The sequence below is a fragment of the Peromyscus californicus genome, unplaced genomic scaffold, assembly GCF_007827085.1.
Source record: "Peromyscus californicus insignis strain IS unplaced genomic scaffold, ASM782708v3 Scaffold_18__1_contigs__length_77618521, whole genome shotgun sequence".
NCBI lineage: Eukaryota > Metazoa > Chordata > Mammalia > Rodentia > Cricetidae > Peromyscus > Peromyscus californicus.
Window position 1 is genome coordinate 19,845,689 of NW_026294480.1, and position 576,716 is coordinate 20,422,404.

The window sequence follows — 576,716 nt, forward strand, 5'->3', positions numbered from 1 at the left end:
TCTTTTTCCTTTTTCACTTTTGAAGACTGAACCTAAGGCTTTGTACATGTTAGGCAATGACACTACCACTGTGCTACATTTTTAGTTATTTTTTGTTTTAATTTTACTATTTTTCCCCTTTTTGAGAAAAGGTTGCCAGATTGACTTTGAACTCACACTGAACACCAAGACAGCTTTGATCTTGTGATCTTCTTGTCTCAGTAGCTATGATTGAAGGCATGTAGAAATGGATATTATTAAAATAATATCCAAAATGGTTGCCAGAAAGTGAAGGGATCATTAAGGCATATCCTATCAGTCTGAGAAGGTCACTGTGGAAACAGAAAGGAGTCCTATAAACCTTTAATATGTTATGTGCATTCCAAAGAATTAGCTCTTAAGTAAAATAATAAAATACTTTCTAAAAATTCTTCCAACAAATGTTTATTGAGCATCTGTAAACTAAACAGTTCTATATATTGGAAAAAGCTGACAAAATTCATGTTCTTGTAAACATATTGTAATTGAATGAGAGAGAAATTAGCCATAGGGAAAAAAGTCATTAAAACGTAAAAGAATATATAGATATATAAAAACGCAAGCAATGTCATTCAACTTCAGTTCTGCCGGCCACAGCATTACAAATTCCATAATGTAAAAACAATAGAGCAGACCTTGATTTAACTAATTGATCAAAATGTAAACAGAGAAAGAAAGAAGGGGTGGCCATTGTGAACACGTGATGGAGGAAAGGAATGAAAAGGCAGGTGGCAAGGTGGATTTGTAAATGGAAGAGTAGGTGAAGGGCTCAAGAGGAAGGGAGAGACCCATGCCATATTGAGAATCTTCTCATCTCTTTGAGTAAAACCAGAAATCATTACTGAGTTTAGGAGAAGGAAACAATCACATAGGAAACTCTCTGAGAAACATTCTCCTGACCTTGATAATTGGAGAATTAGATCAAAGGAAAGGGCAAAGTTAGGAAGATGATTAACTACTTCCAGCAGTTGTGGAAAGAGTTGTCTTGGACAAGAGAATGGAAATATTGATGTGTACACTTTTGTATATTAGACAAGTTCAAAGGATCAAAGGTGCTATTTTCAGTAACATTTAAGATCACACTAGATTAGATAGGACATATTTTTGAATGTTTTTTTTTTCTTCTTCAATTTTTGGTTGCTTTGAAAGAGATAAAGAGGAAAAACCCAACATTGTGTGGATAGGGAGTTGTAAAAGATATGAGAAGAATTGGATGAGAAGAAGAAAACATAATCAAAGTACATTATATGAAAAATTTTAAAAAATAAAATGAAATACAAGACCATAAAGGATTCCAAGGAATTGGAGTGAGCATCTCATTAGAGGACAGTGCTCCCCAGCAGTAGGTAGATATAAGTGCAACAGACTCATATGTTTGGTGGAGAAATGCACAGCTATTTTCTTGACATGTCGTATATAAGTTATTCCTATTAGGAGCAGCCATCAGTAAGATTCCCAGAAAACCTCAGGCATAAATTGTGTGATAGCAAGCATTAAAATAACAACAAAAGTTCTCTTAGTAATGAGGGAAAAAAAAAACAACCCACAAACTCAACTAATTGTGTAATGAGATTTAATGTCTTCTGGTTGGGGGATTTATTAATCCTTAGTAGTAATTTAGAATTAATCTTTTTTTTTTTTTTTTTTTTTTTTTTTTTGGTTTTTCGAGACAGGGTTTCTCTGTGTAGCTTTGCGCCTTTCCTGGAACTCACTTGGTAGCCCAGGCTGGCCTCGAACTCACAACGATCCACCTGGCTCTGCCTCCCGAGTGCTGGGATTAAAGGCGTGCGCCACCACCGCCCGGCCTAGAATTAATCTTAAGCGAAGGAGATTCTAGCCACGATTTTAAAAAAACAGAGTAATATAACATTTTACATTAACTTCTAACTTTTGAAAGATCAATGATGTTGTGTTAGAATAGATGAGTGGGTAGTGAACAGCACATCTGAAGAGGCAGAGAGCTTTTGAGACAATTATCTTAGTAGCTGTCACAGAGGAAATTATGAGGTCAGCTACAAGGAGGGTACATCCACATGAGGAAGAATATAGTTATTCGGCTCATAATGCATTAGGTGGGGATATTAAAGTGCTAGGCAATTTAATGCGATTAAAGATAAAATGATTTGCATGTGTGACAAGAAATGATAAAGTGGTGCTTAATATTTGTGAGTAGGCTGATTGGAAGAATGGTGGCATACACTGGTAAGAATGATGACAAGATTCAACAAGACCCAATTCTGTTTTGGACAAATGTATTTCACAGGAACACAATTTTGTAATGATAAAAGATAAATATGTAAATGACTACCACAAACTAGGTAGGTACTATGTACTGAACACTCCTAGACAGAAAGCCAGCATCATTCTTACCATATTTTCATTAGTTGTATTCCTCTGTATTAATCTGATATACTGTTGTGTCATACATATGCACTCATATGTAACATTTGTTGTACATGATTTTCCAGGAGAAAGGCCTATGCGTATTCCATCTTTTCAGGATCCTTTGAAAATTTATGAACTATAATTCATTTTTCTCTTAAAACAAACAAGATGTAACTATTAATTCACAACTAGTGAATGAGTTGGATGTGATTGTGGAGATTCCCTATTGCTGCTTTTGGTATGAAGATACAAGGACTCATAGTGTAAAAAGGACTACAGGAAGTGACTCAGCTCCCTGTGTGTGTTTAGATGACATTACTTAATGGATAAATTGTACATAAAAGCACATACATACACATTAGTTTTTGTGTCTACTCATAAACTCTAAAACATACGATCTCCTTGAATGTTTCATGGAATCGGTTCATCATAGTCATAGTTACATGTGCACATATTGTAGAAATAAATTTTATCTAGAAACTTATGTAGATATATTGATATGAATTCTAATATTAGCCTCTTCTATTTTGAAAGACCCTAGATATTGAATCAGTTGTAGTATATGTTGATTCACCTATCAGTACATGCCCAATATTTTTGAAGTTATGTAACACTGTATATATGTGTGTGTGTGTGTGTGTGTGCGTGTGTGTGTGTGTGTGTGTGTGTGTGTGTGTGTGTGAGAGAGAGAGAGAGAGAGAGAGAGAGAGAGAGAGAGAGAGAGAGAGAGAGATTTCAATTTAAGACCGTGAATTTGTAATTTCATAACCTTTGATACTTTGCTACAAGTAGAAACGATACTTGGTTAGCATTTTTAATGCTCCAAAGTTCAGAAGTCATTTTCAAATTTCTAAATATATAAGTCATGGAAAAAAAGAGAACAGAATGATTCTGTTCCTAGAAAAGCTAATCATAAGAGCTAGATAGTTTCTTATAAACTCAGTGGTTTTCATTACAATATAGTTTTCCCCATCTTTTAACTTTACAAGTGAAAGAAATACACAGTTATAAATAGAAGAATTATATATAATTTATTACATCTCTGGGTGTTAGAACATTCCTTGGTTTTTATAATAGATGCTCAATAAACAATTTATATTGAAGATATATATGGATGAAGAAATGAAAAACCTACATTGTTTCAGTTACATCAATAATATTTTGAGAGACAGTAGCCCCATTGACACCGAAAACTAATGTTGGAATAAACTGCATTCTGGCCATTCCATTGTGCAAGCACAATACCAGCAGGTGACTGAGAGGCTAGAAATAGATTTTTATAACATATATTCTGAATTTCATGGCTACCAAGAAATAACTTTAACATACCATCTTCATTAATAACAATATTGGTGGTCTGCTACTGACCAATTTCCCCACAACTGGCAAATAAGTCTGCCCATTGATCCTACTAAAGACCATATCTGAAGTTAATTTTGGATATGCTAGAGATTACTGTCACAATTCCTGGTTTTTAAAATAATGGATGACTGAGTAAATGCCAGAACAATTTAGCATCACTTGACATTTCTGAATGAAGATAATTAAAATTCTTCACATAAGAATTGCATTATAGACATAAGAATTACATTATTGATATCTAAGATTGACACAAGGAACTACTTGTGTGGAAAAGGTAGAAATAATCCCAACGAAAATTCCCTTTTTAATTATGACCAATTTGAGACATTAGGAGGCCTTTGTTTTTCTTTTCCTTTGTCAACTTATTCTTCTTTTAATGACTGATCTCTCCAGGAAACAGCATTTTATTCATTTCAAATCAGCACAAAAGGGAAAAGTTCTCTTTCTTAAACCTAGTCTCTTTTGGAAGCCAATGTATGATATACATTAGTGGGTTCTGTCAAATGAAGTGTTAATATCCCAGCCTGATGTGTCCTTAGCACTCCTTGGCTGTGATTTTAATTGAGCCTCATGGGTTGTCTCTCTTTCATAATCAGACTATTAGACAAACTGAAGCATCAGTGGGTAGAGTAGTATGGGTCCTTTCAGCCTGGAAGCTAGAAAAAAGTCACCATCCAAAAAGGCTGAAATAATTAGTTCTGCATTAAGGATATATCAACATCTCAGGAAGACCTACTCAACTCGCAGCAATTTCACTAATTAGCACATGAATCTTTGGTATTGTTTACAACATACTCAGCAGGGATTGTGACTTCTGTATCTACTAATAAAGTATTCCATTTACAAATAAATCATGACGTAGGACTTGAACAACAAGTAATAATATTGCTCTCACCTCCAGAATTCTCAGTAACATTTGATGATCTACCACCAGCACTTTAAAGTTTGTTTTTCAACTTGTTCTTTGCTGTCTATTAAGTCATTCTTACACAAAAAGGCTTTGTTACAATAATGTGTGATGCATCTCGGAAAGCTGACATAATTATGAAACTGCATCTTAATGGAATATTCAGTGTTATTACTGTCAGTACTAGGCATTTTCAAAGTCACCATGGGAGGTAAATATAATTCCATTCAATGATTATTCCAGCCTGAGAACTGTCTGAACTCGTATTGTCTATAAACCTCAATAGCACAAATGTCATTCAAAAACGAGAAAATGTTTTATTCTTCCAGATACTATTTTAGTAAATATGGGTGAGAGGAAAATGCTGAACCACCAGTGTATTTAGCACAAGAGCCATGAGTAACAATGATTTAAGTGTGATTGACTCTGTGACTTTAGGGGTTAGAGCACCATTCTTGTAAATTTTTCAAATGATAAATTATAAGTGGTTTATAACTGATGGATGCTTTTAGTGTGAAAGTTTTGCACATATCACAGTGTAATGATTTATTGCAGAAGAGCAGTGCTTACCTGTGATATCTGTTTGGTCAAGGCTTTCAACATTGCTTATAAAGTGTTTTTCTTCTCGTGTATTTAATTTGATTTGGTAACAAGATATTTAATTTATGGAGGAAGAAAAGAAATTTATGGAAAAAAAAGCTAGAGACAAAGTAGTTGTAAAAACTGGTTTATTTTTTTTTAAAAATAAATACAAAAATATAAATATAAAACATTAGCAGATAGAATTTGATGAAATGAAATTGCACAAAGGCTTATATACCAGGCTGCATATCACACCTACAATACCACATGTACATTTTTTTAAACTTAATGTACAGAACAGGATATATCTTAAATGTTTTCTTTGCCTTTTCAAAACTTCATTTGCAAGGGCAAGACGTGTATCTAACAGAAGCGGCTTGTTCGTGAGGTTGCTTAAGGGAGAACTATCCTGATCAGGTTTCTTTTATTTACTATGATGGACAACATTGAATTTCCATAGCTTTGGCTCTTGGAAGTGATTAAATAAAATGTTGTATATATTCCATGAGACATCCTACAGGAAAGAATTAATATAATTAATGAACAAATTAAGAAATAAGTGGAAAACTTGTGCTGAGTGGCAGGAAAAAATTCTCCTGAATATCAAATATTGTGAAGTGGAGACAAGATCCGCAAAGTTACTTTTTCTCCTGGAGCAGAACTCTGGTGCCAGGCTAAGCGTCTTTGTCGCTCTCTCCGCCGCCATACATTTCTGCTAGTTTATTAAACCGAGGTCCCCATTCTCGGAGGTAATCGTAGTTTTGGTCTCCCTCAGTGGTACCTGATTCTAATGAGCTCAGAGATTCAGCGATGGAGTCGTTTCCTTCATAGGCGTAGGTAGCCAGTGAGTCGTAGGGAGGTGCGGTGGGGTCCAGGTCATGCTCTTTGAGCCGCTCGTTAATGAAATCCCGGACATCCGTGTTATCCGGGGCTGTAGGAGTCCTCCGTGGTATAAATAACGTTTCAGGCATTATATCTCGCCGGAGCTTTTTCTCCTCAATAGCTGCAGGATTCCGCAGGGTACCGATGTCAAAGGCCTGGGTGTCCTCCTCTCCGCCACCTTCATCGTTATAGCTCACGATGTTGTCTCTGATATCTTCCTTGGATAAGATCAGAGGCTCGGTCTTGCGTTGCCTTTTCAGAGCTGCAAAGAGGACTACTATAACTTGAACAAAGACAAGAAGATGCGTTAGAACTTCATCTCCAAACTGCCAATCCAGAACTCAAGCACTACACTGTGGGAAGGTGTTGATATCTTGCATGGGAAGCCAGAATTTGGGGTGATTTTTGGACGTTTTTGTTCAGAGGCTGAGAAGGGTTTAGCTGTGATGGTTAGTATGGTGTTTCTGATACATAGATTATTTCTTAACTATGATGACTACTTGTTATTCATTTTTCGGAGAATTAAAGTATCTTCCTGACAGTATGGAAAGTATTAATCTTTTGCATTAAATACTAAACTTACATGAAGGAATTATCTTTCAGTTAGCTCAGTGGTAGAGAATGCTCAAGGCTCTAGGGCCAAAACCCCACACCAAAGAACTGACATTAAAAAATAGTCAAATTGAATTCCACTTTACTAAAAGGATATGATGATAGGCCCACACATTCTATCACTTCCTTACACAATTAGAGGAAGTGATGTTCATCACACAATTGAGACTAGTAATTTCAGTTCCACAGCTTTGCTGATGGATTTACACAGCTTTTTGCTAACTACCAAAAGGCGTTGACGTTGTTTAGAAAATATGTAATATTTGCCTTGGAAATTTATCCATGCCCTTTAAGAAAACTCCCTACAAAATTGTTAAATCAGATGAATTCAGATCAAAGAGTAAACTCATAGCACACTGAATTAACTCCAAAACACAATTGTGATCGCCCCAGAAACTCATCTCAAATAAGCAAATATGTACAACAAAAGACACACATCACAAAAATGATAGTCATGTACGTACCTGTAGGAGAAAGTTAATGCAAATACCATTGGTGGAGTTGTGGTTTTCTATTTACCCTCCTTAGACATTTTGTTATTGATCATTTAAGATATTTGGAGAAAAATGTGAACTCATTCAAGTGGAAAATATAAAGGAAAACCTTAGTTCCTTAAGTATCTCTATTTAGAAAATGTGTTTAAAGCAAGTAGAAATCACTATTACTCAAAATGTACTTTGTTTTCTGTTATTTATATTTATTAACATTAAATGCTCTGGTTGTTTTTCTTGTTTATAATTTGGGCTTTTCAGAAGAGTTCATTTTGCTTTTCCTTAGTTTACAAAGACACACAAATTTGCACACATAGGGATCCCATCAAAAATCAGAAGCCATAATATAATAAGTAAAAGACCTATAAGGTAAAAAGAAAAAAGCACTCTGACAAAGCATTCAGACAAAAAAAAAATCCCCACAAACTTGAAAAATCCCATTGAGTTCCTTTTGTATCGGCCATCTATTCACAGGCTGGGGGCCTGTTCTTAAGTGTGATGGTCTGTATCCCCAGGGAGACTCTGTCGGAGAAAATAATTTTTCCTTTGTCAGCAATTATCAGTCAGAGAGAGCCACCAGGTTAGGGGGCTTGTGTTACCATTATTGCTTTTATTTCATTCAGTGTACTGTCATGAAAGACATTTCTGATGTGTATTTTTATGAATATTTGAATCTAATTCCCACAGATAGAGGCCCACAACTTCTCTTACCGTAAAGCCTCCTTTAAGCGTTATGTATTCTGATTGGATAAAACGTTCCTTTGTTAACAGATTTTCCCAGGTAATTTGCAGGAATCTTTGAACTTGAGGGGTGGTGGTGTGTGTTGGTGCTAACCTTTCCCATTCAATAACACTGCTCTCGAACACTTCTTACCCAGCAGAATGATGATGCACAAGAGAATGGCGATCAAGGCGCCCGTGCTGAGGCCGGCAGGGAGGAGCAGGGCTTCGGCACTGCAGGACTGCATGTTGCCCTGGCTGTCGCAGGCACACACTCGGATGGTCAGGGTGCCGGTGCTGCTCTGAATTGGGTAGTCATTATCGGATATCACCACAGGCAAGAGATAGGTGCTTATTTCATGTCGGTTGAAGCCGTTCTTTCTGGTTAAAATTCTGGCAGTGTTATCTAAAACCAATGACAAAGCATTACATACAATTTGGGGCAGTCGACGTGTTTTGACGTGAACCGTGGTTTTAATTAAAAATCATCATCAGTTTATATAAATTGGGATTTTTTTTGTATTCAGTATGCACAACGCAATTCAAACTAGGCAAGGTATCCTAGATAATACGAGAATCTAGTGCTATGTATTACTGTTTTTTTTTTTTTTTTTTTTCATTTATTTTGAGGAAGGATCTTGCTTTGTAGCACTGGCTGGACTTGACGAAGATCAGCTCCCCTGCTCACACTCTCAAGTATTGAGATTACAGATTGCAGCACTATGCCCAGACTGCATTGATGACTAGGTTTCAACTGATTGTCCCATAAAGGTAAACATATAAATTCATTTTTGATGTCTGTACAGATGATAAATATTCTAGAGGCTAAAAAAATAAGTTTTTAATCAAGAAAAATAATACCTTTAATTGTTTAAATTTACACTTGTCTGAATGTGTGCTTTCACATGACAAAATATGCTTCAATAATTATAAATAAGATATGATACAGCTCAGTGTAAACACATAAAGTTATCAAGACGCCTTAAGATTCAGATATATAATCAAAGATTAGCAAATATTAAATATTTTTGAACACTGCTTCCATCCATTAAAGTAAAACTATAAGAAATTATATTATATGTAATATATAAACAAATATATCATGTATATGATTAATGAGCACCTTGCTATCACTGTTGTGGAGTGTCAAATAACATTTCAAAAAATGTAGAATTTTAATAAGTTTACCATGCATTGGCCTCCTACTCTGCTAGTGAAATTTTCCCTAATCTGATAAGTAACCCAGTTCTCCTAAATGTGAGTTGTGGGGGAAGGTACATGTAATTTCTTCTAGTCTCAAATAACCAGCTTTTAAAAAAACACTGAGTATGTTAGTTTCTATCTCATTTTTTGTTTTTGTTTTCTGTCAGATGGATGTAGACTTGGTTCTCAAAGGGCTCTCTGCAAGGCCAATAGAGAAACGGCAATCAATCAGTAGTAAGCGACACAAACGGGCCAGAGAAAGAAAGTGGCACTTGCTCCCTGGTTCAGTGGCTGAATCTAAAACAAGTGCTTTCTACATTATCAGGGAAATGTTAACTATGTCAGGAAAGCAGAAGTTTAAAATAATAGGAACAAAGGAGCAAATCTGAAAACGTACCTCTCAAGCTTTATTATCTGAGATTATTATCTGAGATCAAAATTCGCATACAGGTGGGCATTTTGAGAATCTTCTTGTCTAGCTGTCTTTTTGTGAACTTTAAATCTTAATTTTGTAATGCTTTTGCCACATTTAAGAACTAAAATGAATTTTTATTTTAAACTACATCTTACGCTTTAAATTTTATGGAAGAATTAGATTTAAAAAAAAATCATGATATATATTTCACTTACCACAGAAATAAATTAATTTTAAAAGGATTGGTATCATTAAATAAGATATTTAAGATGAACATGTGAATAAACATGAGGAAACATTCACAAAAACGTGTATCCTTTAGTTAATTTCTGTATAATTACAGTTCCTTTAAACCTTCACCCCAAACAGAAAACAATGGCAAATATAAATTAGACCAAATATTCCACCAAATTAAATGGACTGCAACTCAGTGAGCTCTTCAGGTTGGTATTTGTATACGTTTGTTCCTTGCTTTGAGTAATTTATATAGGTTCAAGAATTATTTCTGGTAAAACAAAATCATAACCTATGTCAAAGTTTAACTAAGGTGAGTCTTCAGTGGTTTCTCCGGGACCTTGGAAAGTAGTGCTATGATAGTACCAATCCTAATCTACCACACTTTTTAACATCTAGTGCTCAGCTTCACAGGAAAAGAATCAAAATTAAATAAACCCAGAAACAGATATTGTCAATTTAGTACTAAGGATTCAATTCAGACAGCTGTAATCTGAAGTCTATGTTCAGGTTGCTAGGTTCAGCAAATTGAAATTATACTGGATGTTGTTCATCTGAAATTCAGACTCAGCTCAACATTCTGTATATCGTCTGCCATGTCTACGTTACTCTTTTCTAATCCAATTACTCTATGTGTCTAGAGTGACAGAAAACAAGGACATTTCAAATTTTAAGATTTAGTGAAAGCACATGTCTCAAATGGATAACCTTTCTTTGTCTCATTTATGTGAACATTCTACTGGATGCAATCTCTTGGTGAGTAGCTAGTGCGATGTAAAATGATCCAATGTCTTAAGCTTTTTTTATGATGCACGAAAACCACCTTGAGGAAATACAGCCACTTGGCCTTGCTAACACTTCTCAGACACTGTGAAGAAAGTACTGTGTATTTGCCAGTGTGGTTATGCGATTTACTAGAAATACATCTGCAGACATGGTAAGGCAAATATACCTTCTACCAACATGAGCTAAGGTCATGATTTACTATGAAATACATAAAACATAGATGAGTTCTAATAACACACATACACACACTCATGTGTCTGTGTGGGCATGTGTATACTCTACAGTGGTACAGTTCTCATGATACATATTTATCAACATTTTAAAAATGATAGTCATTTTCACAATGTTTATGTAAAATATTTTCTGCCTTTTATGGAACAAAAATAATTTCAGAGAGATAATATTTGTATTTTACAAAGGACATTAGCATGCTTGTCACTACAACAAGGAATATGCAAATGCTTTTGGAAGATTCTGTGGTTTTCTCTCCTTCCCCACTATTTTCCTTTATGCCTAACCGGCTCTAGTACTTCTGCTACCATTATTCCCAAGAAAGTTTGTGTAATAAATGCACAGAATCTTTCTTTCCTACAGCCATTCATGTTCTATCATGTTTATAATATCAAGTAATTATTTGCAGCCCTTCTAATCATTTCAACATTTAATTTTTCACTGAACACCCACAGTTTTATAACTGATTTACTATTTTAAATATAAGAGATTATATAAACTCAAACAAGATATTTTAGTAATACATTACTACAAATGGAGATGAACAGGTTTTTATGCTTACATCATTAAGTTGATATGAAGCATAATTAAATGAATTGTTATATTGAAATAATTACTTTGGGGGTAAATTCCCATTGACGTTATGTTAGATATGAAAAAGAGTTCAAAAATGACCTTCATTATCCTGTACTGTGAAGTTAGAATTAACAGCGGCCAAACTGAAGAAAAACTTCTGTCCACCTAAGGGATCATCTTTGTCAACTGCACTTATGGTCTGTATCAGCTGCAGGAAAGAGAACATTAGAGCCATCACATGTCTGCTGGTGGGATAGGGATCACATATGTCATTTTAAAACATACTAAAAACAGCATTACACAAACTGAGCAGGTTATACTTAAGCACACACACACATACACACACACAGAGAGAGAGAGAGAGAGAGAGAGAGAGAGAGAGAGAGAGAGAGAGAGCTGCAAGTAGTGACAATTAATGTAAAAAGATTTCATGAACTTTTTGTTTGTTTGCTTGTTTGTTTGTTTGCTTGTTTGAAGACCAGGCTGGCCTTGAACTCACAAACATCTGCCTGCCTCTGCCTCCTGAGTGCTGGGATTAAAGGTGTGCGCCACCACCACCTGGCTTCCATGAACTTTTGAAAGAACAAGCACAGGTCAGATTTCAGAACGAAAAAAGGGATGGAGGGGAAAGATGTGATTAGATTATAATCTTAAAGACAAAAGACACAAAACTTCTAGAAGTAAATTGATTTTGATCCTCATGCACATAGATTTCAGTAAACTCGATTTGTAATGATTACTTTGCTTTTGTGAAAGCTTACCTAATGTCTTTCAAAATGCCATGTGACATTATTTGAGGTTTTCAAACAAATTTAGGGAAGTACTTGGGTTTTTTTAAGAGTTACAGAGAGCTTTATTAGAAAGGAAAGAGGGGGGGGGAGAGAGAGGAGCCTGGCGTGGGGGAGGGAGAGATGGCCTGGAGCAGAGCAGAGAGCAGGGAGCAGAGAGGAACAGGGAGGGGAAGTACTTGCTTTAACTGGGTTATTTGATGTAAGTTAAAGCAATGATCCAGAAGAGTTCATCCAGTTTAGAAACTTATTGTGTGGTAGGTTTTGCCTTGCCAAAAGAACTATGAAAATATTAAAATGAAATAGAAATTTTACAGCTGGGTGTGGTGGCACCCAACTTTAATCCCAGCACTCAGGAGTCAGAGGCAGGTGGATCTCCCTTGTGTTGGTTTACAAAGAGAGCTTCAGGACAACAAAGACTGTCTCAAAAACAACAACAACAAAGAAATAGAAACTTTATAGGTAACAAATGGTTTTGCCAAAGAAAGTCTTTCAATTAAAAAGAAAAAAGATTATCCACTTCATTTACAAATATAGTTTCAGACTGACTATATCCATACCATAGAGGAATGGCTTTTTTAAGGATCAACTTTTATTTTAAAAGAATAGACATTTTAAGCAACTCTCTAGGGAGCTAGAGAATGGGTCAGTGATTAAGAGCACTTGCTGCTCATCCTGAGAACCTGCAGCTCACAAACATCTGCAATTCCAGCTCCAATGGATGTGACACCCCCTTTTGATTCTGTGGGCACTGAAACACATATGGCATGCAGACACACACACACACACACACACACACACACACACACACACACACACACCACACCACACTTAAACAAATATATTAAATGAAAAAAAGAAACTTTCTACTTTTGAAGTTGAAAACATACCTTGCTATGGACATCTGTCACCTTCATTATGTGACAGTGCATCAGGGACAGATATGTATATATTCTAGATGGATGTTCTCTTGATTATACTCCATTTACATGCATAATGTTTTAAGAAATTAATTTCAGGAAAATATTAAAAACTTACATTTGTTAATGCTTGTAAAAACATTCAAATTTATGCTTAGTTAGAAGAATATACTTTTAAAACATTAGTTTATCATTGTACGTATATTGGGTAAAAAAAAAAAATTCTTGAGTTTCTGTTGATTTACCAAGGAATTTTAAGCTTAAAACATTATGTAAAATGATTAGGAACATGAGCAAATTATTATCACATTATATTAAATTACTTTCCTTTCAAAATATGTTATAACAATAACAGTAAAAATAGCCTACTTATTGTAATTATAATTATTTATTTCAAAGCAATTCAAGAAATTTAATTAAACCACACCAAGTAATATATTATTTTCCAGAAATAATGAGCAAGAATAATCATTTAAGTGTTAAAATTATTTTAAAACAGTATTAAATCATGGATGACTAAATATTTATTATAATAAGAATAAAGAGAAACAAATTATAATAGAATAAAATATAGAACAGATAATTGAATACATTCAAGACAAAACGTACAAATAATGGTAACAGGCAGGCGGGCCTTAAAAGTTATTAAGTTTTCACAGTTTAAACAGTTATTCATCTGTATCTTCTTGCCTAACTTTCCTTTTTCAATCAAGTTTTGAAAATTTTCTTTTTAAATTTGTGATTCATTAGTGTATTGAAGAAGAAATAAATGCCATAAATGAAATAATAGAAGAAAGACCAATGGAAATTCTTAGTCACTAAGATTAAGGTTAATACAAAGAAATGTTTATATATATATATATATATATATATATATATATATATATAATCAATATAAAAGTGGAACTAATGATCCTTTAAAGAAAAATTATAGGATCTCAAAATAATATTTGTAACTGATTTCAAATTAAAGTTCCAGTCCATTTTTATAGAACAAAATAATATATTTTTGAGGACCAATGTCCACTTAATTTTATGTGTGTATAGCACATTATGAAATTTACATGACATTTTTCTGTGTATATTGATTAAAGGGTGCAGCACCAATAAATTAATTATCAGAGGTTAACTGAATGATTGTGTTATAGAAGGCAATATGCTAGTATTAAAGGGATAATGAATGAAATTTCCACAGCTGAATCTCTATCATTCTAGAATACAAGCTCATAAACAAAATAAATATTAGATTTCCTCTGGCTCACCAAGGACTCACTATTTTATTTCATCTTAATGCTACAAAAAGAGAACAAAAAAAACCCAAAAAAACCAAACTGGGTGCTCTTGAATATTTATTCCAAGTATGCAAAGGAAAATATACAGTGGGCATCCTACATGAACTTCAAGGCTGCTTTAATGATCCAAATATAATGAAGCGTGGGCGGGATGCTGGGTGGATTCTTAGATGCACAAAGAAAAGCAGTGATTACATTAGAAAATATTTAACTTTTTCTGTGAGAAGACAAGTATTTCTTGGTGAAAAATGTTCCTTTGTTCTGGTCAAACACACCATTCCGGGTTGTGAGAGATGTACCTGAACACTGCTCTTTGGATAACGTACGTAGCATACTTTGGGTCTGACAAAGCTTTGGCTGCCTCTTGAATTGACATGTGATGTCAGTTTGAATAATTTTGTTTGATAACATCCATAGATACTGAAGAGTAAATATATACATCACTTTCCCTGGGAGGGAGACTCCTTCAAATAGATTCTTTGAGATGTAAATGCCCATTTGCTGCCTTGGACAAGAAAATATACTCCCCAGCTGAAGGAGAGCACATGAGTTTGGGAAATGGATAAGAAAAGAGACAACTCTCTTCACTCTGAAAGACCTTTTTTTTTTTTTTTTTTTTTTTAAGGGTGTGTGAGTTTAGTAGCCCAATTAGGTGCACAAGAAGGCAATTAGCTTCATATCAGCTTCATATCAGTGGCGAGCTGCATCCTTCCTGAAGGAAATGCCCCTTTCTTAAGTCAAGGAACTGACAAGACTAAGGAAAGGGATGTAAAGGAAAATGTGGTGGCTTGAAGTTTTATTTCTGACTCATCCATATGTCCACACACCAAATGAGTGGGATTATACCCCATGCTGTAGATCTAAGTGTTACTTAAAGAACACTTCAATTATAGGGCTACTGTTTGGATTAAGGTACTCAATAAATAGCTCAAGTATATCCAGAAGACCTAGCACTCTATTTTCCTAGGAGCTGGGGAGACCTAACTTGCAAGTGGATTTCTCCCGGGGCTTAGTGTGGAAGTTTAGTGAATAACCACTTCGTCTTACTTAGATACCATGGCTTTTGATTCTGAATCCAATCCCCTCCCACTTCCTACATGGTATTGTTTTTTGAGAAACAATATGTAGCCCAGGCTGTCCTTGAGCACACTATCAATGTAGGTGGGGGAACTTTGAACTTCTGATGTCATTCTCTCGGTCTCCCAAGTACTGGGAATACTGACACACACCAACAGATTCTGCTAATGATTTCACATATAAAAGCTTTGCTTAAGCAAAAACCTGTCTCTTGCAGTCAGACTAAAACAAGCTAGACTGAATGAAAAGAGTTAACTTGGACATATGTGCACAAGTGGCCAGTTAGAGAGGAATTAGTCACAACCTTCACATTAAGGTTGTCAAGACTTGGTAAATGCTTTTTAAAGCAATTATTTTATTATTTTCCTCCATTAACTATTTCTTAAATATACAGAAAGTCTTGAGACATTTGTGGGTTAGCTACAGTGAACAAGAGAAGAAGCAGAAGAAAATATGCATCATTATTTTGAATATTTTGAATACATCAGTATATCAGTATTTATGCCTCAACTGGCCTGAAAGATATCTCTTTAAAAATCAAATTGAATAATCATGGAGCGGGCAATGCATACAGTAGTGGCAAAGTGGATAATTTACTATGTGCAGAAAAGATTTCAACAAATCATTCTGGGCCTATTGGCCAAGGACTGGATGGAATGGTATTTTTAGGATAGGCATTGCTTCATTAAAAAAAAAAATTAGAAGCACCTAAGTTATTTAAATATTAAGAAATAAACATTTCCATAACATTTCAAGTAAAAAAAAAATCCAATTGCAGTAATTTTATCCTTTCAAACAATAGACAAGCTATTGAATTCTCATTAGAATATTCACAAGAAGAACTGGAGTTATTGGACAATGCAATTTGCATAAAAATATAGCAATGGCATTGATGTTTATAAAAGCATTAAATGATGTCAAAACACTACATGGTTTCTCAATGGCTTCTCTATCTCTAATAAAATAGTTTTGATTCCCAATTATTATTTATAATATGCAGCTTCCTTCTGTGAAGATAGCACTCAAGCCAATTAAGAGCATTTCTCTCAGCCATGTATGCTGGAGCTTTTCAAACAACAAAATGAGTCCACTGAGGAAATGATTTAAATAATTCCAAACAAAACTGATGTAGGAAGAATGCTTCAAAGGACAAAAATGAAGTCATTAAGCATTTTATGTGTTGTACACCAAGGAAAAACACAGGGAATCCAGAACAATGGTTGAGGCTGCCTTACTTCAAAACATGTTCACGTACAACCCATCACTGACTGTTTCAGTGATCCTGTGCACATGTCTCTGCATTTCCATGGTCTCACAGTCACCATCCTGTAGCAATGGAGATATTCTAAGGAGATATTTGGGTTGAACACTTATGCTATTAGACTACTGAATGAGAAGTCACCAAGAAATTGGAAATTTCCCAGGCATCTCATGCTGGAGAAGAAAAGACTGAAACCAGGTGCTAGCCACAGGAGAAACTTGTCTCCCCAAATGAGTTCACATAATTTGGACAACCACACATACCAAATCACAGGAGAAACTGGAACTGAGAGAAGATAGTGTCAATGATGGGGAGGGCCACACTTGACTGGTACTTATTTTTATGCATATTCAGTGAAATTTGTTTAAACAAAACCTCATGTTAGGACCTCAAAGATGGACCAGTTGGGCATCACTGACCCTTTTGTATTTGCTTTTCCTTCCAACCTGGTCATGCTGAATAAACCTTGTTTTTTTGCCCTTCTCTCTTATATGCCTATTTAATTGCTTTTTGAAAATGGGTAGCAGAGACCATCTGACTAGAGCTGTCAGGGACCATAAAAACTGTATTATGCCAGGCATGGTGGTACATGCATCAAAGCACTCGGGAGGCAGAGGCAGGCATATGTCTGTGAGTTTGAGGCCAGCCTGGTCTACAAAGTGAGTTCCAAGATAGCCAGGACTGTTGCACAGAGAAATCCTGCCTTGAAAAACCAAAATAAATAAACAAATAAATAAGTAAACAAAGTAAAAAGAATAGACAGACAGACAGACAGACAGACAGATAGATAGATAGATAGATAGACAGATAAATAAATAAATAGAGATTAAAAACTGTACTAATACCACCCTCTATTTCTCTAAAGGGTTGCTAATATAGAGTAGCCAGGACTGTTGCACAGAGAAATCCTGCCTTGAAAAACCAAAATAAATAAACAAATAAATAAGTAAACAAAGTAAAAAGAATAGACAGACAGACAGACAGACAGACAGACAGACAGACAGATAGATAGATAGATAGATAGATAGATAGATAGATAGACAGATAAATAAATAAATAGAGATTAAAAACTGTACTAATACCACCCTCTATTTCTCTAAAGGGTTGCTAATATAGAGTCATGGAGCAGATTCTGGTTTTTGCTCTTGATTTGTAGTTTTAAAATTTAAAGCTATTTCCCACATCTCAATTTTATGTGAGAGACAATATTTTATTATTTTATAATTTTAATTATATTATTGTAGAGTAAGATGTCATTATTATTTTCTTGCATTACAACTTTGGAAAGGAGTTGAGAAATCTGACCTATTAAAATACTTTCAACTTCATAAACATTAACCACTTTCTAAACTTTTAATGAGAATATAAAGAAGTGTTCCTAACACTGGTTGTCTCATCTTTTCCAAGATTTTGACAAAAACACATTTTGCACACAACCAAAAGCATCCTGAACTGGAGTTGCACAGCGGCTCACCTGTCCAGGTCTGGCATTTTCGCATACAAATGTGTCATAAAACACGGCAAATTGTGGAGCATTGTCATTAACGTCCAAAATCCTCACAAAAACAGACACTCGAGTTGTCTCTTTAGGATTGTCTAGAAAGAGGAAAGGAAAACAATGTTTAGGAAAACAGAGTTGTGTGCAGAATTCAATTTAGATAAGCATCTTGTGGACATTAAGTGCTCACATACAAATAAACATCATATCCACTCTCCTGATATAATGAACAAAGGCAATACAGAAAATTACTGCAGAGCCTAGTTAGGTAGTCACGAATTCTGTTATTATTGGGCACAAGAGTACTACTATGATTTTGAGAATTCCTATTAAAAGTACAATGCAGTGTAATTGAGTTCATATTCTATGTGTGTCCCTAATGTCCAATGATGAGATTGTATTATATAATTATTTATTACATCATTGCTATATATATATATGTATATATATATATATACATATATATAGTCATGTTACTTAACTTTTAACCACCTTTTTTATTTTTTATTTTTGATTCTTCTCATAAAATACATCCTGAGCACAGTTTTTCTTCCCTCTAATGAAGGAGAAACACTTTGAAATAGATTAAATACTTGGCCATGGGGGTTGGGGATTTAGCTCAGTGGTAGAGCGCTTGGCTAGCAAGCACAAGGCCCTGGGTTCGGTCCTCAGCTCTGAAAAAAAATAATACTTGGCCAAGATCACAAACTCCTAAAACCCATCACTTTGATACTTCTATAACGAAAACATTTTCTAATACCTATTTTAAAATCTTCATTTGGAAACTGGACTACATACCTACTGATCTAACCCATTTATTAGAAAAAAATATAGCGAAATACCATCCTTCAAATATTTCATTGACATATTCTCTGGTGAAACCATGAAACAGAACCTTATTATTTGATTTTTATTCATTTACTTCATGTACATTTGTGTCTATATTTATGTTCCTAAGAAAGCCACAAGGTATGTAGTAAAGAGAAGATAACTGTGGTATCCAGTTCTTCCTTTCCACACTGTGGGACCCAGAGATTAAACTATGGTCATCAGGCTTGGTACTAAGTGTCTTTTCCTACTGAGGCATCACACTGGCTCCAAGAATGACTTTGCATATCAATTTATTCTGTCTAAACCGGTCCTTAAAATAACAAACAAACAAACAAAAAAAACCCAGCGTATTCATCATGCCTGTTTTGTTAAACATGGTGAAATTAAGAGTATCAAATTTGCCGGGCGGTGGTGGCGCACGCCTTTAATCCCAGCACTCGGGAGGCAGAGCCAGGCGGATCTCTGTGAGTTCGAGGCCAGCCTGGTCTACAGAGCGAGATCCAGGAAAGGCGCAAAGCTACACAGAGAAACCCTGTCTCGAAAAAACAAAAAAAAAAAAAGAGTATCAAATTTGTTAGAAAGATAAATTTTATTTATTATTTTTATTGATGAATGAAATTTTAAAACATGTCTATTTAACTTGGCTTTAGTATAATCCTTATATTTTTCATAATGCCATTATGTCTGCCATGTATATTCTAGGCAGTCCTGATAGCTGAATGGTTGACACTATGAATTCAAGTTAAAGTCATTCAGAAATTATAACGCCAGTTATATGAACATAGTTAAACTTGCATGCAAATGTGGCCAGCCACAAGCTGAAAAGCCATGTTCAAATATGTCTGTACATCATGCCCAAGGCAGTACTATTCACAAGAATCAAGAAATGTAAAATGCCCATCAAATTAGGCATGCGGGGAGAAAATGAGGTATATAAACACAACAGAATAATAGAATTATAAGCAGAATAAAATTAGTCACTAAAAGAATATGGATGAAACTGGAAATTGTAGTAAAGCAAGTATACACAGGTACTATATGATTGAAGTCATATGTTGAGTCAAAACATTGAAGAAGCATGGTGGTTTTCAGAGGTATTGGAGAGTAGGGGATGGAGGAAAGATAAGCGGAATTGGTTAATACATCTTAAGAGACAGGTATATTCTAGTGTGCTGTTCCACAGTAAGGATATTACAGAAATAAGAAAACAGTGTACTTTAAAAATCAAGAATGTCAAAAGTTCATAACAAAGAAAATTATCAAATGTACTACATACACATATAAAAGAGTACACAGTAATATTAATATGTGAAATTCATGCTTTTGTGTATTAATAAAATAATAAAAATTTAAGAGAAGATTAGGCAGTCTAAAAATGAAATGAAGAAATAAGGTTTGGCACCATTGTTAAATATCTGGTTAAAATGATTATGAATACCATTACCTATTCTAGTGATACTTATCATTTTTTCCTAATATTTTTCTTTGTGTTTTACAAATACAAAAATAAAAAACAATTATTCAATGCAAATGTAGTATATGTTACAATTTGAAAGAGTTTACCACCCTTTCTATATAACTATATTTTTAATAAATTAATGAAACTACACAACGAAGAGCTGGTTTCTGATCAGGTAGATTCACAAGGCTTATAGACTATGAAGGAAAGGCTACAGGGTTCTATATAATTTGAAGTATAATTACCTTCTCTTCTTTCCACAAAAAAGAAAAGATCAACTTAAATTCAACATCTTTTTAGTCTTGCCCATGTCTTTTTAACTCACATGCATGCAGTTGGCAAAATTTATTTTAGGAGTTTTCAAACTCTTGATGCATACAATACACCTGTAAGTGCATTGTAGAGTTGAGCATTTTGGTCTGAGAGTCAAGTGAGCTGTGTTGTCTCTCAAGTTCAACACTCACATATTTTGACTTTGGTCAGTATATTCACTCCAGCTCTCTTCTTCCTCAGTTTATGAAAAAATATCAAGTAGAACTTCCCATCTCACAGGAATTCTTTGAAAATTAGATAAGAAACTTTTTAACAAAGCATCAATTTTGAGATTAGACCTCAAGATATGTTAAATATTCCCATGAAAACATCATTACGATCATTGACATACCTTCATATCCTTTTGTTACTTGGGAGTTTGTGCCAATTTTCCTATCAACAAAATTTACATAATAAAAAGATATGAACAGTGATAATAGTTTCCCTCCATTTACATGGATCTGATGAGTACATAGGCAAGAAGCAGATAAAATGAAACAGAATAGAACAAACAAAAAGAAAAAGAAAAAAATGCTATTCTTCAGTGTTCCTAATTGTTGGTATATCCAACTATGAATGGACCCTTACCTCCCGAGTTACTGTTTCATATGGAGAAGAATGGAAAGGTATGTTTCTAGATTATGCTCTTCTACCTACTGATAGAGAGACATGCAAAATATTTATTTTTATTATTCTTGAAATGGACTTAACTCATATTGGAAGTTCCACTTCCTAATTATGAAAATGGAGTCAAAAGAGCCAAAAAAAAAGTTTCATAGGTAAGAAATTGCTTTGTGAGACCATTCTCTAGCACAATAGGAAGACTCTTCAGCCTCTTTCTGAATAACTCAAGGTTCTTTGAATCAAAAGCTAAATCCACAGGGATGAATGTGCTTTATAAAGCATAAGGCCTGGAGTCATCTATTCAGAAAACAGTGCTTACACTAATCTTTTTTGCTGGCAGATGCTACAGCTTATGTATAAATAAAAGTATAAAGCATTCCAAGGAAGAATTATACTGAATAGCAGCTGGCTTATATTTACCACCTGAATTTCCCTCAGAATCCTTCAGGGAAACTGTAGTAATACAAGGAGGCATGAGCAATAAAGGCTTTCAGGATGCATGTCCTCAAGTAAGGCCGTTCCCATGCATGCATAAGCTTTTCCAATCATCCAAAAAGAGGCAAGCCTGAATTCTTCTCTTGAAACTTGGGGCTTTCAAAAGATGTAACATCTCTGCATGCATTGAACAATGTTTTCTCAATATGTATGATATATGACATATGCATATATATATATATATGCAATAGGATCAATTTTTAGATGTAATTATAGGAACTCCTTGGCTTCCTGTGTATTCTAAGATCTCAAGCTTATTATGAAGTCACTGATTGTAACATTAATTTTAGAGTTTTGCATTTTCCACCTGGCATTTTAAAAAGGGGAAAGAATTATGCCATGCTATAATGCACTGAATAATTACCTGAGGCAGACCGCACTTGTCACATGATGTGACTTTTGCTGTGCAATGTGGAATTAAACTGTTAGAGGCGGACCTGGAAACACATCGGGAAGAGGTTCATTTACACATGCCTCTGTCCTGCTCAGGGCTTCGTGAGGGACACACTTACCATCAAACCAGTGTTTAAAGTCTAGTGAAACAATTCCCTGTATGTGCTTTTCTTCCACCCTCATTGCACTGAATGCCCAGAACAGCATAATGGGACCCTGGCTACATGTGGTTGGCAGGTGGGCATTTCTAGCACTCATTCCGCAGATTGATTTCACTTAAGGGCAAGAATAGGCTTAGCTCTTAAGAAGTAATTGGCTAAGCTTTTTACAGAATCATAATTACTTCAACTAGCTTTAGAAGTTAAATTTCTCAAAGTATCTGAAATAGAAAATGCAATTCGGAGCTCAGTGAGCTCGAATAAGGATCTTGAGCTGAGCAGACAGCACAAACAATCAGATTCCAGAAGCTCCAAATTGGATCTCATTAGATACAGGAGAAGACAGAGAAATGGAAGTTTTCCTTATAGGAGAAAATATGTTTTTAAATTGATAGCCTCAAGAGACACCACCATATATAACTCCCTAAACAAAGCATGATTTCAACCCCAGCTAGAATGATGAAGCTTAATCCATTATTTCAGTTGGAAGCTTTGCATGATGAACTGACTAGACTACTTGCACAATTCTGTGACTCTGGGTGACTGGGATCTGGTTATTGTCTGCAATAGTTGCTTCCCACATCTCTGTCATGATGGCTGTGTGTAGACTCAGTATTACATGTATGGAGTTTGTAGGCAGATTCTCACCATGGCTCAGTTAAAAGTTAAAGCTTCTTGTTAAAAGTTTACAGGGCTGCTCTGCCTTATAATCGGTTCAGCAAGGGGTTGGGCACTGTGAGGTTTTTACAAGCATGGGTATGTGACTGTTTCAGTTTCTTTATGAGGTAACACACTGCACATTTGATGTAAGGCTCTGTTGCCACTGTCTCAAATTTCTTAATGGTCTTTGTCTCTTTTTTTTTTTTTTTCCTGCAGGATTTGCTCATGCTCTTGTTCTTTGAGGCAGGATCTCCCTAATATCACTCTGATTCATCCTTCTTGCCTTCTGAGTGCTGGGATTATAGGCATGTGCTGTCACATTTGGACCCATAATGATTTTCAACAGTCCACTAAAGAATGACAGGGGCATCCATAATGATACAGTCCTCTCTGGGAGCAATATCTGCTGCAGTTTTACAAATATATTGTTCTCAGACTTTAACTTCTCATTTTCTAATTGGACAAACTATTGATTTTTTTAAAATCATGCATAGAATGAAGTGTTAGATCTAGAAATCAAATAATGAATTTTATGCCTAGTTTACTGCTTCTGGCATTGTGACTCTTTAAAATTGCAAAAATCTCCAAGGACTAGGATCTTCAATAAGATGAGGTTAATAAAAAAATTAGCAAGAGAAATTCTAACTTAATGTCCTTAAGAACAATCCATGTCCCCACGCTGCCCTGCTGTGGGCATGTGAGCTCGCAGCTTTCTGCTTACTAAATTTAGCTCTGCTATACCAGGTTGCACGAGGGAAATAAACATGTTGTAAGATTATCCTTGGACTTTATAACATGAATGAGAAACATCCAGCACTAGATTTTGATGGACAGGGAAATGCAGTGTCCAACTTCTTCATGTCACCAACTTGCTTTTTCCTCTACCTAGACCTATCTTCACACAGAGCTGTGAATCCAAACCAGGACTGATCCCACCAAAGACAAATTATTAGAGGAAGTTATTAAGAAGGCCATCACTGCTGAGTAGTACTCCATTGTGTATATGTACCACATTTTCTTAGTCCATTCTTCAGTTGAGGGACATCTAGGTTGTTTCCAGGTTCTGGCTATTATGAATAATGTTGCTATGAACATAGTTGAGCATGTGTCCTTGTGGTATGATTGAGTATTCCTTGGGTATATGCCCAAGAGTGATATAGCTGGGTCTTGAGGTAAATTGATTCCCAATTTTCTGAGAAACTGCCATACTGATTTCCAAAGTGGCTGTACCAGTTTGTACTCCCACCAACAGTGAAGGAGTGTTCCCCTTACTCTGCATCCTCTCAAACATAAGCTGTCTGCAGTGCTTTTGATCTTAGCCATTCTGACATCATGAAATTTGCAGGCAAATGGATAGAACTAGAAAATATCATCCTGAGTGAGCTAACCCAGACTCAGATGGACAAACATGGTATATACTCACTCATAAGTAGATACTAGATATAAAGCAGAAGATAATCAGGCAACAACCCACAACTCCAGAGAAGCTAACTAACAAGGAAGACCCAAAGAGGGATGCATGGACTACCCTGGGAAGGGGAAAAATGAGATCTCCATGAGTAAACTGAGGATGAGAGGTGGGCAATGGAGTGTAGAGGATAAGGGATGAGAGCATAAGGAAATGGGATTGTTGAACTGGAACAGGGAAGGAGGAGGAATGTAATAAAAAAGATACCATGATAGAGTGAGACATCATGGGGATAGAGAAAACCCCGGTACTAGGGAAGTTGCCAGGAATCCGCAAGGATGACCCCAGCCTGGGCTACTAGCAATAGTGGAGAGGGTGCCTTAACTGTACTGGCTTGCCCGAAAGGTCAGACTGGTAAATACACTAACTGTCATTACAGAATTTTTCTCCAGGGACTGATGAAACAAATGCAGAGATCCACAGTCAATCACTAGACAGAGCTCCAGGAGTCCAGTCAAAGAGAGAGAAGAGGGATTCTATGAGGAAGTGCACCAGGATCATGATGGGGAAACATGCAGGGACAACCAAACCAAACTAGTGGGGACTCATGAAAGTTGGATCAATGGCTGTGGAGCCTACATGGGACTAGACTAGGCCCTTTGGTTGGTGAGACAGTTGTGTAGCTTGATCTGCTTGGGAGGCACCCTGGTGGTAGGACCGGAATCCATCTCTGGTGCATGAGGGGGCTTTGTGAAGCCCACTACCTATCATGGGACACCTTGTGCCGCTTTGAGGCAGGGGAAGGGCTTGATCTTGCCTCTACTGAATGTGCCTCCACATGGGAGGCCTTGCCTTCTTGTGTGAGGGAGTGGGGGGGATGAGTTGGGAGGGGAGGATGGATGGGGCAGGAGGAGGGAAGAGTGGGAGCTTTAATTGGTGTGTAAAATAAATGAAAAAAAATTCTTAATAAAAAAAAAGAAGGTCATCACATAGCAGGATAAAATGATGACCTCCTCAAGAGAGGAAAAATTCTCAACATAGAAATACAAGAAAATGAATAAAAAACCACATTAAGTAAATTAATGAACACAACAGATTTGAAAGAGAACTGGACAGAAATCACAGAGGAAATAAGAAACTCTAAAGCTGAGGAAGAAAATCAGTTGGCACTCTCAATAGGAGATTAGATTAAGCAGAAGGAAAAAAATAACAGAGCTTGAAAACACATCCTTTGAATTGTCAGCATCAGAAACCAAAGAAAAGTAAGAAGCATTAAGATAAAGCAGAAGAGCTGTGGAGTCCCCTTAAATAAACAAATATTCTACTCCCTGACATACCTGAGGTGAACGACCACAAAGTGTGTAGGCATAGAAAACCTCTTAAGTGAAACCAAAGCAAAAAAATCCCCAAAGCTTGGGAAAGACACGGTCTTCCAAGTGCAAGAAGCATTTAGACCCTCTAGCATATACGACAATAAATGTACTTCATTACGACATATCAGTTAAATTATTAAAAGTACAGAGCAAAGAAAGAAGATTACAGTCTGAAATAGAGAGCAATGTCAAGTAAACTCAAAGGCAAATAGCTCTAAAGACACTCTAAATGCCAGGAGGACATGGAATGGTGTGTTTCTCGTCCTGATAGAAAATAACTGACTACCAAGATTCTTATACCCAGCAAGGTTTCCTTTACCATCAAAGAAGAAGAAAAGACCTTCCATAAAAAGGATTAATTAAGAGAATTCCAGAAAACTATACCAGAATTACAAGATGCTTGCAGGAATACTATACTCAAAAGAGAAAGAAATTGGTAAATACCATTATTAAGAACATGAATGAATCTCAATAGAAAAAGTAACATGCCAATAAAAAATTAGAAACAAATATTACCAATACAACAAACACTCAAATTTACAAGAGGAAAAAATAACTTAAATACATTCAAAGCTACTTGAAATAAATCAGAATAATATACTAAGTGTATATGCCCTAAAAGTTGCAAGAGCACATAATTTTGTAAATATATAATACACACACATTATATATATTACAACCAAATCTCTACTAGACATAAAAAGGAGATTTAGGCAATTCAACCCTCAAACCATGACAATATTCTTGAGAGAGCAGAGCAAACATTTTACTATAGCTGCAATATGTTTAGCTATTCCTCATTTTACAAACAAAAAAAAAGGAAAAAATTTACACTAGAAAAATTATTTGAAAAGCACAATGAAATTTAGTTTGAATAGACATAATTATTTTAATATAAAACAAACACAAAAATATTTTGAAATGCAGGAAGCAAGACAGTCACAAAATAAAAATGTTCATTAAATATAACTCCTTACTGATCTCAGCAGCTATAACAGTAAGATTATGCCATTGAGATAGTTCACGATCCAGTGGCTTTGAAGTATAAAGTGATCCATTTCCAGAATGAATATTAAAGATCCTGTCAAGGTCAGTATGGCGATCCAAAGTGAATCTAGAAATAGATGAAAAAGAAAATATAGGGCATTAATATTGATGGTTTTCATGAGCAAATCCTAAAATACAAAGATATATACTTTACTCAGAATTATTGGAAACCACAGAGCTGATTTAGAATATAAACTGTTTCACTAGTTAAAAATGATAAGCATTGATCACTCAAGGCATGAACTGGTACTTTATTTTGCATAGATATGTAAGTTCTACAGATGCCCATGATTTAAACTATTGGTGGTTGCCATAAAAATTAAATAATTTGCATGTATTTTGGGACACAGAATAGTGTGTATCACATGTAGTTTCATTATCAACTGAATGTTCTCAGTAACCAAGTCTTCTGATGATGAATCACTACAATTGTACATCATAAAAGTCAATGTCAGAAACTTAGTTGTTTTATGAAAAAAATTGAAGACCAGATTACTTTCATCAAAGCAGCACATTATCAATTTGTGATGATTTGTAACTTTATATGTGATATCCACCCTTGTTCAGGTTCTTTAATCGCAGGTATCATTATAAAATAAATGCCTTAAGGTCTTCTAAAATTGCTACAGTTCAATATAAGAAATGCTTATGCATCTATAAAGAATAAAGTTTTATAAATATATGAAAATAGCTCCTTTACAAACTGATAGCAGGCATCATGTTACATATCATTTGAAAGCATAATACCAGCATTTGTCACTCAGGGTGGCATAATCAAGGTAAACATCAATATATTTATCAAAACAGGTGTCTTGCCATAATCAAGTAAAGCAAATTATTATATCCCTGTATCTGGAATAATTTCCAAATAAAAAAATTAACTCACTAGCCGGGTGGTGGTGGTAAACATCTTTAATCCCAGGACTTGGGAGGCAGAGGCAGGTGGAGCTCTGTGAGTTCGATGACATCTTGGTATACAGAGTTCTTTATAGGATAACCAAGGCTACACAAGGAAACCCTATCTCAAAAAAAAGCAGAAAAACAACAATATAAAACAAACAAAAATGCACACACAAAAAAATTAACTCATTTTCAAAAAATCCTAAGGCAAATTTTATCTCATTCTAACAGCCTTCCGTGATTATCCATGGCAGAAGCTGTTTGCAACCTTCTAATTTAAATCTCTCCTCTCCACTTATGACACTGTATTTTAAGTTGTTTCATCGCAAATTGAAAATAAGAAATAAGACATGAAATTATCAAGCCTACTGCTCATCTTGCTACACCCAGCACCAGGCTGTAGTTGACACTCACTGAATACTACTTGACTCTCAGGAGCTAGCTTTTCTGAGTGGAGAATACACTCAAACATGAGAACAATCTGCAAATAGTTATGAAATTAAAGAAAAAAATAATGAAATCGTTGGCACGTTAGAAAACTGTGAAGTCCCTTACTTCAGAAGAAAAAAGACATGAAGAGGAATTGTCTTACTACACAAAACATACTAAGACTAGTGTATCAATGACTAATCTCAGTCCTTTTTATGTGTTTTCTTTCTTGTGTACTAGATTTAGTTTGAAAAGTAAATATTTTCTGAATATTATCAATTTCTGCCAAGAGAAAGATGAACCCCTGGATATAGAAAGCATAATCTATAATCTACACAAATATACTTGTATTCATATAAGATATACATCTCTAGGTTCTATCTAAACCATAACATCTAAAAATATCTGCATTTTCTACATCTAAGGTAGAAGACAGTCAAAACACACAACAATCAGCATCAATAAACTCATTGTCACATAGACTATTATTGCTGGTGTGATGGTTTGAAAGAAAATGGCCCCTAAAGGGAGTGGCACTTTTAGGAGGTATGGACTTGTAGGAGTAGGTGTAGCTTTGTTGGAGAAATTGTGTCACTGTGGAGGTGGGCTGTGAATCTTATATATGCTCAAGCCATGCCCAGTGTGACAGTTCACTTCCTGTTGCCTGCATATCCAGATGTAGAACTCTCAGCTACCTCTCAAGTACCATGTCTGCCTGTATACTGCCATGTCCCTCCCACCATGATGAACTATATGCTAAATGAACTATAAGCAAGCTACCACAATTAAATGTTTTCCTTTATAAGCGTTTTCATGTTCATGGTATCTCTTCACAGCAATAGAAACCCTAACTAAGAGAAGCTGGTACCAGGAGTGGAGTATTGCTGTGATAGGCCTGACCATGCTTTCTTGTTGTTGTTCCAAGAAATATAGACCTTGGGACTGTGAATTAGGAAACCAGTTGAACATTTTAAGTGCTGCTTAATGGGCCATCTTAGTAGAAACATGGAAAACAATGGTGTTGATTGTGATTTGAACTGTGCGTGCCTGGATCAAGAGGTTTAAGAGGAGACATGTATTAGTATGTGGCCTAGAGACTGGTCTTGTGATATTCTGGTGAAGAATGTGGCTGCTTTTTGCCCATGTCTGAAGAGTCTGACTGAGGCTAAAGTGAAGATTTTCAAATTAATTCCATTGGCAGAGGAGCTCTCAAAACAGCCTAGTATAGACTATCAAGTGATTATTAGTGTTAACTTTGATGAAGATTTATAATGAAAAGGATAGAGCTGAGCAAATAAAAATACAAAACGTACGGGGAAGTTAGGAAGTGGAATAGACCTAAAATCTGTGTTCAAGGAGATAAATGATTAAAAATTGGAATAAAAGGAGCGGTGACCTCAGGGCAAGCTCCTACCAGCTAAATTTCCAACTTAGCTAAAAGTTTAGAGCTAGGTGGAGTGGAGCATGCCTTAAATCCCAGCATTCAGAAGGTAGAGGCTAGTAGATTTCTGAGTTTGGGGTAATCGTGGCCTACAAAGCAAGTTCCAGAACAGCCAAGCTTAGGCAGTGAAGGAAACTACTGAAAACAGAAAGTTAGTAAAAAATGTATTTAAACGAGGGGGCCAAGTGCTAGCCCCGATAAGCAGCAAACTTTGGCAGCTTCGGCTACATGGTTCTGGAGTTAAAGATAGAAGAAAGGGACTATGGTAATTGCTTCCATGACTAAGGAAAGCCACTGAGGCCAGGCAAATGTCAGGGGTGTCCCTGCATGGAAGCCTAGAGATGTCATCGCATGAGGCTGTGAAGTTGAAGTATCGATTGCCTTGGAGACCCCAAGATGTTGGAGATGACAGAGTTCTTGGATACCTGCTGAGGAGACTGCTAACAGAGAGTGGAACCAGCCCAAGAGAAAGAAGTAGGTTGCAGTCAATAAAGCTGAAAGGAGTTGGAGATCTGAAAAGCATTTTGACATCGGACATGGAGATGCAGAGTTTGGAGTTTGCCCAGCTGGTTTTTGGTCTAGCTTTGGTCCAGCATTTCCTCACTATGCTCCCTTTCCTATGTTTTCGTGTGATAATGTATGTGTGCCTTTTTATGTTGGAAGTTTGTGATTTGCTTTTGGGTTTTGATTTTGCAGGGGATTGCAGTTAAGAGATTGCATGAATCTCAGAAGAGACTTTGAACTTTAGACTTCTAAATAATTTTGAGACTGTTATAGACTCTGGGGAACTTTACAGTTGCACTGAATACCTTATTGCATTATGATATGGCTACAAGCTTTTGGGAGCCAGGGAGTGGAACGTGGTGGTTTGAAAGGAAAGGGAGTGGCACTATTAAGAGGTATTGCCTTGTAGGGGTAGGTGTGACCTTGTTGGAGAAAGTGTGTCACTGTGGTGGTGGTGGTGGTTGGGGGTGCTTTGAGGTCTCATGACATGCCCAGTGAGACAGTTCACTTTCTGTTGTCCACATACCTCTAAGTTACCTCTCCAGTACCATGTCTCCTTGTTCCATGCCATGTCCTAATGTAACAATGATGGACTAAATCTCTGAGCTGTAAGTGACACCACAATGAAATGTTCTCATTTATAATAGCTGTGTGGTCATGGTGTCTCTTCACAGCAATGGAAACCCTAGCTAAGACAGCTGGCATACGAAAATGTACTTTTCCTCTCGGTACTTAGAAAAGCATCACCATTAAACATTTTAGTTTATCTGTAAACGTCAAGAGATAGATTTGATATAATAATGACCAGTCTATATAAAGACATCAATCAATTTTTACATTCTTAAGAAATATTTTGTTATTATAACAATACTACTGATCGAAATTTATCCCTCATAAACAGTATATAAGTTTTGGGCTTTTAGTATATTTGTCAAGGTTCTTGCATAGCATACATGAAGCTCTGTGTTTGACTCCAGAACTGCATAGCCTGGGCTTAATGGCATAGGCCTGAAATCCTAGAACTTGTTGAGATAAAGGCATGAAGATAAAAACTTCAAGATCATCTTTGGAAATATTGTATACTTGTGATAAATATGAGTTATGTGATCCTGTTTTAAAACAGAAAAAACTAATACACCATATTTGAAAATCTGCTTTGAAAATGGGAACCAAGGACATAGCCTACTTCAGATGATTCTCTGGCAAGAAAATGTTAAGTATTTAATGGGGAAAATTAAATACCTATATTAGTTACTTTAATAAAATTCAAAGGAAGAGAACATCCATAAAATGTAGCAATTTTGATAAAGTATCTAGAAAAGAGGCATTTATGGCAAAGTTCATCTGGCATATGGGAGCACTGTCTGATTATCATGTACAATTATCTTTTTCTTCTGCCAGTATATAACTTGTGGAGGAATGCATGAATATAAGACAACGTATTTGCATAAAATACATGAATAAGTGATATAGAAATATATATATATATATATATATATATATATATATATATATATCAAAAGCAATTTTGATTTTTACAATTTTGATTATTACAATTTTGTTTTGGGACTGGCAGAATCAGCAGAATTGTTCATTTGAATCCACTCAGAGTCCCATGGAACATGAAACATACTCAAAAGTGTTCACTCAGAAACAAACATTGCAACTCATACTTGACTGGGTGATATAGATGCAAATTGAGCTTCTTGAATTTTGGTAAAGGAATGAAATCCGAAACCCACAATAGACTAACAAATTAAATGAAACGTTCATTTGGATGCTGAACAATGAACACAGATATTTATAGTTCTTTAACACACCAGTTCAAACGCTAACAAAAACTTTGAATTTTGCTCATTTTAATGTATCTATCACATCTCATATGATTTATTGCATAGGAAAAAAAGAAAAGACAGAAATGATTCTCATGTTTCTGGAATACTCAAATGTTTTTTGAAACAGCTGTATAAAAGAAAACAAAACACACATAATCATGACGTGAAACTGAAACAAAAATCTTCCCGACCATCATAGATGAATTATGCCTAGCATAGTATACATTCAACTATGTATTTTTGTCCTACATCAGTGGTCAGAATAGCCAATATTTTAATGAATCAAACTCATGACATAGGTAATTAACCTAATGGAAAAGGCGAGAATTAGAAAACCATAAAGCTGGTGTGTGCTTTGCCCATGTAGTTCAGTCAAAATATCCCTCAAACTCTGTGCACACCAAATGTATGTAAAATTTACAGAGGAACTCTTATAATCAAGCAGAATTTCATGGTCCCCATATGCCTTTCAATTCAGTTCCTTTTATTCTTTAACATTGGCATAAATACCTGATGGGACTGGAAGTAGAATCTGGGTCTCTTGCCATTACAGTGCCAATGATTGTACCCACTTCAATATCCTCATGAACCTCAAACAGGTAGGAGGATCTGCTGAAAACAGGGGGCTCATCCACATCTTCTATGGAAATTTTCACAATTGTAGTATCTTTGAATGGTCCTAGGTAATAGAAACGTGGATCCACATGGGTATTTTCAGCCTCGACCTTCAGAGTATAAAGCCTTCGGCTCTCATAGTCAAGTGGCTGCATAAAGACAAAAATTATCAAATTAGACTGTGGGTAATGGGATGTCTACTCTCTCTAAGTAGAGTAGGACTTTGAAATCCTGCAAGTTGTTCATTAGTAAAAAGAAATAACAATTAGACACAATTTTCTAATTTTTCTATTTCCTACACTAGTATTTATAATTGTAGGTGTCCAATATGTACTGCTTTTGGACATAGGAAAATATTTTAATTATTGTACAAATTTGGATGATTATTTAATTTTATCTCCTAAGCTTCATAATTCCATACAAAACATGGATTAATGAGTTATGCACTTCTGTATGAACATATACTTGATGATAAAAAGGTTATGACTCAACAATTTAAGGCAAAAATTCTATGATTTTAAACATTTGGGGGCATTTACACATCTATACCAAAGCATTTTCATCAGTGTACTGGGCTCATGGAACTATAACTTCTTTATAGAATTTCAAACATCAGTAGTTACAAGAAATAGTCAAGATAAACAATATATTAGGTCATGAGAAAAAATTATAGCAATTTCATGAGTAGATATCACAATTTTAAAATATAATCCTTCGACCCATAGTATTGAATAAAAATCATTGCCTGCTCAAGTTTTGTTCATCTTTTTCATTCAGAAAAGCAAAAGATTTTTTTTTTTTTGCTTTATTGCTGTTTTCTGGTTAGTAATTCCTACTTGTTGACTTTGAGAAGTGGCTTTTTAGCATTGCTAGTCACTGGAAGTAACAGTTGGTTGTGTGTCCCGTGCCTTCAATAGAATCTCAGAAAAACTGTATTAGTTACCAGTATTTCAATGGTTATTATTTTTTTTGCAGCATCTCAATTTGACCTAAATAGAATGAGCCTTATTTTTCTTATAATGATGGAGCCAACTACAGTAAAACCTGGCTACCTTTAAATTCTATCACTGAGCATATGTTAGCAGAAAAATTTAATTTATGTAGCAGAAGGGAAAATGTGAACAATTAAATTATCTTCTAATCCATTCTGTCTCTTTTTATTAGCAACTCTAATTATTGGCTCATACATCTGGATAGCATGCTATTTTTATGCCTCCAACTGTGATGATATATTGCCATTATTAGTTATTAACTGCTCTTTAAGAAAACATTGCATTTACAGTGGTCTTTTAATAACACGGCTAAGAAATATAATTACACATATATTAACTTGCCTGTTTAAACTTTTGTTCAAATCTCAGGTTTCATGTTCCTGATAAGAAGAGCATATTATAAGAGTGTCTAAGGGCTCTCTGGCACCAGAGCCTCCTTATTTACATGTAATACAAAGCTCAACCAAACACAGCAGCGCTAATTCTTTTGGTAGCTAATGCAAGAACAAAACAGTACACAATGAAAGCTCTGCTTTCTAAACACAGAGATGCTTGTTTATGCTGAAGCTGAACACCTTTTTCACAGTAATGATGCCTTCCTGTGTGTCCTTCTCAGTTATAATGTCAAACATATCAGTCCCGTCTCCATCAATGATGCGGTAATCTACTTCAGCGTTTTTCCCCATGTCAGCATCAGTTGCTTTTACACTTCCAACAGCTGTGCCAACTGGAGAGGATTCAAGAACTCGAAGATGGATGGTATCTGCACAGAACAAAGAAATATCTAAATGTTATTATGCATATACATATATATCATTTCTTTCTCATATATATGTACATGCATATACATATATACATATAAACACACACATACAGATATAAGAAAGAAGTGAACAAGGAGATTTATGTAAAGAATATTCATAAGTAAAGTCTCTGAAAAAGAATATGGTAATCTTTTTATTTAAGAAATTTTTTTTTATCCATTTTACATATAACCACAGATCCCCCTCTCACCCCTCCTCCTGCTCACCCCAAGCCTTCCCCCGCCCCCAAACCACCCCCATCCCCTCCTTGAAAAGGGTAAGGTCTCCCATGGGGAGTCAGCAAAGCCTGGTATATTCAGTTGAGGAGGGACCAAGACACCCCACATCCCCCCATCAAGGCTGAGCAAGGCATCCCACCATAGGTAATGGGCTCCAAAAAACCAACTCAGGTACCAGGGATACATCCTGATTTATCCCTGCCAGGGGCCCCAAGCTACACAACTGTCTCCCATATGTAGAGGGCCTAGTCCATTCCCATGCAGGCTCTGGTAATTAGATTAGTGAATACCCTAACTGTCATCATAGAAGCTTCGTTCAGTAACTGATGGATGCAGATGCAGATGCAGAGATCCACAACCAAGCACCAGGACGAGCTCCAGGAGTCCAGTCTAACAGAGGGAAGAAGTTATATGAGCAAGGGGGGGGGGGGGCAGGTCACAACCATGATGGGGAAATCTACAGAGACAACTGAACTAAGCTTGTGGGAACTCACAGACTGTAGACCTATAGCTGCAAAAGAATATGGTACAACTTACACTCTATATTAGACATTGATGAATTAATATTTTAAGAATACTTATTAAAAGCTACCAGAAAAGGTGGGATGTCAAGGGTCTGGTCCTGCGTATAGTAGTCTAAATAGCATCAACTGGCAATTCTGATTTTGAAAATTAGCTTATTTTATTTGAATAGATGGTATCTGAGTACAGAAAGGCACCTGAATGTGTTTACATAATCACAACAAATCACCTGATATACAGTGAATATTTGTACTCAATATTTTCCAGGCTATGTGTAGTTATTTACATCTCTTACTTTAGCTGCAGATCAAAACAGCTCAGAAAACCACAGAATCAGTCACACAGTATAAGAATCTCATTTCTATTTGTGACAACAAAAACAAAGAACAGTCTGTGTTAGAAACAAGAAGATGTCCTTCACAGTGTCAGAGTATGAGCAGTCAATTCTGACAGAGCCTCTTTCACTCAGGAGCAAAGTGAGAATATATGTAAGCCCTTGGTGTACCCGCCTGTGATTCCAGCATGAACCTCCCCTACTGCTAACGAGATTTCAGTTTTAACACCTGGTCATAAACTACAATTTCTGATGGGTTAATTGACTACAAGCACACTTCTGATTATAGCCTCACGTGCCCATAAAGCTTAATTCTCTTTAGTACACATCAGAAGATCCCGGCCTGATATTACATTCATATTTCTTTCTTAATATCTTTTACCTCTAGTCACATCTATGAAAGATTTACATTAAATCAGACCTTCAGTATTTTCCTGGCTAAAGAATTTTCTATTTCATTCTCTGTACTTTTGTCACACAAACTCTTATACCATAAATTCTTTCCTCATTATCCCCATATATTTTCAGAGTTCTCCAAATACAAGATGTCCTTGATATGTGCTCTTTCTAGGGCCATGTAATGGCATAAGAGAACTTCTCAGTACTAGTGTCTTTCTTACAACATGATGTTGAAATTCAGAATGGTCTCATCCCGTGATTTTCTACATATCCTTATCTGTACTTGAGGTATTACAATGTTGACAGCAGGACTCCACTACTGACTTGGCTACTATCCTACTGATGCTCTTTGCTCCCAGTCTTTCTTTTCCCTGAAACTTCTCAACACTGAGTTGCCCGATGGCTCAGTTGATCACATCCTTCAGGTGCCTGTTCAAATGTGAGCTTGTTAAAAAGTCGCTGCAAACTAGATGAAAACAACATGACCACAAACAAGAGCTTTCTGGCACTCTTCCTAATCCCATTCCACTGCTAAGTTTTTATTTTGTGTGTGTAGCATGAAAGTATAAAATGAAAAAGGGGTTTTGGTATGTTTTCAATATTGTTTTCCCAGTGAGTTCTTCTACTGTTGTCCAGTATATACATTTCTTTGTAGTAGGGTATATATAGTAGATGCATATGTGATAGAAGCTTCATAATTAGTTTACCAAGTCCTATGCCTTCCTAAATCTAATCAATGTTTAAAAAAATCTTTGTCCACAATACAATCCACATTACACAACTTGATGACAATTTTGAGAAGACTCATTGCTTAAAGCATGTGCTATATAGCCTACAGATCAAGGTAGGAGGAGACAGGGTCTTAATATTGAGGACATGCTCCCATGTGCTTGTGTCTCCTCATTGTAAGTACACACACATGTACATCACACACATACACAAGAAGAAAAGATAACCGCCAACACGTTCTTGAGAGTTTAAAACAAAAGGAAATTAAGTTCTTTATTGCTTAAATAAGGCAACAAATTCGAGGACTGAAACCCCAAAGCAAAGAACCAAAACAACCATCAGCAGAAAACTCCAAAAGGTTTCCAACGGATGCACTAAAGGAAGCTAAGCACACTGTGTAGGGAGAAAATAGGACTACAGAGGAGGGAAATGTATTACTTTATACAATTAGGAACAGGGAAAGAATGAAATGAGTGAATTGAGTATTAAATGTAAAATGATGCTATAATAAAATAACTCAATACCCAAAGAAATGACTTAAAACAAAACAAGGAATAGTGAAGATGTAAATAAATACACAAGAAAAACCACAACAATACCAAACTCATTTTTAAAGACTTCTCCAAATAAACAGCCATTGTGATTTGATCTGCCTTTGCTTTCCTTTTCTGTTATGTTAAACATAGCATTTTATGCCTTTCCCTCTTCATGAAAGCATGCTTGTTAAATATAAATAGCCTCAGTGTTTTCCCTGTACATAGTATTTAGCTGCATTGTATGATATCAGGTTGTCTTGTGACTGAGAAAGTGAATGCTGATTACTTGGTTAAATGTGTCCCCGCCATTTTTCACTAATGCTAACTTAGTATGTGTTTACTTATAATTGATGTAATTGATGGCTCTCTTGTGGAAAATGCCTTGAATTTGTACAAATATACCATGTCTCATCAAAAATCTTCACCCTAATTTTTACATCAATCAGTAACATAGCCAGCATACTGCATGCTGGGAACTAATGATAGTGATCTTGATTTTTCATAGTGTCATAATTATTGTTTAGAATTCTGTAAAAGAAAGCTTTCTTTTACCTCATTCATTTTGTTCATTTTATTATTACAGAGATGATAGTGACCAGTGCAGCTTCAAAAACATCCAGATCTCGGGTCTTCTGGGGTTCTCTCTTGGCCCTGCCTTGTAGGCGTGACAGTTACCGAAGCCTCAAAGGGGGTGGTATTTCCAGGTCAAAGCTGGAACATCTAAGTACCACACTGTATGCTGTGAATATGTGTTTCTCTGATTGGTTGATAAATAAAATTGTTTGGCCCATGGTGAGGCAGAATAAGGTTAGGTGGGACATTCTAACTAGAGAGAGAGGAAGGAGAAAGAGCAGAGGAGACACTGCCAGCTGTCGCCAGGAGAAGCAAGATGTAAAGAACCAGTAAGCCACAAGCCATGTGACAAAGTACAGATTTATAGAAATAAGTTAACTTAAGATATAAAAGTTAGCTAGCAAGAAGCCTGCCATGGCCATTGTTTAAAAATATTAGCCTGTGTGTTTATTTGGGTCAGAGCTGCTGTGGACTGGGCAGAACACAGGAAAACTTTCAACTACAATACATCCTCCAGAAAGGATTTTCAGTGTTATGCTTAACAAGGTCATATTTAAGAATATAAATCTAAAAGTTCATACCATACAATGACAGACTAGACAGACTACAAGGAAGCATTTCAGTCAGCGCATTGCTACACGAACATTGATGGTGTGCCTTGACTTTTAAGCCTCTGTGTGACTATAGAATAATTTTGTTTGGTTTGATATTTATCATCTATATTTCACTGTGGTCTATACTATATATAGATCCAAAATGCAGCCGAATTTCTAAGCACTCTAATTAAATAAAGAACATGGAGCCAAATATAGGGGTGAAAGCCTTAGAGATCAGGGAAATAGTGAGAGCCACCAACCATCTTACCTCACCAGCTCTGTAGCTTCCAAAATGCCATGACTTCCTGTATACCCAGGCTTTTATTGCCTTGCTGTTCTGCCCTTTAATTGGCTCTTAGCCCAGCTACCTCACTTCCTTGTTACTTCCTGTCTGTACAGACATCCAGGTCTCTATGGTTGGTACTGGGATTAAAGATATGTGTCACCATGCTTGGCTGTTTCCTAGTGTGACCTTGAACACACAGAGACCCTGCCTGCCAAGTGATCGGATTAAGGGTGTGTGCTACCACTGACTGACTTTTGTGTTTACTTAAAACAGCTTGCTATTTCCTCTGATCTCCAGGCACACTTTATTTATTAACATACAAATAAAATATTACCACATTTCAGAACAGATAAAGTATCACCACACCAATATGCTATCCTAAATACAATGATCACACCAAAGAAGACCAGGAGGCTTTAGCTCTACACAAAGAACTAAAGGCAACTGAGGAAATTTAGGAACAGAAGAGATGGCTATCCCTGAGAAAAGTACAACATTGGTGCCCAGTGCCAAACAATCAACTCTGAATACATACATCCAGGTAGAATTATATGGACCAAAGTGTTCAGAGTTAGGAATGATATGCCTATACAAATACATATATGTATGCACTAACAATTAGTGAAAAAAAAAGGAGGCCATGAAATTGAGGGAGAGGCAGGATGGGTATATGGGACAGTTTGGAGGGAGGAAAGGGGAGGGAGAAATGTAATTAAATTATAATCTTAAAAAAAATTCACTGAAGCTGAAAATAGCAGATGGATCAACATAGTATTAATAGCAGCCGGCAAGAGAGTAAGTGAGCTAGAGGATAAATAAAATTAATATATTACTTAGAGGTTCACAAAAGGGAATGGATTCGATTGTCAGTGGGATTTTTTAAAAGCAAGTTAGAAAATTAGCAATGTCATGAAAATTTGATGATAAAATTATTTTGGCCCTTGAATGTTTACTCTAACCAACATATTAATTAAATTCATATTCCCAAGAAAGATAGTTTCATATTCAGTCAATTACTTTTGGTTGTTTTTAAGTAACCCAGCGAAGAATGTATTTCATGTAAACAAAGGGCTAAGTCAAGATCCATGGGTCCAAGGAATGCATAAACACACTACCTACAAAGAAAAGAGAATCTGTCCAAGACAGGAGGTTTTCCCATCTATAGAAATTCACAGAGATTATCCAACCTAAGTTAGAAAAGCCATGCCAAGGTTCTAGGACTGCTACTGTGGACCTGACCTGCCAAGTGAAGAAAATGAAACTGCAGTTCTCAAGTTGGAGCAGAGGTACCCATGACATGAAAATACCAGAAAATAACAAGAATACATGCTTTAGAGACCTGTATCTTAACCCCACATGTTCTTAAATGAGGAACAGTTTAAAAATATTGTCTATAAGGATTCAAACTATGAAAGATGAAACCTGGAGAGGGCATGAATTCATTTCACTAGGATGAATTTAAGTTTTTTTCCTTGAGGAGTTTGGAATGATGGCTCCATGAGTAAAACCACTTAATGAGCAAGCCTGAGGACTTGGGTATGAGAGTTAGAGGCATAAGGTTCACTGGAACATTTTGGCTGCCATTCTAGCTACAAGCTCAGAGAGAATCCATGACATAGAATAAATAAAGAATAACAGCAGGGCACCCCCAACCTATGTTGACCTCCTTCCTAGCTGAGTTCCATCTGTACACAGAAATGTGCATGTACCCTTATCCCTTACATGCTTTTTTGAGCGTGCGTGCACACACACACACACACACACACACACACACACACACACACACACAAAAACACACATTTTTCTTATGATATTAGGTTGTAGGAGCCCAAATGGGATGAGAGAAGAGTGCAAAAGAGAGAGAAAGACAGAGAAGGGGGGAGGAGAAATGAGGCTGTGTGTTCCTTGAGAGAGAGAAAGACAGAGAAGGGGGAGAGGAAAAATGAAGCTGTGTGTTCCTAGTTCCACGGATTTTAATTTCATGTGGGTTTCACTGGGGGTATGTCTGAGACTTTGTCCTACATTTTTATTTTCAGCTTGAATTTCTTTGATTGCTTAACGGCATATGCTTAGACCCAAAAGTCTGTTCACTTTTTAACTTGTTATTATATGTCTATTCAAGTACTGAAAATTATCAGTTCATTTCTTTGTTAGTATAGAGAAATTTTCATTAGAAGGTTTGATATTGTTGGGGTAGTGTTTATCATGCTAATTTTTAGTAGCTTCAACAACGTAAGAAGGAAAGGACATATGTTTAATTGGTTTAAAATGAGCTGGATTATTCTGGATTTGTTGATATATTGATTATCAGTTCTCTTCTTTAACGACTTCTTAGAAAGTATTTATGTAAATAAATATGCAGATACATTAATTTTCTTGCAACACTTAAATGAAATTGTCTTCAAAGTGTTCCAGAGTTTTCTGAAAAATCATGACTGAGTTCATTCATCAAAATAGTATAGATTTAGTTCTGACAAATAAACCAAAGAATTTCATAAGAAGATACATATGTTTTCAAACACTCCTCATCATTGCCTTTTTGAATGTCATTAGTCGTTTACTCATTGGGAGCATTTTTATTCAGTGATCTCTATACATAATTTTAGAATGCTTTCTTTGGAATTACACTTTGCTCAGACCCAATCTTAGGTCAAACTTTATTTGGCCTGTTTCAAATTTTCAAAGTTCATTTTTATGTTCTAAACATATGAAAGGGTGATTCATTAACACTCTACTATTTATTGCCTAGTTGCTTATGCTGAACACAAATATCCCACTTTGTCGTGCAAACTGATACTGCTTTAATCGAGAGCCAGTCTGTTCTCCTTCCTGGGGTAATTTCCACGTAAGTCATGAGGCAGAGAACTGGAGAGAAGCACAGATTCTTATGTAAACACTGACAAAGGCAAAGGCATACAACCCTGGCACCCATCTCTTTTCATTTCTTTTTAAAGTCCTCTATTTGCATGCTACTTATTTTTTATCTTACAGTTGATGGAGCTTTAATTATGCGGCGAGCTTTCCTATCAATTCCAATTTATAGTTGTTTGAAATTCATTCCCAGGTGTCAGATTGAATCATCTGCTTCTCTTTTAATGATTAGAGCACATAAATATTTCTTCCTGGTAAATATGCTCCTCCCTTGGTTGTCCGCTTAAGCACCTGGGCCTGGGTGTGAGAAGACTTGTGCAAGTAAAAGTCTAGAGGTGATAGTGCAAGGAGGCATTCCCCAAAATGGAGCAACCCATGTGGTAAGTTGCATAAGAGGACTTCCAAAGTGATACTGAAAACCTCACATGACACCCGAATTGTTGTTATCAAAGATTTCAGACAGCTTTGATGCACTCCTGGGTCTTTCGTCTTTGGGATTGATAGTCCAGTTCATGTGCTCTACCCTGCACTCAAGTAACAAGGTTTCTATATTGCAGCGTTGAAAATTTTGCTAGTAAATTCGTTACAAGATTTTTGTAGTAAAATTAGAAATAATTGGCAGTTCAATTTAAGTAAGGGACTTTGGGGATAGCATAGTTAAACTAAGAGATGTGACAGGTGACATCCTTTAGAACAACAAAAGAAATGCCAGAAATCAACCTGAAGAGGAACAAGGGCAAATTGCTTTTCTCCAGGTTTTGAGCTTAAGGACAAATAGCTGCTATTTTGTTTTGTTGCTAACAAAAAAATGAGGTTGAAAGAGATAATTTTTCTTTATCCTTTGTTCTCTGTCCTTGTTGCTATCACATTTACATAAGAACTTTCTACTTTCCAAGGTGGAGATTTTTCAAAATGCTCCACATATACGAATCAACAAAATAATTTACCATTAGTTTAATTTTTTATTTGCTTTGTATGTAATCTTATTGCAACATCTCAGTGCTGTATAATAATCTCAAACAATACTTGCTTTAAGAAAAATGACACAATTATGCACGTTTATAAAGCATTCTATTGTATAATGCTCAAAAGATGTTTTTTAATGAGCTTAACAGGAAGAAATTAAAAACAAGATAAAGCTCCTTGGAGGCAATGCGGAGTAGTTAAGGAAATTATGCAGTGCTAAATGGGCGTTTAGGAGAAAGCAGAGGAGACTTCAAAGTCACACTGGAGACTGACAAACTGCTAAGGCTTCCGAATTGAAGACTTTTACCAGAGGAGACAGAAAACTAAATCTGTGAGCACCAGAGACGGGATCACTGCCTTAGTTTGGGGCATTTAAGTAAAATTAGAGTAAAAAGCCATACTGGATAGTTTATTTTATTTTATTTTTTTCCAACACATCCTTGGGGAAGGCATCGTGACAAAGCAACCATTGATCTCCGAGTCTATAGAATCTATCTTGGCATTTGTTTGAAATTGTCTGCCAGCATATTGTATCAATACACAGAACTGCAACACACGGAAACACAAAAGTATGTAAAATTGCGGTGGGTTGGATAAACCTCGACTTAATTAGTCATAAGTGGAGGACTGCATTGTACTTACTGTGCGGTCCCTTTACGTTTCACCTGAAATTTAACTGTATTAAAAACTCCTTAAGAACGGCCTAAACATATTTGTACAGCAAATACTTATCCATATTCCAGTACTGGGGGTATTGTCAAAGTTAATTCTGTAAGACAGCTAAAAACAGGGAATCTGATTCCCATTATGACATATGATAAATGCTAAATAGGTTACTATGAGGCAAATTCCACAGGAATAACTAGGGTAGTCCAGAGAGACATGGCTTTCCACATGATTCCCCTTAAAGAATTGCATTATTTCATCACACATGAAAATGGAATCATTCCCCAGGTTCTGCCAACCTAAACATGCAATTTCCCTGACATTTTACATGGTCATTCATTTAAATGACACATCTTTGACTCATATTTCTCCAGCCTTTATATATCTACAATCCGCAATTTCTGCAACATAAAAATTCAACTTGAAATCCATCTCTGTCTCTCCCTCCATCTGTCCCTGCTTGGATCCCTCCCTCCTTTCCCCCTCTCTCCCCAAACAAGCTTTTTTCTAGAAAGCTTCAAAAGCTTCAAAGTACCTTTTTTATTGGTACCTTTGCCTTTTATCCCTCAAATCTTTTCTTGACCTGGTTACTCACTCCTGTGAATCACACACTTAGAGACACTGTGATCTCACTTCCCTCCTCCCTACAGCATTACTTCAGACACAACTCCAGTCCCATTGAACCCTGGGGGCCAGCGAAGTCAAACTGCACACCTTACACTGAATGCCACCTTTGTTTATTCGGTCTTCCCTCACAATGACAACAATAATGACAATCCTTAATGTCTTTTGCTTTTCTGCTTGGAAATTTTTTGGTATATGCTAGAAGTTAGTCTCTTGCCTGATCGTCTCATATTAAAATAAATTATCATCTTGTGCTTTTAGCATTAATCAAATATAGCACTCAGGTTTTATGAATCTCCATTTGTGTACACTCCATGTATGCGCTTATATGTATGGATATTCATAATATAAACATATTTTAAATTTATTTGCATGTGTCTTAACCTTCTTGTAGGAGCCCGTGCAGGCCATCCTCTTGAACTAGATCAGAACCTTTTGAACTAGAGTCACAGGTATTTGTTAGCTATCACGTGGATACTAGGAAGTCAAACCTGGGTCCTCTGAAAGAAGAGCAAGCTATCTGTCTCTCTAGCAAGAAAAATTCTAAGAGGAATTATGCTAAGAAAAATACACAATAGTAAAGTAAGTAAATATGAGAGATGAGAAAGATATTGTAATGTAAACTTGCCAAAATGCAAATAATTTAAAGCTCCATCCTGTGTCACATTTCAGAATTCAAGATTACTATAATTATTAACACTCTCTATATTTATCTTGGTAGACAATCAAGGGCTACACATAGTAGGACTTTAAGACACTTTTACTAAATCAAAGGCTTTTCCAGAATTATTTCTTTCTAATTCTTGAACAAGAAATGCTTAGAAAATGAGGAGGGGGAAAATATTTGTAATTATTTTAGTGTGTACAGTTAAAATCGCATTCAATGTGAGGAGTACAAATACAGTACTGTTCTTATAGGTATATTTCAATTTCCCAGATAGTAAAAGAGAGAAAAGAGACCTTTTAAGCTTCATTTTCTTCTTTCTTAAGTTGAAGCATCTTCCTGAGGACACACCTGACAGTTGTTCTTGTTGAAAAACGACTTGATAACTTTAAATATGCAGATCCGCCTGGGGCTGACATTACCTGGGGATCCTTACTAGAGGAGAGGTTGACTCTATTTACAAAGTGAAAATCAGCGCTTATTAAATCAAATCTCTCTTGTACCAGGCAGGGATTGTGTCAGTCCCACAGCTCAGCGATGCACGTGCCTTAAATCCCTATGTACATTATAGAAAAGTTCCTTGAAAGACCTTGTCTCGTACATACTTGTTCTATCAGCCCAAGGAATATGGCAAACCTAGGGATGGTTTCATCATTTTGTGTCTATAGCATCAGAGAATTACCACCAACAAAAGCATCAATTTCCTTTTTCTGTCAAAAGGAGTTCACACAATTCTCAGTGCCATGCATGAAACTGACTACATAATTCATAAATAAAACATGGAGTCAGGGATTTAATTAAAGGTAAAATGAACAAAAGAAGTTAAAGAATATTTCCATTATACCAATGGTGAAATGTCATTAGAAGTATCAAATTTAATTACAAATTAAGTGCCTTTCAAATATTTTTCTTATATCCCAAAAGTAGTATCATTGGTCAAGTAACATTAGTTTAACAATTGAGTAACATTAGCTTACAAATTTCAATTTTTCATATCATAAAATGGGTCCATAATTACAATATTCACTTCATATAAATGTTGTAAAGATAAATGACTTTGCATTTATAATATTCAGTATAAGCTATAATAGTGCTCTTTGCAATTATTTTATGCTGCCACTCTTTTATTTTGAATAAAACATTTAACACACATTTAAATTATTGGGCTAACATCATTAGTCAATAAAGAGAATTCATATAAAACACACAAGCATGCTTTCTATGAAACTGTTTTTAGGCTCTGAGTGGTTCCTTTACCAATTGTTATTGCTTTTCAATTTTCTATTGCTGTGTATAGTCTTTAGAAATAGCTAGAACAGAATTATAAATAATGGTATTGAAATCTTGACAATTATTAGCTGTGTTAAATTGTGTTGCACTTCTGAAAATATCTTCTATTAATAGCTTATCTAAATAAAAACTTCCCTCTGAGATACTCTGCATTATATTTCTGAACTAACATTAATCAAATAAGGGAGAAAAGTTACTTTGCTACCTATTCCCAGTAACTTGTAGTGAAAAGTGGTACAGAGTATAATTAATTTAATCATGTGAGTGTATTTATCATAGACCTGGAATTTCACATAATACGAACATCATTTCTCATTAACCTGAGGTTGTTTATCTGTATCTATAGGCATCATACCCCACAAACAAAGGGGTCTTGCAATTATGTTCAGTGATCTTTGGAGTTCACAGTTCTCCCTCCTTATAAGCCTTAGCTAAACTAATATGAAATAAATTTATATGGTAGTAGTTCTTGATTTACCAGTGTAAAATGTGTGCTAAAATACCCATGATTCTGTTCTATGTGAATGTGAAAGACAGCATGGTTTTGCGAAGTCTGGGTTCCTAAAATCCTGAACTCATCATTAATAAGATTGTAAAAATATCCTCCTTCTTCATCTTTTGTCTGCATGGTCCTTGTGAGTCGAGACTCTTAATTCTTTTTGAGTTACATGGAGATACTTGCAGCCCCTCATATGAAGGTTGGTATTTTTCATCTTCATCTTGCTTTCAACCAGAGTCTCAACACCCTCCTGGCATATCTAGTCCCTTCAAAAACTATATCCAAGTCATAGACCACATACAAATCACTTAAGAAAACCATGAGTCTCTAGGACCTGATCCTGCTTTCTGCTGCTAGCTCCCATATAACGTATTTGAAAAGATTAAAACATGGCATTCCTTAGCACTGAAGGAGAATGCTGGTACCAGCCTGACCCCATAGATTGGATATCCCTGCCTACTGACTCTGGGCTGCAGGAAAATCAATATTGCATTTTCACAAAGGTGTGTGTTTGTTTACGTAAAATCCCATGCAGAAACAAATCCTCTTGCCTCAATTTTTTTTTCTAGTCCCTTCAATGAACAGGTTCCTGCTATTTAATCTAAAAATCTAGTTTCTTCTTAAAAATTTAGGGGAAAGAAGAAAAGGAGGAGGTGGAGTGGATCTGAGAGGGAAGGAGGGTGGAGGAGAAGATGCGAGGAGTGGAGGGAGGGAAAACTGTGGTGAGGATGCATCATATGAGAGAAGAATCTATTTTCAATAGAAATAAAACATAGGGCACAATAATGGAAACATGATGAGCAGGGCTAGCATAGTCAAATGTGAAGTAGGTATGTTAGGTTTAATGTACAAAAATGAAACACAACTTAAGTCAAGGAACGTTACTGAATTTTTCACAAGTTGAAAACAGTTGCTCTACTGTCCTCACTAATCTGAGTGTTAATTGGCGTGTGTAAGGCAAGTGTGTTTTTATTGCTGTCCTAACGGCTGGGCATCTCTCCAGGTTTCCTGTGTCTTCATTGTAGCTTCATTTGGACATACATGGATGGCAGCTTTCACTCTGAGAAGACTGCAGGATTAGCAACATAAGGAAAAACGAAAGGGAGGAAATCCCGATGTGTGTGGAATTTGTGTCAGGTTACTATGACTCCTAAGGGCACTTGGGTATCTTTGTCTTTCAGTTGCAATGCTATACAAGAATAAGTAATGCACATGGTCCAAATCGGGTCTCAGGAAACCAAGTAGCCTAATTTGTGTGGTTTCACTTTCTGAAGTTATGTGATGATCCATAAAGAAATATTTTTAGATAAAAGAATTTGTGATCTTGTTTAAAAAATTGTGATAATTTTTTTTTTATTAATTTATTTTGCAATACAATTCAGTTCTACGTATCAGCCACGGATTCCCTTGTTCTCCCCCCTCCCGTCCCCCTCACCTTCCCCCCAACCCCCCCCCCATTCCCATCTCCTCCAGGGCAAAGCCTTCCTCACAGACTGAGGTCAACCTGGTAGACTCAGTCCAGGTAGGTCTAGTCCCCTCCTCCCAGGCCGAGCCAAACAATCCTGCATAGGCCCCAGGTTTCAAACAGCCAACTCATGCAATGAGCACAAGATCTGGTCCCACTGCCTGGATGCCTCCTAAACAGATCAAGCCAATCAACTGTCTCATCCATTCAGAGGGCCTGATCCAGTGGGGACCCCTCAGCCATTGGTTCATATTTTTAAATATTGAATTTGTTTCATAAAACTTGAAAGAAGTTTTAAGTGTGATCTGACTTCTGTATTTAATGACAGCAAAGTATCACTTACACAAACATTAGTGAACACAGGAGTATGTGTTCTACTAATGAATCAATACTGCATATACACTGAATTATTTAGTCCTATTTCATCACTCTATGAAGAATACACTATGACCCAGCATTACTGACAATAATGAAAAAATATAGAGCTCATTTTAATTCACCACAGTAGAAAGCTACTAAGTGAATTACACCACTGAGACTCCTGCAGGGTCTGTTGTTGAGCTGTCCAGGAAGCAAGTCACCCCACGAGTGAGGAACCCTCGCGAAGTCATGGACTGGAAATGTAGTTAACCTAATTGATTAAATGTAAGTGGAGCATGGTTCATATAAGACTTAGAGGGAAACAGTTTTACATCTCTGAGTAAGTGTTATACTGGTTCCATTCTTTAAAGATAATATTAAAGAAAATTATGTATTTAAAATAAATTTCTCATCACTTAAACATGACAAATAGAATTTTTGAAGAGGAAATGGGGTAGTGGATCTTGGTGAAGGAAAAGGTAGGGCTGAGCTAGGAGTCGAAGGAGGGGAAACAATTTGGGATGAATTATGTGAAAGAATAATGTATTTTTGATTAAAAAGAGAACTAATGTGGTAAATATTTTTGGTTTGTATTATAATTTCTACTATGTAACGTTTGCTGTTTTGTTTGTTTGTTTTATACATTGGGGAAAATAATAAGGCAGTAAAATGAATATATAACACATATCTCAGTATTGAGACTTCAATGATGTGTTTTCTGTGAATATGTTCAGTACTTGCAAAATGATGGATAACTAATCAAATGATATTAGACACTAAAAATCAGTTTTCACATCCTAGACGTCCTATACTCCTATGCTACCAAATAATATCCTTTTTGCTGTAAGTGTCCTTAATAGATACATTGTGAAGATTCATAAAATAAAAATAAATTAATTATATGTTCCTTTATAATTTAAAATAACAATGTAGGTTACAGAGTATATTGAAAATTTTTAAAAACTATTGTGCAATACATCAGAAATTGGACGTTGAGATCAAAACATCTCTGTTGCTATTACCAGTGTGGCATTAATGTGTATTTAATCTTGAATAAATTGCTGAATGGATATTGTAATACTGAGTTATCATGACTCAGTAAAATACACCAATAAATAATATGGTGTCCAGTAAAATTTTTCTTTAAAAATTAAGTGTATGCTGCCTTTTTCCTGCTTCTATTAATTAATATCATGACAATTATTGTTGCCATATTACTTTTATATTTTGTGTAATAAGCCTAAATTATGGCAATCATAAATTTTAATTAGATAAAGGCAAATAAATGCTTATTAAATGAAGGACTTAAAAGGGAAAACACATTGAAATAAAGATTCATTGATAATTTTTAGCTTTAAAATGTTTTATTTTCCATTCAATTAGAATCTATCAATTACTTTATTGAATGTTCCACTCAGAAATAAATTTCATTTACAATTCCTAAGAACTTTAAATATAATACTCCTCCAGATTGATATATATTCTTGGAAAAAAAATCTTTTCAATATTCATTTTGTTCTTTTCGGGTTTGGGAATTAATTAGACATGGTATATTTCCCTCAATTGGCATGTTCATTCTCTTAGATTTATTTATTTTATTTTGTGTGTGAGGTTTACTCTGCATGTTTGTATGCACAACACATGCATGCCTGGTGCCCTCAGAGGCTGGAAGAAGGCAACAGACCCCCTGAGGCTGGAATCATGGATTGTTGTGAGCCACTGTGGAGGTGCTAGAACCCAAGCCCAGATGCTCTGTGAGAACAATAAGGGCTCTTAGTGGCTGAGCCATCTCTCCAGCTCTACCTGTTCATTCTCTTGATAAGAGACTCAAGATGGAAGGTCAAGAATACATGTGAAATTAAAATTTTACATTGTATTAAATTGTGTGCCAATTATTAAAATGTTCATAGTGATATTAAAGTTTACATTAGATTTCCTCTTCCTTGATAAACACCACATATAACATTGAGTTGAAATATAACTATTTGGAAAGTGTGTGCATGGATGTCCTTCTTCTCCATATGTTTAGGGATTAAAAACAAAAACAAAACCATCACTCCAAAAAAACCCTCTCTGTTTGGCACGTAATTTAAGTGGCTAAAAGTAATCTATATATACGATACAAACATCCAAGTGTGAATGCACGCATGTATGCACATACACACACACACACACACACACACACACACACAGTACATACAGACCTATGGCAAGCAAGTTCACATAATTCTATCTGCTTTCATAATTCTTCTACAGACACAATTTTAAACAAATTAATCCTAATCATGAACTTCTGACAGGAAAATGTAAGTTAACAGTACAGAAAGAATTACAACCCTTCTTATAAAGAGTAAAATTATAGTACAATATCATAATTTTTTCCAAGTCATAATTTTGTATAAAGTTACAAATACCATAATAATGTTTTATAATTCAAAATTTATTTTATCATGAAGAGATTAAAGCTGAAGTAAAAAGTAAAATGTAATCAACCTTGATACTGCTGTCCAGAATCGAGATCAGGATCAGCCCTACAAACATATACATGCAGACTATAGTGAATGGATCAGCAGGTTATACTCACATGTTGAGTACACTATATATATATATATTTATGTGTGTGTGTGTGTGTGTTTGTGTGTGAAAACAATGGTTAAAGAAGTAGAAACGTTGAATTTAGGGGTTGCTGGACATGGCAGAGTAAGACAAAGGTGTGGAAGAAAGAGAAATGATGTGACTAAATTTGCAAATTTTTTAAAATTAAAAATAATAGAATAGAGGTTATACTATGATGTGCTTTTCATGGTTGATTCATTACAACTCTAAATTCTATTTGAAATGGAGAACTTAGTGAAGGAACAGAAGGAAACCAGCAGAATGCTGAGCATCCAGTAGCATCAATGGCATCAAGTCTATGTGGCACACATAAAATCTACCACGTTTGTCATAAGAAGAGAGAATAAATAGGTGCATTATGCATGCACTGTATGGTCAGGAGATTATGATTCTTAACTGATTCTTAATGATTCTGGAAATTTGGAGAATTAATTAACGTTGGATTTATCTATATGTGGATGAGGAAAACCTCCCCACACATAGTGATAGCAAATGTAGTTCAAGTTCTGGCTTCATTGTCATTTATAGTAGAGCCTTTATAATTAGCTGTTTTATTAAAAATCTTATCTTCAAGTTAGGACCTTCCTTATTACTACTTAAGAATAGAAAAAATTCATTGTAAATTAATAGCTTTTTAAAATGAGCATATTCCTTTTGCTGGATTAAGCAATTATTAGGTAATTGTTACACACTCTGTGTGTGTGTGTATGTATATGTGTATGTGTGTGCATGTGTGTGAGAAAGAGATAGAGATAGAGACAGAGAAATAGAGAGAGGTAGTGGAGATTCAGAGTCTCCATTTCTGTAAGAGATAATGCTAAAATAAGTAGTTTTACCTTTTGCTGGAAATTTTGTAGTAAATTATCACTATCTGTTTATTAGCTAATTGGAAACTTCTTGAACCATCCTTTTCACTCTAGATCTTAAGCTCTACAGATTGGTCATTAAAGGGCACTTACTCTGAGGGAAGCGAGGCGGGTTGTCGTTGACATCTGTCAGTGTAATGTTCACTGTGGTGGTTCCAGACAAACCCCCCATCTGGCCACCCATGTCCTTGGCCTGGATGACCACCTGGTACTGTTCCCTGTTCTCTCTGTTCATGTTTGGTAGAGCCGTCCTGATGATACCTTTGAGAAAATACAAATGCTGTGTTACTCTACTATGTGGCAGCTGCCAATTTAATCAAGTATCACACTTATGATATATATATATATATATATATATATATATGTATGTATGTATATACATATATGCTAATTATATAGCTAAATTATGAAGCTAATTTCATACAAATCTTTAAAGTTCAATTTATTTGCTATCTCCTAGTAATATCATATGCACTATAGTGATCTAAACTTACAAATAAAGCCCAAGTTACATTTCTATTAGTTCAATCAATTATTTACTTGAGTTTTACAAGAATCAGACTGAGGATATGTCAAAGTGAGTGAAGGGCTCTGTATGCAAACCCAAAGTCCTGGTTTTAATGTGCAAACTCCAAATAATGACAGCAAGGTCCCGCCAATTCAACTCTTGCAGGGCAAAACAGCAGGGTTTCTGGGATTTACTGACCAAGCTGTCTAGACAAAATTTTAGGGTTCAGGTGCAGTGGAAGACCTTGTCTTAAAAATCAACATGTAGTGCCGGGCGGTGGTGGCGCACGCCTTTAATCCCAGCACTCGGGAGGCAGAGCCAGGCGGATCTCTGTGAGTTCGAGGCCAGCCTAGACTACCAAGTGAGTTCCAGGAAAGGCGCAAAGCTACACAGAGAAACCCTGTCTCGAAAAACCAAAAAAAAAAAAAAAAAATCAACATGTGTATCTATTGAAAAGTACACTTCATGGCCCAGGCTGGCCTCCAAATATATCTGCATAGATGTGCATACATGTCCTTACACACATGAACACACACAGACGAAAAAAAAATCAAGTATGGCACTGTTACTCTTGTCCGTGTGTTAATGCTTAGGTTTTATCTTTGTTCTCCCATTTATACTTGCAAAGATCACAAACATGGTAACTTCAGCAAACCCCAATACATCGTTTCTGACCTGTTTCTGGCTCCACAGAGAAATAAGGCTGCCCTTGAAGTATGCTGTAAATGACTCTGGCGCTGTTCCCGTATGAAGGGTCGTCAGCATCTGTAGCCGTGACTTGCACCACAGAAGTACCTGAAGTATCCAAACTCAGCTTAGTTCTGCACAGTACCAGAAGGAGGAGCAAAAGTGCTGGTTTTCATGGAAGACTTGAGTGACTTGGGGCTTTAAAAATGATCGCTTTAAGAAACTAAACAGTTGGATGATAGATCCAGATAAAGGTATACAGTGTTGCGAATGAATCTTGAGTTCAACTTGACAATATGTATTTAGCCAAAAGGTGCGTGCTTGTGCATGAAATAGATAATGCTGCAATATTTCAGAATATAACAAGCACGGTCCCTTTACAAATGTTGAGGTCTGATATTAAAATGAAGTTTTGTATAATAGGCTTGTTTTGTGTAAAGGGCACAGCTAAATCTCAAAGGAGTAACTATATTCTTTCTCCCTCTGCACTAATTAACTCTAAAAATAATCAACATCTGCTCTAGAATGCAATTTTATGAATAGATTGAATTCCAAATTTAGAAACAATCCAAGATGACCCTATGTTCCCAGAATTCCTAAGAACTGTCTAATAGAGTTCACGTTATCTATAAGGGCTTTATGCTTGGTGATTGCCCAGGGTCCTTGGAGTTTATCGAAGTGTAATAACACTCCCAGAACAAAGGTTTTGAGAAATGTAGGAATTTGATAGTTACTATTAAAATACCAATAGTTGCTATTTTAAAAATGCTTTTATGAATTTAAACAAGTTCATACACATTCAGGAAGCTTGTTTTTCTATGAAACTAAATATATCTTATACTAAAAATATTATCAAGCACTCTTGGGGTTTGAATATATTATCATTAACTATTTAGTAAAAATCAAGTATTTTCATTTTTCTCATCCATATATCACATTTGATAACATTAAAATACATTCCATTATCTTAAACATTATAGTTTTTCCTTTTATTTTATACATTTCACAATTCAAAGTTGTTTTTCTGTACAAAATTATTGTATGATGCTTCAGTGTATATATTTAAATATGAGACTATAGCAGCATAATTTTAATATGTAAATGTTAAAATACAAAGGAATTTCAATATTTAAGAAAATAGAAGATAATCAAGGCTTTTATTTGAATATGTAAGTAATCTAAACAAAGGCTTTTGGTAAATTGTGATGAGTATTCATACGTGAAACCATATCTTACCACTGGTACCCTTGCTGTACCAGTCTACGGTCTATAGTTCTAAGTCTCTAATGGTCTATAGTTGGAGAACTGAAAATGTTTTTAAAGTAAATTTCTGTTGAACATGAGTAGAAATTACTCCTCAGTGCTTCTTATAAACAATACAGGATAGCAACGATTGAGATAAAAATAGGTTTCATGAGAATATGCAGGAGGGCATGCATCAGCATATGCCCATACTATGTCACTTAAGGGACTGAATATTCAGTATCTCTAAGGGGTCCAGGATTTGGTCTCTTGTGGACAGCAAGAAACAATTCTAATCCTAAAACATATGTCTTCAGGATCTGATATGCTTACCATGAAAGTTCATATGACAAAGTGTCATTTTAGTCTTTTCTACTGAAATTTAGTGGTATTTTCTTAATTTTTGAGGAGGTCTACCAGAAAGCAGTGAAGATTTACAAATTCACATGATATGTAAAATTATTAATAACTCTTTTCTGACTCATTGCTTCTGTATTCAAATATATATGTATTTTAGCTAGGAAATAAAAAATTGATTTCAATTAATTAAATATAATATTACAAGAATTATTTGAAATTACTTTCACACCTTCCATACCATTATAGATATTGTAACTGCACTTACCTACAACGGACATTTCAGGAACACTAGCTGTATAAATTTCTTCTGGGAATGTTGGCTCATTGTCATTGATATCATGGATTTTGATCACAAACTCAGACTCTGGTTCTACTGGCCTCAGAGTTCTTCTGTTAATAGCTTGTGCACGTAGAGTATAAAAGGCCTTTTCCTCCCTATCAATTCGTCTTGTGGCATGAATATCACCTGTTTTTTCATCAATAATAAAAAGAGTACCAGCTCCATCTCCAGATAAAATATATTTGAGCGATCCATCTCCTTTATCTTGGTCTGAATGAAGCTAGAGGAAATAAAAAGGAGCATATTCATGATGATGTTTAAAGGTGTACAGGGGTAAAATAATTCAAAGATGGTCCTTTAAATCCCATCACAAATAATGGCCTCAGTAATCTCAGTTCTGTGAATCAGAATCGAGTAACTATCAATTCTATCACACTCAAGCGCCAAAAAGATCTGTTCATTTAGCATGGTTATTTTTTATTCTAAACAGAAAAACAATTTAACTCTCCCAAGTTAAAATAAGCTCCCTCTTCCCACCTGGTATATAACCACTTTTATGAACAAATAACCCCTGATAAAGACATCAGCCATGAGGTTATAAACGATGTACTTTCAACTATTTCTAGAAATGGAAGGTTATTTTACTCTCTCCTTATACAGGGAATTCAGGTTTTACCAACTTATTATCTGTTGTGTTTCTGCTTGGAAAGTATTAACATCTTAGAATATCTAACTCTTTCAAGCATACAAGAGACAGACTCCAAATGTGGGAATAATAAACACAATAATTGGTTTCATATAAAAGGTGCCAACAACCATGCAAATATTTGTATGACTTAGAGTACAGATATATATGTAACATTGATACATGTACTAAAGAATAAATAAATAAATAAACCATAACATAAAATGTGCCCTAACCTTGTACCTTGTCAAAATACCTTCTTGAAATCTGAAAAGAACAAAAACATTCAAGACAAGACTGTGACTGCTTTTCCTGTGTCTATAGCAAAACCACACCCAAACTTTGAGAATTATTTCATCTTATGAAGAGTTGTAGTTTGGATCATATGCAAATATCCTAGCATGCACGTTGCTGAAGCTAAACTCTGGGCCTAGGAACTTATGTCTATTGGGAAAATTCTACCTGTACTGTTTTTCAAAGATATCCTTAAAGGAAGCCAGCCAGGCTTGCAGATGCATGGATTAGTAAGTTCAGACTTTGGGAGAATGAACTGGAAATCATTCCAGGACTAATAAACTCTAGGCTGTTGAGTACTTGGGATTAATGTATCCTAAGCATCTTCCAGATAATGTGGCAGTGTACCAAGGTAACATTGATCCATGCCCCCTTGTCATGGGATTCTTAGCTTGTGTAAGAAGCTTTTCCACAGAGAAAACAGAAATTATTGTGAAATAATATGGTTATAACTATGGCTTAATTGTACCACTGAACAACTGGTACTGAATATACCATGATTATTGTTTTAATATTTGTAATAAAATGCACTTTTTTACTTAACAATGCATCTACTTTTGTTTCTTTCTTCATTTCTATAGAGAATGTCAAATTTCATATGAAGGGTAAAAGTCAATAATGGGAAAGGAAAGGAGCTTTAACTGGGGAAAAAAATGTGAGGGGAGGGTGGAGAAGGGATTGGGGAAGAGTAATTAACTCCAAGGATGTTTTAAAGGCCATGTGAAAATTCACTGTTTTAAAAGCTTCATACATGTGGACATTCATATAAAAGCGTTTAATTGAAGTTACACTACACAGGAGATTATATTCATTTTAGAAGTCACAGGCTGCCAAATAAAAAGCCCAGCATTAGGTGTGGATATCTCTCTTCAAGATCTCTGTCAAAAGTGTCCTAAAGACTCCCAAAGCAAGAAAGGATATTCATGTTGCTCTTCGTTTCCCATCAGAACTTGATAGTCAGATCTGCTGCTGAAGACATCACACACATTGATCATAGAACATGGAGAAATCAAGCTGATACTGACTAGAAAGTTTCCTCCCTGCTGGCTAGCTCTCATAATACTGGAAGGTGCTGTGCAGGCGTCTGAAGAGGAGGAGAGCCAGCATTCTTATCAAGCTGTGAACTTTGTGAAGCAATATAATGACCAGTATGCAAGATCACACCCATGGATGCAGTAGTGGCATGAATCATCTGAGGGTAAACAACCATTTTTATGATTGTATTTAAGACCTGCTCTCCGGAAGACATGCTACACATGCCCAGTCTAGCAAATATAGTGAAGAACCTGTGGTTGGTGTGCTCACAGGGCCAGGGCTGAACCTACCACTATTAATTTGCTAAACGGGCGCAGTGTTGAATTGCCCTCTGAATTCGCACCTCCCTATTAACAGATTGGTGCAGGTCTCAGACTTCATCTGAAAGACTCTCTGCAGTGGATGGTGGTTAACGTAGAAACTCATAACTCATCAAACAGCAGAGAATAAGTGAGGGTTCAAGGCTGAGCTACCCATGAGACATTGTATCACAATATCTCCCCAAAGATGAGGTGCCCTCAAAGAAGAAGGGCCAGGTTTTAAGTGGTTAGCGAGGAGCAGAGGGAAATAGTCTCTTCTGGACAGATCAGAATGACTGTACTCATGAATTCACAGTAGCTGCGGTTGTCTCTGTAAAACCTGCACAAATTAAGCCAGTCAATATTCTAAAAGGGAGTTGAAAATGGTTTATGAGCCCCCACCATAACTGAGGAGCTATGTACAGTTAAGGTCCATAGGAGAGGGAGTTTAAGTTTACTTTTAGGGTGGTAGCTCCTGTCAGAACCACCATGGCCCAGTCGATGGCCCCAGTGCAGAAGGGCATGAATAGCACAAATTGGCTAATAGTACAAATAAGCACTAAAATTAAAAGAAGAAAGGACATAAAGATGGGGGAAGTTGAGGATAAATCTGGAGGGAGTTAAAGGGAGCAGCTAGGAAGAATATGATCAAAATACATGGCATCAATTCTTAAAATTTTTAAATATTTATTAAAATGATATATAATTACAAATGTTATGCTTTTAGTAATCATGCAAAATATAGGCATAAATCAAAAGAGCTCTGCCAATCTCTACTCTGGAAAATTAAAATATAGATACAATATTTTCTAGTTACAGAGATATTGAACAGGAGTTAAATATTTATTTAAATAAACTAGATTTGTTCTTCAGGTAATTTATAATCAAAACTCAAAGATAGGAGTTTTAAACTGAATATTTCCCACTTAATGCAAAAATTTGTTATTTAAATGAGATTTTTTTCCTTAATGAGAATTAGTTTGTTTATCATATATTAATGAATATGAATGTTAAAATGTTTTTGAGTGTTTATATCTATGGATATTTGAGTGAGTGAGCCTACGTGGAGGACAGAGAACAACACTGTGTGTTTATCCTTAATGCTCTCTATTTCAGTTTTTGAAACCTAGAGCTGGTTGCTCCAGATAAATGGCTAATCTGGCCTGTTCTCAAGATCCCAGAATTAGAAGTTATTCTCCATGCTGGTATGTTTGTAGCACGAATCTTAACAGTTAAAATAAGCCAAAATAAGCATAATTATACATGTCATTATATTGCTAGCTACAGCTAAATTTACAAAAGTGGTTTACTTTGCTGAAATGCTTATGTTCATTAGATTTAGCAATCTACTTTGTATACAACTCCATTCTTCTTTTCACGTAACAAACAATTCATCATTAGTGACATAATGGATATACATATCTGAAATGTGTAAGTATTTTAGAGATATAAGAAGTTGCAGAACAAAGAGAATTTTACTGCATATGTAGCTATTTGGAAACAACAATATGAGTAAACTCAGTAAGTATCTGTTATTAATCAAGAAACTCTCAGAAGTCACATACGAGTGTGTAGTCCAGGAATCACTCTCAAGAAGTCAAGAGATTGATGGTTATTAGTATCCAAAAATGTACTTGGTTGCTCGGAAACTCTCCAATTACATGCATTTGCAACACTGTGGGCATCTTCCCACTGTCGCTCTAAGCATTACAGATTCCTTATTCAGTCTGAGAAACACAACAACCGGACGCTATTGGCATTATCAATCACTTGGCTAGACAGCACTGTGGCTCAGAGTAGACAGTTCTCTTTTTCATTGGCTATTCATTCAATTTCTTTCATTTGAATTTTCCATATAATCAGGTACTTTTAAAAGCAAATGAAAAATTCCATCTATGTTCTATGGAAGACCCAAATGTGACATGCAAATCAAATACGCAGAGAAAACCCTGAAAAGCATGCAGGATTGAATGAGGATCTATTAAGCATGTAATAGCTAAGCTACCAGATACAGACTGAATACAGTTTTAAAGCTAAAGAAATTCTGATTTCACAAATTTTGTATCTCAGAACAACAGGTGAATACAGAACCTAGACTGAGGTAGAGACATGTACAAGGCAACAATTCAAAGCATTGTACCAGATTATACAAACATGTGGATTTGAATTTCTATAAAGCTACATTTAGGATAAAAACCACAGCTGGATTTTTGCCTTCACTTGGACTATAGAGAGTGAAAATCAACTCTTGTAAATGGACCACATGCCGTGGGAGTTTCTGTTGGATTAGAAAACTGAGCACGGTGGCAGCAATGCTGAAGGAGGACGGCTGGAACTTAGACTGTGGTTCTAAGAATCTGATAATGAAAAGATGTCTACTTTGTCCAACAGGAATATAATTAAGAGATGCAAATGACAGGTACAAACGCAGGGCTTTACATGTTAAGGAGCTACACACAGAATAAGTGTTTCTTCAACCATTTGGTTTAACATTAATAATGAATTACTTTTTTTTTAAAGCCCTGTCTTTTCTTACAGTGAGGAAGGATTGAACACAACTGACCACTAACACTGGAATAAAAAAAAAAAGAAGAGGGTAATTAGGACCTTAATACTAGTGTATGATAAAACATTATTCAAAAATACTCGAATTAAATAGACAAGAACAGCAACTGTTATTTTGGTTGTGCTGAATTTTTACAGCTCTTGAGATGTGAGTAGTTAACCTATTTCATAGATAAAACAAATGGGTTGCAAAGGCCTCTTCTAATTGTTATATTGGTGGCAATGGTTTCATTAGATTCAGAAAGAAACAAATCAACAAAATTTTTCAATTTGTTCTTATCAAATCTTCCCATGTTCAAGTATCTTTAGCATTAGTTTTTCACAACAGTGTTATTGTTTGTTTCCTTTGACACAGTTTTTTCTATCAATTATAATTTGCTGTTGAACTATTTTACATAAGTACATAACACATACCTACCCCTTTCACTCCCCACCCACCCATAACTTGGTGCCAACATATTCACCACAAACTTGTATCTCTCATTTTCAAGACTACTGATTTTGTTTTATGACCTATAGGCTTTATCCAGGGCTATATGTTTGACCACAGATTTGGGGATATCCTATGGAGCCCAGTAGGCTCAGCAGTGAGTGCACAACTCTTCATCACAGACTCTGTCACTAGCGTATAGTTGTTCAGTAAAGATGAGACCCTAGGAGTCCACCCTTCTCCCATGATGGATTGTTGACAGGGCCAGGCTTGTGTGGGACCAGTGTGAATAACTGGTATGCTGTGAGTTAATGGCTACAACAGTTGTACTGAGTATAGAGGGCAGCAATAAGCTGCCTCTTTATTAGTTTAGTTTACTTTCTGTGCATAATTGCTTCAAATTCTCCCTGTTTCTTTCCCTTAATCTTATACATGAGATAAAATACTACTTTTCATACCAACTTATTTACCAATTGGACATGGGTTTGTTCCTTTAGAACTATTGCTTTCTCAATATTCTTTCTTTTTTCATATTAGACATCAATATTTATACTTATTTAATTTATTTGAATGAAGTCATGTATTGTGTTGATGGTGCAAAGAGGTGGGGTCAATTGATTATATGCTCAAAAGCTCACGGCATCAACTATTAAAGAAAAAAAAGTATTTCTTAAGGATTTGTATTTTGCTATTTTATTATGTGAGACATAAAGTTTTCTTTAAACACAAAAGAAAAAAGACAGAAAACAGAAAGAAAGAAAGAAAGAAAGAAAGAAAGAAAGAAAGAAAGAAAGAAAGAAAGAAAGAAAGGAAGAAAGAAAGAAAGAAAGGAAGGAAGAAAAGGAAAATAGATTATTGTGGCTTTAGTTCTGCAGTAACACCTGTTTTCCGGTGTGAAACATTTGGCCACAAATCTTTAAGAAGAATTTTATGCTAATACTGACCTTTCCTTTCCTTGAGGAAAGCCTATTAAAAATTCACAACCTGCTGTGTTCCTTGTAAATTCACCAGCAGATAAAGGACATGGCAGCATCCATGACAACTAATGAAAATAGGACAACTGCTTCTGTGCTGCACATTTCAAAGTCATCTCCCAATTCACTAACTTTTTAACTCCGATAAGCTTAATTAAAACCTAATACTGTACTTGTTTATGCTGAACAGTTTTAATATTTTACATGTAAGCAATCTATAGAGGTTAAGGAAAATTCCCAAACAAAAGTTAAAGCATGCTTGGCACTTTGAAATGTAGCATATTTCTGACATAGTCATACACTCATCATCAGTTTCTGCGAAATAAAGTCTCTAAGATAAAAGGGATTGGGTAGCAGATCTTGTTTCAAAACACCTTCTTCATGTAAAAGCCTGGGCGATGAATGTTCACTCTACAAGAGTTAAATTAAGGTACACTGCAGGATAGGTAGTGTGCTGCTGGACCTTCTTTCTGTTTGTTCATTCTGTTGTACTCAAATTCTATGGATTGGGCGGTTTCCAAAGAAAACCAAGTTATGAATTTCAATTCTAGAATTGCTGTTGTGGCTTTGCCCACCACTTAGGTCCTCCATAGGCTCACACCTTTAAACATTTAGTCTTCAGCTGGTGATTATGGAACCTTAGAAGCAGTCCCTGTGCTGGAGGAAGTGCATCACTGGAGGCACACTCTGAGGGTTGATAACTTTGTTCTGTTTCCATTTGGCTCTCTGAATTTTGGTTACTGTTGAAGATATAATTTCTCTGCTTCCTACTCCAGCTGCCAAGTCTTCTCTCCGTGCCATGCCTCGCCCACCTTTATGACTATCTCTCTGGAACCCTAAGACAAAAATCATCTCTTTTTCTATAAGGTAATTTGGGTCATTGTCTTACCACAATGAAAAAGTAGCTGATACGCTTGGGAAGCTGAGGATCACTGTGCCAGATTCCTCACTGGGGGTGGGAGTTTGCTTTCTCGGGTGTATGTGTGTCTCCTAGCTGCTTTTCTTTTTTTTTTTAGGGGGGGGCGAAAAGCACTTTATTTTGTTATTATTTTTTTAATTTTATGATTAATTTAATTTTATATATCAGCCATGTATTCCCCTGTCCTCCCTCCTCCTGCACCCCTCCTCTCCCCCAACCCACCCCCATTCACATCTCTTCCAGGGCAAGGACTACCCTGGGGATTCAGCTCAGCATGGTAGATTCAGTGGAGGCAGGTCAAGTCCCCTCCTTCCTTCACCCAGCCTGAGCAAAGTTTCCCAGCATTGACCCCAGGCTCCAAAAGGCCAGCTCATGCACCAAGGACAGGTCCCGGCTCCACTGCCTGGGGGCCTCCCAAAGAGTTCAAGCTAATCAACTGTCTCACTTATTCAGAGGGCCTGCTCCAGTTCCATGGGGGCTCCTCAGCTATTGGTTCATAGTTCATGTGTTTCCACTAGTTTGACTATTTGTCCCTGTGCTTTTTCCAACCATGGTCTCCATATCTCTTGCTCATATAATCCCTCCTCTCTCTTGTTGATTGGACTCCAGGAACTCCACCTGGGGCTTGGCTGTTGATCTCTGCTTCTGCTTCCATCAGATGGATGAGAGTTCTACAATGACAGTTAGGGTGTTCGGCCATCCAGTCGCCAGAGTAGGTCAGCTCAGGCACTCTCTCGACCATTGCCAGTAGTCTATAGTGGAGTCATCTTTGTGGATTTCTGGGGACCTCTCTAGCGCTTTGCTTCTTCCTAGTCCCATGGGGTCTTCATTTATCATGGTATCTCTTTCATTGTTTTCCCACTCTGTTCCTGATCCAGCTGGGACCTTCCGCTCCCCTAAGCTCTCTTTCCCCCCGACCCTTGCCCTTCATTACCACTACCCCTGTCACATCCAGTTTGCTCATGTAGATCTCATCTATTTGTCTGTCCTTGTCAATCCCTGAGTCTTTCTCAGGGTCCTCTTTACTAGGTAGCCTCCCTCCCTGAAGTTGTGAGTTGTAGTCTGGTTATCCTTTGTTTTACATCTAGTATCCACTTATAAGTGAGTACATACCATGTTTGTCTTTCTGAGTCTGGGTTACCTCACTCAGGATGACATTTTCTAGTTCTATCCATTTGCCTGCCAATTTCATGATCTCATTATTTTTCTCTGCTGAGTAGTACTCCATTGTGTATATGTACATTTTCTTTATCCATTCTTCAGTTGAGGAGCAGCTAAGTTCTTTTCAGGTTCTGGCTATTACAAATAATGCTACTATGAATATAGCTGAGCATGTGTCCTTGTGGTATGATTGAGCATTTCTTGGGTATATGCCCAAGAGTGGTATAGCTGGGTCTTGGGGGAGATTGATTCCCAATTTTCTGAGAAACTGCCATACTGATTTCCAAAGTGGCTGTACAAGTTTGCATTCCCACCAGCAGTGGAGGAGTGTTCCCTTTGTTCCACATCCTCTCCAACATAAGCTGTCATCAGTGTTTTTGATCTTAGCCATTCTGACAGGTGTAAGGTGGTATCTCAGAGTTGTTTTGATTTACATTTCCCTGATGACTAAGGATGTTGAGCAATTCCTTAAATGTCTTTCAGCCATTTGAGATTCTTTTGTTGAGAATTCTCTGTTAAGCTCTGTATGAAGAGGGAGAGGGGTTCCTTTGGAGACTTGGAAGGAACACTGATTTAATGCATGAGAATTTGTGCTATTCCAACTTTTTAATCACTATGACAAAGTGTTTAAGAATCTTAACACTTCCAGCATTGTTAAAAAGTGCAAACTTAAAGTTTCTTGAGACTTGGGGCAGAAATTAGCTGTAAGCCTCTGTAAAACCATTAAAAATCCAGTAACATAGCACCAACGTACAAATGGTGGAATAGAGAACACAAGAGACGAGCAAGGAAGGATTAACATAGAGTAAAATTGCAACCCAGCAAAGATAATTAAATCCTGTGGCTGGGGTGGCATTTCCAGCATCTGAAACCCAGGGTGGCATGAGGTAGATTTATCCAACCTTGGCACTATGCAGTTACTACTGAGGTCCACTTTGTCTCTCTCTTGGCTCTATTTACTCATTCCACTTTCTCTGGCAGACATTTTATGTTCCAGATATTTTTAATGTGCCACGAGTTCCATTCAGCCTTTCCATTCCTCTCAGTTTCACAGTTCCACGCATTGCTTTCGCCAGGATTCTGAACCTGACATCCATTCTCTGACCTTCTCAGCGTTCCTTTAAAGTTTGAAGCTAAGGTGCCACCAAGCCACACTTTTTTACATTCTGTGTGTTTCCAAGGTGAGCAGGGCATGCATACTACCAGGTCCGATGCTGTCAGGTCAGTGCTAGCTATATTCCCTTGGGACATGGTTAAATCCATTTCTGAGTGCTTGGGTCGAAAACACAGTGAGTAGGATTGCTGTATGCAGCTGTGGAGCTCTGTATCTGTTAATTAAGATTATCTTTTAAGTGAGTGCAAATCTTCATACCCTCGAGCCTGCAATGGATAAGGCTTCACACCTTCCTGAGATGTGCTTTTCCCATTGTGGTGTTATAAATCACTTAGTTTTTATTAATCATGTGCTTTTTTCATGAAAAAAATAACACAACATTTTAAAACATTTATACTCTGCCTTTCATTCACATGCTTATTATAAATTTTAATACATCCAAATAACTATAATGGTTACATAGTCTCAATGATGGATTATAATGAAATTAACTCCACCTTCAAAATCAGCCTCCCACAAAGCCTCAGAACATGGATCCAGTGTGTAGAAGTTCATTAGCACAGTGAAACATAAATAGCCAGGTCTATTTCCCTGGAGAATGTTTATTCCCATTTGAAACTCTATGAGCAATGTTTATTGTCTACATTCTATCGGATTTTTCTTTTTCTAAATTCCCACTGAAATCACCTATTAGATATTCTTTATAATTTTCTTAAAAAAAAAAAAAAAACTTTTCTTCTTCGCTCATCCATTGCATCCTGACTACATTTCCCCTTCCTCCACTCTCCCAGTCCCTTCCCCCACAGATACACTCTTTCATTATTCCCTTAAAAAAAAAAAGAGTAGGCCTAACAATATACAATAAGACTGGGCACAAACCCTCATATCAAGACTGGACCAGGCAACCCATTAATAAGAAGAAGGTCTCAACATTAGGCAAAAGGGTCAGATACCCCTGACTCCCATTGTTGGGAATCCCATAAGAACATCAAGCTAAACAACCATGAGGTAAATTCAGAGGACCTAGCTCAGACCCATACAGGGTCCATGTTGTTGTTTCAGTCTCTATAAGCCCTTGTGAGTCCTGCTTACTTGACTATGTGTCCAGTGCTCTCAAGGTGTCCTCTCTGATGACAATCGGGCTAAGCACTGATCTATAAGTATAGCAGAATGTCATTGGGAATCCTTTTCTTTCTTTCATTCATTTTTTTTTCACCAAACATGTTTGGTTCTTGTACTCACTTGCATCACAAAGGCTATCCAAATTCTTTCCTGTTTTCAAAGACTTTTGAACAACACGGCCAGACAGTCACAGGAAAAAATTCACTTCAATACCATCTCCCCAAATTAGTCAGACCTTTGAAAAGTCATGAAAAAGGAATTCTGGCTGACAACAACTTAAATGAAGGAAATACTTCTTTGTTCTGTGTTTTAGAGTTTTCAGTAAATTAAGTTGGCAAAGGTGTAGTGGAGTTGAGCTAATCAACTCAGGGGACCCAAGTTACTTATGCCTTTCATAGACTGTAATAGTTAACTACCCTCTAATCCAGCAGTTTGTAACCTATGGGTCAAAACTTCTTTGCAGATTGGATGACCCTTTTACAGGGGTCACCTAAGACCATTGGAAAACATAATTATTTACATTCTGATTCACAACAGTAGCAAAATTACAGTTATGAAGTAGCAAGAACAATAATTTTATGGTTGGGGGTCACCACAACATGAGGAACTGTGTTAAAGGGTTGTAGCACTAAAAAAGGTTGAGAACCACAGTTCAAACCAGTCCTCACCTTCTGCTTTTCACCTCTTCTGTATAAGTTGTCCTATGTCCATCAATGGAAGAAACAATTCATTCCTTACGTCCAAGCTCTCATGATCTAACTGTCACAGCAAACACACCCCCACAACTGATAAACCTGGTTTGTAATTGACTAAACTTCTAGACACTTCCCCCGTCACTGAAGTTGAAAATATCAGTATATATCACAAGACTCTTTTATCCATATGACCCAGTCAACTCTCAAAACCCCTTCCCCTAACACCGTCACAGTAATAGTCAGAAATCTGAAATGTGGGTTTTAGAGGAAATACATCTTTAGAGCATAGCAAGTCTTCACCCTTCAATTTTGGGTCATTTTTTTATTCCCATGTCACTCAACAAACAAGTGAATTTTATATAAAATAACAAAATACTTCCCTATATCTAACTCATTATTAAAGAGATTGGAAATAATAGTTTATTAAAGAATTGTAAAAAGTGAGATGAATTTAGTGATATTTACAGAAAAAGACAAGAAATTCAGAATAATCAAAGTACTTCTCTTATGGAGATATTTAATACTCAGAATATTTTAAAATGTTTTAGATATTGATAATTGTTTGAATTTGGCTCCAGTACAGAGACTGAGGAAGGGAAGTGTAGGTCAGAATTAAATCTGTAAACAGGTTGAATTTCTTTAAGAATTTGGATTAATGAATTAATAGAATTATAGTAAATACTATTTCAATTTAACAATATCTGTGTGTGTGTGTGTCTGTGTGTGTGTGTGTGTGTGTCTGTGTGACTGCATGCATTAATCTAAAATATCAGAAACTGTTGAGTAGATTCTCTAACATACACCTCTAATTTTATGCTCCATTTCCTTTCAAACAACTGAGATACCTTACATTTATTTTAAAAAAATCAGGAATGTGACAAATGTGCCCTGCTGTCCAGGTGTCAACAACATTGGCATAATGCTCTAAGTGCTTTATTTGTAACATTGTAACAAATAGAACTTGAAGCACTGCATCAAAGGGGCAATTGCATCCAATAAACAAATAAAGAGAATGGAGCCTCAGAACACAGCTGAAGGCATGGAAAAGCCAGCAAACATCTGTTCAGAAATATGTAAGCAGTTCTTCATTTGGTTGGGGCTGGGGAGTAAAAGGAAGAAATATGGAAGACCTGGTACAAAGTTGCAACATTAGTTAGCAAAATAAGCCAGAAAATTATCCATGTGTGTATCTGTTCCTTTCGGGAATGCTGTGTAAATATTGATTCAACAGGAAAGCATAGGTCAGTTCTATAAACCTCAATGAAACAATTCTCCATTCAAAAATAGAAATGGAAAGGCGATAAAAGAGCAATAAGAAGATCATAAAACCACTACAATGTTTTTTAAAAGCACCATATATATGTTGTTTAGCTCGATAAGTACATTTCTAAACGATTCTTGGGGCCAGGGGCAGAGATGAGTATAAAGGATTCAGGTATTAGACAATGGAGTATTTATAATCAGTGCTTGGAGAGTGTGAGGGACTATGAAGAATCACCAAAAATATGGTTGGTTTATGGTTATAAAATAATGCCCCAGAGAACTCATTTAAAAAAAAAAAGCCAGCCAACCAACCAAACACTCCCTACCCCCAGAAAACTTTTAGATTTAGATTGAGTAACTAAGAAATTATCTCACACTTGATTTTCTACAAATTGAGGCAATTACAATTGTTACTATGGACCAATCTGAGATGATACAGGAGTTTTGAAGGTTCTTTTTGAAACCATTGAGAATTATTCAAAGTCTGCCGATAAGATTTAGAAACAGTAGATGGGGTGGGATGGATTACAGCGTAATGGACAGAGCCCAGTAAAAGGAGGCTTTGGGAGAAACAGTTCTTTACAGTGAGGTATTTTTCTCTAAGGCACAAAACAAGTAGATTTTTTTTTCCCATTAGACAATTGAGCAAACTTCGCAGACGTTGTCAACTTGACATAGGCCAGCATAACCAAAGAAGAGGATCTCAATAGTGAGGTTGCCTATATCAGATCGGTCTGTAGGCATATGTATGGAAGGTTATCTTCAATATTAATTGAAGGTAAGAGGGCCAAGCCCACTGTGGGCGGCACCATTCTTAGACAGATGTTTATACCTTGTTTAAGAAAGCTAGCTAAGCATAAGCTTGTGAGTGAGCAAGTAAGCAGCATTTGTCCACGGTTTCTGATGCAAGCGTCTGCTTGAGCTCCGTCCCTGACATCCCTCAGTGATGGGCTGTCACCAGAAAGTGTAAGCCAAAGAAACCCTTTTCTCCTCAAAAATGGACGAATGAATGAACCAGAACAACAGCTACAAAAACCAAAATTAAATACCAGACTGGATTTTATAGCAGGCAGTTTTAAAGGTTCTGGAAGGAACATTCTTTCATGTGCCTTCAAGAGGCTCATACTGATACCAGGTTATGCCAAAGATATTGTTTTATTTATTCATTTTTTTCCACGTAGCTAAACAGGGACTTCAACTATGGTGAAAGAAAACATGAAAGGACACTAAAGGAGCTAGGCTAAGCATCATGGCATTCATTCATAGAGTTTATGTAAATATTTCTTTAACTTTATTTCTCTATATTAAACTGAAGAGAGTGCAGTGTTTCGGGGCTTGAGAGGTTTTGGAGAGTGATGGTATAGAATTTTTATTAGAAGCTCTTTGGTTTCTACAGCTTAAAGAGACACTTTGCTGCTGGAAGCCATAGGGTATCAACTATACAACCTGACACCCCAGGAACCAGGCTGCTATTTCCCTGGGTATCATAAAGGAGACAAAAAAAATAAGAATGGTGTTTAGATGCATACAGTCACTGCTTTTGCTTTTGTTATGAGTCACTAAAAGAAACCAAGAAAAGGTTATTATCAGAGCCATCCTTGGAACGGCTAACATACGCATGTGGTATGCACACAGAAATGATATGAATTGCTGTATGAGGGAGTACAAAGAGCCCCTGAAATATAGTCTTAATCTGTTTCATTGAGAATTATTTTTTCGTCCATTTTCTGTGTTTTCCACAAAGAAAAAGATCAGGAAATGCTTTCAGGAAAGGTAGTTGTTCAACTCTCTAAGGGATAGCTATAATTTCATCAACAGATCATACATATTCTCCACATTTGTCAAGAACTTCTCTCTAACTTCTGCCCTTGATTTATCCTGTTTGAATTCTTACTCATTTGTAAAAAGTCTTATGTATGCCTTATTATCAAAACAAGTGACGTTTTCAATCTCCATTGTGTAGCTGTTCTATTTCTTGTCCTCTGTATCCAGATTACAGTTTTTAATGTGTGTATGCATGTATGCTCATAAATGTCTATGCATTATATGTAAGTGCATAAACTTTAGGGACATATGCATATATAATTTGAAAACTTTAAATGATTTTGAACTATCTTGCAATATTTTTCTAGAGTAACACCTGTTTATTTGGGGTCTAACCATAGCACTCTTATTCTTTTCTACTCTTAATATTCACAGTACACAGCACACATTTGTTAATAGAAATCAATTGACATCAAAGTCAAATTCTGCAAGTGTTTTATAAGAAGAAGAAAAATTTGATACATTTTATGGTATTTATTTGAAAAAGCACGAAGACTTTGAGTTAAATGAAATTATAAAAATTACATGGTGAAAAACAGGAGCAGTTATTACTGTAATTTTTGCATTAAGAATATATTGTTCTCTAGTGGCAAAGAGGTGCGTGGCAGGAAGATCGTAAGTATAAGGCTAATCTGGGACATGTCTCTCGATGCTGTCAGAAGAGAGAGAAGTAGTGTGGGAGAGAGGGAGGGAGGGAGGGAAAATAATGTTATTCTTCATAGCTAAGTGTACATTAGGTATACATTTGGAATAATTGGAATATGATGTATATATAGTTTAGTGGGTGAAAGTGTAAATAAAACTTTTAGAAATGGAAATTTAATTATAGTTTTCTCTGCAACAGGAAGCTGGATCACATTAAACATCTGCAAATTATCTTCAGATGTAGCATTAGTTAAATCAGCAAGTGCATGCCACCATTCCCAGTGGCAACTTGTAGAATATCCAAATAGTGTCAAAAAATAAAGCTTAAAGAGAAAAAGAAGAATAAATAAAATGTGAGGCTATTATTACTAAATTATTGTAAAAGGAATAAGAATTGAAGTAGTGTGGCTTTTGTGGTATTAAAGGAAATGCTATTATAGATTACAGGATCTTTTATAAAGAAACACTGTAGACACATTGGTATACTCCTTTCCTTTTTTTTTTTTTTCTTTTTTTTGCATCGAAAGGAAGCTAAAAACTTCTGCTTTGTAGTATTTAAAAATCTGTGGATAAAATTGGTATATCAACAACTCCTTTTGCAGTTATCCCTAATTTATTTTCTTTGCATTCTAAAACCTCGAGTCTTACTCTAGCTGTTCTTGTGCAAAAACGTTATTAAGTTTTGGTTATGTTACTTAAAGAGGCCTATTTCCTGCTAAGAATGGGAATAATAAGAGCAGTGCTATCCACTTCCCAGGGCATTGACAGGATACTGTGAAGCTGTGCAACGAATAAGCTGCTGTTTCTGGGCCTCATCTCAGCACCCAGAAGGTCAAGGCAGGAGGACCGTGAGTTCAAGGCTAGTTTGGGCTATGTAGCAACACCGTGTCACACAAAAAGTTTAGTCATAAGCCACTGTGTAAATGGTAACATTACTGTCATCCAACCTATCTCCTGCCATATATTTCCTTCTTTAAAAATTCTCTTGGTTGTAATCTCCATTCATGGAAAGGGGATTAGGAAGAAGCAAAGTGCTAGAGAGGCCCACGGATATCCACAAAGATACCCCCACAACAGACTGCTGGCAATGGTCGAGAGACAGCCCGAACTGACCTACTCTGGTGATGGGATGGCCAAACACCCTAACTGTCGTGCTAGAAACCTCATCCAACTACTGAGGGATCTGGATGCAGAGATCCATGACTAGGCCCTGGGTGGATCTCTGGGAGTCCAATTAGCGAGAATGAGGAGGGTTTATATGAGCGAGAATTGTTGAGACCAAGGTTGGATAAAGCACAGGGACAAATAGCCAAACGAACGGAAACACATGAACTATGAACCAATGGCTGAGGGGTCACCAACTGGATCAGGCCCTCTGAGTGGGTGAGACAGTTGATTAGCCTGATCTGTTTGGGAGGCATCCAGGCAGTGGGACCGGGTCCTGTGCTCATTGCATGAGTTGACTGTTTGAAACCTGGGGCTTATACAGCGTGGCTCAGCCTGGGAGGAGGGGACTGGATCTACCTGGACTGAGTCTACCAGGTTGTTCTCAGTCTGCGGGGAAGGCTTTGCCCTGGAGGAGGTGGGAATGGGGAGTGGGCTGGGGGGAAGGTGAGGGGGGCGGGAGGGGGGAGAACAAGGGAATCCGTGGCTGATATGTAGAACTGAATTGTATTGAAAAATAAAAAATATAAAAAAAAAAGAAAAGAAAAAAAAAGAATTGAAGTAGAAGGAAGGGAATTGTAGAAACTTTCTAAAATGGATACTTACACATGTATAAGAAGAGATTAAGTTGAACAATCTTTAACCAGAGGACAATAATCCATTCAGACACCCCATGTTAGCAAATAAAAATGCAAGTACCAGGAATGAGTTATGTTATTCTGAGTGGTTTGCCTGTAGAATACCGAAGAATCATCCAACATTACTGGCTATTGCCAAAGCTATTGGTTAACGTCCATACCTTGACAGTAAGACCCTATTGTTGAAGACATAACACATATCAGTCATAGAACATATAGGAGTCTCAACATGGTACTCATTGGAACCTTTGTCCCTGCTGGCTAACTCTTGTAGTGCTAAATGGTACTGTGCACATTACAAGAGGAAAATAACCTAATCATTAGTTTTGCCTATCTGCAAAACCTACAAACAATCATAAGAATTGTCTTGGCAAGATACGTTTCCTGCTGTAATAGTGTCACATGTGTTTTGGTAATAACTATGCAACTGATTTATTGATTGCTAACTGTATCAATCCAGAAACAACCAGGAAGAGAGGAATTAAACTAACAATGCTTCTATCACATTGGCCTGCTAAGTCTCTATGACATTTTTTTTTTAATTAATGATTAATGTAGCATGGCCTAGCATATTGTGGGTAGAATCATTCATGGGAAGGTGGTCTTGGAGAGTAAGCAAGAAAGCAGCATTTTCTCATGATTCTGTTTCAGTTTCTACCTTCAGGTACTTGCCTTGATTTCTTGTCTCAGCTTTCCACAATGACAGACTGTGTTTGAGACATGTAAGACAAAAAACCCTTTGCTCTCCAAGTTCCTTTTGGCCATGGTGTTAATTGTAGCAACAGAAACCTAAGTAGGTCAATAACCACACACTAATCTCTAAATTTAAGGCCCACTCCAAGAGATGAAACTGCCTGGCTAGATAGGTCAGAGGCCCTGGGCAAGGTCTACTACTACTATTCCACTAAATGGGAATACTATAAAAATGATTCCTAATGACTTAGTGCCACACCATAGATTAGTGTACCTCTCAACTGTCACCATAGAAGCTTCTTCTTGCCATAAGTGGCAATTAACACAGAGTCCCATAACTGGTCAAGATGTAGAGAATATAGGACTATGGAGTGCTCAACCCTAAGTGGAATGTCTACATCACAGGACACCCCACAAGTCTCAGGAATACTCAAGGAAGAGGGGCCAGAAGGACTGATAAGAGCCAGAGGTGGTAGATGGCTACAAGTGAAGAGTGTTTTCTGGGCACTGCAGGGCAGTTTTACATATGGACACACAGGTATTAGGACAACATGCACAGTATTGGCACAGTCTCAATCCAAGTAAAATCTTAGCACAGAAAACAGATGTGAGCATGAAGCCACATCCCAGTTTGAGGAGCTGTTGATGTCTGATAGCTGCTGAGAGAGGAAGAGGGAGATGATTTAAGCATATGACCCCTATATGTGTGACCACACTCTGCATCAGGTCCCACGTCCCAAAGTATTTGGGTAAAACAAATTGGACTAGATGGGCTTAAAGAACAATAGAAACAAAGAAAGAAAGACCAAGAAGTTGGGTGAGGAGGCAAATGAAGGTGTATCTGGGTAAAGTTGGGTTAGGGAAATATGATCAAAATACATTTTATGAAATTCTCAAAAACTAAAGAAAACATTATTTTAAAAAGATAGGGGATGGTCAGGCAGTGGTGGCACATGCCTTTGATCCCAGCACTCAGGAAGGTAAATTTCTGTGAGTTTGGGGCCAGCCTGTTCTACAGAGCTAGTTTCAGGACAGCCAGGGCTATACAGAGAAACCCTGTCTTAAAACAAAAATAAAAATAAAATAAAAATAATAAAAAATGAAAATAAAATGTAGAGAATGGAATTTATGTAACTGGTGACGAGTTGTTTTGGAAATCAGTCATTTAGGGTCTGTCCTGGTCAGTTTTCTGTCCATTTGACCCAAGCTAAAGTCATTTTGGAAGAGGGAAGCTCAGTTGAGAAGATGTTCCACCACATTTGATTGTGATCAAACCTGTGGGCATATTTTCTATTACTGATTGATGTGGATGGGCCCAAACCATTGTGTGGGGCCACCCCTGGGCAGGTGGTCTTGGGGTATATAGGATCATGGGAGGCATGGCCGGAAGCTGTACTCCTTTGCATCACTTCCTGTCACTGGGTTCCTACTATGAGTCCTTGCCTTGGATTCCCTCAGTGATGGTGCAAATGGACTGTGAAGTGGGAGTGAAAGATGAAAATAAACCCTTTCCTCCCCAATTGGCTTTTGGTCATGGTGTTTTTTTTTTTTTTTTTTTTTTCATAGTATCAGAAATGCTAAAACTGACATAGTCTTAAAAGTGAAAATCTGTAGTTTAAGAAGACAGTATTTCTGAAGACATAATGGGTCAAGTCCAGAGTTCCCAAAGTGGGTAAAACAGAAGTAAAACAAAAAAACAAAACAAAACAAAACAAAACAAAAACAAACTCAGCTACAGTTGAGGAATTAAAATATCTCATAAGGTTTAAGATTGTGCTAAATTACAAATCAGTAGGGGTACCAAATGCCAGTCTGAAAATTTCTGCAGCATCACTGTAATCACTGATTTTGCTTCTTTATGGTTCTTAAGTTCAAAACATAACACCATAAAATAAGGCAAGAAAGACAGTAGGTGACTTTTGAAAGTTCCTTTAAAAATGTCAGCATGAACTAGAAGATATATACGTTTTTTCAACATGGGCATTCCACAGCTGTCTAAGCCTCTAGTCTAAAAACCTTAGGCTTGGTCTCTTGACTAATGTCCACTGCCGGGAAGAGAGAAGAGGATTATTTCTCCAAAGCTACGTCACAGAAATATACAGCCCCCTTCCTACTAGAGAATGTTTTCAACTGTTGGAGTAAAACAAGGGGGAGTGGATAGGAGGATAATTGATGGGGGGGATATTAAGTATTTGATGCCTTCAGTTGTTGGGACTGGAATGTTGGAGATTTGTAGGTAATGAGGACTATCTTAAAAGTCCATCAAAAGAAAAACAGGAACTTGAGGCCCAAAATGAGGGGCTTCCTGCATGGGTAGGAGAAGATTGTGGAGAAAAATCTACTAAAACTCATTTTGTTCAAAAATACCTTGATGATACATAGCAACTTATCTACTAAATTAAAAATAAACTTTTAAAGTTGATGCTGCAACCTACATTTAGTAATTCATTCATGACTTGCTCATGATTTTTGGTTTACTTATTTATTATATAGTCAAATCATTTTTTACTTTGAAATAAATTCTCAATAGCTTTTCAGAATCTTCACTGCTTCCATCATGTGCCCGGAGTCTATCAACTACACTCATTGTTTATCTCTTAACTTCTATTTATATCCTTTTAGGGTTAGTCTACCTATTATGCAGGGAGATGATTGTTAAATGCAAAATGTGGATGTTACTACTGTGTTCCAAGTACTGAACATTTTGTCCCTTGAAAAGATATACTACATGTGCAATTCCTCAGAAATACTCATTTCACTCACTTCTTAAAATCTCTCAGGCTTCCTGTGTGTGTTCATATCTGTCTTTCCCTATGGTCCTCTTGATCTGTTGTCACATTGTTCTCAGTTTTTTTTTTTTTTTTTGGTTTTTCGAGACAGGGTTTCTCTGTGTAGCTTTGCGCCTTTCCTGGGACTCACTTGGTAGCCCAGGCTGGCCTCGAACTCACAGAGATCCGCCTGGCTCTGCCTCCCGAGTGCTGGGATTAAAGGCGTGCGCCACCACCGCCCGGCTGTTCTCAGTTTTAAAGATGTTTCATATATTCTGCCTTATCAAAGTGTAATTATGCCAATGAAAGTAATGTAAGTTTGAGATATGTTCTTGTGTCCTAAAGAAATGTTTGATTTTAATAGTCCAGTTCATCAGTCAGTCACTCCACAACTCTGCACGTCATTACAGAAACAAACTACTAGCCAACTGTCATCTATATGGCTTCAAACAGTCTCTCCAATTTACACATTTTTATGGCTTTAGTTTGAAATTTAAGGATATTTACCATCTTCATTTGTGTTGGACTACATTTATAGAGGATAACAGGCATCCCACATGGAATGTTTTTCTTATTAGGATTTGTATAGAATAGACATTCTGGAAGTCATTGATTTTAGTTGGGATTAAGTCATCTGAATACCTCTGAAGTACCCAGGGGTGTGTTTTAGAGCTTTGATTTCATCCCATTTGTCTATTAGCATATTAGCACCATTCTTGTTTGAGTATCTCTAGCAAAAAAGCATGTGCTAGGAATTGAATCCCCACTGCAACTGTGCTGGGAGGTGAAGCCCTATGAGAAGTGATTAGGCTGCAAGAGTTCAGAGCTCAAGAGTGCTGCCCTCATAAAGAGACTGATGCTGGCATCACAGAAGCATGGGGACGGCCTGTGAATAAAAGGACATGCTTGCTTCTCTTTTGATCTCACATCCTCTGCAGCCTCTACCAAGGGACAGGGCATCAAAATGGCTCTTATCACATGACAACATTTTAGCATTGGACTTCTCACTTTCCAGAAATGGGAGAATTTTTTTTCTCTTAAGTTGCTGTGTTACATCAGCCAAAACAAAGAAGGGCACCACTATCACATTACAGCACTCCAGTTTCTAAAGTCTTACAAAAATTATTAAAATATATTCAAACAAGTACCCTTCCTCATCTGTATTCTAAAACTTGACTTTCTGGTTAAAACATGGATTTTTAAATAAGTATGTAACCTTCTATATAATAAGAAGAATCCTTGGTAAATTTTTAATGAAAATTGCAATCACTTTACAAATTAGATTTAAGGCATATGATTGTGAATATATGCATACTTTTCCCCCTTAAATACTATTTATAGCTCCTTTTATGAGTACATTCCATTGGCTTTTGATATAATTTTTTTGGTGAAACTCTATTCTCTGGGTATGACACCGCCATTCCTATTTTGAAATCTAACTGACTATGTTTAAAACTAAGAAATCATTCCAAAATGGACTCAATTATCATTCCTCTTGAAAGAGCCGGAGTACTCATAATTCTCTTGAGCAACCTTCCTCTAACTCTAGATATAAGTTGTTGACAATGGCTTGGGGGAGAGAGGTGATTGCTCAGAGATTAAGATTTACCTAGGTCCCTGTAATGAGCCCCAATTAAACTAACCAGTTCACCAAACTAGTTTTAGGTGGGATCATTTATACGGTCTACTACTGCACTCTCTATCAGGGTAAATTAGAAATAGATACCTCAGGAAATATGCCACAATCTAATTTTACTTTCCCCACAGTTTGCTCAGGTTTACTGTTAGATTTTGTGAAGACCTTTTGTTGTCTCTAGAAACTTTGTGAAGTTGCCAATGGGTTTTCAGTTTACTTCAGTAAATTTTTTTTTTTTTTTTTTTTGGTTTTTTGAGACAGGGTTTCTCTGTGTAGCTTTGCGCCTCTCCTGGAACTCACTTGGTAGCCCAGACTGGCCTCGAACTCACAGAGATCCGCCTGGCTCTGCCTCCCGAGTGCTGGGATTAAAGGCGTGCACCACCACCGCCCGGCTACTTCAGTAAAATTTTATAAAACATAATTTTCTTGCAAATTTGCTTATGATCTCAAAGAAACCTGACATTCCTTTGGGAATTATGTTTCTCCTTTCATTCTATCTATTAAGTTTGATTAGTATACACTTTTTCACAAATCAGTCAATCTTGGTCAACATGATTACGGTTGACTACAATACAGATTTTGGTTCTATTCCTCTATACAGTCAAGGGTTAATTTCTGTTTGTCACTAATATTACAGTCTTCTTTTTATCATGACTAAGTTAAAAAAAAAAAAATCTTACAGGCAGGACAAATTGGTAGTCTAGGGTTTTGTGGCTGGGTTGGTGTCCAGGTTTCTCTTTTTGTAGTTTTCAGAGTGCCTTCTCACTCCAAATAGACTAGAACTTAGAGGTGTAGGCCCCATGCAGGCATCATCTTGATCTCTCTGCATTCAATGAACTGTGTGGATACTATTCTCAGCAATGGGGCCCCACTGTCAGTTTTGAGAGAGCGACCTTCTGTCTTAGCATCAGCCTCGGTTGTTCAGGGATTTCACAGAACTCTCCTCAGCCAATGCCTCAACTGAATGTAACCCAGTCCTACCACTGGACACCTTGCCTGATTACAAAAGGTGGCCAGTTCAGACTCCATGTCCTCCATCACTCAGCGAACGCACTAGGGTCACCCTCGTAGATTCCAGGAAGTTTCCCGTCCACTAGGTTTCCACACCACCCACCAGTGTTCCCTGATTCTAGCTGTCTCTTCCAGCACTCTCACCTTCCCAGCACTTGTGGCAGTGGCCAACCAATGTTTAACTTGAAGTCCATATTGCAAGAGGGAGTCCATGCATTATACTCCTCTATGGCTAGGAACCAGATGCTGGACAGCTCAGAGACCTAGGGTAGAACCAAACAATACTGACAAAAAAAAAAAAAAAAAAAAAAAGAAAAAGGAAAGGAGGAAGGGAGAGAGAGAGAGAGAGAGAGAGAGAGAGAGAGAGAGAGAGAGAGAGAGGATTCCTAATGATATTTTGCTATACTCATAGATTATAGATCTGAGCCTTGTCCCGTCATCATCAGAAAGGCTTCCTCTGTCAGCAGATGGGAGCAGGTACAGAGATTGACATCAAGACATGTGGAGAGTTAGTCTAAATTGGAGGTCTCCTTAGGGTCCCTAGACTAAAATATCAGGGATCCATGAGGAAGAGGGAGAAGAAAGACTGGGGGAGTCAAAAGGGATGGAGGGCACCAGGAGAACATGGCTCACCAAATCAACCAAGCAGGACACATATGGGCTTACAAAGACTTAAACTGTAAGCACAGGGCCTGCGTGGGTCTGCACTAGGTCTTCTGCATATATGTTATGGCTCTTAGCATTGTGAGGTTTTGTGTGTGGAATTCCAAATAGTGGGATTTGGATATACTCTTTTGCCTCTCTTGGGGCTCTTCTCCTCCTATTGGATTGCCTTGTCTAGCCTAGATTTGAGGAATTTTGCCTTGTCTTATTGTATCTTATTTTCCTGTTTTTCTATCATCCCCTAAAGGCCTGCTCTTTCTGAAGAGAAAACAGAAGAGGAGTGGATCTGGGGGAGAGTGGAGGAAGGGAAAGCTATGGTCCAGATGTATTGTAAGAGAGAGAAATCTATTTTAAATTTAAAAAAAAGAAAAAGAAACATCCTTAGATATATATCTTTTTTTAATTTATTTAATATTTTTATTTTATAATTAACTTAATTTCACATATCAGCCCTGGATTCCCCATCCTACCTCCTCCCACCCCCCAGTCTTCCCCCCCAATCCACCATGGGCAGGCTTTTTGGAGCCTGGGGCCTATGCTGGGACACTTTGCTCAGCCTTGGTATAGGGAGGAGGGGACTGGATATATATGCTTTTTTGCCTGCGTTCTTCCCAAGCTTTAGGATCAAGAATCTCCAGTATTTTAAGACTAATCTCCATAAGTCTGTGAGGTCTCTAAAGCCATATTTGAGAACCAAACTGTTAAGAGCTGTCATCCTGTGGTGTTCTTTATGAGTCTTCCAACCGTTAAACACAACTGTGTGAGTATGTGACTGTGCCTGTGTGTGTATGTAAATATAGTTGCATACACATACACAGCATGCATGTGGTGTACAGAGCACAACTTCTGTATGTACTCGGTCAGTTTTGTGGCTCAAACACAGTTCCTCAGGCTCAGCAGAAAGTACTTACAGGCTGAGCCACTTCAGTGGTCCACATTTTATTCTTTTTTTTTGTTTGCTTCTCTTTGATTTTGATGTGTTATCCAAATATAAGTGTAAGTACTTCTGTGCATTTTTTGTTAAGAGAAATCAAGGCTGGGTTTTATTTTTCTTGATAGTGTGGAATATAGCATTCATTACTTCTTTTTATATCCCCACAAATAAACCTGAGGTCATTCTAAGGTCTGATTCTTGTATAAGAGTTTCTGCATTTCTCTCCGAATGCTTATAGAATCATTCATATTCTCAGTTTTTACATTTTAATTTACAGCATAGTTCTTTGTTGTGCATACCCTTTCTATCAAAACTGCGATGTGCTCACAAGGCCCTTTGACTTTGCAGTCTCAGTGTTTCTGTCCAGGGTAACAACAGTAAATTTTTCATTGATGTCCCTCAGTTTCATTGCCCACATTCTGTCTTTCTGGAACTCATATTTATTCAAATATTAATCCTAAGGGAATTTCCTTTTCATTTCTTAGTGTCTTGGATCAGGTTTTATTCCATGTCTTCTGCTTTATTTCCTTGTGTTTCCTATTGTTAAAATCTCTATTGAAATTTTAATGTTGGTATCAGGTTTTTAATTCTCAATGATAACTTTTCATTTTTGTGAATGTATGTGTTTATTCTACAGTCATCTTTCAGTAGGGTGGCACTCTCCGATCATGAGGAAGAGTTGGGTGCTATTTTTATATTATCCATATAAAGAGCTGGTGCTCATTCTGTCCAGCTAGGGTCTCTTGAAGTTGATAGAATATTACCATGATGACACTGTGTGGCTTTCCAGGCTGGGTAAGAAGAGCTGATGAAGCTTCTGCATTTTAAGCTAAATTTATATACTTCTCCAAGTCCCTATGATAACAGCTAGTTGTGATACTCCGGTGCCACATGACTGTTACACAAAGTACGACATACAGAATCAACATGGAAAAGCAGAGACCGCATAAGAACAGATGGCCAGAGCAAAAGTGAATGGTAAATAAAGACAGAGACAGTGAAATGCAGCCAGCCCTCATATGTCCAATCTCCTCATGTCCAGTGTAACTGAAATTTATTGAGAATTGTTCATCTAGATACAGACAGGTAAGCCTTTCTTAGTATCATGATCTAAATATATACTCAAATGATGCACAAACGCAATGGATAGTGTTGGGTAGGCATGGCTGGATAAGAGAGTATTACTAAATAATATGAACCCTATACACCTGCAGTTTCAATTGTTACAATATTTTTATCTCTTCCAAAATATTTTTTCTTCATATGAATTTTCACTTCTTTGATAATTAGTAGGAACTTGCCTCTAAATACCTTGGTTAGTAACTTAACTAGTTACACTAAAATTTTTTATTGCAGAAAAAAAAAATTATACTGTGCTACTTTCTTTTAAATGTCCACTTTTACTTTGTAAGAATGTAATCAAAATTTGTATTTCATTACAAGTCAATTTTGAAAATATTATCATTTATTTTAGAATCTGATAGTAAATGTACAAATGAAACTCTTTAATTTTGTTAAGTCCTTTTACTTGCAACATAGTGATTTTCCCTGAGCTTTGGAAACTTTATCATTAATTTATTATCTATGCCATTCATAGTCATTCTGTTCCCTCTTTTCATTGATCTATCCCATTCCCTCATCTACAAAGATTTACTGGACATCAGGTTTCGTTGGCTTCATTCACACACTCTTTTAATAATTCTTTATATTTTCACTCTCTTTTAGGAGGATGTGATTTAGTCATCCTACATTCTTTCCTCTCTATTTTGTGTTCTCCTCAGACCAATGTTCAGTTTTCAATGAAACAAAACCCCCAACCTTCATTATTCTCACTGGAGGGGCAGGGTCGGCAGTATGATCCGGAATCAGACATCCAATAAGCATGCAGTAGGCCATTGACACATTTCACAAACATTGAACTCAGGAACTGCCCAAAGAAACTTCTGACATTACAAGTTTTCCTAAAATATAAACAGATTCTCTCTGGGAATGAAGAAAGAGATTTTGTGTTTTTGTTTCTCAGATATCACTGGGGGGTATGTTATTTCATCTTTATATTACTCTGGGTATAAATTAATCTAAGTGAATTGGTTGTTAATACCCAGAAATGAAGAAATGTGAGAGATTTATGAAAAACTCTCTTCTAGCACAGCTAGCATATGTCTGTTGGGATCGGAGAACTTCAACATAAACAGCACAAATGGGGAATATGAAGATGAGATTTCATACCCAACACCCGGTACAAATATTGGGCTTGGCACTAGGCACTCTTATCCACTGGGGGAAGCCAGAATCACTTCTGGGAAGATACATCGTTGGTTGTTTTCCTTATGTTAATAGTAGAGTTGGGAGTTGGCTAGAGACGAGTGGGAATCTAAACGACACAGCTGCATCTGCAGGAAACCTAAACTGAATAAAAATCTGAGTTCATGCAAGCAACTTCCAAAAAATTTGTGAGTTGACAGAAACAGCCAGCTGCCTGGACAGTCACCTGAGGTTTCTCCACAGTGTTGGGGCATCATCTTCAGCCTATAGGCTTAGCATATCTGACAGACTCATTTGTGAAGTAGGATGTACACAAGGTCGACAGTTCAACCTCACATTGGGTGAGAGCAGTCCACGTACCAGAAACACCTGAATTCCACTAGTGTCATGTCATGATTCAGGATTTTAAATATTTTTGTTAGCTAATATTATTTCCTTCTTGGGTCTCTGAGGGAGTTGAAGATTAGTTAGTTATAGTTGAAGGTTAGTTAGTTATAGTTGAAGATTAATTAGGATAGAAAGTGAATTAGATACATTTTGGACTTAACAAAATAGGATAGATAATGAAATTATTTTCTCTGAATTTGTCAAATACAAATGGACTAGACATTGTTTAGACATTTATTACTTGTATATATTGTATATAGTCATTGTACTTTTGTATATAGTTTTTCTTTTGTTAGTTATAAAAAAAAAAAAAAAAAAAAAAAAAAAATCTGAGTTCAACTAAAGGTGGAAATACCCACTTCTCCGTCAGCTTTGTTCAGCACTTGTCGTATCAGGATGTAGTACGACCATGATTGATGCAAATTAGCATGCAGACCCCATCCACATTTACTTCTAAATAAGCTGATCATACTTCCCCCTCTAGATTGGATATGTCATCAATATTTCTTTCTGGTTCTAATCCATACCTGTTTTGCACTCATTTCTCTTAGAGGAAAGGAAATAATCAAGTGTAATTAGGCAAGCACAGTGAATGAAAGTTTCCCTTTCAAGCACAGAGTGCAGATGTATTATAGCAAATTGAACTTTACATCTAATTGCACAAAAGACAATCACAGCTTGCTTTATGTTATTAAATGAAATGTAAGAGCGAAGGTTGTGTGAATTTATATATGTTTCCTGAAGAACCCCTACATTTTGAAGTTATGGAGAAGATATAAGCTGCACTTATTTTATTATACATATTACCTCACGAAAAGTTTTCTCTATAAGATTTAATTAAAATTAGAGTTATAGTCTATGTATCCTTCTTTATGGAAAAATACTTTAAATACTTTATATTAATTACTAAACAAAGTTTTTGATTGAGTAGATCTTTAATAAACTACTGAATAGGAAATCTTACAAATAATTTAGTGGATAGAAATTATTAGTAACAGATTAAAATGTTAATTAAAATTCATAAAATACTTAATATACCTATTAAGACTAAACCACCCATTTCTTATGGTTGCCTTTATAAAACAAAAAAAAATTAGTTAAGTATAATTTGTTTTTCTAATATTATGGCAACTGTAATGTTATGTATTTACTTGATCCCTGAAGTTATTCACAAAAACTTTTTATGTATATCAGTAATTAAATTAAAATTTAAACCAAGTGGATACATATTAATGTGAAAGTTATTTTAACATTTTAAAATGTTTAATAAGAGCATGTAATTGATGATATTCTCTCCTTTAAGAGTTTCAAGACATCTCATTGTATCTGTCAAAATTCTATGAAAAATGCTATGTATGTGGAGACAGTATAGGCGAGTCTCTTCTCTGTTAGTATTATAGTCTGCCATTTTAAACAAAAGATAAAATAGGACTATAAATATCCATTCCATTCATTGTGCATGTAACTCAATTGGTAGAATATTTGCTTAGGATTCATGAAAGCCATGGTTCCAATGAAGCATGGCTCAGAACCAGTTTGGGTGACACACCCAATAATCTCAACACCCTGGGTGCAATCCTCACCTACATAATAAGTAGTTGGCCAGCCTATGCCATATAAGAAAAGTCTCAAAAAAATCCACTTCTTTTGAATTTTGATCTTATTTCCTATACTTCAAATTATATGTTTCCTCATTGCCTTGGATATTTCCTAAATTGACTCATTTTTGTTGTTTTTGAGTGTTTGGATGATTTCTGTGGGGAATTTTGTTCATTTTGTTTTTGATGCAGGGTTTCATTATAATTGCTGAGGCTGATCTTAAACTCATTGTGTAGCTCAACTTGACCCCAAAGTCACTGATTCTCAGCAGCCCTCACTAAATGTTAAGACTATAGACATGCACAGCCATCCTGGGCTCTTTAAGCTGCTCTTTACATTGTGAATTTCTGCTTTTTTTGGTATCATTTTAAATTTAATTTTATTGCCAATAGAATTCTAATTTTTTTCCTGTAACTGGTTTTAATATCCTCCGCTTAATCTGTGTTCTTTCATGGTATCTGATTTTCCATTGTCATTTGATGTTTTTAGTCAAACACCACCAATTGCTGGCTGAAAAAATAAGTCCTCAAAATAATCCCATATAATTTCATGCTTAATTTCATGTGTGATCCCCAGCCCTTTCACACACAAATAAAGACAACACACCATTAAAACTCCATCGCTTAATTTTATGTTTTCATTTAAATTGTTTGCTTGCCTTCTTTAGTCATTAGTCAAGCGAAAAGCAAATGAGATGATGTGCAAATTTCTAGTCAGGAAAAAAAAAAAAAGAAGAAGAAAAAGACGAAGAAGCCTGAGGTTACCAAAAAGCATTTCTGAGAACAAAGAACTACTTCAGCATCTGCAACTGATTTTGTTCCAATAAATTCCTCCCTGCTGAATTTAACAATTACTTAAAAACTGGCATAGTCATTAAACAAAATCAGATGAATAGAAAGAATTAAATAGTCAAGAAATAATGCTTATCAACCTTTCAGGCAAGAACAAAGTTTAATTTTTTTTTAACCCCCAGAGATCTTTACTGAAATTTCTGCTGTGTATAAAACTTTGAACATAGTTTATAATTCAAGTTATTATCTTTTTAACAAAACAAAACATGAGAATAAAGTGTTTCCTACATTATGTCTTTATGCAATGTTAAATAAATCAAGCTTTGTTAGAAAAAAGAGAGGGGAGAAACAAATGATAGTTTTTACATTGAGAGTGGCAAGTACATTGTGTGCCAGAGACCACACACTGCTGAAAGAAAATTTATAGGACTTTTGAGTAGGCAGTCTTGACAATTAACTTAAATTTCAGAGTAAACTCCAAGGTTAACTGTATTTAAGACAATGCTTACATGTTTATCACTATTTACATAGTGATAAAGAGGATTTTTACATACAGATGCACGCATGTATGTACAGTGATTACAAACATATTATATCATTTAAGTAGCAATGATTTTTTGCATGGGGCAATATGGTGGTGGACTTTTTGTGTAGTTTAAAATTTTACTTCAAAAGTATTGCAGTCAATGATTATTTTTTTCTCATAAAGTCATGCACTCTGTATTGATTCACCAATTGACAAGCTCTTTCCTGGAGACCATTTTTTTTTCTTACTCTCAGCATTCCATAGTAGCCCTTAGTTCTTAGTTTAGGGCTGATGTCAGAAGCATCCCCCTTTCCCTGTCCAAAATTCCACTGGTGTCCTCACTGATCAGCCACAGGAGGGACAAAGGAAAAGGAAGGGAGAGTTTTGTAACTATGATTTCAAAAAAATACTTAAAAAAATCATGCTATTGCTTCCATGGTTCACTTTATCAGTGCTCTCAAATAAAAGTGCTGTTAAAGGGTGAGTATCACAGGAACTATTTTTACATTGTTTCAAAGAAATAAATAGGTAAATAAAGGCTGTTAATATTTTATACCTCAAGCAAATCATCCCACATTTTTATATTTACTAGAAAAATTTCAGCACAGACTTAGGATTAGCTGATGTCTTCTGAAAGTCACCCAGGAATCCGACATAAGTTTGAGTAATCAATGTATGCTCTGGTATATAAAATAAGCATCCTAAATGAGTTATCTTGATTTTTCTTATCATGTAAATGCATATCTGCAAGATCCATACATTGATCTTTGATCAATATCTAATCAACTGCACTTCCTTCAGAAATTTTTGCCTTTTCCTTGAAAAATCTGTGTATTGATAATAAAATCCACAGCATGTCTAGTCACTGCAAACACTTCATGGGGCAGAAAGAAAAGAGCAGTTTTCCATGAAAACTGGAGGATTTTTAAAGAAAAGAGATCCTTACTAAAGGACACCGTGAAAACAAGCTCAAAGTTTTGGAAGAAATAAATGTCACATGAGAGTTTAAAAGTAATATTAAAAATGAGAAATGGATAGTTCTGATTTTGAATTATTTAACTGACTAAAATTTTTTTCAAAATGAGTTCCTTTCTTTTACAGATCATCTGTATTTGTTTGTATATTTTTCCTGACTGGAAAATGAATTAAAAGAATGAACATAGTTCCTATGTTTTAACATGTGACTTTTAATTGGTTTGCTCCCTTTAATCACCACTCTGAAAAGAATTTTCAGATTTGAATATTTTATCTTAGTCTATAAACATGCACTATTCATTTCTTATTTTTAATTTATACTACCAGAGTAATTTTTCCAGCAATATTTTATCTCACTTGTTCAAATAACTGTGGGATTCATTTGCTTTATGTTCGTTAATAAAAATAGCATACTGATGCTTCATTTGAAATTATTTCTTTTGTGTGTTTCAATATTCTACATATTTCCTTTAATTTACACAGTTCTTGAATATTGAAGAGGCAGAAAATACATGAAACAAAAGAAACTAACCACGAACACTATACCTGCTGAAATTTTAATTGTTAATAACATTGCAAATTTTATTTCTTTGGATTTGATTTCCTATTTATATAATTAAAATAGCATCAAGTACTACATAGTCTTTGACAAAAGTGGTATATATTTTCATTAATGTATGACAAAAGTGTTAATAATTGGGAGCCTCTGGATGAGGTTTGACAAGCATTAGAGTATTTTTTTACATCCATCAATTTTGATTTCCAAAATTGTAGTTTGCTAGAATAGATAGTTTCCTTTAAAAATCTTTGGAAAATTGAAACTCAAGTATTAGGTATTGGGAGTCGTGCAGCCTAGTCTTGGATCAGCAACAGGTTTTCTAGGGGCAAGGCACCTGTGAAAACAGACTCTCAATTGGCAGGGACCAGTAGTCCACGGGATAGTCTAGTAATTTGCAAAATCCATGCAGCTTGCAGCCTCTTTTCTCTCTCATTATATTGGTTATTATTTGGGTGGTTTTCAGTTTTACTTTGTCAGTCACACATGCAACAGCTCTAATTATCCCTGGAAATTCTGTTGTTTCTTGAATATTTTCCCCTAAGATTCAGCAGGGTTCTAATGCTTCTCAAATGTCTTATCTGGATTGCTAATTACAACTCCTAATCCTGGAAACTTTTCTGACTCAATTGAGACAGTTAGGTACATATGAGAAAACAGCACTTGTAACATTAACCATTTCTTACAGTTCTGGAAAGGAGAGTAAGGCATGGGAAAATGCCTCAGGAATGCACATAGTGCCAACTGTTGAGAGTAAGTTTCCTGGACACCAAGCATATAGAATCAATTATAGGATCTACTACGATCCAATGGGGGAAAATACAATGTAAAATATGGGATGGATAGAACCATCTTAGCATACATAGGAGCTTATATTAGTGGGAAAAGTATGGTATAGTGAGACAGGGAAAGAGTGCCTTATCAAAGTCTGCATTTTACAGAGAGATTGAGACGTGGGACCCTTTTAATCAGAAAAAAAAAAAAAAAAACTGTTTTTTTTTTTTTTTTTCGAGACAGGGTTTCTCTGTGTAGCTTTGCGCCTGTCCTGGAACTCACTTGGTAGCCCAGGCTGGCCTCGAACTCACAGAGATCCGCCTGGCTCTGCCTCCCGAGTGCTGGGATTAAAGGCGTGCGCCACCACCGCCCGGCCAAAAAACTGTTTAAAAGCATATCTTACAGACATGAAAGAATTGTTTGGGGTTGAATATTGTTGTCCTTAAAGCATTGTACCCACATCTATTACTTTTTAACTTTGTAACCACACGTAGCTGCCAGTTGGCATAAGTGCTGTGAGAGTCTGGCTCGATATTTAGTTAAGCCTACAAAAATGCTGAACTCTACGTCTAGAATAAGGTTAGGTAGGGTGTGGGAAAATGTATTTGGGGAAGCATAAAAGGGGACAATGGGGGCCTTTATAACAATTATGATGTGTTTTTTAAACAATTATGATGTATTTCTTAAAAGTCAAAAAGGAGCCAATAATAAAGCTGTTCATGCAAGTCTGGCATAAAATAAACAAACAAAACAAACAAACAAACAAAGAAAAAGAAAAACATGTCAGTTTAAGTATAAGTTAAAGGTGGCTCGAGCTATTCAGGGCGAGTTGAGTTCAATCTACTTGGAAGTCACAATTTTTCTTTGCACAGACACCCCTTCTCCACCTCAGGACCTGAACCTGAGCCAAGGCTAGACCCCAGCAATTAGGCAACCCATGTTTCACTGTTGCTAAAAATGCAAGTTTCCATCTTCTGTAAATGGTTCTCTGTACGCTCTTAGGGTAAACAAACTTCACACTGAAAAGTTACAGTTGATAGATTTGAATATTCAGTCAGAATCTTGTAACCAAACAAATCTACATAAAATTGCAGTTTCCTGGGAGGTTTTACATATATTTACTAATAATCTAATAATATTTGTGCTAGGTCTGAATATTCTCTGTGAAATTTATTTGCTAATGGATAAATATGATAAAAAATTTCATAAATTTTAATTTCTTCTTTGTAGAGTAGATATGATAATCCTTTTACCCTCAAAAGTTTCATCAAATTAACAGGAACATTTTCAAAATACTAAGTAATTATTGGTACAACTGTGTTTCAATCAACTTGTTCAGCTTTAATAATTTATTTTATAATAGTACATATTTTATTTGTAAAGATAATGTTAATGTATTTCATAGGGTAAACGTATAAATGGAAGATAATATACATAATTTTAAAGCAGAAATCTTGGGAAATTACAATAAAGTTCATGTTTTATATTAAAAATAAGTGTCTGGTATAAAATTATTTTTAATCATGAAGTATTATTGTTTCCATAATTCTATTCAGGAATTGTAAAGATGAGCCACTTCTAAATAGTATCACATTTCTATAAAAATACCAAACAGTGTTATAAATTCACTTGAATTGATTTAAACCTAATTTCCCTGGGGTTGAGCTCAAAATGAACCTTTTGTATTCATCTGCAGTCTGCTCTTCCCTATAGTAATTGTACAATAACTATTCTCACCTCTAGCCAACCTGTCTTTCACACAGTGCATAAAAGGGTAAGACTGTACAACTGTCTATAAGAACAAAGTCTCAATAGCATATGTGAGCAGAAGTTATAGGGTATTAGGAAATCCTCATATTTTAGGAGTAACTGCAGACTGTAAAGAATGATATGATATTAATGTAAAATAAAAACCCAACAGAAAACCACAGCCAATATGATCAGTTCATCCACAGGCCATTCTGAAAAAGCTGAGGCATTGAGCTTCAGAAACCATAATATGAGAAAGAAGCCATGAGGCAATAATCATAGAATATTATAGACTACATGATTCATATCAGGGGAGGGTCAGACTCAGGTGTGTTTTCTTTTTTTATGGATTTTACACAGAAACTGAAAATAAAAAGCCAAAACAAACAACAAACTAATAAAACATCTCCCTGACTATAACTGCGGAACCAATGAAAGCTCTTTCATTTTTTTTTAATTTTGTTAGGTACGTAAGCAGAACTGTTACAGGATGATCAGATTCAACAAGATAGAATTGGAAGCATTATAAATCTATATGTACTATGAAGAAAAAAACTATATCATTAGAAAAAAATTAAGCAAAATACCAATTACTGATCAGTTTAAAAACCATTGCCCCAGTTCTATGCAAATTAGGATTACCTTTTCAGAGGATAGAATGACACAGGGGCAGAAACTTGACAGGAAGCTTAGAACTGGGACCTCAAAATCAAAAATTCCCCAAATGCCCTTGGTTCTCAAGCCAGGAACGCCAGCAAATGGTTGTGGTTTCTTAGTCTCTCCAAAGTGTGTACTCCCAGCTACAGGATGTACATTAGTGCGGGCACTGAAATTCTATCCCACTCATTAATATTCCCTTCATGTGAACAACTTTGAAGCTGGATCTCTACATTTTTGTTGTATAAGTGGATTGTTTCTATTCCCCAACTTTAGTTCATCTCCTCAATGGCTTTTGTATTACCCCTTCAGAGGAGGAATTGTTAGCCAAGGCTTAGGCCTCACCTTAACCCTTGATGAAGAGATAGGTAGGATAAGTGTCCCTTTAATGAGTTACTGTACTTTTCCCTCCTAGAACTCTTGACACCTAGCACAATCCAAGCAACCCAAAATGAGGTTGCCATGAGATTCACTGGGTCTGCCCACTGTTGTAGAATATTATTTTAAAGTGTGTTATTTTTGTTTACATTACACTTGTTTAACTGTGAAGCTGTGATATTTTGCCTGTCTAAAACACTTATGGTCTAATAAAGAGCTGAATGGCCAATAGCAAGGGAGGAGGGTGAAATAGGCAGGGAGAATAGATAGAAGGAGAAATCTGGGAGAAGAAAGATCAAGGAACGGGAGAGGAAGGAAGAGGACTTCAGGGTCCTGTCATTCAGCTGCACAGACAGACATGGAGTAAGAAGGAAAGGAATGATACAGAGGAATAAAGAAAGATAAAAGCTCTGAGGCCAAAGGTAGATGGGATAATTTAAGTTAAGAAAAGTTGGCAAGAAACAAGCCAAGCTTAGGCAGGGCATTTATAATTAAGAATAAGCCTCTGCCTGTGATTTATTTGGGAGCAGAATAATAGGTTCCCCAAAGAGCAAAACAACCAACAACATTTTGGTGCCTAATGTGGGACTGTAGAAAGCTGACCAACAACCCACCTTTGAGAGGTGCAATTTTTCTGTTCTCTCCTCTTTTCTTTCTGGCAGAAGTCAGAACCTAAGGGTGCTTCCTTGTTTTATTCAAACACACCGAGCTTTCTTACTCCTTCTCTAAATGTCCACTCCCCTCTATGTGGCTGTCCACTGCCACGTGAAGGAATCCTTTTCCATCTCTCCTCTGGTTTCCTGTCTTGGATTTTTTTTTTTCTTTTAAACACTAATAAATTTTTCCTCTGGCATAGAAGAAAGAAATTTTTTGAGGGAACTGGAGAAATGTCTCAGTCAGTAGAAGTGCTTATTGTGAAAGTATTAGGACCCGAGTTCAAATCTCCAGCACCCTCAGAAACAGTGTGAGCATGGTCAAACAAGCTTATATCCTTAACTTTGAGGAGTCGCAGGAGCTCAGTGACCAATCATCTTAGCCATTATGGTGACTTTTTTTTTTAGAGTCAGTGAATATACTGACCAGCTTCATGTCAATTTGACACACAAGTTGGAGTTATTTGGAAAGATGAACCTACAGAGAGAAAACATTCCCACCAAACTTGCATATGGGGAGGCCCATAGTGTATTTCTTTAGACTGATGATAGATGTGTCAGGGCCCAGATCACTGTGGGCTGTGCCGCTCCTGGGCTGGTATTGCTGGGCAAAAGAGCAAGACAATAAGCACTATTCTTTCATGGTCTCTGAATCAGCTCCTGCCTTCAGGTTCCTGCCCTGTTTGAATCACTGCCTTGATTTTTCTTAGTGATGGACTATACTGTGGTACTGCAACCTGAAATGATGAACCCTTTCCTCCCCAGGTTGCTTTTGGTCAAAGTGTTTTTATCACAGTGATGGAAACCATAACTAAGACAGCAATAGACTTTATCTCTCTTAAGAGAATTAGGAAGATAGCAAGAGTGGAAAACATTCGATATCCTCATCTGTTCTCTGCACAATGGCACTTGCACACGCACACATACTGCATGCACTTGTTCTCTCTCTCTCTCTCTCTCTCTCTCTCTCTCTCTCTCTCTCTCTCTCTCTCTCTCTCTCTCTCTCTCCCTGTCTAGCTCCCTCATGCCACCTTAATCCTTCTCCTCACCTCCCCCACAACAGTTTTCCTTCACCATTTGACAAGTAGCCTTGACCTTAATGCATAGCTATTCCTGAATAACTTCAATATTTCCCACAAATAAAGGATTATCTTACACAATCTCAACACATACATCATGAATCACTAATGTAATATAGTTTTTTTTGTATTCCTACCCTCAGACTACTTTTAAATCCCTAGAATTCCCCAGTAACCTTTGTTGTAAAATTAATGACCTCAAATCATGAAGTGCACTTAATGTTCTTTGCTTTTAAGCATCCTTGAAGCTGCAACAGTGTTTCTTGGACTTGTAAATTCATACAATTTTCAAACATGATAAGCATTTCCTAACTGTATGATAGCATCTGCCTCAGTTGGATGTGATGTTTCCTCGTATTGAGATGTTTCTGTAGACACACAGGATTATCACAGAAACTTCATAGTGTTCTCCTTATGTTCTGTCAACAGGCAAAACGTTCTAATTTCTATCTTTCCCAATATAATTGCTTTGCCTTCTCAGTTATGACTTGCATACTGCTAGGATTATAGTTCACATGTGCATTTAAAACATATATTCAAGTGGGATTGAATGTATATAAACATTTATTCATCCTAATAATTCTTAGTCTATTAGTCAGTTAATGAATTACAGCTTCATGAAAAAAGGTCTGCCTGCCTTTTCCAATGGGCTATAATTATTCATCATCAGGATTATTTATTTTGATGTTCAAAGCCTATGGATTTGCTCACAGTACTTAAGTTACCTTTGTCCTGTGAGTGCCTTCTTCTCTGGCACGTGGTGAGTCTAATTTGTATTATAGAGCCCTTGCTTCTTTTGGGGTATTATCCTTTCAAAAACATCCCTCAATCTCCTTAGTCAAAAATGATCCTTAGAAGAAAAGATCGGGGAATTCAAGTCTATTGATTACTACTAGGACTTCACATGTCCCAGCAATCAAGAAGGATTTGCATATGCATATAATATACATTTTAATATTTAATATAGGTATAACAAAATGTAAGAACTCACACTAATATCTCCTGTTGCTATGCAAGACCTCAGAAATGACTGTCGTTTCCTCCTTCCTTATTTATTTACAAGAAAAAATAAGTTTGATAAATGTTTAACATACGCGTTTATTTGATCAATCTTCCTGTATGTAAAAAAAAAAAAAAAATCCCATATCTACCATCATCTCCGCTCTCAAGTGATTCCATTTTTATGTGCATGTTTCAGTCTCTCTCACTCAGCCCTGCTGTGGATCACGCCATCTTCACTTAACTCCTCATCAACTCTCACACTGAGACACTATATATTGCAGTGCATATGCGCATTTTTTCTGTTTACAGCACATCTCATTACACCTGTACGAGGACCTTGAATCCCTTGCTCAAGTTCTGAAACTCTACATCACTTTACATCTGCTAAAGATGCTTCTTTACCCAAATTTGGGTCCAAAAATGTCATTTTTTTTTAAATCCTATAAGTGAGAGTCTAATTTAATCTCTCTTTAACAAGTTAAGAACTGAAGTGTTTGTAAAAATGAACAGACATGTAAGGAGTTATCTAGCAGTAAGCAAGGAAGAAAGAATGCCATTCCCACAGACTTACCAAATACACCTTGATGTGGTATTTGGAGTGACAAAAAAAGAAAAAAACAAGTTTCCGTTATTTAAGCAAACTGGTCTATTTTCTTGGGCAAGATTAACAAAATAAATAGAGGGTATTAATTCATTCTATTTTCATTTTTATATTTATTAAAATCTAATAACAATCCAGTATACATTTTGATGAAGCCACATTCACATGAAGATGGAAAAGATGTAGAATTAGTTATAAGACAGGAGAAGAAGGGAAAAGAGATGGAGGAGAAAGCAAACACACCACCATCCTTTGGTAAATCAGTTTGTGTACTTACTTAAATTCAGTTTGACCTCGAATATATCTTGACAATCAAATTTTGACTAAGGTGTGACTATTTGGGTATTTCCCAAAGCAACAGGTCAACTTTTCATACATTTGTAGAAACACTGTAAGAACTATTTGTGTTCTTGGAATTTTTCACTGAAAATTAATCAATGAAAAACATTATGCCATACACAAAAATTATGCAGAGTATATGTGGAGAAGTTGAAACTGTAATTTATAGCAGCCAAGTTGGGAGAAATTAGAAACAATTCACAAAGAATAATCTACTGGTACTGAAGTAAATGAATATTTGTAGAACATGCCAAAAGGCACCAACATGAAAGTATTGTACATATGCATACATATGTATATGTATATGAAAGGATTATATATGTATATGACCCTCAAAATTAAAACTTTCTCCTACAAAACTGAAGTGACTAAGACCTTTATACTAATCACATATATAATTGCTATGTTAACTCTCCTGACTCATTTAAAACTTAGCAACCCAGCAAAGGTTGTGAAGAAGTCTTAGAAATACAATACATAAGGAGATACACAGTCATTAGACAGCTGTAGTGAGCTACTATGTTAAACAAGCTGAGCATTCGTAGTCACCAGCTAAAAGCAAATACAGAACATTTTGGAACTCAACTATAGTCCTTTTAGGTGAATTTGAAATAATTGGCACATCAACACAATCACTGAACATTTGATGCCCTAATAGGCTAAGGGTGATAGTGTTAGTTTAGGATACACTTATTTCAGAAAGTTAAAAAAAAATTAAGTTAAGCAAATACCTAGACACTCCATGACCCCAAATTGAACATTTATGTATTTGTTAAATATGGCACACATATAAACCCAAAATGCACATTAACAGGAGTAGAAAATTAATGAAATGTGATAAAGCAACAGAACCGAAGAGATTTCATCAGCAAACAGGGAGGAACCACTGACACCTAGGAGGGCCTACATTTCCCTAAAGTCCAATGCCGAGATAATAAGCCTCAAACAAAAGAACAGGTGCTCTATGAGCCCATTTCTGTGATGGAATATTGATTTTGTTGAGAGAAATTAGAAAGATTTTGCCTCTAGGGAGGTAGATTGCCTGGACAGCATGACAGGTAAATTTCTAGGTAGTCAGGTTGTGCCATACATGAACATGAGAGTGAAGGACAATGCCTCTGTCAAAATCCATCCAAGCATTTGCAAGATTATAGTTGACTGTGTTCAGCACAAGGATTCTTAGAAGTGTTTCTAATAAGATTTCTATCAGACTTTGAAGTCAACTAAGAAACACAGCCTTATTTCTGAAACTCTATTTTTTCCCTTTCACTTTGTCATCCATTGTTATAGAATGACAGAATGTGATGGTGTTTCAAATGTAACTGCATCCAAATACCTAGCTAGAAAGTACATGACTTCCCCATAAGTACTTAGAGTTAGCTACAGTGCAAACAGTTCAATGGGTCTCATGGTCTACTACATAGAAAGATATCTTAAAAATGGTTTGCCATAATGTGCATTTTTTACATTTAGTTTCTTACTATGAAAATCACGGAAATGGTTTTTAAGGTAAAGTTATTATAAAACAATAAAAAATAAACTAGAAACCAGAGGGAAAATGTTAATATAGCAAGAATATTACCTCTGTAAAGAAATATTGAGCCCAGAGAGCTCAAAGTCTCAACTCGTAAAAAATAAAAGCATTCACAATGAAAGAAATTTAAACAAGCAGCCTAATTAAAAACCAAGCAAACAACTCTAGTAGGCATTTCTTCAAGGAAGAGAAACAAGTAACCAGTAACTACAAGAAACACATAAAACATTACAAGGCATTTGGAAAATATAAATTAAGCCAAAGAGAAGTCTCCTTTCACCCCCTTCCTATTGAGCAAGGGGATGAGTCAGTAGAGAAAGTCCTTGCCAGGTGAGAAGTAACACTGAGTCTGATTCTTCACCACCAACACAAATCCAGGTGTAGCACTTGATGCTGTAATCCTAGTACCGAGGAGACCGAGGAGACAGAGACAAGGTCATTCCTAGAGCTTTCTGGAAAGACAGTTCAGCCTAATTGGCCAGTGCAGATTCAGTAAGAGACTTTGTCTCAAAAATAAGGTGGATAGCAACTGAGGAAGACACCTGAGAGCAACCTTCACTTGTGCACCGCTGCCACACACACACACACACACACACACACACACACACACACACACACACACAAATACAAGCAGATAAGAACACATAAAAAGTGCTAATAGGTAGAGATACACAATACACACACACACACACACACACACACACACACACACACACGTGAGCAGATAAGAACACATAAACAGTGCCAATGGGTAGAGATGCACAACACACATGCAAACACACACACACAAAACACACATACACACACATGAACAGATAAGTATACATGAACAGTGACAGTGCGTAGAGATGCATAACACACACACACACACACACACACACACACACACACACACACACACCCAAACACTAAAATCAGTGCTCTCAAAATAGGAGAAAAACAATAATAAACCCATGTTGTTGACAGTGTGGTGAAATTTAACTCCTTGTAACTCATACACAGATGCTAGGAACTCAGAGTGGTGCAAACACAGAGGTAAAGAATGCAATGGACATATAGAAAGATAAATATAGTAGTTCCATATACTACACTAATTCCACTTATATGCATGGGGAACTGAAATCACGGACATGAATAAGTCTTCATCAAGGTCTTAAGTTCACACTTGCTGTTACTGAAAACCAGAAATCTCTGCACATATTTAATAGCCCCGTTTTTCCTGGCAGGGCTGAAAATTGCTGTAGCTCTATGAGATCCTCTTAAGAATGTCCTCTGTTTCCCAGGCCTGCTTCACCCAGGGCTGTGTCTCACAGAGTACCTGCTGGGAGACAGCAAGGGAAGTAACTGCGTGGAGACCTCACCACTTCACTTACACAGATGGCCATTCTGACAGGATGTTTAAGCTGCAGAAAGAGTAGGAGGTGGCTGATGCTGTGCATACTGTATGGCGTCCTAATGCCTTCCAATTCAGACATATATACCTCTTCTTCCACATCTTTGTGTAATTCCCAAAAATACACTTAAAAGTTGCATTGCGTAAGACAAATACAAATGCACATTACTTGACAACTGCAAGAAATTTAGAGTTGTGAAATTTGTACTAATCATTCCCTAAATTTAAATAAACCTCTAGACAAATGTGGTGGCTCACACCAGCCATGCCAGGTCTTAGAAGGCTGCAATATAAGAATGGCCATGAATTTAAGTTTAGACTGGGCTGCATAATTAAGTTTCAGCACAGTGTAGCATGGCACCTTGACTTAAAAAACCTCTCAGGATTATGTGGAGAAAGTTTCTGATAGTTTACATTTTCACATTTTAATGGAATACTTTGGTACAACATAAGTATTTGTACTCAAAATTAAGTTATTTTGGTTAATAATTTGCAATTGAAATCATTTTTATACTATCTAAATGGATTTAGGAAATGGCTCACCTCGTGGTATTATGAAATGTGAGGGGAATACAGGCTCCTGAGAGAAAGACTCACAGTCTTATGACCTAACGTGATGAGACTTGTTTCTGATGTCTTGTTTTCAAATTTAACCTGAATGTAAAAGAGTGTGTCTACTAATGGATCCTTTCTTTTAGAGGTTGCATATTATTAAACATGGGATTCATTATGAATAGTATTCCAGTTGAAATGTTTGAGAGAGGAAAGAACACCACCCCACTTTATTGTGAAATTCTTAATAATATGAAAGCCAGTAGTAAGCTTTGACTGGCATACAGAAGGTAAAATATTCACTGCTTAAATGCTTCAGTGAATCTTCAGTCAGTCTGATGATGAGGACTGAAGACTGTACAGATAAGGGGAAGGGTTTTTAAGGAATTGAGGGGAAAAATGAACTGCAGGATATCAGAAATAATAGGAACAGCTTCAATTAAACCAGGAAGAGATTGATTAATGCTAAAAGCCACAGGGGTCAACAGTAAGAAAATGCCCCCGAGTAAGGAATAACTAAAGAATTATGTGACAAGAAAATAAATTAATTTAACTCAGAAGCCAGGGAAGCATCATTATCAAGAAGTGAGTCAAGGTCAGTATTAGAACAATGAAATAACTCAGAAGAAACTCCAATTTGGCCTGAAGATCTGCAGTGAATGAAACGATTAGAGGAAGGGCAGAAGCAAGGGGAGAGGTGGAAGAGATGCCCTGGGTCTCTGTAACGTGCCACCACACAGTCTCCAAACCATCATCCTCAATTCTAACTTTAATTCTACGCAATGACAAAGGACACATTGTTTGACAAGCCCAAGTAGCTCTTTTGTAGCAGATTAGATTTGTAGTGTTCTCCAACTTTTGCAGTATCAATGCTATGCCATACTCAACTTGAAACTACCCCAAGGCATCTGCTGGCATAGAAAAAGTAATAATAGTCTCTTTATAAATAGGCATGAGTTGGCACCGGTACAGCACTATTTATATTACACAAAGGGAGGCACTAAATCCACAAAGGCATATTCAAATTTATGGAAAAAATTTCTGGCTCAAAATCCATATCTGAACAGGGTGTGATGTTATATGCCTGGAATCTTAGCATCGGAGAAGCTGTCACAGGAGTTCAAGGCCAGCTGGGCTACTTAGGGAAACAGTGGACCAGTGGAGGGACAGAAAGGAAGGACGCTTTTAAAATGGAAACTAAAAATCCATATCTTTTCAAAAAAACAGTCTACAGAAACCAGACAACCACAATAGCTGCAAAATATGGCCAATAGTAAGGAAAAGCCAAGATTATCTTGGATCTCATAACTGGACAAGAAATCAGAGTTAAAAGGGAGTTTAAAAAGAACTGGAAACTAATAGGGTAGAAGTAGGAAAGTGGATTCAATCATTCTCTGGATATCTATAGTAATCCTTTGGATAGTAAGGAATAATAGTAAAAAGAAGGAGAGGGTCTTTTTTTTCTTAACAACCAAAGATAGAGTTATTCCCCAATCTAAGCATCCTCTTGCTGTAATTAAAAGCAAAGAGATAATGTCAGAAATAATGAGGCTTTTGCAAACTTAAAATTAGTGGGGTTACTCTTCAGAATAACCTAAATACCCATAGTTGAAGAATTAAAGGAAAAGTGGTAAACACATGCACTGTTATTATTCAGCTATGAAGAACAAAATCTTGATATTTACAATGAATTGGATGGAACTAAAGAACGTTGTTCTAAGTGAATTAAACCAAATAAAGACAAATATTGGTATTCTCTCCCATATGTGGAAATGAACAAAACTGGTCTAAATGAAGAACAGCGAGTAATAGAGGTGACAGGGATTAGGGATGTACATGGAATAAGGCTACATGTGATTGTCACAGCCTATGTGCATTATGAAATTATGCACTGAAGCTTGTTCATATGTATAGCTAAAATATATTGACCCAAATGTAAATAGTATGTAGCAGTGAAAAGATGATATATACAAGCAGTTCCACTTCACCTCTTTCAAAACATCAGAAAGGGATTTAAAAAAAAACAGCAATATTTCAGGACCATAATCATGTTGTGAATATTTAATGACATGGGAGGAAAGGAAAGAAGATAGTAGATACAGAATTGAGACTCTCAGAAAGGGCCGAGAGAGTTCAATTTGACAAAATAAAGTTGTCCTTTGAACAGTATTGCTTTGAACTACGTGGGCTCACCTAAATGTGTATTTATTTTCTTTTGGAAAGGTGTAACCATTGAGAGAGTCACACAGAGAGAGAGACAGACAGACAGACACACAGAGAGAGAGAGAGAGAGAGAGAGACAGAGAGACAGACAGACAGAGACAGACAGAAACAGAGAGAGACAGAGAGAGAGACAGAGAAACATGTAGACTACAAAAGATAAAAAAAAAACTAGGTACTTCATGTGTCTGTTATCTGTGAAATATAGATAGGACACAGTCTGTTCTATAATTTTCTACACTAATGGTTATGCATATTACAAAAAATTAAATTTCTAGGTTGGAGAAATGACTGAGTTATTAAGAATGCATACTGTTTTTGCAGAGGACCAAGTATGGTTCCCAGAACCCAAGCCAGGTGGCTTAAAATCACATATAATTATCTGATCTGGAATTACACTCTATCCTTTGTGGGTACCTTTACTGATATGCACATAGCCCCACATAACCATAGATACATACACAGAATTAAAATGATAATTTTCAAAAACATTAAAGTTTGCCAAAACATTTATATATAAATAAAAACCTTACAGGGGACCACTAGTAACAAAGAACCTACAAGAGTATAAAGACACCGTGTTAAGTCATTACTGCAGAAAAGTCACTGCAGTTCCAGGTGCATTGCTGACATTACAACGGAGCTATCTTCTGTGCTACAGTTGGATGTTCTGTTTGCAGGCGTGATTTCAATGCCTGAGATACTAAGAGACCCGTAAACAGTTCAGGTCGTGCCTCCTGCAAGTTGTATCACAGGAAAAGTGATTTCTCTTGCTTCTTGCGTCTTGCATAGAGTTTACTGTATATGAAGCTCATAAACTGGACTAGACTATCAGTGAGATTTTCCAGCAACCGCAAGATAAATTAGGAAGAATCCAAACTTATAATTGAATGTCTGACTGCATAGACGGTTGCCTTTAATTCCTACATTGTGTAAGTGTCCACCATCATCAATATTGTGTGGCAAGAAACACAAATATAAACCAAAATGAATAGTTTCATTGCTTAATAGAAACATTAAATACAAATGTATTTAATGTTATATTAAAAACAATAAAAAAAATTTTATTAAGATCTTTTTTTTCTTTTTCTTTTTTTTTGGTTTTTCGAGACAGGTTTTCTCTGTGTAGCTTTGTGCCTTTCCTGGATCTCGTTCTGTAGACCAGGCTGGCCTTGAACTCACAAAGATCTGCCTGCCTCTGCCTCCCCAGTGCTGGGATTAAAGGCATGCACCACCACCGCCCAGCAAGAATTTTTTTTTTATTTATTTTACATACCAATCACAGATTACCCTCATTCCTCCTACCACCCCTCCAGCCTTCAGCCCCAGCCCATCCCCCATTCCCTCCTACAAGAAGGTAAGGCCTCCCTTGGGTAGTCAGCAGAGTCTAGTACGTTCAGTAGAGACACGTCCAAGCCCCTCCCCTTGCCTCTCCGGGAACTCTGGGTTTAACTAAGAGATGCTGCCTTAAAAAAAATAAAAAATAAAAACAAAATAAAAAATAAAAAAGCTGGAAGAGGGTGGATTTCCCTAATATCCCCAATATCAACCTTTGGCTTCCACATGCCCATGCTAATATGTGCATGCCCCCCCACCCAACACAAACCAGCACACATTCACATGAAAAAAATAAAAGAAAGCGAAACAATTACTCATTCTATAAAAGCGGAGTGAAAAAAAATCACCCTTTTAGTGATGCTTGAGAGATTAAAAAAAAAAAAAAAGAAAGAAAGAAATAGCTGTGTTTAATAAATACTATAAGATCAACAGCTGATGCTGGGATCCATGACTGCAGTTTGACTATCACCAGTTTTAAGCAAATTTAAACGTGTGAGCAAACCCAGAAACCAGAGGACCGTGATCTAAAATCATAAAGAGCAATCCAACAACTGTAACGGAAAAGATACAGTATCTTCAATAGGAGGACAAATAATGAGGTCATTTTTTTAAAAAAATCATAATGCATTGATAGCATAGGAAAACAGAAGCTAATGATTCCTAATTGACAGAGAAGTGTGAAAGGCGTCAGTACAGAAGACGTAAGTCCGTGTGGGTACATGAGCAAGCAGTGTGCACACAGGGTGTCCAGAACTTTATTCAGATGGGGGAAGAAAAACACTAATACTCTCTGTTGCCTCCACTAGATAATATTACACATGACAACGTCGTTTTGATAAATGGTGAAGTTCGTTATGTGATGTTTAGGAAAAACCATAAAAAATAAGCAAGTAGCATTCAACACCATAATAGCTAAATTGAATTCATAAACTTTTAGAGCAGAAAAGTAAGTGATAAAAAGTTCAATTTGAGAGAGAATTAAAGCATTTTCATTGTGTTTCATTTTGCATAATTTCCGCCGCCTTCTAAAGCTGTTTCTTTCTAGAATATCCAATCAATCAATGATTATGTCTTCTCTACCTTTCTTTATACACATTATAGCTTCCAAATGTGGAAAATGGTGCATACCATTCAGGTGTTCAGTGAACACACTTAATTTTTCTGTTATGTTGATGACACTGCTCATCTTCCACATCCTCTGCTAATTGTCCCATGTTTAAATTCACGGATTGATTCATCTTTTTATTATGGGTTCCTGTTGCTGCTCGGCATGACTTAAATAATTTTTGGTATTATTAAACATGCTGCATTTGGTTTCTAGTTATTTTTACATCATTATTGATAACATTAGGCTTTATTCTGGTACTATCACACTTTGCATATTTTTAAAGATGAATTCTTTGTGGAAAATCAGAGTGGTAGCTCTTGGGTTAACTTCTCTCTGCCACAGAGTCATGGTACTCATGGAAAATGAATGATCTGTAAGTCTGATATTTATTTTTATGGCAGATATGACCACCACTGTTCCTTTGTGAACATGGGATACTATTTCCTTTGAGACCTCGAAGAGACTTACTTCCAAGCTTTCTATGCCTTTTACATAGGATGAACACTGAGGCCAGATTGGGAAAATGTATATAATTTTTCTGTGTACAGCTTTCTCATTTTTGGTACCTGACATTGGTTATTGAAAGGTAAGAACAAAGATTATCTCGTGTTTCAGAATTTTAACAATTTATCCTTAGCACCACTGCTTCAAGGCAGAACATGGACAAAACAATGTTTTAATGTCAGTTGATTCCTGTTTCTTGGGACAATGCCATTATTGCCAAACTGGAAGAAAGGGAAAATATTAGGCTTTTAGTTGTTGCTAGAAATTATAACAGAAGGCAGGGGGAAATGTTAATAAGTTAAAGATATGCATATGAAGTCCATATTTTCATGGATAGATTTTGGTTGTCATAAATAACACTAGTTATTCAAGCACATTTAAAAATGTGATTATCATAGCATATCAGCTAGAGAAACAATGCAAAACATAAGCCATGTTGCTTCAATACAATAGATAAACACTCCATAAATAAAAATAATTTTCTCAGCAAATTATTACACTTTTCTCAAAAATCTGCTCATGACTACACCATACAATTTATCTCATGAACAGACATTAAAATGCATGATATTTTTTACATTTTTTTCATAGATACTTCACATACTTTAGGACAAATGAGATTGGAAGAGAATATTAGACAGTAATGATGAAAATGTACTGAACAAAAACAAAGACAAAGACCATGAACTCATTAAAAGTAAACTGTGCATCAGACGAAAATGTATCTCTACGAGGAATCAGTAACCATGGGAAGAATTGTAACCCTTTCACCACAGAAGAAACAGTGAAGGAAACTTACTGTCTCGGTGAGGAAAGTAGCTGGGAAGAAAAGAATGAAATGTCACAGAGGAAATGACAGCACTACAACACATCCTTTTAAGGGAGAACTTGGAGATATTTCACAATAATGAACTCAGCTAGGAGGGTGACAATTTACCCTGCTATGACAAAGATGCTCATTCTGTGTCATGGTCTAGGAAGAAAATTAATCTATTTAAACTGCCCTTGTTTATTGTTTTATTTATTTATTTATTATTTCATAAGAACAAAGCACTCAAATTTTCTTGCTGTTTTCTATGACTGCATACTTCATGATATCAATTTACCAATTGTTTCCATTTTCATATTTTTCTTTCTACTAGAGAGCAATGTTAAATCTTTGACAATAGCATCTTAATGTAGAGGACACATTGATCACTGCAGGATTTCATTTTAGTACAGATATATTTGGTGGTCTCACAAAATCCTAGCCAGCTCTCAAAGTCATCATCACTAACAAGCAATGAACCTACATGTGTATGTCATGGTATAAGGTTCAAAGAAGGAGAATTCATCTCTTGTTCTCTTTGGTCTCAGACCTAGAACCAAACTCTCTATCCATCAGAAAAATTTCACAAACACACACACACATATACACACACCCCACCACCACCTCAACCACCACTACCACCACCACCAGCAGCAGCAATAATATATATCACCGAAAATACCTGATGGCATTGGTAATCCTGGACAATAAGTAATTAAAATCAGAAATTTGGGAAACTACCATATCCCAAAGGAATCCAAGGATACAGGTCAGCTAAATATACTATGTTCTCCCTGTGGGATCATAGAACAGATAAATGAGAAGGAAGGAAAAAAATGCCAGCATGGCAATTAATAAGATTTTGTTGATATCTACATACCCATTAGTATATGACTAGTGATAAATACACTAATTAAAAGTTAAGAGGGGAAAATGGAGTGTAGAGGATCTTTAGATACTATGATTACAACCTTTACACACAAAAAACCCTTAATACAGTAAAATATTCTGTTTAAATGTCTCTTTGAGATTCTGTCCTATGTTGTTTTGTTAAAAACTAATATTTAATAATTGCCAAAAATGTAATTTAGTAAGTCCACAAGTCAAGAGGGAATTTGAGGACCCTTGTATCTGAAATTTCCATACCACAACATCCTGCTGCTATGGGGTGTCCTTGTGAATTCTGACCAACACTCATCACATTAATAATTATTTGCCACAAACAATATTTCTGTGTATATGGATGAAAAGTTGGTAACAGATCCAAACAATTATGGGCAACTAGTGCAAGTTACTATCTAAATCCAATAAGAGTAGTAACAAAGAAAATACATCATGGTGAGTGATATCTTGTGTAAAATGAATGACTACAAATTCACAATTAAAAAGTTAAAGAATACAAAATTAAAGAGAGATATGATAGCATTCTCAATGTAGATATTTTAAGAACATAATTTTTTTTCAAATAAGAAATGCTATTTAATGAAATTTCAGGCTAAATTGAAATAGGAAATTGAAACCCCTCAATAGATACAACAAATATACCGGGAAATATGTCATGGTTGTTCATGAGCAAAACAGCATAACACACTAGAACTAAAAGGCAATTCTTTATTCTGATAAATCATATAGTAGTGTTTAAAATGTTACTATTATCAGGTGTGGAAGTGCATGCCTTTATTCCCAGAACTTGGGAACAGTGCAGGAGGGTCTTTATGTAGTGTGTTCCAGGACAGCCAGGGTTATCTAGGGAGAGCCTGTCTCAATAAAAAGGAAGAAAGGAAGGAAGGAAGGAAGGAAGGAAGGAAGGAAGGAAGGAAGGAAGGAAGGGAGGGAGGGAGGGAGGGAGGAAGGAAGGAAGGAAGGAAGGAAGGAAGGAAGGGAACTTTATAATTTAATGGTAGGACAGTAAATGTTTTCTCTGCAATGAGGAAAAATGAGAATTATACATATCAGTTATTCTGTTCTTTACTGTACTGCAGTGTCCTCAGGGGAAAGGACAGAAACATGGTGTCCCCTTTGATGGTCCCAGCAAGCCTACTTGCAGAGGTGTTCATTTGCCTGTGTTTGCCCATCACCAGAAATCAAAACAAACAAAAACCTCTTCAGTCTGTCCATCTGCTTTCCCTTCTCTGCATTCTCTTTTTAGTTCACTATATTCAGAATTACCTCATCATGTCACTGATATTAGAGTCATCAAGGCCATGTCTGTTGTACTTGACTTAGCATCAGTGTTTGACAAAGCTAACTCTCTACACTCCACACAGTGTCTATACTTGTCTTCTGAACTACCCTAGAGATTATCAAGTAGCACAGACCTGTAATGCCAGTACTCAGGAGGCAGGAGGGGCTGGAGTGCACAGCCTCCTTTGGCTGCATGCCTAGTTTAATATCAGCATCACAAAGCAAACAAAAACAAAATAGTTGACTTTTGATTTTTCAGTAACTAATGAATACCTGTTCTTATTTTCGTCTGGTCCCCACCCGCTTCATGCCAACTTCTAACATATGCTAGAGTATTCTCCATCTCTCTCCCCTTCTCTTATATGTACCTGGCCTTGGAAACAGACCTACTTCTTCTTCTTTTCTGATTATATCGACTTCATTGTTATCTTGTACCAAGCTTTGGATATAGTAGCATCAGTGGACTTCTGAGTTCCAGCAGACCTCATAGAATACATCTCCAAATAGGTACTGTTTAATGTAATGGGACAAAATAAAAATGATGCCCTGTAAAGAAAGTTGTCTTCTATTCTATACACTTGTGTCATGGCCTAAATCACACACACACACACACACACACACTATGAAAAATTATAAAGTAAATCTCGCTATTATTATAGTATGTGGCATCACTGAATTATTCCTTTAGATGTTGCTGTGCCAAATGGACATGAAGATACATGGAACTCCAAATAATATATATATATATATATATATATATATATATATAATTATATTGTGAAATATACAGTTGATTACTGATTAACTTAAATTAATATATCTTTTTCAGATTGATGAAAAGGTTTCTTTCAATACATACATGAAATATTTAATGTTTCTTATATTCTGCATTAAATATTTTACCATTAACATAATTAAAATATTTGGTCAAAACAATAATATTTGGGAGCACATCATCTACCCTTTAATCCCAGTGTCATGGGTACGAGCCTCACGTTGGGTGCCATTTGTAGCTGGAGAGTATCTCTCTGGGTCCCACCTAGCCCCTACAGTCCTGCAGCTCACTTATAAAATAAACACTCAGATGCTTATATTACTTATAAACTGTCTGGCCACGGCAGGTTCCTTTTGTCCATCTTCATGTGGTGATCCCAATGAGGTCACAGCTTTGCACAACACAAATAATAACAACAGAACTGTCTCATTGGTGCTCAGATAAGATTAGCTGAAACTTTAAATCATTAAAATATTGTTTTGGGGGGTTGTAAACATGTTTTCATTGAAATATAATGGAAAATAGGAGAAATTGAACAATAAATGCTATTTGTGAATGAAAAAAAAATGATGCCCTGGCATGGTCTGTAATAATTCTTCCTAATGCAAACGAAAATAATAACTTTGTATTCACCTTAAAATCATAAGCCAGGGTGAAAGTTTAAAACATAATGGGAGAGGAATTAACAAAAAATGAAATAATAAAGTCAGCTTTAGCCATACCAAATGTAAAATGAAGAAGCAAACACTAAAATGTATACTACTGTGGCATGGTCTGTATGACAAATGTGTTGCTGATTGGTCAATAAATAAATCACTGATTGGCCAGTGGCCAGGCAGGAAGTATAGGCGGGACAAGGATGAGAATAAAGCTGGGAAGTGGAAGGCTGAGTCAGGGAGACACTGCCAGCTGCCACAATGAGAAACAGCATGTGAAGATGCCGGTAAGCCACGAGCCATGTGGCAAGGTATAGATTTATAGAAATGGATTAATTTAAGCTGTAAGAACAGTTAGCAAGAAGCCTGCCACAGCCATACAGTTTGTAACCAATATAAGTCTCTGTGTTTACTTGGTCGGGTCTGAGCGGCTGTGGGACTGGCAGGTGAGAGAGATTTGTCCTGACTGTGGACCAAGCAGGAAAACTCTAGCTACAGTATTCTAAAAGTTAAAAATCATAATTAATATATTTGACCCTTTTCCTGTAATTTTATATTTTACCAATTCGCAAAGGAAAAATAAATCAGAATTAATAGAAAAAACATATTAATAACCTGCTCTTATAAGAAATTATGACAATCTGTGAATTTTAATAATAGCACATTAGATTTATTTCTGTAAATTAGATTTTTCAAGTTAAACGATGGCAGGAAGTGAGATATGAAAGCGTTTCCTGCATTTTACAGTGGGGTACACTCCTTGACCTGTGGCTGCTTTGTCTCATTTCGGAGTGAATCAGTCCAACCTCTGACTCCATAATCATGTCTCTTTTTTTTTCCTGAGGTGGCCCCACTTGAGTCCCTCTTTTAAGGATCCATGTAATTATACTAGAATTTACTACGTAATCCAGGATAATCACTTCACATCAAGAGTTTTAGTGCAATCACATCTCTATAATCTCTTTAAGACATTTAAGAAGTGTACTCAAAATCTGGGATATAAGACATGGTATCTTTGGGAGCATTTGCTCTGGCACTGGCTGGTGAAAGCACCTGTCCTGTAGGACTTGGTCTCCATCGCCCATTACATCTTTGTTTGATTTCAGCCTCTTGCACTGCTGCCTTCCAAGTCTTTGATTTGGCTCTGCTCACAGGCTTGCCTTCCTCCACTGTCTACCAGACACTCTCCATTTTAGTCTTGTTCAGTACCTGTTCCTTCTTCAGGCAAAGAATATCACATTGATAGAGGCATAGTAACTGCACTTCTTCCTCCAAGTTCTTTGGTCAAATGTCATCTGTACTAACCCAACCACCAATGTTCTACCCTCATCTACCCCAACATTTATTACCTTAATATGTCTATTATTTTGTAATTTCATTTATCAACTAATATATCATAAGAATAATATTGTGTATATTTTACATTCATTACTTTTCCTACTAAATATGTGAGTTTCAGGACAGGGTATGGTCTTCCATCTAGTGACGAGCCTGAGAGAGGGTGTGAAAATAATGATCTCTACATACCTCCTATGGTTCTGGGAATGAAATAAAAAGGACTAGATGTTTTAAGACAGCTATTGGTAAAATGATAGGCAAACTTCTTCAGAAAGATGAATATTATTACTAAAGAAACACCAATAAAATATGATGGATAGAAACCATCTAAAAGAAAAAAAAAGAAAGAAAGAAAGATTGTAGATTTGGAATAAGGAAAGGCAATATACTCACAATAGGATAATGTATTAGTTAAAAATCTAGGAAAGAGACTGACATTGTATAGAAAGATTAAAACTGAGAACAGACTGCAGAACAGGAGTGGTTCTCCAGACTATATACTTTAAAGTTACTCGATATACATTTGTACTAGGAAATATTCATAGAAAGATTGTCAGTAACAATCAAAGCTGGTGGGGGGCATTACAAATGCCTTACTGATAGGATGCATAAGTGAGCACCAATATTTACATGAACAAATAGTCTATGAAGGGACATCAGAAAATGAGAAAAAGATAGCTTAACTGTAATTACACTAAAGTTTGAGGGGGGGAAAAAGATAAAATTCTAGCATTTTACTTAAGAATTAGTACAAAGAATGTCATAGTATAAAGAAGAATGCACAATTACCAGAAAATAAAGCTTGATGACCTAGAAAAAAGAAATACTATGCTAAGACATAGGACATAGTGGAATTAGAGTTTGGCACACTAATGGTTTCTAGATCACTGGGTGACCACAATTCCATTTCAGATATCTCTTCATTAATAAAACGGCAGGTGATTGGTCATGTCTGTATTCTCACTACTATGGAAGGTTGAAACAAGGGGATTCCCATGAGTTCAATATAGAATTGGGCTTTATAGTGAATTCAAACTGAACTTAGCCTGTAATAGCCTATATAGTGATTCTGTCTGTCTGCCCCACTCCTTAATGAAACCATGAACTTGTATGATAAGTAAAATTCTTGATAGGTAAGTTGTTTGAAATTTTCCACTTGCAAATGAAAACAAAAAAAAGTGAATTAACAAGGTGAAATTATGAGTAAAAAACCCCTATCTTGTCAATAAATATTACATTATTAATAGATATAAACATACTTAACAACCAAAAGTGTTCATGCACACAGTGAGTTGCTCATGTTTACCTACAGAATAGGACAATCATAAATATATTCAATTGGGAAACAATTTTAAAATGTTAAGGCACAGATTTTTAGAGTTATGGAGAAGTCATAAGAGTGAACTGTCATTCATAGCCTCAATTAAGAAGTTTTTTTGGCAATGCTGAACACACACATCTAGGTAAAAAATACCACTGTGTGAAATAATATTTATCAAATGGCTACATTTGTAAAGGTTTAAAATGAAAAATAACTGCATCCTTCAAAAAGGAATTGGCAAGTCAAATCACAATAGGGCCATTGAAAAGACAATTCATGACCTAGTTATTAAGAAGCATGCAAAGAAAAGCTTTATGTATTATGGTGGTTTGAAATTAAATGGCTGCCATAACTTCGTTGGAGTAGGTGTGGCTTTGTTGGGGGAAGTGTGTCACTATGGAGGCGAGTTTTGATGTCTCATATGTGCTCAAGCCAAGTTCACTATCAATCTACTTCTTGTTGCTTACATATCAACATATAGCAGCTCCTTCTCCTGCCTGTCTGCATGTCTGTCTGCACACTGCCATTCTCCCAGCCATAATAATAATTGACTATAACTCTGAAACTGTAAGCTGTCTCCTCAATTAAGTATTTTCCTTTATAAGAGTTGCTGTAGTCGTGGTGGCTCTTCACAGCAATCGAAACCCTCACTGAGACACATACCAAAACAGAACAATTCTCCCACTTGTATTTCTTAAATGAATAAAAACAACTTATTATAAAGTGTTTCTAAGAAAAAATAGTCATCCACTTTCAAAAATGCCTTAAGTGAACTTAGGCCACCTTCAAAGAGATCGACATTGGACCCTATTTGTGGGAGGTCTTTCTGTATGCTGTGAATATGTGTTGCTCCCATTGGATAATAAATAAAGCTGCATTGGCCTATGGCAGGGCAGAATGGAGCCAAGTGGGAAAATCCAAAAGAGACAGTGAGAGAAAGAGAGTGGGAAGAAGCGAGTTCACCGTCCAAGGAGCAACATGGAATGGGACATAGGTAAAGCCACAGAACATATGGTGATACATAGATTAATAGTGACGGGTTGAGATAAGTTGTATGAGCTAGCCAGCAAGAAGCATGAACCATAAGACATACAATTTGTAATTAATATTAAGTCTATGAGTAATTCCTTTATAAGCAGCTACAGGACCACAGGTGGGAGAGATTCACCCAACTGTGACCAGGTGGGACCAGAGAAACTTCCCACTACAGGATGCTGCTACCATCAACTAATCTGGGTAAGCCCACCCAAACTCTGGTAGTCTAGGTACCCACACAGACAAATTAAAAATAAACAGTAGAAAATGATTAACAGCCAATGAGCATGACAAGGTCATGAAGAAGATAGGCTTTAAAACACACATAGGAAGCAAATTCTGGAGATGAACCCATGAACGTTCATTTTTTAAGAAGGACAAATGTACTTGGCAGAGAAAATGTAAGATCCAGATGATCTTTAAGACTAACATTTTATCCAATGAGGAAAAGAAGGAAGGACCCTATAGTGAGGATTATACAAACTGTTTTCTGCACTCAAACAGAACCCTACCATTCTGGGCTCCTAATGGAATTTGCAAAATCCAAAAAATAGGCAGTCTTTTTTCATTACTCTGATCCTCCAGTGTTCTTATTATGGAGTGGGAGTCTTCCATTCTCACAGTGCTACATAAAATACAACATCATTTTTGTTGATAATTTTATTAAACTTGAACTTACATCTGCATAATTCTAGGACAGCATTCATGGATTTTGCAATAGGAAAGAACTAGGGATCCTCAATATCATAGTGTAAATCTTACTCTGTGAGTTCGAGGCCAGCCTGGTCTCCAAAGCGAGTTCCAGGAAAGGCGCAAAGCTACACAGAGAAACCCTGTCTCGAAAAAAAAAAAAAAAAAAAAAAAAAAAAAAACAAAAAAAAAAAACTTACTTTCAACTGTATACACGAAATGACCCATAAATTACTTATAACGTCAATGCTTCTTAATTCAAAATATAAATTAAATAGTCAATATGTAACTTATAAAAAGTAGTTGGGCTCTTTTATTAAGAAGGTACTCACACTTTCTAGGCAACATTAGATGATATATTTAAAATAATGTCACATCAACAACTTACTAATTTTGATTCATTAGAAAATGTGCTTAAATAATGAAATTTATTGCATGATCAATATTTAAATAATACGTAAAATTATACATAGGATAAAATTTAAAGGTATTGTTTGGGGGATAATTAAAATATTAAATCTTAGCCTTATTCTTAAAATATTTAAGTAATAATATTTATATCATTTTTTTGTTTCCAGAGGAAAAATCATGTTTAAAAGGTTATTATATATTAGGCTTTAATACAAAGTCATTTACTTCAATCATTCCACATGATTCTGCATGTCCACTAAATGTAGGTGTTTTTAACATTTTATGAGAGGGGGCTCACTTGCTCTTCAGTCACATTTTCTCTTTCTATCCATATCAAAATACCATATTGTACTTCATCATGTTGAAATTCCAACTTCCTTCACTTTTTTACTTTCTCAAAAACCTGCCTGTGAAAAAAGCTAATGATGATTTTAAACTAAATCAGCGCCCCACCCCTTCTGTGTGCCCTCTTTTCACAGATACTGGCTTGGATCTCTGAATCTACATTTATATGTCTTCCACAATTTTATCAATGACATATATTTAGATTATAGTTCTTTCTTTGCTGTGGTAAATGTTACTTCTAAGGAGTATATTCTGCTTGTTTCTATGAATGAAATATATTTTAGTTGTTTTCTCTAATTTTTTAAACTTATCTTTGTGTGTGTGTGTGTGTGTGTGCGCGAGTGTGTGTGTGTATGTGTGTGTGTGTGTGTGTATGTGTGTGTGTGTGTGTGTGTGTGTGTGTGTGTGTGTGTGTGTGTGTGTGTGGTGTGTAGGATGCGGTATGAACGTGTGCACCTAGGTGATTGTGGATGCCAGAAGTAGGTAACTGAAGCATTAGAACTGTAGTTACACATGGTATTTAGCAAGCAGACATGGGTGCTGCAGATCAAAGTCCAGTCCTCTGCAAGAACAGCACTCCTTAAATTCATTTTCAGATATGATACAGCTAACATAAAGGATAGTGACTAGTTACTGTCTGGAATTTTGCATGCTACAAGTTTACTGAATTGGTCAATTTTAGAAGTTTTGTTATTTCTGGGTAGTTTTGTGCAATTTTTCTTCCTAACAGGTGCTATCACCAGCATAGAAAGAACAATATCAGTTCTGTATTTCCTATCTGTCTGTCTGTCTCTCTACCTATCATTTATCAATTATCTATCTATCTATCTATCTATCTATCTATCTATCTATCTATATTTCATTAATCTATTTATCTATCTATCATCTATTTCTCTATCATCTATAGTCTATCATCTATCTATATATCATCTATTTATCTAATCTATATTTTTATTATACTATATAGTACTTACCACAATATTAAAAACATGTTTATAATACTCTTGGTCTTTTCACAGTCTCATACCATTTTTATAGTAACTTCTCTTTACTCACAATTCTGGATTTCACTTTTTCTTTATATCAAGTATATTCTGTCAATCAAATCATTATTTCTAAATCATCTTTTCAAAAATTAATAATTTCAACAAACCAGGTATCCTATGTGGTTCATGGACTAGGAATAGTAAAAGTAAGAAATATAACAGACGTTATTCTGGGGTCAAGGACTTCAGTAAGAGATTATATGTCATATATGTATATTTTATACAAGTACATATAATGTATGTATGTATATATCTGTATGTATATGCTTATTTTATGTATATATGAAATTAAAGAGTGGTTTAAAAAACTTCTCCCATGTTGTAATAACATGTGTCTTAATGCTGCTGTGATGTTATTTACAGTTCTTTTAATCAGGGAAATGATGCCATCTACCATTTATTTGATGACTATTTAAAACTTCCTCTTACCTGTAGAACCTTCCTCCAGATAGATACCTTTCAGTATGCCAGCCACAACTGTCTTCACTGGCAAAACTCACTTTATCAGGCTCTTCAGCCTTACGCATGCGTGCCCATGGAACCTGATGCTTCTTCCCCAAATACCTCCTGAAAATTCTCAATGAGAATTTGAACAATAGAAATCTATAGGACCACAAGGCAAAAACAGGTTGCTCTGTCACTTTATATATATATATATATATATATATATATATATATATAAAAATTGATGCATTTATCTACCAATCTATCTTTCCTTTTTCTATTTCTCTATTATCTAGCTATCACCTATAGTTTATCATCTGTCTGTCATCTCCCTGTTGATAAATCATATATTATCTTTCTGTCTGTCTGTTTATATTATATCACCTTTCTTTCTTTCTTTCTTTCTTTCTTTCTTTCTTTCTTTCTTCCTTCCTTCCTTCCTTCCATCCTTCCTTCTTCCCTTCCTTCTTTCTCCTGTCTAATTGTTTCAATCAGAACTTCCAGGACTATTTTAAGCAGAAGTTGTCAATTAGTATCCTTATCTTGTTTGTAACTGCATCATTTTTTCAATTTTTTTTTACCATTTAGTATGATATTCATTGTAGATTTTTTATAAATAATCTTTAGTTTATTGGAATACACTACTCCTTTGCCTTTGACCACAAAAGATACTGAATTTTGTCAAATACAACTATTTTTGTGCTAACATGACTTTTATCTTCTTAATTAATAAGCTACATCACATTTATTGTTTTATGTATGTTGAGCTATTCTTAAATGCCTGGTATAAATCTCATTTCTCCATGGAGAATAAATACATTTTTGTGGTGTTTACTAATATTACATTAATGATTTTTACATGTACATTCATTGGAATAATATTCTTTAGGTTTGTTTTAGCATCTGTCTGTCTTTGATATCAAAATAATGCTGAAATTTTAAAGTGATTTTAGAAGTTTTCAGCTTAACATTTTAGAAGATTTTAAAAATGATCATTAGCCTTTCTGTAAGTGTTTTTAGAAATCCAGTGCAGCATGAATACAGTTCTATACTTTATGGGATTTTTAACACAGTCTCTTTGCTTATTATTGGTCTGATCAGATATATTCATGATTCAGGACAGCAGAATATACATTTCTGGGAAAGTGTACACTTTTTCTAACTTATGCACTTCACTTTGATAAAGATCTACATGTGATTTACCTTGATTTTTCTATTTTTTTGTGTCATATGTTATAATGTCTATTTTTAAATTTCTCATCATATTTGTTTGAGCAAATCCATCTTCTTTTCTGTTTTCAGATAAAAGTTATGTTCATTTTCTCCAAAGAGGCAACAAGCACTTTCATTGTCGTATTTCACTTCCTTCCACACATGGTTTCTTCCATCTTTATTGTTATCTTTATTCTGCTAGGCTTGGTTTATTATTTTTTTCTCTTTTTAGTTTCTTGACTTGCACATCCTTTGAGGTTGTTCTTTTTTGATGTGCAAATTTCTATTCTGAACTTAATCTTTTAACCTGCACTTTCTTTCCCTGAGCTTTGCTATGCTGGGTTTGCATTTTCATTACATTTACATTATCACTTCTTTTAATAATTCTTTGTTAGTTCATAAACTGAGAAATTTCCAAGTATTTTTGTGTTTTCTAAATTTTTTCTTTATATTTCTAGTTTTATTCCCTTATAGTAAAAATATGTATTGAATGTAAACTATCCACCCTTACATTTTCTGAGACTTATTCTCTACCAAAGAGAATGCTTCATGGATGCTGTCTGTACTCTACTACTATTGGGCAGAATGTTTTATATGTACAATTGGATACATTTCATCCAAAGTGTTGTTTTAAGCCCCCTGTTACATAATGATGTCGTGTTTAGACAGTATTTTATTTTTTGGTGTCTTTTCTGTTAATTAAAAATAGTGACAGATTACGATCTCTTGGATCTTCTTAACGTCTTCTCCAAAGTACTCTTTTAGAATGTGATATCAATATTTGAGACATAAACACATTTTCTATGTGTAACACTTGGATTACACAGCATCTTCTGGAGAACTATAAGAATTGTGTGTAGTTAGGGCACTACAATCTACTGTGTGATTTACTTCCAAATGATCATCAAGCTTTGGTAGCACATGCTTCCATTACATTTTATTTTATCAGGAATGATGTTTGTGAATATACCTTATTAGATATGTTGACTTTTTTCCCTGTAATATCGTTTATTTTTTTTCCATTTTCTTGTGATACTAATATAATAACATTATTTCTCTGGTCAACTTCCTCTTTCCAAACCCTCCCGTATACCTACCCCTTTGCTTGCTTCAAATTCACAGCCTTGCATTCATTACTTATTGTTACATACGTGTGTGTGTGTGTGTGTGTGTGTGTGTGTGTGTGTGTGTGTGTACTTTTCAGGGTATTTTAATGTGAACTTCATATGAGCACCGCAACAGCATCACTTTCCCCACTCCTTTCCACCTCTTCCTGTGTTCTACCCTTCTCCACCAAATACATCATCTATTCCTTAGTTATGACGGTTACATGCATCATGCATACATATCATGTCCAATGCCTCCATTTTTAAAAGGCCTTTAATCCCAGCACTCAGGAGGCAGAGCCAGGCAGATCTCTGTGAGTTCCAGGCCAGCCTGGTCTACAGAGAGAGATACAGGACAGGCACCAAAACTACACAGAGAAAACTTGTCTCTAAAAAAACCAAAAAAAAAAAAAAAAAAAAAAAAAAAACACAAAAGGATTTTATTATCACTTTCTGACAGTTAAAAGTCACTGTAGATGCTATGAAGTTTCACTTTTTGCATGTGATAATGATATATCAGGAACAGGATATCTCTTTTAATACAAATCCCCACTTATCTGGGAGCTATCGGGAATCAGTTAACCTAAAAGAGTTTCTTCCAATACCTGTCAGATTGTCCTGATTTATTTCTTCCTGGGGATTTTTCCTTTGAATTAAAATTACCTATGGCATTTGTGATATCTACTGTTTGGCTAGAGTTCATAGGTTTAAGTAGAAATGACTATATTCCAATGCACCCCATGTTTTCCATTCTTATCTTTATGGTAAGGTCCATATTTAGTACAAACGGTAGGTTTTAAAATAGATCTCTCTAGTTATACATAAAGTTCTCCTGGATTTTTGTTCAGAACATGTTTCATTTCAGTAATTAAGTGTTGTCTACTCTCTGAGCTCCTGTGTAGTCTAAAGGATTTTATACTGTCATTTTCAGATCTGCTTTCTAGGAAAAAATGCAGTTTCTTGTTTCCATCTTAGTTCTAACCACTCATTTCAGAGCAATCGCCAGCTGACTGAATCCACATAGTTAAGGTTACAAAGGACTCAGTCAAAAGTCATAGGAAGAGCTGGAGCTGGTATTCTGAGGGTATTTACTGTATCAGATCAACTTCAAGAATTTTGGAAAGACCCTTTGTCTTAAAATTCTCATGCTTCTTTATTATGAAGTATTTTCCATCAAAAGAATATCCAAAACTAATAAAGAATACATAATGAATGGATTTCCTTTGTGTGGTTTTAATATCTAGTGACATTTGTTCACAGATTTCAAGACTGTTTTACTTTTTCTTTCAAGTACTGAAAAAGATGAATGTAAGAGATATGTAGTTCCTAATGTTCTGTATTTAACTATTGTGGTATATGTTGTTTCTGAAGCAAAATGGCTTCATAACTTGTTAGCCTTAAATATATCATTGGCTTCCTGTCCTGACAATAGACATTTGTGAACAGGAAAGTTATATTTTTACAACTGTACATTTAATATCAAAGCAGTAGCCAGAAGTTCTTCCAGGTATTTATTAAAAGAATCAATATTTGTTTCGTTCACCCTGGTGTGTAGTGCATACAAATCTGAAGAACAGACCAACTACGTGCTTAACATGAGACAAGGTCTTGATAGCATAGAAATTGAATGAAACAAACACTAATGGCCAATCCTAAGTAAAGTATATGATGATAATTAGAATTTTTTTAGATGTAAGAGCTCATAAAAATATAGATTGTGTTGTTTAGAATTCTACAAACAATTTTGGGAAACTAAGGTCTAGTAAAGGTTTTTCAATATTCACTCAACTGACACTGGAAAACAAGAGATTTAAAAGGTATCTGTCCCATGCATTGAAGAATGCTTAGCTGGATCACTGTCCAGTAATGCTGAGGAATAGAACACAACAGATTTACTAAAATGCCTCGAAGCGCAGAGAATTTCCTGAGCATGGAAAAGTGACTTCTCAGTAGAATCACTGATACAGAGTACTTTGAGCTCATCCCATTCATTCTGGGGATATAGGTAAGTAAGACAGCACTCTGCAGTACAGGGATGACTGAGAAGATGAATGACTTCTTCCAACATCTTCAATCATGGGACAATTCAGAATCCTTCACTGTTAGTTAAAATATTATAATATAGAATGCTTCACAAGATATTTACACAAGCCATGTTGCTGTTTCTAAAGAGAAAAAAAATATTGGGAGGCAGGGTTTTCACTGACTAGTCAGGTATAGGATGATGGCATAGAAATTGTTCATTATAGATTATTTACTATACCGAGAAGGAAAAAAAACAAGGGCAAGCTATGAGTATCAACATCCCACAGAGTCAAGAAGAATTGCTACAATAACTAGATGACTGGTTCACTAAAATAGAACACAATTATTGTTGTGATTCTCAAAAGGCATGATTGTTTCAGGGAAACAAAAAAAATACAGACTTAGTAAATAGATGAAGGTGTTTCCTTTTTCTCAAGAATCCTAAACAATTGAGACTTCCAGAACAAATACAAAAAAATTAATAGCATTCAAAGAAACGTCCGTAAGAGCAGTGAAGGCACTCTAGTGGGCCCATGCATGGCAAACGTGGCTCCGGCAAGCCTTGCCCTTTCCCTGTCCACGCCTCCTTGCTACAAAGCATTATATTACAGTCCAAAAGCTAGCCACCAAGGTCTATTCCCTTACTTGGTCACTTCCTCCTCCTGAGGCTGACTACTAAGTTCCAATTATCAAAGTATTGAAGTCCAGAAACCAAAAGTCCCATTTTGGCTATCCTAATTAACCTGTCCTGTCAAAAGTAAATACCTCATCCTAACACAGGGTTCCTCCTTTTACCTTTATAAATTGTCATTCACTCATGGGCCACATTGGTCACCTCTCTATCCAGAGGCAGTCCTTTGACTCTCCAGAGCAAATATGCCTTTCTCCTCTCTCTTGTTCCCTTCCCCTTCTCCCTCATCCTCTGTCTCCTGTCTTTGTCTCTTCTCCCAGGCTCTTTGTTCCTCTGAGGCAAGTAAATCTCCTCTGTGCTGACAACTTTTTCTTGAGGTGCCTTGTGCCTATACCTGTCCTTTCAGACAGGGTGGCCTGGAGATCACCTCTACCCAGTGGATGGTAGTGAAAGTTTTTGTTACATCAAGGAGATATACAAAGCTGCTTGGGGTTTCTATATACTTTTATAAATTTCTTTTTCTTTCTAGACATAACTTAAGCATAATTGCCTAACCATATAGACTTGGGATCAAATATGTGGTATTTAAAGTTCTTTATATGATTGAGAGGGGTTATTGCAGAAATGTACAGCTTGTGTTGTAAATGCCATCAGTAACTTTCTTGGAACTGTGTTATCTGTTAGAGCTCAAAGTACATTGATGAGCAGTCGGCTTACATAAGGTGGTACAGGCCAAGAATCCCCCATTCTAGGAAATGAGGTAGATTATGTTGTACAACAATTTTCCCAGAGATGGAAACAAACATTCCATCCTGCAGGGAAGCTCCTTAAGCAGGAAGACAAGCAACTCCAAATAGTTTCAGGAAGTTCCTGAAACTGACCAGATTCTCCAGCCCTCTCCTTTCCAGATTAAGCCAGGAAAGCAGAGAGTAGTGCTCAGACAGGAAAGCTCCAAAGAACAAAAGCAAAACTTAAAACAAACAAACAAGCCAGGCGGTGGTGGCGCACGCCTTTAATCCCAGCACTCGGGAGGCAGAGCCAGGCGAATCTCTGTGAGTTCGAGGCCAGCCTGGGCTACCAAGTGAGTTCCAGGAGAGGCGCAAGGCTACACAGAGAAACCCTGTCTCGGAAAAAACCAAAAAAAAAAAAAAAAAAAAAAAAAAAAAAAAAAAAAAAAAACAAACAAACAAACAAAAACTGTGCTGCAAAGAAGACACCAGACAAGCCAAGCTGCCAAGGTTCTTGAGAGGACACCAGATGCCTGGTTGAAACAAAAACCTGCCAAGCTGCCTGGAAGAGTTTTAGACCAAATGAGACACCTGAAAATTACATTCTCCAAACCTGTAGAGCTGTCTGCAGGCTGTTCAGCGTGCTCCAGGTTCCTAGCTTTGTGAGCTGTCACCAGTGGGGAGAGCTTTGATGATGCAGCTGTTTTGGAGTAATTTCTGCTCCTATAAGTATCCCCTCACCCATACTACTGTAAGCAACTCCCTAAAATTCACTGGTTCACCACCTTTGACTTTGGTGGTATTCATACTTTATTTAGTCCGTCATAGGATCCCGATGTGGGGAGAGTAGATATGTGTGATGTCTCTCCAAGAAGCTTTTGTCACATAATAAGAAGATCATGAGTTTGAGGCTAGGGCTACAATGTGAGATGCTTTCTCAGAAATATATAAACAACCGTGTGTGTGTGTGTGTGTGTGTGTGCGTGTGTGTGTGTGTCTGTCTGTCTGTCTGTCTGTCTGTGGGTCTGTGTGTGTATGTATGTTAGTGCCATTGCTGATTTAGTTTTCAAAGATATGGAAGCTTAGAAATATGAAAGTATCTGTTAATGGACAGTGTTTTGGTAATAGGTTACAGTGATTAGAAAGCTTTTGTAAACAGATATTCAATAAGTAAATCATAAGAGTTGATAACCATTGTTTTACTGAAATTAAACATAATGAAAAATGGAAAAAAGGGTTAAAATGGCAATGGTTCCTTTATTTAACAATTTCCATGAAAAGGAGACGACAGGGCGGCTGCTCTATAGACAAACTGGCGTGCACTGCTATAAATTCCTGAAGGTAAGAAATGTTTGAAATTTCAGTGTTAGCATTAACTCACGGGAGAGGAAAAACAAAAAGACTTTATGCTGAGTATATTTTCACTGTGAACCACTTAATTGTGTGACTTAGAGCAAAATCCTTGACTCTGGGGACACGAGCAAAGTAATGCTTTGGCTTCACTGTTTGACTTTTTCTTTTTTTTTTTTTTTTTTTTTTTGCAGAAAGGAAGCATTTTATTAAACTATTGAAAGATAACTACAGTCATTCTTCTTAGCTTGGCAAGTGAAAGCTTTGAGTTTGGAGACTTTATGAACAACAGAGCATCCATCCAATGAGTTTCACTTATTTATAAATCAGCCCACATTTATCAACAAGTGACAATACATGGCCCAGACAAAATTTCAAACACATTCTCAGAAACTCCTTAGAATTACACACGTGAATGGAAAATGAACAATTCTTATACAGCATTCTTTTTTCCCTCTTGAATAAACAAGCATAGGATACTTTTAAATTCTTTCTTAACCTTCCCCTTTTCGTATTACTCTCACCTTCCAATGGTAAAATGCCTGTTGTACTACCAGGTACCCTACTGATAGTAAAAATATGACTCTCCAAATGATTTGACAAAGGAAATTTAATTATTTTTTTTTCCCTTTTTTTTTTTTTTAATTTATTTTAATTTATTTTGCAATACAATTCAGTTCTACATATCGGTCACGGATTCCCTTGTTCTCCCCCCTCCCGTCCCCCTCACCTTCCCCCCAACGCCCCCCCCCCATTCCCATCTCCTCCAGGGCAAAGCCTTCCCCACAGACTGAGGTCAACCTGGAAGACTCAGTCCAGGTAGGTCTAGTCCCCTCCTCCCAGGCCGAGCCAAACAATCCTGCATAGGCCCCAGGTTTCAAACAGCCAACTCATGCAATGAGCACAAGATCTGGTCCCACTGCCTGGATGCCTCCCAAACAGATCAAGCCAATCAACTGTCTCTCCCATTCGGAGGGCCTGATCCAGTGTGGACCCCTCAGCCATTGGTTCATAGTTCATGTGTTTCCATTCATTTGGCTATTTGTCCCTGTGCTTTATCCAACCTTGGTCTCAACAATTCTCGCTCATATAAACCCTCCTCATTCTCGTTAATTGAACTCCCAGAGATCCACCCAGGGCCTACAAAGTCATGGCAGTGACAGTTGAGCCTCTGGCCTGTCTCTCCTCTTTCTCTTTCCTTTCTAAAGAGGTTTTAAATACCCTTTGCATTAATAATGTATCAGTATTTGTAGAAGTGCATTTATGATCTGTTCACTGGTATAAACATCCTCTTTGTTTACACAGACAGAAAAAATGAAGCCTTAATAAACGCAGTTACCCACTGAAAGAGAAATAGTTGAAAGTAAGATGTGACTTCGAGGTCTTTTTTTGCTAACTGCATGCTTTGCTAAATTGCCTTCAACTTCAAAGCTCTACAGAATAAAGAGTTCTTACTTGGGAAAATGTAACTGTCTATAAAAATATTCTTTCAATCTCTATATGTGTGCTTCACTCCTGTGTCCTCATCCCACCAGAGTCATTCTCTTTATTGCTTCCTGTTCTCAGCCCCGAGACAGTCCTCCTACAGTGGGATGTCTGTCACCATCCCCCATATGCCTGCAATTAGAACGCACATTAAATCTACAGCCAAATCAACCTGGAGACATTGAAACCACTACCATCTCTAGCACTTGTCTGTCTTAAAGGAAGCAAAAATTGAAAGACAAATTTCCTGAAGAAAAATGACGATGTAACAGCCTTTCATAATTAATACTAGAAATAATATGTAAGGAATTTGAGGGATTTTGTGCTTTATGAGGAAAATGTGTATTACAACTAAATGGCATTAACATGCAGATATAAAGTTAAATATTATAGTGATGTTAAATATATATATATATCAAAATATTATATGTAATATTTTAGCAGTTTTTTTCATATATGCCTAAAATAAGATATTTAATCCATAAGTAACTGATACAATATAACCTATGAACAATAGCAAAAAACATCTGTTTGATATGCAATGACCTAGATAAACTACAGAGAATATAAAAGAGATTTGAAATGTGGTTGTTTGAATTAGAATGAGCTCCATAGTCTCATGTTTGAATAGTTCGTCCTCAGTTCATGGAACTGTGTGGCAAGAATTATGGGGTTTGGTCTAGTTGGAGATGTGTCACTGTCATGGCGTCTGGTGTTTCAGGATGCGAGTCGTACCCAGTGTGTCTCTCTTTGCCTCTGCTTGGGTATCAACATGTGAGCTTTCAGTTGTCCGCTGCCACGCCTGTGTTCCTCCATCATGTACTCTAATATTCTGAAACTGGCAGCCCAATTAAACATTTTCTTCTAGAAGTTGCCTTGGCTAATGTGTTTTGTTACAGTAATATACAAGGAACCAAGACAAAACAGAGGCTAAAAATCGACACCGTAGACATCAGACAGTCTTGAGAGTTGAAACATATGCTAAACTTGTATGGAATAGTAAGTCATCATGTACTCTTAAGATAGGAATTGTACACATTTTATAGATTCCATGAAATCTTTTAGGTTTTCATATAGCAGAGCAGGACTATCATATTTGTTATAGTTGGGTTCTCTATCATTATGCATATCTTGTAAGTAGATGATTCTAACTTTAATTGGCCCGACTCATATTAAATTCCAGACTAGTTTTCTCTGCCAAATGGCCGAGTGGCACCAGATGGTTGAGAAGTGTTATTCAATATGACTAGCAATAATTAAATTAGGTAAGGAGTTATTAAGCACTAGACAAAGACATGAAGTACAATACTTGAATTCAAGTTATTGATATTCTGTTGGTGGGGGTGGGAAAAGTATCATGAAAAAGCATGTACTATAATAATAACTCAATGTAGCAAAATTTATTAAATCCCCATTAAAGACTAGATGAAGAAAAATTGATGGAAATCAAGTAACTGCTATGCCCACACAAAAGCAAACAAATCTACTTATGGCTTCCACAGCTTGAATTTCTGGTACTTTATTTTTATGTGACTATATTTACAACCTAAAAGTTTCCTACTTCAACGTATATAAAATTTACCTTTACATTGTTGCTAAGCATTCAGTCTTAGCTGGAAATTCTGCTACTTCCTGCCTTCTTCTGAGTTTTCTAAGTTTGTTGTTAATTTTCCTGTTACTTTTAGTTAATACATATTTCATTTTTTATACCATTTTCTCCCTTTCATCCCAGACTTAACAGGTGTAAAGTTATTCAGTATCTCAAAATGCACCAATGTTCTAAATCCAATGAAAATTTGTTTTCCAAAATAATTTTTTTCCTTGGATGAAAACTTAACATAGTTTCAACAAGCATCTGTCTTTGTCCATTTCATACTGTAATACATAGCTAATTTATACCTGCTTGCCTTACTTATTTTTAAAACTTACGCCCACATGTGACTTAAGAAAAATATAAGACTAAATTTATCAAAAACCATGTTTTATTTTAAATATGCAATATATTTTTCCTTGGGACAAAATTTTATTTATGTGTTTCTCATTTTGTAAACTATTAAACATGCTTTTTAAATGTCTTTGCTACAATAAACATTAATGTTAACTTACATACAAATCATCATTTAAAGGACTGCATTAACAAATAGTTCACATGAAAATTCACTTTCAGTAGCTTCTTAATGTGTGAGATGGGAAACTTGATGCTTCTAAAGAGTTCTGACATTATTATTATTATAAATATTATTAAATTTATTCATTTATTTTACATCCAAAACAAAATTTCCCCTCCTTATTCTCCTTCCACTCCCTCCCCACATGTCTCCACCCACTCCTCTTCTGTTTCTGTTCAGAAAGGGACAGGCCTCCAAAATATGTCGTATGTTGTTAAGGCAGGACTAAGCTCTTCCCTTTTATTAAGGCTGGGCAAGGTAACCCAGGAGGAGGAATGCCTTCCTGAAAGTCAGCCAAATTATTAGGGACAGGCCCTGCTCCCAGTACTAGGAGTCCCACAAGTAAATCAAGCCACACAACTGTCACACATATGTAGAGGGCCTAGGTAGGTCCCATGCATACTCTCTAGTTGTTGGTTCAGAGTCTATGTGCTCCTATGAGCCCAGGTTAGTTGTTTCTGTGGGTTCCCTTGTGATGACCTTGACCCTCTTGGCTCATACAATCCTTCCTCCCTCTCTTCAAAAGGATTTAATGAGCTCAGCCAGTGCTTGGTTATGGACTCTCCATCTGTTTCCATCAGTCACTAGATAAAAGCTCTATGATGACAATTGGGGTAATTACCAATTTGCTTACAGGAGATCGCCAGTTCAGGTTACTTATCCACTTTACAATATGTTACATTCATATCAGAGTTTCACAAAGTCCAATTTGTATTACATAAATAAAAAGGCATTGGCAGTGTTTAGAAATCAAATTTACAATCACCAGAATCTTGATGATCTTCAATATATTCTTGGTTAGACATATAAATTAAGAGTGTAACTATTTACCTTTTCAACACAGACTTACCTTGCCTACGTATTGATAATCAGATCCTGTATATTCCTCTAGTAAGAAAAACTGGTTCCACATCCAGCCACGTTTTTGGCGGTGAAGAATTTTACCATCACTTCTTCTTGGGACACGGGCTTCTGCAATCATTTGCTGAGGCCCAGAAGTCCTTCTGAACATTAACTCTGGAGAGCAGAAGTGAGGCAGGCATGCCCAGAGAATGAAAAGTCTCAAGAACTTATAGATGGCCATAGTTCACTTTTTGAAAAATTTCAGTGTAGATGATGAAAAAGTAGTCCTGTTTATGGTATCAGATCTCACTGTGTCTCAGCTGACTTCCAACATTTCATTAATGCTGCATGCATATTTCCAAGAGCTTTGAACAAACAAACATTAAAAATAGTTAGAGGAAAACATTATGAACTTTCTTATTACAATTTTAAAGTGAAAATGATTTAGCAAAATTGAAAAATAGAATACTCTTTTTTTCTTTTATTTAAAATAATGTTCAGTTTTAGGAAGCAATCTTTGAAATAATATCTAACATTTAAGAAAAGACAGCAATAACTAATTTCTTTCAAGTATATTGTTAAAGCATCATCATGCCCTTTCTCTTATAACACAGTTCTAATGACTTATAATTTCTAAGTGTAGTAGAAAGATGCCATTTTACATGTCAAGTTTTCCATAATTTAGCATAAAATTAAACTTTGAAAATAAATTTTATTCAAATAAACCATAAGAATTTTGAGGAATATGAAAAGCAACATTATTTAAGTAGTTTCTCAATGATAACATTACTTGTTCGAATTTAATCACAGATTTCAGAAAAGTTTAAAAAAAAAAAAACAGAAAGAGACAAACACATGGAAAAGCCTTCTGTTGAAGGCTAGTCCTTCCTACTGAGTTAGTCAATGGATCCCTAGGGTTTTCTTAGGTATAAAAGGCACTACTCCAGTGACCAATTTGTAATAAACTTAGCACTAGTGAGTAGTAGGATCTGCTTGTGCCAACTATATGTGTAATGCAATGCAAAATCCGAGCAAATCTTAACATACTTCTGTCTTCCCTTTGGTCTAGAAGCCCACGGTGTCTAATATCTACTCTGATAATAAATAGCCTACTCACTGCTTGCCAACCCCATACCTGCCACTCTTTTCTATATAGCATCTCCAAGTAATCCCGGTGTAATGTCAGTTGGGTGATGTCTTATTTCTTTTTCTTTTTCTTTCTTTTCTTTTTTTTTTTAAGTTTTATGAGACAGGGTTTCTTTCTCTGTGTAGCTTTGAGCCTTTCTTAGAGCTCACTTGGTAGCCCAGGCTGGCCTCGAACTCACAGAGATCCGCCTGACTCTGCCTCTCGAGTGCTGGGATTAAAGGCGTGCGCCACCACCGGGTGATGTCTTATTTCTACATGGAATATTTGTTGCACTTTGAGCAGAAAACAAGGTCTACCCAAATATATGGTACTGAATTTTACAATGACCTGCTACTTCACACAACTGTTTCATTTCAACCCTTTCCTTCAACCCAAGTCCCTAGAGGACTCATTTTATTTAATAATTTTATTATTACCTTTACCAAGGGTCCCATTCTCCCTTCTACTCTCTTTCTGTCATGTTTTGCCTTCAGGTCTCTGTTTAGATTAGAACCCATCACCCTTCAGCTCTGGCTTTGATATCCACTCTGTCATTTCATGTATCACAATGCACTACCTATGTTTTACTTTTTACCAATTATACATTCTATTAACCCATAAAAATCTCTCGGGGGAATGAGATGTATGTATTTCTTTCTTACTGTTACATTCAGTGTCTAAAACAGAGGCTTGGACAGTAGAGAAATTCATTAGCCACTTTCAATAAAGAAATAATATAGAAGTATGATGGTGCAAACATCTACCATTTTCTGTTCTATGATCCATGTCATGTACGAATGTATGAAAACTCTTTACAATAACAATTACTTGTGTTATATTATTATTATAGGTCATTTTTTTATTTTGTAAATTTGTGTAGATTGTTAAAGCTTTCTAGTAGATAAGTTTTATTTCTGGAGATCATAATTCTTCTAAATTATTTAGAGACCAACAGGATTGAATTCTCTGTACGTTCTATGAGAAGCACTCTAAGTACTCTGATTCACATTTATGCTTTCACTCACAGATATTTGGTAGCAATCTGTTTGGTTTTCTTTTCCTTTATTATTAAAATGATTGAAAGGTTAATGCAAATGTGCTAGAGAAATAAGATTAATGATGAACCAATGTCTCCCTTGAGTGTATTAAATGATAGTGAGCACATGAAGTCATACAACATGATCGATATGAACTCTATTATAATATGCCATGTAATACTCCACTGGAGTTTAGCAACGATCTGATGCATAATGTAGTTTTACATCCCAGAGCCATGACTTTCAGACAGTTATATTGATTGCATTCTAGGTAGTAGGAACATTTACCACACCGTTGTTTGTATTTCCATGATTCAGGATATGTTACAAGACATTGGCCAGAATCCAACACCGTTTCTATGAATTGGGGTTTCTGCTGAGTTCTACTAGAATATTAACATTTATTGAGGTGACAGTATACTTAACTCTTCTCTTTTGATCATTAATAAACATGACAACAACTATATTCAATATGCCTGCTCCCTGTATGTAAAGCAATAAACTACCAATAATTATAGCAGAGGACTGACATTTTAGAAATCAGTGAGTGGCAACTATATATTTAAGCACTGTTAATAAATATTCAAAACTCTACATAATGAATGGAATCTCATTATAACTATTTTCTATATTCAACTGTTTAATAATTAAATACCTTAGGAATCCACAATAAGATGCATGACTTAATAATTATAATGTAAGTAAAAGTCTATTTTAATATAGATTATATACAAATTATTTGACATAATCAATTCAAACAATGAAAGGTTTACATCAAAATAGAAAACTATATCCACTCATTATTACGTTCTCCCAAAGTTAATTCCTGCTATACATTTTCTATGAAGTAAGGGGCCAATATCTAGACATTTGAGAACAATGCTTATTTATTATAAATACTACTAATAATTATTCCTCTGGTAATATGACACCAATTATGAAAAGTCTTTTTATTTTCTACCAATATAATATTTGTCATGTTCAGTCAATATATTCTTTTGTTTCAGGAGGTACATTTATTCATGAGGCATAGCTATTAGCTACATGCCTTTTTCTTCTCCATTTAATACACCATCACTTCGCACCTGTGTGTGTGTGTGTGTGTGTGTGTGTGTGTGTGTGTGTGTGTGTGTGTAAGTGTCTTTGGGAATTTAAGATTATATAGAAGCTAAGCCAAAGGCACCTGTGTGTGTGTGTGTGTGTGTGTGTGTGTGTGTGTGTGTGTGTGTAAGTGTCTTTGGGAATTTAAGATTATATAGAAGCTAAGCCAAAGGTCAACTTTGCATATCTCCTCTGATTGCTCCTGACCTTATTTTTTGAGACAGATTCTCTTACTGAACCCTAGAGCTTGTAGATTAAGCCAGGATGATTGATCAGGGAGTCCCAGGTATCTTTCTTTCTCCACCTTCCCCGATGCTGGAGTTACCGGTGCATACCACTATTCCTGGCCATTGGTAAGTGTACTAGAGATCTAAACACTAGTTCCCATGTTCACACAAAAATCAATTTATTCACTGAGCCAACTTTGTAGCCCATCACACTATTTTAAGTAATCATTTCTCATGACAAAAGAACTTATAATATCTTCTAACAGGTTTTCTTAACCTCAGTATCTCTTACTTAAAAGAAGTCCTGGAGGGCATTATCTAAATTGATTTTTCTTAATCCATTTTATCAAGTTAATTAAAATATTTTAAAATGTCTGCAACTAAGAAAATAATACTTCAACCTTATTTCAACATTTGGGATGAACTCATTTTTAAACACTTTTTTTTCACGAATTTGCAGTAATTTTTAAACTGTTATATAAATCTTTTAATTTGTATATTTCCCCATTACTGTGTAATTTTGAATATTGTTTGGGGGATTAAAACTTATTGAATTAGCTTCACTAATGAAAATCAGAGCATTATAATAAGCAATTGACATGTCCTTTAAAATTCCTAATGAATAAGTTATAATCTATGATTTAACTTTGAAGCTAAGTATCATGATATAAAATTGTATAAAAAGGGGGTACTGTAGTAGGTGGAATTATAGTATTACAATTAAACAAGCAAGTGGTAGAGATTAAAGTAATGTAGTAAATTTAATGAAATTCTGTAACGTAATTTCTAGGTAATAAATTAATTTTGGAAAAAAAAACACTAAAAACCACGCTTCCTTTTCTTAGTCTTAGAAATAATTTAATATAACTCAATATGTAGTTAGAAACCACCACTCATTTTGAAGCCGTCTTTCATCATGACGTATTCCCACATTCTGTTCCTACCAGAGTTTTTTAAATTTTAATGTAAATTCAGATGCTTGGGTAAATGCTTATGTGTCTAGGCACTTGCAGAGTGGAGATGAGGTAGGGAAGAGTGTAATATCTGTTTCTCTCTGTCTCTCCATTTCGCTAACTTATTTGTTCATGTGTTTACTTGAGAGAAGATCTGGCCTTATATGTTAGTCTAATCTGGGTTTATTATTTACATGAGACTGGCCTGAGAATCAGAGTAATCCTTCTACTGCAGTCTCCGTGAGTTCTGAGTTCACAGGTGTGTGTGTGTGTTTGTGTGTGTGTGTGTGTGTGTGTGTGTGTGTGTGTGTGTGTGTGTGTGTCTGCCAACATTGTCTTTCTAGTTCTAATGCAGCTAGACAGATGCAGGGAAGATAAAAATCATGGGCTTTCCTTGTATCTGAAATCAACTTCAAAATGTTTATGACATTTTGAGTATAGTGCTTCAGAGCTCAAATGCATGTTTTTACTGTATTTATTGGATGATAAATAAGACTGCAATGGGAAATATCAGAAAATGTCACTAAATGGTATTATTGTTGTTATTAGTATTATTATTATTTTAACAGAAACTCTTTATTTCACAGTATAATACACAACAGCATCTCTTTTCCTGGTCAAGCTACAGAATTAATCCCTTTGCAAGTACACATGAATGAGACTGACATACTGATCTCATTTCACTTTTCTAATAAAAGAATATTCATTCTTCTTGTGAAATGCTTATCAAAATGTAGCTTCATCCAAAACTAGTTAATTTTAGTATGTAAGTAGGCAAAATTAGAAATTATAATGTAATAGGCACGTTAGTGAATGTCAATTACTCATTGTCTCTACACATCACTGCTGATCACTACCATCCATCATTAGCTAATAAAAAGAATTAGTCATTCCTCAGTCAATTGGTTATAGTCATTAGGATATCAATGTAAAAGACTTTAATCTTTCACCATTTATAAGGATAATATAAATTGCTAATGATATTGAGAACAAATTTAAGCCAATTTGGGTGGACATTTTAAATACTTTTAGAATTTCATTCAATAAATACAGTCTAATGTGATTTCAATATTAAAAAACAAAGAGACATTTTCCAGGTGTATTTTTTACAATTCAAATGACTCAAAGCATATTGAATGCTTCCTTTTTATTTAACTAATGCCAATTTATGCATCTAGAATAAGAATTATGAGAAAATTGAATCAAGGCATTACACTAAGGACTCAAATAAACGAGGCCATATGCTTGATCATATTTTCCAAGAGTTCATTACATGTTACCTACTATGCTCTAATGTCAGAAAATGTGTAATTCTACATTGAATATTTATCACTCTGTTTTAAGTATTCTGCACATGCATTTAGGTTTAGGTATAACTTAAAGAAGGTCTTATATGGTCTATAAATTTTTAATAATGCAGGGATTCACACAGTGTTCAGTATTTTTTAATTAGACAGAATATTACTATCACTTATAAAATATTTCAGAATGAAGGAATATTGGCTCTTTGACCTATGCTTACAAAACCTAATTTGTATACTTAATATTGGCAGAGCTTACATAAGATGGCCAAACATAAAATGGTACCTTTTTAATTGAGCAATGAGTACAAGACCAAGATTACTAGTCTTGAATAAGCCATCACTCACGGCAAGGAATGCTAAAAATTTGCAGAATAATATACAAAAAGCTCAAATCTTTGCTGTTCCTTTTCAAGAAAAAAAAATGGTTGTAATCATTTGTATTTTCAGGGGAAGAATGTGACCTACACATAAACACTTCATACACATCTCCAGCTATACAATGTGTTAGCATCTTCACATAACAATTTTCAAAGTCAGACACAACTTACATAAACTTGAGAAGGTTGGCAGATAAAGCATGAAGCAGCCGTGAGTGAACGGTTCAATGACTGGGGTACTAGGCTCTCTACGATTCTGTTGATAGGTAAAAAGAATAGCATCCAAGATTTTTCCCTACTGTGTCCTCAACTCTTTCTGACTCAGAAGCAAATGAGAGAGTCCCAGATGTAACTAAGTCCATGACCAAGGTAGCAGTGCCAGTACAGCTGTGGCTCGACACCTGCTGCTTCCTGGAAATCTCATTTTACTGCAGCTGGAGTGTATTACATTATAGGGAATGAGTAACAAAAATGCTCTCAGGGTAGCTTAGAGATCTTCAGATAAAGCCATCTGCTACCCAATTTTCTTGGATCCAGGATTTAAATGGGTTCTGCAAAACAATTTTATATGTACGTGTGTGTGTGTGTGTGTGTGTGTGTGTGTGTGTGTGTGTGTGTGTGTGTGTGTACATTCTGGTCTAATGTAAGATATTCCTCTAATCTTTTGAACAGGTAAAGGAAAGGATGTTAGCAATTATTAACTATTAAATCACTTCCAAGAAGACATTTTATACATGTACTAATAAATGGTACATAAACTTAGTTGACACCTAAGTTTATGTATCCTACTGTGTAGATTGTAAATTGTGTGCAAATTAAACTGGAATCTAGTATGTGTTTAGGTTATTGTATCTGAACCTGGAAATTTTCATAATAGAATTCATGAAAGTTAGTCAAAGGAACAGTTATATGAACACAACATTGTGGTCATTTGTTCTCTACTTGGTTTTTAAGGCATATAAGCAATTATTTCTATGAGAAAAAACACATATAATAAGACAGATCTTTGTGTGATGCAATCAGTGTCAGGGAAAAGAAACAGGAAAAATGTTAACAGTAATTAGCTGTCACTTACGTTCAGTACCTCACACTTCTGTGGAAAACCACTCTATAAAGTTAAAGACTTAAAAACACTCTATAAAACAAAATAAAGAACAAAACAAAATAAAGTTATATAGATACCAGATAAGGCAACTCAATAGAGGAAAAGGATCTCAAGAGCAGGCAAAAGAGTCAGAGATATGCCTGCTTCCACTGTTAGGAGTACGATAAAAATACCAAGCTGACAGCTACAATAACAAGCAGAGGATTTGAGCAGACCATGCAGTAGTCCCAGTGTGTGATGCTTCAGTCTCTGTGAGGCCATGTGAGCCCTGCTTAGTTGATTGAGTAGGCCATGTTCTCCTGGTTTGGCTGTCCTCTCTTGGAGGCCTGCTCTTTTCTGAAGAGGAAAGGGAGGCGGGGTGGATCTCGGGGAGAGGGGAGGTGGTAAAAAGCTAGGAGGAATGGAGGGAGGAAAAACTGTGGTTGGGATGTGTTGTATGAGAGAAGAATCTATTTTCAATGGAAAAATAAAAAATAAACAAACACATGAAATATTTCCTACATTGTTCATCTTTAGCCAACATGTAATACTGAAATAACCCCATGGAGTTTTGCTGTGGGATGTTCTGTATGGCAAATGTGTTGCTCTGATTGGTCAATAAATAAAACAATGATTGGCCAGTGGCTAGGCAGGAAGTATAGGCAGGACTAACAGAGAGGAGAAAAGAAAGAACAGGAAGGCAGAAGGAGACACTGCCAGCCGCCACCAGGACAAGCAGCATGTGAAGATGCTGGTAAGCCACAAGCCACGTGGCAAGGTATAGATTTATGGAAATGGATTAATTTAAGCTGTAAGAACAGTTAGCAAGAAGCCTGCCATGGCCATACAATTTGTAACCAATATAAGTCTCTGTGTTTACTTGTTTGGGTCTTAGCAACTGTGGGACTGGCGGGTGACAAAGATTTGTCCTGACTGTGGGTAAGGCAGGAAAACGCTAGCTACAGAGTTTAGATTTTATTTTCTTGAAAGCAGACAAGGTCGGATCTGCATAATGCTTGGCTCAATGCTAAGCTGCATTTTCCAACTGAACCAAAAGAAACGAGACTCATTTTTTTTATATTTAAATATTTTTTATTTTAATTCTTAAAAGCATCAAGCACTTGTTATAGATAATAGACTCTGGACTATAGTTTGTTTTATAAATTTGAAATATTAATCTACAATCTTGTAATCATCTCAATGAATCCATTATTGAACATAACCTTAAGGTTTGTTATAGTTATTCTGTTTCCAAGTGAAATGTTAAAACTAAGTTGTGGCAATAAAATTGAGTGAATGGCATTGAATGCCTTGGAAATATGGGTCTTGACTATACATAGGATAAGGGAAAGAATGTGCCAGTGTATCAAATTGATGCATTAAAGAAACAAAAATATTTCATTTTTCTAAGAAGAGAGCTTAAATGTAAATTCAGGTTCAGGTCTGTTTTAATATGGTGGCCAATTCACATCTTGTTTCAGCCACAATTTTCTCAATGTTACCCAGGATAGTGATACAGCTTTCTTAGAACCTATCCATTTATCTTATTGAGATTTGTTTTTTATTTTAAAAAAATGGGACATAATTTTTCACAACTGAATTCATAGAGCTAATTATACTAATAATACATATGAAGGAATTTATTTCATTTATTTATGTATTATTCAAAATTTTATTGAATATTCACTTTTTCTCTCACTTTAAAAAAAATTTAATCAACTCCATGGGCTGCTAGGTGAGCCCTCAGCTCTATGCTTATAATAACTAATGGTGAGATTGTCCCTCATTTTAGTGCCAAATACATCAGCAAGGATTAGCCTCAAAAGCAGACAGAAGAGTTTTCATCTACAAGTTAATATGTCACCTCTGAGAAAGTATGGCAGTAAAGCTATGTAAGGCAATCATAGTGTTATCAACCAAAATCTGACTAAGTCCACCAAGTGTCTCTTGTACTGTTCTAAAATGCACTAAATCATTTAGAAATAAACAGTTTGTGTTAGTATTAAACTTATACTTTTGGTCAGTGGTTACCACACAGCAAACTCACATATAAGTTTGACATTGTATGTGTAACTTCAGCGCTGTCATGGTGAAGAAAAGAGGATCCACAGGATTTGATAGTTTGTTTAGCCAATAGGTGAGCACAATATTTATTTAGGAGCCATGTCTCAAAAATAGTAAGGCATAAAGTGATTGAGGAAGACACCAAAGATCACCCTCTGCATCCAAGTGTATGTACACACACATAAATGTACATGCAAACATGTACACATGCATCCAACAAGTATTTAAATAAAAGAATGTAAAATTTAAATATGATAATTAAAAGATAAAACATAAACTTTAATACTAATAAATAAGTTCTGGTCTAAGCACAAATATGGTCAACTGTCTGTGAGTGGGAGATTATGAGGGAAGCAATTTAAAACAAGGCTAGGTCGAGTCACAGAGTGAATTTCTGGGTCAACAATACCTCCTCAAAACGTCAAAATGCAAGATCTTATGTATATAAATTACACACATTGGGTTTTTTGATTGTTTGTTTTTGTTTTTTGGGTTTTTGTTTGTTTGTTTGTTTTTGGTTTTTGGTTTTTCGAGACAGGGTTTCTCTGTGTAGTTTTGTTCCCTGTCCTGGATCTCACTCTGTAGACCAAGCTGTCCTGGAACTCACAGAGATCCGCCTGGCTCTGCCTCCAGATGTGCTGGGATTAAAGGCGTGCACCACCACCACCCGGCCACACATTGCTTTTTTTTCTTAAGTATACCACTGACATGACAGATTTTCAGGAAAGAAAATGTTATTCAAAAACAAAAATTCAACTATTTTTAAAATTAAGTTTGTAAAGAGTTTTATCAGTCGAAAGAAAGGTTGAATGAGTTAAAACTATAATGTACCTAATCAAGACAGATTTTGATGAGTATGTATATGTTTTCCTTTTTCATCTATGTCCTCATTAACTACAAACTCTAATCCCCACTCTACAATTATCAATTCGTGGCGCACACTCTTTGAATTCCAAATGAAATGCAGCATGCAGTCTTTCAGTAGATAAGCTTTATGAATACCCAATTCAACAATCTTTGATTTATGTATATGTATGCCTACATATTTTTCCCCCAATAGCCAAACACTAATTGAGGAGATCATTCATATAAAGCATTGGAGTTCAAAATTCTGATTCATGAATTATTTGATTATTGGATTACAATGTAGTATTTACCATTAAAACAAATATCTACTAGTGTAAAAGGAAGCAACAATGTCTATGCTCTCTCATACTCCAAGAGAGACTGGGCATTGGTCCCTGTATCAATTTTATTTTTGACCTATCTCCAGCCACATTTACTGTGGAAACCAAAAGGACCCATCATTTCAGTAAGAATTTAGTAGGCAAAAACAAGTACCAGAAACAAAACAATCCATCTACATTCTGGATCGTCATGGCCTAATCTACAAAGTGCCATTCATTCACTTAGTTGAAAATTACTCTTGTAAGCAGAATTCCACTCAGCATTTCTTTTCTGTATAGTTGTTACACCCTGTGTATACTCTGTGTTAAATTTAATCTTTCCAGTTTTTGCACATGATACTATTCCTTGCTACTTTTCCTATCTGTGAGATGGCTGCATAACCATATCTTCAGGAAAAGGAGGCATAATCTTCCTCTACTTTTGTGTGTGTGTGTGTGTGTACACATACACATACTCAAGACCCTTAAATGGACTAAGTTAATGAAACAAAATATTTCTTATCAAGGAAATTATAATTTATTTGACTGACTTTTAACATAAATGGATGGATGTACTAAGAAATGCATGGAGGCACTGAAGTGGAAGAGGATGCATAAAAAACTCCAGTGTTTGGATCATGTTTTCCTACTTGTTTTTACCCCATAGAATATCAAGGAATGAAATAGTCAAAAACAAAGAATGCATCACAAGGCATAATTTTCTATACTTCAGGTCTTTTACAGCAATTTAATAGTTCTTTTAGTATTTTTATTATTACTTTCCATTTCTTTCTTTATTCTACAATTTAATCCTCTGTCATATGTATAGTTAGCAAAGATTTACTCTGATTCTGCAAACCGTCTCTTCACCCAGTTTCTTTCTTTGTAATGAGGAACTTTAGAATTTTCTGCAATTACATTCCTCGGTTCTTGGTGTCATTTCTTAAGCTATTGGATTTCTATTCAGAAAGTTCTCTGCCTAGATCTTGATGTGTTCTCTCAAATAACTAAAGTGAATACAATCACATGAACCTCAGGAAAACTGCTACTGGGATGTAGCCAAAGCACCTGAAGTCAACATAACGAAGTATTTACACATCCATGTTTGTCTCAAAGCATTATTCACCTTAACCAAGTGTTAAAATCAGCATAGGTGGCTGAAAATAAATGGGTAAATAGAGAAAATGTGGCATATTTTGTACATATATATGTATAATATGAATATACATATATGTATATGTATATATATTCAAAATGGAGCATCTTTAGCTATAAAGAAATTATGTCATTTGCTAGAAAATGGATACAATGTGAGATCATATTACTAAACAAATACTATATGTTTTCTCTCATTTGTGGATCCTACATTTTATAGAGATCTATACATGAATATGGAAAAGAAGTAATGTAGTAGAAAGAATGGGGCACAGAAGGAGGAGGAGGAAGTAGAAGGAAATGGTATTGCATGTGATTATGTTCCAGTGACAGGTTATACATGTAAGGAACTATCTTTATGAAATTCACTATTAAAGGGAACATATCAATATATTTTAATTCTCATATTTTATAAACATTTGTATCTCCTTTAAAAGTATTTTCTGTGAACAATCTTCAAAATTTATCCCAAGTTAGCAGTTTTCTCTGATAATAGAATACTGAACTCAAGACTTCCATTTTGAATTTTTAAAATATTTATGTAACAGAAATTTAATTAAATCATTCCCTTCTCTCCTCCCTCCCACGCTCCTCTCTCTTCTAAATTCATTACCTCTTATTCTTTAATTAATATTGTTAAATGTTTATGCAAATATATATATATATATATATATATATATATATATATATATATATATATATATATATATATATATACAATCTATTGAGTCTCCCTAGTGTTGTTTGTAAGTATACTTTTAGGGCTAACTGTTTGGGATTGGATAGCCATTTAGAGTACTCCTGTCTGGGGAAGGTAAGTTCTACCTCTCACAGAAGGTTTGAAGTACTTGTAGCTCTTCCTCTAGAAGTGGGACCCTGTGCTGTTTCCCCCACCCACATTGGCATGTCAAATGGTACTTTAATTGTTCAGGTCTTGTATAAACAGCCATAATGTTGAGATTTCATGGCTGTAGCTTCCCCTACTGTATATTTAGAAGACACAATGTTGCAGTGGAATTTCTGGTAGAATTGGAGGATTTGAAAGAAAAAGAAGAGAGGTCAGGCAAACAAGAGTAAAGAAATGAAACGACCGTGCTTTAAGAGAAGGGGCTTAACAACAACAACAAAAATCACTGACTGTAGGTTACAGGTCCAACATAAAAATCTAAACCCTAGAAATTCTAGAGAGAAATTTCTCAAAAAGAATATTTTGTGATTTTAATTGGAAAAACTTCTTAGAGATGATAGTAAATTAGGACCTATGAAATAAAAAAGATGACAAATGGATTTTTTTCAAAAATGATATAATGCCTCTTCCTCACCAATGAGTAAAATGGAAAAAAAATGTCCATAGAATAGGAGCCGAGTTGCAAAACTCTAATATGATAAAGTACCTCTATATGCAATTTTAAGAAAGTTACACCTAATAGCTACAAACAAAAAAATTCAAAGGCATATGATTGTTATCTCAGGAAGACCGAAGCAGGAAAACTATCCTGAGTTCAAGGCCTGCCGAGGTTAGCTTATGAGTTCCAGATAGCTTGGGCTACAGAATAAAACCCTGTGTCAAACAACAACAAAATAAAATTAAATATCTGAAAAGGGGTCTAGGTTGTGACTCAACAGGTAAAAAATGCTGGCTATGTTACCCTGACGACCTAAATTCAATCACCAGAACCCATGAAAAATGATAGATACTGTGGTACACACATCTGTAACACCAGCATTTGTATGTGTGAGGAGCTGAGACAGGAGAACTGTCCATAGGATCATGCACCCACTACCACTGAATATGCAGTCCATCTGCAGAAACATATCCTCCTGTCTCACCAAGACAGAGGGTGGGAACTCACTCCTAAAAGTTGTCCTCTTGTCTCCACAGGCATGTATGGCATGATCACACTTACTCTTATGCACATACATACACATACTCACACAATGCAAAACAACAAAATTTTCCAAAAACATCTGAAGAAATTTTAACAAAAAAAAAAAAAAAGCATAACTAGATTGACAGCAGCGTCTAAAAAGTTGTTCAGTATCATTCATCTTCTTTGTGGACCAAACATGAAAATTAGAGCTACAATGGATATCATGTCACAAAATAAAAAACCCTGCTATTATAAAATGCATCCTCAGAAGTTTACAAGAATAGACAGCAAAACAACTCTCTCACTTATCCAGAGAGCCTAGTCCAGTACCATGGGGGCTCCTCAGCTATTGGTCCACGGTCCATGTGTTTCCACTAGTTTGGCTAGTTGTCTCTTTACTTTTTCCAGTCATGGTCTCCATATCTCTTACACATAGACTCCCTCCTCTCTCTCATCAATTGGACTCCTGGAGCTCTGCCTGGGATCCGGCCGTGGATCTTTGCATCTACCTCCTTCAGTCACTGGATGAGGGTTCTATGATAACAGTTAGGATATTCAGCCATCTGATCACCAGAGTAGGCCAGCTCAGGTACCCACTCGAACATTGCAAGCAGTCTATAGTGGAGTCATTCTTGTGGATTCCTGGGAATCCCCCTAGCACTCTGTTTCTCCCTATTCCCATGGTGTCTTCATTTATCATGGTATCTCTTTCCTTGTTCTCCCACTATGTTCCTGTTCCAGCTCAAACCTCCCACTCCTCTAAGCTCTCATCCCCCATCCTTTGTCCTCCATTAACCCCCTCACCTCCTGCTCCCCCGTTTGCCCATGTAGATCTCATCCATTTCTCTATCACTGGGCAATCCATGTGTCCTTCCTAGTGTCCTCCTTACTAGCTAGCCTCCCTGGAGCTGGGGGTTGAAGTTTGATTATCCTTTGCTTTATATCTAGTATCTACTTATGAGTGAGTACATACCATGTTTGTCCTTCTGAGTCTGGGTTACCTCACTCAGGATGATATATTCCAGTTCCATCCACTTGCCTGCAAACCTCATGATGTCATTGCTTTTCTCTGCTGAGTAGTACTCCATTGTGTATATGTACCACATTTTATTTATCCATTCTTTAGTTGAGGGGCATCTAGGTTGTTTTCAGGTTCTGGCTACTACAAATAATGCTGATATGAACATAGTTGAGCATGTGGTATGACTGAGCATTCCTTGGGTATATGCCCAAGAGTGGTATAGCTGGGTCTTAAGGAAGATTGATTCCCAGTTTTCTGAGAAACCGTCATACTGATTTCCAAAGTGTCTGTTCAAGTTTGAATTCCCACCAACAGTGCAGGAGTGTTCCCCTTGCTCCACATCCTCTCCAACATAAGCTGTCTTCAGTGTTTCTTAGCTTAGCTTAAACAGTTTAGGGGCCCCCAGGCAGTGGGAAGGGGACCTGTACCTAGTGCATGAGCTGGCTTTTTGGAACCTAGTGCCTATGGTGAGACACTTTGCGCAACCTTGGTGCAGGGAGGAGGGGCTTGGACCTGCCTCAACTGAATCTACCAGGCTCTGCTGACTCCCCATGGGAGACCTTGCCTTGGAGGAGGTGGGAAAGGGGGGTGGGTTAGGGAGAATGCTGGGAGGTGGGAGGAGGGAGGGCAGGAGAATCTGTGGTTGGTATGTAAAATGAATAGAAAATCTCTTAATAAAAAATGTAAAATATAAAGAATATACAGCTGAAACTAGTATATCTTACCTATGAGGATAGAAAGTACTAGCTATTTCATTAAAAATATTTTCTATTTCTTAAAAGTCTACATGTGGAATGCTTTGATTAATTTGATTCAGCAGTTTCATCCTAGACATCTTATTTTTAAGTTTTAAAAATACTTCAGACATAGCTCTATATAAATGGAATATTTGGTTTATAAAGTATCACCAAAAACTGGAAAAAAAAAACTAAAAACATCTCAAATGGATGAATGCATTAACAAATTGTGGTATCCACAACACAACCAATTCAATTAACTGTTGATAGTGATGTAGCCACAAACATCACTGCATATTGAATATGTGGTGTTAGGAGAAGCAAATTGGGCAACACTTATTTCACATGTCTGATTCCACTTAACATGGCCTTTGTGAAACAACAGTGATGTAGGTATATGAGACAGATTGCAAATCATAGTCACACTAAAATGACACGAGAAAACTGTAGAGGGACTTGCCTTGGCTGCCGTAGTAATCACTGCAAGGATTTATTGAAACAAAACTCAAACAGACAAAGATACACAACTGTCTCCCATATGCAGAGGCCTCTGGCAGTGGAATCAGGATCTACTCCTGGTGCATGAGCTGGCTTTCTGGGTCCCATTACCTATGGTCAGATGCCTTGCTCACCCTTGATGCAGGGGGAAGGGGCTTGGTCTTGCCTGAACTGAACGTACCAGGATTTGCTGAATCCCCATGGGAGGCTTTATCCTTTCTGAGGATAGGATGGGAGGTGGGTTGCGGGGGGAAGGCGGCGGGGGCGTAGCTGGAAGAGAAATAAGTGGTTGGCATGTAAGATAAATAAAGAAAATTAAATAAAAATAGAAATTAGAAAAAGAAAAGGAAAGCCTCACAGAACTTTACACGGAAAGAACACATTTTGCTATTTGCTAATGTAGACCCTTATGAATGTCCAACAACTACACAAAATGTACTTGTTGTCAAAGTGAGGTAAACTTAAACAAAAGCTACAATGTAATAGCACCTCCAGCTTGCAATTATATAAAAGATGAATGTAAATTTTAAAAAGTAACCTTCCTTGAATTTCATTTATCAAATATTAAATATCTAAATAATTTAAAGAACTATCTTATGTATCCTTTGTATATTTCATCCATTTATACAATATACTTTGATCCTATTCATCCATTACTTCTTTCAAGCTCTATGAAATGTCCAACCCCTGTCTTCCTCACAGTGTCATGTCTCTATTGGACTGTTATTAGAAACCCCCTGAGTAATTAAAAACCTTAACGAACGTGAAATTTTATAAATAATACAATATTTAAAATGATTAAATATTAATGATATATCTATTGAGGATCCAGGAACTATTCATCGTCATAAATGTTTATTTCAATCTCTTGTTCATTTATTCTACTCTGAGACATTAAAGCTCCCCACCACAACCCCTCAAAAACAAGCATTCTTTTGGACATGATACATTCCTGTCTTGTTTTTAACTTTTTTAAGTCTAACTGTTTATCTCTTGTCCCAACAACAGCCTTAATTTAAGACTTACTAGCCTGACAAATACCTTGTTTTAATAAAAAAAAAAAAAAATCCATAACCTCATGAGAACTTTATATTCTCAGTTTGGCCTGGACACCTTCAGCTTCAGCAAACAGGGGGTGAGTGCAATAGTGCATAAAATATGAGGTTGTGCGAGCTCACGCCTGCTTATGGGAGTGTGTAATTTAATAAAGTGTTCATTGATGTCAGCACACTGGCTCATCAGACCTGGGCGGATGTCGATGCCGGCAGCAGAGAGACTTTGGCTCCTAATTAGATGACTGAAGGCAGATTACATTTTCCCTTGGAGACAGACACAAGGGTGGGAGAGTTATTCTCAGCGGGATTTAGATTCACAAATATCTGATGGAAGAGAATCCAAATAGGGAAAGGCACACATTAGGCACAGCCAGCTAGGAAAATGAACTTGACAGGGCTGCATTATTTATGAGGAATTTATGACAGCTAACACAAGGCTTCTATTGTTCTTCCCTTATTCACATACAAATTTCTGGCATAAATTTTTAATATGAAACAATATTTTGTGACTTGCTGGCTAAGTTTTCTAACAACTCTGTAACTTTCAAAGAAATTTATGTGTTATGACTTAGAATTCCTTATAGTACACCTGACATGTTATGGGCTGAGGAGGCCGACTCCATAGCACCTTGTGAAACTGCAAATGAAAAGGTCAAATTAATTACAGATTTATCCAAAGAAATTGAACTGTATGTCCTTTAGAGAACTAGGATTTCTAATTTCAAATCTTGCTCATGGAAGTGTTATTCATAAATGAAAAATATATGGTTTGCATAATTGTACTAATCCTTATTTTCCCTAACAAATTAGTGTATGTATTAAGGATTATCTAATGAACAAATACTCAGCATTGCTACTAATATAATTTCCTGTTTAGGGTACACCTTCTATTTTTCAATTAATACAGTCAGCATTTACACTTTCAACTGTCTGAAAACAAGTGAATCATCAAAGTTTGAAACTAAAATACCTTTTACAAAAAGTGTTCAATTGAGAAGAAAGGTCAGGAAAATATATATAATGGTTGGACATATGCTTAAGGAAGACTACAGATGGCCGACAAAATTATCAAATTTTTATCCAGTGGTAATGGAAGAGATACAGTGGCCCAGGAGGATGGTGTAGGCTGTAGTTCTTAACCTTCCTAATGCTGCAAATATTTATGACAGCTCATCATGTTGTGGTGACCCCCAAATAATAAAATTATGTTGTGTCTACTTCATAATTATAATTTTGCTACTGTTATGAATCATAATGTAAATATCTGATATGCAGGATATCTGACATGTGACCCACAAAAAGGTCTAGACCCACAGATTGAGAACCAATGGCTTAGGGTGTCTGCCTCGGAAGGTCAGGAATCTGAGTTAAAACCTAGGTGTTGTAGCATTCATCTGTCATCCCAGGGCAGGCAAGTTGGGGAAATGGGGATCTGTGTGTGGGGCTTGCTGACCAGTCTTTTGCAGTCTTGTGAGATTCTGCCTAAGGAAGTAAGGTGAACAGCTTCTGAGGAACAACACTGCAGGTTGATATATGGCCTCTACATGCATGTGCACAACTGTGTGTGTGAACCTGTGCACATACATGAACACGCGCACACACACAGAACAAATGAAGAGGGCATTCCTGAGGAATGATACCAGAGGCTGGCCTGTGGTTCCTGCATGCATGCCCATCTACATGCAAATGTTCACCTGTGCATGTGCACCTTGAAAAGCACATACATGCATGCACACCGCACACACACACACACACACACACACACACACACACACACACACACACAAACTAAAGAGAAAGAATCTGCTAGCAAATGGATCTGGGTTTATAGTGAAGTATGGAGTGATTGCCTAGCAATCAACTGTACACTGAAGCCCGGCAAAACAAACAGAAATTCAAGCTATAAAATAGTACATGAAATATAAAGTAAAATTGCATTGCCCCAAACAATGAGAAAAGACATTTTTAAAAGAAAACTAGTATGCCAACACAATTAATTCATTCAGTAAGCATTTAATATTTTACATGAGACTTATTGTGCTATATAATGAGGAGAAAAGGGCAGAACAGTGTAATTGTAAATAGGCCTCAAATTCAATATAGTAAAAATAGATGTACTGGTAATATAAGTTGGAAAAAAACAGCATTTTACTACTAATTTATTATTCTTCACATATATCGCATGTGTAAACTTCATATACTAGTGCAATTCACTGTGATATACTCAGACATACATAAATAACACTGTTAGTCCACTTTGTCTTCACGCTGGATTTCATCTCCTCACATCAGCACCACAATCACACACCTAGTCCCCTGAACAATCCAAGCAATCACAGTTCTCTTTTTCTCAACCTGATTTTTATTTACTTACTTGTTGTGTGTGTACACACATGTATGCGTGAGTGTCTGTGTGTGCATTTGATGTGTATGCATGTTCATGTAAGTGTGGCCTCATGTGTTTGTATTTGAATATGGAAACTCAAGTTCAACCTTAGATGTTAATTCTCAGGAGCTGTCCATCTATTATGGGAGGCAAGGTTTCTCACTATGACCTGGGGATCAGCAATTATGCTAAGCGGTCCAAAGGGCCTGATGGAGCTCTTTCTCCACAGCTAAAATTACAAAGGTGACATCCCACTTTGTTTTCTGTGTAAGTTCTGGGGATCAATTTCAGGTCCACAGTCCTCATATGTGTATAGCAAGCATTTTGTCAACTGAGCTGTCTGCCCAAACTGTTGTAGAATATTATTCTACGGTATGTTACTTTTGTTTATATTGCATTTGCTTAACTATGTGATGCTGTGTTACTCAGCCTATCTCAAACACCTGATTGGTCTAACAAAGAGCTGAATGGCCAATAGCTGGGCAGGAGAAAGGATAAGCAGGGCTGGCAGGCAGAGAGAATAAATAGAAGATCTGGGAGGAGAATAAGGAGCAAGAGGGAAGGAGGGGGACACAAGAAGCCAGACACCCAGCTACACAGCTAGCCATGGAGTAAAAGTGAAAAAAAGATTTACAGAAGTAAGAAAAAGGTAAAAGCCTAGAGGCAAAAGGTAGATGAGATAATAAGTTAAGAAAAGCTGGCTAGCAACAAGCCAAGCTATGGGCAGGCATTTATAATTAAGAATAAGCCTCTATGTGTAATTTTTTTGGGAGTTGGGTGGTGGGCTCTCCTCAAAGAGCGAAACAACCAACAACACCAGACCTGTATTTATTTTCAGTTTCAGAACTTAGAGAGAACACATGGTATTGCATTTCAGTTCTGGCCTATTTCACTTCACATGAAAGCCTTCAGGTCCAACAAATCTACTGAGGAGGGCAGGGCTTCTTTTCTGTTTATGACTGAATATCTCAATTGTGTGCATGCATTCATATTTTCTTTATTTCTTCACCAGTTGTCAGGCACCTAGAGATATCCTATGTCTAAGCATTTGTGACTACTATAATAACCAGCAGGCAAGCAATGGTTTTAGTTATTTGTCAAATTCATTGTTCTCAGATGTATAATCATGAAGGGATAACTGAATCAAAAAGTATTTGTATTTTCACTTTTGGGGGGGAATTTCCATAGAATTATCTATAGTTTTAATATTAATTTATGTTCATAGTATCATTGTTATAAAGTGTCCTTTTTTTCTGAGTGGTCTCCATTCTTTTTTATTAAAAAATAATAGGCATTCTAACGGGGTGAAACAGTGTCATTTTTAGCTCACTTTTACACTTCTCAGATGGTTAAAGATAGTGAACATATTTTAATCTATTTATTGACCATTTAGATTTTTCTCTCTGGAATATCTATTCAAATAACCTGCTCATTTTAGTTGGAACAGATTTTATTACATTTTTTTAAAGTTCTCTATATATTTTGGTTACTGTCAGAAGAAAAGCTGGTAAATATTTCTTCCCTTCCTGATTGCTTCCATTCTTGTAAAGCTTCTGAGTTTGACATGCTATCATTTGCCAAATGATCTCAGAGGCCTATTCAGGAAATCATTGGCTCAACCAATATCTTCAAGTGTTTACCTATGTCTGCCTGCAGTAGGGTATGTGTAACATCAAAAACCTTTATCTATTTGAGTTGATTTTCTACAAAGTGAGAGATACAGTGAACAAATTTCAATCTGTAAGATGTAGATACCAAGTTTCTTAGGAACCTTTATTGTATAAATCGTTCTTACTTCAGTGTATGCTTTTAGCTCATTTGCCAAGAAGCAGTCACCTACAGACATGCAGCTTTGCTTACTTTCACGTTTTCTATTTTGTTCAATTTGTCCTCTTTCTTTTTTTTTATTGGAGCACTGCAGTGCCCTCTTCTTGGTGGTGTTGATGGAGAAGGGTTCTTACTCTGTAGCCCTAGATGACTTGCAGCTCTCTATACAGATGAGGCGAGGCTGGAACTCACAGAGTTATGCCATTTTCTGCACCCTTCCATCCCTGATGCTGGAATTTAAAGTGTGTCTTTATAGAACTCACACTGAATCTGTATGTCACTTTGATTAGTGATGGGTATTTTAATTGTATTAATACTTCCAATTCATTAATATATGATTATTTTTCTACCTCTTTGTGTCACCTTCTTTGATTTCTTTGTTTTTTAATTGTTTTATAGTTTTCTTTGTAGAAGTCTTTCACCTCCTCAGTTAATACATTTGGTTTCTTTGTCCTTTTGTTGGTTGGTTGGTTGGTTTGTTTAGTGCTGTAGCTACAGTGAGTTGGCTGGCTTTTGTTTTTCTTTCTGAACAATTGTGATATTGGTATGTAGGAAATACATTCCCTTATGTTGATTTTGCCTCCTGCTACTTTAGTGAATTCACTTACCAGTTACAGTAGTAGTCTTTAGCTAGAATCTCTACGTTTTCCTACAGATAGAATCATACATGACCCTGTCTTATTGTAATTTGACTTCTTCCTTTCTTATTTGAATTATTTTCTCTCTTATCTAATTACTCTTTCTAAAGATTTTAGCACGATTGAACAGAGGCAATGGGAGCAAGCACTCTCATCTTGTTCCTGGTCACAGAGAAGGAGCTATTGGGCTTTCTCTAATTAGGATGATGTTGGTTGTGGCTTAGTCATTCAGTGTTTATTACCTTGAGTTATGATCACACTGTATCTGGGTTTTTTTTAGCTTTAAATTTAAAAGAATTTTTAATATATACACATACTTTTACTGTGCCTGTTCAGATGGTCAATGAATGTGTATCCTTCCTTCTCATTCCACAATGTGTTAATATTACCTGATTTTCATATGTTAAGCCATCATTACATTCCTCATGTCTTAGTTAGGGTTTCTGTTGCTGGGATGAAACACCGTAAACAAAAGAAACTTGGAGAGGAAAAGGTTTATTTCAATCACAGTTCCACGTAACAGTTCATCATCAGAAGCAGTAAGGGCAGGAACTCAAGTGGGGCAGGATCCTGGAGGCAGCAGCTGATGCAGAGGCCATGGAGGGGTGCTGCTTATTGGCTTGCTCCCCTTGGCTTGCTCAGCCTGCTCTCTTATAGAAACCAGCACCACCTGCTGCAGAGGAATGACGCACCCACACATCCACAATGGCCTGAGCCCTCCCCCCTGAATCACATATTAAGAAAATGCACTACAGGCTTGCATGCAGCTAGATCTTCCAGAACCATACTCTTAATTGAGGAACCCTTCTCTCTGATAACTCTAGCTGTGTCATTTTTTCATAAAAAATAGCCAGTACACCTTGTATAAAACAAACTTAACAGGTAAGTAATGATTTCACTGTGCAAAACGTTAGAGATTTTTTAAAATTTGTGTCTCTTGATTTCTGTAACACACATTGTGCCTGGCTACATCTCCATTAGCCTAGCAATACTCTTTGGGTGTGGATCTTTGAGTATGAAACTCCAAGTATTGTTGACAGAGTGTTAATATAGCCCTAAGTTTCAAAGTGTCCTTTCATCAGAGTGTGTCAAGAACAAAGGATGTGGTGCTTAGTAACTGTTGAGTGCTTAACAGCTTCCTCAGTGCTTCATGGTGAACAGAATGTACAATATCAGGCAAGGAGCATCCCCTCTCCACTGTGAAGGAAAACCATCTGAGCTGCTGAGCACTGACTAAAGAAAGAGACAAGAACACAGAAGATCCAAGAGAGTCAGCTCACTAGAACATGGATCTTTATACCTCATCTATCATTTAGTTAGCCACTCTGAGACTTGGGAGAGGACTGTGAAGGATGAGTTAGAACTTTTGACTGCATGGTAGACAAAAATCAGTTGATGGAAGTGTCTAGGTGGGAGGGCAGTTTCAGGAGGCCCATTCAAACCAGAATGTAATCAGGTAGAAATTCAGCAGCCAGAAGAAATGTGGAGAGAACTAAAGAGAATAAGGCCAGGACTACTATAGACCCCAGAGGCTGAGTAAGATGGGAAATATCATGGCAATCACAGGACATCACAGTCCACTACAACCCATACAACATACAAGTAACGTATCTGATCAAATGACCACTCCTGAAATTAGTGCAGGTGTGAAAAGGGAATAGTTTCTGTGCAATAGGAAAAAGCAGGCACTCAAGAGACCATTGCTGCCGTTAGAAAGCAATGCCAGTTCTCTTCCAGCCCTTTGATTTCACCTCTTCTCTATGAGCTCGCCCGTGACTTTCAAGCCTAATTATGTCTTCCTCCAGGTAGTTAGCACTCTCCTAAGGCCCCTGCCAGCTGACTTTGTCATTTGGCAAACCCTCATGGTCACAGTCAGACCTTCACCAGAAACGCTGATCTTCCTAGTCATGCCCTGTGCTGTGTCCATGCATTTCTTCTCTTATGATTCCCAGAATTCAGGCTACAACATCTAAGGCAGGACACTGAGGAAAAAAAAAAGAAGGAAAAACAAGTGGGAAAGAGACCCTGTAACATCACTCAGCAGCATTTAGTAAGGAGGCCCCAGGTACAGAATTGCCCCCATGTTATTATTCACAGACTGGACACTTCCACTAACTGATCATTGTTTAAAGAACTTGATTTTATATTGGGACAATTCTGGAATATAAAAATTCACATTTGAGCAGTTATTACATGTCAGTCAACGAGAGAGCACTTTTACAAACGCTGAATCAGTTTATAAAATAGTGTGAAACAGATTCCCACATAGATAGGTACGAAAGAAATGCTAAAATGCCCAAAGATACATGTGTTGGACTATATATTAGGAAGATCATCATATTAAGTAGCTTTTTAAATACAAATTGAACTTTAAAATCTTAATTCCAATAAACAGTAGTTTATAAGTCCATTTAAGTAAGTATTGACTAGGATCATATATTTTTGTTTCCATTATGCTAATTGTATTTGATTAAATTTAGAGATAGATATTTAAATATTAATGTGGAACTCTTTCCATATTATAAATATGAATGTTTGGCCTCTATTTCAAAAAAAAAACACATGAATAAAACATTGGGTTTTCTCTGAATGGCAAAGTTAAACAGCTCTACAAAATGGAATTACAATCCCTGAATATAGCGATTATATATTGATTTATTCTAGTGAAATCTTTTTAATAACATCAATAAATATTTCTAGGCAATATTCCCATGCTAGGTTTTATTTTCCTCAGTCAAACTGTCAAAAGATTTTAAGTACTGGCACTTAGGAACACTTGAGAGGCAAGGGAAATGTGTGGAAACATGAGAGCAGCAGAGAAAGAACATACAGGTTCTAGTGTGGGGCAAAGAAGATGGACTGTGCTTCAGCTGCTGTGCCCTGAGGACCAGAACGAGCCGTTGTGCGTCACTGATGGTCCACAATACAAGGGATGCTGATGGTTAGAGAATACTACTTAGAAAACATTACCAGAAATATAAATAGGAAAAGAAAACCTTCTTCACCAAGAACCACACATTTTTCTACATCACTGAACCAGTTTCTCCTCTAGGTTAATTAGGGATTTGGGACAGGATAACTCCTTTTTAGTCCTATTATTGAACATCGATTCTTTAGATGGATAGTTGTTTGCCCAGTAAACTCCAGGAAAGTGATATATCTTACTATTTCCCCTTAAAGGTAGTCCAAGACGTGGTTATATTAAGTTAAAATATCATTTAACCAATAAATCCGCGAATGCTGAGGGATTAAGTAACACAGTTAATGTAATACAGCTGGTAAGTGGCTATCCTGGGATTTAAGGTGGATTCCTTCTTCTTTATTATTCTGTCTTCCAACAATAGAGAATTCATAACTTAAAATGCCAAGGACACAGATTCAAAACAAAATTAAACAGCATCACCCCCCCCCAAAAAAAAGTCTCCTATGTTTCAAAGTAGAATTTTAAAGATGCATTTTTATTGTTTTTCATTATATGTAGGGTGAGTGTCCATATGGGTATGTGCACATAGGTACAGGTACTTTTAGAAGCCAAAGGCATCACATCCTCTGGATCTGGAGTTAGAAAAGACAGTTAGCCCCTTGACAGAGGTGCTGAGAACCTGACATAGGTCCTCAGAGAGCAGCAAGTGCCCTTAAAAATTGCACTGTTTTCCTGATCTCCAAGGAAGGTTTTTTGTTGTTTGTCTGTTTTTAATTAAAACTGGCTTTCCAGTAAGTCTACAGTGACCTTTGTCCTTGGTAAGTGTGCCTTGATTTACTCTCATTGTCCTCATTGTGGACTAACCTAGGGCTTCTATCCTTTAAAGCACAGCCTCGGTGACAGGATAGCCCCCTCTTGATTACAGTTGCCATCTGTCTCTGGCTAAAGGCAACCTCTATTGCATTCTTGGCTTACAGGATTGGGTGGGTAAGCTGACGACATACTGTAGGAGTTGTCAAGCAACTGCTACATGGCAGTGGCCATGGGCCAATAGCCAGTGGGGAACTAAGGATCTCAGTAGAGCAGCCAACAGAGAACTACAACCCACCAGAACCCAATGCTCAGCACCAGTCAGACTACACACCTTGATTGTGACCTGTGAAAACTTAGAGCAGAGATCCACTAAGCCACCTCTACACAGGAACTGAAGTTGTCCTTTTTTTTTTTAAGCACTTCAATTTTGAAACACTGTGTTAGAAATTAGTGAACACCTACTTCCATAATAACCAAATTGCATTTAATATCATCATAGGTCATGTTTTCTATAAAGTGTCAGAAGTTAGCAATTATATGTACAAAACAGAAAAAAAAGTCCTAGTGGTCTCCAATAGGGACAACTTCTTAAATTATATTAATGACATGATGTGATAGTAATTGGAATAAAGCATCTGAACAAAGGAAATTCTAAAGAGGTTTGTAAATTTCATTATTATGATCTTATCTCACCACTTAAGACCTCATAATATACTAATTTTCTGTATTTTAGCACCTGTGAATGGAAAAAGCTTCTCAAATCATTTTTTCTTCACCCTTATGAAAAGTACATGATTCATAAAAATTAAAATAGATAAGTACAAATCAACAGTTAAGACTGTCTTTAGGATGGCTTAGGAATCAGGGTTGATGGTAATATTCTCGTATTTGTGTGAAGATAGCTACAGTATATGAAGAAGAAAAAAACTCAGAAAAAAAAAAAACAGTTCACTTGTGCTTCATGTTGCTAACATACCTGTTAGTAAATGCAGGTAACACGGTTGGGTACCATGCATCTTTATGGCAGGGTGACTCATCTTTAAAGACTTATTAGCAAAAATACAAAAACTTATTTTCTGTGCTTTCTCTTTCATCTCTGCATGAATGTTCCAAAATGTGTTTATTATAGTCTTCACAGTACTGCCAGGTTTGCAGTTATAATCTTCATAGAGAAAAAGGAGATGGGGGCAATAAATCTAATTTTTTTCATTTACTGTAAGCATGAAAGAACAGCCTGAAGTGAGTTGGGCAGCTGTTGATGACATTCTTGATCCCTATAAAGAGGTGTAGAGTTGCTACCTAGGATATGGTGGAAACTGTTTCAAGATTTAATAAACAAATTTGTGGGCCCGTTATTCATTAGTTAATTCAGAAGCAATCTGTAATGACCATGTATCACAAGAGATAGACTATCCAATACACTGTTCAGTAGAAGATTCTAGCAGAACTTGTCTTTAGAGAACTCTCTGATGTCTGTACCCAGATCAACTAAAATCATCTTGGATGGCATTTTCCTTAAGAAAATGTTCATTGAGTAAACATGCTGAAGAGTAGAAAAATAACAGATAAGTAATGAGAAAAAAAGGCATGCATGGATGACACCTGCTACCATTCCCAATGCCCTGTTCCAGTCTCTATGCCCTGCTTGAGTCCCTGGACCCACATGATTGCAACAGAGAGCCAACTCTTATAAGTTGTCCTCTGACCTCCATGGAAGCACTGTGGCATAAGTACACCCACACATACACATATACATTCTTTAAAAACAAAATTTTAAAATGAAAAAAAATAACCTCAGAACAGGAAAACTATCATTCCCAGAGATACCCAAACCTTTAAACAAGGTTTTGTAAGTAAACTCCTGCAAGAATATGGCTTAATTGCATCAGAAAGCTCTGAATATACTTTGATAACCACATTCCATGGTATATATTCTGGACACATAGTGTGATCAGTGTTGTTGGACAGCTATAATATAAAGTTCTTTGATTCAGACTACTCAAAGTTTTTCTATAATCACTACCAAATTTTGGAAATTCTTTCCAAGAAAGGCTCTATCCTGTGTGTTAATAAAAACCTGACAAAACACTGCAAGTAATATATACACTTTATTACTTCTAAAATTAAGGATAATAGAAAAAAAATCTCATTACTATGGTTGACTCCAGTGCTTGCAAACTTTCATTAGTAGTCAAACTTCCACATGAGTCATAATACTGATTTAGATAACAGTATGGTTTTTGTAAAAGTAAGAATCAAGAAATGACTAGCTTATCTGACATAGCTGTGGATGTATAAATATTTTAAACAATAATAATAATAAGTTAATAAATCATAGGTTTGAAAAAATGACTGGCATGACTTTGAAGAAGAAAAGGAAATGATGAAGGGTTAATCATAGCATGATTCCCTGTAGCTGACTTATACAGCCTGTTTATATTGTTCAACTCAGTTTAGGTGTCCAGACCACATCGGGAGCTACACACAAATACAAGGTTAGTGCTTTCTACAGCACTCTGTCTGTAAACTTCACTAAAATTTGATATTTGGGAAAATTCCATGTCAATTATATATGTGTATTTATACAATGACTTATGTGTTTTATAGGTGTTTTAGATAGATGTTTAGTAGGATGATGCCTTATGACTTTTATGAACATCCTTAATGTTATTTTATCCTCCTTCTCCTATTATTTTACTCTCTACCTTCTGTTGCTATCTCTCCCAAGGCTCCCTAATTAAAGCCCTCCCCCATTTCTCCTATTTCTCATTACAGGTCACTTGTACCCTCCTTTTTATTGTTCCCCAATCCTTTCACCCCTACAGTAGTAACTTGTACTTGTCTGGTTTCTGCATTTACCACAGGTTATGTACTCACATCTGAAGATTTCGAACTAGGAACCTGAGATGAAAGATAACATGTGGTTAATGCGCCTCCAAGAACCACAGACCATCTAAGAAATATTCCAACATCAGGCATGTGAAGCCCTCTTTTGAGCTGTTGTTAAGGGCTGTTCAAGAGATTACCAAAATATTACAGGGTATTGCTTTTGCTTTTGGTTGCCCACCCCACCTGTGGAAGGAAACTCCTTGTTTCTAAACACATCATGTACCTCAAACACAGAACCCAGAGACACTGAGCTGGAAATGACTAGTTTTCAGGGTACCAGAAGATGATACACAATCTTCCAAGAAGGGAAGAAACTGATAGTAATACCCAGATATGATGCCTATGGACAACAACATTAGCCTGCATGGCATGATAACCAAATGAATGCAGTAGTAGCACATATATCTTGGTGGTAACCAATATCCCACTTATTGGACTTAAGACCCACTCAACAATAGGGATATTGTTCCTAGTACTGGAAACATAGCCCAATACTCAGGACTAATGAAGTCATGAATCTTGAAGAAGAACCTACAACTGACACTTTAATAATATCAAACAGCACTCTAAATAATTATCCATATTCTCATAAATAAGTGCAGCCCTCATGTGTCATCAAGGAAACTTCTCTTTGCAACAGATGGAAACCACAACCAATCATAATGTTGATTGTAGAGGCCAGTCCCAACTCATGCATCTACAACACAATTCCTATACCTAAGGCCCAGAGATCATTGCCAAAGTGTGGGTGAAAAGATTGTAAGATCCAGAGGAAGAGGGAACTTGTTGTGAGATTATGTTTTATAGGAATGTCAGAAGCTACCCATAAGGTCTCATCAACATGTTTGCAAATCATGATCTGAACAAGAATGACAATAAACACATTAAATATGGAAGGGAGTCGGGGGAAAGCTCAAAAATCTAAACCGTAAGAAATAGTCTCCTCCAGGTAAGAGCTCAAATTGGTTATCCATTACCAAATGGTCAAGCCTGAAGATATACACATACAAGTAACAATGAACAGATTGAGCAGGTTGTATTTATGTATTTAGGAATATGTACACACAACAACAAGGCAAAAAAAGGACATACTTTGAAAAAGAGCAAGGAGGAAAGTGTGGGAGGGTTTGGAGAAAAATAAAGGTGGGGATTAGGCAGTTATATTATAAACAAATTTAAAAATGTGATTTAGGGGGTGTTAATCTTGAAGAATTATAGGGATACACAAATTATAAATTTATTTGAACTGGAGGATGCTGAACTTGACTTTTGTTCTTCGTTTTCTCACCTAGTGAGAAAAAAACAGAAGAGCACTCAATTTTTCTCTGCATATCTATCTTCTAGGAAAGTATGTGGTGGTAACCTGTAGGCTCCAACCATAGCCAGTATGCTATCTGCATCCACTGAGACAAGAACCTGGATCTCTTCCATTGATGAGTGTGAGTTCTGCTCTCACACTTATGCTGAATTACACTTCTGATATACGTTCTAGTTGATTAACTGACTCAGGATACTAGCACAGACATGGCATTTCCCTGGAGTGACACTCTAGTGCCGTCACCACTGTTGATTTCCACTACTGCACCAAGTCCATTTCTACAGCAGAATTTTCCAAATGCTGATCTGCCTCTAGGAAATCTCTGCTCCTCATGTATCACATATTTCACTTAGTTCATATTTCAGCAATATGAATCCAGATATCTTGGCAGCTTATGACTCCCTAATTTATAATTGTCCCCAAAATACATACTCATTCACTTCATTTTACTTCTTTTATTTTTTATAGGTCTTATCAACATTTGAATTTCTCAAAGACACAATTTTATGGTTTATTTTTTGTCATAAAGAAACAACATGTATAGACAAAAGATGTTCTGTGGTGTGTGTGTGTTGCATTCACATAACCATACAGGTACATATGCTCCCACATGCATATTCAGAAGCCAGTTTGTGATGACATCGACTGCTATCCACCTTACTTACTTGAGAAAGAACCCGTCACTGAACTGTAACCTCATTATTGCTGCCATGTTAGCTGACCATAGAGATCCTATGATCCATCTATCTCTGCTCTACAATGCTGGGGTGAATATTCTCCATAGATATGTTTGGCTTTTTATTTGAGGGCACAGAACTTAATCTCAGGTCCTCATACATGCATAGCATGCACTCTTGTCCATTAAGCCTTGTCCCCATCAGGAAACACATTATCATTGTTCTTGCATGAAGTTATCCGGCTACAGTGCAAATGTACTCCTCAGAACAGTATAGTTAGACAACAGATGGGAGAAAACATTAGATAAAATAATAGCTTGTCTTTAAAACTGAGAAATATTGTAAGTCCTTCTAAACCTCTGAAGAAGGGAGAACTCTCTATTCAAGTTCAACTTTTGGTGAATATAATGTATTGTCGGTGTTAAATTAAAAAGAGAGAGAAAGAGAGAGAGAGAGCTTCCTACTTTTCCGTGGGTTGCCAGGTCCCTAAGCATCCACACTGTAATGATCACCCATGAGACTTTCCTAATGTATAGATGGTATCAAAAACAGATAATTCATACAAGTAGTCCATGTTAAGTATGCCATGTATTTTCAAAACTACATATTGATGCATTATACTGTCTTTTTTATTTTCAACTATAATGGGTGTGTACTGCTCAAATCTCTCAGCAATTAGAGGCTAAGAGTTTGACTATGACTTTATTTTTCCATATATTTTCATGTTGTTGAAGTATTAATATGCATCATATGTAATTATTGCAAATTAAGTCATGTTTCTTATGCAGCATTAGAAATAATTTCTTCCTTTGTTCATGTACTTTTCAAAGTGTGTGTGTGTGTGTGTGTGTGTGTGTGTGTGTGTGTGTGTGTGTGTGTGTGTAGAGATAGAGAGAGACAAAGAGACAGAGAGAAAGAGAGAGAGGAGTATTAGTTACTTGACATGGATTTAGGGTTTTTTTTTTCAATCAAAAACAATTTTTTAAAAGAAGAGACCAAGAAGGATCATCATTTATCCATGTCTGGCAAACAAAATAGACTTCAGTTATCTAATTTTTCTCATGCAAAGACCAGGTAATATCTAAATTTTGCACTTTTTAAGTCATTCAATGTAGAATAAGTTTTGTGTTTCCCAAGGCTGATGAGAACCAGTAATTTCTTTATTTAAGCAATAAACGAGGACTTGGTTGAATCGTGACATTTTTAGACTTACTTGTATTTTAGGTTAAATACTAAGCATAGTTTCTATACTTGAAGTTATTTGTAAAGTTCAAAGGCAAACAGAGGATTAGACATAGAAATCCAATGTCTTGGCTTAGAGATATTAAGGGGATCTGTACATGATATGGACTAATGTTGCTGTGATGTAGTGTTTGTGAAGCAGGTGCAGTATCACCTAAAATAATATTTAGCAACAGGCTAAAGGAGATCCAACAATCATTTTTTTTTTCTACTTAAGAGGGCTAAGATGTAGAGAAAATGAACTTTAATTCCAGAATGCCTAGGTAAGCACTCACATGCTTTCACACTTCCAGATGAAAAGGAGGACAAATATATATTTCTATTAAACCTCTGGACTGAGGCCAAACTATGAGTTTATCCAGCTGTATGAAAGCTTACTTCATGGTGTGGTATGGCTGTAAATGACACTGGTCCTCACAGTACCACTGCTAGTGTTCTTCTAGCTGCAATCTTACAAGTATACTTCATTTTAAATCGAGAATCGAGAAAAAGCACAATGCCTCATTATTTTTATTTCAATAAATGCAACATTTCACCTATCTGAAAGACAGAGCCCTTTAATCAAAACTCAGCATCAGTTATTGCTGAAACAGGATGATCAGCCCAATTCAGTTCATCAAGTTGAATTCAATGGATTTGTGTTAGTTTTTCAACTGCTGCACTCCTGATATTCTGGACAAGATAATTGGTGTTCTTTTGCTGCAGATGGTTGGGCATGCTGTGCAACATAGGAAGTTCATCATTGTTTCTGTCTTCTGCTCCCTAATTTCCAGTTTCAATGTCTTCCATAGATCCTAATGAACAAAAATATCTCTAGGCATTGTCAAATATTACCTGGGGGGGGGGGGGGGATAAAATTGCCTTTGAGTGCAACACAATTTAGACATCACCCAGAATATCTCAACACATGCAGATAATTGAATACAACATTGAAAGAAAACTCTGAACAAAATGCACATTTTAAGCAGGAAAATTAGATCAAAATTAAGACCAGACTTAAATCCGGGAGAAGAAATGGGCACTGAGTATGTATTTGAGAATTAACTTGTCAAACTCAGCATGTGAGCCAAGTTCTTAACAGAATGGTCTTCTGTTTCCTCATGTCTATGCTTTCTCAGAGAAAAACAAACAAAAAGCCTAAAAGTTCAAAATGACCTCACAATCAATCTGGCCCAACATTTATGACTTCACACATACACATACACACACACACACCAATAAAGATGGTGGTAAATTATTTTCCCGTGGATTTCTACTAAGATAACTTACCCCAAAACTCCAAACTACAGATCACAATCTCACATTAAATTCCCTAAACCCCTGCATGTTCTCAAACATAGGCATAGTATCCACACTGCAGGGAACTAGAACACAGAAAAAGGGGAAAGAACACACACACACTAACAGATATTGTGGATCCAGAAAGCCTAGCCAATTTTAATCAGGAAAAATTAGCAAAGAGTGTAGCTGTAATTAACCAGTGTTTGAGACAGGCAGGGGAGGTAGTTACAAAATTCATCAGTTCAGAGGAACTGGAAGATATGCTTTCCAGAAGAGCAATGGTATCCAATAGATACAAGAATAGCTGCTAGAGATTTTATAAGGCAGACTGTCCATCTATTGCCTTCGTCTTCACTTTAGTTTTTCCAAGAATAGCAATAATAAAATATCACTTATGGTATTTTTAACAACTCAACCATCTTTTGTTGCACAATGCTTTTTAATATTCCCAGTATTTACTGGAAAGGAGATACCAATTTGCAATGTAGAAATTCAACACCTTTTATTTTTATTAATCAAATATATTCATTTATTTTACACCCTGACTACAGTTTACCCTCCCTCTTCTCCTCCCATTCTGGCTCCCCACCTCATCCCCCTATCCACTGCTCCTCTGTTTCTGTTCAGAAAGGGGCAGGCCTCCCATGGGTATCAACAAAGAAATCTGAAATAGACATTCACAACCTAGGCATTATAATGCAATTTTAAAATTACTAATATATAAACAGGAAAGCAAATATCATTTTCAAAATGCCATTTAATATTTTTCATAATTTAGTATGAAAATTAACAAAAGAATATAGAAATCTCTAACCACAAACAAATGAAAGGTTAAACAAGTTAATGATTTAAGAATTGTTTCTAACTCTCCATTTACTCCTTTTGTTAGGATATTTGACATGAGTTTCCTAAGCCTCCTTATATACAACATTCACACCCCACCTCAAGCCACAGTTCTCATTTTGGGAGCTGATGGACAAGTTTAAGAATAAGATAATATCACAATTTTATTCTGATTGTAGTTGTAGTTTTAGGACTAATTTTTTGATGGTGTGTGTGTGTGTGTGTGTGTGTGTGTGTGTGTGTGTGTGTGTGTGTTTATGCCATGTGTGTGAGAATACTTGTGGAGCCCATAAGAGCATGTTGGATCCCCTGGAGCTGGACTTGAAGAAAGTTGTAAGCTTTCTGACATTTGTGCTGGGAATTGAATTCAGGTCCTTTGAAACAGCAGCAGTGCTTTTACCAACTGAGCCCTCTCTCAGTACCCTATTATTTTATCCTTATGCACATCAATGATGACTTATTTCTGAATAGAAATTCTTTCAAGACAGGGAAGAAACATAACTATGGTGATTTGGGAAAGATACTTGCAGAGAAACAAAATGAAACTTAAGGATCCACGGGATTCTAAAGGAAAAGTAGCAGAGAGCAGTTTAAAATATAGTATCTGCAACAAAAACAGGAAAATTTTAAAAGTTCTCAGATTTTTAAGGCATGTTACTAAGAAGACAAATGCAAGAAAACTATACATTTTAGAAATATTAATGCTTTGAGTAGTTTAGCATATGGTATATTTGATAAAAGATTTAATATTTCTAAGGAAGAAAGTTGCTTGAAATTTTAAGAAAGTAATAGGAAACCACAATGAAACAAAGATAGGTAGCATGTAAACAGAAATTAAAATATTTTATATCTTGCATTTTGCACTAATTTATTCTGGCATCTACTGAATATGTGTATTTCAATATTTAAAATGCTAAGTGGATAGTGCCTATTCCTAATGCTAAAGGAATAGTACCAAGAATATCTTGCATAGCCTTATTTAAATAATAAAATCCATATATAAATTTGGCCCCCATGAAACTGACATACAAAATTGTGAGTCAGAAGTTGGAGAGAAGGCTTGGTGATTAGCTGCTCTTGTTGTTCGGTGATAGAGACTAGAACTTAATCACGAGAACTGAGGTTCAAAATCCCACTACCCATGTATTAAGAGTGTGTCCGTCTCTTCAAATATCTATAATTTCAACTCCAATGGATCCAGCCCCCTCTTCTGACCTCCATGTGCAAAGGTGCATATGCTCTCACAACTGTGCCCATATATGCATGCATACACAACACACACACACACACACACACACACACACACACACACACACTTCTTTAATGGTCACAACTTGGTAGAAGATGACACTGCTCAGTAATTTCATAGAAAATAAATGTTGGCTTAATAACATGCTAGGATACATTTTTGCTATGCCTTTCTCTCCAAAATTTCAGTAAAAAATTTAAAATGAGATGATTCTCTGGCGAATATTAAAATAGCTAATCGGGTTATGAGCTATAGTACCTGAGAACCAATGCTCACTGAACACAAGGGTGTGAGGAACAGGTGGCTGCCCCAAGACAATAAACTTTGAAGAAAATTGAAGGGTTTGAAAGGGAGAAGGGAAGGGGGAAATGACATAATTACACTATAACCTCACAAAAAAGGAAATGAATATTAGAAATGTCTACAAGTTTTGACTAAAGCACAGGTAGGAACCATGGGAATTTTACAACTTGGGTTCCATAATCTTGTATCATTTGCCATTGCAGATGGAAAGCAAAGTATTAAACTTCACAATACAGCCATGCTGGTTACAAAATGTCCAAATCATTTGCATCCAAAACCTCACCACAGGGATTGAAGAAGCATGAGAGTTCTAATAATTTTATGTATAACTGAGAATTCAATGAGAAAAGTGTTATAATACAGATGGTCCAGTCCCTAATCTCCAGGTGTCTGATTCTTCATTGCCAGCAAAGAACAGCACCCTTCTGTACATTTCTTCCACCCCTCTTTAAATCTATGAACAACTTCTCTAACAGATTTACCTTACAAGGGGAGAAAAAAATCCATTATCTCTAATTATCTGTAAATCTAAATTAGAAATGAAATTCAGTATGCCCTAAGGAGACAAGTGCAAACTCAAACTTCAGAAGCCATGAAGCATGGAAATATTGCTAAAATTTTAAGGGTTGTATCAGGGAAGATTTAGAAACTGTGCATAGGGACAAAAGTGGTCTGTACTAAATAGGGTCTGCAGAGCACAATTTTTCAATAGATCTATTGTTGTCCTTCCCAGAATCTCTCATTATTGTGCTAGCCTGAGAACAGAAGAGGGAGGCTTCCTTTACTGCTTTGATGGCTGAACTATCTGGAATGTTTTTGTGCATTAGTTAAAAAAAGATTCATTTAATTAAATAAATGAGAATGGTAGGATTGCTCGATCATGATTAGTTAACACACTTTATAAACATTTTAAGAGAGCGTCAAATAAGATTTCATGTTTTGCGGACTACACAGATGGTGGTGTATCCAAACATTTGAAACGTGCTACACAGGCTGTTCTCCCCTCGCTAGGATATGCGGTGGCCGAAATAGGCATCATTCAGTGCTGAGAACAAACAATACCAATGAGCCATAAAGAGCAAGATGTAATTTCTGTAATTAATAATGGTGAGTCAGGGCATATTTCCTATTGGCTAATTAATTGCATAGCCTGTGGGGTGGGCCTACAGCATTCTATGTTCTACAGGAATGATCTAAGTGAATAACCACTTTATTTGTCACATAAAAAGGTGTAGAGCTCATCAGGTAGTTCTCTGTACTAAATACCAGTTCTAGGACTGGAGTACACAGAACAATGAAATGCCTGAGGATACCTGACAAGTGACCCTGATACCAACACAAATATACTTCCCCTAAAAAACAATGAACTTTGGAGAATGGGGTTAAGCAGATTAAACTAGAAATAAGGAAATAACTAGGTATCTTCAAAGAAGGTTTTTTTTTTTTTTAACAAAAAATTCAAGATTGCAAAATTACATAGGGATTCTGTTAGCTCTTGTGGAGGAATTGGCTTATATCAGATGGAGCTCACAGTCAATCATGATTGGAAGTCAGGGCAGGAACCTGGAGGTTGGAACTAATGCAGAGGCCATGGAAAAGCACAACTTACTGGCTTTCAATTCATGGTTTGCTCAGCCTGGTTTTTTGTACCTTCTGGGTCCACCTGTCCAGAGCTGGTACTTCTTACAGTGAACTAGGCCCACCGGAATCAATCATTAGTCAAGAAAATTGCCCCAGGTCAGTCTGATGGAGGAGAGGTTCCTTTTTCTCACATTCTTCTAGATTGTTCAAGTCGACAAATCACAAATAAACATACATGCAAACAAAACTAACCAACACAGAGACTAAAAATCATGATCTACTACCCATGATAGGGGAAAATTTGTTACAACAGAATCCTATCTAATTTTACCTCATGATCAAGTTAGTGAACTACAGATCTTTCTGACACTAACTTAGGTTTTAAGTGTATTAGTGGGATAAGCAGATTTGGAAACTGGATGAACAGTCCCTATTAGTAGCTAGGATACATTATTTCCCATATCTCTCTTTATTTCCTCCTTCCTGAATAATCTCATATTTATATTTTCACACTATACTCTCTATATAAGACTAAAAAGAACACTGAACTCTATCTACATTAGCAAACTCCAGTAATTTTATCTTTTACTTTTTTGATTCAGAATGGCATTTCTCTCAGTTCTCAGTAATACCCAGGCACTTAGTTTCTCTCTGTCTCTCTGTCTCTCTCTCTCTGTCTCTCTCTCTCTGTCTCTCTCTCTCTGTCTCTCTCTCTGTGTCTCTCTCTCTCTCTCTCTCTCTCTCTCTCTCTCTCTCTCTCTCTCTCTCTCTCTCTCTCTCTCTCTCTCCCCTCTCTCTCCTCTCTCCCTCCCTCCCTTCCTCCCTCTTCTGGTTGTTAGTCATCAACATGAAAGGATGTAACCTAGGTTTCTATTGGCTGTTTTGACAACAGTGATAGGTTATAACTCTAAAACAAATAATTGTGAATCAGAAAGAAGAAAACCTGATTTGGGGCATTCGGCAATTGCAAGGGACATTTGACCATCTGTTTAACAGACACAATGAATTTAAATAGTGTCTTACTAATTTCATTGACCAAGCTACTGTTATGCAGCTGCAAATAGAATTCTACTTGCTGAAGTGACCCGAGTATAGAATGATGTGTTCTTTTGCCTGTGATTTATTTCTTATCATAATTTAATATTTAATTAGACCTCTTTGAAGACAGATGATGGACCTATTAGTGAGACTTGTGCTGTCTGGGAATTTACAATTTGAGTCTAACACATAGGTTTAATGTGGTTACTGTCTTTTTCATTAGAAACACTAGTATGAAGATTTAGTTTAGGATGTTTGTGAGGAATTTTCAACTTACCAGTGTGATCATTTAATAATACCATGTCATAACTTGTGTTTTACTTTGTCTCCATGAGTAATTCTGACAGAAGATACAGGGCATCCTAAGGTAATTATCACAGAATATTCAAATTTAAAATCAGAAAACTTTCTTTTGGTATGAATAATTTTTCTTTATATATCTCAATATGCATTCTACATTACAGAATTTTATCATGCAAAGTGTTTAGTAGTCTTATAAGCATGACAAAACCAACATTATTTTATTTCCAAAGAAGACTTTTCTATGCTTTAACATATTAAAATATACTAGTAAATGTTTTGGGAGAACAGAGCTAAAAGAAAAAGGTGATATCCTTTAAAAAAAAAAAAGGTACATTCCCTTGAAGTTTATTATCTTCAGTCTTATTTTCTTTGCTCATGGAAGGATGTTATCAAAGCTGCTGTGAGCATCTGTGAGAACTGCTTGGAGCTTCTATGCTATTGAGCTCCTGCATATTACAGATGAAAATTATAATGTTCAGCGAGATGAGGCAGTGGATCCATAATTACTTATTAAGCTTATAATCCATCTCAGGTGAGTGGAGAGTGTGGAAGTAGATAAAAAGATAAATTAAAAAATGGCAAAGAGGTTATAATAGAGACATGAGTTTTTATAAAACGTATGCAGACCCATACATAACTTGCTTCACATGTGTTGAGTCCATGTTCTGATATTCAGCCCAGTTAAACATACAAGTATATTAAAACAATACGTATTTCATGGTTAGCAGTTGGAAGGGTGTTTGCCTAGAATACCTCAAGTTTGAAGTTCTGTCCCCATGACCATGGAGAACTGGGTGCGATGGTTCAGATCTGTAATCCTAGCTCCCTAGTGGTAGAAGCAAAAGGGTAAGAAATTCAAGGTGATCCTCAGCTACACAGTGGGTTTCTGGCAGTGTGGATTAAAGGAGAAACTATCAAAAGAGGGGGAATGGTGGAGGGAAGAAAAAAGTTCATGAGTACTCAGTGAAGTACTGAATGACTTGTCCAGGTCACGGAAAATTTAGAAATATTTCGTAAGATGTATTAGGGCCTTTATTATGCCAGCATCAATTATGCCTGCAAACACAGTCAGACATTTTGTAGAGAAGCAGGTGGTTACAGAGCTGTACCATTTTAAGATTACAGGGATCCTAAACAACTGATCACCAGCTCCATTTGACTTAGCAATGACAAGAACAGTGTGATTTTGCTGTGCAGTTACATGGAAAATGGTAGATGGCATTCCTTGACTCAACAGCGCACAAAGATTTGGGTTCCCCATTGTTAATAGAACATAGGCTGTTTCATCTCCTATATTTACAAGAGTCTATCTCAGGAAGTTACTGGGGTCGCAGGTGGATGGGTACTGGGGTACGGCATGGGACTTGTAGATTGCATGGTGGAGGGAGATATCATGGGGATAGAGAGAAACCCAGTGCTAGGGAAGCTGCCAGGAATCCCTAAGGATGACCCCAGCTTGGACCACTAGAAATAGTGGAGGGTACCTGAACTGAACTGGCTTGCCCTAGTGATCAGATAGGTGAATACCCTAACTGTTATCATAGAGCTTTTCTCCAATGACTGATGGATGCAGATGCAGAGAGGCAGAGCCAAACAGCAGGCAGGCGTTCAGTCGGGGAGAGAGAGAGAGGATGGATTCTATGAGCAAGTACATCAGGATCATGATGGGGAAACCTGCAGAGACGACCAAACCAAACTAGTGGGAACTCACGAAAGTTGGATCAATGGCTGTGGAGCCTGCATGGGACTAACTAGGCCCTCTGCATGAGGAGACAATCTTGTAGCTTGGTCTGATTGGGAGGCCCTCTGGCAGTAGAATCAGAATCCATCCCTGGTGCATGAGGGGGCTTTTAGGAGTCCACTACCTATGATGGGACACCTCCTGCAGCCCTGAGGCAGGGGGACGTGCTGGTACTTGCCTCTACATGGGAGGCCTTGCCTTCTTGTGGGGGGGGGGGGTAGGGGCGGATTAGTGGGGAGGTTGAAGGGGCAGGAGGAGGGAAGAAGGGGATCTTTGGTGTGTAAAATGAATTGAAAAAGTCTATCTCAGAGAAATGGATGTGATTATAGCACAGTTATGAATAAAACTGGATATAAATAACCTATCATGGATATGAAGGCATACATTCTGCATCTCTAGAAACATAGTGAATGTGACCAAAGGCTGATATGTTTTGAAAGTAGAATTGAAACAGGTTTCCGGGGCAGCTGATCTTGGACAGCAAATGATGTAGAAGTGGTTAGTATATGCTTAATTGCCACCTTTTAATTTTTTTCAAGTAACAGGGTATTGATTAATGATTTTATATCAATTGAGATAATAATTTATATGAATATGTTATTATTTCATATTCCTTAGGATGTCTTTGATCTTTTGTCAGAATTACTCATAGAGACAAATTTTACATCTACTGTTTTATATCCCTATATATACAGACAAACAGAAAGGTCATTGCTATACATTTTGTTATTTTTCTAAATTTGTATTGATTATTTAATTTTAAATCTAACTTCCTTAATTTTTATATAATAAAATATAATTTTATTATATTTACATGGTGATTTCAAACAATTACTGCTTTCATTCTACTTATAATTACCTTCCTGAGTCAATACGTGCTCTATTAACTAGATTTGGCCACTTTATAGACACAAGAGGAAGGAAAAAGTTTTATTTTACAATTACCTAAATAATTCTTGAGCTCTCTAAACACTGTTTATTCATGATTATGAAATTCAATATATACATGAACTTTTTCCTATCTTTAATTTGGTTTCATTTTCTTTTGTACAGATAATTTTATTCTGGAAATGACATACAAAAATGCAGCAAGAGATATTATGTTTTATCAGAAACAATTTTTACCTTTTAAGTTCATGTTTGACAAAAATATGTTGATTTTCAAGTTGTTTATTAGTTACAGACTCCAAGGTCTTTTTCTATAATGTTTAATGCTTATGATTGTTACTTTAAAAAATACAGTCTAGTGTGTCCTTTGGGGTATTAAACAGCCTGCTGAAATGGCCCAATGCAATAGCCTAAAATGTGGGATTTGACTGATTTTTCAAGATCAGTTATATACAGTAAGAATGAAAATATTCTAACCCAGAACTAACTGATGTATGCTGATCTTGATCACAAGGACCAAGATCACAAACTCCTGTAGTATCTACAGAGCAATCACAGTCTAAAAGAGCCAAAGGTGACGAACCTTGACTCAGCCTGACTCTGCAGGTATACCTCCAGAAAACTGCCCTACGGCAGGGCTGCTCAAAGCCATGGGTGTAAAGCCGCCAACCCAGCCCATTATTTCTAGAAGATGGGCTCTTTCCCACTGACCTTGGAGGGCATGGCACAAAAATCTACAAAGTATATTAGAAGAGTTGCAAAGTTTGTACTTTCTCGGGACCTACCACTCCTCCCTTCATTCCTGTTTCTTCAAGTATTGAGTATCCTTTTGAAACCGGGTCTATCTTTGTACTTCAAAAATATACAACATGTTCATTTTGCACAAGTCCACAGCTGAGGAGCATGTAAAAGGGAAGAAATACAACTTGAGTCTCTATAGATGATTAGGCATTAGATAGATGGGGATATGCACTTATATTTTGAAGTTAATTCTTCAATAAGTTAGGATATGGGGGAGCTATTCAAGTACATTAATTTTTGCATGAAAGAATGTAATTAATTTTGGATGGCCAGACATAGAATGTAACCATTTCTCTATAAATATTTATCTGTCTATAAACATTTATTTTTCTATAAACATCCTATGTTAGAAACTCAGGAGACTGGGATTTGAGAAAAATCAAAAGATGCTGGGCCTATGGAATGAGTTCAAGGTCAGCTTGGCCAGCTTTATGAGATCCTGCCTCATAACAAAAATTAAATATTGGGCTGAGCATGTAGCTCAATGGCAGAGACTTCTCTAGCATATGCAAAGACCAGGCACAATTCTTAGTGCCACAATTAATAAATATACAAAATTAGTTAATGAAAGCATAGTTTTTCATTTTTTAATAGTTTATTTATTTTTATGTACATTGGTGTTTTGCCTACATGTATGTCTCTGTGAGAATGTTGAGTCCCCTGGACCTGAAGTTACAAACAATTGTAAGCTGCCATGTGGGTAATAGGAATTGAACCTGGAGCCTCTGGAAGAACAGTCAGTAGTGCTCTTAACCACTGAGCCATCTCTGCAGCTCCCCAGAGTTGCTCATTTTGAATGAATCATTATAATTATTTCTAAGTAACAATATGAAAATTAAGTTTTTTGTCCTTTCTCTTTCAAATCTAGAATTTGAACAAAAGAAAACTTGATAAAAATTACAGTGTGCACTAATGCATCATTTGATTGAAAATCATATAAATATAATTACTGCCCCGGACACACAGGAACAACAGGGCATATACTTGGTATACATCCACTTCTGACCTTTATGCTTTGTTTAGAATGATGCTGGGTCATCTCATCTGAAGATGTCAGTTACATATTACCAGTTATGGACACTATAAGGTTTTTCCCTCACTTTTCTCATTGCCAACGTTTATAAGTGATGCCTGCAACAGTTGTTATTCATATTAGCCATAAAAATGTTGACAGAAAAGGCAAAGGCAAAATATACAAATCCTATAAAGGAGCAATCAATCCCTATGAGTGACTGCCTCTGGACAGTTTGTTTCAACTTTTGAAGGTTTATGGAAAACTCTTTTTACTTCCATCTTATCATCAAGGTCTCCCTGCCAGCATAATATACAAGACACTTGAATCTATCGGCATTCGACTTAATACTCTGAGATTGAAACGAGGATATATCTGCCAGCACACAGGAAATATCAGTAAGGCTTATTCAGTTTAATTCAAGAGCCTCTATTAGCTGTCTCAAGGACAGCGAGACCTGCCATTCATGTGAGGCTTTGCAGAACCTACACATGCTCTTGCCCTCACAGCCACCCACAACACTGATGTATCAGGAGCAGCAGGAGAGGGAAGATTAAAAATAGAAATCTAATCTCCCTGAAATTTCTGCAATCGGATGCCATCTAGAAACTCAGAAGATGTTCATGTTCCTTGATTTACTGATGCATTTAAAAAATACATACCTACTGAAATCTTTTAAGATGGTAAGAAGTGAGTAAAACAAGCCAACTCCTTAGCCAGCATCAAATTATTATAAGTATAGAATATATTTTAATAATTAATATAATAAATAAATAACCCAGCAGAAACAAACTAACCAGAACAACTGTCCCATTAGGAGCTTTAATTTATGAAGGATATCAAAAAACAAAGAGTAAATAAATAAGGCATAAAATTGATGTTCTCTGTGTGTTATGTGTTTAGAAAATGGCATAAGACATGTAGATTTTAATTTTAAATAGGAAAGCCAATGAAAATCTTAATGAAAGTGTTAACCTGTTTAAATCCCCGAAAGAAAATAGTGTAAGCATGCTATGTTTCAAGTGCATACACACACACACACACACACACACACACACACACACACACACACACACACACACATACATAAATGTTTGCATGTATGAGACACAGAAAAGTGGCAGGCTTAACCACAACCCAAACATGATACCATGGTATGTAATCAGATAAACCCAGGATGGCTGACAGCTGTGAGACCCATGGCAACAGATGGAGCCGAGGTGAGAGAGAAAACGTAAACCCCACAGTTGAGGCACTGTGCCAGCTCCTGGCTTTTATAGAGAGAAAGTTGTCTGCACAGAGGTTAACACTATCTGACTAACTAGGGCTGAGTCAGATTCGATTGATGTAAGTACACAAAGAGACCCATTTGCAAACTACCCCATTCAGGATGAAGACAACAGAAAATGGCAGCCCACACTCAGACTCGCCAGTTATTGCTGGATTTTTGAAGCATATTAGCTTGATGGGATGACTGATGATTGACTTAAGTTTTATGTGGAGAAGTTGTGGAAAACTGGACACAGGATGTGTTCTTAACAAAGGAGAAAGCAAATCAATCAATAAAGACACAAATGTTCTAAACATACACTTAAAAATTCCAATGATTAGTAAATATAGGGAAAATATTTCTCAAATTTAATCAAGAAAATATAAATCTATCTCACACCAGTTAGAACTGTGACTTTATGAAAGCTCTCCGGCAGGAAGGAGGCTTCCAACCCATGTCTCCATTGCTTTCTCTATGTTTTGCAATTAAGATAGGAGGTATCTTCAGCAATGTTGTCTTATCAACTAATTCTGGCGAGAAACCAAGAGCAATGGCAAGAGCCTATAATGTTACAGGTGTCTCTGAGGTCTCCTTGCACATTACTTCATAAGTCTCCCCATACCTTAATGCAAATTAGTATAGCCACTCTAAAAATCAATACATAGAATCCTCAAAAACCTAAAAATAAATCCACCATATGACCCAGCTATACCACTCCTTAGCATGTGCCCAACATACTCAACATCCTACACCACAGATACTTGCTTAGCCATGTTCAGAGCTGCTCTAGTCACAATAGCCAGGAAATCGAAACAACCTAAATACCCCCCAATAGACGAATAGATAAGGAAAGTGTAGTAGACATCCACCATGAAACACTATTCATCTGGAAAGAAAAGTGAAATCATGAAATTTTCAGGTAAATGAATGGACATAGGATATATAACATTGAGTGACATGATCTAGATCCAGAAAGGAAACGGCACTTTTTCTCTCTCATCTGCACTTCCTACGGGCAAATCCTCAGATGTGAGTGTACAACAGAGAGTAACCACAGCAACCAGAACCAGAACAAAGGGACCAAACATGTTGGTGGGAGGTAGACTTTGGATGGGAATAGGATACAGGTGATAGCAAGTAGAAAATGGAATGACATGGAGGGGTTCTAACTGAGTGGAGAGGAAGAGATCAATACGTAGGATAAAAGGGGAAGAGGAACAACACACATCATGATGAAGACTGAAGAAACCTTTCCCTTGCTCCCACTACCACACTGCAGAAGAGGAAAGCCGTACCAACTGTGCCCCTCTCTTGCCATCAGGGCTGGCTCAACTGCTTCCCTGTCCACAGGACCAACTCTACTGTGCTGCCTCCGAGGGAGAGCTGTCCCTGCTACTCCTCTGTCATGTAGTGGTGAGTGTAGGAGATGCCCCCTTTGCCCCTTATACCTGTGACAGACAAGCAAGCTGACCCTCCCCCTTTCCAGCTGCAGCACTCAGGAAAGGGGGCTCTGCTCCTCCCCTAGACAGCACCATAGAGCTCACCTGTTGGCAGAGGTACAGGTAAGAGAGCCCTGAGGGTGAGAGAACAGGACACCTGGCCACACCCACATCATCTGCCCTGTAGTGGTAAGGGCTAGGGAAAGATGCCCTCACCCCTTACCCCACCTTGACCCTGCCACCTGTGGTGGGCAAGGGAACTGACCCTTCCCCTTACCAGCTGCAGTACTTGGGAAAGTGGAGCCTGTGCCTTGCCTGGGCAGCACAGTAGAGATGATCCTGTTGGTGGAGGTGTGCATGAGCCAGCCTCGATTTTGTGAGCATGGGAGAGCTGTCTCCATTACTCATCTGTCATGTGGAAGCATGGGCTTGGGAGAGATGACCCCCTCCACAAGGCCCATCAACATGTGAGGCAGTACAAGAGCTGTCCCTGAGGTCATAAGAACAGAAGAGCTGGCCCTTCCCCTCATCAGCTGTACTACTAGGGACAGTGGCCCACATACCTTGCCTAGGCAAAACAGTAGAGCTGGTCTTAAAGTTATAGGTATGGGACAACCAACCCTGATGGCCTGACCCCTTAATTCATCACTTCAGGGGGTCAACCAGCTAGGGCAATGCTGAAGAACTCACCCTGATGGGGAAGACAGGGGAGAGATGACAGGCTGGCCAACCCTGTAACTACCCAGGCCCAGAAGCAGGTATGTGTTGGCCCACCCCATCTATGGATCTATCCCACCCATCCCATCTGTGATCTGCTGGAGCACATGAAGAGGCTGGTCCTGCAGATCCAAAGCTGCAGAATCTCCATGACACAGGGCAATGAGAGGATATCCTAGAGGAGTCCCAGTGAGGGCGCATTTTCTTCCTTTTTTTCTCTTAAATATCATTTCATTTTATTGGTGGGGAGATGGGTGGGATTTGGAGGCATGATTTGAAAAACTGAAGAAATGTATCATGTCATATTTACCTAAAATTATACACTATATATGTATATTTGCATACATATGTACACATATATGTATCTATAATAAAAGAAGATTCGCCACTTGGCTGACAATGATCCCCACAAGAGTCATATACCAATAAAAACCCCAGTACCAGATCTCCTTTCAAAGGTTTGGCCAAGGTAGGTAGTTAAAGTAACTTCCAAAACAATGTAGATTATCATTGCTTCCTTTGGTTGCCTCTCAGGAGTTGAGAGTGGGCCCCCATTTCTCAAACCACTACACACTTAGGAGAATAGACGTTGATGACCTCAGCTGGATCTGACATGAAAACTCCTTTTTTCATATGGTCTAGCTTTCATGGTCCCAGCAAGTACTAAGCAAGTTCCCTAGGGAGAAAAGCAATTAAACAGTACTACCCAGGTGCAGCATCTATGGACCACAACAACTGACAACAGGCAAGATATGCCCAAAGTTTCAAGAAGTGGCATTCATATGTTAGTGGCAACCAACAGCTGTCTAATTGAACTTCAGGTCCATTCAAGAGGAGAGAAAGCATGCTTGGTACTGGAAATCTAGATGGTTTCCCAGAGCTCATGAGGACCATAGAAAAGAATCTACATTCAGTTTGAAACAGGATCAAGCCCCTCTGACTCCCCATGGGAGGCCTTACACTTTTGAAGGAGGAGATGGGGGGGTCAGTAGGAAGAAGGCTGAGGGGGAGCGGGAGGAGGGATGAGAGAGGGATCTGTGGTTGATATGTAAAATGAATAAAAAAATTTCTCAAATAAAAAAAGAATCTACTACCACCACTTTGCTAGACCAAATAATTATTTTATTTATTTGTTTGTGTGTTTATTTATTTATTTATTTATTTATTTATTTATTTATTTATTCATTTTACATGTAAACCACAGTTTCCCTCTCCTCCCATTCTCTCCCCCCACCTCCTTTCTACCCCCACATCCACTCCTCAGAAAGGGTAAGGCCTTCCATGGGAGTCAACAAAGCATGGCATATCAAGTTGAGGCAGGACCAAGCTACCTTCCTGCCCACACTGCGTCAAGGCTGAACAAGGCATCCCACCATAGGGAAGAGGTTCTAAAAAGCCAGCTCATGTGCTAGGGAAAGATCTTGGTCCCACTGCTAGGGACCTCACAAACAGACCAAGCTACACAACTGTCACCCACATTCAGAGGGCCTAGGTAGGTCCCATGCAGGCTCCCTAGCTGCCAGTCTAGAGTCCACAAGCTAGGGTCAGCTGTCTTTGTGGGTTTCCCCATCATCATCTTGACCCCTCTCGCTTATATAATCCCTCCTTCTTCTCTTCAGCTTGACCTCCTGAGCTCATCCCAGTGCTTGACTGTGGATCTCTGCATCTGCTTCCATCAGTTACTGGATGGAGGTTCTATCATGACAATTAGGGTAGTCACCAATCTGATTAGTGGAGAAGGACAGTTCAGGTACCCTCTCCATTATTACTAGGAGTCTTAGCTGGGGTCATCCTTGTGGATTCCTGGGAATGTCTCTGGCACCAGGTTTCTTAACTGCATTCTAAATCTTTTCTGTGAACTCAGATAAGTGTAGCTACCACCCTTCATCAGAGAACCCTCTGTTTACAGCAAATGGATACCATCACAGAAAACCACAACTGGACAGAATGTAGAGATAAGTGATAGTGGGGAGAATAGCCCCAACAGATGCATCTATATCATTGCTTCTGAATGTATGGCTCAGGGAACATTGCAGGAAAGAGAAGTGGAAAGATGCTAATGGCCAAAATATCAGGAAGTCTTCTGTGAAGCAGTCTTTCATAGAAATGACTGCATAAACAAAACTGGAACAATAGCAGTAACAATTGATGCTGTGGGATAATGCTTTGTACACTGGTTTAATAAAACACTGATTGACCAGTAGCCAGGCAAAAAGTATAGGCGGGATAAGCAGACAAGGAGAATTCTGGAAAGAGGAAGGCTGAGTCAGGAGGTGCCAGCCCGCCATCCAGGGAGCAGCATGTAATGGCACACAGACAAAGCCATGGAACACGTGGCAACATATAGATTAACAAAAATGGGCTGAGTTTAAATGTAAGAGCTAGTCAGTGGTAGGCCTGAGCTAATGGCTGAGCAGTTTTAATTAATATAAGCCTCTGTATGTTTACTTGGGGGATGCAAGTGGGAGAGATTTGTCCTGACCGCCAGCAGGCCGGGGCACAGGAAAACTTCCAGCTACAAATGGACATATTGATGTTGATGGGATAAATTTCACCTTTGTCCTTAGACAAAGAACTACAGGTAGCCATTGAATGTTGGGAGAAGGACAATTAGTCTCTTGCAGGGACAAGCCCACATATTGGCTGTCCAATGCATAGTAGTCATCCTTTAACCATAAATACATAAACAACAAAAATGGAATCAGCAAGTTGTATCATCATATATTGATGTACAGATGTGTATGTGCATGTGTTTGACAGATACAGTCAAAGATAAAGAGGCTGAGGTAGGGGTCCTATGAAGAATAGCTAAGAAATGGAGTGACGACAGGGAGGAAGAAGTGATGCAACTATTTCAATTAAAACCATCTAAAAATTAAAATCAAATTTAAAAGCTATCCCACTGTTGAAAAATATACAATCAAAAGATTAAAAAAATATGGAAGGGTTTCTGCGGATGGTTGATTGAGGAAGCTAGAGGGATGATAGGGAGGGCAAGTGATGTAATTCTCTTTTCAGTTAAAATCATTTGAAAATAAAAAAATAATAATACATTACATCTGGCACTGGACTTTTAATTAATAACATTTCAGTAGCAGCATTATCACCCCATATGGTGTACCTCCCTTCAAGTTACTTTTTTTCTTTAAATAAGACTACAAGTAGCAAGTTTTAACTAACCCTGCTCCCTTATCATCCCTTTTACCTCCCTCCATGCCCATTGAAGTCTTCACATTTCCAGCCTCCCTCCCTGCTTCTCTGTTCACGTCTCATGGGCTTTATTAGCTCAGGAAGTCATACGCACTAGAGCAGAACTTTCTACTCTTGCTTTAGTTAATAGACAGGGTTGCAAAATATTTGTAAATACTGGTGTGAACACTAAAAATGTGCCGCTCTCAGCCTCAGCAAAAGAAGCCTCAGGTCCTCAGGTCACCATGGGCAGTGTCATAACTCATCAAAGTACTGAGAATAAGTGGTCGTTGAGTGTTGGGCCCTAAAAGGGACATCTGCATCACCCTTTCCAAGGCTTATGGAACATTGCTGGAAAAGAGCAGAAAGAAGGTATGAGCCATGGGCACACAGGGAGGAACGCTGTGAAATGCTGTCGTCTGAGACACTGCATGAGTACCGCACCCATAAGCTCACGGCAGTAGTGGCTACTTGAACAAGCTTTGCACAGAACACAGCCCAGTAGCGTTCAAAAGGTTTAAATGGCTCCACTCCTTCCTGATAGTAATAGGCAGTCAATGGTTGTTGGGGCCCAGAGGGTGATATTTATTCATCGATAGTATAGGTGCTCAACTCGTAGCTGCCCTTGCTCAAGTCAACAAAGCTCAACTCCTGCTTTTGAAAGTAGCCCCAATCACAATTAAATTTAATTCAGTCACACACACACACACACACACACACACATACACACACACACACACACACACACACACATACACACACACACACACACACACACACACACACACACACACACACGCACAACTAAGAGTGAAACTTGTGAAGAAAGGATACAGTAGCAGGAGGAAGTGGATGAGAGAAGAAATTTAGGGAAAATTCCATGAAAATTAACCAGATCTATAGAAGTTAATTTCATGGGTTCTCTAAAGAAGATAAGATTAGGCTAGGGCATGAGTGAGGCAAAAGCATACAATACAAAAGATGAGTAAGGGTAAAGTATAATATCTGCAAGTATGGAAATGTCACTGCAAAACAAATTCATTTTTATAATTGATATGATTTTTGAATCATTACAATTTGTAAAATAATATATTCAGTCATGTGTAGATTATGAGAATTCTCAAGGGTGAAGGAGGGTTCTAAGGAAAAATTGCCAGCCTGTTAGCTTATTTCAGATACTCTGTTGATAAATTATGAACTGTAGAATGAGTACTGTGTTAAGTAGATATGAGAACTTCCAGAGACTCCAATGTGTTTCAGCGAAGTAATTCCAGTTTCTGGTTTGAGAAAGGATTGCCTGTCCATTTTGACAGTGATAATCATAACGCACTTCAAACATAAATAAAAACCTTTTCAAATTAGAATGTGTTGATGTCATCCCCTGCTCCCCAGGACAAGTTTGAAGATAGAGGAAAATTGAGTGGTGTTAGCAGTGGGTGCTTCTCAATGTTCATGAAACAAAATAATTGTTTTGTGTATTTTAACAAACACAAACAAACTAAAATAGAAGTAATTGAGATGTGGGGGGAACACACTCTAATATCAAGTGTGCATTTAACCTACCTACTTTTAAAAGAAAATATTTACTTAGAAGCCATCCAATTTTTGTAGGATTTGCAAATGTAGCATGCGTGCGTGTGTGTGTGTGTGTGTGTGTGTGTGTGTGTGTGTGTGTGTGTGTATGTGTGTGTGTGTGTGTGTGTGTGTGTGTGTGTATGCCCCAGTACAACCCTTCACTTTCCAAAACAGACTGAGAAAATCTATATGTGGTTGCCATATAGCATTAGTGTTGGCATGGCCTAGAAGATATATATATATATATATATATATATATATATATATATATATATATATATATATATATATATATATATATATATATAAATTAAGTTGTTTCAAATAGCTCTGTGTCTTTAACCTGAAGTGTATGGAAATGCGAGAGCTGTTATACCTGAGCCAAAAATTGGTATTTTCTCTTTCATTTCCCCTTTCTGCTTCGGAGAAAGATAAGAAAACAGGGAGGCAAAAAAAAGAAAGAAAAAGAAAATAGGGAGGCATAGCTACTGTATCTGGTCATTCCCCATTGTTCATTCTGGTGCCAGTTCCAAGCCAGTAGCCCTGCAGAGACAGGAGGGCACTCTGACACATTCCTTGTAGGAATACTGGTTTTATTTAACAGTCCTGAACAGCTGGAGAGCACACAGCTAACGACCACTTGAGCATGAAAGTGTCTGATGACTGCAAATAAAATATTGCATGCGACGAGGCACAGCGGTAATAACAATATACAATAGGAGAAGGTGCAGAGACAGGCTGGAACCTGTGAACTGGAACAAATGCCAAAGGAGCCCTGCCACCGACGTGGGCTTCCCGGTCAGGAACCATGCAAATCATCAGAGAAGTCTGTTTGCAGTCACCTCAGTGTATGTGACTGGAAAATGACACGAACTCAGGTGTTGAAAATGAAGAAAACTCCAAACAGAGAGAGTGTCAGCTTTCACAACAGTTTTCAACAGCATTTAAGTATTGTGTCAGTAAAAATGTGAACTGAAATCATCCTCTGGTCAGAATATTTCTTAACTTGCAGAGGAGGACGAGCCTAGAATCAAAGCTAGTAGAAAGCAACACTGAATTCTAAATGTAACTGCAGGCTGAGCTGGGATTTTAAATAACTGCGTGTTTTAAGGGATCACTTGCTCTGCTCGCTCTTGACGTTTTTGTTCTGTTTTTTTTTTTTTTCCCCCCTACAGGTGACTGTCAAGTGTATTCTGTGATGAAAATAAAAACTGCATCACTAAAAGGCATTTCTGCATCTTCTAAATGACATCTCATCATCTAGTGAGAAATGAAAGATTTGCTGTCTTTTATTTTATGTAAGAAACATATGTCTATACCATTCCAACACCATCAAAGCATAACACACAGTTAAAGGAGAAAACAGACCAAAGCAGAATACACACATTCATTTGCTTTTTTTTTTTTTCTTTAATTTCACTAGATGCTCTGAAGACCTTGTCATCAGCACACTGTCTTGTGGTTAGGAAGGAGCAAGCTACAAGCCATATTACTCTGCAACTTGGCTTTGCTTGATTTAGCAGAATGAGGGCACAGAAAGCCTTTTTGTAACTTGAAGGGTTTTTTTTTTTTTGTTTTTATTTTTTTCTGATCCTCAATAGAAGAGCAATCTGAATGAGATATCAGACTTTCATCTACTCTATATTTGGATTTCTCTCATGCCTTAAAATTGATATTTCCATTGCTTATAAAATTAGCAAGTTTTGATAGAAATCCTACTATCCATTTGAGAGTAAATGGCATACACTATGGAAAAAGAAAATGGACTTCAGAAATGAAGATACTTCCCAGCTTGACACAGTGATTACCAGGCTAGAGCCACAAGGTCTCCATGCAGGGCACAGGATTGCACTGCTGTCTGTTCCTGTGAGGCACACTCAACAGAAGGGAAGCCTAAGTCATTGTTTAATTTTTTTTTTACCTTTTTTTTTATTTTTTAAGTTTAAAATATATATATCTGCAACAAAATCACAATGCTAAAACAAGACATTTATCACACTGTTTCAGGCTAAGTTATACATAAAAGGACCTCGGTTCCAACCCAACTACTGCACCTAAGATCCGGGATTACTCTGGATGAGGGGATAGAAAGGTTCTAAGAGCCAGAGAACAGGGCATTTGCTGTGAGATTCTGTCTCAGAAAAGTTAGAAGCTACGCTCATGAGGTCTAATCAACACGACTGGCTAACGGAGAGTGAACGAGGATGCCAACAATAGACATGGCAGGGTGAACAAAGGAAAGCTCCCAAGGCCTCAACTCTATGTGAGGATCTACAGGCAGCTAAGGAATGCCGAGAGCTGGAGAAATAGTCTTCCCCAGAGAAGAGCACACCAACTGGTTATAAAAGACTAAACAGCCAGTCATGAAAACACATAAGTGATATGTACATATACATGTAACAATAATTAAAGATAAAGAGGCCATTAAATTTGAGAGAGTAAAACAGTTGGATACAGCCCGGTGGTGGTGGCGCACACCTTTAATCCCAGCACTCGGGAGGCGAAGAGCCAGGCGGATCTCTGTGAGTTCGAGGCCGGCCTGGGCTACCAAGTGAGTTTCAGGAAAAGCGCAAAGCTACACAGAGAAACCCTATCTTGAAAAAAAACAAAACAAAACAAAAAAACAACAAAAAAAAAAAGCAAAAAAAAAAAAAACAGTTGGAGACAAAGCAATAGATGTAATTACATTATAATTTCAAAAAAGGCTCACTTTTTTAGCCACTCTTAAAGGACTATCTTATGTTTCAAAAACAACTTTGCCATTTCAATTTTGATATTTCAGCTTTAGAATGCAGTATAGGTGTAATTTTCCAAACATCCCTCTTCCTGAGCCCAAACTAAAAATCCAACAGTATTAAGGCACCTGTTAAAGGTCCTTGGAGTGGTCAGAATTGAGACCCAAATGCTGAGAACACACACTTTCTGTTAATAACCTCTACAAACCATGTAGCCCAGTGCTCTCAAATAGCTGAAAACATTACTTCAGAGAAACATACCACATCCCACATCCAGAAAATGCAGAGGAAGACAATCTATCCTTGAAGAAGTTGGGTAGCTTTGTGTAGGAAGACATAGAGATTAGAATCTTCAATCTGGAAGCTCTGACATCTATTAAATCATGAAGAAGGTAGAAAGTGTGAAAGCCAAGCTACATACAAACTCAATTATACAGGGCCTAAGGGTACCCTTTGAAGCTTAAAAGAGATAAATTTAGGAAAAATAATGGGATGTGCCACACTATGTTATTTATTAGACCGAGTGTTCATGGAAGTAGCAGGCTAAAAATATAATAGGTTCGTAAAAGGTTTAGATAAAAACATACAATAAATCAATTCTAGCCTGTTAAAGGGACTTGGTACCATATACCATTAGCACTGCTTTTATCTTTGTTAAAGTACACAGTACTTCTGGCTATTTACTTATAATCTGAGACCAGACTTGAACATTATTGCACTCAGATCACACAACTAAAGGACCAAGTATCTGAGAAAGAGGTAAAACATCAGTAGTTGATGTGAGGAGGAGGTCAACAGATTAGCTGTTGAATGAACCCATTGTCTATAGTCAAGATTCAAATGACCATTACTAGAATAGGATTAGATATATGTGACACTCTCTGAAGGCTCATTATGTTGGACATCAGTTGAATCTCTATATGTAGATGTATGATCTGTCTGATTAGGATAAGTATATAAATAACTAAATTTACAAAAATAAAAATGAGCCAAAGTCTATTTCCTTATTATGGGCACTTTAGACAACGGTGCACAGAGAACTTTATTTTGAAGCATCTTATAAAACTTCACTTTAACCATGAGATTTATCACATTTTGAAATGTTATTCTTTGCAGCAGAATAAAATATTTTATTTCATTATTTTCATTAATCTCTGCTAGAGATAACTTTAGGTTTATCTGGGGGCTTTTCTGTTGAATTATCACTTTCTAATTGTAGTTTCTTATGTCAATATTGATATTGAAAAATATATTTTAAAAAGTCTAAAAGTTGCAGGTAATTTTTTTAGTAAAATGACTTTTATCCCTTGAAACATAGAAGGCCAACACACAAAAGGTAAAAGTCGAAGAAGAAATTAACAGGACAAATAATGCTCCAAGTTAAAATAAATGCATAAATATTATGGAGTAAATTCTTCTTGTTCAGAAAAAAATGAAGTGGTTGATGACTCTTTTTGGATGTAGACAAGGAGATTCTTTAGTGATCAAGATGTATGGAAATATTAAAGACTTGACTGACTTTTCTTTGTATGAAAACATTCTCATGAAACTCACATAGATCACCATAATGTCAATTGATTCTTATTTTAAAAAAAAATCTAAGATATCCACCTGCCTTCTTACCTAGAAGCATAGTGGATATATAAAAGAGACAGTGATCGAATTGGAAAGTAGGTCCTTAAATGACATGAGAGGAATTTTTGACAGCATAGTCATGACTCATAAGCACAGGTTATGTTAAATATATTCATATTATCACAAGAAATCCAGCCGTTTTCATTTTTTTAACCAAAATCAGATTTACAAAGCACTGGTTTACATTGCAATTTTAGTATGGTTTTATAAAAATAAACTATTATGAAAATACTGTATTCCTTTTATACTTGTAGTCATGTGATAAACAACTGTTACCAAACTTTCTCTACCATAATCATCAAGTTTTCTAAAACTAAGTGCAGTGAGTGCACATGAACGTGTGTACACACATGCATCTTGATAGAAAGACAATTTTTTGTTATGAAGATAAACATGGACTTTGGGATCTTTGTTTTCATTTTCCATGTCCATTGGTCTTAATGATGACTGAAAAGTCTTTTAAAATTTGCTTTATATGCACTTAATTAATATTCACAAAAAGTTCTGAAAAGTAAGTGTACAGACAGAAAATAGTCCTCAAACTGTAGACACATGCATTCTTTGACCTTTCTACTCTGAAGTGATCACTGTGACTATTTCTTATCTATAAAAGTAAAGGGATAGTCTTTGAACATTCCAATATATGCATTATTTCTCAATTGAGAGCACTGAAAACTAGTGCCCAGTGCTAAGAGGACAACACAGTGTTGTTTTGAGATAGTAGTTTTATCATATTTCTTTCACTTAGTTTGATTTCTTGTTCTTTACTGCTCATGGACTTTGACAACACTAATGCCTCATCCTGGCAAAATCATACACTGTTTAAACTTGTCCATTTCTAATGGCACACAGGTAAAACCATGAAACACGTGGCAACATATAGGAATGGGTTGACTTTAGTTATAAGAGCTAGCTAGCAAGAAAATTGAGCCATGGGCCATGGCCATGCAATTCAAAATTGATATAAGCCTCTCGGTGTTCACTTGGGTCTGAGCGGCAGTGGGACTAGGCGGGACACAGGAAAACTTCCAGATACACATTTCTTGCACTTTTAAATATTTCTATACATTTTAATTCTGTGCCAATTTCCCTCATTGCAAAACAGGTGATCCACATCAGATTCTGATTGATTAAAATTTTGTAAAGAGGAAAATGTGGGACACAGTTGATCTCATATTTTCTCCTTTTTTATATTTCAAACTTTCAGATATGAGAAATTATGGACGGAGGAACAAGGATGTATCCACATATTCATCCCGGCTCTCTCACACAAGAGCTTTGTGATTTGTGAACATGGAGTAATGTGTCTGATCCTCAGTTTCGTAATATCACTGACTTCCTGAAACATGACAACAAAAAGCAACACCACACAGAGATTGCTCTGCACAGTGTCTAGAAAGCAGAAAGTGTTAAATAATTGATAGCTGCTGTGGGATGTTCTGTATGGCAAATGTGTTGCTGATTAGTCAATAAATAAAATGCTGATTGGCCATTGGCTAGGCAGGAAGTATAGGCGGGACAAGGAGGAGTATAAAGCTGGGAAGTGGAAGGCTGAGTCAGAGAGACACTGCCAGCCGCCATGATGAGAAACAGCATGTGAAGATGCCGGTAAGCCACGAGCCATGTGGCAAGGTATAGATTAATGGAAATGGATTAATTTAAGCTGTAAGAACAGTTAGCAAGAAGCCTGCCACGGCCATACAGTTTGTAAGCAGTATAAGTCTCTGTGTTTACTTGGTCGGGTTTGAGCGGCTGTGGGACTGGCAGGTGAGAGAGATTTGTCCTGACTGTGGGCCAGGCAGGAAAACTCAAGCTACAGATAGCTATCATTATTACACTGTCATTATCTAATCACTTGCTTTAAACCTTTTCTGAAAAAAAAAAAACCACTAATATTGATGAGCATCTACCTAAACGAAGCATAATAGCATTAATTATGACCAATGTGTATCTTGTAGGACATTTTTCTGCATCTGTGTTTATGTAGGTATACAATCTTATTTGCAAAAATAAACTTGAAAAGTTGGTATTTATTTATACTAATCCTTTCGACTTGGGGGACATTGGGAAAGAGGAAGGAGAGCATAAAGAATATGAGTTGGATACTGGGAGAACAGCTCTGAGATACTACACTTGAATCATGGCATTGGCACGCACCATGGACTCACAGCAGCTGTGTACATTTGCACTGGATCCATGAAACAATCAGCTACAGAAGGAGAAGAGAATCTCCGTCACATAAGGCTTATCTATTTCCAACTGAGAGATTCTGGGAGAGGAGGATCCTGGTATCCAGTTATATACCTACCTCGAGCTGATCAGGCTCTAATGGTTAGTTCTAAATGCAGAATCATGCAGATAGTCCTGATGAAACTCCACGGGACACCAAAAGAATTAATAATGAGTACAGATTTATAGTAGAGGTAGCTGATTAGCTGATTGGGATTGGGGGAAAGTGGGGACTAAAAGAATAAAAATATAAAAGGTACATTATGAAATTATAAAATAACAAAAGTTACTAATACAATTTGATATTGTCAATGTTTTCACTTCATAAAGAGTTAAATTTTGACTACTATTATAGCAAAGCAGTAATAAAAAAGGAAAGGAAGAATTGTGCCTAAGTGCTAATTCACATGTTGCTAGTAACTGTAACTATCACTACAGGAGATTATAATAAAGAACTATCAATGACAGACACCTCAGACACATAGTAGGATTTAAACAAACAGTACGGCACACTCATCATACTAACTCAGCAGAACGACCTTATGTATCTCATACATGTAGAAAAGCAGAACACCATCAGAGAGCATAGACTGAAGAAAAGCCTGCCTCCATCAGTAGGTGCTAAACAGGGAGCAGATGTTGAGGAACTGGATCCCAGAGAGAAAACTGAAAACATCAAGTGGTAAATCAGAGTGCATATGTATTTAAGGCTCCACAAGAAAAGCCTGCTGGGGTAGAAAATGAAATACAAAGAAATACACACACACAGATCACTGGTATAACTTCTCTGTCACCCCATTTGGCTGACTTCAAAGAAATATTAGCTTATAGCTGAATGACAAATATTTTATATGTGTATTAAAAATTGTTAGTTTATACATTTAAAATGCCAAATACGGCCGGGCGGTGGTGGCGCACGCCTTTAATCCCAGCACTCGGGAGGCAGAGCCAGGTGGATCTCTGTGAGTTCGAGGCCAGCCTGGGCTACCAAGTGAGTCCCAGGAAAGGCGCAAAGCTACACAGAGAAACCCTGTCTCGAAAAACCAAAAAAAAAAAAAAAAAAAAAAAAAAAAAAAAATGCCAAATACAATTTTTATTATCATGTTCTTCACATTGAGCTTTGTTGTTGCTGCTGTTGCTGCTGCTGTTACATTTTGAGGAGGGCTGGGTTGGTAGGGTTCATTGATTTTATTCTGATACAAAAGTTTCATTTTGTTGCCCAAATTGGTCTGCAACCCCTGGATTGAAGGCATTCTTTAGCTTCAGCTTCCATGGTGCTGGGATCACAATTATGGGCCCCTGGAGACAGTTTCATTTGACATATTTTTCACTTAAAGACTTTTAAAATAATAACATATTTTTGAGCTTGTTAATCTTGTCTGTTGTGTAGCTAATTCCTCAGAATGAAGACATTCTCTCCCTGAAAGAAGATGGAGGCTCATAAAATATAGGATACTAAGGAATCTTGCAGGACCCAGTCTTCCTCAGGGGAGAGCACATCCATTGGCAAGTACCAAGTGTTAAGCTCCGAAAACATACGTGCAAATAGCAATATATAAGCTAAGCACTCTGTATTTAGGAACACACCACACACACACACACACACACACACACACACACACACACACACACACACACGTGCACACACATCAACAATCATGCAAAAAGAAGCTGTCAATATGAAAGAGAGCAAGGAGAGGTGTGCAAGGGGGGTTGGAGGGAGGAAAGGGAAGGAGGAAATGATGGAGTTATATTAAAACCTCAGAAAAGAAGACAAAAAAGAAGTTACAAGTTTTGAAAGGCCCCTCACCAAAACTATAAAAGAAATAAACAATTCCTAGGGAGACCAGGCTCCATCAGGAGTGACCTGCAAGTTGGACACAGAGGTTCAAATATTCAGCTTTCAAGAGTTGTCACCACCCTGGGGAGCCCTGTCAGTCATGGGGCTGCTTCGAGAGGACTATGCCCTGTAATTAGCCCTTCACACACAGTCCTAGGGGGCATCCCAATAAATTCAGTGGGTCCACAGGCTGGTCTTGTGGGGAACCATTGTTCTGGTATGCCTGGTGCATTATGGGGTGACCAAGTATTTATTCACATCTCCCCAGGAAAATGAAAATAACATCTGAATCTTTGACTTGAGCATTAAATCATTTTCACAAATGTACTTTTCTTAACGTGAATCCAGAGTTTCTGTAGGAAATGACCATATCTCTCTGCTCTTCCTTGTTTGCTGACACAGATGCAAATTTTCTGTCCATCCTCTACCCAAATCCAATTGAAAGTACTTTCTTTTCTGTTACAGCAGTTGTTCTTGTTTGTTTGTTTTGAATCATACTGATGATTTCAGTTCATACTGTGTAGCAAGTCTTTAGAAATGGCTTTTGCTAAAAACTACTGATTCCTTGCTTGGGGTCAATAAGATTTAAAAAAAAGGAATAAAAGCTTGGCACACCTGTCGTCCTTTTTGGACTCATTTTTCTTGAAACTGATTCAGAATCCTGATCAAGTCTGTACATTGGCATAGACTGTTGTTCTAAAGGCATGATTCAAACTTAAAGTCTGTGTTAGGGGCTGGAAGATGGGCAAAGATATTTAATGTGCTTTGTCTTTCCAAAATAGCTAATGTTTAAAATCCCTTTCTGACTTTTCTTCATTACTTCAACTCATGTACTTAGGGACATGAGGGCAGACCTGACATGGGGTTAAGTGACTAAAATAAGATAAAGAAAGAGATTACAATAGTTAGAATGATAAAGAAAGCAAAGCCTGTTCTCCAAGAACTGAAAAGTAATATATCTGCTTATATTCAAAGGCAAGTTAATTACAAGAGGTCTATGCCGGGCATTGGTGGCACGCGCCTTTAATCTCAGCACTCGGGAGGCAGAGCCAGGCAGATCTCTATGAGTTCGAGGCCAGCCTGGGCTACCAAGTGAGTTCCAGGAAAAGGCGCAAAACTACACAGAGAAACCCTGTCTCGAAAAACCAAAAAAAAAAAAAAAAAAAGAGGTCTAAAGAACCTATAATTACTCAAAAGGAAGAAAGAATTTCAATTTCCCCAAGCAAACACCAATAATGCCAGTCATATACAGTAGACTCCTACAATCATAAAATCTCCTTCCAGAGACTTTTAGCAGAGCGTCATGTAATCCCTGCAGCATTCTTAGGATATGACTATATCATTATCCCATGTTTCAGATGATAAAACTGAGGTCTACCTAAGCTTAACAGCTTGGTCAAGATTTCCCAGTTCCACCTTAGTGATAATGGTAAAGGTCTAAGTGCATATGCCCCTACAGCAGGCATAGTTAAATGATCTGAGAAGTCATTTGAGATGTAGTGGGGAAGAGATGGAGACCTAGTCACTTACAGTAGAATTCACACAGCGTTGAGAGCTGATTTTTCCCCATCCCTGAATGATGAGGCCCTCCCTGAGTCTTTACACTGGAACTCTATCTGTAGTATGGACCTGAAATCAAAGAGAAAGCAACATTCCTTCTAACAGGGATGGAACTAACATGATGTGGCAAACTATTATATTTGAGAAAGAAAGGAGTTATGCATCTACTCAGCTGTAGCTACAGGTCTCTGAAATGGTAGGTAACAAAGTCCTCTCAGCAACAGCTATTGGGGAAAATTCCCTTGTTCTTGAGGACAATTATCTTTAACAAATTATATTTTATGGGAAAAAATTTGGAACAGAAATTTCTGTTTTATGTTTTGAGTGATTGATATTCTCACTCATGGTGGTGTTACTTTCATATTTTTCTTTCTACATTTGTGATTATAAATTGTCTATTTACTTAAAAAAACAACACTATATCACCTTAATCAATAACATTAAATGGGACTATGGCATCATCAAATGTTTCTACTTAATTTGAACCTTTCTAAAGTTTCTAAACAGAGTACTTTGTCTCTATTTTGCTTTGGGAGTTTAAGTAAATGTATACTTGTTAGAAATAATAGCATGTTTGAACCATTATATAGAAAAAAATAGCAGACTTTTGAAATAAAAGCAAATCAATAGTAATATCTTTAGAATAGAAGTGGTTTTGTTGATAGAAAATGTGTGGTTTAACGAGAATGAAGTAATAAGTGTTTTCAGTCTGTCATTTGGGCTGAGCATGAGAAATCATATGTTCTGACCACTTGTTTATGTCACCAGGCTGTCTCAGAGGCCCGAGCAGAAAGGGAAAACGACTTTCTGACAGCAATGAAAAATGCATGGTTTAAGCACATTCCAGGGGGATGATGTTCATAAGCCGTCTTGAGACTTTTAGATGGACGCTTTGGTTCCTATCGAGCTCTGTTCTCTTAATGAAGACAAAGGACCCTCATGCCTCAGAGGGACCACCCCCACTGGATCCCTCGGACCCTGTAAGCTTGACTAAGTTGTTTAGTGTCCAGTCTTGAAACGGAAGTTTTGTGACAGTGAAGATAACTAATAATCAGAACATCAGGTGAATGTACAGAGAGTGATAAAATTCTAGGGGTAGCTCCAACTGTGAATTCATGGAAAAATAGGGATGATTTGATACCTGTCTCTTGCTGAGATATGAGCAAAAATCGAATCTGATAAGAATCCATATTTATATTCGGATAACAAAGTAAATAATGAAAAGTTCATAGAAACAATCAATCTTGCAAATTTCAATTGTTCATTAGCACAGATATCCAGTTCCTAGAATGGAACTGTACTATTTTTAGAAAGTGCTTTCTCTTATCAAAATTAGGAGACCTACCAAGAGTTACATCCAGTGAAAACAGAAGTAAAAGAAAGTTGATATTTAGTACATATGTACATTAACCTAAGTCAACAAAAGTTGTTACAGTATTTGATGAAAATATGAATCACACAGACTTTCCTCTATAAAATGACAGTGACCCCAATGAAAACTGCCTTAAATCCCACAATTAACAATCGTTTTTCTGGTCTGATGTTTTACAGACTAGATGACTATTTGTCTTGAAATTTTTTAAATATTTAAGGAATCTTTTCAGCTTAGTTGTAGCTGTGAAATTAAGTTATCTTTTAATTTAAAAATTTGGCTGCATCAAAAAATGTTATAATCATGGATGATCCATATCTAACCCCTATTTATAGCCCTTAACATGAATCCACATGTATTTCAGGAATTTGTGGAACAGGGTTAACTAGAAAAACATCTTAAGTAAGGGAATGTTCTCTAATTAGGGCCACTAGGTGGCCCCAAACACCACTATGTGCCACTCAGAATATGAATGAAAATTTGCCAAAAATATAAGCCACAACTTACCTATAAATGGGTCAATACTTCAGACATGAACTCATCTCAATCCTATCATAATTTTCATATTTAACTCATGTGTTTTCAAACTGAACACATTCGAAATAACCGATCAAATATTTGAAAACCTTTACAAAGTCTGGAGGATTTTTCAAAGAATTCTTTAAGTCATCTGCATAATTAACAATTCAATTACGGTTGTTTTCTTAAAGTTTTAAAATTAATTTCTCCACTAATATTTCCCCATTTTCTTCTCATTTTTTTTCAATTAAATGAAAGGAAAATATATGCAAGCTAATGAACTTTACCGCTTGTATGATTAAAGAATTCTGTAACTAATGAGACAGCATGTCTAATTCTCTAGCCTTGAGAGGCCTATTAATCAAGTATACTTAGGTAGTCAAGTACACTAGCATTAAAATGTATATGGTATTTTGAATTAGCCTTTTTCATCAGTCGGCTATAAAGCAGCATCAGTTGCCCAAATAGGAAAGTGAAGTGGTAGGTGGAAATGCTACTGACTAGACACAGGATTAACAATGATAAAAGACTGCCCTTGACTGCATAAATAGCACTAGATTAGACGCCACCCATAAATACAGAATCATGACAAAAACTGAAAACTAACTTTACTGTGTTCTCTAAATTACATATGTCATTTAAGTTGGTAGTGTTTGTTGTTGCTTTGCTTATTTTTACAAACTGGCAAAGGGAAGAATGTCCTTCAATTCAATGACTTTAATAGAAGTTGTGGTTTGCTTTCTGTGTTTGTGTTTTGTTTTGTTTGTTTGAGCTAAGGTCTTTTCCCAAAACCTAAGCTGCTCAGGACCTTATTGGATTGTCCTAACTGGAGTTGATATAGTCCTGATTGGGTTACTCTGGGGTTACAGGTGTGAGGTACTATACTCAATCCAAGAGTGAGCTAATAAAATAAATATAAGAACATTTCTTAAGATTTAGGAAAATTGAAAGACAAAAACTGATTTTGAAAATCAAATATCAAAAGTGACGCCATTGGTGTGTTTTGAATTATCCTTCTAAAAAAGAAGAAAAAATTAGAAACTGTGGTTTGTTGGGCTGATCTTTGTATCACCTTGAACATGAAGAGTAAATAGAATGGATTATCCTAATAAAACCTGTTAAATTTTTCACATCTTTCAGAAGATTACATTTTTTCATTAGACAATTTCATAAACCTAATCTGAGAAATCAGTAGCCCACTGACCTTTCAGCTTGTAATACTGACTGCAAAGTTATTCTTGGGATTTATAGGTATCAAAACTTTAACGGACTCATTCCTTGAAGTCGCTGCCTGTGTTCATCACTCTCATTCTCATTACTCTGACCTCAAAAAGGAGAATCTGTGAAAAGGATCATTATTGCAGGACAAAAAGGGCTCGTGTTTCACCTGAGTGAGTTTATGTGGCTTATAGAACTCACAGTTGTGCATGGTCTTCTTTCTAATGCTTCCTCTCTCTTCTATGCCTGTTTTAGGATCTTCACCTCCTTTTCAACACTCATGTCCATTAACTGGGTGGTTGTTGCAATGGCCATCGGAGAATGCAATGTAAGTTTCCAGCTTTCATTCACCTCTTTATGTGCTAACGTTTTCCCAATGGGGAATGGATATGTTTATAACTCTTAAGTATAGAGCTCTTTCCAGTTACAATAATAGACTGAATGAGCCTATTCCAATTAAAATTGGCGAATGCACTGTGTCCTTGGAAATTTTGTGTTTCAAACTCCCATTTTACAGAAAACTGTTAGAATGAAGAACGCTGTTATTGATAAGATGTCATTCCTAAAATCAAAACAGCAAGGCTTTCTCAATTTAGCTTAACTACAAAATGGACATTTCATGATATTGGTTAAAATAATTTTTAATTTTTAAATTTAAAAATTAAAATAAATGAAAATGATCTGCTAAGGTAAAAATAAAACACACTCAATGCCAATGAAGAAAACATAGGTTACACGAACTTACATCAAGTAATTGTACCAATAACAATAATATTCAACAATAATGATTAAAGTTAATACTAGAACATGGATTGTGTGTTAGCTAATATTTGGTACGTTTTTAAGCTTATGGTAATTGCTTCTATTAATCATGAAAATTGTCATATTACAAAAGTATACCTATTAACCCCATTTAACTGATGAAAAAAACCTTCCAATGATATTAAATATTAAACTTATGATAAGTGGTACAGTTACAATTTTAATTCAGACAGACTGGTGCCATGCTCCATGCTTTTTCCATTAAAGGTCAGTGGGAGAATTCTTAGGTTAAGGTCATTATATTTTCTAACAAAGAGACTCTCAATGTTTCTGATTTGCAACTTTCTCGCTGTGTGGTCTCTTTATTAAAAACACCCTCCACAGTCTTTTTGAGGGAGATCTTTTTCAAAGTGACTAAGTGTGCAGCTTTTCAGTATCTAAGGGTATGAGAACCCCTATTAACAATTTTTAGTGATGGCACTTTGGAGTGCAGTTTGCCCTCATGTGCAGCCATTTTCTGTACACTTCTCTGGTATGGGCCATTAGTCTCAGCATTGTGCCTTCATTTTATTCCACAGAGTGTCCTGCATCTACAAGGTGAAAATTAGCTGCTGCAAATCTAAGCGCAGCATAGCTCATCCACTGAGGGGCTGCCACTGCAGAAGTACAAGTTCACGGTCCACTCCTGAGACTCCATCAAACGAAACGGAGGCGAAACCGAAATGTAATTTGAGCCAAACAGATCACTCACCCTGATAGTCTCTTAAAACATGTGATGCAGCGTTCGATACAATAATAAGGTTTAATGGAGGTAAAATTAGAGTCATGTCTTATGCAGTTTAAAAGCACCTATTGTTTATCAGTTATCATAACCAGAATAAGACAGTAAGCCATGTGATAACTCATCTCACACCCATCCCTCTGTAGCATATATCAAGGTAGTATAATCCACTATCAATCCCCCAACCCAGTCCTCTCTCTTCCTGATATTTATCCTACTATCCAAATAGGGTTGATATTTATTAGGAAGTTAAGGAATACTTGAACTTGAGAATGCATGAGTGGATGAAATGAATAGCCAAGTGGTTCCTTTAGTATATATAAAATTGACCGTCAAAATGAAAGACTAGTTAGGTATGGTGATACATGCCTATAATCTCAGCCTTAAAAGAGGTTAAGACAGAAGGACCATAAGGTTCTGTCCAGCAGAAGATAAATAGAGAGATATTTCTTGGGTGTGGGAGGCATTGACTTCTAAAAGGACAACTGCACTAGACAAAGGACTAAGTGACTTGTTGATTTCACGCAAATTTTACGAGTAGCTCATGAAAATGGTAAAATTCAAAGAATACTACTAATATTTCTATTTTACAACACATAATTATTAATATTTCACCTTCTTTTAAAGAGCCTATACCTCTGGCTATGACATCAAAGTGGTGTCTCATCGTCCTTCCCCCCAAAAGCATTTCATGCTGCTCAAGGAAGCAAGGAAGAACTAAACAGTCATTACACAGACTCTAAGAAAGCATTTAAATATAGAAGAGAAAACAACAACAACAGCAGCAGAAAACCAACTTAAACATGTTCAGTACATGAGAGCCTAAAATCAAAGAACAGCTACATTGGTATCATAATGTTATGCCACTTGGCACTATTCAAAGTCGAAAACATGAAGGATTAGTGGGACTGTGGTTTATATGTAAATTGTATTTAGTTTACTTAACATGGAAGGCTTTTGTCATTCATACCTTTTTCTTCCTTGGCCTACTAGAAACAAGCTGGATCTAACCTCTACCTCTAAAATTAGATGAAGTCTTGTCTTTGTTTTAAATCATTATAGTTCCCATTTACAAAACTTCACACCTCCTGTGGGCTGGATTTCAGATTATAACACCATGAGAGTGGATAACTCTAAGAAAAAAAGTTAAATATAATTTTAAATTTACAATATATAGATATTAAATAATCTATGCATACACATACAATAAGTGATTTTATATATATACATATATGTATATGTATATGAATATACACATATGTATACTTCCTAGCATTCTTGAGCACCATTTCATGTCTTTGGGGTATATATGTATGTCCTCTCAGTATTATGTATATATGTGTGTAAATCTATGTGTGTATGTTCTGTCTGTTCCTGAATATTTGTGCTTATTCCCAAGTTGGTTAAACTTTACAAATGATTAAATATTATGTAGTACTAGTTATTTATAGTTAAATATCAAAATGTGTTTTATAGAACATAGTGGCTAAAGAGAAAAAGTTTCTTGTAGGGTGTGGGGTTTTCTTTCTTTTTTTTCTGACTATACACCAAAAAAATTGAGGTCAAAATCATGTATTTAGTGTAAGACTTTTACAGAAACTCAACACTCTTCATACAAGAGTTAAAAGAAAAAGAAAAAAAATAAGCATGGAGATGTTTGCCTATAAACTCAACATTCAGTAGGACAGAAGAGTTCAGAGGAGTTACACAAGTCAAAGCCAAAGTTATCTACATGATTTTGAATTCCAGGAAATGGACAGCTACATATTGATACCTGCCTCACATCAAACCTTCAACAACAACCACAGAAAGAAAGAAAAAAAAAATAGAGAAACGGGGAAGAGAGCTTGAATTTAAGTTTCAATGTGCAAATTATTTTCCTTAAAATCACAACCAAAAATAAATAGTTGAGGTAAAGAAATAAAATTTTCAGCATACAAACAATTTTTTTAATACAGTCCCTATGAATTCACAGTGTTTTGGCATCATGCCCAAAATCTGTGCAAGCTCAAGCCATTAAAAAAATCACAGTAGCTAGTTGGTCACAAAGTTCTATCACCAACTGAAGACATTTTTGCAACTGAGAGCTGCTTGGAAAGAAAAAGTCAGTTTTCTTTAAGGGTGCATCCCCAGAAGTTCCACCATTCTCTAGCATATAGCTCCAAAACTATGAATATGTGGACATTATCTACTGAAAACTATGGGTTTAAAAAAAAAGACAGGAAACTGGGTGAGGAAGGATGTGGGGAAAATTTTGGTGTAGTATGAATATATTCAAAATACATTATATGTGGATTCCAGTCAAATGTCTTGGGTGTCACTCTCACCCATTACCAAAGAAACTTCTCTTTATGGCAAATACGGACCATCACAGAAAACCATAACTGGATAAAATACATAGATCAACAGAACATGGGAGCTTAGCCCCAAAGGATATACCTACATCACAGCCTCTGCATCTACTTAGGGCTCAGAGAACACTGATAAGACATGTTGAAAAAACTGTAAGAGCCAGAATACCAGGCAGTTAGCTGGGAAACTGAAAGGACTGCATAAATAAGAACAGATCAATGACAATATCAATAAACATGCTAGCGTGGAAGGAGGAAATTTTAAAGGGTCCCACCCGTAGGCAGAGAACTACAGGCAAAAAAATAACTGCTGAGAGAAGAATTTAGGTTCTTCTAGAGATGAGCCCCATTCTTGGTTGTCCAAGGCAGAGTAGTCAGCCCTGTAACCGTATAAATACATGCAATCAGAATGGACTCAGCAGGTTCTATTTACATACATCTATACATGTACATACAAACAGACAGAAATACATATGTATATGCAAGAATAATAATCAAGTCAGGTGGTGGTGCCGCATGCCTTTAATCCCAGCGCTTGAGAGGCAGAGGCAGGCAGTCCCAAGGCCAGCCTCTCTACAGAACAGGCCAGCCTTTCTACAGAGCAAGTTTCAGGGCAGGCTATAAAGCTACACAGAGGAACCCTGTCTGGAAAACAAACAAACAAAAAGAATAATAATCAAAGAAAAAGATGCTATCAACTTGAGAGTAGAGGACATAGGAGGGGTCCCAGGGAGGACAGCTGAGAAGGACTGGAGGGAGAAAGTGATTTAATTCTATTTCTATTGTTTTTTCAATACATTGAATAAAATTCAAAAAGAATTAGTAAAAAATAAAATTATTTTTTTCCAAAGAAAGAAATCTTTCCAGTTGTGGCATAGAAATTTCCTGAGTGAGGAAAGGTGACTTGGGAAAGACAGCCTTTCTTCAGTCTCCCAGGCCCATGTGCTGAAAGAACTGACACTTGAAACGTGTCCCATGATCTCCACATATGTGCATGCCATGCATGGCATATACACATTTATATGCACACGTGAGTGCAAAAGTGCACAGTAACTAAATAAATATAAAATTTTAAAACATCCTTCTGGTGGAGATAGGAAGATAAGAAGTTTAAGGCCATTGTCAGCTACACATTGAGTTGCAGGTCAGCATTGGTTCCCTGTGTAAAACTAAATAGTAATCCTTTCCATTAAGTTCTGATGTGAATGTCTCTTTTACACTTAGAAAACTAAATGCTGAAAAAGAAAATGAGATCTACATGGTGGTGGTATCCTCTGTAGTTTCGAATAACCTGGTGTTATTCAAAACTACACAACAGGAATAATCTCCAACTTACACTTTAGAAATAAGTAAAAAAGGGAAAAAATTATACTTGACTATATTAACGGTGACAAGGTAGACCTGACAAAAGGTACCAAGCCATGTGGCTAAACATAGGTAAGAATTATGGGTCAATTTTAGTGTAAGAGCTAGTCAGTAATAAGCCTGAGCTAATGGCCGGAGCAGTTATAAATAATATCAAGCCTCTGTGTGATTATTTTATAAAAGGCTACAGGACTATGAGTGGGAGATTTGTCCTGACCACGGGCCAGGAGGGACACAGGAAAACTTTAAGCTACATAATGGTTAAACAATGTGTCCTGATTTTTTTAATTGATAAAAATACTGTAAATTCACCTTAGTAATCTTTACTTTACATCACTGCTAAGCAAACAAATACTACTGTTAAAAGCTTTTAAGTTCATGTTTTTAATTATAATTAAATAATTAAGAATTAGCTTAAATCAGTTGAGTTAAACATAGCAAAATTTCAATGTTTGTATTTGTTGAAGAAAATATCTTAGTAAAATAATAGATGAATGCTGTGGGATGTTCTGTATGTCAAATGTGTTGCTGATTAGTCAATAAATAAAACACTGATTGGCCATTGGCTAGGCAGGAAGTGTAGGCGGGACAAGGAGGAGAATAAAGCTGGGAAGTGGAAGGCTGAGTCAGAGAGACACTGCCAGCCGCCACGATGACAAACAGCATGTGAAGATGCCGGTAAGCCACGAGCCATGTGGCAAGGTATAGATTAATGGAAATGGATTAATTTAAGTTATAAGAACAGTTAGCAAGAAGCCTGCCACGGCCATACAGTTTGTAACCAATATAAGTCTCTGTGTTTACTTGGTCGGGTCTGAGGGGCTGTGGGACTGGTGGGTGATAGAGATTTGTCCTGACTGTGGGCCAGGCACGAAAACTCTAGCTACAGATGAATATAACAGATAGGTTCAAATGGAAATATAAAAATACATGGAAAAAATCCTTAATATTTGGCACAGTTCAAATTTTTCAATGTGTGGGACTGTTAAAGATTATCTTTAGAAAGCAATTATCTGGAATTTGAAAGTTGAGTTAAGAATTTTAGAAAATTTATTACTTTTTTTTGGTTTTTCGAGACAGGGTTTCTCTGTGTAGTTTTGGTGCCTGTCCCGGATCTCGCGCTGCAGACCAGGCTGGCCTCGAATTCACAGAGATCCGCCTGGCTCTGCCTCCCGAGTGCTGGGATTAAAGGCACGCGCCACCACCACCCGGCATCATTTATTACTTTAAAAAATTCCATATTCTATACTGTTAATGGTGAGAGTTTATTCCCTTCAATTTTATTGGTTATGGAACAACACGAAAAATAGTTTGTTTTTTTAATGCTTCCATCTGTATCATTATTATTATGGTTATTTGGCATACATGTCTGTCTATGTACCAATTGAGCATCTGGCACCTTCTGAGGATGGTAGAAGGTGTTGAATCTCGTGGAACTCCTGGAGTTGGAATTACTGATGGTTGTGAGCCACCATGCTATGTGGGTGCTGGAAATGGCGCCTGCCTCCTCTGGAAGAGCATGCAGTACTCCTAATCATTGAATCATCTTTCCCGATTATGTTAGAGCTGTGTGTGGTAACTCATACCTGTAACCCCAGGAACTGGGAGAGGAATAACATGAGACCGTCTCAAGAAAACAGAAATTAATTAATTGATTAATTAAATATAGTAATGCTTTCACAGAGCTTCTGTACTGATTACACACAAAAATATGCTATGGACATTGAATGACCTAGTAGATATGCTGACTGTCTTTGATCTATTCAGACAGCTCTATCAAATTTCCTGTATTTATACCTACTGGGTTAACACTTTAGAGAATTACCAAAATAGCTCAAGTTAAAATATTTACATGTTCATTATTTCAGTTTGTCACACATTCTGCTTAACCTGGTTGTTGCTCTACTTTCTTATCCACGTTTCCACCCGGAGCTCTGAGGAGCAATGGTAGTCCTTTATCTGACAATATGGGGACAGAGATTCCTCCTTACCCATCAGTTTCCTTTCTTAGGTTATCAACTGGTATATTTGTTTCTCACAGCAGAGAAGAATCAACACGTTTAATGGGATACTGCTTTCTGGAAGCGTGCAATTTACGTTTGATTTATTTTTGAAATCAGAGCTCTGTCAAGCCACTTCAATATTCTCTTCTTACACTAAATCAACACAGCCTCATAATCAATAACTGATGGACTGAGAATCATAATTCATGACTATGCAGTCTGCTTGCTGATTATTTGCAGAAGTCCTTCTGTTAATGAAAACTGAATGCTCAGGAAACTGCACTGACGTTAGTTTCAACTCCTCAGAAACCTCCGAGTCAACAGGATTGCTTTCAGTTTACAGGACATGCTCTGGGCAACAGAAGTGTCATGCATGTTACAGTGCACATGATGAGGCAGAGAATCCAATACATGGTGCAGTGGATGTGGGGATGCTGGCCATGAAACTCATAAAAGCTATAGAAACATCAACGGGTATAATATTAAATACAAATGGACATTTGTAATTATCAGAAATGAGAGAAGAGGGGAGAGAGAGGAAGGGAGAGCAGAGAGGTGCTAAGGGAGAGAGGGAAGAAAAAAAAGCGACAGAGTGGTGAAAATGTTTGGTTAAATTTATGAGGATCAGCCATGCTCTAAGTGTTCAGACATGTCATTTAATGCTAGAATCCCTGATGAGAGACAATGTTGTATTACATCTTTCAGCCTACTGCTGCATCCTGTCCTGAAGCCTGAAATGTCATTTAACATTAATTTATAAAGCTGCAGCACATAGAGGCTGCTGTCTGAAAAAAAAAAATAAATAAAGACTGAACACTGAAATCACATGATTTGGTAAAGTGCTTTATAGTGTTACTAACAAACTCCTTAAGAATGTGAATCTCTTAGCTGCATGAGATTGCTACAGGAAGGCATTTCAACCTCCCACAAGCAGGCATTATTTCTAAGGAATGTTGTCTCTGAAATGATGTAGGCTGTGATTTGATTTTACTCACTCATATTCAGTGCTCAGTTTTCTCTTTTTAAAAGTCTACTTCCAGAATAGTTAAAGCTTAAGAAAAATGTCCTCAGTAATAGAGAGGCTAGTACATCACACATTCAGGAACAAAGAAACGGAACAAAACTATAAAGGAATCAGTAATTTTCTTTTAAAAAAAAATCCACAGAAACCCATCTTTCTCTGAGAAGCTGCATTGATAATAAACAATTAAGCAAAAGTTGTGTTAAAAAGCCATGTTTAAGACCTGCTAGATTATTTTTGACAGATTGATGCTAATATTTCACTGTTCTACTTCAAGAGACATCTGTCACGTTAAAGTGATAGACCTGGTTTTGCATCCCTGCGTGTGGGTGAGGGTGAGTTGGACTGAATGTTGGCAAGGAAGGGTTGGCAAAAGCAGCATGGCCTTCTGCTTTAGGCAGCCACCCAGAGAGGAAAGACAGGAACTGATTTGGAATGGCTCAAGGACTCAGAGCAAAATGTCAAGTAAGGAGTAAATCTATCACTGAGTCAGAATGCCTACCAAGGTGACCTTACGCTAGCATTGCCATCATGGAAATAGGCATTGCTTTTTGACTGAAAAACAAACAAACAAACAAACAAAACTGAACTTGTTCATTTAAAAGCAATAGAATGTTAGAAGTACATTCTGTGAACGTGATCCCACTGCTTTAAAGACACACAAAGAAATGCATTTTTTGTTCTATACATTACAGGTTATCATCTAGACGAACTCACTGACTTGACGGTCATGTACATCAATATAGAGTTTCCTATGTCAACTTTCTTTTTCCAACTTTGCATTGAATAGTTTTCTTTTTATTCAAATCCTCATCATAGTTACCTCTAGATGGTAGCTGAAGCAATGTTTGACCAGCTTCAGCACCAGCGAGAACAGATAAGAGGTGATCTTTCTCCAGACTTGCTTTTTATCTTCCACCCACTTCATTACAATCAAATACACAGCAAGTGGGCTCTTATTTGAGTACCATACTCTTCACAATATTTCAGATTAATCAAAAACAATTATCAAAAAAATAGATCTGACATTTAGAAATTAAATAACTGAATTAAATTACCTGTAATTGGCACAAATAATATTTCTATTTCTCTACGTGTACTTGCCACTATTTTGGAACCACTTGTAATGTGACATCAGCAGGATGTGACTTACAGAGTAGAAATAAGAATACATGATGGCTGATGCTCTTGAAACCTAAGGTCTAGACTAACTAAGGTAGTTGAGTTCACATCCTTGGTCTCTATTAATTGCTTCTTGTGCCTTAGGAAGACTCCTAAGAACATTTAACAAATATGTGCTTCACAGCTGCTGAATCAGCATCATCTGTCCAAAGCTGTGCCTGTGCTGCCGCCTAGTGGTAGCTTGTGGTATAAAAATGACATGCTCCGAGAGAACGTGGTGCTGTATCTCTTACTGCAAAGTAGGTTAAGAGGCACAGGAAACAGCGATGTGACAAGAAATCTGCCAGATCTATACACTTTGCCTTCGCTGTTTGCTTATATGGGAAACCAAGTAAAAGTCAAGAACTTCATCTTGTAGTCTGATGAGAATTCACATCTTTCACAATTAATCATTCCAGTTTCACTCATTACAATTCTAATAAGGAAGTATAGACGTACAGACATATATAGATACATAGATATACCTTTTTCATATTCCACAAAGTTCCTTAATAGTGTATCAGAACTGTATATCTTTCTTCACACACAAAAAAATAATAATCTTTTTTCACCAGTGATATCCCAGTGTAGGGTTAAAAAAATAAACTAAAAAAATCTGACAGTGGAGCACTGCCTTCCAAGTCTGCATAGTGCTGGGCTTCTTAATGAACACTGGTTTTTATAAAGATGAAGTAGTCTCACCTGGAGAATTAATCAGGCATCTGGTAGTTTAACCATTATTTGCACATATGTATAGCTACATGGGTTCACACAGTTGCCATTCAGTTTTCCCAGCCCCCACCCCATCAAAATGTATGTCATTCCATTCTTTGGAGGCAGAGAAAGAATATGCGTTCACCACTGAAGTCAATTTGTTAACAGCAAGTCTTTGAAACCAAAGAAGTGTCTGCTTTAAGGCAAGCAGACAGTGAGTCAGACTTTAAAAACATAGTCAAGGAAAGAAAAAAAAAAAAGTAAGAGCAAAAAAAGCAATCCTCTATCTTCTTACCCTTGGGATGGTTTTGCAATTGATGTGCCCCTTGGTCATATACACAGGCTGTTTACATTTGTTCACTTTTCAATACATTTACCTCTCTCTGCCCAAATAAACCAGCATTCCCTCTCGCTCTGCACACTGAATACATATGTGCCCCATTTACCACCCGGGGGTGCAGATTACCCATGCAACTTATCATTTACCCATTTCTCTAGGACACACTCTCTTCCTTTTCCTTCCTCACTGTAACTAAAAATGAACATGCAGCTCTGTCAATGACATAATGTTTTCATGAAAGTTCCACTAATTAAAAATCCTCACCATACCAGACCTAAAAAAAAAAAAAAAAAAAATGAGCACACTCTTGCCAAGTGTTCTTCACCACAGTGAAGCTCTTGTAAGTACGTTTTAGAGAAAGACAGAGGGGGATGGTGTGAAGGGAGAAAGTCTCCTAACATATGCATTGAAGTATAACAGTTGTCAGCATCACAGGGACAGATTATTTTTAAAATAGATCTTTCAAGAGAAAAAAAAAAATGAGATGAAAAAAATAATGCATCTCCAAAGAGCTGAGAAGTAATACATGCACAGCTTTGGGTAATAGAAGCTTTTACTGGAATGAAGGACCACAATTGTAGGAAATAGATCTGCTTTTTGAAAGCAAGCGATGATAGGTCAGTTTTAAAATGATGTTTGTCTGTACCTATAGACTCTCCCCTTTTAATGGTAAAGAGGTAGTTGGCTTTTATTGTGGTGGCCTGAAAACACTTGCAGACTACTGCTTTGGCCCATGCTTACAGTGCTAGCATAGTTACTTGTTGAGGACATTCATTTAGACTTGCAACATGCTGCATTAATTTAACACCACATAAAATATGGATTTTATTGCAGCAAAGACAATAAATGCTGCAACTGCTGAAAGCGTGGGTTTAATCCCCCCTTTTTTATTGTACCCCCTCATTTCTGACTCATATAAAATGTGAACACAGGAATTGTACCCATCCTGTTTCTGATGGATGTCAATCTACTGTCTTTATGTAGATACTTAGTGACCACTAACAGCTTCTAGGCATCATCTGTCCTCTGTCTGTCATTTCTCTTTCTACTGAAGGTACAATGAACTATGACTATGACCAAGTGAGGAATGAATCCGTTCATAGGGAATGCAAAGTAATGCTGTCTGATGTTAAGAGTTCATGGCAAACAGTGCTACCTGCTAAACTGATATTTTAAACAGAGGGTAAACAGGAATGAGCATGACTAATTACACTCCGTAAATATTTTCTGCAATTGCTCAGAATGAATGAATTCGAAAACTCCAATATCCAGACCCACACTGTTGAACATAATATATTATTTATCAAGCTTCACATTACCTACATTCAAAGCAGTTGTTCCAGGAAACTCGAAAAAGGAGTTTCATGCTCATTTGCTTAGTAAAAGGTCATGATTTTGAAATAATTGCGCATATACCTTAAGAAAAAAACATAAAAGCAAAAACATATCTCCCCCCCGCGCACCGCCCCCCCAGCAGGGGAAGAAAAGGCGAGACCTTAAAGGAGTTAAAAGACAAGAGGTGAATTCTTCCTACCTGGTTTCATCAGCTTCTGGAAAACGGAAGTTGGTTCCAGCCAAAATAACCCTGAAGAGATTGTCACCCTGTCCCCTTTTTGTTTGTTTTCTGCTGTTATTTTCTATCGCTGATTCTACTTCGGTCTAACTCAAGCTTTCTCTCAGCGTCACTTTTAACTCTGGACGGCAGGGAACCGAAGAAAACGGGGCGAACTCTCTCTCTGATTGGCTTTCATTCAGTGATTCTGATTAAGGATGGGGGGGGGGGGGGAGGGAAAGAGGGAGGGGGTGGGAAAGCCCTTCCTCACACGGAGAGAAAGGTTCTGCTGATGGAGCTGCAGCACTCGCCATGGGAAGGCTAGAGACTGGAAGTGCCGGCTCCTGCCAGCACACAGCGATTTGCAAGTGAATGCGAGGGAGGGAGCATCCGCGCGGAGGGCTGCGCATGAAAGGCGTCCCCTCCCCCGCAGGGCAGAAAGACTCTCTGTTTCCAGCCTAAGGTAATCAGCCCCATCTCATCCGCCTGCGTCCCTAACACAATCCCAGAAACGCGGATTCTGCAATTGCTTCTTGCAATTAAAAAAAAAAAAAATTACTTTTTTGCTTTCCTCTGGCATGGATGTGCCTGCACCACCCGTACTCTAGACCGTCCAAACACAAGTATTAGCGGAGCGCCAAGCAAATGGCAATCAGATCAGGTATATTAACAACAGAGGATATTGGGGAGGCGGGTGTGTGGTTTTAAATTTTTATTTGGAGGGCAGGTGAACTTTCTTGATTCTCCAAATACCTTTATTCGTTGCTTCCTGTCTTAAGGAGAACACACCTTACTCCTCATTTGGAGATGCCTCTGAGCAATTTTGTCTGTTTAATCATACAAGCTTTGCATCTCAATGTTTCATTAACAATTTACATATGCAATTAATGCCATTAAAATATTTAGATTGTGGAGTTGACATAATCTCTCTCTCTCTCTCTCTCTTTTTTTTTGCCTTTGTAAACTTTTTTGCTCATAAATATGTTTATGTCCAAAACAGCATACAGTCTGATACTAAGGCATCTGGATGATTCTATCGACATCCCAACCCTTTAACTGTCCATCTTCCTATTTATATATCTCTACATTAGAATTTTGATCAAACAGAACCTAACCAAAGATGTCAGTATAGCTCCACAAAATAGTTAACACCTTTACTTTTCCCCAGCTACGTCTAGATTCCTTTTGAAAATGTCACCTATAAATAAATTTTATATATGTAAACTGTAAAAATATAAACTAGGGGAGAAGTTATGAAGATCATCTCAGGCAACTATGATTGAAAAGCAAAAAAAGCATTAGTCAGCTGTTAAATATCTTTCCAGTCACTAAGCTAACGAGTAGCAACAATAGTCTATAGGACTCAGATTCCTCTCAGATGCCACAAGATGCCAAGAACCCGTGGAGAACAGGTTTGATAGTGTATCCTCCAGGAGACCCTGTACACACTCAGAACAACAACAACAAAAAAGGAAGGTTCTGATGGTGAGGGCAAGAGACACTCTTAAATTTCAAGGAGGTTTAGTGTATCACAGGTTGTTATATCACTGAGTGTTATCCTTCAGCTCACAGTAAAAAACACTAAACATTAAATGGTATGTGTAGCAGGAAAGAGCTAATTTTCCTTAAATGTTACAGATGAGCATACTAAATGGGGATAAATGTTAATGACTATGGAATTCTGACAAGAGTACAATATTTGCCCACAACATTTTCCAAAGTCCCTTGCCTTCATCATCCATTAAAAATAAGCATTGCATGTTTCCCAGGAATGGATGTATTTATGTGGCCCCAGTTTCTTTGTTTACTCCATATAATGCTACCATTGAAACATTAAATTGGCTTTCAAGAGAAATTTCAAAGTCACATATTCTACAGGTCAATTATACAGTGTTAAATAGATTTTTATGGCTGGTGTCTAGTCACCCAAGATGAAAGATCCTTTTACTGGTTTTGTGTATTTATTTTTCTTTAACATCAAAATAAATGGCTGTATGCTGCAAAGAACATTTAGACAACTTTTGAATGTGTCTAATTAAGAACTTAATCAAAAGCTCAGATCTAAAAGTAAAATCTCATTTGAATATTTATAATACATGCTGCACTGACATATGATCAAGTAAGTTTCCTGACAAAACCCTTGCCTCCTCTTCCATAAAGCTGTGAGCTGATAAGATTGCTTTGACTCGTGTGAGCATCAGAAACTGTAGTTCTGTCCTGTCGACATTTTGAAGGAGCTGAGCTCATTTATATGAAAGATGACTCCACACTTACCTTAGGAAGGAGGAATAAAGGCAGAGGAAAGGGTGACAGGTCCTTGGAAAATGAGACCCAGGTGTTTATGTCTATAACATCATTGGCTGGAAAAGAGACACTGAGTCACAGGTTGTTAGTGGAGAGGCTTGGAGAAATAGTCATTACTCTGAAAAAAAACAAAAACAAAAACAAAAACAAAAACAAAACAGTATTCAACCACTGAGCTCATTGATATTGCTAGAGAGGGTCATGACAGACTTGAATTGGACACAACAGTTACAGTACTTGCTACACCCTGTGTCTCAGGATAGTATATGTAATTTTTAGAACACAAATAATCGTATTATATTTCAAATTTAGAATTCAGAATGTCCTTCCAATGACACTGTTTTATGGCATGATATAATATTTACTAAATGATAACTAAAATATTAATGAATTTGTAAGTTCAAGTAAGAGATGGAACAGGAAGGGAGAGATGGAAAGAGAAAGGAAGGAAGTCAGAGTATGTATAAGAACTCAGCACATGCCAGGCGGTGGTGGCACATGCCTTTAATCCCAGCACTAGGGAGACAGAGCTAGGCAGATCTCTGTGAGTTCGAGGCCAGCCTGGTCTACAGAGCAAGATCCAGGACAGGCACCAAAACTACACAGAGAAACTTTGTCTCACAAAACCAAAAAAGAACTCAATACATTTTATTAATATCTTCCAGTAAAAGTCCTAAGTCCTTTATTCTTTGTATCTGAAGTCATAGTCCAAACTGCTGAGCACTTTAGTAATCAAAATTAAAGAATAATGTATCTGCTGGCTAAAAAGTACATCCTTTGATAATATGATTTATTTTATTAAATGATACTATTCTCCAGTTTTTTTATTTTATGCTGTCTATGATGTCACCTGTAATTCTGTAAGCTGCTCTATTAGTTTTAAGTTTTCGTAGTGAAAGGCAATGCGATCAGTTCCAGATATATGAAATAAATGACTGTAGCCAGCTCTCTTAGAAGGGAATGAATGAGCAACATTAAATGGACTCAGTAAATTGGGAGTAGAGAGACAAGAAAGGTGTTGGATGGGCGAAGGAGGGGTGGTAATATAAACAGTACTCTTGTATAACATTCTAAAAAAAATAAATTAATGTGAAAGATCCATGTTTTAAAATGTGAAATTATTTCATAGAAAATATCGTATTTAATTAAAAACATGAGATTATAAATTTATTTCCCCCATGTTCCTGTACAGTAGTGTGGGGGTAACCTGCCATGTGCTCTGTGGATCAGACAGAAGGGGACTCCTTGACTTCCTAACTTTCTTACAGCAAACCTGAATTCCATACACAACTTTGTTGCCAATCTTTCTCTGTCCTGCCAGCTCTCAAATCACAAAATGGAGACTAATTGTTAGTTATGAAATCTCGGCCGATAGCTTAGGCTTGTTTCTAACTAGTTCTTATAACTTAAATTAACCTGTATCTTTTAGTCTATGTTCTTTCACATGTCTTTCTGCTTAATCTGCTTCCTTGGCATCTCCTCCTTTCGTCTCCCCAGCGTTCTCTGGGCCTGGAAATCCTGTCTAGTTATCAGCCATTCAGCTTTTTATTAAACCAATCCGAGTGACATAACTTGACAATGTAATCAAATGTCTTGCAATAGAGCTTGATATTTTTGTTGCTGTTTTTAAGGTGAAAAAATATTGTTTGCATATAAAGAGATTTGCAATTAAGTGAATGCCTTCTTCACAGAGAAAATGTGAAGAAAAATAGCTGGAATAATTTTACTGTTTGTTGACAACTGAATTCTCAATCACACAAACTGCTTTATCCTTAACCATCAAAGGTTTGTGGTCTGTCTAAAATCATCAAAGAGTGATAAACTTTCTGTTTTCTAGTTGTGATTAAAGTTTTGCCTGAGAAAATAATTCAAAAGAATTTTTTAGATTAAAAAATAGCAGAAAATAACACGTTTTAATTTTAATTTGTTTTTATTTTAATTTACAAAAAATAAACATAATCTTTAATGTTGTATTTTATCTTGTTATAATTTTAATGTAGAGACTATCTGATTGTTGAAAACTACAGTTTAATCAATAATGTCATTGTAAAAGTCAACTCTATGAATTCTTAGAAGTTCTTTAAGAAAACGCATTTTCAAATAAATTGACTATTTAATATACAACATTGGACAAACCATAGCTATTATTTTCATTTCTTTTCCCCTAAAATATCATTTCTTTCATACCCCCATTTCCTTTCACTTGTTGCTTATCAATAACTGTCAGTTATGAGATGTTCTTTCCTAAGTCTAAGCTAACAAATTAGTTTGGCAGCTCAGGAATTCTTTCTGAAGTCGTGAGGCTTCCAAGTCATAGACACAGAGCACAGAATGCAAGACCATATTATTTATGTCGGTTTTCTTTGTTCTCCCACATCTCAGGAGGGAATACCTGAAATCAGTTAAGCAGACATGACATAGACTTGAAGTTTGCCCTTAGCTGAAGACCCCAGCTTAGGACAACTACTATTTCATTCAAATTGTCTGTATGGAAAATAGCCAAAATTTTGGTTCAGATGGAGATATTTTATAATCTGTTTTATAATCCCTTTCTCTACTCTGGTGGGAATTATATCAAGACTGATCCTCGGCAAATGTCTTTTAAGTAGTAGCCAGAAAGAAAATGATATAACTTGAGACATATCCAGAATATTGTTTTTTAAGAGTATTATTGAGAGATTCAATGGCTAGTATGTTCAATTCCAAATATAACAGTGTTTACTTACTTGATGATTTGTACCATCTACCTTGGTCATCCACAAGTGAAGATGATTTTTTTAAGGAAATAAACTGTGAATTTTGTTATTCAGTGGAAACTACTCCCAGTCCATAGCCCCTTATTTTAGAAAACACCTCACCCTCATTAAGTACACTTCCCTCTCTCTTGATGACTGTTCTTTGTATCTAGTTTACCTAGACCATAGACATTGTGTATGCTCCTCTTTCACTTGCTAAATGTTGACTGTCATATTGGCTAAACATAACAAAACACACCACTATGTGTAACTAATTTCTATTGCCGTAATACATTCTGTCATCCCTTTGCCCTTCAGATATACAGTTTATAATTTAAAAGGCTGAATGATATTCTTTTGCTCATTTTATTTAGCTTTTCATCCATTAGTGAAAACATAAATTGCTATCAAATCTTGGCCACCCTAAAACAATGCTGAAGTGACTGTGGGAGTTCACATCTCTCTCCAACACATTGACGTCAACCCCTTAGTGTGCATATCCAGTAGTAGGATTGATAGATTATGTAGTCATTATCATTTTAGGTTTTGAGAAATATCATAGTATTTTCTGACATGACTATACGTGTCATATATGATTTCATTCATATGAGGAATTGCAAACAGCCAACTTCAAGAAACAGAGAGTAGAACAATATGAGAGCTTAGACAAGCATGGGTGACAGGGGCAGTTAATAGGCAGGGAAAGGGATGATATTGATCAAAAGCTACAAGGGTCAGCAGAAATCAGCTTTAAGTATCTACAGTATGAAACAGACCACAGCTCCTAATGATAGGTTTATGGCTTATAGTTTCATGACAAAAAGTAAATGATAAGTAGATGATTTTGTAGATGTACCAGTATGCTTAAATCTTTCAACAGTTGTACACCTAGAGCAAAGTAGAGCATATACTGAGTAAATGTTCAAGAAAAAGGTTATGTGTCAATTAGATGAAAGCCATTGTTTTCAATTGATGCTTGTGTGTTAGACTTTCCTGTGGAATCATGAACAAATATCTATGACTCCAAATAGGGAATAGTTGACAGGCCAAAATACAGATACTGCTAAAGTTTAACTTGGTGAACCAAAGAGTTTTATTGGAGTTGCTTACTGGAGTAGGGATGAGGGGCTACTAACAGGAGTAGAGATGACTCAGAGACAGACGTATCACCAAAGCCCACCCCAACACCTGTGACAGCTCAATAGAGCTGCAAACCTACAGCACACTGCACAGCCTGCATGTAGCCCGTCTAAGTGGCTTAATCAGTTTGATCTCTTTTATGCAGAACAGTTAGTCTGTTTCTTCTATGTACTTCAGCTGGTCTCTGTTCATTCCTGATGCCTAGATTTGTCTGAGTCTTTTATGCAGGTTGCCTTGTCTGAGAATGATTCTCAGCAGTTTTTACTATTGATATACAATTGGGGAAGGAGGGGCTTAGTGAATCTGTTCATTTTCAGGGACTTCCTGGAGCTAGTTTGAGTGGTTTTCTTTCTGACTTCATTAACTTCCCTGCAGTATTTCACTTCCCCTGAAAACAGACTTTTGTTTCATTCCCCTGTACATATCTAGTCTCAAGCAATTTCCCTCCAATAGGAGAGGTTTTAATCCTGGAGAAAACTGCTTCGCAACAGTACGACAATCACACCAAACCCTGTAGTAAGGCGTAACTAGAGAAACTGCATATTACACAGAGCAACAGTAGGCCAAAGGTGAAAATACTTGACAAGGGCAGGTTTTCAGAATGCTCTGCTCACTCAACCCATCACTACAAATGGTTTATGCAACAAAACCACTGGAACACAACCGTGACCTTATTTCCTTAATTTATTTCAATTTCTCAGAAACAAGACAAATTGGTTCACTTCTTTCCATCATTTTATGTCAGCAAAGTACTCTCAAGCTTCATAAGGTATTATTTCCTAGATAATGTTCTTTGCTTCTTACAAATGAAATGATGAGAATGAGGTAGAACATTTTCCCAGAAGTCTGTCTCTTGATTACCATCTCTGACATCTCTATACCTAAGCAACAAACAGCCACACCCGCTATCTGTAAAAGCTTTACCTCAGGCAGAAATGGGTTTGTCTACTAGTCAGAGTTCTCTAGAAGAACAGAACCTACTGAATAAGTGTCTGTGTGTGTGTGTGTTTGTGTGTGGGGGGGTGGGGGGGTGATTTATTAGACTGTACATAGTTGAGAGGCTGAGAAGCCAGTAGTTACTCACTCTGTAAAGCAGTGTGCCATAGTAATGCCAGTCTAGGGCTGAAGGCTTGGAGGATACCTGGAGAGGCATTGATTTTCATTCTACATTGGAAGGTCAAAGAAACTGGATTGCAATTTCACTGAAAGATGGCAACAGCAACAACAAGTGACAGGCTTGGTATCACCAGCAAGGAATGAAAGGAGTTAGGCAAAATCACAATGCCTTTCCCTCAGATTGTATCTGGGCTACTGTCAGATGGTTCTGTCGTCTCTGGGAGAGAATATTCCCCCTTCATTTGAACCAGTAAATACTCCAACTGACCAGTCAAGACACATGTCTTAACTGGTTCCAGGTCCAATCAAATTAACAACAATGATTAGCCATTGTGACCATCAATGTTCTCTAGCCCCAGTTTATGAATATACAATGTTATTAATGTGTATATTGAGAACTTGGCTATACCAAACAATGGTCACTCCATTGCTAGGAAAACACTGAAGAGGGCCAGACATGTTACCTCTAACCAGTTTTAAAATATAGACAATAACTCTCCAAATGTGTTTCAGAGGCCAATAACATTAGCTTTATCTGACAACTTACACATGAAAGCGATCAGGACTTCTCTCAAGCCTACTGATTCAGAAACTGTGGGAGGGTCACTGCTCTGTTTTAAAACACATTAAAGTGGTTCTGAGAGATTACATTTGAAAGCCATACCCCCCACCCACACACACAAAAATTACTTTAATGCAATCTAGAAAGGAAAAACTGAATTAAAGCTCAGGGTTTATAAACAAGAGATGTGTTTATGCGTCACTTATTATTTTAACACCTATGCATAATATTCAGAATCATTTCAAAACACCATGCTATTTATAAGATTGTGGGGGAGAGCTGTAATCACAGCACTGGCTAAATAAGGGTTTAACCATCTAATGAGGGAAACAGAAATTAAGACAAGTGATACCCAAAAGTAAACGAAGGGGAAGAGAGGAAGGAATTTTGCCAAGTGTGTGATGAATGTAGGAGTTGCTCTTGAGGTTTCAAAATATAGTATTACAACTCTGATGAATGTCACTGTTGGTTTGCATTTCAGCATGTGTGAGCAAGAGGGGCAATGGCAGTGAAAATGCCACATCGGGTACATTCCATCCTCATAGAAAATTGGTGTTACAATGTCCTTCCAGAGCTGCCAAGAGAACTGACCTGGGGGTGGGACTCTTAACCCCTTTCCCATAGACTGCATTGACTAGGGAAGTCTGCTTTGCATGCAAATGTCTTTCCTCTGGTTCCTCTTGTGATAATACTTTCCTTGTCTAAATATTGGTGTGTGACCTAATGGAAGAGAAGAGGAAGGAATGAAACCCATGAGAGAGAATAGGGAAAGTGGAAGGATTTTTATAAAAAAACAGATCCAGAAACAAATAAACAATAACAAAACCAAAACGTAACCAACAAACCAGCCAAACAAACAAACAGCAATAACAAAACAAGACAAACAAACAAAAAACATGTAAGCCTTTTGCCGACTGAAAGATCTGGCTATATCTTTGAATATCTCATGTGGATTCACCGGACAGACTCGTGGTTTAATGGATGTCTATCATGTCTGAAATCTCTTAATGCTTCTGAACCAGGTACTTGACATTTTCTTTTTGTTTTGCAACCCATGATTTTGATGCCCATCACTTTATTGACTGCTTCACAGTGCCGCTTCAGTACGAAGGGACCCATGGATTGAAAGGGTCCCTTCACGGGTGAAAGTTTGAACGGTAATCAATGTTGACATTTAACAGACAAACACATTGATAAACCTGTTAGTCACCAGTAAACAAGGACAATAAAGTGTACTTGACTCCTATTATGTGAGACCTAGCCCTCAGCAGCACATTTTAGTGTCAAGAGGCTACATAAGGCCGATGTGAAACTTGTAGGTAAAATTTCATTTTTCAGTGTATTGGTTTTCCTTTCTCTCACTACACATTGAACAGTTACAATGTGACAAAGAGACTACCTAGCATTGGATAAAGTAGTGATAGTCCATAGATCACCTTATTCCCAATTTCACATAACTCAGGCTCTAGTGAGGTAAAGCATATTCGATTATGTAAATTATGATAATATAACCCACTGAGGTAAATGCTGTGAAAGCTGGAACTTGGTCTACTGCAACTTATAAAGAAAAATCAAGATCTAATGTGAACAAAGATGAAGGGAAAGGATGTGGAGAGAAGGGGAGATTTTCCCTGGATGAAGTGGACCATGGAGAGAAATCAGAACCAAATTGGAATGACATTTGTGCTGCGGGATGTCTTTCTGTATGCTGTGAATGTGTGTTGCTCTGATTGGTTGATAAATAAAATGCTGATTGGCCACTAGCCAGGTAGGAAGTATAGGCAGGATAAGCAGACAAGGAGAATTGTGGGAAGAGGAAAGCTGAGTCAGGAGTCACCAGCCAGACACAGAAGAAGTAAGATGACAAGGCAGAACTGAGAAAAGCTACCAAGTCACATGGCTGAACATAGATAAGAGTTACGGGTTAATTTAAATGTGCGAGCTAGTTAGTAATAAGCCTGAGCTAATGGCCAAACAATTATAATTAATATTAAGCCTCTGTGTGATTATTTTCTAAAAGGCTGCAGGACTGTGGGTGAGAGATTTGTCCCTACCCTGGGCCAGACAGGACACAGGAAAACTTTCAGCAACACATTTGCTCCAGGGATTTATTTAAAAAAAAAAAAAAAATGTTTGCTGCCTGGTAACACTTACTTACCTCCTAACACATAATTGGCTAAGACAGTACATCACAGAAGTCATCCTAACCACTTCTAGGCAGAAAACCAGCTAATCAGACATACTTGACCTATATATACTCTTTTTGCCTTAAGAATATCTTATTCATACTGTATGTCACTGGAATAAAGAAAAAATAGACTCCGCTATTACAGGGAGCCAAGTGTTCCATCCTTGCTGTTCTTACAAAAGTATATCATGGATGCCAGATTCTCCATTACTATTCAGCACCAGCAAAAGGAATAAAAACAAAAGCTAAACAACCATTTAACCATTCATTAACTCCTTGATATCAGATCGTATGAGACCCATGAACAAAAGTGTACTGAATAAATTTACTTATATCAATACTAAATAAACACACTTAATTTAGTATTGCTGTAGAGATTTATTTTTAACCATTATACTGAAAAACTGAAAAAAAATAAACAAATACTTTAATGGAAAAAAATAACATCATCTGAATTAACATACTATTAACACCACAAATAATTGCTCTCCAATTTAGGAAAGCCCTATTTTTAGATATAAATTTGTATTTTATAAATTTCTTCAGTGAATTGGTAGAAAAACTACTTGCTATATTCAGTATCCCAAGCTAAATATAGATGCTTAATATTCACCATTTCTCATCCTGGCTTAATTAAAGCATATGGATTACAAGACTTTGGAAAAACAAAGAGAAAAGAAATGTGCAATCAAAGATAAAATGTGGGTGATTTGTGGAAATCAGTATCAGTTTAATTATTGCCTAGTTAAAAATAATAAATTAAAATTAAAAACAAATCAAACTACAAGGAGTGATTGTTTCTGAAAACACTGTGATTTGGTAGACTCCCCTGACATGGTGGGAAGTTGTTCAGTCTGCTTATTTATCACTGTCACTTTTGTAGTTTGTCATCATCCCCAGAAAGCAAATTTTTTCATCCTCCAGAGTAAAAAGAACATGACCAGGCTGGAGTGATAGGTCAGCAGTAAGAACTCTTGCTGTTCTTATGGAGGACTCAGTTTGATTTCCCAGTATCTATATGAGGCAACTCGTAACTACCTGTAACTTGGGCTCCAGAGGATTCAACATTCTCTTCTGGCCTCTCTACATACCTGCACTCATTTCACGTGCATGGATCTGCACACAGATACACAGGCTTACACACACACACACACACACACACACACACACACACACACACACACATTTCTGATACACTAATTCTCAATTAAGTAAATATAATATGACCAGTGCTTAAGAAAAATAAGAGAATGAGCAGGGGCAAACAGAATTCCAGACAGACAGAATAATTTAAGATTTCAAATGACACACTGTTAGCATTTAGTTAGGTGTATAGGTGTGATATTCAGGTAACTTTATACACTAAAGTCTACACAAACAGCGCTCTTCTGACTTCCTATCTCAAGCTGCATTCAGAGCTGTGTTCTCTTATTCTACTCCCTTCCTCGTGATCTAGTATCTCCTCGTCACTTCTGAGAAAAGTCGTTCTCACTATTATTAGTTCATTTAAATGTTTTTTATTAATAATTATTTATCTCTTTCTCTGGGTTTGGGAGGAGAGGGTGAAGGAAGAGATAATTTGGATTTTGCAGGAGGAACAGGGAGTCTTGAAGACAGTAGGAAAGACTTCAACTTGAATGGAGCTCTCCCGATAGCAAGCCTTTAAATTTCTTCTCACTAGTAGAAGTTTCGGGTGCTGGTTTGGTACAGCCTGTCTTAACTCCAATGATGACCGCCTCCATTCAGAAGAGATTGTGACTATACTAAAGATTTTATGACTCACCTTCACACCATTTGGCCATAAGTCCAATGCACCTTCTTAAGAGCCAGTTCTTCCTTCTAACAGTGTGCTAGTCTATCATTTAAAATGTTTCCTTTTTTTCTTATTTTTGTTAAAAATAAAAATACTAATAAGTAGAAGTCACTGCCCACAAAATCGAGTTTGTAATTACATTCATATTAGACAATTTAAATATTGTTTTAGAAGTAGCAATTCAAATATTTAAATCATGAATAATAGGTGGATTTATGAAACTGAGCACAGTATGTAGCCATAAATAAATCATATGAGAAAGGGATACTAATCACAGATGTCTTATACAGCAACTTGAAAAACATTATTTTCATGGTGGTTGACCCCCCTTTATCCTTTACACTCATCCTGATGCTTCACATCTGTGCTTCAGGCAGTTAAGCAGGAGCCCATTTGTTAGTCCATTAGAAAGAGTGAAATATTCTGTATCAAATCCTTCTAAAATACAATCACATTGAAACAAAAGCCCAATTATAACAAATAAGATAGATTTAGATTACACAAGGGGATGCATTCCAATAACGATAATTTTGTGCTACTTGACAGTAATTTGGTTGTTGTTAGTATGAAAGGCAAGAACTACAGTTTCTTCTCTTTTTTCAGTCTCTCTTCTCTATCAGAATGTGGGGTGAATGAATGAGTTTAATCTTCAAATGTTATTGTGGTATTGTTGCTATTTAAAAAATAAATATCTGGTTACAAACTTTCATTCAAGATTTGCACTCTCTTTTGTTTTCTGTGGTAGATGTAGAAGACTTGGTAGTTTTCACACAAACTTCTACAAGGATAACAATAGCGTATACATCATCATACTGTACACATTTCTATTCATATGTTCAAGTGAAGTAAAAAAATATGGACTGGAAAATAGGTAAGCATGGTTCAGATCTTCATCTCTTCCTCCCTCTCTGCTCCTCCAAATCCTAGCCTCAGTCTCATCCACAGCTCTGTGGCAGACCACTCACTTGCTTCAGCTTTCTTCTAGCCCCACTGCCCTATCCCTATTTGTAGTGGATCATACAGCTTCCCCCTCCCACTTTTCTTCCCCCCAGCAGTTGCTTTGAACAGGCCCCTAACTCCAAGGGGAAATTCCCTGGGAACCTGCAGTCCACTCCAGTTAGGGAAGCAGGTAGGCTAGTTTTAAATCTTCATCACTCCATTCATTCCTACAAGTTCAATGACCTCATCTCATCATCTGCTCTGTAGCAGACCACCTGCTTCAGTCTCTTCTTTCTCTTGACTCCCATCACACTGATCTCCTCCCAAGTGTCCTCTCTACTCACCCTGTTATCCTAGGCCCTAACTCCAGCTGACAGTCTCTGGGAAACTACCAACCAAACCTGCCAGAGAAGCAAGTAGGCTAGCTAAGCAGGTAAGCAATCTTTAGATCCTCACTTTCTCTTCACTTTCTGCTCTAGAGGTCCACAGGAAACTCCCTGCCTTCCTCAATCATTTGGACCCCTTCCGGACCCCATTCTTAAGTTTCAGCTTCCAAAATGTAGAAGCATATTTCTCAGGAACCTCCAGTGGTCACAACTATCAGGATACTAGAAGAATATCCGAACCAGAAACATACAGCCAATACACTCTCCTAAGAATCAGAGAATGCACAGAAAACACGGAACAAAACATTAACCCACCAAGATAGGACCAGAAATCAGCTTCTAGAATTATAATCTTCCTAAACCCAGATGCCTAGATTCCAGAACAAAACACAATCAAAACAACCAGAACAATATGTCTCCATTAGAGCCCAACAACTCTACCATAGCAGGCCCTGCAACATAGATAGCTAAAGCACGAGAAAAAGACCTTGAATTAACTTAATGAATATGATATTGTTATTTAAGCCCCTTAAAGAAATTTATGAAAAAATGAACAGTAGAAGAAAATGATTAAACAGTTAAAGACCTGAAAGTGGAAAAGGATTAATAAAGGAAAAAACAAAATGACAGAAATTTGGAAATGACAACTTTAGGAACTTGGACACAACCTCAAAGGCAAGTCTCAGTATCAGAATATAAGGGACAGAAGAGAGACTCTCAGGCATGGAAGGCACAATAGAAGAAATAGAAACCTTGATCAAAGAAAATGTTAAACCAAAATGAAAAAAAAAATCCTGTGACAAAATATCCAGAAAATCTGGGACCCTGTGAAAAAATCAAACCTGAGAATAATACCAATAAAGTAAAGAGAAGAAACCCACATGAAATGTTGAGAAAGTATTTCCAACAAATCATAGAAGAAAATTTCCCTGACCTTAGGAAGGAGATATCTATTAAGGTACAAGAATCACACAGAACCCTAAATAGACTGCGTGAGAAAAGATTCCCCTTTTACATAATAATCAAAACACAAAATGTATAAACAGAGAAAGAATATTAAAAGCTGCAAGGGAAAAATGACCAAGTAACATGTAAAGGCAGACCTATTAGAATGACCTCACTTTTCAGTGGAGACTCTAAAAGTCAGAAGGACCTGGACAGAGTTCTACAGACTCTAACCACAGATGCCAGCCAAGATTAAAATACTCAGCAAAATTTTCAATCACCATAGATGGAGAAAGTAAGACATTCCCTGATAAAATCAAATTTAAGCAATGTCTCTGAAAAAAAATCTAGCCCTATAGAAGGCACTAGAAGGAAAACTTCAACCAAGATAGGAAAACCACATCTCCTAAAATATAAGGCATATATAATTCCAGATCAGCAAGTCAAAAGAGAGAAAGCACACACACACACACACACACACACACACACACACACACACACACACACACACAGCATGCAGACACACTACAACAAAATGACATGAATTAATAAGCACTGCTCCTTAATATCTCTTAACATCAGTGTTCTTAGTTGCCCAATAAAAAGGCACAGACTAACAGAATAGATGGAAAAACAGGCTCTATGCTGTATCAAAGAAGCACACTGTAACACCAATGATAGACATCACCTAAGAGTAAAAAAATGGACAAAAGATATTCAAAGCATATGGACCTAAGGAACAAGTGAGTGTAACCTTTTTAATATCTAGCAAAATAGACTTCAAACCAAAAATAATTAGAAGAGACAGAGAAGGACACTATGTACTGATCAAAGGAAAAAAAAATCTACCAAAAGGACATTGCAGTTCTTAACATCTTTGTATGAAACAGAAGGCCACCGAATCTTGAAAAAAGAAACACCATCACAGCTTAAACCCTATATTGACCCTCACACACTGATAGTGGGAGATTTTATATATTCACCTCCTGCCAATGGATAGGTAATCCAGACAAAACTAAAACTAAACAGAGAAGTGCTGAATCTAACTGATATTATAAGCCAAATGAACCTAACAGATATTTACAGAACAATTCACCCAAACATAACAAAATATACATTATTCTCAGCACCCTATGGAACTGTCTCCCAAACTGAGCACACAATCTGACACAAGTCAAAACAGATACAAGAATATTGCAATAACATCTTGCATCCTAAGTGACCATCAGGGATTAAAGCAACAACAAAAAAAATATGATGCTTACAAGCTCATGGGAAATGAACAGTTCACTACTGGATGAAATATCGTCAGGATAGAAATTCAGAAAGAAATAAAAGACTTTCTAGAATTGAACAAAAAAAGAAGAAATCATATCCAAAAGGAGTGAGTAAAGAGTAAGAAATGATCAAACTTAGTGCTGAAATCAATTAAATAAAACAACAGCCAAAAAACGCACAAAAATAAAAACATGAAAAATCAATGAAGATCCACAAACTCTTGTGCAAATTAAGTAAAATGCATGTGAAGAAAGAATATCAAAATTAACAAAATCAGAGATGAAAAGGGAGATGTAAGGGCACTGAGGAAATCCAGAGAAACACAAGGACATAATTTAAGGAATCTAAAATAACTGGATGATTTTCTTAATACATACAATTTACCAAATTTAAATCAAGATCAAATAAGCACTTTAAAAAGGACCTATAATGTAGTGAAATAGAAGCAGTCATTAAAAGTCTACCAACACTAAAGAATCCAGCACTGTATATTGAACCTAATAAGCTCTAATGATAACCCTCTGTTTTACTTGGTACATATCTAACATATATTCACTGAGTATATATTTCTTCTTAGTTTATATTTATGTAATGGATATATAAAATCATAAGAGTGCCAACTTGTGACTTACCTCTTTTTTATATTATATGTATATAACCTATATGCATATAGGTCTTACATGGAAGTTTGTGTAATGTGTCAATAAGGTTAGATATTTATACTTTTGTTGTAGAATATTATTTTAAGTTTTGTTAAATTTTTTTGTGCTGTGGAACATTTGTTCAATGATGCAAAGATGTGTTGTATTCATTTATGTTGCATTTGCTTAACTCTGTGAAGCTGTGTTATTGTGTCTGTCTAAGACACCTGATGGTCTAATAAAGAGCTTAACAGCCAATAGTGAGGCAGGAGAAAGGATATTCAGTGCTGGCAGGCAGAGAGAATAAATAGAAGAAGAAAAGAAGAGGGAAGATGTAACATTGTAACATGAATTGCTAAATGGTCTTACTTATTAAAAAACAAAAACAAACCCGGAGCCAGATATTGAGGTGAAAGCTGAAAGATCAGAGGAATAGAAGAAGCCAGCCCCAAGTTCTTACCAATAGGAAATCCTGAACCCAAGAGAGCTACTTCCTGTGTACTCACGACTTATGTACCTTTCTGTGCCTTGCCATCTTACTTTTTATCTCTGCCCAGCTACATCACTTCCTCTTTCTGCCCAGTTCTATCACTTCCTGTCTGTCTTGATAGACCTCCAGACCTCTACATTTAACTAGTACTGGGATTAAAGGCATATGCCGCCACTCCTGGCTTTGTTTCCCAGTGTGGCCTTGAACTCACAGAGATCTGGATCAATCTCTGCCTCCTGAATGCTAGGATTAAAGGTGTGTGCTATCACTGCCTGACCTCTGTGTTTACTACAGTGGCTGGCTTTGTTCTCTGATCCCCAGGCAAGCTTTGTCAGAGCACAAATAAAATATCACCACAGGAAGAAGGAACAAGAACAAGGAGAGGAGGATGCTAGGGGCCAGTCACCCAGCCACACAGTTAGCTATAGAGTAAGGGTGAATGTAAGATATACAGAATTAAGAAAAGGAAAAAGCCCAGAGGCAAAAGGTAAATGTGATAATCTAAAGTTAAGAAAAACTGGCAAGAAACAAACCAAGCTAAGTCCAGGCATTTATAAGTAAGAATAACCCTCCATGTGTGATTTACTTGGAAGCTGGGTGGCAGACACCCAAAAGAGCCCTCAAAGTGTAAAAGAGAAAAAAATTACCAATAACATACTTTCTCAAATATTAAACATTTCTTTACAAAAAAATGTTTTCAAATTCATTTGTCAGCTTTTAGAAATATAGAGGACACTTCCTTAGCTAGGAAAAATTTCTTCTATGATTTTGTTGAAAGCATTTTCTGGGCCTTTGAACTGGATTTTTTTTCCTCTGTCTTTTATTTTTATTATTCTTAGATTTGGTCTTCTTTTCATAGTGTCCTAGATTTCCTGTATGTTTTGTTTCAGGATTTTTTTGGATTTTACATTTTTTTGTTGACTGATATATCTTCAATGCCTGAGATTTTCTCTTCTGTCTCTTATATTCTGTTGGTGAAGCTTGCCTCTGTAGTTCCTATTTGAATTCCTAAATTTTTCCATTCCAGAATTTCCTCAGTTGTGGTTTTCTGTACTGATTCTATTTCTATTTTTCAGGTCTTGAACAGTTTTATTCCTTTACTTGTACTCTTTGTGTTTTCCAGGATGTTAAAAAAAGGGCTTTATTAATTTCCTTTTTAAGGACCTCTATCATCTTCATACAAGTGATTTTAAGGTCTTTTTTTGTGCTTTAAATATGCTGGAATATTCTGGTACTTCTGTGGTAGGACAGCTGGCCTCTAGTGGGCACATATTGCCCTGGCTGTTATTGGTTGTCTTTTTAAGCTGGCATCTAGACATTGGAGTTGGCTTGATTATATTACTAGGTGCTGTTTTCTTGATTTGTCTTCAAAGAATGAGTGTTTTGTTCTTTTGTTTGTGTTTCATCTCTGTATTTTGGGAGAGTGATGCCTGCCCGCATGTTGCATCGTAGGTAATTATCTTTGGAACTGATAATAGAGGAAGCTGAGGGTTCCCTCTAAAATGTGTTTCTGGCTATGGGGTACAGACGTTTAGGATTTGAGATAAGTTAGAGGTTTGATGTTGTCTACAGGAGAGGGGAGAGCGGAGTGTTCATCAAGAATATGCTTATTTGGTCTCCTTGGAATGGGGAGAGACAGACAGTGATGTGAAGTCACCACAGAGGGTCTGCTCTAGTGCTGGGGATGAGATTGGGGGCTGAGTCTAGAGGGAAAAAAGAAGAGGGGAAGATCTACAGAGCGCCCACCTGCTTTCTTAGAAGGAGTGGTCTGTGGGTTAGCGGCTAGTGCCTGCTGGAATTGGGGGCTGGGATGAAGTAACAAGCAGGGGGAGGAAGGTTAGAAGGAGAATATCTGTGAGATCCACAGGAAATGGAAGCAGGGAGGTGGGCAGGGAAGCTGTCTCTGATGTTCTGCTGCAGAGTTGGGGGTGAGATTAGGAGATTGGATTTAGGGAGGAAATCAATGAATGTCTTCAGATGGTTTACCTTTTTCTCTGGCCTGCTCAGCTGGTGTGTTCCCAGTGAATGTCTGCTGGTGCTGGAGGCTGGGATACTGGGATGAGCGGCTGGAAGGAAGGTTAGAGAAGACCTTTGCAATCAGAGTGGAAAGGGAGATCACAGAAGGTTTTCTGCTAGAGACCTGGGCACGGTACTTTGGGGATTGGATCTGGGGGAACAGAGCTGCCCTCCTCCATGTCCTTTGCATCAGTTCCTGCCTTCAGACTCCTGCCCTGCTTGAATTCCTGTTCTGATTCCCTTTGGTGATTAACAGTGATGTGGAAGCGTAAGCCAAATAAACCCCTTCCTCCCAAGTTGCTCTTGATCATGTGTTTTATCAGAGTAATAGAAACCCTAAGACACTTACTAAAATGATCCATCCCCAGTTCCACACGGATTGTGACAAAGAGCAAAATTTAAACTTTTCAGTGGCTGGAATGTACACCCCTTTTCTTTTTGTTCATGAGCTAATGAACATCCGTTTCCACATTGTGTAGTCTATTGCAAAGAATACTGAAATAAGACCGAAATTCAAGTGTCTCATTGACATCATACTTTTATGTCCTTTGGATATACATTTGGAGTAGAATTCTCAGATTAAACAGAAGTTCTACATTAAAAATTTTGCAGAAATCACTTACAATATTCTCACCACAGCCAAAGTAACCTATACTTCTGGCAAAAGCATTCTAGGACCTTTTCCCACCTCACTTGCAGTTGCTACCATCCCTCTTTCTGATAAATATACTCACAGTGGATGAGCAAACTTCTCTTCATTTTAAGTTGCTTTCCTTAATAACTACTGTTGAGTGTTCTTGCTCCTGTAAATCTTATAATTGTCTATTAAAGTCACTTCCTGCTTTATTCTTTTATTTCTGTATTTGTTCTGTGGTACACAAATACATTTGTTCATGTTTACACATGAAGTGCACTGAGCATTCACGTGTGTACAAGTTTATGTGGATGCCAGAAATTGACATCATGTGATGTTTTCAATCATCCTCAAACTGATGTTATTGGGATAGGAAATTCTCACTGAACCTGGAGCAGTCGTGATCTCATAATTTGTTTCACCTTGCCAGCTCTGGGAGTACAGATGTTCCTGCTGCACCTAGATATTATTTTAATGTTGGGCATATTTACTCAGGTTCTAGTATTTACACAGACAGTACTTGACCAACTAAGTAAGCCCCTTCACTGACCCATACTTTTGCTGGAAGTTTTCCTGTGTTCTGCCCGGGCCCTGAGGTCAGGAGGATTCTCTCGGACCTGCATCCCACAGCTGCTTGGTCCCAAATAAACACAAAAAGACTTGCATTATTTTCAAACTCTATGGCCTAATAGCTCAGGCTTCTCGCTAGCTGTCTCTTACATCTTAAATGAACCCATTTCTATAAATCTATACTTTGCCATGTGGCTTGTGGCTTACCAGTACTTTTATACTTTGCTTCTCCTGGCTGCGGCTAGCTGCATCTCTTCTCTGTCCTTTCTTCTCCTGCCTCTCCCCTAGTTTTCCTGCCTGCCTCTAAGTTGCCTTGCCATAGGCCAAACAGCTTTATTTTTAAACCAATCAGAGCAACATATATTCACAGCATACAGAAAGATATCCCACAGCATATACTGCTCATTTAAAATTCTTTTTTCTTATCATTGAATTTTAGAATTCTTTTTATATTATGGACACTAAATCCATTCCAGAAGCATAATTAGGAAGTATTTTTTTTCCCATTTTCTGGACCACCTCCACATTCAAGTGTTTGTTTTGGTAGGTAGCTGTGGACTTAATGTTTTGATATTTTGATGACTGACTTGGACATTTTTCCTTCCTACCTCTATTATTGAGTTTTTTTTTTTTTTTTTAACCAAAAAGACCTCACTCTTTTCTTTTTGCGGAAGTATTTAACTGACCTATATTGAAGTTCCTTGATTTGACTTTTGGATATGTCTGCTATATTGATGGCTAGCTATATCACAAGAATTCTTTATTTCATGACACTTTTTATAATTTCTACAAGTTCCTTTTTGTTATGCCCTAGGGCCCATCTTTCTATTGATATCAGGTATCTATTCCACTACATATTAATATTGCTTTCATTATAGACACTCACAATTTAATTATAGTCACTTTAAATATTCTAATAACTACAACATCAGTATAATAAGTACATTTCAGTGGAACATCTCACATCCTGGAATACCTCTCTTTACTCTTTAAGTGAGTTACTCATCCTACAAGCCAGGGCTAATATGCCACATCTTTGCCCTCCAAGTCACTATACTGCCAACCACAGAAACTCCTGCTTTGAAAGGGTAAACTGCTTTAATTAGGTGAAGGGTTTATTTTGCCCTTGAATTAACTTCAGTTCAAATGATCATTATAAGTATTATCTAAAAACATAGGAATCGACTCATAATTGTAGAGTGATATTCCAAATTTTTCTTAGGATCTAGCACAGAGGAATCTCTATCTTGAGACACAGTTCTCCTTGGCTTGAAGCTTATGTTTTGTTTCTGCTCAGCTTTGAGTTGACTGGATGATCCTCACACTAAATTTAGAAGGTAATCAGTTTACTCAAAGTTAAAGAATTTAAACTTCCACTTTATCCCAAAACACTTTCCAATTTAACACATAAATTTAGCCACACCTGTAACTTCAATTTGATTGTCTAGGCCCTTACACAATGTCCCACAATGCTGCAATATTTCCTTGCATTACGTCAAACTTGGTAATCAGAACAGGTAACCTTAATGAGCTACTTTTTATTAACACCTATCTCACATTTTGGAGTTGTTCTATGCTTACTCTAAAACAAATGTCATCTATACTTCCCTTTGTATTATCTGTATCTACTCTTGACTTGTCTTATTTCCTGTTTCTTTATCTAACTGTTTTCCACAGAGAATGGGATAATCTACAGAATGTGTTGTAGATCCTCTGAACTCTTTCTTCAAACAGACACACATTTACTTTTGTTCTAGGATGAAATTGAATTGCTGTATGATATTTTAAAGATATTGAAATTAAATTCTTCTTATCTTGGATAGCTACTTTTGTCAATGTAGCCATGATTTTTGTGTGTAGCTGTTCAGGCTCTTAATGATGATTTGACATATTTGCAAAGACCATCTAACATCCATACTCTGAGGCTTCATATTCTGTTTTTCCTACAATCCAGCTCTTTTTGCCTGCCAGTGGTTACTTTCTCGTAAGATTCTTTCAGTCTTCTTTTAACTACTGCATCTCAGAGTGAATAAAAAAAAATAAAGTGATTTTAATGCAGGTTATAGAGTTGTCCTTTATGGATGACTTCTTAGGAATTACATCTTCAATTACCAGTCCCTCTGATAGTTTAGGACTCTATTTTATTTAATGCTAAATTTTTAGAACAGTGTCTTTCTCCTTGATTTCTGGCCAACTTCTGGCTCATCTGCTGGAGATTTCAATCAGATTAAAACATTACATGAACGGATTTCACCTAAAGTACTTCCGTCCCTCCCCTAAGGTTAGAGTCATTTAAATTTACAGTTAATGTTCTTTCCCTTCAACTGCTGTCCTTACAATGGTTTTTAATGTCTTGCTTCGAATATGTAAGTTTAATTGATTTTTCATGTCCTTGAGATCACATTTTATACAGAGGTCACAATTTCCCTTTAAAAGATATTTTCTAATGTTAGACTGTGTTGCTATACTCAAACCAAAATGGCCCATTAACATTTACTGAACATGCTAACCAATATTTAGGTAGCATAATGAATAACAGTTATTGTAATGTTTGTCCTCAAATTTCAAAATGAACTTTGAAAATAAATTATCCAATATTCTGCATATTACACATATAGGAATTGCCAAAATAAACACATATACTTGCACATATTTGTTACAGGTAGAATTTTTAACATCTGCATGCTAAGCAACTAAGATTTGAATCTGAAATGTCCTCCATGCTCTGGATACTTGGTCCAGAAGAGTAGAGGCAGATTATTGGTGAAGGGGTTTTGAAGGTACCATCCACTCATAATTCTTGCCAAGACTATTATTTCCTAGAGGAGCTTCTGTCATGGAATTCCCCTACCATACACCTAGCCTCTCTGCTTTGTCTTCATCATGAACTCCAAGCTCAAATAAATCATTCCTCCTTTATATTCAGCATGCAGTCCTTGAAACAAAAATAAATAGAGAAAATTGCTATGAGGGAGGTAGTGATGTTGCTGTAGATAAATATCATGGGGTGGTTCTTAGGCCCTTGGAAATGATTCGTGGACAGATTTTAGAAGTTGGGGCAGACAAGCTAGAGAAACTATAAAATGCCAGAAGTTTCTGTGGCAATTCTGGTGGGAGCTTTGAAGACATGAAAGTTAACAGAAATGAAAATTAAAAAAGATGTTTGTGAGATTTCAGGAATGAACAATGACTGTTGGAAATTGAATTAGAGGTTATTCATGTTAAATTCTTGTAAAGAATATATAAATTCCAGAGATATGGAGTAGTTAATTTGTAGAGGAACCATCGTATTTAGCGGACAGAAGAAACATCAAAACAACAGAGCAATCAGGCTGTGTCATGGTTATTCCTGACTGTTTTTAGCTAGCTTGAGAGTGAGGATTACAATAGAATGGTCTGTGGTGAGCATAAACAACGCTTACAGGGGTTTGATTTACTGAGGAAGACTCTTAGGAGGGCAGCATGAGAAGTTTTGAAGTCTCTGCATCAGTGGGTGTGCTAAACTGTTGTGATCTTAGCAGTATGGAGCTTCAATTGAGGACACACACAGACAATAAGAGGAGCCAGCCCAAGATAGGGCCTATTGGAGTGAAAATGAGAAGGTCCGAGGAACATGGCTGTCCACATCTACTGCAGTTCACATGGTGACAGCGCATGTCCCAGATGTCAGGCCCAAGGCCACATAATTGAATGTTAACATCTTTGGATCTATAGTGTTTTTGTCTTTTTTAAAAATATTTTATTTTATTTTATTTTACAATATAATTTAGTTCTACATATCAGCCACTGTTACTGTCTTGTGTCTCCATTTTGGGTCATAAGTGTTTACTCTGTGCCATTGTCTATTAGAAGTAACACCTGTTTGGATTGTACAGAGACATAGAATTAAGGTATGTTTCATCCAAGTCTCAGTAGAGACTTTAGTATTTAGAGCTGTGTTATAACCTGAGACAGTCTAGGTAGGAATAAATAAATTACCATGTGAGATGGCTGCAGACCTATGGACACTTGGGAAAGGGCAGGCTGCTTAAAGATAGTATCCTTGACAAATGCTTTGAATCCTCATTCAGTAACTGATGGCTCTATTTTAAAGGGTATGCATACTTCATACTGTAAGATCTGATTGACAGAAATAGGTTGCTGGAAGCAAGGGGACCTTTGAAACTTATGCCTGCCCCTGATTCCTGTTACATGCAAAATTCCCAGTCTGCACATTGAGAGGAGTCTGACACATACTCTTGTCTAAATGGACAGAGATATGCAAATTTGCCTTTCTGTTTATAATGGACTGAGTGTCCCTTGGAAACAATCAGCCAAAGTAAATCTTCTTTTGAATTGTTTCTGTCAAGTATTTTGTTCCAGCAACAAGAAAGGTAACTAATTCAGAAGACATTATATGCCTCTCAATTTCCACGATTCAAAATCAGTGCAAATGCTATTTGCCAAATAATGTGTCCTAACTTATCCACGTTATTTTACCTTTAAGTTTTAATTTAATTTACATCTTCAAACTAACAAGTTCTTCAATGACTATTAACACTCCCTTGCTGTGGGATGGTCTGTATGTCAAATATGTTGCTGATTGGTCAATGAATAAATCACTGATTGGCAGTGGCCAGGCAGGAAGTATAGGCGGGACTAACAGAGAGGAAAATTGAGAGAACAGGAAGCTGGGGAGAGAGACACTGCCAGCCGCCATCAGGATAAGGAAGATGTAAAGTACCGGTAAGCCACAAGCCACGTGGCAAAGTATAGATTAATAGAAATGGATTAATTTAAGCTGTAAGAACAGTTAGCAAGAAGCCTGCCACGGCCATACAGTTTGAAACCAATATAAGTCTCTGTGTTTACTTGATCGGGTTTGAGCGGCTTGGGACTGGCGGGTGAGAGAGATTTGTCCTGACTGTGGGCCAGGCAGGAAAAGTCTAGCAACACTCCCTGATATTTGAAACACGATTTAACACTAGTCTTATTACTGAATATATTTCTTCACTCTTTTGAGTCATGTACATTAGTCATGCCACCTCGTCATGAGCACAAAATTTTAAGGGAACTACAGTTTTGTTTTGTTTTTTTTCAGAGTTCATATTGGAATTGAAAAAAAATGTATACTCAAATAAATAAAATTCTGACCTAATGTTTGTCTCTTTGGCATTGATAGTTTCCTCTATTTTCTCTCTTCAATTCACCCTTTATAAGCATGCACTTGAATAGGTTCTGTAGACTGTACTTTGGTCAATTCATGTTGTATTTTTGTCTAGGATCATATCATGACATTGGAAATGAACTAGGTTGCCAATAACCATTAGTAACTGAGAGGTAAGCCTGTTATCTTGCTTTTTTCCATGTGCTTTGGGTATGAGCAATGAATTTAGTATGAAGGCTTCTATATCTTGCAATAGTTTCAGCAACCAAATGTTAACAATTTTGAATATTAATTCCAGCTGATATATTTTTATATCATGAATGCATTAAATATTTTAGTAGAAGCTACAGTCTCAGATTGCATATACTTCTGTGGCTGAGAATATCCACTGTGGAAGGAATAAGGCTGTGAGAAACAAACTCTAAAACTTTCAATTTGATAAGAAAGGATGACAGTTTTGTACATTGCCTCAACAATCTGGATTTAAAAAAGTATTCCTTAATAATCTGAAAAGTCAGTTAAAACAGGCAATTTTTTTTCCTATGGGGAAATCAAATTTAGGATTTCCTACTTTCCCCCAAATTATTATACAACCTTTCAAACTGTGAAATTTTGTACTGCAATAATTAGATCGTGATTGTAAAGAAGAAGGACTGCACTTTATTTAGTCTTGCATACTAAATAAGCCAATATACCATAAATGCTATCCCTAGACACTGAATTTTCAGCATCTGTAAATGTGTGAAATCCTTTTAAAGGAACGTATTATATTCAGCCTGTGATATAGATGCCTTACCTTCACAATAATGACAAGAACATAAAATACTTTTCATGGCATGTTTGTGATTATTATGATGAGATAATGAAATTACATTTCTTTCATACTTGCTCAGCCTTAACTCTAAGGAATTTTAATCACACACAGAGATTTTCAAGGATTCAGAGTATAACTAAATGAAAGCTTCAGAGAGATACATCAGGTTCTGATCAATTCATTTTTAACTGCTGAAAAATATATAGTAGGCAGAGGACAGAATTAGGGCAAATTTTAATTTAAACATGTTAAATACAGAAACTTTACTTCTTTGTTTTTGGTTACAAGGATTACAAAGTACTTATTATTAATGATAATACAGGGACTATTTTTATTCTGTTTTTTTGTTTGTTTGTTTGTTTTGTTTTTTGAGATAGGGTTTCTCTGTGTAGCCCTGACTGTCCTAGAACTTATTCTGTAAGCCAGGCTGCCTCTGCCTCTCCTGAGTGCTGGTATTAAAGGTGTGTGTCACCATGCCCAGCTGTCTATTTTTTCTTATCTATTTCTAGTTTGTTTTTAATTTTCTTTCTTCTAATCTCACATTCTATTGCAAGAATGATGATGTGGAAGAGGACATGAGGGTTGGTAACTGCATTGCTTGATCTTTGTTTTCAAGTCGACTGGATCTGTAATCAACCAAGGGATAAGTTACTGAGGACATCTGTGATATTTTCTTGATCAGGTTATTTGAAATAAGAAGGTCCACTCCAATTACGGGTGGTATCTTTCAGTGGCATCCGATATAAATTGAATTTCTAAGAAGAAGTTTTACTTTCCTCCTCTTCTTCCTCTTCTTCCTCTTCCTTCTTCCTCTGACCTTATTGTCTTGACATCTTGTTATCAAGTTTGTCTCTTGTTTCTGCCACCACTGGTGATGGTGCTTCTGCTGCTTTTTGCTGATACCAGAATCTAATTTCTTTATATTTTCAATGCGAACTGAAGAAGCGGTCTCTTTAGGAATCCTCCTAGAATTTTGCATGAGACCAAGACTTCTGAGGCATGCAGATCCATAGACAGAGCAAGTAACCAGTTGGCAGGCGTTTCAATGAGAAGAAAGCCATCGTTGGAGTACTTAGTAAGTATCCTGTAAGCTGATCTAATAAATCCTCTTATAATAAGTACTCATTCTCTTGAATCTGTTCCTCTAGAAAATCCTAACTAATATATCAGGAGGATCTTCCTAAGTTCCATTTTCAGGTGTTTGTAATGAAACCTGCAGGGAAAGATCCTCAGTATTTAGGGATGATGTCCTTGGGCACTGACATCCCAAATGTCATAGTTCTCTCTTCCTATGTTCTTACTGAGGTGAACAGTCCACTAGAGCCTGTCCTGTAGAGCTCAGGAGGATCATGGGGTCTACTATAATATTGATGGATTAAATTCGTTGTCACTCTAGGATATAAGCTTGACAATGTGGCCATTTAGGATAATGCCAGTCTAAGCATTAAGGGTGGAAGAATGATGTCACTGATAAAGGCCCTAATGACAAGTTGATACTAAGTGTGAACAGGATGCCCATTGAGGGATAAAGGTCTTTAATTTTTCCTCAACACCCCTTGACATAATCACATTTGATAGTTTACTCCAGGCTAAATTTTTGAACAAAACATTTGTGATAGGCATGCAGATTTACACCTGTGAACATTTTTTTTTCCAGTTCTGTTGTGAACTTTCACCAGGTGTGACAGTACAATGGACACAGATGATATTCTGGGAAATCCCAAACCTGCCATGTCACTGCTCACCTGAGTCTGGGTAGTATAGATGGCAAGGAATATTGTCAAGAAGCCCTCAATGATGCCCAAAATGTTATGTATGTTCTTGGCAAAGTTAGATAACAATTGATCACATAAGAGGCATTGCTAATGACCTTGAGAGAGATATTGGACTTCTCACTGTTTATATTCACCCAAATATGGAAGAATCAGAAGAAAGGGGCAGACAGAAATCTTTTGACTCAACACTTTAACAAAGATCCTGGCTTCTTCATGGTAGTAATGAAACCAGTGTACTCAAATGTTTAACAAGCGCAACTTACACTCTAGTTGATAGTTGTAGCATATAGCTCCAGGAAGATGGAGAGAGATGGCTTTTCCATTACTCTTACTGGGCATAGAATTTATAAGTGACAGAAACATGGAAACCATGTAGATGAGGCAGATTAGGGGTCATTAGTGGCTAAAATGTCTGCATTTCCAGGGCTGAAAAATCCTTGGTTAGTATATGTACAACACAGCCAAATCTGTTCACTCAGACTCGTACCATTGTGTTTTAAATATATGGCTGGCACTTCACTGGAAGATAAAGCTCATTGATGGACAGTAAGGAAGAGAATGCCTAGATGTTTGAGTTATGGGAACAAAATACTTAACATTCTAAAGAGTTCAATTAAAAAAAAATCTTGAAAGCATTTTGACTGCAGGTTTTCTGACTTTTAGATTTAGATTTTGAAGTAGTTATCTTCTTGATTCAATCATAAATAGTGAAGTTTATATATGACGAGATAGAAAAACTATCTTTATGTTCCTGTGCAATTTATATATTTTATTTCAGTTCCCACCTGGCATTGTGGGTATGAATGCTTTTTTTTCAGTTTTACATTTATAATTTGACAAGTAATGAAAATTTAAATGATTGGAAAATATGAAATGTTGTTATATGTTGATCAGTTTATAGGAAAATCTTGCCATGCAATGTGGTTAAACTGAAACAATGTTTGGAAAGCTCTATTTTAGAAGGCACAATTCTCCCTCAAGGCATGCATATGGAACTTTATTCCAATTGTGCGAAAATTTTATTGGAAACAAATTATTTTAAAATTTTTATTAATATTAACCATTCAGAATAATGAGACTTTCATTGTAATCAGAATATTGAGTGGGCTTAAATATGATTTTGCTGGAAGAACATAATACTGAATAAGTTTTTCATGTAATTCTCTTTAATTCCTAACTCTTGGTGGATTTTCGGACCTTCAGCACATAGACAAAACAAACAAACAAATAAAAGCAAACATCCCCTAGCCTTTAAATCATGAGCTAATAATCTCCCTACATTGTGGCTGCTCTCTTCATTCAGTCTGCCACACATTAGACATTTCAGGGCTGAGATTTGAGGGACAGATGGGGGGGGGGGAGAGAGAGAGAGAGAGAGAGAGAGAGAGAGAGAGAGAGAGAGAGAGAGAGAGAGAGAGAGAGAGAATTCTTGTCTTTTTGTTTTTTGGCATGGTTTCCTTGGAAGGTGTGAAAGCAAAGGATCAAGAACAAAAGAAAAAACCTCTCTAGCTAGCTTTCAGTCTGTAGATGAAAAACAGAGGCTGCTGGCCTCTTTAAGTCTTTGCTTAGTTTGGTTGTTCTTATGTGTGCATTAGTTTTTGTTTTTTTTTAAGAAAAAAACTATAAAGATTCAACTACAAATTCCATACTATTTTGACTTCTTTATAGACTTATTATTCTGTACTTTATTGTGTTTTTGATAGATTCAAGGGATAATGTATTCTTTAGGGAATTGAAACATATACTCGAACTAAAAATAATAATATTTTAGTGTTGTATTTAAAGGAAAATTATCATGATAAAACATCTTTTTATAATACATTGACCCATGTACCTTAACCTCTGCTCAGTAAATGACAGTTCAGAAAGCCATAGTAATTCTGTGTTGTGTGTGGGAACTGGTTTCCAGTTATCAGGGTCACAGTAAATCAAAACAAAACAGCTGGGGTCATTGGTCGTTTTCCACTGTACCCAAAATTTCATCCATCAGACATGGATTGATCTTTAACCCCAGAAAGTGCTATTGAACATGCAAACATTTCTTTCCTTAAAATATCTCTGTGGATAAATATGAAGAGAAAAGTGTATCAATAAAAAACAATCAAAACACCTATTCTACACTACTGTTCAGTATCACATCAAGGATTTCTCCCAAATGAGCATTATCTGCACACAGACTTCTCAGTTTTAATCTTCTACTTACAATATATACTGCCACATAGGAAGTACCTTAGGCTCCATAAAAATAGGATTAAGTACACTTTTAATATTTTGAGAGCATGCACATTAATAAATGGATATCAAATAATCTAATGATTTGTAATGTCCTAACTGCTGATGGTCAGCATTTTTAATTGTTTAAGAATTTAATAGGTGCAAATAATGTATTTTAACCAAGTTCAACCCCATTTCCGTTCTTCTGGTTCTCCTCTATCACTGCCATCACTTTTCTGGGAGCTAAATTTATGTGCTCTGGTTACAAACTCTCCAAATCTACTTATCATTAGCTGTATTTATATGGGTGTAAGATCATCTACCTCTCCGGTTGATGTTACTTATAGAAAACTGTCTGCCTCAGCAGCATTCAGTTGCGTATAGCTTCTCTGATAAGGGTGGAACTTTGTGATTGTTTCATCTGACTTCCTCTTGTGTTGGTCTTGTCCATAGAATCAAAGCAGCTAGCTCTGCATTCAGGTATGCACTGACCCTGCCAAGCACTGTTTGCTGTAGTCATCCTTCACCTCTGGATCTTACCGTCTTTCTGTCCCCTTTTCTTCAATATCTTTGAGCCTTTAGAGGATGGGTTGTGATCAAATGTCCCACTTAGAGTTGAACACTCCATAGTCCTTTATGTTTTGTGTGTTGACCAGCTGTTGCTCTTTTTATTAGTTGACACAATAAAAGGAAACTTTTTTGGTGAGGGTTGAAAGATCAATGTGTATAAAGACAGAAACTTGGGAGAAGCATTTTTATATGGAATAAAGGTTAACTTTTTTGTCTTTCAGACTCACTTTAGGGAATACCCAGACAATGATTTTTGAGTTGTTTACTCACAAGTTCCCAACTAAAGTTGGATAATAATCATTTAACTAACAAGAAATGAGCACCAAAGTTCTGATCATGCAGTCACAAAATAAAGTTAGAGGAAAAAATAATCACACTGTAATCAGAGAACAATGTTGCATGCCACAATTAGCTCCTTCTCAAATGCTTGCCCTCAGGCTTTACAGGATGTTGCTGAGTTATGATAAACAAACGCTCATTGACAGGACCCCATTGTTTAACCTATAACTAAAATGATTGTAACAAATATGTGGAGTGTATGAAGACTAGTAAACTTAGAAAAAAATAGGATGATTTCTTTTCAAATTAAATTAAAATATTAACTGAATATTTGGGAAGCAAAATTTAAAAATTTTAAGTTTTACATCTTTAAATGTCACATTTTACTAAAGGAAAACCCTTTATTGATTAATTATGATCTTAGCACAGGCAGGCTTGTGGTGTCCCTTACGTGATTACTTTCATATCATACAGTGTTTTCTCTCAAAATCAGAGCAAAAACATTTCTCTGTGCCAGTTTTAAATTATTTCCATTAATTGAAAGAATAATATTTTAATTTATAAATAAAATTCTAATTTTGTGGAATAATATGTTTTTCATTATGAAGCACAATGAGGTGAATTTTTGAATAAATGACATTTTTTTCTTTGAAAATTGATTAATATATAATGTTATATTAGTAATTCAGTAATTAGGTTATTGCTTAGTTGGTACTAGTACATACTGCTAATTATTTAGTACTCAGTAGAACATTTTTCAGCATGTTGGTGATCTTCACACATATATTATACAAATCCATCAGGACATGTACAATTACTGGAAAGAGTCAAAGACCAGTAGCACCAATGAATCTTGCAGGAACACCAGTTATTTTATGGGACGTTCACATGTCCTCAAAGAATCTCTTATCTCTTGGTAAATACTTTAGGTATTTGGCAAAAATCTAGAGAATATATATATTTTTTTATTACGGCCATCAAGACTGTGCCATCAGTAGACTATTTATTTGATGTTTATGTAACTGTTAAAATATTAATATGGTATAATAAAATATGAGATGCACACATTTATCTTAAATTGAAGTAATTACTTCTTATACATAATTTAAAAACATATCTATGCTTATTTCTTACGTTCTTAGATGTAGTTATTATTCAGATTTGCATTTAAGTAGACTGTAATTCCTTTACATATTTTAATTAATTATAGAATACCTTTGTTTTTTTCTAATTAACTTTTTAATTTAATATTAACCATGAAAACTTACCCTTTCTCAATATTAATATAGTGTTTGTGTAATATATAAAACTGACATTCTGAATTCACAAAAACAATAGTAGTTATTTGTGAAGTTTGAGATCTATCACCCAGCAGGACAGAATTGCTTGGTCTAATATAACGTAGCCCAAGAAAGAATTGATATTTCTTAGTCAATCAAAGAACAGAAAGTTCTCATCTCAGTGAATTTGCATAGGTCTACAAAGATCATTATTATTTAGATTTTTAAATTGTGTGTTAGCTTTAAAAAAACATTGATCAGAAACTACTCAAGTGAAAATGTTTGTATTTGCAAGCTGGTGAGGAAGATGATTAAGCAGAAACTTCGGAAGATGTGAGTTTCTGGGTGAGAACCACAGCACTGATGATTCAAGTATGAAAATCCCAGTCTTCTTTTCTAAAGCAGTCTACTGAAATCTTTGAATTAACGCAAATAATAATAGTGACGAGTAACATTAACAAGAATGCAAACACGTGAGTGTGGTGATACATTGTGTACCCTAATAAACTTGCCTGAGGATCAGAGGACAGAGCCAGCCACTAGATTAGACATAGAGGTCAGGCAGTGGTGGCACACACCTTTAATCCTATCGTTTGTGAGTTCAAGGCCACACTGGGCTACATGAAATTGATCCAGTATAGGAGAGAAACAGAGCCAGGCGGTGGGGGCACACACCTCTAATCCCAACACTTGAGATCTCATGCCTGTGCTTAGGAAACACACATGCCTTTAATCCCAGGAAGTAATATGGCAGGGCAGAGAAAGGTATATAAGGAGTGAGGAAACAGGAACTTACTCTCTTTGAGCTGAGGATTTCGTAGAGGTAAGAACTAGTGGCTGGTTATGTAAAGCCACTAGGAAACCTAGATAGGCTCCAACAACCTTCTTATATTCCTGTCTCCACCTCCACTACATCAATGATTCTTCTTTTTTTTCTTTTCTTATTTTATTTCATTTTTTTTTTTGAAAGAGGGATTCTACGTTGTCCTTGCCATCCTGAAACTCAAGATGTAGACAGGACTGGTCTTGACTTCACAGAGTCTGGAGCACTGGGACAAAGGTATGCACTACATCAGTTGTCTTTCCTCTCTCCCAAAGGACAAAAGATCTCAGGCCCAGTAGGAATAAAATGCCCCTAGATATCAGGTCCTAGTCTGCCTACTTGATGTCAACCCTCATCTTCTTATTTGGTGCTTATGCACTGTTGTATTGATATTCAAAAATTATATCCAATATTTTCTTTAATTACGCTTGTTTTTACCTCAAGGTTCTTGAATTTACACTTTATCATGTGTGAGTAGACGGATAACATTCAACTCTGCTCAGGCAGTTTCTTCTCAAGGCCTTCTTACCTGACTGTTATGAGAAACAGCATTACTTTCTAACTTCTCTTAAATGTCAGAATTCTCTTGGGTTTTCAAGCATTTAAAGACTATACTGTCGAGACAGGGTGTAGTCTTTTATGATCTACCATTTCATGGCATTCTTATTCAGTCTTCATTTATCTTTGTGACTTAGGATAGCTTCTCTACTTTATGGATGCATGTGATTTTATTTGAAGCACCAGAATTAAGGACATTTAATATCAAGATCTATAACTTAATCATATGTCTTTCTGTACACTGCGAATATGTGTTGCTCTGATTGGTTGATAAATAAGGCCGTTTGGCCTATGACAAGGCAGCTTAGAGACAGGTGGGAAATTCAAAGAGAGAGACAGGAAAAAAAGGGGGAGACATCAGCAAGCCGCCCAAGGAGCAACATGTAATGGGACACAGGTAAAGCCACAGAACATGTGGCGATACATAGATTAATAGTTGCAGGCTAATTTAAGATATAGAGCTAGCTAGCAAAAGGCTTGAGCCATAGCCATGAAGTTATCATTAATACAAACCTCTGTGTGTTTACTTGGGGGACGCGGAAGTGGGAGAGATTTGTCCTGACCACCTGAAGGCCAGAACACAAAAAACTTCCAGCTGCAATTACATCTGCAAAGTTCCTCTTATTAGTTAAGCTACAATGTAAACAGGATTGAAATATGAAGATGTGGACATATTTGGGAGCCATTATTGTGTCTATGCTTCAGATTTACCTGCAACACTTTCATCATCTGAGTCAATGTTGCATTAGAATTGAAAAAAAGAGGATTCCTCTTAGAGTAGTTTACTTGTAGAGAAGCCCAAATTCCTGTCTTCTGTCTGTCTGTTAGTTTGTGAGCTGTGATCTGTCTGTTCGATATAATTGATGTCTTTCCCTCTTACTTTCTTCTCTGAGAAAGGTTTTCACTCTATATTTATTGAATAGAACAGAGGATATGGTATGGAAAAAGGAATGTGTTTTTTTTTTTACAGAAATCTTTAGCAGAATTTTACAAGGGAAGAACTCACTGTATTGAATCCACCTAATTCAGAATAGAACTCAAAACTACAAAAGATATTATCAACCTATATCTACATGTGGCTTCCAATATTTATGGGATATTTGTTTTGCTTAATATTGATTTCAACCTGTTTACTGTTTACGGCAAATAAGAGTTACAACATAACACACACACACACACACACACACACTCTCACACACACACATTCCAATAGAAATTAAATCAACTGAAAAAAAACATAAATCTTGAAGTTTAAGAAAATATTGAGCATAAGTAAAGACAATATAGCAAGCATTAATAATTGAATAAATTAAAACAAAGAGAGAATTGGCAGAGAAGCAAGCCATGCAAGTATACCGAATTGGAAACTAGAATAGGATGGGATGAAGGAGGCTTATGGGGCTTTTCCAATATTACTTAAATAACAGATAGTCAAGGATGGGGATTCTAAAAGGATCCGAGAATGCCAGAGTGGCAGCAGGCTTCTTTGGAGAATAACTGAAATCCCAACACCATGGACAGATATGCACCCCAGAAATATATGCTTCTTAGTCAGATTTGATCAAAAAGTCTGTACCAACACAAAAGATAATCAAACTGTCAAAGGATAAAGATTTAGAGAAAATTCTCAAGGCAGAAAGAGAAGTCACACTACAAAGTGATGTCATATCCACCTGACAACAGACTTTTCCACAGCATCTCTTTAGGCCTGATGAGTTACTTTCTTGTTACTTGAGAGGGTGGATGCCATACAAGGGCCATAGCAGGTTTCTCATAGCTAGGCACCAGGCTTTAGTTTCCCTTTACTGGAACTGGCTGGAGCTGAGTAAGCAGTTCTCAGGAAGACCACAACTCAGGGGCAACCAATCAGCAGGCGCCCCACAGCCTTCTGAAGGCTCAACAAGGGTCTCCACCCCAGCCTTCTGCTAACTAAAGATAGCTTTCCCTACCCTGCTGCTGGAATGTCCCTAGCCACTAGAGCCTCCCACCAATCAGCCTCAGACTAGTATTTTCTCCACTAATCAGCCCCAGCTAATCCCTCCTCCTTGGAATTCTCTAACTCTTCTTAAAAGGAGCTTGCAGCCGGGCGGTGGTGGCGAATGCCTTTAATCCCAGCACTCGGGAGGCAGAGCCAGGCGGATCTCTGTGAGTTCGAGGCCAGCCTGGACTACCAAGTGAGTTCCAGGAAAAGGCGCAAAGCTACACAGAGAAACCCTGTCTCGAAAAACCAAAAAAAAAAAAAAAAAAAAAAAGGAGCTTGCAACCTTCTCTGGGGGTTGGCATTTTCCACCCCAATATGTTGGCAGTTTTTTAATAAATGCTTTTGCTGATTGCAAGCCAATATAAAGTACTAGAACTAATACATTTTGTCAGCATATTTATAGTATATAAAATCAACTATACCAGCCAGAATCTTTAGTATTAAGTTAATACTTAATTTTCTGAACTAACAATTAAGAAAGTAACTATATTTATAATTATTATATAAATGAAGTACACTACATAGGAGTACATTTGTTACTGATTACTTAAACAAAAATAACAAATAGTTGATGAAGGGATTAAAAAAGAAGAATCCCAAAATAGAAGCGTATGTGGTATGCAAGTATTGAAAGAATCAACATTAAAAAATATCCATCCTCCTAAAAAACACCTAATGTTTCAGAAAAAATAGGTGTCTATTAGGATTCCTGATAACTTTCTTTGCAAAACTAGAAAAGGTGCTTTTAAAATTTTAGTGGAACTACAGTGACCTCTAGCAAAATAAGCAAAAGTATTTACAAAGTTTTAATTGCCTAAATGGCACTATAGTTACATGAACACACAGACCAATGATCCAAGTCTTTTAGAAAACCTTTGTATGTACAGATAACTATTTTTCCTCAAACGTGAAGAAACAATCTACTCAAATATTTAAAGAAATAATGGCCAGCATCTTCTCAAAATGAAGAGAACAAGGTATAAATTTATGAATTTTGGAAAACAGCAAGTGAATAAATATTACTGTATGTATATCCATCATATTCACATCTGGAAAAACAGCGAGGAAACCGAAAGAATTTCAGAAGTGTCTCAGGGGTCACAGAACAAACAACAGACATAGATTTTCTCAGAAAAATATAAAGTAAAGTAGTTAACAAAGAGCTGACTTACTGCACAAGATAGATTTTAAAGAAATGTTATTCAGAGAAAGAGTAAAGAAATTAAAAATATCAAACTTTCATATGGAAAAGAAAGCTGTCAAAGAAAGGATAGCAGGAATAAAATTTTGTTGATTCTTCATTCGTCTGGACCTGCCTGGACTGAGTCTACCAGGTTGATCTCAGTCCTCGGGGGAGGCTTTGCCCTGGAGGAGGTGGGAATGGGGGGTTCCCTGGGGGGAAGGGGAGGGGGGCGAGATGGGGGAGAACAAGGGAATCTGTGGCTGATATGTAGAACTGAATTGTATTGCAAAATACAATAAATAAATAAATAAATAAATACAAAAAATTGTTGATTCTTAATTAAAATACTATATACATAGGTGAACATATACATATGTATTTAAATATAATAAAGTAACAGTGATCACATCATGTGTATAACTGAAGTAATTGACAGCTGGGTGAGTAGGTATAGGAGAAAGAACTTGGGAACATTCTGGTAGGAAGTACCTACACTACCTTTGAATGACACCATGCTGTTTGAAATGAAACTTAGTTGCTGCTAAGAGTGGAGTAGATTTTGAGGGAATGCAGGTGGAACAGTAAAGCATAGGGAGTTTTGGACAAAAATATGTGAAATTGCAATGATGAGTATGATGCTTTGTGGTTGTTAAAACCACACAATGCTCCATCATGAGCAATCAGTACTTAGAAATTCAAACTTCAAAGTCCATTAATAGGCTTTACTATTTAAGAAGGGGATGGCAAACATTACCATACAATTTAATGTCATTACTAATAAGTTAAAAAAATCATTGATTGAAATTGGGGGATGAAACTTGATTAAAGTGAATTTGGAGTGAGTCTGCAACATTAAAGACAAAGTAACTCTTCAGAAGTTTTTTACTCTAGCTGACAGAGTTGCTTCATGTTATTTACTGTTTTTATTTGTATTTATTTTGAATTGCCCTAAACATATTCTAAGTCCTATTTTTCATGGTGAACAGAAAAAGAGACCCATTAAAAACACAGCACACTTAATTTACAAACTTTATATATTTAAATATGCAAAAATATTGTTTCAATAGAATATATACATTTGAATTTAAGCTGGTTAGGACAACTAATAAATTGGTTGAGAATCTTAAGAATTGAAAGGTAAAAAAATAGAAATAGAAATTATCATAATGTGAATTCTAAATTATTAAACTGAAAGTAATCAACCAGTAAATGTAATTATAACTTCTTATCCTTCACTTGGTTTTCTATTTTCTCTGACTTGCAAAAAATGATGTCTTTCAAAATCAAATTTATATGTATATTTCCAATGTAAAATTTAATATTTTGAAAGTCTTTATTTAAATAATATTTGGGTTTAAGCAACATTGTGAAATGCTGACCCATATTTGTTTGATTTGGGCTTGAACTCATAGTATGGCAGAGGCTGATTTAGACTAAAAATGAAGGTTTTGCTAAAGATCTTACAAACTAAAGGAGGGGAAATGCTTCACATGAAAATAAAGGAAATGAGTATAATAAATTAATGTTTTTCACCTGGAAATTTTCTATTGATTTTAAATATTCCGTGGCAGCTAGGTTTGTTGTGAAATCTAGTATTCTAGATGTCAAAAACGATCAGTTTGTTATTAGTCAGGTATAGACATACTCTAAGAAGTTGACTTTTATCTTTAATCCATGTGCACATAGTCACCCCACCCAAAGCACCAAGTCCAATGTGCATAGTTTTATTTTTATAACCTCTCTTTCTTTTATTGAAAATGGGTTCTTTTCTCATACATTATATGCTGATTGTAATGTCCCCTCCCTCTACTCCTACCATTTCCTCCATACCTTCCCTCCCCTCTGGATCTGCTCCCACTCTGTCTTTCATTAGGAAATGACAGGCTTCTAAGAGATAACAACCAAACATGACAAGATAAAATATAATAAGATGAAGCAAAAGCTGTTACATTGAAGTTGGACATGACAACCCAACAGGAGAAAAAGAGTCCCAAGAGTAGGCACAGGAATCAGAGACACACTCATTCTCACAATCAGAAATCTCATAAAAATACTAAGCTAATAACTATAAAACATATGCAGAGGACCTGGTGCAGACCCATGTAGGCTCTTTGCTTACTGCTTTAGTCTCTGTGAGCTCATATGCACCTTACATAATTGATTAAAAGGGCTTTGTTCTCTTGGTGTCCTCCATCCCCTCTCACTCTTACAATCTTTCTGCCTCTTCCTTTCCAGGATTCCTTGTTCTCTGAGTGGAGGGATTTGCCTCAGCACTGTTGGAGTATTCAGGGCCTTCTGTGGTAGGAGATAGGTTCTAATGGAGTCATATTACCCTGGCTGTTGTTAATTGCACTGTTATGCTGGTTTCTTGGCACCTAGGTTTGGGATGTAAGGATGTAGATGCTGATTTCTGGAGGTCTGTGGACAACCTACCTGGTTTTCTGGCAAGCATGGCCTGTGTCTGAAGTTGTTTCTTATAGAGATAAGGGACATTGAGTTTGTAACTACTCTGCATGCATACTATAACTAAACAGGAATAGTGTGGACAGAGCATGGAATTCGAGTTTTTCATAGATGAGATGGGAACAAGTGATTGTTGATGAATTATGAATTTGTGTTGAAGGGATCTCTGATAACTCCTGCTTATATAAATAAAAATATAAGAGGTGGTATACAGAAGTATTTGTATGTAAATTTATTTCTGTGTTTCAAATATTCCCTCAAAAAGTAACCACTGTAAGAGTGTTGACAGATATGGCTTTAGACAATTAGACAATGAGGATTCCACGCTGATTACTGTGTTTAACATTGTTTTCATGGGTATGGGCTAGCATTTGCCAGAGTAGATTCTTTTGAAAGAGGGATCTTTCTATTGTGATTTTTTTGGTATTATCTTGCTCATACACAAGTTATGAGTTATCTTCAGCTAAAGGGAAAATCAACTTCTAGTGAATATACATGTTTTTAAATCACTAGTATAGTCATGACAGAAGAAAATGGATTATGATATGGATCCACATATGTCAGTTTTGCCAGAAAAGATGGCTGAGAAGTGACAATACTCTGCTGGCATGCTTAACACAAAGGTTTCACTTTCTAATATTTTCCAATGAAATGAAGCTTCTTTGAAAATGCCTTCTTTGGGGAGTGAGATAGGAACTAAGTAAAATCAACCCAAAGCATAACCTTAATGTGCTAGAAATGTCTACGTATATTACATATAGGCATATTCATGTATATGTATGGAAGTGATTATGCATGTTGGAAAATGGAGTGAAATATATATGTACATTAAAATATACTCACTATCCTGATGTTACAGGCCTGACAATTAAAGCATGTGTAAATGCTATACAAATATGTTATAATGGATAAAATCCAAACCACATGATAACAAGCCAAGAAAGATGCAGAAAAAGCATCACTTTTTACTCAGTGCTAGTTGGAATGAAAAAACAATACAATTACTCTAAAAAAAAATTATAGTTGGTTACAAAGTGGTACACAAGTGAATATATCATATTGTTCTTTATGTTTATTCGCATGATTAAAAAATCTGTGCTGACACAATGGCTTATAAAATCATATATGATAATCATAAAATCTTAAGTGGAAATTATAATTGGCAAAAAGTTGGAAGTAACTCAAGTATCTTTCAATAGGTTTATGAATAATCGAACTTTGATATACCCATACACTTGAGTGTCAATGTTTTCTAAGTATTATGCCTTTCTTGTGACTCTGACAAAATGCCCAACTAAAAGTAAGGAGGGGTCGACTTTGACTTACCTTTTGAAGGTATAGCTCATCACAGTAGGAAGGGCACAGAAGTAGGAATGTGAAGCTGTTACTGAATCCCTAGCTGTGAAGCAGGAGAGGAATGCACTGAGATGTTTGCTTTCTCTTTCTTATTCAAGCCAGATCACAGCCCCATGGGGTGGAGAAGATATATTCACAGGGGGTTTCTTACCTCAGGTAAATCTATCTATAAATTCCCTCACGGAGTGCCCAAAGCTTTATGACTTAGGTGATTCTATATCCTGTCATACTGATGTTTAAGCAAAGTAGGATAACAGAGGATAAGTAATTGCTTATGGCTAAATGTTTGGAAAAGTCTGAAGAGGTAAAATTCCATTTTCCGTATATATGACATTCCGGGAAAGAAAAAGCTATAAAGACAGGAGAGTAAATGGAGGTTTCCAAAAACTCATGGTTGAGTTAGATACATACAGATGGAGCCAAGGAAGTATTTAAAACAATGAATCCTACTGCAAATAGCAATGTGATGGTAGCTACCTCACATGTATTTCTCAAAAGTCACATAATTCAATGCTACAAATAAATCCTAATGCTAGTTACGGGCCTAATTAATAACAATGCATTCATTTTGAGCTCATCAAATGTAACAAATAGGTAACACTATAGCAAAACATCCATTAAAGGGCAGACTGTGTAAATAATTAAAAAATATGGGACTTTTCTATGTTTTGAACAAACTTTTGCAAATCTAAAACTTTTCCAAGAAATAAAGCCTATTCTTAAATAAATGATTCACATACACATATGTTTTAGGAACACATGGTACCATCTGCAAGAATTCCCAATACCCAGACATAAAAATCCCAAGCAAGTAAAAATATGTAATGGTATCATGTTATAACTCAAAATATGCCATATAACTCCACGAGTCCACTATAATATCAATAGACTATTGAGTCAATAAATAAAGAGGGAGAAGAGATATACCTTCACTGCCAAATTACTTACGAATATTCTTCATGGTGGTGATTAAGCCCCATTTCTTAAATGTAGGCTCTGAATAGTGACTATCTTCCAAACAACAAACATGAAATTGTGGAGTGAATGAATCAGAAGAGACGCATGCGAGCAATTTTAAATGGAAGTAGATACATAGTCCTTGCCTCAGCCTTTAAAGAAAAATTCAACAGTAATAAGTCAAGTCAGTAGTATTCACTCCTTGATGTAATAAATGTAGAACATTGTCTCAATAGACTTCCTGGCCAGTGTAACTATGTTCAGTTTAATCATGAGAAAATATTAACCAGAACTCATTAGGGAGACATTCTGCACAATCGTCACCAATGTTGATCAAAATCAGGCAGAGCCAAAAAGAAAAATCAGGTAAAATCTATCTCAACTAAGAGAATCTTAAGATATAACTATTAAGGCAATATGGAATCACAAATGGATACCTGGGGCAAATAGGAATGTTAGGTGTGTCCTACAGAAGCCTAAACAAAAGGATGAGGTCATAATAATCTTTTGTCTAATTAATTGTAATAGGTAATCAATAATGATGTAATATACTAATAACAAAGAATAAAATTTATTGGAAATGCTTATACCATCTTTCAAACTTTCTATGTCAAAAATGATATAGGATTCAAGGCCAGCCTGGGCTACCCAGTGAGTTCCAGGAAAGACACAAAGTTGCACAAAGAAACCCTGTCTCAAAAAACCAAAAAAAAAAAAATGATATAGGTAATATGAAAAATCTTTTTTTTTTAAATTTTGTAAGGTTCTTAAAATCACAATGTTAAGTTAAATCATAAACAAAGCATGTATTTTTATGCCATATATGTGTATTCTGGATATGTAAATATTTTATCTAAGCCAATAATAATAGTAAAAACAATGAAGGTGGTTAGTGAAGAAGCATGTCTGCAAAAATGAGATGAAAGGCCAACAAGCAATCGAATGTGTGCAAGAATTAATTAGATATCAGATAATGAAGTTATCACACACCAATAAAAGAGCAACATTGAAACTTCAAGAAACACCAAAAATTTTGGAGGATTGGGGTTATTGAATCTCAAATAAATTGGTAAACAAAATGTGAGGTTCCAGAAGTACTTTTAAAAGTGTTAAATCATTTTGCAAAGTTAAATGTAAGCCTGTCTTCATTTACATCGGCATTTATTGTTCATATGTTACAAGGTATTTCATTATGACACCATAAATGTATATAACACATTTTGCTAATTTCCCCCATTCCCCTCTCTTGCCTCCCTCTCTCTCCCTCCAAGATACCATTCATCTTCTCAGACTCTCCCTCTCTATATTCATGCATTATTTTGTTTATTTATTTTCTTCAATGACTCATTTAGTTTAGTCAGGGTTCATTAGGCCAGTATGGGTAAGAAATTATTTACAGCAGTATGGACAATTTATTAATGCAAGCTTACCTTTACCTTTTACAAAAGTAAGCATACACCTAAGAATTTAACCAAGAGAAGTTTAAAAAAATGTGTTTATGCATGTAAATAATGACATTATTAAAAATACAGAAAAGACAGCCCTGTATTAAGGGCAAGTATTAGTCTTGCAGAGTACCTGCTATTGGGTCCTCACAACCTCCTTTACCTTCAGCTCCAAGGGATCCAAAACCACATTCTGGCCTTTGCATGTACCCAAACATACATGGCAGACACACATGCACATCAATAAATATAAACTGTGAAAACAATACACAAACCAAGAGAATCTAAACTCAACCAACGCAGACATGAGTGATCAACCAGGTATTATTTCCCATAGAAGAATCTTTCACAGTGTAAAGGGATGAGATATCAGAATGTTGGTTTTTTTTTTTTTTTTTTTTATTTTGCAATACAGTTCAGTTCTACATATCAGCCACGGATTCCCTTGTTCTTCCCCATCACGCCCCCCTCACCTTCCCCCCAGCCCACCCCCTATTCCCACCTCCTCCAGGGCAAAGCCTCCCCCGAGGACTGAGATCAACCTGGTAGACTCAGTCCAGGCAGGTCCAGTCCCCTCCTGCCAGGCCGAGCCAAGCGACCCTGCAAAGGCCCCAGGTTTCAAACAGCCAACTCATGCAATGAGCACATGACTTGGTCCCACTGCCTGGATGCTTCCCAAACAGATCAAGCCAATCTCGCCCATTCAGAGGGCCTGATCCAGTTGGGGACCCCTCAGCCATTGGTTCATAGTTCATGTGTTTCCATTCGTTTGGCTATTTGTCCCTGTGCTTTATTCAACCTTGGTCTCAACAATTCTTCCTCATATAAACCCTCCTCTTTCTCACTAATTGGACTACCAGAGCTCTACCTGGGGCCTAGCCATGGATCTCTGCATCCAGATCCCTCAATCTTTGGATGAGGTTTCTAGCACGACATTTAGGGTGTTTGGCCATCCCATCACCAGAGTAGGTCAGTTTGGGCTGTCTCTCGACCATTGCCAGCAGTCTGTTGTGGGGGTATCTTTGTGGATTTCTGTGGGCCTCTCTAGCACTTTGCTTCTTCCTATTCTCATGTGGTCTTCATTTACCATGGTCTCCTATTCCTTGTTCTCCCTCTCTGTTGTTGATCCAGCTGGGAGCTCCCACTCCCCCAAGCTCTCTTTCCCTCGATCCTCGCCCTTCATTACCCCTACTTTTGTCCAGGCTGTTCATGTAGATCTCTTCCATTTCTGGGATACAGAATCAAAGGTTAGTTTAGTGCATGATTTTATTCATATGAAATTCAAGATTTAAAAAAACTAATTTCATAGAAATAATGACAATATTTACTTTAAAAGTAGATGAGAATATAGACGAAGTACACATAGGTAAAATTCTTCAAGTGGATCTATTTCTTGACTTTTTAAGAGTTTTATTAAAAGATCATGCAAGCATCAGGTTGAGTTCTGGAAGTAAAGTTGAAGAGAAGGAAGCGGGAATCTATGAGCAAGAGGCATGGAGACCATGATGGGAAAACTTACAGGCACAGACCAAGTAAGCCAGTGGGAACTCATGAACTTTGGACCAAAAGCTGTGGAGCCTGCATGGGACTGAACTGGGCCCTCTGCATGGGTAAGACAGTTGTGTAGCTTGGTCTGTTTAAGGGGCCCCTGACAGTGAGAGTAGGATCTATCCCTGATGCATGATCTGGCTTTTTGGAACCCATTGCCTATGGTGGGACATCTTGTACAGCCTTGATGCAGGAGGAGGGGCTTGGACCTGCCTCAGGTAAATGTGCCAGGCTTTCCTGACTCCCTATGGGAGGCTATATCTTTTCAGAGGAGGGGCTGGGGGTGTAGGCTGGCAGGGAAGGCTGGTGAGGAGCGGGAGGAGGAATGGGGGGGATCTGTGGTTGGTATGTGTGATTCATAAAAATTTCTTAATAAAAATGAATTAAATGAAAAATAAAAGAGCATGCATTTATGAAAACCCATCAAATTTAGATCTCTGTATTTTGCATTAGCTAATATTTACCTTTATATAATTAATTGCCATGTTTGCCGAATGACACATACATATTGTAATTTTAATTGACAGTATTAAATTTGGTGAAATTAGTATTTTGCTGTAGTTTGAATTTTTTTTAATTAGTCATGATAGACACCTCTTATTTCCTTTCTTGGAAGCTTTTCAGTCTGCATCCTGACTGGTTTTTGTAAGGTGTGTTTCACAAGGATGAGAATTAAGGTGCTTAGTGTGCAAATATTTGGGAGTTTTCTTTACTGTCCCCTTATAAAATAGCAGTGCTTGAAATACACACTTTTCCCTTTAAAACAATCCTGCACTTGACACTGAAAGAGCTAACAGCACAAGGACACAATGGGTCGGCCAGGTGTTCTGTTTCCCAGGCAGGAGAAGAGTGGGTGTTGCAATCCAGGGAAGAGATGTCAAAGGAAAAAGCTTACAGATGAACTCCAAAAGCGAGGGCAGCAAAGGGACAGCAGGTCTGGAGTGACAGCTACGATTTGTAGTTTGCAGCACATTTTCCACATTCATAAGAGCTTACCTGGGCTTTTCTGTTATGCCCCTCCGGCAAGGAGTTTCTCATGGAGGGCAGATGGCGTGCTGTTTCCCTGGTGTCAGAATCTACGAATGTCTGTTTTACTCAGTTTATTTTAAATAAATTTCTTCTTCTATTGAAATATTGCACCATACACAGCAGAAAGCAGAAGGGGTGATGATGCAGCATACAAATTCAAAACTGTAATAAGAAGCCAGGGCAGCAGGTGCAGTTGGCTGAAAAATGGAAAAGGCACAGTGTGGCACAGACAGCAGGAGATTAGGAGACACGTACAGGCATTTTACAGAGAGAAAAAGTTAGTACCAAACAGATTTGAGAAAGGAACACAATAACATGGTTACAGAACCAGTGCTGAGAATAGAAATGCTTAAGTTAGGTCCTTAGATTCTACAGCAAAGCATAAGGCAAATGAGATGGAGTGGCCATCTTTTTATACTGTATAAGCACAGAAATCATGGCATCTACTATGAGATCACTGCAGAGGTCAGCAACTGCGACTCACAGGGTAAACAGAGCTTGTGATCTAAACAACCATAAAAAGGAAACCAGACTGACAATCTCACAGACAAAAACACAGCAAGCTAACCAACCAAATATAAACTGAAACTAAGAATATGCCACAAAAACCTCTGCGCTTTTTTCATAGTCTAAAATATTTACTATCTGGCTCTTAACTACAAGGTTGTCCTCCCACTTGGAGCGTTGATTATTACTTATTTACCTAACCCATTAATCTTGCATGAATCATTAGTGAACATAATCATTTTTAGTGCCTAGCTTGAACCAGATGCAGTATGCTGCACCCTAGAACAACACTAAAGATTACAGTCTGGAAGTTTGTCATGTAGGTAACGCGAGAAAAACTCAGAAACTTCTTCAAACAAACGTGATTTTCTTAATAACAGGTTTGGAGAAGAAGCATACATATTTTCGAGCAGAGAACAATGAGTCTTTCCTAATCTTGGAAAACTTGGGGCTACCAGATGAGTGTAAAGTAGTCTAGAAGCATAAGGAAGAAGGAAAACTAGTCTAGAAAGAGGGAGTGACATGGATACATGCTTTCAGGGATGAATGCATTCTGACTAGTTTGAGGGGGGAGAAAGCAAATCCCTATGGAACACCCAGAATGAGGGATGTGATAGATAAGGTTATGCACTGTGACATGAGAGGAGAGTGCTCGCAGGCTACAAGTGTTGGACACTGTTCACTGTCAACCTAGCTCATGAATAGGGCTACCCTTACTTGTACTTTTCATCTTTATTCTTGATTATGGGGACGGTCAGGCTTAGGAAGACTTTCATCAGGAATGTGCAGTTAAGTTAAATTTACATGATCTTGTGTCCCATTGGAGCTACTACTGGAGTGATCTATCAGGCTGCATACTTTCTTTTCCTCTGGAAACGCAAGCTGGAATGGCATGTGCATTTGGAGATGCTATTGGGCATCACGAGTTCCTGTGCAGATGTCTTCCTGAGAATAATGTCAGCAGGAAAATGCAGGCACGAGAAAGAAAACAAAAGTGAAAATAAAACTTGGCTCACATCCCAGAGGAAACAAGTGGAACACATATTCAGCCATAGCTGAACATGTATCGTTATACCAAAATATTTTTTAATTGGTGTTTGCTAGGCAAACTCTTTACCACTAAGATATACACCTAACCCTTGCCAACTTTTCTAAACCAAATCTTTGTTTGCTAATCATATATTTGAGTTGGATATCTTTTTCTCAACCATAATTCAAAGAATTCCCAGGCCTTCTAGACATTGAAGCTTAGAAAAATGATGATGTTATCTTATGTTTCCTCTAGCATTCTTCCAAATTTCCCAATTTTCAGGTACACAGAGAAGAACTGAAAACATATGGAAGTCAGTGGGGGAAAATTTGCATTTATTCAAATGCCACACTTTATCTCATGACTCAAAGGAATACAACACACTTAGATATACTTGTTCAGTCAGTATATGAGTCACCTATTATGGGTATTATATTTTTCTCGGGGATAAAAAATGCAACTGCAAATAAACATGTCTTCTCCCCTTAAACTATATATATATGTGAACTTAAATTTAATTATTAGGAATGTAAAAATGATCAGGGAAATATAGTATGGTTCTTCAAGCACTGGACAGAAAAATATGAATACTAACTTCACTTATATCATTCAGTTCCAGAATCTGAATTCCTCTTACAATATAGTTACCCCATCAATTATGCTCAGGCTTCCAACATCACTAGCATTTTAAGATACAAGCACTGAGGTGATTGCTCTAGTTTTCAGAAACAGGAGTTGTCTCATTTACAAAATATCCAAATACTTAAATATTTTGCTTTTTTTCTCTTTGAATAAAAATAAATGGGGACTTGTTTGGCTGGATCATCATTCTTAGAAGATCCAGGACAAAATCTGCTATGACAATATTCCCATTGCAGAAAGAATTCCGGCCTCTATTGAATGATGTAGAAGTGCTGTTGATGTCATTTCTGTCCTAAATGGTAGATTGCTTTTTCATAGCTAGTGATCAGTGGTGAGTTGGTGGTAATCTATTATTGTCCACCAGTGTGCTGACTCTGAACACTTGAACTTCTGTGAATGTCTTGAAGAAAAATAAATATAGATTAGACAATTATTTAGAAGTTTGATTTGGCTGTTGGTTGTGATTCATATATATAAAACAAACAAGGAAGGAAATGTCATTTTGAATTTTTGAACCATTTTGTAAGATAGCTCTAGAAGTAGCACTTCTATGCATGTTCAAAGGAGATTTTGAACTAGATGCAAAATGGACTGATATTTATTCTTATGTATTTGTATTACTATGGAGATATGATTTTTTTCATTTTTCTTTATTAAGAAATTTTCTGTTCACTCCGCATGCTATCCACAGACTCCCCCTCCTCCCTCCTCCCACCCCCAGCCCTCTTTCCCAAGCCACCCCACATCCCCCACATCCCCCAAATCGAGGTCTCCCATGGGGAGTCAGCAAAGCCCAGCACACTGAGCCTAGGTAGGTCCAAGCCCCTTCCCACTGCAGCGAGGCTGTGCAAGGTGTCATACCACAGGCACCGGGTTCCAGAAGCCTGCCCATAGACCAGGGACAGATCCCAATCCCCCTGCCTGGGTGCCCCCCAAACAGTTCAAGCCAATCAGCAGTCTTCCATGGAGGGATCATTTTGTATGCTAGGGAGATGATAGTGTACTGGATTTATTTTTGTCTAGTGTGGCTTTACTTGTATTCTCTAACCATCCTTTTTATCCCGAACAGATTGCAAGTCCCAGGATGCACAGAACTTGAAGTTTTTCACTAAATGGTCTTTATCAGAAGATCTTAAGTTAATAATGCATTTAATCCAGAAATAAATATGCAATGAGCCTATCACTTGGGATATTTCTAGACTGCCAATGGAGCTTGAATGTATCCAAGTAGTGCAGTAACAATAGCTATATTCTCGGTGGAGACTGGTCCCAGATCTTCCTCTGCAGATGCAGTAAATGATCCACAGCCCCGAGTACAAGCATTCGGGGGATGACTGTCCTCAGAATTCATCCTGTCACAGGCATGCTTGTGTCGTGCTCAAAAAGGGCTGGGCATCCATCTGAAGCAATTTCTAGTGGCTTAGTAATCTTTCCGTTTTTTTTTTTTCCCACAGGAGCAAAAATAAGATTTTTTTTGTATAAGATGAACTATAAATGCAAGTATGGATCCCAGGAGAGCATTGTAGTCTTGCTTCAAGCAAGCTGAAACATGTATGTCCACCAACTTGAAATAATTGTTTTGTACAGTATATTTTTATGAAACAAATAATTAGATGCTGAATTTCACAATCAAATAGGCATATGAGACCATACATAAAGCTTCTCATGTTCTTGATATGGCTACTAATATACCATTTTTTAATACCCCAGATGAGTGAATTTGCAGTCTGTTTTCTTGGTCTCTGTTCCTTATCCTGTCTTGTCTCATTTTAGAATGCAATTGCTTTCTAGGGAAGAACATGTCTTCCCACTTGAAAAAGTCAGTTTCTCTCTCTCTCTCTCCCTCCCTCCCTCCCTGTGTGTATATGTATGTGTGTGTAATTATTACGTAAATAACTAAGTGAATGAAGACTATCTCTCTATGACAGATTAAGTTAATAATATGCGGTTTAAATATACTATGATCCTTATGCATTGCAGATAATGTAACATTAAGGAAAAAACTAGTTATTGCATTCTATTTCTCTGCTAGTGAGGACAGACCAAATAAAACCAGCAACTGGTAACCACCCTGTCTTGATAATCCACACTGAAGATGTGCCTGTGTATGAATTCTTTGTTGTGTTGGCTTGACTGGACTTTATGTTCCTCTTTGACACCCTGGTGGTTTCCAGCATATGTGTGTGTAATTACGAGTGTGTGACCTTCTCCTGTTTGCCACTTAAATAGCTTTTCCTTTGCCTTTTGCCAGCTGTACTAAGTGATGTTCCCAGGTATATTTTTGGTTCTGTCAGCAGTTTAAGTATCGGAACATAGTGTACACTTAAAAAAAAATCCTTCTTTCTTTTTACGTTAAATGTCTTATGCTGCCATTGACTATAATTCATCATAAATCTAGTACATAATCTTACAATTGCTTACACCTTAACATTTTTTCAATTTAATTTAGCATCCAAATATGTATGTATCCAAGCAAAAAAGGGATATAATAAATGTGTGAGACAAAATTCATTGAAATAATCACTTCATAATTTACTTATTCCTTTAGTCCCCTTTGTCCAACAATCTGAACTGGCTATAATTCTTGGAGAAGAGCTACATTCACAGAATGTTTTGTACCCTCCTCATGACAAAAGAGTCAGAACCTTTGTCTTCAACAAAGTTAACCTGTATAAAGTTCTTCTGACTTCGTGGATGTTGTTTATTCTTTTTTTTTTTTTTTTTCGAGACAGGGTTTCTCTGTGTAGCTTTGCGCCTTTCCTGGAACTCACTTGGTAGCCCAGGTTGGCCTCGAACTCACAGAGATCTGCCTGGCTCTGCCTCCCGAGTGCTAGGATTAAAGGCATGCGCCACCATGTTTATTCTTAATTGGTTACTCATGCCCATATAAATGTCTTCAAATTCCTCTAAACAGTGATTCAAACTTTGAAATATGTCCCAGTTATTAATGTATTTGAAGACAATACCGTAGACATGTGAAATGTCTGTTTTGCCGAATCAAAATGAGCATTGATTTTCTTTGCGATTAAACTTTTTTTCTATCAATGATATTTTCCCCCATAAACAAGACAATTTGACTTGGCACTGCCTTCAAATAACAGATGGCCTCAGTTTCATCTCATAATAACACTATTCAAATGCGACAGTCTTGGACAGATTTTGAATTCTATACGTATTTTATTCAGAACCTCATTGTTCTGCATATGGGGAGATGGGATCCTGTGCTGGAAGGTGGCAGAAAAAGCTGCAGTGTGTCTGCTTGCGATTTCTAGACTTTCTCATGATCATGGATCTATCTGTGAGTTACTGAGTACTCAATTTTTAGCTGACCTGAGCAGATCTTGTCTGTTGGATCTGGAGTCTAAGGACCTGAAAGAATGAGATAGACTACAGTCTACTGGTGTAGACAGACTTACTTCTGTTTCACTGTGCTTCTGTACACAAAAGTAACAAAGAAAGCATGACCAATGGAAGGTTGTTTCAATTCAGAAAAAAAAAATGATCAGAAAAACATGTGAGTAAATACCAGTAGGCACATACAACATATTAACACAGCAGCCATTTCCCGGGATTTTCCCAGGACTGACCACTTTAAACACAAGTGCCTGGCATGTTCTATAGATTATATCTGGGAAAGCACGAAAGCCAGGCAGAAGGTCATACCCAGATTCAGGGCACACTGACCAGCTTTGGTTCTATAGCTATGTTCTGACATCCGACAAGAATAAACATGTCTTATGAATTGAATGTAAATGCTTGTCACAGGAGGCACAGAGTCACATCCAAGAACAATCCAGGAAACAAAATGCACCTTAGATAAAAGGCCTTTGTCTTTGCCTATCTCACGGTTACCCAAGGCCTTGTTCAGCATGCGTCATTCTTTCGACTGTATTCTGATATTTTAAATTTTAGGGTATTAATTCTTCTTTGGAGTCATTGACATCCTAGAAAAATTATGAAAAGACATATGCCAAGTACAACAGTAGTTGTAAGAACACTCTGCTGGATACTTTGCCATAAAAATGAGGATCGATGCCTTCTAAGGCATCAGCAATCTCTGTTGTCAGTTCTTGTCCTGAGAGTGCAGGTAACTGCTTAGAAAATGGCTTAACATTTTCTTCCTGGTACCCAGTGGTCTATTACTTTGTGGTTCAGGACATGTAGGGCTCAGCATCCTGAAAACGCTGGGAAAGGAAGGATGAGTAATGGTTCCCGTTAGGACAAAATTTTAAAATTTAAAGTAAATAAGAATATCCCTGAGAGTTGTTCCCCCCAAATTACTTTTCTTTTTTTTTTTTAGACTTTATTTTTTTAACATGATAAAATGTACGATAAAACAAAAACCATCACACTGAAGTTGGACATGGAAAACCAACAGGAAGAAAGGTGTCCTAAGAGAAGGCACTAGAATCAGAGAGCTGCTTGTTCGTGCACGCAAGAGTCCCATAAGGAAAAAAAAAAAAAAACTGAAAGCTACAGTATATATGCAGAGTATATATGTTGCTTCAGTCTCTCTGGGTTCGTATGAGCTTGCTTGGCTGATTTAGAGGGCCTTGTTTTCCTGGTGTCCTCCAGTCCATTTGACACTTACACTCTTTCCACCTCTTCCGAGGGGTCCCCTGAGCTCTAAGGGGAGGGGTTTTATGGAGATATCCCTTTTAGAGCTGTTTTTTATTCTCTCTCTCTCTCTCTCTCTCTCTCTCTCTCTCTCTCTCTCTCTCTCTCTCTGCATAATGTTTGGGTGTATTTCTCTTTATTTGTTCCCATCTGCTGCAAGGGTAAGCTTCTCAGATGATGGTTGAATAAAACACTGATCCATGAGTACAGCAGAATATTTCATTGCCTTTCTAAATATATTTGTAGTGTTTGGTTTAACCCTAGGTCTCTGGGCTGTCTGGTATCGGGGTTTTAGTTACCCAAGCAGTGTCAAGTGTGAGTTCCATTTTGTGGGGTAGGACTCAAGTCAAATCAGATATTGATTGGTTACTCCCGTAAGTTTTGTGCCATCATTGCCCTAGTGTAATTTGCAGGCAAGGCAGATTGTGGATCATCAGTTGGAGCTGGATTCATGTTCATGTTTCTTTTTGATAGCCTGTAGAGCATCTTCCCATACGAAAAACATTACAACATGGGGGTGAAGTTCTATGCAGGCACCACTTCTGCCTCTCCATGTCCTCTGAGCTGTATGGACATTTTCGTCAGTAACAGAGTTTTCCTGTCCATTTGCAAAGAGCAACCTAATACCTTGACAACTGTTCAGATTGTTTGGGGATTTCTATCAGACCTCTTCGGCCATTACGTCCATTGGATGTAGCCCAGTCCCAGTACTGGAAGCTTCAACTGGTAACAAGAGATAACCAGCTGGGACTCTGTCTCCCTCATTATTTGGAGACTTCACTAAGATCACCTTCACATACATACATACATACAATCATACATATGTGTGTGTGTATATTAAACTCTAATTTTGTCTTATAGTTTGATTTATCTTGGTGTAAACTGTTTACTCTTTCCTCTTGAAGCACATCCGTTATTTTCTTTAGTAAGAGTAGGAGACTGGGATTAATTCTAGATGTAAATGATTTTTCCCTTTACATGTCTTTTTCTTCAGATTTTACTCTGAGTCTGGAAATTTTGGGAATGATTTAGCCAAATCTACTTTCTGCCACTCCAAAAGCAAACTGAAGATGTTACTTGATGATGGTGGGTACCTCCACACATGATCATCAAGGAAGACAACATAGAGCTTGTCTTCCAGTTTCACCTCTTTTGGTGTTTTCAGAATAACGCAGACACGTGGGCAGTGGTTTTCCCATATTATATAACAAGCTTTCCCATTTTCTTCTCAGCGAGTCTTGCTCAGCTGGTAAGATATTGCAGTAATGTTTTGATTTAAGTGGAAGTATTTACTTACATTAAACATGGACATTTTCTTAAGATCTCAATTGTCTGTCAACTGCAGTCAAGAAAACTGGAAACCTTTGTTATATAATATGATATGTGAAAAATCTCTTATAGTTCAATTCAGTGAATTTTCCTCCAAATTTCCAGGAGGACATTGGTGCATGCTGTGTGTGTGTATGTGTGTGTGTGTGTGTGTGTGTGTGTATGTGTGTGTGTGTATTTGGGAACTACATTCAAAATATAGTGTTAAGACATCATTTTGGTTGATGTTCATGCGGATTATCATTATCCAATGACAGTCCAGTGAAATTAGTCATACAATTTAAATTCTGTCATAGTAAACATGAATAACATTTTCAAAATCTGTTAAGTATTGAGCTTTATATCAGGAAGAACCTTGGATTCTGTGACATTTCATAGAAAACTTTTTTGCCTTTGTTAATATCATTCATATTTTGTTCTACAAACTCTAATTTTAGCTATTCTGAGAGCTATAGATTTGCTTATTGGAATGATGTTTCTTAATATTAAGACTTAAAGTGAACAATAATGCTGTAAAATAGTGAATTGATTACTGTGTCTAAAAATTCATGTTTTTTAAATCCAAAACAGGGGAAAAAGGAGGTTTTGGTATATGTTTAACTATATTCACAGGACATATGTATTTTTTTTTTTATTTAAAAAAGTTTAGTAGGCCGGGCGGTGGTGGCGCATGCCTTTAATCCCAGCACTCGAGAGGCAGAGCCAGGCGGATCTCTGTGAGTTCAAGGTCAGCCTGGACTACCAAGTGAGTTCCAGGAAAGGCAAAAAGAGAAACCCTGTCTCAAAAAACCAAAAAAAAAAAAAAAAAAAAGTTCAGTAGAGTAGTAATTGATCAAATGAGGTAAATTGCTATGTACAGAGTTAAATAAGATTAGTTTTTTTCTACTGTAAAATGATTAAATTAAAAGTTAAAATTTCACTGTATAAATAGAAAAATATAGGTATAAGTTAGCATTTTCTATATATTTAAATTAACCACTTTAATAAATTTTTCCATTATGAAATATAATCAAAATTAATACACAGGTGGGGTATCAATATAATATATAATTACATAAAGAGATGTTGTCACTGACCATTTGACATGTAGACACACGTGTTTCTAAATCTTCATGTGGAAAAGTGAAATGACCTTTCAGTGATAGCTACGTAGTTCCTCAAAAGTAAAACAGTACAAGTAAAAGAGTACAATTGTGTCTTATACAATCAGGAATCATAGAGCCAAGATAATGCTGTGTGATATGACTGAAGGGAATTGTTAGAAATGACTGTGGTTTGAATATGTCACTCCAAATTGGCGCACAGGGAACTTCGTTTCCTATACAACTGTGTTGAGATTTGGGGCTTTGGGAAACCATTCTGATCATGAATGCATTGATGTTGGTATAAGACAAAGTTTATGGGTGTGATTTCTTGCTTTTTCTCCTACCACATGAGAAATAGCATTCAAGGTCTTATGCCACATGCCTTTCCTGGACCCTTACAAAAACACCAAAACCATCTGAATACTAAGCTGGTGCTTCCCTCTTTCACAACAGTTAGTAAATAAATGTCTGCTCTGTACAAATTACCCAGTCTGTGGTACAAATTTGCCAACAGAAATCAATATGCTGAAATAGATAGGTTAATGTAGTTTAGAAGCACAGTGAGCAAGGGAATGATAATGGCTGCTGTTTATGATTGGTTCTATTGTATTGACTACTTGTGGTATATGTTTTATATTAACACATATCCAGTGTCCAAGGCAGCTCAGGCCACAATGATCTGTGGACTGGGCAGCTGGTCACAGCGATTCTCACAAGTCTAGAAGCTGGAGGGTCCATGGTTATGGTTCTGCTTTCTTCAGTTGTTAATATCATGTTTGTTACTAAATTAGTCATTTCTTGTGCTAACTTTAGAAATTAAGTTTTGTCCCAAGCATGTAGATATGGGAAAAACCAGAACTGGCAGAAGTTAGTGCTACCCCAAGTGTAAGGAATCTGCTGATAGTCTCAGATACATACATTCCTGCAGAAAATGGAAAACTGCTCTTTACATGACTTAAAAAAAAAAAAACACCTCTATGGTACATTATGTTATTTTATTACAGAAAACACAATAAAGGAAATAATGAGAAAAATATATTAAATTTTATGTTCATAAATTTGCCTGACAACTGTGATTATAAAATTATCCGCATCTTAGCATTATGGGGCAGACCTTTAGTCTCAGCACTCGGGAGGCAGAGACTGGCTGGTCTATGTGAGGTTGCAGCCACAGCGGTTTTCATAGCCTGAGTTAGACCAGTGAAAGCTACATAGTGAGGCTCTGTCTCCAAGAAATACAAATAAGTCAAACACTTAACAATACAGAAAATAAAATCTATATACTGACATTAACTTAACTATTGAAAATAAGACTTTCAAAGAATGCTTAATACTTGCTTTTTTTCTTAAGTGTCTGTCTGTGTGTGGCCACAGAAAGGTAATGAAAATGCCAAAGGTTAGTAGTGATATTGTAACACATTATTGTATAACACTTAATGAGATAACCAGACTTCCACTTTTTAATTTCTCTATTTTCTAAACCTTACTTTCCCTAAGCAATCTCTGTATATGACCTAGTGAAGAAGAGAGTTTTACAAACCACAGCAATGTTGCAGAAAGTTAAATAATAAATAAATAATTGTCAGAAAAACAACAAAAAAAAAAGGTTTATCTCTTGTCATACAATGGGTATCTCAAGGTAATTGGGTATTCCACTGAGTGTTGAAATTAGAACACATTTGGAGGCTTCTGACAGTGTTCAGATTTTGTTTTCATCCTCTGAGATACTGCGATTCACTAGGGAAACCTAGCATTCCAAATGTGTTAGGAAATACATAATGTGTCAACACATTGTGACATGGGAGTGATGCTAGGGAAAGCTGTTTGGGGCTATTAATAACACAAAATCAGCTCGTTCTAATAGTAGGGAAAACAGGAGTAAAGTCTTGGATTTGCTTTCTCGTTCCCTTCTTTTTACTCTATCGTTTCCTCCCTATTCTTCCTCCCTTCTTCTCTCCTTCCTTCCCTTTCTTCCTTACTCCCTTCATAGTTTTGTCTCTTATGGGTTTTTTTTTTTTTTTAAAGTAAGTGGTTTAACGAATTAAAGCCAGACAAAAATCTCAGCACTGAGAAGGGGAAATAGACACAGAGTCTCATTCCCAACCAAGAAGATCTTTGGAATTCATACCTGATGTCAAAGGGAAAAGTCAGTCTTCTACAATGTAATGTCACTGGTGTGCCAACCACACTGGAGGGGAGGCTGTGGGACAAGACTTATCAGGCAAACACAAAACAGACTCCGTGTTGTTTGTTTGTTGGTTATTGTTCGTTTGTGTGGTCTTTGTGTGTGCCCTTTTGGTTTGATTTTGGTATTATTTGTCCATGTGCCCTTGGTGACATACCTGCAAGATGGGAAAACGTGTGTCTGTATCAAGAATCAATACTCATCTTGTCTTACTCATAGGTGACATCATTAAGCCGCCTGTTATATCTTCCCTGCCATCACCTAGGCAGTCAAATTGGGCTCAACGTTTATTAGCTTCATTACATTAGTTGTTGTACATTACATCACTTGATTCCTCATGTCTAAAGCACCCTGAGTAAGGGACAAATAACTATGTTTAGAACCATTCAGGATATCGCACCCCAAACCCTTTACAGATACAATACCACAGATCCTAAACATGTGCAAGCCCAGAGGTGCTTCCATTTTATAAATAAGCATTGTGGAGAAATGACATTGAAGAGTAATGTGACATATAACAATGTCATATAACAGGTAGTGTTAACAGTGATCACAAGCAGATGAAACTCACAGCACAGTTGTCACCTTAATTTAGTGAGGAAAGAGAAAGTTCTGTGGGATTTTGTTCCCCTTGAACAGCTTGTTTCTCATTTCGTTTGCTCTTTCATTGTTATTGTAAATTGAAATTAATTTATTTCTTCAATCACATCTTTAATATGCTAACATATGTCAAATGTGTCCAATTTCATTGAACAATTTGAATTCATTCTATTTTAATCTTATTGACTATATTGATCTCATTCTACTCTTCAAACAACACAGCCAAAAATACGCTATCCATTTTAGCAAATGAAACCTCTGGGTGAAGGTTAATTACAAGGTTTCTAAATGAAACAACTGAAAAGAGACAATGATCAATTGAAAATAGTACTGCCATAGTGTGTGCATTTTCCTTCACACCATAAGGGTGGAATTACAAGCCACAGATGCCAGTTCCCAGTCACCCATGCCAGCTGGGGGTGCATTTTACTCCCACTGTTTGGAGCAACTTGGATTTGAAACTTGCTTAACTATCCTTGTATTCTGGGGGCTCCGCTTACAGCAGGGATCTGAGATCCAAATGCTTCCTCAGCTATGAAGTTGGGTCCAGGTTATTATTATTTGGACTCATGTAATGTAAACTTAACTTTCATACAGTAAGAAAAATAAATCATTTTTAATGATTTAATGTCCTTCAAGCTAGGAACATTACAGTGACTGCTCTCTCTCTCTCTCTCTCTCTCTCTCTCTCTCTCTCTCTCTCTCTCTCTCTCTCTCCCTCTCCCTCTCCCTCTCCCTCTCCCTCTCCCTCTCTCTCTGGCACTTTTTCAGGGCCAGTCTAGCTATTTGCTATTCTACAGTTGCTTCAGGAGTCTGCTGTGGCAGCTGGTAGCGCTTCTCTGATGGCCAGGCTTCCAGGAAGCAGCAGAGCTAAAGCTAAACCTAAAACAATAAACTCAATCCTATTAACACATTACTGCCCCTTCCCACTTTCCTCCATTCCTTTCCAGAAAGCATCTGTCTTCCTCGTCTCCATTTTACATGCACAGAGTGAGTCATTTTTAAAGTTCACAGCTTCCTAGTTATTTTTCTGTTCTCTATTTAAAAATGTGTTTTTCACACAATCATCTGGAAACCTCTCAGATAGAGGTATTGTCTACCATTAGGTTTAGTCAGCCTCCATTTATTTGTGGGGGTGTGATTCAAGACCTTCAGTGGAAGCTTGAAACTGTAAATAATACTGGCTCCTAGATATGCTTGTTTATTTTTTCTATATATGTATGCCTATGGCAAAAATTTACTCAGCACAAATTAACACAGTAAAAATTAATAATTTCAACAATAAAACATTTATAAACATACACTCTAATAAGAGTTATGTGAATGCAGTTTCTCTAACTCTTTCTATCTCAAAATATTTTATTTTATTTTAGCCATTCATTTTATGCTGGTGATAGGTAATAAAACGCCTGGCAGATGAGACGAAGGTCCTCTGTGGACATATCACCATGAACATGTCCAATCTCATCTGTTCACGGATGCTATGCAGAGACAGATCGGGTTCATTCTTGGCTGAATGATGAAGGTAAGTGCGTGACACTGGCGTTGTTTTTGGACAGTTGCTTGATTTAAGCATTGTCACCCTGTGAAAGCCAATCAAAGGGACTTCAAGAAGGCTAATCCTACATAATGTGTTCACCCTGAACACAGTCATGATTCACGTGCCAGGTGGGACATAGTGGGATAATGTGTCATATCATCACGCTCCTCAATGCAGTAAATAGTGTAAAACTTATGTTTGGGATTTCCCATTTTAGATTTTCAGACTGTGGTTGACCATGGTTAACTGAAGCCACAGAAAGTACAGTAATGAGTAATTTGTCCCGTCTGTTGAGAATGTGTGGCTTGCATACTGGGCAGTCAAGAATATGCATGAGTGATAGCAGCAAATATTAGAAGAATGTGGAGTCATGTGTCAACCCTAGAGACACACAACTGCACTAACCTCCTCTTCTGCTAGATAGAGCTGATCCTCTGAGTTCTTGGGTGGAGATGGGATAATTTGTGTTTGTTCTAGAATATGATTAATCTTTCCTTTCTTTTTTTAATAATTTATTTAAATTTATTTCATGTGCATTGTGTGAAGGTGTCAGGTCCCTGGAACTGGAGTTACAGACAGTCATGTGCTGCCATATGGGTGCTGGGATTTGAACCCCAGTCCTCTGGGAGATCAGTCAGTGCTCTTAACCACTGAGCCATCTCTCCAGCCCTAATATTTCCTTTCTGAATGCTTGTGCTATTTAAAGAATCTTGCCTTCCACTTATATTGCATACTCATCCGTTATGGGTAACAAGGTGTCTTGCAAGATGCTTCAACCACCAATATTCCTTCAAAAATTTAAGCTGTTTATTCAAATGCATTTCATTTTTGTATCAATACGTTGATTTACATCAAGGAGCCACTAATATAGAATCTTCTTCTCCCTCTAAGTGCTAGGGATTAATTCCAAGACTTTGAATAAGCGACATTAGTGCTGTGCCAATGAGCTACACTTTCAGCACACTTATCCTTTACTTTATTTTTGGTTTTTCAAGACAGGGTTTCACAGAGCCCCACCTGGCTCTGCCTCCCTAGTGTTGGGATTAAAGGTGTGTGCCACCGCCACCTGGCATACATCATTACTTTCTTTCCTTTTTTTCCCTCCAACTTCTTCTATGTGTTGCTTCACCCTCTCAAATTTATAGCTCCTTTTCATTAATTTTTATTGTTACGCACACACACACACACACACACACACACACACACACACACACACACACGCATGCGTGCTCGCGCGTGTATCACATATCGCATATTACAATCATATATTACAATATATATGTTACAACCTGAGGGGTCTCCCTAGTGTTCTTTATACATATATGACTTTAAGAGTGACCATTTCATATTGAATAGCCAATTAGGGTACTTACGCTTGGGACAGGATAATACTTCCTCTCTCGGTGGTAAGTAATTGCCTAATGGTCAGGTTTTACCTATAGTTCTTCATCTAAAGGTGAAGCCTCATGAGATTTTCTTCATTCACATTGGCATGTCAACTGGTGTTATCACTCCAGGTTTTATTTAAGCAGTCACATTGTTGATATTTTATGGGTATAGCTTCACTGCCACATATATAGAAGAAACAAACATTAAACAGACTTCCTTCTCCATTGACTCTTATAATGTGTCTGTCCCCTCTGCAACAATGTTCCCTAATATTAGATATGGGGATTTTGTTGTACATTCATAAATTAGGGCTCGGCACCCCATGGTCAATTGTCTGCACTTTGTAAATGTAGCCTATGTCCAGTGAGTGCATAGATCTTAGAGGAAAACATATTATCACTACTTTGTTATATCAGTATAATTTCAAACTGTATTCTAAATACTTGACTCCACAGATAAGCATAGCTCTCACTTTCATTAAAAAAAAGTTTCTTTGGGGGCACACAGTGACCATTACATTAAGAGTTTAATTAGGAAGAGAGACTCTAACTGGGAGTCAAGACACAAGAAGAAGAAAAGAGGAAGAAACAAATAACACCAATGTTGCTTCATAATGCCTCAAGGAATTTTATTACTTTATATTTACCAAAATTACTCCTAATATATGTATAATTGTATCTGTATAAACGTGCACACATATATGTGACAATGCTGCTCCACAAAACCCAAACACAAAACTAAAAATCTCCAGGCATGGGAACCTCTGTTCCAGTGTTGGTCAGGATGTGTATATGACTCCCAAGGCAATATAGAGTCTCAATCTTGCACTTGGATGCTTCTTAGAGGTTGAAGGTAAGCCCTTATTGCTGAAGACACCACACACTTTGGAAAAGAGACCAGGATTATTCAAGTTGGATCTAACTGAAAACCCTACATTTTTTGGTCTAGCTTCCATAGTACCAGAACACACTGTTAAAGCTGCAAATAGAGGGAAGCAATTAATAGTCCTATGAATATGAACCACACAATGACAAATATATCCATCATACTGCAATAGGGGCACTCACACAGCTGACTATGTAAGCTTGCCCCATTTAACAGCCTGGTACTAGAAATTAGATAATTCCCAGGGCTAGTGAGACAATAAGTTAGAGAAGACAATATACTTCCACCACTTTGATAGACAAGCATAGTTCCTTAGCTGCATTCTTAGTCTTATACATATAGACCGATGTAGCTTATCACACCTCAACAAAGGAGCTTCTCTCTATAGCAAATGGAGACCATCTCAGAAAATGGTAGCTATCAATGAACTGTGGTGAACCCCTCCCCTGTGGATATATCTGCCACATAGGTTTTGTATCTGTGGCTCAGGGAACATCACAGAAGAGTGGATGGGAAGATTGTAATGGTCAGAATACCAAGAATTCTGCTGTAAGACTGACTCTCCTAGAAATGAATGCACAAACTGGATTCTTACAGTGGAAATATAGACATGTTAAAGGAGAAGAGAGAAAATTTCAGGAGTCACAAACTTAGACAAAGAACTATAGGCAACTAAGGAATGTGAAGAGCTAGAATTATTCTCTCCCAGGAATGAGCACCAGAAATTCTATTTAATGCAAAGAAGTCAGCTCAGAATTAACACACATAACCAACTATAACTGACTTAGCTGTTTTTATTTATAAATTTGTGAATATATATGTCATAATAACAATCAAATAATAAGAGGCTATAAATTTGAAAGTAGGAAACATTGGAAGGGGTAGAAGGAAGAATATCTTAGTTATGGTTTCTATTGTAAAAAGACGTGATGGCCACAGCAATTCTTATAAAGGAAAACATTTAAATGGGCCTGGCTCACAGTTCAGAGGTATAGTCCATTATCATGTAGAAAACTTGTTGGTATGCAGGCAGACATGGTGCTGGAGAAGGAATTGAGAGTTCTACATCTTGATCCACAGGTAGCAGAAGGAGAGTGCCACACTGGGTATAGCTTGGGCATATCAGATCTTCAAAGTACATCCCACAAGGATGCACTTCCTCCAACAAGGCCACACTTACTCCAACAAGGCTACACCTCCTGATAGTGCAGCTCTCTTCTCTATGGACCAAGCATTCAAACATGTGAGTCTATTAGAGCCATACTTATTTAAGCTACCACATTCCATTCCCTGGTCCCAGTAGACTTGTAGCCATAAGATAATGCAAATGCATTTAATCCAACTTCAAAATTTCCTGTAGTCGATCACAATCTTAACAGTGTTTAAAATTCAGAAGTTCAAAGTCTCTTCTGAGATTCATGCAATCCCTTAACTGTAATCTCCTATAAAATCAAAATAAAAAAAGGGATCACATACTTCCAACATATAATGGCAGAGGATAAAAATTACCATTTCAGAATGGAAGACAAAGGATATTGAGGAAATACTGTACCAAAGCCAGACCAAAAACCAGCTGGACAATCTCCAAAGTCTGTATGTCCACGTCTGTTGTCAAAGGGCTCTTCAGGTGTCTAACTACTTTATGTAGATATAACCAACCGTCTTATTAAATAAGAAACACAGAGCCAATTCAGAGAAGAAAGCCAAGAGGTCAGAGCTAAGAGTGTTACCCTTCCTGCTTCAGTGATTCTCTTCAGCCAAGAGAGCTCTCCGAAAAGGGACCTACTTCCTGTGTGTTTGTCTTTATATAGTCTTTCTGTTCTGCCTTCTCATTGGTTGTAAACCCAAACACATGACTGCCTCGTCACTGCCTTTCTGTAGAGACTTCCAGGTCTTCTATGGTTGGTATTGAGATTAAAGGCATGTGTCTCCAATGCTGGCTGTATCCTTGAACACACAGAGATCTACCTAGCTCTGTCTACCAAGTGCTAGGATTAAAGGCGTGTGTCACCACCGCCCAACTTTTGCTATGGCTCTAATAGCTCTGACCCCTGGGCAACTTTATTTATTAACATACAATTAAAATCACATTTCAGTGCAAATAAAATACCACCATAACTTTATCTTGTTGACTGAAACCTACTTCTTTCTCTTGGACTGGTTCCACTTCCTGTTAGCATCTTTCCTTGACAGGTATCCCAGGACCCTGGCATCTCCAACATCTTGGGGTCTGCAAGGCAATCCAGACTTCAACTTCACAGCTTCATGCAATGACCTTTCAGTGCTCCATGCAGGGACACACTTGCCAAATGCCTGACCTCAGTGGCTTTCCTTAGTCATAGAGAGAAATTCCATAACTTCTCTATATTTGACTTTAAAGCCAAAACCACTTGGCCATAGCTGTCAATATCTGCTGCATGCTGAAGCTCGAACATGGCTCCCTTGTTCAATTACATCTTCATTAGCTTTCTACTTTCAGTGGTTTCCTTTACTGCCTGAATTTGGCTGTTCTGGAACTTGTGCTTACCAGGCTGTCCTTGAACTCAGAGATCCATCAGCCTCTGCTTTCTGAGTGCTGGGATTAAAGGCAGGTACCACAATGCCCAGACCTAAGCTGGTCTTTAATTCCTTTTCCAAAGTTGGAAGCTGAGCTGGGTGGGGTCATTCTCTAAGGTCATCACTTCTTTTATTCCATTTCTTAATCTGTTTATCTTCCTGAACACAAGACTTAGTTCCATTTCACTTCCTGATGCCATTTTTCTCCTCAAATTGTACATTTTGTATTTTCACTTTCTCAGCTTGCTTCTTTTCATTATAAATCTTCATTAGTGTGAATGCTAATAACTACATGACAGAGTCAATACGAGGCTGTTTTAAGATTTCCTCTGCCAAAGGAATTAATCCAAAATTCTTCACTTTAGCCACAGGCAGACTCTTTGAACAAGGGCAAACAAGCAGACCCATTCTTCACCAAAATATCACAAGAAGGATCTCTAGAGAAGATACTAAAACTCTTTTCCTCTGAAACCTCCTGAGTCAAGCCTCAACAGTACAAATCACCATTAGCACCACTGTCTTCCATGCTCCTTACTAGTATGGTCCATCAAGCCTCTCTTAAAGCATCCAACTGCTTTTCAAATTTAAACCCCTAAAGTCTACCTTTCTTCTAACGAAAGCATAGTCAGGCTTATCACAGCACTAGCCCCGTCCCTGGTGCAAACTCCTATCTTAAGTAGGGTTTATATTGCTATGAAGAAACACTGTGACCACAGCAAGTCTTATAAAGGAAGAAATTTATTTGGAACTATCTTATAGTACAGAGGTTTAGTCCATTATTTTTGTGGTGGGAAACATGGCAGCATGCAGGCAGACATGGTGCTGGAGAGATAGCTGAGAATTCTACATCTTGATCCACAGGCAGCAGAAGGAGAGTGCCACACTGGGCATCACTTGAGCACATGAGACCTCAAAGACTGCCTCCACAGTAACACGCTTTATCCAACAAAGCAACATCTACTCCAACAAGGTTACACCTCCTAATTGTGCCACTCATTATGGGCCTAACACTCAAATACGTAAATATATGGGGGCCACACCTATTCAAACCACCACAAAGGGACATGGTAGGGACTAGAAGGAGTTAAGTGAAGGGGGAAGTGATATAAGTATACTGTAATTTAAAGTGTAAAAAATAATATTTAGTTGAAAAATTTCTTTTTAATTTTTAGTTGAAAAAAATGTAAGTACCCAAAGATTTTGTTTTTAAATTTGCTTTTTGTTAAAAATCTTCTTTATTTTGCTTGATGTGATTGGTGTTTAGCTCAGAGATGTGAGAATGAGATAATCGTCTTTAGTTCTCAGTGCATTGTGAGTATTCTTTCATTTATATCTCATCCTATTATTGCAAATAAGAAATCCTGTGCTTCCAACTTCATTCTAGTTCATGTTCAATTAATTGTTTTTTCCTGGGAGATTAATGTTTGTTTTTAACCATAGTAGCTATTGTTTCACTAACATACTGTTCTTCTGACTGTATATTCATTTCCCACTAAGAACTTAGTACAGTTAGCATACAATAGTTAATATATGAACACATATTTGTTTAATGCCAGCTCATACTCACTATTTGGATACATGGCAAATCTAGCACACTTTTCTCTTCCAGAATTTGGAATATTGTCATAAAAGCAATCAGTTAAACATTTAATTTTATAAAGCATATTGATGCAGAACTGCTTAGGAATTTCATAAGTTCTCTTTGTGGAAGTAAATAAATGATTCATTTCGATGGATATGTATAATCATCTGAGATTTTCAGCAAATCAGATTTCATTTTTTTAATTTTCTTGAAAATTTTAAACCACAAAGTGACAACAGGTCTTTGTATAGTAAAGGAGGAGCTCATGGTCCTATTCTCCCACTTTATATCTTGGTTTCCTTTACAAATTGATCACGTTTGGGCAGATACTGTTAAATATACAGACAGCAATTTAAGCTTGACGCAAAGCCAGCAATCATATTAATGTCTAGACCAGGTTCACTTTTAGAATTTGGCTGGGTTCATATTAAAAGCCAGGGGGTTATAGATTTAAGAGTTGTGCTGAATTAGAGAGCCTTGTGGCTAGGAGAAATACTGTACTGAAGACATGCGTTTTTACAGAGCTTCAAAGCCAGGTAACATATCCTGGAGTAAGTCATGCTAAGTGAAATAAACAAGTCAAATGGTGACAAATATGATAAACTTTTCCTTGTATGTGAACTAAAGACAAAAGATTTGAAAGTAAAAATGGGACATAAGTGGAAGTTGAATGAGGGAGTGTCAGGAAGGATAGGGAGGATGGTTAGTGTTGGAGGTGATGCTCATCTTTTTTTTTTTTTTTTTTTTGCCTTTCTGCTAATGTCATCATGAATTCTATCACACTTTAAAAATACCAATAAAAATAGAAATCAGTAAAAATGAATATATATGATGAAGTACTTTTAACTATAGTAATATATGAGCCTGAGCACAACAGGGTGGTATTGCTATAAGCTGATTCTTCTATAGACTGACCTGACCAGTGACTGTACCTCTCAAGCCACCAGTGATGTCTGCCTATTCTCAGTTATATCATCAGTAGGCCTAGATAAGTACATTTGTCATTTTCTCTGTCTTTTTCCATTTAAACCAAAACAATAGCAACTATGATCATTGCCTGAAATCAATCGTAGTGCCGATGAAGTTTTTGAAATAGTGAGAATTAATATTATATTTATTTAATTTTTCTTTGGCCAGTGTAAAGCACTTAAGGCTGTGTTTGGATTGCTTTTTCACTTTTGTGAGGATCTTTTTTGAAAGCAGTTGCTGTGGTGTGGGTGGTTCGCTTAGACTTGCAGGCCATCTGCTGTGACCATCACTGAGAAGATCTCATTTGATAAGAAAATAAATCCTGAGAACTTTGGTCTGACCCAAATGGACAAAAATGTCTGTCAAAATAAGACCAGCTCTGTTTATTGACATTTTTTAGTAGAGTTGTCCAGGAAGAGGAGCATCATCAAAATGCATTTAATTTGATGATAGGAACAACTTGAAAAGCTAATATTTTCTATTTTTCCAGAAATCACCATTTAGTGTACCATTTAATGTTTTTCTTCAAATATCCTAAATGCAAATTAATGTTGGGATGTGTTATTTGAGAACATGCAGCTGTCTAACAGAAATATTTTAGGATTTCTTTACTGCTTTGAGAAGTTCTCTGTCTTTAGCTATCAAAACACATCTGATTGTGGTAAAGAACTTGTGTTCTTTACTTTCAGAAAAGAGCTTCAACATGCCTGTGGTTCATTAAGTTATGACTATGGGTGAAAACATCTTTTGCTGGGTTATATTGTTTGATTTTTCAGTAAATAATTGTTAAGATCATAATTATCATATACTTGTTTTCTTTAACACATGATGTTAATAATGATGGACATACATTACTTATACCATGCTGCTTTTCTTTTTCTTTTTTTGTTTTTTTTTTGAGACAGATTTTCTCTGTGTAGCTTTGAGCTCTTCCTGGAACTCACTCTGTAGCCCAGGCTGGCCTGGAACTCACAGAGATCTGCCTGGCTCTGTCTCCTGAGTGCTGGAATTAAAGGCCAGCCCAGCTGTTTTTCTTTTTCAAAAATGTATTTACATATTTAAATTGAGAAAAATCAATGGTCTCAGAATAAGCATTTATTATACTAGATATAAAGGTATTGAGTTTTAAAATTTTTATTAGTTCCATGAGAATTTAATTCAATAAATTTTGATCATATTCACCTTCTCCAACTCCTCCATCCTTCCAGTTCATACCCCTTCCCTCCCCACTCAACTTTATACCCTCTTGAGAAAAATCATGAATCCTGATATGTACTACTAATATATTCTCAGATGTGTGGTCATCCACTAGAGTGTGATCTACCTACCTACCAGATGCTACACCCTTGAAGAGAACGGATATTTCTCAGAAGTTATCTATTGCTAATCAATCACTTGGTGAAGGGTGAGAATTTATGCCCTTCTCCCTTCTGCATATTCGGGTTTTGACTGGGTTAGGCTTGTGAAAGTCTATGCATGTTGTCATAACTGCCATGAGTGAGCATATTCAACCGTCATGTAGTATCCAGAAAACACTCTTTCCTTTTAGTCATTCATAACATCTGTCACCTGATTTGACTGTTGGGTTTTCAGTTATTCCCCATTATGCCTTTATACCATTGCATTCTATCACATCTCCTTGAAATGCCTTCCCTATGACATCTTACTAATTTCTTGACCTCTCTGTGTCTCCCAAGTGAAACACACATTTCTGAAGATTCAAAACTAGTACCCACAAATGAAAGTATGCATATGACATCTTCATCCAGGATGATTGTTTCTAGCCCCTTTTATTTACCTGAAAATTTTATATTACTTTTCCTAAAAGTTGAATAATATTCGATTCTACAAATGTACCACAGTTTTTTTATCTGTTTATCAGTTGATGGGCATCTGTGTTGTTTGGTTTTGCACTGATTTGTTCTTTGAAAAAATCTAAATTCTCTAATTGTTGATATTTTCATATGTGTTTTGAATACTATCTTTGAAAATTATACCTATATTTATTGATAGTTGAAAATTAGCATTTTATTTAATTTATTATATCTCATTGTAGAATTTAACTTTTACCTCCATAATTTCTTTTTTCTACTTATTTGGGGTTTAATTTGATTTGCCATGATGAATTTCTTCATATTTCCTTTTATTTTCCAAAAGTGAGACCCACAGACAAATATTAGGCAGAACTTGGGAATCCTTTGGAAGAAGAGGATGAAGGGTTGTAGGAGTCAGAGAGGTCAAGGATATCACATGAAAATTGCCCAGATAATCAATCAACCAGAGCTCATAGGGGCTCAGAGACTGACCATAAAATTAGGGAGCCTATATGTGTTTGACCTAGGTCCTCTGAATGTATGTTATGGTTGTGTAGCTTGGGTTCTTGTGGAAGTAAGGGCTGTCTCTGACTCCTTCGCCTGCTTTTGGGACCCTTTCCTCCTACTGGTTTGCCTTGTCCACCCTTAATATGAGGAGATATGCCTCCTTAATACAGCTTGTTATACCATGTTTGGTAGATGTCCATGGGGAGATTACCCTTTTCTGAAGGGAAAAGGACGAGGAGTGTATCTGGGAGAGAGGGGAGGTGATATGGTGGGGGAGGGACTGGGAAGAGTGAAGGCATGAGAAACTGCAGTCACAATGTAATATATAAACAAAGATTAAATGAAAAATATGAACTTTTGCTTAACTGAAATATAATGAAAATTAAGTTAATTTGGTGTGATGTAGATCCTGTTATGTGTGATTTTGTATTAAAAAGCATCATCTAGTGGCCTGTCCTTCAGAACTCATATTATGAAAATGATCTACTATATGTTGAGAATATTGTTATACCATAATATAAAATATGGCTTTTTTTTTGCTTGCAAGTTGGTTTCTGTTATAGTACTTATGCAAGCATCCTTTGAAATTTTTTTAATTTCACAATAGTATCCTTTGAATATATCTATTAGTTTCTTAAAATTTTGTGAAAAATCTAAGCCCCTAATTCAATTCCATTTATCTGATGAAAATTGTACTTATTGATAGTGGAAAAATGAGACACTGTGTCTTGTATTCACATAGTTTGTTTTCTATTTATTTATTTATTTATGCTTTTTTTGAGACAGAGTTTTTCTCTGTGTAGTTTTTAGTGCCTGTCCTGGATCGCACTCTGTAGACCACACTGACCTGGAACTCACAGAGATCCGCCTGGTTCTGCCTTCCCAGTGCTGGGACTGAAGGCGTGTGCCACCACTGCCTGGCTTGTTTTCCATTTATTTCTTACATTTGACCGTTTATTTTATGTATGTCAAAATTTACTTGACTTGTTTTTTCACGGTTTATTTGCTTTTATTCTAACCTGGTATATTCATCAGTCTCTACATTTTGATATTCAATCATGAAAACTTAGTTTCTTCATCCCTGCTGATTCAATTACTTTTCTATGATTGCTGTTTTCTTCAGTCATCAGAATTTTTTTTTTCACAAAATTGAACATATTGGCAGAAATGTTTATAACTATTTTCTCATTCCATCTAAACCATACCCTGATCAATTTTTCAGATTACTATTACTGTTGCATTATTCTAGTTATTTTATTTTAGTTATTTTACTTGTGTTTGTGAACATGTGCTTGTACACCCCACCTACCCCTCTGTGTGTGTGTGTGTGTGTGTGTGTGTGTGTGTGTGTGTGTGTGTGTGCGTGTGCGCGCGCGCGTGCGTGCTTATATGTTGTATTTATTCAGGCTGGTTTGTTCGAAATACACTTTTTATATTGTAGCTACCATGCCTATTATTTCTGCCCAGCCATTAAGTGCATTAAAAATGCATTCAGTAATTGCCCACTGTTTTGAAGAGAACATTATTTTGTCAGCCACTCCACTAGGAAGTATTCTGGAGGTTGTCGAATTTTCCACTCCAGTCTCAGTATTCCTCCAACCCCTGTTTCCTCATGCTTCATGTAATAGATACTCTCGAGGACTGACAATGAACCTGGAGTTTGATCTTGTCCTTGTATTAAACTGTTCTTTATTTTTTATTACTTCTTCAAGTTGTGTTTGGGTATTTTAAATACTCCTTTACCCACATATCTTCTGATGTATTTTAAGGTATGATAGATCATGAATAGTACAACTGTGGCATGGTCATATATAATTAGTAATTGTTGAATCATGAAAAACATGTATTTAATGATCAAACAATGTTATTTTGTTCGGTGAACTTAGAAGGTAAATTGAATTGATAACTGGGAATTATGAAATCAATTTTTTATGCTAGAGATTTTTAATAGTTTACAAACAGGGTTCTTGAAATTGTAAGTGACAAAGATAAATGCATGGGGCTAGATAAAGACTTCGGTGATTTAAAGCACTGGCTGCTCTTTCCAATGACCAGGGTTCAATACTCAACACCCACATGGTGCTCAGAACTGTCCGTAACTCCAGTTCACTAGGTCTGAAACTGTCTTTTGGTCTTCCCTGGCATCAAATACATACACAGTGCATGAAAATACATCCAGAAAAACATCTATACTCAGAAAAAATATTTACAAATTAATAACCTTTCAACATGAAATGAATGAAACTCTAAAAACATGTTAAACTATGTTGAAGAAATAAATACTCACAAATGAAATAACTTTTGTTTTTGTACTTTATGTCTTTTCACTACAGAGAAGAAGAAAGAATAGTTATTTTTGAACAATTGTGCTTTAAACACAGAAATAAAAAAATGAATGAATGGCTGATCTTTGCAGATGAATACATTATGCTAAGAGAAAATAGTTAATAATTACCTTCATTTAGCCTCATGTAGATACAAGTGCACTAGATTCTTATAAGAATCATTGACATCAAAAACTTGAATTGTTTGAAAAATGTACACCAAATACCAATAATTAAAAAATAAATTGTAGTATATGTTTTTTGACATTACAACACATTGCTATGAGATAGTCAATAAAATTTTTACTGCACTGAGGGAAACTAATAGATCTGTCATGGCATAGTTGCATTGTAGGGACAAGAGCCTCTAAAGTCTTATTTAACAAAATCTCCAATAGAGTACAGTTTAATTAACTTCTGTCATCATGTTTTACATTAGATCTTTTCACTTTTTCACCTGACATAGCTGTTACATTCTAGCCTATGACCTATATCTGAAATTCATATAATTTGGAGTGTTGATTTACAAGAGCTCTTTTCAGAAGGGATTCAGAGACATTTTGTTCAATTTGAGATCCAGGAAATATAGATTCCGATGAAACCAATAAAGTGACCTTCAATCAACACTGTATTTGTTTTCCTGGCTGATGCTGTCAGAAATATTGTGAGCAATAAAGAGAGAATAATCACACAGATAGACAAGAAAGAGTGAACTCTTAAAATAAATAACCATATGCTCTAGTTTCTGAGAAAGAAAGTCAACATTTCAGATAGAATAAGAAAAATCTTTAAGGAAGTAGGGCATGACAGATAGAAGAAAGAGACAAGGGAGGGCATGGGGAAGCAAGATTTTTAAATAGTTGGTTGAAAATAGTGTCATATTAAATTAAAAATCATTACTGTACAATGTTACAAATTTTCTTTTTTACCTATACATTCAATGGAAAGATAGTGTCATTTTTACTTCGTTTTCATGAATCTTAATTATCAAGTAAGATATGTTACCCATCATTACAGATGAGCACAAAAACCTGTTGAATCATGGATTGATTTACATATAACTACATCATTGAGGAATTAATATTGAGATAGATTCAGAGCTTATTGATCATCTTATAAATTCTATCAGCAACAGAAAATTTCTCTTGATTCTTGAATAGAAACTTGATTATTTTTTTCCAGAGGATTGGGAGTACGATTTAAAATATATTAATTCATAGAACATGTAGAATCAGTTGATATTTTTCCTAAGGCAGATTGTCAAGTCTGAATATGTGCATGGTAGATCTACACCTGTAGTCTTTGTCAGTAGCCATGAGTGTTTGGATCTCATAATTAGTTCATGTTAAAGTGCGAGGTCAACAGGAGAGAACAATGGAGTAAATGACACCTCAGCTGTTGACTAAGCAACTGATGATCTGAAATTTTTTATTGTTTCTCTTCTTTTTTGTTATACATCATGGGATTCAACAAAGCCGGATACATTCAGCTGAGGCAGGACCAACGCCCCCCCCCCCCCCCCCCCCCCCCCCCCCCATTACGGCTGAACAAGTCATCCCATCATAGCGAATGGGCTCAGGCTCCAGGGAGAGATCCTGATCCCACTGCCAGGGGCACCTCAAACAGACCAAGCTACACAATTATCTCCCACATGCGAAGGGCCCTAGTTCAGTTCTTTGTGGGCTCCACAGCTGTTGCTGACCTGAAGTTTTAAAGAAAAAGAAACTGTTTTCAATACAGGATTATGTAGTCCTCAAGAAATCCTGTTTCTAAGGAAAACATTGGTAATGCAGTTTTTTATAGTTAATATTAGACACTAAATACAGAAATCTGAAAGAATATTTTAGTCAGAGAACAACTGTAAAGAGACCTCAGAGGAAGGAAGTTGGTCTCATTTTAGGCCATGTTACGATGTTGGTGTACCCAATGAGGAAAAATTAGAAGGAATAAGCAGCAAAAGACAAGATAGAAAGAACAGCATTGCCTATATGGTTCTGTTGGAAAGTACAGCTGAATAAAGAAACTGAAAGCATTCATATTTTTACAAATCTTAATCAAACCATTTTACATCTGTGGCCACTGTACTCTTATTACCTGTATTAAATCTTCTCAGGATTGGGCTCTTTAACTTTTGTCATGAATAGAGTTGCTCACATGGTTCCACAAAGCCTGAGATGTGCTCCTTGAGTGTCATAGAAATTGGTCCTCTGACATTGGAAGACTTGGTGTTGGTGCAAACCTGCTAGATGATCAATACTCCCCTGAGCCTTCAACACAGGAGACTAATACAGAGTTTTTGCCTCAGGATTCCATAGCATGGAAACCACAGGGCTAGTGAAAAGGGGAATTTTATTGACCTTCCGGGAAAAAGAGCTGTTGTTGTAGATACCCTGAAAGCAATACAGGGTTTTAACTTAACTTGGAACAACAGTTGCCATAGCTGCCCAGCAGGAGGCGTCTAGAGTGGGTTGCTTTGTTCAAACTTTCCTTTGTGGTTTAAAAAAAAAAATGGTGGCAAATCTGCTGAGGGTCAAGCAGTCAAGAGCTGCCAATAAGTACAATGTAAACCATGTGCCTTCAAGTACTGTTAAACATTCTGTGGAAACAGAGCTTAGAATGATAAGCTGGAATACTAGAAGAAAAACATATTAGAAATGAAAACCACCAACATTTTAATGACCTTGTCATTGTTTTTGTTTTGTCTTTCACGAGAGGTGTGAAATTGGAAGCATTTCTCCAAGTTCTTTGTCGGATTTAATGCTGCTATCTAACCCATCAGTCATGGATAGATATGCATGTACTAAAACAAAAAGTGATTTGTGATTGACTGCAAGGTTTTGTCACTACAATACTAGGAAATGGATCAGATATTTTTAGAATAGGAAAAAAAAGTTTTTGTAGGAGTTTTTGTAAATGTGGTAATGAGAGTAACTTGAAGTTCTGTTCAGATTTCTTCCCTTATTTTTATAAAACTGAAAATAAGTGTCAAGTGAAAAAGAGGGCCACAGGAATATGTAAGATTTGCCAAAAGAGCAGAACTTGACAAAGAGTGATTTGCGATCAAATGTGACAAAGAGGGTCACGTGACATTAGCTGGTGTGAATATATACAATCACATGTAGATGTATCCAACCTTCTTATTAAATAAGAAACACAGAACCAATGCAAAGAAGAAAGCCAAGAGGTCAGAGCTAAGAGCTAAAACCTTACCCTTCCTCCTGCAGTGGTCCTACCTCTCCGAACCAGAGCTACCCCTGTGTTAAAGTCTTTATATAGAGTTCTTGTCCTGCCTTCTCATTGGTTGTAAACCCAACCACATGACCGCCTCCTCACGACCTGTCTTTATAGGCCTCCAGGTTTTCTATGATTGGTATTGAGATTAAAGGCATGTGTATCCAATAATGGCTGTATCCCTGAACACACAGAGACTTACCCAGCTCTGCCTACCAAGTGCTGGAATTACAAGCGTACGCCACCACTGCCCTGCTTTCCTGTGGCTTGCTAATAGCTCTGACCCCCGGGCAACTTTATTTATTAACATACAAATAAAATTTTAATACAAATAAAATATCACCATAATCACATGCACAGGCAGAAGAATAAAATAAAATGATAAACATCATAATAAAAGTATACACAATTTTACAGGTTTGGAGTTGCTATTCCACAGCACAATAAAGACTGGACGTATGTTGATAAATAAATTAATGATAGGCCAATGAAGCAAATTTGGTACAGAGTGAACTGTAAATAGAATAAGGACAAGCAGCAGAAAAAAAAATCGGTAGGGTCAATGAACATTGTTATTTCTTTAGATTCAAATAATTCAAATAATTATTTGAATAATAATTTGAAGTCATAATACCTGAGGACAGAATGTGGGTGAGAGCAATAAATACAATTTCTTGAGTTTAAACTGTTAATATTTTTCAATCGCTGGTAACTGCAAGGTGTCACATGCAGGGTAGTCATGTCAGAGGTTAGATAAAACAGCTTTGGATAGAGACTATCAGCCAATAGTACCAGAATGTTAATAGACTACTGTGAAATACACTTTTGTTTAGGATAAGAATGATACATCAGCAGACTAACTGCCAAAAGTGTTCAAGAAACACATGCACAGAGACGGCTCCAACAGTATACAGATAATTCCAACAAGATTGGCTAGTGATGGGATAATCTGGCAGCACCAGCTCCATTAGCTTCAAATGTGACATTCCTTTGCTTCATTAATGCTGTTCTAGCAGACCTAATTCTTTGGGGTTGGGCATGTCTAGTGCCATGTTGAACAAGAGCAGCTCTGCTCTCCTGCATGAGATGCTAAAGGGATAGGGACTCTTAACAACCTCTTGTGGAGGGAGGAGAAGGCTTACAAGGCTAAAGAGACCCCTCCTTTCCCTGAGATTACAATATACACAACTGACTTGATGGGGTTCTTCAGAGGTTCAGCTGCTCAGTGACTGTAGCTAAATGTTTAAGTTCACTAGTCCATTGCCACTATTGGTACATTCTTCTCCAATGCCATGTTTTTGTCACATCATGTTTCTAGGACAGATATTCTTAGGGCTCCAACTGCCTTCGTGGTGCCCATGTTCCACTATGTTATACTGAAAACTGACTGTAGTTTGTTGATGTCATCGCTCTGTATAGTCAATAGACAATTATTTTAATCTTTCTATAACAAAACATAAGCTTGCTATAGTTTGATTAGGTATAATTTATACCAAACAAAATCATATATTGGCAGTCCAAAGAAATGAACCGATTAACACATATAAGGACACTTTCTTTCATTAATTCCCCATACTCTCAGGGAGAAGAACTAGGTACAGTGGATACAAGTCAAGGCAATGATCAGCTATAAACAATGCAAAAATTTGAACAGTGGCTTCATTTAGGAAAACAGAAATAAAGAACCTGAAGTAACTGTATGTTCAAGCAAAGTATGCATGGCCATCTGCTAAGGATTCTCTGCAGAAGAGTTCTTATTTCATAGAAAGATTTCCCCCTTTCACCTTAGAATTCCACGTACGTAATGAAAATAATACGAAATTGAAATGTGTTATCAGATGAAATATTCTTTCTTTTACTTTCTCTCTTTCCTTCTTTTGTCTCCTACCACTTCCTTTTCCATTTCCATTTCTCGCCACCCTTCTCTCTCTGACTTCCTTTCAACCTGTGCCAGGCTATGCACTTCTAGATACAAGTAGTTATAAATCCATTCAGTGATTTTAGGCTCTATAATCCCAGTGTAGAGACAGAATTCAAAAATTGGATGGATACGCAAATTTTCAATGGATGTGGTCACAGGTGCATGAAAGCCCAGAAAAGACATAAAGACAGCTACACAAAAGAGAAGATGCTAGAATTGGCTGTTCTAAGAGCAGCATTTTATGATTTTAAAATAGGGGAAGCAGATTTTAGGTACTAGGAAAAACATTTGCATAGATTTAGAGGCACACACACAAAAAGCAGACTCTAGGAAAAATACCACATTAAATTTAGTTGCGGGCTGATATTTGTTTTGGAGGAAGAAGTGTAGATGGTGAGTTGGAGCATTAAGGACAGAGACAATGAAGGATGATAAAGGTTACTTTATAAAGGCCTGGTATTCATACTTTGTTGTCATGGACTTTATGGTTTGGCTCTTTACTTAATTGGTGCCCATTTTTCTTAAAATGCAAACGTGGGCATACCTGTAGCTGGAGAGCTTCTCTTTGGGTCCCTCCAAGCCTCCGCAGTCCCGCAGCCCACTTATAAAATAAACACACAGATGCTTATATTATTTAAACTGTTTAGCCTAATGGCATAGGCTTCTAGCTAGCTGTTCTTATATCTTAAGTTAACCCATTTCTATTCATCTATAAGTTACCACGTGACTCGTGGCTTACCGGTATGTTAACATCTTCACATGACAGCGACTGGCAGCATCTCTCTGCCTCAGCCTTCCACTTCCCAGACCTCTCCTCTCTCTTTGTCCCACCTATACTTCCTGTCTGGCTAATCTATGTTTTATATATCAATCAATCATCCATAGTACATACCATTTCTTTAAAGTAACATGTAGGTTCAATAAGCATTCATCCTAGATTTTCTTATGAATTCTACCTTTATCTACACTCCTTCATCTTTTTCAATGAAGATCAACTTACTCTACCTTTACCCTTATAAGATTTACCCATTTCTATGTTTTCTTTTTCCTAGCAGCTTTGTTGAATCTCTTACTTCTGTTTAAGACAACTGTCTCATCCAGTACCTGCTCATGACTCACAGTCTTTCACATGAGAAAATTTAGATGAAATCCTAATTCACATTTAATCACAAAATGTTTGGCTGACTCAGGTGTATTTTGAACTGCTTTTGCGTTCTTTTCCTATGTCAGGGGTCACTAAAGTTGAACTTTATACCTCTGACACTTAGGTCCCTGACACCAGATGTACCATATCTTCTTCACTCCTGATACGGGGCAGAATGAATTGACCTGTGAGTGGATAGGTCACTGAATAGGAATATGCATCAACACTATTATCTATGGGCTCCTTTCTGGAACTTGTTGAAATTAGATGGGTCAAGCAATAAATTGACTCAATTTAATGTGTACATTTGAAAATCATTGTTTGTCCAAGGAAAGAAATATTGGAAAACTCATTACAGGAATGTTTGTTCAATAAGACTAGTTGGATGCGTACTGTGAGAAAGTGTAGTGATGATGCTAGTGTTGGCAAAGAGTACACAATCTTGGCTAATTAATAGATGATGATGATGTATTTTACTGGAACAAGTATCAAATTAAGGGTAGAAGGTCCTGGATCAGACTGATATGTCCAGCTTGAAATGAGAATATACTAGTCATATAGAGAAAAAAGATAAGCTTTCTGATATAGTTATTTCTTCCTTATATTTTTGGACATGCAATATCAGTTATTGAATGAATGAATTAGAATTAATTTTGAAGTATTGAAAAGGAGTAAGTTTGCCTCATGGAAAAATATACAATAAATAAAGAATGAGATAGGAAATTACTTTGTATAGTCTTAACAGAATGGCGAAACATATCCATTTATGTATTGTTCTCTCTATAATCTACCTGTTCCATCTATCTATTTAATGTATATGCCTATTTGTGTATCTTTCTTTCTGCTTATCCACCTACCTACAAGTCAAAGCAAAATTATAGGACACCCAGGACAGACTTTTTACATTAAAGCTAGGGGGAAATAAAATTTTCTGTTGCTAGTGATCAAAGATATCAAATGTGGCATCAGGTCAAATAAAATAGAAACTGGAAAGAGTTCATTGGGTTTCACCACGTACAGGTTATTACTGCCTGTTGCTGGAAAGCATTCAGTCAAGTGGTCAGGTCAGCAAGGAGAGCATAAGAGCTGAGGTGACTGAGAGAGAAAAAAAGGTAAAAAAGAAGACAGGCAGAGAAATCCAGATGTGTCAAGAACATAAAGGAAAGTGCTACAGAAATTCAAGCCACTGGCATGGCATTTGCTAAAATGGAATTCAGATGCAGTGATATTTCAGAGAAAGAATACTTCTTTTGCATAATGAAACAATAACCCCTAAATAATTCCATTACCTTTAGAAAGCAAAGTGCCCGTTCTAAAAATAGCCAAACATATCCTGTCAACATTTGTAGCACTCAGATTTTGTTTCAGTGTGAGTGCACCAGTGTTTGTACCCTAATATTTAAGAGCGAATTTAAAGTGATAAAACGTTTTAATAAGTACTTACATGTTTTGTGACTTTAAATGGACATTTAACTCTAAAGCATGTCTATTACTCTTTCTGGAACAACTGGGCTGGGTGCTGAATAGATGTTCATTTCAAAGAGAGATGCTTTTCAGAACTTGCATAGCATCAGCAGACAGGATTTCTGTCCTGCTGCCTCAGTAGATGATTAATCATGGGCAGTCACTTTTGGTAAGACTGCCATCTAATTTTTAAACACCCCCTTCCTCACCTTCAACTAGTCACAATGTCACTCTATGTATTAAGTCATAAATATTCCATGTTGGAAATTTGTCAAGAGAAGAAAAAATGTAATATGCACATGGTTATTCCCTGAAGTGTATTCTCTAATAGCTACAGTATTTTACAATATGGAAATTAAGTAAATTATAGTGCATTAAGTTGGTAGTGTATTACACTGTCTTTGACATAATGGTATAAAAAACTGTGATGGTTAAATATAATGATTCCATTAAAAAGTGGACTACAGAATGTCTTGGCTCTTACAATTTATATCATGAAAAATACCTTGGTATTGACAAAATTTGAAAGACAATTATTAAAAGCATAGTATTTTGTGTTTACAATATTAAGGTGATATTCTTCTTCTTTATTCATTTGTCACTTGATTGATAAAACATTTTGGTTTTCAATATGTAGAAGTTGAGTTGTAGGTACTCATTATACTCCCAATTTTTCTAGTTATATATAGAAACATTAGCAAAATAGTCAGAATTTAAACGAATGACATTTCAAATAAAATATATCTTGCTTATTTACAAATGTAATTAAGATAATTTTCAAAATTCATTTTGTCAAAGCAGCACATCCAATGATGTGTTAATCAGTCTGTTCATGTAGAAGAGACTTAGATGCCTCTTTCTCTAGCTTTCTAAGTGGAAGTCCAGTGACTTCTGATTCACCAAAGAAATCCAGGGACGTTTAGGTTTTCCAGAGGATTTCATTGTGGTCAAGAGTAATACAACTCTCTAACACAAAATTCCAATTTCACAGATGGTGATTAGACTTGAGTTGCCTTGAGACAGAATTATTTTGTTTTTCTGTATTATTGAAACGAAATGTGTGTTCACTCCAACAGAAGTCTTAAGCAAATGCAATGAGAAAAAAAAGAATAATTTCTTCCTTTGATCTAAATAGAAATGAAAAATCTTAGCCTTTTCTAATTCCTTAATTTTTTTAAAGTTCATTTAATGGGACTATGTTTGCTTAAGGGGCTAATTCTTGTGAGTGAATTTGAGAAGTTGTGGAAGGTAGTTATAGAGACCTTCAAAAGTTGTGTGTTACCATGATGAAGATAAAGCCCTTCCTATACCTGTCTTTTTAGGAGAATGATTCTCAGTGATCAGGATTAGGGTGTGTATCTTTTAATAAATCATAAGACATTCATTAGACAGTAAAGCTTTGAATTAATTTTGGGGTAATGAGTGAACATTTTTGGATGAATGAGTGAACAGTCTTAGACTCATTGCAGTAAGATCCAAAAGAAAGGTCAGAACCAGTGAGACGGAGCTTGATCATATTTCAGAGACGTCTGGTGGTTTTACAACACTTCTCTGCTTAAACATCCTCACTAGGTTTTTCACAGAATAAAATTAAATCACTTTTATGATTCTCTCCTAGAATATAAATTCGTGTGAAGTCACAGGCCTATTCTATTTTTATAGTTAGAAGGAACTAAGATGTCTCTTGCCTCAATCATTTGTTTTTATAAATGAGGAGGTCAGGATATAGAGACTAAATATCTTCCCCAGGAATGGATAGATGCATAAATACGAAGTAAGAAGTTCTATTTTTCAGTTTAATTATTTTCCTAACTATTCCTATTCACTCCTCACTTTTAATACTGTTCCTAATGTGTTTTTCAGTATATCGCCTTTATATATATACCTCTTTTGTATACAAAGGACAGCCTGCAATGTAACTGTTTGGTACATATATGCACTATTTTATTCCTTCTGGTTCTTATTATGGTATATGCTGAAATTCCTTTCTTTTTATGTGATTAGCTTGTGTAGTCATAAAGGATTGATGGTTTGATTTTCTAAGTAGGTATAAAAAATTAAACATATGTAGTGGCTGGAAGGCCATTTTCTTTTTAAAATTGTCCTTCATGGAGATATGTGATCAAAGAAGGAAAAAAAAATCTCAATTTTTCTAAACAGAGTTCATGTACAAGAGGTCACAGTTAAGGTTTCCTTGGGAGTTCTAATTCTGAATTTCCTGACATTTGTGGCTTTAAATTATAACTTTAGTGCCCCATTAATGCAAGGTATTTTTTTACACTGAATTGTTTTATGTCCTTTATTCTGTACTAATGGACATTGTGTTGATTTCTGTGAATATCATGGGAAGCTCAGTGTTCTGGTAAAATCTTCTTAGTTCACATTTCATTTATAAATCCTTTTATTTGAGTTTCACTGAAGTATTTAAAAGCTTTTCCATCAATAGCCATTTTGTGTAATTTTACGAAAAACCCATATAGTATTTTTTTTTATTTAATATGAATACATGCCTTCTGAAAACCCATGACTTTTATTATTTGTTTCACTGCTGTACCATTTAAGATGGAGTTTTTGTCTCAGTCACATGCATGTGCTACTGGGTATTTGTTTTTAATTCTAGGACAATTTTTGATTTTATGAAAATGATAATTTGTAAAAAAATATTTTCTATTTTCAATCTAAATTCTGTTATCATTCATTTTATTGAGTTCAAATTTGCTCTCAGCTTTTAAAGCTTACTGTTTTTATCACTCTCTGGGCCAAATTATGTACAAATTACATGACTTTGAGAAGTATCAAGCCTAAAGTCCAGTAAATTTGGTGTATACTTCTTGCATTGATCAATATTCTGGTGCAGATTATACAGAAAAAAAGATGTGAGTTGATAACATGAAGGCAGACTTCAGACATAGCATAATGTTGTAGCCCACTAGCTTTCCTAGTGGCTGTATCCAGCAGGACTGCATAAAAGGTTGACTGGACCATGGGACTGGGTATCAGGTGTTTGTAAGGGGCTACATTTGACTGTAACTAGCAAGGGGAAGGTCTTTTGCTCCACCCCTTGGCATTGTTATAAATAGACTTTTGGAATGAAGTTCTAGGCCAGTGGATTAGGATCCAGGCCCACCTGAGTCTATCCTGTGTTTTCTCTCTGTTTCTTTCCCCTCTTTATTTCTAATTAAGTCTCCTATGCCTCATTCCTCAAGAGTCCCTGGGGTAAATAATGGTGGGGGCTGGTCCCCCACAGCATAAGAAACATAGTGTACTAAAATGAACCAGTAGCTATAATGAAAATGTTTTCCTACTTCTTACATACTGCTTCTTATTTTAGCATCATGTTGATATCCCACAACATAAAACCATAAGATATTTCCCATACATGTTCATTATCTATAATTTTATCCAATAAGACAATGCTCTTTAATCATATTAAATGATAAGTCTACTTTTTCTGGTGAGAGTTGAACAAACATCTATGCACCTAAAATATAGCATTCATAATAGACCAAAGATTTCCACCCAAGTCCAACCTAATAAATTAACGAGTTTATTTGACTTATTTATAGGACCACCAGTAAGGAGTCATATACAAGAGCAAGGATGACCCCAAGATAGCTTAACCACTGCAAAGCCCCAATCCATGGATGGTCACATGGAAAGTTCATCATGGGGTACCACCTTCAGTCAACGTTGCTTGTCATATATGCTCTAACATCTCACGAGATCACTTGCAGTTAGGTGGAGAGGGAAAGGGGAGGGAAAAGGCATAATGGCAGGGATCTGAGGTGTAGGTCTCTTCCCACTTCTTCCACTCTGCTTCTATTTGTGAGTGTCACCCAAATATCATTGTATTGTTGTCATTTATTGAATAACCACAAATTCACAGGCTCCATTGGTTGCAATAATTATAAATCATCAAGTAGTTCTGATTTCTTTTGACAGTTAGCCATCAGCAAGCACCAGTTCTTTCATTCTAATCTTGATTACAAATATTAACTATCCACTTAAACATTAAGTATTACATGATAATTATATATATATATATATTAATGTTTATTTCTGTCTGTTCACATATTTAGCTATCGTCTCGCTATTTATCATCAATTTATACATCTTTCATCTATCTATCTATCTACCTATCTATCATAATCCATCATCATCATTTATTTATCTTCTACCATTTCTCTATTTTTTCATATTTATTATTTACAGAATGTTTACAAAAAGGTCAAAGAGGCCATAATATCATTTAAGGAGCACAGATGCCTTGCTAGAGGCAGAAACTGAGATCTGATACAGTTGTAGAATCATGACAATGACACTAAGATATTACGTTAGAGAACAACCGCAGGGGGATCAGAACAAAGCTGCAAGGTTGTCAATCTGAACAGGCCTCAGAATTGAGTGAAGCTGCAGCAGACAGTAGGAGAACTGTGGGGATTAGAGGCATGCAAGGTTCAGTGTCAAATACAGAAAGACAAATGGATGGACATGTTGAAACAATACGTCATCTCCAAAGCAGGATGGAACGTAACTGAAGCACTTGGGGTGTTTAGGAGTTCTCTGCTTGTCTCTTGCTGTGCATAGCAGGATGCCAGATGCCAGCGCTATGGGAGTCCCCATCCTCAGAGTGTCAGGCAGCCTTCTCTTTAAGGGGTACAAGTCAAAGAGTTAGAGTCTAGTGTGTTTGGTATTGTCCCAGAACTAGATTTTCTTTTCCTTTCTTTGTTTCTATCCCTTTTGAGATTCATCTACTATTTTATGTCTTTGAGTGTTTTTCCTACATGGGTGGATGTGCACTATGCCCATGCCAGATGTTCCTTGAAAGTCAGAAATGGACATCTGATCCCCTGGAACTGGAGTCGCAGATTGCTGTGTGTCACTGTGTGGGTGCTGGGAACTGAATCCGGGCTCACTGCACGATAAAATGTTTTCAACTTCTGAGCTATCTCTCAAGCCACTGGAATTAATTTAGTTGATACTATTTGAAGATATACATGCACTCACATTAGTAAGCTTATACATCATATCTTTTTATACTTAAGAATAAGTTATCAGTATGTATCTTATGGATGAGCTTGTACAAGTAGTGTTTACATGCAAAATGAGATATGACATCCCACCTCTGTGTTTATATGATCCATAAGGGAGCCAAGTGTTGATCCTAGGATTTAGTAACCTAGGACAGTGTGGGTCCAACAACTTCCCAGAGCTGGGGCAGGGAGGCATACCGAACAGAGGGTGGCAGAGGCTACTGCCAGTGCCATGTGCTAAGTTGAGCTGTAGAAGGAACCTATAGATGTATATAGGTGGTCTGGCCCTTTATGGCTTTGCTCATATGGTCAGAGAACTGTTGTAAGTATATAGAAAGCCTGGTACAGACCAAGAAAACCTCTGAACAGGTATAGTATGTTTAAAAATGTGCTTAGGAGCTTAAGAAAGAAAAATGGTTATAGATAGACATAGAAAAAGAAAATAATTTGAAAATAATAAAGTCTTTAAAGAGAGACTAAAATCATATGAAATGAAAATGCCACTGGAAATACCACAATACAGGGCATGTGGGCCTTATATATTGCCTTATTATCTTTAAATTGTTTAAATGCTAATTAGAAAAACCAACAGCTGCTGAGAAACATTGGATTGATGGATAAATATTGTTTAAATATGCTTTTGTCATAGAATATCTTTTTTAGTCCATCTATGATGGTTGAAAGTAAAAGACTTGTATGAAAAGTACTTTATGTCCTTCAAGAAAAAAATTGAGGAAGATATCAGAAAATGAAAAGATCTCCCATGCTCATGGAAAGGTAGAACTAACAATAAAAATGGCAGTCTTACTGAAAAGCAATCTACATATTCAATGCGATCCCCATCAAAATCCCAACACAATTCCTCACAGACCTTGAAAGAACAATACTCAACTTCATACAGGAAAACAAACTAACAAAAACCCAGGATAGCTAAAAGAATTCTTTACAATAAAGTAACTTCTGGAGGCATCATCATCCTTGACTTCAAGCTCTACTATAGACATATAGTAATAAAAAACAGCTTGGTATTGGCATAAAAACTGACACATGGACCAATGGAATTGAAATGAAGATCCTGACATTAATCCACATACCTATGAACACTTGATTTTTGACAAAGATGTCAAAATCGTAAAATGGAAAAAAGAAAGTGTCTTCAACAAATAGTGCTAGCATAACTGTATGTCAACATGTAGAATATTGCAACTAAATCCATATCTATTGTGAAGTACAAAACTCAAGTTCAAGTGGATGAAAGAGCTCAACATAAATCCAGTAACACTGAACCTGACAGAAGAAAAAGTAGGAAGTAACCTTGAATACATTGGCACAGGAGACTACTTACTAAATACAGCACCAGTAGCACAGACACTGAGAGCAACAATTAATAAATTAGACCTCCTGAAAATGAGATGCTTCTGTAAGGCAAAGGTCACAGTAAATAAAACAAAATGACAGCCTACACAATGGGAAAAGATCTTCACCAACCCCACATCTGATAGAGGACTGATATATAAAGAACTCAAGAAACTGGACATCAAAATGCCAAACAATACAATTTAAAAAGTGGTCTACAGAGCTAAACACAGAATTCTCAGTAGAAGAATTTCAAATGGCTGAAATTCATTAAAGGAATTACTCAATATCCTTAATCATCAGAGAAATGCAAATCAAAATGACTCTGAGATACATCTTATAAACCTGTCAGAATGGCTAAGATCAAAACAGCTGCTACATAAACATAGAAGCTAAAAAATGGTGGCACACACATCTTTAATTGTAGCATTTGGAGGCAGCGATTCAGATCTCTGTGAGTTCAAAACTATACTGGAAACTGCCAGGCATGGTGACACACACCTTTAATCCAAGGAATTCAGATTAGCAGTTCGTCATCTATAACAATCAAACATGTTAGGTATGTTTTTAAGGTTAAAAAGATAAATTTTAGATAGATAGGTCATCAAACTCTTCAGATATCTATAGAGTACAACATTTGAAATATTTTAATATAATAGGCTTTTCAGGACAGCAAGACAGGTCTGCTCCTGGCAGCACTAATCTACTTAAAAAAAGATGATGGGCATTGAAGAAATTCTATATGTAGTTTTCTTTCAGTGTGGTAAAGATATTCACTGGGAAAGAGACTGCCCTTGCCTTGACTACTGACAGCATGCTGTTCAAATAGGATAAGTGAGTCACGAAGGGAGTCTACTGCTGAACTTTGCCAACATAAGGTAGGCCAGTCCTTCAAAATTCCTGCTTCACAGAAAAGTCTGTCAGATATTATAGGCCTGTAGGCCAAAGATGGATCATCCAACCAAGAGAGACCTTGGGTGACTGTTCATACAGCCAGCTGTCTCTGTTGTTTCTGTAGTTTTGAATGTTGTTTGCTCTGCACTTCCAGTTTACTCAGGTAATATTTTATCCTCAGGTCTTTGATGGGGTTGAAGAATAATAGTTAGTAATGGTTTTGCAGTTTTTCTTGTTATCAAATTTAGAAATGAAACTTACAAAGTTTATAAGGCTAAGAAACTTAAAAGCTGAAGTTGTTTATTTAAGAAAATGTTTTAAGGTCTAGAAAGATATTTTTAGGTTGGTAATACCAGTTATGACAGAAAGTGATTTAGGCACAAAACTGGACTTACCAAGATAGGATAGATAATAGAGTACTTTCTCCAAACTTGCCCAATAAAAATAAACTGAACATTTTGAATGTAATTTTTACATGAGAATTGTTCTTATTCTATATAGATTTACTCTGTTAAAGTTAAAACCTTTACTTTTTATTTAGACAAAAATGGAGAAATGTTGCAGGATATTTGATTGCGCTGTGTGAAGATGTATTGCTGTTTTACCTCACATGCCTAAGTCAATTCTAATTTGTTTAATAAAGAGCTGAATGCCCATAGCTAGGCAAGAGAGATCAGGTAGAACTTCTGGGCAGAGATATGACCTCTGGAAAAGAATTTGAAGCTGGGGATTAACTAGCAAGACATGGATGAAGTCAGTCGTACAATACTGAGACAAGGGAACAAGACACATGGAAGAACACAGATTAGTATAACTGGGTTAGTTTAATTTTTAAGAGCTAGTTGAGAACAAGCCTAAGCTAAGGCCAAGCTTTCATAATTAATAAGAAGTCTCTGTGTCATTATTTGGGAGCTGGCAATCCAAAGAAAGACCTGTTATATGGCTTGTTGGAGGAGGCTTGTTAATGATGGTGGTCTTTGAGGTTTCAAAAGATTCAATCCCTGGCCTCCTACATGCAGATCAATATATAAGCACTCACTGTACCTTCTGTCATGTCTTTGTGCTACCCTCATGGACTCTGACCCTCTGTAATTGTAAGCTCAAATTAAATGTTTTCTTTTTACATTGCCTATGTCATGCTCTTTTGTTCCAGTAATAGAAAAATAAGATAATATGTATGAAAGAGTGACAAGAAGAGAATCTTTTGAGAGGCTCATGGTATTCTGATCTTTAATCTTAGCTGTGATTACACAAATGTAATCAGTTTAGAATATGTATTTAAATGTAATTTTATGTCTTGTTCACTTTCTTTGTTATATCTCTTCATTAATATTTCTCTTTACCAAAGAAAAACACATTTTTCTTTAAGTATTTATGCTTGCTCCCTCTCTAATTGCATACGAGTGTGTGTGTGTGTGTGTGTGTGTGTGTGTGTGTGTGTGTGTGTGTGTGCTATGTTGTACAAGTAAGGGAACAATTTGAGGGAATCAGTTTTCTCCTTCTACCATGTTGGTCCAAGGGATGAAACTTACGTTGTCAGCTTCAGCAGCAAGCCCATTAGCTGCTGAGTCATCTCACCAGGTGTAACATGATTCTTAAAAGGTCTTATTAATAAAAACAAACTCAGGGCCAGGTATTGGGGTGAATGCTGGAAGATCAGAGAAGCAGAACAAGCCACAGCCACCTCACCTTGCTAATTTCTCAGCTGGTCTTGTTTCCTCAGACTGGAAACTTCTGAGTCCTTATCCAAATGGATTTCAGCTGAACTACTGTTCAAAAGCCTGAAAGCTTAAAGAGACTCTAGTTCCTGGATTTCATGCCTTATATACCTTTCTGCTTTCTGCCATCACTTCCTTGATTTAAGGTGTGTGTCACCATTCCTGGATATTTCCAGTGTAGTTTTGAACTCACAGAGATCCGGATGGATCTCTGCCTCCAGAATGCTAGGATTAAAGGTGTGTGTGCCACCATTTTCTGGCCTCTATGTTTACTTAGCAGCTGTTCTGTTCTCTGACCCCAGATAAGTTTATTAGGATGCACAATATATTGGGGGACACAATATCATCACAACCAGGCCTCTCAATTTAAAAAAAAATTCTTTAGTTTTGAGATTTACAAACATACATACATATAGGAAATCATGTCAACCTCCCATTTCCCCTACATCTTTCCCTATATTTCCTCACACATCTCTCCAAATTCATGTGTTTTTACCTAAATTAAAAAAATAAATGTAAAGTATATTTGTGTCATATAGATCTAAATTCTTTTTAAATAATTTAAGTTGCATAGAGTTTTCTGGTATAGAAGTAACCCCCTACACCTTAAAATTGTTTTAAAGATTATAAACAATGACTGAATTTCTATTGCACAATATACATAATTAATGACTAGGATTGCATACATGTGTGTATACATACACAGGTGTGTTCATATGTGTTCACAGATATACTTATGGGTGCATATACACATGTGTGTGTGTATGCATGTGCATAAGGAATCAAAAGGACAACTTTAAGGATAGTTCCTTAGGCCTGTTTCCTCTTTTTTGTATGTTCTTTTTAGGAAGAATCTCTAATTAACTTTCAATTCTCAAAGTAAGTTAGGCTGGCTGGCCAGAGAGTTGAAGTGCCCACCTATGTCAGTTGCCTGTTTCCCCACCACTGGCACTGGCATTAAATCACACCACTGTTTCCTGCCTTGCTACTCAAATGTGGGTTCTGGGGATTGAACTTAGCTTCTGATGCTTGCAGGGAAAGCAGTTAGCTACTGTTCCAGCTGTGTGCTTATTTCGTATTTGTTCGCTTTTACTTCAAAGTTCAAATTGCTAAAAAGACAGAACTAGGAATCACATCTATTTCTGGTTCTAACACCACAATATCCCCTTATAATTTTGTATATTTCCATAAATGATTTTCTCGTAGAAGTGTTTCATATTTTAGCAATAAGGCAAAATTATTATCAAAATTATGGTAAGAAGAATGAAGAGGAAATATCAAACATTGTTAATCTCTTTCAACTTGAATCCTTTTTTAAGACTGGATTTGGAAAAAAAAATACTTAAATTTTTAATTCATTTGAACTCTCCATGGCTTCAAAACAACTTGTCTTGCCAATGCCAGATGTTCAAAACAGCAACTCTGATTTACCAGTTAATATTTATTTCATGAGAGACTAGTATCTGATGACTTTCAATTTAATTTAGAGAAGGGGAGGCAATGGATAAAAGAGGAAAGGAGTGAGGGAGGGAGGGAAGGAGAGAGAGAGAGAGAGAGAGAGAGAGAGAGAGAGAGAGAGAGAGAGAGAGAGAGAGAGAGAGAGAGACTGAGACAGGGAAGCAGGAGAAGAGAGAGAAGAGATAGACAATGGTTTCCAGAGGTACCCTCACACCCTCATCATCCTGTCACTGTACTCGTGGGGAACATTAAGTTCTCTTGCATAAAAGCGTGTAAATTCTTCTGCCTTCTGACAAGCAAAAGATACAATTTTTAGGATAATATTTCTCATCTCCGAAAAAAGCTGTAATTTGTGTTTGACTCACGAGGTCTCTTGCAGGTGGATTTCAAGTCACTGTAACTTCCCTATAAACTCAATTATTATAATTGAATTAAATTGAGGTACATGTAAGTTTGGAGACAGATTTTTCACCTTTTTCATCCTAATATAAATGAGATTCCTTTATATAACACGGGTGAATTAAAAACTCATGACTTTTTGGTAATGTGGGAATAGAAGAGATCAGATAAGCCTAAAACCTGGATAAAAATCTACCTAGTAGTTCTTAAAAGTTCTTAGAGAATAACTGTAGCTATAAAAAGTCAACAAATATATACAATAGCACATAGAGGATGCAGTATTTTACATTTCTTGGCTAAATGATGTCAAAAAATGAGGACTCGGATTCTTAGCAAGTGTCTATAGCTATTATATTGACAATACACAGCTGCTCAGGAAAGAAGAAAGGGAGACCTACTCCCTTCATCTATGATGAAACTCAACACCCACTTCATCTTTTTAATCATACTTAACATATTTTAATTGTCCAAATCTACTTTTTCTCTTTGCATGCATGCACGTATCATAATTTTTATGTCCTTCCTCTTTTATAATAATGACTTGAGATTTTTGGACAATATGAACATTAATATATGCTAATAAAGTACAAATAGAATGAAAGAATAACCGATTGATGAAAAAATATATGCTTACACAAGAATTTTGTTCACTCTCTTCAGTAGTATTGGATCATTGGAAAAATAAAGATTTCAGCATTTTGTATCATAGTAGTAAGAGTACTTTTAACAATGAATGAAACTGAGAATTTCCTGTTGTTGGTCAGTCTTGTGATTTGATTAAGTTTCCTGAAAGGCCCATGCACTAAAGTGTCGGGAACCGGGCAGCCTAGTCTCGGATCAGCATATGACTACCTGTCCAATGGGTTTCCTCAGGACAAGATACCTGTGGAAATGGACTCTCACTTGGCAAGGATCAGTAGTCCACGGGACAGCACAGGAATTTGCAAAATGTATGCAGCTTGCAGGCTCTTTTCTCTCTCATCATATGGCAAATCTCTGGGTGGTTTTAAGTTTTACTTTGTTAGTCATACATGCAATAGCTGTAATTTTCCCTGGAAAATTTTCCTTTCTTGAACAATTTTCCCTAAGATTCAACACGGGGCTGATACTTCTCAAATATCTTAACTGGAATTACTAACTACAACTCCCAATCCTGAGAAAATTTCTGACTTCAGAAGAGACAGTCAGGTACACATGAGAAAAACAAACAAACAAACAAACAAACTGTGGTTTTGTATTCCCCCAAATATTGTGCATGCTAATAAACTTATCTGGGGTCAGAGACAGAGCAGTCACAATATTAAACATAGAAGTTAGGCAGTGGTAGCATACGCCTTTAATCCTAGCATTCCAGAGGCAGAAATCCATGTGTTCAAGGATACAGCTAAGCATGGTGACTCACGCCTTTAATCCCAGAAAGCAAGCCTTTAATCCCAGGGAGTGGTGGTAGAAAGCAGAAAGATATATAAGGCATGAGGACCAGAAACTAAAGGCATTTAGCTGGTTAGGCATTTGGCTGGTTAAGCTTTCAGGCTTCTAGCAGCAGTTCAGCTGAGACCCATTCTGGATGAGGACTCAGAGGCCTCCAGTCTGAGGAAACAAGACCAGCTGAGGATCTGGCGAGGTGAGGTAGCTGTGGCTTGTTCTGGCTCTCTGATCTTTCAGTGTTCACCCCAATAACTAACCTCAGGTTTGATTTTATTAATAAGGACTTTTAAGATTCATACTACACAAACAAACAAAAAACACTTGGAATATTAACCATATCTCACAGTTCTGGAAAGGAGAATAAGGCATGTATATACAGAATTGGGGAAAAACCTCAGGAATACGTATAGTACCAACTGTTGATAGTAAGTTTTCTGGACACCAAGTAGAATCATTTGGTAGGATCTAGTATGCTTCAAAATGAAAAAAATACATTGCAAAATGTGCGATGGATAGATCCATCTTTACCATACATAGAAGCTTATATTTGTCAAAGAAGAATGGTATAATAAGATAGAAAAAAATGCTTTATCAGGGTCTTCCTTTTACAGAGCGATTGAGACATGGGACCCTCTTGTAGAAAACAGACTGTATACAAATTTATCTTGCAGATATGAAAGAACTGTCTGGGTTTGAATATTGTTGTCCTTAAAGCAGTGTGCCCATGTCTATTACTTTTTAACTTTGTAACCGCAAGTAGCTGCCAGCTGACATAAGTGCTGTGAGAGCAGAATGTGTCTGGCTGGATATTTAGTTAAGCCTGAAAAAATGCTGAATTCTATGTCTAGAATAAGGTTATGCAGGGAGTGGGAAGATGTGTTGGGGAAATATAAAGGGGAACAATGGGGGCTTTTATAATGATCACAATGTGTTCCTTATACTGTGATGTATTTCTTAAAGTCAAAAATAGAAGCCAATAATAAAGCTGTTCATATAACCCTGGTAAGAAAAAACTCTGTTTAAGTATAAACAATGATGGCTTGAGCTATTCAGGGCCACTTGAATGCAATCTACTTGGTGGTCAGAAGTTTTTCCTTTCACTGATGCCCTTTAACCATCTCAGGACCTGAACCTGAGCCCAGGCTGGACCCTGGCACTAAAGGCTTAGAGCATGTTCCCCTAATGAGAGATGATCAAAAGAAGAAGATTATCTAGCTGAAGGTTATTCCTTGAAGATGAACTTGGGACACTGCAACCTCCATTTCCTTGTTCTTCTTGTTTCCTGTCCATGTCATGGTATTCTGCTTACCATGGCCCCAAAAGCAATGGACCAAACAGTCATGGATGAAGCTGTATAGTTTGTGAGAGAGAATACAAGTGTTGTTGTAAGTTCATTTATCTGAAGTATTTTGTTGCCAAAAGGAAAATTGGCAAATACAATGTTTGTAATTTGTGGTGTTGTTTCCTGCACAGAGGCAGGGCTGACTCTCAAGAAAGCTTAAATCATGTGACTCTGGGTGTGGTGATATTTTATTTGTGCTGAAATGTGGTGATACTTTATTTGTGCTTTATTAAATAAAGATTGCCTGGGGATCAGAGTAAAAACCAAGCCATTATAAGTAAACACAAAAGTCATGCAATGTTAGCACATGCCTTTAGTCCTATACTTAGCAGGCAGATATCTGTCTGGATCTCTGTGAGTTCAAGGCCACACTAGAAACAGCCAGGTGTAGTGGCACGCACCTTAAATTCCAACACTAGTTAACCATGGAGGTCTGGAGGTCTATACAGACAGACAGGAAATGACAGAGCTGGGCAGGAAGAGGAAGTGATGCAGCTGGACAGAGAGAGAGCAAATTAGATGGCAGAACCACAAGGCATATAGGTATGGGTAGACAGGAAGTCAAGGCATTTGGAAGCTTTAGAGTTGGTGTGGTAAGGTTAGCTGTGGCTGTTCCTATTCCTGTGATCTCTCTCAGGCTTTAACCCCTATATCTGGTCCCGTGATTTTTTTTTTTTTAATTTTTTTTATTTAATAAGATCATTTAGAAACATCTGGGCAATAGTAGGAAGTATGTGAAGTTTTACTGACAATTGTCCAAAATGCTGATTTAAATATAATTATTCTCACTTGTAAAACACACACACACACACACACACACATATTTTGACAAGACAAATTTTGAATAATAAAAGAAAAGAATGGGTATTGGAGAGATTGCTCGGTGGCTAAGAGTGAACACTGCTGATCCAGAGGACTAGATTTTAATTCCCAGCTCTCATGTAAGGGAGGCAAAAAACAACAACTCACAAGTCCAGCTCCAGAGGATTATTGCTCTTTTCTGTACTCTGTGGGCACCCACACAGATGGCACGCACACAGATGTGCATACAAACAAATTAACAAGTGATCGCCTGTGGTTGTGTGTGGTACTAGACACTGTTTTGCAAACTGACAACTGGCATAAAGAGTGTTTTCTGATTGATGAACAGTTCTAACATGGTACATCGAAGACGGTTTGCAAGCTGTAAATTTACTAAAATTGAGTGGATTGTACAGTTGATTGTACCTTAAGAAACTTCACTGAAAATGCTTTTGGTTTTAGAACTCCATTGACTTTTCCTTATAATATTCAATTTTATTAGGAATTCTCTTATTTCGAGTGACTCACTATACTTTCTAGAGACCCTCAAGTGAAAAAAAAATCCTAGAATGATGCTTAAATTCAGTAAAATTAGAAAGTAGAATAGAGAAACAGATTAAATCAGTGCCTATTTTTCTTAAGCAGAACACAAAAGATAGAGTTCGTATCAAAATATAAACCTCTGTTGTGTAGTAAGAATAAGGTCACAATGCTTGCAAATGTCCTTTTATAATCCTTTTTGTTAAGATCACACTAATCCTCTTGCTTTAATGCTTCCCTATAAAGAAGAGAAAATCAAATTCCTTTTTCTTTTTCTTAATACATGTGAGAAAATTGAGATAGAATGTTACCACCGATTAGTAAAACATAAAGATGTTAGAAAAATCCTATTCTCTCCCCTAGTCCATCATTTCCCTAAAGACATGGAAATAGATCTATACTATGTATTTTCAAGTACAAATCTGTAAATTACTTTGTTTTCTGGATTTTTTTTAATAAGCAAGATCTTTTTTTTGCTAAAGATGATTAAATAATAGAATAATTCCACACTAGCATAGAGTGCTTAAGCATGAACAGATATATTGTCTATGAAATAAGTCTCTTTTAACTCTAATTATCTCTGTTCATGTAGAGCGTGAAATCATTCACCGAGAATCCTAAATCTTACTTCTTTTTAAGATTCCCACAAAGCTTTTTAAAATTATTATTTTCAGAAAAACTTATAGCAGTTTCTAAGCTCTTTTTCTTTTCATTTTTTTTCTAAAATCAATTCTCTCCTTTTGTTTGCATATAACAGTTTTATTACAATAAAGTATTGTTTCATTAACATTTCCTCTTTTTTTTCCTCTTGTTCCCATTCTTCCTGGTCTTTCTTTCTTTCTTTCTTTCTTTCTTTCTTTCTTTCTTTCTTTCTTTCTTTCTTTCTTTCTTTCTTTATTTTTTGGTTTTTCGAGACAGGGTTTCTCTGTGTAGCTTTGCGCCTTTCCTGGAACTCACTTGGTAGTCCAGGCTGGCCTCGAACTCACAGAGATCCGCCTGCCTCTGCCTCCCAAGTGCTGGGATTAAAGGCGTGAGCCACCACCGCCCGGCTTATTTATTTTTTTAATCTTCTCCTCAAACTGTATAATTTGATGGCAGCCTCCCCTCTTTCCACTCCTCAAATTCTCCTCATTTCCTCCTCCCTTCCATAGATCCACTGTTCCTCATTTGTCTTCAGAAAAGTGCAGGGTTCCCAGGGATATCAACCTAAAATGTCATCTTACAAGGCAATAAGACCAGGTACAAACTCTCATATCAAGGCTGAGTGAGGCAAAGTAGGAGCAGTAGGAGGAAAAGGGTCTCAAGAGCAGGCAAGAGGCAGCGATATCCACGGTTAGGAGTCCCCAACACATTCTACACTAAACAACCAATTACAAAGTGCTGGCTTTTCTTTCTGTCATGCCATATTTCAGTGTAGCCTTGAAAATGCCTTTGACCTTTAGATCCACATTCTGGGAATTATACTCTCACTCTGTTTCCATATTTTCAGATGATTCTATTTTCTGTAATAAAAATTGTGTGCTTGTTACTCTAATGAAGGTTTGTTTTACTTTTGTAGTTCTGAGTTTCTCAAAGACGTTTTTTATATCTTTAGTTTTCATTTGTCATGTGGATTTACACATATATTTTAAACTATATGGCCATATGGTCTTTCGGTTTCCCAGGAAGAGAGCTTTTTCTCATTGTGGTTAAAAGAGTAAAAAGCATAATGAAATTTTTTTTTCTTAAAAAATTTGAAGTTCATAGTATTTACCGTATTTATGTTGTGTAATAGATGTGAGGAACGATAAGATCATGATGATACATTTGAAAATATTTTTAATTTTTCTATTTGCTTATTAACATATTTGATGTGGATGTGTGTATGATGGTGTGTATGTGTGTGTGTGTGTGTGTGTGTGTGTGTGTGTGTGTGTGTGAATTAGATGTCAGAAGATAACTTATGGAAACTGGATCTCTTGTTTCATTTAGTGGTGGGTGTCAAGTTTACTTGCAAGTCCCTTTACCCAGTGAACAATTTTAGAGATCTGCACATATTTTACTTATCATTAAAAAATAATTCTTTTAAAGGTAGTAATAGAAACAAAGAGGAGATTTTAATGAAATAATACTTTAGTGCAATAAAATACTATATGCAAGCAAAAGAAGGGAATTCATTTTAGAAAAAAAATGAAAAGAATAAGATCTTGGAAAGTGCTATAAATTTTTATTTTTCTTCTGTGTATTCACTCACTATAGATTTCTCATTAAAATGGAAGTTTACAATATTTTGTCTCCTTAACTTGTGGCTTATTAAATTTTGTTCATTGACATTGTAACATGAGACAGGGTATCTTGCCTTGTTTAGGATAAATCATTTTTTCATTTAAATATGTAACACAATTCATTTTTGTATTTATCAGTTGAGGGATGTAAGAATTGTGTCTACTTCTTGCCATTTGCTGATAATACTTTTCTAAATATTTGTAAACATCTCATTGATTCTCTGATTCCAATTATTTTGAATCTGTATCAGTAAATGGAATTTATAGATCATATAATTTTAATTTGTGAAGTAAATTTTATACTATTTTCCATATTGATTTTAACATTTTAAAGACTCATTGATTAAGCATACAAATTATAATTTCTCCCTATCCCAGCCAATGCTTTTAAATTCTCTATTTTTTTGAGATGGAGACAACCTGACAAGTAAATTGGTATCTCACTGTTTTCCTTTGCATTTCTATGATGTCTAGTGATTTTTAAATCTGTTCCTCTCATGTTTGTTGGCCATTTTGTTTTTTGGAAAAAGTCTAATCCTTTGCCAAGTGTTTTACTGGGTTATTTGATTTTTGGTTTTGTTGTGAAGTGTACGTGTTCTCCATTTTTTGCGTATGTTTTTAGGTGTGTAGTTCACAAATATAGATTCCATTCTCCAGGTGGATTTGCACTCTACTCATGGTGTGCCTTAGAGCAAAACTTTGTAAGTTTGCATCATCCCGTTAGTCTATTTTTTTTTCCTTTCTTTTGAAGTCACATCTGACAAGTCACCAAATCTACTTTTAGGAAACTTGTCTTCTTTGCTCTCTTTTATGAGTTCTGTGATTTGACGTCTTATATTTACATCTTCAATAGTTGTTAGTTGTTTTTATATGCTATGTACGGTAAGCAAACTCATTATTTTGCAAATGAGTTTCCAGTTTTTCCAGCACCACGTGTTGAAAAAATTATTCTCTCCCCATGGATTGATTTTGACCCTTCATAAGAATCCTTTGGCTGCATTTGTTATGTTTACTTTATGCTCCTTTTTTCTATTCTGTTATTACATCTCTCTGTTTTTATAACAGTACAACAGTTTGATTACTGTGCCTTTGTAATATGTTTGCATCCAGGAAGTGTGATTCCTCCAACTTTGGCCTTTTCTAAAATTGATTTGGCTGTTTGTGGTGTCATAAAATTCTGTGTTATTTATGATATTTTTCTATCATTGCAAAAATGCTTTAGAGATTTTTCTATGGATTGCCAAGTTATATTTTTTATTTATCTGAGTGAATATTTAAATGAATACTAATCACTTTGCAGATATGCTGTGTTTATATTTTAAATTTATCTTAAGGAGAGGTTTCTCTTGAATGTTCAGCCTGATGCTCATTCACTTTTTCACATTTCCTTTATGGATTTTATTCTTTGATATATTCTTAATTACATTTTAATCCTTGAGGAAAAGGAGATCTGAACATTGTCTATATTGCTCCAAACAATGCCTTCTCCTATAGCTTAAGGAATACTACAAAAGAGCAAACAGAAAGACTTGGAAGATTCAGAACATCCAGAAGTCTGCAGTGAAGGAAGTTTCCTAAAAAATAGCTACACAAATAAGACCAGAACAATGGTAACATCAACAGACAGGCTAATTTAGAAGAGGGGAATTTTCATGGGGTCCCACCTTTAGATACTGAACCACAGACAATTAATAACTGCTTTTGGATAGAGAGTTAATTTTTCCCAGGGATGAGACCCTGATTAGTTCCCCAAAACAAAGTGATCAGGCCTGAAAACATATAACACAATCAAAAAATTGACTCAGCAAGTTGTAAGTATATATTAGTTCATGAATATATGCATAATGTATATACACACAAACATATATATATGTACATGCATATGCAAATACATACACATATATTTGTATGTAGCAATAATATCAAAGAGAGAATACCAATTTATGATGTAGGGTACAAAATATGGGTTGTAGGGAAGATAACATGGAGGGGCTAGGTGGGTGAGAAAAAAGATGCTACTCTGTTTTAATTTATTTTAAAATTTATAATTTTAAAAATGTATGTTAATAGATTTTGAGTATTTTATATTAATGTGCATAAGTCAACTCAACTTACAGGATTTCTACTTGAGAAGCTGTTGGATAAACATGAAGAAAAGCATTTAATGTAAAACAGTTATGCCTATCTTCACAGCATGGATTTTCTTTAAGTTGAACTTCCATTTTTAACTAAATTTTTTGATAAAATTATAAAATTCAGAAGAAATGATATTAACTAACATCTATAACCTTTGACTCACACTATATGTTCACACTGAGCTGAGAACTTGAGAAACAACTAAACCCTAAAGCAAGAAACCCCCTTGTAGTTTTAGTAGAAAACTGGCCATGCATTGCACTGATTAGTTAGAATCCAAGATCATAAGAGGCATCTTCTTTTAAAGGTAAAATTTGTGCCTTGGCTTAATGATTGGCAGTATATGTTTTTTTTTTTAATAATTTTTGATTATCATTAATATTAATCCACATTTTTATAATTGTCATTATTGTGATATATATATATATATGTTCTAAATTTTAGTTCAATGTTAGAATTGTACAGATAATTTCAGTGATAGAATACATAAGTTCATCGACTGATACTTGGTGTGTTAGTTACTGTCCTTTGCCTGAAGAGAAAGCATGACTATGGCAACTTGTAAAAAACAAAATAAAACAAAACAAACAAATAGACAACAAACATTTAATTTGAGGCTCACTCTTCTGTGGAGTGTAAAGTCCATGACTACAATGACAGGGAGCATGGCAGCAGAGAGGAAGACAGGCATGGTACAGGTCCTGTAGCTGATAGCTTACATATTTAGAGGACAACCATGAATCAGAAAGGGAGAAATGGGGGGCAGAGGGAAGAGGAGAGTGAGAAGAACAATGACAAATGCAAGGACTCTTAAACGCTCATAGTGCATTTTCAGTAACAGACCTCCTCCAACAAGACCACATCTCCTAAACGTTCCAAAATAGTTCCCCAAACTGAGGACCAAGCTTTTAAACATATGAAACTATGAGGGCCATTCTACTTCAAATTACCACATTTCACTCCAACCTTAAAAGATCCTTGCTCTCACAATCTAAAGAGTTTAAAATACAAAGTCCCAAATCGCTTCTAGATTCAAGACAACCTCTTAATTGTATTGCTCTGTAAAAATAAAAAGCAAATTACATACTTCCACCATACAATAGTGCAGTCATTACCATTCCAAAAGGAAGGAGTAAGGGTGTAGAGGAGAAATACTAGGTGAAAGCAAGACGGTCACCTATCAGGGCAAATAGCTTGATGATTAATGTTAATGGGCTTCGATGGCTTCACCCTTTCAGTTTTGCTGGAAGCACCAGGCTTTGTCTTGGTGATTTCAACCCTTTGTGCACAGCTTTACTTGACTGACACCACCTGGCTCTAGCATCTCTAACATTTTCGAGTATCCAGTGCTATCCAGGATTCACTTGGACTGACTCAGACAATGAGTTCTCGGGATCTTCATTCATGGTCTCTCTCCCAGCCACCTGGCCTCAGAGGCTCTCCTTAACCCCAGGAAAGATATTACAACCCCTTACCCTGTGTATCATTCATAAATCTAAACCCAAGTTTGACTATCACTGCCGCTTGAACCCTACCACCCTTGAATCATATCCATAGCAGACTTGATTTGTTTAAGCTTTGGGGGAGCAGACTATTTCTTAGGCTTAGGCCTTTTGTGATAACTAGTTGAAAGCTTCACATGGTGGGGACTTTCCCTTCTCTTTTTCCCAAATTAGATCAGCCTTCTCTTAATCTTCTCATTTTTTTTTTCAGTACAAGCTTTGATACCAGCAATAAGTTTTCTGGTGTTCTTTCATATTTTAACTGTATATTTCATATTTTCCTCTCTGTTTCCTCTTTTTCATTGTAGACCTGAATAAGAGTGATTACTAATAACCACAAGACAGACTTAATTTTAGGTTGTTTTGAAATCTTTCTCATCAAGGAAACTATTCTTGCTCTTTATAATTTAGCCTTAGGAAAATTCTTAGGAGGAAGTGGCCAAAATCTTTGCCAAATTTCACAAAAATTTTTCTCCTCTTCTGTTGTTAGTATTGTAACCCTCTAAAACCACATGAGCTGGTCCATGTAGTCAACATTGCTCTCAAAACTACTGTCTTCCATTTTTATTTTTGCTAGGATTGCTCATTGAGACCCACGTATAGCATTCAACACATTTTCTAGTCCAATGTCCCTAAATGTTCCCCATTCCTCCATAAAACAGGTTGATCAAGCCTGTCACATTAATAAGATACTTCCTGGTGGCAACTTCTTTCCCTGTTATTTTTTTTCTATTGTGACAAAACACCATGCCCAACACAAGCTATAAAATAAACATTTAAATTAATTTACATTTTCAGAGAGTTAGAGTCCCACAAGGGCAGAACAAAAGAAAAGCTGAGAGATCACATCTTGATTCACAACCACGTGACAGAGAAATAACCCTGGAAATGTATAAGTCAAAGCCCTCATCCTCAATAATATATCTTCTCAAAATAGACAACACTTCCTAATCCTTCCCACACAGTTTTGCCAATCTGGAAACAAGAATTCAAATGTAAGCCAATGAGGGCCATTTTCATTCGAATCACAGCAGAATGTGATATATTTAAGTAGATTATTTTCAAAATGATAAATGTGTACTCCTTATAGATTATTGTATAATTTCATATAAAACGACTCAATGATTTATGGGGAAGCTAATATGCCATTTCTTTTAAAAGATAAATTTTAAGAGAATTTATTTCATTTATTCATAGCTATAAAGAATGAATCAATGTTTGCATTTTGAAGAATGCTGAAACTTGTTTTATTCAACCTCAGCTAGATCTAGATTTAGATTATAATATAAATTCCCTTTTCAGGAAAATGTCATACTTTTTATCTCCAGATGGCAAAATTCTTTCCAAATTAATCTTTCTGAAACTGATTTCATTTACTGTGTTATAATTCATTTTCTTCTTAAAAAGAGTCCCAGAATATTGCTCTTTCATCCATTTGAGTTACTTGCGTTTATCACTAATCAAATAAAACAAGAATAACACTCTGCACTTCTCATTAAAAGAAACCTCCAGGCCCCTGTGTCTATTCACTGAGCTATATTTTCATGAATACTTCTGGTAATTTTATTGCTTATTTAATGACCTTGTAATGACCTTCTGCACAGTCAACCACTTTACAATGCAAATAAAATCTTGGCTTCCCAGTAACAACATGGCTTTTCAAAAAGTCTGGAATCATTTTTTAATTCTATATACACAAAATATATTTTCCCTAGCTTTGTATAAAACATTTCTTATCATATTTTTATTGTTACTTGTGGTGATATTGTGTCCTCAATATATTGTATACCCTAATAAACTTATCTGGGGGTCAGAGAACAGAACAGTTACTATATTAAACATAGAGGTTAGGCAGTGGTAGCACACACATCTTTAATTCTAGCATTCTGGAGGCAGAGATCTGTTTGGAGCTCTGTGATTTCAAGGCCACACTGGAAACTGAGCCGGGCATGGTGACGCAGGACTTAAATCCCAGGAAGTTATGGCAGAAAGCAGAAAGGTATATTAAGGCTTGAGGACCAGGAACTAGAGTCTTGTTAAGATTTAGGCTTTAGAGCAGCAGTTCAGCTGAGATCCATTCAGATGAGAACTTAGAGGCTTACAATTTGAGGAAACAGGATCAGCTGAGAAGTTACCCAGGTGAGGTTGGCTGTGGCTTGTTCTGCTTCTCTGATCCTTTAGTGTTTCCCCCAATACCTGGCTCTGGATTTTTTTTTATTAATAAGACTTTTTAGAAATTTGTCTACAGTAACTATCATTGCCTCATTTTGGACACATTTTTGATATGTAGTCCAAACTTCTCCCTGAACCCACACTCACGTTCCTGTGTCATTGTTCCTAGTGCCTGGATAACAGACATGAAATTTAAAACTAATTTTGATGAGACAATTTCAAATTGCCTTTTATAATAATTTTACATTAATTATAGTAATGATATATGTGTCGGGTACTCAATACAAGTAATTAAATTTCTTCAAATCCTTGTCTGCTGCTTCATGTTATTCTTAAGAATAACTTAGAAATTATTGAAAATCTACTCAAAAAGGAACTATAACTATTTGTATATTTTCATTTTAGTACAAAAAAGTTTTACTAAAATTATTTTATTTTATTTGCTAACATTATTCACAGTCATTTGATAGTTATATATAACTTAAAGACATGAAATATGAGATAAATGTAAAATTCTGCCTCTCTATTAGCAATAGAGTAACCATATTATATTGTCATTTAGCAATAATTTACTATAGATCACTCATTAACTTAAAGTGAATATTTCCTTTATAAAGCTCAGAGTTAGAATAAATATTTAAGAATATCCATCATTATCTTTATTGTTCATTATAATTTAAGTCTTCTCTGAACTCTATTTTAGTTCAGTATTATTATTTATAATGCAATGGTAAAGCACAGTATGAGAAATGAAATAAGTTTATTTGGTTAGTGAATTTAAATTGATAATTAGATTTATTTGCGTAACATATATATGACTTTGAAATCTATATTTTAATTGATATCTCAAGGAATGTTTTTTATATATATATATATGTATATATATGGTAAAAAAAATCTTCATTTTTTTCAAATTCTGATCTGCAACACAATGAAAGAAATCTATAGCAAAGTACAGAAAACATAAAATACATTCGGGTTATCAATTCGAATTTTCAAGTAAATATTATGCTGCCCTATGCAGATATGTTTGTGTCATTGCCACACCACACTTCTAGAATGTGTTGCCAAGAATTCTTCCTTGTTCCTCACTGTTTTTGTCTTTTATTAACACCTTAGATTCACAGTCCTCTCTTTTCTTCTCCAGCCCTCCAGCCATCACTCCATTACAGCCGGCCACTTCATTGCCTCTTCCCCGGCTTCCCTAGGCTACCACATTAAACTTCAATAGACTTCTTGCCTTCTGTTCCAACTCAGATGATACAATGGTTCCAGATTAATTTTCTCAAAGCCACCAAAATCACGTTACAATTTGCATAAAATCTCCTAAAGAGTTTTCATTACATACCAAATGAAATTACCTTACTTTTTAAATGTGAAGACCACAATCATGTGTTCCCAAGCTGAGTTTTCTAATTTTATCTAATCTTATTTCTTGCTGCAAAATCTCTCTGTTTTATTTTGCTTCTAACTACAAACCAATTAAACTGTGCAACACTGACTACTTGAGTTTCTCTACTGGTCCCTTTTATGTTTGTGGAGTCCCCGGGTCAACACATTTCCAGATTTACACAGTCATAAGCAAATGTTCTAAAACCAAGTCAACTTTAGTTCTTTCCCCATTCACTTCATATATAAAATTATGTTAAAAAATTACTTAAATGCAGACCTGATATTCTTTTCTGGAGTGTGTATTCTAAGCTTATAGTATCTGTTTCAACTATACATACCCTCATAAACCATTTAACAACATAACAACTAATGACATTTACTAAAACATAGGTCTGGATTTGCTGTTTTATTCTATTGTGGGTGTCTACCCTGAGTATCTGTCATTTTTACATCACTAGAATGTGTAGAAATGTATTCACCAAATTTAATATTGAATAAAAATATATGTATAACTTACTTTACCTGAAACTCTTTAGTTCATTATGTATATATGTACCTATATTGTCAATTTTTTATTCTTATAAAATATATTCTTAAAAAATATATATATTCTTACATATAAGTGGACCAAGAAATTATAAACAAATAATATTACCAAACTACATGGCATTACTAGTTTGAATGAGAATATCCCCATAGGCTCAGGTCATTGAAAATGTTATCCCTAGTTGGTAGTATGTTTGGAGAGGTTACAGGGAGGTGCAGCCTTGCTGGGGGAAGACTGACACTGGAGGAAATACATTTTTTTAAAATCTATTCTACTCCAGCACTAACTCTTCCTTCCTCATGACATCCCTCCTGCTGTTACATTTATTCCTCCAAGTAGAAACTTCTTTCTGTTTCCATGTAACAAGTATACCAACACCCCTTTCTTCTCACCTCCATAATATCTTCTTCCCCTCTTAAGGCCTTCTTCCTAATTACATACATACACCCAACCCATTTAAATGTACTTTCCATACATTTAAGTAAATATATACTATTTGTCTTTTTGAGTTTGTTTTATTTCTTTTAACATACAATGCCCAGTTCCATCTAGTTCCTTACATGATTTGATTTTGCTTTAAAGCTGAATTAAATACGTACGCTATTTATTGGATTTACGTTTTGTAAACGTTGGTAGTTGTGATTCCTGGTTATTGTGCAGTTGTCTTTGCCTCAATATCTTTCAGGTACACACCCAGTCTCTGGAACAGTTAAAAACTGGAAAACAAAAGACGGTTACCACCGCACATTTCAAATCAAACCTCCTAAAAGTAAGGCACTTGAAGCTATTACTAAGTAAAATCTGAATAGGGTAAAAGATGGGGGACAAGAGAAAATGATTGGAAGAGTTGGAAAAAAAACCCTATGGTGGACATTTCATTGTATATATGTATAAAATCCTCAAAAATAAAATAAAACTTTTAATTAAAAAGAAAAGAATGTAAATTTTAGTAAAAATAACTTTTGATATCTTTATTTTTGTTACAGATTTAAAAGTCATGTCATGGGATTGGACTCAGAGTTTTAAATAAACTACTACAAAGCTCTACCTAGATTTGATAGTGGAAATTGACCATATGTACTTCTTTGAACTTATAATTTTAATGAAAATAAACCGATTTTCGAGTGTGTTTCTTTGTGTAGCATAGGCTAGATTTAATTAATCTAATTCCTTTACTTTCTTAATTCAGACTCACAAATGTGCTGCTAAAATCAGAACACCACCCTATTTGGCCTTAGTCCCGAGTTTCCCGAGACACTGCTCGTTTAGATATAGATGGCAAACAATGACAAAGAGCTGGAAGCTGCTTGCAGGTGAGGAGTGCAGACACAGAAAGGTGCTCATCTTGAGCACTCTAACCGTGTAGAGTAAAGCAGCAAATCTCTTGGTCCATGATGATGACTTCATTTGCCTCAGGCAGACACGTCTGGGTGCCCGAATCACACCAATAGTTAAGATATTTTATGAACACTTCTATATCGATTTTATTTAAGATTACAGTGTTGAAGAATGTGAGTAAGGGAAGCGAGGATAACATCAGGCGAAGTCTATGGATCTGAGGATTAGTCTTCCTAATTCCTCCTTCAACTTGCACGCCACGCACTTTATTCTCCAACTTTGTCGCTGCCTGAAGTAATAAAAATCTGCACACAAGTTAAGTCCACTGCTTTAAATTTATTCATGTTAATACACTTTGGTCTTCACAGAGTGCCTCAAGGTTGGAACTATTATTTTCATAGGACATATGGAAAAATTGCAGTTTAGAGAGACAGAGTCATTATCAGTGCCCCGGAGCTGTGTAAGAGGTAGTAGTGAGGGAAGTGTGCAGAAACAGAGAAACCAACTCAGAAAGTGGGGAGCCACGTTACATAGTATGGCACCCTCAACATTTTCTCTCATGTTTGTGTCACCTAAGAAGATGTTGAGGTTTCTATCTCTATAACTCAACAAGCAACAATATTTGAAAGCAGGATCATTACAGGCACAATTACTGAAGTTTAAAAAGTGGTCATACTAAAGAAGTGTGTTTCTTTATTTGAATAGGAAAGAGAAATGAGCAAGAGTATAATGAGAAGGAATGAGGCACGTAGTATTAATGTGGTTGTGGGAAAACAATCAATAAAGATATTAGAGTCCTGTATCCACAAGCCCCTGAGATGAGTGAAGTCTGGAGGCACCAGAGGCTAGGACAGGTTGCAATAGTCTGGACTAGTAAGTCTTCCAAAAGGAAGTAACTAACCGTTTCCTCGTTTTGAATCTATACTCCCTGACATAGAAGGAAAAAAAGTTACCCTTAATTTTAATTATCATTTAGTTGCTGCTTTCATTTAATAAAATAGCTGACTAAATACATAATGGAAACTTAAAAATTGTAATAAGTGATATGAGGATTAAAATTGTAGAGTATTTATAAGAAATATGAATAGAGTGAACCTTTCATACTGGTGAATTTTACATCTAAACTCAGCCATTCACAGACTAAAATACATATGGAAAATTATTTTAATTGTACTGAAAATTTACTGATGATTTTTTGTTATTCTTTAATCAACACAATATTTTATAATATACACCATTTACATTATATTAGCTCACAAGTTATGTAGAAACAAATTAAATCATAAAGTAGGATATTCATATTCATATATATCTGCTGATTACATATGAATAATAGTGATAATTATGTAATAATATTATTACATAATAGGGAACTAAGTAACTACAGACATTGGTAACACAGGGTTCTAACACTAACATCCACAAACTCCAATGGTTAATGATGAGAGGATTAGGAAATGCATGAGTGTTTCCAGCTACAATTCACTATGGGCCAGTAGGACTTTTAAAAAGTAGATATGAGGTATTAAAAGACAGTTATTTCTATATAAACCTAGAAGAAGTAGCTGCCATAATGACATTTGTCCTTACCCAAAAAAAGAATACACCTTCTGTTTGCAATGAGAGTATACAAGACAATTTTCTGCAGTTCAAGAAATGACATTACCAGACAACTGCCAGCACATTGTTTGACTTCTAGGACTTCAGAATTGTTTATGTTTCTTTTCTAAATCACCTCACGAAGATATGTTACATCAGTTCCAAGAATCCAAGATGGTAAGCATGAGTAGATGTACATAGTATTGAAATTTCATGTAGTTTATTATTGAAGAATAAGGTAGAAAGTGTACACTGTCTTTTTCTTTGTAGATCCGTTAATATTTTTTAGCTAAGAGCATGAAGGGATAAAACAAGTACTTAAAGAAAATGAATCTAACTGCAAAGTGTTTGCTCATATGGGGTAGAAATAACCAGAGCCATCATGAAAGATTAGAGCATTGTAACTAATTCTCAGAGCCTATAATGTTGAGAAGTAAAAAAGATGTCACTTAAAATTTGTGCAGCATCACTGGATGGCATCTTGGGGAAGAAAAATTTAGATGATGTAATTCAGAATTACATATTACAGAAACATAGAAGACATGGATAATTTCATATTTTAAAGCGGGTGAATGAGAATAGAAGTACGGGGAGTTTAAAGCAGTATGTTTTGTGGTTAATTTTGATTTTATTGGTGTATTGCAAGTGATGTAGATTGACGTAGGGCAGTAAAGGTGTCTTATAAGCTAACTGGAAGTGCACAGAGCAGTTTAAAACAACAGAAGTTATAGCCACAGACCTCATTGGATACCCTGTGCAGTCTCTACCAAGCAATAAAAAGAGCTTCTAGTCTTCCCATAGTCACCTAAAAATAATATCATGACCTGTGTATACTAATGTCTAGGTTTTTTCACTTGTGAACATTCAGTACTTACTTTAATCAAAGTTATATGAGAATAAAATGAGTCAAATGCACTTAAAGAATGATTCTCAGAAAGAATAACTCTTATTTTCCTATTTGCCACATATTGAATGTCTTGGATATTATTATATTGCTGTTTCTGGGCTACCAAAGATATCTATACTTTCCAAATTACATGGCTATAAAACTTCTTACACGTGGGTTATTAATTTTGAAAAAAAAAGAAATTATGAACTTGGGTTCACCTAACATGTACATTCAAAGGTGACATAAAATAAGACAGTAGAAGCTAATCTGTCAGTGTAATACATTAAACAGAGAGGGGAGATGGGAAGTGAGCATCAGTGTGTGATGACAGGTATAAATATAAGAGGGATTATTTATTCATATATTTATAATTTTATTTTATTTTATTGAGAGTCCATTTTTAAACTGCTCTCGCATGGTCTCGTGGTTCTCTTGTCCCAGTCTTGAGAATATTAAGATTATAGGCTTGCACCACCATTGCCAGTCCTAAGTCCATTCTTTAGATGAGATTCACAGAAGTAAAAATAGAGAGTCAAAAGAGTTAGAATCACATTGTTCTGGATATGTGAAGTAGTATACTAAAAAGAGAATACTTTCCAGAGTAAAAAATATAGTAATGTAATACATAAAAATTTTAAATAGAGGCACGATGGGAATAGGGAGAAGCAGAGTGCTAGGGAAGTTCCCAGGAATCCACAAGGATGACTCCACCATAGACTTTTGACAATAGTCGAGAGGGTACCCGAGCTGGCCTACTCTGGTGATCAGGTGGCTCAATACCCACCCTATCATCATAGAACCTTCATACAATGACTGATAGAAACAGATGCAGAGATCCATGGCCGGGTCCCAGGTGGAGCTCCAGGAGTCCAATCGATGAGAAAGAGGTGGGATTCTATGAGCAAGGGATATCAAGACCATGTCTGGAAAAAATACAGAGACAACCAGCCAAACTAATGGAAACACATCAACTGTGGACCAATAGCTGAGGAGCCCCCATGGTACTGGACTAGGCCCTGTGGATAAGCGAGACAGTTGTTTAGTTTGAACTGTATAGGGGGCCCCAGGGAGTGGGACCAGGACCTGTCCTTAGTGCATGAGCCGGCTTTTTGGAACCTAGTGACTATGGTTAGACTTTGCATAGCCTTGGTGCAGGAAGGAGGGGCTTGGACCAGCCTCAGCTGAATGTACCAGGCTCTGCTGACTTCCCATGGGACATCTTGCCTTGGAGGAAGTGGGAATTGGGGGTGGGTTGGCAGGGGAAAGCTGGGGGTGGGAGGAGGACAGGGGAATCTGTGGTTGGTATGAAAAATGAATAGAAAATCTCTTACTAAAAAAATATTAAAAATACAAAAGAAAATAATTAAAGGTCATATGCTACAGGCTAGTGAGAACCCTTGAACCTTTCTATAGCTCAATCCTAACATTGAATAAAGGTAGAGACAAGTTGCCCATCATATAAAAATGTGTTGGTCTTTTCTAGGTTAGTGTATTAAACCAGTTTCAGTGAAAGAAAATGAATCGAGAACAGCAGTATGCCAGAAGGGACACACTCTTCCATGCATGCCATATTTCCCAGAAGATTCAAATGGCATGGATTACTATTTCTGTTGCTCCTGTTAACCTGCTTTGACATGAATGTGGTGGCTGTTGCATTTCTATATTTAGTCCAAATCAGAATAACTTTTGCTAAAGTGAAAAGTAATTTTAAATATGTTTTGTATAAAAAGTTACTGAATTTTAAATACTCTGTAATTATGAGGAATAAAAATTGCTCAACACATAAATAAGTGTAGACTGACCACATATACTTTTAGAAGCAATGGGTTAAGATATGTGTTGATTATTATAATGGATACTGGAATAAGTTTTATTTATATTGTGATTTCATTATTTTAAATAGAAAATCAATTGTTTTAAATTCTAATAAATTCTATTTGAGTTTCCATATTTCCCAGTAAAGTGTAATGGTCTCTAGTTTATACACAGTAAATATGAGTTATAGTTACAAAACATTTTCTTCCATTTGAATTTATAACTAAGCCAGATTATTTTGAGAAATCCATATTCATGATTCATTTTTATCATACTATTTGGGGAGAAGTGTAGAACCATGTATAAAGGGTGAGTGATGTTACTTCATAAGTGTTCCCCTACTTCTTTCTGCAGTGACACTCAATGTTTTATATGGCAGTCAACTGATAAGATCTCAACTGTCACAAGTGTATTCCCTAGATTGATCCCACATATCTTCTTTGGCAACTTTCAGAGATTAATTTAGTCTTAGCTCCTAGAACACCATTAATGTGTCTAGCCATTTTTTCATCCTTCCTCAAATGTTTGAAAACTCTGATTTCTGCTGTTGGTTGCAAATATCACTTTTCGACATATATTATAATTTTCAAGCTGTTTATAACAAAAGCATTCTTGTCATGCTCATTTTACCTTGCGCTTTAAGATTTCATTTATTTTAAATCGACCTTATTCTCATTTCATTGTTTCACACTTTATGGCCCATTGGCTAGAGCTCACAGCTTTGTTTATCCTATGAATATTCTTTAGAAATATTCTCCATTTATAACAATGTATTGTTTAAGTTAAACCAACAAAGACAAAGAGTTCTGTGTATTGCTCATAGGCATTCCTTCCATTAGCAGAAGCTGTCACATTATATCACCTGAAAGTATTTCTCTGTAAGACTTAAATATGCTGAATAGCATTTGTCAAATACAGTTTTCTTATATAGAACTGAGCTTCTGAGAAAAATTCAGAAATAACTGGGAACCAAAATATAGAGGAGACTACAATTCAAAATAGAGACAATTGGATTGCTTTTTGTAGGTAGGCACAGGTACTGTCTCTTGAGTCTTCAAGTGGTATGTGTTTTAATGGTCATACAACAATGCAAGTCATGACCTCAGTATTGCAGAAGGAGTTGTTATGATGCAGGAGCCAAAAACAGGTTTAAAATGACATTATAATGAACTATTTTCTAATGAAAACATGCATTATAGAAAATAATCTCAGGCAAAAGTTGATGAGAAGCCTCACTGACAAATGCATTACTACAACATGTTTAATCTTTCATAACACAACAAGGTTCTTTGGTATCACTAGCAAAATTTAAGAAGTGTCGTGTGTCAATTATGGAATTATGGGCCAACATTTGCAGGATCTAAGGACGGTCTTCATTCTTTCTTTCTCCTTTTGGATCTTAGGGTTTCTTGTGTTGAAGCAGAGTAGAAGAATATCTCCTGAGTCCAGTAATCAACACCAGGACCCAAGGTGTCCCGTGTACTCTTCTAAATACTCCTATGTGGACATTCTTATTTTCATTTGAACTATTTTAAATTTGAGTCAAGTTTTTCAACATTATTTCATATACAATTGTGGAATCATTTTAACTTCTGACAACTATTTTGAATGTAAAAATTAAAATTTAGTGTGTGCTAATTTTATGAATATCAGATACATGAATAAATTCCCTTCTTTACTAAAATGTGATTATTTTAAGGAAACATAGTCTGCTGATAGCCTGGTTGTATTAATGATACACAGTATTTTGTCTTTTAATAAAGTAAACTCTGGGAGTCAGTGTCCCCATTCTCTAGGATCTTGTATATTTCTAAATCAATAGCAATTTCTTCTTTTTTGCATTTTAATACAAGACAGAGGTTTTCCCTGTGTGTCTATTGCATATGATCACAGACTAAAAGAGATGTCAATTATAGTTCTCTCCACACATATCACATTGTGCACAGACCAACCTGCCATTTCATCCTTTTCTCCCAAATATATTTCACTTTACTTACATATAAGTCATCACATCTAAGTAAACATTTTCTTGATATATTTAATATACATTTTTCTTCTTGCTGTTAGAGAGTTTTAGTTTGTGTAGGCCTTATTTTAGGGTTGTTGAGATGGTTCAGCAAGTAAAGATGCTTGTCAGCATAATTAAAGACCTGTTTGTTCTCCAGAACTCACATGGTAGAAACAGGTAAATAACTTTCTTAAGTTGTCCACTGACCTAAACAGCCATGATGTGGCACCCTAGAAGAGAAACACTCAGGTACACACAATATAGTGATGATGATGATGATGATGATGATGATGATGATGATGATAACTCAATGTAAAATAACCCAAAATGCTGGTCAATGGTGGCACACACCTTTAATCCCAGTACTCTGGAGGCAAAGGCAGGTGGATCTCTGAGTTCAAGGCCAGCCTAGTTTACAAAGTGAATTCCAGGGAAGCCAGAACTGTTACACAGAGAAACCCTGTCTTGAAAAAAAAAAAAACAAGATGAATTTTATTATTTCATATAGTCATGATTTATACCCTATATATAGTTGGTGTTATTCATGTGACTTTTTTCTCTTGTGTTAAATTTTATTCCAAAATAATTTAATATTCATGCATTAGCTTTTAAAGATAATGATACTCAAAGATAGGGAGAAAATTATTAGGTAATTTAAAGTTGTTTATTGAATTTTTATAACCTATCTATTGATTCCACATCTCCACTTATGGCCAGTTTTAGAATTGTGGTATTGAGTCATATTCTTTCTAATGTCTAAATTTCCCATGTTCAGATGGTTGGATGTTATGCCAAAAAAGCGAGATCACATTCATTCCATGCAACTTGTAGTTCTGTTTATAACTTTAAAAAAAAAGCTTTTGACAAATATTATACCAAATATTATTTGACATAAAACAGAGGTCCTGCTATCTCCCCTACTTCTTTCTATAAGTCAGGATTTTGATTAGAAGAAAATGTAACAATCCATCTTGAAACTCAATTGTTATGTTTTTTTACAACAGAAAGTGCTAACGTTTATATAATATTTATTGAATTACTTTTCAACAAATAACTTCTTAATTCTTTGTAAAAAGCTTTTGTTCAAAAGACCATTAGCTTTGGTCTCTTATTATTTCTGCTAATTATTCTACACAGGAAACTGGAACAAAAATTATGTAGTATAAAGTATCTGTATTTCAATTTATTATGTGACTTTTATTTCCTTATTTGTTCAAATTCTATTAAGTTGAATAAAATGAAAAATCTCAGAAACTTGTTTCACTAAACCAACTGGCCAGAGAGGAGAACTTAGCGTAGGGATACATCTAGATGCTGCACACAGATTGTACACATATTCATAATTACCCTTAATCAGTGTATCCATGGGAGGACATTTGCAAAATGGCTGAAAGGATCTAGCTGATGAAAAATATTTCCTGAAGTGAATGTGCCAAACTAAACCATTTTTTCCCTCCATGAAGCCAGATTTGTATCCATCTACACCATCTGTTCCTCCAGAAAATGGAAAATTAGCTCTATGTTGACCTGGCAAGAGTTACTTCCATTATCTCCAACTGGTTCATTAAAAAAATGCTGGGGTTCCTACTATGAAAACATAACAATAACATGATGCTACTTAAAGAAAAACAAATGCAGTCACTAAATCACTTTTACAATGTACATTTCTGTCTTCAACATGTGATGTCATTATCTTATTGTGCCTTATTGTCTTATCAAATATTTCCTTCACTGATAACATTGCATAAAATCAATCTTCCCCATTCCCTGGGAACTAATGTTTCAGTTTCCATCAAATCACATTTAACAAGTATCCAACAAAGTTTTTTTAAAGGTATTTTAAAGTAATATCTAGTTGCAATCTTCATTTTAAAAAAGGACATTTTTTTTAAAAGTAGAATAGCATACATCTAATAAAAAGTAATGTCAGATATGTTGGGTTGATAGTATTAAGTAATTAAAAAAATAATCAAATTTTACAATTTTAGTACTCATCAAAATGCCATGTGGGTATTTAACAAAAATGTTAAGAAAATTAACTTTGTAAAAATTAATTAAAAATGGGTGTTTGTTGTCGTAATATTGTAAAATTTGAAACATGTATACTTTTCATGAAGTTAACTTAGCAAAAGCCAACAAAGGAACATAACAGATTGTAACAAATTATCTAACATTTGTGAATGAATTACATTAATTTAATTTCATTTTCTCAGTTTTATCAGATCTCTTCAAACTAAGTTTTTGAATAACTAGTCATATTAGAATGGGGACCCTTATAACATAAACAGGAAAACATAAATAATATACTATGAGATTATTTGTTAGCACTTCAATAAGTTTTATCACTAATGAATGACCTTTCAATAAGAGACATAAAAAGTTTCAGAATACATTAGTACACATTTTTGAATAACAATAAAAAATGTGTTACATATGTGAAAAATTTAAATAATGTTACAAATCCCATTAATACATTAATGAATCTTGCATGATTTGCATATTGAAAATTTAATATCTTTGAAAGTGAAATTATTACTGTTTACTGAAAAACATAAACGGAGAGTAGAGTGTAGAAATTCTTAGGAGCTTCACATGTGATGAAGAGAATTGTACTGAGAGCAGATGTTTAGTCAGCATGTAAAAAAACAAAACAAAACAGGAACCAAGGTAGGCAACCATGACACATGTCTAATAAAATTGTCACCCAGATTTGAGAATTGAAACCATCTCAAAAAAGGGGTAAAACTTGGTGAGAAGAGATCTGGGCCCATTCCTAGAATATCGCCATACAATACTGTCTCCCTGGTGCACAAGGCAGAGGGGAAACTAGATGGGATGTATAGGAAGGCTCTGTATACTAGGAATGAGTGGCAGGTAGAATATTATGGAGCAGGTTGTGTTTTCAAAACAACATCTTCGTATTCAGGGAGTCTGGGTGAAACACACACATACACACACACACACACACACACACACGCACACACACACTTATAGGGATTTGACCACTACCTGGAGAATTTTGGTGAATATGAGAAGCTCCTTGTTGTAAGCCATCCCACTCAACCTCCACTGATTAAGTCTTAAGCACCTCCATATCCTGAAGGTGATGTTTTCTTTCCTACTCATATATATATATGTATATATCCCGGTTTCAGTCATTTTTCTTCTCAAACACACAGTTTAATATGTTTATGCAATATCTTCAAATGAGAAATATTGAAGCAATTAAGAAAAAAATGTGAGCTCCATTATTTCAATGCAATAATTACTTTGAAAATGAGACAATCACCTCTTTTTTTTAATGACATCTTTAGTTACACTTCTTTTCTCTGCTCCTACCTCACTACCATAATGTTGAATCATCATGTTTGTTGGGTTGGCCATGAGTTTACACGTTTCACTTTTGTTAATTGGGGTTTCATGTTCCAGGTAGCCTGGTGTGTAAGAAAGTGATGTTTTCCCTAGCTATCAAAACAGTAAATATATATTTTAACTGGTTCTTTTTGCTTTCTACAAAGGATTTATTACAAAACTCTATCTGCGTAGAGATTCTTTCAAAACAATTGAAACTGAAAAGACAATGTGTAACATGAAGACATAAAGAACCTCTCCAGAGAGAGAGAAGTGATGGAATTCTCTTTTAATTAAAACGTTTTTGAAGGACTTAAGGAAGGCTTAGAGTCACTTTAAACTTTCTTTTCCATTACATTACTTTGTTATATTCACTCTGTATATTCTCATTGGTTTTTTTCCTTCAAACTTCAAGGCAATGATTTTCAGATTTCATATTTCTCTACTCCCTCTTTTATTTATTGGAGTAATTACATGTAAATTTGCATATTTAGGATCATCTAGTTAGCTCTAAGTTCATATTCCCTAATATCAAATGCCCAGTGAGCAGTGCCTGATAACACTGTACTTAGGCTATGATGCAGACTATGTCTGTGTGGACAGATATGTAAACATATGGATTTTCTTTCACTATTATCTCTGAAAAAAATATTTCCTTGCCAATGCCATTCTTCTGTGGTTTGAAATGTCCGTTTACCAACCTAACTGTCGTGATAGAACTCTCCTCCAATGATGATGGAAGCGGATGCCGAGATCCACGGCCAGGTCCCAGGTGGAGCTCCGGGAGTCCAATGGGCGAGAGAGAGGAGGGATTGTATGAGTGAGAGATGTTGAGACCATGACTGGAAAAAGCACAGGGACAAATAGCCAAATTAGTGGAAACACATGAAATATGAACCAATAGCTGAGGAGCCCCCATGGAACTGGACCAGTGGATAAGTGAGACAGTTGATTAGCTTGAACTTTTTTGGAGGCCCCCAGGCAGTGGGATCGGGACATGTCCTTGGTGCATGAGCTGGCTTTTGGGGGCCTAGGGGCTATGTGGGGTCACTTTGCTCAGCCTGGGTGAAGGGAGGAGGGGACTGGACCAGCCTCAACTGAATCTACCAGGTTAAACTGAATCCCCAGGAGAATCCTTGCCTTGGAGGAGGTGGGAATGGGGGGAGGAGGTGGAAATGGGGGAAGAAGGTGGGAATGGGGGTGGATTGGGGTAAGGGCGGGAGGGGGAGGAGGGAGGACATGGGAATCTGAGGCTGATATGTAAAATTAAATTAATTATAAAATAAAAAAATATAGATAATTGCCTGTAAAAAAAAAGAAATGTCCGTTTACATTATATCCTAGACTTTTCCATGAATTTATTCAAATTTGTTTTGTAAATACTATATGTAAACCATTAAGTTTCAAATTATGATATAGTAATTAAATATATGTACTTAGATGTAATGTATATTAAAAAATCTATTGATTCTTTGTATGAGACTTTCGGGAATTTACAGAGCATACAAATAGTGAAAAGCAGCCAATGAAGGAAAGTGTTAGGATGCTATTTTTAAGTGTGTGAGACTGTCGGGGAAAACCTGTATTATTTTTTTTTTTAAAGAGGAACTGTGCAAAGACCTGGATAAAAAGCACTTTTTCTGCTGCTCATCTTTTATATTTGCTTATATATGTTTTACTGTATTTAATATATACATTTATTTCTCTTGTGCGTTTACATATTCTCCAGGCCCACACTTGGTCATTTTAACTTGGCTTACTTGCATAGTGATAAATCTCCCAAATATTTATTGAGATTATCAAACTTTCTATTGTGACATCATAATTTTAGTCAATGTTTAAATGATAACTTTGTAATCAATAATACAATTAACATGATTGTCTCTATTTTTAGTGTATATTTCTGAAACTGGAAACATAGTTTCACAAGGAATTTATTTTCTCTCTTCCTATGAAATATTATTATACAGGTAAATATACAGATATTCATTTCTTTGTATAGTATATTTTGAACAGTAAAATATACTCATATTAACATGAAATTTCATCATAATTGAAAACTGAATTAATACAGATATATATGAGTTCATTCTTCTCTTCCCAACTGAAAGTGTTATTATTACATGTCAAATGGTATGTAACATAATATTAGTATTAACTTCATAACATTATTATAACATCATATTCTGCTTCCCTTTCCCCCTTCCAAAACTTCCTATGTAACCACCTTGCTCTCTTTCAAATTCATGGCCGCTTTTCTTTTTTTTTGGTTACACACACACCCACACACACACACACACACACACACACACACACACACACACGCACACACACCCACACTCACACACATATGTGTGTGTGAGTGTGTGCATATGTGTGTATGTATATGGGAGAGAGTTATTTTTGAAAGATTATCAATCTAGAAAGTAAACCAAGTAAGCCAGGGTCTCTCTCTCTCTCTCTCTCTTTTGTGTGTGTGTGTGTGTGTGTGTGTGTGTGTGTGCAACCATAGATTCCATAGATTCAAGCTAGAAAGACAGTTTTTACTAAAAGTACACCAATCATTAAGCTTCAGAAAAATCTTCTTTAAGCAGTTTACTGTTTTGCTAATTTATACATCTTTATCCTAACAGAATGATCATGGCCTTTAACAGCATGAGACCCAGTCAACACAGTGTGAACAGTGTTGCATGGTTCTTTTTTTTCCTTTAGTAATATTTATTCATGAAACTTTTGTTCTGTTTCAGCAAGGCACTTTTAACATATGCTGGTTAAATTTTGTCTTCTTGTTACATCCTAAATCTGTTTTCATTCAGGTCGGTTGCTTTATAGCTTCAAGCTAAAAAGGGATATTTAAAATCTTGAGAGAAATGATTCACACTCTCCTTGGCAGCTAAAGTTACAATCTTTGCCTTTTGCTCACTCCTTGAATTTGATGAACTAAAAGATTAAGACAGACTTGCCACATGTGTAAACCAAATGCTTTTCATTCTCGTATTGACAACAGGATTAATTGCTTGTGGCTTGTGGCTTCTCAGAAAAAAAGTCGCCCATTTCTTTTGTTAAATGGGTTTCAAGTATTAAAAGTAATGGGGCTGTCTTTAGAACACTGTTTAATTTTTCTTTCTCTTTTAATGTAAGACTGGACTAGACTTTCCTGTTGACAAAAATGAAAAGGTCAGTTAGCAGTGTGGGTGTGAAGCTTAGAGCCCACAGCTTGCACCAGGCTTCTCCAGTATAAACATGGTGAGTCCCATAAAGCATAATTAAGTTTGGTACTGTCATGGAAAGTTATCTGAAGGTCAATGTGAAACTGTGACATATCTACACATATAAGACAATTACTTCCAAAAAGAACGTGCAATATAGAACTGTTCAGTTGACGTTGCGAACAAATTAACTTATATGTGTTTATGTGTATATATGTATTACATGTGCATTTGTGTGTGTGGCTGTGTGAGCCCATACATGAAAAAAAAGAAAGAAAATTAAGTATCCTTCTCTATCACTCTCCACTGTATTCTCCTGACACTGGAATGTCACTGACATTAGAGCTAGGTCTTTATCTTGGCTGCTACAGCTCTGAATGTTAAAGTTCTGTGTGGCATCTTTTTTCAAAATATTGCATTAAATTCTACATATAACACAGAGGTAAAAAGTTTTAGAACTGAGATTCAATAGATGGACTCAGTTTCCCATGTAGGATGAACATATTATTTTTAAGCAGGCACAGGGTCTCCAACACACACACACACACACACACACACACACACACACACACACACACACACACATATATATATATACATATATATATATATATGTTACATATACTCTAAAGGAAAAAAAAACAAGTTAATTAATATATGTTTCCAAAAATTGCTACGTGGAGTGAGAGGAAACCTGGCAAAATGAATTGAGATGCTTTGAATTTAGAGGCTTGTCTTGTCAAACTTGTTTTTAAAATGGTACTGTAAGTTCTAGCATCATTGGTTAAAATTCCAATAATGTAACATGCAGACTGAACTTGGGCATAATGCTGAGTCATTAGGCCCATAAATCCAGCTTCATAATACATTGTGAGGGAGCAAATAAAGGAATAAAAAAGAAAGCATGGTCATAAATATAAAACCAAATTCACTTGTAGATCGTTATTATAACATTCCTGACAGTAGCCTGATAGCTGCTAAGAAAGGCACCATCACTGTCTTTAAGGATCTAAAAACATTCTGAACAGAATTTCTGACAGTGACCTAGAAGAGGGGATAAACTTATTGTGGAAAGTGAGTAATCGAAAGAGATAGGTGGCACATAACTTTAATCTACGTGCTCATGAGGAGGAGGCATTCTCAGTGATTTTGAGTACAGCTTGGTCCAGATATCCAGTTCCAGGCAATCCATAGATACAAAGTGAGAGTCTGTCTCAAACAAACAAGTACAACAACAATAACAACAACAATCCTACAGTGGTAAACAGTAAGGTGAGAGAAGAAAAAAAATTCTTTAGAAGCTAACAAAGAAAAAAGAAATAGTTTTTGACAAGTTCCACACAATTCTTCAAGAAATAATGATATTCAAATGAACATTTTAATATCGAACAAAAATGTTGAACAGATCACATTTAAGGTGTGAGGGAGAAAATTCCTGGGTCTTTAGAGAACTATAGCGGTGTAGAAATAATATTTATAAAAATGCTTTGAAATGACTTTGTATTGAAATATACAGACATTTCTCTGCCCTTTTCAAAATAATTCCTGAAACAAAGATTTGGGAATATTCATTGATACAGTCTGAGAGAAGGTAATGTGCCCAACTGTTCTGTGGCTGATGAGTGGTATTATCATTAGAGGTGTAAGCTAGATGAAGCATAATTTGGCATGAAAAATCCTTTGCAACAATGATTGTTTTGAGATTCACATTTACAATTTTTCATGCTTATTTGTGACTAAATTTAGAGTAATGGCTACTATTAGCATGTTTAAAAACTATACCTGACTCTAACAGCATCACCCTAGACATATGGCATACATTATATGTTTATGAACATAGATTATTTCCTCTATATTCATGTGGACAGTTTTAAAAGGCCTTTATGTAAGAGGCAACTCTTATGAATTTATCCTATTCATTGTAAAATTATGAATTCATGACAACCTGAGCTTAGGGGCACATATGTAATAATCAGGAAGTGATCATGTTTGGGAATTCAGTGTTCCTTTGTGTAGCTCAACTCTCCTTATAATTATCTCCCTGAACCAGCTTTGGCCACGTAGGAACCAGAGAAACCTTTGTCATTATTTCTAAAGACATTGTAGGGGAAATGTCAGTCCCTGGTAATTCACAGCCAAATGACTAAAATGTTATTGTTAATTTGGTAAATTGACAAAGTAAAAAGTTTTGAAAATGTTCTATAAGATTCAAGGAAATAAAAGAGGTGTACTATAAAACAATTCATGGGAATCTTGAGCATCCATTTTAACTTTATGAAATATGCATGTCAAATGGTAGTCTTCGTTTCCTTCATGAAGAAGCAACAGTAATTTTCTGGAACTTTCCTTCCAATGGAATGTATCTTACACCCTCAAATGTTCCACTATTTATGAAGGTTTTAGAAAGAATGGATTGCTTTTGCCAACTTTCATGTTCATCCTTGTTTTCTGCCATAATATATTAGAACACTGGTCCACGAGTTTTAGCAATGGAAAAAAAAAAAGGAAGAGTGTGTGAGGTAGAGATTCTAAGTTAGGAGGCTGAAATGAGATTTTTCATTTTAAATAAGATGTTAGGTGATAGCTTTTACTCTCTGGGGACCACGTGGTATATATTTAGATGCAGAGAGAATTCTTAAGATTTGTCTCGTTGTGGAGGACAGAATGAACAACACACTGAGTGTGAAGCCAGCCATGATCACAGAGTCTCCTAAACCAAAGAATTAAAAAAATAATAATACAAGATAATTTTAAATATGTTTTTTTTCATAGGATTGTAGGCTTAATGAATACTTCTCAAAATTATTCTGTTCCTGTTATAAGGAAAGAAAAGTTAGACTCATCTCTTGTATTACAGCTCACCTCTAATGATGCCTTCCTTAAATACATTGAGAATTTAATGATCTTTACTATTGAGCAAGAAGTACTGGTGTATACCACCAGGTTGGTGAACATCTTAGCAACTTCTTCCAGGTTAATTCATAATACTTCTAAATAGTTCCATTAATATTTCCTTTTCCTTTAAAGCCTGTTTGATATGTCAGGAACTAAGGTGAACCGTATTAATTTTTCCCTCAATATCATCACAGTACCCATTTTATTTAGAATGGTTTTTACTTTTCAATGTCTTCCAATATCACATATAATCTAATTTCTTATACCTCTATAAATGGGTCTTCTGCTTTGTCTTGCTTTTTCCCATTCATCCTGTTTTGATATCCCTTTGAACTTTGTAGGTATGCCCTGCTTGTCATTACTATGACTACTTTTATCACTTCCTCAAAGTTTTTCTCATGTATCACTTTCTGAACAAGGTGTATTAAATCCAATCGATTTAAAATCGTAGTTCCTCACAAGAAATTATTATCTACCTTTGCATTTAAATTTTTATCACAACTTCCAAATATCTGATGTAACTGATTGATGGAGAGTGTTTGTTAAATGTTTGATTGAAAATTCTTAAAACCTGAAATTTCATCTATTTTTTGTTATTGTATGTCCAATGATTTAAAAAGAAATTAAATGGAGATTGGTGTCTTTTAATATTAATAAAATATATGTTAGATAAGGTAATCCAAATATGGACTGGGAATCAGGAATGATTTTACTAGATACCATATTTGTTTTTAAATAATTAAGTAAGCTTTAAAAGAAATGAAAAGTAAGAAATTAGCATTATGGGAGGAAAACAACAAGTAAGAACTAGAATAAAAGAATTACCATTTTTTTTTAAAAAAAACTAGATGTTTGAGTAAAGATAGAGGTTAGAGCAAGCAATCATTAGATATTAAGGTCTAATTGTTACCATGAATCTCTGCTAGCTTCTCAGAATATACTCAAGAAAACTACAAGCTCTAGTACACAGCCTGACCTCTGAGAAGAATGTGAATTGTATCCTTTCAGGAATAAAATGATTAGTACAAAAGAAATATTTATAGATTAAAGGTCAAGAGTAGAGGAAGTCTACTCTAGACATCTCCACATTAATAATTAATGGAAGTCATGTGACAGGGATTGTGAAATAGCAAGTGAGAAAGAAAAACAACTGTCCATGTTGAGATGTTGATGATCAGCTTAGAGACAGAGACTCTTGGAATTCTGAATGGTAAAGTCTGCATGGCTTGCTGTGTGTAAATCATCAAGATGGGGTGCTGAAGTAGCATCGGGTCAGAGCTTTGTAGCTGAATATGAGAAATGGGCATTGTGACCAATTGTGAAGGGAACTAAAATTAATACAGAAAGAAGGTGGAAGGAGAGTAAATAGCAGTCAAGATATCGGAAAGTCAAGAGGATTCATAATATTTACCTAAAAAATACCTGCATCCCACATATCTTTATACAAACATACATATGTAATTAAGTGAAATTGCCTCATCTGGCTGTCAATGTTCTCTCCAAGACCCAGACACCATCTGACTAAAACCCACCACCAGGCATGACAGCCTTCTTTAGAGTTTTGGTCATGCTTATCTAAGAGCTTTCCCAAACATTATTGGATATTGCTATTGCCCTTGGATGTCCCCCGTTGAGGTGGAAGGCAAGTCCCTATTGAAGAAGACACCATGCACTTCAGACACATGACCCAGAGACCCCTGAGCTAGTGTTAACCTGAAAATCTTCTTCTTGAAAGCTAGCTTTCATGGTACCAAAAGGAAAAAAAAATGAGCTTTGAAATGAGGGAATCAACCAACAGCTCTATCAAGCTATGACATCTATGAACCACAATAACAGTCAAGATGGTACATTAACTGTACTGGTTCAGTAGTGGAACCCACAGCATGACAGCAAACAACATCTCTCTACCTGGTCTAAACAAGAGAGAAATCATGCCTGGTATTGAAGTCAGAGGAGAAGAGCCTATAACTACCAATTTACTAAGCCAAAATAGTGCCTAACTACATTGGAAATATATGTTCTCATACACACGGATAAGTGTAATCCTCACTCATCATGAAGGAAATTAATCTTTGTAACAGACAGTAACGAAGATTTAATCAATAGATTTCTCTTTCTGATGGGAGCCATTGAGCTGTGCATCATATAGCATGACAAAATAGGATTCCTATCTGCTGTTACTGATATCCATTGTCTTATCTGAAAAAAAAATGAAGGCAAAATAGAATTGTAATAATTTTTCTGAATGGCCATATTCCTATCAATGCATCCTGAATATTTTTTCTCTTTCTTTTTTTTTATTTTTGAGATTATAATTACAGTATTTATCCCTTTGCCTTCCTCCTTTCAAGACTTCCAACTACTCCTCCCTGTTCTCTTTTAAATTACTGGCTTCTCTTTTCATTAGTTGCTACTGCCTGCATGCATGTATGTTTATGCATATATGCTATATTTGAAAGTATAACCAGTTCCATCTCTATACTGCTACTTGGAAGTGTGTTTTCAGGGCTGATTATTTGGTATTGCCTAAACAATTGGTTTTCTCATCCCTGGGGAAGACGATTTATCCAGCTCTCAGTGTTCATTAGTTCTCTGTAGTTCTTTGTGTAGAGATGAGGTCACGTGGGCTTTCCCCTGTCCACTTTGGCCCGTAATTGGTGTATTCCTTGTTCAGCCCACACTGAGATACCTTATTTGTTTTGTTTTCAGGTACGATAGCAGAATTCTGACATACATTTATAAGTTACTGGTTAACTCACATATAGAAAATCGTTACTGCAGATGAACAATTATGTATCATTAGATAGGTACATTTATATTTATTGACTTAGATGCTCATTTAAAAAATTAAGTTTTCCAGCTTGATTTTATGATCTTTTTTAAAATTTTGTTTCAAGTAAGTGATATATGATTTATCCTATATGCTTCAAAATCAAGGTCATATATATGGCTATTATTTCCATAGCTTCCCTAGAAGGCTAACACCCTTTACTAACTTCCAGGATCTATAAAATCTGATTCTTCCTTAAAAATCAAACTGCAGTTCATTTGTGTCTCACTTTCTTCATTATTATGAATGAATTAGTACATTCATTTTCCAAGATGGTATCATCTCCTGATAACACTACATTGAATTTTACCAGTTGTTCTTTGTACATATAGTGTTCATGTCTGTGTAACTGTAATCTAGACAATATAAATCAATATTAAGGGAATGTGTATATTAATATGCTTCCTTTTATTTTCTCTTTTACTCAGGAAAATTACCATCTCCCCAGGGTTTGCTTTTGGTACAGTTTTATTGTATCATATCCTTTCACCTTACACATTTTATTCCTGATGGCTCTCAGTCAGTTTGAAAATAATTTATGGTGAGTCCACATACAATGCAGAGACTATATTTTTCCTACTTTAACTATAGTATCCTGGATATGCATATGTCTGTTTGTAATGAAAATGTCAACATATAAGCTAGTCATATAGTGATCACTAGACCTCCACTGGATCTTCAGAATCTGAGTATGACATATATATTCCATCTTCCATATCTCATTATCTGTAATAATAATTCTGTTGTGTTGGTATTTTAGTTTCTGTACCAGGATAAAAGAAGTTCCACATAGTACACTAATGTTTTGTTCCATTAAATCTTGCATAGTTGTACCAGAAAATGTGTCAAAGACTAACTACCTAGTTAAAGCTTGTGTTTACATAATAAGAATGGCTGAAACAAAAGTTGAAGGCAGATTTATGAACCTAGTATACATGTAGCTTTCATGCTGTTTTTATAAGAAAAAAAAGAAAAAGAAATTGGATATTTCCCTGGTATGTATTGGAAATGAGACTAAGCAACCCTAGCATTTACTAGCAGAAATCTGTTTCATATTATTCATGATGGATTTGTAACTCATTTGATTCTTTGAAGTTTTTTGAGAAAAGCACAAGGATGAGGATTATATTGATTTTCTTTCTGTTAAAATCAACATGGATTAGATATAGAAATAGTCTAAAGAGCTTAATCAAGTCATGGTTTGGGGATTTTTTTTACTTGATAAACCCCTGAGTATTACTTAATGTATTTTATTCTAGATTAAGAATTAAGTAAATCTGCTGCATATACTTTAATGAGATGCCTTTTACTACAGACCAAATTGCTGAACTCAGAAATTACATTAATGGGACCTGAAGTCTACACCAGAGTTATTGTATTCAGTATATTAATACATATTCTTATTTATATATTCATTCTTTTGGTATATTTTCACTAGGTATTTTATTTCTCCTGTCTCTTTTTACTTTTGTTTCTTATATGTCTATATGCAGATTCTTTGTATTTATTTCATAGAACAAACAGACAAATTTAAAAGCATGCTTTTGCCATTTTCTTTTCATGTGCGAAAATTTAAGTGCTGAGTAACTTGAACTTATTTTAAATTTCCTCTTTATTTTTGTCATTATTTGTATATTTATGTTGGAAATAAAGTGAAATATCCTCGAACTTTGTTGTCACTTAAGTTATTCAGATAACCTAGCGGTATTCTCCTTCATTTAGACCTTTCTAAATTAATCAAGTGGTCATAGAAATGTCTTTCTGATATATTAATTTATTTGTAAATTATTAAGAATATACAAAAGGTCTCTCTCTCTCTCTCTCTCTCACACACACACACACACACACACACACACACACACACACACACACACCCCAAATCAAATAAATAGCTTTGGAGCCCAGTTCCAATGGGTGCATCTGCAATACAAGGCCCACACCTAAGGCTCAGTAACATTGTGGAAGAGGGGGCAGAAAGACCTCAAGAGTCACAGAAAAGGGAGGCATTTGCTATTAGACTGTGCCTCCTAGGGATGCCAGAAACTGCACCCGTAAGTGTCACGAGCATGCCTAAACATGAGCTGAACAAGTGCAACAATGATGGACATGCAGAGTGGATGGAAGACAGTCCAGGAGGTCTTGTACCTATTGGCTCCTCATTTTACACTTTATTACTCTTCTTTCATCATCTTGATTTTCTCTTTTACTGATTCATAATACAAGTTTGCAGTACTGCAGCTAAAGCTATTCCTTTTTATTTGGTGTTTGATACCATTTGAATTCCATTAGTTGTGACTAAAGAACAATAAATTATTTGTCCTTATTGACTTTGTACCCAGGAATACTAATAACATAATATACCCTTGTTGATGACTGACTTACCTTATACTTAGATCTTTGTTCAGTACAATATAATCTGCATGTACAGACATCTGCCTTCACTTTATCTCCCGTTTCCTATGTTATCTTTCATTTTCCCTTTCCTTAATTATTTTAATTGAATTTTATTTTTTAATAAAAAGTAATTAACTCCAAAACATTATGGAATAGAGGTAACTGCAGATCTTCAGGGAGGAAGTGTTCCCTTTCTTAAAGAGACTGCAATGTTAACTGTGTTTATTTGAAAATTATCGTTACCACACTGAGGGAGTGCCTTCCTACTTGCATTTTTCTATTAGATTTAATCAAGTTATCATATCGTCTAAATTGTTTTAATGTTTTTAAAATTTTTTTCATTTTCTTTTCTATATTTCCTATTGATTCATTTTCAAATGTTAAACTTTCAAATCATATTAGGCATTCATACATAATATGTCTTATGCATTGCTAATTACACTTTAAAAATTGCTAAGTATTTTAAAATTTGTACCAATTATGGGTAGTTATCTCTAATCTCTTTGTTTTCTTAAGTTTTGTGATATCTTTAAGATGTGATGACTTGAAAAACTGAAGTGGCAATAATTATATCCTCTTTTCTTCTCTAAAGCTTGACTCAATAACTTTTAAGTATGTCAGAGTTCACCCCTTAGACATTCTTTGTCAAATTGCACCTGGTGGCAATAATTTTGGTAAATTCAATCTTAGTAAATTCTGGAATATTGAACTTTTCTATATTCTGTTATGCTGGATTTTGTAAGCAAGCCTACAAAGTATATAAAACAATGGGTTTCAGCACCACATTTTTATGTTTGTATATTCAACAGTATATGTTCCCATCATACTCATTGCCCATTACATGTTTCCAATGACTACCAGCTTTTTGATGCTCTCCTCCATCCCTCTAGCCCTAAGTTTATTTTCATGTCTTTTGTTTTTAACCTAACTTGTTACAGAAGAGAAATCTTGTGAAACCTGTCTTTATAACACACTATAGCATGTGTGTGTGTGTGTGTGTGTGTGTGTGTGTGTGTGTGTGTGTGTGTATGGTATTTCCTTTATCCCGTCATTTTTTTTTTCGTGGTTATATTGGCTGATTGCATTGCATGACTAGACTATTGTAAGCAGTGTGTCAAAAACACTAGTATGTAGGTATTTATATTGGGTGCCTATTTTAATTCCTTGGGGAATTTACCAAGGTATTATGTAGCTGGATCACATGACAGCTCCAACTTCAGTTTATTGCAGAGCCTTCATATGGATTATTATAGTGGGCACAGTGATGTGCATTCTGATCAGGAGCATGTAAGGATTGGTTTATTATTCTTACTTACACATCCTTACCAACATTTTCTATTAGTTATTAATCTTATTGTTTATATTAGTGTATCTTTCAAACTTTCATACAACTATATATTGCACAGTGAGCATTTGTCTCCATATTCATGTAATTTCCCTTTCTACTAGTTGTGGTGATAAATTATGCATCCCAGTAAAAGTTATCTGGGGATCAGAGAACAGAGCCAGCCACTAGATTAGACATAGAGGCCAGACAATGATGGCACACACCCTTATTCCTATCACTCAGGAGACAGAGATCCAAATCTCTGTGAGTTCAAGGCCACACTGGGAACAGAGCCAGACAGTGGTGGCACACACCTTTAATCCCAGGACTTGAGATCCCATGTCTTTGCCTAGGAAAGACATGTGCCTTTAATCCCAGGAAGTGATGGCAGGAAGCAGGAAAGTACAAAAGGCGTGAGGAAACAGGACCTCTCACCTTTAGACTGAGGATTTCGAAGGGGTAAAAACTAGTGGCTGGCTTTTTCTGTTTCTTTGATCTTTCAGCTTGCACCCCAATCAATATCTGGCTCCAGGTTTTTATTTATTTATTTTTTATTTTTTTAATTTTTATTGATAAGACCCTTTAAGGTTCGTGTTACTAGTAGTCTGCCTTGCTTACCTGGACAGTTTCGCTTCTACTTTCAGGTCATATGTACACACACATTCTTAGTTTCTAAATAAAATCTAGGAATAAAATGTAACAGAAATTGTGATATTTGACTTTTTGAGACTAACTCCATTTACTTAATATTTTTACCTGTAGTTTACTTAATTTTCCTGAAGAAAATATCACTTCATTCTTCTTTGTGGCTGAAACATATCCACACTCCATATTTTTTTGTTTTTTATTCATTGCTCTGTTGAAAATCTTGTTAGGTTCCATAGTTTAGCTATTGTGAACAGTGAGGCAGTAAACAATGATGTGAAAGTTTTCATTGTTCATCTTCTTGGTTGGGTTTATTCCTAGAAACTTTTGAAGTGTGATTTAAATGACCTTTTGCTTTGTTCAATTGTTTGTTTAGTATTTTAAAATTAGTTAACAAAGTAACATATTCCTTATAGCATTTCCCTTTGTACTTCATTTCAGTTGATTCTCCCTTTCTATGATACTGCCTCTCTGTTATCTAGCAGATTACTGTTTCCACCTTTACATTTTCATATGTTACATTGTCTCCTTTCTCTCTCCCTTAGAGCCTTTTATTCCATCTCACAGGCACTTAGAGTTTCTTGTTCTTTATTCCCATTTAATTCCTCCTAGATATACATATTAAACAATCAGAAGCCAGGGTCCATGTATAAAAGAGAATATAAGGTATTTATCTTATTCTCTTTCCAAACATCTTTGTCATCCATACATAGAAAGACACTGATCTGTTAACATTGGTCTTCTGGTTTTCTATTTGGCCAAAACCATTGGATATATGTAAACGTCTTCCAATTGGGTGTGCACAGGTTTTTTTTTCACCCTGTTACAGTCATTATGAGTTCACATGTACAGCTCATCCTACTGTGTACAGAAGACAATGCTTCATTGCAGTCATGGGTTATCTCTTTCTGTTTCTGTCTCTGCTTCTGGGATGATCCCTGAGGCTATCCTGGGTAGTTGTGATCATATATATATATATATATATATATATATTCTGACATGTATAATATATAATGCATATTTGATATATATATATATACACATATATATGTAATATCTCTCTCTTTCTCTTCCTGTATACATCTGAGAAGCTAATATTTGCAGTAGATGGTGATTAGCACAGTATATAAATTCATTAGTTGAACATTTGGCAATCTTTTCTTCTCTGCTTCTTGGCCAGTTGTGGGTCTTTGCCCTCATCACCATCTACTGCAAATAGAGCTTCTAAGATGAAGGCTGAGAGATGCATTGGTCTATGGGTACAAGGCTGAATCATTAGGAATTGGCTTAATACTATGCCCATTTAGCAGATGAATAGAAGTAGATTTCCTTCTAGGGCCTATTACCTGCATAGCCACTGTTTCTTGGACAGTGAATGGTGCTATGTATGGTTGTCATCTTATGAAGTGGGACTTAATTCCAATCAGACAGTTATTTCCTTGAGGTTTGTCATTATTGCATCTGTGAGGAGTTCTTGAAAAGGCAGTCACTATTGGGTCTTAATGGCTCACAAAAAGGTATTATTAGTGAGTACTTTTATCCTATGGGACTTGTGTAACACCTTCCAGGAAAAAATCCTAACACAGAGTGGGCAGTTGGACATGTAATATCATTCCTATCCATGGAGCTATTGACATTTTTTAGCTTATTGGAGAGGGAGAGACAGTTTTCTCTATAACTGTAGCCCCTAGTTAAGTTGACCACACTCCAGTAGAACACCACATATCCATAAAACTTTGAGTAGCAACAATTTCTCTTAAACAGTTTAAAAATAAAGCAAGGTAAGCAGAGATAAATGGTTATGGAAGGGGATTGGATTGGAAAGAATTTTGTGAGGTGTGAATATTATCACAATATTTTTTGGTTTTTTTTCAGAAAGCAAATTACAGTAAAACATTTTCTTTTTTTAATTAAGAATTTTTTTTTTTATTCATTTTACATACCAAAGATTCCCCTCTTCTCTCCTTCCACTCCTCCAGCCTAACCCCCAACTCACCCCCCTACTCCCTCCTACAAGAAGGTAAGGCCTCCCAAGGGGAGTCAGCAGAGCCTGGTACATTTAATAGAGGCAGACCCAAGCCCCTTTCCCTGCCTCAAGGCTGTGTGAAGTGTCCCATCATAGGCAGTGGGCTCCAAAAAGCCCTCTCATGCACCAGGGATCTATTCTGATCCTACCGCCAGGGGGCCCCTTAAGCAGACCAAGCTACACAATTGTCTTGCTATGCAGAGGAACTGGACTAGGCCCTAGTCCAGTCCCATGCAGGCTCCACAGCTGTTGATCTAAATTTCATGAGTTCCCACTAGTTTGGTTTGATTGTCTCTGTAGGTTTCCCCATCATGATCTTGATGCCCTTTGCTCATTGAATCCCTCTTCTCTCTCTTTAACTGGGCTCCTGGAGCTCAGCCTGGTGTTTGGCTGTGGATCTCTGCACATTGAGGGTAGGGGATGGGGAATGAGAACATAAGGGAATGGGATGTTCAAGCTGGAAGAAGGATGGAGTGGTCGAGCAATGAAATAGATACCATGATAAAGGGAGACATCATGGGGATAGGGAGAAACCTGGTGCTAGGGAAGTTCCCAGGAATCCCCAAGGATGACCCCAGCTTAGACTAGTAGCAATAGTAGAGAGGGTGTCTGAACTGGCTTAACCCAGTAATCAGATTGGTGAATAACCTAACTGTCATCATAGAGTCTTTCTCCAGTAACTGATGGAAGCAGATGTATGGTGATATTTGTGCTGAAGTGTGATTTTATTTATTAATAAATAAAGTTGCCTGGGAGTCAGAGCTAATAGCAAGCCATAGCAGAAGCCAGGTGGTGGTGGTGCACACCTTTAATCTTGATCACATGACAGGCAGATCTCTGTGTGTTCAAGGATACAGCCAGCATGGAGACACACGCCTTTAATCTCAATACCAGCCATGGAGACCTAGAGGTCTGTATAGACAGGCAGTGACGAGGAGGTCATGTGGTTGGATTTACAACCAATGGGAAGGCAGAACAGAAAGTCAATAAAAAGACAGATACACAGGAAGTAGGCACTCTTTTTGAGGGGAAGGACGGCAGCAGCAGTGAAGGGTAAGAAAGGGTTTTTAGTCTCAGCTCTGAGCTACTGCTCTGACCTCTTGGGCTTTTAACTCTGCATTTGGATTTGTGTTTCTTATTTAATAAGACTGTTACATCTACACAGATGCAGAGATTCACTAAAATGTTTTCTGATCTAGTCTTTAGTATCTTTCAAGTAAAGAGTTGTTTACTGCTCTACATATGGTGGGACCTAGTAGAATAAAGCTGACAAATGAGGCAGACTAATGTCTTAAGCAGTAGCAAACTGTATTCAGAGCATCAGACAATTTGTACTCTGGGAGATTAGAGAAATCACATGAGTAGAGCATACAGTAAGGAGGTCAAGCTGCAAGTGACAGGCAAGCTGCACATTGTAAAATTATGTTTTTTATGAAAGGCATATAAACAAACAATGACAGCCAGCTGAAATGAATAATATGAAGTAAACTCACTCATCCCCACTATGCCTTGGAGGAGCATGAAAACACATTCCAAGAACAGTTCTATGGTTTGAAGAAGCAGAGGTCAAAAGACTCTTGTCCTGTTTTCTTAGATTTTTGTCACAGGCATTCAGAGTTCCCCTCATTCTCCTCCATTCATGTACAATGTTCCAACATCTCTCTCCATTTTATTTTTAATAGCAGAATATCTAGAGTTGTTTTGATTTGAGATGTTGTAGATAAATCTAATTGACATATGATCCATGAGTATCCTATAAGTAAGTAAATTATAAACATAATGAATAATATAAGAATAGTGAAAGCACTGTGTCTAATACTCTGCCACCAAGAACAGAATCTAAACTATGTCCAGTACTCTTGGTTACATTATTATATTGATCAGAAAAAATATAGAGAATATCTTGAAAAGTGACCCATATGTTTAATAGTTCTGGAATTCTGTAGAATGTAATCACGTATTTGCCTTCAATAGGAATACAAATGTTATGATGTCCTAAGCAAATAGGAAGTAAGTTAAATATCAAGAAAAAATTAAACACAGTTCCTTCTTCAGATGAATGATTGAGTCTATTAGAGTCCCAAGAACAAGTCATAAACACAGAATTATTAGTAAAGATAACAGGAGCTAGGTCAATCCAATCTAAAAATGCAGCAAAGCAGGATGAGGAACACAAGAGCAATTCATGTGACCAGAGGCACTCACCATAGATGCATGGGTCAGAACAGCTAACATCACCAGGAAAAATTCTCAGGGAACATAGGGCTCTGGGTGTTGGGTAGAGTAACTTCTCCCTTTATACATAGAGATTAACTTGGCCCCAGTGGGCAGACTTTGACTTCTGACAATATGGTCAATATCCTCTTTTGCCTTTCAACTGGAGGTTTGCTATTTTCTGGTGACTTCTACTGTCTCCTTGACCTATGTCATCATCCTTGAAGGCCAAATGAGAGGAAACTAAAGAGGAACACATAATATTTTGGTGGAGCCATCCACAGTGACAGACTCATATCCCTTCCCATTATTTTTTTTCAGACAACCAGGCTTCCAAGTCTCAAATCATTTAAACTACACAATTCAGAATATACTGTAGAGAAATGATTTTGAGCTTTCAAACATCTTGAACCTGATATTCATCTTCAGGCTAATTTAAAAAAGTAGAGTAAATAAGGAAATTATAAGAATATCACTTGGTGATCCTACTTTTGTATTTTTTAGTAACTGGTTATTTAATGTTTGATATGATCTTTCAATGGTGCCTTGGCCTTAAAGATTATAAGGAAAGCCTGTAATATGCTTAGTATTTCATTCTTTATAAAAGTTATTAAAAGTTTTTACTACTATAGGTTGGAACATTGTCAGTTTTATAGAAGTAGGCACTCCCATAACAGCAAAGTTTGTATAAGAGAAGAACACACTGTGGAAGAATTCTCTGAAGATTGAAGTACATCCCAAAGAAATTTAGAGCATATATCAATGCCAAGACGCAGGTGTGGCATTCCAGGCACAAGAGCAAACTGAGTGACATCCGTTGGCCATTATGCATTAGTATGTTTATCTCTGGGATTAACTCAGGCTATATGAGTAGGTCAGCGTAGGGAAGCACAAGGAGGACATTTCTGCACAATTTATCACGCTTGTCTGAGGGAGATGTGATATTCCACATAAAGTCTGCTAGCATTAGTGTTTTTTTCCTGTTCTGGAGAAGTAAAAATATGACAAGTTAATGCATCAACTTGCTTATGCCCTTCTGTAATAAAACCAGGGAGGTTAGAGTGTGCATGAGTATGAGTCTACTGCTGGTAATAATTCTACAACATAACATAATCTGAAACAATATTTAAGGTTTTATGAACTATCTATAATAGATGTATCAAAACATCCAGTTTCACCTATTGGGCTGAGGACAAGAAAGTATTAATACATTTATGAATATCTGGATCATGAATCACCCTTAAACCCTTAGATGAACCATCAATAAAGTATGTATCTGCCTATGGAATGGGAAAAGGTTGGGCAATATTTGTAATCACAAAGTCAGTTCATATGAGAAAATACTATAGCTCCCAGTTGGGTAATTATTGTATATCCTTCAATAGTAATCTACAAATGGTATTTGAAAATCCATAGAGTTCTCTTAAAGTTGATTGTCAGTTAAGTGTAATATAATACAGCAAGGATCAAATTCATATAATTGTTGATGCTTTCTTCTCCCTGACTTACTAATTGAGCAAGAAAAAAAGAGGCAAACTGTATTTCCTTTCCTTTTTGTGTAAATAAATCTATTCCAAAGGCTTATCTTCCTGTGGTAGAATACTTGTAGAAAGACAATTTTTTGGGAAAAATAAATAAGTTGAAAGGCAGCAAAGGATTCTCAGGATACACAAATGATGCTCTTTTAGTCTGAATTCAAGTAGCTGTAGTTCTTCCCTTGCCTCTCCAGATAATGTTCATGGCCTTCCCAATACCATCTCTCCTTCTAGAGTTTTAAATAGATTGGTTAGTTCATATAAACATTTTGATGATGCTGAAATTGCATTGGAAATACCAAGCACAGTTCATGAGGCTGGTGAGGACTTGGTAAAGAAATTCCTTTTCTTTGCCATACCCTAGCTTGCTTATGTTGTAAATTTAGCATTTCCAAAGGCTCTCCTAAATTTTCATCAAACTGTGGAGATAATGCAAGATGAGATTGATTATAAAATTCCTCACCCCATGGATCAGGATCATCTTCAGGTAATGAAGGATATGTATTTAAAGGAGGCTTCAGTAAGGGAGTTGAGGTAGTCAACACTGGCATACATATTGGAGGTGTTGTTTTGAATTCTGATTTTGCCTGAATGGAGAAGAAAACTTTCATGCTTCTTTTACCAATTTTATAGTTTGGCCACCTCGTTTATATGATTCAATAAATTAGCTATCTCTTTTTTCCTGATTAATATCCTATCTTCCATAAGCATTTTCATAATAATGTAAATTAATGGCCAGGTGTCAAAAATTAAATAGGAATGTTTTCTGCTTATTTATATGCCCCTTTAATATATAGTTTTAGATTCTGTCACATACTTTTTCATCTAAAGTTCTTTCTTCTGGAAATGTGGGGTTATAATCATAAACAACTTGCGAGCAATCTAATAGATGTGATTTTAATGCTTTCACACATCTTTTCCATTAAAAACAGTGATACACATCCTGGGCATAAGACAAAGCCTTCCCTGGTTTCTGCCCTATTGTTCTCACTTACCTCCTTCTGTGAGGGGCCTACTCTCTTATCTCATAGCCAACTTCAAGTGTGCCACATGTTTACTACTATAGAGGCAGTGGGATCGGGGAGAATGGAGCCTATAAGTGTGGTGGACTAGAGTCTCATGTAATAGCTAACTTTATTAGAGCATAAGAAAGTTTATACTCTGAGGGTAAAGAGGAGCCACCTGAGCAAAGAGTACAATCACCCAGCCAAGCTGGACTGGATAAAAAGATGTCTGACCATATTTGCTACACCTAGAGGCAACACAGAATCACATTCCCCCAAAACAATTCCAGGTTTTGAAGAAACTGAGGTCAAAAGACACTTGTCTTTCTTTCTTGGAGTTTTCACACAGGAACTCAGAATTCTCCATTCTTAGACTGTGTTCCAACATAGGATCATGCATCTGCATAAAGCGATAATTTAACTTCTTTCTTTTTTCTGAATCCTTTTTCTTTTATCTTGATTTACTGCTTTGGCTACAGATTTAAGCACAGAGTACAATAAGTGTGAAGAGAATCATTACTTTCTTCTCATTCCAATGTTTACATGAAATGGTTTAAATTTTTTTTCCTATGATACCACCTACCATTTTTTCATATAAAAACACTTGTTATATCAAAGTATGTCCCATTATTCCTAGATTTTTCAAGGCTTTATCATAGAAGAATGCTAAAGTTTTTCAAAGGTTTTTCCATCATCTACCAAGATAATATGCACTATTAATTCAATTTTTGCTAGGTTTTGAATTTATTGTTGGGTGACTTTTAAACAATCTTTGCCTTCCCAGCTTGAAAATAATTCAATATTTGGTGAAATATATTACATCAGTTCATTAGCAAGTGTCTTATTGAGGATTCTTGAATTTATGTTATTTAGTAAATTTCTTTAACAGATACTAAAAGAAAAATGTAAACTATGAACACAATGGAGTTCATTCTTCAAAATGAGCAGTGGAATTTGCAAAATTTTAGCTAAACCAATGAAACAGAAGAGAAAAGTCCAAAGTCAATGAGATTCAGTCTTTAGAAAGTTATAGTAGATACCTCTGAAATTAATGTGATCATTTGGGAATATTTTAAAATGTATATTTAACATAACTTTTTGGAGTTTTTTTTAGTTTACACAATTTAAATTTTAGACTGCTATAAAATGAAATTAACAGAGGGCATAAAATATAGAAATGTTGTGACATTGTGGGCTCTGAACTCTCTTCTTCCATATATATCATACCTTTTTTGTTTTTATATATACATTTTTATTAAAAATTTTCTTTCCTTTTACATACCAACCTGCTTCCCCTCCCCGCTCTTCTCCTGCTCCCCCCACTGACTCCCATCCCTAATGTCATACCAATATTGTTTAATGTCCTTTGCTTACCTTTGATTATTTCATTTATGTCCTCTTTCATGTCATTCAGATCTAAAGAACTTCCTTTGAAATGCCTTTATGTTAGGGTATGTTTTAAGTAGGGCATGTCTACTTAAAACATACCCTAACATATCTAAATTTTCTTTAGCTATTTCTCGCTTGCTTTTATTTTTAAGTCATCCTTTAGCTTGTTAGGCAATTCTATGTTGACTATGTCTTCAAAATTTTAGGGTAGTGTCCAACTCTCTCCTGGTCTTGTTAGTGATGCAAAATTAGTGGGAACTGGAAACATTGTTTTGCCAAATATTCAGAGATTTCACTTGTGACTATTTCATCATTCAACTTTTTTGTCTTTATTGCTCCTGGTATAACTTGGTGATAAGAGTAGGGGTGATAGCCCTTAAAATCCCTCCTCTGTTTTGTTTTCTCTTCTTTGACCTTTTTATACAAGGAAGAATACTGAATTTTCTTTTGAAGCCTCTGCTTCTTTAGTACTTCATCTTTACTCAGTGTGTCAAGCCAGTCTATTAGGTTTGTATTGTCTTTAGAACAAATGAACACAAATGTACAGTTACAAGAAAACAGATTAATGAACTTAGTACATAGATTTGAAGGCTAGCAGCATGTCACTAGGCTGAAATCAAAATATCTGTGGTCAGTAGCCCCTTCTGGTGCATCTGAGGAAAGTCTGATTGCTGCCCTTTCAGCTCTAAAGTCTCTCAGATCCTTTGGTTTATGTCTTTCTTCCATCTTCAAAACTAACCACAGCCAATACGGTCATATCGAATCTCTGTGGCTTCTACAGTACCAGGATTCTCCTTTCTAATTTATTCACATATCTCTTCAACTTCTAAATGCTCTTACAGTTAATTCAATGATCCTATTATAACTGTAAGAGCACTTCAGCCAGGCGGTGGTGGCGCACGCCTTTAATCCCAGCACTCAGGAGGCAGAGGCAGGCAGTTCTTTGTGAGTTCAAAGCCAGCCTGGTCTACAGAGTGAGATCCAGGAAAGGTGCAAAGCTACACAGAGAAACCCTGTCTCAAAAAAACAGGGAAAAAAGTGTAATTCACCCAGTTCAATGTCTGTTCCCAAATTAACATTTCTAAAGTTCCTCTGGCTAGCATGTTCAGAGGCACTGAGATTGAAAAATGGCCATCTTTGGGTCTGCCTACAACTCTAATTAGCAATATTGTACTTCACATACTTGATATTTTGGTTCTAGGATTTCTATTGGTATTTTTATCATTCTCATTTTTTTCTGCTGGATTTTTTTTCTTATTTTCATTCATTACAAGCATGTTTTACTATTAATAATCATAGCTACAAAAATATCTTAAAACCATTATGTGATAATTTTAAAATCTGTCAATAATCTATATAAATTTTCTTATGTTTTAGTATTGATTCATATTTTCAAAATCATATATTAATTTTTTGGCCAGTGATGACAAATCTCATTTCCATAATGATTAATTAAGGTTTTTCAAAGTAGCAGGAAAAAATGTTATTTCTGAATTTGCTATAGACTTTTTTTTTTTGCAGTATAATTTGGCATTTGAAACCAACATGTAGAGACATTAGCCAAGTGATTGTACACACTTTCCAATAATAAGCTGATTACAGACAAATTTTCACACTTTGTTTTCTACATGATATATGCCTCCTGACCTTTTGTAAGCACACTGAAGCTCCAGACCATTCATTGTTTTTAATCCAGAACTTGCACTAGCGATATCATAAATAAGCCATTTCAGTGATCAGAAAAGAAGGGTTTAGTTATCAGAGGTTTACAGGACAGTAGCCATTACTGGACGATGGACAGCTGCACCTCTACATTCTCTTTTATGATATGTCAGACAAGGAGACTGGTGGAGAAGAAGAATAATAGAAGGCAACAGCCTTGGAAGCTCACTGATTTTGTGCTTTGCTTCATAGGAAAATACGGCAAGAGAGATATGTAATTGTATGTCCGTGTATTGTTTGTAGCCAATGCTTTGTTTGGGTGGTCCAAGTATTGGAAAATGTGAATTTTAATGGAAAAGAAATTTAGGAAAGAAGAGACATTAATAGCAATACATGGATGAATGTGTACCTTACTTCTCATTCCTTTGGCTATCAAAATTCCAGGATGGATTTCCAGGCTTAGTATCAGCAGCCCGTGGGGATCTGAGTCTTCAGGTGGAGACTGGGAGTTATAAGATAAGCTTCTTTGTTTTGAAGCTTAAACTTGGTCTCAACTCTATGAATGGCTTCGTGTGTTCTCTAGCTTTGAGTAACCTATCCTAGAACGTTGCCTCCATAATTACAGTAAACAATTCCAAATATATTATTACTCATACACCAGTTTTCTATCATCATGCTATCTGTTTATCTATTTCATTTTCTCATCCATCTATCATCTATGTATATGCCTATCATCTATAGTAATCTATCTACAATCACCATGTATTACTTATATAGGTTTTATCTATTTATCTATCATCAATCTATTTGCATCATCATCTATTATCTATGCATCTATCCACCTATTTTATTTGTCATTTATCATCTATGTACATATGTATGAATTTATCATTTATCAATCAATATCTATCATATATCTATAATATGTACAGCTTTCCATCATTTATCTATCTATCCTCTTGATTTGTTTTTATGTGAAATCTGGAGTCAAGCATAATGTAATCTGTGCATATTGAATGATATTTGGTGGAATATAAATGTTGTTACATTCTTTAATCACTGTTGAGTTTCTAGTGTTAGTTTGTTTCAGAAGGTAATCAATCAGATTGTACTTACAGAGAAAATTGTTTCATTTTGGAGAGAAATGATAAAGTCAGAATGGACATATCATATTGCTCTGTTAATTAGAAAATGCACTTTGAAGATGGGTGATATACCAAGTTGAGACATTACTATATACATAACTCATAATTTCTTTCCTCTTAATCTGTCCTTTCTTAAGATTTCTCCATCAGTTTAAAGCTGAGTTGGTTGTTGTAAATTTTATGCTTTTGTTTTCCAAAGAAAAATTACTTCAGGTGTAATTACTTGCTTCACAGACTTAAAAACCTAAGATGCCAACAAATGATTTAGGACTGTTTCCTTCTTATATTTAATTGCAATAAAAATTTTCATATTTCTTTTCAAAATCTCTTTTTTAAAAAAATCAGTTCAGTGTTCATTGCTCTTACTTGCATTGATACAAAAGGAAAATATGTTCCAAATTTTTAAACTTCATTCTCTGTGGTGATATTGTGTTCCCCAATATATTGTTCACCTTAATAAACTTATCTGGGGTCAGAGAACAGAACAGCTACTAGACAGACATAGAGGCCAGAAAATGGTGGCACACACCTTTAATCCTTTCACTTGGTAGGCAGAGATCCATTCGGGTCTCTGTGTGTTCAAGGCCACACTGGAAACCGCCAGGCATGATGACATACACCTTTAATGTCAGGAAGTGATGGCAAGAAGCAGAAAGGTATATAAGGCGTGAGTACCAGGAACTAGGTTTGTTAAGTTTTTAGGCTTTTAGCAGCAGTTCAGCTGAGATCCACTCGGATGAGGATTCAGAGGCTTCCAGTTTGAGGATACAAGATCAGCCGAGGAATTGGGAGGTGAGGTTAACTGTGACATGTTCTGTCTCTCTGATCTTTCAGTGTTCACCCCAATCTCCAGCCCTGAGATTTTTTTTTGTTGTTGTTGTTATTTTTTATTATTAATAAACCCCTCCAACAATTTATGTTATAATTCTCAAAGTTGCATGCTTTATACTGCAAGCTTATTGTCATTGAGTAAAAAAAAATATATTTTTTATTTTATAGTTAAAAAGTAAACTCACTAACAGTATATATTTTTTATGTTAACAATAAACTGTAACTTTTTATGTACATCAAGAAAAAACTTTAATAGTACCCAATTTATGTCTGAAATTATTTGTTTTAAGACTTTGAGACCAAGTTGAATAAAATGTACTTCATGAATTTTCTCTCTCACATAACTAATATTTACTCAGGCTTCCCTGTGTGCTATGCATTTTAAGTGAACAAAATATTAATGTGCCTCAAACATGTATGTCTTGTAACGTAACAAGAAAGAAGAAACAAGTTATCACACATGTAAAACCTGACAAGTGACAAAAAGTGAGCATCAGCTGGTCAGTGAGTGGGTACTAGATAAAAAATTATTCGGCATGATATCCAGTGGTGGGTGATCTTGACTAATTAAGGACCTTATATCTGATAGAGAGGAAAATTTAACTAACTGAGAATTGTGAGTGTGAATGAGTAAACAACTTTCTTTTCAAATTTTCCATATCTAGGCTGAAACCTTCAAGTTGGACTTGAAGTCACAAGAGCTCAAGCATGTAGCTTGATATGAAACTGTGTTGGGAGACAAGAACTCAGTGCCACACAAGGAAGTCTACACATTTTGTTATTTCTTGTTCTTACAGCAATGGACGTCTACATAAACTCTGTTACCTGGTCTCACAATTGACTCATGGGTTGACTTTATGAGTTTCTTGTATGTCTAGATAAGCAAAAGTAAGAGTACAGTCACAAGATAAATATCAAAGCAATAACATCAATAAAAGCATTATGTCTGCCTTCTAAGTTAAAGGAATTTTTGCACAATGAACAATCAAATAGAAAAAAAAAGTGCATAAGCACTCTATACAGAAAATATAAACACAGAAAATTAGTTATGCATGTGTATATTTTAAATAGTAGACATAATGTTAATATATTGATCAGTAATAGATGGATGGATAATAATTTACATTGGAAACCTTGTTTATTTTAGATAATATTTAAACCTCACTTGTTAAGCTTATACATAAGCACAATGTGACATATGTATAAGTTCTAAGTGGCTACATTGTTTTCCTAAATCATATTTTATGAAGCCACTGAAGCATAATGATGTCTTTGTCTCATAAGAAATGTGAATTATGTTTGCCCTTTTGATGGTATCTGACAGAAGCCATAATAACAAAATTATACATTGGCAAAGTTGAGCCCATCAGCAAAAAGAGTTAAGTAATATTTGTCATTTATGAAATGTCAGGATAGATATACGAGCATTAGCAGTATCTATATTCATGGTTGATAAGTGACCTAATATGCTAAATTACTTCTCTCTTTTGAATCTCAGGAAAATGTGAAATGTTGAGAAATACTAAATGAAATCCAGCTGTATATAAATCCCACTTTATCGTTAAGAAAAACATTGACTATTTTTCCTTAGAAATGCAGCTGTCAACTCTCTTACTATAGATCTAGATTTACATTATGGTTTTATTTCCTACCTATTCATTTTCATCTAGAACACTTGTTTCAAGAAACAACATTTGCTCTCTGTAAAAGAGAAGCAGGATGTGCCGTTTCTTCAATGTGTCAATGGATGTTCTTGGGTACAGCACACATTGTGTAAATTCAAGGGATGCTCTTCTAGTTTTATAAAATAGGAGAACCTGTATATATTCACATACATTTTTGAAATCATATGTCAGTAATTCCAGATATCCATCTCCTCATGTGGACTATTAGACTTTACTATGTATTCTAATACTTCCAATGTGTATTCATCCTCCCAGGAAAGTAACCACCTCTATATTTTGACACAGATCTCTAGATGGAGAGATTCTATGGAAAGATGACTGGAACTGGGAGCATTTGGGGGTTAATGTAGAAACCTAGTACAGTGAAAACTCCCTGGAATCTCCTTTAATGGGAGATATGGAGCTCTAACTGGCAAACTTCTATAACCAGGCAAGGCTCAAAGCTGTGGAACTTGGACATCAACCCAATCACAAAACCTTTGACCTACAATCCATTCTGCCTACAAGATGTACTGGGGTAATGGTGACAGAAGACTTGCACAAGTGGCCAATCAATGACTTGTCCATTTTGAGGTCCAAACTGGGAGAGTGAGTCCAAACCTGGCATTGCCTGGATTGCCAAGAGTCAGAGGCAGGGCAGTGCTGAGCCTCATGATAGAACCAATCTCTACTACAGGGAAAAAAAAAACCACTCCATGAAACAATTCCAAATGATATTCTGCTATACTTAGCCAAATTGTCATCAGAGAGGTGTCATTCAGCAATGAATGGGAGCAGATACAGATACCCACAGCACAATACTTGGTGGAACCAAGGGAACTCCACAGAAGAAAGGGGAAGGATTGTAGGAACCAGATGGGTGGAGGACACTACTTGAACACTGCCTAAAGAACTAAGCAGGGCTCATAGAGGCTCAAAGAGATTGAAGCCACAGACAAGGACCCTGTGGGTCTGAGCTATGTCCTCTGCATAGCTTTTGTTGTGTAGCCTGGTGTTCTGGTGGGGTGTTCTTGTTGGACTTCCAATAGTGGGAGTTGGGGATCTTTCTGACTCTTTTGTGTGGTGATATTTTATTTGTGCTGAAATATGGTGATATTTTATTTGTATCTTAATAAACAAAGTTTGCCTGGAGATCAGAGGACAGCAAGCCATAAACAGACGTCAGACATTGGTAGCACATACCCTTATTCTGATCACATGGCAAACAGAGTCTCTGTACATTCAAGGACACAGCCAAGCATGGTGACACATGCCTTTAATCCCAGTACCAACCACAGAGACCTGGAGGTCTGTACAAACAGGCAGTGATGAGGAAGTGAAGTGGCTGGGTTAAGAGCCAATGATTTTTATGCCAGTACCCAGCTGTTTTTATTACTGTAGCTCTATAGTAGAGCTTGAGGTCAAGGATCGTGATGCCTCCAGAGGTTGTTTTTATTGTACAGGATTCTTTTGGCTATCTTGGGTTTTTTGTTCTTCCATATGAAGTTGAGTATTATTCTGTGAAGAATTGTGTTGGTATTTTGATGGGGATTGCATTGAATTTGTAGATTGCTCTTGGTAAGATTGCCATTTTTACTGTGTTAATCCCGCCCATCCATGAGCATGGGAGATCTTTCCATTTTCTGACATCTTCTTCAATTTCTTTTTCAGGGACTTAAAGTTCTTGTCATCTAGGTCCTTCACTTGCTTGGTTAGTGTTACCCCAAGGTATTTTATATCATTTGTGGCTATTGTAAAGGGTGATGTAGCTCTGATTTCCTTCTCAGCCTGTTTGTCAATTATATAGGAGGGCTACTGATTTTTTTGAGTTGATCTTGCAAAGTGCTAGAGAGGTCCACAGAAATCCACAAAGATACCCCCACAATAGACTACTGGCAATGGTCTAGAGACAGCCCAAACTGGCCTACTCTGGTGATGGGATGGCCAAACACCCTAATTGTCATGCTAGAAACCCCATCCAATGACTGAGGGAACTGGATGCAGAGATCCATGGCCAGGACCCAGATGGAGCTCCAGGAATCCAGTTGGCGAGAAAGAGGAGGGTTTGTATGAGGGAGAATTGTTGAGACCAAGGTTGGATAAAGCACAGGTACAAATAGCCAAACGAATGGAAACACATAAACTATGAACCAATAGCTAAGGAGTCCCCAACTGGATCAGGCCCTCTGGATAAGTGAGACAGTTAATTAGTTTGATCTGTTCGGGAGGCATCCAGGCAGTGGGACCAGGTCCTGTCCTCAGTGCATGAGCTGGCTGTTTGAAACCTGGGGCTTATGCAGGGACACTTGGCTCAGCCTGGGAGGAGGGGACTGGATCTGTCTGGACTGAATCTACCAGGTTGAACTCAATCCTCAGGGGAGTCTTTGCCCTGGAGGAGGTGGGAATGAGGGGTGGGTTGGGGGGAAGGCGGGGGGTGGGGAGGGAGGGGGGAGAACAAGGCAATCCGTGGCTGATATGTAAAATTAAATTAAATTATAAAATTAAAAAAAAGAGCCAATGAGAAGGCAGAACAGTAAGGTAATAAAGGCACAGGTTAGACAGGAAGAGGCTGGGTCGCTTGGGAAACTACAGCAGTGTGGTGAGCTAAGGTTAGTTGGTGAGTCTCACTATTTCTCTGGTCTCTACGGCTTTCACCCCTGTATTTGGCTTTGTGTTTCTTATTTATAAGACTGTTTAGAAATTCGTCTACACTTTTGCCTGTGCTTGGGACCCTTTTCCTCCAACTGTGCTGCTTTAACCAGCCTTGATATGAGCGTGTGTGCCTAGTTTCATGGTAACTTGTTCCTGCACGTTAGGTTGACCTCAAGGGGAGCCCAGCTCCTTTTTATTTGAAGAAAAAATGGAAGAGGAGTGGATCTGGAGGAAAAGGGATGTGGGGAGAGGGCCTATGAGGAGTGCAGGGAGGGGGAAACTGTGGTGGTCCTAATGTAATGTATAAGAGAAAAAGTTAAAAAAAATTATAACTTTCAAAGATTTTCTGTGAGGTGATTCTCATCTCATCACATAGATATTAGTAGGAAGACTGCAGAATAATGAAATCTAAAATGAAAATCTTTCTCAGGAAATAATGTGTCAAGTGGTCAGACCGGCAGAACTTTCTTATGTAGCTTGACAACAATCCAGTCACCTTTGATTTCACTGTTCAACTATTACTTATTATAATTTTAAAAAGATGTGGCTATAGTTGAGCAATAGAGTACATACCTAGCACATAGATGACAGAGACACTGGGTTCAACATCTAGCACACCCACTGTGCATAATTATCAATTTGATCCTAGGAAAAAAGTTACCATTCAGTCAAAGTGCTTTATGAATATGTTTATAACCATGGGCAAATGCTACCTTCAACATAAATCAGAGAAGATTTATTTCACAAAGAATGGTAGTGAATGCAAAGACTTTTGACAGCTGAAGACACTAAGAATGATGGAAAAAGTCATGAAATGTTACCTCCAGGACATGACATAGTCATTAAAATCATGGTATAAAAGCAGGTATACTTGCCTGCGTTGGGTATGCAGAAGATTGGAGATGTCAATATCTAGCCTTGAATGGGAGAGAAGGGCACTGATTTTACCTAGGAAATGATTGGCTACTTATGGAATCTGGAGGAGGGGGTAATTATCTTCAGATATGTACCTAAAAATGAGTCTATCAGGTTCCACAGGATAGTTCTATATTTATGGTCAGACTGATGGATTTTGATAAATTCAGTGAGTCAAAAAACAATACCAAAAGAAATGTCAACTATTTATGGGAAAAGACTTGAAGGAAGGAAATGAGATTGATAGGAGTAAGAGGAGAAGATTGCATGGGGGTGAGAATAATCAAAATGTATTATATATGTGTACACAATTGTCAAAAAATAAAATTAATTAAAGAATATTTTAAGAGAGGTCATGAAAAACTCATCTTAGCTGTCTTTTTCAACAGGCAGTGTAACCCTGCCATTTACCTTATTTAAAATCCATAATTTCAAGGATATTGCTGTGTTCTTCTCAAATTAGTGTTCCATATTGCATATCATTACTGTCATGCAGTATTGTAGTTAGCTTTACATGTCAACAGTACACAAACCTGGAGTCACCTTGGTTGAATAATTGATTTCATCAGACTGGCCTGTTGTTATGTCTGTATGGAGTTTCTGTAATTGATGATTGATTTAGGAGGATCCATCCCACTGAGAGCAAAGCCATCCATAGGCAAGTGGGCCTGCTTCTGAACAAGAAATCTGGTTGAACAAACCAGTATGCAGTGATTCTCTATGGTCTCTTCTCCAGCTTTTGCCTTTATCTTTGAGCTCTTCCTCTGGCTTCCTTTGAAGATGGATTATGCTTTGTAAGATGAAGTAAGCTCTTTTTTTTCCCTCAACTTGCTTCTGTGCAGTGTTTATCAAAGTAAAAAGAACCAAATTAGAACATGTAGATACAAATTTAAGCCAGGTTTCCTGATCACACATTAATCAAAAAGGTGTTTATTTCTTCTATTTTATCAGGGTTTAAATGTACATACTTTTGATAATAAAATGTCCATCTAACCTTGTTTTTCCAGTTCATTAGATACTTTTATAAGGTAATCCGTGTGTGTGTGTGTGTGTGTGTGTGTGTGTGTGTGTGTGTGTGTATGTACATGTGTGTGTGTGTGTGTGTGTGTATGTACATGTGTGTATATGTGTGTGTACATATATGTGTAATTAGCAGATGTCCCAATGAGTCTCATAATTCTGAGGAAAGAAGACAAGACAGAAACAGAATAGAAAATAAAACAGAAATGAGGAACTCAAGCTAGGATGAAGAAGTAAAAAGGGAGATTGATTTAAAAGATATAAAAAGCTATAAAATGGAAAATTCAGAAAGCAGAAGAAGGAGGAAACATTAAAACACAAGTTAAAGTAAATGTCAAAACTATAGCAGAAAAGGTAGAAGGATAAAATAAAAAAAATTCCTACTCTACAAAAGACAAAGTACGGTAAGGAGGAAACTTATATATATATGGATGAGGAAAAATAACTTAAATTTTAATAGTGAGCGAAAAGAAAACTAGTAAGGAAGTTGATTACTATATCATTTTATTTTCAAATAAGCATCCTAAAATTAACATTAGGAGCTATATATTTTTTTAAATGTCCTAAACTTTTATGAGACAAATTAATTTTAAACTTTTAAATGTAAAGTAAGTAGGAAAACTTGAACTGTACAATTCATTTTAATTAATTTACTATTATTATTAATTTTTTTCAAGACAGGGTTTCTCTGTGTAGTTTTGGTGCCTGTCCTGGATCTCGCTCTGTACACCAGGCTGGCCTTGAACTGACAGAGATCCGCCTGGCTCTGCCTCCTGAGTACCGAGATTAAAGACGTGAGTCACCAATGCCCGGCTGCAATTAATTTTTAAATAAACAAATCTCCAAAAGCTTTCATACGTGTGGTACTCTTCTTATATTAGTGACCTTCAAGAAAGGAAATGATCCCAGGAAAGGGAAATGTGCAACACTTAAGGTAGAGCATCTGATAAGGAAAAATGATAAGGAGTATCTGTAGAGTGACAAGAAAGCAAGCATCAGAAGTCCAGTGTCCTCAGAAGCATAGAAGCATGCAAACCAGAACAAAAAAAGCAGTGTACCAGATAACTGTATGGACTTTGGAAGAAGGAATCTCAGCATAGAAAATTCCCTTACTAGATTCACTTGTAGGTGAAGCTCTGGTGTTTTCTTGATAGATGATTGATGTAGGAGGGTCCAGTCCATAGTGTCCAGCACTACTGATGGGCAGGTAGTCCTGTGTTGTTGGAGAAGACAAGCTGAGATCATCAGGGAGAGTAAGCTACTAAGCAACACTTCTTTGTGTCCTCTGCTTCAGTTTCTTCCTCCAGTTTCCTGCCTTGAGTTCCTTCCCTGACTCCCGAAATAATGGACTATAAAGTGTTCGTGAAAGAAATCAATTTCTCTGCAAATTGCTTTTGGTTATGAAGTTTTATCATGATAATAAAACAAGAAGACACCAAAGGAGAGGAAGCAAGGCTAAAGGCTAGTGTTTTCTAGTTTCAAACACTTCATGTAGTGGACATTTGAAGCTGTTGGATAATGTGAAGAATTAACTATAGGTATGTACAAAACTAAACACGTTGGACTAATTGTCCTAAAGTGTGATATCTTCATCAAAGCCCTCCTATCAGCATTCAGGGATCTGCAGAAGAGGTGGAAATATTGTAATAGCTAGAGGTGGCGGATGACATCAAGGAAATAATGTCTTCCATAGACCATAGTACTGACACACATGTGAACTCAAAGATTGTGACACCATCTACAAGACCTGCAAAAATTCAAACTAGATGAACTTGCAGCACTAAAGAACAGAAGTGGATGCCAAGTCCCACTTCTAACCAAGAAGCTATGTGTAGTTGATCCCTACTGACAAATGGAATACCACTTTTCTCTAATGTTGCATTGCTGAGTATATCAATAACATTGCAAGGCAAGACCCATGCCCAGGAGTGGTTGCCCAATAGAAAACTACTTCTGTGTTTCTTTTCCTTTATTTAGTGAGTTTTATTTTATTTAGTTTTATTTTGGTTTTATTTTTTTTTGTTTGTGTTTATTTTCATTTTGGTTTGGAGAGTGAGAATGAGAGAGGAGGGAGGAGAAACATGAAGTTGAGAGGGTAGGACGGTAGGGAGGATCTATGAAGAGCTCTGGGAGGAAAAAAATGTGATAAAATATAGTGTAAACATTATTTTAAATGAAAATGGAAAAATAAATATATTTTTCTCCTTTACAGATAAAGGAAAGTGCATCACTGCTACCCAGTGATTTTAAGCTGAACACTGTCAAATTCAGTGTAAATCTGAGGTTTTTGGTTAATTGTTAATTACCCCTCTACTGGATATGCAATAGAAGAGCACTAACAAAGTCTCCCCATCTATCAAAGACATCTTGCAGAAAGACAATTCCTGGCAGGAGAAATATAGAAGGCAAGCAAATCACTTCCAAAATCTCTGTGACACAAATGATAATGAAAGCAGATTAAAAAAATATGAGAGAGTTCTCTCATCTTTTGTCCTACCTCCACAGCCACAGAAATAAGGAAAATACAAAGGGACCAAAGGCAGTGGTGGGGGCTGAGCTTGAGGGGAGTAGCAGAATGATAAGAAGTAGGAAGAGAGAAAAAAGGCAATGAATCCAACTTGTGAAGGGAGCAGTCAACACAGGAAAAGGAGGCAGGAAGAACAAACAAGACTAGTTTGAGAAAGCTTCAAAGAATATTATTCTATATTTATCTGAAATTATTCAAAATGCATGTATGCGTGTGTGTGTGTGTGTACTTAAAAAATAGTTATGCCACTGCCACTGACAATGTTTGCAGAAGAACCACTGACAAAAAAAGCCCTGTGCCAGCCAAAAGAAACCCTTGAGTGGTTCTCCAAGTGACTTCCAATATAAACTACTGGTGGAGTAGTTGGTTGCCTCTCAGAGGTTGAAAGGAAGCAACTATTGCCAAAGACACTGCAAACTTGGGACATAAAACTCAGATAATTTGAGCTGGATCTAATTGAAAGTTTCATTCCTGTGGGCTAGCTTCCATAATAACAGAAGATTCTGTGTAAGCTTCCACTGGATGGGCACAATTAATAGTCCTACCTAGCTTTGACACCTATAAACAACAACAATGACCAACATGGCAAGATATCCATAAAGGTGGCACTCACGTGTTAGTTGTAACCTACAGCTGTGTAATTGGACATAAGGCTGCTTCAGTAGAAGGAAAATCATGTCTGGTACTAAAAACCTAGCCAACTACCATGGACATAAGAAAATAATTGACTTTTGTCACTTTGCTAGACTATGTAATTCTTAACTACCTTCCAAATCTTATTCTTATATCCACAGGTAAATTTAGCCACCACTCCTCATTAAAGAATCTATTTAGAGCAAATTGAGATCAGCACAGAAAACCACAACTGGAGATAAAAAGATATTGTGGATTCCGACCCCAAAGAATATATCTATATCACATTCTTGCATCCACAGCTCAGAGAACATCATGAAAGAGGGTGTGAAAAGATTGTAAGAGTCAAAAGACCCTTAGTTTGCTCTGAAACATTATCTTCTACAAATGGCTGTACAAACAAGAATAATGGTGATATCCCAGACATGTTAACATAGAAGGGGAAACATTTCATGTGGTCCCACCCTTAGACTCATGAGTACAGGCAGCTAATGACTGCCAGAAGAGGACAAATGAGCCTTTCCCAGGGAAGAGCCTTCATATTACTGATCTGATGCTGATCAAAGTGGTCAGCCCTGAAACCAGAAACACAGAAATAACAAAAATGGACTCAGGAGATGGTAGTTATATACTTGTGCTTACAAATATATCAACATAACAATAGTGTCAAATGAAAGGATGTTTGAGATTGGGGCATGGAAGGGGTTGCAAGAAGTGTAGCTTGGGGGAGTAGGGACTGATGATGCCTAGAAATTGAAGAGGGAAAGTGATGTAATTTTATTTTTATTAAATGTACAAATTAAAATATGTATATAAGATACTGAACTTCATGAACTTTATGCCCAGAGCTCATGAAACATACTTCTCACTCTCACCTACCAGAAATTTTATTTTTATTTTTATTATTTTAATTTTTTCTGTTGCTGTTAATATCATTCCCAACACATATATAACATATACATGCATGCGTGTGTGTGCACACGTGTATATGCCACAGCATGCTTGCAAACATGCCAGAGAAAACCTTGTAGGAATCTGTCCTTTGCTTCCACAATGTGGGTGTTAGGGATCAAACTTTATCCTAATTGCAGTAAGTATCTTTACCTTCTGACCCATCTCACTGGCCTACACCAGAGTATTGTGCTTATGATCAGAGGAAAGAAAAATGTTTAAATACATTCCCTTGATTTTACAAATATACATAGTACATACATATACATACACACAGATGCACATACTCACACAAATTATATATAGACACTTAAGATGCTTAAGGAATTGTTACTATAGCTAGGACATGAACATAGCATTTTATATCAGACATGTTATTTACTTATAATTAATGAAATAGAAGTCAACACATAATACATAGCCTTGGCTATCATCTGTCTTTCTGTAGTTATTTATACTTCCATAGACTTCTCAAAAAAACTTAAATTAAAACTTCTGTGTCTATAGATAGTTTTATTGGAACACAGCCATATCCAGAGATTTAAATATATATTTTTTAGCTGCTTCATTGTCGAAACAGCACACTCAGACATTGTCAATTATTTTTAAAGTCCATAAAATCTAACAATAGTTACTTGGTTTTATAATGATATGATATATTTTCTGACACTTGTATGAATTATTGTCTAATAATTCCATTTAGATTTTTAAATCTTAAATCTCTTCTATACAAATTTTGATAGAAGAATCCAACCATAGTGATTGAATACTGATAGTACAAAACTAGCTTTGAAAATTAATTGCAACAGGTCATAATCTATAATTAGTTTAAATTTACCTGCTCACTTGTAAAGTTTAATTTACATTCAAAGATATAGCTCACCCCAAAGTTGACATCTAGTTTTAGAGATAATTAAAGCTTCATTCATTTGGACCAATTTAGCTGCCCAGAAACAGGTCTTATTTACAAACTGACAGGTGTACAGAGCTCCTTTGGATACAGAAAAATGCTTAGCAAAAGAGGAGGGAAATTCAAGAAATAAGGCCATAAACACCCTTCCTCCATGTACAATTCTACACTTTGTATTATAACATTTTTTTTCAATCAGAAAGTAGGAGTTTAGTTGTGGAAGAATTATGTGAAACAACAATAAACATCATATGGATTTCAGACACTCAATATCTAAATATTTTCTTTGCTCAAAAAGCCAAAATCCAGTTAATGCAAACCCTAGTACCTTTGAGACAAAATTGCTCTTCATGGAGTGCAAAGCTCTCATGATGAATGTAGAAAATGGGGACCTTACTCAGTAGCTTTCTAATGGGTCCTGAAAAGATTCTCTTTTGATGACCATAACAATCACGGTGGAGCAATTTTAAAAGTTAGTCACTCTTAACTTCCAATTCTCCATTTATGAATGGAAGTGTAGATGGAAGCCAACCAGGGAATTTGGGTTCTGCACAAATTGCATAGTGACCAAAGTAAACAATCAAACAAACAAACTGAGGATTAAACAACTTAACATTGGTGCCACAAGACAAATCTCCCTCCTCTAATGATGCCCTATGTATGTTTTGAAACTAACCTCTCTCTCAACAAACCATCAATAGTTCCAGCAGATGATATGCCATAGGAAGTAATGACAGCTAGCATTGCTTCAGAAAGTACAGCACACAGAGGGTGCTTCTTTCTCAGCCACCAAATTCAGTATTTTTTATATCTGGAGATAATCTCCCTTGGAAACAACTATGAACAATGAGACTGTGCAGACAGAAACACATGTGCACATACACATCGGCTCAATCCCACATTCATCAAATATTTAAAGTACCTACTGTGCTTGGGGTAGCATAACAGAAAAGTAACTCTACCCATAGGATGTTACCATAATCAAGGATTGCTACTGCCAAGGAAGAGAAAAAAGAATGTCTTCAGATTATTCAGAGAGTTAAAATTCACTCTCTCCAGATTACCAGTGGTATCCATTCACTAAGAGTAAAAGAAAAGCAAACATAAGAAAAACAGCAAAACTTTAGGAATTCAATGTCTTCAAAGAAGACACAGTTATCTCAATGGTGACAATCATAAACTATGATGATAAATTTACTAGGGAGAGTGTTGAACTACCTACATATGTGTGGTGATATATTGTCCATCAATAAAGCTTGCCTGAGAATCAGAGGACAGAGCTAGCCACTAGATTAAACATAGATGCCAGGCAGTGGTCGCACATACCCTTAATCCTAGCACTCAGGATCTCCATCTGGATCTCTGTGAGTTGGAAGCCACCTGGACTACATGAGATTGATTCCGTCTAGGAGGAAAAGAGAGCCAGGTAGTGGTGGCACACACCTTTAATCCTAGTACGTGGGAGCAACAGGCATTTAATCCAGTACTAGGAAGGAAGTGAAATGACTGGGCGGAGAAAGGCATATAAAGCGTGAGGAAAGAGGAACCAGAGGCCCTTTTGGCTGGGAACTCAAGAGGCTTTCAGTCAGAGGATTCGTGGAGATAGGATCTCACCTTCCATTAGGCCTGAGGATTCAATAGTGGTGAGAAGTTTCTCTAGTGGCTTGTTCCTTTGTCTCTCGGGTTTTTCAACATTTACCCCAATATTTGGCTCCGGGTTTTTATTATAAAACCATTTAAGATTTGTGCAACACATGTGTACTTATTTTGATATGTGATGTCTGAATTATTTCGTAAGTATATAATTCCATGTTTCTATATGTACTGAGGCAAATTTCAATATTTATTATGAATCCATAGTACACACATAAGCATGTATTATTCCTTCATCAAGAAAAGAAGTTCACTCTAATTGTTCCCATCACCATTTTAAAGAGAACATCAAGTACTATTTGTATTTAATTCTAATTTTATGACATTTAATTTAAATATCATAGTGCAATTTTTAGCCTTTACATTTGTCTAACTCTGATAAATTTTTAAATTTTAACTTACTGAATTGAATTCTGTACCTCAACATATATGTGATCATGAGTTTTTTCTTTTTATAAATAAGCTTATTATAGAAATGAAAAATATGTCCATTGTTATATCTTTTCTATTTCACAACTCTTTTGCATTTTCTATATAGTGCTTTTTGTTTATCTCCTTAATGAAATTTAATTTTGCCATTGATTATGTATTTCAAAAACTTACATATTAGGAATATAAATATGTAGGTATATTTATTTCAAAAACCTTCATGTAGGCAGATGATAAGTACAAACTTTTTAACTTTGCATATACAGAAGAAAGTGTTATCAGAGTGGCATTTCCATGTGCCCGTGTGTGTGTGTATGTATGTGGCAATTTGGATCCAACTCAGGCCTCTCACAAATTAAACAGGTCTTTTGCAATTAAATTATATCCTCAACCTTCTGGAGGGACTTATGTAAGGAAACGTTTTCCATGCTAGTCATTTTTTCATACATGACACAAAATTTAATCCTAACATTAGGGGTAACATTACCATTGTGGGCTTTTCCCAGCACATAAATCATTAAAATTGTATTTAAAAAATAAGTACTTAAAATAATTGCAATACTACATATTATTTAAAATGCCTTCTATTTCTAAATATATTGTCTGTTCTAAGTTGCTGCCCCATTTATGGTTTCTCATTTTTTGTGTGATACAGTCATTGGGTAATTCTGTATTCCACTTGACTGTTTAAATCTTTACACTTTTGTGAAGAACAACTTGTATTGATTTAGCTCAGTTTCTGATTTGCGTGGACCCCACAACCTTGTACCCTGACTGGCTTCACCTACCACTTCCTTGGACAAGGTTGGTGGTAGGACTGACTTCCTGTGTGGCCTGGTTGTCAGGTTTTTCTAAAAATTTAGTATGAATTTTTAAAGGAGTATTTTCTTTTTTTTTTCCCTTCAAACTTTGAGCTTAACCAATTTACCAGGTGAGTCTATTCATCCTTCACGCTAGTAGAATGATCTTTCACCATCCAAGTCATTTCTCTGCCTGTTTTCTTTTCCTAAAACAAGTAAATACGTGTCAGTTTGCTTAGCTGAGGAATAATCGTTTATAATGTGGAATCGTTTGGGTTTTGTTGGTTTCTGTGAAGAGTATTGACAATCTGTGTGTTGGATTTCTCTTGGATATATTCCAAATGATCATTTTATCTTTATAAATTTCATTAACTTATATTTCCTCAATTGTGTAAGATTGTACTTGAATACGTGCTCAATTTGTATAAATTCATTAGATGGCTGTATTCTATTATTCTCTTTCCCGGGCTATATTTACAAAATGCATATTTTTTCATAAATTCTGTTTTCATCACTTTTGCAGCTTACATCACTCTTTTGTTTTAAAGAGTATTTTTTTGGAGGATTCCTGAGAGAATAAGTAGTTTCAGCCTGTAATTTCATTTCATTTCAGCTGTAATCCATCAGTACATTTTATTCAGCTCTGCGCTGTCTGACATTTCCCTTTCCCCCTTCTTGGCTTGCAAAGGTACTATGTAAGACTCATTTTGTCAGTGGCTTTTTCCCAGGTTTATTCGTCTTTGAATAGATGCCATTCTACTTGAGCCTGATTTTTTACAAAAGAAAAAAAAAATGAAAGCAAAACAAAGCAAAGAAACCCTGATTGGAATTGGCCTTATCCTTCTTCCTGATTATGTGGACAGTTTTGTAATATTTCCTTGAAGATATCTAACTTAGCAGCCTCAGCATTGATAGTGCATATTTTATATCAAATAATCTTAGTTGCATTGGCTTGGGAGAGGAGAGTCAATGAGAGTGAAATGATAACTAACTCGCTGGGAAATTGTATTCTAAAGTAATTATCTCTGATTCTATCTAAACTGCATGAAAATCACTTACTGTAGTTCAGGCAAATTCAAGTCCCATCCTGTTCATTATGAGGTCCTTGTGATTATGCCTTCAGTTTTGTTATCACTGTGTCTGTGGAGTTATTTTCTCAGACACAAGTCTGTGTCCTTGGTCAGAAAAAATTTTTCCCCTGGATGTTTCAAGTAGATAGCATTTTATAAATGATGTGAACATCAACAGAATTAAGCTCACATTTATTTTCCCTCAAAAGCAAAGGAAGAAGTGAGTTATTGTAGGCATCAGCTTTAGTGCGTAACACCATATACTTAGCATTCATTTCTCCTGTTGTTTAACAGAAACGTTCCATGACTTAAAAAAAAAAACTCCCTTTTTCCTGCACTTGCTCACCATCACTTAGTTCATATTACTCTTGTACAAATCTTCCACCACACAAATATATTCAATACAAATTTGTCAATATTTTATAACTGAATAATGAAAAATAAAATTTATAATAGAAATATGATAGATAAAACCAACTAATGAATGCCAATGTTGTCTATTTTCCATAAATGTGAGGCAAATAAGTAGTAGTCACAGCTTACTGGTTAATGAGCCAATATTTAAAAAAATATAATATTACATGAGATTTAAATACCATCAAAATTGTGTCCATCCTTCTATTTCAGAGACATGATATTTACTCATTTAGGTATATGGTGATATGTACTAACAATGTTGAATGAGAACAGAATAAAAAGTTCTTATTCGGTTAGTAGACCTATGCTTCCAATGAGAAGCAACATTCTTTCTCAACCTTCTTTATCATTGACATTCTGGGAAATGATTGGTCATAGGGATCCAATAACAGAACTTATCTGAAAGAATTTAGTATACAGGTAACTCTTCCCTACTCAGTACTAACATGAAGAACAAATCAAAACATTATTTCTAAAAAACTGCTTCAGAATTTAGGAATCATATATAAATCCATTATATAGTTTAAAATAAGTGAGATTGATATTTCTTTTAAAATATCATTAAGATTCATGTGCATTTTTATTCTTATATTTTTAAAAAATAAAGAATCTATTGTAAATGCAAAGTATATGTATCTATCTATCTATCTATCTATATATATATATATATATATATATATATATATATATGTATAGTATGTGATGAGGAAGAATACACCTTGGAGCAGGGGTTGTTGTGTATGTTATTACCAATCTACAATTTTTGATAGAGACACAGGTTTGGAAGAGTAATAAAATAGACTGAGGGCTGGTAGAATCTCAGAAGAAAATCTTTGGAGAGGTCACATTTTATCTACGTTGTATTACAAATGTTTGTGTTTCCATCTTTGGAAGAAGGGCCTCTGTGCAGTGTGGTCTTTAATATGCACGGTGCAGATCAGTGCATTATCACAGTTGAGAGAATTAAAAAATGTGCACATCAAACTTAATTGTCTGAAGTCTCATAGCTATTTGCGTTACTCCTTACCGAGGAGAATGAAACTTGAGTGCTAAACTAAACTGGAAAAGGAGATGTTTCAAATCAGCCAATCGGAGCTTAATTGTTTATTTTTGCTAATGTCCATTAGAAGAAATTCTGAAAAGCAGATATTGTGAGGAGATAAAGGAAAATAAAATGTGTTTTCAAGGACAAAATATGAGGATATTTTTTGAGGGTGCATGCGTAGTGAGTAGAATGTTCATCTTCCAAAGATATGCAAGGCTTGCTTTCTGCCTGGAATGTTTAATATATTTTCTTATATGGCCAAAGACTGTAGATTTGATTAATTTAAGGTTATTTATGTGAGTTGTACAAATATGATCAATTTAATTGCTTGGATTTTTGAAATTAATTGATCTTCTCTTTGTATATTCAGTCATGATAAGCACTGACAATTATTCTGATGTGTAATGTGGCTGACTTTGGATAAAACATTTGGCTTCTGGATCATAGGTGGCATATAGAATCAGTGATTATCCCCTATAACTGGATTCTTTCTTATGGTTTCTTGAAAGTAATAAAGATAGGCATGATTACATCAAAGTGAGACTCCCAATAAACTCATGGCTTAAGGAACTGTGAAATTATGATACTACAAGCTAGTAAAAATGTGGACAGATTTGTAACATCATTAGAAGACAAATACATATGAAAGTTTGTAGCTGAAGTTTTTCTGGTTCTGCCAAGCTCCTGTGGCCCTTGCGGTCAGGACCAATCTTTCTCAATCTCTCTTACCTGCCAGTCCTGCAGCTGCTTGGACCTGCAGTCCACAACCGCTTATAAAATAGTCACTCGGAAGCTTATATTAATTAAAACTGCTTGGCCATTAGCTCAGGCCTACCACTGAATAGCTCTTACATTTAAACTCAGCCCATTTCTGTTAATCTATATATCTCCACATGTTCCGTGGCTTTACCTGTGTGACCTTACATGCTGCTCCCTGGATGGAAGGCTGGTATCTGCTGACTCAGCCTTTCTTTTCCTAAAATTCTCCTTGTCTGTTTATCCCGCCTATACTTTCTGCCTGGCTACTGGCCAATATGTGTTTTATTTATAAACCAATCAGAGCAACACATTCATATTATACAGAACATCCCACGGCAATAGTTTCCAAATAACCAAAAGTAAGACTTCTTCACAATTACAAACATAACTAAATCTTAAACATTAACCTACATGAAATCCAAAGCCATGTCCATTCCTAGCTCTTTTGGTGTCTTCTACTTCTTTCTTTAGGCTTTGGATTAAGAAACTTCCTATCAGCTGGGCGTTGGTGGCGCATGCCTTTAATCCCAGCACTTGGGAGGCAAAGGCAGGTGGATCTCTGTGAGTTCGAGGCCAGCCTGGTCTACAAAGCAAGTTCCAGGAAAGGCACAAAGCTACACAGAGAAACCCTGTCTCAAAAAAACAAAAAAAAAAAAAAAAGAAAAACAAAACAAAACAAAAAAAACCACTTCATATCTACACTAACTATAGTTAGGAAAGTAAAAGAACAAGACTCTGTGAAGGTGACTTCCTGGGAGGAGGGACAGCTAACTGGTAGATGCTGTATGTCTTTCAGTCACAGGGTTATTCCTGGGTCTCCCACTCATAATGAACTCGCTTTAGAATAGATGTCTTCATTCTGTGAAGTTGTGAACGTTTGCAGATGTGTGCAGATACTATGCTTCCATAGAATTTGTTACACAATGGCAAAGTCAGTTTATCTACACATCTCATTTTACCAAGATGAGAGCCTGGAGAAAAAAAATACATTGTTAATGTGTTTTATCAAGGTGGCTTTTTCCTTTGTTCTGTTTCTTGCTTTATTACTGTGACATTGACTATCCTCTTCTCTGCTAGAACATCTCTTGTCTTACCAAAGTACAGTATGCATGATAGCAGTGAACTTCAAATTCTGTGCTGTATTTACTAAAATAATTTCTGATTGGCAACAGAAAAAAAAAAAAAACTTATATGTTCTGTGACACGAATTGCTAAGTGGTTTTAATAATAAAAAACCTGGAGCCAAATTTTGGGGTGAAAGCTGAAAGATCAGAGGAATAGAACAAGCCAGCCACAAGTTCTTACCACCAGGAAATCCTCAGCCCAGGAGAGCTACTTCCTGTGCACTCACGACTTATATACCTTTCTGTACCCTGTCATCTTACTTCCTCTCTCCACCCAGCTACATCATGTCCTCTTTCTGCCCAGCTCTATCACTTTCTGTCTGTCTGTCCAGACCTCCAGACCTCTATGGTTAATTAATACTGGGATTAAAGGTGTGTGCCAGCACGCCTGGCTCTGTTCCCATTGTGGCCTTGAACTCACAGACATCCGGATGAATCTCTGCATCCCGAATGCTAGGATTCAAGCCTGTGCTACCACTGCCTGACATCTATGTTTAATATAGTGCCTGGCTTTGTCCTCTGATCCCCAGACAAGCTTTATTTGTTAGAGCACAAATAAAATATCATCTGAAGAAAAACTTTACTTTTCTTTTAAAATAATGTATTGCAAAGAACTGTGGTATTTAATATCAATGATAAATTAGGTTCCAAGATCACTCTGTATACACTATTCTCTTAGGTTTCCACACTGAATTTCTGAGGGTTTTCTGTTCTTGAAAGTAAAATTTAATCACCTTCTTTTCCAAAATATTAGCAAAATTACTATGTGGTCCTGTAACAACAGAAAAACAGCTGATGAGACTAACAAACCTTCCTCTTCTGAAAATCATGATTCCTGAATCCCCTGATTTCTACACACACACACACACACACAACTATTCATACTAGGAAGGGACAAACACTGGATCCATGGCTATTGAAAAACAGACTGAAAATTGTGGAGCTGCATCAACACAATAAACTGGGGGTAAAATACTGTGGGCAATAATATAAAAGTTTATAAAGGAGAGAAGATGAAAACATTCAAGTTTTCTTAAGATTTATATAAAGTTTCTTAAGATTTATATAAAGACTGAGCAAATGCAAGTATGTCTTTAATGCATGATTGATCACACATAGTGAATTTTTGAATATTTTTTATTTGCCATTGTTCCACTTCAGCATGTTGCAGTATATTTGAAAAGACAAATTAAAAAATAAAATTTGAAGATTCTAAACATTATATACCTCACTGCTGTTTCTACAAGTCAGATCAGGTCACATATATGAATGCATTGTCTTGTGAGTCCTACGTACTCACTTTTGGAAATGATATTGGCTCTAACACAAATAAACCAGTAAATTATAAGGATATTATCAAGTGAAAAATGGACAAAAATCCTGTCGAATACAGTGGCTTCATTCTAAAAGCAAGAAAAATTAATAAGATTTCACTAATGATCTAAAATGAATAAGTTGTGGGGACCATGAATGACTAAAATGTTACCCGCTACTCAGAATCTGATACCAGATGGTTTCATACTGACAGGGTATTAACAATTTGAAGATTGTTAATTTTTCTATTATAAAAGTATTGCTGTTAATTAAATAAGGAAAACATTCCCATAGAATACAGCTGTAGATATAATTTTAAATAAAACAAAATCTGAGTCAAAACATCAGTAATTTCTGAAATGTGGAACAAAGAACAATGTAATTCTTTTGTTTGTTTAAATCATTGTGTTTTGTATCTTCTTTTTTTCTTGTTTGGATTATTTGAAATGAAAATCACCACCATCATAGGAAATCTTAATGAATAAAAAGTATCAAGTAATGAATACTTTTGTATGTTACCATATCTCAGAAAGCTTATGAAATGTCATTTTGATTTATCCTTAAGCATACTTCCAAATGACTGACATACAGATCTGTAGGTTTAGTTTTTTTAAAAAAGGAATTTGTTCATCAGTGTGGATGTATCTTAGCTATTCTGTGTAGGTGCTCAGAAGATCTCTTATGGAGATCTTTGCTGGAGAAAGATTAATCTACTTTCTCTCCTAGAATTCTAACATTAATCTCCTTTTGCCTGGAAACACTAATTCTCCTAGTTCTTGGACCTTTGGATTGAGATTGAATTATACCTCTGTTGCTAACTATTCATTCAGGCTGCACTAGAGACTTTTCACCATGTCTGTTTTATGTTCATGTTCTCAGCCTTTTAAAATAGCATATACTAATTATAAAAGATAATGGTTTAATTCTAACATTTGTAGACATGTACAAAATAGACTTTCAACACCCCCCCTTCATTATCCCCTTTTCCTTCTAGGAATCTCATTTCTATTTTAAAAATGTCCTCTTCTACTTTCATGTCTTTCTTTGTCTTAAATCTAGATTCCACATACGGGAGAGAAACTGTTCTGTATCTTTTCTGAACATTATGACAAAACATCTGGTTAGAAAAGTGAAGAGGAAATGTTTTAACTGTGCTCACCAGATGAGGTTACCTCCTGTGATGCAGAAGTCCTGGCAGCAGAGATTTGGGGTAGCTAGTTACATTGTATCAGTCACGCAGCAGAGAAGGCAGGTGTTGGGTCTCAGCTCATTTTCATGTTTACACATAGAAGCAGACCCTATAGGTGTGACCCACATTTAGCTAGAGTCTTCTTACTTTATTTGAGTCTACAAACTTCCTCATTGTCATACCCAAAGATTTGGCCCCCAGGATATTCTAGATCTTTACATGTTGGCAGTCAGCATTAACCATCACATCTATGATACTTATTTTTCTGAGTCTGGCTTATTTTGTTTAACATGATGATATTCAGTTCTGTACTCTTTCTTAAAATTCATAGGATGGTTTGTTTTTTATGGCTGAACAATGAGTTGCATTGCTTTTATTGAAGGTTTTCTCTGGGAGTGTAGAATACCTATAAACAATTGCGAAATGATTTCACTCAAAAAGAACTTGATGAATCAAGAGTTTATTGAGGGTTTTCACAAAATTATGACTATGACAAGACCAGAAGTAGTCTCTTCCTGGTAATGGTTAGTTGTTTATGCATCCTTGAAAATTGAGAGGCCGATCCTTATGTTTATTAGCTATTCCACGTTTTTCTGTGAGGTAATGCTGATAGATATTTATGTTATGATGACACTTACTACAACTACCCTGATTTAAGAGGTCAATGATCACACTGGATGGGAGAACAAATGACCGTACAACAACACTAGAGTTGTTATTCAGAGTCTAACTGATTGTGTTTAGGATAATGGTGTTCATTTCATCCGTTTTTCCTTCAAGATGACATAATTCTATTCTTTCCTTGTGACTGAACAAAACTCTCTTGTTTATACATTGCAGGGCATTTTCTTTATTCATTTATTCACTGGACCTTACCAGATTTCATGGTGAGGCACGGAAAATGCCTAATCACTTGATAAAGACAAAGTTTTAACCAATAGTGAACATATTCTATACAAGTCTAGCACGGCTAACCAAAAAGGTTTTAGGGGTTATTCACAGGATACAGGTGACTCAAAAGTGGTTATACTACTAGAATAATGCCTGACAATTCACAGGCAGCTTTCCAAGTGAAGAGTCTCATCCACAGCTTAGATCCTTGTAAAATACTGCATCACTTGTTTTCTTTATATATAGTTTGGTGAGGGGTGTAAACTTTAATGATGATTTTGTGAGGATCTGAAGCCTTTGTAAAACTCATGAGAGTAATAGTAGGTCCAAACTCATGAAAGTCTCCTGTCATATCTGCTCTGATTCTAGATGTGGTGGTTATGTCTAATTTGAAGGAGTTACACTGCTTTTAATTAATGTCAAAATGCCATGTCAAATACTAACATGAACATTCTATGTGCACTGACTTTTCTCTTTAATTCTTATAATTATAGAAGGTAGAATTTGTAAGGAAAGGATAGGAGAAAAATTCTTAAAGTTTTGTTTCAAGGTATTTTAATCTCCTTAAAATTTATGAAGGAAACCAAATGCTTTCTATTTTCTGGCTCATAACTTCTAATATGCACCATATTAGAAATTGAAAATGTGCTTAAAAGTATAAGGATAAACTTGTTGAATACAACCAAAATAACATCTTTCTAAAAATATGCATATGAAACCAGAAATAGCTAGAAGAAAAGAAGCATTTCTCTTTCTTTATTTCTTTCAAATCTTTTAAGATTGGCTTACTAGAGGATGGTTGATTCTTTCATAACTTGTATTTGTCTAATATACACTGATTTAGCTTATATGTCTAAAAAAAACTTCTGCAAAAGTGTAGTCAGAACAGAAAGGGACAAGTACTTTAATAATATCAAAGGAAATCACACAAGACAAAAGTAGGAAAGGTTCTGTATTCACAAGCTTGCCACTGAGGGGAGGCCCTTTGGGCCATGTACTTCCCCAAAAGGCTCAAAGATATTTGGAAAATGAAGTTATTTAAAAGATGAAAAGGAGAAAACTAGAAACAGGATCTGTTAACCAAGAATGACATTATTAAGTAGATTTTGAGAAGCATGGAGACTTTCTAATGTGTTTCTATTAAATCATTGTAGGCTGATGATCCATTTGAGTAAACTTCCAATGAGCAAAAACTTGAAAACGAATACTATTTTCAGTCAAATTTGTAACATTCCTTGTGCTAGAGGACATTTGGGTATCTTTAGGTGGTATTTCATATTCTCTGGTAGTGTACTGAAGCTCTGTGGGTTACAGTTCCCTAAAGATTGGTTGTAATCTGCTAAAGGAAACCACATATTTAAACTTATCATCCTTTAGTACACAGAAATCTAATTGGTTGATGTTGCTATCTAATGCACTGTCTATTAGCACATATTATTAAAATATTATAAACACCAACTGGAAAGTATTATTTTCATGATTTGTGCAAGTCTTACAAACAGTGAACATTTTGGTCATAAAAATGTTTTAATATAGCATCCATTTATATAAACTCTGACCCCATAAATTTTTAAGGATTCTGTGGTACTCACAGACATATGTATAAATTTTCTAAATATCCATTTTCCCAAACAAAATTTCAGTGATATCAATGGCAATAAGTATAATTAGTACTTTCCCTACAGTGATATGTTCACTTTATTTATTTTCTAGAATACATCTGCCAAATACCCAAGTTTGAATGACAAGAGAAAGAGTATAAACAATTCTTCGAAATAAAATGCTCTTCTGTTGGGAAAAAAGGTCATCTGATTCATGTTGTTGCAGCCCTCAACCTCACCTGTGCTTTTCTTCAAGGCAACTGAACCCATTTTTAAGTAGAAGGATTACTGCTTCATTGAAACTTCCAGTTTATCAGGCACAATATGAAAACGGCAGACTCTCAAAGGTTCACTAAAATTAATATCTTTTTTCCTTGTCAATACGTGGGATAGTTTTATTTTTAACTTTACAAAATCCCTAGACAGGTGAACCTGGGCTATGTGGAAGCTAGTTGAGCATGAATCTGGCAGAGCATCATTAAACAGTCTCCCTCCATGTCTTCTCTCTCGGTTCCTGCCTCCAGGATTTGCCTGAGTGCCTTCAGTAACAGATTTTTTACTTAGAAGTATGAGCTGAAATAAACTTTCCCTCCAAGTTGCATTCAGTCAGAGTGTTTTGACATGGCAACAGAACTGAAACGCATGGAGGTGAAAAGTACAAAATGGCAGAATGGGGTCTAGTGTCAACCATTGTCAATATGAAATAACCAACAGTTTCATTTGCCATTGAACTTGCCTCATACGCCAATAAGGCATATTCTATATAATGGCTATGAAAATAATTTGGATTTCAACTGTTCTTCAGAACCTTGAAGATTTTTCCCAAGGATACCTGACCCAGCAATTGAGAGCAGCTGTGATAAGAAAATGTTGGAGCTTGACTCCATGTTCCTTCTGATATTTTTGTCAAAATAAAATGTGACAAATTCATGTAAATACATTACATATGGCACCCTTGCTTAACTTGACACTTTAATATATTTTGTTACAAGATTTTCTAAACATTATTGTAATACTTAAATGCACATCTAGAAAAATGTGCTGGACCATTTAGGCTTGGACAAAAACACACAAAGAGTCCGTCTCAAGTAAAAGGCCAATGTTTCTCCACAAAAGCAACAAGAACTGTGGTTATGTGCCCTTCCAGAAGCTTTTGATAGACAAAAGTATGTGAATAATTGATACACAATACTGAATTTTGTGCCAGATATTGGCTTACTCTCCGTACAAAGCATTTATTGGACGGAGACTGACAAGTATTTCATTAAAAAAAAAAAAAAACTCACTGTAATTCCCAGAGATTGTTGTTCAAAGGCATGAGCTCTCAGTTTGGGTAGAATAGAGACTTGTACCTCATAAATTATCTGTGTGCATAACATAGTTCTTAATCTATTCTTTATGGATCGAACAAATCACATTGGAGTACTTTCTAAGGATCTGGAAGCAGAGCTTAGTTTTCCTGAATGCTTAGGGAATAGAGAGTAACCACTTGCACGTATATGCTTTCGAAAGTTTTACCCTTTTGTCCTGCTTTCTCTTCTTAAGGAAATTTTAAGGTCTTTTGAAGTAGATTTGAATTAGTTTTAAGATTTGTAAAGAAACACTTTGTTTTATGCAGATTGTTTTAGGGATAATAATGAAACAGTTTGACAGCAAATGTGAGTTTATGCCTTATATGTAGTTCATTGATACCTATTTCCTCTAATATGGCTCAGCCACTACTACATCAATTAAGTCACATCATAAATAGACAGTCAATGTTAGCTAAAAATGCTTGAATATGCATTTGGAGCTAAAATTGTACGCAAATAGTCATTGTTATGATTAGTAAATTACTTTGACGCAACATTACTTAAGTGCAACAGCACAAGTTAAATGCTATATTCTGAATCAATCAATAATGAGGTCAATTTTTCAGAGTATGCTTTCTAGAAACTTTAGAAAAGATTTTTCAATTTCAGCTAGCCTACTATAAGTGTGAAACTGTGAAAGCCCTTAAAAGTACAGCTAAAAAGGGATCCCCTTCCCTCTCTCTCTCTCTCTCTGTGTGTGTGTGTGTGTGTGTGTGTGTGTGTGTGTGTGTGTGTGTGTGTGTGTGTGTCTGTGTGAGTGAGTATGTGTGTGTGTCTGTCACCTGGGTGGAAGATGACAGAAGCAGATAGAGCTGAAGGAATTTTCTAAAAATAAAACGCACTGCGGAAGAGCTGTGCGATCTTGCTGGGAGTGCCAAAATATCAGTGCATCAGTAGCCAAGGAGATAAAAAGGGTATAAAAATTCCATTTCCTTAAACTCCACACTTTTCCTGGAACAATGGAGAAAGAGAGCAGCATTGCCAAGTAAGACCTTAACTTGAAAGACCCAAACACCTCTCGAAAGCAGTTTTTGCAAAGATACTATTTCAGGGCAGAAGCCCGGTTCAGAGTGTTCCTTTATCTTATTTATGTGGCTGTGAAAGCTGGGAATAATGATTTTGAAAATTGGCTTCAGACATAAAAAAAAGGGGTACTTTAGGCTGCAATAGTGGATGCATATCAGCTCTCTTGTTTTCCTTAGATCACTGCTTTTAGGCTTGTATCAGGTTATGCTTTTTTAATTCTGAGCTCTTCCTTTATGGAGCCACTGCTCCTCAGAAGAAAAAAAAAATCTTTATATTTGTCACAAGAACCTGGAAAACATTTATCTGTTTCAATTTCCACATGACTACTGCAGAGAAGACCGAATAACTAGAGGAATGGTAAGTCCAGGCCTTTCTTCCAGGAATGGTTCATGGGATGATCGACCGGTCTTTTCAAAATTTAGTCTAAGTTAAACACATTACCAAGAGTTAATATTGAAACCCTTCACTGCTTCTTTCATTCATGATTTCACATCTAACTCACTGTTACTGACTGTTTTCTTCAACCTCTTTTTTGGAACCCGATCAACTATTTATTATTATGCTTTCTGCAGAGTTTCTTTATGAATACTGAGAGTCTAAGCCTACTCACATAGCTTTCTACCAGAGAAAGTTCAAAAATACATTCCTAGTGGTTTCTACTAGCTCTAACAAGGTTTACAAAGCAGCTTAAATTCTTTATGACCTGCCAACCCAAGGACGGACTAACGCATATGAGCTTCTGCATTTTGGAGAAGGAATTGCCACAGAATGACATTCCTTTGGAGACAAATGTGAACTTAATGAGTACTGTTCCTACAAAAATTATTACTTGAAGTATTAAATCATTACTGAATTAATACAAACTCTTTCATATATGTTACTACATGAACTGATATATCAGCTTCTTCCACCAATTGAGCTTACTCCAGTGGGCAAATTTACATGTTTCTTAATGTACTATTTTCTTTGCTTTTTGAAAAATAGTCTCATGTAGCTTATTTAATTCAGACTGGCTTCTAACTCGCTCTGTGGCCAAACATGACATCAGATACACATTCTTCTCTTTTCTACTATTCAAGTTCTTGGAGTATAGGTGTACACCACCTTGCCAGGGTGCCTGTCACAAACTCAAAGCAAAATATTCTTACTGTGCTTGAATTTTACTAAAAATTTGCTTTTAATGTATGTCTTTCAACCAGACAGAGTCAGACCTTACAACATTTATTGATCTATTCTTGCCATATTTTATCTGAATATGTATACTAAATATATTTTAATGAAGATGACGTGCTTAACCTAGATTTGGTTAGGTATTTGTTTGCTAATGCAAGAGACAGAACTATAGAGATTTACCATGGAACAGAGTTTTTGTGCTAAGGTCTTTCCAGTATGTGACATTTTGACTTACAGTATCATTGTGTTGTTTTCCTTTCTTGAAGTTCCTTTAAAGAAGGGAAAACTGAGATGTGCTTAACTTGAGTAGCAGTTGGTAAAGCTATTATGGTTTTGGCACAGGAGATTCAAGCAGAGTCTTTACAGCTTGTTTTTGTCACTCAGTGGGTAGATTAAACATGACCTGGAACCTTTGTGGATATTTATTCTTCCTTTTTCCTTTTTCACTTTTGGGATGAAGCTCACTCTCTTGAAGTAGTTTTATACAGTATTTTTAGTACTTTGGAGCATAGATTAGCAATATCTCAAAACTAGAAAATTCTCAAAGTAAGTTTATGATTATCTTCCCTCTCTAGCTCCAGTTTCTACTTATATACACTTTCTGAGCAATGTATTTATGCACTGCAAAATCATATGTCCATTAGTACTTTCCTACTTAAATTAGGGTGCTTTTTTATCTTGAAATATATCTCCTTGTTTCAGCCTGTCCTCAATACCCTGCAACATTATCTTTTCTCGGTCTTTTTTTTTTTTTTCCTGGCAATGAAGCCAACCTTTTTTATTCTGTTTATATGTATTCCTTTTTTTTATTTCTGGAGACAGTCTCTCTCTGTATTCCTGTCTCTCAGGGAATTTTCTAGGTAGACCACACTGACTAGAAACACAAAGACATTCACTGATTGCATCTGCCTACAGCTGCTAGAATTAAGAGTTGTGTTAACAGGCCTGCCTATGAAGCCATGTTTGAATGACCTTTATAGTATCCTTGAACACCTTTCTCCAAATAGTCATCAGGTAATGCTTTTCTGGAAAACATCATTACAATCACTTTCTCTTTTTTACTATCATTCTTATTTTATTTTCTTAATTATTTCATTTTCATAATTAAACACAAGCACACTAATGTTTGTCTTTTCCATTATGTAATTATAATTAATTGTCTCATAATATTTCACTTTTTAGACATAAAGAACCCTCCACTTGCAAGATTTCTATATTTAGACCTATTAATATTGCATTGATCTCCTTCCTTCATTTTTCTTTTCCTAGAATTTATATCCTAAAGGAGAGTGAGGGAGGAGGGATAAATAACAATAATGATGTTTGAAAAAAACCTTAAAGTATCATTATTTTATAGTTATACAAATTACTTATCACACACACACACACACACACACACACACACACACACACACACACACACACACACGTGCTATTGCCCCCAGAGGTGGAAGGTAAGTTCCTGTTGCTGAAGTCCCCATGTTCTTTGAACACAGAAATTTGAAGATTCAATTCTTTATCTCACCTGAAAGCTTCCGTCCTAAGGACTAGTTTTCTAATCAGATGTGATGCCTGCCAACCACAAAAATGAGCTCCATGCACAGGAACTATCAACAGGTATGATAATGCATTCTTTCTGGCCAGCAATACCTGGCTGTTTTCCCTTAACTAATCATTAATCATTAAGTGAAACCCAAGCAAACATACTCTTGCAAAGCTTATGATTTTGAATACTTAATTCATGAAAGCATGCATTTCCTACAATTAGAAAACAAATGATGAAAAGTAAAACCTACTTGTTCCTTTAAGCACCTTAGAAAATGTATATGGTTAAATTTTCAATAAATTGCAGGGTTTCAAGACAACAGTCTATAGCATAAGAACTTAAAACAACATTTCACTTATTTTTCTAGTTACTCTTTTGTTTCGGATTCCTTCCTCTTGCTTTGGTAAAATATGACAGAACCAAATTAGGAGGGAAAACATTTATTTTTGCTCACAGTTTCAGATGATGCTCTTACTTTTTGTTCATTTTTTTATTTTATAATTAATTTAATTTTACATATCGGTCATAGATGACCCTGTCCTCCCTCCTCCCATCCCCCAGCCTACCCCCCAACCCACCCCCCCCATTTCCACCTCCTCCAAGGCAAGGTCTCCCCTGGGTATTCAGCTCAGCCTGGTAGATTCAGTTGAGGCAGGTCCAGTCCCCTCCTCCCTATACCAAGGCTGGGCAAAATGTCTCAGCATAGGCCCTAGGTTCCAGAAAGCCTGCTCATGCACTAAGGACAGGTCCCGATCCCACTGCCTGGGGGCCTCCTAAATAGTTCAAGCTAATCAATTGTCTCACTTATCCAGAGGGCCTGATTCAGTTCCACAGAGGCTCCTCAGCTATTGGTTCATAGTGAGACCATGATTGGAAAAAGTACAGGGACAAATAACCAAACTAGTGGAAACACATGAACCAGATGATGCTCTTTCACAGCAGGGAAGCTATAACAGCATGAATTCATGGTACTTGGTCATCACATCAATAGTCAGAAACAGAAATCCATGAACATACACGTGCTTATACTCAGCATGCTTTCTTCACTCGAATACAGTTCAGGATCCACTGCATAGGGAGTGGTGTCATCCATAGAGTATATGCTTTTCTACCTCAATCTAGTCAAGAGATTCCCCACTGATTTGCCTACAGGCCAACCTGATCCAGTCAATCCCCTCCTATGACTGACTTCTGTCAGGAGCAAGTGTCAAACTTCCCAGGGAAAACTAGACTGTATCAAGTTGTCAAAAAAAATAATCACCATGACTTTCATAGATAAATGAAAGAACTTCATAGATAAACAATAACCTGTTTTAAGATATGCAGATGGTTCCTATATTTTGTTTACTCATGGTAAAAAAATTTTTCTTAATGCTGAAGCTATTACTGAGTGATTTATTTTTACAAATTCTATCTAAAGCGTCCCATTCCATGTCGATTTCTGCCCTTCTTTGTGTATATGTATCATTGCTATCCCATCTCAGGGCCCTCTCTCCATTTGTAGCCTACTAAATCTCCCACATTTTCCTTTTAGCTTTTTTCACATAGGTCCTAAAATATATTTTTATTAAATTTCTTCCTGGATGGCTGTTGTGAATAGAAAATTGCTTCTCATTTCTAGTTTTCTAGTGGGTTGTTATTTCTTCATTATACTTTTAATTTAAAAAGAAACACTAGACCATCATAAAAGTTTAAAATATATTTCAAGGAGCTTTTTGTAATGCTTTACCAAGATTTTCATGTTTTCTTGAACTTTTCTTTCACTTAGTTCCTTTTATTTTTCTGCAAATATGATAAGGGAACAAAAGACATTAGGAGTTATCACTTTAAATCCTTGCAGATGTCTCATAGCAAGGACATTACATTTAATAATCACATAGCAGTTTAGCAAAATTAACATTGTTAGAAATTATTATTATTTTTAGTAATGAAATAATGGCTAGTTTGGTGATACCTGCCTTTATGCTACCTTCCACATTTGGTCAACTAAGATTGCAAATCTTACTTAGTTTCATGCTTTGATGCTTATAACATAGCGTTTGTGTTTGAGTGAAGCCATTGATTTGTATTCATTCCTTTATTTTATTTTAATTTTTAGGCCTCCAACAAATGTGTAAGTTTTTAAGTATTATACAAAGAATGTTTTTCTTAACTGCCAGATAATTTGTTCATACCATGATATCTCTACATAGCAGTAATACGACATCAAAGCTCAGAATCAACATATATCTAGCAGTGGTGTGGAGTAATCAATGTCTCCCTAAAAATATAAAGACCATAATCTCAAATCCTTAACATGATTGTAAACTCTGAACTTGGGGAAAACATTTCTGTTTGTGTAAGCTGCCTGACCTTAGCCATGACTTAAATGAGGCAGTAGGGAGGGAATTTTCTTAATTAGTGATCGATGAGGAGGGCCCATAACACGTTATTAACAGTGATCTCTTACTTAAAACACACTTGTTTTAACTTCTTGACTATAAATTTGTCATAGCAACATGCAGACTTGTGGTTTTGTTTGTTTGCTTTGCTTATTATTTATTTCAGCACAGTGACCATTGCAGATAAATGACCATGTAACACTGGCTGTCTCTTCTCTTTGCTTCTGTTGGAACAGTGAGAATATTGTTTGCACTTCTGGTGCTGCACTTCTGGTGCTGCAGCTGCTTCCTTGACCAGTTTCTCTCTTTCCATTTTTCATTGCTTTACTTCTCCCCTATGCCGGTCTTCCAACCAGTAGAGTAACACTCCTCACTGCTCAGACTATGACAGCTAAAGAAGGACTGGCTTTAGGGTTAATGTCTTCCTAACCTGATAAATATTGGCCATTGAATAATGGCCTATCCAAGTTCACCTTCTCACATATACCACCTGTCCCAATACCAACAACTATTTGAGGAACTAAATACTTAAAGCACCAGTAATCTAGATTCTATACCATAGAGAACAATAGAACTCTAATCTTCAATCTTTATAATACATAACTAAGGAAGTTAGCCCTCACTTCCAACCAATTGGTCTAGGATCTTAGGGTTGCTATTGCTGTGATAAAAACACTATGACCATAAGCAACATGAGAGGAAAGGGTTTATTTGGGAAATGGTTCCACATCACTATTCGTCATTGAAAGAACTTAGAACAGGAACTCAAGCAGTGTAGGAACATGGAGGCAGAAGCTGATGGAGAGGCCATGGAGGAGTTCTGCCTACTGGCTTGTCTCTCAAGACTTTCTCAGCTTGCTTTTGTATGGTATACCAGGTATACAAGACTACCAGTGTAGGGGTGTTCCCACGTTCAGTGGGCTGAGCCTCCCTCATCAATCACTTATTAAGAAAATGCATTATGGTTTGCATTATTATAGCCAGATCTTCTGGAGGCATTTTCTTAATAGAGGTTCCCTCCCCTCAAATACTATAGTTCATGTCAAGTTGAGATAATACCAACCATCACATCTAGCACAGTAGTAACTTCTTAAATAATTGTTTGTTTCCATATATGGTATCTTTACCTGAGTTAAACTCAGAACAAATTATCAAAATATCAAACATATTCCACAAGTCAACCTGATTCTTGTTATCCCTCACCTAGGTGCCCAGGCCTATAACTTCCAATTAGAATTTATCTTCACCCTTTCACCCTACTCATTTTAACCATAAAGCTTTCTCTTTTTTTTTTTTTTTACATTTGAGTCTCTGATAAATAAATGTGACAATAAGCAACTCCCTTGAAATATCAAGATATCAGTGAGTAGCCTTTGTGTGTGCTCCTTTACATAGACTCTGGTAATTTGTACTGTCTTTCTCATTACTGTGGATGCCAGCCTTTGACAAGGCTCAGCAGTGACAGGAATCCTTTGTGTCTTTCTGGTGGATGAGTCTACATCGAAGTGGTGAGGTCGCACCAGACTTGAATTCAGGCCTTTTAAGTTGGATGTTTTAGATCAATTTGTTGCTCTGGTTTGTTAATTTTTTTATATATTTCATTATTTTTCATCACTGTAGAAATAAAACAAAATTAATTTTTGTTTTCATTTTACATTTCTGTATTTCACTGGGCCATTTAAAAGGAGGATTTTTTTAATTTTATAACTTCTTTTTATTTTTTATACATATGGATTAAATTGTGATTATACTACTCTCTCTCTTTATTTTGCTCCCCTCAGCATTCCAATGTCCCTTCCCTCCAAATCCTTTCATATACTCCTTCACTCCCAAATTGGTTATAGCTTGTTCCATAATTCATCTTGTTACATGATGGGCATCATGGACACATGATGGAATATGTAAATACAAACTGTTCAGTTAAGTTTTTAGTTTGTATGTAGACAGTTTCAGGGCTGACTGCTTTGTTTTGGACAACAAATTAGTGAGCTCACCTCTGGAAGAGGCTAACTATCCATCTCTGAGAAATCATCAGTTGCCTCTAGTTCCCTATCCAGGGAGGGGACCCCTGAGTTTTCTGAACTTCTGTCTCAGCATATGTATTAATATTTCCACTCTTCAGATCCTGTTTGTACAATAGGTTACAGGAGATATGAATTGGGAAGTGGAAACATGGGAATAGTTACCTCACCCGCCAAAAGGCACTACAGAGGGAGCTACTATTATAAGAGAGTCACAGTTTTGAATACAGACATACATCATAAAATCTGTTGCTCAAGTTGCTTCCATACTTCTGGGAGTTTCTTTATTCTCCACACTAGTGTCAACTTGCCATCTTCCCTTTGAGTCAGTATACATGCTTTTTAAGTTGCTACAACATGACACTCATTAACTTTGGTGTTAAGCTCTATTGAAGCTCTTTCGTCAAAGTGAGTTTTATTATTGTTATGAAATTTAGGTTTCAGAAGAAACCTCTTCCTTCTGGAGATATCAGAGAGGTGTCCATTTCTTAAATCTCTGCATTTCTAACCTTTTGGCTTATGACAGATCTTTAAAATCGGTAGTGCTGCACTCTAAACTCTTCTTCACCTGCAACTGTGGCTAATTCCATATTTTTTTTTAAATTTTCCATTTTAAAATTTACTCTTTGACGATTTGACATGATTATTCATAGTCAATTGTCCCCAAATCCATCTCCAACTCCCTAATACCAAATTTGTGTTCTTCCCATCGTTTTTTAAAAATAACATAGCACCCCAAATTTGTTGTGCCTATTTGATTCTGTTTGTGGAATCATCCATTGGAGAATAGTTCTCTTACTGGGAGACACATTCTTAAATAAAATTGACTCTACACCTAGAAGCCATCAGTTGACAATACCTCTTCAAACAGGGTTAATGCTCATGAAACCTTCCTGATTCAACACTACAAGGTTTATTGGTTTGGTCTTGGCCAGGTTTTGTATAGAAAACTACAGTTGCTGTGGATTCATGAGTGCAATGGACCTCTCATGTCCAGAAGACATTGTTTTATTCCAGTCATCCAATATGGGTGGGTTCCTGTAAGCATCACAGCTGGTAGCAATATGATCTCAAGAAAGGCGAGAAAGAAAACTCAATTCTGCTTGACTTGGACAACTAAACTGCCTCAACTTTCTAGAGTCTGATGCCGGGTAGTTTATTGTAAATTTATACACACACACACAGAGAAAGAGAGAGAGAGAGAGAGAGAGAGAGAGAGAGAGAGAGAGAGAGAGAGAGAGAGAGAGAGAGAGAGAGAAATTTGGACAAAAAGTTTCCTAATGTAATAAAATTTCAGTGCACAGACAAAACTGTATCAAAATTTCACTCCAAGCACATGTCATTTCTTCCAAGAAGATGGGTTCTAGAGATAGGCTACATATATTAGTCTAAGGGTCTTGGGAAGGATCTGGTGTGATCTTGGTCAAACAGATAGCAAAGAGATCATCTGGGCTATTAGCCACCTCTGGTCCTAAATGAGGAAGCTAGTGGGAATCCCTGTTAAGTAGATAATGTAAGGGGTCATCTAAACTATTAAAAATCTCTGATCCTGGCTGCTGATATGGCTTGTCCCTTTGGATAATACAGATCACCAGGCTATTAATCATGTCCAGTTCTCAACCATCTGAGTGGAAAAACAGGTTATACAACATGCCTGGATTTCTAGTGATCTTTGAGCATTAGGATTTTTGGGCTCCTAACAATATACAATCTCTGGCTCTTTCAATCATTCTGTGCCATCTTCTGTAATGGTCCTTGAGCCTTGGAGGTATGGAATATGATATAGATATCACATTTTTGTTGAATATTACATTGAAATTTATTTTCTGCATTTGAGATGTTGTATGTTTCTGTGTTAACTACTATCCATTGCTAAAAGAAATTTCTCTGATTAATAATAAAAGTACCCATAACTTATTTTTTATAAAGATAAGAATTAAGAAAGCAGTTTGATACTATATTTATTTAGTAAAATAATAGTAAGTTTATACATTGCTTATGCTATGAGTTCTCAGCCCTTGGTTTTCAGAGAGACTTCTAGTACCAACTATGTAATCCCTCTTTTGCAGCAACCAAGGAGCCTTTCAGATATTCTAAAATCCATGAGGAATTAGACAGTACTCTCTTACAAATGAAAAATGTGGACCTACTTCCAAGTGGAGCAAGCATCTTCCAGAACAGAAAAAGAGCTAGACACCATACAATATTCTTTATACAGAATACTGAAAACAAGTTAAACATAAATAGTTATTAACTTTTAGGTCACTTGGTCATTACTGATTTTACCATCAGCAAGCTGGCTGGCCTCTCTTTGTTCTTCATATATTGAAATTGGAAGTTGGCAAGGAGAAGGTCTTTTAGTATGGACAGTTCCAAGCCTTTGCGTATTGAAGACCTACAGGCTGTGTTTATGATCTCAAAGTCTTATAGCTTCCACAAGTGAGGACTAAGCACTTACAGCCTCTAATTTTAGAAGCATGAGGGTATAGAACTAGGGATTACATTAGAAGATTACTGCTTAGTTCTGGTACCTAGTGCTCTGGCCCTCAAGGGCTAATGGAATCTTGAGCTTAGTAGCTAGCAGCACTATCTGTTACCAGTAGTCAATGTCATATAGAGGTACAGCTCTCGCACATCAGACTTCAGGACCTTTGGACTTTCATGCTTAGTGGCTCCAAGGAACTCTATCAGCAGCTCTATAGCTTGCAGCTTATCACCTACTGCCTTCTGCCTGCTGTAGCCCTGGGTCTCTGCTTTCTCTATATGCCTACTGTCCTCCATTGTCACCACAACTGCCACTTCTATTTATAAACCATTGTCACTCAGCATAGTCTTCTTATACCCCACTGTTTGTAGGAAAAAAAAATCGTAAGTAGACAAGAACAGTCCATTCAGGAGAAGCTCTTTATCATATCCATCTAATACAGTAACATGTTGGGGAAGCCCAGGAGAGAGTGTTTCCAGTATAATTGAGACTGGGTTGAAATAGCTTAGATATGTAGCCACAAAGAAAGTCTGGCATCAATATGCCATATAAATAAAAGTTCATTTTACCAGTCACAGTGCAAATTCCAGTTCTTCATGTCAACAACAATTTCTTGATTTACCCAGGAGATGCTGTGACTCCCATGTTGAATGATAATAGCTGCAGGATTGTTTAGGCTTTTATTGAGGCTTTTCTTGTGTGACATGATGCTAAGGTAGGTGGAAGTTTTCTAGAGTGCTCTGGGATGTTCCATATGCTGTGAATGCTTTGTCCTGATTGGTTGATAAGTAAAATGCTGATTGGCCAGTTTCCAGGCAGAAAGTATAGGTGGGATATGTAGACAAGGAGAATTCTGGGAAGGCAAAGTCAGGAGAGGCCAGCCTGCCATCCAGGGAACAGCATGTAATGGCACACAGGTAAAGTCATGGAACATGTGGCGACATATAGATTAACAAAAATGGGCTGAGTTTAAGTGTAGGAGCTAGTAATGGAAAGTCTGAGCTAATGGCCAAGCAGTTTTAATTAATACAATCCTCTGTGTGTTTACTGGGGTCTTATCAGCTGCAGGACTGGTGGGTGAGAGAGATATGTCCTGACCACAGGCCCGGTGGGACACAGGACAACTTCAGCTACAGTAGAGTGGTTCTTACTTGAGCAAGACTTCATGCAGCAGGAGTTTGGGCTTCAGTTTCAGGGCTCCTTGTAGCTATCATACTCTTAACAAGATCATATAATGCCTAGAACAGCCCAGCTGCCATATGGAATTCCAAGTAGTTGCTAGGAAAGGAGTAGGTCTGCAAATAGTTCCTTTTCCCTGCTGTCCAGGCCTCCCTACATTTGTTTTATTTGTTCATAGAAAAAACAAATAAACAAAATAAAACATCAACAGAAAACTCCAGGATGGTTTATATATATATATTTAAAAAAAAATAAAAGCTTTAAAACATTCAATGTAAATTAACATTTCCAACATTGCTTTCCAGGGCTGACTGACATGTAACAACGTTTAGAACTGCTTAACTTATGCCCAGATTTCTAGGTCAAGTATGATCCCTCTATCTACTTCATTCAACTCTAACACTGGCCACTCGTAATCAACTTCATCAAGATACACTCCCACACTAATCTCAATTTTCCCATAAAGAAGATATTGTCTATAACTCTTGGACCCTTTAACTGAAGAAGTTATTCTCTGTGATTTTATTCTAGAAACTTTAATAAAGAAAAAAATGGTCAATTAATTTGTAATACTGACTTCACACAAAGTGTCCATTCTACAATCCAAAGGGTATTTCTAGTTACAATAATTTTGTGTGTTCTGAATATTTCTATGAATTCTTGACTGTATTGCATGTGCTCTAAAGATTTGGTACTATATCTAACACTTCACTGGCTAAAATCCCCAGTTACAAATGGAAAAAAAATCAGGACAGAACCTGTTAAAATAAAAGTTTATATTACTAATTCTACAAAAATACTCCACATATTCCTTAAAACAAGAAGCAGAAGATAAACATAGACATACAGCTTAAAATAGTAGATTCTACAGTTTTCTAAAGCCCTATATTAACGTTACAGGCCCTTGCTATACTGATAGTACTGTAATAATTTGGACAAAGATAACAATGACTATATAGTTTGAGTTTTCACGGTTTTCTTCAAAGGTGGATCTCTCTCTCTCTTTCTTGCAGATTTTGATTCAAATCTACCCTTCATTAGTTGTTCATGGATCAACTTGATTTATTGCAGCAAACAACTCTTTTTTTCTTAAAAATATTTATTTCCGTGGTTTAGGCTATGCCTGCATGTATGTATGTGTGTATACCATATGCATGCCTGGTGCTCTTAGAAGCCAGAAGAGAGCATTGTATTTCGTGGGATTGAAGGTATAGATTGTTGTGAACTATGGTGTCACTAAGAACTGAGCTTGGATCCTTTGCAAGATCAGCAAGTGTTCTGGGCTGCAGAGCAATCTCTTCAAAACTTCACCTTTTCTTTGCTTCTCTGGCCTTCAGACCAAGGTAGTAAATACCTTTTTGTCTTCATCTAGAGAGGAAAACAGACTCTATAGCGTCATGCTTCCAAGTTCATTGAGGCCCTCTTTGATTTTATAGCTTCTTCGATACTTATAGGAAAAATTAAACTGACCACATGACTGAGATCAGATAAATACAGAAAATTATCTACTTTGCCATCAATGTTAATGATTAATATGATTCAATTTACTTGTTCTGCATCAGGATAAAATGTAGAAATAGGCTTTTAAGCAGTTCAGCTGAGATCCGTTCCAGGTGAGGACTCAGAGGCTTTCAGTCTGAGGATTCGTAGAAACAGAATCAGCTAAGGAGTTGACAAGATAGAGAAGGTCAAAGTACCCGATGATCTGTGAACCTGAGCAATGAGGTCTATCTCCTTAAAGCACAAAAGACAATCAACAGCTCTCCAACCACCACACTTCCCCAGAGGGTGAAGGAGAAGGCTTGTCCGAAAGCTGTCTTTTGCTCAAAAGATTCAGAGAGAGAGCCTGCCAGCACCAATTGCACTAAGAGGCCTAATTACACCAAGAGCTCCCATTGGACCAAGAGTATCAATAAGACCAAGACAGGCTCTCTCAGATACAGACACCGCTTGTACCTTGCACTGAGTGGAGGAACAGATGGATAGATGCCAGTGCAAAAATACAGTCAACAATAAAAAGACCAATATGGCATCATAAGGAGATTTGGTTCTACATCAGCAAGACCTGAACATCCCAAAACAGAAGAAGCAGAAGAAATTGACCTTAAAATGAATGTAAGAAGATGATAGAGACCTTTAAAGAGGAAATGAAAAATTCTCTTTAAAAAAATCGAGAAAAAGACAAACAAAAAATTGGAAGAAATCAATAAATCCCTTTAAAAAAGCCAAGAAAAAGCAATTAAATAGGTGAAGGAAACAGTTCAAGATTTGAAAACTGAACTAGAGACAAAAAGAAGATACAAACTGAGGGAATACTGGAAAAGGAAAATCTGAGTAAACAAACAGGAACTACAGATGCAAGCATAATCAACAGAATGCAAGAGATGGAGGAGAAAATCTCTGGCGTTGAAGATATAATAGAGGAAATAGATTCGTCAGTCAAAGAAAACACTAAAGCCAACAAAGTCATAACACAAAACATCCAGGAAATTTGGGACACCATAAAAAGACCAAACCTAAGAATGATAGGGGTAGAAGAAGGAAAAGAATACCAGCTCAAAGGCACAGAGAATATATTCAACAAAATCCTATAAGAAAACTTTCACAACCTAAAGAAGGAAATGCTGATGAAAATATAAGAAGCTTACAGAACACCAAATAGACTGGATCAAAAAAAAGCCCCCTTGCCACATAATAATCAAACCACTAAACATAGAGAATAAAGAACAAATAGTAAGAGCTGCAAAGGAAAAAAGGCCAAGTAACATATAAAGGCAGACCCATTAGAATAACACCTGATTTCTCAATGGAGACTATGAAAGCCAGAAGGTCCTTGATAGATGAAAAGCCTACACTAAGAGACCATGGATGCCAACCCAGACTACTATACTCAGCAAAACTCTCAATCTCCATAGTCAGAGTAAACAAAATACTCCATGATAAAATCAGATTTAAACAATACCTATCCACAAGTCCAGCCCTACAGAAAGCACTAGAAGAAAAAATCCAACCTAAGGAAGTTAAAAACACCCATGAAAATGCAGACAATAGATAATCCCACACCAACAAATACCAAAGAAGAGAAACACACAACACTACCACCAAAAAATAATAGGAATTGGCTGGTCATTAATATCCTTTAATATCAATGGTCTCAATTCACCTATAAAAAGACACAGTCTAACAGAATGGATATGAATTCAGGATCCATCCTTCTGCTGCATACAAAAAACACACCTCAACTTTAAAGACAGACCCTACCTCAGAGTAAAAGGCTGGGAAAAGTCTTTCCAACCAAATGGACTTAAGAAGAAAGCTGGTGTAGCTATCCTAATATCTAATAAAATAGACTTCAAACTAAAATCAACTGAAAGAGATCGGGAAGGACATTACATATTTATCACAGGGAAAATCCACCAAGGTGAAGTCTCAATTCTGAATATTTATGTTCCAAATACAAGGGCATCCACATTTGTAAAAGAAACATTACTAAAGCTTAAATGACACATCAATCCCCACACACTCGTAGTGGGAGAATTCAACACCCAACACCAATGACAGGTCTGAGAGACAGAAACTTAACAGAGAAATAAGGGAAATAATATATAGAATGACTCAAATGTACTTAATAGATATCTATAGAACAAAAGAATATACCTTCTTCTCAGCACCCAAAGGAACCTTCTCTAAAATCGATCACTTGTTTGGTCACAAAACAAATCTCAACAGATATTAAAAAAAATGGAATAACCTCCTGTATTTTACCAGACAACCATAGCTTAAAGTTAGATTTCAAAAACAGCAAAAATTACAGAAATCCTATAATCTCATGGAAACTGAAAAATGCTCAGCTGAATCACCAATGGGTCAAGGAAGAAATAAAGAAAGAAATTAAAGATTTTTCTAGAATACAATGAAAATGAATGTACAACATACCCAAACTTACAGGACACTATGAAAACAGTGCTAAGAGGAAAATTCATAGCACTAAATGTCCACATAAAGAAGATTGAGAAATCTCACACTAGTGATTTAAAAGCACACTGAAAGCTCTAGAACAAAAAGAAGCAAACTCACCCAGGAGGAAAAGATGCCAGGAAATAATCAAATTGAGGGCTGAAATCAATAAAACAGAAACAGAGAGAAGAATGCAAAGAACCAATGAAACAAAGAGTTGGTTTGTAGCTAGAGTTTTCCTGACTGGCCCACAGTCAAGACAAATCTCTGACACCCGCCAGTCCCACAGCCACTCAAACCCGACCAAGTAAACACAGAGACTTATATTGGTTACAAACTGTATGGCCGTGGCAGGCTTCTTGCTAACTGTTCTTACAGCTTAAATTAATCCATTTCCATTAATCTATACCTTGCCACATGGCTCGTGGCTTACCGGCATCTTTACATGCTGTTTCTCATCATGGCGGCTGGCAGTGTCTCTCTCACTCAGCCTTCCACTTCCCAGCTCTATTCTCCTCCTTGTCCTGCCTATACTTCCTGCCTGGCCACGGGCCAATCAGTGATTTATTTATTGACCAATCAGCAACACATTTGACATACAGACCATCCCACAGCATTGGTTCTTTGAGAAAATCAACAAGATAGACATATCTTTATTCAAACTAACCAAAAAGCAGAGAGAGAAAGAGAGAGAGAGAGAGAGAGAGAGAGAGAGAGAGAGAGAGAGAGAGAGAGAGAGAGAGAGAGAGAGAAAGAATCCAAACTAACAAAATCAGACATGAAAAGGGAGACACAAAAACAATGAGGAAATCCAGAGAATCATCATGTCATACTTCAAAAACCTGTAGTCTACAAAATTGGAAAATCTGAAAGAAATGAACAATTTTCTAGATAAGTACACATACCAAAGTTAAATCAAGAACAGATAAACTATTTAAGTAGACTAATAACTGTTAAGGAAATAGAAACAGTCATTAAAAGTCTCCCAACCAAAAAAATAAAGCCCACAACCAGATGGTTTCAGTGCAGAATTCTACCAGATTTTTAAAGAAGAGTTAATACCAATAATCTTCAAATTGTTCCACACAATATAAACACAGGGAACATTAACAAACTCTTTTTATGAGGCTACAGTCACCCAGAAAACCAAACCACACAAAGACGCAATAACAAAACAGAATTACATATCAGTCTCCCTCATGAACACTGATGAAAAAAAAAAAAAAAAAGAAATTCAATAGAGTATTGGCAAACCGAATCCAAGAACATATCCCAGGGATACAAGGATGGTTCGATGTATGAAAATCTGTCAATGTAATACACCATATAAACAAACCAGAAGGAAAAAAAAAAACACATTATCATCTCATTAGATGCTGAAAAAGCCTTTGATAAAATCCAACACCCCTTCATGATAAAGGTCCTGGAGAGATCAGGAATAAAAGGAACATAACTAAACATAATAAAGGCAATTTACAGCAAGCCAACAGCCACCATCAAGTTAAATGGAGAGAAACTCAAAGCGATTCCACTAAAATCAGGAACAAGGCAAGGCTGTCCAGTCTCCCCATATTTATTCAGTATAGTACTTGAAGTTCTAGCTAGAGCAATAAGACAACAAAAGGAGATCAAAGGGATAGAAATTGGAAAGAAAGAAATCAAACTTTCACTATTTGCAGATGATGTGATAGTATACATAAGTGATCAAAAAGTTCTATCAGGGAAATCCTACATCTGATAAACTCCTTCAGTAATATAGCAGGATATAAGATTAACTAAAAAAATCAGTAGCCCTCCTACGTACAAATGATAAACGGGCTGAGTAAGAAATCAAATTTACCTCACCCTTTACAATAGCCACAATTAATATAACATACCTTGAAGTAACTCTGATTAAGGAAGTGAAAGACCTGTATGACAAGAACTTTAAGTCTCTGAAGAAAGAAATCAAAGATGATATCAGAAAATAGAAAGATCCCCCATGCTCATACACAGGTAGGATTAACATAGTAAAAATGGCAATCTTACCAAAAGCAATCTACAGATTCAATGAAATCCCCATAAAAATCCCAACATAATTCTTCACAGACTCGGAGAAAGCAATATTCAATGTCATATGGAAAAACAACAACAACCACAAAACCCAAGATAGCTAAAAGAATCCTGTACAATAAAGAAACCTCTGGATGCATCACCATCCTTGACATCAAGCTCTACTGTAGACCTCTAGTAATAAAAATAGCTTGGCATTGGCATAAAAACTGACATGTGGACCAATGGAATCAAATTGAAGACCCTGACATTAACCCATTCACCTATGAACACCTGATTTTTGACAAAGAAGCCAAAACTGTACCATGAAAAAAATAAAGCATTTTCAGCAAATGGTGCTGACATAACCGGACATCAACATATAGAAGATTACAAATAGATCTATAACCATGCACAAAACTCAAGTCCAAGTGGATCAAAGGTCTCAACATAATTCCTTTTACACTGAACTTGATAGAAGAGAAAGTAGGAAGTAGTCTTAAACACACTGGCACAGGAGACCACTTCCTAAATATAACACCAGTAGCACAGAAACTGAGAGTGACAATTAATAAATGGGACTTCCTGAAACTGAGAAGCTTTTGTAGGGCAAAGGACATTGTCAATAAGACAAAACGACAGCCTTCAGAATGGGAAAAGATCTTTACCAACTCTACATCTGACAGAGGGCTGATCTCCAAAATATATAAAGAACTCAAGAAACTAGACATCAAAATATTGAACAATCCAATTAAAAAATGGGCTACAGAGCTAAACAGAGAATTCTCACTAGAGGAATCTCAAATGGCTGAAAGACATTTAAGGAATTGCTCAACATCCTTAGTTATCAGGGAAATACAAATCAAAATGACCCTGAGATACCATCTTATAGCTGTCAGAATGGCTAAGACCAAAAACACTGATAACAGCTTATGTTGGAGAGGATGTGGGGCAAGTGGAACACTCCTCCACTGTTGGTGGGAGTGCAAAATTGTACAGCCACTTTGGAAATCAGTATGGTGGTTTCTCAGCGAACTGGGAATCAGTCTACCTCAAGACCCATCTATACCAATCTTGGGCATATATACCCAAGGAATGCTCAATCATACCACAAGGAAACATGCTCAACTATGTTCATAGCAGCATTATTCCTAATAGCCAGAACATGGAAACAACCTAGATGCCTGTCAACTGAACAATGGATAAAGGAAAATGTGGCACATATATACGATGTAGTACTACTCAGCAGCAAAAACAATGATATCATGAAATTTGCTGTCAAATGGATGGAACTAGAAAATATCATCCTGAGTGAGGTAACCCAGACTCAGAAGGACAAAGATGGTATGTACTCACTCATAAGTGGACAGTAGATGTAAAACAAAAGATAGCCAGACTGCAACCCATAGTTCCAGAGAAGCTAGCCAACAAGGAGAACCCTAAAATGGAGGTAGAGATCACCCAGTGAAGGAGAAATAGATGAGATCTACATGAGCAACCTGGGGGTGAGGGTGAGGGTAATAGAGGGCAAGGGATGGGGGATGTGAATATAAGGTTTGAGTTGGAACAGGGACAGAGTGGGAGAGCAAGGGAAGAGATAACATGATAAACGAAGACATCATGGAAATAGGGAGAACCAGGGTGCTAGGGAAGTTCCCAAGAATTCACAAGGATGGCCCCACCTTAGACTAGTAGCAATAGTCGAGAGGGTTCTTGAATTGGCTTACTCCAGTAATTAGATTAGTGAATAACCTAACTGTCATCATAGAGCCTTCATCCAGTAACTTATGGAAGCAGATGCAGAGATCCACAGCCAGGAGCCAGGCCAAGCTCCAGGAGTCCAACTGATGAGAGAGAGGAGGGATTCTATGAGCAAGGGACATCAAGATCATGATGGGAAAACATACAAAGATGGCCAGCCAAACTAGTGGAAACTCATGAACTGTGGACCAATAGCTATAGAGCCCCCATGGTACTGGACTAGGCCCTCTGAATAGGTGGTACAGTTGTTTAGCTTGAACTGGTTATGGGGCCCCCAGGCAGTGGGATTGGGATCTGTGCCTGGTGCATGAGTGGGCTTTTTGGAGCCCAGTGCCCATGGTGGGACACCTTTCACAGTCTTAGTGCAGTGGGGAGGAGCTTGGACTTGCCTCTACTGAATGTACCAAGCTCTGCTGACTGTCCATGGGAGACCTTGTCTTGGAGGACATGGGAATAGGGGGGTGGGTTGGGGGGGAAGTCTGGGGGTAGGAGAAGGGAGGAGAGGGGGATCTGTGGTTGGTATGTAAAATAAATAGAAATTTTCTTAATAAAATAAAATAAAGTAGAAATAAATAACTATTTGTCTAAATATACATAACATATAAATATATGTGCATATATATGCTATGTGTGTGTTTGTGCATGCATAATTTTCACAAATGGTATTTGAAATGATTTCCAAGATGAATTCATGCTTCAGGTACTATGTTCTACTTTTTTTTCAAAATGATGACATTCATTTGTGAACTGACTAAGTTCTCAGTAAAATTTTTTATATTCTTTGAACAAAAACATTATTAGGGTCTCTGTAACCTTCAGAAGACTCTTTAACAATTTCATTACATAGGTGTCTTTAACTGTAGAAAAATGCGACTTCATTTCATCTATTTGTGAATGTATGACCTACTGAATTATTGGGTTTAAACTCAAGTTCATGGAAAACACTCCAGAAGTATTAGTCATTATGAGCTCATGCTTGATCCTTTTCCCTACATCCCGTTTGTCTTAAGGAAATAGTTAGTGCTTCCATAATGCTTAATGCTTTGGCTAGACAATTTCTAGATTCTTATTTAATGCCACAATTCATAAAGACATCCCTATAGTTTGGGACTAAGTAATCTGTTTCCCTCATCTAATTTTGTTATTTTCTTGCCTTTTTCCTTTTAATTATTATTCACCACAACAGTATTATGTGTTGTTTCACACTTTGTCTTACAGAAGAAGGACAAAGTCATAATGATCATATTTATCTCAAGAGACTGTCTGTCCTTCACCCAGATTTAGCAGTGTCCATTTGAGGAAGTTAAACTAATATTATTTGTTAATAGATAATAACTTAAAATAAACTTGGATGCTTATGAAATATTATGTTACTAATAACTGAAGCATTTCTTTATATAATTTTCTTCTACTTGGCAGGTCAGATAGCAGAGTTGATTACTCTCATCAGAATTACTTTCCTGGCAGAAAACACAAAAAATAAATATGTACATAGAAGGAATTTTGGAATAGCAGTGGAACTTGGAAGATGTTAGAAACTTAGAGGCGTCTTAATCTAATGAGAAACCTATCAAAACATCATAACAAATTATGCATTCCTTCTTAATGGAAAAGCAGGCATTTGAAGACTAGAAGCTATGTAAATAACAAAGGAAATACTTTTGAATATAATTATGACAAATAAGTGTTCTTATCCAAACATATACTTAACTGAGCTTCCAATTGGAAAAATAATACCTAGAGAGACTGAATAAGGTCATTTAAAATTATCAGTCACAAGCCTTGAATTTAAAATGATTGACAGAGAAAATTCCTTTACACAGATAACCACTGTTACATCCCAAATGATCAATAAATTGATGCAGTTTTAAAATAAAGAATACTTAAATTTTTCCATTCCAATGCTCACCGTGCTAGAGACAAACTGATGCTATGTTAAGTGACCACCAGTAGGGCAATTTTCTGAAAGAGCAGTGGAAGATACTTTAATGTCATGTGTCAGCTGTCAACCACATAATTCTGGAGAATTGTAATGATGAAGAAACAAAGCTTGAAAGTCCCTTTGAACACCATCAAATGGATTTTATATAACTGTAAGCCTCCTAGATATTGGATGCATTTTAGTTATTGTATTTCTATTTTCAGACCAGCATTTTCCTTCATGAAATTCTGGTTTAAAATAAAGCTACTAATGTTTGTGTCTAGTCTTTAGCACAAAAAATTTAATCTGAAGTGAATAGAGGAACTTAATACATATCAACTGGTTGTAGATGATACTGAGAATATGTTGGATATAGTGGCTTATAATTTGAAATCTCAGAGCTGGGAATGTGGAGACAGGCAGATCCTTGGGGTTCATCAGCAAGCCATCCTAAAAGTGCACGCCTTTAATCCCAGCACTAGGGAAGCAGAGCCAGGCGGATATCTGTGAGTTTGAGGTCAGCCTGATCTACAGAGCAAGATCCAGGAAAGGCACCAAAACCAAACAGAGAAACCTTGTCTCAAAACAAAACAAAACAAAAACAAACCAAAACATGGCTGCTATGCAAGCTGCAGTACAGGGACAGACCCTTCAACCTTAGAACGTATACAACAGTATCTAAGGAACAATCTGTGATGTCCTCTGACTTCTGCAAGCGTTTACACATATGTGAACACACACCTCCATACTAATGGATCTCTCTCTCTCTCTCTCTTTCTCTCTCTCTCTCTCTCTCTCTCTCTCTCTCTCTCTCTCTCTCTCTCTCTCTCTCTCTCTCTCTCTCTCTCTCACACACACACACACACACACACACACACACACACACACCAAAGAACTACATTGGAATTTCTACCCACAGTCTTCTGGAAAGTTTGAATGAATCAATGGAATTCTGAATTTAACCTTATCAAAATGTTAAGGACTCATGAATATCTTCAGTTCTAAGTGATCCTATAGACACATACATCCTTTCATCTACCTCTGAGACATGCCTCTTACAATGTGTCTAGACTTTTATTAATGAAGGTATGTTTTTACCTCCACACACTCCCGATATGGCATTGTAAGTGACATGCCTCTTACAATGTGTCTAGACTTCTATTAATGAAGGTGTGTTTTTACCTCCCCACACTCCCGATATGGCATTGTGAGTGACTTTTATTAATGAAGGTGTGTTTTTACCTCCACACACTCCCGATATGGCATTGTGACTTGAATCTTTCTGAAAACTTGTGTCATTACCAAGTATCTTCATAAATCAACTTATCATGGATTTTGATAAGGAAATTTCCTCTGTTAGAGGAAACATCTCAGGGAAAAAGCTCTTAAATCTCATTAGGAGAGACTTTATCGTGTGCTAATAACAGTTACAATGGTGTGACTTTGGGAAAGTAGTCCTTGGGTTTTACATCTTTCAACTAAAAAAATGATCATTTAGAACTTTATGCAACGAAACTTGTTCTTGAAGTAACCATAGACAAAGGATTCACAGAAATATTCTATAAGTTCAAGCAGTAGACAATGTCTGCTTGCTGACAGCTGAGAAGTAAGGGGCTTTGCTACCGTGTGAAAGTTCCTGGGTTTGATCTCCAACACTGAAAAAATAGTTAATGGATCCATGTTCATTGGGACCAGCTGATGTACTTGGCTAATGAAACCCTCAAATTCTGTGTTATACTTTGTTAGACACCTTTGGGCGTTTTGTTTTTGTTCATATTCTACAGATCTATACTTGGTAATTTGTACTGTGCCTTCTTTTCCTTCTGTTTTTTTTTTAAATCACAATTATTCAAGTTATAACACATATATATAGACATTCAACATTACACCATTCTTAAATGATACGTAAGAATTATTATTACTGGTCTTGATCTTTCCAGTGTAATGGGTTTGTCAAATGTGAGGATACCTCCGAAAAGCAAATCCTGTAACTCTATGAAATAAAATCATAAGGATGTATAGCCTTTTCACTTGCAACACCATGAACCAAAGACCTTAACGAAATTAACCTCTGCCATTTCCAGTTTCTTCTCTCTCAGAAGGAAAATCATTACAATCTATTGATCAGACTGCCAGTAATTCTAAATTTGAACTCAACAGTTTTCATAGGATAATGGATAATTTACCATCTGGAAGAATCTAATATATTTTTAAGTATATATTTCTAAATATCTGAAGCTTTGAATTCAATCTTGCTGGATGAACAATGAATCCTTTTGTTCTTTATATCCATGATCTATAATAAATATTTCTTCTTTGCAGCCATAGTATACATTCCTAATTGCCACAGAATCCTAATCCATATTTTCAAGGAAGAGTGATTTTTTTCTTTAATTTTATTTTATTTTATTTTACAATACAATTCAGTTCTGCATATCAGTCACAGATTCCCTTGTTCTCCCTCCTCCCTCCCCCCTCACCTTCCCCCCAGCCTACCCCCATTCCCACCTCATCTAGGGCAAAGCCTCCCCCGAGGACTGAGATCAACCTGGTAGACTCAGTCCAGGCAGGTCCAGTCCCCTCCTCCCAGGCTGAGCCACGCTGTATAAGCCCCAGGTTTCAAACAGCCAACTCATGCAATGAGCACAGGACCCGGTCCCACTGCCTGGATGCCTCCCAAACAGATCAAGCCAATCGACTATCTTACCCATTCAGAGGCCCTGATCCAGTTGGGGGCCCCTCAGCCCTTGGTTCATAGTTCATGTGTTTCCATTCGTTTGGCTATTTGTCCCTGTGCTTTATCCAACCTTGGCCTCAACAATTCCTGCTCATATAAACCTTCCTCTTTCTCGCTAATTGGACTCCTGGAGCTCCACCCGGGGCCTAGCTGTGGATCTCTGCATCCAGTTCCCTCAGTCATTGGATGGGGTTTCTAGCACGACAATTAGGGTGTTTGGCCATTCCATCGCCAGAGGAGGTCGGTTTGGGCTGTCTCTCGACCACTGCCAGTAGTCTATTGTGTGAGTATCTTTGTATGTACTCACTCATAGGAGGATATTAGATGTGGAACAAGGATGACTGGACTGCTACTCACATTACCAGGGAGGTTACCTGGAAAACAGGACCCTAAGAAAGACATGGGGATCACCCAATGACGGAGAAATGGATGAGATCTACATGAACAGCCTGGACATGAGTGGGGGTAATGAAGGACAAGGGTCGAGGGAAAGAGAACTTGGGGGAGCAGAAGATCCCAGCTGGATCAAGAACAGAGAGGTAGAACAAGGAATAGGAGACCATGGTAAATGAAGACCACATGAGAATAGGAAGAAGCAAAGTGCTAGAGAGGCCCACAGAAATCCACAAAGGAAGAGTGATTTTAAAATTTTTGTTTTCACAGAAGCACAAATAATTTGTATAAATTGTTGAAGCTAGGAATTGTGACTGGGTTATAACTTCTAAAATAAGTTTATACTTGAATATTGAGGCATAATGAAATAATTGACACATTGCATATAAAATACTTCTCGTAAAGTATCCAAGAATGTAAGAAATTATCCCTATGACTTGTGAAAGATAATCTCCAGAAAAAAAAATGAAGCTTCCAGCAGGGATTCCTAGAAGTGTTAAAGCTAATGGGGCATACTGCTTTTTTAATAATTAGACCTTATTTATCATTAATATAAATTTTGTGAAAATTGGTTTCATGATGTACTGGGAAATAAAAGTTCTTAATGATACCACAGCTAAATATTTTCTTATGTTTACAAAATGTTTGTGTGTGTCTTTGTAAATTGAACTTTATAAAGTGTTCTGAATTTTCTATTAGTGTCTCCTAATTTTCTAATAAAACAGCACTTCAGGAGGTACAGAACATATGTTCATTAAAACTATGAAAATTATTTCTGCTTTAGTGGGGGATGAATGTTTTGATTAAAGGAACTTTTCGGCTCCCTCCTTATTCAGTTTCAGAGCGCTGCCGTCTCTGATACAGGAACTACAAGTCAGCAGAAGCAGGGTTCCATCTCTGTCTTTATAGTTTGCAAATTACATGCTACACATTGCTTAATGTCTTTTCCAGAAGTACTTTATTGCTGGTGATTTCACTGCTACTTCTAACTGCAGCAGCAAAGGAGGGTCCTAACCTTACATCCTTACAGTAAGTGTTCCTGCTCTTGAATGTGCTCTAAATAAGGCATCGTTTTCTTCAGTACTGTTTGACATAAGAGATGAATACTCTCTCTCCTAAAAGATTCCCCGCAAGCTCACTTCTTCTCAGCATGAAGTTGCTCCTCTCAATCATTTATTTGATTTAAAGGATTCACTTTATTCAGCTCTCGTAGTTCCATGTATACAGGATTTGCTCACTATTGTGACTGATTCCTTACTCTATTCTCCAGTATTTCCTGGAAAGAAAACAAAATTACTGATCACTAGATAAGTTATCCTCTGATATAAAGTAAGAATCAAGTAATATCATTTAAGAAAATTAGGATTAATTATAATATAACCTTGAAATTGGCAATTAGAAATTAAAGTGTCTATAATGCCTCCTGGGATAATTAAAACTTCTCATTTCTTTCATTCCAAAATCAGTCCTTACAGAAGCACAAAGTAAGTTTATTATTTGGTATAATTTCTATAGCATACAAAATAAGAAAAAATATAATTAAAAATATTTAGATAAAAAACAATAATTGAGATAATACCTGACATGAAAAACTTTGCATATTTACTGTATAGCTAAATATTTTAGTGTTTAAAATGTGTATTATGGGTGTTTTACCTTCATGTATGTCTGTGCACCAACCACATGTGTCTCTATAGAGCCTGTGGAGGACAGTAGAGTGTGTTGTATTCAGCAGAATTGGAGTTAAATATGTTTGTGAGCTGCTGTTTGAGTGTTTGAAATCCAGCTTTGGACTTCTGGAAGAGCATTAGGGCTCTTAAACACTAAGCCGTCTCTCCAGTCCAATTATCTAATTTTCACCATAAAAAATTACAAATAGCTGGACCTGGTTGAATCTACCAGGTTGAACTCAATCCTAGGGGAGTCTTTGCCCTGGAGGAGATGGGAATGGGGGTGGGCTGGGGAGGGGAGGGGAGCACGGGAGGGGGGAGAACAAGGGAATCCGTGGCTGATATGTAGAATTAAATTAAATTATAAAATAAAAAAATACAAATATTTTATTGTAGATTTTATTTACTTAGGTAAGCACTGTAAGTACACAAGTCAGTCCTCCAATTCTGAGCCAAAAAAAAATCTCAGTAAGAAACAACATTTTCATATACTCACTTGTATAGACTTTCCAAAATTAAGATCCAGTCCTATTATAACCATGCAACAACATCTCAGGAGGAACTAACCATGGAAAATCCTTCAAAACCTCAACTCTCACATGTCAGGAGGAAGCTGCCATCTGTGAGATAACAAAATATGACCCCATTAATGGTTTCTGAAGAAAGATTGGCACAATGCCCCCAAAGCACATCATGTAGTTAAAGACAGTGTCCTCTGACCACTGCTTCAAACCATAGCTTTAATAAAATTGAATAGCCAAGTTAATGAGAGGAAATAAGAAGGAACTTTGATATAGTTTATTAAATATTTAAGCTGATGTCTATTGTGAGAGGAAGATGGAGGCAATGATATAAGACTACCTCTTTATTTGACCCGAAATCTAAGAAAATACTGGAAATTCAGTCTAAATTAAAAGACAAAAAAAAAAGAATGAATACATCTGATGTTCAATACAGATGACAGATTCATTGCAGTTGAAAACAATGAACTTGAAGAGGACACTGGCAAATCCATAAAAGTGTCCTTCACAAAATGCAAATACGGCAAAACCAAAATGTTAAAAACATCTCTTGGAGACTTTAAAAGTCATACAAAGAATATTCTAAATATGTTTTCTCTTTTACTAAACATATATTATATTCTCACATAACAACATATGAATTTCAACAGTTTCTGCTGTTTTCACGAACATCAATAACCCTCCTATATACAAATGACAAATGGAGTGAGACAGAAACCAGGGAAACAACAAGTTTCACAATAGCCTCAAATAATTTAAATATTTTGGGGTAACTCTAACTAAGCAAGTAAAAGAGGTATATAATAAAAAAATTCAAGTCTTTGAAGAAAAAATTGAAGAAGATATCAGAAGATGGAAAAAATCCCATGCTCATGCTCATGGATAAGTAAGATTAACATAGTAAAAAAAAGGCATGGCCTTTGTACCAAAAGCAATCTATAGATTCAATGAAATCCTCATCCAAATTCCATTACTATTTTTCATATACTGTGAAAGGACAATCCTCACCTTCATATGAAAACACCAAAAGTCTAGATAAGCTAAAATAATCCAGAACAATAGAAGAAATATGAGAGGTTTCACCATTCCTTATCTCAAATTATACTACAAACCTAAAGTAATAAAAACAACATGGTGTTGGTTAAAAACAGATACACTGATCAATGGAATCAAACTGAAGACCCACACGTAAACCCACACAACCATGGACACCTGATCTTTGGTAAAGAATTCAGATATAAACACTGGAAAAAAGAGAACATTTTCAACAAATGCTAGTGCCGGTCACACTTGATGTCTGCTTATAGAGGAATGCAAATAGACCCAAAACTTATCCTACTCAGAACTCCACTTCAAATGGATTAAAAATGTCATCATGGCACCAAGGACACTGAATTGGATCCAGGAGAAAGTGGGGAATAGCCTTGTCATTGCTCATTAACATAGGCTAGAATTTTCTACACAGAACACCATTACCACAAGCATTAAAATCAACAACTAATAAATGAGATCTTATGTAACTCTTTTGAATATTTTTTTAATTAAGGTTTAAGAACCAAAGGAAAATGATATGCAGAAAATATATTAAGAGAAATGAAGAATAAAAATAATTGTTTTACAGTAAATTCATAGAAATATGAGCTCAGCATATTTTATAAAACCTATTTTGAGAATAGTACAAAAATTTAATTTACTAAGAAATAGTTTTTAGAAATCATGTCATACATTTTATCCAAAGCATAGACTATAGAAATGTGAAGAATAACTTGGTTAAAAAGAATGAGTAGCAATATAACAGCACAGAATATTTAGAATAGCCCATAAGTTGATAGAACATTACAGAAGGAGAATTATATGAATAGTGATGGGAAAAATGGAAGACAAAATAAATGCTTCATATAGCCCTATAGAAAAAGACATTAAATGCCAAATAGCATGAATGAATGAATGATAGATTAATGAATGAAAAGTAAGACACTTATCAGGGTTTGGTTCAGTGAAGAAAACTATGGTAGAGAAAAAGAGCTAGTGATATAATATTGTAAGCATCAGAATATGCATCCTGCAGCAAGTTAAGAAATCTCTGCTTGCCTGTAGAGGATTGGAAGAATGCTGTAGGATGAAACCTATAATAATACGAAATTAACTGCAGAAAAGCAGTAAAAAATACTAAGCCTAATTTATAAGGAAAAATTCTTTATATCTGAATCTCATCATCTTCAAGCATAGTAATGCAGTTTACTATGAGACAAACTGCTATCCTTCTCCATGGAACTGCCCATTCATTTGACCAGGGCTAGTGGTCATCTGTTACAGACAGCAGAACTGCTAGGTATTCCCTAGGTCAGGAAGGTAAGGTAGGGGGCAGATAAATGCAGAGAATTTGTTTACTTATCCTAGAGTTCATTGTTCAAACACTCCTCCTTCTTTTTGCCTTCTGTACCCCATAGATTTGCAATCATCCTTAACCAGGTTCAACAATGAGAAGCATCTCATGGGAAATGTGGTGGACAGTGTGGACAGATCAGCACAACAAAAACAAATACACAAATAAAACCGGACAAAGCAAAACATCTTCCTATACAATTATGAATTTTAAGTAAAATTGTATCGTATCTAACATACAGAGAAATTTTAAGGTTTTGTCAGATATGTGGGAATTATTTTTTATATGTATGAACATTTTCCAAGTGGCATAGTTCTCATCTCAAAGAGATAGTTTCAGTGGAAAATGGGATTGTAATTTCTTTAAGGTGAAAATTATCTAGAATCTCATTAAATTAAATGTGTTTGTAGATACTGAAATAAAAGTGATAATTTACTACCTATGTATCTTATATGAAAAAATGATGACAAATATCTAAAAGAAAGTGAAAGCAAAGTAAATGCACAAGAAAAGTATTTGCTCAATAAATATTGCTGAGCACAAAATGCAACATGAATCGTAAAGGGTCTTATTAATAAAAACAAACCTGGGAGCCAGGTATGGAGGTAAATTCTGAAAGATCAGAGAAACAGAACCAGCCACAGCTAACCTCACCTCGCCAATTCCTCAGCTGATCTCGTTTCCTCAAACTGGAAGCCTGTGTCCTCATCTGAATAGATCTCAGCTGAAGTGCTGCTCTAAAGCCTAAAAGCTTAACCAGCTCTAGTTCCTGGTCCTCATGCCTTATATACCTTTCTGCTTTCTGCCATCACTTCCTGGGATTAAAGGCATGTGTCACCATGCCTGGTTGTTTCCAGTGTGGCTTTGAACTCAGAGATCCAGATGGAGCTCTGCTTCTGGAATGCTAGTATTAAAGGCCTGTGCTACCATTGCCTAACCTCTATGCTTAATATTGTGGCTGTTCTGTTCTCTGACCCCCAGATAAGTTTATTAGAGTGCACAACATATTGGGAAACAAAATATCACCACAACAAAAAGTTAAGTCATGGGGTTTTCTTTTAATCAACTCAGTATAAACATTAAAATCATAATGAAAATTATAAATACAAATGGGAGAATAATGTATTCAGTTGTCCATTGTATGTGCAAGGCTCTAGGTATGATACTTGCAATACCCAACCCCCAACCCTCAACCATCCAAAAATATTAGAAAAAAGAAGAAAGGAAGAAGCAGGAGAAGAAAAAAATAGTTTCAGGCTTAAAATAGAAAGGCAAGTATGGAACAAAATATATTAATACAATAAAATATAAATCTAGAAGCTATCTCTAATTGACAACTGTTTGTAAAGGAAACATTGGCTTTTCTCCAATGGAGTCTCACTAGATACACAAACCATAATTAATGGAGGTACCATCCCTAGCAGAGGACGCCAAACACAAAACAACCTCTACGATATTTTTGAAGATATTTTGTCTCCAAATGCTTTGGTCATTTTTTTCAACTTTGTCTTTTGTTTTTCTATTATAGTTCCAGTTCTGTGATTTTATGGTTACTGTGTGTGTGTGTGTGTGTGTGTGTGTGTGTGTGTGTGTGTGTGTGTGTGTGTATGTGTATGTCTGTGTCTGCATGCATGTGTATACATCTCTTCTGCTTTTTCATTTTGTCTGCTTGGCTTTTTCTCTGCCTGTTTGCTTTTGTTATATTTTTATTGAAAATAGTACTTTTTTCATAAATTTATTCCTATTATGGTTTTTTCCCCGCCCCCACTCCTCCCAGATCTTCCCCAATTCCCTACCCACCTGTACCCTTTCTCTCATTAAAATTCAAACCGGCATCTCAAATAATAATTATAAAATAGAATAAAAGGAACCAAGCCAAAATAGGAAAAAAACAAACAGGAAAAGGAGACTAAGAGGAAGCTCAGGAGAACAACATAAACATATTTCACAAAGACACACACATTTGCACACACGTATATCCCACAAAGACACAAAACTAAAAGGCATAATATTTGTGCAAAGGACCTGTGGAGTTAATAAAAGAAACAGAAAACAACAACAACAACAAAACAAAACAAAACAAAAACTCTGACAAACCACCGTGAGACAAGGAACCACTAAAAAATGCCAATGAGTTAGTTTTGTCCTGGGCATCACTGTTAGACAGGGGACCTGCGTTCAAATGTTTTGTGTGTTGATGAGACTCTATTGGATAGTACTAATTTTTCATTTTTGAGACATTATCAGTTGGAGATATCAGGTCTGTTTTTTTTTTTTTTTTGAGAGAGAGAGAGAGAGAGAGAGAGAGAGAGGAATTGGATGGGGAGGAAGGTGGGGAGGCTCTGGGAGGATGAGAAGGAGGGAAAACAGTGATCAGAATAAACTATGAAAAACTTGTCTTTAATAAAAGAAGAAAAATATGAACTTAAACCATAACAAAAGAAACAAAGTAAAAAGGAGGCACTCCACTTGGAATATAATTGCTCAAGAAACCAAATGAGTAAGTCTGCATTCCACTAGTGAGTAAGAACAGCCATATATCAAACTACTTTTAAGCACTCAGCTATACATTGCTTACTAAGACAGATGGAGCTCAAATAAGAGAAAAGCAGTTGTCATAAAGGTTTACAAGTGCTTTTTGCAAATTGCTATGCCTAAAAAAAAAAAAAATAAGCTTAACATTTTCTGTAGCAAATGAAATGAAACTTCCTCTTTAAAACTTGGTCGATTTCTCATCCCCTTGTGTTATGATTTTCAGGTCTGTGTATTTGTGAGATTCCTCTCTGTGTGTGAACGTGGGCCTCTGCACCTATGTGTTTCTTGTGCTTTTTCTTTGGCTCTTGCTTTTCAGTTTCTTTATGTTGTCTTATTTCACTTTTTTGTTTTATCTTATTTTATTATTGTTTTTAGATGCCTGTTTGTTATATATTTCATTCTGTTGAGCTAGAGAATTTGCTCAGTGATTAAGAGCAAACCCAAGACCTGGGTTCAATTCCTAACACTCACATAGCACACAGCCATCTGCAATTAGACTTCTAAGTGATCTGTAGCCCCCTTCAGGCACCAGGCAGTCACACAGTATACACATGTATGTGCAGGCGAAGACATATATACATAAATGAAACTAAAAAAAAAAATAAAGAAATTCACTTTTCATATTCTTGCATTCTTCTTTTTTCCTCTCTTATTGGTTACAACACATGGCTCTAATTATTGTCACTTTTCATTTACTTATTTGTTTTCCTCTAATCTTAATCTCTTAGAAAGAAAAACTTTTTCGTTGCATTCTTTTTATGCTTTGAAAATTCCCCCCATATATGTATTAGGTTTTGAATAAGACAGACATAGATTTAATGTCTGAGTCTCCTTGAGTGGTTTTATGCTCTGCCTAAAGAGCTTATCAACATTGATGAGTTTAGAAGTTATTCAATAGATTTAATTGGCTTATTTGTTTGACCCTTAAGCTGTTCTTTCTATTACTCATCTGTTTATCCCTCTTTGTTGTTATTTCCCTGTTGTGACTCTTCACTTGCTCATTGTTGTTGGCTTTTTCTAGAATTAAAAACTCACAACATTAGTAAAAAAAAAATTGCTCACAGAACATCTAATGTCAGAGAGATTCATTATGTTGACATTTTATAGTCTTTCCAATTATACGTTCTTCATTGTTTGTCCTCAAGTATCCTATTCATCTCTGTAACGACTTTCCTTCCCTTCATGCAAACTTTTCATCAGTAGCCCTTTCTGCGGCTGTATTAAAGTCAGGAATGAATATTACTTCTTCATTTCAAAGTGTGTGCTAATAATTTTTCCTTGCTTCTTGCTTATAACATTTAGTAAAATGGAAAAAGGAAAAAATGATTTTGTTTACTATCTCATCACAAACTAACTTTAGTAATTAAGTTTCAAATTATTTGTCTTGAGGCTGAAAATGGACAGTAGTGATTGAGCACATGCCTAACATGCACAGGGAAGTGAGTTCCATTGCCAGTACTGCAAATAATAATAATAATAATAATAATAATAATAATAATAATCTACCATATGCTTAATATTAATGTATTTATGTAACATCTTAAAATATATTTTTCTAATATATGTTACATTTATCTACTTTACATGAGTGTTTCTATGAAGATGGAAATAAAATGTATATAACACATTGGAGCAGACCAATCATAGTTTGGATCTCTAAGAATTTCAATAAATAGTATGTCTCTCCCCTCTAGTAGAAATAGAAAAATGGCACAACAACCAAATTGTATGTTATACAAATTACACTTATTATATAATTTCATATGGATGATGATAACCACCTTTATGTTTGCAGCATTGTGTTTTCAGAGACATTCATTTCATAGTCAAGCACCTGATTAAATGTTTCAATGGGAGAACAATGAGAATGTATTTCCTCTGAAATTAAAAAATAACTTGTTTGGTTTTTATTCACACATTCCAGGGAATCTGAGAAGTTAAATGAGTGTACTTGGTTATATTTTAATATGTCAATCAGTATTACTCCTCTGTCTTATTTTAGCATAGAATTTGAGAGAAGACTATTATGATTATTAAATTGTATCTTTCCTCATGGAAGTCAGGGGTAGAGAAAATATAATCCTGTTGTCTTGTACTTACATTGCTGAACTGCTGAATTATTCCAATGTTGAGCAAGCCTATGTTTAATCTTATTTAGTGGTAGATAGACTCAGTAGGAAGGCATTCTGGCCTTGTATCAGTAATAAATATTACCCTGCACTAATTATTTCATTTCTCCAAATTCTCCTGAGACAGGGTGGGAGATATTGAATATTTTGATACTCTGAATTTCTAAAATATGTAAGTAAAATATGTTGATCTGATCGAGTAATAATTCATCATTTTAGCAAGACTAAAATTTAGCTAGCTGTTTTTTAATCTCTTGCAAAACTTTTCATAAATTTCAAACACAGGTTATGAAATGATGCAAACACTATGGTATCCTAAACCTTAATTCATAAAAGTAATTTAATGATAGAAATCCAGAGAATAGGTATGCTTTATATGTGCATACATTCTTAATATCACATATTTCAGAGAATTTAAATTTCAAATGTGAAATTATTTTTAAAGTTAATTCCTCAAACAAGTAAAATCCAAGATTGATCTTCCTTTCATATGGGAGCTAGAGTTTCAAATGCATGAAAATATACAAGGCATCTTCTTTCCCGGCCTTCATTTTTTGTGTGGTTTCATATCTCCAATTCTCAAGGCCCAGATAAAATTTGTGCTTTGCAGTATCCTTGCATATAAGCAGATCTTTCATAAATATGAATGTCTTTTTGGCGAATCAAATGTGTTTTACTTCCATGTCAGTGTCTCATGCTTCTAAATTTGAATATATCCAAAGATGAAGAGGACTCCAAAGAGGGTAATTGTACTAGTCTTATATCCTTATATCCTTTACATCTGACAACTCACAGCCCAAACCACTTATCACAGATGTAGGTATGCTCCCAGAGAATTACTTGTGATAGTGTCTTAGGATTTATAATAAAATTACCAAACTTAAGGGAATGAAAGAATAAGGAAATCTTACTTTGGGACTGTGTAGATACACGTTGTTCTGAATTTATATTCAGTGATGTGTCAAATTCTCTTACTAGGAATTGCTATGAAATTAACTTATATGGCATATTTGTATCACTACCCACATGGCAATCCCACCATTATGTAATCCTGTAAATTACATTTATTTTTGAGCCTATTTCAACCATAACAGTAGTGAACTGGCTGTAAATATGTAATCTAACATTTTCTCCCTCTGTTTTAAGGAAGTTTTTCATCCCTTTCAGCACAGGAATTCCTTAGGATAAAGTATTCAGCTTTCCAGAACAAGTCATGCAGAGCCACATAACTGACATTTGCAGATAACTAGTCAAGAGTTCTTTGGACTTCACACAGGGATGTGGAATTTCAGGGCTGGAAGAAGCCAACACAGGACTAAAGAACCTTTAGAGTCCTTCATAGCAATTCTCTGAGAGAGTGAATCACATGGATAGTGATAGAAAATTCCTTGACTACACGAATGTTAGTTGTATGTAACTGAAACATCATGAGTGCACACTATTCCAAGCAGAATCCAGGTGGCTTGCAACTAAAAAAGCATTTGTGTTCAGGTTCCTGATAACTCTTCCCTGTGCCTATGGTTCTTGCTTTTAGAATTTTCTCCACAGTGTATTTCAGCTGACCTTTAGAAGTGTATATTCTGAAACTATTAACATCTCTTAAACTCTCAAAGCATTCATGTCTTTGATGTTCCAACATACAATGCGTCAGAAATGAGGGAAAAAACCAATATGTACATGAGAAAAAAATTCCTCCAGTTAGTTTACCAGTTGGTCTCTGTGAGTTGAAGCCATCTCTTGAAGCCACTTGGGCTTTATTCCACATCCTCCTTTGTAGTCTTTGCTATGGCACAGCTTAGATCCCTACATTCTTACTTTTTTCTAAATTTGTCTTTCTGCAATTCCTGATTTAAAACTTGTGCTAGCTGGAAGTTCCGGTACTGAACTTTAACACCAACACTATAGAAGCAAAGTCGGGTGGATCTCTTTGAGTTTCAGGCCAACCTGCTCTTCACAGTGAATTTCAGGCCAGCCAAGGTTACATAATGAGATCCTGCCTCTAATTAACTAATTAAAAGAAGCCTAATCCCATCATGATGGAATTATTGTAAGAATGCTAGCCTTCTGAAAAGTGAGAAATATCCTTGAAAAGCAACTGAAGTTATCATCGTGTCCTTTCTATAATGGGAAGACACAAGAAAGGGAATCATTACCAGAGAAGGATGATTCATCAGACATTGAATCTACTTATACCTTCATTTTAAACTTTCTCATCTTTCCAATTTAAGTTCTTTTCCTGTTTATAAATGACCCCATATGATGTAATTTGTTATAGATATATCAATTGAGTGTGATGCCTTTTTGAAAATCTTCTTTGCCTGTGGAAACAATTGTCATGAGTGGAAATCCTCTTCCAAAATCAAAGTAGCCTACAATCAGCCTGACATTTTGGTCACAGTCATCACACATGAGAATGTAAACCACAATTGAAGAAGTGTTCCTTTAAATTGCTAAATAGAGTTATCAAGATGGTTCAGTGGGTACCAGTTCTTGCTGTCACGCCTGAGGACCTGAGTTCAATCAACGGGTCCCAAATAGCGGGAATACAGAACTAACTGGTCAATGGAAGTTGTTCTTTGACCTCAATATGCATGCCCTGACATGTGTGGGCACACATACAAATAAATAAATGTTAATAAATTTTAAAGACCTGTAATAGAAAATGTCATTCTATTTACATGTAACTTTAATTTTTAAAACATCATATAGAAACATAAACAACAAATTTAATGGAAATAGGATGATAACCGAGTACCACATATTGGACTAGGATAATGAACTGCCTGTAGAAGTACACAGGAGATATAATTAGAATTATGTTAATGAAATACACCTTGGCTGGAAACACTTAAGGAACTTTGCACATGTCTCAAAAGATTTGAAAATTCTCTGTGAAAAAAAATGAGTTAAATTATGTATAAGTAAACCTGTGTCAAAGTGAACAAAGTTTTAAAATGTTGAAACATTACCAAGATAAACTAACTCCAAAGTCAAAATAATTTACTGACCCACAAAGCACATATCTTATAGTATATATTTGGAAACAATATAAGTGTTCCCATCAACGATTGTACACTCTAAATTTCCATTCACTTGTTCAGGGTCCAGTCCTATGGAATCAAACCTACATCATCTCCATGACTCAGGGCAACAACAGGATACCCAAGATGATTACCAGTGAGAGGCCAGCATTGATAGTGTAGCAGAAACCAGATGCCTGGAACCAGACCAATGACTCTTTGCAATGAACATTTGCAGGTAAAGATTTAGGGATGAAAGGTTTTACTGGGTCACACTACAGCTCCCATGACTAGAATGATATTTCCTTTTCTTTTTCTTCTTAAATTTTATTTTATTTTGGGAGGAGGTTGCAAGGGCAGAGGGCAGATATGAAGGGATGGAGAAATGAATGGGATTGAGATACATGATGTGAAAGACACAAAAAATAACTTTAAAAGAAGTTTAAAAAATGACAGTCACATGCATCATCGGTTAGCCTTAAAAACTAAATGTAGTTTACACTGCTCTTTAATTCCTAGTCTTACCTTGTCTACTTGCTCCTGAGCTTCTACATGTGCTTTTGTGTCAAGACTTGCTTATAGAAACACAATGGTCCTTATTTATCTTATTCCTTTGTTTTTGCTATAACAGAATTTCTGATGTTGGGTAGGGTTATATAAAAAAAGTTCAGTTTGATTTAAAGTTTGAAAGCAGAATATCAAGCCACCACATTTGATGATAGCCTCCTTATTGTCATGAGGTGGTATATCATATCACATAGCAAGAGTTAAGGAGTGCTAAATATGTATACTCACTTATATATGAAGTCCCAGACATTGAATGTTGAAACGCCAAAGAACAACTGGCCATACATAAAATTCAACACTTCCTAAAGCTCTACCACTAAACACCATAATCACATTGTTTACCTTCATATTACTATTTCACCATAGAGATGGATTTAACACATGAGCCTAAGTTATAGCATTATCTATATCAGATGTCTCAAATGCAATGACAAGCACCCAGTATTGCCCTCTCTTTTCTGTTGTAGCCTTGCAGTTAGAGTGTCTAACAAGTCAAATGTTTCTTAGCATCACATATAGCTTATAATACGCTTATCAGCCTGTGTCATTTCATGCATGGAACACTTTTGCTCTAAGTCCTCTGTATCATTAAGTAACCTGTGAGGGAAACACAGCAGTAGGTGTAGGTGACAGGATTGATTACCAGAGAGCTGGTTATGCTCCCTAAAGCATCTCTGTGAGGATTCTGTGCTTTCTTCTATCATGATACCATGTGATTAGCTGAGGTAGACTGTGTATTTCCCCCAGATTGATAGAAGTTTACACATGTTTCTGTCCTACTCACAAGTCTGGAATTTCTGGATGCTTCCCTATGAGCACTGTGAAGGAACAAACACGAAGTTTTAGTTCTGCTGCATGAGGTTCCAGAAACCCGCAGTACAATCCAGGATCTATAATTCATAATGTTGTTTTGAACCTCTTATTTTAAGAGAACATATCTTATACTGTGTTCTCACTATGTACACTATACTTTCCAAGACACAGGAATGCACACATATGCGCGCACACACACACACACACACACACACACACACACACACACACACACACACACGTATGTACCCACTAAACCTCCAAACATGTATATTAAAGACAACCATGATGCAGCTCAAAGAATATTTAGATAGTATCATGTCTCTTACTCCTGCTATGATGACAGAATGCTATGTTAACATATATAAAAGTATCACCTTAAGTACATTAAATATGTGTAGTTCTTTGTATATCAACTATTACATATCAAATTATTACAAATATATGTAAAAAGGAGAGCCTTATTAGTACCTACCAGCTAATAATTTTTCATATCCTTAATCAGGATATTGCTGCAACTCTGGATAAATAATCTTTCTCACATCCTTGCTTCTGATTTCTCACCTCAGGTATAATTTCTCACTTTGAACCACTCATCTATAATTACTCAACTTAATTTTATCACTCAAGCCACAGAAAATCTGGCTAACAGGAACGAAGTTGAATGGTTTATTCTTCCCACATGAATTATAATTCAAATATAGTCAAGAGAGGCACTCAGCATTATGGAGTGCCAGGCTCTTTTGTAATGAGGCACATTCACCTTTACTGTGTGGCTGTGTTCACAAGGTTGAAATTTGACTCATAGAAATATGTTGCTTGCAGGAAAATGGAAAGAACTGTAGATCATCATTTTAAATGAAATGAATCCCACAAAGACAGCTATTAACGCTTTTCCACATGTGAGGAAGCTGGATTGAAAAGACGTGAGACAAAAGGCATCACTATCTGGAATCTTCATCGGTGAGGTGAAGCATGAGGACACAGAAATAAAAGTAGTTCAGGCTAGAAAAATTCCCAGAACTGAGAAGGGAATTGGACACAAAGTCTCACCCTTAACTAAGAAGTGATGGGCAGTGGATAGTTGCAGGGAGAGAGATAATTAGTTTTCTTAAGAGTGTGTCCTCTGGTAACTCAACCATGCTCTAGTGCAAGACCACATATCAAAGAGTATTTGGGCAGTACAAATTGAACTGTATGGGCAAGAAGAAGAGGAGAAAAGGGGGGGAAGATGGAGAGGAGGAGAAGGAAGGAACTGTAGGAATGCATGAGAGGGGAGTAAGGGAAGGGGTACAGATAACCAAAATATATTGTACAAAATTCCCTAAGAACTAAAAAAAAAAAAAAAAAAAAATAGAAATTTCAAAACTCATTATATGCATATGTGAACATGTCACCATGAAACACCTTACTTTTAAAATTCAGTATATGATAATTATAAAATTATTTGCTGAAGTGAAGTGCATATGTGTACAACTATGTGTGTGTGCGCACACGCGCGCACACGCACACGTGCATATGGAGGCCAGAGGAAAGCTTTGGCTGTCATTCCAAAGACGCTGTTCATTTTTCTTTTTGAGAAAGGGTCTGCCAATGGTCTTCAGCTCAACAAGTAGGCTAGGCTGTCTGCTGCAGAACCCCAGGTGTCTGGCTATCTTTACCTCTCAAGGGCTAAGACGGTGTCTTGCTTTTTAAATTTAAATGTTTTTGTTTATTGCTTATTTTTGCGTGTTGAGATAGTATATTTGTTTTTTCTTTTTACTTTTATTAGCAATAGATTTTTTCATACAAAATATCTAAATTATTAATTCCCCAAATCCTCTGAGATCCTCTCCACCTTCTCTCCTACCCTAATCCAGTTGGTAATCATTTTGGAATAGACATCAAATTCATAAAGTTTACATTATTTCTTAACTTGAAAATTAACTTTTTCCACAAAATATATGTAGAAATTAATATGTAAAAAAAATTACATCGCCTAAGTTTTCTTTGCTTGAAAACCACACTGAACTGGCCTGTTTCTCCCTTTATATTCATCTCTTTTGATATATTCCTAATCATGATAATATAATTGAATATAGCAAAAAATGTATAAGTATTTCTAAAAAAAATTTTTAAACACAAAAATCTCAGAAATTATTGTGGAAATGTAAATATAAATAAATAATAATTTTATTAAGTTTACAGATAAAGGTGAATTAACAGGATACAAAATACATTTAATAATTTAGACTCTGAGAGACAAAACTTAAAAAAAATAAAGCTGTTTAAATCTAAATATTAATGACATATATTATTAACAATAATGGAATTTCTGAGAAAATCTCACACAAAAGTTATGGATTTCATACTTTCACTTTAACTGATCTCTTTTTTTATACTGTAAAAAGGAAAGAGGAAAATATAACCATTGTACTTGATACTTGACAATTAATATTTCTGTTTCCACTATTTCTATCACAAAAAAAACAGTGGTAAAAACATATTTATGAGCTTCCAACAATTAGAGTGAGTCTCAGGCTATAATAATTATAGAGACTTGGCTTACTGTCTCAAAGTAATTACTAATCATTGTTAGCCTAATTATATTGTATTTAAGCATTTTTTTTCTTTTTTTTTGTTTTTTGAGACAGGGTTTCTCTGTGTACCTTAGGAGCGTGCCCTGGAACTCACTCTGTAGCCCAGGCTGGCCTCGAACTCCCAGAGATCCACTTGCCTCTGCCTCCCGAGTGCTGTGATTAAAGGCGTGCACCACCACTGCCTGGCTTAAGCATTTTTTCTTTCACGTTTAGCATGATAGGGATTGGGACTAGGCTATAGTGCAAGTGAGGTAAACATTCCACCGTCATTCCATAGACTCAATCCTCATTTCGTTTTCATTTTCAGGCAAGCCTTCTCTAATTTGCTTAGTCAAGCATTGGACTTTGTCTGTAGCCCAATTTTCAGTCCACCAGCCTTAGCATTACAGCCCAACTAAGCAATGATTTTTAATAATTATATAATGACTGTTTTACATTAGGTGATCACAACTACTTTTAGTCTTGTGGGATGATATACATAGCTACTTCTCTTTGTAAAGAGAGGTCTGAAAATAGCAGTGATCGATAACATAACAATGTTAGGCATAGTACTAACACCTCATTAAGTCAACCTCTCCCTTGTTTTAGCTTACACTGGAAATGTTTTCTGGTAACAGCTATAGAATGATAGCTGTGAGATTCTAAAACAAGAAAAAATTAGCAATTATTTTATCTTTCAACAGTTTAAGCTACCATCTTAGGAAGCAATTTGTTAAAATCCTAAGTATAAAACTGATTTTTATTCACTGGAAAATTTAGCCATTTTTTTTAATCAGAATAAGAAATAATCACTATTTTTGTGAGACTAATGTGCTACCTACTGCGCTAATGAGGCACCTGATCACTATTTTTAGATGCCAACATGGATCATTAAGGTGTACACAGATAGTTACTGAAGTATTATTTCTCACTGAGTTTTGTCCAGTTGGTATTTAAGCTGATGGAAGGAGTGAGGGAGGTTTCCATTCAGTGGGAGTGTCTTTCTTATTTATAATTATATATATTCATTCATCCAGCAGAAAAAGCAGAAAATGTTCTTGATACATTTACAATTAAATAAGATAAGAAAATATGTGAGAAAAATGAAATCTGATGCTAGATTTTCAAAAGTGTCTCAAAATAGCTTAGGTCTACCATAAATGCAAAATGATAAATCTAGTTTGGGCTTCTATCATTCTCCAAATCTAATAACACATGGGGCTTTTTAATTCATGAAAAAGCTATATTTGAAATGCAGGATGGAAGTTTCTACACAAAACAGAAATAATTTTCTGAGAAAATGTAATTTTTACAAACACCATGAAATAAATTCCACATCCAATACAGTAGTATAGTTCTATTAAGTTACAGTTAAAGCGGAAAGCTAAAATCAACAGGAAATATGGATTTATTACTTTTGCATTACTGTGACCCAAACAGGTGACAGGAGAATGAAAGAGAGGAAAGCTTAGTTAGCTCCTGGTTTCAGAGATGTCAGCACATTGCAGAGGGAAGGGAACAATGCTGCAGAACACCTCACATCATAGTGGTTTAGAAAGCAGAGGGAGACAATGCCAGCACCTATTTCCTCTTTTATTTCTTCAGGGCATTCCCTCATAGGATGATGCCACCCACACTCAATGTGTTTCTTTCCTCCCACTTAACAGTCTCTGAAATTCCCTTGGGGACATATCTAGAGGTGAACCTGACTCTCCTTTGTGACATCCAGTTTTGTTAACAAGGAAAATTAGCCATGACAAAAGCTATTTAAAAAAAAAAAATTGACTGTAATACAAACCACACAGAACAGAATAAAAACTCAGTTTGAATTCCTTAGGAAAATTATCAAATACTAAAGGCTAATGGGATGAAAACACTTCCTTTCAAGAATTTCAGAACATAATACTAGCAATAATTCAAAATAAATGTTTGTTTGCAAGTTTGTTCATGGTGTTACACTTAGTATGTCTCCCGTTATCTTGGAAACATTCCATATTGAAATTTGATCTATTGAAAGTTTGTCAGATAAACAAATCTAAGGAAGTAAGATTTATAGCATAAATGAAGTACAAGAGGTTAATATGAATTTTATTTTTTTCTAGAGGAATCATCTGAAATAGAATTATCAGTAACATTGTTATGAATATAAATGGTCAATTATTTGTATATTTATAAGTATAAAAGTACTTATAAAGACAAAAATGTTCATGTCAAGATCATAAACCTAACTCCATATTTATAAAAGTGTTCAATGTTCTTCAAAAATTCATTTTTTAAACATGAAATAATCATCTTAAAATGTCCTCTTTGCTCAAATTTTGAAGGATTTTCATAGAAGTCATTGAATTATTGAATTTTGAGTATGCACACATATGCAATAGAAGTATATTCTGTTTCTATCAACTGTTACCCATTTATAAAAATAATCTGAAAAGCTCTGCAAGGCAAAGGACACTGTCAAGACAAAATGGCAGCCTGCAGAATGAGAAAAATCTTCACCAACCCCACAACTGACAGAGGGCTGATTTCCAAAATATGTAATGAACTCAAGAAACTAGACATCAGAAAACATCAAATAATTCAATTTAAAAAGGAGGGAGGTGGTTACAGATCTAAACAGAATTCTCAACAGAAAAATCTCAAATAGCAGAGAAAGAAAGAAAGTTTCATCAGCCTTAGTAAACAGGGAAATGCAAATCAAAATGACTCTGACATTCCATCTTACACCTGTCAGAAAGACTAAAATCAAAAACACAAATGAGCACATGCCTTTATTCCAGTACTCGGGAAGCAGTGGCAGGTGGACCCCTATGAGTTTGAGGCCATCCTGAGCTACAAAGTGAGTTCCTGGACAGGCTCCAAAACTACACAGAGAAATCCTGTCTCCAAAAAACAAAAACCAAACCAAAACAAAACCCCACAAGTGACAGCTTATGCTGTTGAGGATGTGGAGCAAGGAAACACTCCACTGCTGGTGGAGTACAAACTTCTACAGGCACCTTGGATATTAAAATGGCACTTTCTTAAAAAAAATTCATAATCAAGCTACCTCAAGACCCAGAAATACCAATCTCGAGCATATACCCAAAGGATGCTCAATCATATCACAAAGATACTTGTTCAGCTATGTTCACAGCAGCTTTATTTGTAACAGCCAGAACCAGGGAACAACATAGATGACCTTCATACAAAGACTGGATAAAGACAATGTGCTACATTTACACAATGCAGTATTACTCAGCTGTTAAAAACAATGACATCAGGATATTTGCAGGCAAATGGAAGGAACTAGGAAAAATCATCCTGAGTGAGGTAACCTAGACCCAGAAGGAAAAATGTGGTATGTACTCAATCCTAAGTGAATATTAGCTGTTAGGTATGGGACAACCATGCTACAACCCTCAGACCCAGAGAGGCTAGGTAATAAGCAGGGCCCAAGAGGGTATGCACGGATCTCCCTGAGAAGGGGGAATACAAGAGATCTCCCCAGTTGGACTGGGGGTAGATGGGGATGTGAACTTGAGGGATCAGGTTGGGGTGTGTGTGGAGGGGGAGAGTACTGAAACAGATGACAAGGAACTGGGTGTCTTTTCAGGGTCACTGATGCAAGGGAAACTTCCACAAATGTACAAGGATGATTCCAGCTAAGACTCCTAGCAATAGTGGATACATAGCCTAAACTGGCCATCTCATGTGATCAGATTGGTGACTACTCCAATTGTCATCTGTAGCTGAAGTTTTCTCTGGTCCTGCCCAGCCCCAGGACCCCGCAGCCACTTACAAAATAATCACTCAGAAGCTTTTATTAATTAAAACTGATCGGCCATTAGCTCAGGCTTACTACTGACAAGCTCTCATACTTAAACTCAGCCCATTTCTGTTAATCTATATGTCGCCATGTTTTCTGTGGCTTTACCTGTGTGCCATTACATGCTGCTCCCTGGACGGTGGGCTGGCATCTCCTGACTCAGCCTTCCACTTCCCAGAATTCTCCTTGTCGGTTTATCCCGCCTATACTTCCTCCTGCCTGACTACTGGCCAATCAGTGTTTTATTTATCAACCAATCAGAGCAACACATTCACAGCATACAGAGCATCCTATAGCAATCATCAGAGAGTCTTCATTCAGTAACTGATTGAAACAGAGGCAGAGAGACCCAGAGCCTGCATAGAACAGACTAAAGTCCTCTCTCTATATATATGACAGTTGCATAGCTTGGTCTATTTGTGGGACTCCTCAACAGGCCTGTCTCTAATGATTCTGCTGATTCTTGGAACCTATTCTTCATACTGGTTTGTCTTCCCCAGCCTAAAAGCCATGGGAAGTGCTTAGTCTTACTGCAACTTGTTATGCCATGCTTCATTGCTACCCATGGCAGGCTTGCCCCTTTCTGAATAGAAACAGATGAGGAGTGGATGGGGGTGGGTATAGAGAAGATACAGGAAGGGAATGGGAGGAGAGAAGGGAGGGTAACCTGCAGTAGGAATGTAAAACAAATAATAAATAAATAAATAAATAAATAAATAAATAAATAAATAAATAAAATCCAAGTACTGCTTTCAATTTGGAGTATTTCCTAGAAGGAAGCAAACAATCTCATATATCTTTTATTATAGCTAAAATTTACATTAGCTGAAGCAATTACATGTTACATCTATAACTCAGTGAGTTTAGGTAAATGAAATCAAAACACAATTGAGATGTTGAGATTTCAATTAACCCAGATATTCCCTCTACATGCTTTTCCACTTAAGTCCCATCATAATAAGCAACATCCATTCTGGTTCTCTTATGCTACATTATTATCTAGTTGTTGTTGTTTGTTTTACCTTCTCTAAAGCAAAGAAATTACAGAGTAGGCATGTTCTTCCTTTGACTCTTTTCGCTTAATGCAATTGCTTGTATCACAATCCTTTCTGTTTTATTGCTGTATGGTATCCCTATCAACATTTAAATCATAAATTATTCATTTGATAAACAATTGGCATACATTTAGCTTTATTTCAGGGGTGTGTTTACAATAGGCACAACTGCTATAAACAGTTGAGTTAGACATTTTCATTCAATTTAATCCATTTTTCTATTCCCTAATGACTGTGCAAGGGTTAGGTCCCTGTTTTCAAATATAGAGATAGTTTTGCAAAAATCAATCATGTATAACTTATCAAGTTGACATATCATTCCATTCTTGAATAGATACCTAAGGATGCAATTATTAAATCAAATAATAATAGTAATTTTGCGCTAAGAAAAACTAGTATGTGATTCCCCAATGTTCTAACCGCAATATACTATTACAAGAAGAACAGAAAGTTTAAGTTTTCTTCCAAAACTTTCAACTCTGTCAGCATCTTTCATTTCACCTTCCTGGTGGACATGGAGGGGATATCTCTTTGGTTCATTTCCTTCATGACTCAGGATGCTGTGTAGCTTTGGTTTTGCTTACGACCATTCTTTTGTCTTCTTTTCTGAGATGTTTTGTGTACTTTTGCTGTCTGTCTCATTTGAGTTTTTTTTTTTTTTAACAATTGATTTCTGTGAGTTCATTATAATTTTATGTGAGTCTGCTGAGATTGATAACGTAAGCATTGTCTCTGAATTTTTTGGCGAGTACTTTTTGTTTTAAATGTTGTCTCGATAAGAGGAATTAAATATAATAAAACCCATTTAGTAGATTTTCCTTATAGGAAACAATTTAGGTATTTTTATTACAGTGCTTACATAAAAGATACTTTTTGGTCAGATCTAGAAATTTCATAGTTCTTACATGTAGATTTAACTACACTATGCATTTTAAGTTAGTTTTACGGTTTTGCCTAGTTAGACCTTAAAGTTTTATTTTCTCTACAATCTACCCACCATGGAATGATCTGACAATTTCTGCCAATAAATGGATAGTTATTTTTATTTTATCCTTTCGGTCTCATTAATCTATTTTAATTCCTTTATACAAATAACACAGATTCATAGTCATTATAGAACTATAATTATTATTGTAATTAATTTTATCAATCTTTTTATTATTTTATTTGTGTTTTATTTGTTTAGCTAACGCAGATGTGGTTCTTTTTAGTTTTTATCTAAACATTTTAATTTTATCTATATTTGTCAACAAAAAGAGAATTCCAGATTTCATGTTCAGAAGGCATGAAATCTGCCGACAAAATATTGGTTACTGTCCTATAAACCATTGAATATTTTAACTTACTAACTTTTACATTTCTTCTCATTCTTTTGAAATATTTTCATTTAATTATTTAAAGTGTCCCTGTAATACCCCTGTTTGTTTTTGCTTAATACATCACTAAATGTTTTATTTACAACTTCATAAATATAGTATGCAGTCAAAGCATATAAATAAGTGTTATTGACTCTTAGGTTTTCAATTTCAACATATCTATCTGGAAATAATTTTTAAGTTTTGTTACTGCTATTTTAAATGTGATTCTAAAACTTGTCATTTTTAATTGTGTATATATGTGTGTCTGCATGAGTGTATACTGTGTATGTGTGAATTAGTGAATGCACAACCCCCATACACACACAGGTGCATATCATCATAGTAAGAGATTAAGGGTTCCCTAGAGCTGGAATTACAGGTGACTGTGAGCTTGGAATTGATCTCCACTTTTCTGGAAAAGTACTATGCCTTTTAACATCTGAGCCATCTCTCTAGTCCTGAAATGTAACTATCACTACTGGCAGGCAACTTTGCTAAATTTACTTATTTATTCTAGCAGTTTTTGAGTATTCCAAAAGGTATTCTACATAAATAAAATTATAATTTGTTAGGAGGATAATTCAACATTTTTTTTCTGATTGGTTATTTCTTGTCTGTGCAAAATTCATAGACTATCTGGTACAATGATATATACAACTAACTGTAGTTCATATCCTTATTTCATAATTTAAATATTTAATCCATAAGTAGCAATAGTTGTAGATTTCATGTAAATAATGCTTTTCTGGCTCAATTTTCACTACTTTGCTTAGTTTTCTTTAGGTATGTTAAGTATGTCAAATGCACTATCTATATGTCTTGTGATAATCCCAAATTCTGTCAAAGCAAAATTTACATGACTGTTTCTCTTTGTATAAAATGACTTTTTAAAGGCTATGATATAATTGACTATTACATGTTATCAGGGATTCATTGATATTTTATTTGATTAAGAATGTATTGTCTCCATTCATTTGGTTATTTGTCCCTGTGCTTTATCCAACCTTGGTCTCAACAATTCTCGTTCATATAAACCCTCCTCATTCTTGCTAATTGGACTCCCAGAGATCCACCCAGGGCCTAGTCATGGATCTCTGCATCCAGATCCCTCAGTAGTTGAATGAGGTTTCTAGCACGACAATTAGGATGTTTGGCCATCCCATCACCAGAGTACGTCAGTTCGGGCTGTCTCTCGACCATTGCCAGCAGTCTGTTGTGGGGGTATCTTTGTGGATTTCTGTGGGCCTCTCTAGCACTTTGCTTCTTCCTATTCTCATGTGGTCTTCATTTACCATGGTCTCCTATTCCTTGTTCTCCCTCTCTGTTGTTGATCCAGCTGGGATCTCCCTCTCCCCCAAGCTCTCTTTCCCTCAACCCTCGCCTTTCATTACCCCCACTCATGTCCAGGCTGTTCATGTAGATCTCATTCCATTTCTCTGTCATTGGGCGATCCCCGTGTCTTTCTTGGGGTCCTATGAACCAAAGGCTGAGGGGTCCCCACTGGATCAGGCCCTCTGAATGGGTGAGACAGTTGATTGGCTTGATCTGTTTGGGAGGCATCCAGGCAGTGGGACCGAGTCCTGTGCTCATAGCATGAGTTGGCTTTTTGAAACCTGGGGCCTATGCAGGATTGCTTGGCTCGGCCTGGGAGGAGGGGACTGGACCTACCTGGACTGAGTCTACCAGGTTGATCTCAGTCTGTGGGGAAGGCTTTGCCCTGGAAGAGATGGGAATGGGGTGGGGGGAGGCTGGGGGGAAGGTGAGGGGGACGGGAGGGGGGAGAACAAGGGAATCTGTGACTGATATGTAGAACTGAATTGTATTGCAAAATAAAAAAAAAATGTATTGTCAAGTGGGTTGTTTATTTCCCTAACATAGATATAATTTCCTCTTTAGTTTCTTTGTTCCAAACTTTCTCATCTTTTTCCTTCTCCTGTTGTGATATTTTGTTTGTGTTCTGACAACTAAAGCTTGCCTGAAGATCAGAGGGTGGAACTATCTACTAGTTAACCACAGAGGTCTGGAGGTCTGTACAGACAGGAGACAGGAAGTGATAAACTGGGACAGAAACAGAAGCTAGATCTCTTTCTGTCTGTAAGAGATGACTGTGGCTGTTCCTTTGCTTCTCTTATCTTTCAGCTCTCACCCTGATATCTGATTCTGTTTTTTTTTTATTATTAAGACTAATTAGGATTGTGCTTCGTCCTCTTGAATTTCTTTACTTGGAGAAATTTAGAAGATACAAAAATTATATACAATGTGGCCTAGTCAATGACCTTTTCTAATATAGTTTGTTAAAAGGCTAGTGTCTTAGTTACTTTTCTCTTGCTGTGAAGAGACATTAATGCTTTTTGTCCGACTTCAATCCTCTCCTTGGTCTTCCAATATTAAGACTGTTTAAAAATAAGTCTCTTCTGAAATTCAAGGCAATTTTTTAATTGTAAACCCCTGTAAAATCAAAATGCTGATTACATATTTCCAACATACAATGACATAGAATATGTACCAACAATTAAAAGAGGGCATGATTAGGGCATCGTGAGGAAATATTGGACCAAAACAAAACCCAAACTCAGAAGGAGAGACTCCAAGTTCTGTCCCTCCATGTCTGATGTGAAAGGACTTAGTTGGTTCTACCCTTACGGCTTTGCTGACTGCAACACACTTCTCTTCTTGGCTGGTTCCACACTCGGTTAGCAGCTATCCTTGGCAGGAATCCCATGGCTCAGTTTTGCAGATTCACCCAAAGGCCTCTCTGAGCCTCCATGCAGGGAGTCCTCTGGAACATTCCCAGCCTCAGGGGCTTAACAGCAGAAAAGCATTCCACAAACCCTTTATTTTGTTTTCTTCATTACTCTAAAGTCAGAATCATATGGCTGAAGCTGTCAAGTTCTGCTGCTTGCTGGGGATGAAACCTGGCCACCTCTGCATCCTTGAATTACATTTGCAAAAGCTTTGATTTGTATAAAATAAATGTGGTTTTATAGCAGAAATTGGCTGTTGCTCTTTAGGAACAAACACTTCCTTGGATTTTTTTTTCTTTCCACAAGTGACAGGATTTCCTGGGTGGAGTCTTGCCCAGAGGGTACCACTCCCTTTATTTCATTTCTTATCACTTTCTGTACAAGCCAAGGCTCCAACATTAAATTTCTTGGTGCCCCTTTTGTCTTCAAACTGTCCATTTTCTATCTTCTTCTCTAGTGGCTCTTTTTTTCATGGTATATTTGTATAAGAGTGGTCACTAATGACCCTGTGACATAATCAGTATTAGGCTGCTTTGAAATCTCCTTTTCTGATGATAGTAGTCCCAAGATCTTCAATTTAGCCTCAAGAAGAGTCTTAGGACAAGAGCAAAAGGCAGCCATATTCTTTGATAAAATATCCCAGGAATTGTCTTTAGCCCACTTAGTAGTATTCTGAAACCTCCACTTGGCCTCCAAGTTCAACATAGCTCTCAGCACTGTTATCTTTTAAGCTTCTCCTCGGATGGGCTTCTAGAGACCAGCTCACAACATCAGGCTTATTTGCTACTCCAGAGTCCTAAACTATTTCATATTTCTCCAAAAAATAGCATGCACATGCCTATTACAAAAATAGCCCACTCTCTGTACTAACTTCCCTCTCAGTCACTTTTCTGTTGCTAAGGTAAAACATGGTTACAAAGTGAAAAAGCATTTAATCAGAGGGATCAGAGGTGCAGAGGGTTTGAGTCCCTGGTCTTCCTGGTAGAGAGCATTGCAGTAAGAAGACAGGCATGACTCTGGAGTAGAAACTGAAGGTTACGTCTGACCCACAAGCATGGTGGGGAAGAGAGACAGACAGACAGACAGACAGACACACACACACACACACACAGAGAGAGAGAGAGAGAGAGAGAGAGAGAGAGAGAGAGAGAGAGAGAGAGAGAGAGCGAGCTAACTTGGAATAGTGTGGGCATTTAAAAACCCAATGCCCACCTAGAATGAATGAAACACTCCCTAAATTTCTTCCCAAACAGTGTGGAACATTCTCATTCAAACTACCACAGCTAATACTTATTATTCTTTAAACATATTATAACATTCTCCAGTACAACTATCTAGGGCTGACATTGCAGATTACTTTATCATTGTAGATTTAAGTCATCATTAAATATAGATATGTTCTGTTTTTCTATTTATATCATCTTAATTTTTCAGGTGGAGCTTAACTTTTTACTTGCTTCTAATTACCTTGATTTTAATTCCTATGCACCTATATACTTGTTTAAAAAAATTTTCAGAATTGTCTCTATGATTATACTGCATTTGCATTGTTTCTGTCTCTCCCCCTTGTTGTTGTTTATTTTTTTTCTCTTACTCTTTGGCTTTGGGGGTGGCCCACCACATAGCTCCCAAGTAAACAGAAGGAGAGATGTTTGATGATAATATTTGCTGCCTTAGTTACATATCTTGATATGTAATAAGAAATAACAGCATTGTAAAAAGCATTAAATTACATTAAAATTCAAAATCAAATATTGCTCTTTTCCATATTAATATGTGCATTTCTCCATATCTTTAGCTAACATCTGAAATTAAATTATAAATGTAGTATTAGTCTTTTTACAGCCGTGTAGTTGGAGAATATGTTAAATGAGTATCTATGTGAATAATTGTAACTTGAAATGGCACACTACCAACTACCTGAATAGAATAAATAAAGAGCTGGGTTACCCTAATATGCTTATTACTTATAAATGCCTGGCCTTAGCTTGACTTGTTTCTAGCCAGCTTTTCTTAACTTCAAAATATTTTATCTATCTTTTGTCTCAGGGCTTTTCCTATTCTTTTTTTGTTTTTGACATTTTGTCTTCTTTTTTTTTTTTTTTTTTTTTTTTGGTTTTTCGAGACAGGGTTTCTCTGTGTAGCTTTGCGCCTTTCCTGGATCTCGCGCTGTAGACCAGGCTGGCCTCGAACTCACAGAGATCCGCCTGCCTCTGCCTCCCGAGTGCTGGGATTAAAGGCGTGCGCCACCACCGCCCGGCTTGTCTTCTTTTTTTAATTAAGAAAATTTTTATTCATTTTACATACCAATTACAGATCTCCCTCTCTTCCCTTTTCCTGTCCCCCAGATTTCCCCCAACCCACCCACCATTCCCTCCTCCAACTGTCATCATAGAGCTTTCATCCAGGAACTGATGGAAGCAAAGGCAGAGATCCACAGCCAAGCACCATGCCAAGCTCCAGATGTCCAGTTGAAGAGACAGAAGAGGGATTCTATGATCTGTCAAGGGGCATGGAGATCATGATGGGGAAACCTATGGAGACAACCAAACCCAGCTAGTGGAAACTCATGAACTTTAGACCAACAGCTGTGGAGCCTCCATGGGACTGGACTAGGCCCTCTGCATAAGGGAGACAATAGTGTAGCTTCTTCTGCTTTCCCTTTTCTATTTCTGTATACCTTTCTTTGTTTCTTGCTCAGTAGCTTTCTGTGTAGCTGGGTGGCTGGGTGGTTGGCCCCTGAAGTCCTCCTTCTTCTCCCTTTCCTTTCTCTTCTCTCCCAGATTTCTCCTTCTAGTTCTTTTCTCTGCCTGCCAGGCCTGCCTATCCTTTCTCCTGCCCCACTTTTGGCCATTCACTTCTTTACTAAACCATCGGGTGTTTTAGACAGGCACAGTAACACAGCTTCACAGAGTTAAACAAAGCAAACATAAACAAAAGTAACTTACCTTAAAATAATTTTCCCCAGCACCACCTCATGCTCCAGCTCCTTGTGGGATCTCTGTATCCCTATTTCCAATTCTACATATGAGAGATTAAATATTTGCTGCTTTAAGTTCTTAAAAAAATATTTAGCAGCTTTCGTAAAGGGAAAGTCTAGACAGAGTTACTCTGACAGTGTCAGATGCAGACAAGTTCCCTAAACCTTTTGGATCTCTTTTTTTGTTTGTTTTTAGCTTTTACTTAGTGTTGTAAGAAGGCATAGTTTAAACATGGTAAGGCCCAGTTCTCTAATATAAACACTTCAATGAATGTTTACATACATATGAACTTAAAAAAAATACCCAGCAGAAACAAAAACGTGTTTCCAATCCCTCAGAAAAGTTTATTTCCTCTTCCAATCTGTAATTTGCAATAGTGACAGGTCTTCTCAGTTTTCTTTTATCTTTCAGCATCAAATCTTTCAATTTCAGTTCTGTTTTCATGTAGCCATAACTGATTCTTCCTCATTGTTTGAAAGCTATCCACTCTTCTTAAAAATTAATTTGTACAAAATGATGAATCTACATAGAGATTTTTATTCAAATGCTTCAGTGGACATATTCCCTTATTTCTTTCCTGCGGTGCGTTCACCCACCAACTCCACAGTTCCCCAGAGTTTTCTTGAGTACAAGCAGCAGGAAATATTAGAGAGAAGGATTTAGATTATGGCAATAAACAGGTAGAAAATAAAGGATAGCCTCAAGAGGGTCTGAAACCTATTCCAACGAGCCCTGGCTCTCTCTGCCCCAGAGTATTTATAGAAATGCCAAGAGGTGGAGCAAAAGACCTCCCCCACAGCACAGCCAAGTGCAGACCATCTCAGACACCTGCACTCAGGCCCTTGGTCCAATCCCAATCATCCTCTCTATGAGGACCTGCTGGGTAAAGCCACGAAGAACCTGAAAACAGGCTCCCACACTTCCTGCCCCCCCATACTTCCTGATGCTAATACTCATTAGTTTACTGAATAGCACCCTTCTAATTCCATATCTTTCCTTCCTACGTCTGTCTATATACCTGCCTATCTATCCATCCATCCAGCTATGTTCTATCTATAATCTATCTATCTATCTATCTATCTATCTATCTATCTATCTATCATTTGTCTATATTTATGTGCATAAGTATGTACATATATTTGTTGGTTTTAAAACTTTTGTTTCTCATATGCTGGTTTTACATCTAACAGAAATTATACAATGCCAAAATGTTATGAAAACATAAAATTCTATTGAAGTAAAATATTTACTTTAAATATCCATATCTATAAAATATAAATATTCCTGTATGGACAAAGAGTTTTCACTTGTAACTGTAGGCTACTCATCACTTCACTATGGAGGATGGTTGTAGGATACTCACATGGGTAGATTGTGCCAAATATGGATAAATACTACCTTTTATTTTCCATATTTATGACACCTTTAGTATTATTTTGTTGTAATAATAGCCCAATCCAAATAATATTCTAAATTAAAAATGCAAATGAAAATTTATAAAGCTTTATAACTGATAATGCTTTATCTTGGGAAAAAATGTGTTGCTACCTACATTAATCTGGTCAGAATGAAGGGTATACTACAAATAGAATTATAAAATCATAATAGTGTAACAAATAAACTTGTTTCTAAGGCAGAATCTTTGAAATATTTTAATGGCTCTTTAAAGTAATATAAATTTCTCTAAGGAAAGAATATTATAAATAGTAATACAAAATATTACTAATCTGGATATTTAAACCTAATTAAGATCATTCATCACTGGTAACCTGATTCCTTTTCTTCTAATTGCCACTGCATAAAGATGTCTGATCAACATAAAAGTTTGATTAGTAAAACATTTTATTACTTTAGTAATGCATAATATAATTGAGTCTGTGCAGAAGCCTGTTTTCAGTTACAACTATAGCTTCATAGTGAAATGTTAATTAAAACGGAAGTAATAAGATGTTTGTTCCAAGTTCAATTACTTAATTATGGAATTAAAACAATATAGAGCTAAATAATTTGCCACTTCTTTTCTCTTAGGCATCATAAAGTGATATCCGGATTATTTCCAAAATGATTAGCATGGCTCTAACCATCATGATCTGGAGGCTGCCAGGTTATTGAATTCTTGAAACAGCTCCTACCTATTCTTTAAAAATTCCCCACAGTGGAAGTCAGTGTACCAGCGCAACACAGCAATATCAGAAACACATGGTTTGGAAACATTAGAATGAAAAAGTTATTGTCTTTTTTTTTTCCTTTTTCAAAATTGCTATTGTAATGCACATCCTTGAAAGTAATTTTCTTTGGTTTGTTTTGAATTGACCTTACTGGTTCATAAGGATTATACCTTAAAGAATACATCTGAATAACGCTTTGGAAGGTTTTAATGCTATTAATTTTGTCAAAGGAAATTTTCAGAACTTAACTGCTGTCAGTCACTTCACGGAAAAATGCTTTTGAAGAATTACTTTTAAAATAACTTGATCTTTTTCAGCCCAGAGCAATGTGATTTTTTTGTGATGAATTACTAATATATTATAAGAAATAATTAGCTGATGAATATTTTAATAGTAAAATAATTATATGGCTGACAATGTTCAGAAATTAGATTTGTTCAGTTGCATTAGGTTATTTAAAACAGTTTTAGCTTATCTAATTCAATGGAACATGTTTAAAGTAATTACTCTGAAAATAATTGCCTTGTATGTTTGTTTACTCATTCTGTAGTGCTAGACTACTCTTAAACATAGAGTTTAATCTGTTATACACAAGATTTTATGACATTTTATTAAATGTATTATCAAAGACTTTATTGAGAAGAAGAAAGAAGAAGAATATTGTATTCTTTTATAATACTGCCATAACTTTTAGTTTTAGGAATAATATGTTTCCTATTGATATCTCCTACTGCTTTATATATAAGCCAAGAGGTTAGAAAAACTCTCATCTATTTATGCATGGATGAAATATGTTTACAAAGAATTGGGCATATTGTTTCTATTAAGAAATTTTTCTATTCATTCCTTACACCAACCACAGATTCCCCCGTCTTCCCTCCTTCCGCCCCACTGCCCTCCCCCCAATCCACCCCTGATTCCCACCTTCTCCAAGACAAGGTCTCCCATAGGGAGTCAGGATATATTTTTGAAAGCACAGTCCTCAGCAGAATCAAGGCTCTGACTGCCATCCATGGAGACCATTTTCTTGTACTTGAAGTTTCTGAGAAAGCATCATATGTTTCTGGTCTTTGTGACCCTCTAGATTATGGCAAAATGGCAATAAGTCATTTATAAGATCATATTTAAAGACTCTGAATTGTTTCTTGTTTTCTCTCTGTCTCTGTCTCTCTGTCTCTGACTGCCTCTATCTCAATCTATCTGTCTGTCTGTCACACAAACATACACACTCTTGCTCACTCTCGAGAACCCAAACCATAAGCAGCTCTTAGGAGGATGCACTCAGCACTTAGCCAGGGAACAAAAACCTCTTTCAACAGTCATGTGAGCCTGCTTGGAAGCCAGTTCTCTAGCTGTGGTTGAGATGATTGCACCCAGATAGCAAATTAACTTCAATTTTATAAGTTCCCCTAAAGCAGAACGGCAAACAAAATGGCTCGACCCTCAGAGAACATATGAGATATTAAATATTTGTTGCTTTAAGCTACTAAGTTATAAGTTACTAACAATGATACATAACTAATATAGTAGGGAAAAAAGGTGAACTAATATGTTAATAAATGCATTTTAATATGTATAACTCGGTAAATTTTAACTAGTTCCACCACCAGGGCATGACCCAGAAAACTATCGGTTTTTATTAAACATAGGAATATGTCTGATTCCATTGGATCTTACACTTGAGGACAATTCTGGAATATATTTACAGATGCATTTAGCAAAACTGTTGTAAAAAGCATGAGTCAAAACGTGAATGACACTTAAACAGTTTAAGACTAAAAAGGGATCCACATTTGCATGTAGCTTCCAGCATTGGTGATTTTCCCCATGGCCTCAGATGCATCATCTACTGTTGCTAAAGGATTTGTTCTTGTTCTTTTGTGATCTTATAGCAACTTATAAAGATGCTGAAACTTTATTGTGCGGGCAATAAGAATATTAGGGTAACCCAACTCTTTATTCCATTCAGGTAGTTTGTAGTGCCACTTCAAATTACAGTTATTCACACAGATACTCAATGTATATGAAATTCTAAACAGTCTTATTAAAGAAGAAACACAGAGCCGAATACAGAGTTAAAAGCCCAAGAGATCAGAGTACTACTGAATAGCCTTTAGCTTATCATTCCCTGCCGTCCTTCCCCTGAGAGAAAGACCTTCTCCTGTGTGACCTGTTTTTTTTTTTTTTTAATTGCCTTTCTGTTCTACCTTTACATTGGCTCTAAATCCAACCACATGATTTCCTTGTCACTACCTGTCTATACAGACCTCCAGGTCTCTATGGTTGGTACTGGGATTAAAGGGTCGGGTCACCACTTGGCTGTGTCCTGCCATGTGATCGGATTGAGGGTGTGTGCCACCACCACTGGACTTCTGCTAAATGGCTTGCTTTTAGCTCTGATCCCCAGGCAACTTTATTTATTAACATACAAATAAAATTACATTTCAGCACAAATAAAATATCACCAACTCATCTAACATATTCTCAAACTATGTGGCAGTAAAAGGCTAATACTACATTTGTATTTTAATTTCAGATGTTAGCTATGGATATGGAGAAAATGCTCATATTAATATGGAAAATAGCAATATTTGATTTTGAATTTTAATGCAATATAATGCTTTTTACAGTTTTGTTATTTCTTATCATTATATCAAGTTATATAATTAATGCAGCAAATATCATCAAACACGCAAATATAAACATTTTTGTAAGAAATATGACATCTCTATTATGAACCACATATTTTAAATGTTCATTGGCTAAAATTTAAGATAAGTAGATATTATTTTATGACTAATACAATTAATTTAATATATAGTTGAACAAATTTTCATCTATTTAACTTGCTATAAAATGATAACAGTAATACTATAAAATGGGGATACAGAATATTTTTCACAAAGTACCTTCAGCAAAAAAAGTACTGTTACTGATTTGACTGTTATAAATTTTATTGGGTTGTATTTAGAAAATTATCACTACTGAAGTCTCATTGAGGACCTGTGTTTTGAAACAATTTCTTACTTTTAATTTCTATACATAATTAAATTATATAAATTATTTTCCTGAAATATTTAACATATATTTATTTAAAATGATCTTGCATCTGAGTCTCAATAACTAGTATTTTATGTATGTAGCATTAATTGAACATTCATGTTCAAAATGATAAATCATAATCAATTTAAAAATATCTTACATACTGCCCATATTTGTTTATTAAATTTAGTGTATTTGACCTATAACATCAATTTGTAAAAGTGTTAGCTCTGTTTTTCATATATTCATTAATTTTCTGTTCCTTAATTTGGGAAAAATTATAATTCACAGAGGTTTCAGTATAACTGTTTAGTTTTTTTGTTTTTTGTTTTTTGGGTTTTTTTTGTTTGTTTGTTTTTTTGAGACAGGGTTTCTTTGTGTAGCTTTGTGCCTTTTCCTGGAACTCACTTGGTAGCCCAGGCTGACCTAGAACTCAAAGAGATCCGCCTGGCTCTGCCTCCAAAGTGCTGGGATTAGAGGTGTGCACCACCGCAGCCGCCGCCACTGCCACCATCACCCGGTGGTAACCATTTAGTTTTAAGAAAGTCTTTATTATAACATGGTTTTGTTTTAGATAACAGTTGTAAAGTAGTACAAAGAGTACCTGTAATGGTTTATTTATCTTTTTTATTGGTAATAATTTATATAGAGGTATTAAGTGATGTTGTTGCTGCTGCTGCTGAAGAAAGTAGATTGATGATAGAAGGAGATAGATAGATAGATAGATAGATAGATAGAGAGATAGATAGATAGATAGAAAGATGAGTAACATATTTTATGGTCCTCTAGAGGAACAAAACTAATATTATGATTACATTATTATTAAAAAGGATTCATTAGAGTGGGTTGGACATTAAGGACCAGGTAGTCAACTATGATCATAGACATTCAGAAGAGGTCAAGAACCTAGTAATAGTTCAGTGCTGGGACAGATGCCTTGGTAGACTGAACTTTTATTCAAGACCTGGAAGATTTCTAGTCTTCAGTTCACATTTAGAAAGCTAAATTTTTATGTCAGCCAAGGAAGGAGGTGGAGGCAGTAGCAGCAATACCATGGATATAGTCAGTGATAAGAATTGAAGACACGCAGGCAAACAAGTTGTACCACTTTTCTCCTGAGAATTCTTTATATCTGGGCCATATTTGGAAGGTGCCATCTTCTATATGGGAGGGTCTTCTATTTTTAAGACTGCCCTCATCGACTGGAACAGAGGAATGCCACTTAGTTGACTCCAGATTGAATTGACAATCTAGATTAACTATGAGAGTTGTCAAAGAAAAGAATCACTTATGTCTGTACTTTTAAACTAATAAGTTTATTCGGATTGCTTGTAGGAGCACAGATAGCACAAAAATAGATTCATTACTGCAATGTTTCATCCCTACATGATGATGAGCTCATGGAAGTTGTAACATTGAGTCCCAACTTCAGTTATGTTTCCATTTCCTTCATATTGTAGCTCTCCCCAACCCTCATACTACATGCAGCTTAAATGTGGAATGGAACAGTGGGCAGAATCCTGTGAGGGTATATTGACCCTCCTTCCTCTCCTCTTCTGCTAGAGAGCAGTAACAACCTTACTATCATTATTGTAGCTTTAGCTAGTACTGTACTCTTTTGCCTTATGTGTTCCACTGTGTTCCAAGGTTACCTCTGCTCCATGATGATGGTGAGATGGTTAATCTTGTGTGCTGAGGAAAAAAAAGCTATAATATGACAATAAGTATAGTATATTGTTCAGTATGAAAGAAAGCATCAGTACATTATTTGGACAAATTCTAAAGGTTATTCAATTGCTTTATTTTCCCAGAACGTCTTTTATCTCCTCTGTTATTCTATTTGGCAGCTTCCTACATTACATTTACCTGAAAAGTATCTTTAGACCTTCTTGACTATGATAATTCATTATACTTTTCTTTTCTCTATTACTGAAGTAGTTTTAAGGGGTGCTGATCAAATGGTTTATAGAAGGAATCAATGGTAATTTTGATGCATTTCTCATGCGTAAATTAAGTCATGAATTTCTGGGATGCAATATTGTAATATTGGATGGATATACATTTGAAATCACAAAAATATGCAATATTTAGAAATTACACAATAAGCATTCCAAATCGTCAAGTAATATAAATATTTTGACATCCACTGAGAGGCTCATGGTATGTTTAAGCCAATTATTTAATTATTCATTTACTTTTATCAAGTTCTGCTTTCTGAAGATTAGGATTCCATTTCTCTCCATGGGTACTGCTATGAACAAACTGTTATATTCACAGTAACATTTAATCTAAGACTGTTCATTTTAATGCTATGGGTTTGCTAGTAATTGGTAGTGTGAAGGCATCATTAACTAGTGCATTAGGACACTCTGATTCACTCTTCTAGATTTCAGGCTTAAAAGGCCATTACATTCTTAATGATCCTAACCAATGGAGGCAGAGTTCCTCTCAAAGAAGGCCTTGGAGTAGAGTTGTTTTCTGTGATTTATACACTAACTGGATGCAGTTAATTATAAAGTTCTAATTATTAGTCCAGGAAAACAGAACAGATACCACTTTTGTTTTGGCCATCATTCCTGAGGAAAAATCCAACACAATTAAATATATGAAGCCCTCCAAGTGAAATCTCCACCTTAAAATTTTCCACATTTCAAAATATCAATGCTATTATAGTGATAGGATATAAATATTAAATTCTCAAAATGTCTCTATGCCAGAATATTTGAAGGAGGTTATTCATCGTATGCAACTAGCACTGTACCTCTACTCATCAGTCACCATGAGGCTTTGGTTTCCAAATCAAAACTGAATTTTATAATTGCCTTCAGAAACTTGAATTGATTGCTCTGAAATGTATAATATATATATTTTACTCATGGGACGTGAATATATTAAAACTTGTTCCAGAAAGAATATACACAAAAGACCTCTGCTCTGCTGGTTGTCATTTAGGATTAAAGACCAGTCAACTTTAAATTTCTGTTTTGCTGTTTTGTTCAACTGCCTTGGTTTATTTGCTGTTTCTCTGTTTTATAACATCTTTTCACATTGCTTTCTGTTTGGGCAGAATGGTTCTTATTACTCTACTTTATTGCAAAGACTTAAAAGCTGCATTTCCAGAAACCTTGAAAGAGAAAGTACTTTCTCCATTCCACACTGTTTTACTTATTACAAGCCAGGAACAAATCATTTCAAACACTCTCAGAAAAAATCTAAAAGAAGGTAAAATTTAATTGTTTTCTATTGCTTAATTCTTGAGAATTTTGTTGATTGATTGACACTACATATAAACTACTTCCAAACATCTTACCTTAGAAAATTCAAAATATCTTTGTCTTTAAATTCTAGTGGACAAGTAAAAACAAAGTACTGTGAACATTGATGAATTTTAATTGCAAGAATGCTAATATAGCCTTCTAAACTATTTTTTGGCTTCATATGGATAAAATGAGATATATGTGGACCAACATGGAACTACATAAAGCTGCAAGCATTGTAATACTATTAAAAAGTAAATGAAAATACCTTTTATATTCCTTAGCTTAAAATAGGGTACCCTCTAAATCAGACACCTCTCCATCTCTCTCTCTCTGTAGCTGAGCCTGACTTTGAACTGAACTTCTTGTCTCTCCCGCCCAAGTGCTGGGGTTATACACATGTGCCATCATGTCTAGCTCCATTTTTCTTAACTTAGGTAAGAGCAAACCTTATCCTACTTTTATGCTTTGCCTTTAGAGTCCGAATTCTTTATTGTTCTATTTGATAATCCACAAAATAAATGAACTTCATGCCCTACTCAATTCAACAGAGACATTGCATTGCTGTGTGTCCATAGGAAGTCTCGGTTTTAGGAATAAACTTTTCCATAATTTTTCACTGTGCATGTTTGTTATGAATATATCTGATTATTAATCATCCTATGAGAAAGAGATACCCACAATAATAATTAAGGTACTTTGCTGTATCTCTTCAGGTTACCTAGTTGGAAATGACTAGCTTTGAACAGTCTCCTTGTTCATCCAGTTCTTCACTGTGCTCTTACATTTCAGTGTCTCACGAGGGCTGCTATTCCTGTCAAGGGGATCCCTGGAAGATCTGATTTTCCACCGTCACTGTTTTCTGAGTTCTCCTAGTTCCTATGTAAGTTAAGGCTTCATCCCATTCATTATTCTGTAGCTAAATGATCACTTTTCAGGTATCATAATTTCACCTCATGTTTCGAACACCAACAGACTGTGCAACTTACTCATGAATTATTTTGAAGTCTCAGAGTTGTATATTTATAAAAAACATTTACTTTCGGTTATTTTTTTTCAGAAAAAAATTGTAGAGATTTAAGATAGAATTAGTTTGCACAGTTGCATATGAACACACGCATGCATTTTTCTACCCTCGCTCTTATGAAAACTTTGTTTGCTCTTTGAAATTTTTTATGAGTTGATACATTCTTACTAAACTCTTTAATAAGTTTAATATATGTATTATGAGGGATATTATTTTTAAAGTTTGTATTATAAAGGAGATTCAGAAAGAAAAGTCTTGTAGAATATTAATTTTTTAATATGTTCTTCCATCTAGATCATATCCAGAGAAGAAAAGTAAAATCATTACAAAATAACACACCATACACACTATTGGAAGAGAAAGTAACTTTAGGTTACATAGAATATGCTATTAGAACTAAAAATACTGTAACAAATGAAATCATGTGACTACGATTGAAATATTCATGTTTGGTTACCTTACCTTTTAAATTGATTTAATAAATTGATTGTGAAAGTATACGATACAAATACAATAAAGAGAAAAGAAATTAAGTCAAAAAGACATACATAATCAAGAAATAAGATATTCTGTTGCAAACTCATGGTTAAATATACTAAAAATTCTTGCTATGTATAATGTATATATTTTTTCTACCTGTATTAGGTGAAATGAGATGAAAATACTTTAACCGTAACTTTGTAAATTTTATTTTTATTCTTCAAATTTCTGACATCCAATTAGACCTGCACCATTAGTTGAAGATGCGTTCTTTATTCCATTGCATGTTTCTGGGTTCTTTATTTAAAAAAAGTCAGGTTTCCATGGGTGTGTGAATTTACCTCTGAGACTTCAATTTGAATCCATTGATCCAACTGTCTGTTTTATTTTGTCAATACCACATGGTTTTTATTAGTCTAGCTCTGTAGTATATCTTGAAATCAAGGGTGGTGAGATCTCTGGATCGATCACCCTGCACAAAACTCAAGTCCAAGTGGATCAAAGATCTCATCATAAACCCAGATACCTTGAACCTGATAGAGAAAATAGGAAATAGCCTTAAAAACACTGGAACAGGAGACATGTTCCTGAACAGAACACCAATAGTACAGGCACTGAGATTAACAATTAATAAATGGGACCTCATGAAACTGAAAAGCTTCTGTAAGGCAAAAGATGCTGTCAAAAAGATAAAATGACAGCCTACAGGATGGGAAAAGTACTTCACCAACTTCACATCTGAGAGAGGGTTGATTTCCAAAATATACAAAGAATTAAAGGAACTAGACATCAACTAACCAAATAATCCAATTTAGAAATGGAGAGTTCTCAACGGAAGATTCTCAAACGGCAGAGAAACCCTTAAAGAAATGTTCAACATCCTTAGACACCAGGGAAATGCAAATCAAAATGACCTTGAGATCCATCTTATACCTGTCAGAATGGCTAAGATCAAAATCACAAACAACAGCTCACAATAGCAAGGATGTGAAACAACCAGAACACTCATCCATTGCTGGTGGGAGTGCAAACTTGTACAGCTACTTTGGAATTCAATGTGGTGATTTCTCAGAAAAGTTGGGAAATCGACCTACTTCATGACCAAGCTATACCACTCCTGGGCATATAACCAAAGGAAGCTCAATCTTTCCTCAAGGACACTTGTTCAATCATCTTCATAGCAATGTTATTCATAATAGCCAGAAGCTGCAAACAACCTAGATGTCCCTCATCTGGAGAATGGACAAAGAAAATGTGGTATATTTATGCAGTAGAGTATCACTCATCTGTTAAAAACAATGACATCATGAAATTTGCCAGCAAATGGATAGAGCTAGAAAATTTCATCCCGAATGAAGTAACCCAGAAACAGAAAGACTAAGATGGTGTTTCCTCACTTATAAGTGGACATTAGCTGTTAAGTATAGGATAATCATGCCACAATCCACAGACCCAGAGAGTCTGAGTAACAAAAAGGGCTCAAGTGGGGATGCATAGATCTCCCTGGGAAGAGGAAATAGAATTGATTTTGATGGTGGTCTGGGAACAGGTGGGATGGGAACAGGAATGATAAGATGGGGGTGGGAGAGACAGAGAAAGTGAGAGTACTGGGAACTATTGGAATTGGGGGGCGGGAGATGGCCTTCTAAGGGGAGGGACTTGAGAGGCAATGTAGAAATCTAGTGCAAGGGAAACTCTCTGAAATCTATGAGAGTGACTCTATCAGAGTCTCCTAATAATGGAACCCTAACTGACCCTCTTCTATAACTAGGCAAGACTCCTAACAGTGGGACTCGGATATCATTCTAGCCACAAAACCTTCGACCTACAAGATATCTTACCTGCAAGACATGCTGGGGCAATGGTGGTACAGAACTTGTGAGAATGGACAACCCACGGACAGCTGGTCAAAGTTGCGACCCACAACACAAGATGAACTAATGCCTGACACTTCGTGGATGACCAGGAACCAGAGGCATAGGCAGCACAGGCCAGAGGTAGAACGGAACACATCTGGCAAAAAAAGTCAATGGAGCTGGTTGGTGGTGGCACACGCCTTTAATCTCAGCACTCTGGAGGCAGAGGCAGGCAGATCTCTGTGAGTTCGAGGCCAGCCTGGACTACAGAGTGAGTTCCAGGAAAGGCACAAAAAAAAAAAAAAAAAGAAAAAAAAAGAAAAAGAAAAAGAAAAAAAGTCAATGGAACGATTCCTAATTATATTCTGCTATACTCATAGACAAGTGCCTAGCCCAATTGTCATTAGAGATACGTCATCTAGCAACTGATAGGAGTAGATGCAAAGACCCTCAGTCAAAAACACTAGGAGGAGTCAGAAGAACACTGCTGAAGAGGGGAGGAAACAGGGAGGTGGAGGACACCACTAGAACAAGACTCACAGAATCAATGAAGCAGGGCTCATAGGGGCTCACAGAGACTGAAGTGACAATCATGAACCCTGTATGGGTCTTAGCTAGGTCCCTTGCATACACCTTATGATTGTGTCGCTTGGTGTTCTTGTGAGAATACCAATAATGGGAGGGTGTGCGTTGGGAGGGGGGGAGGAGCATGTCTCTTACTCTGGCTTGCACTTGGGACCTTTTTCCTCCTACTTTGTTGTCTGGTCCAGTCTTGCTATGAGGGCTTATTCAGTGCCCAGTCTTTTTTTTTTTGGGGGGGGGGTGAGAGGGGGAGGGTTAGAGACAGGGTTTCTCTGTGCAGCTTTGAGCCTTTCCTGGAACTCTCTCTGTAGCCCAGGTGGGCCTTGAACTCACAGAGATCCACCTGCCTCTGCCTCCCGAGTGCTGGAATTAAAGGCATGCACCACCACTGCCCAGCTGCCCAGTCTTATTATGTCTTATTAGGTCATGCTCAGTGAATATCTCTGTGACACCTTTTTATGGTGATATTTTATTTGTATTAAAATGTTATTTGTAGGTTAATAAATAGGAAAGCAGGGCAGTGGTGGCGTACTCTTGTAATCCCAGCACTTGGTAGGCAGAGCTGGGTAAGTCTCGGTGTGTTCAGGGATACAGCCAGCATTGAATACACATGCCTTTAATCTCAATACCAACCATTGAAGACCTGGAGGTCTATACAGGCAGGCAGTGACTAGGCGGTCATGTGGTTGGGTTTACAACCAATGAGAAGGCACAACAGAAAGTCTATATAAAGACTTTAACACAGGAAGTAGCTCTCTTTTGGAGAGGTAGGACCACCGTAGGAGGAAGGGTAAGGTTTTAGCTCTTAGCTCTGACCTCTTGGCTTTCTTCTTTGCATTGGTTCTGTGTTTCTTGTTTAATAAGATGGTTGGTTATATCTACACCTTTTTTCTTATTTTTGAACCAAGAGGAAGGGATCTGGGAGACGGGAGTCGTGGGGAGCAGTGAAGTGGAGAGAGAGAGGAAACTGTGGTTATGACATAATGTATGAGAGAGTATAAAAGTTTTTTTTTTTAAAAAACAACTAAAATTGGTTTTGCAAAAATAAAATTTATCTTCTAAATAAACTCAGGGATACAAAGTTGCAAGTCTACTTAAACAGTTGCTACTTGAAGTAAACTTCAAAAATCAGTAGACAGAAAATGTTGCATCATCTAGAGTTTGGTTCTCACTATTGAGTAGGGAAATAGATGATGTATTTTCATTGAAATTTAAAAGGTGGTTTGAAGCAGAGCCCAGGCATTTCTAGTGATTCTGGACTCTAACCATGGAGACACATTATCTCTTGTAAAAAGTGAAACAATGCAGTGATTTAAACATAACTGGAACTGGGCCCACTTCATATCCAGCCACAGAATGAGCCATCATCTCATCTGTTGTTATGTCAAAGTAACCTTTTTTGACATTTGTCTTCACACTTTTTTTCTTTGTATACTCTCTACTCAGTAATTAATTTTTTACCCAGTGTTTTAATATTTTATGTTTGGAGGAAAATCACATAAAGCATATTTTCTTTTTCTACAATTATGGCAGGGTTAAACTCCTGAATATTTAAAAACTAGAATAGTCTATATTATATTTCCCAAAAGTCCTGAAAAAGATGCACATTGCAAACATTTTTTTTTTAAAAAAGCTATGTAACAAGATTAGATATCCTGGACTCTTATACTTATTTGATAAATCAGGCACCTATAATGGTCAACCATGAGTCTGCCTGATTTGCTGTAAAAGGAGAAAAGGTCAGAGTACCATGACCCATGTTTGAAATGTTTATTTGCATGGAACCTTATGTATTACCATTACCATTCTTAACTTCAGAGGATGGGGATAGTGCCTTTATATGCCTTGAAGAAAAATATTCACTGGCTGCTAGTAATGACAGCTAGTGCCTTAGTGTTAATACTGAAACCAGGGATGTGTAGTAGCTATAGGAAATTAAATGTTAATACATGAGTTCTCTTTTAATAGAGAATACTTAGAAAGAGAGTACCAGCAGGATCTTCATGGCTTCATGGTGATTTAATTCAAGAAAGTCCTGTGACACTAATGAAATTACAGTCCATCATAATGAATATAAAACCATGAATAATCTCTTCAGTTTTCTTTGGCTTTGTTCCTTGTATGTGAATTTAAGTCACATATATACAAAAAATAACAGGCGTTTGAATCCTTACATATGTGTGTATGTTTATGACAAAAACACATTTGCCGTTGTGTATGTGTACATGAGTGTGTATAGAATATATAAACATGCAATAACTTTCCTGAGTCCTTTGATGCTGAAATACATGTGTGTGTGTGTGTGTGTGTGTGTGTGTGTGTGAAAGTTATTCTTTGGAGTGTCTATATGATTATATTTTTATTGGAAATCTGACTAGAGCACAATATTTTTCCTAACCTGGGAGTTACTCAGCAGTTGAAAAGAGTAACCAGAGTAAAAAGCTAGATTCAGGAAGAATACACTGCTATCTATGGTGATGTTTGAGTTAGTATTTCATTTTCATGTATTCAGATCTGGAGTCAGTTCAGGTTTATAGCAGAATATATAAGAAAGATATATGCACATATACACACATATTTGTGTGTGTATATATATATGTGTGTGTGTGTGTGTGTGTGTGTGTGTGTGTGTGTGTGTGTTTATTAAATCTTTCATTTATGTTTTCTTCTGAAAACAAAATTAATTGAAATTCTGGTACAAACAGTAATTTGAGAGACACAGGCATTTGAAAGAGTTATTTAATTAGGTTTTGGGCTTTCCAGAATTAGCTCTTTATCCTGATTAAGTTTAAAGATTCTAATAGTTTCAATCCCCAATGGTAAAGAGCACTGAAGTCCATGGAGCAGTTTGGCAACAGAGTCATATAGAATTTTCCCTTGGATGCTTCAAGTCAACCACTTACAGGAAGCAAAGAGCTGTGTGACACTGTGTATCCTTTCAAGTATTTTTGGAAAACAAACAAACATAATGATGTTGATTGACTTTTCTTAATGTTGCTGGACAAAGTGATGAAAAAAAAAGAATGAGTGTATTGATTCAAATTACTATCTTAAGTGCTATATAAATGACCTGAAGGCATTTAAGTATGACCCGAAGAAGCCCCATATTTCCTGTAGCACAAACAATTGATCAAAATTAAGCACAAAGTTGTTTTTTTTTTCTGAAAATGGCTGAATTACAATGCAATTTTGAGTTCCCAGACTTAGAGAGAATTTGTTAGTGAAATAGAGACTTTTAGTGGGAAAGAAATGAGCTAGCCTAAGGTAAAATGTAAGTGTGTGAAGACCCTGATGAAATTAGGAATAATGAATTTCTGAGTTCTAATGACTCAGCCAATTGAGAAGATCTCCATATTGTCATTGGAAATGACCTTCCCACCAAAATGGAAGTAGACTTCTACACCATTAAATACCAACCTGTAATCCACAAGAGGATAGGCCCTGTCACCTGCAAGTGAAGAGATTAATCTTATACTATCTCATATATAGTAGTGGCCTCCTAAAAGAAATACTCCATGATACACGTGTGGAGTTCCCCCTCTCTTTTTATAATTTGTGAGTTCTGAGTACTGAATTCATATGGTAAGAATTGGCATCAAATACCATTTCTTACCAAACTTGTCCTCTTGATGTTCTTTTAATGTTATAAATAAACTAAGTCCAATCAGACCTCTAAAAGTGAGATATAAAATATGATCCATGACATAGTATATTAGGAAAAAAATTAGCAATGAAATAACTACACAGACAGAAGGTATTAAAAATGTCTAAACCTGATACAAGGGAAATTCCCACAAATCTACAAGGATAATTCCAGCTAAGACTTTTAGCAAAAGTGGATAGGTAGCCTGAACTAGCCATCTCTGGTGATCAGATGGTTGATTACCTCTGTTGTCATCAGAGAGGCTTCATCCTGTAACTGATGGAAACAGATGCAGAGACCCACAGTCAAACATTATGCTGAACTTGAGGAATCCTGCTGAAGAGAGAGAGGAAGAGTTATAGGAGGCAGAGAGGTCAAGGATATCACAAGGAAACCCAAAGAAACAACAAATCTGGCTCATAGGAGCTCACAGAGTCTGAACCAGCAATCAGGGAGCCTGCATGGGACTGACCTGGGCCCCCTCTATGTATATGAAACAATTGTGTAGCTTGATCTATTTGGGGGACTCCTAACAATGGGAGCAGGACCTGTCTTTAAATGCTTTGACTGGCTTTTGGTAACCTATTCTTCATACTGGATTGCCTTGCCCTGCCTTAATACAAGGGGAAGTGCTTAGTCTTACTGCAACTTAATATATGATACTTTGTTGATACCCATAGGAAGCCTGCCCCTTTCTGAACAGAAACAGAGAAAGAATAGACGGGGGGCATTGGGAGGGAAACAGGAGAGGGAATGGGGGGAGAAACTGCTGTAGGTTTGTAAAAAAAAAATAATTAACTTAAAAAAACTAAAATAAAAAGGTATCTAGTAAACATGTTTGTCTTAGGGTTACTATTGCTGTGATGAAACACCATAACCAAAGAAATTTGGGCAAGTTTATTTACTTTACTTTCAGAGAAAGTCAGGACAGGGAATCAAGCAGGGCAGAAACTGGAGATAGGAGCCATGGTAGTTTGAATGTAAATGGGCCCCATAATCTCATAGGGAGTGGAACTATCAAGAGGTGCAGCTTTGTTGGAGTGGGTATGGCCTTGGTAGAGGAAGTGTGTCACTGTGGAGGTGGGCTTTTAGTTTCCTATGCTCAGGATACTGCCCATTCTCTCAGTTGACTTCCTGTTGTCTGCAAAAAGCCGGACTCTCAGCTATTACTCCAGCATCATGTTTGCCTACATGCTGCCACATTCCCCACCATGATGGTAATGGACTGAACCTCTGAAACTGTAAGGGAGCCACCACAATTACATGTTTTCCTTTATAAGAGTTGCCATGGTCATTGTATCTCTTCACAGCAATAGAAATTCTAAGACAGGTGATAATGTAGAGACCATGGAGGTGTTCTGCTTCCAGGCTTGGTTCCCATGGCTAACTCAGCCTGCTTTCTTATAGAAGCCAGAACCAGCAGCCCAAGGGTGACCCCACCCACAATCGGCTGAATCCTCACCCATCAATCACTAATTAAGAAAATACCCAACAGGCTTGCCTATAGCCCTGATTTTATAGAGGCATTTTCTCAACTGTGGTTCCCTCTTTTCTGGTGTCTGTAGCTTGTGTCAAGTAGACATAAAATTAGGACAGTGTTTGAGGGATGGAGAAAGTATTTAGTAAGGCCTTGTCAAATCTACTGATTTAAGTTCAAAAGGAAAGGGCAAATCTGTTACTTTTTCATCATGAGAAGTTAGGACATGATCTAGCTAGCCATTTGGTGTATTGACTGAAACTTGGATCAAATTAAGACCCACAGTGAGGGATTTGGATATCTCAGACACACCTTGCCTTAATGCATACAAACCGATTCACAGCCTTAGCAAAACTGAAATGTTAGAAAGAACAATCTACTGGGAGATTATTATTGCATAAAGCATAAATTTATGAGGAAATCCCTGGCTTCATGAAGTGTTGTATTGGTTCCTCTTGCTTGAAGCTTTATCACACAGTAGAGTTGTAGCCACTGAATTGGGAAAACTAAATGCAAAGACAGTAATTGCATCCTGGGGTCGTGGAGTATATATTACCATAATGGAGAATACAACAGTTGGTATAATCTGACATTGCTAGTGCTATAACCTTGTTACTGGATCATAATTTTCCTGAAAATTAAATAGATAGGGAATTCCCACTGTCAATAGCTCTTTAGCTAGTGGTAAGACTGTGAGCCATGCATTAGGACTTTGACTGGCTTGATCTTTAGTAGCTTTGTGCAAGTAGTCTCATCCAGTTTAATTCATGTGGGCAGGAGCTCTGCCATGGCCTGAAAACATTACTTTAAGCAGCCATCTACTCTCTCTGGATCCCACAAGCTTTCTTCTGACCTCTACCAGGATGCCATTTGTACACCATACTCCAAAAGTAAAATAACTGAATATATAGATTTTTTAAATAAGTAATAAATCACTATAAGCAGTTTCTATTGGTTGGCAAAGCCAGCAATTCATTTTGTATGTGCTACTTTGTAGGCTTTTTACATGTCTGGTCCTATGTCCCAATTTAGATGGACTTGATTAACTTTCCTTTGGCTAAGTTTTCATGTAAATGTATTACATAGATACTGTTCTATGCATTGGATCATATAGTAAATAACAAGAGTTGCTGTTATTTAATTTATATAATATTTCCATATCACAGTATGGGAAATAATATTGACAACTTAATTGGGATGGTCAAGTTGGAGGAAAGATAGAGAGGGAGAGCAATGAAAGAGATATCTTGATAGAGGGGGCCATTATGGGGTTACAGAGAAACATAGTACCAGGGAAAATCCCAGGAATCCATGAGGATGACCCCAGCTAAGACCTCTAGCAATAGTGGAGAGGATGCCTGAACTGGCCTTCTCCTATAATCAGATGGGTTATTAACCTAATAGTGATCACAGAACCTTAATCCAATAAGTGATGGAAGCAGAGGCAGAGATCCATAGCCAAACGTTGGGCCTAGATCTGAGAGTCCTGTTAAAAAGAGAGAGGAAGGATGGTAGGTGCCAGGGAGTCAAGATCATGACAGGAAACCCACAGAGAGCTGACCCAAGGTTGTAGGAGCTCACAGACTCTAGACCAACAGCTAGAGAGCCTGCATAGGACCAAGCTGTGCCCTCTGCATATGAGTGACAGTTCTGTAGCTTGGTCTGTTTGTGGGGCCCCTAGCAGTGGAACATGAACTGGCTTTGTGGAACCTACTCCCTATGGTGGGATGTCTTTCTCAGCCTTGATGCAGGGGAAGGAGCTTAGTCCTGCCTCAGTCTGATATGACTATGTTGTTGACTCCCATGGGAGGCCTTACTTTTTCTGAGGAGTGGATGGGGAAGTAGAAATAAGGTGATTGGAGGGAAAAGGAGGAGAAGGGGGGAGGAAACTGTGGTTGGTATATAAAATAAATAAATAAAATTTAATAATAAAAAAAAATCAGAAACCTTTTACCTCAGTAAAAATTGGGTTTGTTTTGAGGTATGAGACATGCCATATGTCCCTTTTGAGAGTAAAGATAAATTGTGGCAACTGACTTTTCTCATTTTTAGCAAAATGGCATGCTGTCTACCATGACTAGATTTGGCAGACAATGTAGAAAACATTAGGTCTCAAACCTGGGACAAATGGCTGAGATGCTTATTAACACTATTAACACAACAAAGTGGACACTGGCTGCTAAGTTTTTCCAGTATCCCTCAGTTCCTACAGGTGACAGGGTCCCCTGGCTGGCATGCCTTGCACCCTACCCTGACTCTCCAGCCCAGGCAGGGCCTGGGCTGTCCTTCCCCTAGGTGCTCTTTCTTCTATAATCCAGCCACTTTGGCTACCCTGGTCCCTTTCGGCCTTTTGGCCTATTACCCTCTTGGCCAATGCACCTTGCTCCCTCTCTCTCTTTCTCCTCACTGCTCTCCTCACATGGCCTGGCTCAGTCACTGGTCATGCTTACTCTGGACCCTTCCAGATGCTTTTGGCTATGCACTCCCTCATAGCTACAATAAACCAATTCCACCATACCTAGGAGCAGTCATGTCCTCCTTTTATTTCTTTTTTTTTTTTCATTCATCTCACATCCTCATTTGAATGTGTTTATCTGAACCAATGACAATTGAAGTACCAATGGCAGCTAGGGCTGCTTCTTGTCACCTATGGCAAATGTCTACAGATAAATAACTGTGCACTCCTTCAGAATTTTGAAGCAAGACCTTATATTATCTACAGACAGGTATTCTCCTTTTGAGAAAGATGTCTTAGGATGCTGCAGGATGCTTCTGGTCTTTACTTGAAACTGAATGATTAACTGCAGACTATTAACTTCCTATGACACTTGAACAACTCATCATAAATTAGTGTCTGCTGACTCCTAAAAACATTAACTTGGATAATCATGGTAGCATTCTATCACCCCATGGAAGTTGCCTTCATCAAGCCAACAAAGCACAAGTCAGATAAAATGTTGACAAAGTATCTCAGAGTCCCTTCTACTCATTAGTTCTCTAAACCTGAGTCTGTGGCCTTATGGAGAGTTCCCTACAATCAGGAATAAAGTAAACTGTAGTTTCACATGGTTGTATATGATTTGCATGTACTGCAGAAAAGCGAACAGCCTCAAACATAGACATTCTGTCTCAGACTCTAATGAAAGACAGTGGTGAGAAATCGTCCCCTGGCCAAAATGTCAGGCAACTCTTCATTCAAGGTGGTGGAGGCATAACTAGTCAGATGTGGTAAGACGATTAAGAAAAATACATTCTTCTTTGTACTAAGACCACAAGATTGATAGATACCCTTTATGCATAAAGAAATCAGCAAGACTCCAACTATCATTGGCCTAGAGATGCATACATGCAAGCATATTTAAAAGATTTTCCAAGGCAAAGTCTTTTATAAAGTGGATTCCAGGCCATCCTTTTTACCCAGGTAAGTCTAATACAGGAAGGCACTCTGAGGCTACAGATGTCATGGTTCAACAGGTCTAACTATGACTTGTGCCAGTGGAAAACTTTGGCACTGTCCAGAGGTTTCTGGCTTAGAAAATTGGCACAATATTATGGGATTGTTTATATTCTGACTAATTTCCAAAGAAATCTTGGGAGATAAGTTCATATGGAGAGACAGTGCCTTCTAAGAGCAATGCAAGGAGCTGTGGGAGAAAAGCCAAAGGAAAAATGGAAAGATTCCATGGATAAAGATGAGCTGCTCACAGAACATATAGGAAGCATGTGATGCTAGCCACTGAAAGAGTTATACACTTAGGACATAGAACTGGGAGCATTCAAACTGGAGCTGACCTGAATGCTTTCCTCCTGTGATCTAGCTTCCATGGTTCTGTAAAATAGTATACAAGCTACCAAGTGATGGAAGCAACTAAACAGTCCTACCCATATGTCACATCTACAAACCATAGTTAAGATCATGACAGGATATCAATAAGGACACAGTAAGTTGCACACACACACACATCAGTGGCTACCAATAGCTGTCTAACTAGACGTAATGTCCACCCAGAAGAAAAGAAATTGTTACGGATAATGAAAATCAAGCCAGTTTCCCAGGGCTAGCAAGGTCACGGACATTAGAAAGGAATAAACAACTTTGCTAGATAAGCATAATTTCTAACTAAATTATAAATTTCAACCTTATAAACACTGGTAGGTTCTACTTTTCATCAAAGAAGCTTCTCTCTCTTTACAGCTAGTGGAGACAATTACAGAAAATTACAAATGGACCCAATTCAGAGATCAACAGATCTTGGGGGATCCCAGTGTTTATGAATTCATCTATATCACAGCTTCTGCATCTATGGCTCATAGAACATAGAGAAAGAGGGGACAGAACTATTCTAAGAGCCAGAATATGAGAGTTATCTGTGATACAGTCTGTCTTATATATGGCTCCATAAACAAAATTGGAAAACGACACTATCAATAGATTTGTTAATTTAGAAGGAGGAAAATGTCCTGGGGTCCCACTGATAGACAAAGAACTATGAGCAGTTTAATGGTTAACTCTTGAGAGAAGGAGAGTGAGTCTTCTTCCAGGGGTGAACAACCCTTTCATTGTTTGGCAAATGGTGGAGTGGACATCCTTTAAACTATATACACACCAACAAAAATGAATGCAGTAGGCTGTATCTCCATATATTTGTTCACACACATACACTTCTTTCTGTATCTATCTTTATAACTATGTACCCATGTATTTCTATATAGTTCTATATAACAATAATATAAAAGAGGCTATTGACTTGAGAGTAGGGGGCATGGGAGAGGTTCAAAGGAGGGTAACTGGGAGTTTCTAGAGGGAGAAAATGGATTCTGGAAGGGATCGAATTCTGTTTCAGTTAAAATCACACAAAAACAAGAAGTTCATGTGGATATCAATCAGGAAATTCTCAGGGACTGCTACCTAGGATCTTTGAAACACACTGTGTCACCGTGTACTCTGGATGCTAAATATATTTAGTAACAATGATTTATTTTGTGGATTTATATATTTCCAAAGTTGAATCCCTCCTTATTTTCATGTTTCCTCCTTTTGAATGGCCATGTGTGACTTTTGCTTTTCCTACCATTTTATAGTAAAGGTATGTAATGTGCAGTTTTGAACTCTGTGAGGGGCTCACATCTGGGAGTTTGGCCTGAATATCAAAGTATACTTTGGACTTGGTTTTTTGAGCAATACTGAGATATTAAGACTTGGCCCAAACATGTATGTTTGGGAAACCATACAGAACAGGTGATAAAGAAGGAGATTCATTAAATGTCCATTCAGGCTAAATAAAAACCAAAACAAAATAGCTTAAAATTAAAATGTAAAAATACAAATTAAAAATAAAAATAAAATAATAGAATGAAATAGAAAATACTGTGGCATCAGTGTTTCTTTCTAGTTAGAGTGAATGTGGCTTCCTCATGCCCTTCCCCCATGTTATCTTTTGTAGCTGGCTGTCCAGGCAGAGACAGACAGGGTGGTTATTCTTAATTACTAAACAAGATTCAGCCATATGTCCTCCTTGCTGAGAAGAGTTTCTATGTCTGATACACACACACACACACATACACACACACACACTATCATCTATCTGTCCCTATCTATCTATCTATCTATCTATCTATCTATCTATCTATCTATCTATCTATTTGTTTTTTCAAGACAGGGTTTTGTCTGTGTAGTTTTGGTGCCTGTCCTGAATCTGGCTCTGTAGACCAGGCTGGCCTTGAACTCACAGAGATCTGCCCTGCTCTTCCTCCCAAGTGTTAGGATCAACGGTGTGTACCACCACCGGCCAGCAAACATTGTTTGTTCTTAGAGGAGGAAATTAGCCTTTGGGAAGGCAGAGTTTAAATACTATAGTTTGGATTTGGAATGAGTCTTACACAAGGTGTGTTAAGTGCTAATTCTGTACCTTAGCACCATGAGAGGTGGTAGAAATTTTAATAGACAGGCACAGTGAGAGTCATCCTGACTCTAGGGTGTGTTCTCATAAGGGATACTGGGATTAAAGCTCATTTCTCTTTTTGTTTCTTTTATATCCTGCCCATGGATTGAATGCATTGCTGTGCTAGGCACACTCCACCATGATGTATTTCCTCATTACAGACCCAAAAAATAATTGGACAACCAATCATGAACCGAATCTCCTAAAGTTGTGAAACAAATAAATTTTGTCTCATATAAGCTGATTATCACAAGTATTTGCATCAGTAACAGAAACCTGACTAACCTAGAAAGTTGATCTGAATTAGTTCATAAAAGTCAATATGTTTGTTAATTGTCAAAAGTCCAAACTGGCACTATTGGAAGAGAGTAGAAACTGTAAAGTGGACTGGATAAGGTTAGCAGTTGAATGTACTCAAATGATACTGTATCACTATTGTTTATTTTTTCTGCTCTCTGTGCTTCATGGCTATGTAATCTGAACAACATGTATATATGTGATGTGATTTCTTGCCACAGGACTCATAAAAACCAACACCAACCAACCTTTGACTGAAAACTTTAACACTAAAGAAAACCAAACATTTCCTCTTAATAGAGTGATTATTTCAGGGGTTTTGTTATTAGATGACTAATAATGTGCATACATCATTCAGCATTCTGTTATATACACTACATATTTCAAATTTGAACTTTGAAAGTTGAAGCCTATTATTTGATATTTTAATTTTATATATTTAGGTGTAGCTGAGATTCTTATACATATAATTTCCTTTCCAAATACTTATTTGCTGCAGACTTAACATTCTAGTTTCATTGCTTTAAAACCCAGGCAAAAGTCCACCCTTAATAAGCTACCGTACTTTTTTTTCTCAGAAGCCATACATTTTAGGGAAGCAACTTATCAAACCATAACCATATAACTTCATAAGTCTGCCTGATTTTATGTCTCTTTTTCTTCTTTCTACCTTTTGTTCTAAAGATACTTTCCATAACACATTGAGTTTTCTCAACACCTGGAACTTCCTTACTCTTTCTCTAAAGCCTTTCTCCCCAGCAAAAGGTTTCTTGTCCCCCTGGTCTCTGACTTCTATGTTAGCCTAAATGAAATGCATTTTTGCTTTCTCTCTTTCATCCACCTCCTCCAGCAGCTGTTCAGGTGTCTATGGGCATCTCTGGATGATTTTCTTTTAATTTATAAAAATTGTCCTAAAGCCTCAAAATTTAGCATATTTGAGGTATACTTGTGTACATGTTTATAATAGTCTCATCATATATATAAAGATATGAATATTGCCAAAAATTACATAAAGCAATAGCAAATATTTTCTTTTTTCAGGGCCATATAATTTTTATCCTCAATATTTAACTCTGGCATATTAGTGTCCAGACTACCAAATGATATAAACACACACACACACACACACACACACACACACACACACACACACACACACACACACACACACACACTATGACAGTCCTTTTAAAAGCTTACACTTACAAAAATATCTATAGGATTGGATTTGCTGAAAGCTGCAGTTTTCAACTCATCCTAGATCATTTAAAAATGTCTTGAACTTGAGTCTCTATCTGAACATAGAAAAATCTGTTTAATTTTTTAGGAGAGCAGGGAGAGTTAGTGTTTGAAAAATTTTACCATGTAATGCTGTTTTTACAAAGTATCCCTCATTCTCACAGTGTTTTTTTTTTTTTTTGTGTGTGTGTTTTGCTCTGTAAGAGATCTACTACTGAGTGATATCTGTAGCCTCACAAAGTTTATAGTGCCTGAAGTACACACATATTATTTATAGTTTGATGTGCTGATAGTGTTTCCAAGTTCCTACAGTGGGTGAAGCTGGAGTGACAAATTCAGGAAGAATTTTTCACATAATGTCCTAGGATTATCCATGTAAAAATGGAAATGACTGAACTTCCAAATACTTGTGAGAGGTGGCAGATTATAGGATAGGTAAATTGTTCTTGGCACCTGGACTATTTACCTCCCCAGCTGAGAGGATCATTGCACTAGAAACGCTTTTCCAGCGGCTAGGTGGGAACTTCATGGAGAGCTGTAGCAGTTGGTGAAGTGGATGATTACATTCAGCTGTGAGAATCAGAAACCTTGTTTGTCTCTGGCTAAAATAACCATGCTCTTCCTTTTCTTCAAATAATTACAAGGGTCAGATTATATCAATGGCTCTGGAGTCATGGATGAGGTTTCTGCAGTTTTCTTAGGTATCTCTTTAGCCTACTACTATTCAGATTGCTTGAGCTGTAGTCATCAGGTTGATATTCTATGTAGGAAATATGAACATCAGGGAGAAAGAAGATTCTTATACTATTAATACACCTAATTTACCTGATTTCTCTGCTAGCAGCTTTGTGCTACATGTCCATAAAGGAAACATGGGCAAAAAAGCCTCGTACATGAGTCCAGTTTTAATTTTGATACGATTGACCAGTTCTTGATAGAATACCATTCACCCCACGTGCAATGTGCAATTTTCTTTCCACAAGAAAGCTTCATCCAGGTTGATTTATAACTGCTTCTTTACTTCATTGTATTCTTCTGACGTCTTCTCCTTTAGATTTCCAGTTCAGTTAATATCTTCAGTTTTACATTGAAGCATTAGAAATGATTAACCACCATGGAGAAATATATATGACAAAATCTTATGAATTTGTTACAAAATACTTTTCAAAATTTATGAATAAATCTTAAGATAAAATGTTATCTAGTAAAATTTAAATTAAGCAGAAAGAGACCACATTTTTCATTCTAATATATGGTAAAGTGCTCTTAATACCAGTGAGGTAAAGTTCAAGATATATAAAGAAAAAAAATCATTCATTTTGAGGAAAAAACTCAAAAAAGAATTTTTACATAATATTCAATGTAGGTATTAGAATATTTTACTTTATTTATTGAACTTTGCAATGTTATACTTAAAATTCTGAATCCAAAATTCATAACCTTGAGGCCAAAATACAGATCAATGCTACACTGGTTAGGTAGCCCTTGAAAAATACAGGTACCCCCCAAACTAAACAATACCAAATCAATAGCAAACAGAAACAAACCAAATCAGAGCAGATAAAAAACATAGATCCAATTAAGCCAAATCTACCATAAAACGCAAGAAGCCAAAACAATCCAGAATTTCTTACCCATGCAATTAGTTGTAAAAAACAACTCACAAAAGGGAAATTGATAGTTTTATTTCGTTACAAGGGCTGTGTAGCCTATGAGATGAATGGAAGAGAGCAAAATAGAAGACACAAGCTTGGGAGAGCGGAGGAAAGATGGTTTGTATGCAATATTGCAACTGCTTCTATGATTTTTTAATTGCCATGAATTTAAAATTATAAAACCATAGTAATTGTCTTCTACTATATACTTACTTTTAGTTTGACTCTTCCAAACATTAAACAATTTAAGATCTTCCCTATTTCTTTATGGATTTTTATAGCTCTGGATCTTCAGGCAATGACCTACATGTGAAGTAAAACAAGCACTCTACCACTGTGCTGAGGCCCCACCCCTTTCTTATTTTCTTTAAGCAAAGTTATCAACCATCAATCTCATTTATAGCTGGTATGTATACTTCATTTATTCAGAGGACTTGTTATTCCATCAGATGGAAAACATATGAATGGAAAATGCACGAGAACAACTTCATGTTCACTACAAGAAGAGATCCTTTTTCTCCATAACTCTTTCCTTGTCCGTAAACTACTATCTCTCCCTGGTGTCCAGTATCTTTTAGCTCACTCTTTCATGACATGTTTAAAATTCTTTCTCATGTCCAAATTTTGTGATGTGGTATACATATGCGTTTGTGTATTTAAGAAAACATAATATGCACCAAAATATTATATGTTCTTTCAGAGTATATTTAGAATATATACAAGATTTTCTTGTAAATTTTCTAAGGTACTGTTTTGTTTTGTTTTAAATAATTTATCTTCTGGCTTTAATTTTTCTATGTGCATTTATTTTACCATTCTATAATTCTGGTCAAATCATTTCAAATAATTTTGCCTTTATTTTTTTTTTATTTTTAGTGTATTAGGAAGTTGATAAAATAAACAAGTACCTTAAAACCGTAGCAGAAGTTTTATTTTAACTAGTAAGATTTGTTGAAGATATTGTTTCCTCTACAATGGATATTACTGTCTTCTTTTTTAAAAAAAATGGGGTGACTGAAAGAGTTTAGGCTTGTATGGAGGGTAGTTCTCAGTTGTATTTCATTTATCAATGTGGATTATTTAAATGATGTCACTACACTATTCTATAATTATAGGTCTTGAAAACTGGGATGGTTGTGGTATTGTATTCCCCCAAATATTGTGCATGCTAATAAACTTATCTGGGGTCAGAGACAGAACAGCCACAATATTAAACGTAAAGAATAGGCAGTGGTAGCACATGCCTTTAATCCTAGCATTCCAGAGGCAGAAATCCATGTGTTCAAGGATACAGACAGGCATGGTGACTCATCACACCTTTAATCCCAGAAAGCAAGCCTTTAATCCCAGGGAGTGGTGGTAGAAAGCAGAAAGGTATATAAGACGTGAGAACCAGAAACTAGAAGTATTTGGCTGGTTAAGCATTTGGCTGGTTAAGCATTTGGCCTGGTTAAGCATTCAGGCTTTTGAGAAGCAGTTCAGCTGAGACCCATTCTGGATGAGTACTCAGAGGCCTTCAGTCTGAGGAAGCAAGACCAGCTGAGGATCCAGCGAGGTGAGGTAGCTGTGGCTTGTTCTGGCTCTCTGATCTTCCAGTGTTCACCCCAATAACTGACCTCAGGTTTGATTTTATTAATAAGAACTTTTAAGATTCATGTTACAGATGGTAGTATCACAAAAGTTTTTATTATTTAGAATTATTTTGGCTTTCTTGGATATTTTGTATCCCTATATGAAATTTAGAACTAGTTTTTCAATTCTTGTGAAGAACTCCTTTGGAGTTTTTATGGCAATTACAGTGAATCAATGGACTGCTCTTGGTAGGATGGCCATTTTCACAGTATTGGTACTACTAATCCATGACCATGGAAGGACTTTGCATCTTCTGGTGTCTCCTTCAGTTTCTTTCTTCAATATCTTAAAGTTTTCATCATGCAAGCCTTTTACTTCCTTGGATAAATGTATTCCAAGATATTTTTTGAGTCTATTGAACTGCATCATTATTACGTTTTATTCTCAGCATGTTTTTCATTTGTATATTGGATGCTGCTAATTGTTGTGTATTAATTTTGCATAATGCCAGTTTGTAGAACATGCTTTTCAAGCTAGGAATAGTCTTTAGGCCTTCTATGTATAGAACTAACATTTGAAGTATGGATACTTTGACTTCTTACTTTCCAATTGATATTCTTTTATCATTTGATGTTATAAGTCTTGAACTAGATAATTACATGTAGAAAAATGAAAGTGGATACTACTTTTTCACACTGCACAGGCCTCAACTCTCAATGCATCAAGGACCTCAACTTAGGGCCTGACACTCTGAATCTGATAGTAGAGAATGGTGGAACGTATTTTAACTCATTGGCATGTAAAAAGAACTTCTTGAAGAGGATCCTGATGGATTCAACATTAAGACCAACAATTATTAAATGGTACCTCATGAAACTAAAAAGCTTCTGTACAGCAAAGGGCATCATCATTCAAGTAAAGGTAGTCTACAGAAGTGGAAAAAATTTACTACTTATACATCTAACAAAGCATTAGTATTTAGAATACACAAATAACTCAGAAAAATACACAAGGAAACCAACACAATTGAAAAAGAAACATGGAACCAAATGAAGAGTTTTCAAAAAATGAAATGCCAGTGGCTGAGAAATATTTTATAAATGCTCACTATTCCCAGGTATCAGGGAAATGTAATTTAAAAATAGTAAAGACTTTGTCTTATCCCCTATCAGAGTAACAATGATTTAAAAAATATATGAGAAATACTGACAGGGATATTCAGAAGAAGAATGTGTACCCACCTGTGGGAGCACAGAATGGTTTGGCCAATAGGAAAATACATGTGGCGATTTCTGGAAAATTGGAGCTGGAGATGTGGCTCAGTGGTTCTGAGAACTACTTGCTCTTGTATAGGACTGTGACAAAGCACTTGTCTACACAAAATAATAAAATAAATATATCTTTAAAAATCTAGAAAGAGATCAATCACAATGATCCAGCTAAACCACTTGAACATAAACACATAACACCTTATAGATTTATAGTACATCTACTTGCTAGTTCTTGTTCATTGCTGTTCTATTCATTATAGGTAGAAAAGGAACAGCCAAGATGTCCAACAACTGATGAATGGTTAATGAAAATGTAATACACGAATATTATTCAAATGCAAAAATGACATTGAAAGATAAATGAGTGAAGCTAGAAACAATTATTCTAACTGTTGTAACCTAGATACAGACATTAAGATGTCAAGGTATTGAGGATGACTTTGAACTACTGATCCTCCAGACTCCAAATCCCACGTGTTGTGCAAGTTAGGGAAAATTCTGCCTACTAATCTGTAGCCCCAGTTCTTAATGTCTTCTTAAATTTTATGATTCTTTGAACATTTTATGTGATTAAGTTTAACTACTGTTTATTTTTTTTTAACAGGATAAGTACATGGCCCCATGAATTTTCTACTTTATTAGGACATGAAATCAGTATGTATTCAGTAGAATTAGAGCTTTAAAGCCAGACAGTAGTGACACACACCTTTAATCCTATCACTTGAGGGCAGAGACAGGTTGATCTCTGAATTCCAGGGCACCCTGGTCTACAGAGGGAGTTTGAGGACAGCCAGGGCTACACAGAAAAAAATGATTTCTGAAAAACAAAAATAAATAGAAAGGAAGGAAACAAGGATGGAGGGAAGGAAAGAAAGAAGAAAAGAAACAAAGGAACAAAGCAAGAAAAGAGAAATTCGAAATTTGCTCTTTTCCTTCACTGAAGATGCTCAAATTGATGCTATTACTTGAAAGCTAGGTAATGGATTTCATTTAGTTTAATGATCACACAGGTAAACAGCCAGAATCCCATAAACTATTCTGCTGCAAAGTTATAATATTTAGTGATCTAAGTGTAGTAAGTGCATTTTAGGTTTAAGATATTTTCAGTGTTTTACTGGTATATCAGAAAATACCTCTATCTTGTTTCATGGAACATTAATATTAGTATTCTCAAATTTCTACCTCTTTTTCACTTCTCACCTGCATGTATCATAAGATGCAATGCCATTTGGGTCAACAATATTCTGATTCTCAAGCAGTGGGACTGGGACCTGTCCTTGGTGCATGAGCTGGCTGTTTGGAGCCTGGGGCCTATGCAGGGACACTTTGCTCAGCCTGGGTGAAGAGAGGTGGGGACTGGACCTACCTAGACTGAATCTACCAGGCTGAGCTGAAATCCCAGGGGAGTTCTTGCCCTGGAGGAGATGGGAATGGGGGATGGGTTGGAGGAGGGCAGGGGGGGTGGAGGGAGGACGGGAATCTGTGGCTGATATGTAAAATTAAATTATAAAATTAAAAAAAATATTCTGACTCTGTATATTTGTAAGTTATTTTTTTTTAATCAGTCACATTAAATGCAAGGCTGAGACAATTTTGCTCCCTTGGGGCTTTCATCTTTAGCTGTGAATTTATTTTTTTTTCAAATTTATTTTTATTAATTAGTTAATTAATTGTTTTTCAGCCCAATCATTTCCCCTCCCTCCTCTCCTCACAGTCAGTCCCCCCATCTCCCCTCTCTTCCCTCCCATCTGCTCCCACTCCTTTCTCTTCAGAAAAGGATATGCCTCCCATGTATATCAGCCAGTCCTGTCATATCAAGTTGCAGTAAGAGGAGACACCTCCTTTCTTGTTGAGGCTGATATGGTAACCCAGTAGGAGGAAAGGGTCCCAAATGGAGGTAACAGGTCAGAGACAGCCCCTGCTCCCACTTTTAGGTGTCCCCCAGGAAGACAAACTATACAACTGTAGCATATATGCCTAGGGCCTATATCAGTCCCACGCAAAGCTCTCTGGTTGATGATTTAGTCTCTGTGAGTCCTTTGAGTCCAGGTTACTTTATTTTGTGTTTTCTTGTGGTGTCCTTGATCCCTCCGACTCTTACAATGCTTCCTCCTCCTCTTCCATAGGGATCTGGGAGGTCCACCTACAGTTTGTTTGTGGATCTCTGCATCAGTTTCCATCTGTCGCTGTGGGAAGTCTCTCTAATGGCAATTGGACTAGGCATCAATCTATGAGAATAGCAGAATATATCAGAAAATCATTTCATTAACTTTTTTTTTTTCTGTTAGTCATGTTTGATTCTATCTTAGGTCTCTGAATTGTCCCACCTCTTGGTCCTAGCTCTCCAGGCTGTGCCCAGGGTGTGCTCCCTCTCATGGCATGGCTTCAAGTTGGACCAGTCATTGGTTGGCCATTACCATAATTTCTGCGCCACCATTGTCCCAGCAAATTGTAGGTCAATCTTGTAGGCAGGGCAAATTTCAGGTCAAACGTTATGGGGCTGGTTTGGGGTCCCAATCCCTGCACTCTAAGTCTTGCCTGCTTACAGAAGAATTTCAGTAACAATTATGATAGGTTTCACAATTTCATTTTTTGAGGTTTGTGTTGATTCTGAGGGATACTTACAGATTGGGCAAGTTTCCAGTTTTTAAATTTTGTTTGTTTTTTCTTGATATTTTAATATGTTCTTCCACTTAAAAGAACACTCTTTCCACTTAAAAATTGCATCCCTTGAATTGAACCTTCAGATTTATTACATTTATTTAATGTTTAATTTTAATTTCACTTCATTTATTGAAATATTTTCATGTTGCTCATTACATAAATTTAGTGGAAATATTAATGGAAGCATTACATTTTATATTTGTTTTGTTTCTATGTTCCAACATCCATTATTTAACTTATATATATAGCACTAACATGCTTAAGATTTCATTCATCTTTTAGGATTTTGTGTTATTTTTTAAACTGGGGTTTTCCTCCTGGTCTTCATCTTTCATGTTAAACAAATTATCGGATGCTAGAGACGCTTTTGAGACCTTCTGAATGCTAAAGACCTACACACGAATATGTCAGTGGGATTTTTTTATCTGACCATACAGCAAAATTGGGAGTACAGAGTATGAATGAACTTGATTTATAGTTTAGAGATTTTCTTTACTCCTCAGAAATTTTCTTTACTCCTCAGAAATTTTAAATTTGATAAGTAATGAAAGGCTTTACCAATTTCTCTTCTCCTAGCATGTTTTGGTGCTTAAATTCCATTTTTACTCACCTGAATTTTCTTGACTAATATTTAAATAAATTATTCTTGGTAATTTTTAATTATTCCATAAATTTAATTTATTAACAGCAAATTATTATCAGGCATGGTGGTGCACACTTATTTTCCAGCTACTGTAACAACATAGGCAGGATTGATTTTAAACTCAAGGTAATGCTAGGATGGTGCAGTTCAATTTTAGAATGGGCATTGCTACTTTAATTAATCCCTCAATTTTTTTTAAGTCCCTCATACACATGCCTAGATATTTGTTTCCACGGTGATTCTAGGTGCTGCCAAATTGACAATCAGTATAAACTATTAAAGGATATTCCTGATTTATTTTTTCAACAAACACATATACACGGGGAGAGAGAGAGAGAGAGAGAGAGAGAGAGAGAGAGAGAGAGAGAGAGAGAGAGAGAGAGAGAGAGCACTTCTTTTTAGGTATCTCCCAAGAAGATGTATGTGTTGAAGTCTTGATCCCCAAATAATAGATTCAGTCTTTGAGAGATGATTGGGTCATGAGAGCTCTGACTTAATCAGTGGATCAATCCTTGGATGGATTCATAACATGACGGGGTTATTGGAAAGTGGTGAAAATATAAGGTAGGAATAGTGTACTTGGAGGAAATAGTGCACTGTAAAAATGTACTGGAGAGAAAGGGATGTCTCATTTGTGCATTTTGCCTCAACTTATTCCTGATAGTTAAGTCTCTGTTTTCTGTTGGGACGATGGGATGATATGGAAGCTCTACTTGAGATAATTAAGGTTCTTGGTAGAGGTGTTTTGTTTGTTAGCCCCCTTCTCCAAGAAACACATGTTCAATACAAGGCAGGATAATAACTTCATGTAACACAATAGAAGCCAGACTCCTAATTAAACCACACTAATTCAACAACTCGCTTTCTCCTTATAGTTGCCAATGGTGAAACTCTTAACTTTTCCTGATTACACTTACTAGTGTGGGAGGAACTTAGGCGTGATGATTTTTTATTTTCCTTTTCTTCTTATGTTTGTGTGAAATCACATTAAGAAAAACATGTCAATTCCATCTTTCTAAGTCAAAAGGCATTCACTTGTTACTTACGTGGTAATCTTATACCATTTGACATCTGATTTGACTTGGTATTTATAAAAATGTTTATTATTCAGTATTTCCTAAATTACAACTAATATTTCCAAAGATAAATCCTGACATACACCACTTTCAAGTCTATAAGATTTTGTCCACTTGTCAAAATTTTCAGTGATTGGACAGCCGATAATAACTTGAAAACTCAGTGCTGACAGAAGGCACTCAGCTTATTGTGAAGAGGGTTGGTTGTTTTACCAGGGTGTTTGATGATAGATGGATTTTTTTCATTTATTTGCTACAGATATCAGTTATAATGTTTATGAACTTTTTCTTGTGAATTTTGATTTTTCATATATGGTGACATGGTAAAATTATGATTATATATTTCTAAATAAAATGTCTTATTTTTCTGTTAATCTCCATATAAAAATTACTTTTTTATTTATTTTTTAAAAATATTAAGTTATGAAATAGTTTATTGACTTCCTGATAATGATATATAAACATTAATATAATAAAATAAAACTCTTAAATAAAATAATCTATTTTAATCAATGCTTTTAATATTTACAGTATATTACCTCTGCATATTTTTATTAGTTTTACTGTGCTAGAGAGCTTTAATATTGAATTCAACAATTATTACCCTTTCTGATATCCTTAAAGTTATATTAAAAACTAATGCTTGACTTGAGTTAAATGTACTTAGGTATTTTTCTTTTATGTTCTGAGTACTACACAACAAAACTTCACACATTTAATGTTTGATGGATACACATTTTTCATATTTGAGTATTAAGAAAGACTGAGATTGCCAATGACTCAGTGAATGAGAATACTAACTAGCCTGATGACATGAGGTTAGAAAAAAAGAACCCGCCGGGCGGTGGTGGCGCACGCCTTTAATCCCAGCACTCGGGAGGCAGAGCCAGGCGGATCTCTGTGAGTTCGAGGCCAGCCTGGACTACCAAGTGAGTCCCAGGAAAGGCGCAAAGCTACACAGAGAAACCCTGTCTCGAAAAACCAAAAAAAAAAAAAAAAAAAAAAAAAGAAAAAAAGAACCCACTATCATAAGCCATCCTCTGACCTCAGCAGTTACATCCTGGCGTGCATGTATAAACACACACACACACACACACACACACACACACACACACACACACACACACTAATTAGATAGATTGATAGAAAAATAGATAGATAAGCAACTGAATAAATATTTTAAAAAGTGTCCTAAGAATCTTTTCTAAGTATATGAAAATAAGAATTTTAATTCATTGCTTATTTAAACTTTCAACTTGTTTACTGCTTACATTTATATTGATAATCCAATCCATGTATTGTTACATAGTGAAGATGAAATTTTAACAAATATATTTAACATCTGAGTTCACTTAACCCCAAATGTGTAAATGATGTGCACAAAGTTTTATTCTTGAACTTACAGACATGATATAAAAAAACAGAAACCAAGTTAGTTCTGTAGTTTACATAGAATCAATTAATTCAGCATGATCTTAATAGTAATAATCAAGAATGATTTAAATTTTCAATAGCACTTCACTAGTATTATTGAAATATCTATCCCTTATGTAGCTAGAGTTTTCCTGCCTTGCCCACAGTCAGGACAAATCTTTGTCACCTGCCAGTCCCACAGCCACTCAGACCCAACCAAGTAAACACAGAGACTTATATTGCTTACAAACTGTATGGCCGTGGCAGGCTTCTTGCTGACTGTTCTTACAGCTTAAATTAATCCATTTCCATTAATCTATACCTTGCCACGTGGCTCATGGCTTACCGGCATCTTCACATGCTGTTTGTCATCGCAGCAGCTGGCAGTGTCTCTGACTCAGCCTTCCACTTCCCAGCTTTATTCTCCTCCTTGTCCCACCTATAATTCCTGCCTAGCCACTGGCCAATCAGTGATTTATTTATTGACCAATCAGCAACACACTTGACATAAAGACCATCCCACAGCACCCTTATGTCAACTTTAAGTAAATATCAGAAAATAAACAGGAATGTGAACTTAGAAATGTCTCCAAGTGAACATAATACAAGATTCCTGCTTCCTACATTAGTCGATATCATACCACATTAAACTCTGGTGAATACTATGATGTTCTTTGGTACAAAGTATATTTAAAATACAGATTTAAAGTAATGTAAATGAATTTTTAAAAAATTAAACATTCGACAAACTTTGAATTAGAGTGTTTCAAAGCCACACAATCATTTGGCCTTTCTCTTTTTTTAAAGCACATATTGCTAAATTATTACAGAGAATAAAATGACTGGACCTATTCGGGTTTGTGATGCTTCTCTTACTTTTCTACAAAACCAATGAGAAAAACTCTAATTAATTCCATAAATTGACACCCATCAATTGGTAAAATTAAATTATTAAAATAGACATTACTACAATAAATACATTTTTTTTCATTTTTCAAATTATCATTTTTATGCCTGGATTGGGTTTGTGTCAAATTAAAAGTGAAAGCTTCTCTACCATTTGAAATATCTTCAAGTCAAACAATATTTCCCCATATGCTTTCTAAGAAATTAAAAGTTTTAAACTTTATATTTTTTCTTAATGGCGTTGAAACATTTCTCTTCTGCTTTGTTTTCTATAGTCAACATGATATTCTTTAACAATAGTTTGTTCCTTGGAGGGAAATATTTCAGTTCTTGCCCTAATCCTGTTCTTTCCACATCTCAGTAGTGTAATGCTCATACCCTGTGGATTCTTTGGCCAATTCTAAAAGGAATGAATAGATGATGGTATTATGTGATAGGAGACCAATGTGTCCTCACCAAAACTGTGTGTGTGTTCATTTTGTTTGTGTGCTCTTTATATAACTACTTTTTTAAAAAGAATACAGATATTAATATAGCCTATTTTCTGTTGTAGCAAGGTACCACAAGCTGTGTGGTATAAAGAAAAGAAATTCAATTTCTTACAGTTCTTAAATACTAAGAAATCTAACACCAACATGGTGGAGACCATCAAAGGCCCTTGTTGTTCTTCCTATGGTGAAATATGAGAGGGTGAGAGAAAGTAACAGATGAAAAGATCAGTTTGGCACCTTTAAATCTTTTCATAATCAAAATTAATCCATTTATGAGTTACAGCCTTTGAGAACTAAATAACCATTTCAGGCCAACTTCATAACTCCATTGCACTGGGAACTGATAGAGACACAGTCAAATCTGAGCAAATGTTTGGATAGGTGACTATAATTTCCCTTGATTCATCTAAAATAAATGGTCCCATTTTCTGTATGTAACTTATTAGAAAATTTGGATGTCTGTTAAAGTTGTCCTGCTGATGTGAGCTTGGCTCTTAGCAATGTTGTTATGAGGCATTGTTTAGATAGGACTGTCTCCTACCCTTACCCTACTCTTTCTTGTGTAAAGCAGTGGCTTTTCAGTCCTTGCCTTACATGGGGATCCATACATTACATTTATTGAGGCCCGTGCAAGAAGTATGGACTTATAAATGACTTGTTCTTAGAGTCAGAAGGATAATACCCCATAAATCTAGTAGGACGAATTGAGACTATAAAGAACGGTTAGTGTCTTAAATCATATCAGGGAAACCGGACCAAAAATTTGTAGGATATTCCAGACAAAGCAGAAGGTACAGCCTAGCACTCATGCCTCACAAAAGAGTGGACATACAGCAACTAAAAGGATGATGGTCCTTCCAGATCTATCATCTGATAACTGGTATATGCTTGAAGGATAGACAGACAGAGAAATGTGACTGTTCCTGAAGCTTCGGCTTAGATGGGTCCTATGCTATTGACAGTATCTAGTAGATTCCTTTTCTCTCATGGACCTGTTTCTCATAACTTGTCCCTGCAGCTGACTGCATTTTCAGTCTCCACCATGATACGTATAACAATGACTCCTTTCCTGGGGCTGATTTAGTTTCTTTCCCTTAGCAATATAGAACGTATAATCATTTCTAGCAATCTTCTGAAACATCCCGAGCTTAGCTGTAGCCTCATTAACTTGTATTCTTTCTGTAACCACATAAATGCATGCATATTTACTGTGTAACTTGTGATGTGACATGAGAGTTATTACCAATAATTAATAATGGAATAAAGGAAACTGCTTTTGTCTTTATCGGCATTACCAATGTAGACAGGATAATATGGCAAACTACTGCCTTTGAAACCGCTGTCCACGTGAATTTACTGTTATTCACTACATTATGACATTGTGGAAAGATAAAACTGTGTGCATCTGTGCTCCTCACATAGCATGTCCACAGACGCTTCTAAGTTAAATTTTCTACCTACAAAGTCTATTTTTTATATAACAAAAGGTCAAGGATAATGACATTGTTATCTACCCAGAAATTAGATCTTACTTCTAATACTGATCCCACATTAATAAGGCCTACAGATTAGTCAAGAAGAACATTTCAAAGCAATTAAAATGATATAGCATTTTTGGTGGTTTGGAAATATCACTTTGAGGCCAGCATGATGAACATCATCTATAGACATGTTAAAATGCGTATTCTCAAGCTCTACTCAACACTTTGTATATATCACAAAATCTGGAGGGAGGCTACAACAATGTGTTTTCAGAAATACTCTAGATAATGCTTATACAAATTCAAGATTTGAAACTAGTGACCAATTTATTAAACAGGTATGTCTCATGTGTGCAAGGAAATATAAATACTGTGTAGGTGATCATAAAATACAAGCTTTTATTCTTCCCTAAACACCCCACTCAACAAGTTACATATAATTTCCAGGTCCAAATGGCTCATCATATTATTTGTTTACAATGGTCCTGATTCTCCCTCAACTATGAATAATTTTATTTTCTCCCCTAAAAAAGCTGAGACTGTGGTTAATTCTTCTAGCTTCATCTTCTTTTATCCACCTCCCTTTTTATTGTTGTAAACTCCCAAGTTTACATCTTTTTACTATTCAGTATACTAGTGCCATCCTCAAACGTTCATATACTCTTCTGTTGTTTTCAGTTGTCAGTTTCTAAGACTGTGGGTCTTATCTTTCTGGCCTCTACTCTCAAGTTAGATGACACTGTTTTTTTAAAGGAGAGACAGGTGCTGCAGGCAGGGCTGCCTGAGGCTGCTGTCATTCGCTTCCCCTGAAGAAGAAGATACCATTCAAACTTTTAAAGAATTCAAGAACTTTTATTCTTTCCTTCTGTACATTTTCAATCAAATAAATGTATTTAGAAGCTCAAAAAATTTCTCTCTGAAAACTTTTTAACAACCAAAGACAGGACTAGATTGTTAATAAAAATCCTATTCCAAATTCTAACTTGGGCATGGATTAATTGCAATGCTATAGGGAAGTCAATTAACATGTAATTTTAAGATTTGGTTTCCTCCTATGTAACACATTTGTTGTGAGGCTTAAGATAAATTTGGACTAAGCATTTATCTTCAGACTTTAGAAATGATTCTTCACAGAAATCATGGAATGTTCACTGTGTGTGTATGTAAGACACTGTCACAAAGACCTCATAATTAACAGAATTCCAGAGGCAATATGCTGCCACAAATAAGCATTCCTTTGGCAGTGATTACTAAATGATATGCTATTTTTTCCACAAAAACCTTTTGGTTAAGACAATATTCTAAGTTATGGATGATTAATATACAGAAATCTGGGGAAAGTGAAAATTGCCTTATTATATAAATTACTGTAACATTTTGCCATATAACCCATGTAAACAAATAGTCTAATATAAATAGAAACAATAAAGAGACACTGGTTACTCACCATAAGTAATTTGTGCATTTGGTTTTATTCTTTAAACAAACCACTAGCTGGATAATATTTTTGTACTAGTTTTACAGCTAAAAATTGAAGTACAGATATATTCAACTATTTGTCCAAAGTCACAAACTACAATTTATCAACAGGGATTCATGTCAGTGGCTGGTCCCTGTAAGCTAGCTATAAACTAAGTGCCTGCTCTCAGGTGTGATGCACCAATAAACTTAACTGTGAAGACTGTGCTTTGTAAATATGTGAACTAAGGACTCATTTTCATACAACTTTCTCTCAAGATCTCCTAGGTCAGTCTTCCTAATGCTGCAACACTTTAGTACAGTTCCTCACGCTGTAGTGACCCCCAACCATAAAATTATTCTTGTAACTTCATGACAATTTTCCTATTGTTATGAATCGTAATGTAAATATTTTTGGAGACAGATGTTTGCCAAAGTGGTTGCTATCCACAGGTTGAGAACTGCTGTCCCATGGTCAGTACACAAAATGTTAAACACACACACACCCCTACACACACACACACACACACACACACACACACACACACACACACACACACCTACTCACAAAAAACACTCACTTATTTTCATGAAAAAAATCTATAGCAAAAAGAAAATGTTAAGACATGATGGACAACAACAAGAGTCAGTTTTCTTTATTTCTGCGTGGATTTGTTAGCAATGATCATTGCATTAATTTTTTTCTTTTTCTTTTTTAGGAAAATGAATAGATTACAAAACCAATCTTGTTGCCATTGCTATGGATCCAGTGCTTTGGGCATTTTTTGGGAGGGTGATGGTCAATCCTTATTCCTGAACTTTGAAAAAGATCTTTGTTGAGATGAGTTATATACATTGAAATTGGAAAAATGATTGAAACTAGGGAAGCAGACTTGGGTATTCGCTTGACTTTTGGCATAAGAAAAAAGAAAAGAAAAGATGGGCTGATTTTCTTCCAAACTGTCTAATTCATTTTCTCTTCAAAAGAGGATAGACAAAGAAATGGGATGACTGCCTTGTCAAGAGCTATAAATGGATTGCTTGGCTGAAGTTTCTTCTTTTAAAACCTCTTTGGAATCTGCTAACAGAGAGCAAGATGTAGATAAACCCAAATAAAAGTAAACTAACGACTGGCTTTCAAATCTACTTTTGCTTTCCTTATGATGTACGCACTTTGGCACCAAGGTCTGTTTCCATGAGCATGTCTCCCCATTAGCATTTCAAGGACTGTGGCAGACTGGAGCTTTGTGTTGATTTATGACTTTGAGCTCTTTGGAAATTGCTACTCTTTCCAAACATGCTTAAGATGCCTGTGAGACTTTCTTTGTAAGAATACTGACATCGAAATAAATCTGATTGATTTGGAGGAAAGAAGAGAGAAGAGCCATGGTATTACATTCTAAGTGAGATTATAATATGGAAAAGAGAATTTAAAAAGCTCGGTGCAAAGGACAGATACAGAAAAAGTCAACCAGACTCTGATTTCTGCTACGTAACCTGGGAAGTTGAATTCAATTCAGTAGCTTTATATGTCATGGCATGTAAGAAAAAATTTAAAAAATAGAAAGTATAAACATATGTCCAAAAACAGTCTCTCTGCCAGCAAAGTAGCATATGGTATTTTAAATTCAATATAAATGAAATGCAAGGAAGTACCTTCATGTTTGTTTTTTATTTCCTTCCATATCCTTCTCACCATGTGTTCGTTAGTCCCTGACTCTTCAAGAGCACCCTAGCTGTATACCACTCTAGGTAATGTGGACATATTGTTGATAGCAGTCTGCCCTTTCGCAGGACTTTTGTAGTTTCTGATTGTTAACGTTTGCCTCACTGGCCTTCATAGAAGAAGATATAAATATGTTTGCATCTTGCTATACCATGTCCTCGAGGTCCTTGTGTAGAGGCAGACTTAAAAGACTGACATCAAATAATTTTGACTGTGTTTAAAGATGGATTTGTCTTACAATAAATTTGCTTTCAAGAGCAGGGTAAGTGGATTCTGAACATTTTTAGAAACATTTAGTTAATTTTTTTTTTCCTGGGTCTTCATGCTTATAATGTTTCCTAGATGTGGAATATATTTCCACTTATGAATATTCATATGATAAGGCATATACCCAATTTTTTTTCTTTATGCTGTTTGTTTTGATCTAGACAGGGTTTCTCTGTGTAGCCCTGGCAACTTGCTCTGTTTCCCAGGCTGGTCTTGAAACCACAGAGATCCTTTTGTGTCTGTGTCTCAATTGCTGGGATTCATCACCACTGCCTGGCCAATTATATATTTTTAATAATCAAGAAAATTAGTATTATAGGATTGGTGAGATGACTCATCAGGTAAAGATACTTGACTCCATGTCTAAAGACCTCAGTACAATTCTGGACTCCACACGGTGGAAGGATACAGTTTCTCTAAAGAGTTATCCCCTGATCTCCACTGTGGCAAGCATTTATAGATACATACACATACACAGAAATATATATGTATATATAAATATATTTCATATCATTCCTATAGTTCCAACTTTTTTTCATACATCTTTATTTACTAGTTCTGTTTTGTTGCATGCCTAATTATTAAATAATGCATGAAACTTTTAAGCACTCTTACAAATGATTATCAAACAGTTCAATTTAGTTCTGACACCTCCAGAAGTCAGCTTCAGATACCATGTTTAAAGCTTAGTTATAGAAAATTGTCTTTGCATTAGCATCCAAGACAAATAAATGTGCTCTTTGTCCTTACATCAGCACAACACTATCTCACAGAACTTATCAAAATATTGAATGAATGGATCTCAGATATGTCCAATTAAAATATGTGTACATAAGAAGATATGAGGTGGTGATGTAGTATACCATGTTCCTTTCCCATACAAGAATAAAGAAATACATTATATTTATAGTTATCTAAAAGTGACTGCTTTTTTCTGAATCATTTATAATGCCAAATTTATTGTACAGATTAAAGATCTTTATCTGAAAGATAAGAAAGACAAACACCATGAAGGATGCTGCCTTGGAGAATTGTCCCTTCCTTTTACTATTTTTTTCCTCTGTTTCTATATCACCCAGAAAGTCAAGTCTCTTTGTAGAGCCTTTGATCAAAAAGGATTTATCCTGTGGAAACAATCACTAGAACCAAATAACACATCCACTTCACCATTCTAAAACAGATTGAAATTGATTTTAAAGTTTCCAGAATGAACTCAGAGTGAATAGAAAGTAGAGGGAACCCACACTCAAAGCATATCCCAAAATGTTTATTTTACAATTCATCATTTCTGAACCAATCTGAAGTTGGATTTATTTTTAAATTCTCTGAAACTCTTCATGCATCAAAATGGGTAAATAAATTCCTTGTATCAAAATGTCCTGTGCAACTAATTATGTCTTTTCACCCAACCTCCCACCTTTTTTTTTTTTTTTTTTTTTTTCCCCGAGATATGGTTTCTCTGTGTAGTTTCGGTGCCTGTCCTGGATCTTGCTCTGTAGATCAGGCTGACCTTGAACTCATAGAGATCTGCCTGGATCTGTCTCCTAGTGCTGGGATTAAAGGTGTGCTCCACCGCAGCCCGGCTCAATCCAACCCTTTCTTAAAAGCAAACAAGGATCAGTGCAGCCTCTTCTGCTTTACATCCTGAAAACTGAAAGTACTGAAAATTTAACAACATGGCTGAAAATCCTGAGTCCCTAACACGTTTCTGTTTCAATGATTTTGCATTCCCCTGGCCAGGGCACATAATATCTGTATTATGGTCCTAGTTTTCTTCATCTAAATATTTGTCATACATGTTTACTGTCCACATATTTGGTCGAGAATCTAGAACAATTATTTTTACTTTTATATGTGTATGTGTGCAAGCATGCACATGTGTGCAAATGCCCATGGAAGCCAGAAGTTTGAATTATAGGTGGTTATTTGCCACCTGACATGGGTGCAGGGAACTAACTGAATTCAGGTCCCTTGAAGAGCACCAAGTGATCTTTACAGCTGAGCCATCTCTCCAGCCTCAGAATCTATTTTAACATCTGTGAAATCACTATTTCATACAGGTCAAATTTCAATGACTCCTCAACATAGAGTCCACTTGTTCATGTACTACTATGAAAAGGGTTCTTCAGGCTCCTCAAGATTTCGAGAGCATCTATCCTCCTTCACATTTCAGTACCTTCCTGTTTTTACCTGTCTACGTATCAACTTGTGTGTTTAGATCTATGTGTCACATTTAAAGTTTGTGTCTTGGAATTCTGCTGCAGGACACAGAACTATGAAGTAGGAATTCAGCTGACTATGACAAAGCTATACCTAGAAGAAGCCAAGGTCCTTTCCAGAGGATAAAGCCAGGGCTTAAGGAGCCTTGGTGATAATGGTTTTTGAATAGTAGCCATTTCCTGCTATGAATTTCTCGTGTACTATTGTAGCTTTTCCATTCCTAGAAGAGTATTTTTGAGCATTCATTGGGTATAATTTCCCTACACAATTAAGTATTTGGATATATATTTCCCAACTGTGTTAAAAGCAGTTACACAGCCAGACCTCTAATTTCAGGCCCTTCTGCAATTATCATTAGCAGCCTATGGCCAGGACCTTCCCTGGATGAAAGTATTTTATCTGAGATACTTCCCAGACTTTCTAAGAACTGACTGTAGACAGATAAGCATCCAGACCGTTTTGCTAATTAAGCTTAAACCTCCTCTCCTCCTAGTGTTATCTCTAATTCTAGATCTCCCTTTAACAATTAACCTACAACTAGAGGGCTTTTACTTACCAGGCACATCTAGCTGTGATGCGGGTTGCCTAGCTACCGAGCAGACTTGCCCCACCCAATCAGAAAGCAGTGGAGCCAGAGAACTGTGGATTATATGTGTATTTAAACTGGACTGGGGAGAGAGGAAGAAGAAGATTAGAAGAGAGGATAGAGGAATGAGATGGAAGATAAAGAAGAACAAGATGAGAAAGAATTAGATGAGAAGGAAGGAGATGGGAAGAACTAAGGAGATGAGAAAGGACTAAATGGGGAAGAATGAGAAAGAGAACTTAGAAGAATAAAGAAAGGAACTGAGATAGGCGAAGAGCTAAGATGGGAAAGAACTAGATGGATGAGAACCTAGTTGGGGCAGAACTAGATGAAGGAATTAAGATAACACATCGAGGGAACAGCATAAAAATGTAGAGATAAATCAGACAAGAAAGGAGATAAGTAAGAGAGCAGAATAGAAGCCATGTAGAGAGAGAACAGGCTCAGAAGAATAAAGTGAATGGACTAAAGAGTTTCATGTACATGGATTCATTTGATATTGTTAAGATTAGATCTCTCAGCTGGTTTTTAGATTCTTCCATAAAACCTGGGATAAGGCTATCAAGGGGCTGGACCCCAATAGTCTTTGATAGAATTCTGGTATCCAAATCAGCATATTAGAGAAATATTGAAATCTTTGAAAGTTCAGTGTGTTTCAAGGTCAATTGACAACTCCCTTCAGAATGGATTAAGGCATTTGTGTGTGTGTGTGTGTGTGTGTGTGTGTGTGTGTGTGTGTGTGTGTGTGTAAACATGATAAGGTGCGTGAAGGATTGTCATGAATTCCAGAATTCAGTCCCTGAGTTTCTCTCTGAATTCCTAATCAAGATATGATCTGTCTTCTTCATAGGCCTCCTTCCCCCATTCCCGGAACTGACATCAGATACTATGCTGTGCTGTATGGTCTGTCGGCCTCTAAAACCCTAAGCCAAATAAACTTTCTTATCATTAAATTTAATAGTCATAGGTAATTTGTTGTAGGGATAAAAAGTGAACCAACAAATCCATCTTAGCTTATTTAGTCTTCAATTTCATTTATTCTGAATAAATACCACAGACATGTATAGTCACTTTTCCTTCAATGCCCCTTGTGACCTTTCCTCCACTACTACTCGTTAATATTCAATTTTCATTGTTCTGACAATTATCCCACCCAAGAGTTGGCTATTTTAATCCCTTGTTCAAAATTTTTCCTAATCTTTAGAAAAATATGTTCATTTGTTCTGCTTGGTATCAGCAAATGATTGTCAGTGTATGATATAAGAACCAACCTGATGCATTTTTGGTGTCTGCTTTCTACTCACAGTCCCTTCGTTATACATGCCTGAATAATGATGGGGTACTTTTTTATTCCAAGAAACCATAGGCAGTTTAACTAGTTCATCAACCTCTATTAACAGGCTGGACCAGAAATGGAATTGCAGTTTAATGGAAGATGTAAGAAATGCTATTTTGAGACATGCAAGATACATTCCCCCACCACTACTACCTTCTTTCTGAAATCACTGCATTGATGATTCAATTTGAGACTATGGACTACAAAAACCGCAAACAAAACAACTACAAATATATTTGAAATAGCTGTGTCTTGGTCACATTCTTATTTCTAGGACTTAATATAATATATCACATCTGTTGGAATTGCACAGAAATTTGAAGAATTGGCAGATGGAACAGATAAAGAAAATAATTAGGAAAAAGTGGCTTCCTCAGTAATGTGTATACGAATAGGTAAGACACTTAATGTTCAAGACTCTGGGACATGATCCATTGTAGGATTTAGTAAAAAGAACCAAAGTTTGTTCTGTTCGGGAAAGGTTTTTATTCATTGAGATTTATAACTCTGGGTATTTTATTTGGCTTAGCCACAATACATTAAAATTATTTTTTCATGAATAAGTTCATAAGTGAAAAAAGGAGGTAGTGATTTCAATTATGTAAGAGTTTATAGATTTCCTCTTATTTGAAAATGAAACAATATCAGAACAGAAAACAAAATGAATAAATTAACTCTATGCACTATTTATAAATGAGTCAGTTGACTTGCTGGAAATGCATTCTGATTTTAAGATATTTTTATTTAGAGGTACTTGGTAATGTGATCTTCAGTAATGATGTGTAATTTGCTTAAATATTTTGAATCAGGACAGGAGTAGTTCCTATAGGCATTTAAAAAAATTATATTCTTTTAAAAGAATGACTGAAGAAACAAAGTCAAATATTTTTTATCATATTGACAACATATCATTGGAATAAAGACTTTGAAATCCAGATTATTTTATGGGTGTGATGGAAAATACATATAATTACAATGTGGTATTTTGAATGTAAATGTCCCCATAAGCTCGTAAGGAGTGACACTATTAGGAGGTATGGCTTTTTTTCGAGCAAGTATGTCCTTATTGGAGGATGTGTATCACTGTGGGGATGGCCTTTGACGTCTTGTATATGCTCAAACCATACCCAGTGTCTAATACTACTTCCTGTTCCCTGCAAGTCAAGATGCAGAACTCTCAACTCCTTCTCCAGTACCATGTCTGCCTGTATGCCACCATGTCCTACCATGATGTTAGTGGACTAAAACTCTGAACTGTAAGCAAGGCCCAATTAATTGTTTTTTCCTTTGTAAGAGTCACCATGGTTGTGGTGCCTCATTGCAGTAATAGAAACCCAAAGTTGCACTGAGTAAGGAAGATTCATGCAACAGAACCAAGAGCATAAGGTCGTCTGAGACTTTTAAAACAAATAAACCTAAAATTTAAAGAAAATGTTAGGGTTAGGGTTAGGCTGAGGAGTCTCAATGGCACTGGGTAAGTAATTTGGTAAATATAAAATAATAGCAGAAACTAAGCTGGAAAGTTTAAGATAAAAAAACTTGGAATGAGAAGTTTGTGGGAATGGAGAGTGAAGCATGTAAGAGTCACCGTGAGTAAGCCAAGTCCAAGGGAAGGAAGGGCCCTGCTCCTTTTGGAAATCATATGATGATGGCTGGGCTTCTCCTAACTAGAACACAAGCCATTTGCAAAGCCATTATGAACACTGCACCATGAAAGAACATAACTGGGTGTTCTAAGTAATACGTGTAGTGAGAAAAAATCATTTCAGCGTTTTCTTAATTGATTTTTCCTGTTTATTTTAAGAATTTCATACAGCCAGGTAGTGGTGGCACATGCATTTAATTCCAGCACTTGGAAGCAGAGGTAGGCAGATCTCTCTGCATTTGAGGCCAGCCTGGTCTACAAAGTGAGTTCCAAAAGTAGCTAGGACTGTTACACAGAGAAACCCTGTCTTGAAAAAAAAAAGAGTTTTATATGTGAGCATATTTTCATCATTTCTCTTCTCTCCTTCTATTATCATCCATTTCCACCTATTTCTCAAATGTATGATATCTTATTATTTAGTTTTTATCATTGCACATAAACATGCATATAAATATATAAATACAATCTGCTGAATCTAGTTAGTGTTTTTCTTATGTATATGCATTAGGAATGACCATTGGTGCTGTGTAACCCATCTGGGGACACATCCCTGAGAAAGAATTATTCTCCCTCTTACAGAAGTCATTAATTGCCCATATTAACATAGCTTCTCATCTATGTTCTTGTGAGTCTTCGTTCATGCATGATGGCATGTCCCCTAATATTGTCATTGTTTCCGTCCTGTTTAGACAACCAAACTTTTGAATTTTATGAGTGTAACCTTCCTTTTTTTTTTCTATTGTTTGTTGTCGTTTGTTTGTTTTCAAGACAGGGTTTCTTAGTGTAATGGTCCTGGATGTCCTGGAATCTGCTTTGTAGACCAAGCTCACTTAGAACTCACAGAAATCTGCCTGTCTCTGCCTTCCAAGTGCTGGGATTAAAGGTGTGCACCACCACCTCCGAGTGGGCACAGTCTTCTTGTACTATATAGAAGACATTATCTCACAGCAGATGGTCTTCCTCTGGCTCTTAGAATCTTTCAGACCAGTTGTCTACTATGTTTCTTGAGCCTTATGATTAGGAGTTGTGTTGTAGATGTATCAACTGTTTTTAGGTACCCCAAAGTCTAGTTTGCTGTGTTTTGTTCCAAAGCTGATTGATCAGAATTTATAACTATTAAGTGTATATTTGATAAAGACCAAAAGGGAACACTTCAAAATATACCAAGACAAAGACATGGTAACTGTTCAAGGAGACAGAAAAGCTGATTAGTCTGCTTTGTTAATTAAGAGTATACATGCTTCAAATTATCACACTGTACTGTATAAATATGTACAAATGTTACTTATATAAAAGCTTAAAATTTTAAATTGGTAAATATGACACTTGTAATAGTTACCCAAAAATGTTTATTTATTTGCTTAGAAATTATCCAATAAAAGAGTAGAATTAATAAATTTAATCTAATATTTAATGAGTAAATATTAAACAATAGTGTAAGTCTGCCATTGCTACAACAATTGAATCTATGATTGAGATTCACAAGATATTGATTCTTGAAGTATCACTTCATTGACTTCTTATAATGTCAGAAGCTGGAATTTCTTATCTCATAAAAACAGAAGCCCAGACATTTGAGAAGGGAAATGTCAGTTGAGATCCCATTTTGTGTGGCTGTGAGGTTTTTTGCTATTCATTTGCCATTGAGATTCAAGTCATATCACTGTAGGATGGTTATAGTACAGATAGTTACCCAGTTTGGCTTGTCCTTCTCCACTCTCATCACAGAAATACTCAGATGAAGTTGATGAAGGAACTATGAACCCTAGTCCTGAGCTAACGCAAATGAATTCATAAATCCAAGGGGGCTATTGGCTCAAAAGCCAGTGTTCTCATTAGCTATAGTTAAAAGAGTCCTAATTAATCTCCACTGAGTCTATAGCAAGAAGCAGTCATGAATTGTCATTGCTCATAAGGGCATTAAAAAAGGCTTCACTGCCTTTTCAGATTGTTTTGATTTCTCTTAATCATAATCATTTACTATTCTTCCCTGTGTTTTGTGGTTTAAACTTTTTACTGCTAAATACTATCCCATTGTCTGATGTGTACCAATTCACCTACTGAAGGACATCTTATTGGCTTCTAGTTTTTGAAAATTATAATCAAAATTATAAACATCTCTATATAGTTTTTATATAGAGACCTACATTCTCAGTTAATCTGAGGAGATTCCAAGGAAAATCATTGCTATGTTGTATGGTCAATGATGTATTTTCTAAAAGTTTCTATAGCCATTGTAAACAAATACTTTTTTTTGTTTAGTATCTGTGTATTCTCAGGTGTTCTACTGTACCAATAACTGGTTCTTAACTATTAAACACAGTTTTGAGGAAATACATATAGGTGTTCTATAGAAATCTTAAGACAAATGGAAATGGAAATATAACGTCTGTCCTTTAATATTCTTCCCATGAAAGGGTGAAAATTTCTAAAGGTGGGTCATGGTACAGGGATGAACCAACAATCAGGAAGCCTGCGTGGGTCCAACCTACACCATCTGCATATATGTCAGAGTTGCAGAGCTTGGTCTTCTTGTGGAAGTCCTAACAATGGGAGTGGGGGATGTCTCTGACTCTTTTGCCTGCTCTTGGGACCCATTCCTTCCTACTGTGTTGTTAACCCAGACTTACTATGAGGGAAGTAAATATACTTATTGCAATTTAATATGACATTGATGTGGTATGGTGATATTTTATTTGTATTAAAATGTTATTTGTATGTTAATAAATAAAGTTGCCCGGGGGTCAGAGCTATTAGCAAGCCATAGGAAAGCAGGGCAGTGGTAGCGTACGCTTGTAATTCCAGCACTTAGTAGGCAGAGCTGGGTAAGTCTCTGTGTGTTCAGGGATACAGCCATTATTGGATACACATGCCTTTAATCTTAATACCAATCATGGAAAACCTGGAGGCCTATACAGACAGGCTGTGAGGAGGCGGTCATGTGGTTGGGTTTACAACCAATGAGAAGGCAGGACAGGAACTCTATATAAAGACTTTAACACAGGGGTAGCTCTGGTTCGGAGAGGTAGGACCACTGCAGGAGGAAGGGTAAGGTTTTGGCTCTTGGCTCTGACCTCCTGGCTTTCTTCTTTGCATTGGTTCTGTGTTTATTGTTTGATGGGAAGGTTGGATACATCTACATTTGGCGCCCAACGTGACAAGAATTCATTAAAAACCGATTGGCTTGGCTTGGCGGCAGGTCCGGTTTCCAGCCTGGGCGGCCCGGCTGCCTAGCTTGGGCCCAGGCCTGACTGACCCGCAGCTGGAACTGCTACAAACAACTCAGACCTGCCCTGCTGAACAGGGCCCCTGCCTGTAAAGCCAAGGCTTGACTCGGCTCAAGCGGCTACACTTTCTCTCTCTCTCTCTCTCTCTCTCTCTCTCTCTCTCTCTCTCTCTCTCTCGCTGGATTCACACCTCGAACACCAGGTGGCTGTGAAATTCCCTGGGATTCTACTGTTCTACCCAGACTTGGTAAGTCAATTAACATATCTATTTAAAAGAGAATTTTTTTCTACATTAAAAAAAAAAAATGGGCTTTATGTGTACACTGGAAGAAAATTGGGCTTTGTTTGAAATTTTAGGCACTCTGACAATGGAACAACTATATGAAAAGATTAATATTGATCGAATTATTCAGTTTATTACTTTTCTTATCCTCATTTTACTATTTAAAAAGATCGCCAACTTAAGTGCCAGGATAACAGTCTTAGAAAAACTTGTTAAACCGGTAAAAATGAATTATAGAGAAATTCAAATTCAGACAGAAGAAATAAATAGTGAAGTTGTTTCAAAATTGGATCGTAAGGTTACAGAAAGAAAGCCAGTTTTCACACAATCACCCTTAATTTATCCAGTAGCCGTACAGCAGCTACCTGATGAAGAGAATGAACAAAATACTTGGGTTCCAGTTGAAATGTTAGACTTACGAAGATTTAAGGAGGCAATAGCATCTTATGGCATGCACTCCCCATATGTAAAGCAAATGTTAAACACCTGGTCAACTTGTAATAGGATTATACCAAAGGACTGGCGGGAATTGGCACAGGCTGTTCTTGAACCCGGACAAAATCTCCAGTGGAAAATGTGGTTCAGTAATGAGGCTAAAAATATAGAAAGACAATGGAGGGATAGCGGAATACAAGTCTGCCAGGATCAGCTTATTGGCGAAGGCCAATATGCTTCAGTACAAACACAATGTTCATATGATGTCCAAACCCTACTTCTATGTAAAACGGCAGCTTTGAATGCATGGGACAGAGTTGAAGAACCAGGAAAAAAAACTGAGTCATTTACAAAGGTTATACAGGGCCCCAAAGAATCTTTCACAGACTTCTTACAAAGATTGACTTCAGCAGTACAAAAAATGGTCCCGAATTCACAGGCTAGTCAGATAATAATTGAATCTTTAGCCTTTGAGAATGCAAATGCAGCGTGCAAAAGAATAATTAGGCCGTTAAAGGCAAGATCTGCACCTTTGGAAGATTGGATTAGAGATACAGTTAATGTAGAGGCTTATGACCATGATGATATGTGGGTAGGAAAAGCAATTTCAAAAGGTTTGAGCAATGTTAGATGTTTTGGATGTGGAAAGCAAGGACATTTGAAAAGGGATTGTAAACAGGTCATTCCTAGAAATAATGTTTATTCAAGGAACACTGGCAACAGAATGCCCCTTCCTTCTGGAGTATGCAGAAGGTGTGGTAAGGGAAAACACTGGACCAACGAATGTAGATCAACAAGGGACAGACAGGGTAACCCTCTGCCTCGAGCTTCGGGAAACTCCCAGAGGGGCCTCAGGCAGGCCCCCACAGTAAATCCAGTTCAAACCTTTCCTGCAGTTGTAGAGGAAACCCCTACTCAAAGCAACTAAATAACCAAATGTCTATTGGAATAAATCATGTTAGTCGAGATGATGAAACAGAGAAAATAGGAAATACAGGAAAAAACATAAAGAAAATTTTTTGGCAAACTTCTATTAATGAACAAAGACCAAAACTAACAATAAAAATAAATGGTGTTTTGTTGTCTGGTCTGGTAGACACAGGTGCTGACATTACCATAATTGCACCAGAATTTTGGCATCCAACTTGGCCTCTTCAGGAGGTAAACATTCAACTCTTAGGAATTGGGACATTATCTAGAGTGAAACAAAGTGTAAGATGGCTTGAATGTATAGGTCCAGAAGGACAGAAAGGAAAATTAAAACCATATATGGCTAACATAGCTATGAACCTGTGGGGTCGAGACTTGTTACAACAGTGGAATACTCAGATTAATATCCCTCCAATCTCAGAAACAAATCATAAATTAGTACATGTTTCTGAGAGAAATATTAAAAGATATTATTCTAATGAGTGCTCACCAGCCATCCATGTCATACAAGAACAGGGCACAACAACTGATAATCTTCCAAAAACACTAACAGCTCTACCTTTAAAATGGTCAACAGACAAGCCTGTATGGGTTCAGCAATGGCCTTTAACAACAGAGAAACTCCAGGCTTTACAAGAGCTGGTGGAAGAACAGTTAAATGCTCATCATATTGAAGAATCAACCAGCCCTTGGAATTCTCCTGTATTTGTTATAAAAAAAAAATCTGGTAAATGGAGAATGGTAACAGACCTTAGAGCAATTAACAAAGTAATTCAGCCAATGGGCTCTTTACAATCTGGAATTCCTTTACCTACTCTGTTACCAAAAGGCTGGCCTCTCATAGTTATTGATTTAAAAGACTGTTTCTTTTCAATACCCTTACAAGAAAAAGACAGAGAAAGATTTGCTTTCACAGTGCCTACTTATAATAATTCTCAACCGGTTAAAAGATTTCAATGGAGGGTTCTCCCACAGGGAATGTTGAATAGCCCAACTTTGTGCCAATATTTTGTAAAACAGCCATTAGAAGTGGTACGTAAAAAATTTCCTAAATCTATAATTTATCATTATATGGATGACATTTTATTAGCTGATTCAAATGCAGATACTTTAGAAAGAATGTTTGAAAAAGTAAAGAAAATTTTGCCTTGCTGGGGATTACAAATTGCTTTAGAAAAGGTACAAAGAGGAGATTCTATTAATTATTTAGGATATAAAATAGAACTTCAAAAAATTAGACCTCAAAAAGTGCAAATTAGGAGAGATCGACTACAGACTCTTAATGACTTTCAAAGATTATTTGGAGACATTTCTCATCTAAGAACTATTGTTGGGGTAAAAAATGATGAACTGAATAATTTGTTTAAAACCTTAGAAGGTGATAAGGACTTAAATAGTCCAAGAGAATTATCACCTGAAGCTGAGAAAGAATTGGCCTTGGTAGAAAAGAAAGTACATGAAGGGCACGTAGATCGTATTGATCCAAAGCTGGATTGCATTTTGGTTATTTTACCTTCTAGGCATTCCCCAACAGGAATATTAATGCAAAGGGAAGATATTATATTGGAATGGATATTTTTACCAAATAAACCAAATAAAAAATTAAAAACTTATGTGGAAAAAATCTCTGACTTGATTTGGAAAGGAAAATTGAGACTTCGTCAATTAGCAGGAATAGACCCAGCAGAAATTGTCGTACCTTTAACTAAGGAGGACATTGAAAAATTATGGATAGAAAATGAAGCTTGGCAAAAAGCTTGTAGTAATTTTTTGGGAGAAATTAACAGCAAATATCCCAAAAGCAATAGAATTGATCTTATAAAGAGAGCTGATTGGATCTTGCCTCAAATTGTGAGGAAAAAACCCATATCTGGAGTTCGTACATTTTATACAGATGCCAACAAACAAGGAAAGGCAGGTTACAAATCAGAAAATTTAAGTAAAGTGGTTCAAAGTCCTTATAATTCAGTTCAAAAATCAGAATTGTATGCTATTCTGTTGGTATTAATGGATTTTTCAGAACCTCTCAATATAGTAACTGACTCTCAGTATGCTGAAAGAGTAGTATTACATATTGAGACTGCAGAATTTATCCACGATGCTTCAGAATTAACTTCATTATTTATTCAATTACAAGATACAATCAGAAAACGGAGTCATCCTTTATATATAACTCACATCCGATCCCATACTGGTCTGCCAGGCCCTCTAGCACAAGGCAATGATGAGATTGATAAATTATTGATAGGAAATGTGCTGGAGGCCTCAGAATTTCATAAAAAACATCATGTAAATAGTAAAGGTTTAAAAAAGGATTTTTCCATAACCTGGCAACAAGCCAAAGAAATAGTAAAGAAATGTCCTACTTGTTCCTTCTACAATCAAACACCATTACCAGCAGGATGTAACCCAAAGGGTACTCAGAGGAATGAAATCTGGCAGATGGACGTGTTTCACTTTGCAGAATTTGGAAAACTGAAATATGTACACCACACTATCGATACTTATTCAGGATTTCAATGGGCAACTGCTTTGAGTTCTGAAAAAGCTGATTCTGTAATCACTCATTTGCTAGAAGTTATGGCCATTATGGGTATACCTGCACAAATCAAAACTGATAATGCTCCATCATATGTCTCTGTTAAAATGAAACAGTTTTTTGCTTATTATAATATAAACCATGTTACAGGTATACCACATAATCCTACAGGTCAAGCAGTTATAGAAAGAACAAACAGAACTCTAAAGGATATGCTAAATAAACAAAAAGGAGTAACAAAAACCCCCAGAAATAGACTACATAATGCTCTATTAACTTTGAATTTTCTCAATGCCAATGAGAAAGGAACAACAGCTGCAGAGAGACATTGGATAATAGAAAAAACTACAGAATTAAATCAACCTATATACTTTAAGGATGTGCTGACCTCAGAATGGAAACCAGGGTATGTGTTACGTTGGGGACGAGGTTTTGCTTTTATTTCTACAGGAGAAGATAAGCTGTGGGTACCATCAAAATTGATAAAGGTTCGATTTGAACAAGAGAGACCTCTTAATTAGAGGAGGTGATAGTTCATCAACTATCGTAAACATCCAATTTAAACTAACTTACACCAGTAACACATGCCTTTTCATTTAATCAGATAACTTGTCAAAAAGGAACATCCCCAAAAAACCTTGGGGAAAGGTTTTTGTTTTTGTCTTTTAGGAGAATGAAGGTTAAGGAATTTGAAGAACACTGGACAAATGAGACAACTGAAGAAAAGGAACAAATCATCTATCCTAAGAAACAGAGTGAAATGGCGTATGGGTATGTTATCTAAAAAAAAAATTTATGTCTTCCTAAATGTTTGTTTCTGCTCTTCTTTAAAGATTTAACACTATTTAACTTCTAATAGTCCCAGTTCAATTAAAATTTAAAGCTGACTTTGGAGTTGGAGAATGGCTCTCTCCTTCTTTAAACTCAAGCATGTTGTTAAAAGGAAAATGCAAACTCCCTGTATCATGCCAGAGGAAAAGAGCCATCTTCTGCTATGGGACAGGAGAAAAGCCAAATTAATTAAGGGACTATTCTATTACGAATCTCAACTCTTTGATTCTATTCTGATTCTTTAAACTTTTCTTAAAGTATGAATTTTATATCAAAATTTACAAGATCAATATATATAGATATATATACATTTTAAACTTTGTTAAGATATAAATGGTCATATAGAGTACTAACTAATTCTAAAAAGTCGCATATATAGTCTTTGTGTTCAAGTCTCTTATCAGTTTTTTGCAGGAAATCACAGTCAGGCCTAACATCAACTGAAGTCTCCAGGAAGAAGATGGGGCCCCACAACAACAACAATTCCACGTGGACAATAATAACATCACTAAGCTGACAAACATCATCTACAGATCAGCTTTGAACTACAAAGTGCTCAGAGCAATTTTGAGAAGAGCTAGCTGAGATGATCCAGTCTCAAAGACTACTTGAATAAGGATTTGAGATAAACCCTGAATTTTGGCATTATACACAGACTGGATAACGAAGGATATATTTACCTTTCCTAGAATTTGACAATTAACCTAAAATTTTTCTTTCAGGATAAAGATACCTTCGCCCATACCCAGCAGGAAGCAATTTCAAGAATACGACGCCCACATTCCCAAAGAGGTGGTGTGGGGCGGTTGGTTTTTTTGGTCTTTTAATGGGTTTTGGGTCTGGGATAATTTTCATTGATTAGGGGGGTTGGTTACAAGTTGTTGTCAAGGGTTAGGAAAAAGGCTAAGCAAAGGAGATTAGATTTAAGGTTCTTATTAAAAAAAAAAAAAAGAAAGAAAAGAAAAATGTAAATACTTTACATTGGATTGGATTGTTTTATATTGTATACAAATTATATATATTGAAATTGATATTGTTAGAAAATGTTATATATATTTTTCTAATTGTACCGTTCATCTAACAATGTAATGCAATTTTCTGATCCTTGAATGTTATTACCAACTATTAGGATATAAAGAAATGAAAGTTAGTAGTTAGATATTATAATAGAACTTGTAGTTATATTAGGTATGTTTTCAAGATTGAGTAGATATATTTTAGATAGACAGGTTATCTTCAAACCCTTCAGAGATCTACAGAATATGGCATTTAAAATGTTTTAATAACTTAGAAAATTTTTCTTTTTTGGTATGACTATGAGACATGTCGGCTCCTGGCAGTACCAATCTACTTCAGAGAAAATATGGGCATTGAAGAAACTGCATATGGAGTTAACTTTCATTGTGGCAAAAGTTAGCCACTGGACAACAAAGTATCCTCAAATCAACAGGACAAAATGGACAAACAGGACATAAAACAAAGGATTACTGATTCTTGCCAAAACAAGTGTGGTTATGGCTTTATCAAAAGGCATCTTCAGAGGCCAGGACAATATGGCACCATCCCTGAAGTGGCCTTCGCAATTCGAAAAAGGTACAGTGCCCTTTTCTTCGAAGGCAGCTGAACAGGCAGTGGGCCGATGGCCTCTGATGTGCAATGGAACAGCAGCTGAAACAGTTATTCTTGAAGAGTAACTAAGCTCACGCCTCTCAATAGTAGACTGGCATTTGATGGAGGGATATGGAGAAGAATGGGATGCTGAGATGAAGCCATATATACACAGCCAGGAAGAATGGACAGCTGAGTTGGAAAACCATCAGCAATTTCCAGAATTTGAAATCCTGAATCATGACATGACACTGGTGGAATTCAGGTGTTTCTGGTACATGGACTACTCTCACTCAATGTGAGGTTGAACTGTTGACCTTGTGTACATCCTACTTCACAAATGAGTCTGTCAGATATGCTAAGCCTATAGGCTGAAGATGATGCCCCAGCACTTCGGAGAAACCTCAGGTGACTGTCCAGACAGCTGTCTGTTTCTGTCAACTCACAAATTTTTTGGAGGTTGCTTATGTGCACTTCCTGTTTTTATTTTTGTTAGCTAATATTATTTCCTTCTTGGGTCTCTGAGGGAGTTGAAGATTAGTTAGTTATAGTTGAAGGTTAGTTAGTTATAGTTGAAGATTAATTAGGATACATTTTGGACTTACCAAAATAGGATAGATAATGAAATTATTTTCTCTGAATTTGTCAAATACAAATGGACTAGACATTGTTTAGGTATTTATTACTTGTATATATTGTATATAGTTATTGTCCTTTTGTATATAGTTTTTCTTATATTAGTTATAAGCTTTTTCTTTTTTTTCCTGTTTATTAAAATAGAAAAGGGGAAATATGGTGATATTTTATTTGTATTAAAATGTTATTTGTATGTTAATAAATAAAGTTGCCCGGGGGTCAGAGCTATTAGCAAGCCATAGGAAAGCAGGGCAGTGGTAGCGTACGCTTGTAATTCCAGCACTTAGTAGGCAGAGCTGGGTAAGTCTCTGTGTGTTCAGGGATACAGCCATTATTGGATACACATGCCTTTAATCTTAATACCAATCATGGAAAACCTGGAGGCCTATACAGACAGGCTGTGAGGAGGCGGTCATGTGGTTGGGTTTACAACCAATGAGAAGGCAGGACAGGAACTCTATATAAAGACTTTAACACAGGGGTAGCTCTGGTTCGGAGAGGTAGGACCACTGCAGGAGGAAGGGTAAGGTTTTGGCTCTTGGCTCTGACCTCCTGGCTTTCTTCTTTGCATTGGTTCTGTGTTTATTGTTTGATGGGAAGGTTGGATACATCTACAATGTGGGATCTCTTTTTGTACTCTGTGAATATGTGTTGCTCCCATTGGTTAATAAATAAAGCTGCTTTGGCCTATGGCAAGGCAGGATAAGAGCTAGACAGGAAATCCAAGCAGAAATATAGGGAGAAGAAGGGTGGAGTCAGGGGCAAACACCATTCAGCCGCCCAAGGAGCAGGATGCCAAGAGACCTGTAGCACCATGGCCACATGGCAATGCATAGATTAATAAATAAATGGGTTAATTTAAGTTGTAAAAGCAAGTTAGTAATAAGCCTGAACAATAGACCAAGCATTTATAAGAAATATTAGGCCTCTGAGTGATTATTTATAAGTGGGCTCAGGACCAGGAGGGACAGAAAACCCTCCTCTTACATAGCATGGTGGGTGATTATCCCTGGGAGGCCTGCTCTTTTCTGAAGGGAAAGGTGGTGTTGTTGATATTTTTTCTCTTTGATGCTTTTCTCCTTGGCTCTTGTGGGGGTCCTGCCACCCAGCTCCCAAATAAATCACATTGGGGGGATTTATTCTTAATTGTGAATGTCCAGCCTGAGCTTGGCTTATTTCTAGCCAGCTTTCCCTATCTGAATTTATCCCATCTATCTTTTGCCTTTGGGCTTTCACCTTTTTTCTGCTTCTGTATACCTTTCTTTCCTTCTTACTCTGTTGCAAGTGTGTAGCTGGGTGGCTGGCCACTGGTGTTGCTCCTTCCTTCTCCTGTCCTTGCTCCTTCTCCTTTGCTGATTTTCTTTTCCTTCCAGATTTCCCACTCTATTTAGTCTCTCTGCCTCACACTAGATAACCATATGTACTTGTCCCTTAGAAGTAGGCAGATTAGTATCAATTTTTTCGTGTCGGGAGCCTTGTTCTCTTTTTGTTTGCCCGTGATACTGTGTGATTACAGTATTACCACACAACAATTTGCTTCTCTGATGAAATTAGTTCAAGAAATTTTGAAACATTTGTGAATGTCTTACTAATTTTTATGTCCCATATTAACATTTTCAGATATGCCAATATTAAGTAATATGACTTAACATTTATTTTCATTTTTACAGAAAGTTCCATTATTGCTACTTAATTTATTTGCCATTCTTCTGATGTTTAAAAAAATGGTTTTGTTTAGTTAGGAGTTATTTTGGGTCCTCTTAAGAGCTCAACAGACAACATTTCCTTCTCATAGTTACGAGGTACTTTGATTTAAAAAATCAATTTCTTTCTTTTGCAGAAAACAATGTCCTTTGCTTTTTTTTCATTTCCGATAACTTAAAATTTATAGAAAAAGAAGTTCTAAAGGATCAGTTCAATAATCTGAAAACCAAGCTGCTAATCTCTATAAAACCATAAGGAAGCTGGACCACTGAGGATTCTAATTCCTCTCCCAGTTTCTCAGGTTCACTTCTGCCAGGCAGTTTGATTCCTCTGATAGTCAAGTATTCCATGTAGCCTATCACTAATCAATCTTTCAGTTACTTACTGAGGACATCTCTTGTATCTATACCTTCTTTAATGTGTATAAAATAAAAATACAGTGATAGTTACTATAAATGAACAAACAGACATGATATTGCCAGGAAAAAGCAATGTCCAGAATAAGTTTCATAGAATACTTGGGACTGCTGCTGACTTCACAATACTGAGAAAGTATCCATGAGAATAAATGGAAAAATAACAGAGACATTTGGATCACAGAAGTAAAATGATTATATCTGTTCAAAAGACACAATAATATCATCTATGTAGAGGAATGAAAGATTCAATTCAAAGTTTGCATAAAATGAACTTGTCTTTGTTGTAGCAAAAACAAACAAAGTCAATGATCTCAACCACATAGCAACCAGGTAGCAAATCAGAGATGGTTATTCTTATGGACAATCACATTTCTAGAACATGTACCCAGCTTTTAAAATTTGGTCTTTTGTACACAATCATGTAGAATTCTGTTTAAATTTCTGAAATGTCATTTAAAGCTAACTAACTTCCCTTCTTTAAGAGGAACAAGCCATATTGGGAATTATTATTTTGACCAACTATAGATCTAATGACAAAAATATTTAGTGCCCAAAAAGAACTGTGACATAAAATGGACAAAATATAATTATGGGATGGAGAGATTGCAGCAAAAGTGGGAGAACTTGAATCCTCAGAAGGCGTGGTTGAATCCAGGCATGAGAGCCTACAACTATCATTCTAGTGTACCTATTATGAGATGGGAAATTGTGACTAGAGAAACCTCAGAGGCTCAGGGGTCAGCTACCTTAGTTCCAGAAGCAACTAGCAGGAAAACGAAACTATTTTTCAAGCAAGGTAGGAGGCAAGGACCAACACCACAGGTGTTCATATATCCAAACACACACACAGAAACACAGACACAGACACAGACACAGACACACACACACACACACAGACACCCACACACACACACACACACAATGCCTAGTGTATGGTGTGTGTGTGTGTGTGTGTGTGTGTGTGTGTGTGTGTGTGTGTGTGTGTGTATGTGTCCCTCTCTATGAACTCTTTCTTTTCATCCATGTAACCTATGGTCAGAGATACTGGTCTCTATGCCTTGTACTGTGGGTTCCTTTGATTTTACATTTCATTTGAGTTTGATGAATGTTTAACACTGACAAATATGAGCAGGAATTGTCAAAGTGTTTATTGCTCAGTAATTCCTCTACACAGAATTCAGTGAAATATCAGCATTCTTCTTGCAAACAACATCCAACAATACATTTTTCTAGTTTGTAGGAAAGAGCTAATTCTCCTTGCCTTCACTGGACCATCAAGGTAAATCTTCCTGGGAAGGCTAGTTCCATGCAAGACTTTGAGTGTGCTAGAGGCCGAAATGACTCTTAAAAGCTCAGGAATGTAGCAGGAATCTCAAAAGGTTTTATTGATGAAAACAAACCTGAAGCCAGGTATTGGGGTGAATGCTGAAAGATCAGAGAAGCAGAACAAGCCACAGATAACCTCACCTTGCCACTTCCTCAGCTGATCCTGTTTCCTCAGACTGGATGCCTCTCAGCTGAACTGTGCTCCTCAAAAGCCTAAAAGCTTAACAGATCTAATTCCTTGTCCTCATGCGTTAGCCTTAAATACCTTTCTGCTTCCTGCCATCACTTCCTGGGATTAAAGGCTCTTTTTACCACGCCTGGGTGTTTCCAGTGTGGCTTTGAACTCACAGAGATCCCAATGGATCTCTGCCTCTGGAATGCTAGGATTAAAGGTGTGAGTGCCACCATTTTCTGGCCTCTATGTCTGTCTAGTGACTGTTCTGTTCTCTGACCCCAGAAAAGTTTATTAGGGTGCACAATATTTTGGGGAACACAATATCACCACACAGGACTTCCATTTATGAATATGAATATTTGTCGTCTCTGAGTCAGACTGGCAGCTAAATATAAACATGAGAGTGAAAGCCTTGTGTCACATAAAATAACATGCCTACAAATTAAGTTTTTGGTTATTTCTCCCACAACTTTAGAAAGACGATTATTGAAAATATCTGAACACTTCCCCTGCCTCGAATGATGTTGTTACCATCTCTCTTAATTGACTTCATTCATTTAAAATTCCTATAAGCCATGCACAAACTTGTAGAGGCATTTTCTTTGCTGAATCTTTCACAATATATTGATTGTAAAGTCATCTCTTTTCCATTTTGTTTATTCTTTTTTTTTTTTTTTTTTTTTTTTTGGTTTTTCAAGACAGGGTTTCTCTGTGTAGTTTTGTGCCTTTTCCTGGAACTCATTTGGTAGCCCAGGCTGGCCTTGAACTCACAGAGATCTGCCTGGCTCTGCCTCCCGAGTGCTGGGATTAAAGGCGTGCACCACCACCTCCCCGCTTCCTTTTGTTTATTCTTAACTGATAGAGTAATTGAAAACAGAAACGACTTCCTAAAACAAATTTTAATGATAGGATTATGAGGTAGAATTGTAAACATACTGGAGAATCGATAAATAAAATGATATCTAGAGAAACTGGACTTGGTAAGTTATGAGAAACAAAGGAACTGAGATTCTCAAGAAGTCTCTGTTGCCAGTATGAGAAGAAATATAGTTAAGATGTAGGTACAAAGCTAGAGAGATAGTTCACTGACTAGGATGTTTACTGCTCTTTCAGAGGACCTGAATTTGTTCTGTTCACAAATTCAAGAGATCTCATGCCCTCTTCCAGCTTCCCCAGGGAATGCAGTCACATGCTCATGCTCCCTGCCCCCAAACACCACATACACGCAGGCATAGAGTTAATAAATATAAATTGCTTTTTGAAAATCTAGGTTTTAAGAAAGATAGAGCTTCTGTGGAACTCAGTTCTGCATCTAATAATAATGATCACACTTCAGTTTGTTATGCCTAAGAGCTTTAAGAAGCATATTCAAAAAAGAAAATTAAGACAGACTAACTTGGGTAGCAAATGGAAAGTCAGAAACTGTCAGAAACTCTTTGCAGATACAATAAGGATGTGGACAATTCACTAGAGTTTATTGTGAAAGTTGGATATTTGCAGTCTCAACCCAGCACACGTGAAAAGTAACTGAACCCAAAACTCTGGAGCAGGGAGACTGGGAGGACATGGAGAGAGTTGGAAAATGTGGATTTACTGATTCACATTCTCCTTAGTCCTCCCTGCTAGTGCAACCAAGACTTCTTACCCTCTCTGAAGGAACCAGACTGCCCTTTCATAAATAATTTTCTTGTTTCCTCTTCAGAAAGTAGGGATCAATACTCCTCATTACATTCAGGAACATAAGAGTTGCCCAACGTGTGCCAAATGCAAACCAAGTTGGCTCCAGGAGGAATCTATTTACAGAAAAGATCCAGATTTTCATGAGATTCAGTTACCAGGCATCCAACATGTATGTGCGGGGATGTTATATATTCTGAGTGCTAGACAAAGAGGGATGGAATAAAAAGAAAGATTTTATAAGGGGTCCTCACCTTTTTATCCAGTACCTGGGGGTGATGCCATAGTCAGCAACTATGTTGGTTCATCAAACCCAGTATTCAACAGAGTTAGTGCTGAAACATTATAAGAATAATTGCTAAACGGTCTTATTAATAAAAAAAAAATGGAAGCCAGATATTGGGGTAAAAAAACTGAGAGGTCAGAAAAGCTGAAAGAAGCCAGCCATGCTCTTACCATTTGGAAATCCTCAGCCAAAGAGAGCTACTTCCTGTATACCCATGTCTATATGCCTTTCTGTTCTGCATCTGACTTCCTCTCTCTGCTCAGCTACATCACTTCCTGTCTGTTTGTACAGACTTCTAGACCTCTATGGTTAGTGTTGGGATTAAAGGTGTGTGTCACCATGCGTGACTCTGTTCCCCAGTGTGGCCTTGAACTCACAGAGATCCGGATAGATCTCTGCCTCCAGAATGCTAGGATTAAAGGCATGTGCTACCATTTGCCTGACTCACATGGTTAATATAGTGGCTGGCTTTTCCCTCTGATTCTCAGATAAGCTGTATTAGGGTACACACTATTTTGGGGGACACAATATATCACCACAAAACATCAGTATTTTCAAACAGATACATATAGGCAGAACCAGGAAGGCTTATGTAGACTATAATGCCAGTACTGAGATGTTATGTTATGATAATAATTAGCCAAACTCTCTACAAGTACTGGCATGCATCACTTTTTAGGTATTGAGACAGACCTTGACAAGGACAGAGGTATTGTTAGAAAGCAATGTGTAGCTTTCTAACTTATTGGCTGGGACTTTGCAAAGAATACAGCCATGACCTTGGGTTCCTGAAATCCCTGTAGAGCATTGGATTAAAAATTGCTGAAGGCATGTTGCTGGTTCTTGATCTTCATTGACAGGGTCAGTGAAAATGTGCCAATAAATTTCAAGGCAGGAATAATAATTGAAATGTTTTAACATGCAGAGATCTTCAGTGATAATTAAAAAGGCACAGTTTCCAGGGAATAATATAGATTGACAGTCTGTTGATCAGCAAATGACAGATATTAGCATAATAGTCTATAGCTTTAGAAAAAGAAGATAAGAACAGTCATCACATTGATGCACGTTTACAGAATGAGCATTTTTAATTGTAGGGAAAACTGGATCTGGTAATGAAAGACTAATCTACATCACACACACATACACACACCATAGACACACACACACACACACACACACACACACACACACACACACACACACGCACATGTGCGTGTGTGTAAAATCAGTAACCTATCCCATATGTTTTCAGGGGGAGATTTAGGCATTTAATGATGACAAATTCTCAGGAAAGACACTGTTCTTTTTAAAAAAATTTTCTTCATTAAGAAATATTTTATTAATTTTACATACCAACCACAGATCCCCCTCTCTTCCCTCCCCTGCCCACCTAGCCTTCCCCTCAACCACTGCCAATTCTCTCCTCTGAAAAAGTAAAGCCTCCCATGGGGAGTCAGCAAAGTCTGGTACATTCAGTGGAGGCAGGTCCAGACCCCTCCCCCCTGAATCAAGGCTGTGCAAGGTATCCCCAAATAGGTAATGGGCTCCAAAAAGCCAGCTCATGCACCAGGGATGGATCCTGATCCTACTGCCAGGGGGACCCTTAAGCAGACCAAACTAAACAACTGTGTAGCATATGCAGAGGGCCTAGTCCAGTACCATGGAGCTGTTGATCTAAAGCTCATGAGTTCTCACTAGCTTGGCTTGGTTGTCTCTGTAAGTTTCCCCATCATGATCTTGATGATCCTTTCTCATAGAAATCCCCTTCCCTTTCCTCAGTTGGACTCCTGGAGCTTGGCTTGGTGCTTGGCTGTAGATCTCTGCATCTGCTTCCATCAGTTACTGGATGAAGGCTCTATGATGACAGTTAGGGTATACACCAATCTGATTACTGGTGTAGGGCAACTCAGGCACCCTGTCTACTATGCTAGTAGTCTAAACTGGGGTCATCCTTGTGGATTACTGGGAACTTCCCTACCATTAAGTTTCTCCCCTATCCCCATGATATCTCCCTCTATCAAGGTATCTTTCATTGCTCTCCCACTCCATCCCTTTTCCAGCTCAACCATCCTGTTCCCCTATGTCTCACAATGAATCAGACAAAATGAGAGCCTATAGAATGGGAAGAGATTTTCACTAACCCCACATCTGACAAAGGGCTGATCCCCAAAATATATATAAGGAACTCAAGAAACTAGAGATCAAAATACAAAACCATCCAATTAAAAATGGGCTACAGCGCTAAACAGAAAATTCTCAACAGAAGAATCACAAATGGCTGAAAGACATTTTATGAATTGCTCAACATCTTTAGTCATCAGAGAAATGCAAATCAAAAGGACTCTGAGATGCCATCTTACACCTATCAGAATGGCTAAGATCAAAAACACTGATGACAGCTTATTTTGGAGAAGATGTGGAGCAAGGGGAAAACTTCTCCACTGTTGGTGGGAGAGTAAACTTGTACAGTCACTTTGGAAATCAATATGGTGGTTTTTCAGAAAATTGGGAATCACTCTACCTCAGGACACAGCTACACCACTCCTGGGATATACACAAGGAATGATCAACCATACCACAGGGACACTTGCTCAACTATGTTCATAGCAGCATTGTTCCTAATAGCCAGTACCTGGAAACAACCTAGATGCCCCTGAACTGAAGAATGAATAAAGAAAATGTGGTACATATACACAATGGACTACTATTTAGCACTAAAAAACAATGACCTCACGAAATTTGCAGGTAAATGGATGGAACTAGACAATATCATCCTGAGTGAGGTAACCCAGACTCAGAAAGATAAACATGGTATGTACTCACTTATAAGTGGATAATAGATGTAAAGCAAAGGATAGTCAGATTACAACCCACATCTCCAGAGAAGCTAACTAACAAGGAGAACCCTAAGAGGGACTCATGGATCACCCTGGGAAGGATAAATAAATGAGATCTCGATGAGTAAACTGGGGGTGAGGGGAAAAATAGAGGGTAGAGGATGGAGGATGAGAATGTTCTTAAGAATGTGAACCAAACATTTAGGGAGTATCACACCAACTGTGAATTAATATATATTTGGCCTTTTGAAGTTACTCAAGCTTGGAGAGAGTATAGGGTTTTGATGGTTGATGTTGTATAGATCTGTTACTTGGCATGAATTCAGTCGGGCTCAAGATTCATTCTGTGGTCATTTTTCCATGTCTGAGTAGCAGCAAGAGACATATTCATCAACTTGTGTACCTTCTATATAGCAACCGCAACTACCATGAAATGATGTGGAACCATTCTTGATTTTCCTAAGCATGTGTCAGCTCCTTTGATTGATGGCTTCTTGAAATTAAGCATTTTTTTTTACTTAGATCTGATGAAAATAAAGAACAAGACACCTGTGACTACAATAGATGTTCTTCAGAGAAGCAAAAAAGCAATGCTTGCTCTTCTAGAAAAAGAGGAAAGTAAAAGTACTTTCAACATGCCCTTTAAGCTTGTGTAATGACAGTTTTGACCCTTCCCTATGCATTATTGTGCTATGAGAAACTGATAGCTCTAGTCAGCCTCAGTGACTTGTCTGGAATTTGGTCTGTGGTTGTACATACACAGCATGATGACATCAGTGAGATCTGAGGACTGTGAAATTTAGTAGTGTTTTTGCAAGGATATTACATGTAATGGTGTTATTTGTTGACTGTATCTAACTGCTGTTAGTCTTCACAATTGATGTTCTGAAGAGTTGGATGATGGTAGCTCATATTCATATTCAATGGAGGAGAGGGATTATGGGGAATATTTGATCAAAATACATTAGATGAACCTATGAAATTTCCAAACCATAAATATATTTGGAAACATCACTAGTAGCAATATCTTATTAAAATTTTATTGTACTAATATAGACTTTCAAATTTCATTCATATCTTTATATAAATTCTTACACTTACTTTTTTGTTAGTTCATTGTATATTTTAAACCTGATAAAGATAATTACATAAATGAGATTTCTCAACAAAATGAAAGAACAGAAAACTATTTCCCCTGAGAATCTTGTTATCTTTTGAGTGTTAACTAGTTATTAGTATGTGACACAACAATTAGATGCAAAATATACATTGATAACAGATAATTCTGGAATAGTCAATTTGTATAATATTACCTGAATATGTTAGAATGGTAATACACATGAAAGAGTGGTTACTTTTTAAAGTTTTCTTTAAGCTTTTGCAATAAACATTTTATCTATTTTGAGTCTTTCTGCTTTCTTTTTCCCAGCATTGGTTTGGGAATTCAGGGATTAGTCTGATATGTACTGATATCCCTTTCTTGTCATTCAGCTTTGTGTTCATGCTCCAGGAATATGAATCCACACATATTCTGGTAAACACATCAATCTGTTCCTATCTCTGTGACCTTACCCACATTTCTCAGCTTTGGAGAAAAATGTTCTAAACAATCTCTCAGATTAGCACTTAGAGTTTAAAATACCTTTTATCCTCTGTTCTACTCAGTCACAATTAATCACTCTTCCCATTTCCTCCTTGCAAAGTGAATGAATGCCCTCTACATTTCAGAAAAATGTGAGGTTATGAAGAAAATATATAAACACCCATCTAGTACACTTGTTAAATAATCAGAACGAAGGGGGACAGCTATAACAATATTTAGTTCTACTGCACTTTACAAATAGAGTGTAAACATTATATTGATACTTACTTGCACACATAACACTTTTAACATCTTGTATATTCAGAAAATATTTAAAAGATATAGTATAATAATTTAATTAGCATAAATGGTATTTACATTATTTGTGGTATAAAAAATAATACATTTTTTGGAACTCTAGTTTGTAGAGAAGGTCCTTTGTGAAATTTTAGAAATTAAATAGTTTTTCACGTGGTTATATCTATATTATAGTTTGATCCACACACTAAAGATTTGTAATTTTGAGATAATACACTTAAGGTATTCATGACTCTCTGTCATGAATAAAGTAGTGTGAAATTAATCATCTTTGCTTTATTTGAGGATATTTAAAGTACAAAATAAATTGACATAAAGGACAAAATGTGCAAATTTATGCAGAAATTTTAGGATAAATTTTAGCAAAGTTTAAGTATTTTCTTTTTAAATTTTTATTATTAAGAAATTTTCTATTCATTTTACATACCAACCAAGTTTAAATATTTTCACATTTATATTTTATATGAGAGAAATCAAAGTATATGTCAGAGAGAGTAAATTTTTTATGTATAAAAGGAAACTATCAATTCAATACTCATAGGCATTTCACTCCTTGTGAATGGTAGTCTCTACTTTGACAGGCTTACAAGGACACTAAACAGCAACATGCCACAAGCATTTGAATTCTCTCATCTAATCACATTGATTAACAGAAAGGAAAAGCATGCCAAACAGGTGTAGTTAATACTCATTGATCTCATGCTCTGTCCAAATGGACAATTTTAAGTCTGGTTACTGCTTCAGAAGTTACAAACAACCAATTACTAATTGTCCTTAGGTAATGCTCCAAGTATTCAGGACATTAGAAGGGAAAATAAACTTCTTCATTTTTGCTGCTACATTTAGAAGGAAGGAGTCAAAATTGATACACTCAATTTTCTTTAGCCAAAGGGTACAAGAAAACAACATATCCATTACATTTCTGAGAAACATGAGGTAAAATGATGTAATCCTTGAATAAGTACTAGGTCTATAAAGACCTTAAATTTGCTCTTCTACAACAAATTAGGAGACTTTCTGTAAAACATACAGAAATGATTTAATACTTTTTGTAAGAATTTACCTTGATGATAGTTAATACTTCCCATTCTATGACAGTTTATGAAATGTTAATTTATGAAAAGGACTTTTCTTGCTTTACTTATTTATTTATGTAGTGATATTTAAAATGTATTTCTGGCTGTACAGGACAGACAAAGGTATTGAGATTACCCAAGAACATGATCTTATTCTTTCTAAGGGAGATCTGGAAGATGTCTCCTATAGTTGGATTTTTTTACTCTTTGCTCTTTAGGGGCCCACCACCCAGTTCCCAAGTAAGTACACTGATATTTACTCTTACTTATTAATGCCTGACCTTAGCTTGGATTATTTCTAGTCAACTTTTCTTAACTGAAATTATCCTGTCTACCTTTTGCCTCTGGGCTTTTACCTTTCTCTAGTCCACATGTCTTCTTTGACGTCTTACTCTATTCCTGGTTGTGTGAATGGGTGGCTGACCCTGGTGTCCTCCTCTTCTTCTCTCACCCGTCTCTCTCCTCTTTTCTCCTTCTATAGTCTCTGCCTGCCAGGACCTCCTGTCCTTTCTCCTGCCTTGTTATTGACCGTTCAGCTCTTTATTAGGCCATTAGGTATTTTAGACAGGCACAGTAACACAGCTTCACAGAGTTAAAGAAATGCAACATGAAAGAATGCAACACATCTTTGCATCATTAAATAAATATTCCATAGCATAAATGAATGTAATGCATCTTAAACTAATATTCCACAACAGTCCCCATCTCCTTGACCTGCTTCTTTCAAGGGTATGGCCAGCAAAAGTCTCCAAAGTCAAAACGTTTTTGGCCTTAACCTCTTTATTCCTCTGAAGATGATAGTGTCCATCATCACCTTAGTCCTCACTTCCTACTTCAGCCTCCATTCTCTAGAAGCCTTGGACAGGTTCTTGCAGGCTGAAAACCTGCATCAGCTGCTGGATTATTTGAAACACACTGGCATTGGTTGTGCTTCTTGTAACATAGAAATACATTTAAGTACCATAAATCAGAGTGATGGTTCTTTACATCAGCAGACTGTGCTACCTAGGATCTGTGTCTTCAAACTCTTTCAGTGCATCTCTTTGTAGGATTTCCAGAAGGATAACCCAAGTACCTCACATTGCAATATGGAAGGAGTTCTATAGAAATAGAAATCTCCCATCACACATAGTGAACACTTGTAAATAAATTTTAAGAGATACTTAAGCAGACGTTAAGGGGAAAGATGCTGAATACATTATCTTTCTTATGTAACACAGTTGTCATGTTTTATCTTTCCAAATCACCATCAAACTAATCATATTATAACATGTTTTCCTTAGGTTAATCTTAGCTACATCAAAGATATTTTAAAATTAAAAGAGAAACACTTTTGGAATAATCTGAGTAAAGATAGATCAAAAGATATCCTCTGAAAGTAATGTAAATATTGCATACATATAATTGAAATAAACAAGTCTTAATGATGGGGAAAAACAAGTGCTATAATCACTAAGAACAGCTCTACAGGAAAATTATAAATAAATGTGTGTGAATGAAGGAGCAGTTCTTATTTACATAATTTTAAAACATTTAAAGTTAGTGCAAAGAAAATACAAGTGTGTAGAAAACTGTTAAGTCATGGAAATGCTATTGACTACAGATTACATTTAGTTTCTTCTCCAAAATTATATTTTATAGTAAAAAAAAAAAAAGCTGATACCCTTGAAATGGCTCTGAAGTAAAAGAAAACATAATAACATCATCTGAACACCAAGATGTGGCTGGAGTTTTCTCTCTGGTTCCCACCAATTCTGGCAGTCCCTTAGCCCACTTATAAAATAAACATACAGACGCTTATATTATTTGAACTTCATAGCCATTAGCTCAGGCCTATCATTGTCTAGCTCTTACTCTTATATTTAGCCCATTTCTATTAATCTATACTTTGCCACGTGGCTCGTGGCTTACTGGTACCTTACATCTTCCTTGTCCTGGCGGCGGCTGCCAGTGTCTCCCCAACTCAGCCTTCCACTTCCCAGAATTCTCCACTCTCCTTGTCCCACCTATACTTCCTGTCTGGCCACTGGCCAATCAGTGTTTTATTTATACAGAACAATATCCACAGCACCAAGAAGATAGTTAGCTTAAATGTAACTTATAGACAAAATTCTGAACAGTCTTATTAAATAAGAAACACAGAGCTAAATACAGAGGTAATAGCCAAAGAGATCAGAGCAATAGCCATGACTAGCTTTAGCTTACCATCAAGAGTAGCTTCCCCAGAGGGAGCTTCTTCCTGTCTGACTTGTGTTTTTACTGCTTTCCTGTTCGGCCTTCTCATTGGCTCTAAGATCAGTCGCATGACTTCTTCATCACTGCCTGTCTATACAGACCTCCAGGTCTCTATGGTTGGTACTGGGATTAAAAGCTCTTGTCACCATGCTTGGTTGTATCCTTGACCACACAGAGACTCTGCCTGCCATGTGATCACATTAAGGTCGTTGACTTCTGTTCCTGGCATGGTATGACCTCTGAACTCCAGGCAAACTTTATTTATTAACATACAAATAAAATGACATTTCAGCATAATTAAATTATCACCACAGTAACTGTCACATGAAGTGTGATATCTAAATTTGGAAATATTGAAAAACGAAAGAACATACTATGCTGTGCACTATGAATTAATAAGAGTTTATATTATTGATGCATATGCTATAAGAATTCCCAGTAGATTATGACCTGATAAATAAACATATGTTTATATCTTTGTTTAAATTGTAGCTATTGCATATATCCTACTACACTCTGTATCATAGTGTAGATTCTGCTGAATGATATAGCTTCTATACAATTGGAAATACGAAAATACCAAATTGAATATTCCTAGCAGAAGATTTTTGATATTCTCATATTGTCTATGTAAAAATATATTGAATATTACAGAATATTCTACATGATCAAAGAGGAAGAAGATAATTGTCAATTTCACCCAGCTACAAGCCCTATTTTCTATAACAGTGGCCTGCCTGCAAGACACTCTGGTGTTCTAGTAGCATCAATGATATGGAAATAAGCAAATTTTTCTCAAGTGGATTTAAGTCTCACTCCATGAGATGGAACCCACACCTAATACTGTACAAGTGGTCTAAAACCTGAGTCTAGATAAAGCATAGACTTACAAAAAAGCACTACTATCATTATTCTGATAAAATAATGTAATGATAAAATGACTCTTATGGACATTACTATGTGCATAGACCAGTGCCTTACTCAACTTTCATCAGAGAAGCTTCTTGGAGTAGAAGGAAATTAAGAGAGACTCCCAACTTAACATTGTGTCAAGATGAAGAGAATATAGAGAACTCAGTCCTAAATGGGACATCTCTATCAAATGACATAACCCAAGACCCCGAGTTCCATGTAGCAGAGGAGGTAGAAAGATTGAATGAGCCAGAGGTGAAGCTTTTTCTTTCTTAAAAATAAACAAACATTAACAATAGCAAAACAAACAAACAAAAAACAAAAACAACAAAACAAAATAATACTCAGAGGAATCAATTGACACCTCTGGAATAAATATGTAAATACTTATAAGCAAATATAAGCAAATAATAGAATGTACTAATACAAACATATTTAGAATATACTATGATGGAGAGTGCTAAAATATATAAATGGCTTTTCACAACACAGGGAATATGTTTCTGCCAATATTACCATTATAAAAATGTATGTGTTCACATTTATAAAAAAAAAGTTATACTATAAAACAGTGAATAATGGTGGTTTAGAGTGAATATTACACTAGCTAAAAATACAAAATGTTCACTGCCAATGGACAGTCATTGTTTTTCAAATATTAAAAAATAATTCTTCTGAGATCCAGCAACAACAGTATATAAATTATGATGAAAACAATAAAATTAAGCAGATGCTAGTCTTCTTGAAAACAATACTCTGTGCTCAGAACTAATAAGCATTTTCACTAATCTATCAGTAAAACAAAACTACATGTCATATGAGCTAGGTTATTCATTCTATGCAAAGAAAAAAATTCATTTCAATGATTTATTTTCGGCTACCTAAATAAAACATATAAGCCTAAGAATTGAGTTCAGACAAAATCTTTCTTTACTTAGTTGATGAAATATTTGATGATACAACTGGTTATGAACTCTGCAAGAATGTTTGTAAGTTTTCAGTCATATTGTGCAATGTAGGAACATCATGATTCTTGAATATATTTAAAAAAAACTGTGCTTATTACATAAAAGTTGAAAGGAAGGGAAAAGAAGGAAAGAAAGGATCAATTGAAGAAAGAGGACTCATCATTAATGGGAAAAATGAATATTTTTCAATAAAATTAATATTATGAATGAGGAAATTGAAAAGATTCATACCATCAAATGAGAAAGAACAGCTAAACAGAGAGTGGAGGGAACAGAAAAAGAGTTACTGCCTTGGATTTGAATTCCTCTGGATTGTGACACCAAGTATTATTTTCAATTCATGAATCAATAGACACTTTTTTCATTCTGAAATAGGTTGTTTCCCCCACTATATCTGGTAAGATATTGAAAGCACAGGAAATCTTCAAAAATTTAAATAACACTGACTCTGTATTGTTAATCAAAGCTAATTAAGGAGAACAAGAAATGAGACACATGCCTTTACATTTAGCTGAAGAAAATTTGACACCTTATTTTCATGGAAGTGTCATCATTTTTTGTTCAGTCTCAGTAGTAAATTAAAATATTTACTAGGTTTACAATACTAATAACACAAAATACAATTTGACTCACTAGATTTGTGATTTTCAAAATTAACAAGAAAATATTTAATTTTAAATTAGTAACTAAATATTTAGTAAAAATACATTTATTTTTTGAAATTTTACTATGCATCTATTAGCTAATCTGCTCATTAAACACATTCCACATGTAATAGTTTCAAATAATTATGATGTCACATTTTCAAATTAAGTGACTTTCTGTACTCTTGCTTTTGTGTGACATTCTAGGATTCAATCATTTAGTACTAAATATCTAATAATATCTTTAAAATCATAAATTATATAGGCACTTTAGGAAAAGAAAAACATTACAAGATTATTGCTTCATAGCTATAAATGGATCTATATTTTAAATTATATACTTACTTGTTTTGTGGGCACCAAAGTCATATAATAGACATTTACTGTAACTTTTTGGAAATAAGCAATTTTCCCTTGTTATCTATATATCAATATAAATAATTTGGTTCATAAATACAACTATAATTCTCCTGTTAATTTTATTTATAATTCAGACATATTTATTTACTATAATTGTGTATTTTTCATTGTTTTAGCTTATGAAGAAATAATAATAAGTAGAAGCCTGTAATCTTAGCTTGCAAGGCTTCTATAATATAGACAGATAGAAAGCAAGCAAATAGAAAAATAGATGTTTCTGTTATAATTGGAATTGCTTTGAAAATTCAGAAAGAGAAAATAAAAAAGTCATAATGCTAGGAATAATTAATATGATGCATGTCTCATTTTGCTAAGAAGAAGTGGATTTGATCAATGGAAAGATGACATCTAAAAGGATTAATAAGGGGATGAATTATTGATGCACAAAATATTTTGATCTAGTAACTCTTCTGATTATAACATTTTTCTTCTATTGGCTATGTTCAGGAGGATCAGGAGACTATATGGTTAAGGAGCTGAACAAAGCCAAATCATAAAATTCTTTAGTGGCAGTTTAGCTATTTTTTTTTTTTATGGTTCATGAAAAATTGCAGACTCATGTGATTTTAGTTTAGTAATATTATCATGGATAATGATGAAAGTTAATGTTAATCAGGTACATAATGTTTGCACGATGCTTCCCTAAATCTGCAGTATGTAGTTAATATGTTCTTTCTCAGATATACTCAATTGATCCTCTAGGATCAAGCAGGATTTGCCTCCTGGAGCTCTGGAGACCCAATCATGTATCCTCCTCCACATTTGTTCCCTTTCTAATCTTATCACCTCACACCAGTACAATAGAAAGGCAGGGTTCTCTACCAGAGAACACCAAAAGTGAAGGAACACTGGACAGAGCATAAAATGGACCACACAATCTCTGTAGGTAGCAATCAGACCTCTGGTTTTATCTTGCAAGGTATTTTCTTGCATAAGGCAGTTGAAAACTCCCTGTAAATTTCTGCAGCACTGCCCGCTTAGCCATGCAGAACTTGTGAGTATAAGTGTTCTCCTGGTATACAAGTAGCATGATAATATCCTTTTTGTTGGTTCTTTGTCTACTAGATTGAAATATTTATTAGTTGACTCCTCATCATCTACCACCCTTCATAATGTAGGACAATAAAAAACCTAGTGTGCCCTTCCCATATAGATTAAGTTAAACTCCAAGGTTTTTCAACTCCAGAGCCTGTGATATGTGTTTTAGGGGTTATATAAGCCTAGAAATTAAATAGCTGGAGTCTCAATGAATTTAAAACACAGTGGTAGGAAAAAAAAAAAGAAACGTAAGTTTATTTTAAATTAGTTTATCAATTACATTTTTGGATCTCATGTCAGTAGGAGTTAATGGTTAACAAATTATAATTTCTCCCTTTAATAAAGATGACAATAAGTCAAAGATGGGAATGCATTTGAAGAGTGATGAAAGGGAAGGGGGAGAATAAATAGCAAGAGATTTTTTTTCATAATAAATCAAAAGTGTGTGCAACTGTCAAGAAGACCTATTTAAGAGAAATATGAGTTTCTGGAACTTAATAATCAACAGAACACTTATGAAGGCCATGAAAATGAAGTTGTGTAATGTCTACTGCATTTGTTATTCTTGCTTTGTTGTTTATTTGGTTACTTTGTTTATTCTCCTTTATCTTCTCCAAAGGGAAAACACTCAGACAGACCTTAAGACCAAATTCTACATAGTCCCAGGAGAAGGAGGAGAAGAAAAAAGACCGAGGAGCACAGATTATTCATTTTATTAAAATGAGGTTTACTTTATGATTGAATACCATGCTAAATCACTGAACCTAAAGGTTTTTGATATCATTTTAAAACTTATATTTTAACTTTGTTATATATTATAATGAATATTCCTGGGTTTGCCACCCTGATGTATCTGAATATATAAGCAAATTTATGCAACCTATGATTCCTAAAATAGTCTCTAATAAATAACACCTTAAAAATATAATGTAATAAAATAACCATTTGTCCTTTATTTTACTCTCTCAAATCCACTGGCTACATATTCAGAATTTGGATGCAGTTGGTGCATTAATGGAGGACCTTTTGTTGAGTGACAATATGATGACATGTATGTTATACTCATTTGACTTAATGAATAAGGGGCAATCATGTTAACTGCGAAACCATAGACTTTTATTTTGAAGAATATATCCTTATAAGTTATTTCAAGATTAATCTAGAAAAACCATGTCAAATTAGATCCTGATAAGAAATTGTACAACCATTTATTTTAAAAATGCTCCATTTTTCTTCACATTAAAAAGTTTAGAACAGTTAGAATTTTTTATGGCGCTAGAAATGTCCTCTGTCTTTTAATCTAAAAGAACTCTGTAGTAGGTAGCCATTCCAGCTTTGATCTGGAAGTTCCAACCCCCATTGAGGCTTTGGTAACTGTCACACCTAAAAGGCAGGGCAGAGAGAAGACCCTGAAGACCGAGATCCGGATGGGCCGGCTCTCTTGGTTCCTGGACCCTGGAAGCTGGAGGTAGACCAAGCAGAGTTCTCCAGAGAATACCGCCAGACTGCACCTTTCCCAGACCCTGTTACCTATCCCTTCACTTGTAATTTACCTCCCTTTTAACTACATGGAGTGGCCTTAATAATTTCACCAATAGAACTCCTAAAATCTTTATAGCCTAGAATATTGCAAAGAATATCACTGAGATATTGGTGTAATAGATGTCAAAAAATTTTGGGAAGCATAATATGATCTCACTGCTCAAATGATAGAAAAAAATCAAGGAGAAACCCGGCCAGTGACAGACAGAAGTAATTGGAGAAGGCAGAGGATAAGGTTAGTGTACATTTTTAGATGCTGTAAAAGAAAAATAATGATGTGAATGAGACCAGGCAGGTTTCTACCTTTTCTTCCATTTCAGAGCTATGTGTAGCTCTCCAGAGAGATTCATTTCCTTTACCTTCAGATAGTGTGAAGAGGATGCAGACTGAAATTGAACACATTTTAGTAGTCATGCTTTAGTGAAAAATGATGCTAATGTCTTAAATTTGTATATGATTAAAGACTGTTCTCATAAAACATAATTTTACCAAATTATCAAAGGTTATCAAATTTGAAGAATAAAATAAGCTACTGAGTGTAAAAAGTAAATGAAGTTCAAAAAAAGGTATAAATACTTTAAAAATAAAAAAAAAATGGAAACTTAATTAAGTGGATTGTTGTATCACTGCTGAATTCATTGTTTCTCCGAATAAAGACTGCAAGAGATTACAAAACCCTAATAGCATTTGAAAGGCAGAGTTGAGGAATGCCTAGCTGCCTTGAAAGCATCCACTTACTCTGCCAGATACGAATATCAAAGGGGAGACATTATTCGTTTTTAATATAATTTGAAACAAATTTTTTCAAAGTAAAATCTGCAAAAACAAGTGCTTCAATTTTAGGACAAGAACTGGATATTTTTATATAGCCACATTTCCATGTTGGAATTATGTGATACTTGCTAAATGACCCATAAAATAAACATATATACCTACATTTATACATCTACTCACAAAATAAAAACGTCTTTAGAAACTAATAAGGAATCACACCCTGGATTAATAACAACCTTCATTTATATCAATCTTTAGCTTTTTTTTTTTTACTTTTATTGAGTATTATCTTGTACTATTCATATGTAAAAATTTCCAAATAGCTGGGTAGCTGGGTGGAGGTGGTGCAAGCCTTTAATCCCAGCACTCAGGAGGCGGAGCCAGTAGGATCTCTGTGAGTTTGAGGCAAGTCTGGTCTACAGAACAAGATCCAGGACAGGCACCAAAACTACACAGAGAAACCCTGTCTCAAACCAACACCCCCCCCAAAAAAAATCCAAATAAATTAATTTTCAGTAGTATTTACATCAGTCCTCTGTTTATCCATTTTGGTATTTGTTTTAAATTATCAACAAAAATTCCTTTACTGGTGTAAAAAGGATGAAATACATCTGAGGAAGCAGCTAAAATGGAAAAGAAGAAAATTAATACTAACACAATACCCACAAATTCAAATAATTATGATAAATGACTTATAGTTGTTTCAATACTTAATACATCTGATAAAATTCATTATTCAGAATTATAGACAAATTTTCTCAGTTGCATAAAGTAAGATTTGCTTCATAAATGACTCATGATTCATAATGAAGAATACAAACTTGTTGAATTTTTGAAGATATGTGTTACTAGTTGGATAAAATATCAAACTGACTTGTTGTTTAGGTAGTAGGCTGGATGCCTTAGAAAGTAAGACTTTTGGATTGCATATTACAGGAGGAGGAGAATCACCTGATTTGAAGAAATTATATCAGATTTTTGTCTGTTAAACACTGTAAATGTCATGAATCTACTACTTGTTCGTTAAATAGAGTTTTCTGTATTGGTGTTATAAATTGACTTCTAATTCTCATTCTAAAAATCTGTCAGAATCTGTACATATATGATTATCTAGAACTTATTAATTAATATATTTTATATCCAACTTTACTTATTGACAATTATCATACATTACTCTACTTAAAAGTGTGCATTTTGGGCATTCACCAAGTATCTTGGATACATTCTATAACATTTGCAAGGCTTCATAAATTCCTTGTACTTGACTGACTATTGCTTCTAGGACAAAAGTTTGAAATACCATTGTCTATGCACCTAAATATATAATAATCCCTGCTGAGTCAATATTGTAAAACACTTTCTCACATATTTTAAGAATAATTACTAAATTATCAATTGTTTTATCACATATAGTAAGCATGTTTTACAAAATATATTTTACTGGGAACTATGAAAGAATTTTAATTAACATGGGTAAATAAAAATGCCTTTTGATTAAAAATGCATATAAATTTCATTGCTGTATTTCTCATGATTTTATGGCATTTACTGACAACCCATAAAATTTTAATCTATAATTTTTTATACATGAAATGCACTTGTAGGGCTAGAGAGAGGGATAGATAGAGTAAGTGCTCACTGTGCAGACATAGAGATTTGAGTTTGGTTCACCAGCAACCATAAGAGCTGAGGTGGCCATGAGCTCACGAAACCTGAAAAGTGCAGGAACAGAGATAGACCAATCACAGAGGCTTGTTCACTAGACAGTTTAGCCCAAATAGTGATTGAGTTATAGGTACAGTGAAAGAATTTGTCTAAACAGTAGGATGAAAAGTGACCGAGGAAGAAGTGTTGACATTGGGCTTGCACATGCGCACATGCGAGTACACACACATACACACACACAACACACACACACACACACACACACACACACACACACACACACACGCGCGCACACACATACATGCGCACACAAACAACACTCCATTTATATTTTAAAATGTTGAAACTACGCATTTTGTTTTATTTTATTATTTCTTTTTTAATTAAATTTTTAAATTTGTTTTACATATCGACCCCAGATTCCCCTTCCTCTTTGCCTCCAGTTCCCTCCCCCTGGCTCCCATCTACCTTCCTCCCCACCCACTCCTCCTCCTTCTCCATTCAGAAAGGGGCAGGCCTCCCATGGGAATGAACAAAGCATGGTACATTAACTTGGGGCAGGACCAAGATCACCCCTCCTGCATAAAGGCTGGATGAGGTAATCCAGCATGGGGAACAGGTTCCCAACAGCCAACTAAGCACACTAGGGACAGAAGATGATCTCACTGCTAGGAGCCTAACAGACAGACCAAGCTACACAACTGCCACACATATGATATGCCAAGGTCCTAGGTTGGTCCCATGCAGGCCCCGTAACTGTTGGGCCAGAGTCTATGAGCCTCTATGAGCTCAGGTCAGCTGTCTCTGTGGGTTCCCCCATCATGACCAGGCAGCTGTCTCTGTGGGTTCCCCCATCATGACCTTGACCCCGTGGCTTTTACAATTCTTCCACTCTTTCTTCAACAGGACTCCCAAATCTTCTCCCATTGCTTGGCTGTGGATCTCTCCATCTGTTTCCACCAGTTACTGGATCAATGCTCTATGATGACAAATTGGGTAATCACCAATCTGAATACATTAAATGGCCAGTTCAGGTGCCCTCTCCACTATTGCTAGGAATCTTAGTTAGGTTCATCCTTATGGATTCCTGGGACCTTCCTTGGAACCAGGTTTCCCCCTAACCCTGAAATGGCTGCCAATTATAAAATGGGAACCAATATAAACAGAGAATTCTCAACAGAAAAATCTCAAATGGCCAAAATACAATTAAAGGATTTCTCAACTTCTTTAGTCATCAGGGGAATGCAAATCAAAATGACTCTGAAATACAATCTTACACCTGTCAGAATGGGTAAGTTCAAAAACACTGATGACAGCTTATGTTGGAAAGAATGTGGAGTAAGGGGAACACTCCTCCACTGCGGGTGTGACTGTAAACTTGAACAGACACTTTGGAAGTCAATATGGCAGTTTCTAAGAAAAATGAGAATCAATCTACCTTAAGACTCAGCTATACCAATCGTGGGCATACATCCAAAGAATGCTCAATCATACCACAAGGACACTTGCTCAACTATATTCAGAGTAGCATTATTCGTAATAGCCAGAACCTGGAAACAACCTAGATGCCCCTCAACTGAAGAAAGAATAAGGAAAATGTGGTATATATACACAATGGAGTATTACTCAGCTGTAAAAAACAATGGCATCATAAAATTTGCAGACAAATGGATGGAACTAGAAAAAAAAAAAAAAAACTCTGAATTAGGTAAGCCAGATCCAGAAAGAAAAACATGATGTGTACTTACTCATAAATTGGTATTAGGAGTAAAGTATAGGATAAACTGTGGTGGTATTTTACTTGTACTGAAATGTGATTTTAATTTTATGTTAATAAATAAAGTTGTCTGGGGGTCAGAGCTATCAGAGCCATAGCAAGTGCGTGGCGGCGGTGGCGCACACCTTTAAGGACCTGGAGGGCGGTACATGCAGGCAGTGATGAGGCAGTCACATGTTTGGGTTTACAACCAATGAGAAGGCAAAACAGCTAGACTATATAAAGACATACACACAGGAAGTAGGTCCCTTTCGGAGAGCTCTCTTGACTGAAGAGGATTGCTGAAGAAAGAAGGGTGAGGCTCTTAGCTCTGACCTCTTGGTTTTCTTCTCTGAATCAGCTCTGTGTTTCTTATTTAATAAGACGGTTGGTTACATCTACAATAAACAACCTGCAATCCATAGCCCCATAGAGGCTAGATAACAAGGAGGGCCCAAAGAGGGATGAATGGATTTCCCTGGGAAGGGGGAATAGAAGAGATCTCCTGGGAAAACTGGGGATGGGGGCAGGGGATGGGGTGTGGGAAGGGAATATGAGGGATTGGGGTGGGCAGGTTGGGGGCAGACAGAGGGGGAGAGTAATGAAACTATGCATTTTAAAGAAATCATTTAGTACTTTGTAGGATGAGAAAATATGTGAGTGCAATAAACTTTGTGATTTGTTTTGAATCTATTTAGAATCTTAGGAATGTAAAACCATATTTTTATTATGAAAAATGTCCAATGATATTAAAGAAACATTTCTTAATTTTATCTCTTTAAACATGAAAAACAGCTAGCATTATATATTATTTAGATTACATATATTTACCATTAAAGTTTGATTTTTACATTGAAGTAAGAGAAGCTATAAAATTCTTTACAATACAACATAAAACAGCAGTAAAATAGGGAAGTATATTAAAGTCCAAGCCACAGGATCACTAGTACAAAAGAAGAATGGAAAGGTATTGTTCTAGAGCCATAATACTTAAAATATTGTATAAATATTTGGGGAAACCCTGGAACAGAGTAGATAGCTAAGTGAAGCTTTATGTGTTTCCTATGCTTCAAAAAACTCACCATTAATCCTCAGCATCCATGAAATTCTCCTTGATAGCCATGAAACCAGAAGGAGGTCAGTGGATGTGAACACACTATGTTCCACTGGGGTTAGTGTGGGAGTGAAGGTGTCACAAAGTCTTGGTGGTTAAGAGATGCATGAGAACAAGAATAAAAAAAAAAATAACTAGTCATTTTGACACAAGTAAATTGCCCTGTCAAGCTCACTGAAGATATGATGTACCTGAAGCCTGTGAGTACTGTTGAAATATGTGGAAGAACAAGAACAAATGTGAAAAATGGGAGTAGACAGTGTCCTCAGACACACTGAACATTGGTTCTGCAAACTCTTAAGTTTTCTTAAACCTTAGTAAGTTTCAAGCCAAAGAGATTTTCTTATCTTGGAAAAAGGATCAGCATTTCACTGTGCCATCCTAATAATGGAGCCAAGCCCCAGGCTACCAGAATATAAATATTAGAATGGTTTAGACACAAACATGTACTTTGGAGTGGAAAGCAAAAATAAGTAAACACAGTAATCAAAGCAAAGAGGAAGGAAGTATAGAATCCAGGTTGTGAAGAAACAGAAAGTTTTCCAGTGATTTGAGGAATAAAATAAGTTATTTGCTAACACCAGCATTCACCCAGTGAAGCCAGAGTAGGAGAAAATAAGAAAAGGAGAAAATGTTAGGAAAACTATTGGAGATTAAAACAATATCACAACTGACCTCAAAACGGTTACCACCAAGAAAAAGAGAGAGTGAATTATTGATGAGAGAATATGTTTAAGAAAATAAGGGGACTTTAAAAATAAAAAGAGAAGCTGAATGTATGAAACAGTCATTTAAAACAAAGGTGGCTGAATCTTCTTAAAGATTAAATCCAAATGGGTGAAAATTACATTTTTACCAAAATTTTTCTTGAAAATTTAACAAAAATAGAGTAAGAAAAGCCTGATGAGGAATCTCCAGAATTTGCATAAAGGCTGGACAAGAAGCAATTCTCTAAAGTTTCCTCTCACTTACACAGGTTTACCATGGCAATTGCACAGCTACTTTATAAATAATAATTTTAATAAATAATAATAAATAAGTAATAATATTCTTTAAAGGAAACTGTAGAAAGAGGTCCCCACCTTGTAAGACACACCCTCCTTGAAAGATTTGACAGGATTGTTTCCTTTCTGCAAGAAGGCAGACAAATTTCTGTTGTCTCCTGTAGGTGTTAAGAGAGTTTCTGAAGGTTCATATACTATGTTTCATTTAAACGTATAAATATCTTTAACTCCCTATATGCTGTGAATGGGCACAGGGATTTGTTTAAAACTAATAATAATCACTGTGCAGAAATTGTCAGTGTCCTCTGTGACATCTGTTCCATAGTATAAAAAATAAATGGTAGTAATAAGGAATGTCAAGTCTGTCTTTGTTAGTATCTTTCCGTTGGATCGCTAACTGGACTCACTTAGTGGTCTCCTTAAGTTTCTCTTTACAGACCACTTACTTCGGCTTTGCAGTGTGGGGGATCAGAGTCTCTGAATAAAGCCCTCCAGACCACAACATCTTTGCCTTCACCTGTGTCTAAGCTGGAAAGAGCACTACTTTTGGGTCAAGAGCCAATGCCCTTCACATTTTATTTGAACTGTGCACAGATTATGCATTTTTTTGTTTGTTTTTTGTTTTTGTACTGAGTTCATCAAACCTAGCACATACACTAAACTTATCAAACTACTCAATAGTCTTTTCCATACAGACACCATACAGTCACACTGCATAGAACACATTTAGAAACCACAATGCTACAGAAGACAGTTTACTGAGATCTCTTTATGTACAGTTCTGTCCTCTGTATCTTCTCAACTGTCCTCATCCTAAGACACGCAACCATCCCAATTTGTCACTTCAGAAATGGCTACATCTTTGTCAGACAGTTAAGTAATACAGGATGTTCTCTTTTGTAACAAACTTCTTTCCTCCAGCCAATGGTCTGTGAAATGTATCCATGTTATCACACTTGGTTCTTTTTATTACCTTTATATTATACATTTAATTTATCCATTCTACTATTTTGGGATAGTAGATGTATTTTCAATTTTCACTATGTGAATAAAATTGCTAAGTGCCTGCTCCTAGTATAGAAAAGCAAACGCATAGTTGCCTTCTGGAGGGCACAAGCTCCCTCTTTTTTCAGATCTATGCAAAAGAGTGAGATTGTCAAAGCGCAGAGAAGAGTATGCTCAGTTTTATGATGCAATGCGACAAAGTCCTTGAACCCAGCTTCACTTTCACTTGAAATTTGTGACTTTTTTTATTGCTTCTTTTACACATTTTACACAGGATTCTTGTTGTTTTAAGACATTCTTCATAACACTAAAAGAACATTGAACTATTCACTGGCATCCTTATGATTAAGACATTCTAAAAAAAAAAAAAAACTTAAGTCAAGGGCCACACAGTTGGTAAGATGAACAACTGAGAAACTCAGCTGTAGTGTAGCAGACATACCTTGCTTCTATGTAGCTGTAGTTTTTATTCTCTGTGAGTAGCGCCCTAAGTACTGTCCCACATACACTTTAGAGACTCAAAATGACTTGTGCTAATTATCAAGTAGAGACTTCAGATGGAGCAGGAAATACGAAAGCCTGTCATCTTGTCACTTCACAGAGCATCACAATGTGGTGTTTTCTACTTCCCTGGGTCAGTGCCACTTCCACCTAATTTCCTTCAGGATACTACACAACAACAGTTACATCCTACAGAACTTCATAGCACAAGAGTAAAGGTCTGTGTGGGGATTCATGCTTTTTAGAGGAAGTATTTCCACTGGAGTTTCACAGTGCCTAAGTGAGAGCTATTTGTCTTTGTTAAGGAAAAAAAAAAAAAAACAACCTAATAAAGGCCTACAGCTGGCAAAGCTGACCATATGGGTTAATTGCCAAGGCAGACATGTAATAATAGTAGTTATGGTAATTAGATAGTAGAAAAAGTTCCCATTTAATTTGGGAATGACAAAACACAGAAAAATGTGGAGAGGAACAAAGCAATATCATTTGACTACTGCCAACTACATCACAATTAAACTGTGTTGTAGAGATTAAGACCTGACACATTATGCTTTAAAAATCCAAGTAAACACTATAATTGGAATAATGATGAGAAATTACTTTTGAAGATGTTATTTTGTGTCTAAAGATTAAACCTGGCTAAAATAACTAATATATGCAAATTTATACATGCAAATATCTGTATATACATGATACATATTTCCTGTATGATAATGTAATTATCAGTAATGGAAATGGAGGGCACACATATTTATAACAAGATCAGCATATGAAAATTCTAATGTATATGTAATGTTTAAATGATAAGCCATGTTATTTAAGAATATAGTAGACAGAGAAGTTGGAAGTTTCACAGGAATTGCAAATTATTATTTGAATTTATAGCACAATCCACTTAGAGTTCTAGTACACCTTAAAATTTTTTTTTTGTTTTATAACTGTGTCAGCAGTTAAGTATCCTGTGAATAAAATTCACGATGCTGTTATAGCAATTTGAGGGAATGATTATCCCATATTTGAATTACAAGGTTATATACTTAGAAAAAATAACATTGGGTTGAAAGTAGACAAAATAAAATAATGTAAAATGAAGAGATGAAAAAAATATCCCAACATACATATGGGTATTTCATAAGAACAGTAGCATTTTACATCAGTGAAAAACTGTTCATTAATAAATTATTTAACAGTATTAGGATGATAAACTTGAAAATCACTCATGCTTTACAAGAGAAAATTAAAATTTTAAAGATATTGATGTTCAAAAACTATCTTAAAATTTCAAGCAAATGTTAAGAATCTTTGTATTAATTCCAGGTGCAGTAGATATTGCTATGCTAAAACAAAAAAGTTAAAAAATAGAAATAAAATATTTGGGTATATTAACATGTATAAATTATGTATGATATACAAATTATGAACAGTGTCAAAATGACAAGTAATCAAATGAAAAATATTTGGAAAGTCATATTCCAAACTTGGCTGTCTCAAATGACTTCCCAGCATGTGCCTGCATTTACATCAAACAAATGTAGCAAAAGTAGAATATTACACCTGGCGTCTGAATGTAGTAATGAATAAATGTTTGAGACAAAATATTCTAAATGAAGGATCATTTAAATATTTCTAGCTGAAAAGTGCTGGAAAATGACATCTCAATGTAGCTTTAGCTGGTACTTCACAGAAAGGAGGTGGCAAGACCAAACATGGTATGTACTCACTCATAAGTGGATACTTGATGTAAAGCAAAGGATAACTAGAATAAAATTTTCAATATGGCTTAGAATATATTGAAACATTGCCAAATATCCAAACAGAGATTAAACTCACTTGATTCTGCAAAATTTTTTGAAGGAGATTGTTATGTTACATCTTGCGTTAGTCAGTTGCAGGCTGAGCTGCTATTTGAGATATTCTGCTACTTGTTTCTGGTCTTCAAAAGTCTCTGGTACCCTTAATAAATATTCTCTTATGTATATACCAGCAGGATAAATCCAAAGACATACAGGTTTTAGGTTCAAGTTTTCCACTGAAACTAAAGTGTTTAGATAAGAAACAAAAAGTCACATATTTTTCCCTTAATTACATATGTTAAACTACAAGTGATACCTGCTTCTACCACACATACACACATACATGCATACATTCATACATATACATGCATGAAAGAAAATTACAGACTATTTTGCCTTTTCAAAATATATTGAAATTTTCAGCTAGTTTATGGTAACCGGGCTCTGTATTTTAAGATATCATTGAACAAATAATAATTTGTAGATGCTAAAATAACCAGAATGCGAAAATTTTATTATTTATTCAAAAAAGTCATTAAATTTTTGATAAAGTATAGAAACTCCAACAAACTATGATTATTATTTATTTATTCTTATGCTTATATTCTCTACTTCTCTCCCTCTCCCCAACCAATCATCTATCTCAAGAGTTAGAACAACACAGAATTAAAAGCACATATAATACTCACTATTAAAAGAGGAATAAAGATACATAAATATTATAAATATATTAAATTAATGTATATAAATTTTAATAGAAAATTCAAATAATTGATAATTCTGAAAGATGTAAATTTAATTTGTGAGGATATGGTCTACTAGAAACTGAAGCATTAAACAGAAATAACAGAATGGATACGGATAAGTATAAAAATCTACAGAGTTGCCAGGCAGTCATGATGCCTTTAATCCCAGCACTCAGGAAGCAAAGGCAGGCAGATCTCTGTGAGTTCGAGGCCAGCCTGGTCTAAAGTGTGAGTTTCAGGATAGGTTTCAAACCTACACAGAGAAACTTTGTCTTGAAAAACAACAACAGCAACAACAACAACAACAAAACTACAGAGATATATAGTAATATGAAAGAAAAACAACATTATATACAGGGTCCACATATTGATTAACTTGATACTGATTACTCAATATACAAGACTTTGACAGTTTATACAAATGAAGGCATCTCTTTGCTTCAATAACACAATCAAGTTCAAAATGAGGTCTTGTATATATATTAATATAGAAAAACAAATATTGAGATAAAACACATAATAATTAATATATGTAACTGCATACTAAATGATGTATAGTAAAACAAAATTTTTGACAGAATTAGAAAATTAAAAACAGTAGTGAGGCTATATTTGGGTTTAACTATAAACAGTCTGTGTGTCAAAAGTCAGGCATCATAAACTATTTCACTCATATTTGTCAATAAGAAAATTATTGAGTACCAGTTAAATGATAATTAAGTGTTCAAAATAAATCAGTGCTTCAGAGCTACAGTACCTACAAATAAGGAGTTCCTTGAAGATGATATGAAACTATTACTGAACCTGAATAAACCATTTGGGAGATATGGGATATATATATCTCCCAAATGGTTTATATATATATATATATATATATATATATATATATATATATCCCATATAAATTATATATATATAATTTACAAAAGAGGAAAAAACTTAATATGTTATTTTAAATAGATACTAATTTTACTGGGGCAAGGGCAAAGAAGGACTTCAAGTGCTTTGAAATGCACTTGCGTTAAATTTGATCGTGCGTGTAAGCATAACTCATGTTTCAGGCTCTTATGCCTCACAGATACTGCAATTTATTTTTAAGTTCTGCAGCAACCTCAAGTTAGGTAACTCTTGAGGAAACATTTTTCCATAATATTTTGAATTACTGAGTGTGATAATTTATTAATCACTGGAACCATACTAGTTCATCTGCTATGGAGAACTATGCTCAATGACCCCTATTCTTACTCTTGGTAGACCATGTTATTTTGAGGTGCCATGGAGAGCACTCATATAAAATGCCCAGTTAAGTGATTAAACATGATTATGACTGCTCCATTGACCATCTCCGTTCATCTCTTTGCTTCTTTGCATTCTCTGAGACACAATACTGATGAAATGAGGCTGAATAACAACCTCACAATGGCCTCAGGTTCCCACTGAAGGGAAGTCTTACAAAGTCTCATTTCACATCAAAAGCCAGATGTCACAAAGTTTTGGAAGGAGGCATGTCAAAAACTGAGAACTGGAAGCTAGGCTTCTCTCACTAGCAAGTTTGTGGATACGAATAAAAGTTATGGGAGGTGTTTAACAATGTCAATCTATTGTATGCATGGATGATATGAATGTGAAAAAGCCTCATTGTTGAGATAGAGAATATCCATGGTGTAATTAGGAGATTGAATCAATGACAATATTCTTGTAAGCCAAAACCTATTTAGAGCAGGGTCCTAACTCTTCAGCTCCATGAGGGTTTGGAGGTGAAGAGAATTTTTAATGAATATTTCATGTGAACAGTAGAATATGGAAAGAATCCATAACCACAACAGTAGAAGAATTCAAGTTGAAGCAGCTAGTGCTAATGTGGAGGTTGCAGAAACTATCCAGAGATGTGTCGAGGACAACCCATGTAGATGACCACATGAGCAGCAAATTTTGAGTATAGATCTTATTAGAGAAAGAGACCACCTAGGACTTCCATGGATAGAGAGGGAAATATGTGCCTGCCGTCAAAGCTATAAAAATTGGGCTGATTTTCTTTTTAGGAGAAACTAGTTGTTTAAATGCCAAGCATCATTTTCCAAGATCTTTCCAGAAGAGCTTTTTGGAGAAAACTCTTGATGTTGTAAGCAGTAGAATGATCAAGATGGAAGAGTTTCTGTGTTTAAGAGATTTACAATTCTTTATCTTCTTCAAGCTATTAATCTTTTGCAGTGCAAACAGATTTAAAAATTGTAAGTTCCAAAAGTAGCAGACCTGGAATGATTTGTATGTTTCTTTATTTGCCTTGGTTTACTTGCTATGGTGTCAGACAGAAGGGCCCCAAGGAATCTTTAGAAATAACCTCCTTGGTCTCAAAGATTTTTCTTTATTTTTAATTCTTGCTCCCCGCTGCTCCCATCCCCACTCCTGGTATCAGCAGTGTCACCTTTGTGGGAAAATGTCTCTCTGAGGATTTTTGTCTGAGAGTCAGTCCTGAAGAAACTTTGGTCAGTTGTCTTACTGAAGCCTTATTAAACACGAACCAATTTCTGACTCTTACATAGTCAGTGAAGCTTGAGTTTGATTTCTTTTTGCTGCTTGCCACTTCATTATTTGCTTGATGTACAGGATCCACAAGGTCAACTCTTTGGTCATATCTATAAGATAAAATATTTCGTATATTGACCATAGTGACCATATCTACAGTATTGGGGTCCTACCCTGAACTTAATGGCTGAGCAGTATGTTAACCAGAGTTCTAATTTGTTTTAGGGTAATTTAACTTTGCACTCCAGTTAGCTTGTAAAGCAAAAAAACATTTGATGTTATGGTTGCATGAATTATATGTTTATTGTTCCCCAAACACCATTTTTAATGTATAAAGTTTAGAGAATTCCATGAATGATAAATCTGAAATTTCACACCAGATGGAGCATGACTGAGCATGACCATGGATACATACTTTGCTGATTATTAACGTTTTGATTAAGGAAGTAATCTCAATAGCTTTCTTTCTTAAGAGACAATGCAATCAACTTTAAAGTGGTATCATTCAGAGAGATGCTTTCATGAATATATTATACTGAAATATGAATTGCTCATGTAATCTATATTATTGTCATATTCCCATGAAAGGCTACCATAAAAGCTATTATAGATGTTCTTTATAAGGGCTTAAGTAAATGTATAAGTCATGTATATGCAAACTATTTTCTCATATGGTCTAGAAATCCAGAACTTTGTGAGAATTTTTAATTACATATTTTGATGTTCTATATTAAAAAAGATCTTATTCACTTTGAAATCTAACAATTACCGTATTATTAGTTTAACTCTAGTTCAAAGTTGAGATTAATTAGTTGCACTTTGTATATTATTTCTATGTGTGGCTTTCTGCTTTCTAGACTGAATGATTTTGCCTTATTTCAATACAATGGAATAATTCTGTCAGAAAACTGTTATTTTTCATAATTACCATAAGATGGAAATGTTGCTAAGTAACATTTAGCTGTTTGAATAATATCTTCGTTAACGACATTAGTAAATACTATTTGTCAAAATTTTGTCTAGGAAAAAGAATTAATTTAAAAAATAAATAAATTCAGGGAACAAAGATATTTAGGAACAGAATTATGTTTAATTATTTAAAATGAAAATAAATTCATAATTGAGCCCAATCTGTTTTTATGTTTTCTTTTTACTTTCGTATCACTATAATTCGAGAAATAGTGATTGTATAGTTATTAGAATAGAATGTATGTCATTCCCTTTTACATTTTTATTGCTCATGAAGAAAACAAATGATTACTTCTTGATACCTTGTACAGAATTTGAGATTGAGAACTGTTCACTAATGTATCTGTGAGAGCTCTAGGCTAATCATTGACATTTTACTTCCATTTAGATTTTCTTTTTCTTAAACAGGACTAGAGATGAAAAAAAATTTTTTCAGTTAAAGCCAAGGGTACAGCCAAACTAACAGGGAAGACATTAAGCAAACCATCAAATAATAAATAATACATTCCACACTGAGGGACATGTATTTTTTAACACTGGGATGGATCTATTCTAAAATGGTAATCTAGCACCCCAGCATAGTTTCATGCTCTAAAGGAATATATGTGCAAGTGGGAATGTAGAAGTAACCAACCATCTTATTAAATAAGAAACACAGAGCCAATGTAAAGATAAAAGCCCAAGAGGTCAGAGCTAAGAGCCTTACCCTCCCTGCTTCAGTGATCCTCTTCAGCCAAGAGAGACCTACTTCCTGTGTGTTTGTCTTTATATAGACTTTCTGTTCTGCCTTCTCATTGGTTGTAAAACCAACTACATGACTGCCTCATCACTGCCTGTCTGTACGGACTTCCAGGTCTTCTATGGTTGGTATTGAGATTAAAGGCGTGTCTCCAATGCTGGCTGTATCCTTGACCACACAGAGATCTACCTAGCTCTGCCTAATAAGTGCTGGGATTAAAGGGGTGCCCCACGAACGCCCAGCTCTGCTATGGCTTGCTATTAGCTCTGCCCCCCAGGCAACTTTATTTATTAACATACAAATAAAATTACATTTCAGTACAAATAAAATATCACCATATGGGAATATACAAACATCAGCACACATGTGTGTACATAAATCTCATTCTTCAGAATCTGATTTTTAGTCAAGGATTTCTAATGGAGAAGAACAGAATCCAAAAAATAAAAACATCAACATGGTATATTAGGTTGCATGTAATCTGAATTCTGGAGAACCATAGACATCAAAACATGCTAAGATAAAGAGGATTGGATCCCAAGGAACAAAGGCATTGATAATGAAGTCGTTGTTCAAGACTGAACCCTGAAAGCCATATGAAGAATAGGTGGTAGGAGTCTATATTATGTGGTGGAAGAAGCATAGATATGAGGGGTACAGGAAATGGCAGCCACAGACAGACTCACTGAGGAGGGATCAGACTGAGTGGCTTCTCCTTTCTGAAGTTGTCCCTTCCAAGTCTATAACCCATATTCCAGACACATCTTCACTTCTCGGTTGCTGTGCATGTACCAACTATCTCTCAAAACATTCTCTTAAACCCACCCAAAACTGTGTTTTTATAATTTCCTAGGCATCTCTCAGTCTAAGCAGGTGATGTCAACAATCTCACTGGATTTTTCAATATATTATTGCTAAGTCTTATTTTGAAATACTTTGACACATAGTGTGAAATATCACCATATACATATACCCTTCTTACACAATTACTGAATGTTTACTAATTGCCTTTGTGTCTTTTTTCTTAAATGTTGAAATAATTGAAAGGAAGTAATGTACATGAAGTACATTAGCTTTAACTGTGTTATAGTATCCAGAGTTTCTGGAAAAGAACATTTCAGTAAATAAATGCAGTATGATTAGAACACGCATGACATTTATGTCAATATTTTTGTTTTGTATTTAAATGTTTTATTTTATTGTATTTTATTTTTGTAGCTCAGAGGATTATAAATATACAATGTAGGCCAGGTTAGCCTCAATCTCATTCAGGAAGTTCTCCTGCCTCAACTTCCCAAATGCCATGATTGTATGTGTTAACAATCACACCTGGCCAAACTTTCTGTGAATACAGACATTTAAATTCTATTAATTATTTTAAACATTACTTTATTTTCATTCATAGACATCTTGTCTAGTGAGCTCACCATCTATGGTGATATTTTATTTGTATTAAAATATTATTTGTATGTTAATAAATAAAGTTGCCCAGGGGTCAGAGCTATTAGCAAGCCATAGGAAAGCAGGGCAGTGGTAGCATACGCTTGTAATTCCAGCACTTGGTAGGCAGAGCTGGGTAAGTCTCTGTGTGTTCAGGGATACAGCCATTATTGGATACACATGCCTTTAATCTTAATACCAATCATGGAAAACCTGGAGGCCTATACAGACAGGCTGTGAGGAGGCGGTCATGTGGTTGGGTTCACAACCAGTGAGAAGGCAGGACAGGAACTCTATATAAAGACTTTAACACAGGGGTAGCTCTGGTTCGGAGAGGTAGGACCACCGCAGGAGGAAGGGTAAGGTTTTAGCTCTTAGCTCTGACCTGTTGGCTTTCTTCTTTGCATTGGTTCTGTGTTTATTATTTAATAAGAAGGTTGGATACATCTACAACCATCATTCATCTTCTATCTTTAGGTAAATCTCTAAAGGACTTTACATCTTTCTTTGTAAGTCATTATATTGAAATTTTCTGCTGCTTGGCCATTAAAGAAGTGATCAGTGAACTGTAGAGATGGCTCGGCAGTTAAGAGCATTTGCTGCTCTTGTAGGGTGCCTCAGTGCAGTTCCTAGCACTCACATGGTGGCTCAGAACCATCCATAAGTCCAGTTCCAAGAGATTCTATAACCCTTTCTGGCTTCCGTGTGTAAAAGGCATGCACATAGTGCACATACACTCACACAAGCAAAACACTCACACACCTGAAATAAAAGAGTAATAATCTTAAAATAGAAAGTGGTCAAAAAAGGAGGAAGTGAGGTGAAATAAAAAAGAAGACTCATTGTGCAGTATCTGAAAATCAAACTGGAAACAATGCAAATAGTAATGGTTTTGTTCTGAAAATGCATGAAATCATAGTGATACAAATAAAAACAAGAAAACAGAAAATATCATTTAGTATATTGCTTAGTCGAAAACTTACTTGTCATTATAAAAACAAAAAAGTTACATTTTTGTCATCTATAGAATATACAATGTATGCTTCTAACATCATCCGTTGATGTTAAAAGCATGATGGAATATAATATTTACATTTCCTATATTAGTTCTTGAAGATGTTTATTGTTGACAAATATAACAACTTCACACTAAAAATCTTTCGGGAACAAAACATCAATTAGTGATGAAAGGTAATAGCAGCAAGAATGAGTGGTCAAATGTACTAATGCTATTCTGATCAGGAAACAACAGCATTTCCCTAATGTATGGGGATGGAAAAAAATTCAAAATGATAACTAGAACCTAACATTGAAGAGACATGAAATAAAGCCAAATCTAGAACAACTAAATCGCTACAAATTGCCATTATTAAAACTTGTCAGCATTCAAAGCTATTTTGGGCTTGCTTTGCCTTATAGGACTGCTGGGTGCAGACATTCTATATCACCAGACATTATTCTGTGAAACCATTATCAGACACCAGTCTCAACTCAGATGATGAAAGAATTGTCTGGCAACTATCTAGTTTACAAATGCACATTCCTCTCTGTGTCTGCTGTGATATTAAAACCCTCCATTTTGGAGGAGAGCTTGTTAAAATACAAGGTATTAAATGAGAGATGAAGAAACAGTTTTTTTTTTAATTGAAAATAGATTTATTTTTTTTCTCAGAATACATCCTGATCACAGTTCCCCTCCCTCTACTCCTCTCTGTTCTTTCTCATCTCTCCTCCCAACCAGATCCACTCCCTTTCTGTCTCTGATGAGAAAACAAATAGGCTTTTAAGAGATAATAATAAAATTTAGTAAGATAAAACAAAAATTAGCAAGTGAGAATTGGACAGAGCAAACAAACAGAAGGGAAAGACCCCAGGAGAACACTCGGGAGTCAAGGACACACTTCTTTACACACTCAGGGGTCCCATAAAAACACCGAACTGGAAGCCATAACATATGCACAGGACCTGGGGCAGACCCATGCAGGCCCTGTATATATTGCTTCAGTCTCGATGAGTTCATGTGCGCTTTGATCATGTTGAGTTAGAGGGCCTTGTTCTCTTGGTGTCCTCCATCCCCTCTGGCCCCTTTTCCCCCTCTCATAAATTACATCGTGACTGCAGTTTTCCCTCCCTTCTCTTCTCCCAGTCCACCGTCATCTCTCCTCTCCCCCAGATCCACTCCTGCTCTGTTTCCCTTCGGAAAAGAACAGGCCTCCCAGGAATATGAACCCAACATGGCATAACAAGTTAAAATACAACTAGGCACATGCCCTCCTATCAAGTGTGGATAAGACAACCCCAGAGGAGGAAAAGGGTCCCAAAAGCAGGCAAAAGAATCAGAGGCAGCCCCACTCCCACTGTTAGGAATCCCTAAGAATACCAAGCTATTCATCCATAACATATATGCAAAGGATCTAGGTCAAACCCATACAGGCTCCCTGATTGTTACTTCTGTCTATGAGTCCCTAGGAGCCCTGCCTAGTTGATTCTGTCTGCTGTGCTCTCCTGGTGTCCTCGACTCCTTTGGCTCCTACAATCCTTCCTACTCCTGCTCCAAGCGATTCCTTGAGCTCCACCTGTCATTTGACTGTGGGTTTCTGGATCTGCTCCTATTAGTTGCTGGGTGACACCTCTCTGAAGACGATTACTCAAGGCTCTGGTCTACGAGTATAGCAGAATATCTTTAGGAATCATTCTATTGACTTTATTCCACCCAGTCATGTTTTGTTTCTATCTTAGGTCTCTGGACTATGCAGCCTATGGTTCCTGGCCTTCCAAGCAGTTTCAGGCATGAAGTCCCTCTTGTGGCACGGGTCTCTCTGGTTTTTATACTCTATATACTCTTTCTGCTTCTTCTGTTGGCTTCCCTGAGCCCTGAGGGGAGGGATTTGATGGAGGCATCCCATTTAGAGTTGAATGTCCAAAAGTCTCTCTCTGTCTCTGTCTGTCTCTCTCTGTATCTCTCTCTCTCTCTCTCTCTCTCTCTCTCTCTCTCTCTCTCTCTCTCTCTCTCTCTCTCTCTCTCTCTCTCTGAGTGTAATAATATAATATGGCCGTGGGTCTCTATTTGAGGAATGGGATATTTTTAAGACAGGAGGAAAATTTTCAGCTTTCAGGGAAGCTTCTTTAGCTCAGGAAAATAAACATCAACAAAGAGCTTCAGGAAGTCTCTGAGTATGACCAGATTCATTACGCTCGTCTGTCCCTAACGGTATGGCTATGTAAGTAGTGAAAATTTCTGAGTCAGTCTCAGATTGACTGCACTTCCTGGGAGAAGGAAAGCGCAGCGGAGCCGCCTGGAAGAGGCCAGGACCAATGGAGTTACCTCCGAAGGACTCTCCAACTTAGTGAGCTGCCAGCAGCCTACAAGTACCTAGATGTTTGTGAGCTGTCACCCAGGCTAAGGGGCTGTAGCTGTCTTTTAGTAATTTTTCCTTACCCATATTCCTGTCAGTAACCAAAATAAAACCTCATTGATTCAGCAAGTTGGAGTTTGGTGGTATCTATAACTTAATCTGTTGAGAGTTCCTTATTTGTATTATTGGAGGTTTTTGCTCTTTTGCAGGGGGCCCACCACCCAGCTCACAAATAAACCACACAGGGAGGATATTATTACTTACGAATGCCCGAGTTAACTTGGCTTAGTTTCTTGCCAGCTTTCCTTATCTTAAATTATCCCATTTACCTTTTGCCTCTGGTCTTTTCCTGTTCTCTTACTTTTTGTAAATCTTATTCTTACTCCATGGCTTGCTGTGTAGCTGGGTGGCTGACTCCTGGAGTCCTCCTCTTCCTCTGGTGCTCAATATTTGATCTCCCCTCCCAGTTTTCTCCTATTTATATTCTCTGCCTGCCAGCTCTGCCTATCCTTTCTCCTGCCTTGCTATTGGCCAGGTCTTTATTAGACCATCAGGTGTTTTACACAGACACAGTAATACAGCTTCAGTGAGTTAAACAAATGCAACATAAACAAAAGTAACACATCTTAAAATATTCTACTACATATCTGGGATGACTAGATACGTGTTCTTGTCTCCATAGGAATAGTATTACACAACAGTGTATGTGATGTGTATGTGTGTATCCTTGTATTTAAATTTGGACTTGTGTGTAATGGTATATTTGTGGATGCTGTAGGACAACTTCGAGTATCGTTCCTTTTCTTCCAAAGAGAGGGAGACTCTGAGTGTTCACTGTTTTACATTCCTTTCTGACCAGCCCATGCAATCCTATGGATTTTCCTGTCTATGCCTTCTATCTAGGGGTTACAAATGCCAGATACCATGGTTGGCTTTACACTGTTTCTGGATTTTCAAACTCAGGGTCTCATGTTTGCATGACTAGTACATTTTCCAAGGAGCCATCATGCCAGCCCCTTCCTCCCAATCTATATATTAAAATTGTTCTCGTTGGCCTATCTGCCTTGTGTTTTGTACTTTGCTGTACTTTGATGATATAATCCTGACTTAGTTCACCTTACATACACTTTTTTTTTTTGGTTTTTCGAGACAGGGTTTCTCTGTGTAGCTTTGCGCCTTTCCTGGATCTCGCTCTGTAGACCAGGCTGGCCTCGAACTCACAGAGATCCGCCTGCCTCTGCCTCCCGAGTGCTGGGATTAAAGGCGTGCGCCACCACCTCCCGGCTTACATACACTTTGAAAGGGTTGTGCAGGAGATAATTACCTATGAGGCCCCAGCCATGTACATTGATATTAAACAAAATTGAGTTAGGTATCTGTCTCACATTTTTAGCTCCAAACATTTTCCTTTCTGTTGTGTTACGAGGTCCAAAGTTTTCTCATTCTCTTCATCTCCATTGGTTTCCATATTTCCCCCTAACAGCATTCAAGTAAATTAGGCTTTAGAGTTTGCAGCTTCCTCCTAGTATCTGTAAACTAAGTTTTCTGAGATTAATTCACATCCTCCTGTTTATCATATATCCAAATATAGACTAGAGTCCAAAGTAAATCTTACAGTAATTTGTTACATATAACATTTTAAAGTTGCATGAAAATGCAAGCTGTTTTTTAAAAGATATAGATTTTTATCTTTTATGATGCTCTTCCAGTGTGTGCTCTAATGTCTGTTTCACATTTCTGGATATATGTCCTGATTTATTTAGCTCTTATTTTATTGAAATATTTAGACCATTTCTATTGTTGTGTGTCATTTTTTCACTCTTCTAACCAGTGATCAGATCAATTATGTAAATGCTGAGTTTTTTTCTTATTTAAGGAAAGAAAAACTGACTGGCACTGTTCCTTGTGGTATAAAAATAGTCAGAGGCTTAGGTACAGGAAATTCATTTATTGCAACTTCTCAATAAGGATACACAAAATTGGGAGGGAAATGTGCTAATATAGACCCTGAAGTAATTGTACACAGGAGAACATAATTACCTTTACTATTGGTTAGAGCTCAGCTTGTTCAAAGTTCCCAACAGAAAAGACACAATTTCTGAAGTCCAACTTGAGCAATTAAAGATATTAAACCTAGGTTCTGATTATTGCACTATCACTGTTTGGATTTTTGTTTTTTGTCTAGTTTTCAAACTCATTATCAAAATATTCATGCCTTATTGGTTATAGTTTTCATTGTTTGTCATCCATCTAAGCTTAAATACTGAAATAAGCATCTGAAGCATTTTAATTATGCTACTAGCTTTCATTGAAGGTCAAGTAATTAGAATGAATAGGCTAGCATTTTATAGAGACTAGTAACGGTATGGATGCACAAAATATGCATAAAATTAGGGCAATGATATGCTGATATGTGTCAAGTTAATGTTGATTTTGTTTATGAACAGCAATTAGACTAACCCTAGAGATAATTGTTTGGATTAAAACAAATAAACAAGCTATAACACCTTCCAAATATAATCGAGAAACCCGTCCCAAAGACTTCATTATTCTTGAAACTTATTATAAATGAACTTCAAACAGAATTTTTTGAAAAGAACAGTCTATCTATTCATTTATTTATTTATGTTTGTATTGGTACCAGTCCTCCAGGAAGAGATGCGCATGTGCACTTTTGTGGAGGTCATAGAGCAAGTCAAGGTGTTGGTCTTCACCTTTATTGTTGTTTGAAAATTGATTGATTTGTTGTTCACTAGGATAGTTGGCTCATCACTATCAGTGGATTTTCCTGTCTTTCCTTTCTTCCTTGAAGTAGGAATGGTAGCATAGCATATGCTTTCACTATATACAACTTTATAAAAATTCTGATTATCCAGACTTGGATCCTCACACATGCATGGCAAGAACTCTACTCATTGAGAAATCGCCCCGGCTCCTAATCTTTATGTAATGTTTATGGAAAATGTTATGTAGAAATGAATTTATGGTGACTTATCATATAGAAGAGATAATCTACAAAATCTAAATTATTCACTGCAAGAACTGAAATGGTAAAAAAAAATGCTTGGTGATGAGTTTATTAAAGGTGAAATTTGAGTGCAATATGGTTTCTGATACTTGTAAATATGTTATACTTTGTTACAATGACAGGAGAAAAACATTGATACACAGGTTTATTTGGTTTGTATTTTGATTTATTAGTAAGAAGGATTTGTATATTCATTGAAGTACGGAAAATATCCCTATTTGACAATATAATTCATTTAAAAATAAATTGCATAGATAAAATATTACTGACTCCATTTTTCTAAAAAAATTAAAAAAACTTTTATGTAAACTGTTGCTTATTTGAGTGTGATAGAAAACATGTACTTTAAATAACTCAAAATTTCTACATAAACGGTTTGAATACTGTATCATAGATGTTACTACATGAGAATTTTGTCACTGATGTGCTTAATTATGTAGTAAAATCAATTTCCATTTACTTTGAAAGTGAAGGGCAATTTTCTAATTATGATACCACAAAGTAGTTCACAGGAAATATTTCCAAGAAGGCTCATAATGAGGTGAATTTTGGTCATTTGAGCTGAGTTTAGACCAATATTTTCCACTCCTAGTTATTGATTCTTTGTGCTATAAGTTGGATACAGCAATGTTAAGCTGAGATGTATGAGAAAACAAAATAGATAAAGCAGAATTTGGCTCATGCATTTCAGTAAGAAAATACATTTTACTCTTAAATTTGTGTTAATTAGCTATAATTGTAGTGCTAGAAATTTTCTTAAATTTTTAAAATTCAGTTAAAACCATAAATGTCATATTTAAAAGGCATCCAAACTTCATTTAAAGTCAATTTGAATGCTCTTGTATAATCATGTGTTTGGATTGGCTAATCAAACCTGAAAGTTTCTCTGTTCATTAAAACCTTTGAAGCTGATGTTCTAAGAGAGTCAATCCACGTATGAGCTTTCGTATGGTATTTTTACTGAAGCTTTTTGTATTATTTATTATTTGCACACGTGGAACCGGAAACACTAATTGCTCTTGTCTGTAAATGGTGCAAAGGGTTTCCAAAGCATCCAGGTTTGCATTCATGAGGCGGTTCCCAGATGAGGAAAAATAAGAAACTTAAAATATTCAATTATCAGCCGGGCGGTGGTGGCCCACGCCTTTAATCCCAGCACTCGGGAGGCAGAGGCAGGCGGATCTCTGTGAGTTCAAGGCCAGCCTGGACTACCAAGTGAGTCCCAGGAAAGGCGCAAAGCTACACAGAGAAACCCTGTCTCGAAAAACAAAAAAAACAAAAAACAAAAAAAAAAAAAATTCAATTATCAAACATTTCAACTCAAGACCAAACAGATAGTCAAGACACTTGTGATTCTAGGTCAGCTTAAGACCCTTTCATACTTAGGATCAGAAAGATTGCCCAACCAATTGAGGAAAAGTAGTTCTATGTGGGTTATCCACAAACATACTGAACTAATCTGGTTAAATGCATAAAAATTGAAAGCAAATCAACTTCCATAGACATTGAGAAAGCATTAGCCTTCTTTTTCCAGTCAAATAATGTTGACAACAATAGTCTCAGTAAGTTTTTAGGAATGTTAATTAAATCAGTTTTAGGTATTATTGGCCTCATATCTAAGAACAGCTACATCTTTTAAGTAGTAAAATTTATTCATAATAAAACCATGTCAGATTTTATGTTGGCCTGATTAGCTATTAATAAAAGACCAGGAAGGTGTACATGTAAATAAATTTAATAACAGTTTGAAATTCATAATTTTCCTTTAACTTCAAATTGCTGCCTTGTTTTAGCCCTGGGACTTTTTTTCCTTGGAGGAATAATTAACTAATAAAAGTAGTTATTTCTCAGGAAGTGAAAACAATACAAAACATAGCATTTGCATACAAATGAGAAAATATAAAATCAACGTAAATAGGAGAAAGTTGTTTTAAAATAACTCAAAGATAGGGCAACCTTAAATATAGAATATTATAGACAAAGGTCAAGAATTATTCATCGTTTAAAAGTGTAGAGAATATTCAAATATTTTGAGTAGAAGGCAATTTTGTTCTTTGTATTTCTTACAAATCATAATCCTACCCCTACTTCTTAGAGAAAATGCAAGTATATTTTTAATCTTCATTATTTTTCTCCAGTTCAACAGCAGGTGGTGCTTTAATTTGTTTCCATTCTCTCTTTTTCTTTATTAAAATGAACATTGCTTTCTAAAACTGCTTTAAATCAGAGGCAATCAAATTGGATATACTGTTAATACCTTTTTTTAAAAAAAATCTTTATTTCACATTGAGATATATCACCTTTTTTGGTTGCAATCCTAGGACAGGCTAATCACACTTTGTCATTGTATAATAGTCAAATGTGAAGAAAGAACAGAGATAGAGAAGGAGAGAAAAAGTAAGAGAGAATTCTGGTAATGCAAAAGCAATCGCAATAGACGTCAAATGTTTTTCCATTTGGTATACATAATTTATGTTCACAAAACAAATCATATTACTTATTTGTTTACACTTTTATGACTAGTGAACCTTGGACCTTGTACATCATAGGCAAGGGCTGTACTGTTGAGTTGAACACTCAGCCCTCCATTAACAGGTTTTTGTTTTGTTTTTGAGACAGGATCTGACCAAGGGGCTCATGCTGTCTTTGAAATCATTCTGTAGCCTAGGCAGGCATTTATGCTGTGATTTTTCTTGCCTTGGTCTCAGGAGTAGCCATGGTCATGGGGGTGTGCCGTTAGACCCAGCTTGCAATGGTTAACTTCATGCCATCAGCTTGCCTGTGCCTCATCGTATAAGATATTAGCCATTAGACTACACACACACACACACACACACACACACACACACACACACACACACGCACACACGCACACACGCACACACACACAATTTCTTCAATCAAATCTACCTCCAATCTCTCCTCATAGATTCTTCTTTATCTGCCCCAATGATTTTGTGATCCTACTTCATGTGATATTCTTTAATTAATCCACTGAGTTCACTTAATGCTACCAAAGTATGTATGGATGTAAGACTGTCTCTTGAAGAATGAGTAGTCACTCGGGGGTCACATTGCTGAAGAAAACTGACTATGCCTCCACTGCCTCCATGGATTGTTAATAGTTCCTCAATAAGAGGTGGGAGTTCATGAGCCCTTCTCCACCCATGTGTGTGCATTCGGCTGAATTGATATGATACAGGTCTTGTGCATTTTGTCATCCTTGTGAGTTCATGTGCGCAATGACCTTGTGACTTCCAGCGAACATGGTATGGCTGCAGATGCCTTCTGCCTCTGGCTTTTACAATGCTTCTGAACTTCTTCGATATTCCTGAGACTTAGGAGCTAAGAAGTTATGGTATAAATGTCCCTTGTAGAGCTAATCAATCCATTCCCTCTTATTCTCTGCACACTGGTTAGATATTGGTCTGTGTATTAATCACTGTATACTGTATGCAGAAGCTTCTCTGATCACAGTTTAAAGGTACACTAATCCATGGGTGTACAGGTAAGTACTTAGGGGGCAGTTTCATACGATGTGTGTTTGTCAAAATGAAAATAGTAAGCTCTCTCCCACTGTGTATGTGCTACTCAGCCCTAGATTTGGGTCCCAGAAATGGAACCAGACATGAGGTTCATCATGTGGAAAGGGACTTAAATCCAATCAGAAAGTACGTGGCTATCCTATATCCTTGCGTTGGCATATCATGAAGAGTCTTTGTTTTCATAAACATACTTCATTAGTTTAGTGAGTGTAGCATAATAGTGCTGTTAAATTTAAATGAATTAATATTTTAAAAATATTCCTTAACTTCAGTTTCTGTCATGGCTCCCATCTGTAAATATAACCATCTATGTATGTTAGTATGTTGGGCCACTGTGAAAAAAACCCATAGAAATGTATATCTCAGAGTAGGTTATTGGTTCAATTCTCAATGCTACAAATGTAAAATTAATAATAAAAAAGCTTGTTTGGTTTTTTGTTTGGTGAATGCCTGCTTCCAGGTTGATATACAGCAATAGTACTGTTGCTGTTGCCATACACAACGGAAGAGGTAATGGATCTAGAGGATCCATTCTATAAGGGCATCAGTTGATGACTGAGCCTTCAACACTAATCACCTTCAAAAAGTTGAGCATATAAATGCCAACATACTTGAAACTAGGTATTAGCACACATATTTGGTCACTTTAAGCATTCTGTCTGCAATGCTATAAAATCAAAGAACATTCAAGTCCTCAGTGATGTTTTGGAGAGGAAGGGGATCTTGAAATATAATTTTAGAAAACATAGTGCAGTGATATATTTTTCATCATGAAAGAAACCAATATAAAGGGTTGCTTTGAGCATGTGTGTTTGCTTAGGTGGAATTACTAACACTTGAGGAATATTAGGTCATTTACAGGACACTTTCCATTTGAAGGTAAGGCTCTCTCTCTCTCTCTCTCTCTCTCTCTCTCTCTCTCTCTCTCTCTCTCTCTCTCTCTGTGTGTGTGTGTGTGCTGTGTATTTGTGTGTGTGTGTGCTGTGTATTTGTGTGTATGTTTATGTGTTTGTGTTTGTATGTCTGTTTACATGTTTCTGGGTATGTATATGTGTGAAGGCATGTGTGTACCTGTGTGTGTCAGCATATAGAGTTCAGAAAACAACCATTGGTAACATTCCTAAGGTATTGTCCCTATTTTTTGAAAGACACACTATTTTATCATGTTATCTAAGATGAATCAACAGCAAGCTCAGGGATTTACGTGTTTCTCTTTAACACATGCTAAGATGGCAACTGTGACCAACCATGGTGCCAAGGTTTGTTAGGAAGGTTCTGGGACACTTTCTCACAGGGGTCCTGGGGATCAGAGTCAGGTCCTCATGATTTTCAACTGACCTATCTTCCCTACCTTAAAACAAAAATTTCATGTTCTTTCAAAATCATCAACCTTACACAATTACCTACTATTTCCCATGTTTTTATATAAAATCAAAGTGAAGGAGGAAATTTTAATTGGTATAATGACAACCTTTATGCTGCATCTTTTTTCAAGTACTGATTTCTTTTTTATTTATTCTGTTTCTTAATTTGTTCTCTCATCTATTAAATTCCTAATACAATATCACCTTCCTCCTTCCTTCCCAATCCCTCCCCTCATCCACTCTTCCTTTCTCTTTAGAAAAGAGCAGCCCTCACTGGGATATCAACCAAACATGGCATATCAAGTTTCAATAAGACTAGGGAGGCACCTCTTCTTCTATTAAGACTGAACAGGGTAACCCAGTAGGAGGAAAAGGGTCCCAAAAGCAAGCAAGAGTCAGACACAACCCCAACTCCCACTGTTAGGGGTCCCATTAAAAGACCAGAAGACCAAGCCATGCAGCCATAATATATATGCAGAAGGCCTAGGTCAGATCAATGCCGACTCCCTGCAGTTGGTTCAGTCTCTGTGAACTCCTGTGAACCCTGTTGAGTTGATTCCATAGATTAGAAAATCTAATGTGGTGCCTTTGACTCTCTTGGCTCCTACAATCTCTCCTCCCCTCTTGCTCAGGATGCCTCCTAACTCTTGACTGTGGGTCTCTGCATCTGTTTCCATCAGTTGCTGGATGAAGCCCCTTTAACCATTGCTTTTCTTATACTAGCTGAATATCATCGCTGGTTGTTTCCTGGGTGCTTATAAGGTACACAAGATTGGAAAGAAAGTTGGTAAGATTGAGACTATCAACCTATTGAAATTCCAGAAATTTCCTTAGTTCCATTGAATTTTGTTAGTTATGTATGTAAAGTATGTTTTTATTTTTTATCATAACTAACCGCAGCTTTATTAATGTGGGTTTATAGAGGATGTTTAGAACATGTAGAAATTTTAAGATACAAGACCAATATAGTACAAAAAATAAAAAGAGTCCAAATGTGTAACTATGTAATTTGGCGTTGAATGAATACGCATAAAATTCCACGAATGTTTAAATCGGCAATGAATTTCTCATTAAAAATACTCTTTGATATTAAATCAAGCAGGTGGTTACAGAAATTTAAATATTCAGGTAAAAGATAATAAAAATTAACTGCATAACCATTAATTTAATATCAAATATTTAGGTGGATTTATTTCCCATTCTGTTTTTTAAGCTTGTTTGTTTTCAATTAGCATATTAAGCAATATGTAATTTATTATTAATAAAAATTATTACTATACCTAATTTGTAGACTGTTCTCTGTCACTTTATGTCCCATTCCCATGACTATCCTCTTGTTCTCCACTATCAAAGGTAGGAAGCCCCTTTTGTCTTTCATGTCACATGCATTTTATTACATGTCCTCTGTAAAGTCTCCCTTTCCCTTCTCTTGGTCCCCTTTCTAGGTTAAAGGCCTATATATACACTTATATTCACACATACACACATTATAAAAATTAGAAGCCAGGATCTACATATAACAAGAAATATGCTTTATTTGTTTTTCTGCGTTGGTTAAACTCTACTCTTTGAAAACTAAATAAAATGTGAACATTTTAAAAGAATATGCATAACATTGATACTAGTCTCACAAAATAAACTGAAAGAATCAATTCCACTTTTTTCTTTATTTTAACATTTACTTTCAATTTTTCATATTTTTATGGTTATTCCAAATAATTTTATTTTTTAACAATTAAAAAAGTTAAATCTTCCTTTCCTATTGCAATTAAAATTTGCAGAAATTTTGTTCATTTGCATTCACCAAATTGTTCCCTACACATTTTTTGAATTTTTAAAATACTTATACTTTATCAACTAGAGAAAGTTCCCCATTTCTTAATTGCCAAGATCATTTGTCAAAAGAATGATAGCATTTAAAATATGATTCTGTTTATATGGCCATATAATTTTCTTCTGCCTCTGGATATGGTACATTACCTTGGTTTTCAAACACGGGTTCTTATTTCCACATTGGGAATAAAACCCAGTTGTTTGTGGAATATAAATCCCTTTCACATTTATTGGACATTATTTGCTCCTATTATACTCTGAATATTTGCACAGATTTTTGAGTTTATATTCTTTAACATAATCCATCCAATATTTATTCTTATTGTTGTAGATATTTTAAGTTAATTCCCCTTTATTACTTTGACTGTATGGACAAATAGTTGATTTATTTCCTGGTTGTGAGATTTACATATTCTTCTACGATTATGGATGCATTCAACATAGCCATTTGCCAAAGGTCTTTCAATAAACCTAAATTTTTATTCTGTTGAACAACACCTAGGAATGAAGATTATAGATTACATTGGAAATGTATATTTAAATTTATATGAAATTACTAAGTTTTTAGAGAGATTATAAAATACTTCATTCTTTAAAAAATGAACAACAGCCCCCATTGTTTCCTCATCATTGGTGTACTAGATGGGGCAATTATCTCTATTCTTTCAATTTTATACAGTATTTGAAGGTATATAGTAGCCTTTTATTTACTTACTTGCAATTTCCCAGTGCCTAATGATTTTGAACATCGTGGGTGGGGATAGAAGATAACGAAATATCTTCTCTCCAGTATTTGAATCTTTTTCATATCATTTAGATATGTTAACTACTGGTGTGCCAATATTCTAGATGCAGAAATGCACTAAGGTGGAAATAAAACACTCTTTTAGCACATATCTATGGTCTTAGAAATCTATGTATGTCTTTTTCATTTATTTATATATCTCAGATTTAACTTACACACGAAAGACAAAAGTCACAGAATATGCTCAAAGTGCCACATATGTGGTTCTAGGAAGGCAGTGGATGGGCAGTGTGATTCCCTGTCCTTCAACAGCATGACTTTAAGAAGCCAGTAGATGGGTGAGAAGATCTTCTTCTGACTTGTATCAAGAAGCTCTAAGTTCTTCTTTACCCTCAAATGAACACTTTCTCTATTTAATCTTTCAAATTGAAAGTATTAAAGATTTTTCTTCTAAATATTATATATTTTGTATTCTAAATGTCATTTCATCAAAGTTCTATGTAACCATATAAATCAAGGTCATGCACAAATTTGTGAAGTCACAGAATTAATTCAAGAAAATAGGTGCTGCATTAAAATGCATTGTCTAGCATAATTACTATTGAAACAATTTCCCCTTTAATATGTTTCTTGAAAATAAAATCAGAATATTAGTAAAAAGTGGGCAGTAAATATTGATACACATATACACAGGTTTATATTTGTCTGTGTATGTATGGCTACATGCTTATTTTTTTAAATATACAGAATTCCAAATATAACACCACTAACCCAGAATTTAAATGCTATTTGTGCTTAAATAGTTGAGCTATGTCTGGAATTTTGTCCTCTGCATTTTTTTAAATAAAACTGTGGCTCCACACTAAATTTTCTAGTGGTTTCCAGTAGCCAATGAAAGATAACAGCTTATTGAACATCAAATAAATATTGAGCTGAAAATTTAACCACTGGTTGGTGCATAAGGTTGGATGGATGACTAAAATATCTTGTTATTGAAAAATACATCAAAATAAAATAAAAACCAAAAAGATAACTTTGTATTTTATTTAATTTTAACAATATATGAATTTTTATGGTAAGATTCTGTTATGATAAGTACCATCTGGCCTTATTCTGTTATGTAATGACTTGCATAGAATCTATTAAATGTGTTGTATTGCATGCTTCAGGAATTTAATAACTAAGAATTATGGATGATATACAGTACTTGGCAACAAATGTTAATAAACAGAAACTGTACTTCCAGCTACAAATACGTATAGAAACTAATATGTAATTTTAGAGAAAATGAAGCCATAGGAAATTGTTTCTATCATTATAGTAATTAATATTTTTCTAATTAAAAAGGTGTGATTTGTAATTCTGTGCTTTTAATTCTGTGTGGTATTAAAAAAATGAAGTTTCCTCATTAACATGTAGGCTGCAATAAGTTCATCTAATCTATCTTCTTGGTGTCTGTTTTTTTTTTTTAACTCATCTTTTTTTTTAACTAGAGTAGTGAATTCACATAATATTTTTCATTTGAGGTGAAAATGCAAGAGACTGTTAAAATATACTATTTATCCAGACATGATTATCTGCAAAGCCTTTATGTATACAATGGTTACATTTTCTTTTTACATAATTCCTACGCTCCCTTCCAAAGCTAAAACATGGGCCTTCTATGGAAGAAAGAAAACAGAAGACATAGGTTTTTAGCAGAGTCCTTATTGATAATAATAAAAATATCAGTGAGTGCTGTCCTGTCGTATGACTAAACCCAAGCCTCTTAAACAACACAAATGCACCCTGTTTTTCCTTAAGCTCCATCATTTATAAATTACAGGCTTGCAAACAGCTTGTGTGAGATTTGAGTTTCAAAGCAGTGGCGACTTAACTTATTTTTTATTAACTTCAGTTCAGAGTTCCTCTTCTGTAAATTTGGACTTTTGCTCAATAAATTGAAAAAGTTGTTTTCTAATCACATTTTTTTCAGGAAATAAGAAAACCTAATCATAATTACTTTAAAGAATTAATATACAGATTAAATGGAATGCAAATTATGTAGCCAGTTCCTGGCACAGGGAAATAATACAGTAAATGCTCATATACTTAAGCTATTTATTTGGTTGCCTTTTTAAGCCTATGGAGCATTTGATCTTTGGAAACTATTCTTTGGGTAATTAAAAGAATCATAATAATATTTTATATATATATATATATATATATATATATATATATATATAACAATTTTATAGCATTTGTGAACATTTATTTGGTCAAATGTGATGTAGTGCGAGGATGTGAGTGTGCATATACAAGTATGTTTGTGGTTGTGAATACATACTCAGTCTTTTACGACTGTCAAATCCATTGCCAATATTGAAAAATTACTTAAAATAACAACAATAATCAATTTTCCTTAAATTCATGTTACTCAAATCAAGCAAATTCCCTTATTTCAATTCATTAAATATAACCAGAAATTCATCTTTGGAGATTCTAAAATAAAATAATTTTGGTTTTACTTTTTGTTTTCCTTATGTTCCTATTTTTATTTAAAAGGATATTGGGGATGGAGGACTAAGCATCCTGCTTGTAGACACTGAACCATGTGTTGAATATTTGCTCTGTAGCAGACACATATAGCATGTCTTTAAAAAAATAAATAAACAGGTGTGTTTCTTACAAAATTGCCATAGGACTCATGAGAAAGTCGAGAGGTTCTTAACTTAGTCAAAAATGAACAAGAAAATAAAGACAACATAAGAAATAGGATTAATATAGAAGAAGCCTTTTAATGACACATGGTAGCAGATGTTAACTGGTTTTAATTACAGATTTAGAGATGAAAGCGATTGTAATTCTTAATATTGTTAATCTAATTCTTAATATTGCTACAAATTCATGCAGTACAGATCAACAAGTTATTTCTAATAACAACAAAAATAAAGGATTTGGAAAGATAAGATACAGGCTACTTCTCCAGTGATGACTAATAATAATATTTATATTCAATACATTTCAAATAGACACTTTTGGAGAAATAAACTGAAAATAGATTTAATTACACTGTTGTCACTTTTCCAATAGTTTATACAGGAACATAATAGAGTGAAAGAGGCTATTTTGCCAGAAATATTCAATAACATATTCCTTTCTACAATATATTACTTTTGATGCAGTTTAAATTCATTTTTCTATTCATCTTTATTTTCAGAGAATAATTGTTGGATAAGGCACATCTTTCGCATATTCAGTTCACTTAAAACAATGTGGATTATTAGTTAATCCTTTTCTAATCTTGAAGAATGTATCACAAATCTAGGCCTGCTACACAAGCTAAACCTAGCCAATGAAAATCACAAATCATTTCACTCAGTTACAACTTATTTTCAAAATTCTATTATTTTCTAGTTTGTCCATTCTGAATCATTCAAAGATACTTAAGCAATTAAGTAAAGCTATTGTCATATATATATAGCAGAAAATTATGCTGAATGAATTATTTTCAGACATTATATTATTAATTATAATTACGATTTTGTGAGGCTAGAGATTGAACTGAGGACCTGATATGGGCCTGGCAAGTACTCTATCATTACGTTTTTATCCCATAGGCTTCAAATTATTTGTCTACACAGCTTATGAAATAATTACAGTTGTCTTCTTAATTCTAAAATTACTTTTTCTGAAAAAGTACCTAATTTTTTAATTGTCCTTAAGAATAGGAAACTTTTAATCAACTGTCTCACTTATCCATAGGGCCTGATCCAGTTGGGGGCTCCTCAGCTATTGGTTCATAGTTCATGTGTTTCCATTCGTTTGGCTATTTGTCCCTGTGCTTTTTCCAACCTTGTTCTCAACAATTCTTGCTCATACAAACCCCCCTCTTTCTCACCAAATGGACTTCTGGAGCTCCACCTTGGGCCTGGCCGTGGATCTCTGCATCTGGTTTCCTCAGTCATTGGATGAGGTTTCTAGTACAACAAGTAGGGTGTTTGGCCATCCTATCACCAAAGTAGGTCAATTAGGGCTGTCTCTCGACCATTGCCAGCAGTCTATTATGGAGGTATCTTTGTGGATTTCAGTGGGACCTGGACCTTCCTCAGTGCATGTGCTGGCTGTTTGGAACCTGGGGCTTATACAGGGACACTTGGCTCAGCCTGGGAGGAGGGGACTGGACCTGCCTGGACTGAATCTACCAAGTTGAATTCAATCCTCAGGGGAGTCTTTGCCCTGGAGGAGATGGCAATGGGGGGTGGGCTGGGGGGAAGGTGGGGGGGAGAGGGGAGAAAGGGGGAAGAACAAGGGAATCTGTGGCTGATATGTAAAATTAAATTAAATTATAAAATAAACTTTAAAAAAAGAATAGGAAACTTTTACTTCTATTGTGCATTTACTTTTGTGAACCCTGTCTTATATAATTTAAATAAAACTATGTACTAGCTTCAAAATGACTGTGTTGTCGAATATTAGCTTAAGCTATGTTACACTGTGGAATATTTGTTTAATGATGCAAAAATGTTCTGCATTCTTTTATTTTGCATTTGCTTAACTCTGTAAAGCCAGGTTACTTTGCCTCTAAAATATCTGATTGGTCTAATAAAGAGCTGAATGGCCAATAGCTAGACAGGAGAGAGAGGAGTGTTGGGGCTGCCAGGCAGAGAGAATAAATAGAGGAATAACGAGAAGAGAGAGAGAGGAACAAGAAAAGGAAAGGGAGAGAAGGTGCCAGTGGCTAGCCACCCAGCCACACAACCAGCAATGGATATAGAAGGAAAGAGGGTACATAGAATGGAAAAAGGTAAAAGCCCAGCAGCAAAAGGTAGATGAGATAATTTAAGTTAAGAAAAGTTGGCTAGAAACAAGCCAAACTAAGACTAACTCTGCATTCATTCATTCATTTGGGAGTTGGGTCATGGGCTCCCGAAAAGCAAAGAGTAAAAACAACAGCGGGAGTGTGTAGAAGCACCTGGAGTCTAATATTGCCCACTGCAGTTATTTCATTATATTCATTCCATCAAGGGTGTAACTGTTGACATTCATGAGTTGCCACAGAATATGCTTTCGCTTTCTGTAAACCCAAAGCAGTGTGACTATCCTATGAAAAAGTAATGATAATGTTCTCGCTCACATCAACCATGGTGATCTGATCCTATACTATAACCATATCCGTACAAAATTCATAGGCCCCCTTTATTATAATAAATAATATATAACTGAATAATAATAGATAACTGAATTCAGAGTGCATTTTAACAGTCTTGCAAATGAGAGGTCATGAATTTGAGTGAGTGGAAGAAATGGACATGTTTGTGTGAGGATTTGGACATAGCAGAGGAGGGAAATTTTGTAAATGCAGTACTCATATATGAAATTCTCAGAAACTTTTTTTTTAAAAAAGAATATTTGAACATAATGGCTTTTGCTAGTGTGCATGTTCACAAACATTAACACACATCTTAAAAAATATACTAAGTGGGAGGGAGGAGAAGGACAGGGGAATGTGTGGCTGATATGTAAAATTAAATTAAATTACAAAAGAAAAAAATTGATTTTGGATTTGAATATATATTTTAAATTAAATATTGTCATTATTATTTATTAAAATAAATAAATAAATAAATTTATAACATACGAAAATTATTATATTGTCAATTTTAAGAAGAGTTACTGTTCCTCAAAATGATGGTTCCTCTTTAAAATTTACATTATCATTTCATTCTCTGATTCAAAGATAGGTCATTTACCTACTCTGGTGGTTGGATGGCCGAACACCATAACTGTCATGATGGAACTCTCATCCAGTGACTGGTGGAAGCAGATGCAGAGATCCATGGCCAAACCCCAGGAGGAAATCCAGGAGTCCATACAGTGAGAGAGAGGAGGGATTATATGAGCAAGAGATATAGAGACCATGATTGGAAAAAGCACAGGGACAAATAGCCAAACTAGTGGAAACCCATGAACTGTGAACCAATAGCTGAGGAGCCCCCATGGAATTGGACCAGACCCTCTGGATAAGTGAGACAGTTGATGAGATTGAAGTGTTTAGGAGGCCCTAGGCAGTGGGACTGGGACCTGTCCTAGGTGTATGAACTGGCTTTTGGGAACCTAGGGGCTATGCTGAGACACTTTGCTCAGCCTTGGTGCAGGGACGAGGGGACTGGACCTGTCTCAACTGAATCTACCAGGCTGGGCTGACTCCCCAGAGGAGACCTTGCCTTGAAGGAGGTGGGAATGGGCGGTGGATTGGGGGGAAGGCTGGGGGCTGGGAGGAGGGAGGACAGGGGAATCCGAAAAAAAAAATAAAAGATTAAAATTTAAAAAGATAAAAAAATAGAAAAAAATATACTAAGTCATGCTCTCATTTGGAAGGTGTACTCGGAGAAAAATATTCTAGTAAATAATGAAATACTTTAAGATGAAATCCTTGTGAACAACAGCTTCCCATCAGATTTTCCTCTTTATAATATTCTGTGAAGTACACAAAGACATAAGGGAGTTTATTTATAGTCTAAACAATCCTCTGGATTGTTTCAATTAGTAATTTGTCTAGTATGTATGATTGTGCCAAACAAGACCCTGAGATACCCTTGCAAAAGAACTTTGGGAGTCTGAACTTTCCATATGAACCAAAGGTCCTATAAATTTAATATTATTTGCAACCCTGCTTCATGAAATACCAAATAAGCTTATTTACATTTTTAGAAGATATTATTCAGACCGCAGGATAAGAAATAACAATCCTCTCTCAACTCATGTCAGTGAAATCATTTTAGTAGTATTGAGCTGAGTCTGGAGGCAACTTTTTATGAGTAGGATCAATAATGTACAGTAAATGCAGCAGCTGTGTATAATTATTAAATAAATCAATAATGGGTTAATATAAAGACATTTATTAAACGTCTGGGAGGCTGATTGTTTAACAAAATCTTTTAGTTGATGATAAGTTTACATTTGTAACTGGTCAGCTTACATTTAAATGTTACCATTAAAATACATGATGTAGTTTATTAGAGTTATTATTTTACATGGAAACCGATACTTGTGACTAAGAATTAAAAAGTGTAATACATGTAAAATTATACTGAGATAAGTCAACTTGTCATCCAGCATGAAGAAAATTAAGTTCTTAAATAGATACTACTTAATAAATGGAAATTTCTCTGATTCAAATTCATATGTATAATTCCAAATACAAGCAATCTCTCAGCCTTCATATGTAAGTCAAAATTATTCCATGGTGCTTATAGCATAGCCATCTTTAAAGCAGTGTCTGAACAAATCAATAAGAATAAGATTCAGGAAGTTTTTGTAGTTTAATTTTAACCCAGAGCTTATAAGATTTAGCCTAATAAAACTGGGAAAACAAGAAAAATTAAGTTTGTAAAATTGATTTTTAAAGAACAGAGATTTTTCTAGAGCTCAGCAGGTATATGATGGGATTAAGATATTTTCATGGCTAAAAATATGATTCCAAAATAAAGCTCTCACCCTGTGAGTAGACACTGTGATTGTCCAGGGAAGTGGGATTGATCGTTTTAAAACTCAAGCCTTTAAGCGGTAAGAAAAGCATTTGCATGAATTTATATGGCAGTTTTTGTGTGTATTAAAATAAAATATTTTTGTTCAAAATCTAGCCAGAGGTTGATTTAAATTGAGTCTCACACACATCACGAAGTAAAATCAACCCGTGATCACAATTAGCTTTTTTCCTGGAAGGGCATCAAATATGGGAGATTTTAAAGAGAAGTTGTTATTTTGTATTAGAATAAGCCAATCAAATGGCAATTCTCATATTTGAAACTTAAAACATGGGAGTAACATATCTGTGGGAAAATCACAGCATCTATAGTCATTATTAATCTTAGTCATTCAATTCTCAAATGACAGAAAGTATACATTGATTAAAAAAAATAGGGAAGAACACAGGCTTATGTGACTGAAATGTCTTAACTATTCTACAAAGTATTACTTAAATCCTCTCAAGTAACAAGTCATTTTATCGACAGTGTAGCTCTGATTCTGTCCTGTTTTCTGAATTCAAACTGGGTACTTCTTAGGAGGCAACCTCTTAGCACTCTGTTGACATTCTATTATTTTGACAACCTTAGCAGAAGCGAATTTCTTATATTTGCAGTATCCCCAAGGAAAATTCTAGACTCAATCTTGTTGATCCAGGATTGTTCACTCAACTCCATTTGGCAGAGACTAAGGGTGCATATTGCAGGGAATTATGAAGTAGGCCTGGTCAACCTGCCTCGAGAGGTATGAGTCATAGATTTTTCAGGTTAGGGTTCTTGGGCCTCTGCGGCACATTGTGCCTTTCAGTTCAGGAGAAACCTAGGCTTTCCCTCAGGCAATGAAGCATTCAGAACCCCTTGTGATTCTCTGTGTGCTCTAGAAGTCAACGAAGTATATAGAAATTTGATAGGACAATTAGTTTAGACATTAATCATGTGTATTCTGTATGATTTGCAAATGTCATTGTACCCTGGTAACTACATTGTATTGATACCAACAACTGCCATTATATTGTATTTCTGATAAAGGTATCAAAACGTCTGATTCCTTGCAATACATTTGTCTCAGCCTCAGTCTTGCTAAGACTCTTCCATGCTGGCCTGGTAAAGATTAATTTTTCATTGGTTGCATCAGGTAATGTTGCCATAGTGAGTAAGCATTGACATTTATAGAATATGATTCTGTAAGCAGTCATAAACAGAAAGTCAGATTTCTATAACACAAACGAGCTTAGGGTTTAACACTAGCTCAGGTTGCAGTGTGTTGCTGAAAACATATCTAAGACAGTCACCTCACCACTACCTCATGTTTTTAAAAATCTCCACTGCCGGGGAGAAATGGGAGTTCAGAAACAAGAAGAATACTCTGACCCCACTGGCAGGAATTTAGGAAGTGAATCTACCTACATGCAGAAGACATAGGAAAATATATTTTCATAAATATGAAAGAAAACAAGATGAAATGGAATTCGGTTGTGTCACCCCAATTTATTTCTAGTAACATTTCACAGTGAATTAGTCCCCGGACAGACAAGGAACAGGTGATAGTATGATTTTTGAGTTACCATGAGATGGAAGGGTCAATTTTGTCCATAGCAAGATGAGAGAGAATTAGTGATGATTCAAATAATATAGTTTTGCTATCACAGCTGAGAGATGGTATGAACACAGATATTAATACTGTCTCCAGATAAAACCCACATATTGTACAGAAAAAAACACTTGTTCTTTATAAAACAAAAATAAATGTATATATGTCCATGTTCCTGAAGTGTAAATATATAGTGCCACACCTGGGATGGTGATTTCTTACTCTTTTCAACTCCCTTAACTGACTACAGATAACTGATTTGTTAGGGTAACATGTAATTATGGAGTACATAACAACTAAAGCCCTAATGATGCTATATATTATTAGTTGCAATAAAAGTACATTTTCACCATTCAGAGTAGACTTTCAAGGAAGACTCACCAGGGATGTATATTTTCTAGAATGTTGTAATGTGCAAGGAATGTCTGGAGTTTTAGAATGACAGGTATCATATGATTTACTGATGAATATGTGAATATGTGAAGCTGTGTCTGGTTATGTTTCACTATGTTTTCAAAGGCTGTCAAAATTAGAAAAAAATCATAAAAGTCATCAAATTCAATAAGAATCTCATATATGAGTGCCTTTTGTATGAACCCACGCAGTGTATATTGAATACTTGGTGACTGCTGTCTTTTTATAGTTAGATTTAAGCTATGTACTAAAATATTAATAACTACCACATTCTATTCTTATAACTATCATCAGATTTTAATGAAAATTGAGTTTCACTCAAATGTTTAGGAGATGAATGGAATGTTCAGTTGCCACCTATTAAACGTGTTGCACAGGCAAGACCCAGAGTTTCTGAAGAGCTTCATATACAAAGAGAACATTATTTCATTTCTGTTAGGCCTATTATCTTTCCATTTTATTCTTCAGGAACTAATAGAATTGATCTCATGTCTTTAACACAGAGAATTTCATCTTAATGTTTTATGTAAATTAGTTGCTAATCCATCGCAGTCTCATTTAGTTCTTTAAAACACGAGACAACAGCCTTACAGTAAAAACATGGGCACACAGAGTCTAGATATGTCCGATGTTATCACTGCATCCTTCCTTTGAAGAAATTCCGTGTCGAAATAGACTATGTGGAACCCGACAAAGGTGGAGATTACTCTGCGCCACCTGGGGAGGAAGCCTGCTGCTTTTGCTGGGGGGCCATAGCCTTCTTGCTGCTGTTTTGCTTTAGTTACCAGGGAGCATTAATATTTATAAATATTTATGTTAAGAGCAGTACAGAGATTAGTAGTGCAAATCATTTTGGAAAAGGCTTCTACCTGGAGTATAAAAAAGATTATGGAAACACAATAAAGTGGCAGCCTTTCCAACTCTGACAAGACATTACCTGCATGTAGAATGTCCCCAGAGGGAAAGGGGAGGACACAGAGAGCCATGCTAATTTACATTCCGTTTACTTGCATTCTGTACAGTCAATTACTGCCTCCTTTCTTAAATGAATCAGGAGGAAAATGTGTTCACTGTCTCCTTTCACAAATATGTATTTCATTCGAAAATATTCAAGCTGTGCACTGAGTTCCCATTTACTTTGCAGTCTACCTCCAGAATGTAGAAAACTTAATGCCTTGTTGTGGCTTGTCTTAATATTTCTTGACCTCATCATAGCTTATCATGCCTCAAAATCAAATCTGTCATTAATAGAAAAACCCAGTAAAGGGAGGACTATATTAGACAGCACCACAAGAATGAAATTCTGACCAGAAAGTGTGAAATTTTATTTAATAAGTGACTGCATTTAAATAATGAAAGAAATTAGAAGACACAATCAAGACATACAAAGAATTTTTATTTACTTATTGCAACAACAAAAACCCTATAAACTCTACTTAAATACTCAGGTGAAAGTGACTAAGAAATTGTTATATAATGGAGAACAATTAAGGGCCTGTGGCTATGTAGGAGAAATAGACCACTTTTCACTTTATAGGTGTGAAACTGTAATAACTGTAGTGCTATGGGGGCTTCTTGACTATTTGGAGTGTATGGTAATGATTTCAAGGGGACAAAGCTATGCTACTGCCTCTTTTTGTTTTAAAGATGAAGGTTAAGGTGCCTGCTATTTAAATGCCTTTTTGGACTGTATTTACAAGAGTGACCCCAGGAATGACAGAAACCTTCCATGCACAATCCAATTTGGAATGTTCTATAAGTACTCTTAATAATTTGGCAAGATCATGACAGTGAAATTCAGAAGATTTGATGGGTTCGGGTACTGGCAGCAATCTTCACTACTTTTATGTGAATACATGCATGTCTAATATGAAGGTATGTATACATATGCATGAACACAGAGTTGTATACATTTATACCCAGTGTTTTGCGGACATTGAATATTTTCCAAATATTTTAAAGGAACTCATATTATTTACATTGGCTTAGTAATTTTAGAGCAATATTTAAAGAAGAAAATTACATTCTCTTCTTATTAAACATCTTCATGGCAAATGTTAATCCTACAGAGAATGTGAGTGGTATAGGCTGTATTTCAGAATAGGAAAGAAAAATATTTCATTGTCTTTACTCTTAAGGTCCATCACTTTTTCAAAGTCAATATGTATAAATTTGCCTTGAGATTTAATGCTGACATATTTCTGAATATTTATATTCTTATCACCACTTATTGCATGGATACAAGTTCTTTGATATTTTAATTTGAACTTCAACAAGCAACATTTATGTAGGTCCCTGTATAACCCTGCAAGAGATTTGAATAAATGTTTAGACATAATATGCAAGAGTACACCAAATGCTATGATTAATGTTACTAAACACTTTCTATTATAAACTTCTGTTTGCAGAACCTGACATGATTCTGAAAAAGTCTCGGTTTGCTTTGAAGTGTTGCATGTTTTGCCTCTTTCCCAAGGTGATTTTTTTCTCACGTGTGGGAGGAAAATCTGTTCCTTTTTTTTCTACAAGTGAGAATATGGAAAAATATATTTTTCATTGTAAATATCATGTGATGCCCATTTTGAATTTAAAGTAGCTCAAGTGACATGGTTACCTATTATTACTATTTTTGTACTTTATTGGTAATAAAATTATACATCATCATTGTAAAACTATTTAGAAACACATGACTATTTAAAGAAATACAAAGCCAACATACAAAAGTAACCTCAGTTTATATTTCCTCTTTATCTGAAAGTATTTATGCTAAATATTTTTAAATTGTTATATATAAACATATAGCAATGAACTGTGTCTTTTAAACATTATTTTTAATTTCTATTTAGTTTTAACACTTATTTATGTATATGTGTGTGCATCTCTGTTTTTATGCTACCTGTTTTCAGAAGTCCATGGAGGTAAAAAAAAAAAAAAATGGACGTCAAATCTCCTAGTAATGAAATTATAGTTGGCTGTGACCTGATTGGCATAGGTGTTGGGAACTGAACTCCCATCCTCTAAAAGAGCAGCAAGTGATCTTAATTTCAGATTCATCTCCTTAACTCCAGTTCTAAATATTCTAAATAATATTTTTAATGACTCCTAAAAAATTAGTGTGAAAACTGACTTAATCTAATCAACATCAAGAGTAGAAATGGCAGTTTGTATCGAATCTAATGTAAAATTTACAGCAAAATTTAGAAACTTGTACACATATATGGATTTATGGGGTTATGAATACATCTTTGAATAACCTTCCTTTTTAAAAGACTAACACCAGTGTCAAATTATATGTCCCTTCCAGTCAGGGAAGACAAAACCAGACCTCATTCCGTGTTCATTAAAATTAAGTATGTCCATGTGACTAATTTCACAACAATCAAAAATTGATGTTGATCATTTCCAAATTGTTTCATAAGCTTTCCCAAGTAAGACTTTCCCTGTCTTTTGCCCATCTTACACGAATGTTATGGTGTAAAAGAAAATGATCACTGAGGCATTGGATTTATAGTTAATATGCTCATGTCTTCTGGACTATGTATCAGAAAAATATCCTGATGGCCTTTATAACTTCTCATAACTGTGACTTGAGAAACAAATTTCTCTTAGCAAGCAAATATGGAGTCATCATCAAAAAATATATGTATAAGCCACTTTATTGTTGGATGTGTGTAATTAGTATGTATTTCTCAATGACCCATTCAACTTGAGGCCAACATCAAGAGGAAGCCAATGCCTAACGCTGCATGGATGGCCAGGAACCAGAGACTGGTCAGCCCAGAGACCCAGGATAGAAACAAATATGAGTAATTAAAACAATAATCAATGAAATGATTCCTAACGATATTCTGTTCTACTCATGGATCAGTTGGTACCTATCCCAACTGTCATCAGAGAGGCATCATCCCGCAAATGACAAGACAGATGCAGAGACCCACAGCTAAACACTACTAGAAGCCAGGGGAACCTGAAAGATATGGAAGAAGGACTCTAGGATCCAGAGGAACTGAGGATACTACTGGAATATGGCCCACAGAATCAATTAAGCAGGGCTCATAGGGGCTCACTCAGTCTAAAGCAACAATCACAAACTCTGCATGGGTCTGAGCTAGGGCCTCTGCATATATGTTATGGTTGTGTAGTAGGTGTGTTTGTGGGACTCCTAACATTGGGAGTTGAGGATACTGCTGACTCTTTTGCCTATGCTTGCAACGCTTTTCCTCCTAACAGGTCACCTCATCCAGGCTTGATATGAAGGATTGTGCCTAGTCTCATTATAATTTGTTATGCCATGTTTGGTTAATATCCCTGGGGAGGAAGAGTGGATCTGGGGGATTGGGGAAGTGTGTGAGGTGGAACCAAGAGGAAGGGAGGGAGGGAAAAACTGCAGTTGGGTTGTTATATATGTAAATAATGATGATGATGATGATGATAATGATGATGATGATTGTAGATAAACACAAACCCATAAAATGGCCAGCATAAGGTCATAAGTATTGTCATCCTTTTCCAAATAATTGCCTGCAATTTCTAGTATTTTAAATGGCTTCTGTTGCTGTGTCTTGGTTCTTTAAGTTTGTTTATTTTGGTTAATAGCATTTAGCATAATATTTATCCTTTACCCCGATTTTAATACCTAAATTTCTATCATTAGCTATAACTATTATACCCTATAGTAGAATCCTAGATTACAAAAAAAAACTTTTTACCTCAGTTTATTTATTTATTTTTTCATTTTACATACCAACCACATTTCCCCCTCCTTCCCCTTCTCCCACTCAACCCCACTATGCCCCCCACTCCCTATCCACTACTCAGAAAGAGTAAGGCCTTCTTTGAGGAGTCAACAAAGTGCAGCATATCAATTTTAGGCAAGCCCAAGCCCTCCCCCCCTGCATCAAGGCTGAGCAAGGTATCCCTCATAGGGAATGGGCTCAAAAAGCCAGTTCATGCACCAGGAATAAATCCTGGTCCCACTGCCAGGGGCCTCACAAACAGGTCAAGCCACACAACTGTCACCTACATTCAGAGGGCCTAGTTCAGTCCTGTTCAGGTTCTCCAGCTGTATCTTAAGTGAAAGTATATGTGTTTTTACCCTCAGTTTCTATATCTTCACGTACACAAAATTCACCATGCAACTCTTATTTTGAGTTGCATTCTTCTAGATTCCACCTATAAATATTATCATACTCTAATGCTTTTATATCTAGCCTGTTATACTAAACACCCTGTCATTAAAGGTCTATACACATTCTTTCAAAGGTATTATGCCCTGTTTATTATGGATAAATATAGTCCACTATTTGTATACACTATACTTTCCTTACTCATCAATAAGTGGCATATAATAGCAATCTGTCTCAGAAATCTTGATTTTAATTTTGTTGGAGATTTAACCAGAGTTGGTTGTTACATCATACAGTAGTTACATTTTAAAATTTGAGGTACTTCCACACTGTTTGGCATAATGACTATACTAATTTGTCTTCCTACCAATGTAATACAAAGACATTCTAATTTCAATATTTTATCAATACTCGACCCCTCAAAATGAACACGAATGATAACAAAAGCTTCTGAAACATCTGATGACCCTAATATCTTACAGAGTATAGATTTGCATTTTCGTGGAGATTAGCAATCTTGAGCACACTTTAATATTACTCCTTGACATTTGCATGTCTTCCATAAAAAACGTTGGTGAGAATTTGGTAGTATGCCCATTTTAAGATACTTATAGGATGGGGAGAAGGCAAAATATTATCTTCTAAGACGGGACAGCCTTGGCACCCAGGAACATACAACTGATATGCATAATGGTACTTGATCCACAGAAGTTCTTCCCTCCTAGCAGTAATCTGTGGAGGGGAAGGGATCATAGGGCTCTACTACTTACTACTCATCTATTGGCCACTAAAAATTCTGGGAGAGGAGAAGGTGCAGTATACAGATGTATGGGTAGTTGTGAGCCATCATGGTTGAAAGTTTAGTCCCAAACTTTAGATCACACAGAAAGCCCAATGAAACTATATGGGACACTGAAAAACAAAACAAAAACCAAAACCAAACCTGAGTTTTTCTGCCTGGCCCACAGTCAGGGCAAATCTCTCTTACCTGCCAGTCCCACAGCCACTCAGACCTCACCAAGTAAACACAGAGACTTATATTGGTTACAAACTGTATGGCCATGGCAGGCTTCTTGCTAACTGTTCTTATAGCTTAAATTAATCCATTTCTATTAATCTATACCTTGATATGTGGCTCATGGCTTACAGCATCTTCATATGCTGTTTCTCATCGTGGTGGCTGGCAGTGTCTCTGTGCCTCAGCCTTCCACTTCCCAACTTTATTCTCCTCCTTGTCCCGCCTATACTTCCTGCCTAGCCAATGGCCAATCAGTGTTTTATTTATTGACCAATCAGAGCAACACATTTGTCATACAGAACATCCCACAGCACTTCCCCTTTTCTTTCTTTCTTTTTTTTTTTTCAAAAAGGAAGGTTTTAACCTTAACAAAGTAAAATTACATATAATTTGGGAATTTGGGCGTAGCTTTTCTTACTACTTCCTGCTGGAGGGGGGCGCTGTATCTTATGGGGACACAAAGAAAATTTTAGGATTATGGAATAGTCCATGAGGCTGTATCGTCTGAGCCAGTTACCTTCAAACTATTCTGAATGTTGGATCATCTGGGCCATGGTGTCATCGGAGACCTTTCAGGGGTCTTGGCTGGTCAAACCTGATGTATCTTAATCTGGAACAAATCCATAGCCTCTGGCTTTCTGTGGGAACAAAAGCAGAGTCTCCTTTCCAAAGTAACACATCCTTACATCTAAATTTTGAAGTCAAGGTATCTTTAAAATATACATATTGGTTTAACTCAACAGCTTTTACTGTTTTTCTGCAGTTTACTTTTTCTGCAGTTAAAAATCCCAAAGACAACACAATCCAGATTCTCTGTGTAATATTCATCTTTACATGGCTTATTTTTTATATTAATTTTACTCTCTCTTTAAAGACTTTATTTTTTAAAACTATGTATTTGTTTATATAACTGTATGTATCACCTTTTTTGTCTCTTTCAAGCCTACGTATATTTTACGCACATTGTAAACTATTACATCTGAATCTGTTTTATTGTAAATCTATTTCTTTAAACTGCAGCAGCTGTGGCTGCTGGCTCCGCCCACCTCAGCTTCCCAACATGGTGGTGGTAAGTTTTCTACTAGCTCTGGGAGCTATCATGGGTCTATGCTTTTATCCAAGCAGCCTGTAGCCCAGAAACCTCTTTTATTGTTTTGTACTAGCAAAGGCTAAATCTGCCACGCAGCTTAATGTGCCACTTGCAGAGGCCTCTTTCCCGCCATACTGCAGATTGAGCATGCACGCTAGGAACCCACCAGTAGCTCAAACCAGCAGCTGCCGCTCATTTGAGAGAGACAATTAGGAAGCTGTTTTTAGCTCCGTTTTAGAATCTTTTCTCAGGTTTTAGGTGGAAACTCTTGCCAACACGTTGGGCACCTTTTGTAGCTAGAGTTTTCCTGCCTGACCCACGGGCAGGGTAAATCTCTCTCACCTGCCAGTCCCACAGCCACTCAGACCTCACCAAGTAAACACAGAGACTTATATTGGTTACAAACTGTATGGCCATGGCAGGCTTCTTGCTAACTGTTCTTATAGCTTAAATTAATCCATTTCTATTAATATATACCTTGCCATGTGGCTCATGGCTTACGGCATCTTCATATGCTGTTTCTCATCATGGTGGCTGGCAGTGTCTCTGTGCCTCAGCCTTCCACTTCCCAACTTTATTCTCCTCCTTGTCCCACCTATACTTCCTGCCTGGCCACTGGCCAATCAGTGATTTATTTATTGACCAATCAGAGCAACACATTTGCTATACAGAACATCCCACAGCACAAACCAAAACAAAAGCAAACATAAAAACAAGAAAAAAAAAACTCTAATAAACAGAGGAGAAGGATAGAAAGGGAACAGGCACTAGTAGAGTATGGAGAATAGGAGAGTGTCAGGGGTTGAAGGACTGAGATAATTAGTGTACGTATATAAAAACGTGTGAGAAGAAAATTTAACAAACAGTAAATAATACAAATAAAGACAATAATTTGACAAAATTTGGCCATTTTTCAACATGAAAAAATCTCACAAATTAAATATAGAAGAATGTACTTCAACATAATGAAGTTATACCTAACGAATATATATGTGTAATTCCACAGATGACACCACACTCAGTGATAAATCATGAAATGCTTCCTGATAGCATGACAAGAAATGAGCATCACACATGCACTGAAAACAATGACATGTGGGAGGACGAAGCAGAAGTATTGCTGAAAGTTAGACGCAAGTCTACATATAGAGTTCCAGGCCACGTAGGGGTGCCTATAAAGACCTTGTCTTAAAAGTAAGTAAGGAAATAAATAAATAACAATAAATAAACCAAAACTAAGAAAAGGGTGTCCACACTCTTTATTTATATATGATAAAATTATCTTTTTACAGATGACATGAAGTGATATATAGCAATCCTAAAGACTTCCCAAATATTCTTTTATTAAAATTTTTTATTTGTTACTTTTTATGAAATATTTGTTGATCATGTTTCTCTGTTCCCATCTTCCTTCAGATCTTCCAGAACTCCAAACTGACACAAGTTCATGCTCTCTCATTCTCTCCTTTTCTTTCTCTCTCTCTCTTTCAAAATTAATAAACAAATTTAAAATAAAAGTGAAATTTAAAACAAAGAACTAATAGACAGAAGCAAATGACCAAACCAATTAGAACAAATGAGCTCACTGAAATTTCAAGAAAACATTTCCAGGCCAGGGGACATAGCTCACTTGGTGATGTGCTTGCCTCATAGGAGATGCTCTAGTATGAGCCCAGTGCCACATAAATTTGTGGTGCATGTCTGCAATGAAAGTAGATGAGAGACAGAGAAAGGATAATCAGGAGCTCAAGTTCATTCTTAACTGAAGAGTGAGTCTCAGATTCTCTCCAAAAGAAAAACACAAACAAACAAACAAACAAAAAAGATAAACTAAGTCACAAGTGCTCCTCAGTTAGGACAGTGTGTGACAAAGAGAGCTATATTTGCAACTGAAGTAAAACACAATTGTTCTTCCGTTGAACTGATAGATTGGTATGAAGTCCTGCTTCATATACACTGTGTTAGGAACCTTTCAGGTACAGAATTTTTACTAAGCAGGTAAAGTTTTACAACTATGGTTCTATGGGATTTTTTGTAATTATGCTGTAATATTTATTGGATTGTTGCTCTTTTCCATTAACTAGAATTTAGCAAGAGAGTCGTAAGTGATATTCCAATTTCCTGGACTCTGAACAGAGTTTTCAATTCTGTGATTTTTATGGCAGCATCCAAGTCTGCCTTATAACTTATGCTGGCCTTTGGAGGGCTTCTTATACTCAACTGTCTGTTAATCTGTATTAAAAGTCCCAAATCCTCAGGATAATGCACCTTTCTCGAGTGATTGGATCTAGACATGTTGGTGGAGGATAAATAACTTAAACTTCCCTCCTTATCAATTATCACACCTTAGTACCTCATCTGCAGTTTCCAACAAAATACAAATATCTATTGGTAGAAAAACTAGAAGCTGATGTCAGTGGAAACGAAGACACTTGAAAAATGATGACACAGATCAGAAGCAACTCAATATTAACAGCAAGAACTGAGAAGATGATATTTAGGGTCCAACATTTAAGTACTATGCATACACAATGCAGTATGAATTTCTTTAATTTCAAGTAGTGCATTATTTTGTTATGTATTTATTTACTTTTTTAATCCTTCAAATGTATTTTTAATGCCTCACCATTTTTTTTTATTATCTATTAGTGCGTGTTATAGGATTTTTAGTTTTGTTCAGTTCCTCAGTTGTCTATAGTGTAAAATATCAACTAAATTGGAGCAATGTTTATTTCTTAAATTAGTATATTTCTGGTAGCATAGCTTTCATATGCTTTTTATGAGTAATGGCTATTTAGCTGATGTGCTTTTTTTTTTTTTTCTGTGAGATAGCACCACACACACTCATTGGAATGGAAAATGAAAAAATGAGAGCCTGTTCTCACTACTTAAGAGAACTGTAATTAGGCACGGAACATTTTCTTCAGCCTAAATAATACCCCCTCCACTATGTCTCTCATTCTGATTCTTTTCCTTTATGGTGTGGCAGGTTAATTACCACGCTGCTCAACCATTTGGGAATGAGTAAGGGCAGGAATTGAACTTTTCAGCTTTAGTTCATATCATATCACATGAGATCATTTTGATAATTTATCATTGAGTTTCTAAATTAGTTGTTATGTTTTACGACTAACATATTAAAGTGAAAATTTATTTTCTCAGAATTTACTTTTATTAATTTTAATTATACGTTTTTGTGTGGTTCTATGAGTGGATATGTGCACAGGAAGGGTAGACATTTCTTCTCTCTCTCTCTCTCTCTCTCTCTCTCTCTCTCTGACATTCCAACCACAATTTCCCCTCCCTTCTCTCCTCTCATTCCCTCCCCCAACCCCCAATCAACTCCTCCTCTGTTTGTGTTCTGAAAGGGGCAGGCTTCCTATGGGGATCTACAAAGCATGGCATATCAAGTTACAGTAAGACTAAACACCTCCCCTTGTATTAAGGCTGGTCAAGGCAATCCAGCATGAGGAATAGGTTGTGAGGAGCCAGCCAATACACCAGGGACAGTCTCTGCTCCCATTGTTAGGAGTCCCACAAGTAGACCAAGCTACACATTTGTCACATAAATATAGAGGACTTAGGTCGGTCCTATGCAGGCTCCCTTGTTGTTGGTTTAGAATATGAATTCCTATGGGCTGAGTTAGTTGTTTCTGTGAGTTTTCTTGTGATGTCCTTGACACCTCTGATTCCTCTCTTCAGCAGGATTACCAGAGCTCCATCTAATGTTTGGCTGTGGGTCTCTGTATTTGTTTCTATCAGTTACTGGATGAAGGCTTTTTGATGACAACTGAGATAGTCACCAATCTGATCATAGGAGATGGCCAGTTCAGGCTACGTATTCACTATTGGGACAAGCCTTAGTTGGGGGTAATCCTTGTAGATTCATGGGAGTTTCACTGAATCAGATTTCTACCTGACTGTATTTTCAGTCATGTCTTTCAGTACTCTCTTCCTCCATTCTTTGGAGCTAAAGTTACAGGCAGTTATAAAACACATGATGTGAATGATGGGAACTAAATAAACTCAGGTACTCTGCAAAAAGCACATGCTTATAACAACTGAGCCATCTCTCCATCTCTGGAAAGTGACAATTGCTAAATAGATGATATGTAGATTTCATGAAATCTAGAAATAATAATGAATAATATATAATAATTATAATTAGGATCAATGAATGTCTTCACCAATATCCATATATATGAATTAAGTGGACTATCATTAATCATTCCCCTTCAATGATTTGATGGGGAAAAAAAGTCCCTTAAAAGATTTCACTCTGGAACTACTGACTTAAATCTTAATTTACATCTTATCTTTTTACATACACAAAGTTCTTTAAACCATTGGTGGGCAACATTTAGCATTGAAAATCCATCAGTCATTTTAAATGGCCTAGCTTGCATTTGCATTTATATGTTAGTCTTTATGAAGTTTTCTTAGAGAGATTTTTAAATGATGCAATCTCCTCACATCTTGTTGTGAGTTGGAAATAAGAGGCACATATATGATTTTCAAAATGAGTAGCAAATACTCTGAGATAATTAAACACAAATATGTTCATATTAATATGACTTATATAATTTCCAAGAGAACTTTTAAAGTTTATTGAGAGAGAAGTAGTGTTCACTACTACACAACACTATTATTTTATTCATTGTACTTTTAATATTTTTTCTCTACACTAAGATCTGATATTAAAATTCTAACTACTTCTTTAGTGCCACTCATATCACAGTATTCCAGTTTGAATTACTTTGTCTTATGACAATTTCCATCCCAAATATATCATTTTCTAACATATAAACATGAGGAATTTTAGATTAATTAAAATATAAATACTAAAATTAATGTGCTATGGGATATCGTTCTATATGCTGTGAATATGTGTTGCTCTGATTGGTTCATAAATAAAATGCTGATTGGCCAATAGCCAGGCAGGAAGTATAGGCAGGGTAAGCAGGCAAGGAGAATTCTGGGAAGAGGAAGGGCTGAGTCTGGAGTTGCCAGCCAGACACAGAGGAAGCAAGATGACAAGGCAGAACTGAGAAAAGGTACCAAGTCACATGGCTAAACATAGATGAGATTTATGGGTTAATTTAAGTGTAAGAGCTAGTCAGTAATAAGCCTGAGCTAATGGCCAAACAGTTATAATTAATATAAGCCTCTGTGTGTTTGCTTGGGCAACGCGATTGGAAGAGATTTGTCCTAACTGCTGGCTGAGACACAGGAAAACTTCCAACTACATTAATATCTCATAAATTAGTAAAATCTTGTTTTCATTTGCTGAGATATGTTCTACAGTTTCAAAGATTTTTAAGGTTTTTTGGAAGGAGCAAATTTAGAGTAGTAATTTTATGTGAAATACTTGATTATAAATTACTGCTTATAATTATTCCTAATATACATGTTTGGTTATTTGAGTTCATACCATCTTCTATGAAAATTGTTACTTATATTTTTTAATTAATATATAATTATTTTACCCCCTACTTTATTTTCTTCAGTCCCTCTTAGCCACCCTTCTTTGGAGTCCTCCATTGCTCTCCCCACACTCAAGCTGATATCCTTTATTAAAATATAAATATGTATCTGTGTATGTTTGTGTGTGTATTACAAATATAGAATATAGTCAAACACACATTATATGTATGCAGATATATATCCATATATATTCAGCTGAGTCCCTTTTTGTTGTTTGTCTGTATATGATATCGAGGATGACAAATCTGTATTGGACAATGAATGAGGGGATGGGCTTATCCCTAGAAGAGGCTCATTCTCCACCTACCAATCAGTAGTTGCCTGCTGTTCTTTGTCTAGGGTTGGTATCCCATGAACTATTTCCTCTACCATGTTATCAAGTCCATTCATAATTCCGGTGTTCCAGTATTGTTTATGTAGCAATTTCTAGAAAACACTATTTCACAACAGATATCCTGGTACTCTGATTCTAACAGTTTCACAGCGGACCTTCTCTCAAGTTCCCTGAGCAACAAAGACAGGAGCTATGGTGTAGATAGGGTTTGGAATCCCCATGATCCATTGATTTCTGCATTAGGATCAGTTCTGATTTTCTGTGATATTCTCTGTTTTCTGAACTTTTTTTTGTAAAAGTTTGTAGCTACATTTATATCTAGGATATGTATCTGAGAACTGTAGATGACACAGTAAAGAAACACAGTATTTGTCATTCTGGGTCTCGGTTAACTCATTCAATATAATCTTTTCCATGTCCATTCATTTACCTGCAAATTTTATTTTTTAAATTTTTTTATTCCAAGTTTCAAGCTTTGAAATCTGATTGACAATTTTGTGGTTCTAAAAGAAATAAACTTGATAAAGTATTATTTATATGGACAAATAAATCACTTCTATACCTATTATATAACTGTATGTGTTCTTAATGTAAACCCATCTTTTAATTGTAAATACACACATATGCCTATGCAAGTGGGGATAGTTCAATTTGTTTGGTACTCTTTAAATTCTAAACACTTCAAAATTATGAAGATAAATCAGTTTCTTTCTGAAAATCAAATCCATAAATAAAGAAATTAGATATGTAAAAAATCAGTAAAGTAATTCTAGGTTAATTATGCATAATTAATTATATTAATATGCATGTATTTTCATCATTGGAAATTCCTTAGTTTTAGAGATGCATATACAATTTTTCTGTGCATGGACTACTAATTATAACTGTCAACAAGTCTATTTTTAAATGAACATCACAATTGAGAAAGATACTTGTCAGTTATTCACATCCAAAATATACTTCACACTATAAAGTAGCATCTTCAAAAGTTTGTTCACAGCTTTACCTTTACAGCATTCCTCTGGACTCAGTACCTCCATAATGAAGCAGACTTGCCAAATACTGGCTCTATAAATATTTTTTGGGGGACACATAGATGTAGTGCTGTGCTTTAATTTCTCACACCCAACAGATGTCAAAAAGGCTCTGTGTCTGTAAGCATAAGTTCACTATTTAATTTATCCATGTTGAGAGGTTAATTCCACTAAAATAATTAAGTTCTTCACATTTACCCAAACAGTCTGGCTGAGGAAAGATAAAGAATACAAATATATGTATAGACAGTAGGTAAGCTTTATGAGGAAACTTTTTTTTGTTAGCATGATATTTGGATGGATTAAAATATTTCTCCTGCCTGATACCTATTCTTCTAAGATTAATAAAAGTAAATATTTCTTAATGTGCTTTGTTTGCAAATCAGAAAACTCAAATTGCCTTTCTAGTGTCAAGGACATAAATTTCACTGGCACTGTCATTGGAGAATTTTGTTAAAGTTTGTATTTGTTGAAGATATCTGTTGTTTATATAATACTACAAGCATTAAATATAACCAAAAGATTCTAAAATAAAGTAAATGTGCTACATAGAGGAGTTCCCTTATGGAAGTGTTTTATATTTGATGTAGGTGCATGCTATCGGAGCAACAATTCAAAGTACAGAGCAACGAAACTAAGTAAAGTTTCCTAATTTTGTTTCTTACATATTTTATTTATTCAGTCATAAATGAGGAGAGATTTTTTCTGGAAGCTAAGGTAAGCAATCTAGGTCCATGAGCTAATGTTGTCTAAATAACCATATGAATCTTTCTCTTTCTTGTCTCAACTTGGAGACCTTGGGCTATGACAAATACTACTGATTTTACCTGAAAATAAACAATGGTGATTGGATAGAAGATACATGAACAGCAAATGACACCTGACTCTAGCAGAGTCTTAAATCTATTTGAAGTGCACTTTAGTGATCTATGGTAATCCATTTTTCTGACTTTAGGGATAGTGGTAGTTCAAATGTAATTAGTCCCCATAAGCTCATAGGGATTGGTACTATTAGAATGTATGCCTTTGTTGGAGTGGGTATGGCCTTGTTGGAGGAAGTGTGTCACTGTGGACGTGGCTTTGAGGTCTCATATATGCTCAAGCCTTATATGAGAGACTTATATACAGTGTCATATATGTATATAGACACTTATATGCAGTATCTTAGAACATTTCCTGATGCCTGTGCAAGATGTAGAACTCTAAGATACCTCTCCAGCTCCATGTCTGTCTACAGGCTGCCATGTCCCACCATAATGATAATGTACTGAAAATCTGAACTGTAAGACATCCAAATAAATGTTTTCTTTTATAAGAATTTACCATGGTCATGATATCTCCTCACAACAATAGAAACCCTAAGACAGAGGTTATTATTTGCTTTTAACTCTTTTGCAGTTGGAAATTGTTTGTATTGGAATTTACCAGTTGAGTCAGTCCAGAAAGTCACTGAATGTCCATTATGTCTTGTAAACATAAAATCAAAATGACAAGACAAACAAAATGACAAAATCATACAAAACAAAAACAACAATAAAAAGAAAAAAAAACAGGCACATGAGGAGCTTCATCTATTGTAAGTTTCTAAATGACAGGAACTAGATCTTGCAAGGTGAAGAGATCTGGTACAGCTGTAGCTATCAATGGCAAGCTGCTAGACCATAGCAAGAACACTCACAGAACACACAAAGAAACAGTAAGTGTTCTTATAGTATCAATTTCTTACTAATTCTAAAATAAAAAAATTAGAACACCATTTAAATTCCAAACAGTGACTAAATCATGTTCCCCTTCTCACTCCATCATTTATCCTGCCAGGACTAAAATTGTGTATCAATGACTTTTCTGTTGTTGCAATAACAGAGCCCAAATGAAAGCAACCCAAAGAAGAAAGAATGCATTTTAGCTTATGATTCCAGAAGGAGAAAGAGTCCATCATGACAGGGGGGACACAGCATGGTGGTGAGAGCAGGCAGCTGGGTGAGCCCCTCTTTAGTCACAGAAAGACCAAACAGAATGACCTGAGACAAAAAAAACTTTGAAACTCAACACCAGTGATGTACTTTCATCAACAAGACTGAACCGTCTAAAAGTTAAATAATCTACCCAAATAGTAAAGCTTGCTGGGGACCAATAGTTCAAATCGTGAATTTACAGGAGATATTTCTCATTCAAACTTATGAAATCGACATTCCACCTACAAAACCCACAGGCTCATAGTAATTTTTGGTGCAAAATGAATTTTGGTCAACTTCAAAAGTCTTTATATTTTGTACTATCTCAATACTGTTCAAAAGTCCAAAGCCTCTCCTTAGATTCCTGTTAACTATGACCCTTCTTGAAAAATTAAAACAAACAAACAAATTACTTGCTTCAGCATAAAATAACATAGAATATATATATTAACATTGAAAGATGGGAGAATAAGGACATAGTGAGGGAAGACTGGACTAAAGAAAAACCAAAATTTTGTAGGACAAACTCCAAATCACAGCTCCACGTATAGTACAGAGGGTTTCTATAACAAAGGACATAGAGGGCTTCCCTTCTCTATATTTGTTGCTCAAAACACATATTACTCTCTTGGGCTTTTCCTAGTCCCTGTATGTAGCTCTCCTTGGCAGATGTCTTAAAGCTCTGGCATATCTGATTTCTTCGGGTCTACACTAAAAACAGGCTTCACTCTTACATTTTTATACAATGGCCTCTTGTCTCTTTGAGTGACTCCGACTGAACCAGCCACAATTTGCCTGGAAAACTACAGAGAAAGAATTCATGATTCCTTCAAACTTAAATCTTTCATGGCTTCCAAGCCACTTCCACATGAACAACATTGCCATGTTCCATTTTCAGGGAGCTATGGATCCTCACCCTCTTCGACCATATTAGAAGCCTATTATGGTTTCTGAATGACTTTCCAAGAGTACGCAACCTCTTAGGCCAATTCCTTCTGTCAGTTGGAGTTTTAACAATGTGGGTTCTTGTTCTGAAAGCAGGGCACCTCTCCTGTCTTTCCAATTCAGAATAGGGAGTTTTATGTTAAGAGTATGAATATCCTTAACAATTACACTCTCCATTTCAGCTCATGATTTGGCTGAGGCATTAAGCTACCTAGTGAACTTTTCCTCTCCACATAACACATCTTTTCCATTTCTTTCTGCCTCATTTGCTGTTCTTTTTCTTTATAGACCTGCATAAGTATAATCCGTAATAACTATTCCACAGACTCAACATTACGCTGTCCTAAAATTTCCTCTTCCAAAAAAAATTAACTCATTATCTTAAATTTGGTATCAGGCAAGTTCTTAAAGCAGGGCCAGAATGCAGCCAAATTCTTTGGTAAAATATTGCAGGAATGGCTACTAGCTCAGTTGCTAATAGATTCCCAGTTCCTGAATAAAATCTAAAATATCATGAGCTGGGACTTTAGAGTCAGCAGCCCAATGATGATTTTATATATATATATATATAGTCAAGAGAAAAGGGTACAGACTTATCTAATGGGATATTGCAAGACACAACAGCTTCAGAAATAAAGAATTAAGCAACAAGTATGAAGCCCATGTATTTGGACAAGCATGTAGTCGTACGATTGAAGGTGACAAAAGAGTACAGTCTAGTAGCAACAAACCTGGGAAATTCAGTGAGGTAGTTTTTCAGTCTTTACACATACTATTTTTCTTTTCTTCTAAATTCTAAAATATCCTAATTTTGACCATATGCACTTTGAAACGGTTTGTTGATGTTTTTCTTCGTTGTACTTAAGGCTTTCTTGGATTTTGTGTCTTCCCCATTTTAATTTCTCTAAGAATTCCATATAATGTATTTTGATCATATTCACCACTCTTCCTTTAACTCCCCCCACTCCCATCCCCCTCTATACACTCAAATTCCTGTTTGATATTCCCCCCTTAAAACAACAAATTCCCATTCATAGGGCCCATAAATTCCTTGGCCTGCAGTGAGAAGTGTTCACTCTGCCAAGGAATATATTCTTAAATAAAACTAATTCTTCTTATCCCAGCTATTCTTAATTTTCCAGTTTCTTAGCTAGAGGTGAACTTGAAATGTATTTTTCTATTTTAAATATTCTCTTTCTCCTGTGCTCTATCTCTATCTCTATCTCTATATCAGTACTTGTACTAATACATATGGTATACATATACATATACATACATATATATCTCTATATATATACACACACACACATTTAATGTGTGTTTACTGCTCCAAGGCAAAGCTATTTTCCTCATTTGTATACCACTTATATACCCCTACACCTAAACTTCTTTAGGTTTTATCACATATACATTTGAATCCTTCAATGTATTGCTATACTATATTCAAGAGGAAGAAAAGGATCTGGTCTAGATATCCATCAACAGATGAATAAATAATGAAAGTGTGGCATACATATACAATAGAATTTTAATAAGCCACGAAGTAAAAAACTTGCAATCATGAAACTGTCAGGAAGCTGAATGTACCTGGATAGTATTCTGTTAAGTGAAGTAAGGGAAACTAAGACAAATATTGCATAATCTGACCTGTATGTGGATCCTATCCTTTATGCGGATATGTGTGTTGGTGATGTGACTATAGGTCATGAACTGGAAAGAGGACCAAGAGCAAATGACCTCTTAAGAAATTAGATGGGGTTAAACCAAAAGGGCTTAAATAGAAAACATGTTTCCTCATGTTAAGGAATGATACATGAGGAAGAGGGGTACAGGGAAATGAGGGAGAATAATGAGAGTGGAGGAATATTAAAACAAAGTATGTTTGAAAGAGACGTAATGAAAGCCTTTTCTATGTATACTAATTGACAATAAGACAGAAATCCAACCAAATCATGCACCATTGCCAAGTACTGATATTTTCAATGCAAGTAGTTTAAATTCATTTTTTTTATGTTTATTCAGGATTTACATGTACAAATATCCTGGTTTGTCTTCTTCCTTCTACCAATATCACCTGTGCTGTTTAGTTTTATGTTATCGTGGCACAATGTATACTTATTTTGGAAGAGGGAACCCAGATGAGAATATGCCCCCACAGGATTTATGGGAAAACCTGTGCTGTGTTTTCTTGATTTATGTTTCATTTGGGAAGAGCCCCCTTAATGTGGGCCATGCTACTCCTGCATTTGATAGTCTTGATGCTACTTGAAAGTAGACTGAGAAAAATCATTAAAGCAAGCCTACAAGCAGACCTTGTCAAAATACATTAAGGGAACCAGGCATGGTAGCACTAACCTTTAATCCCAGCACTCAGGAGGGAGAGTCAGGTGAATCCCTTGGTTGTATATTATACAGAGTGAGTTCCAGGGTAGCGAGGGCTATACAGACAAATTCTGTCTCAATAACCGCCCCAGTAAAAACACTCTAAGGGAACAAACTCTCTCTCTCTCTCTCTCTCTCTCTCTCTCTCTCTCTCTCTCTCTCTCTCTCTCTCTCTCTCTCTCTCTTTCTCTCTCTCTCTGTGTGTGTGTGTGTGTGTGTGTGTGTGTGTGTGTGTGTGTGTGTGTGTGTGTGTGTGTGTTTTGTTTGAGGAATGCCTTTGAATTTTTAGAGAACACAGTAACTTATTTATTTCAGAATTAAATCCATATTTGATAATTATGAAAATGTTTTGTTGCTTCTTTTATATCTTTTAAAGAGCAATTTTTATAATTTTAAGTTACTGCATAACTAACTTACCTATAAAGTTTTAAGTTGAGCGTATAGTCAAAAATTATGTATTCCCTGTATTCAATGAATTCACAAAATATGCTTGCATGTATTCAAAGAATATAAGATATAGTCAACAAATGACTCTAAAATACATTTCTTATGCTACTATTTTATTAGTGATTTCTCATTAGCTTTGTTAAATGTATCCATCTTTTCTTCAACCTGATGACTGCTTGTCTGCACTCTTCCTGGGTCATATATCACCTCTTACAGGAATTTCTTTCTCTCCCGTCTTTAGACCAGTGTTTGCCCTTTCTTTTGACTGTATGATATTCAGTATAAATCTCTCATCTCATACAGTGATGTTTTTCAAATTTATTCCTCAGTTATTAATGAGTTCCTTGAGAGAAGCTTTATCCTTTCCATTTCCATGTCTTCACTGCCTGCTTGTGTGAGTGCACAATAATCTCCTAGTTATATGCAAAAACCCAAATGAGTGGTTATAAAGTTTCCTTATTTATAAAACAAAATCTAGTAGAGGCACCCAGGTGCCTCTTACTTAAAATGCATCATTTTGAAAACCTAACAAATACTCCCTCCCGTATTTGCTGTTATGACTGATTAAGGGTTCTCTACAGTGCATAATGAAATTACTCTCTTTGTATTGAGAGTGATTCTGTTGTACTATTGAAAAAAATATCAATTAGATACTAATTAGTCCTGCTCTCCGCTTCTAGAAGGTTTGAGGTGAATGGGTGTGGAATAGAATGGGAGTAATAATTAAGGAAACATTTAGACAATTTAAACCTTGTGCTCCTTACAGATAAAAATGCACATCAGGTTTGCACCATAACCTCCATACAGACAACCAGGGCAAATGCTAATGAATCCAACACGTTTGTCATGAGTAGTTTAGTTTTAAAACCATTGATTCCTTTGCAAGGAGAGCAGTGAAACATAAAGCTGTTTTGCTGCACCCATTCTGAAACATTAAAAGCTGCTAATTCTCTTGGTAATACATTGACAGAAAGATGACCAGCAAAAAGCCCTGCCGTTTTGATGAATCGTTTTCACTGGACAAGGGTCCTGACTTATTTGATGGAAGGTGCTGTGCATAGATCAGCATCGGCAAGTGAGAGATAGCAGCTATTGTGTTATGTAATAGTGTAATAATACAACATTTGCAAGGTTTTAAAGTGCAAGTGAGAAACAATAAAAGTGAAGAATTTCACAGTTAAGGAGGAAACATACCAATGTGCCCTTTAGCATGAAGTCACAACTCAGAATTAAGGGACTCATAATTCAGGGTGAAGAGTGTGGCTGCTTGCTTAAAGACAAAGGCAGCACCAATATTCAAGTCTTATATTTTCATTTTTGTTCTTCCTTTTTTACACTTAGGAATGCACAAAGGTTCTTTATAATACCAGCACAGCAAACATACTTTACCTTTATTACTTTTAGTTCCACACTAAATAAGCTCTGTTGGCAACCGATAGCCAATGCTGTGGGATGTAAATATTCAGAGCTCCTGTGTGTACAAATCCGTTATACTCCATGTCTCCAAATTAGTTTTCTACCTTCTCCAATTGCACCCTCTACTGGAATTATGCTCTTTGTTTCTAAACAGTCCTGAGAACATTTATATGTGTCTCAGAACCATGTCACTGTGCTTTCCTTTCCCTTCTCTTGGACTCACTAATTTTTAATTAATTTAGTATTTTTAGAGTCCACCCAAAACCTTATCACTGGTAAGGATAACATCTTTTCAAAATGACTCTATGTGTCAAAATTGTCCAAGCATTAATGCATTTTTATTGTATAATCATGAATTCCCTCAGAAGATCGTAGTGTTCATTATACCCATTTTTCAGATGAGAAAGCACTGATATAAAAACGACTATGTGCTGTTCTCTAGATCTCAAAAATAGCAGAAGATTTAATTACTTGCAAAGGATTGACTGTTTAAAAAAAGCCACTCCATTTCTGTCTTTATCCTATACTATATCATCTCTCTCAGCATTTAGCTTTCAGTGGCCCATTAACATTTTCACATGAATTAATTGTGCATATAATTAGAATAGAAAATGGAAAAAATTCTGTTTGAAAATACTAAGAAAATATTGGTATATTAGTAATCACCTCTAGTTTAAAAATATGATCATTGCAAAATATATCCTGTTTGATTTGAAATGAAAGTTAACTATATAAACATAATAAATTTGTCAAAATGTAGTTCTATTAATATAAATGTAAAAGGTAATTCCAGAAAAAATAGTTTTATTGTATTTCTAACAAAAAATGCTTTAAGCCAAGGACATTAGGGATACCTGCTGAACTTATAGTTTGTGAGAAACTGACCAGTAAGGCAAAGAGTGATATGAAGCAAGACAAAAGCTTTGAGCACCATGTGTATTAAGAATTGCTTATTACCCTGATGATTAGGGATGTTGAGCAATTCTTTAAATGTCTTTCAGCCATTTGAGTTTCCTCTGTTGAGAATTCTCTGTTTAGCTCTATAGCCTATTTCTTAATTGGACTGTTTGGAATTTTGATGTCTAATTTCTTGAGTTCCTTATATATTCTGGATATCAGTTCTCTGTCAGATGTGGGGTTGGTGAAGATCTTTTCCCATTCTGTAGGCTGTTGCTTTGCCTTGTTGACCGTATCCTTTGCTCTACAAAAGCTTCTCTGTTTCAAGAAGTCCCATTGATTGATTGTTTCTTTCAGTGTCTGTGCTACTGGTGTTCTATTTAGGAAGTGGTCTCCTATGCCAATGCGTTCAAGACTACTTCCTACTTTCTCTTTTAGTAGGTTCAGAGTAGCTGGAGAAGGTGGGAATGGGGAGTGGGCTGGGGGGAAGGTGAGGAGGGCGGGAGGGGGGAGAACAAGGGAATCCATGACTGATATGTAGAACTGAATTGTATTGCAAAATAAAAATAAAATAAAATAAAATAAAGAATTGCTTATTAAACACTGAAGTAAGGCAAACTCTCATAGGAAAGACTTGTGAAATGCTTGAAGACCTGTGATGATCCAGGATTACTGAGAATTTGCCAAAGAAATGGTGAAAGACATTTCAGAAATGGGAAAAAAGACTAGCGAGAGTGGACACAGAAGAAGCCAGGTGAATGCACATTAAGAGAATGCTAATGATGCATTAAATTTGGACAGGAAAACTGTAAAGGGAACAGATGCCAATGACGTAGTTAAACAAAGTGAATGCCTGTTGTGTCTGTGATTGCCTCCCCTATCCTATTGCAAATATTTGAATACTTCCCTGGGACTTCAGTCATTCAGCTGAACTCTTTACAGAGAGGTTTGTACTTGGATATGTTACATTACCCACACCTAAAATCCCTGTTGTGAGGAATTAAAAGACTAGAAACTTTACGAGTCCTTTCTAGGAAATCCAGAAGGAGATGTAGTTGGGCAGGGAGGGGAAGAAGAGAGCATTTGCATTCATTCTCCTTATTTCTTTTTACAAGATCCCCTACAACATCCTGGCATACAGTCAGTTAACAAGACTATCACAAGATGTGGCTGCTTCATTTTGGACCAGAACTATGATCCAAACTAAACTTCTTTCCCCTATATTTTACCAAATCTGTGGTGTTCTGTCATTGGAAAAAGAAACTAGGCCAATGCAGGAAGAAAACTAAATCCCCAAGTTTTAAAATCACAGTAATAAAAACGTTGAGTGTAATTAGAGGTATTAAAATGTGAACTATGAGACTTGTTGCAATCAAGAAATAACAAACAGCAGGAAAAATTGTTAGAAAACAGAAGGAAAAGACTCTGGAGAAAGGTGAGAGTAAGGGAGGGATGTTCCAAAGGGATAATTCCACTGTATGACTTAGAAATATGCATATCTATGAACTACTGGCTGACGTGGAATCATATTCATGCTAAGAATATAGTATGAAGATGATGAGCTCAATTTGAATGTTACGTGTGTGATGCCAAGAGGAGATTTTAGTTGGCAGTCTTAACCTCGTAGTGAAATTTGACAAGAGGCAAAGACAGAAGAAAGACTCATTATTTAGGCAAAGGAATGAGCTCCATGACCCATGGAGTCTGTATGTAGCATAAAGAAAAGTAAACAGCAATTCATTCCCAAGGAAAGGGAATATTCTTAGAGCAAGTGATAAAGAAGAACACAGATTTTAAAAGGGTCCTAACATGAGGATAAAATACAAATTAAATATAGGAAGAGGAAACCTGAAACTCATCATTTGGGAAGAAAGAACTTCCAAAAACTGCTTTCTCAAATATTATACTATTCTTATTTCTTAAAAGAAGAGTGAAAATGCATGTTTATACTTTGTCCTATATTAGAAATTACCAAATATTTCATCTTTGTGAACTCAATAGGTGATAATGGATAACAAAGTGTTTGCCTGTGTTACAGCAGTTAGAAGGACATCTCAGTAGTTATGTCCCACCTCTCCAGCATAGAGTACCTTCATTTGAGAGGAAATCTACCAGCTGGGATACATCCCCAGACCTCAACAACTGCTTTTTGGAGGAAAAAAAACAGCATGATAGCATTTCTTGTAAAACTTTCTAGAAGCATATTTCAAAGAAATCCATAGCACCACTTGGTTAGAGATTTCAGGTAATTAAATAATACCGTTGAACTCATGGCAATGATTGTCTCTATTTTCTTTGACTTTCGGTGTTTACTTTAACATTCTTACAGACAGATCCAAAGATGACAAAGTTTTCAGTGAAAGTTTTTCTGAAAAAGGCATTAAAGGGACTAAAAAGGTATTAAAGGTGTACTGAGAAATATGTATTAAATTTAGAGTATTTACTAGCAGGACTTATTGTATTTCTTTGCAGAGATCTTCGAACAGAGAACATTCTGAGTCAGGAAGCATTCTGAAGATACTGTAATATATTGGAACTAGTCTGCATAATTATCAATGAAGAAGAACTAACAATAGCTCTTCTTAGTTTGTTCCTTTCCTTTTAACCAGTCTGTTTCAAATTAAGTTTACGCCTTTCTAGTCAATGACTCTTCAAAATTGCAACTAGAAAGACAGCACCAAAAAGTCCTTTGCCTGATGAGATTTCCTTTCCCTTTGCTGTAGCAGGAGCCATAAATTAGACCATTTTATTTCTTCTCTGTAATCCACTCACCCTTACATATTATTTTTAATAGATTTTATATTTTTTTTCATTTTTAGTGAAGGAGACTCTCCTTTCTGAGAGACAAGGTTTTTTTATTCTTCTTGTGAGGAGCATACTTGTCATAGATATCACATGCTTGCTCTAATTCAAGAGCATTTTCCTTTTACAGGACTAGGTGTTGAATACAGAGCTTCACACATGTTAGCCCCAGCTGTCCATCATGAAGGCACATCTCTAGCCTTCATTAACCAATCTTGATTTACTTGACTTATAATTCAAGCACTAAATTTACTGACCATCTCCTGTCTTTCAATTGGAACACTGTCATACCAATCAACACACTTCTGTTTACACATGAAAAATCAAGATACATCCCAGTGAAGTTTATGCATTATAGGTTTCACCTTACTTTCTTAATATGTAACACTTCATAATCATTCTCAATAAAGGTTATGGAAAGTTAAATAGGAGCACAAAAACTATTTCTCTTGTTTTTAGCAGCAATATGTCCAAGTAGCAGCAATGGATTCAGCTTCCAGAGGATTTTTATTGTCATCCCCAAGATTTCCTTGGATTTTATGAAAATGGGTTTTTATTTTATAGAACCTCAAGTTACAGGTTCAAGAAGGACAAATTTTCTGTCATTGAGAGTGATGGTCAGGAGACAGTCATCCTTGCTTTTTAGTTCTGGACCTCCTGTTCTTCCTGTCAGGTACATAGCATCAGGTAACAACAACCGATTCATTGAATATGTTGTATTTGAAAGCCAGTATTTTCAAACCCAGTATCAGGCATTTTGTGATAATGGCTACTTAAACAACACCTAAAATATCCACTACAAAGTTTTGTCAGGTTGGAAGTTTCAAATGATATGAATTTTCCTAGGTTTTAGTGGGTACCTGTTCAATGCTAACTTTTGGGCCATATGTTGAATTCCTATTGGCTGAGGGAGTTTTACACAGGACCCATTGTCAGAAAATCAGGAAATTAGACACAGTGAGGTAGTAGTAACAATGCAATGGGGTATCCACTTAAGTATGGTCTTCAAATTCATAACCAGAATATATAAGGCACTATTCAAACTCACATACAGAACACAATTCAAAATAAAAAAGGGTAAATGCCCTACCCATGCCACATAAATTAAAAATAAATTTAGCTTTGTATGATGCATGACATGTACACCTCCATGAAAGACTTGGTGAAGATTTACCATTTTCAACTTATTTAGAGTGGCTTATTTTCTTTTAAATACATGATTTTGTTATGTATCACAAACTGTAGCAGTTTTCCTGCCTCAGTCTAAGTCCTGTGATTATGCTTGAGCCATTTGGCTGATTAAACCACTCCTCCTAACAGAGAAGATTTGATGACTTCAAATTACATAAGGGGATAGTTCAACAGTTTCCGCAAATATTAACAGTCTTTGCTGCTATTGCATTATACCTTCATCAACTGAATCAACCAGACCACATTTCTGAAGATAGAGACATGATGTTTGGCCCTAGCATGCCTTCTGATCATACACCTATGATCACTGTACTAATGGACCCAGTATACAGGATTTATATAGACAAAAGGACAGGATGATCAAGATGCATAGAAATATTTCCAACTTCTAAATCTGATATGTTCTATGCCCATGAATATGAGACCCATGTTTTCCATAATTTGTGTCTACTAAAATGGGAGCATTGATAGGTATCTTCAGAACACATTTCAAACATTTAGTATTATTGTTAAATCTAGGAATTCAGAACTGTATCTAGCACCATTTGAAACATCTAAAGTATTCTTCAAACTACATATCTCTCTGGCTCAGTTGTTCCACTTAATGTATTTTTTTTTTGTTAATCAAAAGCTAGCATAATTTTAGCTTTCGTATACATACAATCAATCATCAATTGTATTCATTCCTATCACCAGCATGGTTGATAGTGACCTTGCAGACACATGTGGAAAAACAAACATGTGAATTTTAGGATGTTAGTGAAACCACTTAGTTAGGGCTAATGAAAGAAAATGCCACAAAATTTCAGGATGAAGAAAATTCCTACCAATATTAACTCTAAATTTGATAATTTCAACTCTTCAATTAAAAAAATGCATACTATTTTAACAGATGAAAAAAATTTATTGTCTTCAAGAAATATACCTTCCTAGCAAAGACAAACATTGAATATAACAGCATAAAAATAAATTTAGCTTTAGAGTGGCAATAATCTTTGCTATACCATTCAAGGAATTTTTCTTGTGTTTTAATTGACTCTATTGACAAAGCAGGGGGAAGTTGCTAGATCTTAAACCTGTTATTTATATCATGATACCATTGGTGTAATTGTTATGACTATGTGTATATACATTATATAATGATGTATCAAAGCAAAATTGCAGTTTGGTTCATAAAATCACCAGACTCATTGCAGGTTGAAATAGATCCTATAGTTCATTTGTAGTTTCTACAAATACAGGCCCTGTGATTGTATATTGGTTCTACTGGTGTTAGTGTAACTACCCTCTAATTAGTTGTGCTCCTAAGGTATAGTTTTTTCTGAATATCTAGCAGACAGTGCTTTGGGTAAATTACTTTGGGGAAAATTAAAGAAAAGATTATCACAGATATGCTTTTCCTATGGCAATTCAGTTTTTATCCTCAAAGGAGAGAGGCATTCTTCTTAATGGCTTCCTAGCTTGGAACCTCGCTCAATTCTAAATACAATATTAAGAGAGAACAATAATTGATAAGGAAATCCATATCAACATTCTATTTTGCTTTTGCAGTACTTGGCATTTGGCAGACTCCTAAATTAGGGTAGCTGCTTGTCTTGGAGACACAGTTTCATTAACAACTCCAATGATGTGTAAGCGAAGCACTCTCCTACTGGTCTTCCTTTTGCCTCTCATTTGGAACATAGTATCAAACTACCCAATGCCATTTGATCCCATATTTCAGAGCCAGCTCACTTTATTCAATATGGCAATTTCATTCATTTTTCCTATGGTTATGGTCTAGTTCAATCCAGTATAACTCATTCAGATCTTAATAACCAACTGGTGCTATCAAATAATTCAATAGAAAAGTATTATACTATCAAATTGCATGTATGATTTATCAATGGATTGATAAACCACTTAACAACTAAATGTAAAAAGAATCATTTATTTTTTCCATTCATTATAGCATAGCTTAATTGGTATGCCTCAGGGTTGTTTTGGCTAAGTAAAAATGTATTTAACGAAAATCTTGTCTCTTCAATATTTACTTAGATTTTTATTGACTGGTCATCTATTTAGAAACCATTGTTATTGTAATTGTGGATTATAGTAAATGGACACAAAAACATTTATCATCACACTTTTATTCTATAATTGCTCAATATAACTTTCACTGTCATTCCAATATCACAGCATTAATATTTTTGCTTATTTCCATCTATAGCATAACCCAACCAAATATAAAAGGGAAAAATATGTAGTGTAGAGAAAAAAGATATTTCCCAGAGCTCTAAATTGCATGTCTCTATCAAACCCTTCCCTTGAAAACGCAGGGAACCCTGAGGAAGAGGAGGAAGAAAGATTGTAAGAGCTAGAGGGTGTGGAGGACACTAGGATATCAAGGCCCTGTCCATCAACTGAGCAAGGCTCATATGAACTCACAATGAATCTTTTCCTTCTGTTAGTTTGCATTGTCCAATTTCAATGAGAATTTTTTAATTTTACCTTATTATATTGTACTTTGTTATATTTTTTGTTGTCTCTTAGAAGCCTGTACTTTTCTAATGAGAGATGGGAAGGGAATGAATCTGGGTGGAAGAGAGGCAAGGACGAAGTAGGAGGAGTAGGAGAACAACCGATAATCAGGATATATTGTATGAGAAGATAATCTATTTTCAATAAAAGAAAAAGAAAAAAGTAAATATAAATATAGGTAAAATAAAAAAACGAAAAAAATGTTCCAATTAAGTATACTGTATTGATATTTGCTATGACTATATCAAAGTTAAATACCAATAAAGTCAAATTGTATCAGGATTGCACCAAAGTTTTCAATTACTACTTCTGAACAATCATTTAAAATTCCCTTTATCCAAAATTTGTTAAAATGTTAACATTATCGTTGTTATATTCAGCTCCTAATGAGATTGAGAAAAAACAAAGAAATCATAATGAGAAACGGTTACTATTCACTAGAAGGAATTATGACCCCCTATGGCAGTTTGAATGTAATTGGCCTCCATAAACACATAGGGAGTGGCACTATTAGGAGATGTGGCTGTGTTGGAATGGGTATGGCCTTGTTAGAGGAAGTGTGTCACTGTGGGGGCGGGCTTTGAGATTTCCTATGCTCAGGATATTGCCCAGTGTTTCAATCAAATTCCTGTTGCCTGTGCAATGTAGGATGCTCAGCTCCTTCTCTAGCAGGATGTCTGCCTCCATACCACCATGCTCCCTGCCATAATGATAATGGACTGAACCTTTGAAACTGTAAGCAAGCCAAACCAATTAAAAATTTTCCTTAAAAGAGTTGCCATGGCCATGGTGACTTTTCCCAGCAATAGAAACCCCATTTAAGACACTCTCATACACCATTTATATGCAGTTTGAGTAAACATAAACAGTTGTCCTTCTTGAGTGGCAACTTGCTTCCTGAGACCATTACCTGAATCTTTATCGTGCATGAATTTTCGCTCCGCTTCTAAGAGTTCTTACAGGTTTTATTACCCCCTGGAGCCACAGCTTAGTGGGTTAAGAGAACACCTCGTCCTGGTAACTAAGTTTAATCAGCATGCTTTCAACAGAGAGAAAATTAGAAAGGACCTAAAAATATTTTTTTCTAATCTAAAAGTTACAAACTATTTTATTTCAAACTGGTAGAATATTTTCTTTAATTGCTTTGTGGTATTACCTTTGCTTCCTGGTGAGAAGAAATAGAAGGACAAATCTAGTTGACATAGTATTGTGTCTATCTCCATATAAACACATTGCAAATTGAAATTTTTAAAATAATCTTCCCTATTGAATATCATATCTTACAAAAAAGTACACCAAACTGTACCCCTTATTTTCTTTTTGACTATATGACAACTTGAGAGTCATTGCTCCCTGTTGCTGTCAAAGATCAGCACTGTTGTGACAGATATTTCTATGAAATAAATTTAAAAATCAAATTTCTAAGTATGGTTATATCATATAAACTTAAAAAAGGCCTATAAGGCGAGATATTGTAAATCTGTGTCTATTTGAGTGAAGGGTTGAATGAAAATGCCCTCCCCACCCCCCCCACCCAACCCCCACGCCTGCCCCGTTGCCCAACAGGCTCATATATAGAATGAATGGTCGCTGATTGGTGGAACTATTCGGGAATGACTAAAAAGTATGTCCTTTTATTGTAGGAGGCATGCTACTGGTGCTTTCGGAGGATTCAAACAACTTTGGTTATTTCCAGTGTTCTTTATCTGCCTCCTGCTCGTGGATCAAGAGATGATATTCTCATGTCTCTGCTTCTGTCTTACTCTGCCGTCATGGACTCTAACCCTCTGAAACTGGAAGCCCAGTTAAGTATTTTCTTTGATAAGTTGCTTTGGTCATGGTGTTTTTGTCACAGAAACAGAAAAGAAACTGGGACGCTATGTTTGTTTGAAAGGGGGACAGGACAAGAAAAGAGGTAGAAAGGAAGGAAGGAAGGAAGAAGGAAAGAAAAACTATAATTTCTGAAAAAGATTCATTAAAAGAAGCAGAGTCAGATGAAGAGACAGCAACAGACATCAGGAATAAAAATAATTGCAGCTCTTAAGAATATTGAATTTGCTAGCCAAACAAATGGAAACACATGAACTATGAACCAATGGCTGAGGGGCCCCCAACTGGATCAGGCCCTCTGGATAAGGGAGACAGTGGATTAGCTTGATCCGTTTGTGAGAAATCCAGGTAGTGGGACCGGGTCCTGTCCTCAGTGCATGAGCTGGCTGTTTGAAACCTGAGGGGAGCCTTTGCCCTGGAAGAACTGGGAATGGGGGGGGGGGGGGAGAAACAAGGGAATACGTGGCTGATAGGTAAAATTAAATTAAATTATAAAATAAAATAAAAAAATAAAATAAAATAAAACTCTAGTCCAGCACCCTCAAAAAAAAAAAAAAGAATATTGAATTTGCAAATTGTTACAGCATCAGTATCTCTGTTTTGGCTGAAGTTTAGAAAACTCCAATTTATGTTGTGGGTATACTAGGATTCTTGGTCACCTTGGGTCCCATGGTAAATATGTTACATTATTGTTGAGATGATGTTGAGGGGCAGAGAAAATGGCAGCGTGAGAAGTCTGTAGATGCTCAAGCTCCATACTGTCTGTTCTATTCACTTGAACTGTCATCTTGACAGAAACAAGAGTGACCTGAGGAGGAGTCTAAATTGAAGGATTGACAAAATCAGACAGTGCATGTCAGAAGAGGATTGTCTTGATTATAAATCGTAGTGGGGCACAGCCCACTGTGGGCAACATCATTCTCTTGGAAGGTGGCTCCGAGCTGTATAAGAAAGTTGCCTACGTGTAGATTTATTAGCAAAGTTGCAAGCAGTGGTCCTCCGCAGTTTCTCCCTCAAATTCTTGCCCAATTTCCTGCACTGAATCCTCAAAATGATGGATGGGACCTGGAAGTGTAAGCCAAATACACACTTTTGTACTCTACATTACATTAATGAATGACTTACTTCATTCATTACACTACTATGACAATAGTAAGAAACTAGAATAATACCATTTATTAACCTGTAGATGGTAAATCTTAAGCTGGAAGAAAGGGATTCAAGATTCTAAAATTTACCTGAAATGCAAAATACTGTCCCAACCAAACTCATTGAGCAAAATGAAAACAAAAGAAAGTTTCAGTGTACATGTTTAGAATGAAAATATGCCTAAATCAATAAAACATTCACAATTCGTATAAAATCAGACTCTTATTTGAATCTTTCTGGTCCTTTTAATAGTATCTTCCTACCCTGTATGCCATGTAGCCAACCCAATACTAACAGGATTAGGAAAATCAGTCATTCAGACACGGAGATTTGAGCAAAAGCATATTCTCAAATAACATTTTTAAAAGGAACAATACAACTAATAATATCAATTAAGCAACTAGGGATGGGGAGAATGTGAATGTCAGAATGAAATTTAATAGGAAGAAAATGTTGAGAAGATAGGCATGTGTTATAAGAAAAATGAGTGTAAAAACCTCCTGTGAACATATTGCATTTTCAGATATACCAACCTAACTAGTTTAAAATTAAATTTACTTTAGCTTTTATTAACAAAAAACAAATATTTTTTTTAGAAATAGCTGACAACAATCCCTTTTAATTGTTTTTGTTATAAAAGTCTTTTCTTAGTCTAAGACAACATTAAATCTTTCTTGATATAAAACAGGACCTAAGAATTTGAACTAGATGACAGTACAGCAAAAGAGATAGAGATGTAAGCTCAGCACATGAGTTAGAGCTCCTAAAGTGTGACAGGAAACTATACTGTATTCTCAATCTCATATCAAGCATTCCTGCAAGAAAGCTGCAGATAAAAAAAATCACAGGATGTATTTCTCACTTGATCCAAAAGCCTAATGAATATAATAGAGGTTCCTGCACATAATTTATTTGGATTATAACACCTTGAACAACCAGGCACACTGTCACATCTCCTTTTCAAAGCACTGTCTAAGCATGTGCATGTGAAGCAAAGTGATTCTGAAACTGAATTAAAATATAAAACACTGGTGCCCAACACATTCATCATGCCAGAAATGTTCATTTCTATTTCATTGTTTTTTAATGGTTTCATTTTCAAATGAAACATACTTGAGGATATGCTGTGATCAAAGTGAGCAAGGACCTGGTTAGCCAATTGAATAATTCAGTGTTTCTTTTTGTTCTACTTCTTATTTCAAATTAGAATTTATTCTTTTGAACCGAGCAAACACTCACATTTATTTACAAAGCTGGAGTACATTCAGCCACAAGAAAATAATGAAAATGTAGTGTGGAATAATTTCCTTTAGAGTGGTGATCTAGCAAAGCAGATCTTGACAGAGCTACGTACAATGAAATGTGAAGCAGCATTCCCATCATTAAGGTAGTTGGCCTTTCTGAATTCTTATCCTCAAGGGACTTTCACACTTATTGTATCTGGCAGTGTCTGTCTGCAGCTTCATTTCAAGCACATACTATTCCCTCATATTATAAAGATTGTGCAGAAGCCTACCCAGATGATGAATGGTGGAATTTAATTATCAGTCTATACCATTCTTGTCCACATAAGACAATCCTAATAATCATACAGTCTTTGCCACTATGGTTCTGTTTAACCCAAGATCAACAGATATCCTACATCCTGTCTAAGGTTAAAGAAGAGAATGTTTTTGTTCCCTGATACAAATATTACTTTCAGATTTTGACTGTACCGTTCTCTAAAGAAATTCTGTACTCAATAAATCTTTTGCCTCATCCTGTAATCCTGTAGAAAGACCCTCCTAAATCTAGTGGCCATGTAAGAGGAACATTGGTTTTCCCCGTTCTTATTTGATTCTCCCTGGTGCTCAATATTGGGAGCAGTGGTGGGGATCGAACCCAGAACCTTGTATTTAGTAGGCAAGTGCTCTGCTATTGAGCTACACTCTATCTCTCACTCCTTTGTTCTTGTAACACATCTTATCATCATTTTAAAGTGAATTCTTTCACTAAGTTTTCTTTTATTGTTAAATTAGATTATTTTTTGTGATTTTTATTTTTAGTGTTCTCTGTTCATTGATTCTTTGAGTTTGTCAGTGCTTACTATATCAAAACAGCTTTTTCTATATCAAAACAATTTTCGTCAAAAGTAGCTTCAATTATAAGGTCCATATTTTAAGCCACTCCCTGGTACTATTACTCACTTTATATCTACTGGAAACTAAAATTAGAGTATATATTCTATAAATTTAGAATATATATGTATATATACATATATATGGACTATCTTCTCTGGAAACTACTCAGACTAGACTCATTCACAGAAATATAAAATTCAAGAATATTTTAAAATATAATTCCAGGCTTATAAAATATAACTCACTATCAATACCGCAGAGAAACCTGCTTTTCCATGAGAAAATTTCTAATTCTCTGTTGCCACTTAAACCTCAGCACATAAATTCTCTTGCTAGACTCAATTTTCAGGCTTGCTTCCACACAGTATGAAATGTCAGAAGTCTTCAGGGTAAATCCCAAGGATGCTGATGTTAGACAGGACATCTTTTTACTTTGCTCTCTTCAGTGGAAACTTTTGCCTTTTGCCATGTTTTCATGCTTAACTTTTATCCACCAAATACTTAAGAAACAAAAAGGAATGAAAGTTTAAACAAAAGATAAGACAGGATGAGAAAGGACATTGTTAAGGTAATTGACCACTTCAATATTCATGCTTTTATTTTTACACTGCTTTATCCAAATTTTTAGTTGGGTGTGAAACAGGAGATAACAACATATTTAAATGTTAAATTTACAGGATTCAGTAATAAGAAGAAAGCCAATGTGCAAACAGACCCACAAACTGTACAGGAAAGAGTAACAAAAATAATAGGTTCCTAAGCAAATGGATTCTTATAGTAAAACAGCAACAACAACAAAAAAATATTGGAAGAATCTGCTGCTGTTTTCAGAGTATTGTACAGGGAACCCCAACCCAAAAACACCTTTGTAAAGTCAGTGAAGAAAAAGGACTGAAAGAAAAAGAAGAATTTGCAATAGTTTAAATATGCATCCATGTCTAACATATGTGAGGACAATCCAGAACATGAAGATGACAGACAACACACATGCAATATCCAGTGGCTAAAACAGGAAGGGGAAGCAAATCTGCCATAGAACCTGGTCAGGTCAGAAGCTTTAGGCTGAGGAGTAGAAAACTCAAGCTAGCCGGGCGGTGGTGGCGCACGCCTTTAATCCCAGCACTCGGGAGGCAGAGCCAGGCGGATCTCTGTGAGTTCGAGGCCAACCTGGACTACCAAGTGAGTTCCAGGAAAGGCGCAAAGCTACACAGAGAAACCCTGTCTCGAAAAACCAAAAAAAAAAAAAAAAAAAAAAAAAAAAAGAAAACTCAAGCTATTTTAAAGTAAAATAAAATACATTGACCTTTTAAAATAGGTAATGAGTCGATCAAATTATAGTTTTTTTATTATTCTTAGGGTGGCTATAATTACTTTATTTTGAGCTTTGAAAACCATTTCTCATATTTTTTTGAGATTATAATATCATTACATCATTGTTCTTTTCCACTCCCTCTTCTAAACCCTCTCTTGTTCTCCTTCAAATTCTAGGCTTTATCCATTATTTGTTACATAATATATGTGCACAAATATTGCACATATATTCCTAAATCCATAAATACATTTTTTAAAAATTTTCACATAATAATCTCTGATCAGTGTTTCCCTCCCTCAAATCTTCCCAGATCACTTCACCTCTTCAACAACTCAACTTCATGTTTTCTCTCTCTTTAGAAAAAAAAACAGGCAAACAAATACAACAAAATAAAAGAGGGAAAAAAAGAAAACCAAACGAAACAAAACACAAGAAACACACACACACAAACTAATACCCATAAAAACACACAATTGGAAACCATTTTATACAAGCAAAAGACAAGTAAGAAAAAATATGCCCAAACCAAGCATTTTGGGACAATGTTGGCCATTTACTGCTAAAAATTGGGTCTCCTGTTCAGTGCGGTTAATATACCTAGTGAGACTCCTTTGGAGACTACTAGTCTTTCCTTTACAAGCAGATGTTAACTGGAGAAAGCTTCTTGCCTAGGGCTGGTTACAAGTGTCCAGGTCCCCTTCTCAGTGCTGAGACCCTGCTAGGCTTGAATTTGTGGAAGTCCTTTGCATGCTGTCACAAACCCTGTGAGTTCCTATTGTGAGTGCTGTTGAGGCTGGAAGAGACTGTTTCTTTGAAGTCATCCCTTCCCTCTGGTTCTTAAAATCTTTTTGCATCCTTTTTAAATACCTCTCTGAGACCATGGGTCTCTCTTCAAAGATCCCGTTTGTAAAAACCTTTAAAATTGGCAGCTATCAACATGTTTTTTTTTTATAATTTTAAACCCTTGTATAATTCTGTATGATCTATATAAATTCAGCCATTCAATTTTTTTTTTTTTTTTTAGAATTGAAAATTCAAGGTGCAAATACATCATACTATATCTTGTTTTTGTGGGAATGAGTTCACTGTTCTTTTTTTTTTTCACTTGCTTTTTCCATTGTGTTGCAGGATAGTTCTCCATAACAATCTTCATAGTTAATGTTGTACTTAGTTGATGAACCAACAGCTAAAGAACAATAAACATCAAAATGCCCAACAGTCCAATTAAGAATTTGTTTTTTGTTTCGTTTTGAAACAAAACGAAACAAAAAACAGGATTATACCTGATAAGAAGACATGAGCTACTTTGAGAACACAAATACATGTGTAAGTAAGTATACAACTCAGTAAGTAATAAATTAATATATGATGTGCATATGTACAGGACCTTATTAAAAAGAAAATGAGCTTGTTATGCCAGACGGTGTTGACTATCCAAGGGAGGCCTTATCCTCTGTGAGGAGGGGATAGGAGTGGGATTGGGGGAGGTAGGGTAGGGAGTGGGAGAAGGGGAGAGTGGGGGAACAGGGGTTGGTATGTAAAAGGAAAGAAAATTTTTTTAAACAAAAAAAATTATTAAAAAAAAAGAAAATGAAATCCTGATTCCGGAGAGTAGCTCCTGTTATATTGTTTTTCATAGATTTTGTTAACCTCAGTTTTTAGACCCACTAGTTCATCAAACTTCTACTCTAAATATTTTAATAAATTTAATTGTTTACCTTTATCTAATATTGAAGTAAAATTCAATAGGTATCTTCATATTATAAATTACTAACAATGATTATGTCATTTATTTTCATTCATTATATGATTCAATGACAGAAATATTTTTTATTTATTCAAAGAGAAATTCTACCTAAGTGTTTGCAAAAAATCAAATGTTATGATTTCATTGTATCTTCGTAGTGAAAATAGTAACTGAAGAGCTACAGACAACCAATGACTACTGAGAGAAGGAAAATCATCACCATGACAGGTTATTCGATCTCAAGTGGTTAGCCTTTAACAGACAAGAGCAACACGAAATGGGCTCAGTGAGTTATGAATGCCTGTGACACTGGTCATCATAAAAGAAGAGGTCATGAGTATGAAAGGGAGTGGATGGAATTGGAGGGACGGTAGAGAAATGTATAAATTACGCACAAATTAAATGAATTAGATGATTATGTGAGGAAAAGGTTTTTAAATGATATGCTATAATTTCTGTGAAACAAATATTGAAAAATCAATAAACACATTTATTTTCAAAATATTTATTAGAATACTTAAAGTATCTTGTATATTGTAGCACTTTCTGAACTCTTCTAACACATGTGTAACAATGTATAAAAATCTATAAATCCTTTCGCTGAGTGGAAGTATTAATGGCCCATTTATGGTTGTTACACAGTGAAAGGTTTACCAGTTTTCATTAAAGTACTTTAAGTTTATTGGTTGGAGCTGTCTTTTATATGCAACTGAGCTTCATGAGATGGCAGCGTTTATTATGTTGAAGAATAGGTCTTAAATAGCTGATACTATTCCTTAGCAATAAACCTCTGATAACAAAGCAGGTCTTCCATTCATAAATCTAAGAGAAGACCTCTGAAAGTGGTTCAGAATATTCTGCAATTCCCAGGAGCCAAATGGTATTACGTAGCCCCTTCAGGAAGCATTAATGTAGGTGGTGCTCTTACACCCATGCAGTTAAAACACTAATACATGTATTTTGAGGTGTGTACAAATAATTAACTAAATAGATTTAGCTATAAGTAACTAATCCATATTTACTCAGTATTTGTCTGCCCTATCATTAAACCATGAATGAACATCTTTCTTTTAAGACTTAATCTCTTTTTTTGTTTTGTTACCTTCTGTGTAAATGTACTCTCATTTTGCCAAGGTAAATCTCCAGTATGATTTAAGTAGACTGGGGAGCTTCCAGGTTTTCTTTTAAATTTTATCACCACTTAAATTGATAGGTTGTGTTCCTTTACAACACGATGAAGATGCTCTTCTATACCTCCAGTCCCTCACTGTGAGGATGAAACAAGAACACCCTGGAAGATACTAAAGAGGAGCTCTCACTTGGATCTGAACTTGCTTATAATAGTCTTCATATTTAGAATATGAGGCATAAATTTGTCTTTTAAAAGGACCCTTTTAAAAGGACTGTGATATTTTGTTTTGGCAGCAACACAAACTAATGCAAACAAAGGTAGATAGAAGTCTCCAAAAGAATTTATTCTATTTCCAGCATGGAATGGTAAGGCTGAGGGAGTCTTATGAAATGACATTTCATAAGTAATCAGTTTAAGAGAAGCACAATAGTCCCATGAGATCCACAAGGTAAGTCTCAGATGGACTCATAATTTACCAGAATCGTCGTTACCTGGACACCAACCCAGCTCGAATGTTATCAGAATGCTTTGAAATGAATTATATACTGTGATTAATATTTATATTATTGCATATATTATATGATAAGAAGTTCATTATGTGTATTCAAAAGTTCATAAGTTTATTAAATAATAGTTTTTATATGCATATTACCATACTGTATAATTTCCATAGTTTATGTATCACAGTTTATTGTCCGCTACACCTGGATGTCCATACACTGGAATAGTTTGGGGACTCGTTTGAGCCAGGGTCTTGACCTGTTTCTCCAACCAATGCAATTCCATTCCCCTCCCTATAGATTTTGTTCTTAAGTGTTAGCTTCCCATGTGTGGCAAGTTGATTGTACAACCCATGCTTTTTTCTTACAACATAACAAAGAGAAGCCTGCAGTGATTGTCAAACACACACACACACACACACACACACACACCACACTCGCACACAAACAATAGACAAACAGTAGATCTATTATTAACCTTTTTGGGATTAGAAGAGACAGCAAAAGGCAGCATCAAAGACCTGTTCCACAAAATAGTTCAAATATAATGGGATCAGACAATGAAGCAATTTTGGCTTTTGGACATTGTCGAATAAAAGAGTATACTTGGTAAACCAGCAGGAAATTTTTACTACTGGGAGTGATTCAAAATAGGAAAGAGCTTCACAGAGAGATCTAGGGAAGTGACCATCCAAAACAGCCATACCAAATCTACTGTTATGCCAAGATATCTAATTACATCCCATGCTACATTTGCATCTGCATGCAGTGGTGGCTTCTTACAAAGAGGGGAAGTTGCTCACTGAAATAATCCCACAAAGTAAATAAATAAACAAGCAACTAACACCAGAATCAATCCCAAGTGGTTATAGCAGAGGCTTCCTACACCATATTACTTAAAGTGTTTAAATTTCAACAATAACAAACAGATGCAGAATTAAGAAGTTAAATAATGAAAGATGTATAAGGAAGACATGTGCCCAGATGGTAGGATTAGCAGAAATAAAGAAACTTCAACCCAGCTAACATGCACATATGCAGGGAGCTGATGGGAACCACACTGAAAAGAAGAGAATATAATAAACTCTCGTTAAACAAAATATCAATTAAAATTCAATTATATATTTAACATGAATAATTCTGTAGGTAAAAGGACATGACATGAAAACCTTACTTTCAAGGGTCCTGAATATTTCAGTCGACACATAAAGAGGTGGAAATCTTGAAACTGATCACACACACACAAAAAAAAATTAAGGGTTTCACATAAAAAAAAATATATACCATGTGATATCAGGGAACGAAGGTATCGATTAAAGATGAGAAAATAGAGGCTGAGGGTATGGCTCAGTGGACAAGAGTGCTTGCTGTGAAAGAATGAGGCCCTGTGTTCGAATTCACAGCATTGATATTAAAGCCAGGTGTGGCCAGGCAACCTGGCTGCACTGTCAGTTCAGGCTAGAAAAGGGGGAATGGGCATCTTCTTAGGTTGCTGGTGGTGGAGGGCGGAGCCTGTTCTACTGTTTTTTAAAAGAAAAATCCAATATTGAGTGAACTGTTAGAAAATGTATCCTCACAGTTCTGGAAGGCTGAAACTCTTCAATCCTGTGGTTCATTTGAGATGTACTGAGGCATCGCTGTCTTCTTAGGAGATGGCTTGTGTCATTCTTGATAAAACATAGACATTGACACCTAATAAGGAAGGAGCTCAAGGGCAGAAGGCCCTTAAGTTATTTCCTTGCAGTTCTTTCATAACACGTCACTCATCAGTTTGTAAGCATGAATCCCATTTGAACGAAATACTTCTAAAAGGCAAGTGTTCATAAAAGGGAGACCATGGATATTAGGTTTTGACTTCATTTTTTTTTATGGAGCACACATGTAAGCAAGAGCAATGGATTCACAATATATAGAAATATATATTAAATAACAAGGACCAAATTCAATGAGCGGGTGTATAGTTGAAGTGAATCAAGAACATTGAATCAGTTGGCAAATTTGAATAAACAAAAAAAAATAATGACAACCATGAATGATAAATAAAATGGCTAATACAACAAAAATATTTTGCATGCACTATAGCCCTTTTTCTCCATGCTCTTTAAATGACACGTTGCACTATAGAATAAAAATGACAGGAATGTATTATTGAGTTTATATGATACAGGGATATAATATATCAGTAGTGATGGAAAAGTGGAGAAGAGAAAGTAGTAGTACTTTTCTTTATCTAAATAGAGTAAACTGGTTATAAATCTGGCATAGATTCTGATAGATCAGAAGCTTTGTCTGTATGTTTTCTAAGGTTTTTTTCGAAATGCTATTAGGGATTAAACTCTAGGATCAAGCATGATAGGCCAATATTTTACTACTCCGTGAAATCTCTAGCCTAGTTAGTTATATAAAGTTGGCCTTAAAATTATAGTCAAACAACTCAAAGTAATAAGAAAAACGGAAAAAAAGAGACATTTAAATATTGCTAAAAATATGAATACAAAAATAAAACTTAAAGAAAAAAATCACGGAACAAAAAGACATAGTTCATATAAAAATAAAGAAATTGAAGATATAAATTTAAATCAATAAGGGGATAAAATAGGAATGGCGAACAATCCAACCAGAAGGTAGAGATTATAAAACTGGATTAGAATCTAAGGTATGACTGATGTTATAAAGAACAATCAAATTTTTAAGCAGATAATTAATTTGGAGGCAAATGGATAAAACTAGAAAAATTCATCCTGAGTGAGGTATCCCTGGCACAGAAAGATGTACACGGTAAGTACTCACTTGAAAGTAGACAGAAATTGCTAAGTAAAGGATAACCGTGCCATAACCTATTGACACAGAGAGGCTAGGTAAAAAGGAGGGTTCAAATCAGGACACATAGATCTCCCCAAGAAAGGAAAACAAAACAATAGATTTTACAAGTGAATTGGGGGACAGGTGAGGATGGGAGCAGAAGGGTTCAGCTGGGAGAGACAACTGGAATTGGGGGACATTTGAGTGGTGTAGTGGAAACTACTTGGATTCTATGAGAGTGACCCTAGTGAAGAAGCCTAGTAATAGGGCCTGAACCGTCCATCATCTATAACCAGGCAAGCCTACCAGCAGTGAGACTGGGACACCAATCCAGCCACATAGACTTCCATCTACAATCTGTCTTGCCTGTAAGATGTGTTGGGGTAAAGGTGGTACAGAACTTTTGGGCATGGTCAATCAATGACTGGTTCAACTTGAAGCACACATCAGATGTTTTCTGGATGGCCAGGAACCAGAAGCTGGACAGACAGATACCCACGATAAAAGTAAACACCACTGGGGGGAAAAAAATCAGTGAAGAGGATTACTAATGACAGTCTGCTATACTGGTAGATTAGTGCCTAGCCCAAATGTCAACAGAGTGGTGACATCTAACAACCAATGAGAACTGGTGCAGAAACCCACAGCCAAACACTAGGTGGAGTCAGGGGAACCCCACATAAGAGGTGGGGGAGGGGGAATTCCAAGAGCCAGAGGAGTTGAGACCATCAAGGGATCATAGCCCACAGAATCAGGGCTCATAGGGGAATATCAAGACTGAAGAGACAAGCACAGACCGAGTATGGGTCTGAGGTAGGTCCTCTGCTTGTGTGTTATGGTTGTGCAGCTGGGTGTTCTTGTGTATTCCTAGAAGGATGGGTGGGTGGTAACTCTGACTCTTTTGCCTGTGCTTGGGACCCTTGTCTTCATACTGGGTTCCTGGTATCCAGCTTTGATATGAGGGTTTGTGCATAGTTTTATTCTAACTTTTGCCAAGTTTGGTTGATATCTCTTGGAGGAGTGAATTTTTTCAGTACTTTTTCTTTGATC

At 36.1% G+C, this 576,716-nt stretch overlaps 1 protein-coding gene and 1 long non-coding RNA gene across 4 annotated transcripts; one reads left to right on the top strand and one right to left on the bottom strand.

The window, feature by feature from the left end:
* Positions 1-5,383: 5,383 nt before the first annotated feature.
* Positions 5,384-200,853, bottom strand: Cdh10 (cadherin 10). Of its 3 annotated transcripts, none has more exons than XM_052743077.1 (13): positions 200,670-200,853; positions 140,713-140,801; positions 124,818-125,175; positions 54,683-54,977; positions 52,804-52,923; positions 51,714-51,881; positions 34,292-34,479; positions 32,620-32,873; positions 26,931-27,067; positions 18,217-18,338; positions 11,504-11,612; positions 8,114-8,365; positions 5,384-6,419 (listed from the first exon to the last, which is right to left on the bottom strand). In XM_052743077.1, the coding sequence occupies exons 3-13, from the start codon at positions 125,049-125,051 to the stop codon at positions 5,929-5,931; spliced, it is 2,370 nt and encodes a 789-aa protein (XP_052599037.1). In that variant the 5' UTR covers positions 125,052-125,175; positions 140,713-140,801; positions 200,670-200,853; the 3' UTR covers positions 5,384-5,928. The 3 variants fall into 3 exon arrangements, with proteins under 3 accessions (XP_052599037.1, XP_052599035.1, XP_052599034.1); XM_052743075.1 differs by lacking the exon at positions 140,713-140,801 and adding an exon at positions 149,268-149,372; XM_052743074.1 differs by lacking the exon at positions 140,713-140,801.
* A 186-nt stretch (positions 200,854-201,039) lies between these two features.
* Positions 201,040-316,243, top strand: LOC128113409 (uncharacterized). The gene is made up of 3 exons (XR_008219442.1): positions 201,040-201,150; positions 259,234-259,385; positions 311,213-316,243. It is a non-coding gene; the product is annotated as an uncharacterized LOC128113409 (long non-coding RNA).
* Positions 316,244-576,716: the final 260,473 nt, after the last annotated feature.

Bases quoted from the DNA above. Each gene is read 5' to 3' on its own strand.
- Cdh10 (XM_052743074.1), bottom strand. From the start codon at position 125,051: ATGGCCATCTATAAGTTCTTGAGACTTTTCATTCTCTGGGCATGCCTG. The intron at 51,882-52,803 runs GTCAGAAACGAT...ATTTTCTCAAAG, and splicing joins CTCTGTGGAGCCAGAAACAG to GTATCATCAGGACGGCTCTA. The intron at 18,339-26,930 runs GTAAGGAGTTAT...TCCTCTTTCTAG, and splicing joins TGTTATAGCTGCTGAGATCA to ACAATCCTAAAGAGACAACT.